Here is a 559,030-nt window from a genome sequence, read left to right as displayed (position 1 = left end):
GTTTGCACTATCGTAATAAGAGGGTGTATGTAATGAGGGTTAAGAGCCGCCATAGTAGAGAGAGGGAGCTAGAGAGTTTAGAGGAGTTCAAAATGGCAGATATAATGATGTGACCTGTATCTGTTGTGCTCAATTACATTATTTATCTTCAGTAATAAAAGCTGCTGTTTTAGAACCCAAATGAACCTCCTGTATATATGCATAAGTGAATCTAAGGCTAAGCAAGCAACTTACAATAATAGCACATACAGTTAAAGCATATTGTTTAACTTTAACACACTCAATTGTAAGATTGAAGTTCTTAAAATAAATTAGTTAGATTGTTTCACAAATGTTGAGGACGTTGATAAAGGCTTACTGTCGAAACATTTTGTTTCAGCACGTCTGTAAAACACAACATGTATAATCAGAGTGTAATTCATCCCTCTGAGAGGATTACCCAGAAACACACCTTTTCCCTGGCTTCAGTTGTTGAAGCAGGTAGTTACAATATTGTAATTGGTGCAGAACAAAGCAGACAGATTCAACATTTTAAGAACTGTAAGAAAAAAAATAGACTGTCAACACTTGTCAAAGAAACGGGCCTTGCATTAAGAGAAACATGCAAGGCGGCAAGAAAGAGAGACCCAAAAATAGTCTTCATCACTTGCACAAACAATGAGCTGTCTTGGGGAGCTTAGCAAGATAACTTAGCATTCTTTTATTGACATTTTTATTCCTCTCTAATTCCGCGGCCTTTCTCTAAGACTTCTCCATCCTTGATAACGGCATGTTTTCAACTGCTCAATATCATGCAAAATAACTGTGTTTCTTTATTCTCTCCCTCGTTTTCCATGGTGCTTCTGAGCGCTACAAAGCAGGTCATAATTGAAGATGTTAGCATTACATTATTCTTCGAAATGTGGCAGAGTCAATATAAGCCCTGACACATTGGTCATGTTTTTAATGTCTGATAAACTGCTTATTTACCAATATCCTTCGAAGCTTAGTTACCAACATGGGTTATTACATGGGGCTTTTTTTAATGTGCTTTCTTTTCAGTCCTCCTCCCTGTTCTCTGTGGATGTAACCATTTGTGGATGTCTGAAGTTAAAAAAAGTGCTAGATTTGTTTGCCTTTACTGTAATACAACAGCAAACTGGAGTGTTGATAACCCTCTTAACACAGTGCTGGGAAATAGAACCACACTGCCACTGTTCTATGCTGGTACCTGTTTATCTGCCTGTCTGCCATTCTTTATATATATAGGTAGTGGACAAAAAAAATGAAACACCTGGGTAAATGAGGAACACCAAGTATATTGAAAGCAAGGACTTCCACACAGGTGTGGCTCATGCGTTAATTAAGCAAATAACATCCCAGCATGCTTAGGGTCACGTATAAAAATGCTGGACAGGCCAGGTTGCCTATAATTATGGCTAGCATGGCTGCAAGAGGAGACCTCAGTGACTTTGAAAGAGGGGTGATTGTTGGGGTGCGTTTGGCAGGAGCTTCAGTGAAGAAGACAGCTCAATGTAATGTTGTTGAAGCTGACACCCTGGGATCCTTTAAGAAGCTGCTTGATGAGATTCTGGGATCAATAAGCTACTAACAACCAAGTGAGCAAGATGGGCTGAATGGCCTCCTCTCATTTGTAAACTTTCTTATGTTCTTATGTTAACTTGCTGATGTTTCACAAGCAGCGGTGTGTAGGGTGATGTCGGCATGGAACTCAGAGGGAAAGACATCATCAGCAAAGAGCAACAGTGGGCGGAAGCGCATACTCCAGGATCGTGATATCCGTGCATTAATTCGAAGTGCAAGGCAAAACAGGCGAGCAACTGCAGATCAATTGACTGCAAATTTCAACCTGGGGCGTGAGCAGCCAGTTTCATCAAAAACGGTCCGCCGAGAACTCCACAGAGCAGGATACCATAATGGCCCAACGCCCTATTAAGTGACTTTACATTGGTGTTTCCATTTTTTTGTCCACTACTTGTATATATATACAGTAATGCCTCGAATATCCAAACTCTGAATATCCAAACCCCTCTGTTATCCGAACAGCCCATTGGTAATCTGTCTAGTTGTGTGCAGTGCTCTTCTACCCTGTTGGTTCAGATAATATCATTTTTATTGAATTCCTAATGAGTATGACTTTCTGTGCTAGAATGTTCCCCAACATTAGTTTAATGATTCATTATAAATAGACTATAATGTGTATAACTTTCTATAAATGTGTTATGAAGGATGTTACAATCAATATTAGACTTTTTTATTATTATAATAACAGGCTAAATCAATACAGCAACTATGGTATTTACTGTATAATACTTATGTTTCCTGTAGAGGAAGCTTTACACAAGCAATGTGTCATTGTTATTGTAGTAAACCGTTCTTTCTTATTAATAATTATCAACACTTTTACCAACACATCTGCAGCAGTTTTAAGGACCTAAGGACACCGGCAAGTATACTTTTCAATACACCTGTGTGCTTTGAATAACTGAAAAACCTCATAAGCTGTGTACAGAGATAAATCTGGCAAATCTCAGTGGGACCTTCAAATAAACTCTTTCTATCAGTAAAATGAATGCCCCCCTGTATTTAGAATTTAGCATGTAAGTCCACCCGTTCTGTCTTTTCTATCTACTAAACCTGGAAGTCCTAATGGAGAACAAAAGCTCTATGTAAAACCTGTTTAAGTCCCATAAATGCTGAGGCTGTTTCATGGAAGGAATGATATGAAAAACCCATTTGATTAAATCTATAATTGAGTGTGTGGAATCTTCAGAGAGTTTTACAACTTTCCTCTCTACAGTACTGTATGCAGAAAACTTTTTCTTCTATAAGAAAAAAATAAAATAAAAAATCCAGAATCTCTAAACTCTTGCAGCTGGTATTAGAGCACAACCACAACCAGACAAGACAGAGGACAGTGGAGATAAGGAAGACTTAACAGACAGCACAATACTCATCACACACCCCACCTTGCTGATTGCTGAGCCTCTCAAAGCTTCCTTTACCCTCCTTTCACTTAGAAAGCTTTACCACGTGGTGTTGGCACAGTGCTTTTGCATTTTCCCATGCATTTCCCAAGCTTATACTACACATTTACTGTATATACTCATCACTGTGGTTGATCATGCATTTCTTACTATGCTCCACTATGCTTTTATCACATTTTGTCATAGTAGGGTTGAATACTTGCATCTCTGGGGTGGTATTCTCAGGCTTGAGCACATGGGTACGGAGTATGCATTTATTGTATGGGGTCTATCTAAATCTAATGCACTGGATGTATAGTCCATGGGGCTTTGCAGTGTTTGGGTCACAAAGTTGACAGCTTACTGGACTTTCACTTATGCTTTGGGTTTTTGGTAAGATATTGCCTTCTTGGGGGAGACTAAGGTTATGTAGCTACATTGCTATAATATTCCGTTCCTCCTTGAGGTACTCTACTTGGGAACTTGCAGGAAACAAGATGATCAAATCCCTCTTGAACCCTTAAATCTACCCTTGGACATGTCCTGTTGAATGGGACTGCAGCCTACAGTATATACTTTATAAGGACGTACTGCGTTTGTGACAGACAACAGATGGTACCCCATTGCATCTAATCCAGAGAGTGCTTACACTGTAGGAGCGCCACTGATATGTGACTTGAGAAAACAATTATTGGTCACACTTTGGTGTTCCAGATGTGCTTGGGGGTTAGACATGATTCTGACAGCTCTTTTAGCTCCATTCACCAGGCTGGGATGACTGAACCAGAAAATGATGCAAAGTGAATTTAAGAGAATTCAAGGTAACTTGAACCAATACCAAGATGCTCTTTAAATACTCTCACAAAAAAACAACATCATACACATGCTTCCAGAACTATATATGAACCCTCATCAGGTGAATACGGAGCAGAAGGATACATACTGTATCTGAAATACACATGTATGACGTCAATACCATCAAGGTACCTAATGTACGCAACAAAATCATATGATCTGGTTACAGTACTTCAGTCTCAGTCATCGCAGATAGAAATTGACAGATTTCCACTCCCTTCCCCAGAAGGTAAGCACACTCCTTTTAGAAATGACACCTGCCTCGGAGGGTTTGCTTGGCCCTAGTTCAAATGTCACAGTGTACTGCCCTACACTCACATAGGATCGGACCATTTTGAAAGCAGACCATGTGTTGGTAGAATTAAGCGAGGAAATGCTTTGTATTATTTCTGTCATGCAACAGTTCTTTCGTGTTTTGTCAATAACAGTGCCTGAGGCCACTGGAGCTCCATAAATCTTATCAATCATACAATGCAAACACAGAGTGCCTGGCTATCTTCCCCATTCGTCATCTTATCTTTCATGTTTAAGCCTGGGGAGAGGAGATCAAACAGAAGTATTTACAGCTATAACAGGGGCGTGCAAAGGGACAGCCTTACAGGGATAATTAATTATTAGGTAATGCAAGGAAGTCGTTTAATTTTGTATTTTTGTTTAATTTGTTTTTTAAAGTAGGCAAATCACAACAACTGCTAATAAATAGATTTGAGATGACATATTTTGGCAGTGATATGACTAGAAACAAACCCAGGGACTGTTGTTATGTGTAATAGCAAATGTATTATCAAATTCCAAGAATGCATCTTATTATAACTGTAGTATATAAGGTTATAAGGTTCTGCGGGCCTTCAAGGGTATTTGAGGGCTGCATATGTGGCCCTTAGTTTCTCTTAGAATACTCACCCACAAGCTAAAAGTATTCCATAAGCTTAAGAAAAAGTGTGTCGATGTGGTTGTACTTAACAGTGCTGGAATTAGCATTCATGACCTTCTGATCTTTTATTATACAGTACCTATCCATTCAGGGTGGCTCAAACACTAATTCCAACCCAGCTACTATTATTGTGGTTTGTTAGTTCAGTACATTATTTGGTCATTTCCTGATTTATTTGGGTTTTTTTCTTTTTCTCCAAATGGGATAGAATTGATGGTAGGGACCAGGTGGTCTAGTGGATTAGCACACAGGAATATTTCTTTACATCCATTATACTTTATACTGATAGTACTTTCCAAGCATAGGGTTAATCTGGCCCATCACTGATTAGCGTCAGAGATCTGACAGCTTCAGAATGCAGACTTCTGCGTCAGTGGACATGCTTCTGTTCTTGTTCTGACACCTTATACAAAGCACTGCCAAAGAAATATTATGTATATATATATATATATATATATATATATATATATATATATATATATATATATATATATATATATATATATATATTGTTACTGGCCTCTGCTTTACATATGGTGTCGGACCCATTAACTCATAAAAAATATTAAGAGCTTTGAAAAAGATCAATAATGTTTGAAAACTATAAACCTGCCAAAATTAAGTACTGGGAATTAGCTGATTCATCAACATTTTTTAAAATAATAAAAAAGGAAAAAAAAAACGGAATTAGTTAAGGGCTTAGATGAAACATTTACAGTTCCTCCTGTAATTGTATTCTTTATATACATTCAATAAGAGTTTTTTCAAGGATAAAATTAAATATAAACTGTACTGTGACTGTCTGTTCAAAGGACGCACCAACAATTTATTAATCTATTCTTTTTTAAAGCTCAAAAGCATTCAGACATAAAAAAATGAGATATACTTCTTACATTCTGTTTGAGTGTCCTGGTAAGTAGAGTGATTTTTAAATCATTAGGTTTAAAATGTTTTACGTATTGCTTCCTGGTACATACTTCCTCAACCAGAAAGGGAGATAACCTTATCAGGCTGGTTCGTGAAACTTTTGCATATATTTAAACTAAAGAACAAAGTGAACGTCAACCACCAGGGGAACAGTGACACTGTTGCCAGGGAAGAGGTAATACATATATTTATTAGTCGTGATCATCACTTCAGTAAGAGAAAGCAGCAAATCCCAAGCTTTTGACCATTCCTACTAGTGAGCTGATCATGCCTTTGTGATTAACCCTTTAATGTATGATGACCTCATATAGGGACAAATAAAAAACTCTCTTCTAGACATTATATAAGAACATATGGAAGACGCAAATACACCTTAACAATGAAAAAAAATGGAAAATGTTTCAATGAAAAATATATTTATTATGAGTCCAAAATTACTTTTTTTTATAAAGTATGCAGAAAAGCAAAGGGTTTACACAAAGGTCGCAATTCCAATATCCAATATCCTGCAACAAAACCCTCAAGTGAGTTCACACCAGCCATCCTTTCCATTCAAATACACCGCAATTTCAAACGAGGACAAGTCTGAACAGATTAAAAACCTGGGAGCACCGTCGCATATTTCTGATTTATTTATTAAAAGTACACAGGGTGATAGAAATGGGATTGCAAGGTTATGACAAAGCTCTTGCTGTCTTCAGTTTAGCATTCAATGGTTACAACAAACGTTCCTCTGCCTCTCTGTCTCCAGACTGCCAATCCCAACGCATGCAGCGCACAGCCGCTCACATTACGATGAGATCTGACTGCCAAGCTCTAATCCCAATGAGGGACCATCAACGCCAAACACCAGTAAAGACTTCTGTTTTACATTCAGTGCAGTTAAGTATGGAAATATGGAGTATGGAGGTACAGTATGGGACCAGCGTGTTCGTTTATTGTGAGGACAAAAAGGTACATTGAAGGTACTGACAAAAAAAGACCTCCAGTTGAAATGTTTGTCATTGGATTTATTTTGTTTCATTTATTATTTTAGTTTCTTAATTTAGCACTATTGAGTGTGAGTTATAGATGAAAAATATAATCAAGGAATTACACCATTAATAAGCAATTTATATTCAATTGATAGAAACACAGTTCATTTACAACAGATGTCACCCACTTAGGGCGCTAATCTGCAAAGTGAATTTTGAGTGAACAAATGTATCAACTTCAGAACTACACACCTGTTTTTTGCTTTTGTATTTTAAATGTAGTGTTCTGTTTGCTCAGTGAAGTTAGGTTGTCTAATAATAAAGCTCTGAAACAACATTGGTATTATTATTAAATGTTTACACAACATGAGTTACCAAGCGAAGGAAATCAGGCCTTAAGTGTGCATTTAGGTCATGTTTTCATGGTTGGTTGGTCCTCAGTTTATGGACATGACATAAAGAGAACACAAAACCCTGAATCATGATAAATTGTTCATTTACCAGCATGGGCTGTTCCTAGACAACCACGATAAGAATGCTTGACATTCCTTTGATGGCCATGGTGAAGGACCATGTTTTGTTCATGAACTAGCCATGCATGACTCACTTGTCTCTGATCCTTTTGGTGTTTAACTGAAAAGGAGATTGGGAGCGGACGAGTGATCATGCACTCCCCAAGCGAACCACTGCTCGATAGAGAATCTCAAAATGCACAACGATGTGCATCACACGACACAGCCCACTGCACTCGCACCATTCACTGTGATGGAGCAGGCAAGGCTGGTTCACAGTCCTTCAGCCACCTCAGCCTTCAAGGCCCATACTGGTGTCCAACTCAAGAAACACTGGCCACTAACTGATGGCTGAATCTACTGTCTTGTTTTGCTGGAAACTTGTAAATTCATGCAATGCTGACAAACTTCTTTTCCCCAGAACTCGTTCCTTAGTATCCCTTTTTAATGCAGAGGAAAAAGTCCCCGCTGTTTTGCTGGCATCACAGGGATCTGCACCTTTGTTTTTTTAAAGCTGCTGTCTGAGTCTTATAAGATGGCAGTTGAGCAGACTGTTCTTTAATCTGCTCACAAGATTGCTGTCTGTGGCGAGGCTTTCCACACATCACCTTTTCAAGAGGGAGAAAAGGCTTAGTAGAATGAAATAGGGGTCACACAGGAGAAATATACTCGGCAGACAGTTGTGAAGAAGAATTGCAAATATGGGGTATGCGTCAAGCAAGGGGGCGAATTCCAATTCTAAAATGTTGTGGAAATATAATTTATCTTGCTGGAGGATCAAGTTGCATGGCTAGTGATGATCCTTGTGGAAGTGTTCTCATTCATAAATGCATGCAAAGACACTTTTACTTGAAACATACAGCTATGGCCAAAAGTTACACATCACCCTATAGAATTAACTCATTTTGCATCATAAAGTTGAATCAAACCTGCTGAATAATGTTATGTTAACATACTGAATTACATACCGCTTTGTAGTTTTCCATATACTTCACAAAAAACTGACCAAAAATTGAAAAATGTGACATTTTGAAATAATTTAATACTATTATGGCTTCCGGTAGACTTTTGCGATATCACTTTCTTTGATTACATGAAATTAAGTAAAGATCTAAATTATGTTCATTTATATTTTTTTATAGCTGTATTATATAGCTGTATTATATCGCAATATTTACAGTGTCATACTAATCTCATATATGAAGCAAACACTGAATGTATGTTCAATTGGGGTTAACAGAGATTCCCAAGACATACAGGTAGAAAAACAGACAGGTCAGGCAAAGTTTCATATTTAACGTTCTGACCCCAAAAAACAGATAGATGGCTCCCTCCTTTCACCTTTCCTGGTCACCAAACCTATCACCAAAATTCAATTAAATATAAACACTGTGGTGGGGTTCAAATAGACAAATGGAGCTTGCAGCTGCTTTTAGATTCTGAGTTTGGAGGGGTTCAGAGGCTGAATGGAATTGGCACCTGCCCTTTAAAGCACTGCTACAGGTTTTAACCAGAGTCTGATAAATAGACTACGTCCCAGGTGCATACTCTGCCCTATTGCTGGCGTTCAGTTATTCCACTTTCTTTGTCCTTGCCGCATGCCTTGACTCAATTGCTTTTATCAAATTTCATCACAAACCTATTTCTCTCAGGTTTTCAAATGTTTTTTTTTTCACACGAGGTGTATCTTCATCCTCCAGGTTCTTGCTGGCACTCTGCAAGCCGTTACTAAAATTAAACAGCTGTATTAACCCTCTTGTTCTCAGACGTCAGTAGAGGACAATAGGACGAGAGGGTTTTAGAATTAAGGCTGTCATACTTTTTGTTTTCAAGCCACAGCGTTACCTGTAGATATGTCGCCGCTGCTGCAGTGTTTGAAATAGCTGATCTATCAATGGTGTGCTGGAGCCTGTCTAAAGATCCACACGCATGGTGCTGTTTGGTGGCAGAACAGATCCATCCTTGAGGACTCTGAACCAGCAAGCCAAGGCAATGTAGATATTCAATGAACAAGCTCATATTTCTCCAGGTTTTTGACACTGCAATAGCTATCAGGTATCTAGTATGCTACACTCCACACTGAAGGTAGCTTAGTTACTTCTCAATACTCTATTAGTACTATAATAACTTGATATAATCTTAAACACAATATCATAGCTAGTAAAGATCATTTACAAGGCTGACTTGCTATTCACTATCTTCCTACCACCAATGCTGCAGTGTCCCATAATCATGCTTAATTCAACTGTAAAGCATAGTTATTTGGTGGTCGTTCACTACCTGCATTGTCCAACACTCTGCTTTTTCAGCTGTGATGACTGATCTGTTTGTCCACAACGCCACTCTTTGTCCACAACGTCACTCTACAATACGTCACAATGATGGCACTGACCCAAGCCTCCAGAAAGAAGACTTGTGTTATGAATTGCATAAGAAAATATGTCACAATTCTGGCAAGTGCTATTTTTGTTCTAATGATAACATGTTAGAACTTTTATCTTTCCTCATAGATGTGAACTGCAACAACCTTCTTGATTTCTGCAGATAAGGGTAAAAAGGACTGTGCTTTTATATGGCACTGTGTCCTTGTGACAGAGAACGAATGAAGCTGTGTAAAGGGAACAGTGTGCCCTAGACTGGATGGTTTGACAGTTAATTCCAGGGTCAGTCAGAAGTCGGCCATCCAAGAAGGGGGCGGAGCCACAGTACGCTAAGTCATCGGCCCAAACGGGAAGCGATGTGGCAATCGCGGATTGGAGGAAAAACGATTGCACTCGCTAACCAAGGGGGCGTGGCCAGAGGTACTAAAGGGGGCGTGGCTGAAGGTACTAAAGGGGGCGTGGCCGAGTGAACTACTCCTTTGTTATGGTTACAGACAAACCGCTGAAGGACAGTGAAAGTATCGTGAGAGTCTTTAGTGTTCGTTTGTTCTGTCGTGCTAATTGTAAACGTTTGTTTTGTTAGACGGCTAACACGTACCAGGAGCTGTCACTAAAGCCAGCACCAACCTGGACGTCACTGCAGCATTGTTCACAAAATAAATGTATTTCACCACTCGCACTTGAAAAGCACTCACTTTGGAATTGTGACCGTGCCTGTGTTCTGTGTGTGTATTTACAAACATTATTATTTCAGGACTGAACCCCAGGGGGGTTGCTAAGCATTACACATCGCTGTATATTGCCAGTTATTATTGCTTACAGTTGTCAATTTGGATTATAAATAAACCACCATTACACCGTGAACGTTGTTGTTTGTCATTACTTGAGCACAGCATCACCTCTACACCTGCGCACAGCAAACCACTTGGCTACTGTCCTTAAATCCAGACAGAAGCCATAGTGAAGAGAATCTATCTATCCAAGATGTTTTAATCAATACAAGTGCATTATATCTTGATGGTTCCCTTATGTCCACCATCATCTAAAAACGCCTTTTCTTTCCAGATAAAAGACATGACAAGTTTACCAGAATTTGTGAAGTTGCTTTCTCTTTGAGCGCTTGTACAGTAACCACGGCTTGAGTGGCTGCGAAGTGGCTTGACCTCAACAATGCTGGGACAGCCCTCTCAAAAATCAATTTCATCTGTCCAATTGGTCTCCAATTCCAATTACGAAATTGCTACCTCTTGCAATGTCTGTATTACTGCACACCAGTTTACTGTAGCAAAACGAAGAAACAACATCTCTTATAGGGACATGGATTACCAATGTACTGTACTGTTGTTCTGTACTAATAGTGTATTATTATATAAGACAATGTAGTAACAGTACCAAAGCAATATATATCGTGCAGAGTTTTTAGGTTTCTATGCTAAAAAAAATGGTAAAAATGGGTAATGAGCAAAGTAAAAAAAAGTAATTACATTTATTGAAATTCATTTTAAAAAAATGGATAACCATCCAATTAATGTCTATTGGATTACCTGCATTCAGAAATGTTCCCAGAAATTATTTTTCATTGGATACAAAAGCACAGTTGAATCATAAACCCTCCTCTCATGACCTCTCACGTACCATATCATTGTTATGAGTAAGCTCCTAGACAACCTCTGTACCTGTGAATCATGGACGATGACAGTTGTGTTATTTGTAGCTTTGTTGAAGAAAAACAGACCACCATCTCCCAAAAGGAAGTTGCCTTTCACTGTTAATGCTTACACATAAACAAAAAAATCTCAGTGACTTGTAATTATTTCTTATTTATAGCGGTAGGCTTGGGGGCAAAGTGTCAGGTTGTAATATTTGATGAGACCTTTCTGAAACCCAACACTCAGCCCCTCCCAGCCACAGGAAAGTCAAGTGCTTTGACTGCAATGGCTCCAAGGAAAAGAAAGCAGCTTCATTTTCATTGACTCATTAGTCTCTTCTTCAGCTAATAATAGCAATTCACTTGCCTCCCCCCTCCCTTAAATTTGTCAACCTGTTAGTGAGTCCCACGTATACTGTACAAGGCAACGGTTCTCTGCCTCCTTTGGTTATTGCAAACTTCTGTATGGATAAAGGAAAATAATAAATGAACAACACCGATGAAGGCCATAGAAAAACACACCGTAACTGAGTCAAATAGCCTTTTGGAAGTATTTCAAAAGCAATGGTAATTATTAGTGTGGGTTGTATATTATCCATAACTTCAAACACTTGTAGGAAACGTCGCTAGCCATTTGTCTACATGACTTACAAAAAGGTTCAGAGGTGCGTCACATTTCTTAGTGTGTGCAGCCTGGTGCAAAAGCTTTGTTAAACTTTCCCAAAAACCTCCCACCGCCTCCAGTCAAAGAGAGTTCCTCCAGCCTCTCCTCCAATCAGGTCCAGCAGTCAACATTTTAAAGAGCTCTAGACGATGATGCATTTATTTTTAAAATCCATCACCTCTCCCCCACCTCACACAATGCCCCCCACTGTCTCCGTATTGCACATGATGAAAAGCTGCAAGTGAAGTAGACTTAGGACAAGCCGCTCTCAAACATAAACTGCAAAGAACAATAGCTGTCAAGGTGCGTCACGACACACTTCTCTTTAAAAGCTCTGGCTTACCCTTACTGTTCAAGTTATTACGGCCCATACATTCATAGTGTTAATGGCACCATTACACCGATACAACTGTGTCTAAATAGCTCTTCCATAACAGGGTTTACTGCTTTTAAAATAATCCATTTTAAACAGAAACCAGTAACCAGCCATTAATTCTAATCTTGTGGAATCCACTTAATTGCATCTTTTTTAAACACAGTATATGATGAGTTCATTCTTCATGCAGTGCTGGATACCAAGCCTCATGTTAGCTGGGAGTATTGTGGTCTTCATTTTGGGAACTGAGATTTGGGTGGGATGTACAGAGAGACGGACTCAATTGTACAGATTAAATCTACACCTTTATGGCAAACCAGATGTCGAGGATTGTCAACAGTTGATGTATCTGCTGGTCCACAGCCTAATGGGCTACTGTCTCTATCTGAAAATTAACTGGGGAAATGCATTCAAAATCCCTCAAGAGATTTCATTTCCTTAACGTATTACATTGTTGCTAGCGTGTACCTGCTATATATTTCCATTTACTGGATGACAACCAACCAAACTAGTTTATTGAAACTAATTTAAAACATGCATTTAAAATAACGAACTTGTGGGTATTCCTCCCCCCCCCCCCCCCCCCCCACACACACACATGTGTCTCTACTTATAACTGCACCCCTTAAAAAAATATTTTGCTTCATGAGTGCGGTACAGTATGTGGAGTTCCACCACCACATTCAGTTACACAGCCATGAAAGATCACTCAAGTGAAACTGTTTTTTTATGTGTGTGTGTGTGTGTGTGTGTATGTGTGTGTATGTGTGTGTGTGTGTGTGTGTGTGTTTTAAACCCCTTTTCAGACTAAACAATTGCGACTTGGCTGAGAAAGTAGCTCAATTCCAGATGCTGCTTCGCTGCTTTCCTCCCTCCCTCCCTCTCTCTCTCCCTCTCGCTCCCTCACTCTCCCTCTTTGCCGATTGCTTTAATTGGAGTGGCAGGCACAGGGGCTCTTTCAACAAGTGAAATTCGCTGGGGAGCTGCCGCTCTTGGCAATGCCGCTCCATTAGTACTCCAAATAAAAGAAAGTTGAGAACTATTTTCAGGTGTTTATTGCTAACTCAGCTGTAGGCAGCTGCTAACTTGTCTTTCATTTTTCTCTTTTCTTCCTCTCTCTGAAAGCAGAGTACACCAGCATAAGCAATTGTATTTTTCTATGATTAAGGGTGCTGAGCGGTATAGTGTAGCATTACCTAACTGTTACTTATTTTGATTTCTTCTTTCAGCATTTTCTTTTGTTGTGTTCATTTTTGTTTATAACGGATACGCTGGTCACCCCAGTCCCTTTGTGTACCAGATTAATGAATCAAAGGCTTAGAAATACCCCTATGCTATTACATTATTGTGAACACAAGACTTCACCTTCAATTAGTTTGTTGCAAATACAGTACCGTCGTACATTTTGAATTAATGAAGCACATTTCTTCACACTAACCAAACGTTGAAAATACTGTATTGTATTGTATAAATTAAGAATGTGCAAAAAAAAAACAACTGTGAATGCTGACACAGAAATGTCTTACACTTTAAGGTGTTATTAGTTACATTTTAATAACAGATATAGTAACTGAACTATTTTAAATAGAATATTATTGTTTCTATTAAAGGGAGAGTCAAACTCAAATAGTCTGCACATCCGTAAAATAAACAACTATTTTTCCAATACACATCTCTAAATACAATTAACTTATTTCAGTCCATCTCTTCAACCACTATGAAAAGTAATTATAATATAATTAAATATATATATATATATATATATATATATATATATATATATATATATATATATATATATATATATATATTTTTTTTTTTACCCTGTGAGTCTGTACAGTACAGAACTGAACCCTCTATATCTAAATAACCCCCAGGCCATTGTAGGAGGATTGCCTTCAGCTTTTAGGATTCTCTATTTGAGCTACAGTATTTGGACCTCAGTTTCCTCCCTTATTTTTAGACTAGAGTTAAAACTGAAACAAAGTCAAACATCCCAGCATTCACAAGCCCGGGCCCTTTCAGCAAACTTCCAAACAGCACCTCTAAAATTCGACTCCAAAATAAAAGAAAACATGGAAAGAAAAACAAAAAAGCAGCACAAAAAGGCGGAAATGTTATTTAAAAGGTACCAGACCGCATCATTTTCCACTGATATTATATACTCCCTGCTTTATCCAAAATATATACGGGCAAAACGCCAAGAATGTAAAAATAAAATACATAGACTCAACATCTGGACAGAGACAGAACAAAACTTCCATTTAATCACAGCTGAATAAAGTATTCTACAGTTTACTTCTGTTTTCTTATTAATTTAGCTTCTTTTCCCAGGGGGGTCTGGTACCTCTGATCTAGAAACAGATTGAGTTTCTCTTAAGTTTCCTGAAGCTTTGACATTTTTATTCTAATTACCCATATTGTCCAGGGCAAAGGGGAAGTACAGTCACTTCGTTATAGAAGTCCACACCATACGTACCGTCTAGCGAGGACACTATCCAGTCTTGGGTTACTGTAATCTAAACAAATGAGTGAGTGTTGGCAATGGCACAATAGGTACTATAGGATTCCTTCCTCTGTGCCAGGGTTCAAATGTTCCTCAGGGCATTCCCCAGTCCTGCCTCAACCAAGTGGAAATTTCTGTAAGTGGGACCAAAAAATACACAAAGTACAGTATATAACATAAGCACTATTTGAGGGACTAGAATGGAGAAGACCACATAAACAGCTATTTGAGCAGTTTCTCCCCACGCCTGAATAAAAACAAGCATTTATTTTTTGGCGCATTTTATAAAATAAATCACCAGAGACGTTAGTTTCCTTTTCTAATGTATCATAATTCATTCAGCCCACCAACTCAAAAATAAGAAAATATATATACACCAATATTTGCCCCTTTTGATCTCTGTTAGGCACAATGGCCTACTATATAATAATAAGCATTTTTTTATTTGAGTAAATGTAAAAATATATAAAAACATTAGTAATTAAAACCTAATGTAAAGTTTATTTTTTATTTTTTATTAATGAAGCATTTTTTTTCTTTTTTAACAAACTGCACTGTATCATTACTTGTCTCCCTTTCACTTTTATTGGTGCCTAATTATTAAATAATAATGTATAGCCTTGGGAAGATGTGGTGTTCTTGTCCCACCTAATAGAAAGCCAATACACACCTTTGGCTGACAATAGGGCTAAGCAAATGAGTCTCACAATAACCGTTTTGCATTCTTTCAGTTGAATAAAAGCTGTTGTTATCTCAGGGAGCATAAAATAATAGCACATAATGTCCCCTTATTCTGTGGAGTTTATTGGGTGGTGCCAGTAAGCCTGTCAAAAATGCCGAGGTTATGGGTGTAAAGGCTTATCAGACTGATCCAAAATGCCAATAAATCCAACTGACAGCTACCTGGCAGTACGAGAGTTTGTTGTTTTGTGCGCTAGACAATATGTGGCAAGTCTCCAACAAGTATCATAAAGTGATCATGCGGGCTGTAAAACAAAACGGTTGCGGTGAAAACAAGTGACATGCTTATTGTGCACAGTATTTTACATCAGATTACAGAAGGATTTTCCAACTCAATTCCGCAGACACTGTACAGATCAAAAGCGCAGTCGACAAACATTTACATGCTTTATGAGTCTGCTATGAGACTTATCAAAATTGTACAATAAACCCTGTAGAATGCAGATAATGATCTGAATATCAATATTTTCAATGACTATGTGGCTATAGCTCAAAAAAAAAAAAACTTTCTAATAAGCATGCAAACCTCAGCTGTAAAAAGGATCATACGACCATCCATTTAAATTGTTAATTTAATAGATTGGAGCCAGTTGGGTTAGGCAGTTAAGTGGGACACTGGAGAAGGCACTTCATGGGAACAAGAACCATTAATACTCGCTGCTGTCTGAGCTATGCCTAGATGTTGAGCAGACTAGCTATTACTTTTAACAAAACTGAAAAACCAAAACTGCCTCTGAGCCAGTTTCACCAAAGAAACTGAAAGAGTGCACTACTTTCTTACATAATATATTACGTTTTATAGGAGTGACTATAAAGAAATGTCTACAGTCATCTGGAAAAGAATAACAATGCCATTAGGCAAACTAGTTTATCATTTTAAGTAAATGCAAAATATTTCAATCTTTTTTAATACCTAGATTGTAAGCGATGCATTCAATTAAATAAATACAGCACTGTGTATATCCAGTGTGGAGCGCTGCGTGGCTCTTGGGAGAGGTACCGATCTTGGTTGAGGATTGTTGTTGGCTGCGGCAGGCTATGGAAGAAAATTGGATGGGTTGTATTTACCCAAAAGCAGCTCAGAGGGAGACCAGTAAGGCTGAAGCTCTGGGGTTTAGAAGCTTGGCAACATCCACTGTTTCGGTTCACCAGGTGAAAAGAGACCATTGATTTGAAGGTGGAAACAGAGGTTATGGGTTACAGTGGTGAGTTGAATTGAATAACCGGGAAATTTGGAGAAAACCAGGGTAAAATACAATTACGAGCAGGCTTAAGGTTGCGTAAAGTTGCAGCAAGGAGGCCGGTAAGGAAATATAGTTTTTTTAGGACATCCAATTTTAATCGGCTATTGCTTTAAAAATATTTTTCCAGAACTCAGACTTGGTTTATTGCCAGTTATGAAATCACCCCAGACCCATTTCTGACACAGATCAATGCATGTGCCTCCCAATTATTTTACTGGCACAATTTCAACTATTTATAGAGTTTAAGTTATTTTCTTCCCAAACAATAATTTCAAGCCTAATCATGCCGCTACGATGTGCTGACGTCAGCGCTTCACTGACAGAATCAACCCCTGAAACATATAAAATGATAATAGATAAGTTGCATTTTTAAGCTTGCAGCATTTTAATCATGCTCCTAAAAAACTGACACGAAACAGGATCGCAGAATGAATTACTTTGTCAGGAGAGCCAGCAAGTGCTGGGTGCTTCACAACTGGCAGAACCTCAAAATGCACTGCAAAGAAAGAAACAACGAAAGCAGCTCTCGGGCAAGGCCTCAGCCGTATCTTCAAGAAGATTGTATTATTATTACTACTACTACATCATATATTAATAATAATGTAGCATTACTAGTAGTAGTATTAACAATTATTCATTCCTTTTAGAAAAAAGTTCTTCAAGTTGCTGTTGAACAATAGTTTAGAGAATCAGCCCCACTGTACTAACCAGGAATGGCCTAGAGAAAACCCTCCAATGAATGGGAACTTCCTGCACTGAGCCTGCATATCAACACTCCCACAGCTATGAAGAACAAGAGCCAAAGAGCAAGCCCTGCACTGCCTTTCATTAGGGGATACACATCAGGGTCTATTTTAATGATCTAAACACCATCGCCTGTTCACTACGTCCTCTTGTGATCCTGGTGCCTATTGAATGCATTGTGTGCAGCATACTGTATTGGGGGTCCTGCAGGGCTATTCGTCTCACCTGCGTTTTTGTGTTATTGACCTCACTATATAAAGGTACTATATGCACTACAAATATGGATATTGATGTTGCTTGCATCATTAAAATGGTCCTTGATAAATACATATTGGATACGCTTGAACATATTGTACAGGTATATTAACTACACTATAGCTACACTGTACTTCCACTGCTGTTACATTATTTAATGCATGTACTCAAAACAAAATTGCATGATTGGGAAAATGGCTTTGTTAAAAGCATGTGGTTGATATATGGAGGTCCATAGATCAACCACATGTACTAAATCTTAGTAATCTATAGTTTGACTACACATAGTTAATGCACCAGCATTAGGAAGTGTTTGGCTTGAGTTTAGCAGTCTGTGTAGTGATAACAGTAATGTATAACAAACTATAGGTCATATTTTTCCAAGTGCAAATGATATAAAACAAGCACAAAAAAGCTATGCACACCAATAAATGCACCTATTCTATTTTTACAGTCTATACAGCAGATCAAACTGTTTTTAGATCAGCATCCCACGCAGTTCTTTGTTTCTTTAATTTAGTTATGCACAGAATTGGTTGACTTCAGGTTGACCCTTGCATTGGGAATATGGCTTGGGTAAAGGCAGAAGGATATGACAGTCAGTCACAATTACAATTCCCTCTGCACTGTGAGTACTTGCGAAGGGCTCTGAGGGTGGGAGAACATGTGGAATGTAAAAATAAAAAGGGAGGCATTGCTGGATTTCACAAGTCATAGCGAAAACCTATAGTCCTGTTAGGAGAGATGAACCCCCCAACATACACACTCACACACACACAGGCACACAGAATCCCATTTATTTTAAAGAAGTGTGATAAAATACACTCTCTCATAAATTGTATTCTGTTGCATATGCTTTTAACAATACACCTTTCAAACACTTAAACTGATATACACTGAAGGCACCAGTTCCACAGTGAATGATACCATAAGCTATACAAACAATGCCTTTTATTTAAAAACAAAAAACATATTCGTCCCTAGTTTATTTGCCAGTGGTTAGAATTGACTGTGACTCTGTACACACTAATGCTACTAGCCCTTCAAATAAACCTCTTATAAAAAAAAAAAGAATGCAAATGAAAGGACTTAAAAGGGGAAGCGGCAGCCTTCTGACAATAACAGGCATCACAAAGCATGCTAATTTATACTCCTAGTAATAACTGGTAAGAGAAGATAATGAGCCACGATCTGACAAGAAAAGGAGTTTACTCTTATCTGACGCTATTCAAGCCACGGCTCCTTCACCTGCTCCTTTGTGCGGCTCCTGTCTCTACGTACTGCCACATGTCCCCTCGGAAAACAAAGGTGCTATTATTGGCCAGCAGTTTTCTGACAAACATGCCAAATTAAATCCCTTACATATGCATCAGCTATTGACAGCTAAACCATTTTCCTTTTTTTAAGGGATTAGTCCGGCTGATGAATTTGACAGGATGATGATCTTTTATCTTTTTCTCTTCCCCCTCTCCCTGCTAACCCCCCCCCCCCCCCCCAATTTTTCATTCTGTTTTTGATAATTGCATTTGTGTAGCAACCGGTTCAACTGGGAAGAATTAAAATAAATATAGTGCATTACACTGGTAACAGAGCGAGACAGTGTCCCTCATTAGGGGCTGATTTGAGTAAGAGCTCAGGCACTGCTGGTTTGCCTCGGCTGTTTGTTATTATTGTCTCAGAGAAGGCAGGCAGGCAGGCAGACAGACAGGCAGACAGGCCGGCCCCCCGTCCCCTTGGAGATCGGGCCTTATCGGCAGACACAACAACTCACTCCAGAGGCTGGAGTGAACGCAGAGCTTCCAACACACGAACACGAGGTGAAACGCAGGGCTTAAAGGGGAATTCCTTCCTTAATTTTGTTTACAATCGCCACACGTTTAAAGTACTTCAGGCAAGTCATGAAGACTCCACAGGCTGCATTCCCCCAGTCCCAGGTACAGGCCTCATTCAGAGATTACACACACCTGTCCACTCCAGGAGTCCCAGATGAGATTATGTGTCATCACATCGCATACGGGTCACAGGCACACTGCAAAATGAAGACATCAGTCACCTCGCCCCTATTAAATCCAGTGTGTCAGCTCTAATCATATGCAGGACAATATCTATGTGTTCATCTCTTTATCTGTAATACAAGAAACATTTTAGGTGTTGGTTATTCAGGTATACATTAATAGAACTTTCAAATGCATTCATACGAAGCAAACATTATAACAAGATACACTTCCTGGCCACTTATGAACCATAACTAAATAGATTTCAGTATAAACATGCCCTTGTTTTAAAGTATCACCACTTGTATGTATGTGTTTAAAGGTAAAACTGTTTGTTTTTCCTTTTAAAAATTAAGGGAACATATACAGTATATCCTGATATGTTTGTGTATGTCCATAGAAACTGCATTTATTCAAAGGATCTGTATGATGTTACACAGCATGATTTTCATTTTAAGCAACAAATAGCATATACACAACATTTCTGTATTGAACGACTTGGCAGGTGAAATTTAAAATTGCGTTATCAATTAGAATAATTAGCTTGGCATTTGACAGTTGTGGTGTCCCTTCTGAAGTGCTGTTGAGGCAGCGTTAACACACAAAAAAGGGTTCCTCCTGCTTACTGAAATATGGGTAGCTTAGAAAATGTGCTTGGATTTGAATAGCCCCCCGAACCTCTTTAATATTCATTAAGCATCAAGCAAATCGTTTTTAACCTCGGGAGACTAGCCCCTCTGCTGTTTAAACTGACAGGGTGCTGAACCCTAATTGAATTGAAACGGAGATTCTTGATTTCAGGTTTTTTTTAATGAACGTGCTCGTTGACAGAGACTTGGGAACTTTGAAGTGGAGACATGGAGGAGTGGAGGTTTCTCCCCAGGTTTTAGCTGATGGCTATATTTGTTTCCAAAACCCAGACTGAGGCATTATCTGGAGATGTATGCAAGCTACGGGAGTACATTACTCAATATTATCTCTGTAGTATAAACTAAAATCAGATTTGATCTTGGATTCAATCATATTATCCCCCCCAAAAAGTCATGTTTTAACAAGTACTCTGTGTCCAGGATATGACTGAACCAGTTGTACTTGAGTGTAATATTTTAGTCATACCAGGTCTTTAAAGAAACCTGTTTTCCGATTCCATCAACAATACAAATTAAAGATTAATTACAAAAGCATCAGGGTTGACCCAGACAGTGTGCTTAAATATCTATGTGAATCTATGAATCACTGGTCTACAATTATAGATGAAGGGATGTTAGCTCATGTTAAAATATCCATTCTGTTGGTATTCGTCAAAAAAGTTATAAAAACAAAACAAAACATCTTTTATATAAAACAGGAGGAAGCACGTTTTTCTTCCTGGGTTTTAACAGAGTTTGAAGTTGGCTGTAATGCTAATAATAATAATAGAAGAAGAAGAAGAAGAAGAAGAAGAAGAAGAAGAAGAAGAAGAAGAAGAAGAAGAAGAAGAATCAGTAATTCAGGTGTAATTATGTTTAAACAATCAAATTACTTCCTAAATTAACATGAAGTACACATTTCTTCTTGGCACATATTCCGCAGCTTTTCATATTAGTTGCCCTAGTTAATATTATTCCATACACTTATCATGTTAAGTGCCGGATAGGGGCACGTTCTCTGCTGTAACCTTGTTTTTAAAGATCTTTCCCTTGCTGGATACACACAGTCAGTGGAGCAGTGCGGCTCACACACCCAAAAGGGTAGAAATCAGTTTATGAATTCTGCTTCAATCCTTTTTTTCATTGTTGGTGACACATAGGCCTTGGTACGGGGAGATGACTGAGTAATGTCATTGTCGGCGTGAAATGGAGAAAATGCCAAACTGATACACTTGACAGGATTATACAGTTTAAATAGAAACTTTACAGGACTGTTGAAAACGGAGATGAAAGAAACACTGCTGAGTTTTTTTAAAGTCATGTACATTATCTCACCTTATTAAACAACTCACGCAACACAAGCCAAAAAGAAAGGCGTTTACACAGGGTCCTTTCAAGTTTTGTTAATATTACAATACCTAGCATTGCTGAAATCAAGCAAATATGACAGAATGCATCAGCATTGTCAAGCATCCTTTCACATCTGAGGCAGGGCGTTTATTTACTTATGTATTTTCTTTTGAAAAATTGTTTACAAAATGTCTCTATTGAGACAAAGTTACCTTGGATTCTGTACCATCCAGAATGACAGACAGTATTTTCTCTATTGAGTTGTGGTGGTAAGACTTCACTAGAGAGTACCGGATTAAATTTGTTCTGATCTATAATTGCAACAAATTCAGAATTACTTTATCTCACACGTTGTTTTTGTGAACCAAAAAGAAAAAAAAAAAAAAAAAGTTGAAGCAACTAAAAAATAAATGATTTGCTAGGGAATACAGTTTGTACTGTAATCAGTTAAGGTATCACTGATCTGTCGTATGTTTGCAAAGGAAACTTCTCCTTTGTTTGTCCTGTAAAGTTTTCAGAAGGTTTCCTTGAATGATTAATGATTAAAAATGCAAAATTGAAAAAAATGTAAATGATATAGACAAGCATCACCACCCCACTCTACTAAATCTCAAAGCTTGGGCCCTGTTACGTGGTGAAAACCACTCACATGTAAATAATGTTGATTTTTGTGTTTTATTTCTGTAAATAACTTATTTACTTTTTACCAGTGTAGTTACCATGGCAGCAATTGGGTCACAAAAAGGTATTCAAAGCCTGTTTTTGGAATATTCATAAACCTGTTAAGAAAAAGGTTACCGTATATAATAATAATAATATATATTATTATAACATGCTATCGTAAAAATATATAATTTAGTGTTATTATGTCTAACAGCATAATTAATAACATCTAACTAAAGTGTTATGGAATCTGCTCTAGACTGTTGTCAAGGAAACAGCTGTGCATAGCTGTGAATATCAAACTTTATCTGGTGCTGACGCTTTTGAAGCAGGCCCCTTGTCTTACAATTCCTGTTTTAAGCCAATTAGCCTACAGAGACTTACACCTTGTGAACTACACAGGAATGAAAAATCAATAAAGGTTAAACCCTTAGTTCAGAAATAAACAGCCGGATAAATGAAGATCAATAGGGTTAGATCCAATAGCAACTGGTCAATATTTCATCAGTTCAACTAAATGAGAAACGTCTGCCAGTGTCCTATATCTGCTGTGTACAAGTAATGCCAACAGGGGATGTTAATGATCACTGACACCAATAAATTGGTACCATTACAGCACTGATTCAATAGATAGGGACTAAATGAAAAACAAAAACTTTGTCCTATTGATTTTCCTCCTGAGAACAGCACTGGTTCACTTGTTGTGGGTTTAACATAGACATCAATGAGTCTGCTGTCAAACATCGCTGGGAATCCAGTTTGTTCTTTGAAACCATGCTGTATTTAGTTCATGAACTCTCCTTTACAGGGTAGACATTGAGACTGAGGTCTCCTGTAACAAGGTGGTCTGGTAAAGGTACAAACAGACAGCAGTGTGCACCATCAAAGCCTAAGACAGCATATCATCACAGACACAGAAGCTTTGTAGGATGGAATACTGGCACACCTACCCACAGGATTTAGAGAGCCCAACTATTTACTATTTGAAATGCCTAATTTTAACGTGACATTGCCACCGTAATCCACGTACCGGCCCAGGAGGACTGAAGACCACGGAGTAGCCGTCCGCTTTGCAGTCTTTTCAGCACACAGGCAGCGACTGTTCAAGCTCTGGAGGACTGAGTTCAGCTTGTGTAGTCTCCATATGGCCATGTCTGACCAGTAGGGGTCGCTGTGGTGCGGTGAGGCAAACTAACCCCAACTGATCCCCACCATAGCTCCATAACGCAATGGTCAATGCAGCCCTCCCTGTGGGCCCCCACCCAAGATCAGCAACTTGGCATGACCTGGATTCAAACCAGAGAGCTCCTGATCTACTAATTAGCGCTGCACAAAGTGAAGATTGGGATTGCAAATAATGAATAAATACAGAAATAAATACATGGATTTAAATTCCTTTCGACTGTGTATTTTTTTTTTTGTTTATCCTATGTCTGTGTTTATCCTATAACATTTAAAACACTTCATTAATACAAGGACAGTTCATTCTCAATGCGCTTTTCTTCTCTGTTCAGAGAGACAGAACTTTTAATTTTTGGCACTAATGTTGAAACAAAACCTTTGTTTGCCCTTCTATTATTTTTTTTTTTAATAAATGTTTTGGAAGTCTATAAGAAATGTTTCCTTGGAGCATCAATTTTCCAGTTTAGCAAATTTTAGTTTTAAGCGCCATGTGTTACATAGATCAAGTGGGCAATTACTTTCTCAAGAGCTGATTGTTTAGAATGTGGGGATTTACAAAGCACAGCTGCCGCTACACTGAGGCACTTCCCAAGGAGACACACAGCCACCAAACCCGGGCATGATGCAGGGAGGACACTTAAAAAGGGCGCTATAAAGTCTGTAGGCTCTGGCAATAGCCTCATCGCTTTAATAGGGAGAAAGGGCACCCAATCATACCTTCATTATACAGCGGGTCTAGAAGCACCTCTAAAGTATCCACTCAGATGGTCTGGCATTCCCAGAGAACTTTGTTTTTCAGACAATAACATGTGGTGTGCATTAGGCACAGTGACTAAAAGACAAGCCCTCCCAGCATTCACCTACTGCACTGCCTCGTCCGGGAGACAGGCCAGAGGGAAGGATGGTTTTCACAGCGAGACAATCTGAGTGGAAAGAAAAAAACTGGAAAGCTTATGAGGCTGAGGAGAGGTTGTGTCGGTGGAAGGGAAATGTGTTCTGACACAGTTTCGGGTAGACGTATCTCTCTCTCTCTCTCTCTCCCCCCCCCCCCCTCCCTCTGCCCAAGCACAATAGAAGTCATTACATATTTTACATATTTAGGTAGGACTTAGGGGCACAAGGTAATCCACAGCTATATATATATATATATATATATATATATATATATATATATATATATATATATATATATAAAGATTTAAAATATTTTTACTCAGGCGCTGAAAGAGACAACAATACAGATCCGGGGCCTCAGGCACGGGGCTTAGAGCTTGGAAAGCCGCTTTCCAAGCTTGTGTAGTGTGGTAACCATGGAGACTACATGCCCGTGAGAGGAGAGAGGAGCAACTGTTCAGCCAATTGTATTGCCGTGTGGGTGCTGGCATTTATAGTTTCAACCAATTGGCACTAAGTAATACTGTGCAAGGGCGGGCGTTCATGTTTTCAACCTATCAGTGATCGTATCAGCACCATGCGCTGCGAGAGACAGTGTTAACAGTACTTGATGTTTTCGCTAATTGTAATATCGGATGGAAAACTTTAAAGTAACTATCTCTTATAGAACGCCACATTTAAAACAATCGCACATGTGCATAAACTCTAGGTCGGACTACGCAGCATAAACTCCGGGTGAGGTTTTGTGCAAACAGCTGATCCCTACAAGAAAATAGTTTGAACACTAATTTGAAGAAAGTATAATAATGCATGTTTTTATTTATTCCACACCTCATTAATGCAGTGGTTTCATTTGATTGGTAGTTTCTATCCTGTCATTTATAAATTCTGTGACATGAATCAAATGCGTATTTGTCCCAGTACTAAACAAAACAATTGTGTTGCAGGTTCAGTTTTGCCAAGATCGTTCCATATTGCTACTGCATCATAAAGAAAATACAGCTGCATAAGGATTGTACCTTTCTACCACAGAATATGTTTTTAAATCGCGTAAGAGAAGTGGCTAATGAACAGAAAGTGCACAAGTTTCTTATTATGTATTATTTAAGTTAAAGCTGCCAGTTGTCCTGGGAAAATATAAATCAAATTCTGTTTGCATGTGCCTGCAAACCGAACCATATTACTGTATTACTGAGGGTTAAATATTAATTAATTTAGCTGATTGAAGTGTTTCATATGCAATATTAAGCAGCGTACAAAATAAACTATTAAGTGCTGCTTGGATTAAAAACTTGGATTATTGGATGTCACCAAGGACCAAAGCTGAGTCCCTGTCTTAAGCAATGACCTAACACACCACCTGGAAAGTCCATTTACTATACAATCTGTAGCCACTTGCTTAACACCTGTACCAGGCTTTCGAATACAGTTAGGCTTTTACTTTAGCCAAAGGGCAACAGGGATATTGACAGATCAGGACATAATGATATGACTTGGGTCTCTCAAACACACAGCTGAAGAGAGAGAAAGAGAGAGAGAGAGAGAGAGAGAGAGAGAGAGAGAGAGAGAGAGAGAGAGCTTTTTTGTGTCATTAGATATTCAACACCATGGAATAATTAATACGCAGTTATCAATTTTGACAATAAGTTTAAAATGTAAAAATAAAAATACGTGCCTCCTTTGAAAGTGTGTATGACATTTACACTGATGAAGATCGGCTGCGAATTTGCAGTACCAATCAAGGAAAAATCAGGATGCCCTTAGACAGTGAGTGAGAATCCGTCTAACAGTCAATTCCAGGAAGCAAGTACGAATGGGACATCGCCTGCAGACATGTGGCGTTTAGTGTAATTAGTGCGGCAAACCTAAAAGCACTGACAAGTGATTATGACACCATTTTATATTAGCACCTTTCTTTCTTTCTTGAGCAAGTGGTGTAGTTCAGTTTAGACAATGACATTGTTATCATAGCTTACGCTTAGAAATCCAAAACTAGAACAGTTTGGTGACATTATACTTTATTCATCAAAAAACACTAGTTAAAGCTTTATGGCTAGGTCCCTAAATCACTCATTTAAGGCTTACCGGGAAATAAAGGTCAAGGGATATTGCCTCTTTGAAACGTGCATTGACTACAGTTTTAACCTATAGACAAGATTAAGCTTCTCATTACATCAAGTAAGCGAAAATAAAAATGAATGGCCATTGGCGGTACCTCGTTTCACCAGCCAGCGTGGCCCGGACCTACTGTTTATCTAATTGTTTCTCACCTCTTCATTATAATAAGGGGGATGATGCCATTCAAATATTCCGCAGTGATAGGGTTTATAATTTAGAGCCGCAGTTAAAATCTGACACCTCTCTTCAGTGATTACGAGCCTGACGCATAAGCCTAATTAAATGATCACATCCATTCTGCAGGAAGCCATTTTTTTAAGGGGGGAAAAAACCCGTTAATTACCACATAAGAGGCTTTAATGACTCGCTTCACCTCCATCTCTTTGAAGAAAGGTCATGCGAATAATATTTGCCATTAATCTTTCCAAATGTGGATCGAGAATGGTACGCTGCCGAATGGTCACTGACGAGGTGCTGAAAATCTAAAGCATTTATTCCTTCTCGAGAGTGATTGTTTTATCTCCACTCACTAACGCAGGGTTATTTTACTGGAGAAGAAAAAAAAGAGCCTAAGATGTGATGGTTCTCGCTTCTCAAAATATTGATATATAATATACTGCAAAATCTACTTTTTTTTTTAATTAGCTTTGTATAGATATAAAGCCCTTGAGTGATGCTTGTTTTAGATGTTAAATCTTCTTTGGTGTTGAGGTAAGTCCTCACATTTGCTACAGGCCTATCTGTCTTTTTTTTTTAGATCGTATGGCCCAGTTTTATCACTTTTCCTATTTTGAATATAGGACAATCAAAAAAGATTCTCCACACTGCTGTAGCCAGGAGGTTTGTGCAAATAGCTAATTGCAGCAATTCTATTACCAGCTTGAAGGTTGCTTTTAGCAGTCTTTATTCCTGAAGCTTATAAATGTCTCTATTTCCTTGTTTATCTAGTTAAACAAGCAAAAGCAGAGTTCATTTGTATGTTGTGAAATAAACGGTTAGGTTCATTGCTATAAAGTGTATATTGGCTATTCTGAAGAGTAGAGTTCAAGGGATAATGTGTGCTATTTGTATTTATTTATTCACATGCAAGGGCTTTACATGTTGCAAGGCTGTTCAGTGAAAGCTCATTATCCTCACCTGTTATTTAGAGTGGCTGACCTGTAAGAGAAAGGTCCAGTTTGCTTGTGCATTATTTGACAGTGTATTAGCAACATGCCTAATAAGCATGTAGTTTTAAAATACATGAAATAAACAGCACCCTATACAGTAAAGGGAGGACAAAGCAATGAGTTTGAGGTGGGTTCAGGCAGGGTTCCTAAATTCAACACATTTTCTGGTAAATGTATGAGCTATGGCAGAGTTTGATCTAAGGAAAGTAATTGTCCAACATCAGCTGTTAAATACAGGATTGAACATACTGACCATTGTAAACAGAATTCTGTGCTGTGTGTCATTCCATCAGGGGGGTTATTGTGTTCTCCTCATTCGTGGAATAACTGCAGTACTCTATGCAAGTTCATGGTGTATCCTCTATATATATACAACTGTGTTTATGTTACAAATTGTAGTGGGATTGCATCAGATATAAATGTATAACACTTGTCAAAACTATTTCTGATGCAAATTAATTTAAAAAGTCCCCTTTCTTTAGCAGGTGAGCTGCGTTTCTCTCCTCCAACTAATTACATCTCAACTAAATAAAACTTGAACTAAGTCATCATTTTGCTTTGCTGCTCTTCTAATATAGACTCCAACAGCTGCTATAATATTCTATTGAGTTTGTGTCTGCATTGTAAGCACAACTAGTAAAATTAGATGCTAAGCCAGTGATTTTCCATTTGAAATAGCGTGGAGTTTTAGTTATTCATTTAAAGAGTTATAAAAAGACCCCAGACAGACGTGTTCTGGTGCAAACACACACACATAAATTGTACCCCTTTTGAAACAAACAAAGAGACAGACCATCATTTCTGCTGCTTCTCATGCATATTTACACAGAGGATTCATCCACTACTGGGTCATGTGGCCTACTTGCAAGATGTGTACTGTATTGTATTTTATTATCTTAAAATCCTCTGGTTGTCTAGATTTCAAAACAAAAAAGAAACAGGGGCCACATCATACATTGGCATCAATTTGGAAGGAGAAATTGTTTGGCGACTGCTGTCAAGGAAAGCAACTGAAATGAATGGAAGTAAATAAATTGATTAGATCACATCCTTTTGAGAAGGGGTCTACAGGCAAAGGAAAATGGAACGTCTATAAGAACTGATTGGCAACTAAAACACCAACCTCCAACCCTAGAGAATGGAATCAGGTGGATGGATAGACAGCAGAGTATTAATTATACCTGCTGGAAGATACAAAAAAAAGAGATCAGTTTACTAAACTAAGCAAGCTGGCTATTATCCCAGAGTGTGGTTAGAGTGTGGTGTAACATATGTTGTAAATACAATGTAACTGCAGTTTGAGAATATTGCATGGGGAATTATTATGAGCGACAGTTTAGCAGATTCTCCAATGAAATTAAAAAAAAACTGGTGAATTGTTAATGTAGCCCAAGCCTAAGCTGTCCATGTAATCATCTCTTTACTGCTGTGTAATAAAATCAATCAAATAGAGTATGACCAGCTTGTTCACAGCACTGCTTTTACCACCCAGCTGAAGAAGGACTTGTAGTCCGAAACGTCCTGATATCATTGATTATTTTATCAATTATTCACACTTTTGTGTACCTACATTACCTTTTCCTTTTTGATTTTAATATTTATATGTGCTCCCTTGTTATTCACGATTCAGTAATTCACAAATGTGGTTAATCTATATTTTACTGTATAAGGCCCTTCATTAATTTGAATATTTCAACAAACAAAATGCATTAGGATTACTTTCAAAATTCTCCTGCTTGCCTACAATGCCCTTCATCACACAGGTCCAGAGTAGTTCTCCAACCTGCTGACCCGCTATGTCCCTGCCCGCAAGTTGAGGTCCTCTGACTCTGGCTTGCTTGTTATACCCAAGCAAAAGTGCACCACACTCGGAAAGCGATCTTTTAGCTTCATGGCCCTGACTCTCTGGAACTCTCTCCCAGCTTTGGTGCGTGATGCTCCCACCGTCGCTCGCTTCAAATCAACTCTCAAGACCCACTTGTTCTCTCTTGCTTTCAATGCTCTTTAAGCCTGATATCAGTTATTAGCTGTTGTCTAACTTGCTATTTCAGATTTTTCACTGTATCTTTATGTCATAATTCTGTATGACACACGCATCCACAATGTTTAGAACTCGCATCCTAGCCTTGACTGATTGATTTCATATGATTAGTTTTATATTATTGCTGGGTGGTTTCCAAGAGGAAATGCCATGATTACAATACAAAACTGAAGTCTGAGATAAATTAGCTAAATAAAAAAGAAGAACCTGACCCGTTAACAACAGAACCCAAGAAATAATTTTATAAAATAAAATTCTAAATCTCATTAGAAACAGGCAGCCGTGATACTGGGTAGTTTATCTGACAAATCCAGCCGACATGGCACTCTATATCAAGCAGGGAGGCCAACAGAGAGATCCCGTCTTACTCAAAGGGAGTGTGTGTAAAATCTCCCTATCAGATCTTTCTGCAAACAAAATACGTCTTTTATTTATTCATTTTCAAATCTTACATTCAAAAACACATCCCCTCCACAGTACAGTACCTGCCTCGTCAGAAAGGAGACGGTGCATCTTCACAGATACTGTGATTTGACTTTGAACAAAGTGACTTTTGAAGTGAAAGAAGCAGTTTCCCCCCTTTCATTTTTTTATTTTAATGATCCCCGCTCTATCATGCAAATCCCCATTCAAATTATTAGAGTATTAGAGCCCTCAGCGCTAATGTCAGAGAGACAAAATGAGATGGGGGACTTAAGCACCTAACGAACAATGAAATTTCAAAGCCCTGGGACAGGACAATTAAGCAACGGGCTTAGCCGTTGATGAAAATTTATTGCTATCTAATACATATTTCTATTTTGTGAACACTAACCAATTTGAATGTGATTAAGGAAGCGGGGGGGGGTGCTGTTCATTAAAGTATAGCTAGTATAGTGATCTATATTGGAGTGCCTTTTGATGTTAAATTACAAATGTTATTTATTGTCTTTCCTCTGCGTGTTATTTCTTTAGTTCCTCTTAAATGGATTTTAACTCTGTTTACTCCGGGTCATTTCTAATGATGTTCAAAGAAGTCCTTGGAACAATACGGATTTAACCCTAAGGAATGCCGATATTTTAAACAGAGATTCCACTACATCTCTCTTCTTCTTCTTCTTCTTCTTCTTCTTCTTCTTCTTCTTCTTCTTCTTCGTTTCTTAGTTACTTTATCATTCCATTTCGTTTTACTGTTTTTTAGGGTTTTTTTGCACCAGTCTAACTCCCCAATCCCCACTGCAATGATCTTTCTGAGACACGTTGACCTCTGTTGGGAATTTAAAAAGCTTCAGGCTTCAGGACCAAGCAGCTAAGATTGTCTCCCTCTCTGCTGTGGTTTGTGTAATACAGGGATGCAAACGCCAGTGGTTTTGGCAGTGAACAGACAGTGTTCATTATTATGTTTTTGTATCAGAACCCGCAGAAAAAACAGGTTTGTGCCTGAAAGGACAAGACAACTTGTGTTACTATTTATGTCTTCCTAAAAGCAAAAGTAATGAGACATTTAACTGCCACAGCATTGTCTAAGATCCTGTTGTGTTCATACTGTACTTTGTTGTAATCAGTGAAATCGGTCAAGTGAGGAGAATAAATAGTTAATTCTTCAATTATAAAACTATTTGAACAGTTAAGGAGTTGTTGAATATTATTTGTGATGAATATTTTTTTTAATCCCCTACTTTTGTTCAGTTTTGTTTTGCTCAGCACAGTAGTTTCCCACAATTGCTGAAGGGCAATGGACTTCCTCAGATCCCACCACCAAGAAACCCATCTCTCTACACCAGGCCAGGAACTTGGCAGTAGATGTTGGAAGGCTGTTGGCCTGAAGGTATCTGCTCGAGGGAGCTGCACGTCATTCTGGGTGGGGTTCCCTGTGGGATCCCCAGATCGACAACTTGGAGCAGCCAGGATAAGAAGTGATGGATGCTTTAGGACTTTTGTATCTTCCATGTCGGTAAGGGCTGGCATAGCTCAGGTACCAATAAGAAAATAAAAGAAAAGTTTGTGAAAAATAAAACAAATCTGTAAAATTGGCAGAATGAAGAATTTGTAAGTCATCTCACAGCAAAGTGCTGCCCATTTACTTTCATTACAGAACACACACACACATCTATCTCCTTCACTATTCGGAAAGGAGGTATTCCGATTTCTTCTCTTTAATAGATGCAGTCTCAGGCACAGTTTAACAGGGATAAAGGACATTTTCATTAACTTTCTTTATATTTAATGTTCAATTAGTCCTGGGTATGACTGGACACTAATAACATGGCAATGTGCTTGGAATTTACTGTTCCAGTGTAAAGGGCTTTGGAATTGTTATGCACGAGGTGTGACGTTCAGTTAGATCTAGAAGAATACCGAATATATAAAATATAACAGATAACAATTTGGAATTAGTTTGTAGCCTCTGTGCATATGTAGCCTTTGTCATTGTCTAATTTTAGTATATATATATATATATATATATATATATATGTATGTATATAAAAAATATATATAATTTATTTTCCTCTTTTTTTTAAAAATATGATACGAAACAATCACAGAATTGTGTGCTAAAAGCATACCCTCCAACTGTACCGATTTGGCCGGTACAATACCAGCTGTATTACTTTGGTAACCTGATCCTCACAGCTTGATAGGGTGAATCGAATTTTGATATCCACTCTGTCCCGAGTAGGCTGACAGACTATGCTTTGTTGTGATATAACTTCATGCTCTTCTATGAAATCTCACTAGAATTTGAAACATACAGCACAGACAAAAAAAAAAAAAAAAAATACTTAATCACAGTCGAGGTAAACACGGCTATTACCTTGATAAACTAAACCCCTCCCTCCATAAAATAAACACTGATTCATTCTGAAAAATATAATACTGCATTCCTGCCTGTAGCTGTACCTTTAATGTGTAGTTTTTATAGTTTAAAAGCCAAAACAACTACCTTAAATGTGATCTAACCTTAATAATAATAATAATAATAATAATAATAATAATAATAATAATAATAATAATAATAATAATATCAGCAATATAGTGTACCTATTTTCATCTGTCAAATGTTGGAGGGTATGTAAAATTGCATGCAGTAAATATTAGTAAAGAGTAATTAAAGTTTGTCTACATGTAGTTAATGGCCTGTAATTTGAAGTGCATCTGAAATTCCTGAGTCTGCTCCACACAGGGTTCTACAGAATGTTTTCAATGCCCAGTGTTCCAGGCAGGTATGTCAAGCTCCCCGAGTGTGGGCAGGGTGCCAGCGGCAGCACTGCTGAGCACAAGTGTGAGATTGTGTGCTGGGGGCCCTGGGAGAGCGACACACTTCACAGAACTGCAGGTGAGGCAACGTTTCAAACCCACATCCTTTCGGATGTAATTTGAAAGCTTTAGGAGATTTGGGAGATTGCATATATGGGGCTGAAACGTATTAACGAAAATCCAGGCTGAGGTAGTACTGCTAACAACTGGCAAAAAATGATGTAAAGAGAGAAAATTGACATTTCAAGCAAATACAGGATTTCATTTTGAATGACAATTGACAATCGGTATTGCTTTAATGCACAGGAGTAGGTAACATCTGAGGGACCTTTTTTTACATATTTGGTCAGTTAAATTAAACTAGTACTGTATTATAACTTATGCATACTTTATGTTTTGTAAGTTATAAGGTAAAGGTCAAATAGATGTTTTTGCTAATAAAACGGTACAACAAACAACTAGATGATGAAAAAAGCTGAACAGCTACAGCAGATGGCCCTGCTCTTTCTTGTCTTTCGTTTCAAACTTTCAAGTCTAAAAGCTAGTACAAACAGTATTTTCATGTTCAAATGACTGTGGAATATTGTAGTTCAGCTCATATCATTTTAGAGAACTGGGTATGGTGTATTCATTTTACTGGGTTATCTATTTTAGAATAGACTCTTGAGGTTAAGCTGTTTCTTCTTACTAAAGGGTCCCAAGTGACACTCCACAAAGGCAGCGAGAGACAATACGTGAAATAAACATGCAATATTATGGGAATACAAAAGCCAGAGCAGAAAAATGGAACAGAAATTTAAAGAAGCGCAAAATTTAAAGTTTCAGACAGCGTTTACTAGCTTATTTTCTTTTTCAAATGCACTCTTTAACTTGAGAGAATTTTTGTACGTACATGTACTCTTTAAAAAAAAAAAAAACAGTCCTTAAAACGGTTTTGTAAACAATTGCTTGTGCAAAAATCTGATGTGTAGTATTTTTATTTTAAAGAAAAAAGCACCCCCTTTCCCCACCATGTATTGTAATTGAGATGACAGGGAGGAAACAGACACTGCATCTTTAAGACACCTTCTCTCCATTCAAGATGAATGATGCTGAATATTTAGCACTTTATTTCTTCCTGTGCGAACGGTGCCGAGTTTGAATGTGATTATTAAGGGAAATGACTTGGTCTGATCAGATATCCCTGCATTTTAATTTATGACCCATTTTACCTCTTAGCACTGTTATTCCTAAGAGGGACAAGAGCAGATAAAACACCTGCACAAACAGAAGATTACCTTCCTCACACTGAAATTATATATATATATTCATAAGATAAGTGCAGTACCCTCATTGATGCCCTTGCCAGCAGGAGGATGAGGTGGTGTCATTCGTTTGTCATATTCTTGATTCAATTAAAATTTTTGTCTGATGTTGTGGGGTCCAATGACCTCGCAGTAAAATGTGGAACCCGGTAACAATTTAAATTAAGAGTCTCTAATTACTGTGTATTATTATTATTTATTTATTAGCAGACGCCCTTATCCAGGGCGACTTACAATTGTTACAAGATATCACATTATTTTTACATACAATTACATTCATTTTTACACATTATTTTATACAGTTGGGTTTTTACTGGAGCAATCTAGGTAAAGTACCTTACTCAAGGGTACAGCAGCAGTGTCCCCCGCCTGGGATTGAACCCACCACCCTCCGGTCAAGAGTCCAGAGCCCTAACCACTACTCCACACTGCTGCCCTATCATAAATACACTGATATAACCCTATTACTAACCGTAACCCTCACTCTAAACCCCACTCTCACCCTCATCGTAACCCCAACTCTAATCCTAACCCACCCTAACCATAACCCTAATCCTAACACACCCTAACCCTAACCCTTTTCTGATAAAATTGTGTACTTACAAAAAGATGTACACATGAAGTTCATTGTAACTATGCATAATAACATTGTAATAATGTGTATTTACCAAGTAACTATTATGTAAATACACAGTAATTAGAGACACTTAATGTAAAGTGTTACAAAAAATATATTTTAAAATAACACAGGAAAAAATATTTCATACACTTCCTTAGGTTTAATCCTTTTTGACAAAACAAAAAAAAAACATTTGTGCCATTCATCTTTCAATTCTAAAAAAACAACAACACTGTGTTAGGCATGAAATCCTTTTTTGAACAATGCTAACACTTTAATCGCTGGATCTTGGACCTTTTCTTAAACATCCCTAAGTTCAGAAGATATTTTTTTCTGAAGAGACAGTTTTGGGGTTTGCTTAGCATAGTCTTAACATCCATGATTAAGGAGGGAATTTGCAGAATACCCTACTTGCATATTATCAGTTTTACAATTAAGCAACGGAGCAGATAACCTCCGAATTTTATACTTTGCCACTGGCATTAATCGCCTTAAAATTGTGCCCACGGTGCTTATAGATGAAATTATACTGGCAGGATTTATTTCTAATTAACATGCATACAGAGCAATTTAGACAAGAACAAGATGTTTTTGTTTGACTGCTTCTGGCTCAATTTTCTCCACTTTTCACCAAACTAAAAAGAGTCTTTGATGGCATGGTTAATTGACTGTTCCCCTCACTCACGCACACGCACAGGCACACGCACATGCAAACACACACACACACACACACACACACAAGCACAGTATACAACTATGAACACTTTATAATTGATATATCGCAATGAATGATTCATCTGTTAATATGATACTATTGTGCATTTGCTTTTTATATTATTATTATTATTATTATTATTATTATTATTATTATTATACTCAGTCCAACCAGAATAACTTATTAGGTTTCCTGTGGGAAGCATGAAAAACTTCAACTGAATCAGTCAAGTTGACAAGTTTTGGCTAGTATTACACTGATTTCATAATTGGTCCCTTCTGGGCTATCTTAAGGCATGCTTGAGTCATTCATCCAATACTATGGATAAATAGTGAAGGCTTTGGTCCCCAGACCTGTCAATACATGAACAAAATTAATTAACCACATATACATATACATAGATACATACAGGAGAAGAAAATTGGTAATCAGACCTGGGCTATTACTACTTTGTATGGTGAATCACTTAAGAAGGTTTCCTCCTATAAATATTTAGGCATATGGATTGATGAGCAGCTTATATTTAATTATCACATTGATAAACTGCTTTCAAAATTAGGACCTAAACTAGGTTTCCTTTTTAGGAATAAGAAGTCTGTTTTTTTGTTTTTTTTCTCAGGCTAGCAGATTAAAATTAGTGACTGTTATTAGTCTACCTGTTTTGGACTATGGTGATTTTATCTATCAGTTTGCTTCCAAGCAGTCTTTGCAAAAATTAGATGCAATATATAATTCATATTGCAGTTTTGTTTTAGAGTGTCCTTTTTTGACACATCATTGCCAGATGTATAAAAAACTAGGATGGTTCTCATTGACAAATCGAAGGCTTTATCACTGGTATTGCTTCGTTTTTAAAGTTATTAAAGGTATGGTTCTTGATTATCTTAATACTTTGGTCAAAAAGGTCAATACTGGCTATAGTTTGCGATCGCATGATTCTGGTAGTTTGGTAGTCCCAAGGATACGGACACAATTAGGAGAATTGGCTTTTTCTTATCGACTCCCAAAAACCTGGAACACTTCTTCACATGGTTTAAGAATGGAATTTGATAGCCTCATGTTTTGGTTATAAAGAGCGTATTGGGGATTTGCTCAAAACTCCTTGCCATTGCTTTACTTTTAGTCCACATTGAAAAGAAAAAAAAAACTGCTGTATTACTGCTCCTTTGTTTATTTGTTGTTACTGTCTAAGGCTGGACCACACAAATATTAATTGTGTTGTTTTATGTATGATTGTGTCTGTGTTTGACAGGACCCCTTGTAAATGAGGCCTCAGCCTCAATGGGTTAATTTCCTATATAAATAAATAAATACATACATACATACATACATACATACATACATGCAAACAAATTGAATTAACCACATATACAGACATACATGCATAAAAAAAGATTTTCTAAAATAGCCTAGAGCTGTTTGGCTCAGCTGGCCCATCCCTTGTGTTGGACAATATTGATGAGATATTTTCACTCTCAGCCTATCAGCAATGAGTGGGAGGAGTACGCGAAACAGAACAGCCTTGTCTTTCTCGTGAGTTTTAACTGCTGTCTCCTAAACAATAGGCTGATTATCTCAAACCAGTGCTGTGGAGCTTGGACTGTGCTGTGTCACTGGAGCAGGTCTGCAGTACGGGCTGGGGCAAGCTGTTACCCTTTAAACCCTTGGAAACCTCAAATACGATATGCAAATACAAAACAAACTCCCCCCTCCACATCCTCCTGCCTCTCACTCAACTTTGGCTTGCTTTTTTCTCTCCTTTCTTTTACCACCCCCCAAGATATAATTAAACAATTAGTCAGTTTCAATTAGCAACAGCTTTTTTTTTTTTCGACATCCCTTTATAGAAAAATTAATTAGTCAATTAGGCAATTAACATCTGAACAGGGCTTTGTGTTAACAAGCTTTTTACAAGCCACTGTAACCCTCCTGTAATAACACTGCTGCCTGATGCTATGCAGGGATGCTGCTGCATTACAAAAATCCCTGCCCTGTTTTTCTATTGAAGCAACCTTTTTATATCATTTATTGTAGAATTTACACTGGTTATTGTTTCAATTGGTTTAGAATTTAGACTTTCAGCTATTATAACATCAGCTCAATATCAAGGCTTGAAGCTGTGGTATTTAAATCCCATGTATCGCAAAAACAAAAGCAGTTACAGGGGTGCTAACCAAGGTTTTCGAATCAGGTTTCTTAACTCTTATTAACACTATTATCCTAGGTTCCCTGTTTCTTCTGTTGAAAATATGTTCCTTCTTTACATGATTTGTGTGCAATTTAAAATCTGCAGGTATTTCAAAGATGGTAAAAGTGCTCCCTGGTGAGAAATCACACGCAGTGCTGCAGCTCAGGTTTCACTCTAGTGGTCCAGCTGCGATCAGCCTGAAAAGGATTTGATGGGTTTCGATCTACTGCATTGTACAGTACTTGTAACAGAAGTTTTGAATTAAAGTGTATATATATAAAAAAAGATCTGTGATAATGCTAGGAAGAAAATAGATTTTAAAACCTTGGTCGGCACAGAGTCTACAGTGAGCCTTTAATGCCACAGTAAATCTTAGATCAGGGCATCCTGCTACAGGTGCACATGGAAGAAGATAGTTATAAATGTCAACTGTCCCCTGTTTTCTTATTTTAACATCCTATATAACATCATTGATGCTCATTTTCCAAATGTATCTATTAAGTGTATAGTGCTCTCTGTCTGTTTTGCAGTGTCAAAAGTTCTCCTAACTAAATTGCCATTTCAACACTTTTTTTTAAGGTTCTCGCCCACTTACAGCAGCTCTGTAGGTGTTTCCTGAAAAATGCACTTTGTGTAGCAAAAACTGTTTGAAAAAAAATCCCCTTTTTTATTTGTTGTTTCGCTTCTTGAGCATGGCTTGAGTCATTCCTCACCTCCTACTGCTAAAGCATGCCTGCTGGACAGTAAGATTGATCGAATGGTTTCTATAAGCTGCTTTTGAGCGGGCTGTGGGGGGGGGGGGCTAAAACTTTGGGGAATGTAAACAAACTGTCAACAACAATGTCTGTTTTCTGATAGCACGGTACACAAAAAGCAATTGAAAAATTAAACACCCTTATAAAGCATAGAGAAAGCACAGTAACACATAGTTAAGCACAAACAGGTAAAGCATATTAAAAAAAAAACATGGCAAACCATGTTAAATGCATAGTATAACCATGGAAAAATGACTGTGTAAATTTACTCTGCTAGATATTGAACAGGACAGAAACAAAATACATATTATTATAAATTGTAGTATTGTCATTATTAAAAGAACCACAATTTAAAAAGGGGGTTTCGATAACTATATAACCGTGCAGCCTTTGGGTTTTGCAGCTTCTGGTGTCTTTGAAACACATCATGCTCTTGCTTATTAGTCTCTGATAATCAGCCCTAACCCATCCACTACCCTTTGCATTTCATGTATTAGCCCCTGTCTGAGAGGCCCTTTGGAATGTGCTCTGTCTACATTTCAAAATGCTTGCATTGTCTTCTTAGGCACGGTGTATCAGAGGGACACATGGTTTTTAAATTGTATATTGGGATAGAGCAACCCAAACAGAAGTCCCGTCACCAGGGATTTCATTTTGTGTTTTCTTTTTACTTTTGTTTGATTTCGGATTCTTAATGCAATCACTATAGCTTGAAGAGGGGTTGGCGGAGTTCAAATCACAAGCCATTCAGCCAGGGGTTGATAGGTCAGAGAATTGAAAATACCTCTGTACTACTCTTTAAGTGTGACCTATTGTAGCTGTTCATAAACTAAATACTAAAATACTGAAGTTGAGGATTCAGTGGTCATCTTGAGGAAGCCACACAGCAGGGTCAACGAGAGTCCAATTAAGAACGACCCCCCATGTCAATCCTGTGCCCAGAAGAGAAAAACAAAATGCTCCTATTCAAATTGCAACTGTTGGCTGAACCCTGCTAGCAAGTAGTAGGTTGCATTGTCGGTCCTCTTAAAAAGTAAAAGAAAAAAAAAAGAAAAAAAGCTCTTGCTCCTTGAGAATGTTTATTTTTTCTTCCTGTCCTTCTAAACAATCCCTAAAAAGGGAGCCCAGCTGTTTATAGAATGTTTTCTGACAAAACTTGTTTTTCCAGAGCAACTTTCTGAGATCTCTGCGCTCTGGATGGCTCAGGCAAGTGCCTCACTAGAGCAAGTGTCCTGTAAACTGTGAAAATATTCCACGCAGAAATAAAGCAAGCTCCTCGATTCAAGTCAGAAGGAAACGTTTTCATTGAAATCCTTTATTTAGAAAATATAAACTGCATGACATATCCAGATTCGCAGGACCATTATTTTTAAAAATAACATAAACCCCCAACAGAAATTCCTGTGTTTGTATGCAAGAGGGATTGTTGTTTGGGTCAGAGGTTAAACTACCACTTTGTTTCTCACAGAAAAAGAATTTGGTGCATAGCTGCCATTGGTTTAAAACTTTTTTTAGTTCGTAAATTTGCAATATAAATAAACATTATGCTTCTAAATCTCACGCACACACACTCACTATATATTACAGTATATGAAAAAATGTCGATGTACACAAAAGATTGAAATGATAAAATGTTGTATTTATTTATTCATTTTTATTTTTAATCATTTAAACCTTTTGTGTAAATGTGTGTACACTGCAGTTATTTCAAACATATATATATATATATATATATATATATATATATATATATATATATATATATATATGCCATTTTTTATATATCTTAACATAAATATGCCATAGATATGTGTAGCATATGATTAAAGAATATATTTGACACATGGTAAAAACATTCTAATTACATTATCTTTAAGCTACGAAACTAAAATCCAAAATAGAATCTTAATAAAAAATAAGTCTAATAAAACATGTGCAGGCTCTGTCTGGTGTTTCTGTTACACACATATCCATGTAAACAATGGAAGGTTTTAGCCCTAAAAGGACAGGCAGTGCTCCAAATGTTATTACTTTTATAAAGGGAAAATGGATGGGTATTTAATTAACTCTGTCATTATCCTTTGTGACAGATATACAGGTACACTATAGCCTGGTTTTACAGCTTTTGTCCTAGCTAACAATTTGCACCAATTAACTTATTAAAGAAATATAAGGTTAGTCTTCCTAGAGATACACAACTGAGAGGGATGTTTTAATAGATTCCAAATGGACATACATAAAAAAAAAAAAATGAAATGAAATCTTTTTTTTTTTTTTTGACAAGCAACTACCGTGATTAAAAAAGGGCATTTGCTCGCAAGCCTGCTAAATAATTTGCAGGGCAGAAACAACATCAGAGAATTACACAAGACACATTATAGAATCGGGATCGAAAAAATAAATATTCTGAAAATGGAAATGGGATAAATTAGCCCTTTAACCACCAGTTCACATCCTCTGATTCATCACCTAATGAAAACATCAGCTCAACCACACAGGACTGCTGGACAATCACCATTTGAACAGTTTATAGCATACGCTGTGACTTGTACCATTCCAGCGTGGGCACACTGGCAAATATCCAAATTTACTGTAAAAGCAGTTGCAATACACTGTGCAAGCAGCAACGTATATGTAGTAAAATGTCCATATGCATCATGTACAACTTTTTCACTTGCAAGCTATCTGGTTGCTTGGGGTCTTTTTATTTCACAAATTAATTCACAAGCCCATCGCTGTTTGACACACCACAGCCGTGTAGACATAGATTACTGGGGATACCCATGAAAAATGATCCATTTTTTTTTTATTCTCAAGCTACTGCAAACTCTTTTTTGCGATGTACTGAAGTTACAGTACTGTGTTTTCCAGTACAGAAGTCACACTGAAGTATCGTACCCTCAAATTATTGCTTTTCATTGTGAAGACAATCCTGCTAAATTTATCAGACAGGTTTGAATCAATCAAATCGTCTGTTTTTGCTATTTAAGAACTTTTCAGTGGAATAATCTTCCTTTCCCTATTCACAGAACATGTTAAATGTATGAATGTACAATGCTTGATTTTTTTATAAGTCTGTGTCACAAAGACGGCCGGAGTGGGTGGTGTCAGACCAGAGCCAGGAAGTAACACACAGAGACTTGGAGTTTGGTGAAGCTGAGCGAATGCTTTCGCTCAGCATTTAATAACAGAACAGAAAATAAAAGGTTTGAAACAACAACACACAGCACATGGCACTTGAGGCCAAAATAAATAGACGAACAAAACGGACTAGACAGTGCACAGACAGACGAACAAAACACGGTGAGCAGATAACACTTATATTTACGCTTTTTCACTTTTAGTTACTCCTTCTCTCTCTCCCGTTCTCCACTCACCGAACACCCAACCCTGAGTGAAAGAAACGTGCATCTATATATACTGTTGTGCTGGGATTCAATTACTAATTAATTATTCACTTGAATCCCAGCACATGAATTAATTCTGTGCAACCCCGTGCTCACATATTACATTTAATCAGCACGTGAAGTGATTTGTGCCCTCCTCGTGCCTAAATACAAATCTACACTTATTAAATCACACGTGAAACACAGACCCGTTTATATCCCGTGTACCAATCTATACACCAACATTAACACACGCACGCAACATACAACACATAATATGCACACAGGGGCGGGGCACATTGCCACAGACTGCTTTTTGTAAGGAGTCTGTATAAAAAAATACATATATTAGCTTAAACAGTGCAACCTTAAATCAATTAATCAAAATAGGCTTTACAAAGTCCTAAACAAAACACTCCTTCAAACTACCCTTACAGTTTTTGTGAATAGTATCCAATATGAGCATTTGAAATTGAAATTATGTTGAAGCAGGTCCATGAAAGAAGTTTTGCCTGGCCGTGGTGTAAAGAACACCCTAGAACACCAGTGAAAAAAACTATAAAAAGTGTAGTGCCACAAGGATACAATAGCATTATCATTGACTGGGAAACATCACCTCCACAGCCTCTTACTATACATCTGGAGGGTGATAGCAAGTTATCAATGAGCTTTCATTTGTCTAGTGAATATGATTTGTTGTAGCATCAGAACAATTATATGTTTGTCATTTACCATTTAGGGATGTAATCGACCAGGTGGTGTTTTTAGTAAACCTTTCTTTAACTCTAAAAAGTTTGGGCGAAAAACCAAGATGGTGATGTTTGTGGAACTACTGTACAAGCATCTGCAGAAAACATTTAGGAATCAGCATTAAAAAAATAACCTGATCAGGGTAACAGATTAATTATTGGTCTTTACCAGTTACACTTAACCCCCAACCCCCACCCTCCTCTGATCTTAAGAACTCCTTATAGAAGGAAGCAGATCTACATGGAGATTATGTTTGTGAGTATACTTTTTACTTATGAGGGATTAGATTTCTCCCTTTTTATACATTCTGAGTGGGATTATGGATGTGTTGTTTAGCACCAAGGATTTTGTTTTCCATTTGAAGTCAGAAGTCTTTATTAGTCTCACTCCACTGCATGTCATGAGGGCCATGTCACTTCACTGCACCACTGAGGTCTGACGACTACCCTGATCTCCTCTGACCACTGCCCAACCTTGAGTCAAATTCAAAACATAGATAAAGCACTGGCAGAAGCAGGGATAGTGCCCTTTGCTTCTTGGTAGGATTACAGTCGTTCAAGCCAAGTGGACTTTTGGGACAGTTTTCCCAGTATTTAAATGAATTTAAGCGTGCTCTTCTCTGTTTGATTTTGTCACACCTCCTTTTAGAAAGGTGAGTAAACAATAACATCTGTTTTTTTTTCTATTACTTAATTAGTATTAAACAATAGAGATTAAATACGAAGCATACAACACCACATACAAATAAGTGTTACTGTATCTGCATAACTTTGCTGACATATAAAAGGTTATTTAGGGACTGTTATCAGGCCTGTAGCAAGGGGCGATAAACTGCACAAAAGTCTTGCTTGACCCCTTGGGATCAGTTCCCTCTGCTGGTGAAAGGTTGGGTGTGTTAAGTATGTCAGCGTTTCTGTTAGCTAAACTGGCAAGACCCATGGAAGGGGATTGTCAATCAATTCAAATTATTACTTTATCTCTCATTTCAACCTGCCTGCAGCTATATATATATATATCGTTTTAGAATCAAAAGCTGGGCTGCACACAGCCTCCCCATTCCCCAGTAAACCTTCTTTTCCTCATTAAAAAGAAGCAGGTTTTTCACATTGTTTGTCACCCTAAGACAGGGCCAAGTTACTGGGGGGTGTCACGAAGTATTGACGGCAGCCTCCACCTTCATTTAAGGGGCTTTAAAATCCTTTCTTTACGCAAGATAACCATCGTCCCCAAGTAATCTGATAATTCACTCTGTAAAACACTAACACATCTTTAATTTTCTACACTGAGAACCTTGTTTTGACTGCTAGGAGTCTTTTTGGCAAGCGCTCAGGATCTGATAATGATATACGAGTGCCAAAATGTTCAGCTTTTTTTTTTTTTCTGTTTGCGTATAATTCCAGTCACATTTATTTAAAGACGCATCGGAGCAAGGGGGGGTCAGGAAGGGATTATTTTTCCTTAAAATAGAAAGAAAGAAAGAAAGAAAGAAAGAAAGAAAGAAAGAAAGAAAAAGAGATGCCTTAACCCTTTAGAACTTGTTCTGATCGCATTGATTGCAACTCTCAATGGAAAGGCTACTTAATCCAAAGAAAGGCTCCCTGCCAGCCCCAGACAATAGGCTGCTGACCATGTAAATCATTGGGCTCAAGTTTAGCTGCGCTGCCAGTGGGATCATAGCCATGCAAGACACTGGGGCTGTCCTTAATGGCGATAAAGAAACAGGCTGCCCCCTGGGACTGAAGTAACTTTAGGTAAGTGGCACTCTTTATTGATTGCTTTAGAGCTTAGAGCGGAGGGGGCAGGTGGTAACAATGGGGGAGTCTGCAGCTGTATCCGTACACCTCTCCATTATGGCAGGTGAACTCCCCCCATAGGGTAGAGTAGCACTTGGTACATTGACATTGCCTTAGTATTCGGCATACTGCAGCATATAAGTATGTGGAATATGTATTAATGTGTCTGGAACATGAATTCCTGTTTACATGCAACTTTGGTAGCGTGCTGATTACTGAGAACCCGTCATTAAACAATCAAAGTTCATTGCACACTGTCTTCTGGGAGAATTCCACCAGTATGCTATATATTATTATTATTATTATTTATTTCTTAGCAGACGCCCTTATCCAGGGCGACTTACAATTGTTACAACATATCACATTATTTCACATTTTTTTATAGATATCACATTATTTTTACATACAATTACCCATTTAAACAGTTGGGTTATTACTGGAGCAATCTAGGTAAAGTACCTTGCTCAGGGGTACAGCAGCAGTGTCCCCCACTGGGGATTGAACCCACAACCCTCCGGTCAAGAGTCCAGAGCCCTAACCACTACTCCACACTGCTGCCCTATATACTGTATTGTATTCACATACTACTGGCATATACTGTATCACCTGGCAATTGTGGCATTTTCTTTAATTTAATTATATATGGTAACACTTTACATTAACTGTCTTTATGTTAACTCTATAGTAGTTTCTGTAATAACAATGTTATTATGCATAGTTACTAAGTACTTAATGTATGAGTCTTTTTGCACATTATAACCTTAACTGTAACCCTATCCCTTACCCTAACCCAAACCTTTTCTGACACAATTGTCTACTTACATATATCATGCAAAAAGTCCATTGTAACTACGCATAATAGCAATGTAATTGTGTGTAAGCACACATGTATTTACAATGTAACTACTATGTAAATACACAGTCATTAGAGACATGTCATGCAAAGTTTTACCTTATATATGTATAATACTTCTAAGTGTTTAATATTCAACATCGCTCAGTATGTGGAAACTGCATATCAATATACTGGTTGCAGAGTTGATTTGATGCAATACCAGTACGGTCCTGTTGCTTGTAGTAAGTTAGTTAGTACGTTCAGGTGGTACAAAACCTTGACTAGAAGTCCCCCTTTCTCTGTTTCTTCAATCATTGAAACACTTATCAAAGCATTGCAGAAGTTTCTTTTGGGGCTTACTAATAATTTTTAATGCACCTTTTGTCTGTTTCAGTGTTTTCCTGGAGTGACTTCATGTTGGCTGATCTACCAAATATCTGCAGTTTGAACTGAAGAGCAGCTCCCGAACTCAGGCAAAAGCACCTCAACACAGATCATATCAAAAAGTTAAAGCAACTCAGTATTTGAGTAGTTCAGAATCATTGCAAGCATCGTAAAAAGACAAGGGGATACTAGAAGATAAGAAGATCTGAAGCTCTTGTATTGAATGGTTTCAGAAACTACATTTCAGTCATTTCCACTGGACCTGTATAATAATATACCCATAATGTAGAAAGGAATACAGTGTTTAAAGTATTACAGTATTATACAATCGGCCTTCAGAATTTATAAGCTGTAGTTTTGGCTTTGTGGTTCATTTATCTTCCAGTAAAAACTATAACACAACAGGAAGGCAAAGAGGATCTTCCTGCCAAAGGAACACTTTGTTCCCATGTAACAGTAAACATTTTAATTTATTTCAACAGCCTCCTCACGCTGCAGCATGCCCATTGCCAGCCCCTCTGCTTGTAAACCAGGGAGATGACATCAATGCACTTGACACCAGCAAACCAATTACCCACAAGCACACGCTTTTAGCACCAGGAACCTGCCATGTCCAAATATTGTGATTAAATATCACTCTGTACAAATGGAGAGGAGGTTTATATAACTGAGTCTAACAGAAAGGTCAGAACTTAGGAGGAGAGGTTCTGATGCGGCTCCAAGAATAACAGATGCAATGCGTTCACAGTTTGAACAGCAGAACGGCTTTGAAAAACAACAGCGACACACTCCCAGGCCTCTGCTTAATAATCATTTTTGTTTGGGTCTCAATAAAAGGCTGCAATGTTGTGTATACATCGCATGCACTCAGTTCTTTCTGAGGGATATCTAGTTAGCACAGACTCTTTGAAACTTTTTTCAGCGTACTTAAAAGATCTATTAATTCTCATTACAATTTCTTTTTTTTTTTTTTGAGGAAAAATCCTATTAAAAAACCCACTATCTAAGGATTATCTGACCTAGGACCTAATCTTGGCTCTATAATAAAAATATTAGAAAATAATAAACCCTATTAGAAAGCTTTTAATATTTACAGGGCTTTATTTTAACTCCATTTCTAAAGCTGATAGATGTATTAATCAAACAAGGGTTACAGTCACCGTGATTGATGGCAGAACTTGTATAATACATGAATTAGGAGTTTAATTCAGTCTGATGCGCTTCTGCAAACCATGTAGTTAAACTTTGTCTTCATTAGGAATGATTTTATATGAACCAGTGGGACAGATTTACTGAGCTTTTGCTCTGTGTAAAGTTTGCACTATGTTTTGCAAAAGGTACAAACTTACAGTAAAATAGATCAATTTCAGAAAACCTTAAAGTGTATCTTGCAGGTTTTTTCTTATCACTGAACTGGATGCAGCAGTGTTTATAAAGAATATTAGCATTATTATTTAAAAAAAAAACATTTTAAAGGCCACTAAAATGTGATTAATGTGGACACGTGACGTATCAAAAGGGAAACAGTTCTCGGCCTGTATGTCTGGCCTACAGGTTTGTGAGATAAAAAAAATCATAATAGTAATAATAATATGGTGAATACGTGCGTGTGCGAGGGTTGCACGAACCCCAACCTGTCAGGGCATCGGGTGCATGCCTTTCCAGGTCAAAAGAGTGCCGTATTTCACTCCAGGGTGCAGTTTGTACAAGTCAAAAGAGAGGACTTCACCACGAAATCCGTTCACCAAAACAATTCTGTCGCTTGTGGCGCAAACTTTCTCGACAGTGATTATCCGGAGGGCGACTTACTTGATTATAGCATGGGATTTAGACGCAAGCAACGATTCAGGCTGAAGTCAGACGCAATACCTTCAGTGCATGTCAAATTATTATTATTTTTTTTTTAATAAATATATCATTATGGTTTTATAGGAAACCACTATGAACACACACACACACACACACATATTAGCCCAAATATAAGGCAAGGTTTTTGGGGGGTTTTTTGTAATGAAAATAAGATTTGAAAAATACAACTCGCCTTCAACTCACCTATGCGAAAGTGCATATTGAGTACAGTATACAGTATAGAGTAATGGGATCCCGCTGCCTCACCGGTGGTTCAAAAATATAGGGTTGTGGCCCCTGTTCCCTAAAATTAATTGGGTCTTCGACTTCATCTTCGATGTTTTCAGCAGCAGTCGCCACGTGTGGTTACTGTTTCGTACGTAACTTCCGTTTTTTTTTTGGCCAGCATGATTTTTGAGTGGGTGTGGCCATACACCACACAAAATCCATCGTATCTTTGTTGTTTATAAATATTTTTTACCCACATAAAAATAATTGTATTTCTATTGATGAAATAAATACAGAAACGTATTATAATAATAATATCTTGATTTTTATATAGCATCTTTCATAGTGGACCACCATCACAAAGTGCTTTACAGAGGTAGGCTGTGAACTGTGCATTATATAGAGTCACTTACAATAGGACATTGATTTAACATCTCATCTGCGGGATGGAGCACAAGGAGGTTAAGTGACTTGCTCAGGGTCACACAGTGAGTGAGTCAGTCAGTCAGTAGCAGAGGAGGGATTTAAACCGGTGACTTTTTGGTTACAAGCCCTGGACTTTAACCACTGGACCACACTGCCTCCTACAAGGCAGTGTTTGGCCTGCAAGATACACTTTAACTTGGGCCTTGTTTAAATGAGAACATTGATAGTAACACAATATTGGGTCAACAGAACACAAAACCACTCAACACAATTGCAAACATCATAAAAAATACTGTTTAAATCATTGAAGGAAAATGACTTTGTGAAAAACTGGCCCCTCTAACAGTGCATGTGAGTCTCCTAAGTGTATTTGTTACTTTGCAAGTAAATAAAATGCCAGAATTATTAATATTTGTATTTCTACAGTGGAGGTATTCATATCTGTTATGATCGCTTGAATAGAACCACAATGGTCTAGATTCTCAAAACTATTTGCTCCAAAATGTCATTTGCATGATATTTCCAGAAAGTAATTACGTGTCCAATAAAGTTAACACACCAAAAAAAAAAAAAAATTTAGATATTTGATAGATATCTAGTCCTTAACTCTTAGCGAACGTTCAAGCGGAGGAAATGCTTAGCAAGACTTTAAAGACTGCAGTACATGCATGGAAAACAACAGGCTGGAAATGAGAACTGGATTTCATAAAAAAAGAAGTGTAAAACCCATTTGACTCCATATGTTCATTGCATTTCCACTCTAATTGGAGCGCGAGGAGTTTATAACTAAAACAGTCTAGTATTTCACAGGAAACAAATCCCAACATGGATTGCTGTGGGATTGTTATTTCAGATGTCGGGGACGTTGCTAATTATATTGCGTTGATGCAGCATTAATAAAACGTCTTGATGTTTGGAAAGTTAGGAGCAAATCCAAATCTGGGGTGTTTACATCTAATTAAAACTCTAAGGTTTTGATTGGCAGGGTTGGTTGTTTTGTTTCAATCCAGAGGGCTAAAGGAAAATGAATTCGCTTTTTATTTGAGAAAAAATGTAGCAAAGCAAAACTGGGGAGGTACTCTTTGTCTGTAAACTTTTGGACAAATACTTATAACAGTAGGTCATTGTAGTAAAGTGAATAGGAGGCAGGTCTAGCGATGTGATATATTATGTGGTTGTGTTCTGATACATTCTGGGACTTGTGTTTCTTTTCCAGTTCATTTTCATGAGATTATTTAGAAATTCCTTTAATATTTTGACGACATTCCTTAAAGTGTGCGTGCATGCGTGTGATTGTGTGTGTGTGCTGCTTACATTACATCGATTTAAAATAAATTAGCAAAATAAAAAACACATTTTGATACAAATGATGAATAATTGTTTTGGCAAGCTGTTTAGTACTATATGAAAGACAATTTTGCAGGAAATCCACACTGTTTTTGCAATCACACACGTCGGTCTGAAATACCCAACTCCATTATTCAAAGGGTTAAAGTGCTAAAGAAAATAAGAGAGCTGCATAACTGGATTTACACCCAATACATGTGACCATAACTTCCGCTTAAGATTGTCAGGATCACTTCATAGCCAGTTTGGTTTTATCACCGCATTGTCATTCTCAGTCTACATCGAAATAATTTAGTCCTCTAATTTGTAATTTGCTTTTGAGAAAAGTTAAAAACACCATTTACATTTTTTTTACAAAATTCTGGTTTTATTCTAGATAAAAGCACTCAAAATGTGTCTTGCTCATTGTGTTCTTTGATACAAGTGAGTCAATTAAATATGTAACAGCATTTTCAAGAAGGCATATTAAATGTGGTGCAGAAAAGGAGAGAGCTTCTCGTGTTTATATTGTACAGACACATTAAAATATTCGTAACCTTAGTAGCAATGTTGTTTTTTTACATTGTCTTGTATGTGTGGCTATCCTGATGTCAGTTTCTATGAAAGCATGACATAACATGTTAATGATTTATTGGATTGATTTTAAAAAAGGGGAATAAGCCTTCAAGTTTAATATTGATTTCAGACACAATGCTATGGCAAGGCTTCATTAAACAATATGCAATTACTGTACATTATCTGGAGCCTGATGTCATATGTTTAAGAGATGCCTCTATACATATTCATGATACAATTGTAGTAATTAGTGAAACACCCCTCATACATATTCATGAGGTGAGCCCAGCAGTTCCAAACAAAGACCCTTAACTGTCCAAGGCAGGGTCTATTAACACAGCAACTGTGTCAGAATTAATATCGCTGAATTGATAGTAATGCACCCAGACAGCAGTGTACATGGGCTGCTATACGTTTCTGCTCAGAACAAAATAATACAATTGCTTCATGATAAGAACACCTTGGACTGGATTTTATTTTTACTCCTACTATTTCAAATGTCATATTTTGTTAAAATAATAAATGGCTGCTTCTGGTTAAGTTTTTGTTATTATGAAGTTTTAATTAATTAGCAGATTCATATTAAACTTCTCAAGAGATACAGAAAGTATCAGTTTCAGATTTGTCTCGGTGTGGTTCACTTCACAGCAGTAGTTCAGATCAGGCCTTTAAACCAGAATCCTAGTCCTCAGGAAAGGCATTAGATTAATTCTGGCGAGTGCCCATTAGAAAGTCAATCTGTTTGAAGTGTTATCAAGCATCACAGCTTGCCCATGGCACACTGATGGCATCATTATCTGGATAGTTGCATCTCCTCTGCTCCGGTTCACCTCAATGGCGACGGTGCTTTTGAAGGAGCAAGGAGAGAGAGCTTTTCACAAGCGGGGAACAGACGAGAGAAATCCACACAGGCTAATACAACAATAGAGAATGAAACGCAAACACTAGAGAGTAGGGAACTTGCAGTTTAATGGGGTTTCTCCTGGAAATACGGCTGGATAAAAACGTTATTCTAATTCTCGATTCTTTCTTTTAAGATACAGGAAGTATGCCTCCTAGTTACAGCTGGGTCTTGCTTTACTCTATTTGCTGATGTGAACGAAGCGTGAAGATGTCAAGCAATTCATCCCTGCATGATATTGTCGTGGCTCCAAGTCCTCAGCTATAACAAGGATCCACGAGGCTGAAATACTCTGTCTTATTACATGTTTGAAAGTGTTTACTCTCTTTGTTTTGACAGCCCCACAGGAGGAACCACTCAATGTAAGGTAGCCATGTAACATAAACACAAAAAACAAACAAAAGGACCAAATGTTGTTATGAAAATGAGTTCATTCAAATAATAGAGTGTCAGAAAAGAGGATTAAACTATGCACACTGTTTGATAATTGTTTGAAAAGTATTCTTAAGGTAAATGTTTTGATTTTGTTGTCTTAATTTTGACCTGTAGCCTAAAACCTACTTAGATTTTTTTTTTTTAATTGCCAATAACATTCCAAGGGTGATAAACTGCAAAATTAGAAGAGTAATTATTTCGAATAGGTTGTAATTTAATTGTTTAAAGTGGACTTCAACTAAGATACCGGTTATTACAAAGAAAGTGGCCATGGTTGAAACCTATAGTACGCAATTGCTGTATATTACCTGAATTAGCATTCCCATTGTCATCACAGCAAAAGCAAGTCACTGCAAATAGGCTGAGGCTGTGTTTTTCTTCAGTGGTAAGATCATTACAAGTGCAGGGTTGAGGTTCAGAGCCAAAACAGATTAATCATCTTATCATATACTGTGTGTCACCTCCTAGACAGGGGCCTCCAGACACATATCATCTAACAGAACGGTCATAACGAAAGTTATACCCCAAAGGTTGCGGAAATTACTCTCCTTTAAAAACGGCAGGAAGGCTGATTGTAAAAACCGCCACTGTATCTCAAGGATGGACGAGGAACGAGACTTTTTAACTTCAAGACGTAATCTCAAGTTACAGGAGCTCAGTTGATTTAAGGTCCATTTACATTATTTTTCGCCCTCTGAAACCATCAGTAAGGTCTCAGCAGCGCTAAACATTTTCTGCTTTAATTTATTGCGAGCAGGATGATCCCTGAAGCCTCATAACTCTCCTTCTGACTGTCACACACCTGTTAGTTTTTGTTTGGAAGTTTCCGAACTTGTAAAGTATATGCAGGTTTATGTAAATAGTTTGGCAAATTTAATAACATGAAAAGAAACATGAAATGTTCCTTCCTGATGAATTTCAGTGATGAAGAAATCCATTCTTTATAAATTATGCACATATTAATATAAACTGCCACTGTAGTGTTATCAAGAATAAGGATGGGAAAGTTGTGAGTAGAAACACATACTATGAAACCCTTTGGTCATCCATATTAAAGTATACAGCAGAGAGTGACCTTAATGTTACTTTTGTAATATTATAAGTAGGGCTTCTGATTTTTCGGTTTTAACCGATAAAACCCGATAAAACACCCCCGATACAAAAAAACTGAAACCGGTGGATAGCCAATAAACACCGGAAAAACTGTGGAAATGGTTAATCAATTCACGTTGACTTTACCCTTTTCCCATTAAAAAATAAAACCTACCACAAAAATAATAATAAATACATTTCCCAGTGCTGCTGGGCAATGTCCCGCCTTCCTGACTTGCATCCATCATTGATTAGTTCGGAATACTTTAAACCCACCCCAACTACTGAGTGACAGCACATTCCTACATTTCTATTGGAGACTCCGCTTGCGAGATTTAAAACAAGATTACAATCAGGAATGGAGGCTTGTTAGCAGGATTTAAAGCTGTATTACAGTTAAGATACGGAGGACTTAAAACAGAATTGTGGTGAAATGTACAAAAATGCCTACACACAAAAACCCCAGAAGCATGTGGGATTTCATTGTGGAAGACAGCAAAGGAAAGAAGGTACAACTTAAGTGCTGTCGAGTTACTACTATACATATTTTGACAGAAAAAAATAACGCTCAAGCATTTTGGAAAGTAACCGAAAACACTAATTTCATACAGTATATCAAAAACAAAAGCCCCGAAAAAAACGATTTACATAAAACTTGAAAATAGCTAAAAATAAGCAACGAAAAATACAATTAATAAAAACTGAAAAACAGAAGCCCTAGCAATGCAGCCAGAACACCACCATGCTAAGGGGTCGATTAGATCAAACTTTACCCAGGGATATGCCGCAGCAGGATTCTTGTAGAGCATTTTACAGCGCTGGGAGATCACCCTGGATTGAATCCCCTATCCATGGTTATGCCCAGTGATTACCATTAAAAAGTATTTGATGCAATCCAGGTACAGTAAGATTCCCTATTCAGGCTTATCCAGCAGAGTTTGGTCAAATCAACCCCCTGGCATTACCACTATCAAATGTATAAGTACTATAAAGTTCCTAATAGTAGCCTACACTAAAAGTATAATAATAGACACTCTGTGAATGTAGTTTAAAGTTATATTAGCTGGGAAGGGGGACTGATACAGTAGCAGGGTCCATTTTTCAGTGTGCATGTAATTATTATGTATCGCAGTCCCTTCTGGGCATTTATTGGGGCTCTGCTATTATTCGGAGTTTTACGGTACTGCACTTATACTGCTTTTATAATTGAATGATAATTAGTTGACTTCACCTGCCCTGGATCCAAGCTACCACACTACTACCAAAACCTGCACAAATTAAAAACGGAATTACAGTAAAGGGAGGGATTGTTTTTGATTGATCATTTAATAGAGTCTGAGACAGAAATCGAGACCCAAAATTAATATCCTGTTAAAAAAAATTATCGGGGTGAATTGGAGCAGGCCAGGACCTTGTCAGATGTGTCGAGTCTCTCCTGCAGCAGCAAACCACAGCCTCGTCCAATTGCCAGACATTTTGACACTATTATGCTGTTGTGTCATGGTGTTAATGCCCCAGCATTGTGACACGTACATTATAATGTCACCGTGAATCTGTAAAGTGACCTTATTATGCCAGACGTACAGTGCCATTCTGTGTAGTTTCTTTCTCTTCTGAGATATTTAAGAGCTGGGTTTAGCGCTTGTGAAATGCTGGCGACTGGCAGCCTCAGAGACTCTGAATATCACCCATGCAGGGTCTTACTGGGAATCAATGCTGTGCATTCCCAGCTACCTCAGTTCAAACCCCACTCAAGTCAATTCACTTTTAGAGATGAAGGGAATATGGCTCATTAAAAGGCAAGGCAATGTATTTATTAATTGTGTTGTTGTAGATCCCATTAAATTATCTCATGATCTCAACATGAAGGCTTGTATTTTTTTGCATGGCCTCAATGAGTCACCGTGTAAATAAATCCAACTTCTGTACAGTGTGCATGTGTTAGGGTTGGATCCTCTATTTAGGTATCTAGTAAACATGTGTTTAAATTGCCAACTCAGTTTCTAGTATTCTGAAATTAATACACAGATATACAGGTTTCGCACCAAAAAGGGGTTCAAACCCAGCCCCGCACAGCTCCCAGTGTTTTTCTCTTACCCACTAGACAGTGCAGCAGCCACAGTATGCATCCCAGTTTAATGTGGGGACTGCTGATTAACTGCTCGCCAGCCCGCTTTAACTAAGCATATTACACGTCTCCATTTAAATGCGTAATTTAACTTTCTTAAAATGGAACATTGTGCTCATTTCAGTGCGGAAGAGATTAAACTTTAAGTCATTATATCTCCATAAAAGGGAATTCTTCTCCGCTTGGAATTAAGTAATATTTTTTTCTTGATGACTTCTGTATTGTAATGTGAAGGCCCAGGATTGGTTTTATTCACCTCAAAAGCAGATGAATGGAGGTCCATTCCACAAAGACAATGAAGCAAGCCGACAGCATGGCACCCCATAGGGAACTAAAACCTAGACATGTGGGTTACTGGGATCCATTTTTATATTAAAAGGTTTCTTTTGTAAAGAAATGCAGACTTCACGAAATCAATTGAACTGCCTGTCGTCTTCTTCTTTATTACCAGATTTTTTTCTAAGCTATTTGTCTCTCAGTCTCAATTTTAATATTTCTCTGTAACGAGGGTTATATAACTGTCTGCAGCAATAAGTACCAATAGCACAACTGCAGAAGCTTGAGTCTCTTCCTGTGTTTTTTTAATACTTTGTTTTTAAATTGACGTCCCTATAGTTACCTACTAGGAACTTTTTGTACATTATATTAAATATATTTATTAGTAGAGGCCAGCATTAATATTTTAAATATAATTTGAAGAAGCCTGTGTTTTCTTTGGAGGGGGACCAAAACTAGTCTTATTTTAGTTTGGTAGCACTCACAAACACATTTTCTTTTATTTAGTATTATTTAATAATAAATAGTTTTATGTATTATTTTTCCACTGCTAGCCAGGACTCCGCACAGATGCAGCCCAGCTTGTTTACAGCCAGGTTGAGTCGTGGGTGTTTATTGAAAATGCTCTGGGAGCAACAGATGAGTTTTATAAAAACAAATTAGGACATATTTTCATATTTGCTACGAGGAGAAATTACCTCAGATGCTTTGGCTCGCAAACGTGGCAACAATTGCACTGCTCTGTAAACTAAGTGTCATTCCAGGGAGGATTAATGTATCTTGACCCTTGACCTTTGAAAAGCTGTAGGAACAAGTCAACGTTCCTCTGCTGCAGCTGGCTTAAATGCACCCTGCTTAACGAGGGCTGTTGAGGTTTGAGCCACTTGCTGTCCGCTGACTCGACCATGTTGCTGATCGCGCTGTTTTATGTCTAACGAACTTGCATTTTAATTATTTATTTTAAAGTTACAATAATATGCTGCATTAGTGCTGTGCCTGGTGCTTGACGTGCCTTATAGACGCAGAAGAGCGAGAAGACATGTTTTCATGATCTTTGGGCACAAAATGCTTGTGCATTTACTGGACTTTACGACAGTATTTCTACTTAACAGAGACACCTTTTCCAGTGCAATGCATGATTCAGATTCCTAAATATAGTAAGTCCTGACTAAATATGTCTCTCTTTATCCTTGGTAGTTCCTTTTTCTTACTTCATGTAGCTCCTTGAGATTCTTGTGACAGGAATGGCATTGTTATATTGTATAATGATCTACACTATTCTATTGTGCAGTATCTCCAGTATCTTCATTGGGACAGATATACTGTATATATTTGGAATGTCCAATCATGTTTTACCCTCACCGCAGCAATTCCCCACATGACTCAGGAGATCTGAAGGTTCAGTGGATGTCCTCCGATCCCACGACCGAGCCAGCTTCTTCTTTTACACCCCAGGCACTCGAGAGCGGATATCAGTGAGCTACCGGCCTCTAGAGCACAAAGTCCAGCCCTGCAGATGTCCGCTTTTGAGCTCACTGGTCACTGTCCAGCAAAGTTCTCTGTAGTGCAATGAGGAAAAACAGACCCTGCCGGATTTTGCATCCCTAACCCACCAGAGTAAGAGCAAATGCACCAGGGCAAATGCGATGATCCCTTTGGAATCCCCATCAAAGACCGATGACTCTGCACAGCCAGGATGCCAACCTGTACTGTATGACTCACCCTGCACACCACGTGGCTGTGCTTTTACCACGTGAGCCACTCAGCACCCCTTGGTACAGTAATTTTACAGGGCTCAGAGGGCGCAACATAAATGACCAGAAAACCACCAACTTAAATGGTCCATAATCACGTCACATGTCTGAGACCTGATCACCACAAACTGGAAGTTAAATCCCTGTATCCTTAAGGAGAACAAAGGAAATAAAATCTATATGGAACAGATTATTCCTCATAGAACCCAAACAAGACAATGCACAGATCAGGTAAATTACAAGTAGCCAGGTGTTGGCCTTGGGGTTTTATTGCAAACAGGTAAACATATGTAAGGTTGGCAGAGATGGGGTTAAATCTAGCCCTGCCAACAATCACAGGTGTGGATACTCCCCAATTAGGTAATTGAGTGCTAATTGGGGAGTGGCCACATGTATAAAAAGGAAGCAAAAGCCTTTGTTTGTTGGTGTGTTGGTGTTGGTGTTGGTGTTGGTGTGTTGGAGTTGGTGTTGGTGTGTTGGTGTTGGTGTGTTGGTGTGTTGATGTTGGAGTGTTGGGGTTGGTGTTGGTGTGTTGGTGTTTGTGTTGGTGTGTTGGTGTTGGTGTTGGTGTTGGTGTTGGTGTTGGTGTGTTGGTGTTGGTGTTGGTGTGTTGGTGTTTGTGTTGGTGTGTTGGTGTTGGTGTTGGTGTGTTGGTGTGTTGGAGTTGGTGTTGGTGTGTTGGTGTTGGTGTGTTGGTGTGCTGGTATTGGTGTTGGTGTGTTGGTGTTGGTGTTGGAGTTGGTGTTGGTGTGTTGGTGTTGGTGTGTTGGTGTGTTGGAGTTGGTGTTGGTGTGTTGGTGTGTTGGTGTGTTGATGTTGGTGTTGGTGTGTTGATGTTGGGGTGTTGGTGTTGGTATTGGTGTTGGTGTGTTGGTGTTGGTGTTGGTGTGTTGGTGTGTTGGTGTTGGTGTTGGTGTTGGTGTTGGTGTGTTGGTCTGTTGGAGTTGGTGTTGGTGTTGGTGTTGGTGTGTTGGTGTTGGTGTTGGTGTTGGTGTTGGTGTTGGTGTGTTGGTGTTGGTGTTGGTGTGTTGGTGTTGGTGTGTTGGTGTTGGTGTGTTGTTGTGTTGGAGTTGGTGTGTTGGTGTGTTGATGATGGGGTTGGTGTTGGTGTTTGTGTTGGGGTGTTGGTGTTGGTGTTGGTGTGTTGATGTTGGTGTTGGTGTGTGGTGTGTTGGTGTTGGAGTGTTGATGTTGGGGTGTTGGTGTTGGTATTGGTGTTGGTGTTTGGTGTTGGTGTGTTGGTGTTGGTGTTGGTGTGTTGGTATTGGTGTTGGTGTTTGGTGTTTGGTGTTGGTGTGTTGGTGTGTTGGTGTTGGTGTTGGTGTTGGTGTGTGGTGTGTTGGTGTTGGAGTGTTGATGTTGGGGTGTTGGTGTTGGTATTGGTGTTGGTGTTTGGTGTTTGGTGTTGGTGTGTTGGTGTTGGTGTTGGTGTTGGTGTGTGGTGTGTTGGTGTTGGAGTGTTGATGTTGGGGTGTTGGTGTTGGTATTGGTGTTGGTGTTTGGTGTTTGGTGTTGGTGTGTTGGTGTTGGTGTTGGTGTGTTGGTACTGATGTTGGTGTTGAAACTGTAGTGAAGGCAAAATAATTCCCACTTGTAGGCCCAGCCTACAAGTGGGAATTATTTTGTTTGAACTGTTTATTTTGGCTCGCATGCCCTGTTTATTTGTTCATGTTTGTTTTTGTTTAATGAAGTTTAAAACTGCAGCTTTCTGTCTCTGGGTCTAATTCCTGCTGGTAATCAGCCTGGGCCGTGACGCTACCCTGTCACAACGTCCATTGCAAATTAAAATTTTTAAACCTTTCAGTTAGAGACTTGTTTACTTTTTTAATGTATTTTTTTTAAAGCTAGGTATTCCCCTTATTAATATAAATATGCAATAAAACATAGTGAGCTCATGGTAAAGCACAGGCAAGTACGGTAAAGCACAGAGAGGTTTGGTGAACACTTTGGTCATTAATTTGACATAACATTTCCGTATATTAGTGCCCACTAATGGAGCTTCCTGGTTGGGTGGATAAAAATCGTGAGACATCCAATCCATTCTAGCAGGAACCTTCTCATGCAGAATGAGGGCAGTTTTCTCACAACATTGATGTTTGCTTACTTCCGTTCAGTTTCTTTCAGTATTACTGTCAAAGGGGATTTCTGTTGTGTCACTATTTTTAGACCGGAGAGTAAAGCATTTGTTGCCTTCACTTTAGTTAGCCCAGATTCCTATTTCATACCAAATGGGCCTGTGCTGCCCATACCTGTTGCTGTTGAAAAGCCTTGAATGTGCTTGTATGACTGACTGGCTCATGCTGTTCATAATGTTTTTCAAGAGGATTTGGGGAACTCATGAACATCTGTGAGTGTAAATTCTTTTAAACTGCACCTGCAAAAAGTTGCCAGAGCCTTTCACATATAATGAGCGGCACACTGCATAAGGTTGATAATAAAATAAAGATACTACGCCTAGTGCCTAAAGCTTGAACATAAAATCCATGAATACAAGGTATTGTTTTTTATATAAAGATATATATATATATATATATATATATATATATATATATATATATATATATATATATATATATATATATATAGATATAGATATATACAGACGTGCTCAAATTTGTTGGTACCCTTACAACTCATTGAAATAATGCTTCATTCCTCCTGAAAAGTGATGAAATTAAAAGCTATTTTATCATGTATACTTGCATGCCTTTGGTATGTCATAGAATAAAGCAAAGAAGCTGTGAAAAGAGATGAATTATTGCTTATTCTGCAAAGATATTCTAAAATGGCCTGGACACATTTGTTGGTACCCCTTAGAAAAGATAATAAATAATTGGATTATAGTGATATTTCAAACTAATTAGTTTCTTTAATTAGTATCACACATGTCTCCAATCTTGTAATCAGTCATTCAGCCTATTTAAATGGAGAAAACTAGTCACTGTGCTGTTTGGTATCATTGTGTGCACCACACTGAACATGGACCAGAGAAAGCAAAGGAGAGAGTTGTCTGAGGAGATCAGAAAGAAAATAATAGACAAGCATGGTAAAGGTAAAGTCTACAAGACCATCTCCAAGCAGCTTGATGTTCCTGTGACAACAGTTGCAAATATTATTAAGAAGTTTAAGGTCCATGGAACTGTAGCCAACCTCCCTGGGCGCGGCCGCAAGAGGAAAATCGACCCCAGATTGAACAGAAGGATAGTGCGAATGGTAGAAAAAGAACCAAGGATAAATGCCATAGAGATACAAGCTGAACTCCAAGGTGAAGGTACGTCAGTTTCTGATCGCACCATCCGTCGCTTTTTGAGCGAAAGTGGGCTCTATGGAAGAAGACCCAGTAGGACTCCACTTTTGAAAGAAAAACATAAAAAAGCCAGACTGGAATTTGCTAAAATGCATATTGAAAAGCCACAATCCTTCTGGGAGAATGTCCTTTGGACAGATGCGTCAAAACTGGAGCTTTTTGGCAAGTCACATCAGCTCTATGTTCACAGATGAAAAAATGAAGCTTTCAAAGAAAAGAACACCATACCTACAGTGAAACATGGAGGAGGCTCGGTTATGTTTTGGGGCTGCTTTGCTGCGCCTGGCACAGGGTGCCTTGAATCTGTGCAGGGCACAATGAAATCTCAAGACTATCAAGGCATTCTGGAGCGAAACGTACTGCCCAGTGTCAGAAAGCTCTGTCTCAGTCGCAGGTCATGGGTCCTCCAACAGGATAATGACCCAAAACACACAGCTAAAAGCACCCAAGAATGGATAAGAACAAAACATTGGACTATTCTAAAGTGGCCTTCTATGAGTCCTGATCTGAATCCTATCGAACATCTATGGAAAGAGCTGAAACTTGCAGTCTGGAGAAGGCACCCATCAAACCTGAGACAGCTGGAGCAGTTTGCTCAGGAAGAGTGGGCCAAACTACCTGTTAACAGGTGCAGAAGTCTCATTGAGAGCTACAGAAAACGTTTGATTGCAGTGATTGCCTCTAAAGGTTGTGCAACAAAATATTAGGTTAGCGGTCCCATCATTTTTGTCCATGCCATTTTCATTTGTTTTATTATTTACAATATTATGTTGAATACAAAATCAAAAGCAAAGTCTGATTTCTATTAAATATGGAATAAACAACGGTGGATGCCAACTACTTTTGTCAGTTTCAAGTTATTTCAGAGAAAATTGTCCATTCTTCGTTTTTTGTGGAGGGGTACCAACAAATTTGAGCACGTCTGTATATATATATATATATATATATATATATATATATATATATATATATATATATACTGTCTTGGTAAATTAATAATGCATAAACATTTAATTAAGCATAAACAACTTAAAGAAACACTACTGAATCCAGTAATTTCGAAACCGGCATGTATTTTCAATAAAGGATTCACTGTTATGTATTCTTCAATTTAATGTGTTTATGCAATTGGCTTCTGCATAGACAAAGCAGATAACCTCAGCCACCTTTCAATTTGAATGCTCATTCAGTCAGCTGCAGCAAAAAGCTTTGAGACTCTCTTATAAACTTTTCATAATGCTGTTTAAGCCTTTTTCTATAGATTATCATTCAAACAGCCTATTCCATTGTATTGAAGCTCTTATCGCGGTTTAATGTGCTTTCAAGCAGCAGTCATATTTGCCAAACCATGGACAAGGTTTGAACAGTATTTCCAATATTGAACCTTGAACTATAGTTACTGTTAGTGCATGGAAGTCTGTTTTTCTTTCGGAGAGCAAACATCTGAGAGATCGATTAATAGCGAATCATGAATGTCTACTGCATGTCCAGCTTATATAAGTGGTTAATTAGTTTGGAGTAATTTGCAAAACCCTTCCATTACAAAGGCTGTAATTGAATAAAATCGATGCACTTCTCAATAAGTGATTCAAAACAGAAAGCTGCATTCAATACAACCGGGCCATCTTGACAACAATATTTCCTCTTGATAAAAGGAGAGCCTTTTTTTACCTTGTTTATGTGCTCTCAGGAGTAGTGGGAAACAGAAAGGCTCTTTATGTAATAACCTGCTGTATCATTTCCAAGGCTTCGGGCCTCCTGGTGTCCTACTGTGTGGCAATTGGTTTGGAAATGCAAGACCACTGCTTCCCAGTTTGGAGCATTAATGGTTTATTGAAGGAAATAGGGGTCCACCTTTTGACCAGTTTCAATCGCTTTCACTATATCTGTTCTGGTTAAGAAAAGCTCCCCTCTGCTGTTTTATTCATACTAATCATGTGTAATGTTTAAGGGAAGAACTAAGAACTCCCCCTGCTGCTACTGCAAGTGGTAGCAGAAACAGGAGCAAGCTTGTTTGTGGTCACTAAGTGAGTAAGTGGCTGGAAGCTGTTAGGCGTGTGTGGAAAAAGTGCTGTTGTCCCAAAGCCACCTTGCAGAGAATGTAAATAACAGACCTGTTTTCTTTTTGATGAAGTAGTACATACAGTACCCAGGCTTAACCTTGGAAGAATGCAATAAACACACACACACACACACACAAGGAAATACCAAGGAAGCATGGTCTAGTGAAAGCATGGGGATGAAACACTGTTGACTGGTCAATACCAAAATCATATTTAATATATATACTGTATATATTTTTTATTACTATTATTATTATTTTTTCTAAGCAGCATCCGTAAGCACATTTTGGTCTTTTAATTCAATACAAAATAAAACGTTCTGACAATGGCAGGTCTCCAGAGAGTTTGGCTAGAGAGCTGATAAGATCAATCCCCTTGCCAAGTTAACTGGAACATGTTGCTCTTAAACCGCATAGTTTACTGTTTAGATAATTCTGTTTATTCAAAGATTTCCTAGACAGATTGTTAAACACTGAAATTGACCAGTAATTGGAAGATATAGGCCCTGTGATCTTCTCCTCACCATAGTTTGAAAGACAAAGTGACCAGATGTCATGACTAATTGTTCATATGGAGAGAGTAGAAAGTTGTTGTATCGTCCTATCCGATATACAGTAACTTTGCTACCTTGTTTGTCCATGTAGGTTTGGAGCACAAAGCAACCTGCAGTGGTTAGCAGCAAAGATTTGAACTTCAATGCCATGCAGTAGCACTACAGTACATTAGAAATAGCAGGACAAGGGTATGAGCCATTGGTAGCATGGTACCACAGTGGCAACACAGTTATATTTTGGCATACAGTGCTGTACTGTAGCGATGGTATTCCAATAGTACTTGCTGTACCATGGTACCATATCGGCATCTGTGTGCTATCCTATCCTATCTGTGCCAGATCCATTGTGTGGAAAGGGATTCCAAATTATCAGCTAGTTTGCAGCTAGTATTCTTTCACCAGAAAACTGTAGCCTTAAAAGGCTGTGTGTATGTGTGTGTGTATGTGTGTATGTCTGTGTTTCAGTGTGTTTGTGTTTGTGTGTGTGTGTGCATGCGTGGGTGTGTTTCAGTGTGTTTGTGTTTGTGTGTGCATGCATGCATGTGTTTCAGTGTGTGTGTGTGTGTGTGTGTGTATCTGTGTGTGTGCGTGCATGTACATGTGTTTCATTGTGTGTGTGTGTTCAGTGATCAGGCATCTGGATGACCCCAGCGTGGAAGGAAGGCCCCTCCCGCAGAGCCAGTCTCCTCCCCCTCCACCCGGGCGTGCTCAGACACTCCTTGCCCAACAACTGTCTGCGAGCGGCGGCCTAATCCCTTGCAGGTGACCTCAGCAGCTACTCAGAAACAAGAGAGGAAAAAAAAAAATCTGGCATTCCAAAGGCAGCTTAACCCTTTCCAAGCCTTCACAAACATCACTGGCCACACACACTCTGTCTCAAGTGTTTAGCAATATATTATTTGACTTATTTAGTTACACTATTTGGTTATTTACTCCTTCATTTTCTGAAAGAATAGAATAGTAAAAAAAAATGTTAAATGACAGAGCAGTTATCTTAGTAAACATTTAAATATGTCACTGTTTATTTTTTTGTTCTCTTCAAAAGGTGGCACAGTAAAAGCATAGGAAAGTGTAGTAAAGCATAGCAACAATAATGAGAAAATATCGCTCAAAAGGTCAGCCGTTAAAAAAAGCTGTTATTAGTTACATTTTCCATGATCAATTTGAAATCACGTGTACAAAGCATAGCTTTGCTCTTCACATGTCTGGTCTATTCAGCAGGTGTTACTTTTTAACATTTTAAAGACGAAATAAGGGTCTTTCCAGCAAACACACAGGAGGCAAGTCTGTGCACAGTGCTGGTGAGTTATTACTCAAATCAGCAACAGCCCCTGGACCAAACTTAATTAAACTGTAAAACATAAGCATAGCAGAGGCATGCTCTCATCACAGCATAACCTAGGTCAAGATCTAAAAAAAAAAAATTCTTATCAGAAAACAAAAGTGCAACACAATCTGCAGGAGTCATCTACGCTGCCAAACGCACTGCAGCCAAACAGATAGCACACTGTGATTAGAAAATTATCTTGCAATTGTGGGGCCACGAAATGCCAGTGGCAAAGGCACCAGGTACAATAGCTAGCAGGTACAATACATGCTTAGGGATGCTTGGGAAAATGTGTCAAAAATCAAGAAACTATACAGTTGTTAGCTTGATGCGGTGGAGAATTACCACTGTCCTAATTCGATCCAATGTACCAGCCTTCGGGCCCGGGAAAAGGCAATAAGTGCTTAAACAGTGAGAGCCCCAGAACCCAGAGTGTTAAATCCAGCTTGACATGCCTAATGCTTAAATCTTTTTTCCCCTTTTTTACAAAAACAGAGGATCTTCAAAGCCTGGCCAAAATCCTTTGAGTCAGTGACACAGAAAATTCCCATCCTAGAGCCTCCGAGGGAACAACAAACAGTGGCAGTAAATACAGCTGCATACATTTAGCCAGATAGCACACTGCCCTGCAGGCTTCGGATCAACACTCTTCATGCTTGAACAAGGCATAGCAACGCACAGGATTTTACAATATAACTGTCTCTCTCCTCCTCTGCTCTCCCATCGCTCTCCCATCATCCCCCCCCCTCTCTCTCTCTCTCTCTCTCTCTCTCTCTCTCTCTCTCTCTCTCTCTCTCTCTCTCTCTCTCTCTCTCTCTAACTCAAACTCAGTGACAACAACTCAGTGAAAATAATATAATAGCAGTGTCTTGGTAAATAAATAGATCTAAAAAAGCAGGACTGCTAATTTGTCCAGCTGCACTCATATTATTTTCATCACTGTCATCAATCTCTCCCCTGTGATTAAACTAGGAGCTATTTGTTTGCTTGGACTAAAGACATCTTTGTATGAATGCTCCCTTATTTGTATCTGCTATAGGTTGCTTCCCTTTGAAATACTGCATTGAAACCAGCACAGTGGGTCCACTTATGCTGCATTCAGAATCATTTTGCAGTTACATGGCAACAAACTGTGACTTTTTGGGTTTCCCTGCGATATCCAGAACAGGAATGTATATTATCAACACAATTCCTATTTCAGGATACTTCAGAGCTGGAGACATGGTGACTCCAACTTACACATTGATAAACAGTTCCTAAATACCTTTTTTTTTGATGATGTAATTGAGACCAAAAGTAAATTCTTTACTGAGCGGTTATTTGAAAGATTCTGGTTCAAAGTAATGTTCGTTGAGTTTTGAAATTTGCTCTTTATTTAGACTGAATAGATACAGAAAGATGTTTTTTCCTCCATTTATAAGCATGGGATCAGACAGAAATACTACAGTTGCGGTCTTGGAAATGTCACGTTTACGTCAAAATGAAAGTGCTATTGTTGGAATAGGGAAACATCAAGGGAGCTTTTATGTAATTGTCACAGAAGAGTGAGAAGCATTTTACTTACTCCCTATAAACTATGAATCGTGACTTTTTTCTGGTATCACATCGTCATGTATGCTTTTATAGTAAAAATGTCTTTCCTAAAAAAAAATAACGAGTGCTAATTTCTTTCCAAAGAGGTCTTGACTACAGCAGCTGGAAAAACTAGATGTGAATCACACTGGGGACGCTAGACTCTTGCGTGAGCCCATAAACACAAAGTTCACAGTCAAAGCCTGGTACTCAGCAGGCAGCTAAACCAGACATGTACCCCGTGCTGCAAAATGCAAAGCCTTGAATCTACAAACACAGAGAACGGCCCTTTCTTTCTTCAGTACAGCCCCAGTCCTGCCTCAACAGCTTGACCGTCTACTGCAGTGGAACAGGGGGAAGGATGAAAAGGTCACACTCTGCAACAGAGCACCTCAACAGCTCACAGGTCGAGCAGCGCAACCTGAACCCTCTCGTGGTTTAGACATCTTGTGAACTGCAGGATCGTTATCTGTGACCATTTATCAGAAGCAGCTGCACTGGGCTGCTCGGAGTGTGTCTGGATTCAAGGAGCGACACATGCAAATCACAGCCCCCCTCTCACCCTGTGCTAACCTGTGGCTTGATCACCCCCTGTTGTTGAAAAAAGCGATACCTTCTCCCTTCCTACGTGGGAGCTAAACAAAGGGCACATGCAGCAGTCATGATTGTCTTAGCCTGTCTAGCGCTAAAAAAAATAAACTGATTTTCTAAGTAAGGTCAAGATGCCCGTCAAGAAAGAAAGAAAGAAATCTGAGTACTGAAAAATGCTCTAGTGTCCCAAAAGTTTTCGGACAGTCTGAATGGGCTTTTGTACATTCCCAGTAGGTAGCACTGCATCATAGGCTGAGTGAGAACTGACCAACACAGAAGAGGTTGCAACCTATGCCCTGCCCCCTGAAATGCTCTACTAATTGGGATTGCAGGAAAGCATGGAGGGGTGGTCCTGCGTCCTTGATTGACATGGGGCTACTGGATGGTCAGGTTAGCTTTAGGTTATATTTGTGGAGTTGGCTTCCAAGGACCAACAGCAAGCACACAACGCCAACAGAAAGAGAAAAGGAGGAATGAACCCAAAACAGGTTTTCATTTTCTGTAACCCTCTGGCGAGAGGGCGCTGTTCAGGTCAGGTTAGCGGGTTCACGAAGTTAAAACATATTAGAAATCTGCAGTTTGGGATATATCATCACGCTGGGACATATGGATCTTGTAACCCAACAGCTTTACAATTCTAATGGTGTCATTGTTATAGCTACCTAAATCCCACTGGCTTGATGATGAACTCTCATGTTCCTGCTTGGAGATTAGAAAAGCATATATCAGTTTTATAAGGCTCAACAGCAAACCGTGTTTGCTCTCAAGACTTTAACATAAAACGTTAATATATTTCAAAACTGACAAGAACACATAAATTATAGATAATATAGTAGTATAGTACTTTTTTCTTGTTGCTTTTACTGACAATCCTATAACATGTGTTTCCCAATTCTTTTATAACTCAAATCAAACCTCCATTGGCATTTCCGGAAAATCAAATTTGCACGATACTGCGTGTAGCCGCACCATGCTTTTAATGGTGTACTTCATTCTATTAGATATTAAAATCTCCAATTGAACTAAAAACATTCGAGCATCTTTATTATAAACAACTGCGCCCAAAAGAATATAAATGATCTTAACAAAACTATTCAACAGATTACATTTAATATTAGACATCTGGTACTGATTGCCGCGCAATACAAAAAAAAAAAAATGCAATTTAGGATTTAGGATTTATTTGGGTTAGATATCTATTCCAGCCGTAATTTAAGAAAATAAATAGTCTGCATTCATGGAGGCACACCTCAGTGGTCTTGTGAGTCTAAGATCATATAGCCCCCCATCTGTGTTTTTATTCCACTGGATTGAAAACACATGTTAACTGGCTAGTTGAGGTAAAGCGCTCAGGATCACCTTTACTTTTGTACTATAGTGAAGGCTTTGGCCTCCCTTGTCCCAACTTTATCTTAATCCTTGAACCCAATTAGATCCTGTTGAAGTATGCTGACGATACCCAAAGACAATAATTCTGTAAAAGAGGTTTCTGGTAGATTCCAACTCGAACGAAGGAACAGGCATGTTTTTTCCCCTTAATTTCAACATCCCATTCTCCCCTGTTTTATTTAAATCTGTTGTCTCTATGAAGGCCATACCTTGCTTTGGTAGGTGGTCAGGTACAGCCAAAATAATTGTTAGGGCAAAGCAGGGTACAGTATATATCAAGATTGAGTGAAAAATGGCTCCTGATTTAACTTAACACTAACTGGATGGTTCTGTCTGGAATCTGCAAAAGGTAAGAGCTGTAAAAATAAAAAAAGCACCTTCTTAGCAGACCAGTGCATTATTTCAGAAATACCATGGTGGTATGCTGATGCAAAAATCTGAAAAATAAAAAATAAAATAAAAAGTATTTGCAAACAACTAAACTAGAAAAAAACAAAAAACATAATAATCCTCCCTGCAGTACATGGTATGGTTACTCTCTGAGACAAAAGCCTCTTTTTCAGTAACATCTGGTTGTCGCCCAGAACAAAGCTCCTGATTCATAAACATGTATTCCAGTTTGCATCAGCTTTTATGAAACAGATAAGCCAAATTGGCAAAGTAATACCAGCTATCAGCACTCAATAAAGGCGTGCTCTGAAGTATGCACATTCATTTCAGTGTTTGGTTGCTATGTTGGTGCTTAAATGTTAATTAATTATTTGTCAATGCATTGCTGCATCACTCTTTCTTCAAGTGGATTAGGTGAAATACTTGTGTCATTTTATAATCATTATAATCAAAGGATGTGCTGTAGATAGCGTGAGACTGTTTGAAAAACATATACTGATGTAAGAATCCATATACAGTGGTGGAGAAGATAAAAAGACTAATCACACACTTTTTTGTTCCAATTTAACCAATTTGGGCCACTACGCAAAAATATGAATATTGTACATTGCTTATTTTATTTTATTTAAGCTACTGTGTTTTTTTTTTTTGGATTGTAATATATCAACTTGTCACTGGAGCAACGGCTAAGTAAATCTGGACGCAAAGGGCACAGTGTACACTCCTAAATGCAAATATGTAGTTCAGAAAGGGTTAAGTGTGGCTGCTTTAACAGCCTCAGTACCTGACAAGTTCATGCAATCTTCAGACACATTTATTAGGCTCTTGTGAGTAAACTCCCAGTGAACTCTGGGGCCAGTTAACCCTTTCATATTAAACATCTGCATCCGAGTGCAAGTGAAATGAAAATGCCAAGTGTGTGATTTGAAATCTGTTTGGGGGTTCCAGTCATAAATAGAAGAAAGTTCTTTTTTAGGCTTAACTGTCCTATCGGACAGGAAGATATCCAAGAAGGGTTTGGAGGTTAATGACGTCGATATCCCTGTTATGTCTATAAAGCAAGCTCATCCCACATTGTGATGTAGAATTGCGACAGGGAGGGCTCTGTCACTGGCTCCTGCACAGATGTGTGCAGCTGGGATGCGGAACAGGAGATGCGTTGCTTGGCAACCAATTGAGCAGTTAGGCTTGCCCGGCTCTGGTTAGTAGTGTAGTCGGTTCCTGGAGCGGGACGTCCCTTTTAGTGGGATAGCGCTCGCCATTTGTGGGCAAGCTTTCATTTTCAGCTTTATTAAATCCGGCACTGGGCTTACCATTGCTGGTACCCTAGCGCTGGGGCCTGTGTTGTTATGAAAACTGCTCTTCAGCACTATTCAGTGATGACCCAGGTATGTAACATCACCCTGTTACAAGAATGAATTAATAGATCCTGTGTAGAAAGTCTCTTATTATAAGAGACATCATTACAGCTTGAGCAGCCAGCATTGTACAGCTTCGAGACCCTACATACAATGTAATCATTTAGAGGTACAGTATGCTGTGACACCTACCAACATGTTTTAATGGGCACCTGCAATACTGCAATATTTATGATCCAGGATATATGAAAAAGATTATTGTTGAAAAATACATTGCAAGGATGTATGCATCACGGAGGCAGTCCCACTAATGTGTTTTGTGGTAAGCACTACAGGCTATTGGGGAACACTTTAAAGATTTGTAAATAGAGCCCATTATAAAAAGCTGCTTCAATACCAGTACAAGTCTTTCAAGGAAATCCACTTATCCAGGCAATCTTGTTTGGCTAAAAATGTTTGACTGAAGCTCAGTAATGAAATCCAACATCACAAGGGTTAAAATGTAACTCTCCCTTTCTCAGTGTGCAATGTTAAATAAATTATACAATTCTATTAATTCAGGTATAAAAAAAGAAAGAAAAATGAAATGAACAATTACATGTGAAGTGATAGCTCCCAATCTAATTGCATATTAAATTCAATGTACAAACACACTCAGCGCAACTGATTGTTTGATTATTGCATGGAGACTCAGGGAAGAATTATGAACAGTTGCACTTTATTTTAGGCAACGGCAATTAATTTCCGGGTATAAAGGCATGTGCATCCACTTAAGGTCTGATTATTGCACAGAGCAGCAGAAGGGAAGTGTGAATGGCTGCACATTATTTTAAATGTCACATTCAAGGTAGTTACAGCCCAGCGATCACTGACTTTGTATAGTGATCAACGATCATGGATCATTAGGAAAATGCATAAGTGATTACCAAGAGGACTCCATCATTGTCGCTCCCTCCAACGCGGCAGACAGGATTTGACGACTGCTGTTCATTTCCACTGTTCTCCCTGCACAAATTCCAAGTTAATATCATGCTTAAATAATTTCACACATGCTCAGATAATGGCTGGGCATCTGGCATTGTTGTATTTATCGTATAAGCATTATGTATGGTGCATATGTGCCAGAAAGGTGGCACAGAGTAAACAGTGTGTAAATACAGTGTGCTCCCATTTTACAACACAGAATTGCACACATATTATTTATGATATAGAAAATGGATATTTCACAGACTGTTCTTGAAACTTCTACACCTGTTTCACTCTACACAATTGCCACGTTTACATGCACTTTAGAACTGATGCATTTGTGACTGATTCTTTTCAATCTGAAAACCAATGTGCAAAGCTAGCACCCCAAACTCAATCAGGGGAATCAATGCTTCAGAACCTACGCACTTGAAACGCCAACCCCATGGTTTTACATACAAGAGGCATATTGATGATTTCGGAACTGAATTCTCAGACAGGGAGTTTGAATCTGGAAACGGCGTAACTGAGATTGGATGTGTACCCTAAATTGTCCCATTCTTACACCAATTCATGTACATTTTACAAGAAAGAAAGAAAGAAAGAAAGAAAGAAAGAAAGAAAGAAAGAAAGAAAGAAAGAAATACTTCAGGCTCTGCTTCTCTGCTTTCCCACCAATTCACTTTGACCATGGAGCTCCTGCAGCTTGGGCATTGTCCCAGCGTTCTGGCACTCAGGCCATTGAATGTTGTGTCAATCAGCCCCAGCTATGCCTCTCAATCTGGGACATGAATATCATTCTCCTGAGATCTCAGCCAGAAGCTCCAGAGCCACTTCCCATCCCAGTCTTCTGGGCTCCACTCAATACCAATGTCCTTCATGTGAGTAAAGCACTGTATTTAAAAATAACATACCTCTGGTCAGCCTTGAGAAGGCATAGCATTTCTACCTATGTATAGTTATATGGAAGTGTACCCATTCAGTAAAGAGCTTTATGTACTTTCCACTGTACTATATATAAGAGCTACAGTTCCATTTACCAACATCTTTGCAATCCTTCTATATGTTGCTTTAATAAAGATTTTTAGTCTGTATTGTTCTAATGTCATCTCATTCCTCTAGTTTTCATTTTTGCTTTTGCTTCCTGGTCTTGAGAAATCATGTGATATTGACACCTTTTCAACTCATGGTAAAGTACAAGATCTCAATATCAGAGCAACTGGGAACCATTCAAAATGATTGCAAAAGTCATAAAAAGTTAAGGAAGGGTTTCATAGTATATAACTTTAATTGGCTACTTTAAATATTTTAACAGAACCAGCAATCCTAACCTATTGTATTTTTTTTTCAAAATGAATTTAGCAAATGTCAACACATTTACGGTTAATGTCCCCAATAATGAAACACTTTGCTTCACAACAGCTGTAAAGCACGGCTCCCCTTGACAGCTTGGTGACATGGAAATCCACTATCATCACGGTTTACCTTTGCCTCTTGTTTTAGGTAGCTATGGTTTCTCAATTTTGTTTCAAAATAAAGGAACACGTTCACCACCCCGTTGGAATCAGCATCAATCCCTATTTGATTTCACTTAATCCGCAGGTAAGGTGTGTGCTTTGGTCTTGATGCAGAATGTATTTGGCACTGCATACTGTAAGTGCTTGGGTGTAGTATCCTTTCCTCTGTAAATACAATGCTTCTGGACCCGTTTCAACTTTCTTTTTTAGCTGAAGGGGAAAGTTGTTGGAAATCATCCATTCATTTAATATCCAAATATGGAACAATATTAACTCTGTTTCATTTAAAAAAAAACAGACGTTTACCAGTTAATAATTAAGATGTTAGTTCAGCACAACGAAAGGTGTCTGTGGCATGCATTTCATTTATTTGGTAGAATTTAGACACATCTGTCATCAGCAATATTTTTTTTTATTCTAAGGTTTGAATACAATGCAGGAATTTACCTTTAGGGAGTGCCAAAATCATTGCTAGACCCATTCAATCGATTGACAAATCAGCTGGAAAACAACTACGGTGAAAGTTACAGGAAAATATAACAGTTTGAAACACTTCAGATTATATGTCTCTTACTACAGTGTAATTACAATGTAATAGTGCATGTGGTTACAGACACAACCACATGTGTAAATACTGTGTAGTTACAACATTTGCACATATATAACAGGACAGCTACACACAGGGCCACAGACTGATCAAATTAGACATTAAATAACGATCGTGTAGGTTTATAACACGTGTTGCATGACACACATCCTTGTAATATTGGTACAAAAGGCATAATAATTAAAATAGTAACGGACCTAAATACTGGCACATCTTCAGAGTCAGGTTAGTGAGTTTGGAGAAGTGATCTTGAAAGCAATTTCTAAATGATAAAGAAAAGTGTTTCAATCCATCTGGCATGAGCGATGACAATATTTGCATACTTTTTCAACACATGTTCCATCAAGATTTCTGTTGCTATCACTGAGATAAAACTGAAAACAATACCGTCTGTGACAGATAGTACTGTGAGGCCAATACCTTTAGCTGTGATGAGTTAAAGCTGCTGTCACTTAGCATGTCATTTGAATACCGCTTTTTGCTGGCTGCGTTATAACTGTCTAGTGTGCTTACCTACTACAATGTCGCCTTCTACCCCTCTGAAACCTTCTTGTCACTCTTTCAGCCAAACTGGTATTACACCAACAAACTCTGCGTGTTGGTTTTTACATTTAGATGAAAATGTTTTTCTCCTCTATTGATCTGCTAACGTACTTCCCTTTGAAGGTGTTGAATAAGCAGAGAGTTGTTAGGTCCCAGAGAGGATAGCTTCATTTGAATTAAAGAGTCGAGTGTTATGAAAAGTTCAACCAGCTGCCCTTAGTGCATAATTTGATGTGACAAAATGGAAGCTGCTTTTATCACACAGCAAAGATTTTTTGTGACACAGTGGGCTTCGAAATTGCAAATAAGGTATTACTCTGCATTGACATGTGCCACCATAGGTATTAACAAAGAGCAACACTTTATAATAGGTGTCAGTTATTTAAATGCAATTTTTGTATGAACTGACATATCGCTTTCTATTTAGTACCTATTGAATTCATACAAAGTAATCAAAGTGTACACAGTAGGACAAGGAGAACAGGCAACGACAGGCAACATGAGTCTCTGTGAAGGGCTTGTACAGTATATAAAATCACTGCTTTGTTTGCAGCCATGGTCTCAAAGAGCCACAGGGCAAGTGGAAACAGGAAGAGCAGAAGCACATCAAAATACCGCAAATTCTCCTGCGCAGATTTATACTGCTGTGATCAAGTTGCCAGTGAGTTATGGCCACAGCCCCCTCCCTATCCTTGGGCACAGTGGTATATCACCCAATGCTTGACAGGCCGAGTGTCTCATTCTCAAATCAGACATCCATTATGAAATAATAGCACTGTGTTGAGGGTTTGAGTTTCCCTATGGGGGATTGCTGCATAATAATTTATAATCCATAACCTGGATGCAAAGTAATTCATACCTCTCGTCCATTATGCCCTTGTCAGTCACTGCGAGAATAATCATCTGACAGAAAACAAAACAAACAATAAAGACAGGAGAGGTTTATTGTGGCCCTTGTCGTGTAGTTTGTCAAGGGTTTCTAGTTATGAAATGCCATCTGTTTCCCAAAATCTCCTAATACAGTCTCCAGTCTCCAATTTGCTAAATTACCTGGAATTCAAATTGTCACCAGACCGCTTTTTAACTTCTAATTGATTTGCTAATCAAATCAGAGCGCTGGTTGCCCTTACAGTGCGTGCTTCACAGTAAATAGGCATGCTAGTTATTTTACATTTTCCACACACTGACTCATTGTAGATCTTGATTTTCAAAACTTTGTGTTTTCCAATCAAGTAGATTGACAAAATAATACTTGATCATATGTCTACTTACCATTTCAATGTTGAAATCAAAGTCTTGTTTATCTCACATAGTTGTTGAAGTATTTTCTTTCCAAAACATTTCATTTACTTAATTCCGTTAGTTATTCATAAAAATCAAAGATGCATAACATATTATTGAGCTGTATCAATTCGTAACAAACACATTTTAATATTGGTGCTCTCCGAATAAGACGTCATCATTTTTTTTACAACGTCACAAGAATAGGCTTTAATTGCACCATATTTCAATGCTGTTGTCAAAGGGTTACAAGCAAGTGTCAACTCACTTTAAATACACAATGATTAAAATGACTGAGATACTGTAAACCGTGTCATACTTGATTAAGCATGCTGCATTGACTCCTGTCATAGTTAATGTAAATAAGAAGCATAGTATAAACAGACAGACAAATAAGATAGATAGATAGATTGATAGATAGATAGAGACTTCTACCACAACAAATGAGTTGATTGAGTATAAAAATAGGATCCTTTTAGATATATTTTTTAAATGTTTTTGTGTAAAATCCCTTTTGAGAAACTTACAGCTAAAGAGCATATTTACCCCACAGCTGTACCATTAATTTATCACACATCATGGTTGACCATGCTTGCCTATGCTTGACCACTGTATACTGCAGTAAACTTCAGCCTCTTTTTGGTAACGCTTCAGTCTACATTTGCAAATCACGATTGATTGACACTGCATAACACATAAACAAACCCCTGGTAAAACCAAAACTTAAGTTTGTTATTTGGTAAAACCCAACAGTGCTTGATTACAGGAAAATACCTCAATCTCAGTGTAATTAACCTCCAATTACAGGCTTTGCAGCTGGCCACGCCCCTCATTCATTTCTCCCCCCATTGTGTATTTCACGAACCTTTCTCCCCATGTGTTCCTGGGGGATGGTTGGATGGTCAGCTTCCTCTGTCTCCTTTCCCACCTTGCCATTGCACTTGGGCTGCTTGGGGGTCATCGTGGTCAGTCTGGGGGCTCTTAGACCAGACCTATTTGTGCTATTTGATTGGTAGTGCCATTCCAATTTGACCCAATTCATTGATTCAGTGTGGAGTAGTGGTTAGGGCTCTGGACTCTTGACCGGAGGGTTGTGGGTTCAATCCCAGGTGGGGGGCACTGTTACTGTACCCTTGAGCAAGGTACTTTACTTAGATTGCTCCAGTAAAAACCCAACTGTATAAATGGGTAATTGTATGTAAAAATAATTAGAAAAAAATAATGTAACATCTTGTAATGTGATATCTTTTAACACTTGTAAGTTGCCCTGGATAAGGGTGTCTAAGAAATAAATAATAATAATACATACAGCTGGCCGACCATCAGTGAGAGGGAGTTGTAGTCTCTGTCTGGTAGTCCAAGGGTGACTGGCCTCTCCACTGGTTGCAAAATATAAAGGCTTCTGGTTTTAATTTGATTATCTAACATTGTCAAATTGCCATTGTAAAATAATCCAAAACAGTATTTTTGTGAAAGCAGACTTTGATAAAACATTTTTAAAATAACAAAAATATGCAAAAAAAGATAGATTTTCTTTATTAAAAAAAACTACAGTTTTCACAGTACTGTACTATCATACATAATTTCAAAAGCTCAATACAAATGCTAAGGTACAACATTAAGGAACGAAGTGAAGAAAACAGATGTTTCAGCCACTGCCAACACATTGGTCTACTTGCCTGTATAGCAAATTCCCCAAATGAGGGTTAATGAATGTATTAAGCCTGTACACTTTAATATGTAGGCTAATGTCATTTAACATGAGACAATGTCTGATGGTACATTATCTTGCCAAAATATCTTAACGTTTTAGCTCTGATTCCAGATCCTATCGTACCTGCAAGGCACACAGATTGAGACAGATTTAATCAGAACGATAACAGAAAAACACTTCTAAGCGTTCACACAGTTCTCCAAGCATCAGCTGTATTTAAGGGGGTACATGTTTCAAAACTTTACAATCTGTGTGAGGCACTGCTGCTACGGAATCTGACCCCTGTCAGTGCGATGCGGTCTAAAGCTCTAAAAACACACCAGCAAACGAACCTGGCTCGTTTGCATAGTGGTTAAGACACTCACTTGCGGTGTGCAGGGACTTCAGTTCAAGTCTAGCCCTGTCACACATGTTTCTTTGCTGTTTCACAAACTATTAGTAGAGCTTTGATAAGCAGGGGGCAATACTGCTAGCTGAAGCTACATCCAGATGAAGCAGAATCTTCCACAGAAGAAATCTGCTCGTCAAATGTGACCTGAGACGAGCATAGAGGAATGCATCATTGATGAGCTTTAAGAAGCTTTTAAAAGAATACTTTTCAGACTTTGTCAAGTGGATCTAAATTTCTGTTTTATCAAGTCTGTGTCATGAGCTAGCATTGCACTTGCTCTTGAAATGTAATACAATATACAGCAGGGGTGAAAGGGGATGCTGCAACGTCCTGCACCTAAATCATTCTATCCCGTAGCTCCTTGTTTGTTCTTATTTATTACACACATAACATTCTAGAATCGAGAGCTTACCTCCATTAAACTGTGAAAAACATATATTATGGACATTAAAGATCTTCACGCAGACACAATCTGGTATATTTAGTTCATGGGTAAAAAATAGATATGCTATTTTTGCTTTAATTTGGTTTTATTTTATAACACTTAAAGAGTAAGTAGCAGGGTTCAGAAAAATAAAGCGTTACATGTCCCCACGTGTTGCTACAACTGTTTAAATAAAGTGCCTGTAATTTTTCTTTTCATTGTTAACATCCTGACAACTTTTTACACTTAGAACTTTAAAATCTGTTCCAAAGCTCTTTTCAAAATGGCCACTTTAGTGCACTGACACTGTAAGGATTATTGTACACATTGTCAAACAGTTAACACAGCAATAACGATCCATGATGTGCTACGGAACAGAAAAGCCAGAGCACCTGTATTTTTTTTGTTTTTGTTTTCAATCGCTCTTCCTGCAGTGATTTAGAGGACAGATCTCAAACCCCAGTGCACTAGAGCGTCCATTTTGAAAAAAGCTTTGAAAGTGTCAAAAGTGGTCAGGATGTTAACAATGAAAAGAAAAATGACAGGTACATTATTTAAACAGTTTTAGCAACACATAGGGACGTATAATGCTATATTTCTCGAAACCCCGCTACTTACTCTTTAACTATCAACTCATATTTTGTGTTAAAAATGATTCTGCATATATATATATATATATATATATATATATATATATATATATATATATATATATACTTGTTTTCTGAAGAAACGGTGCAGATAGAAGTTGACATCATGTCAGCTTTTATGTTGGACGTCTTGTTTTTCTTCCTCTTTTTTTTGAGCGTAATATAATTCCCAGATAAATAAACAAAGCGAGACACTGTATTGTGATGTTGTAGCACATCAGCATCAGTGTTGCCGGATCAGGTTGTCAAAAGTCTCTGTGGTAAAATGGAAATAAAGATCTCCCTCTCCCTCTCTCTCTCTCTCCCCGTCTCTTCCCTTGGCTTGTCAACTGCCAACGGCTGACGTCTCCTTTCATGTTTTGCGCCCAGCCTGGGCTTTGAACATTTCTTTGATTCTTTTAAGATAATAGCTGGTTAGCTGTCAGAGGGAGGATGATCAGTTAAAACCTTAATCACTGCCTGTCGACTCGCATGACACTTATTTTTTTCTCTCTATCCCTCTCTCTCCCTCTCCCTCTCATAACAAAATTAATCCCACAAGTGATGCAACAGAAAACACTTGTGTTAAAAAACAGGGATGGGGGAGGCGGAGGTGACTGTAACTTCTCTTTTTGTTCCCCACTGAATTCATTTACCGTGCTGTACTATTTTTCAGACAGGGAATTAAGGTACCACCACCTCCCCTTTCTCTCTTTCCCTCCCTCTTTCTCTCCTTTCCTCCCTATCCCTCCCTCCCTCCCTCTCTCTACCTGCCTATGCTGCTTGCAAGTCCAGAGTACTGGGTTTGTGGTCTGGTGTTACAGTGTAAAGATACGAGGTGAAGGTTAGTTGTCATGAAAGTGCTGAAGGCACAATGCACAGGAAGATTCTTGCAGGCATTGAAGTCAATGTCAGCTTACTGGGGTGTTGAAAATCAGGATTCAATTTTAATCACTTCCCTGGCACTCACAAAATAACAGAAATGCGGGGTGTCTGGATAGTGTTGAACTGATGTTATACAGGACCCCATTTCCACGCTGGTGCATCTAAACATTGCCACCCTTTAACATTAACCCTGCTGGTGTCCAGCCCCCTCATTAACACCACTATGGGTGCTTTCAATCAAAACGCCATTCGATGGTAGCATTCATTCCAACTATATATATATGCAATTTGAATGACGGGATTATTGCATGTAAACACAGCTTTGTACTCTTCTGCTCATGCAGTAGTGTGTTCAGGGACTGGTCTCTTGTGTCTGGCAGTTTGATTGAGTAGCGCCATAAACTCTGCTTTGAGGTGCTTTTGACCTGACCTCAGCAGCAGGTCTTGAATTGCACATGCCAGGTTGTCTTAGACACATGTAACCCTAGTTTCCTCTTGTATTGCTGTCAATAAGAAGCCTCTGTGCACAATACCGCACCTGTTCACTAGATGGCGCTGGCTACTATGCAGACACAGTGCTGATCTAGACTGTGTTGCATGTTTTTAGTCAAAGACAATATGGCAGCAGGAGCTGAAAAGCTGATGCTGAAATCAGATCAAGCATTCAATTAAACAAAATATTGCAGGAATTAGAATAAAATGTGATTAGAATAAAATTAGACCTATGTAAAAAGCTGATGGATGAGTTGACTTCAGTACTGAATAATTATTTAGGGCTGATATCTTCTTTTTGTAATGTAAATGTATACAGTATGTGAATGTTCAAATAAAAAATAATCTGATAACCAGGTTTGGGTTTGGGTACGATATCTGTTTTCGATAGGTAGCATCTCCAATATAAAAAATAAAAGACAAAACAAAAAAAAACAGCATGAGGTTTTCAGCACAAAAGCCCACTAATCCTTGCATTTGGATATTTGAAACAGAAGCTCCACTGAGAGACCATCAAAGACAGCTCCGAAATTAGCCCGTGAAAAAAAACCCAGCCAAAACCTGCCATTTTCCACCACTGTGAAAAGACAAGGGAACTGCCATCTCCTAGGGGTCCAGATTAGAAACATATACTCATTATACTCTCTCAGCGGGTGTCTAAAACCAAAAAAAAAATGCATTTCCAGGCTGTACTTTGAAACATGTTAACCCTGGTGATACGCTCCCTTTGTAGACGCACATCATTAGACGCCTCAGAGTTGTTACTTAAAGGGAACCCATCTAAAGCTAGCAATTAGAGCTTGAGTAGCCCCTATTATTGCCTGTCACAGAAATAGTCTTGAGTAGCCCCTGTTATTGCCTGTCACAGAAATAGTCTAAACATACATTGTATTAAAGTTTAATGCAGAGGTTTTGCTCTATGTGCTTTTAAAGTTGGAACTTAAAATGTTTTGTTTGTTTTTTTTGTAAAAAAACCCCTTTTTTTCAGCATATTATCAATCATTTGTTTAAAATTTCTTTTGGAGAAAATGATCCTCGTATACTGTAACCAGTGATGCGTTTTGCCTAGTAATGCGTCATCAAATTGTTATTGTAATAAACTGTTATTACATTTAATAGCACATTCATAGACCTTTTATAAACAGATCCTTAAACTAAAAACAGGTCAGCGTTTGTTACGGGAAACATTGAGAGAATGTATAAATGTAAGAGATTAACACAGCAGCAGGGGAGCAATATTTATGTTGATTCAATCAGAAATTTAGTAACTGATTTAAGTAAACATGAACATGCAGTAAGCTGTTACACAGGCTTAAATAATGTATACCATAATTATAATTCATATTTAAATTATAATACATCTGCATATTGCTTTAGAATTACATACCATAATTAAAAAAATATTTAATTCTTGCCAAAAATGAACCATTTTAGTCTTTTTTTTTATTGCAGGTACCTTTTTTTCTATTAAATCTTTATTTTAAAAAGACTGGAATACATCACTGCAATTTGACATCAAAAGGTGAAAGAATGGTTTAAAATCCTTTAGCTATGAATCCACATTCCTAATATTGTTCAGAAAATTAGTCGCATTGTATGGATAGGAATATAACTATTGAAATCTGAGATTTTAATGGGACTGAATTAGTATTTATCTCATTAGATACACATTAAAAATGACATGACAGCCACACAATGCAATGTCTAGAGTTTTTTTAAAATACCCAGTTTAGAAAATCCCTCTTTCTTTGATGTTTGATGACCTGAAACTCTGAAACGATGTTTACTGGTCAAGAAGTGATAGGGTTTTCGCTTGGAAAATAAAAAAAAAAACTTGTAAATTAAAAGACAATGCAGTAAACAATACAACAACAAAAAAAACATTGCTTTCTTCAATCAAAATAGCCAAATAGGGCAAAAGAGAAAGAAAATAAGAAGGATGCATTGTTTTCAAAAGAAAAGCTCCCACCCCCCATCCAGCCCCATTAAAAAATATTTTTCCGGGGTTAAAATTCTGTTCCGACCTTCTCCGAACTGTCATGTGGTCGAAGCCTCTTTCTTTCCTGAGCTACGACGGGAGGCCCCCAGATAGCAATAATCCTTCCTCACTCCAAAAAACAAACTAACAAAAGGGAGAAAAGTTGTTGTGTTTCCTCCCAGACAAACCAGAGAACTAAGGTCAACAAGTGGGCAGGGGAGGTCGAAAAGGTCGCCTCGAGGTCGAAACGTATTGTTTATGGAAAAAAACGGACTTGTGGGATGGTGGGATTGTGAAAGGGACCGCTCCTCTCCACGCTGCTACCCCCACCCCCTTCCCTTCTGCTAGGGGTGGTGGGGGTGTTGGTACGCATGCTGTCATGCCTCAGTAAACGCCTGATCAAACTAGGCCAAGATACCTCATACAGACAGTAGCAATTATCGCAATCAACAGCTAGGCCCAATTATAACTTCCTCTTATTATGCTCAAGGGGCCCTGCCACAGAAGTACAAGAAAATTAACAGGCCGCCTCGCTTTGCATAACTTAATTTAAAATGACAGGGTGTGACATTAGGGGCTTATGACCCTGCCAGCTTCCAGCCCCATGTGTGGCAACAATTTAGACTGCCAAATTACTCCCAGCCTGCCCTGATTAACGCCAGAGACAAGAGAGCAGGCTCTCAAAATGAAGTCCATTTAGATTTCATTTGGATTCCAACTTTTCTTGCCGGTTATGAAATTGCAATGTATTTTTTTTTCTACCAGGCAGTAACAGCCAGGACCCCTTCTTGACTGTTGGAAATGTTAAATGTGAAGAACGTGTGTGAACAAATTGCGGGCATATACTGTGTATTTGATTTACATCCGTTCCTGTAGTTAGAAAGGTTTCTAGCTTTCTCCAAACATTTATTAGGCTGGGTTTCCTTGTTTATCAGATCTTTTGAGACTTTAGCACTACGATTATATCTTACATTAAAGAAAAAGCTTCTAACTTGTACACCAGGAAACTTACTCTTCATTTGTGTTTTACAATTTAGTACACTGTTTACCAACTATTGTTTAGTGTAATAAAAGACTATATATTATTAAAATATACCACTCACAGCTTTGGAAGGAGCACTAAGTCCTCTAAATATGTTTTCCTAAATCAGATGCATGCAAAGCAGGACTGTAATAAAAACAAAAACGTTTCTAACGTTGATATTACTGTCGGTTTTCTATGCAAATGACAATTCCCTTATCTTCGCTTTGCATTATTTAACAATTGCTAGGGACTCTACATTAAAAGGATGGCGCCATCAATGTTCCAAAACGTGATGGGACAAACAAAGATCTGCATATGGTTCTTTTTCCTTATTGTTTGAAACAGATATACAAATGGAAAACGTCATTGTCTTGGGTCTCCATTTCTACCACTGCGCTAATGACGGTTCTGAGCTTTCTGCAACCCCCCGTGCGTACCGACTCTTCGCATCAATAGATGATCTATAAAAAAAAAAAGATGTTGTAACAGCACCTGCTCAGAACAAGAAAGTAACTGTCTGTGCAACTGCGACCCTGCAATACTAACATTACTACAAGGCAGACTTATTTCGTGATTTGATAACAATTCACAATTTTGCTTGCATACTTCGTGGTTAGACCATGCTGACAGCAAATTGTACATGCAATATCCTTTACCGTGTACACTAAATTCACTCCCCTCGACATTTCAGTTTTTTATGTGTACGTCAGATAGCGAAATAATGAGGAATCAGTGCATTCATTAGAGTCACAATTTTAAAACGTGTGGTATTAATGTATGGTGGGATCTGCAGTAATCGTCATAACTGATGATCGTATTTGTCATTCTGATGTCCTGAACTACTCTGAATGTATGTCTTTGTATTTGTTGTCACAGAGATCATCTGTGGTTTGGTTTGGTTTGGTTTTGCTGCATTTTTATCAACATCCTTTCACTTCTCTCTGTCCGTTTCACACGTGTCTGCTTTGCAGATAGGAAGCTGATGTCACACTTCCTTTATAAACCCTGTCCCTTCATTTCTTGTTTGAGATGCATGATAATTAAACACATCATGGATTGCTGTCCCTCATTGTATAATCATTGCCCTTTATATTCCAAGATGGTTATTTCATAGTCATGCACTGATATCCTAATTGTATTTTATTTGATGAGGGCATCAATCATAATAAATAATAAAAAATAAAAAAAAAGACTGATGCAGGCTATCAAGCGCCTAGTCTTATCAGTCTGATTAGGTCCAGTTACAGATATTGGAGTTGTTGCTAAGAGGTTCTCCAAAAGTGGGCAGCTCAAGTATATGTATTTGAACACAAATGACAGGAAAAGAGGTTGTATGATCACAGAACAAAAGATATGCCCCTAATTTACCGACCTTGCTGTGCCCTTATGACTCAAGCCTTTTATTCTACCACAGAACAGCAAATAAAAAATAAAATAAAAACCTGGATCTCCCCTCTACACACACACACACACACAGACACACACACACACACACACACACACACACACGCACACACACACACACACGCACATGCACACACACCCAAGGGAGCAGGTAAAGCCATCTGTCCGAAATATCCAACCCAGATGTCAAAGCATCAGCCGCCAGCCGGGATCAACTTACATAAGTAGTTTACCATGTGAAGAAATAATTTAGCCATATTATTTGACGGTAAACTTTCCCAAGAATTCCGCCTGGCCTCTGCCTCACAGGTGGGTTCTTTCACTCACAGGAACAAAGTTGGTAACCTGACTCTGATCAAAAGAAAGATTGACATAAATAAAGAGCCTGCAGGAATGCATTGTGCAAACAAAATATGAAGAGGCCCCCCTAAACATTTGCTGTTATTGGAGACCAGAGAGAGGGAGGACAATTTGCATAGGGGGAGGGGGCCTTTCCTTCTTCACTATTTCACTGGGCTGTCACAAGAAAAAACAAGACCATATATATCACTGTTTGATCTCCTGTTTGCCCAAGCCATTGTTAATTCACACTGAATCCCACCAGAGTTTTAAAATGCATTCCGCTTTTCACTGGTAGCTAGCTACACAAACCAAAAGCAGACTAAACAAAGTTGCAAGGCAGTCAGGATATATTGCATGGCAGTGTTTTCTGAAAGCCACAGAAACGACTGTGAACTCCTAGGGTAAACAGCAAACAGTACAATGCTTTCTCATAGGAATTTGGGTAACACTTTATAACATTTGTCAGTAATGTAAAGGTCATTAACTTCCTATTAAATCCATACGAAGTAAACAGCTAGTCTTGAAACATTCCGTGCTTTTTTTCCACATCAAAAGCCTTTGGTAACAACACTTTATCATTGACAACTTTTTCTTTGTTAATTTCTTTTTTTTTTTTTTTTGGAGAGGGGGTTTGTAAACTTACTTGACGTGTCTGTTCCCAGTTATTACATGTAAGCAGCAATGCAGAAATTGCTCACATTTCTATCTGTATTTTACTAGTATGCTGTTCCTTTGGGTTTCTAACAGTGAAGAAGTAGTTTCTACAGTGCGCGGGGGGGGGGGGGGGGCTGGGGGAGTAGTCAGGCTTCTAGCATGTAATATAGCACATTGATGGTCTATGTTTGTATCACACACACTCATGCTGTACCCAGGGATCTATTTTTACTTTGTAATTTGCTTTCTGTTAAAATAATCAGAAATATCATCAACTTTAATTCAGGGGCGTTAAGAAGTTATATCACGTTACAGCGGAGAAAAACGTCTCCCTGTTTTAAAGAGGCAGCCCTAGGAACTATAGAAAAATGAGATGCTCAGCGCTGTTTATTTGTATTATTATTGATGAAGCAAAGCCATTTGTTTGGTTTGTTTTAATTAAGACAAAACCTGGGAAAAATCAGATATAGACTCAGGCTTTTCTACACCACCTGCTGGACACTTGCAGTAACACTGTATCGCTCACTTACCATAGAAAATGGTGTATAAGTCGCACCAGTGTATAAGTGCCCCCCCCCCCCTTTTTGAGACAACAATTTCAGGAAAAAGTCTATAAGTCACACCGGTGTATAAGTCACTACCCCCATTTTTAGGACCCCCTAAAATACCTAGAAAATAGACTTATACAAAGGGCGTAAAAAAGGAAAGTGGTTCATCGTGGGTTCAGAGGATGCCTACTGAACTCTCAGTTCTCCTGAGCTGTGTGGGGAATTGCTGCGGCAAGAGAACATAATTGGACTAAACTGGGGAGAAAAGCAGGGGTAATATAATTGAGCACTCAAAAGAAAAAAAGAAAGAAAAAAGAAGCTAAAAAGGCAATAACTTTGTATATATATATATAATATATATATAATTTTATTCTGGTATAAAGTTACATTACGTCTGGAAAACACATCATAGCAAATCAAGGCCAGCAGACACAGACAATAAGTCAAAGTCTGTATTAAAGTGTTTTTTTTGTTTTTTTATCCTTTTCTTTTAAGGGGCCTTTTACACAGCAGCCAGCAGGTCGTTATCATTTTTTCCTGCTGAGTGAAAATATCTCAAAATGTGCTTTTCCATGTGTAAAAAAATTTAAAAATAAATAAAGAAAGCCTAGGTTAGTTAAATTAAATTAGCAGGCCGGTTAAACTAATGGGAGAGAGTCCATTAGAACAACAAACACCAAGTTTTCAAACATCCCCAGATTTTAAAATTATATTGCTAGCCGAGGTAAGATGATATTTTGTTTGTTTGTGCTGAGATTTTTCTCAGAGGCCAACTGACACAGAAAAATTCCTCAGTGAATGAATGTAGGATCTGGGCTCGCTGTGTGTGGCTAATTAAAGCCACATTCTTAAAGTTCATCCTTCTCAAAACTTTATTTTCTATAAGGGGTCCTATAGAAGAAACATCAGCAATATATTAAATAACTTTGGATACTCTTCAAAAGGCAGGTATGTGACCTACTGTACAGGTCATTATTCTACATTATGAAAACGGTTATATTTTATTTTATTTTATTACAACGATAATTCACAGAGTAATGGCCACTCTGTCCCATTCTGGTCACCTGAAAGTCTTGGGCTGCCTGTGATATTGTTGACTTATCCAGTGTAACTAACGTTATATTTTCATGGAACACCCCTGTAGGCTTGTCTGCATGTGTAGTCATTGTGCTTTTAACTTTATCTCATCAACTGGGGTCTGAATCTGTAAAGACATCCCACAACCCTGCTCCCCTTTAACCTCAACGATGGGCTGCAGCTAGTCTTTGAGATACAGGTCACAGCATCAATGTAACAGGACAGAGGCATGGCTTGCACCAGGAACCTCTCAAGGTTGTGAGTGGTTGTACCATTATAGGATGACTATATATAATGTAACAAAGTGCGGTGCGGCGTCATCTTAATTTGGCTTTGTTAATTGGAAGAAAAAAAAATCCAATCAAAATCTTACACCTTACAGCAACAGTTCATTATTTTGTAAGCTCTAGCAACAGGCTTCTAGTAACATCTTCAGCAGACACATGCTCATTAAAGATGAGGTTATACTGATATAATACAGTGCGGTAAACTGGCCAGAAGTATAAGTAAACATTGGGAGTGTAGCTTTTATGTGATTATACTAAAAACAAACTTCAGCTGTTTGGTTTTTTTTAAACAAACTAGAATATGCATCACTTTTAAGATATTTATTTTATGTGAGTAGGTTTGTTTTCAGTGTGTGTAGGGAAGAGGCAGAGGGTTTGCCCTTGCCTCCCCCTGTTGTCACCCCCTGAAGCAGTCACATACTATCACAGGAGTGTAAATTTTACTAGCATGTGGAATGTCTATAAAAGGCGAAAACAGTTCCCTTGAATTCCGCTATTATAAACAAAATACATGAGGCGCTTCTGGTTCCTCTGGTTCTGTAAATGGGAGAATGTAGCAAAAGAACAAATGAAATGTTTAAACATGCTAGTACGTGATGGAAAGACACTGGATGTTTCTTCTCTTTTTTTAAACAAAGTAAGCCACCCCCCTAAAGTCAAAGCGAGTCAAACTCAGGTTCAACTTACAACGCAAGAGTCATTCTAAAGTAAGCTCATCTTTCAGGAACATTTCAAAACTATCGATTTTTCAATTTTGCTGTTTAAGCTTGTCACGCTTCTTGATTGGTATCGTTTTATTAATATACAAAACACAATATTCTGTTCTTTTCATCCATTTTGACCAAGCTCTAGCTATGGTTTAATTCATGTAGTTTAAACCTAAATTCGTTTTTTCACTTGCTGCAACAAAAAAATAGTTTACTGATGTGCAGTAAATCTGCCCAGCCTAATAAAACATTTAATATTCTTTTTCAGGTCTGTCACTTCTGGGTCTTGTCTCTTTATTAATTAATTAGCAAAGCGGTGGTTCAGTCAAGGAAATTAATTAATTAACTTATTAATTAATTAATTAATTTTATTTATTTATTAATAAACAAGCCAACCAACAGTTCAAAGTACCCCATTGCTTTATTCTACTCTTTCAAACAGCTATTCTTCATAACTGAAGTTCGAAATCTAACCACTTTGTAAACACAAAGGCAAAACATGCTAGGAATTGAAGCCCTAATTATCTAAAACCAATGTGTGATCCTTAGTAGCTTTATCTTTAAACCCTAAACCAATCTCATCCATATGTTAAATGACAATGGAAGTTCATTCAGGAAGACACATGCGATAGAGAACAATACTTATTAAAGCTTAGACTACAAATACTACTCTATACATATGTTCATCACATCTTTGGCCTCTGGCCCCACGCTTCGAGGTGTCCCTGCCCATAATTTAGTCTGCAGATAGTGGAGAGGCTGACTGTAGGGAAGCCATGGGCAGGGGGACAGGATAGCTCCCATCCCCCTTAGACAAAGGTGGGGGCTGGGGAGGAGGAGACGAACTCTGGCGTACAGCGGGACGAATGGATTAAGGTAATATATAAAGCCCTTTCTAGCTGATCATTGGGCGTGTTGTTTATCTAATGACAAATGAGATACTAGCCATTTCACTGACAAAAGTTCTGGTAATGAGGGTGCCTAATATGCTTGATGTTTACAATTTTAATCTAGTTTAAAAGTGAGTTCCCTGCCTGAACCAACACTTTGCTAAATCTCTCATAATGGGAGAACTAGGGATTACTGACCAGTCTGGTTTAATAGACTGTAACTCTTGCCTCAGGCCTATCACTTAACAAGCTGGCTCTTAATCTCTGTTAATTCTCTCTGTTTCTTTTTGCCTGACTCAACCAGCCAAAAGGGTTTAATCTGGCTGGTGCTAATAACAGGTTAAAAAATGATGAATTAAGGGTGCACGCTATAGACCCGATTCTCAGAAGCAGGTAAAGGGGTTGCTAAATTATAATAAGGAATAGGTTTGGGATACCTATTAGATGGTACTGAAATCTGACCAGCCTGTAACATCATAATGGCATACCCCGTCGAATTAAGACACATCTGGGTTTTTTAGAGCATTTTACAACACTGTGGGAATTCCCCTTGGATTGTATCAATTACCTACGTGGTTATGGGATTGCACCTATAAATAGGCGATTGATGCAATCCAGGGGGACTCCTTGTTACTGTAAAATGCTCTAGTATAAATCAGGGTATGTGGCACCATAGGCTAAATCAAGCAGTATAGACTATTTTGGGGTGAAAAAAACAACTCAAGTCAACAGTAGAATAGTTTATAAAGCAGACTAATGATCCAACAATAGACTGGAAACGCCCTTCTTACAACACTAACGTCTTGGCAACACAACTAGCAGACTTCTATCAGACTCTTGAACCTGTATAGTAATCAATTTCCAAATGGTAACCAATTCCTACCGTCCCTCCACTCAGGTCTTAACCTATAATGGGGAGGGAGACTGGGGAGGGGGACAGGGGAGGGCAGAACTGTAACGCATTGGGCAAATTGGCAATGAAATCATCATTATTTCACTTTTTTTTTTTTTTTTTTTTTAAATAAACACAGCTTAATATGGGTTTGTCTGGCCGTAGGGTGTTTGTTCAAGTTTCAGGTTACTAACACAACAGGGTCCAGAAACTATGGAGAGCAGCGACGCTGAGCAAACATACTTTTTATTGTTAACTCTGCCAAAGAAGAGGTAAATGCGATCAAATGTTAATTTGTGAAGCATTCCTTCAGGCTGAGTCACTCACCGTAATTCTTTTAAAAATAGTATAGCTTTCACTCCAACACGCTCTATTCATGGTCAGCTACTTCCTCTACCTTAATAACAAAAAGTATTTACAAAAAAGGTTAAAAAAAATAACTGGAAGGTCAACATTCAAACGGTGGGAAAAAAAACTTATTGACTGCATAAAAGTTACTGTATGTAGATTGTTCCTCTGGAGCGTTGTACGTTTGTAATGAACTGATTATCTCTGAACAATTAAATTGCTCCCTGTTGTGGATGCACAGTTATGACATTTAACAAATAAATGAAAATGCCTACAAAAATGATTTTGCTGTGAACAATAGCATCTTATAGAGGTATAACAGGGCGGAGGCTAGGCTCGAACCGGGGACCCCGCATGCTGCTAGCAAGCACCTTAACCACAATGCAAAAGAGCCGCATTCGTGCCACATCTGCATTCGTGGTTTTAGAGCTTTTAACCTCATCTCATCTCACCGACGGGACAGAATCCGTAACGGCACTGCATCACGCAACACTGCCCATTACACAGGTGAATGAAATATGACTTGAATACAGTACACAAAATGTTCCATTCAACAAAAATATAAAAATGATACATTGCAAAGTACAGTCATTTCAAACTCTTTCGTTCAGTTTAAATATTATTGAGCATCACATCCAGTGAGGACACGTTGAGACTGTATCTACTGAGAAGCACGCGTAAATAATGCCTTTACGATCCTCTGACTTTTATGATGTCCCCAGGTTGTGTGTTTGATTCTCACACTGGCCCCATTAGACACTCAAGATGTCTTTTACAGACTTAGCAGACAAACAAAACAAGGGACACCTGCCTGAGATACAGAATCGCTGCTGGCATCTGGGTGTACTGTGCAGTTCTGGCATCACCAGTACCTGTACTAAACAGTGTGTGAGCAGGCACTGGAGACCCACAGGAAACCCAGTGGACCAGCCATTCACCTCTGGAGGTCCAGGTTCACAATGAGCTTAGTCAAACTTTGCCACAGTAGTCCATGTGACTCATGATTTGAGGGGGTTATTGGGGTTGGATTAGTGCAGTGCATTGGTGGAGGTTTGTAAGAAAGCTCATATGGCACCTGCTTCCATAAAATGCTCTAATCCTGGATTCTCCACTTTCCCTTATTAAATTGTTTTTGAAAAGGCTCCCTTCATTTAAGGTAAATATGCCAGTTTAAGAGGATTATTTAAGAATAAAACAAGCTATATGCCAAACAGGTGTAGTTACTGTAAGGAAAGCGTGATTACAGCATCATTTGACCTTACTAAATGTAATGATTAAGTGGAAAATAGGGGCTGTTGTCCCTTGCCTTTGATAAAAAAATAAAATGCTACAAAACAAACTTGAGGAAATAACAGTAAGTATCAGTTTGTTTATTTTTAATTTATTTTTTAAATTGCAAGGCTTCACACAACCCGGTTAATATTCTGGTAGCTACACTCCAGACCGATAAGAACCTTTACCCTTGATATATAATATTACCCCAGCCAGCAAACATGAGTGAAATTTATTACAGCCACACCGGCCGTCTGTTTTTATGGGTCTTTAGAATGAATGAATTAGACAGGACTTAAGACAGCACTACATCTCATTTGAAGGTCTGTACATTCAATACTTAATGTCACCGATTTATCACAGGGGGCAATCTCTTTGTTGTACTCCTGTTTTCCTGACCGGCTTTGTCATCTGTTAGGAATGACTTTCCCACTGACTGGCTGACTGAGTCACAAAACAGTTCATTCCAGATCGCTGGAACACTAGACAGACAGGGATGAACGGTGCAACGAAACATCAACTCGCCAGACACAAAACTGTCAGAGTTAAAGACTTGCAGAGCACCCCTGTGAATGTTTTAAAGTATTCACACTACTTGCTGTTCCTGCCTCCTGTTACAATATGAAACACATGCTGCGTGCTTGTTTTAGGTATATATCACTGCAACATGTTTTAGTATACGATGGGCAGATTTTTTTAAAAATAAGTACCGGACTAAAAAACGCTTTGCATGAAGTGTCTCTAATTACTGTGCAGTTAGATAGTAGTTACTTAGTAAACACATGTGTGCTCACACATAATTACATCTTTTTGGACGATATATGTAAGTACACAATTGTATCAGAAAAGGATTAGGGTGGGTTAGGTTTAGGGTTAGGGATAGGGCTAGGATTAGGGTTAGGGTTAGGATTAGGGTTAGGATTATAACATGCAAACCAATGTACACGTTAAGCACATTGCAGCTATGCATAATAACATTGTAATTATGTGTAAGTACTAATGCATCCTAAATTAGTGCAGATTGGGGTCCGTGAAACCAGACATGTTGTACTGTGTGTCTGAAACACTTTTTATGCTGAATAAAAAAGCATACAATCATTCATGCTGTTTTTTTTTTTTACATTGAATGATTTTATTCTTGTTAATAATCTCATCTCATCTAAATATAATGGAGCCCGTTTCTTCTACTGAGGCAGGCAGGTTAAAAGACGTAATTATGAGTTTCTAAAGTGCCCCCAGAGCGATGTCAGTGAATTGACAGTTTTGATGCTGGGCGATGGGCTCCCCAAGGCAAGGCAGTATCCCCGATCTAATCAACCCACACTCCAATTTACTGTCTTTAACAAGAGACAGAGCCCGGTTTGAAACAGGAGAACACTGTGCCCCCGTTTCTTTTCTGAAAGGAATAAAAAGCACATTAATATGAAACTAGAAAAAGACCAGTGTTGTTCTGAACTATTCCTTGCCAGTGTTATAATGTAAAAAAACATATGTTTTTAATTGCATTTTTATTTTACAAATTTAAGCACTGTTTAAAGTATTTAAATTACAAGTCTGAGTTTCTTACCACCAGTTTAAATGATAAACCGAACAGTTTAATTATATATATATATATATATATATATATATATATATATATATATATATATATATATATATATATAGATATATATATATATATATATATATATATATATATATATGTATTAGTGTTGACATTCCATTTAGACACTTAATAAATAGTAAAATAGTAACGTGAAATGATCTACATTATCCAGACACAGTCAACCACTTCCACAAAAAGTTTAATTCAATAATGTTTTTAGTTGCATTCATTTTTTTTTCTTCATAGTTCTAAAGCTAGTGCGATTCGAGTATAGCATCGACTCTTATTAAACAGCATGAGTTTAAACATCTGTAAAAACATATTAGATATGCAGAAGAAAAAAAAAAACTCTGGTGATATATAATGATTTATTTAATTTCTACTGTTATTTATTGGTAAAAGATGTTCCCTCTTTGCCTAGTGTTTGTTAATTCAACTCAAAAGATATTAGATTTCCACTAAGCTTACTGCTTTTGTATTGACTGTGAAGCCTAAACAGTCTCAGGTTTTTATCGTAAGAGTGAGTAAAAGGGGAATGTTTGGACAAAGCCAGAAATGCATTACTATAAATTCATTACAGAGCTCCAGCAGTGTTTATAAACACGGGACATTTTGTTTAAAATATCCAGTGTTAGGGATTGCAGATCTGAAGTGCAGAAACTACAAAGCAATGTTTAATGTTTACATGTGGGGCTACAGTCCTGGTCTGCTTATGTGATGAGCAGCACTTTTTTAAAATAAAATGAAATAAACACAAGGTATTTGTATATACGGTAAGATGACAAACAGTTTACATTGTTATCAATCCGGAATTCATTATCAGGTGTATGTCAGTCCCTGGTGAAATGGAACGGACACTCTTCATAAACACACCGGGTATCGGAGTCCATTTTTTTGGCTGATCTGATAGGAGAATAAAAAAACTATAAGTCAGATCTTAGATGCACTTCGAGAGTGCTTAAAATAACTATCTGAGCTGTATTTCCAGTAGGTGCTTTTCCCGTTCTGAAAGACACTATGTTGAACAGGACAATTTAAAAATGGTTTTGTGGAATTAAGAAAGAGAGCAGCCTTTCTATTAGACTCTAAATCTTTTTTGAGTACGGTGCAGAGAGGGGTTCGTTTTAATTTGTGAAGGCTATAGTGGATGAAAAAAAAGATCATGTGATGAATATACTTTATGTATAGGGCAATTTGCCTGCAATTTTACCCACAGGGGAAATATAGACCAACATCATTAGTAGCACACAATTAGATCAAGTTAGTACAGAAACTGTTCCGATTCTCTTGTAGGAATTTGGAATTTGGAGCTTTCCAACTACAGGCAAGAATTACTACAGCAGGAAACTCATTTTCATGCAGTCCAAAGTGGATGTCTTTTTTAAGTTAACTAAAAAAAATGGGGACCACTTTGGTTAAAAAAATTAGAAAACAGGAAAACTCCTCCCTGTCCTGATTTCAAGCCCAGCTTTTTAATGGGTTGGTCCAGCTGGTTGGCAGCACGGCTGAGATGGTTTGAATATCTCACTCCACCCAACACCTCATCCAAGCCAAATGACTGGCCAGCAAAGCTGAACCATTATCCAGCTAATTGAAATATTAAGACTGAGTTGGTACTTCTGGCATTTCATAGGATAAGTAACTAAATATAAACTTGCTCCATAACTTTTAATCCAGTTTAAACAATAGCTACTCTTACAACAACATGCAAAATGATATTGTAAGAACAATACTGATTTGATGATGTATTTGATGTTGCTGTTTAGTTTGGTGATACAAGCATGTCTGTAGGCGTGTGTGTTTTCTGCCTGTCCCATTATCATCAGATACACTGTATATGGAACATTAAGTACTATTAAGGACTATTATAGTCTGGGGATTATTACTGTCTGAATAGACATAGTCACCGGTTGTAGATAAAATCTGTGCATCCACAGGAACTGTGCGAATGGAGACTTAAGTGTGATTTATGCCGTAAAAAACAACCGCATTTAAATAGCAATACTTCATCTGCCTCTCCCCGCCCTAGTATGGAGCCTTCCTCTTTCCTGCAAGAGCAACAGTGCTTTTGAATTTAAAGCTGCAGAAGTAAACAAACACCTTATCTGGAGAAGTACAAAAACCATAGGTTCATTATTGAGACCAAGCAGTGCTTATAACCTCTTGTAATAAATAAGGATCTACATTACAGATTTCTTTACAACACCCTTTCCTGTATGGCAACCACACATGGGGACTGATATAAAACCCTCTCTTCTAATCTTAATATGGGGACATATGGAAGATGCAAATGCATGATAGCCTCATATGAGGCTAGGAGATCATGTGTTACCTTTCTTGCATGAAGACCTCATAGGAGGATGACATTTTTTCCCCATATAAATTATTATTATTTATTTCTTGGCAGACACCCTTATCCAGGGCGACTTACAATTGTTACAAGATATCTCATACAAGAGTCCAGAGCCCTATCCACTACTTCACAAAAAATCAGCTATTTTTAATAATTGATGCATGAAATGGTTAAGATGCAAGAATCTGTGAAACATTTTAAATAATGGAGAAAGACTAAGGGGAGGGGGGGGGGCAGTTTTCAAAGCTAAGCAGAGCCCCACTATCCCTGTGTAATGTCTCCAAGTGACATTTTCTCCAGCTAGCAGCCCCTCGTATTTTCCTGAGTGCTATGGAGACCGACTGTTAAAAACGGAAAGTGGTGAATAAAAAGAGACGTGTGCTGTCTGTATTTCGCAGAAGGTTATGTGACCCAGACAAGTTCAAGGGTGAAGGTTCACTAAAAGGGCACGGAATTTGGCAGCAGCAACCAAAGCTGTGTTGAGTTTCATTGCAGAACTTTTTTTTTAACATTGTGGCGGGATGTTTTCAGACTGTTTTCAGATTTTTCAGCCCATATTAAATAAACTCAGTTGAAAGTACAACACATGCCTGTTTGCCTTGAGTTGATAATGACTGCAGTATATGCTTATGTTTTCAAGTTTCTTTTAAACATAACAAATAAAGCTCAGGGTAACATCCAATAGGAGGTTTCCTTCTGAAGCAGTTTTATGTAGAGAAGCATTTGACTGTTTTATGCAAGAACTGTTTAAAATTGTTCCATAAAAAAAAAAAAAAAAAAAAAAAAAAAAGGCATATTATTTGTATAGTGAACAGTGCCATGAAATGTGCTGCTTGATAGCTTCGGGTCGTTTATCGCTGCATCACAGAAAACAGGGTGTTTCTCATTAAATTCACTCTCAAACTTGGATAACACAATATGCCAGAGAATGTGCATATGTAACAGTTGTTACATAGGTATTGTTTCCATTGAACAGGTTTGCAAGTGTGGCTCTAATTCAATTATCAAGGTCAATCTAAAGTAAAATATTCCCCTTGCATGCATAACATCAGAAGAGTTGCTGTCCTTCATGTGCCTTTCTTGCCACTTTATCCGAAATACTGCAGTTTTATTGCAGTAATTCTGCAGTACAGCCTAGCTGCCAACACAAACGCATAATTTACATTCATAATGAATGCAAGATGAACACCATAGGAAAGACAGCCATTGCATTAGAATTCATTTGTTGCCATCATTTATTAGTCAAATCGCTGTCTCATTTTATATTGTACATGCTTTTACCTTTTCCCTACATTATATACATGCAACCTGTTTCTATCTGCCAGTCAGAATCAATTGATTTTGTTTTAGACATTTCTTCTGACAATTCAATCACCAGTAAAATAAATAATTTTGGTAACACTTCACATGAAGTGTCTCTAATTACTGTGTATTTACATAGTAGTTACTTAGTAAATACATGTGCACTTAAACATAATTACAATGTTATTATGCATAGTTACAATGTGCTTATTTTTATTATTTTGCACGATAGAACCCTAACCCTAACCCTAACCCTAACCCTAACCCTAACCCTAACCCTATCCCTAACCCTAACCCTAACCCTAACCCTATCCCTAACCCTAACCCTAACCCTATCCCTAACCCTAACCCTAACCCTAACCCTAACCCTATCCCTAACCCTAACTCCAAAGGGCTATACACACTATAGATTATTCGTTGTGTTTTTACGCCCGACGTTTTTGTATTCAGACTTGCGCGTCACAGGCAAGATGGGGGAACGTCTGATATCAGCACAAGAAATATCTCGATAAAGAATACAAAGAGACATTTTGGGAAAATATGAGGAAATCAGAAAGTAAGCAGTATTGTTATGTTAAAATAAACACACTGTTTTGACTACAGGTTTCCATCTACGTTACATCTGCATTGGCAGTACCATCTACCTGCGTTTACTTAAAAACATCAGGATGCATCGAAATGATTGCGTTTGGTATTCCTGTGTCTACTTCTAATTGTGTTGTCAATAAAATTTTTTAGATTATTTGTTACCAATGACACAATTTGAGATGATATAGATATATATACAGTATATTTCAGTGCGTGCACAAGACGCTGGTTTCCCATTACTCGTTATTATAGGGTGAATCCACATTCTTCTCTTTCTTTCGCTTTTTCTTTGGAGCAATACCATGCAACAGCTTGCACCCGATCCATATTGCCTTCAGATTATATCCAAGTTGAGCAGGACAGGGTGGTGATCGCGGAGTTTTTCATCCAAAAATCAAATCTGTTTCGATTTTTTTTTCCCTGCAGCGAATTTTGCATTTTTTTTCGCAGTGATTATGCTCAAGTATGAAAGGTAGTATTTAATTCCATAGGTTCGATTTTTTACCAAAAAAAAAACCCCAGCAAATAAATGCTATAGTGTGAATAGCCCCAAATCCTAACCCTTTTCTGATACAATTTAAACTTTAAGTACATTGTAACTATGCACAATAACATTGTAATTATGTGTAAATCCACATGTATTTACTAAGTAACTACTATGTAAAGACACAGTAATTAGAGACACAATGTAATAACTAACTTGGATGCCTTTGTTATATTACAATTATAGAATAACAGGTTTAGCTAACCACCCAAATCTACCTTATAGCATGGAAGGCATTAGCAAGCACATATGGTTAAAGCCTTAAAACATATTTTTAAATAGTTAAATTGTACAAGTGCGGATTGCTAACATCTCTGTTAGTTTACCCCATTGCTGGGCAATGTCACTCAATGATGCACTGCTTCAGTAATTGCACAGTGTACTCTGCAAGCAAAAAAAAAAAACACTTGGCAGTGAATAAAATAAATAGCTAAATAACACATTTACAATAAAATATGACAGTCTGTGACATTAACGTTGCATAGAGTGCCTCTCCACGTGAACGGAGGTCTCGATTCAGATTTCAAATGAATTAGAGCTGAACTCTCCCTGTGCAATTATCAGAAATAAACCACACGGAGCTCCCAGCAGTACAAGTGTGCACGTGTTAGGTGTATTATGCAAATGTCCATTTCATTTCAAACTAAATCAGGGCCACTGTACTTAACCTGTTCTTCTGTAGTACCAGAAATCAGCATATCCTTTTAAATGGAGTAGCCAACTACTTTGCATAGTAATTCTGCAATTCACTCCCTAACATGCCTAGCCCTCACTGTACTATATCTCTCAATGCCCTATCATGCCTTTTCCATGCATGGCTCTGCTGTTAAGTATGTCTGTATGACATCTATCACACATCAGGTTTGGCACAGTAAACTTACAGAAGATAATATCCTCAAAATTAGGAAGTACAGTAACCCCCTTTTTATTTGATACAATGTCTGTTTAATTGCTATCCTAAATGACTGGTAACTGTACAGCATTCTGCAGGCTATATTCACAAAGCATTAACCAGCATGCTTAGTGACAAACTGCTAAAGTTACAGCAAGAGGCAACTACTGCAAGGTCCACGCAGGACCTGGTACATTAAACTGATGAGCTAATGATTTAAAACTAATAATGTTAAAGCTTTTTAACATCCATTACAGAGAGAACAAATACTGGTGTTACCTTATCACAGGGGTAAATGCTTGAATATGTCCCTCTGTTTATTTAAGTGATGTGATTGAGAGTGCGAGGAAGTAGCCGCCCCAAGAGGATACACACCCGAGACCTCGTCAAGGTTTTTCAGAGTTACACTCAACCCAACCTAAAGTTCTAGCGATCCTGTGAATCGTGTCTGCAGCGTCACTTTGAAAAGTCTGTTTCTGTGGTTGAAGATGCGATTGTGTCTGTGTCAGAGGATCTCTCACAGTTTCATTCAGTGGCAGCTGCAGTCTGAGCCATGCTTTAAAATAAAAAAGTAGCATTTGGATGCACTAACTTTGCAGTTGCAGTTCTGCACATATACCACAGAGGAAAGCATACTGTTCTGTGCATAAATAACCCTTACAAAAGTTTACCACAGTAAACCTGCTGCCTTTTTACAATATTCACATGCTTAGCCATTTACCATAGCTGTTTTGGCTTTACAATGCTTATCTGTGCTTTATTAAATGTGTGAAAAAGCACAGTGAAAGCATGCTTGTTTCACTTAACTATGCTTTTACTTTGGAAACCTGAACTGTAATATTACTTATGGATAAGATATGAGAAGGCTGTTCTAATCTCTAGATCACACAAGGGGAGATATTTAGCATATTTTATTTTCTAATTTGCACTAGTTGTTAATAGGGATAACGACAGACATTTCATTCAAGGGATTTTTCCTATTTGTTTTTACAAAATAAAGTACACTTTGGGAAAAAAAAAAAACAGCTGTCGTGGGCTGGCACTGTAATTGCATTGGTTGATAAATCCGGAGTTCTCTACTGAGCGATGCAGATGCCTGCGGTGAGAACAATTCATGTCAGAGATGCTCCCTGGGATTGAACATCTCCAGCACACCAAACAGATCCTGTAGTGGCTTCATATCTATTAAAGGGTACCGTTGATTATCCAGTCAAAGAAGACAGAGGGAATGGCAGCATGTTGGGGGAAATCCCTACTGCTTGGCGTGCTGAAGTTTAACTGGAATAAACACGGGCTCGTCTAGACTCTCATTTCTATTGAGCATTCAATATTAAATCACGGGTGGCCCCAGTAAAACCTAGCACCAGCCAGATGCTAATTTGATTTGATTTCCATGTTTCTCAGCGAGAACTGTACTGTACTGTACTGTATTCCAGCAAAAATAATACACATTTCCTTTTTTTTTCCTAATAGCATTTTTTATTGACTTTTGCAAAGGTCTGCTGTTAAGTTTCTTTATTTAGTTCTCGTCTCTCCGATCCTGCTGTTTAAAACACAGAGCCACAAATCACTTTCCACATATAGTAACATATTAATGGTGTTTGCAATAACTCTGAGTGTTTCTTAATGCCCTTGCTTAACATTTATAACTAATACAATACCTGTAGAACTCAGATCCACAGTGCCACATTCTCATTTTAAGAGATAGCAACCAGCCTTATTAAGCTGGAGGTGGGTGCTGTTCCTTGTTTTTCTTTTACTTGTTCTGTTTCCTACAGTGGTTTTATTCTTCCACTGAAGAGTGCAGCACATGGCAGATTGGAGTTATTGTTTGAAAGACGCGTCGGAGTTAGACTGCCCTCCTCTGCTGCAGCATGCTGCACAGGCAGCAGCCACCTGCAAATTACATCTTAGTACTTGAAGAGTTAAGAATGTGTTTCTTTCAGTCTATTGTTGGAGTGTGTTGGTCAGGAAGGAGGGGTTACCAGAATCTGGTAAAAAGCCTTTAATCCCGAGTCTGTGAGAGCCGGACTCAGCTTGACGTCCCATTGATGTGTAACAGAACAAAACACAGGGCCTCTTGGTAAGCTCCTGCCTGGCCCCTTTCACAAGCAGATGAGTAGAAATACTTCTACCAGGGAGAGAGCTTTCTCCCAAAGGGAGCCGAGCCGCAGTCCACACTATTTTGACCAATATAGCGTACGTGTTATTCTTCAAAATGGGATGACAAATTTAGTTAGAAGTTTCTTTAGTTTTATTTTTTAATTTATTCTCTACACAAATTTTGCATTCTGTTCAACTGATCTTAACGGAGGCAAATCTAAAGACTGTTACTCTTTAGGTCATGGGACTCTTTGAGATGGATTTACACCACTTCGCATCGCTTGGAAGGGTAGCGATGCGGTCAGGGCAAGCGATGGTAACAGCTGAGGCAGGAGACAGGAGATTGTAGTTTTAAAGTGCTTTTCGCGCACTTTTATTTTATAACAAAGCAAACAGAAGATTGAAACAAGCAAACCAAAAATACTAAATAAAGTGTCAACCAAGCTGCGCTATCATGATGCAGCACAGAGCACATCCAGCTGCTCTCAGCCCTTTCTTAAAACAAACCACTGAACCACAGAACAAAGGCTGGCTTCTCTTTTATACCATGTGGTCAGGTCTAATTGACTGTCAATGAATCAATTAGAACCTGGCAACATTCTGCACATGCATTGTGCAGGGAAGGGATTTTAACCCCATAGCCTCATTCTCAGAATGTTAATTTAAGGATTTGCGCCTGGCCATAGTTAGTTCTGCATTATTAACTATGTTCTTTTTTTGTGTGTGAATTACATTTTGGTAAAAAAAAAATACCTAGAGTATTCTGGCTCTTTGTGGTTTATTAAAACAGGTATGGAAGTTGCAAACAGTAATTAGAGATTCATTTTTAACACTTTAAGTGAAGAGGATAATCTATACCTTTTACTGGATGCAGGATGGTGATTTCTAAGAGGATGATGCATGTTCTGACGTGGCTGTAACACTGTTAAAGTGGCATCACTTGTTTTTTAACACTAGGAAAGCTTGACTTCCGCTCTTTGACACACAGTAAAAGACATGTGTGTGATGACACTGTAATACTGTGATGGAGACGCTGTCAGATCACATCCCACATACATTAAAATGAACTACCGATGTATCTCTGCATCTGCTAAGAAGTCTACAGGAACGTGTCCCTTTGCTTGTCTTACTCCATTAAGAGTAATAACATTCTGGTTGAAATAATGACATGCGGTGCTCCCAGTTTTTAAGTTATTGAAAGGAGTCCTGCAACTGTTTTTAACTATGTTTCTGTGCACAGTTGTAGTTTGTCTTTAACTTCTGATTATGGTATGAATGACTGAATGTGAATTGAAACCTGTACGTAGTCCCCTGGGATCAACTTGATAACATCCTGGACTGGGAACCAAAAAAATCTAAATAAATCAGCTTGGTGCACATATGTGGCCTCTGAGGTCCTCTGAAGGAAGTTGTATGTTTCTAGTTAAATATTCAGCAAATGTACAAGAAACAGATTCAGATTAGATTTAGATGAATCGTTAAAAAATGAATGTCACTTTATATACATAGTATATAGATGCATATATTATATTGATATATACATGATTATTTACACATCATTCATATTTTCTTGTATATTTCCACATCTAGCTTAAATTATATAACTGCAGAGTTTTCACATTTGAGTGTTTCACCTTTTATATTAATTTATTTTAGAGAACAAAAATAAAAAGTTGTGCACCATTATGAAGTAAAAGGAATCTTAGTAAATCCAACCTAAATGCGTTTTACACTATTCAATACAGTCTAGCAGGAACTTTGGTATTTTTAAGAAAGATTGCAAGCGAAGGGAAACACTGGAATTAATACAGGCAGCTTCTTGGCTTATGTCTCAGTACCCAATCAAGGCATCGAATTGCTTGTTACCAGGTTTCCTATTAAATATTCAGAATTAATATGCACAGGCACGCCGCTGTCAGCCAATCCACAATCCCCTCCCTGCATTATAATGAGCTACTGTATCAACAGCTGGATTAGTGTGGACCCCAGGGAAGCAACGGTATACAGGTACACACACATTCACCAGGAGACACAGTCTGTAATTTAATTAAAGCAAACAAAAAGAATATGATTTTCAAACAATCAAATATTAACATCCACCTAGTATGATGTTAGGATCTCGTTCAGTATCCAAGACGCCGGGGTTATGATTTTACTAAGCCCGAATGGAGTACATGCTTTAGGATGTGACTGTCCATCTTCCCACACAGATATACACCATAGCATGCATGCTTAGAAAACAAGGTTCCAGCAGGCACAGAACCTTTAGAACTCAATTAGGGGTTCCATCTAGAACCCTCTGTGGATTCGTGCATAAGAACAGATGCTTATAGAACCCAACCGAAATAAGGGGTTCCAGAAAAAGGTTCTAATAGAATCTTTTTTAAGAACCCTCTTTTCTAAGTGCATAAGAGGGCTTTAAAATGTATTTCATTGTTAATGCCGGATACACTTTTATAAATAAGTTGTTACATATTTACCAAGGTTAAAATATCAGTTTATTAAATCCCTTTATTTAAAGTCTGTTTTTTTTTCTTTCAAAGCTTGAATAGGATGTTGTTTTATAACCTACTACACTCCCGCTGCAATCCGTGGCAGATGTAAACCAAATGGACTGCCATCAAGGTCTGCTCTGAACTGCAGCTTTAGCATTGTCACGGGTTATTATTAGTACATTGGTAATTCTGAACTGGCTAAAAAAAGAGTTTTTTTAAACTTGTGTTTGAAAAGCGTTCCTGCAAAGGGGTGATATCACTACTGCACGGATGACTGACAGTAGACAGAGATGGAGCTGTGCAATAGATGCTCTTCATATGTTTCACACATCCAGTCTTCATACTGTTAAGCTCTCTGTCTCAAGTATTGCAACTCCTAGGTTAGTTCATACTTAAACACATTATCAACACCTGTTATGAAGGTAGCGCCTTTCAAAAGGGTGGTGGTGAGAACAGACAGAATAAGGGGAGTAAGGTGTGCAATTTAACAGAAACTGAAAAAGATGATTTCAGTGCAACTAAATAGGAAATTGTCTTTGAGTTTATATGTAATTGCGTTTGAATTCCTGCCACTTTCTGGCATAGTAAAGTGTGTTACCCATTATTTTAATAACACTGAATGGCGGGTTCAATTAGTTTCATTTTGACCAGCTCCCCGGAGAAATGGAAGGTCTTTTCATCAATGACATCACTGTGCTTTTAAATGCGACCCATGTGTGAGCTTCTCGCAACTGGACACTGCTTCCCAGCCTGTCTCACTGCACTTGTAAAAATACACCTAATGATATGATGGAGAGGACAGCATTATTAAATGCGTGAATTTCAGTATTTTTTATGTTATTTTCAATCAAATAATTGTGTGTAAAGTACATTAAATGAATGATTTAATGTTAATACAGTGTGGTTATTTAAGATAAGGTATTTTGTCAATTTTGAGTTTGATATTTAAATACGGTCATACAATACAAACTCGGGATACAATTTTCCAGGTTCGCACCGTTTGTGTAAGAAAAAAAAAATGGCAATGTTACAAATTATTAAGAAAAAAAAACCGTGTTGAACTAAATATTCCATAACATTGTGAGTGAAGTTTATCTTGCAGCATTAGCAGGTGGTGTTGCTTTTTAGCTTATTAGGTTCGGCTTGCCGTCTCAAGTAAACTGTAACATTCCTGAGTCATCCCCAGTACCGCGCACCTCATTTAAAACTCTTCCTAAAATGGTACACTGTAAAAACGACCTTTTATTGAAACACAAAGAGGGTTGGTACATTACAAGCTTCAAGAAGACCCTTCCACAGCTTCAAACTCTCAGACAATAAGACTGAAGCGTTATTTATGACGGTAGAAATGAATTAAACGCAATTCTATTTCTGAAGGGGACAGTATAATTTCAACAGTCAAGCCCAGCCATAAAACGTGCTGCTGGCAATGCTGTTGAGTCCAGACACTATTAAAATATATATCATTAAAATGTTTTATTTATTTCAGAAAATGTTTACTTCAAAACACGGGCCACCTTGTCAAAATGTGTGTCTTCTTTTCACGATTTTTAAATGGCAAGAAGAATGCTTTCCTGTTTGTTTTTGCCAATTAGACTCTTGTTCTGTAGTTTCATAATTGATATTGACATGGTATTGGCTAAAGTTTTTACCAAATAAATTATTAGTAGTAGTAGTATTTATTTTTTAATTAAAACTCGTAGTAATTATACAAAACTCGCATACTTCGTTAAAACAAATTATCTTATTTTCGTTTCAATTTTGGGAAAAAGTTTCAGAAAAAAAAATATTCCGAAATATTGATACAAACACAGTTACAAAAAAAAAAAGAAAAAGAAAAAAGTTGCATAGAGGTTTTAAAAATAGAATATCCATCAGGTCTGCGTTGTTTAGCTGCAATTTTCACGCTTTAACTTTGTAAGCAAACCCATAGAAAATATGTAATGAATTACATTTACAAATCTGGGAAACATTATAGATACTTCTCTTGAATCAATGACAGGGTATGAGTTACACTACGTAAACCAGAGCACTCAATAAACAAAGATTTTAGTTAAATGTTATTCATGATTCCAAGTACACATGGTTCTGGAAAAAGCAACGATCGAAGGATGCTAAATTAACATCAAACGAGCGCAGAAGATTTTAAACAGTGTGTGTATTAATAGGCTTTTTTTTTCATTTCAGTTGTTGGGTCTGCTGAGCTGTTAATGTATCCATTTTTCATACTTTCATTCCTGATGAATTAATTCATTAATCATTGATTTTATATAGGTTTATATATAGATCACCATGACTGTACTGCCTTCTAGTGGTAGAGGTTGGAATCTGCAGCAATGCGTTCACGCGATATCTACAACGTTAAACTTCACAATCTCTATATAAAGAAGAAAGGTAACTGATAAACTTTTTGAATAATTAGCTGCAGTATCTCGTCTAGGTAGAGTGATGTTGTTTAAGTGTGTACGTTTCAATGTACACTGAATATACATTTAAACTTCATCATCCAATAATATAAAGAGCCAGCTTGCATCATCAAACCGACACTCAAAAGGTCTAGCTATTCTCCCTGGTCTTCTCAAATAGGTTTTGCGCGTTGTTTTTGCTTGATCTCTGGGAAGCATGGCTTGTTTAAATGCGTGCTTCGAGCGCCATCTAGTGGTTTTGCAACAACAATCTGGTGACATTACTCAGCCCATATTTAAAAATAAGCCAGATACTGATATAGGAGTAAGGATACTTATGGATAAGTTTTTATTTAGGACGGACTCTTTGTGACATGCATTCGCTTGCACTGAGCCGCGAAACCGCAAAGCTGCGTGTGTGTGTGTGTATGACAAAGCTCGCCTGATTTACTGCAGTGATTATCGCCGTGTTCTGACTTTGAACTTCCACTTCGCTGCTCTGGCTTGTATCGAGCGTTGACGTGTCTAACGAAGCCCAGGATATGTATTGTGCATGTTATGCTTGTATATCACAAGCAAAACGAAACAAAGGATCCCGTCTGTAGCGACTGCATTAATAATACCTGAAGGTTTGGGTGTTTTCCGAATTCCGGTATTTTCAAAGTTTTTCCGCCCGTCTTTAATTAACTCCTATTTCTTTTAAAGAGATAAAACGTCTGTTAATTTGACAAACTACAACCAAACAACTAAGCAACGTAATCCAAGTGCTCTTAAGCAATGAGGAGTGTGTTTTTCATTTTGTAACATTTATATGTTTTGTTTTCTCCTTCCCCAAAATAACGCACAGGAGAGTTAATTAAAGATTGAGGAAATTCTTTGAAAACATAGGCCCTTTGTATGTCAGAATCATTTATTTGAATTTAACGTATTAAATAATAATAATAATAATAATAATAATAATAATAATAATAATAATAATAATAATACATCATTTATCCCAGTCGTTATACAGAAAACCTGAGCAATACCGAACTGTGATTACAAAGTTATAACATGTTTAAAGATAGCGAAAGTACTACCCCTGGTGGTGATTGAACGACACTGCAATGTAAAGAATGAATGAATGACACCGTGTAACAATTATTATTATTTTTATTTATTTTTTTTGGTTCCTGGGTAGTAAGTGTTATTTCCTAATTGCTTATGCCTCTAGAGTATAAAAAATGGCTATTAATCCCCACAAATTTTGCTTTTGTGACCAGGACAGTGATATTTTGACATTTACCTATTTCCAATGAGAAGATGGGCGAATTTGTGTCTTTACGTTCACATAAAGTCAGAAAAAAACAATATGAATCCAAATGAACATGTATTTATACTAAAGTAATACAAAAATGACTACAAAAGATTTAGAGGTGAGTAGTTTTTCGAGATTTACGATTATACTGTAAATCACTTTCACGAATCAGCCCCCAAATGTAGTCTCCCATCATGTTCTCGTTATACTGTCCTTCATTGACAGCTCATCCAGGAGCCTCAAAGCCGTGCTGCTCCATAATGGTAACAAGTACCCGTCTCTTCCCCTGGCTCACTCGGTGCACCTCAAAGAGGATTACAACAGCATCAAGACCTTGCTGGACGCCTTGAAGTATGATGAGTACGACTGGGACCCCCGGAAGGTGCTGATGCCACCACTGCACATCAAATTGGGCATTATGAAACAATTTGTCAGAGCTCTAGATAAGGAGTCGGCAACCTTCAAGTACCTTCAAGACTTCTTCCCTAAGCTGTCTGAGGCAAAGGTCAAAGCCGGTGTCTTCGTCGGACCACAGATAAAGAAGATCCTGGAGTGCAATGAATTCCCCAAGAAGCTCACTAGTAAGGAGAAAGCGGCTTGGAACAGCTTTGTCGCAGTGGTTCGGGGCTTCCTGGGCAATCACAAGGCCGAAAACTATGTGGAGCTGGTTGAGACTCTGGTGAAGAACTACGGCACAATGGGCTGTAGGATGTCCCTCAAAGTCCATATCCTTGATGCTCATCTTGATAAATTCAAGGAGAACATGGGAGCATACTCGGAGGAGCAAGGCGAGTGCTTCCACCAGGATATACTGGACTTTGAACGCCGCTACCAAGGACAGTATAACGAGAACATGATAGGAGACTACATTTGGGGGCTGATTCGTGAAAGTGATTTACAGTATAATCGTAAATCTCGAAAAACTACTCACTTCTAAATCTTTTGTAGTCATTTTTGTATTACTTTAGTATAAATACATGTTAATTTGGATTCATATGTTGTTTTTTTCTGACTTTATGTGAACGAAAAGACACAAATTAGCCTGTTTTCTCACTGGAAATAGGTAAATTTCAAAATATCACTGTCGTGGTCACAAAAGCAAAGTTTGTGGGGAAGAATAGCCATTTTCTATACTTTTGAGGCATAAGCAATTAGGAAATAACACTTTCTACCCAGGAACAAAAATTGTGTTACATAGTGTGATCACAATGTGATTAAGGACGTATTGGAATAATGGAAATCAATTTTAAAATGACCAGAAATAAAACTGAAATCATGTTCAGAATGAAACATGTAAACAATGGCAATAAAATCCTTGCACACTGTAATCAATACACTATTTGATTTAAAGATAAGTTGTCCCATACTTGATATAACACTACCCTTGTTGTGTATGATGTGCTGCCATCTACTGGTACAAAATCTCAATGCATGTAAACTTTCATGGTTTTGTGACAAACCAATAGATGGAGGCCCTGAGCACACCCCTATCAAGGCAATGGGGAGTGAAGGAGAATGCTGATTGGGTGACAGGTGGATCTTATGGAAATTATGGGAGCTGTAAATGTTGAATTGGGGGGGTTCTTTTGGGGAGGGTGGGTTATTGGGTGTTTTGGGGGAAATAGTGCAGAACAATGTCAGTGTTCCATCCTGGAATTTTCAATTAAAATTAAGTTCAACTCTGATGCTGTGACAGACAGTGGTGGACTGACAGACTGGTCGGTATACATTTTGCATGTAGAAAACAAAGTATGTAATACTGAGTAACACTTCACATTAAGGGTCTGTTTACTGTGCTCTACTTACAGAGACTAGGGTGTGTGAACTATGCATCAGCTGCAAAGTCACTTACAACAACGTCTCATCCGAAAGACGGAGCACAAGGAGGTTCAGTGACTTGCTCAGGGTCACACAGTGAGTCAGTGAGTGAGCCGGGATTTGAACCGGGAACCTCCTGGTTACAAACCCTTTTTTAACCACTGGACCACACAGCCTCCTATATAGTTAGTGTACTTAATGTGTACGTCTCTGCACCATATATGTAAGTACACAATTGTATCAGAAAATAGGTAGGGTTAGGGTTAGGGTTATTGTGTGCAAAAAGATTTATACATTAAATACACTTTGTTATGCATAATAACTGAATCAAAAGTACTGTTTGGGCGTATTCGTTTAGAATGGTTCACATGGAAACTGATACCATGGAAACCTTTCTAAACTCATAATGAAGACCCCATTCGTTTAGAACTGTTTCCATGGAAACTGGTACCCACAAACCCCTGGAGTGTAGTACCTAATGGTTTCCAAGGAAACTGGTACCCACAAGCCCCCGGTTTGTAGTCCTGTATATGTTTATAAACTCTTAGCAATGTAGTGTCAGAAAACCTGGATATACCTTGTTTGTTCCACAAGGGGGCAGGCTTTTACAACTAAACACTGCCTTTGAAGCGCTGTGAATGGAGTCCTCTACACTTCAACTGAGACATCGGCTCCAAGTTTCATCAACTGGAGTGCTGGTCCAGACTGCGTGTGCTGCGGGGTGTCGCGGGGCTTCGTTTGACAATGATTAATCTGACCGAAATTATTCAAAATTACATTTTGTATCAATAAAAGAACAAGAAAACAACAGTTCCTAATTTAAAATCATATAATATCTAATTATATCCTTGATCAATTAATGGAGTGTACATACCATCTCAACTCTACGAACCGGCTGATAACTGCGCAGATTCGAAGGACTCCAGTCTTGGTTTAGAATCGATGCAATAAGGCACCTGAAATGTGATAATTTATTGAAGGAATCAGTGGCTGAAAATGTTACACAGTTTTATTAGAAATAAACAATGACAGTACAAAACGAAAGAGGAACATTGCACAACTCAAAACTCCAGTAAAACCAGTAACAACATACACTAATATACAACGCTAATTGAATTAAATAGTCTTTTTCTGTAACTTTTACAACAATGAACCGCACCTCGAATGCACAGAATTGGTTTCTGTGTTGTTTTTACTCCAGTTTTGATCTGGGTCCAGGTGCTTCGCTAACATGTGCAACACATTCAAATTAACATGCCACATACACTTTCACAAAACAGTTTGAAAAAGACAGTTCTGGACATTATTATATTACCAGCGTATTTTACCCAGATTCGTCAGCAGAACCATCTGCAGACACAATGGACATGAAACCAACATGGGACAGTGACCCTGGTGCTGCAAACCGCTGATGCTGGTATATTAGCCATGCAGTATTGCAGTGAATAACCAGAGTGTTTTGGTTCATAGAACTGCAGGGATGGAAATAATATGACACCCATTGCGTAGCACTTTGATCCATTCCTGGTTTTACGATGAGTTTAATCAGACACACCTGAGCTTGTTAGCTGTACACTGGGGCTGATCAAGCTTGTATCAAAACCTGGAATGGGGGAAACTGCTCAGCAATAGGAGTTTTTCCACTGTGAGACAGAAGCAAAGCAAACTTGGACAAGCTGAGTTTCTTATCAGCCATATTCACAAAGCAACGTTAACCCCGTTTATTTTTCCCCCAAAATAAATACAATTAAAAAAAATAACCTTGGAGGTTAATTTGAGATCTCAGGCACGCCCCTTCTTGCTAGTTCTGTAACATTAGCAGTTTGGTTTTCGTTTTGCACGTGGTCCTGTGATTGCAAAAGAGCAACTTTCATTACCCTGTGAGGCAACTCTATTACCCTGAGTGGGGTCCTGAGCTATATTGTGGAGGGTTACTGCATGCAGGCATACCCAAGCCCTACTGCATTTTCCACACATAGTAGATTCTGAATACGGTTGATATTTGTGACAGAACTGTCAATGTTAATATGTTGGCCCTGTTGAATAGCTAATCAAAGCTGTCACCAAGCACCTGACCTGAATATTAGTTTCACTGTTTTAGACTTGCATTGATTGCTTCCTCTATTCAAAGCTCTATTCTTTTAGTATATCTTGAATCCATTGTCATTTGTTGGGCCTCCCTCAAATTACTGGTAATCATTCCATATTTAATTAAATGTATTAGACTCAATGATTTCTTAAAACAGCTTCATGTTAGACACCATTTTAAGCTTGCCCCATGCTTTGCCTGTATGATTTCCTGTTTACTGGTATCATAAGAGAATTATATGAATAGTGCATTCAGCGGTCCAGATAAGCTGCATACAGGCAGCAGTGTGGAGTAGTGGTTAGGGCTCTGGACTCTTGACCAGAGGGTCGTGGGTTCAATCCCCAGTGAGGGACACTGCTGTTGTACCCTTGAGCAAGGTACTTTACCTAGATTGCTCCAGTAAAAACCCAACTGTATAAATGAGTAATTGTATGTAAAAAATAATGTGATATCTGTACAATGTGAAATAATGAATAATGTGATATCTTGTAACAATTGTAAGTCGCCCTGGATAAGGGCGTCTGCTAAGAAATAAAAAATAAATACCTCCGCCTTAAAAAATCCCAAATACACACTCAAGTTGAATTTAATGCGTAAAAACTTCCCCTAAAACTTCCACTAACAAACACATCTCCCAGAATACAATGTAGGAAACTGTACACAAGAAAAACCAACCCAACCAACATTGTCCAATCTCTGGCTAGCCCTGTTGTCTTTGCAGCCAATCACAGTAAGAATAAGAAAAATTTGAAGCGACACAGGTTGAAGCGCAAATACCCCAGTCCCGCTACAAATTCAACTGGAACCATCGTCAGCGGCAACCGCTAAAAAAAGGTGTATATAAAATTAAATGTTTTATAACTCATTAATACATTTCCTTATTTTATTTATCTGCATGGCTTTATTCATAGAATTTAATGTTAAATATAAGTAACGTAATTAACGTAAAATCATGGATACAAACCATGGGAAACCACTAGAAACTGAAATTTTAACGGGCAGATTTAGTCATGTGGTCATGATTTGTGTCCATGTTAACTCTAGACACGGAAAGCCTGTTGTTCATGCATCTGGTGTAATGACCACACACAGGAGAAAATGACCACCTTCATGCATTGATCAATTGCCATCAGAGGTGGACTTGGCGCCGGTCACAGTGGAGTGAAATGAGATTAAACTTTACACACTGCTCAAAAATAATATACAAAAAACAGCAGTGGCATTTCCCCACAAAGACTGATCTGTTCCCAGCTGTCTTCACATGCCCAAGGTATATTCTCTTGGCTTTGCTTCACATATCGTGGCCAGTCGCTCAAGATCTCTCGTGCCACACTGTTTTAAAGCACCCCGGATTCGGTGACTGTGTCGTCATAGGGGGGGTAGAACTCTTTGAAGTTCTGCAGAAAGTTCCCCCTCTTTGCTCCGGTTCTGCCGTCGCTGTTCATGCTGCGGTGGCTGGCTTTGGTCACGGTTGTGTTTCTTCGGCTGCCAAGGCTTCCAGTGGAGCCCTGTCTTTTCAGGCTGGGTTTGAGCCGCCTGCAGCAGAGGTACTTAGTGAGGTCCTGCAGCAGGGGTCCGCTGAAGAACATGTAGATCCAGGGGTTGCAACAGCTGCTCAGGCTGGCCAGGAGCATGGTGATGGTGAAGGCGAAGTCCGAAGAATCTGCAACATGGGAATGTTAGCATCATTTTTCATTAACTGTGCACAATGCAATTGCAAACAGGTTTGTAAACGCAGTGCAGTGATTTTATTCAGGTATTCTGAACCTTGAGGACTCTCTGTAGGTCATGCACTGGTTAATATTTCACTTGCATGAAAAGATATACAATGTAAATAGATGGACAATATACACCCAAATTATTATCACACTTTGTATTTATTAAGAGAGAGTACACATTTTAAAAAGGTATAGTGTGTCATTGAGAATGGCACATCCTTGACATATGAAAATTCTGATTCAATGATATTGCAGTAATAGTATTGGACAATCTGTTTAATGAATTTTAAAGTGTTTTAAAATATGGCAGAGGCTCTTGTTTTTTTTTGTCTATAAGGTTTCCCCCCCGAGGTTTCGAGTTTCTAACAATAAAGCGTTATTGATTTGAAACCACCACTACTCACAAATTGCTCCAATTTTCTTCTATAAAAATGCACTTCAGTCTCACTGCAGATTATTAAAAGCTCAATAACTCAGCCAAGCACACAAAACTGGCATTTTAGTTTGAAAGCGTGAAAAAAAGACAGCAATTTTAGATTCATGCACATCTTTTCTGTTACAGTACAGTCCACGATTATTTATTTTAAACCTATAATATTAATCAGGAACAAGAAATTATTTTGAATTTTAAAATTCTAGATAGAATTGTGCAGTGTATTTCACATGCATACTAAATAGCTTTTTATTTAAAGAAATGAAACCAAAAGATTACACAATGGAATAAAAAGCATGCTTATTTACTGTATTATTGACCTGCGCTATAACAGAGCTTCGCCAGACATTTCGAATCTATTGCTGTATTTAGCAGTGCTTGTTTAGAAGCTTGTGTACCTGCTGATTAAGCTACATTTGGACAATGCAGGCAGGCCCAAGAATGCAGTAAACCAGCACCAAGAAATTCTGTTTTGGTATGTGTCTTTTAACCCAGACTGCTAGCCAGGCACATGTATGTTTATGCCTCTGTGCCTGAAATAGCAAAGTTGCTGCTGTTTTTAATTTTTTGTGTGTGTGTATTTCTTTTAGTTTCCTTGTAAACAGTCACATTACTGAAATATATGGGAAACAGAACTTGCCTTCTTTGGGTGCGTTTTCATCCCAAACGGACCACATCTGGACGCTAAAGAAGGGGGCCCAGCAGGCTATGTAGGCAAGGACAATGACGAAGGTCATCTTGACTGTCCGGATCTTGGCTCGGGAGATGGTCCTCACGCTGCTCACCCTGGAGGTCATCACCAGCCCGTTCTGGCAGCCATCGCCCTTGGCCGAAGACATCTGGGTCTGGGTCTTGCACCTGAGGTTCTTGCAGATCTCATAGCAGATCAGGCTGTAGCACAGGATGAGGATGGCCACGGGGATGATAAAGATGGACAGCGTGGTCCAAGTGATGTAAGCACGGACCCCCCAGCTGAACTTGAAGTCCGCCCAGCAGTCATAGACCCCTGATCCCTGGTCCACTTCCTTGAGGGAGAAGATAAAGACCTGAGGGATGCTCAACATGGAGCTGATGACCCAGGTGGTGCTGATCATCAGGTATGCCTGCTTGTTAGGCTGCTGGATGGTCTTGAGAGGGTGGCACACTGCAATGTAACGATCCAGAGTCATCATGATAAGCATGTAAGTGGAGGCGAACATGCTCAAGACTTGGAAATACTTGACCGTCCTGCACATGAAATCGGTGCCGTGAAACCTGTAGGTCACCTCCCATATCATCTGGGGCAACACCTGAAAGAGGGCCACCACCAGGTCTGTGAGCCCAAGGTGCAGGATGAACAGGTGCATCCTTGTCATTTTCTGTCTCATCCTGTACATGGCTATGACCACCCCCAAGTTGCCCGTAGTAGCCACAGCTAAGATAGCGGCCAGTACTGCTATCTCCACTTTAGCCAGGTCTTCATCTCTGGTCAGCAGGGAGGTGATGTTCTCGGGAGTGGAGCAGTGCGAGTGTGTGACGGAGCTACAGTTGAAAACCCTGCCGCTCATCGTTGAGCTCCACAGCAACGACTCTTCAGTTGCATTCCAGACGCTGACGTTTCCCTCATTCTGTGGTAGTTCCATCATCCCCAGGTAAACGAGTAACCCAAATTCTAACTTCAAATATCAGTCCATTATATAAAAAAAAAATGTTGCAGTCTAAAGTATTAAGGAAAAAAAAGATGATCCCAATTGTATAATAAGCCAAAAAAATATTATTACAAAAATATATATATATATTTCTGAAAATAAAATATGGAATCCTTAGTACTGAATCAACCTAGCCCTTTTTTTTTAGTCCTCTCTATATGATCCCAAACTTTATGTACAGGATTTATTACAAGATGAATTAAAATCGGCCCCTACTGTAAATATAAAACTGTGCACTGTTCCTTTCAGTTCAGTTTTATCCATCTGTTTTGTGCCTCAAAGTCCCTTGACTTCACAGTCTCTGGCAGCCTTAGCTACTGAGGTTATTCTCTGAAGTGCAGAGCTTGCTGTGCGTGTGTGTGTGTGTGTGTGTGTGTGTGTGTGTGTGCTTGCTCTCGGCTTATATACCCTGTGTGAAGGTGGGCTCCCTGCAGTTATTGCTTCCTTGATTGGTTCCCTGTGTGAAGAGATGCCACTAGCACTTTGTGTGTTATTCACTTGATCATCTTCATCATCCGCCAATGTAACTGACCCCCCCCCCCCCCACACACACACACACACCCATAATGTGCATATGCTGTACATTATTTTTCTTCCATGTTCCACTATTCAATAAACACCTGTCTGTGTTGCAGTTGGCTTATCCACCAGCAAGCAGGTACAGTACTGTTTATCTACTTTTGTTTCTGTTTCTGTCACAGTTTCTCTAAAACCCACAAATATAACGAACATTTAAACTACGCTGAAGCTTGTTTTCTGAGCCAGCTGTAGCATGTCATCAGTGTGGGTTTGTGGGGTCTACATACCCCATGTAAACTGCTGAACCCCACACTTAATCAAAGCGTAATGGTTTGTATGTACTTATTTACAGCGAACCATTAAAAGTAAAACCTAAAATAAAAGCTCATGGATAGTCAGCCAAGGGATATTTTGCATTTATTAACAATGTGCATCTAATACACTATTAATATACAGCGTACTATATTTACAGTGCGCTGCAAGTACCCAGCCTGCACTTTGTTTCATTTGGACAACAGTTTGACACGCTCACTAATTAATTAAATACAGGTAGAGTCATGTTTTATGTAGGTTGAGAAATCCTAAAACTCCTTTCCTATCTGTCTGCTTTTCATAAGATTAGCCTCCTGAATCATTTTTTTAATTCTATAGCTGCTTTATAGATAGATAGATAGATAGATAGATAGATAGATAGATAGATAGATAGACAGATAGATAGATAGATACGTCTTTGCTCAAAAGAGACACATTTCAGTGTGTTTCCCATTCCTTTGTCAAGGGAAAATGTGTTCATAAACAGACTGGAGGTACTTATAGGCTTTTGATGCCATGGTGACTACACTCACAGGTATCAAATGGATACTTTGTTTCCATTTGGTTTTCTATTCCTCAAAACACCATTTGTTTCTTAAATAAGTTTTGTGTCAGCAGTTATAGTATTTGTCTTCAGGGCTGCTGGTAAATGAAATGCCCACAACATTAGCCTGGCTCTTGAGGGGCAAAATGATTCACTCCAGGAGAATACCGTGATTTATTCTCACTTCTCATAGCCTTGAGATATTGTATGCTCCTGCTCAGTTTGCATGCTCAAACTATTCTTTAAAATGTAATACAGTGACTGCTTAAGAAAACGACTTAATCGATCTTATTCCACTGCGTTTTGAGAGTTTCTTGGGTTTTAACTGTTGTAGATATAAGGTTGCAATGAAGTGTACCTAAGTTGCAGTAAAACTCAGCTGTAGCTGAGCATTAGTTAGCTACATTTTAACTAGATTTTAACATTACAGCAGTAAAACCCTAATCCTAACCCTAACCCAACCATAACCTTCATCCTAAACTCTCACCCTCACCACAGCTCTACCCTTAAACCCAACGGGTAGAAATAATTGGGCTCTCTAACTTTAAAATATATAGGTATATTTTAAATTAACTAGATACAAAAAATATCACTGCAGTCCCAGCCCAATAATCAGACACCCAGGAATTGTTTTGGTAGACAATATAATACGATTGTGGGATACAGCGGCTTTCAGTCTTTATCAGTAACAGGGCTGTCAAAAAATGTTTTTTAAAATATTTACATCCAATCAAGCTTGGGAATGGAGGAGTGACCTGAGTTAGATGGCGAAGGCAATTAATTCTAGCAAGGGTCATGTCTGTAATTCCGATTCTGGGGAGATTGGATAATTAAAGCAGTAGCAGCAGCTATAAGGAATATTTGGTACGTCATTAATCACTTCGAGGCGACATGGACTTTACATTCTTGTGTTGGACTATAAATACAAATAAATGAAATTTCATTACAAGGATGGGATGTTTGTGAGGAGAATAGCAAAGAGCCCGGTACGTTTGAGTCATCTCATTACTCGCTGTTGTAGGTCGGGAACCTCAGCCATGGGAATCTAAAAGTATGTGAATGAAAAAAAAAAGAATGCGGCTATTCATTATCACACACACTCACACACACACACACACACACGCACTCACACACTCACACACGCACTCACACACTCACACACGCACTCACACACTCACACACACACACGCACACACACACTCACACACATACACACACACACACACACTCACGCACACACACACTCACACACTCACACACACACACACACACGCACTCACACACTCACACACGCACTCACACACTCACACACGCACTCACACATTCACACACACACACGCACACACACACTCACACACATACACACACACACACACACTCACGCACACACACACTCACACACACACACACACGCACTCACGCACACACACACACGCACTCACGCACGCACACACTCACACACACACACAAACACACACACACAAACACACACAAACACACACACACACACAAACACACACACACACACACACACACACACACACACACACACACACACAGGGGTATGATTAAACAATACATCACCTGGTTGGAGCATGGCTCTGGCCAGCTCAATTCAATGATTAAGGGTGCGGCTGGAATGAGGTCCCAGACAGCATTGATAAAGTCACAAGTGAAAACCACTGCAGACCAAACATTATCCCTTAAGGTAGATTGTTTCTTACCGATTGCATTGTTAAAATTTGGAAGCCAACAGCTAATGCCAAAAGTTTCATCACCCTATAGAACAAACTAATTCTGCTTTATAAAGTTGAATGAAACCTGCTGAATAATGTTACGTTAACATTGAATTACATATCGCTTTGTCCATATACTTAATGAACTGGAAAAAAAAGAAAAATAACTATTCATTGCTTCATTTTGTAGTTTCTTTGATTACATGATGTTAAATAAAAGATCTAAATTATGTTCATATAGTTTTATTATTATTATTATTATTATTATTATTATTATTATTATTATTATTATTATTATTATTATTATTATTATTAATTGTGTCTCAATCCTAAAATTCTAGGTGAAGCAACACCTAGAATTGGCCATAGCCTACATGTCTTGCCACAGCTGCAGTTTTAATGTTTCATTCACTTGTATTCCCTTTACTGACTTGCAAGCAATTTGAGATTTTGTGATAAGCAACTGGTCTGATTTAGAGCAGCTCCTCTGTAAAGCGTTCTCTTTTCAATTTAAACTGAAGCGTTTGTGTGATGGGTTGACACCAGGGATCAAGGGGAATATTATCTACAGAAACTGTTGTGAAAACATTTGAAAACAAGTAATTGGTCACTAGAGTATGTGCAGAAACCATTGCTTGAGGGCAACCACCTGCTTTCTTGTGTGTCGATGCTTATAAAGTTGAGGATAGCGTCCTAAACGTCTGCAATGTGGAAAAAAAAAATCCATTGCACTTTGAAAATTGTGTTGCAGTAAATAAATGCAAAAATAATCTATTTTGATTCTAAAATGAATCCAGAAATGAAAACAACACCAGCAAAATCTTCAAAATAAATGCATTATGAATGCAAAGTTTTTTTGTGAAGACCTTTAAACAGTTCAAAATGTGTAAAAGGAATTGCTTAATTATTGTTACAGGTTTATTGCTTTCTGTATCTGTATTATGTACTGTACATTACAGGGAATTATACTGATCCTCTATAATGCCTTATATGTACAATAGATAATTTAATGCACATCTATAATAAAAAGCATATGGGGTGACCATGATATGATTATCAGCGCTACCATTTAAAATGGACATTAAACCTCCTCACGTACCTTGTCTCGCTCAAGATAAATGGCAAGCATTTGTATTCCATTTCTTTTTCCTTTATACGTTTTCCAATAAAACAAACTGTGGAATGAGTTATTGCCAGGTCCGTGGTCACCTGCTATGATCACTAGCACAGGGCTCCTCCATATCCAGAACCTAACCACCACCCACTCTGCAGGTAAAGTCATTGGAAGAGATGCAATGCAGAGATCTATGTCCTAACATCTTAGCAAACACATTAGTCTACAAGGGGCAGCATTTCTGGGGTTTTCATCAGGTGGAAGACTTATCCATTTACTTCTCATAAATTATAAATGCGTTTTGAAATTGAATAATGACATCAACTTTATTTGCCCTCATGCATGTGTCTTAATACACATTTTATTAAGTGTTTTTATGTTTAGCAATTACATCCAATCTGAAATGTGTGTATATTTCACAATGTATTTTGTAATGCGCAAAGTGGAATCTTTCAGTATTTTGTAATGCATGTATCAATGATATTAAAAAAAAACACTATTAAGCAATTTATCTTGCATGTGAAAATGTCACTTTTATTCACAAATGACAGCTTCAATTTTCAGAGATTGAAACAAATGACATTTCATGTCTTGTCTGTTTAAATTTCTAAGCACTTAAATGATTCAGTCTTTCTGTGTACATTTGGAACCCTGTGTATAGCATGCCAGCTCCTTGGTGTTCTCCAGCAGACGGGCAAAGTTTAAAAGTGGAGACAACTTGGGATTTGGAAGCAAGACCTGAACTTTCTATTACTTTTCATCGATCGTCTTGTCTGATGGATTTTTCACTGCAGGAGTTCAGTCAGCTGAAACTGTTCAATAAGCCAGTGCCTTGCCCTGGTTTCTTGTTGTTATTCTTGGGACAGTGGGATCAGAGCTCCATGGGGTCTATGATGATAATTGCCAGGGAAGGTGGGAGGACTTGTTGAAATTCTAGACAGAACGGATTAGAGCTATCAGCTACACGGTGACTTCCGAATAACTGCCATGTAATGTAATAGGTATCTTTCCATTATTTCCGGTACTGTTTTATGTATTTCATACTGGTTTTAAACTTGTTCTTTAAAGTTTTAATCCGTAATTTAAAATGTGAGAAATGTGAATATCCCAGAATGAAAGAAAAAACAAACAAGCAGAAAAAACAAATCTAATAACAGTGGCTCAGTGATAGGGGATTTGTATTCCACTGGAAATCAAGCTCTTCTTGTTTTGCCGCTAATGAAATATTGGAAGCGAACACCATAGCGACCAGTGAGCTTCAATACCATGTTGTGAAGTGTAATTGCTCAATATTTTCTCAGAAATTGAACTGTTATATCTGTTTTCTGTTTGCCGTTTCACAATGAGGTGCTAACACACAGTAGCAACTGCGTTTTGAACTAATTTCTGAAAGGTTATGGGCTTTTTATTCATTACTTTTTAGTGTAAACAACAGAATTATCATTGCTTTAAGCGTGGAAAGATGGATTAACTCATAATGAATCATGTCACCGTTCACTATATAGTACACAGTAGGTCTCGTTCTCCTATATGAAATATATTGACAGTCATGTATTATTGTGTCGCAATTAAAGCTACAAGGACATGCTTAACAGCTTCCAGTTCAATCATGACTGTGTTTGCAGATCAATATATCTTGTGACAAATGATTATTTTCTCATTCACATCATCACAGTACAGGGGTGGGACACAGTTATATGTTTCTGATTCAGGTTTAATTGAGTTGATTTCCTGCCAGGATACATTTTTTCCCTCATAGATTTCAGAGCTGATCTTTATCACCAAACAATCAGGCTGACCTTCAATGACCAGGTCTGTTAACAGCTAGAAGTTACAATTTGCCATGTAATAGGGTCTTCAGCCATTAACACTGAGACTCAGAGATAACCAGCGTTTTTTAAAAGGATCAATGCTGTGAGCTAAAGCTCCATCCCCCATCAGGAATATCATAAACCAAAAGGCAGGGTCGATTACATTAGCTCCACCCTCACATATCTTTGTATTGACTTCCAATATGTCAGAATTCTTAACTGGGTTTGGATTCTCTTTAGAAGCCATTCCATATCAAACTGTATAAAACAGATAAATTAATATGAAAAAAATGCTTTGTAAAAAATGTCCCATGGTGAATGTGTTTGACCACTTTATCACATTGTCACCACGCTGCTTTGTTTCCTGTTGCTCCACGCCTCACCTTCCTCGCAAGAGCCTGTCATTTGTTTTAAATTACATTTTAATCGCCTCACACACACATAACGGGATGGAGCTAAAGCAGATTTCTTAGGAAAGAGCTTTGCAGTCACCTGCAAAGACGGCACAAATAACACCTGCATAATTGATGTTCAATCATCCACGCTAACGTGAATGCAGCACCAATCTCCTACAAGCACAGCGTGGAGAAAACGTTTGTTTAATAGATCCTTCTGTTTTTTGGGGTTTAGAGGCTGGATTGAACTGGACTGATCCAGCAGAAGCAGTCTTATTCGCTTTATTACAAAAACAACTCCAGACTAAGGCATGAGCCAACATGTTTGTCTCCTTGACTCTTATACCAGTAGAGAAACTGGTGCTCCTGCAATGTGGAAGTAAGAGATGAATATTGAAATATTAGAAACAAAAAAAATCACTCCAAACAATCAAAGCCAACAGCATAAAATGTGTGTGTCCGTCACTGATATTGTTCTGTGAAAACAAGACTTTTATTAATGGTTGAAGTGATCAAGCATGTGCCAGAATGTATGGGGAAGGAGAAAATAAAATGATTAACCACAGTAACCTTGCACAATAGAGTAGTTAGTGGTTAGTTGCACCTGAGTGGAGAAACAGCTGAATAACTCATTTCTATTATAATTAGTAAGATAGCAGAAACCAGCTGTAGTCTGAGCCTACTAGAGTATAAATACCAGGCATAGAGGCGGCACAGACAGAGAAGCCCCCAGACCTCCAGATCATCGGGATCATCAGTGTATCAGTCTGGGGCTGTCTCTCCAGGGGTTGAGATAATCTGATCAATTGCTCAGCTCTGTTAATAATAGTGGCACATATTGTATCTAAACAATATTGTTCATTGTAGAATGTAATGTTTGGTATTTGGAACTAATAAATGGTAAACATTTGAAATATGGTCTGGTCTCATCCTTATAGAGCAACCAAGTATTTAATTTCGTGTTTACCTTCGTTTTTTTTAAAACCTTACATACAGTGCCTTGCGAAAGTATTCGGCCCCCTTGAACTTTGCGACCTTTTGCCACATTTCAGGCTTCAAACATAAAGATATGAAACTGTAATTTTTTGTGAAGAATCAACAACAAGTGGGACACAATCATGAAGTGGAACGAAATTTATTGGATATTTCAAACTTTTTTAACAAATAAAAAACTGAAAAATTGGGCGTGCAAAATTATTCAGCCCCTTTACTTTCAGTGCAGCAAACTCTCTCCAGAAGTTCAGTGGGGATCTCTGAATGATCCAATGTTGACCTAAATGACTAATGATGATAAATAGAATCCACCTGTGTGTAATCAAGTCTCCGTATAAATGCACCTGCACTGTGATAGTCTCAGAGGTCCGTTTAAAGCGCAGAGAGCATCATGAAGAACAAGGAACACACCAGGCAGGTCCGAGATACTGTTGTGGAGAAGTTTAAAGCCGGATTTGGATACAAAAAGATTTCCCAAGCTTTAAACATCCCAAGGAGCACTGTGCAAGCGATAATATTGAAATGGAAGGAGTATCAGACCACTGCAAATCTACCAAGACCTGGCCGTCCCTCTAAACTTTCAGCTCATACAAGGAGAAGACTGATCAGAGATGCAGCCAAGAGGCCCATGATCACTCTGGATGAACTGCAGAGATCTACAGCTGAGGTGGGAGACAACAATCAGTCGTATACTGCACAAATCTGGCCTTTATGGAAGAGTGGCAAGAAGAAAGCCATTTCTTAAAGATATCCATAAAAAGTGTCGTTTACAGTTTGCCACAAGCCACCTGGGAGACACACCAAACATGTGGAAGAAGGTGCTCTGGTCAGATGAAACCAAAATCGAACTTTTTGGCAACAATGCAAAACGTTATGTTTGGCGTAAAAGCAACACAGCTCATCACCCTGAACACACCATCCCCACTGTCAAACATGGTGGTGGCAGCATCATGGTTTGGGCCTGCTTTTCTTCAGCAGGGACAGGGAAGATGGTTAAAATTGATGGGAAGATGGATGGAGCCAAATACAGGACCATTCTGGAAGAAACCCTGATGGAGTCTGCAAAAGACCTGAGACTGGGACGGAGATTTGTCTTCCAACAAGACAATGATCCAAAACATAAAGCAAAATCTACAATGGAATGGTTCACAAATAAACATACCCAGGTGTTAGAATGGCCAAGTCAAAGTCCAGACCTGAATCCAATCGAGAATCTGTGGAAAGAACTGAAAACTGCTGTTCACAAATGCTCTCCATCCAACCTCACTGAGCTCGAGCTGTTTTGCAAGGAGGAATGGGCAAAAATTTCAGTCTCTCGATGTGCAAAACTGATAGAGACATACCCCAAGCGACTTACAGCTATAATCGCAGCAAAAGGTGGCGCTACAAAGTATTAACTTAAGGGGGCTGAATAATTTTGCACGCCCAATTTTTCAGTTTTTTATTTGTTAAAAAAGTTTGAAATATCCAATAAATTTCGTTCCACTTCATGATTGTGTCCCACTTGTTGTTGATTCTTCACAAAAAATTACAGTTTCATATCTTTATGTTTGAAGCCTGAAATGTGGCAAAAGGTCGCAAAGTTCAAGGGGGCCGAATACTTTCGCAAGGCACTGTAAATACAGCTAGTACACTAGGGTCTGCACATTAGCCTGTCGTCTGCATGCCCCCTAGTGGATGCAAGAAGTAACACAACTGCTTTGAAATATATGCCGTCCATCCACGACAGACGTAGCATTTGTGAAACTCATGGAAAGGGTTACAGCCAAACAGAAGGCGTTTCTCCATATTGATGGAAACCTTTTATTATGACAAGCCTGAATCACTTTGCTGTCTACCGCTGAGAACAAAATAATGTTTTTTCAGATAGCAAGTAACGAAAGCAGATCCTTCCATTGTGTGTGTTTTCTGGTTCAGAAGTTCAAAATCACTCTGGTTATTAACACGCCCCCCCCGGTTTCCTGCTCTCTCACAGTGTATTACACCGTGTAACAATTTTTTATTTTTTATTTTTTTGGTTCCTGGGTAGTAAGTGTTATTTCCTAATTGCTTATGCCTCAAAAGTATAGAAAATGGCTAGGACAGTGATATTTTGAAATTTACCTATTTCCAATGAGAAAACGGGCGAATTTGTGTATTTCGTTCACATAAAGTCAGAAAAAAACAACATATGAATCCAAATTAACATGTATTTATACTAAAGTAATACAAAAATGACTACAAAAGATTTAGAGGTGAGTAGTGTTTCAAGATTTACGATTATACTGTAAATCACTTTCACGAATCAGCCCCCAAATGTAGTCTCCCATCATGTTCTCGTTATACTGTCCTTCATTGACAGCTCATCCAGGAGCCTCAAAGCCGTGCTGCTCCATAATGGTAACAAGTACCCGTCTCTTCCCCTGGCTCACTCAGTGCACCTCAAAGAAGATTACAACAGCATCAAGACCTTGCTGGACACCTTGAAGTATGATGAGTACGGCTGGGACCCCCGGAAGGTGCTGATGCCACCACTGCACATCAAATTGGGCCTTATGAAACAATTTGTCAGAGCTCTAGATAAGGAGTCGGCAGCCTTCAAGTACCTTCAAGACTTCTTCCCTAAGCTGTCTGAGGCAAAGGTCAAAGCCGGTGTCTTCGTCGGACCACAGATGAAGAAGATCCTGGAGTGCAATGAATTCCCCAAGAAGCTCACTAGTAAGGAGAAAGCGGCTTGGAACAGCTTTGTCGCAGTGGTTCGGGGCTTCCTGGGCAATCACAAGGCCGAAAACTATGTGGAGCTGGTTGAGACTCTGGTGAAGAACTACGGCACAATGGGCTGTAGGATGTCCCTCAAAGTCCATATCCTTGATGCTCATATTGATAAATTCAAGGAGAACATGGGAGCGTACTCGGAGGAGCAAGGCGAGCGCTTCCACCAGGATATACTGGACTTTGAACGCCGCTACCAAGGACAGTATAACGAGAATATGATGGGAGACTACATTTGGGGGCTGATTCGTGAAAGTGATTTACAGTATAATCGTAAATCTCGAAACACTACTCACGTCTAAATCTTTTGTAGTCATTTTTGTATTACTTTAGTATAAATACATGTTAATTTGGATTCATATGTTGTTTTTTCTGACTTTATGTGAACGAAAAGACACAAATTAGCCTGTTTTCTCATTGGAAATAGGTACATTTCAAAATATCACTGTCGTGGTCACAAAAGCAAAGTTTGTGGGGAATAATAGCCATTTTCTATACTTTTGAGGCATAAGCAATTAGGAAATAACACTTACTATCCAGGAACAAAAATTGTGTTACATAGTGTTATGTGTCACATTACAGGCCTATTATCTGTAATGGCAACCTGAAATCACTGTGATCAGTGTGGAATATGATTCTTATTCAAGGCAATAGATACATGCTGAGTCGGAAGATTCACTTGTACAATTATCATTCAATACGATTCAGTTCCATTGTGGATGTACAGTCCCAGGGGAGTCAAAAGGGCGTCTCTTTCAGCCCAGCTGATAGCGGTGCATTATATCTGCCTGCTTGTTACACACACTCATTGAGCAGCTGCCATTCTCAAATGGATGTCTCTTTTATGAAGCGTGGCTGTATTCTTAGCTAAACTGTGCTAAGCTGCATCATGGATCACAGTTCATCCAGTGTAGTTACGGCAATGCGCTCTGTGGTGTGACTGCCCTCTGGTGGACAGATCTAAAATAAAATATTTATTTTCCACCAGTAATGCTTTTTTTTTTTTCAAGCGGATCCAATACCAAGTTTGTGCATTAGATGGAGACAAGTTGTGAATGTTTGCATGTTAAACATAATGGAATCTTTAAGGCTATCTTACATACTGCGGCATGCTATATTACAATTCGATTTCAGTTTATATACCACGATATGTTGTCAGTCAGTCAAGCAACGCAACTCTTTCTTTTAACGTAATCTTACTAGTTCACTGGAGTAAACAAATCACCCATAACTATTAAACACTCAGCCGTGCTAAATTTTGAAATACTAAAAGAAATGGAATGACAAACGTTTCGACTTGGAGTTTTTCTCAGTTTGCTGGAGAGTATGGTTTATTTATTAGTTTTAAAGGCTGCAGTCACGGTTGCTTTTTTAAAACTGCAGACTGTTCCAGATTATGAGGACCATCTGTACTGTTCACGGAGTTGAAAATCAAATATATATATTCTGCTGTGGGATTCGGGTTAGCGTCAGCATTAACAACGAGAAACAAAACACACGTTTTGTTTAATATGCACAGATGAATGTTTCCAGGATCTCATTTATCAAGATTGTACCCTACAGTGTACGCTTTATCCTTGGTGAAATTCTGTCCTGCAGGGAGTTTTTTTATGTATAAAAATATCACTATTGCTGAGATTAATTCCATTAGGCATTCTGCCAGAGCGACAGTGAGACATTAAAACACTGGTCAGGCAAGCTGCAGCTACAGCTTGTATTTCTCAGGCTGATTTGTGGTGTGTCAGGCTTGAGCCATTAGGCTTAGGAAGGGACAGCCAGAACTGTGAAATGAATGAGAAACAGGTCAGAGGGAGGTTACCAGACAAGTATAATTTAAATACACAGCAGGGCGCTGTTAAGAACTATCTAGCTGTAATGTGTTTATGGTCCAGCAGGTGGCTAAGAGATTTTTGTTTTTTTCACAGGTACTGTGGCATCCATATGTGTTTATTTGTTAATTTAACAGTTACAGTTTCTCATGTAAAATAAAACTTGATCTGATCTCCCACAGCAGTGTCAATTTATCATCCCTACTAAAAATATATATATAATTTAATTAAGTGGATCGGAACAATTCTAAGTTTGCGTTTATACATACACAGTACTGTCATTTTAATAAAGAAACAAGCTCAAATTGAACTGCAGTTTCAATATACAATAGTGTATTATATTATTGCCAAATCTGTTATGAAAAAATCTTATCAAGATTTTTTTTTTTTTTCAGCAGTACTAGAGAATACCATTTTGTTTGTCGTGTAGCGGCATGCCCTTTCTCATTCTGATTTTATTTCCATTTCAAAATAAACATGTTATTGCTTTATGGACCCTTTTCGGGTATGGAGTTATGAGAAATATGATCCGAGGGACAGGAAAACAACCCAAGCAGTGCTTTTCCCTCAAACAACGGAGTCACCTCACTGCGCAACTATGTGCTGCTCTTTCTGCATGTCTGTGTAATATTACAGCACCCAATACTGTTCTGAAAAGTGCTCAATAACTCCTATGGGGCGAATGAATCAACAATGAGCAGCACTCAACTCATAACAATGGTCATTTTCACCAGGCTGATATCAGTCTTTCCAGCACTCCGGCACAGAATTGCCTTTTCAGGGCAGGACTTCTTTGTGAGGCCCTGTATCAAAATGTTTCACATCATCCCTTCCGCACTTCAGTGAGCTACAAATCAAGGCACGGTCAGACACAATAAATAAATGAGAGACTCCTTCAAAAACATCCAGAGTTTTGCCAATATATTCTATTAACCTAGTCAATAAAATCACATCAAAGCATCATGTTAAATTATATTGAAAATGTTTTTTAGATTATTAGCTGTTATGCGTTCCAATTAGCAACACAATAAAGAGTACCTATTGGAAACACTACAGCGCTTTATAAATCTTATGGACTACAGTTTCTCATTTTGTATTTTCCCAGACTTTATGATTAGTAACTATTAATGTTTCTAATGGGTCGTTCAGAGACCTGTTAAGTGCTGGCTGTCAGTGTGAAATGTGGCACTACATGAATAGGATTCCACACTCAACCACCGCGTGGAAGCAAGCCCTCTCAAAGCAGTCACGCTATGAGGCCAACAATTTACTGCATGTCATCACATTGGTATTTAAGCACGTTTAGGATGGTGTGGTAACTGCTTTCTGTAATATATTCTTGCCTAATCCAATCTGAGCCCTGGTGTTTAGTATTGAGCTACTGTTTCCTACAATTTTCCATGTTGGTCGCCATTGCTACAGCAGTACAGTTGAAAAATGCTATTCACTTTGATGATACTAATGTATTCTGCAGATTTGCTAAGAGGGGGGACTAAATAATAATCACGTAATCTTTTAAATCCCAATGAATCCTGATGTAACAGCAGTTTTTAAGACCTGTTTTTACAGGCAGCTCATTTCCTTAACAGCGCACTAAATGAAAAGCCAGTAATAAAAGAGACATTTTTTAAATCCAGACTGACGAGAGATTGCCCTGCCAAGAAAAGATTGAAAAAACATATATGCATACATTGTAAAGTATAGCATAGGTAGGAAACTTAACATTATAGTACACTATACATAACACAAGGGGATATGTGGCAGAGAAAGACTAAGACAGGGGTGTCCAAAGTTGGCTCTTCCACTGTGAATTACCCTGCTCTTAATTGTTTATTTGAACCAATCAAGCCTCCAATCCCGAAATAGTTATCATTTTCCCTGTTAAACCTGGAGTGGAATGCCCCTCCAGGACAGTGAATGGACGCCCCTGGACTTTGAGATTATAACTAGTGCATAACTTGGCTGGATGGAGTGTTGCTAGTGTCTGCACTGGTAAAATGAGGCCCTGGTAATGGGCTTGTCTTCCAGACAGCTGCAAGGCATCACATTGAGTGACCAGATGTTTCCTAAGCCTTGTACCGCGCTGGTTGTTAAAAAACAAACGTGTCGCAATGCGGTCTGGACAGAATGCGCAAGGTCTCCAACAGCTGCTCCTGACGGACTCGGCTTCACCTGATCCGTCTTTGTTCCCGGCTTCTGGAATAACAGATATTGACCTAATCTGTTTGTTTAGAGAGAGCCTGGCTTTTTCCAGCTTCGGGTCTATTGTCTGAAGTGCTGGAAATTGAGACAAAGCCTGTTGTTACTGCCATTGTATTGACAGGAGGATCTTACCTTCCTCTGTCAGGCGATATGCAGAAAGCTATAAGAATGTTTTTTATATATCCTAATAAAATCTGCTCTTAATTGTCTCATTGCAGCGTACGCTCTCTAGCGTGAGTCATATACTTTATAGTGTATGCATTGGCATCAAAAGGTATTCATATACCACCTGGGACATGCCTTAATTGACCAGTCTGAATAATGCCCTTTGAGGTGTATGTGTTTACCTTTGAAATGCAAATAACCATACCATTATAAGAAGTCAAGCAGACAATGCTTTTATCTGTGCTGTCCTTTGGTTCAATACTTAACTGTCAAAAATGTATGTATGTAGATTCTACCAGACCACGGTCCTGGCTGTGTATGTTATGTTTCATCATTTATTTTACCAGTCCCCTTGTACCACTCCCCTTATAGACTCAACTGTTCCTGGGGTTGAGTCAGTGCCACTAGGAGGTCAAAGAATCCCAGCAATCTCTGGATGGAAAGACGCCCTCTCTCCAAAGACACTGCCATGCACATTTGGTGATGACGGCTGTGGATTTATCCAGGAGGGCCCTCAGCTGCAGAATGCTTTATCTTTAATTAGAACAGGGAGGGTGCTAAGCTAGGATGAGACAGACTGCTCTTCCACCATTACAGAGTAGAGTTGTAGCGACAGCAGCACTCTTCCCCGAGCCAGGAAAGTGGTGAGGGATGAATCAGTGTTTCCTTTTTATCTTCTAAAATGCTGGCAATCCTTTAACTGTGAACTCTCTTTCAGAAGTTCCAAAACGCTGAAGACACGCAGGCTCATATCATGAATAATATCTTTCAGTCTGGAAGGTAAAGACTTTTACAAAGATTCTGTTATAAAATCCATCTCTTCTGAGCTATTGTTAGTGCTTTAGGAGACACTGCCCCAGTTCTCCAATATTTGTAATACCTTTTAAAACCTTTTAATGCAACAGAACTAAATCAGTGAAGGAGCACATAGTTGATCTTACAAGCAAAGGCAATTTTAATAGATTTTATAAAAGGATTTTCATTGCGGACAGAGCAGGACCTTAATAATGCGGATAAAAATAGTTCAGATAGCATCTGCTTATCTGACTGAAGCAATTACTCAATTTATTACAACACAGCTCGAGTTTAATCCCCAATCCCCATGTCCAGAAAGGGATTTGGTTTGCTGGTTTCAGACTGTGTTGTGACTGGAATCAAAGACAACTAAACCAGATAACCACCAGAGGTGAAAAGGGCATTCACTCTGAGGCTGCCGTGTCGCACAGGCATTTTCATTTATTCTTTCTAACTAAAATACAATTATTTAGTGCCTGTTCACTAGGTCCTTATAGGTCTTGTTTTACATGCCAGTTTGTTTACATTCATTTAACATTATCTTCAACACGTCTTTGAATCATTTTGAAGAATACACACAACATTTGGTATATTCCACAGTAAGATATGTTGTATTAATATGAGTGCATGTGGACAGATAGTAGTTTGCAATTAGCCCCCATTGACAGATGATAGTTAATATACAATGGAACAGGTTCTGACAGTATGAGGATGTTTTCAGATTCATGGTTTTGCCCTTGAAAGTCTCAAACCTCTTGCTTTATGTGATTCTGTTTCGATCTGACCAGTCACCTCTATCAGTGATGGGGGGGGGGGGGGGGGGGGGCGATGACAGTCATATAGAAATTGATATTGGAGAAGTTGAAAGTCACCATCTGGAAAGTTTTTAGTCTCTGATTTTCTGTGTAGTATGGCAGATCAGCATAAATTATTCTGATGAGACAGCAAAAAAAAAAAAATAGAAACTGCTGAGGAACAAATGTGTCTGCTTGTACAGTATAAGGTTGAGAATGGCTGTGAAGAAATAATCTGGCAAGCAGAATTGGATGCACTATAACAGTTTCTTTAAAGGGAACTGCTGAATGGCAAGGCATGGTAATACATAGTATTGTCTATGGGGAGACTATGGTATAGAAACAGTACTAACCCTAACCCTAACAATTACCATGTGTGCATTACTAATAGTAATATAGTACCGTTAACTAGCATACACAGTGTTTCAAAACATCATTTAATTAGTGTGCAGAAATCATTTGTTTGGAACATTTATGAACAATAAAAGAATGAATCGTCAGACAACGGACAACTCTAGTGATTGCATTACTCCTTTAAAACAGCAAGGCTGTCAACAGAGTGCATTACCTGCAATCACAAAACCCACAAGCTGTATTCAGGGCCCAGTTAAACCACCTGAATCAAGACCGTCTCTTTAGGAGCAATTACAGGCTTTGCTTGAAAGCAGTTCAATCGCACAATTTATTACTTGATTTCGCATGCCACTCATCTTGTCAAGTAAAGAAATGTGAAATGCAGATGCCTTTTAAACTCCAGTTGCAATGGTCTATTCCACTGATATTTGATGAATACAAATATAAAATCAGCATTGCTTTAATGCTCCAAGCCAGAGCCTGGTATTCCACTCTTTGGATTTGCACCCGGCTTATTTAGCGAGCTCTTTCCTGAACAAGAGCAATATGCAGGCTTTTCATTTTTATTATTTTTTTTATTTTCATTGCAGTTTGGGGAGCAATTCCGGCTGCTTGCCCTCCAAGCGGAATCTTTTATCGTTAACAAAGAGCACAGCCTGTGCATTTTACATAGCAGCACAATCTGCTACACAAATACAGGGTCCTTTAATGATCGAACTGGAGCGGATCTAAGTCAGAGCGCCCTAAAACCTGCTCCGTCGCTGGCCTCTGCCTTGTTTTTTTATTACTGCATTTAGTGAAGTTAATAAGAGGGTCAATAAATTACCCCTGGGGAAAACACTGGCGGGATTCAAATACAGTTAACAAGCTGGGTGCTCTAAACCAGGGCAGTCTAGAGACAGCCAATGGTGTCCAATCCCAGTCCTGGAGGGCCATTCCACTGCAGGTTTAACAGGTAAAACGAGGAGATTAACTGCTTCATGCTCTGGACGGCAGTTTAATTGGTGGTAGTAAACAAGTTGGAACAGGGTTGGAACAAAGACCAGGAGTGGAAGAGCCAACTTTGGACACCCCTGAAGCAGTTTATTAGACTCATTGTGGCTCTTTCAGTTCATTCCAGTCCAGGATCTTGTCCCAACCTGGACCTTAATTACTTAATTACACACAATGTCCAAATAAACAATTATGAAGAACCGGTTGGAACAAGAATCAAGGACATGGTCAGAACAAGGTCTTTTACTGGAATAGATTGTAAGTGCCACTAGTGAGTACTGGTTGAGATTGTTAAAACAGACCCCAGAATCTCTCTATTTGGACCACCACAGGCGGTGTTAATAGAGAACAGGTCACAATGGAGATCTCGGACTTAATGGTGGTCTTTCTACTAAGCCATCCAAGGGAGGTCGTTTACTGTACTTTACTATCTGAGACTCTTTCAGTTATGTTAGCTATTATTAAGAAGTAAACAGAAGGCCTTATGGACTGTTTAAAGTTATTTCGGGGGTCTGTTCAAGTCTGGGTGCGAGAGGGAGGGGCATCGGAGCATAAAACAAACAATAACAGCACAAGACAAAATGAGATGTGAATTTATTTGCTGCAGCATCAGTGGGTAAATGCAGCCCTTGTTTCTGAACCTGGCTACCAGAGAATTAAACTGCATACACATGCACTATACTGGCATAAACACTTCTATTGTATTCGGCTGTACAACAAAGTTCATTCATTTACTGACTGATTTTTTTTTTTCTTTTCATTCCAGGCTTGAGTGTCTCAGATTTTGACATCAAAATACAGCAGGGGGCCCCTGGCTCAGTGTATGTGGGATTAACTCATGTAATTGTGCATCAGTTAGCAGCTAGCACTGACTGCATTTACAATCTACTAATTTAAAGTGACTATACTTTAAAATCAATACACAGACACGCACACACAAACATACTTTATTTGTAGTGAACTGATTATCCCAGAGTAGTCTACTAAAAGCTTACTAATTTGTCATGAATTAATAATAGCAGATCTGTATGCTGCTAATGTACTGTACTAGAATTTCTAGCTTTGCTAAAAGAAGATACAGACATGTTTATAGCTGTGAAACCACGTAGGAAGTCTGAAACAGAACGAGGAACTTCATAAACAAACAATACCATTTTTTTATTTTTTTTTATTTAAATATTAGCATAAATACAAAACAATGCAGCTCCAAACATATACACATATGTACAAGGTGAAAGTCAGTGCAATTGCAGCCTATTATTTTTTTATGCAGACAACGCTTTATCAAAGTACATATAAATATATCTTTGCTTCAATGCAAAAGAAAAAAAAAAAGTGCTTAGCACCTTAAAATAGAAAAATCCTCAATTTCCAAAGCAGACATGTGTCAGTTTAAGAAGTTTGTGTCAGTTATAACTTTCAAGATCAAGTATACACTAATACAGACGTGCTCAAATTTGTTGGTACCCTTACAGCTCATTGAAATAATGCTTCATTCCTCCTGAAAAGTGATGAAATTAAAAGCTATTTTATCATGTATACTTGCATGCCTTTGGTATGTCATAGAATAAAGCAAAGAAGCTGTGAAAAGAGATGAATTATTGCTTATTCTACAAAGATATTCTAAAATGGCCTGGACACATTTGTTGGTACCCCTTAGAAAAGATAATAAATAATTGGATTATAGTGATATTTCAAACTAATTAGTTTCTTTAATTAGTATCACACATGTCTCCAATCTTGTAATCAGTCATTCAGCCTATTTAAATGGAGAAAAGTAGTCACTGTGCTGTTTGGTACCATTGTGTGCACCACACTGAACCAAGGATAACTGCCAAAGAGATACAAGCTGAACTCCAAGGTGAAGGTACGTCAGTTTCTGATCGCACCATCCGTCGCTTTTTGAGCGAAAGTGGGCTCCATGGAAGAAGACCCAGGAGGACTGGGTCCACTTTTGACAGAAAAACATAAAAAAGCCAGACTGGAATTTGCTAAAATGCATATTGACAAGCCACAATCCTTCTGGGAGAATGTCCTTTGGACAGATGAGTCAAAACTGGAGCTTTTTGGCTAGTCACATCAGCTCTATGTTCACAGACGAAAAAATGAAGCTTTCAAAGAAAAGAACACCATACCTACAGTGAAACATGGAGGAGGCTCGGTTATGTTTTGGGGCTGCTTTGCTGCGCCTGGCACAGGGTGCCTTGAATCTGTGCAGGACACAATGAAATCACAAGACTATCAAGGCATTCTGGAGCGAAACGTACTGCCCAGTGTCAGAAAGCTCCGTCTCAGTCGCAGGTCATGGGTCCTCCAACAGGATAATGACCCAAAACACACAGCTAAAAGCACCCAAGAATGGATAAGAACAAAACATTGGACTATTCTGAAGTGGCCTTCTATGAGTCCTGATCTGAATCCTATCGAACATCTATGGAAAGAGCTGAAACTTGCAGTCTGGAGAAGGCACCCATCAAACCTGAGACAGCTGGAGCAGTTTGCTCAGGAAGAGTGGGCCAAACTACCTGTTAACAGGTGCAGAAGTCTCATTGAGAGCTACAGAAAACGTTTGATTGCAGTGATTGCCTCTAAAGGTTGTGCAACAAAATATTAGGTTAGCGGTCCCATCATTTTTGTCCATGCCATTTTCATTTGTTTTCTTATTTACAATATTATGTTGAATAAAAAATCAAAAGCAAAGTCTGATTTCTATTAAATATGGAATAAACAATGGTGGATGCCAATTACTTTTGTCAGTTTCAAGTTATTTCAGAGAAAATTGTGCATTCTTCGTTTTTTGTGGAGGGGTACCAACAAATTTGAGCACGTCTGTATATCCTTCTTTTTATTATCATTTTTGCTGCCTCGCCCTTTACACTCAAGCATTTTCTAAATCTTGATTGAGAGTTGCGTCGATGCATGTCAATATAAAATAAATAGAAAAAATGATAAGGTTTCAGAAATCAACTGCTCAGCAAGAAAAAAAACACAACCAACAAATGAATGCTGCTGATGCTCCTAATAATAGTGCAATCTTTCAAATCTGATCATACTATTTATTTATTTTTTAAAACAACCATAATTATAAATATTGTTGAAAAAAAAGTATAAAAAATAAATCTAACAAAAATATAAGTCATTTGATTGTGCAATAAGTAATTTATATTACACGTCTTGTCTTAAAGCAAAGTTAAATTACTCTTCAACATAGTAAGAAAGAGCCACAAGAACTGCCAGACAAAGCCCTTGAAGGTTCTAAAACTCGTCTCCTTTTTAATTGTGGGACCTTGAACTTCCAGTGCAATTCTAACACAGTATCCATTTGTCTGTTTGGCTTCCATTCCCTTTCAGGGATAAAGTAACCACTTTAGATATCTACCTTCAGGCTGCTGAGAGTGTTCTGGACAGCAGCTGAATGTTAATCTGAACCACAAGGTAAAGAGATGACGGGTAGAATCCCAATAATAAAAATATCTGTCCTTCCTGTACATTATATTAAATCCAGTGACTGTGTAACGTATTTAAAAAATGCAAGAACGTTTCAAGTCGATTGCCTTGCAGATATCCACCATGTCTCTACAGAAATATTGTATAATCCCTCTCTTGAAACAGGAATACTGCCTATCAAGAACAGATCAGAGTAAGCTCAATATTGTACTGTAATGCCGGCTAGGGCAGACTAATAAAGAGTTTCATATCAGCAGGACTCTCCTGCCGTTTTACGATTGAAGATGTTACTTATTTCGGGAAGGCCCTGACTGCACCTTATCATTTTCTTTTATGGATGGATGCTCGGACATTTGATTGATTTGGAAATAATGACGGTGAAGCACAAAGCAATATCAATGTTTCGTTAGCTACCAGAGCAGGTCATTTTATCAAGAGCACAGTAACAGCTTAAAAATGGCAACCTGACAAGAAATATTTAAATAAAGCCCAATTTTGAACACACCCCCCCTACCCCCCAACTATTCATATGTGTCTCACAGTGTAATCGATAGATGTGCTAATATCAGAGGCCTCCAAACTGAATTATCATCTTTCTATCTGATATATTCCTCTTCAGACAGACTGTCTATCCCTTCGTCGTCACTCTCCTCTGTGTCAGGCAGGTCTCCCCAAAGCAGAAGTTTGGATCCTGAATCGCAACACAAGATACATTTTAACAGTGTTCCCAATATGCTCAAACAGGATGGGGGGGGGGGCAATCTGGACTCACCCACCCCAGCAATACATAATGTTACAGTAATTATCGGATCGACTATTATGTATGCATGAAAATACAATAAGCATACCATAAATGTTATCCAAAGGTTTAATGTTTAGAAATTTGTCTAAACGTTTCAAAGTTATAAGAAGTGAGCATCTGAAATCTGCTGGCTTTAGTGTTTATTAAGTACTATACAGTGTACTATTAAGTATTTAATATTCTGTGTTTATTCATAGTCTACACACCTTATACAGATGCAGGTTTTACACATTAATATTGTAGTCATTTATTTTACACTATTTTGCAATGCTTCTTGTTATTGGCTTTCTGAGTGGTTACTATCTCCGAATGTGTTAAGGGTTCAAATAGAACATTCAAATTTCAACTTTTAGGAAATTAAAAGAAACATCTAATACAGCTAACTCCAGTAAATTGCATTCTAGAAAAGGAAAGTACTGTAGTGCAAACCTGGCCCAATGACTTTTACTCCTGCTTGAGTTGATTTTACTTTGCTTTTAAATGCTGCACTTTTTAAATTCTCCAGTGGCAAAATGGTACAACATGAGCAATGCTTTCCATGGCAATGCTGTCCATCAAATGCTTACCTGATGAGTCCAGCCTACTAGCAGCGGATACAGCTTCACTGTGAAACATCCAGAAATGGCCATTATTACAGGATAGCAGGCAGGGATTACAAGGGGCCACCACATGGTACCCGACAATGTTACCACTGGAACACAGAAAACAGAAATGCAAGCAGATTCTATTGTAAAAACTACAGAGGAGAGGACTATGAAGATACATATGCCAAGCTACTAACTTTCCAGCATGAGTGTTCTGTTTTAGGATGTGAATTATTAAGTAATATTTGTCAATTGTATTACTGTTTTTAATTTGAATATAGATACTATACTAGACTGTAGCATTTTACAGTAGCAAAATATTCACCTGGATTGGAGTAATGCTTTTAGTTGAGCTTTTAGGTTATCATCTGAAATACAATTTAATATGATAATATTAAAACTTTCAATATTCCTAATCCTTCAGGCTGCGTTCAATCTGTTGACCCTCCCTGTCACATTGTGATAACCGTTTATATATAGAAAGCTTTTAAACCGGCAATCAAAACATCCCAAGAGATGTGACTCATCCGAGTTACTAATTGTTAAAAAGTGCCCTCTGCACCACTTTGAAAAGCAGCAAAGCCGAACTGAAAACAACTCTTTCTGTATTAACCAAAAATACCCACCATTTCAAGCATGCGATGTCTTTTAGTCTACATTTGCAGCTTTCTGTGGAATAGCAGTTTGCAACAAAGTCAACCGAGCTGAAGAAGATAAGAGATGTTAATTAGCATTAGTGTGTGCCTTATTTTATTGACACCCCAAAAGATCTGACACTAAAAGGTGCATGTCAATCGAGATGTATGCATTCCTGCAGGCTGTGCATCACCTGCACTGAATTGAATTAAACTAATAATTTTCAAAAATCTATTTTGGAAACTTGCAGCTAAGTACTGTAGCTGATCACAAAACCAGTAGTCGGCTCACTGCACAGAGCACCTGTACACGTCAGTCTGAGTGTGTCTGCCGTCTACCGTTTATTATATAAACATTGAATACATTTAATAAGTGCACCCTACCTGTTTGGCGGTATGTCGGTCGAATAGAGCTCAACTTCAGTGTCGGCCAAAAGGACAGCTTTCATTCCTCGAGTGCACAGGACGTTTTCACAGAACGTGCAGTAAATGAGTGAAACGCACTTGTTTTTAAAGTTCGAGGTTGACATTGTAATAATATACACACGATATTAGTCGTTGTAGTCACCGATCTAAAAAGCAACAATCACAGTACCGCACCGATATATCACACAGATTACGAATTGATTTGCATTTTGTAAAGAAACTGTTCAATCAACAATAGGTGACCCTAAATCTACACTCATAATGTACCTTTTGCTTCCTGGTTTACGTTTGCTTTTTTTTTTGTTTTGCTTTGCTTTAATCGCTACAGCAACGACGTTTTTTATCTTCACTGTAAAACACTTTCTTTGTAAACCTCGTCGTGCTCCTGTTTAACTCCACAAATGTTTTCCAGTGCAGTTTGTTGTCAAGCTTTCAGACGGAAACTTCCTGAAACAATTTCAAATTGGGCCAATTGGCATTCTCATTGGCTTTTGCGAGAACCAGACAGCGAGCCATTGGCTAACGCCGGGACGCCTTTTCAGTTGTGATTGGTGAAAATCGGGTGTATTTAACTTCTAGTGCTCTGCCATTGGTTTACTTGTCCTACAAAAACTCGCCCAGCCAAACAAAATAAAAACCGTTATTTACAACAGGGCTGCTCTCTGATTGGTTATTTTTACTAAATCGATTCTATGGTTTACAAGAAACTGCCCTAAAAAAACTGATCACACATTTTTATTTGTAAAATACCGAAGCTATCCATAATATAAGTCTTGTCTCCGGCGCCGCAGTTTTCTCAACATTAGTAGTAATAGTTAAGTCCCGCCTCGTATTAGCCATAGGTGAGATGTGATTGGACAGATGCGTGTGCTGAAATTGGAGCGCCGCCTTTCCCTCAGCTATTAGTATCTCCCTTTCGATTTGATACAAGAGGTGTCAATCTATTTCTAATCAGCCAATAGGAACGTGGGGTGGTTTTCCTAACCCAGCGGAAAGGGGCGGGGCTAGTTTTTTTCCAAGGTGCTTGGAGAAATGTTCTCATGTTTGGAATCTATGCTGTGTAAGGGAAGATGTCCAGAATCGTGAGCGGATTATAAAAAGCAAATGGAAAACTGGGTTCGAGGTAAATATGTATTTTCATCTTAACAAGCCACTCAGACAGTTTTGCAGAAGGAAACAAACATCCGTGGTGCATGTGGAATTGGGCGCTTGTTGCATTGAAGTTTGAGTAAGGACTTCTGTAAGGGGCGCGCGTTGTGAAGTCTGACTGACTCATGTAACTAGGCTATGCTGCTACTATTTCTGTATTAAAAGTAATGCAATGGGAACAATTGACCTGCCCTGTGGCACTATTTCTGCATAAGATACAAATCATAAGGCACAAGCACAAGAGTATAGTGTACGTTTTTGCCTTTGCAGTCTATTATCAACGTGTTATTATGCTGTGTGTTCTGATAGAATTAAATAATCTTATTCTCTTAGTAGCCTTTTGTCAAAACGATTGGCATTACGTTGACAGGCTAAGAATGAACACAGGAGAGATTGCAGCATTGTACAAGCAGACTGTAGCTACTTTATCATGGCTACTTAATTTCAAACGAGAGGTGCAATGCATCAACATACAGCGGTACATTTAACTTTGCAACTATTTCATTATAATGAAAGTGAGCCTGATAATACAATCATGTATATCGGCTATGAAGTGTTGTGTAGGTTACATGGCTTTTGCAATACAGTAAAAGCTATCTTTTGTTTGCGCAACTGTTTTTTTTTTTTTTTTTTTGCTTTGGCAGGGGGTGTAGGTTTGATCCAGCTTCCTGCGGTTTAATACTCCGGATAATTTCTATCGGATAATAGTCCAGTGATTTTTCATTACTGCAGCCCTTTTGTTATCCAGCACTGCTGTTGCAGTTCCTGTTCAGTAGCGCTCTCGGTTGCCTTTGATGTTTTTACGGATTTGCCGTTGCTGGGATCCAGTTTCACAGCTCGTTGTTTGACCCCCTCGCGGTAGCTGGTGCTTGCATCATTCCATTCCCACATGCTTCCCAGTGGCGCTGGAACCATTGCACAGTCTCACCACGCGAGTCCAACTTCCATTATAGGAATATTTAAGGACCCGGTATTGACTTTACTAAATACAATGTGTGTGTCTGTTTTTATTACAGTATATATATTTTTTTGTATATGAACATGTACAAAATCGAATGTGTATATTTAATGATAAAGATTTAAGAAAGTTTGAGTGCGTGGTGAATTCAAAAGGAAATCACAATACATACATCATTACATTTGGACCTATCTATGTGTGTGTGTTGAAATAATTCGTTCTCCACTTGTGTCGATTTTGAGGTAGGCTACACAATGCTATAACTCAACGTACTGCACTTCAGCTGTTTAAGTTGTCCATATATTTTGTAACCACCACCTTCTCCATCCCTGTGTGCTGTGACCGTTGTTTTGCACATTTCCTTGCATCCAGACCGTAATAATAAGCAACACCTTTCCTTGTTTCAGAAGGAAGACACCCCTTCCGTGACACACTGCCTGCCGTGATATCGATGCCTGCAACCAGGATAAACCTTTGGGAAATACCGGACCTGTAAATGCCAACGTTTTTTTTTTCTTTTTTGTCCTGTGTGTGTGTGTGTGTGTGCAGGTCTTCAAAACAACAGCTTATTCCATTGACCTGCGGATTTCATACCCGAAGCAAGTTATAAACACAGGCGAGGAAGAATTGAGTTTCTGCTGTATAAATTCTCCGGATGGAACGGTCTCCGAGATGCAGAGATAACAGTACTGTTGGCTTGGGAGCATTACCTGTGTGGATCTGATATTAGCCTACCCACGCCACCCCTCCCCACCAATCGCTATTATTATTATTATTATTATTATTATTATTATTATTATTATTATTATTATTATTATTATTATTTGCTAAAGAAGAAAAAAACAAAGCAAAATAATCATGACATCACCGGCTAAATTCCGAAAAGAGAAGGAGATCATTGCTGAATATGAAACTCAAGTCAAAGGTAGGTCTACTAGTATTATTATACCTAAATGCGAAATACATGGTGTATTTTCTCCATTTGTTTAAACGACTGCATTATCGGTCTTCTGGTTTTAATAGAAGAGCAAAAAGGCGCGGTTTAACCCTATCCTAGTATGGCAGTGTAAACACTCGGTATATTTGGGTGTTGCTACTACAGTATACAGTGTTGCTCCATTTGTATTGTCATATGTTTTGTTCTGTCTGTAAATATACGATGCATCGCTGGGCTTTCTCTGCCGGCAGATTGTGTAGAACATTTGAAATCCACTTTTCTCAGCGCACAGTGTTTGAATAGACCTGTGTTTTTTTTAAAGAGTACATCACCAGATTGTCAACGTCATAATAATTCTGGTGTTATTATGATATAGTAGTCTATATTGTTAACAACCCTAAGTAAGTACATTAAAAGACTGGCTAAGAGGGACAACAGCTTTAGATTTAGAATCTCCCACCCCCCTGCCAAGTGCATTTCATGTTGTTGATTTTCAAGTTAATGATTTCTCTTGCTGGCACCTTACCCGTCATTCAAATACTTCTGCATATGAGTAAATAAGGCAACATGTTGGACTGAATAGATGCAGTCTGGTGAAATGTGGGGTTGAAGCTCCACTCGGGGCTCCTGTAATGATTTATACTTGATATTATTTGCAAACTGATCCATATTTTTGATGTACAAATCTGAATGCTTGTTTAAGTCACTACGTTAGACCAAAATGTCTGTTGTGAGCTTGGAATTGTGGTCTTTTTGTTGCTGTGTATCTACCATGGCAAGGCAGCCTGCAGAATTGGGTTGGTAGGTGGGATATAGAGTAGTATAGAATAGGTTCAGAATGCAGTTATTAATTATGCAGGTCATGAAGGAAATGGTTGACAGGACCAAGGGCATGAAAGGGCCTGCTGTGGGTGACTGGGAGCTCCAGCTCCAATTCCCCGGATTCTCCAGGCCCACACATACAGCACTGCTGTTATCAGAAAGAGAATCTAGACAGAGCCTCGTCCATGGGGCTCTTCTAATGTGTATGTCAGTGAGAGGCTAGCGCAGTTCATTGCAGTGCGTTTTGCAGGCTGGTGTTTATTAGTACACTGTTATTTTGTATTATTGATCTCCAGCCCAGCTTCTAAATGACTGCATACAGATGGTAAAGGTTATAGTCCTTCTGTCTTGTGTTAAATGAAGTGTGGGCTACATTGCAGTATAGAAATAGTTTATTAACCTGTTACTCTGCTGAGGGCCCAAGCACTCACCACAGGGCAATGCCGTGACATCATCAAAATCAAACCTCTGTGTATGACGATAGCCCTACAGTACAGTAGATGACTTAATGTACCGTTTTCATGGAAGGACCCCACCTTGACGTTGCACCACAATGTCCCATGCAAAGTTAAACTAACCGGTCTTCAACGAAATATCCCAGGCATGCTGTGTGACCAGTTTTCAAATGAATTTGAAGCGTTCCACGGTTAAATATTTTAGCTTCACCTTGCGCTAATATGAAAGTAAAGATTTACTTTCATATTAGCGCTGACTCTGAGACACTGACCTTTTCGTCACCTTCTGGTTATCTTAGACACAGCCAGGAAGCCAGCAAGAAAAGTAAAAAACAGAATAAAGTTAGTACTGTAGCAACTGCACAGTTGGAAGCAGACCCTTCCATTTTCTTCTTTGTTCGTCCGCGATGAGAGGCAGACCGTATTAGCTGCCTGTGAATAACAATTTGAATAGCATTATTTTCTTTGAAGGAATGCTGTATTAGAAAGCTGTTCTGCTGATCCTAAGCGAGCCAATCTGATGTGCTGGGTCCCGAATCATTACCCTCCTATATAGAAACAAGATTATTACAGCTGACCGCTGTGTCTAATGAAGTGCTGGGGCACAGGAGGGTTGCATCAAATTGGCTTCTTTTAATTGATTGTAATGTAATTGATTGCTTAATCAGGTAGCCAGGCATGTCCTAAGATACCCAGCCCAAACCCCAAAAGGACATGCAAGCTGCTTATTCTTTGTGTGCCTGGTTTGTTGCTCAAGCAGGGGGAACAAAGAGAATCTGAAATCGTTGCCCTAAGCGAGGATGTGAGAATTGTAGGCTTGCAGAGGTTTTAAACAGGGTCTAGTACATTGCACAGCACTGTTAGCCTTCACAAATATAAATAACAAACCAATAAAGCAAGGTTTTTTCCGTTTATAGGATACAGAGAAGAATGTGACGGTAGCTGAGGAATCTTCAGGGTTTTTTTTGCATATCAAAGCCAGTTTATCACAGTGTACAGTATGTAAATTAAAGTTGAGGATTCATGCGTACGTACTTCTTGGTGCCACTGTAAAATAAAAAATACAAAACAACAAAAACAAGTTGAATTAAATAGAAGTGGTGTGCAGATCTGAAGGGGTCCCTGCAGAGCGTTGATGAGGCATGCATTTGCATTGCAGTCGGTGTGTGGCAGCGAGCTGGCGGTTTGAGTGTGTGCATCAGCACAGATACTGGGGCTCCCTTAAAGGGATAGGTGTGTCATTAGCGATGCACATAAACAAGATGCAGTAGGATTTATCAAGTGTAGTCTTCATTCCCGTGTTTACAGTACTGTAGCACGTAGAAATCAATGCCATTGTGTTTGGGTACACTAGAAAACAGGAGCAGAAAGGTTTTGATCTTAGAATTTAGAATGAGCTTTTATGCATTTACATCATTTGTCTTTTAAAAAAAAAAAAATTAGGATAATTAAAGCTAGGTATTTTAATTCAACGATCCATATTGGTACTAAGCACGGGGGTGTGCTAATTAGCTCAAGCAGGAAAAACATCTTTGTTTTACTAAGTCTGTGTTGTGTGTGAGATTATATAAAAATGGAAAAAAAAACTGATGCTCAAAGCACCACAAATCGCTTTCTCTTTCTGTTAACTGGTTTTCAATAACTGGAATTCGTTTGGAAGAGGTCCTCATTGATTTGCACTGTGCATCCCCTTTCCAGACAACCGTGCATTCACTGCATTCTGTACTTTCGGCAGACATGCATGCCGCCTTGTAGCCATAATGTAAAAGAATGACAACCAAAGGTCTATTTAACCCTTTAAGGTCCTCTGCATATATTTAGGGGTGGGTTTGATTAACCTGAACCCCGATGAGCCATGTCTGGGTTTTAGAGCATTTTACAGCACCAGGATTACTCCTAAAAAGGTGTAGTTGGTGCAGTGCAAGGCTGATTCCCCAGTGCTGTAAAATGTGGCTCAGTTGATTAGATCAAACCCCAAGTCGCAACGTTCGGTTCTAATCTGGTTGATCAAGGTGTGTGCAGTATAAACAGTTAATGTTGGATCCCGTGTAGATGGATGGAAGGGAGCCTGCTGTCTCGTCAGATGGCTGTTCCGCTGGAGATGAGAGATGGCTTTTTGGTTGCTCTGCTCCAAGACCCAATCCATCATAAGCCTTCCTCTGCATTGGCATCATTTTACTGAGGAAATGGAAATGGCATTATTGATTTAGTGTCTAATGAATCTGATCTTCTTCCACTCGATAATGTAATTTATTAAAACACCTTGGGGACAGACCAAGCACTCCTCTAAATGAACGCACGGTGTACCTACTTCATGCTGTGTCAGAGAGGAGCTGCTGCTTGCTCTACCGCAACAAAACCTGTCATCGCCGATAAGGAACCAAAATCTATTTTTATTTTAACCAGCTTAAAATACTGCATCTTGAATGAGTCTAGCCTGCCCTGATTGCACAATGACCTTTGTCATTTCACAAATAAGCCAGCACAAAACGAACCCTTTTGAAGGGTGTCCATACCCTCTGATGACAACAATAATCTCCCTGTTAATATGTGCTTACATGCCCTGGAGTTTTGTTTCTCTAGGGTTTTCTTTGCATACAGAATAGAAATTGGGGCTGAAGAGGTTATACTTTAAATTTAGTAAGTCCCACAACAGATTTACAATAAAACTGTTTGAAGAATCGGTTTTGTATTTTTTTTTTGGTACATGTTTTGAATGGGGATTGGTAGATAAACTCCAGTTGTCTTTCAGTTCTTATTTGGTATTGGATGAAGTGCTGGTTGGCCGAAGAGGGGTGTGTAAAGGGGGCGTCGCCTGCTCGGGGAGGATCCTGAATCTGATGTCAAAAGGTCGCAAGATGTTTGCTGAACATTCCTCCCTCGTTTCTTCTGCAGCATGACTTAACAAATCTGCTAACTAAGCCCTTTCCTGGCTGCTCACCAAGAAGCTAGTGGGAAAACAAAATTTATCCAGATTGACTTAAACTGACTTATTGGTGCATATATTCTGACATTGCTGGCATTGCATTGAAGGCTGATGCTCTGGAAATCAAATAACTCCGTGAAATTTTACAGCAGGTGTTGCTTAACCACCTTGTCAGTATTAAAATGTGGCAGTAAATTGGCAGTGGCACCTTGCTATTTTGCCATATGCCACCTTATTTGCAAGTAGGGAGCGTTTTCTTTCTCCCAGATCACAGGAGGAGTAACGGATGTGCTCTTTGAGATTTGCATGGCTTTTACAGCTTTGATTGTAGCTTGGGGACAGTTCTGAACCGTTTAAATGTATTTTTGTGCCTCAGAGAGAGAATCACACTGTGTGCTGAACATTCAAAACAGGTTTTCCAAAATACAATAAATGCATGTTGAAAGACTACTGCAACTTTCCCTTCCTGATATAACAGAGCAGTTCATAATGCTGAAGATAGTGGGAACATGCTTATTTGGATAAGTGGCGTAGGCACAACTGAATTTAAGCAGTCCCTTGTGCTCTGACCACACTGGGAGTGGATGGTGCAGCATGTGTAGGAAGGTTGTAACAGCGCTTTGAAGTCCAAGAGAGAAATGCTTTTACAAAGCGCCACTGTCTGTCTAGGTTTTGTTTTTCCAAACCGGTTTTGTTAATATATCCTCCTCAGTTTTGAAATTCTGTCCTTTATTTTTCAATGAAGGACAAAGGGGAAATTGTCTGCATTGAAAAGGTATGAGTAATGCAGCAATAAGCAGTTTGTTGTTTTTTAACATTTGGTATTCCCTTTGGAATCTACTACTGAATTTGTATAGACGGTTCTTTTGATAAAAAAGATAACCAACAGTGGGAAGAGGTTTTGTGAAAAAGCAACAGACGTGCCACACAGACACATACAGCGGAGCGTTCCGAGGCAAAGAGACAGCAGCTATTTGAATTAACATTTGCATGCCACTAACTGAACACAACCCAAACAAAGCTTGCCGTGTTTATCTTAAGGTAGAAATGTAGAATGAAACACTTTAGTAGTCCTGACACTTTGTGAAGAATGTACATTGAAATCTGAAACAAATCTAAAACAATGCTCGCTGACTTTAATACAGGAACAATTTCAAGCCTCTTAAATAACAATTGGGTGTTTTACCACCCAAAAAAGTTTCATTTCTCCAATTGCACTGTAGCTGCCTCGTGTGACAATTTATTTTAGTTTTACTGCAATCAAAGTGCCACCCCTAATGAAGTTGCTGCAGTTCAGCAGTTCTGTTACTGCAGTTGGGCTGCTCTCTATGCTGTACTGTTACTACAGAATCTATATTTCCCTGTCTGACTTCCTTGCTGTATGACCAGCTCTTTCCTCGAATGGATTTTGCATGTAATAACCAAGAAGGTTCTAGTGATTCATGTCAATATTAGATGCAGTTTGTCTCCTAAGGCCCTGTCCACACTGCATAACCGATCTCAAGAACCGTACTCGAAACCCTTCTAATTAATCCAGCTCATAGCGTCCACACTGAAGTACCGTTTCATGTTTTGTTGGGCTTCATGCATCCACACACTATTAAAATAGATGAGTTACAGATCCTAGCAGCGCAACGAACAGTGGAAATGAATACGATAATATCCCACCATGCACTGTTTTTTATTTTAAAATAATGGATTGTGCCCCATATTAACAGAGGTTCATATTGCTAAAAAGAAATAAAACAAGTATTTTGAGAAAAGTAAATGCGAACACACACACACAAGTAGGGCTGGAAGTTTTCGGGTTTTATTTTTAATCAGGTGACATCCCTTTTAAACAAATTGAGCTGATTTCTGTTTCATAATTAAACTCAGAAAAAGCAGTTAATTACAAAACAATCTTTGTTTTTACCTTCATATCTTGCCTGAGCCTAATTCTGGTCACCTTAATTTTATTTCAAATACAGCTGACAAATTACGTGAACTGTTCATCCCCGATCCAACTTTTAACTTGCATTTCATTTTTGCAGTCTCCTAATTTAACGTTGTGTTTTTGTTATTTTCCCCACTAGTTTAACAGAGATGTCCTGACAGTTTTTTTTAAAACATAAAAATGAATACCTGCGACATGTACACTGATAGCAAGTCCTTCAGGCGCCTGCTGTGAGTATTTCGCCAAGCATATCACAAAGCATTTTGGGATATTGGAGGATACACAAAAAATGTAGTTTGGTATTACAGTGTCCACACTTCTGACAAACCGCACTACCTGATGTGATGTAGTTTTCAACCGGACTCGAGTACGGTATTAAACGCTGCGTAGTGTGGACGCTGACCGTATTTAACACTTTTAAGCCAGTTTAAAGGCAACTAATACGGTTAAAAGGCATAGTGTGGACAGGGCCTTAGTCTTCCTTCCAGGCATCTCTGTATTTTGTAGTTGCTGTACAGTACAAGCTGCAGTATAATGAGGAGCGCAGTATTGCTGCTCATGTGGGGCTGTGTGAGGAGCTGCAGCAATGAAAGAGAAGGTCCTTTTCTGTGTCAGTTTTCACTTCTGAGTGCATACGTGCATGTCACAGATGGGCGGCGTGTGCAGAAATAGGCCAAAGTCCTTCGTTCCCGTTTAGGGAAATCCCTCATTTCCTTCATTTCCAAGCCAAGAGACAGCACTCCCTTCATTAACAATGTCCCGAATGTCCTAACTGCATAGCTGGAATCAGTATTATTATTATTATTTATTTCTTAGCAGACACCCTTACCCAGTAACCATGCCTACATTCTGTAGTCAGCCTCACCACTCCATTCTCTTTGTTCTTGTTTTCCAAGCACTAGCGATGGCAAACTCCAGCCTGACCTGGTAGTAAACTTGAAGTTCAGTCTGACACAAAAGATTCTTTTGTTTTTGGCTGGACCTGCTTAAGAGTCACATTCCATAAAGAACCACTCCTTTGTCTAGATCCAGACCTTGTGAATGGAAATGCCAAATGAAGGATTGCTGTATTAAGCCATAACGGTTTAATATAACACGGTGAATGACATGATGGAGGCTCTGGAGTGGTCCTATCGCTTGTGGTTTACAAATGGTCATTTGTAAAGTAAGGATGGAGACTTGGGTCACAACTTGGGAAACCCCCTTCTCAGCTGTTTTTTGCACAGCTAATCGAATCTCTTATCAGATTCAAAGTGAAATAGAAATATTAAGCCTAGCCTGTGCAGTAACTTTTGTCTTTTGTTGATGATGTATAATTTGGTTCTGGAAGGTTTGGAGTCTGTGTCCCAAAGATTTTGGATAATCTGCTACCCTGGATGGAGCACATCGGAGAACCTCTGCCAGGGCTAGTACAACACGTGGCTGTAGCTCATTCTGGAGCGCTGAAATTCACAGGCAAAAATATTACCTTTTAAATGAGAAACTTGGCAAAAATCTAAACAAAACCTACAAACCTGTTCTCCACAACTGTCTCTGAAGTCAGCTACCTAGGGTGGGAAAAGAAAGTCTTTTTTCTTTTTTTATATATATGACTGCTTCTGGCTTCCAACAGTTTTTACAACATGTTGGATATCTTCAAACAAATTACAGCTACACTAAATCTGAAAGAAGGAGAATTTCTAAATGAGATGGCGCGTTCCCCGAGGATGTCACGGTAACTCAGCATTTCTCCTGTCTCCTCTTATTGGGAGAGCTGCACATCCCATGATCTGATTGGAATCTAATGTCATCATATGACAGAGTGTCCTGATGGAATGTGACTGTTCTGCTTGTCCCGGGGCTGCCTCTTGCACCGCAAGCCTTCAAGTTGTCTGTCAGAAAATAGCAGTTGCCAGGGACAACCTGTTTTCATGTGGCCTGACTGAGTGAATTATTTCCGTTTCCATTTCTGTGTTACAAAATTATTCTCTTCCCCCCTGGCAAAGACGGCTCCTAATCTCGTTTTGCAGTCGGGATGGGGGGGGGGGGGTCTAGCTTTTATCTTATTATTCTGTACTGATGGGTGTGCCTGGAGCATTTGAAAGGAAAGCAAATTGGCTCTTGTTTGGGTTTTCGGTGAAGTCTCCTGTTGTCCACCTGCCGTTTCTGTTTTCCGTTTTGTGTTCGTGGTTTGAGTTCAGATTGTCAGAGGGTGGTTCACTTTTGAATGTGATGCACAGTCCATGGTGGACTTGGTGGAAGGCTGGGTGTCACAGCAGATTTATACATCAGCTTTGGAGGGCTGATCTTGTATCTAGTTTATATCAGAGCGCAGGTTCAAGCAACAGGCGGTGGCTCTTTTTAATGTGCCTTTCTGTTTAGCAGCTCTCTAGACAGTACTGCTTCTAAAACACACTGATGTTTCCCTGTGTCTGTTAGTCTTGACCTGAGGCATTTACTTCCCTTTTTATTATCTGCTCAGGCGTGGTGAATGTCGTGTTTATTCAATTATTTGACTTGCTGTTTTCACAATGGTTTGAGGGACAACCTTTAATGCGCTGGATTATAATGAACCCCCAAACACATACACTCCACCCCTGCCCATCCCACAGGCTGTGCAAATATTATAGGAGAATCTGAGACCTGGTAAGGTTCGTGGCACTTGTAATTTCACACTCGATGAACATGCATTACAATAACAGTAACATAGCAAAATACCTTGTCAAAATCACACTTGTTTAAACCCCAGGCTAACATGACATGAAAAGCCTTATATTTAATTCGCTGGCATCTACTGGCATTTCTTAAGCAGAATAAAAACTATAGCGAGCATTCTTTCAACATCCGTACATTTGGTGTTGCGTCTAGTCTAGCAATTACAGCATTTACAGTGTACATTCTTAACACCTTTAGGCAAGTTATAAATAAAGCACAGTATTATATGCAAGATATCATTCATCCTTCGAAACAGCCTGATTGTTGAGTCCCTCGGGGGCTTTGTCTGTATGCAATACCAACATTTAACTTCTGGTTATGATTTCAATCTGACAAACAGCAGTTTTCTTGTTTTACCATGACAGACAGGCAGCAGAATAAGACATCATTGAGATTCAAGCGTTTTAAAAAAAAAAAAAAAAAAAAAGAAAGGAAGAAACCACAATGGTATACCATAAAACTGTAGGTTGTCTATCATAATTGAATACTTAAAATGATGGATCCCTTGAACAATGCAACAGCCACACCAGTAGTTGATTTTGTAAAGCAGTTGGCCTACACGTTCAAGCCCTTGAACATTTCAAACATAAATGCGCTGTTTTTTAAAGTTTATTTTTTAACCAATTAAGTACAGGTTTGCCACACCCTGTAAGGCTATTAAACCTCTAGCTGTATTTTAATCAGGTGGTAGATTGCCTCCCTGCAAAAGCAAGGGCATTAACAACTTCTGCCCCCAAGCCGCGTATTGAATCGTTTCTCCGCGCTTGTAGGCCCAGACTGTGCTTTAATAACACATTCTGCTGTTCCTTTGAGCCTCTTCAAAGGGCCCTTCTTGTAAGATGAGGTGTTTGTTATCAGGGTCAAGTAGGCCTTTATTCTGTTGTCCACTTCGACAGCACATTGCACACACTGATCTCTATAGACACGCTTAGCACAATGTATATTGAAGCCTATCCTATCTATTGATATGTGTGTGGTGTCAGTCCGTCTGCCACACTGTGCATTTAGTCTTTTAGGAGGCAGGCTGCAGGTTTATAATTATTAGACGGGTACAGCAGCAGTTTACTTGTTGCTTCTCTAAAAATAGAGACTGTGTTTGATGTTAAATCCCTATGTTCCATTCAATGACTCCAAGACAGGTACATCTGTAGACCTTTGATGAATGGTTATTGAACCCCAGCCTCATTACAGTGCTTTGTTCTCCGTGAAAGAATGCAAGCTTTTATTTTTAGTTTCATTTTGATTATTGCTTTTATAGACAAGGTATGAGAAGGAGAAATGCTGATGCAAAATAAAATGTAGTTGGCACTGTCTGACTCCAATTGTAAAAAATCGAGTTTGTGTCAAATGTCAGACTTTTCCATCGGCTATAATACTGGTATAAATTTCATTTTTTTTGTACATGTATACAGGGTATATGACTCGTGTAAATCTGCAGCTTAGTGGTACAGTTAACAGGCAATACTGTAACCAGGCTCTACAGTTTATCTTAACGTTGATCAATCTGAATACCACCACTCTTTCTAGTTCATTTATGCCTGTAAAATCAGCCCCAGGTACCGGCTGTGTTCTGCAAGCCATTCTTCCTGCCTTGCTGGGATGGTTGCTCAGAGAACAAGCTCTTCCGTCAGTGTGTAATGGTTTGGTTTTTGATTTGCTGTCCCTTTCAGGCGACGGGGCGCTGTTGGAAAGAAGAGCTATCCATCCCGCTGTAGCAGGGCAGCAGTCTGACACTTTGTAATTGCCACTGTCTTAGTTTAGTCTGACAATTCTCTTGAGAGGATTTGTGTGTCCATTCAGAAGCTAGTGATGAAAGGGCTGCTCTTTCCTCCTTCCCTCCTGACCCAGTTTAACTCAGTCCTTTCCATGAAGTATTCACACACACAGGAACTCACATTTCCTAATTCCAACCCCCTTTTTTATAGAAGCAAAGCATATTGGGAAATTTGAGGACGTCTTCTACGTGCAACAGTCTGAGACCCCCCCAAAAAGTTCTCTATTTGTGTGTGTGCTGACACTCTCATGTACTGCTGTATCTGTAAGCTCAAACACATGCATGCGTATTTACTCGCACGCCCTTTGTGTCCTGAATTTAAGCCCACACACACACACACACATACTGTGCAACCCCTTTCCTTTCCTAAAAGTGCTCACGCACACAATGTTGTCCTCTCTCAGTCCCGAGAGGGACCCTCACACAAAGGCTGTGCTTGTGGAGAAGGTAATTTGCTGAGATTGAGTCAGCTGACCTCCCCTGAAGTCATTCAGTGGAATGTGAGCCTGATGGAAGTTTCAAGGTTTAGTTTAGAGGATCACACAGCACTTGCTTTGGGATTTAATCATTTAATAACTCGAAGCCCCTTTTAATGACACTATAAAAAAGTCAGAGGGGCTGCTAAAATTCTTAGCAAGTACAGGAATCGTATCACAAAAAATGTTTTTGTAGAGTGATCTCTACAGTAAGGCAATTTAAAATACTAAATAATAAAAATAAATGCTAAAATATTGCATTGTATTTTGTTCAGGTGAAAAAAGTCAGTTTTTCTTTATATGCAAAAAATAAACTAATAAATGTGATTAGTGCTTGGTTATTTAGAATAAATAGAGGAAACATCTTAATGTGTGTATTTGATTATTACTGTTTTAGTTTAGCTATAATTGTAATTACTGGAGCATAATTGAAACTGTAATTGAACAGAATAGCATGGTAATTGTAATTGCAATTCCAGCTGTCATTGTAACTATAATAGACCCCAGGTCTGATGCTTACAGTGACTGTCTTATAACAGGTATATTGTATTCGTGCAGCTAGCCTCCTTTTGGCTTGGGGGGTGAAAAAAACCCTGTGCTTTGTTTAAAACTGAAATGTTCCAGTAAAATTGCCTGCACTCGCTTTGAAATCGACCTTTCTCCAGGACAAACACGCCGCTTATAGGAGCGCCTATGTGGTTGCATTGCACTCATGGTTGAGTCATTGCCGGTCAGTTCGTAACTTAAATTACTCTGCTAGTTGAGAGTTTTTTTACACTCGCACACTACACCTGTGTGGGGAGAAGACTCCAACATCTTCCAGAGAGAGTGAAACCATCAAACATAGCAGCTTGGCTCTCCGCTGCAGTACGTCATCGCTTGTATGCTTGTGTTTTTACTTTATTCTCTGTTTTATTTTCCCTCCGAGCACAATATGGCTTTTATATATATATTTTGTTCTTCCTTTCACTATAAAATGGGTCTGCTAGGTGTTGATTATATTCTGTATTGTTGAGCTGCGAGGAACAGGGTCTGCTTTGTGACAGCAGGTACCACCGAACACTGACAGCTATTCAATTTGATAGAAATCTAGGAAAGGCATTTTTTTTTGTATTTTGAGGATAAAGGCTTTTTGTCCTTTGTTTAGGTAACCCTGTATGAAGACACTGGATTTGTGAACGGCTATCCGATATGTTTCCAGCTTATTGGATTGTCATTTCTCTTGTGTCTTGTTGCACATGGTTTTTTCTTTTTCTTTTTTTAGTCCAATGCTTCTCTACAGCGTCTTTTGGGTCTGCAATGAGAAGAATCTAGATAATAGTATACGCTTGTGTTTCCTAAAATCTGATAATGCCTAAATGTAAAAAACAATTTAGTTGTTGCTCCAAATCGCCTGTGCATCCCCCCCCCTTTCATCCCGGTAGCTAATTATGTCTTGCCAGACAGATTAAAAACTGTCCTAGGGGTCAGCAGGATATTAAAATATACTGTATGCATTAGGAAATGAGTGCATTCATTAAAAAAAGCATCACTGACATCTGAAATGTAGCTCCTTAATCTCGCATGTTGGGTAGAAGTTTTGCACATCCATTTAATGGGCTCAACAAACAAACTGAACTTGAAATAAAACACAGTTAAATAGAAATATGATTTGGAAACCCGGTGGGTTTTGTCTCCCGGAGCTTTTTCTATTCTTGTTTTTGCTGGCTTGCTTTCCCCCTAAATCCTATTTATTCAACGCTTATCTAAAGTAAGAGCAACAGGCCGACTCTGTGGCCTTGTCCGTTTCTCCCCCTGAGGGCTGTAGGAGGTGCCCAGCTGAAGGTCTTGTCCTGCACCGATTTCCTGTCTGACCTGGTAGCCTGTTCCCTTGGCAACCTGGAGGTCAGAGGGTGTCTGCAAAAATCTGTAACGACCACAAAAACACAGAGCAGTTATTGAAAGCTGACAGGATCTGCTGCAAATGCTCTCCGAATGTCAGGGCTTAATCTTAGATAACGACTTTGACCACTTGCACGACTGGTAAGAAAAGCCCTTTTTATCGGCCTCCAAACACAATCATAGATATTGAGGCAAACTTGTGCCGAACAAATACGCAAACATTCTGACGAATCCCTGCTTCAAAGAGATGCAACAACGAATCCCTTCGTTGAGTATTGATCAGCATGGCTTTTATTATGAGCCTTGCTTGATTGAATCGCCCTGGTGCCCTGTTTAAAACCTCACACCTCCGGTATATATTATATTACTGTCACGTTGCATGTTCTCTCAGTTGAATTTTGAAGGTTTTCGTAGAGTCTACGATTGTTTGGTTCTTGAGTGTTAATAGTAAAGTGGGAGGCTCTTTTTCTCTGCATCGTTTACTGGTGGTTATTACCCATCTGATATTCGAATAGGAAGTTGGTTGCTGACTGCATCTCCGTTCCTTCATCAGAGTGGTGATTATGAGTACAGTACTGATAACCGGTAGTGGTGTGCTGTGTCCTTGTTCATGTGGAATAGGTCAGGCTTCATCTGTACTGGAATAAAAAAAAACAACAGTTTAAGGGTAACCTAGAAATGTGAAGGAGCATGGTTTGCTATACTAATGGCTTGCTAATACATGCTATGTACTCGATTTCTTTGTTGCTTGGTGTCTGTCATTAGTATGCGCCTTCATGTCACCCAGGCTTTAATCTCACAATTGATGGTAAAAGCAGCACTCGGTTGATTTACATCGTCTCTCTCTCTCTCTCTCTCTCTCTCTCTCTCTCTCTCTCTCTCTCTCTCTCTCTCTCTCTCTCTCTCTCTCTCTCTCTCTCTCTCTCTCTCTCTCTCTCTCTCTCTCTCTCTCTCTCTTCCCCCCCCCCTCCCATTGATCTGCTTCTAATTAGCCAGGGTTTAGCTCGTCCTTTTTCCAGCGGTCATCTTGAAGCAGTGGGAATTGATTTGGCAGGATGACAGGGAGACGTAATTTGGAGGGAAAAAAAAAACATTCAGAGATGTATGTTTAACTGCATAACATGAATTTGTGTTGATGTGTCCCTATAATTCATTTAAAGTAGACCCCAAGGTTTTCAATCACCCTGTACTTGTAAATGACAGCTACTGTACCCAATACTCTTAAAAACCTTTTTCACCATCATCACTGTATTTAGCTTTTTTTCTAATTCTAAGCAAATTACAAGCTTGCCAGCTTTTTTTTTTTTTACTTCAAATATTACAAATAGTTCCCTGTTGTAAAAAAAAAAAAAAATGTTAGTTCAACTCCAAGTTAGTCTTCGTCATCCGGAAAATAGATCTGCAGCTGACTTTGGAATGGCACCGCCTCCCTAATGTGCTTACGGAAAAAATCTGCCGGTTGATCCACTTTGTACAGAGTAATGTCGGCTTTTAAAACCCATTTTGACAAAATCTGAAACAGTTTAATGCAGTTCTTTGGCAGCTGTAAGACGCTGAAATGATCCAAACACAGTGGTCTGTTTCAGTGTTTTCGATGGCCCGGTTGTTTTGGCCTTATCTTGTTTACCTTTCCTTGCATTCAATTGATGTTTAGCGCTTCCCATGTGTTCTGATGGTCTACATACGAGTGTAAGAGCACATTGCTATTGACATGAAATTCGTCCTTGCCAAGCTCGTTGTGCCGATCTTTAGGGTGATTTTTATTGTTTTCGGCATCTACTGAAGTAAACTGAACTTGAATACCGGAAGCAGTTTTATTAGACAGGTCTGTTTCCATAAATTTAAAGCCAAGTTGCCTGTGTTAAGCCGTCCCCCTTTAGCATGGTTAAACAAGACCATAGTTTTAAATTGTACAATGCGAGACTTCGCCTATCACTGTGACTTGCTCATGTATCCCTATTTGTTTTTCTTTAGGATCTACAGTAATTGTGTTTTATTGCACACTGGATAGTGTGCAATAAAACACGCTGTGTCCACATCTGAGCAGTTACTTGTGCAACAAGGCTCCCCCGTCCTACAATTTCTTTATGATAACTGAGGTGACAGGGTTGGGGTTTTTTTTTTGTTTTTTTTGTCCCGTGTCTACAAGTTTAGAGTTGTATTTTATTTTTTGACAAATGAGGTGACACTTTTTTTTTTTTTTGGTCAGGTCGTAATGTGTCCAGTAATAAACGAGGAAGAGTTGGCTGTTATTATTTGTTCAACTGTTGTTATTTTAAATGCCATATTCCCTAAAGAAAAAACAAAGCCATGTAAAAGCTGGACGAAACCGTAGTTGAGGCATTGGCAGTTACTCTGCCAAAGGCTTTACAATTAGCGCTTCTTTATGACCGGATATGCAAGACGTGCAGTCGGCATTATAAGAACCAATCAGAGTTTGTGAATTGCCATGTGATCACCTATGTCTACAGAAGTCGCTCAGGAGGTTGCTTGGAAAGTAGAGCCCGGCTCTACTTCAAGCAACTGGTTACAGGGATGTCTACATATAAGCGACTCGGTTGCATGCAACTGTTGCACAACTGATCACTCAGGTGTGGACCCAGCTTTCCAGGCGGTGCAGTACAGTAGATAAACAGCAGTTCAGGACCCTCCTGAACACTTTAAATCCTCTACAGCTTATTTACAGTAGACACAACATAATTGCAGTTCACTAATCCAGCCTGAGATGTGCTGTAAATCTTCTGCAGTGCATCTTAGGAGCTCAGCTGTGAATCAGAACACTGACATATTTACTAATGAGAGCGTCTGCTCTGAAGCATTACATACGACAGCACTGGCTTGATGCATGCTGGAGAGCTTGGGGGCTGGGGGTCGCCCGTCTTCATAGTGCTGGTTTACAGAATGATGGCACTGAAAACCAGCATAAGGTACAGCACAGTGTCCGTGCTTCCTGGCGCTCTGTTGTTAGGTTGGCTACTTATGACAAGTGTATTTTTTTGGGGGTCCAGAAAGCTGTGTGCCAAGATCTCCATTCAAGTTTTGCAAGATTTTAAGCACTCCCTGTCCCCTTTTTAGACTCCATCTAAAGAATGCAAAGAAAATAAATCTGTGTTTCTAACTGAGCCTTTGATGGCAAATGCTATTTATGAAGAAGACATACAGTAAATGAAGTTTGTCATTTAAGCTTTGAAAGACAATTCCAATCTGTAGTTTTTGCAATATGAAAGCCCCCCTTTTGAAGTCAGCACTAACAGGCTTAGCATTTTAAGTTCCAGTAGTTTAAGCATTCTCTTTGTCAAAGCACAGAGGGAATAATCTCTTTGTGCAGCAGTCTATTGCACATATATATATATATATATATATATATATATATATATATATATATATATAATATATATATAGGTTTTGATTGAATATGCATTGCCATGGAATTAGACTTCAGTTTGCACAGTAATCCAATGAGAAGCTTGAATCTAATGCTGTGCACGGTCTAGTGGTTAGGGTAGAGGACTAGGATGAAGCCCTACTGTAGTAGACCATATTACTGTATGGTCTTGGGAATATAATTGACTGCCTAGATCTGTCCAGGGATTTCTCTGCAATTGAAAAAGCCAAATTCCACTAATGTTTTGAGCTGGCTACCGTTCAGTCTTGGCTACTCGCAGGTGCAAGTCGTTTTGTGTCCTCTAGACTTTAAGCTCAGATAAGAGTTTGACTTTTGGATTTAAATACAAGCTGGAGAGTAGTATACCTTTTTTCCATGCAACACTGCCCCTGTTACTGCGTTTCCATGGTAATTTAGCCAACCTACACTGGCTGCCAATCTGTGCTGCCCCAGATTTTTTGTTTTTGTTTTTTGGTGCGTTTGTTTTTTCTGACCCTTTCCCAAAGCATGCCAAAGCAGTATGGGTGGAAGTCACAACACTGACAAATCAAGTGACGAGTGGGCATAAACATTCAGTCCACATCCTGGGGTGAGCAGGTTTCTCTGAGCTTTAATATTCTCGTATCGTTCTCTTGTAAGATCCAAAGAATTGTTAGGATTATCTGAAGCAAAGCAATGATGTCCATCCTTTTGGTTCTATAAACAAATTAATGCAACCTTAGCTGCAAGGCTTGCTGGGAAAGAACCACCAACAATCGTCAAACTCGCATGGCATGGAAACGTGCATAGAAGTCTTTTCACTCGGGTAGACTATCAATGGGGTTCAGGGAGAACGAACCCGGGTCAGCGTGGATTGGCGGTCAATCCGTGCTCATGGAAACGAGGTAGTGTTGTTGTTTATAATCTTTTATAATCTCTCTTTCTGTGTGGATAATTATCCAACAAAGCCAACAGTCGATCTCCAATATTAAAATGCCTTTCCTCCTGTACAATACATTAAAATAAGTACATTAAAGGTAGTATCAACAATGATTTGGTTCAGTTTGAATTCAATCACAATTACCCCAAGGGATGGAACTTTTCAGATCCATTTAATGACAAAGCAATGATGCACTCCCAGTTTTTTTTGACAATGCATTTCAGAGAAACATGATACACAGAGGTATTAACAGGGAGTATACAGGAGAGGACCATTCAGACTGAAATACTATAAAAGTGAGCAGAGAGAGACAAAGAACACAATGCTGGTGAATCAATGCACTTTCCTCACAAGTAACTATATAAAGCAAGATTTGTAGTCCTATCTTTGCCCTATTTGTATAGAATACCTTTTTGTTTTTTAGTCGATTGTTAGAAAACGCATTGGGTACAGAAGTGGAAATGCACAGCTCAATTCCATTGCTGTGATGTCATCCTGTGTGGGATAATGAATCTGTACAAACTGCTGTGCTGAAGGCATTGAACGCGTTCTAATCACTTGCCATCATGCAGCGCTACCATTCCAATGTCTACGTCGAGGAATCCGGACTGCCGTGGTTAGTACAGATTGAGAAGCAGCGTTCATACATTGGAAGGTAGTGGGTGACCTAGCTTGGAAGTGATTTATCAAACCTGTTTGCTTGTATGGTCTGTGGCTGACAGGACCACAAATAAATGATCTTGCCTAGTCTGGCAACCACGATCATCAATTACTAGCCTCACGCAAGGGAGAAATGATTAATATTGACAGGGCTATTTTTTTTTTTTTCCACACCAGAAAAAACGATATACAGCACGGGGTACTGTAGGCTTGTTCTTGTGAACAGTGCCATGCAGTGTGGTGGAAAAAGGTCCAAAGAATAATTCAATTGTTTTCCATGGCCGGCATGAATGCCAATGGAAATTGCAGCTGTTCTGTTGGAATTTGTATGGACACTTAGCCATTCGTTGAAAGGTTATCCCAGAGTCTTGCTGGCAATAAAATGGTGAACTTTAGGCAGGAGGAAGACAAAACAAAGATCCTATTTTTTGGCACGGTCAGCATTAAAAACAGTACGAGATAAGGCATGAACAAATGGAATCTGTTCAGTGCTTTTTGAATGTAGTAATACTACAAAAAATGGAATTAACAAATACTTTGATCTCCAGTTGAAGACAGTGGGAAAGGCGAGTTGAAATATTTGTCTCATGAAGTACAGCACAAGCCCAGTTCAGTGGTTGTTTGCGGGCGGGGGAGGCAGTAGCAGTCTTTCCGTGAAGGGAGTTCTGTTTCACCCTGACATGCTGAGCCCGTGCTGTTAGCATCATTCCGATCTGGAGAGGGAGGCCTCTGGTTTGGTCATTACTGGCTGGGGTTTCCTCTCTTGACTTTCAATCATTTTCGCACACACTAGCCCTGGTAATAGTTAGTGAATGACAGTGTTTGAAGCTGGGGGAAGGAGGAAGGGTGGAGTGGTGTCACTAAACGCTCAGAATTCTGTCTGCTGATTCAGCTCTTTTTGCATGCATCCATTCTATTTCACATCTGTGTTTGGGTGGCTGCTGTATAGGGCAGTCCGACTCAAGTCTAGAATAGATAAATGCATCAGCAGGAAGTCTCCTTCAGTGAATTAGAATAAACAATGAAAAGGTGTGTGTGGAGGTCTGTCTTGTGGGATGCACCTCGCTGCATGTAGAGATGGCTACTCTGCAGTCCGACATGGCCAGCACACACAAAGCTGTCTTGTTTGGTGCCTCCACTCCTACCTTGAAGATGTTCTAATGACTGCTGTGTCTGTGAGGCCCAGAGGAAACAGCTTCCTCTTACAAGATGAGTTATAGCAGTCTGGGACAAGTCCCTAAGATGCCATCCCAGTCTGGTACTGGTTATAATAAACTGAGCGTAGCCTTGTCACGCCGGGATGTTATATTGTTAGGAGAATGTGGTTTGGGGTTTCAGTTTCCAGTTAATGCTGACATGAATTTAGTTTTAGTGTCTTTCTCAATGTCAAAACAAGAGTTTTTGACTGCTTAAGTGTCACAGAAGATCTATAGGATTTTAAATATGTGTTTGCTGTTGAGTGACAGTTTTCTAGAAATGCAATGATCAGTCAATGAATCAATTATTGGTCACCATGGCTTTTATTTTGCTTCAGTGAAACATTCATAGATCAATTGATTGCTCCGGTGCAGTATTTGTAGACCCCACTCTCACGTAGTTGACTACCCAGCAAGACATGCTTTCCTTGCGCCTTGCTGGACTAAAGCACCTGCAGTTTCCTCCACATACAATTCAAATAACTTCTTGATTTACTGTGCTGCTTATGCAGACATAAAAGCAGCTTTGGAGTGTCTGTGATCAAGATCGCTATGCAGCCTCAAAACAAATCAATTGCTACTTCAAATATATTACTGCAGTTTGACAGAATGTGCTGTATGCAATCAAAGATACAACACGAGGGGGAACAGTGTGTGTGTATATGTATGTGTGTAAATGTTTGAAGCATGGGTTGCTGCTGCCATGAAATTAACCTGAAACATGTTGGTGCCTTATGGCTCCGGGGGCCCCACTGGTTTAAAGAATGTGTGAGAGTGAATAGCACACTAAAATAATACCGAGCTTTAAACTGATGTGAAGTACAATTGGACATCTGGTACCAGTTTTGCTCCAATCTAATATACTACTATTTCTTTTTGTAATTTATTAATCGGTGGAAGACACTGACATTTATTTAATTAGTAATCCTATGGTGGTCTTTCTCTTAATGTGGGTGAAAAGTGGAAACACAAATGGAATGCTGTGCTGTACATTACAGCCACTCTGACACACAAATATAACTCAATCTACTCAGAGCTAATTCCTAATTGTCAAAGCTTCATATTGTAAGCTTTTGATACTTGTGTTCATGGTGGTTCACTGAAGACTTGGCCAGATCCTCTGAGACAGTGTAGAGAGCTGGCTGCATTATAAAGGTACATGATTCTCTGGAAGAAAAAGGCCTGAGCACAGTATTGAGTCATAGGCAAAGCAGCTTCCATTTCCAGATGTGAAAGCAGAGTTTACCCAAGCAGCACAGATTCCATTGCTGTATCAATCCCACATGTTCTGCCGAGCCCCAGTTTTTCTATTGAGCTAATTTCCAAATTCCCAGCGTGTAATATCTGTGGTATTCCTGGAACAACTCCTTGGAAATTGGAGGTTTTTTTGGAGACACAACTGCAGCAAATCACCAGGGTTAGCCTAGCATCGACAGCATAGAGCTCAAACACTGATCTGAACAGACAATTACAGCATTGTTTTAGTTCTTAAACAGCTGGGATTTTGAAACGAGATTGCTTAACTATAAATCTGTGTGCGTCCTGCCTAAAATTGCAATTTCCAGAATAGAAATAAGTCGGTAGCACGGTGCCTTACCACAGTATTTATTTTTGCTTGGCAGTGTGACAGGATATTTGACACTACATGGCTACATGTTACTGTACAGATAGCTGTATGAGCTAATACTGTTCACAGTATAAACGATACAAAACTTTTTACAAATCAGGCACATCATTTTATGCAAAGGACAGAACCACGCAGAATATAAGACCAGGAGCAGTAAGCTGTAGATTGCTAAAGTGGGTTAAAAAAGTTTCCTGCCTGCACGGATAGTCAGTGCATCTGTATCTCCGACGTCGCTGAAGAGAGCTACTGTTTGGTCTGCTTGCTGTTGAGGATTGGGACTCTGGAAGATCATTTAAAACAGCAGTGTGTGTTGTCTGTTTGGTCTCCTCATCAGGCCCTAGTGCAGTAGCTGTAGCTCTGTTCAGGTTGTGCTGGTTTCAGCTCTGGGATTACTGTCCACGGCCGTCCCCAAACTGCTAAACTCAGTGCCCGATTTTAGAGAATCTGGCTCCGATTCCAACACTGATTCATTGAGAGTCAGCAGAAAAAAAAGCCAAAGCACGTCTGCAGAGCTGGAGACAGTAGGCAGAGAAATGACCTGGATTTCCATAATGAAATGCAGCACACAGTGCTGACTAGGCTGAGCACTCTCTGCTAATCGCTGGGATGCTTTCTCAGCTAATGGTATTAGCGCAGGGTGAAATGTCTTTCGCTATTGTGTTGTGTCATGTAGCTTTTATTCCAGTTTAACAGTGTCACAAAAGAGAAGTGTGTAAGAAAAAAAAAATCTCAATAAAAACAACAATAGAAAAGTATTTTATTGTACTAAATTGTAAAGCATGCTCTTACCGATACCATATTCTGTTTTATTTGGCTTTTTACATTGTTTTTATATATCTTTTAAAAGACTTCTGTTTCTACAGCATATGTTTCTGCACTGAACCTTTGCTCAAGACAACTCTGTTTGTATCTTCTAGTGACATGAAAGCCGTTTGTTTGAAGTGTTTGGCGGTGCTATTTGTGTCAAGCGACAGGGAAATGATGATTCGGGTCGCTGTATAGACTAAAATATATACCGACTGCATGCGAGTATGTAGTGAACTGACAAAAATGTTTTGTGGTGTCTCAATTGTAACGGTCCTACGTTTTTGAGTGTGCATCACAGCTTTCTGTACAGGTGCCTAAATTACAAAGGAAATAAAACACTTGTTATAAAAAAAACAAACACAATGAAACCATTTGGCTGCAGGTATTGCTTTTTGATAGTTTTAAAATGGGTTGAACACGGTCCCCTAGGAATGGGAGTGAGGGCTCCCATTGGTATTTCAGAGAGTTTCGAAAAGACTACCCCCTTTCGTCTTCTATTTTCAGAAGCTGTGCGGCAGTAAAACGCTGCTTTGAACAGTGTGAAACTAAACCTACTTTGTTTATTCGTTTTGTTTTATTTATTTGTGTGAGTGTGTTTGATGCCACCTGTCTGTCTGGACCATGGTGTCTGTTAGAGCTCCAATGTGGTTCCTCCACACAGCTGCATCAGTGTCCAGCCAAGGCTGCTTGCAGACTGGCTGAATAAACACACAGGTTTGGTCCCGTTGCTGTTAGAGGTCCCACACCTCCCTTTGCAAGGCGTTATCTTTGCGTTAACCCTTTCTCTGTATGAACACAAAGCATGTGCCTGATGGTTGAGTAGTGTGTGCCAAAGGCTATCATAAAAGTCAACCGTGATGCTCTGTGTAAGGTTCTGAATCACTGCAGTCCAAAGGAACAGGATAGGGATAGAGATGGCAATGTACACAGCCTCACACTGCCCTGCCATGCCTTGCAGTGGTACCCTGTTCTGTGTATGGGGTACTATCCTGTTCTGTGTATGGGGTTCACCAAACAGTTCATAGTTTTGTTTTAGACAACTGGTCTCGATCTACTGTAGCATTCTTTCAGCAGAAATATACACGGTATCTGTTAATTAGAATCCTTGCATGTTGACTGCTATCGAGCTTGGGTTTTTCTTCTAGCTCAGCTCGTCAAAGACAGTTGCTGCTAAGCCGTCAAAGAGGAGTTCATGTTGTTTAATATCTGATCGGTAGGCAGAGAGACGCGCAGCTCGGATCAATAAGAAAAAAAATCCGTCCCTGTTTAGAGACTCAGGGCTGCGTGGTGAGGCTTGAAGGAAGTCGATCCTTGTTCGACTTTGTAAGGGATTTGATTAAAACTTTTATGCATTTAGCACCAAACCGAATCCATACTGTACGGGTCTTGCCCATAGCTTTAAGCAGCCCGCGGTACACCAGGCATTCTTTTGCTCTCAAGAGCATCACGAGGAACAATCACACAGTTTAATGTTACAAAACCTTTAACTTTTCAGTCTTTTTAAATGGTTAGGTAACATAGTAGTTTTGTAATGTGATTCACTGTAACTCCCTATCGCTTGTTTTAAAGTGAACACTATCAAACTTGGTAGAAATACTGCAACTGAACATATTTAAACTTTGAGCACAATGCAGGACAGCTACGATGTGGCACCACTTTGTCATGCAGATCTCGGTGAAGCTTCACAGTGACAGCAGAGAGTGGAAAGGCTGAGAGAATCTGTTATGAACAGGATCGCAGCCTTGTCTATGCTGCAGCTCAGATTTACTGTATCTGTATTATTGCAGGGAATGTTACCGCGAGATAAGAGAATGATTTCACAGCACCAAGGCGGGCGCTCCGGGTTTATTTACTCAGGGCCCCAAGTTTGGATCTTTATCAGAGTTCCGCATTTGGATATCGCCATGACGACATCCAATTGCTTTCACATATTTTGATCTAAATTTAAAATCAGACAGAATTAACCATGGTACAGTACTTTATGATAAATAAATGAAGCATTTTTTTGGTTTTTATATTGCTGATTTTATTAAAAAGATTAAAATAGTACAGCAGAGCTTTAAAGCTGTGGTGGTGGGTTAACATGTCCTATTGATAACACTGCAGACTCTGGTGTGATTTATTCATGCTGTGTGAAGTGTAAATCGTTCAGGAGGAGGCTGTGTGGTCCAGTGGTTAAAGAAAAGGGCTTGTGACCAGGAGGTCCCCGGTTCAAATCCCAGCTCAGCCACTGACTCACTGTGTGACCCTGAGCAAGTCACTTAACCTCCTTGTGCTCCGTCTTTCAGGTGAGACGTTGTTGTAAGTGACTCTGCAGCTGATGCGTAGTTCACACACCCTAGTCTCTGTAAGTCGCCTTGGATAAAGGCGTCTGCTAAATAAACAAATAATAATAATAGTACAAAGTTAAAAAGTTCTGCAGGGCTAGTGTGAGTGTGAATCAGTTCTGTCATCAGTGTAATGTAAACATTAATCCAGAGATATTTTCTATCGTGGCACTGTACAATCTATGCAAACACAACAGAGGTTATATCTGTTAATCTGTTACAAAACGTATACCTCCAGTAGCCTATCTGTATAGATAACATTATCTTTACACAGTAGATATTAGCAATAGAAGTGTATGCATAACATTACACTGTCTGGAAGGACTTGAATATATCTATCGCTTGCTATTTTCTGTTGCTGGAGGTCAAAGCTGACTTGTGAAATTTAGATTTATTTGTATTCGTTACACTTTTGGCTCCAGGATAATTCCCAATTGGAATGAGCTGTCTCGTTTACAAGGGCATCCCAGGGGACGAAGCTGGAATGTTGTGCACAGGCAAGCAGTCATAAATTCTGCTTGGAAAACTAAATAAATACATAAATAAAATGCCAGTAGCATTTTGGCCAATGTCTGAATGCTTCCAGTATTTTTTAATAACAAGGACGGCTACATGAGGATAAGAATATGTGTTTTTTTTTTTTTGCTGTATAAATCTGGTTTGCACGTCTATCGCCAGCTGCCCTCGCTCTTTCTGGGTTTTTTTTAAAACACGAAACAGTTTTTAATGAAATTCAGCTGTTCCTCTCTGCAGGGCTGCAACGCCTTTCATGCTGAATCTTGACCAAGGAAACCTGAGATTTGCATGTGCTCACAAGACGGAAAGACTCTCCATTGTGAAATACATATTTGTACAGGCTAATGCATGTGAAAGTTACTGCATACATGTACGTACAGTTTGTTTTCCAGGCATGTTTGCTTTTATATAACAAATGCCAATACACCTTCCAGCCCAAAGATTAAGTTGGTGTTTGTTTGCATGGAGACAGGGTCATACCAGACCATAGGTCCTCATTTGGATTGGCCAAACAGTAGGTCTGCAAAGTCCCCACTGTGCTCTGGTTAACAATATTGCCCATACAGAGGGCTATACTGGAACTCCAAGAAATACAATGCAGTGGCAAAGGTGGGCAGTGCCACTTCCTGAATGTGGAAGATGCCATGCTGTTGAAGAGATTCCTCCAGATCCTTGAGTTTGTCTGCTAGGTGCTTCCTCCTTGTAGTCCCCTAGCAGCTATATAATCACCATCAGGAAGAGGATAAGAAAGCCCCCTCCCAACCCTCAGTGTGACGGATTGGATCTGTATTGTTGTAAGATGTACTGCTTTTTCACAAGCAGGGCTGAGACCTACACAGTTCACCTCTTTCTACTGCCAGTTTCCTCTCAGAAGCATTCTAATTTCCACAGTCATTTTGGAAAAAGCAGTCTTTAGAGGTAAAAAAATGTTTTAGTTTGTATAGTTCATTGGAAACACAGACTTCTTTTTTTGCCACTTAGCTTGATCACAGGACTAATGCGCACACGTGACTTCTTGGGTAAATGGAGCCACTTCCTGTATTCCTCTCGCTTGTAAAGGAAAGATTAGCAGCATCTGAACAAGCAGTGTTTTGACAGTGACTGTTCAGTAAATCATTGAACACACACTCGCTCTCCTGTGGGGAAAAAGTCTTGAAGATGAAGCAACACATTCAGCTTTGTGGTTCGGAGGTTGGTGACTTATACAATTTTGTAACATTAACAAGTGAAATGTTGCCCTTTGTTTAAGAAATATGGATTTAAGGGCTCCCGAGTGGCGCATCCAGTAAAGGCGCTCCTCGCAGGATGTGCTCTATAGCCTGGAGATCGCTGGTTCGAATCCAGGCTATGTCACAGCTGACCGTGACCGAGAGTTCCTAGGGGGCGGCACACAATTGGCTGAGCGCTGCCCGGGTAGGGAGGGCTTAGGTCGGCAGGGGAATCCACGGCTCACCGCGCATCAGCGACCCCTGTGGCCGATAGGGCGCCTGTGGCTCTGCAGCGGAGCGGCCAGATCTGTGTTGTCCTCCGGCACTATAGGTCTGGTAGCATTGCTGTGGATCTGCAGTGCGAAAAATGACGGCTTGGAAGGAGCACGTTTCGGAGGACGCGTGTTCCAGCCTCCGTTTCCTGAGTCGGCGGGGGGGTTGCGAGCGGTGAGCCGGGGATATAGATAATAATTGGGCATGCTAAATTGGGGTGAAAACCAGGGTAAAAATAATTGGCGACGACTAAATTAAAAAAAAAAAAAAAAAAAAGAAATATGGATTTATTATGACGCTAAAATAAAAAGAGTGTTTGCAATCACAGGGTTGCTTATGCAAGCAGGCTTGTGAAATATATTGCTCACAAAAGATTGGGGACAAAGACAATTCCTCTTTGACGCTCAGCTGTTTTTTTTTTGAAAGAGACAAGAATGTGGAACTTCTTCATGTATCTCTCTCATACCTCTGTAGCTATCGACTCTGGAACATCAATTACTGTCCCTGTGGCAGCTGCTGTTGAAATGAAATTTTGAATAGTATTTTCTTCCCTGTTATTACTTGCAGTGCTCTGCCTTTTTTAAAGCTGGTTTTAAAGCCTGTTTATCATGCAGCAACACCGTAGTAGAGATCCACTTCCTGTGCCACAGGTAATAGGATCCTACCTGGTGGGGTTTGAATCCCTGTTGCACAGGAAGTGAAAATACAGTGTGGTGGATTCCAACTCGTAACACCCCCGGCCTCTCACTCGACACGTGCGAATAGCAATTTTTCTTTATACTCGCATTTCTGAAATAACAGATGGCATTCCTCTTGGTGTGAGTGCATTCCTAGTGAGTTTTCATTTCAATTCTGGAAGCTGAAGTAAGAGAGGCAGAATGTTTCACAGATGGCACCTATTAATGTGGTGCTTTAGTATACAAGCGTTGACTGCGGTGGCATTCAGAAATTGGGTTTGAGGTTCCCTAAATGGTGCTTTTGTATTGTTTGTATATTATTACAGTTCAGTACAGGTATGTCCCTCAAATTCTGCTCCCGTGTGTCAACCTCTAGGCCCTGCTCATGAAACCTGTTCCAGTACTGTTTTATTTATTTGTGTATGTTTGAAACGCTCTCTAAGGCTAGTTTTGAAACAGGAGAAAATATTCCAACCACCTTTTAAAAAGAGAAAACTTTCATTGACTTGATGAAAGTGTACAACCAGCCCCTCTGTAAGAGGCTCAGGGTTTGATAGCTGTGGAGAGTAGGGACTACCTTCCCATCCTTTGAGAAATGTGGATTGGGGGCCATGTAGGCCAGCTCAGTGCATCACAAAACCTAGATGAGCTTCCATGTAGCACAGACAGTATGCTACTTTAATAGGGCTGAGTAGACCTTCTACAAGCCCCAAGGCAGAGCATTAATCTGTTAGCAGAGTCATTTGCTTCTAAAACTAGGCAGGCTGTAAATCACTCCAAAGCAATGGGTCAATTTGTTTATTTAATATGCTCACCCTCGTTTCACTTTGTCTCATCAATGCCAAAATTGTAATTCCCTTTCACAGCACTAAATGTATTACATTTACATTTTGTAAATCAATACAATTTGGCTCATTAGTCCATGCCTTTTATTGCTGACACAGGGTTGTTGGCTGTGATGGCATGCATAGATCATGTCATGTCTACTGCCTCCACGGTTCTGGATCACCAAATTGAGCAGGTGTCTGCATCTGTGTACCATGTCCGTATTGAGCTGACGAGATGAAGGCTATAATGATGAAAAGCTATAGTAAAGTATACTGACTGGCCAAAAAAATCAAGTTAAAATTGAAAAATCAGCAACAGACACAAAAAATCAGAAGGTTCTCAAGTGTTCCTACAGTTTGCCAACACCCCTGGAAAGCAGAGCTCCTGTGTATAAGAGCAATCAGAACACAATCATTTACTGCTGGACCCCGGGGGGGGTGGTCTCTTAAAGGGACAGGGCACGCTCTACTAATTGATTTAATTCTGAAGGAGTGAAAGCCTCATGCTGGTTTAGGAATGCCATAGCTCGGGGAGGTTACTAAACCCATTAGAGGGTCTCTCTGGGGGGCAATGTGAAGAGACAGAGGCTTGTGTTGACTTCCAGCGACAGGACCAGCTAACGCTACAGGCCGTCTTCAACTCGCTAGACTCGTGTCAGAATTTGAATGGGACGGGTTAGTTTAAATTCCTGAACAGTGAACCGGTTTATAACGTAAACTTATTGACCCCCAAAGCGCATCCGATTCAAGTGCATGGAGTACTGCAAGTTTACTGCATTACAGTGATGCCAGTGGTTTAAGAAACCGTTGTCTGGATTGCACGTGATGTGCCGGCTATGTTGTCAGAAATGTTGTAATTCATAGTGTCTATAGTCCCAAATATCTATTAAGCAGAAGTTGCATATCAAATTTAAAAGCACACTCTCTACACTGTATACAGTACACATGTACATAAACAGCATAATACCAGACGTGGTAGTGGTGTATTCCAATGAACCCTGGCTGTCAAAGGCTTTTATCAACCAGGACATTATTGCACGTCTGTGTGTGTGTGTTACATAATTAAAACATCCATTTGTTTTTTAAATAAAAGTGAGGTTTATCAGTCAGGTTGTTTTTTAATTTTCCTGCAGAAAATCTGCAGGATTAGAAACAAAACAAAATGGAGGGCTGTGCTTTTGAATGCAGTGCCAATCCTCTTAGCCAGGAAAGAAAAGACAGGCGCGACGGATCCTGTTTCTTAGAGGACCGTGACAATAGAGCCTCTCTGCTTTTGTTGGGACACCCCTCGTGAGAGCCCAGGCACAGGAAATGATTTGGGGTCGCCAGAGTCATGCCATTTAACCCTCGCACTGCCGACCCTTACAGACATATTGTAATGGTAACCACTGAATCAGGGTAAGTGGCTTACCCATGAAAAAATTCCATTCATTCATTACCAATGACAATACCATTACCAATGGCATACATTATGCGACTCCATTGGGAGTATTTGTCATGGGGAGGCAGGGAAGTTAGTTTCCCTTTTGAAACTTGTGATGTAGAGCACAGACAATTAAAAAGTAAGGGCACTGCTGTTATATTGCACTACTACAGTATAGTGTGTAGTGACCTCGCACGCCTCGCCCTTTGGTGTTGCACAATTCTTTTATTGCAGTAAGATAGCCAAATATAGAGTGTGATCTTTTAAAATCTACAAACAGGTCCTGGTTCAATGACTCCTTTGAAAAACATTTACAACCATTAAAGTTCTATACTCTGCAGCTGTGGCCAAAAGTGTTGCATCACCCTATAGAATGAACTCATTTTGCTTCATAAAGTTGAATGAAACCTGCTGAATAATGTTACGTTAACATACTGAATTACTGTTGTTTTCCATATACTTAACGAAAAACTGACAAATTTAAATGTGACATTTCGAAATCTAACATGAAATACTGTACTACTGTTATGGCTTCCATGATTTTGTAGTTTCTCTGATTTACATGATGATAAATAAAAGATCTAAGTTATGTTCATATATATATATATATATATATATATATATATATATATATATATATATATATATATAAAATATATATTGTCTCAATTTAAAGAGTCTAGGTAATGCACATCCTTTGTCCATAGCTGTATACTGGACCCAGTAGCCCTGCCTAGCTTCTGAGATAAGGCTGGATCACAATCTATCACAAGGTGCTGCACTGGCCCCAGTATAGTTCACGGATTCTCAGACTACCCAAGGGTCTCAGAAAAGTTTCAGGTGGGCCGTGAAACAATTACAAGCAGATCGACTCTGTGCTTTTGTATTTTTCCTGCTCAGAGAGACACCAGTATGTACTGGCCACTGTGCATTACAGTGGATATTTCCTAGAGAGTTGTGTCACTTCCCAGATAGAAAAGGGTTTGAGAATCGCTGGTCTAGTGAATAGGCTTTGATCTCCATCTCTAGCACTGGCATTAAACTATCCACACGCACACAGAGACATACAGACGCTCCACTAGCCATAATTAACACTTATTCTCTTGACCAAACAAAGCAAACAAATTGAATTGCCGTAATAAATTGCCCCCAATACCTTTGTTAGCATTTCCATTATTCATGGCTTCCCGTGCTGCAAATTGCTAATCGACGCAAAGCCCCCAATCCGTCTGCGGTAATGTGGCGCAAATGTCAGAGCTTCAGCTGTCTGTATGAGAGACTGCTGATGCAACCACCCAAGACGAGACTCGGATCAAATGAGATCGGACAGACATTTCTGCACAGTACTCATTTTCAATCAGTACCTCATTGTGACATTTTATGTAGATGCCTTTTTATTCTTTATTTAATGTCAGTTTATAATTTAAGATGCAACATTTTAAATCATGTGCAGATGATTGACATTGGATATTAGAGAGAGAGACTAAAATTAGCTTAAACAATAGTGCGGTTATAATTCCATCCCACTAGTGGCATAAGGTAAGCAAGTAGTGCCAACCAGTTTCAGAACATCTTCTTCAGCTTCAAGTGATCATACCGGCTTCTCCCTTACTCCGACCTTAACCCGATACATGACCCTTAGGCTGGACTGGGCTGGAAATGAAATGCAGCTGATTGGGGGAGCATTTCCTGAGCTTCACAGAGCTGTACTGTAATGAAACCGCGGGGCTCTTGAAGGAATTGAGCCCTGCGGTGTCCCTTTGCCACAGTGGAGCTGTTTGATTAACGGGTTAAGGGAAGTCATGCTGGGAAAGCAACACAACGACAACCCATCCTGCCGTGAACTGGGGCCATCGTGGAGCTCCAGCACGGTCACTAATAGCTTGCAGATGTTGTTGGGAGCTTCACTGTCGGAACTGTGCCCCGTGATCTTGGTTTACAACTGACTTCACCCCTATCTCAGGGTCTTCAAGGGCAGCCCAGCTTCCTAAACCGCTAGTCATTTCGTTTGAACTGCGCTTGAATCGCATCAGCCTTCAGTAAAGTTTAGTTTTATGCACAGCTTCTTCCCCCTGAATTTTATTTCTGCCAGCTTTACAGATAGGCTTTAGTTCACGTGGAAGCTGCCTAGCGATTGGTGTTTAGTCTATGGAACTACAAGCTCAGCAAAGTCTTCTTGCATTAAACAATGGGGAAGTGTTGTACTGTATCCACCCCTTTGTTTTACTGTAGCGAGCCGAAGAATACATATATTATAAATATGTATTATATGTGCACACATCACTGTCCAGCCGCAGAATTGACATACTGTAGCTGGTCAGTGTGAGCAGGCATAGATATTCTGTATTTCGGATTTTTAGTTTCTTGTGCTTGTTTTCAAATGAACAGGAGCCAAATACTATACAGTTCTAGAACCAAATCTAATGTGTTTAAAATCCTCTGCTTTCAGGTTGTGGAAATGCAACTTTCTGTTTTGACCGTGGAAACCGAGAAATAAGGTATCTCTTCAGTGCTGGGGGAAAACACAGAGAGAGCAAGAGCGAGCAAGCTTTCAATTGTGTGCTGTGCTGTCTTTCCCTGGGGCAAATCTGGATTCTTTCCATTGTTGGCACTGTAAATGATATCGCATCCTATCAGTAATTGGAGTTATTAGTTGGGAAGGGGGAGGGCAGAATCACTTCTGTGGCTTTCACACGCAGTTTCCATGGAAACTATTTTCACATGAAGGAGGAGAAGGCTTCAGTGATACTGATCAGTTCTCTTTTATTTCGAGTGTCACTTGTTTTGTCTCATTTGTCTCTAGATATTTTGGTTTTATATATATATGCTGACAGTAACTCCCAATTGGGACAGCGCCTACCCCATGTATTTTAAAAGGAAGCTTTCTGCTGTATGAACAAATATTGTGGCTAAAATGAACCTTCCCTTTAAGAGGGGGGTATAGCTTCCCTTTGATTCCAATGTGTGGGAGTTGTACAGTTTGTTTTTTTTAGAAGGAGAATTCCTTATTTTACTAAATTCTTAAACAGAACCAAGCAATATGAAAATGTCAACTGCACAACATTTTGTACACAGTGTGCATTTGTTTCAGTCAAATCTTGGTGAAGAGGCACACTTAAGGAATGGAGAAATCTGACTCAGATTTTATTTTTTTAATTAATTCCTCCCTGTCCAGGAATCTAAAGCCCAAGGCCAACCACAGTAATGTACAGTCTTACAGCAAACCCTCAATCTCAAGAGCCTTGTTTCTTGAGGTTTCAAAGTGCCTGGGTCAGACAGCGTGCAAGGGAGGAGCCCGCCCGCACTCCACAGCCCTCTTCTGGAAGGGAGCAGATCCTTTGCCTTTCCTGTGTCCGTCTCCCATCAGCCCCAGAGAAAGGGGCCTAGTTTCCTTTTGACCAAGATGAATGGGGATATTCTTACAAATGACGCAAGAAAGAACAGTAGCCTTCCCCCAGGAAAATCCTGACAATTGTCTTTTATTTTTGTTTGAATTGAAAAAATAAAATGTTATTGTCTTTAAAAGTCTTCTGAAAGGTGGTGGAAAGTTACTCTGGCTACCAGCCATGCAGTGCGAGCTTCCCCCACTATGCCAATGCACCTGAATAAGACTTCAATAAGAATGACTTCCTTCACTAGTCATCTAACTGATTCAGAACCCAGAGGTCAACATTTTCAACTCTTTTTCGAATCTGCCTAAGCCGCTGTACAAGTAAAATATTGTGTTGTTGTTGTTGTAGGTTACAACCCCCCCTGGTGCAGAACAATAATTGAATGTGCGCTGTGCTGCTCTGCATGCTGAGCTAATTGCTGCTCGTTTTGTGGTCTTTGTAATCCAACACCTTTGTACTGAGCCACTCCCCAGTTTTGCAGATCCCGGATTTCTTTTTCGGGGGGGGGGAGGGGAGCGAGCGACGGCATGTTGGAGAAACAGTTGAACAATTCCCTTTGTAACACGTTCTGCTTTGGATGTATTAAAATGCTGAACCCCAGTTGGGTGCTGCCCCTGTGAGCATTAATGAAACATGACAGATCTGGTTATGTGAGTAAAATTCTGTATGATGAGGATGAAATTTACCATGTAGCAGCTGCCGAGATTCAGAAGGGCTGTGGGATCTGTGTAATCCTGCGTGTGTTTGTAGGCTTACGTGTTAACATAAATGTGTATGTGTATGTATGTATGTGTGTGTGTGTGTGTGTGTGTGTGCGCACGCGCGTTGATTTATTATTAAACACTAGCACACAGGTTTAAGTTTTAGAATTTTGCATTTGAATAAAAAATAAATAACTGTAAGCATCTTGCAACACTTTGTGGAAACTACATGCCACATGTCCACTGAGTGCCAGAACCTCTCCTCCTGAATGAGATTTTGAACTGAATAGTCTTGCGACACTCTCCGAGAAAGACGACACTGTCTCTGTGACCCGTAGCGACAGCGCAGTGCGTGGGTTAAAATAAGGTGTCGCTGTATTCCTTACCAAACCCGTCAGCTGTGAAAGTGTGTTTTTAAAGAAAATATCCCCTCCCCCTCCTCCTCTGTTAGTGTCTACAGGTTTCCTCTTCTGGATTTAGAAGCATTTTTTGTGTTCGTTTCCCTGGAAACACACGCTAGCCTCTCCACTGTTCTGTGTTCTGCTTCCTGTCAGCACAAACATATTTAAAGGGGGTGACCAAAGACGCACATTGTACTGTCATTTCCAGAGTGTCCAAAGAGATTGAGTGTTTGTATACTGGAAGGCAATAGAGATCTTTAAATAAATGCAGCACAAAACCTGGATGATGCTGAAGCGATGAGCTAAGCTCATAAGTGCAAAAGAAGCCAAATTTTCTGTGGTTGATTAATTTATAATACACAACATACTGCTGCAGTCAGCTCTGTTGTACTGTGCAAAATAATATAAATACATCAGGAATTCACAGGACTGCAATCTGTTTAATCCAATAAAATATGAACAATGGTGCAATGCAGTACAGTATATTTAAAATGTCCTGTCTATTAAAGTGACTGCATTATACAGTAGCAGATGAACAGGCGTCTTTGCCAGTCACTGCCTGTGTGACAAACACAATATATGGATTCTTGATAATCCTAATATTGTTGCATTTGTATCCTGTGAACAGTGTATACAGAAGTTGTGGAAGTTAATTTTACCAGCCAAGGATTTATTGGTTACATGTGCTAATGAAAGCTAAGAAAAAATGTTCCCACGTACAGTATAATCATACTGGTGTTGTTTTCACGCCAGTTTTAGTTTTATTGCCCGTAGTGTGGTTTGTAAGGCAAGCGTGGGGATTACTGGAGCAGTTCTGGTTTTCAGGATTTTCAGGAAAGCTGTATTTCAAGAATCGTTCTGAGGAGCACAGAACTCCGTTTCAGCACGAAGCTTTATAAGACAGATCACCTGAATGACTAGTATGAGACTTAAGTGCCACTGACCCTCAATGGTTTGTGTCGACTGTTTTATAGTGATGGGAATCGCCCTTCTAAACGGTGATTTTGCACTGTAATCTCACAGTTTTCCAATGCTTTTCCCATGGTTATTATACTATGCATTTACCATGGTTTGCCATGTTTTTAATGTGCTTTTCCATACCTCTCTGTGCTTTACAATGCTTAACTGTGCCTTATGCTATATGTATGCTATGATCAATTTTTATAAGGGTGGTGGGTGAAATCAATAACTGAACAGTTAAATTGAATAGTTAAGTACAGTATGGTCTGTATTGCCAGACAGCATGCATGGACTCTCCATTTCATACTATGTTTTTATCAATAATGCCCCTGCTGCTGTCACATATTCTCTATCAATCGTATTTTTTACTTTGTCTGGGTGTATTTCAGCATTATTTCAGCATTAGTCACCAGGTTGAGAGTTCTGAAATATAGATCTGCTGACTCATTTCCAAGTTCCTATAATTAAGCAGGTGTTAGACACGTTTGTGCTCTTTTTATAACAAACTTAAGCCGAGCAAAGGCTGTGTGGATGTGTCATCACCAGTTGAGGTTACCAAAATTTACTAATTTTAGTCTCTTGGTTTTCAGAAGGTAAGGAGAGTATGTCACCTGCATGTGTTACCAAATCTGAATGTTGCTGCAAAAGGTATTTTGCATTGCTGGAAATACATATAAAGTATTTTTTATAGACTGCTGGTTTAATTCATTGCTGAAACCAACCAATGTGTTTTCACATATTGTATTGTGCTAGTCGGAGTTGAATCCATAGCCATACTGTTCCGTCTTTTAAATCATAAAAGGAGTTGGCATAGTTAACCCTAAGCAGTACTTCACAGAGAGTGGTGAGGGGATGGAATGGGCTACCTAGTCATGTTGTTGAAACAGAATCACAAGCATCCTTTAAGACCCGACTTGACAAAGTTCTAAGATCAATCGGCTACTAAGACCCGGATGAACTTGGACTAGGGTGTGTGAACTATGCATCAGCTGCGGAGTCACTTACAACGTCTCACCCGAAAGACGTTGAGTGACACAAGGAGGTTAAGTGACTTGCTCAGGGTCATACAGAGTGGCTGAGCCGGATTTGAACCGGGGACCTCCTGGTTACAAGCCTTTTTCTTTAACTCTGAGCCACACAGCCTCCTATATAGCTGCTATTGGCAAACTGTCTGGACCACCACTTGGTCAGTAAGTCTTAGAGGAACGGCAGAAAATGAATGAGGACAAAATTAAATGGCTTTTAAAGTATTTGTTGTTGTTATTATTATTATTATTATTATTATTATTATTATTATTATTATTAACCAAAGTGGGGCAGTGCTATAGAAACCAGTGAACAGGAAGCATAAGGAAAGTTCATATAGTTCAACCAGATCAAGCAACTGTAAACATGAGTGTGATCCACACTACAGTATATCATTTTATAACGCTTTATATCCAGGTGATTTTAAGTAAAGCACGAAACAGTGACAACTAAATAAACAAATGTCCACTTTTAATGTAATGCTGAGCTCTACAGAGCTGAAATGCAGCTACTTTAGCTGGAAAGCAGCATCTTTGGTTTTACTGGCCTGGCTTGTGTTCTGACATAGCAGAAGGCTGACTTAGACTAACATGGGCCTTGGTGTTCCTAGAACCCGCTTGCTGTACAGTAAGGAGGTAGTAGGGGAATTTCTAGCACAAAAAAAAAACACATTTTGATGCGAAGACACAGCTGTGAAACTGTTGAAGGAGAGTTCGGGAAGTTTCTGTGTCATACAGAGCAGCAGAATCTGCCTTGAGGAAGTAAGGTTTGTAATGATGTCAGCTTGAAACTTGGAGCTGAAAACGAATGCAAACTACAGTGTCAGATGGCAGACTTCTGTATTTAGTACAGTCCTGTATACACACAGCTTTGTCTTGTAGACTGTTGATTTAGAAGCACTCTGTTTTAGCTTGCGTAACTAGCAGAAAGAACGGCAGGACCCCCATGGACTGTGAGAAATCATGAAGGCTGCGGACATCAGATTTCTATATAAATGGCAATGCAAAGGTATTTACAGCTTTTTGGTGTCAAATCTTTACGATCAGTACTGTAGATCAAAGGGCTGAAAAAGAATACTGTCGGAAATGTACCGCACTGAAAGTGTGTTAAATCTGTAGACTTCATTAAACTAGCTAGGATTTGGACAGGGTCTGAAAATGGGCATATTTGTGGCAAATGGACTGCATAGCGGGAATAACAAAGCAGGATAGAAAAACACAGTGAATGAAATAGAGCTGAACCTTCATCACAGGGAAAGGCAGACACTTTGTAGAATAATGCATGGGATAGTTTACCAGGCGAAACATAAAAAAAAAACATTATGGGTGGGGGGGGAGTTGAGGTTTATCTATAGAAATGGACCAATCCTAGATAAACAAACTAAGAGATTCATAGAGGATACAACCGGATCCTTTTATTTGATAAACCAGTCTTCCATAATACCGTCACCAGCCATTATGCCCATTACAGATAGTGAACATTCAGGACCTCCTATACATGACTTGCAGTACATGTTACACAGGGGTGCCCTGCTTTTACTCTTTTATAAACAGAGTTTAGTATTAATGGAAAAGAACATCTGTTTGTGAGTTTTAAGTAGTACGCACTCTAAAGAAAGTCTTCACTTATTTAGCAGTAGTCAATGGATTATTATAATTGTTTTATAGTCCCCCCCACCACACACACACACACACACACAGCTTTGTAGACCTTGCGCTGTGTTGACTGGGAGTGCTTGACACGATTGAAATCCATCCAGTCTGCTTTGTCAGTGAAGAGATAAAAATAGCAAGGCATTTACTACTCACCCTGCTCTGGCAGCAGCATCTACCTGTATTTGTATTGCCAGCCAAAAGCCCAGAAGAAGGCTGTGTGTAGAAATACCATTGAAGGATTTCTGTTCGAATGCACATATAACATTGTAATTACCGAGGAACTGTTTGGAGACTGCAGTGTAATTAATATGTGGGTTGGTTAGTAACAACCTGCTGTAGCTTCTGTATTAGACGTACTTGTTGGCTATTTCACTTGAATATGACTGTGTAGTAATACAGGTAAGACTCTGATGTGATCTTCCTTGTCTGCAAATTCCAAAGCATTTGTTTGTGGACGTGGGCTTGTTAGGTTTGAGGATGGAGTCTGGTCTAAAAAACACCCAGCCGCCTTCATTGTGCAGCCCTTGTGTATGAGGCAACTGCAGCTGCTCACTGCCTCTTGTTAACCTACAGTAGGGCTAGAGTTGTGAGCTCAGCATTAAACTGTGTTTTATCTCTTTCACTGCAGCACTGCAGACTAGTCTTTATCAGATAAATCAATTGAGCAGTTTATATCAGGGGCAACAGCAGTGTGAGCTTCCCTATACCCCTCCCCAGCTAATGTGCCTCAAATACCCTTCTGCGCCTCCCATTGCATAGAAGTGTGACCCATTCCTGGTTTTACTATGAGTTTAGTAAGTCGCACCTGAGCTTCTTACCTATATGCTGTGGCTAATCAAGCTTGTAGTAAAACCTGAAATGGGTGAACATGTTATGCAATATGAGTTTCCATCCCTGTGCAATGCAGCTATAGAGCTGATTGGAGAGGGCTGGAATTAAACTACTTTTGAGCAGTCTTGTATTGGATCATCCAGATTCCATATACAGTGTTTTTATGTAATTTCTCTCTTTCTCTCTCCCTCCCTGCCAGAGATCCGTGCCCAGCTGCTGGAGCAGTTAAAGTGCCTGGACCAGCAGTGCGAGCTCCGGGTGCAGCTGCTACAGGATCTGCAGGACTTCTTCCGCAAGAAGGCCGAGATCGAGATGGACTACTCTCGCAACCTGGAGAAGCTGGCCGAGCGCTTCCTCACCAAGACCCGCAGCACCAAGGACCACCAGTTCAAGTAAGGAACTCTCCTCCCCTCTGGGATTTATTCAATTGATTTCCTCCGGCCTGTCAGACTTTTGCCTCCCAGTCATGATCATCTTGAAGATGGACAGCATTAAAAATATCGACCAAGGTGTGATCCAGACCCTTGATTTCATGACTAGGCTTCCTCAGGCACCAAAGCACAGGGACTATAGGAAGTCTGATATCGGGTACTTTTAGTCCTCAGCAGGTTAGCTGTAGAAGCCACAATATACAGTAAAGGGACTCAAAATTTCATACTGCTGAGGAGTATGACATACCTGCCCCCCCACTCCATCCTCTGAGGGTTCATTAGAGGCAATCCATAAGGACTGCCATGCGGTTAATGTCAGTAGCCCATCATTTCTCTGCCTCTCTGGTGGACTGAGTCACGTATTAGCGTGACACACAGACGTGTTAGATGTGTGACTGCCCACTAAGTACATATTAAACACCTTGCCTTAGTACAGATCTGCCTTTAGTGTCTAATACACTTGAATGCTTATACTCCTGTCCAAAAGGATTTACCCACACTAGATCAAGACTTCTTTCAAAGGATCTGCTGCTGGCCCAGTGGCTTAACTCAGCATAATTACGGGATGAGAATGAAGCTTCTAAGCGATTTCCGGTTGTTTACTTGAGAAGGATTTCTTGCCTGCCCAGGAAGTACAGTCGCTGAGAGAGATAGAGAGCAACAGAGATGTTTTCCTATCAGGGGGAGGCTTTGCTGCTCTTTCAACAAGATGATAAAGAAAGCAAAAAAGCTGTGCGGGAGTGTATGTGTTTGAAGACCTCTCTAGATGAGGCTGGATGTGCACACGACCTGGGAGAGAATATAAACACACCAGACCGGGTATGCTCTTTCTGGTGACAGGAGAGTTCTCAGACTGTTGAACTGGCGAATTATATTAAAGCATAGCCTTCTTCCACTTAGATTGTTTATCTGAATGACCTTGCTTGTTTCAGCAGTACAGCTTTATTGTAATGAATAGCTGTACTCTGAACTGATACAGGAATTCTGGAGTCTTTTATTTGCTGCAAAGATTTCCCAAATTGGGACCAGGGGGAAAGTTACACCTACACGTTTAAACGGCTAAAGTTTAGAATGCTTAATAAAGCAGTGTTTTACTATTTCAGCTGATGGATGCATTTGAGGTTTCAGTTTCGTGTTCCTGTTTTTCAGGTCATGTGAGTTAGTGAAAATACCCGACAGATTAATACGTATACCGAATCTGTGTTTGGGTGAGGTGCATGGTTTTGAATGGCGTCCATGTGAGAAATGTTAGGGTGACCTGGTTCTGAGGCTATAACAAGACACATAGACATTAAAATAGTAAACGACAGCCGCACAATGATGAGTCAAAATGGTACGGCTGACGAAACTTTAAATACACACCGTATCAGAAATGCCTTAAAAAAACACTGTGGTTGTACCTTTTAAATAATTGACATTGCTTTAAATAATTTAGCTCTTGCATCAGGTTTTGTCTCCTTGTCCCGCAGCTTCCCGCTGCTTCTTCATCTCAGTCGGGACGCTAAACCCGAGACTAGACGGCGTTCCCTGCAGACAGCTGTCAGCTACAATTAGAGGAGGGGTGTCTGAGCAGCGGCCTACAGGCTGTACCACTGCCTGGAGCTCGTCTACCCGTGGAGGGGAGCAGGCCTGCTCTCTCATAGGCAGGAACTAGTAAACACAGCCTCCATGCTGTGCCTGGCTCGCCCACTGCCCGGGCCCATGTAAACAACAGATGTTCAAGCACCGATTTCTGTTAATTACAGAGAGTTTGACTAACTCAGTAGTCTTTTAAGTATGAGATGGCAAAACAATGTTTTTAGGGATAGGCCTTCTGACCCCTTAATCCAGCAGCTTATTTGCAGGGCTGTACTGTATTTGGGTTTTATGGTTGATGGTTGTGCTTCTGAAAATGAATCTGGATTGATGAATCTTGCACATGCACATACTGTAGTTTTAAAATATTTAATTCTGTGCATTCATGGTTGTTTACTCTCAATGGCATGTGACCAGCTGCTATAAAAAACATCTGTCAGGCCTTACCCAGTAAGATCCTGTTTTATTTAATTGAAGATATTCAGAACATTTGCATGGATGTCGGATCCTTCAAAAAAAGACTGGATGCTGTCATGAACAATATTGTGTAACCCGCTCTGTGACCACAATAAGACGTTTAGCTAGCCACCTGGAGGAAGGGCGGTCCTTCTAACCACGGATTCCCTGAGGTTTCATTTCGCCTACTAACCTCATTAGGGTGTTTTTGTTTTTCTTCTCCTGAGTGCTAACGGACCACGCTGGCACCAAAGCGAGCTTCCATAAGTGCGCTGAATGGACTTTTCTCGTTCTTGAATTTCTTATGTTTTTATGTCCTGCCTCTGTTAACAGGGGTTAAAGAACCTGATATTCATTTTTTTTATTCAGCCTGGACACTGGAGTTAACAGTCCTGGTATTCTTTAAAAGGTGACCTTGGATCTTAGTTGTTCAAAGGCAGGACCTCCAGCACCTTCTAACACCATGTTGTGACACTGAGTTCTGGCCCAGAGGGAACAGTGGCTTCAAGCTTGCATTCACTGAACAATACCATTAGCATTTGCTTGCATGACTGTGGCATACATACAGTATACTACAGGCACTCCTCAGGCTGTTTGGCTACCCCTACTAGGCTGAAGGACATCAATGACAACCCTCTCGGTGCCGATGACACTGCCCCCCCAACAGGAGAGCCTGTCTGAGGGGACAGGACTCACTCAGTCAGCAAGGATGCCCGCTGAGACTACAAGGCTCAGGGGCGCTTGAAGGAGAGTGTTGGCAGGACGACACAGTGCCAGCACACAATCCACAGAACCTGCAATGCAGCAGTCTGTTATCATGGCATCTTCATGTACACACCCTGCCAGAATCAGAGAGCATTTTGCGTATCACACCTAGTTGCTGTATACAGGAGAAGGAAAGGACAATGTCCCATTTCTAACACTGGGAGATTTGCAGTGTCTGTGAATCTCCTTTTTGTAGTACATATTTCATCCCTAGAAATACAGTGTCTGACTTGGGGTATTTAAGTCTGTATTTAAAGACCGCTTTTAGACTGTCGCTCGAGCGTGACGAGTGGGTTTGACACCTAGGTAAATGCAATTCCCTTCTCCGCTGGTTTTGATACAGTGCTGTATCTTTCTTCAGGTCTGCATCTGCCAGCCTGCTGGTGCCCAGATAAAACCCCAAGTATGTCTCTGCTCTGCTGTGTCTGCATTCCCATCAAGCTGGCTTGCTTCCCTGCGCCGTCTTCAACAAGAGTATTTTGTTGCGGCTGTGTCGCATCTTTGATAGCTCTGTCTTCTTGACCTTGGTATGCTTGCTATGCACTGGCTGTGACATAGCAGCAGGCTCTGCTGGCAGCTGGGAGCATCCGGACTTAACCCTTTCCAGTGTGGGTCAGCAGTGCAAGAAATGCTGGAAATGTCTCCTCATTCCTCCTACGCTTTCTCACTTGCAGCCAGGCTGTCAAAGCTGAGTGACACTCGCATTCCGGTTTGACATTTAAGTCACCGACTGCAGTCTAGTCCGCAACAGGTTTTAGTTTCAGCCAGCTGCAATGATACAGTTTTTGCAAATAGAAATACATTGAGTAAGCTACTGCTGTTAAAGTTGTAGTGTCCTGTTAAGTGTTAAACTGTAATTCCTTGAAGCATGTTATCTACATTCTTCCTTAGTTTAGCCATCTGTGCATGGTTCACTTTATGAGAAAGCCAGCCTTTTTACCTGCCAGTATGTTTACATAATCCAGTGGTCATCCATAAGTATTAAACACTCATTAGTGCTGAAATTAGAAATACTAAAAAACTCAAATTTTTGTACTAAATTTCAAATTGAAGTCTTTTTCACTGTCTTAAAAAAACTTCTAGTCGAATTTTTTTTTTTCAGTATTTCTAAGTATGCAGTGGGCGTTACTTGATTGCATTTTACTGTATGAGGTTTTTCAACATGGGATGCTGTATGTGCAGGGTGCTGTAGTGCAGTATATACTGTAAATGTATCTGATCTAGTATTGCTATACAAAGTCTTGCCAGTCCAAGTTGCTTGGGGTGCAGATTGGTTTCAGTTCCTGCTTTCAAGCAACACACTCGGTGCAAGATGCACTGTACATCCGATTTGGTTCTCTGGTTTTGAATTCAGTCTTATGCTACAGTAGGAATAGAGAAGTTCAGCTCTGTTCTATTTGCATATTTACTGTATATAAAATCGCTCCACAAATCTATACATTGTAATCTTTTTAATGTAGTAGAACCCAAGGACAAAGCTTATATAAGGCTACTCGTTTTGACCTTAGTTAATAGTGGCAGTGAAGCTGGAGAATGTTGTGGGATGCATTAAGATTGAGGGGCTTCTGTTTTACAATAATTTACAATAGATCTGTACAAAAAAAAAGAAACAAGTACTGGAATTGAGATCTTTTTCTCTGTAATCCTACTGTAATGCACAAAGACCCAGTATGGTCTGTGCAGAAACCATCCACCCGGCTTTCCCATCGGCTGTGATGCTCCACTTCACTCATGACTCCGTGCCCTTGCAGTGAACCCTGTTGTCCAGCTAGCAGTATTGACGTTGAGCAGCGTTGTGCTCTAGATACGTGGTTCCATCTTCCACGTATGTGAGTCACGTTACACGTTTTTAATTGAGATTTCCCTCACCGGAGTCGTAAACGTCAAGAGGTGTTGTAATTTATTCTAGGCACGCGCTCTTTTTTCTTTTTTTTTTTTTTAAAAGCCCCTAGGAAGAGGCCGTTGGGGTAGCTGTTAATTGAGATAGTTTGTGACCCGCAAGACACAGACAGCGCCCTCACACACACGCACGCACACACAGCGCCTGCAGTCACTACACAGAGATCTGCGATTCAAATCAAGAGCACGTTATACAGACTGTATCTAATTACTTTGGTATTTATAATCCTCACCTGGCTTTAACCATGCCTGGGTTATAACTAAAAGGGTGTTTTGGGGAGTTGCTTGACTTGATAAATGAGCCAGCATCTGAGGCACACACACAGTTGTTTTTACTTTTTTATTTTTGTTTCTCCCAACTCTCTCTCTCTCGTTCTCTCCACACTAACAACCACCCTGTGTGCATGAAACACTCACTCTTTTATGCAGCTGTGCCAAGACTCGATTGCTAATCAAGCATTCAGTTGAATCTCAGCACAGTCTGCACGTGAACTAATTGTGCAATCCCCGTGCTCCCATACAAATACCTACTTTAATCTGCACATGAAGTGATTGTGCAATCCTCGTGCCTGAATACAAATATACATTTTAAATCACCTGTGCTACATAACCCACACTTCGTGCACCACTACACACATACATATAAACATCCCACATACAACATAAAACACAAAATACACACAGGGGCGGGGCACCCCGCCACAGGCTCCGATGCTGGGTGCTGCTAAGTGATCATAGGTCTCCGATCACCGGAAGCCATCCCAGTCGTACCCCAAGCACAGTTCAGTTTCCAGCAATCAGAAATCGTTTCCAGTCTGTGGGGATCACACTAAGCCTTTGGACATTTTTTTTCATAGATTTAAAAAATATTTTTTAATTTGGAATGGAGTACTTGGCTCTGGCCTGAAATGTGGGCTGTAAATGCTTTTTGTAAACAGATCTTCAGGAAGGAGTGTCCTCTGCTTTCCGGTGGTATCGATCCTGTTCGTTTTGCACTGTCTGCGTGTGTTTTGTGCTCGATTTTTTTTTATTTTTATAGTGCTTACAGGGTCAAAACAAATCAACAGTTATGAAAGCGTGACAAAACCTACTTTGTGAGGACTTGGACCATGACCCTGTAATGTTTAAACATGTATTTCAAATGTCAGTTTAAAAGAAACCTGTCAATGCGGGAGTATTCGGCTTAGCCCCAGTAACTTTCATTATTGTATGATCCCTATGCCCATTTGGAGTTCAGAGTAGTAAATCAACACTAAATGAAAGTCAATGCAAAATCTTTATAGACAAACGTGTGTGATTGTATGTGTGCCTGCCCAATGCCCTCTGCACAACCTGACCTATACCAAAGAGACTTTTATTCCTATTCTTGAAATGATTCATCAACTTGCATTGACAAATTGTCATATTTATTTATCAAGTTACTGTGAGGCCTGAATTTACCAGGGGTCACCAAAGGAACACAATGTTTGTGACAGCTTGTTTATCTCTTTCAACACTGCAGAGATGGATACAGGTCTATGAAATATACTGCTGAATTGCAGCAATACTTTTTACTTTCTGAGCAGTGTGGAATTGCTAAGGCAAGCACTAAAGCATCTCTGTCATCTTTTAATTAAGACATGTGTCGTTGACTCTCAGCCCCACCCTTGGAAGAGAATGCCACAAAATGCTTTGCAGTCTCTTGGCCTCGGTGGTTGACAGTGTTCACAGTGTCTTGGTTGTTGTTTGCAGGAAGGATCAGAACGTGCTGTCTCCGTTGAACTGCTGGAACCTGCTGCTGAGCCAGGTGAAGAGAGAGAGCAGAGATCACGCCACGCTCAGCGACCTCTACCTCAACAACATCATCCCCCGCTTCGTCCAGGTCAGCGAGGACTCCGGACGCCTCTTCAAGAAGGTAACAAGCAGCCCCCAGCCAGCCAGCCCGCCATCCCTTCACAGAGAACTCCTTGTATGTCTTCTCGTTGTGCTTCTGTTATAACCCCTTTCAAAGTTCAAGCAGCATTCACTGGGAATGTGTTGTGAGAAATGTGGTGTTATTGGGGCGACTTTGTCACTATTTCTGAATCTTTTCTCAGTTTTATAAAGAAGTGGTCCATACAACAAAGTGAAGGAGAGCTAAATAAACTTCTTCACCTCTATTTGTCGGACGGCTAAGCCGTTTTCCGATTGCCAAAATGTTTTTTTTCTTCAGTGAGTACAACACACAATACCTTAAACGGGTTGTCACTTCTTCTGATCACTCTTTTAGGTCTCAGCCTTAACACGGACAACCCGTACACAATGCTCATGCTCATTATATACTAGCCAGGTGATTGTCCCTACTGCTCCAATACCTAGCCCAGTGCCTGTGGGGAAATGTAGTCCTGACTTCACTATCTATCGGTTAGGACTACCTTTTCCCATATGATCACCGCCACAATGGATAGACACTGTGCTGTATTCTTGGGCCTATGTACTTCCCTTCTACAACCTTCCCCCATATTTTACCACAGTACACGTTCACGTAGTCATAGTGAACCATATTTACAAAGCATTTACCCCCAGCGCTGGAGTAAATTAGCACGATTTTTCCCCCAAATATTCTGCTTTCCATAAAACCTTTGTGAATTTGGCCGATTTTTGAGGTCACGTTTTTACCGGAATAAAGATCATCCTCTTAAAGTGTGTGCTGGAAACGGTACTTATTTAGCAATGTGTGACTGCAGTTGTGTATTGACGGGAGGACGTGTGACACACAAGGCTCTCAGGAAGTTGAACAGATTGGTCTGAGCAGTGATTGCTCTGAGATGAACTGCTATGCAGTCTGGTAGTTTGTTCCAGTCATCTGCAGGCAGCCAAGAGGCTTTGGTGCGTGACGAAGTAGCAACAGGAATGTGCACTAAAGCATTTGGATGGACTCTGAATGGGTGGGCTCCACTTTAATAAAACCCTTAATGAAAGGTTTCCCGTTCATCTAAGTATCTGCCACCAGGAAACACGATGCATCCCTCAAGGAAAGCAGAGGCAACTTTTTAAAATCCAGTTTAACTGAAACCAAGCATCTACAGATGAAAGTCATTCTGTACAAAACCACAGCTCGACGGCCCCTTCTCATTTTTAAAGTGTTTAACGTAATTGAATTGAATTTGATTAAAAGTTATCGGAGATTACGCTTGGGTCAAGCCTCTTACTGTAGAATAATCCTTTTCAATAAGACAAGTAACCTGCTGTGCTGCTCCCAGTCTATTAGCAGTGCAGTGTCACGCTTGCTGCCTCCCACATGTCAAGCTTTGCCTTCTGTAAAGATCAACCAATGCTACTGGACGCAGTATACAGCGTCGGTCCCAATGACTGAACCTGACTCCAACGATGTGGGGGTTTTAGAAGGATACACTGTTTTATTACATCACCGACCTATGTTATAGAATAGAGAGACTTCCCCATTTCTAGTGTTAGTGCTGTATTCCTGGGAGAAACACTATTTCTGATTTAACTTCTTATAACTTTCCTTCTCTCACATTATATATATATATATGTATATATATATATATATATATATATATATATATATATATATATATATATATATATATATATATATATATATAATGAGAGAGAGATTATATACCTATATACCTTATATTTAGTGATCTCATTAAATGCACATAGCATACCCAAGTCACATAGGCTGGTTCTTTCCCAGCATTCCCAGCGGTGAGTGGTTGTCCTGGTTCTCACAGGTGTGTACAGCTCAAGGAGTCTCGTGTGTGTGTGTGTGTGTGTGTGTGTCTTGCTTGCTCGCTCTCTCTGCAGTCCAGCTGGTTGCAGACTGTCAGGCCATGCCTCTCTCGTTCCCTCTCTGTCATTCCCACTGTCCTTTCATCTTCCTCATGAATTTCACCATCTGGAAATAGGCTGAATTAGTAGATTTACTTTAAGACTTGAGGCATTTCTCTTGGCCGTTTCCAAGGAGAGTCGTAAAAGAAAGAGGCAATAGGAGAACAAGGTGAATAGTAAACCTGAAAAACACAGAGGCTTAGGACAAGAACTTCTGCAGATCAGAACCAAATTCAGTGAAGTGTCTGTACGCATCCTGTAGATTTGAATCACTGCCGTTTCTTTTAATATAAAAAGGAAAGGTGCTATAAATCAAAAGGTACTTAAATGTGCAAGATGCTTTTCTAGATGTTAAGCACCAACGCATGCGTAAGCAATACCGGGTGACCCCTGAAATGAGATATATTAAATGTGTCTGACTTTACTGTTAATGATACTCCTCATGGTATAATATTCATTAAGATAACTCTGAGCAAGTTCCCGATCATCCCTTGCTAAAAATGCAATGAACAGTCACCTAGGATGATGGAGGTTTTGTGTGCAGCTGGCTGGGAACCGAACCTGAAGATTTTGACTCTTCATGGAGCATGGCTGATTTTAAGTAAATAGATGCAGATGTGTATTGTTTTTTTTTTGTGTGTGTGTTGTAGCTTTGTTTTCAGTTTCCTTTGTCTTGCGTCTCTAACTATTTTGGCTCTAAGCTGAAACGGTACAATTTAATCAGACGAGGAATGTACAGATCACCGCCTCCAGCCCTGTCCACTTAGCGAAACAGGGTGGGATACACCGCTTGGAAAGTTAACGTTCCTCTTCGGTATCTAAAGAGGCTTTACCACTGTTAACTATACTGGTTCACATACAGACCCTCCCCCCTCGCCACAGGGCAGACCCTACCAAACAACAAACACGCCGTTTCATTTGGGAGCAGATATGTCGCTGCTCTTTTTTTAAAAGCTTCCAGAAACATTTTTTTTTCTGTCTCTTGACAGATGAAGTGAAACCTGAACAGCTGTGCATTTGTCATCTTACACAGGAAAAAGCAGAGTGTTGAATTATAATTTGGAAATGTGATTATTATTTCCACGTTGTGTCACATTAAAAAAAACAAAAAAAACAAAAAAAAAAAACAACGCAAAGTAAAGGTTCAGTTGCCGGTTTTGGAAGTAGGAGTTTTATCCTAAAAAGACTCCCTGCAGTCAAACCCTCATTTCACTGACACATAACAATTATAAAAAGGATAAATAAAACCCAGAGCTTGTCGTATTCAAATTGAGGATCTCACATTCTCAATTTCTAGCGCGGTAGGAGGTAATCCACCCTGAGTTCACACTTGCCTTAATCTGTCAATCATTGAGTTTTATTTATCTATTAGTTTATTTATTGTTGAATTTTGCTGCTCGTGAATGACAGGTGCTGTAGAGACAAAAGGGATGACGCAAACTGTGGCAATGTGTGAGTAGTGCTGAGGTCCTCGGTGGACTGAGGGAGCCTCTGCTTCATAGAGGGAGCAGTTTAGCCACTATGCCTGGATTGTGAGTTGGATTACATTACTTTTAACTTGTGACCTTTCGCTTGGAACCCAGGCCTTCTGCGGTGAAAGGTCAGTGATTAAACTCGCAGCGCCAGTTAGTGCTGGGTTGCAGTTATGCAGGTCCAAAAGCAGGAATGAAATGAATCCCCCCATTGTCGAGCTGTCTGACCAGGTGGAGATGAATTCACATCAACAGATGTGCACAGGATGCATTAGTTCCTGTGACCCATCTGCTTCTCAAGGATGTCCTGTGCACATTTATTAGGCAGGGGAAGTAAAGGCTTGGACAAGGTCAGTATAGCCAGGGCAGATGTGTTGGCTTAAGCAATGGCACCACGGCTGCCTTTATCTGAAATCATGCCTACGGACAATCTGATGCACAGAAGCACCTCCTAATGTGTCTGTCCTGGGAGTCCTGGGCAGGATCCACAGTCACACGAAGCAGGACCCTCGATGGGACTGTGCCCCCCTCTCCTCCGAACACCAAGCTGGCTCTAGAACCAACAGTAAGAGAAATGGAGATGGAATAAAACAACAAAGTAATACATTTTAATAACTTATAAAATGTCATCTTATTACATGTAAACCATAGACTGGAGTAAACACTTTGTAAATACACACCAGTGTTTGTGCTGAATTTCTTTGCTTCAGACTAGGATATGTGAAGAAAGAATTAATACTGTGACCAAACGGAATACTTGGGGAAGAGTTTTAGGTTAATGTTTTCTCATAGCCAGCCTAGCAGCTGCACCCCTGGGTGAGTCTCATATCATTTACACTGTTATTGAAGTGCGCCTTTTAATTAAATTGAAACATATTTCCCTGAGCCATGCTATCATCTAACTGGATGCAAACTGTTGTCAAATAGTTTAAATATTTTCCACACATTTTTTTTGTTTCGCTGGGCTTGGCTTCAGGGCGATGGATACAGTTGCGAAATCAACACAATCGGTCACGTTGTTACTTGTAATTCATTACCAGACACAAAGAACTGTGCTATAGATCCTTAAAGCAGTGTGGAGCATATTTTCAGTGTAGGGTTCCTAAGCCTTGGGTGCACATGTCTTGTGACTCACTGGACCGAGAGTTTTTCCTCATTGGAATTGACAGCACTCTTGTCCTCTCCGCGGAGATTAAATTAAACCACTAGACCTTTTTAGGTTTTGCTCGGTTTTTGATTCCATTTGTCAAATAAACGTTCAGGAGAGAGGGGATTCATCACATGATGGTCATCATGCCTGTCCAGTGGTGTTGGGTTGCGTGATCAATCACCATGCTCCAGCATGGTCATACATGATGCACAGTAATAGCCACCCAACTCCCTGTTGTATCTGATAGCCTTCTGTAATTAAAAAAATAATAATAATTAACTCCCACCTCGGTCACACATACTGAAGAAAATCCCCAAAATCCAAGAATAAAAAGTTTGCTTTCACGTCTGGCCAAAAGGTTGCCATATAGCTTAATTGAAACCTATACATGCTGTGATGGAAGTGGTTCTATCAGAAACTCAGATTCATTAAAAGGTAAAAAGGTGTCTCCCTGAAAGCTCACTACTTCAAGCAGGAGGTCAGATTCACAGGAACTCCTAAGCCATGCTAACAGAGCTAACGTCCCTCCACTTGAATGACACTGGATCCTCTTCACAACCCCCCCCCCCCCACACACACACCATCCTCTCCTTAGGGATCTCATTTGTTATACCATGACAGGCCCAGTCTGTTGTTCTCCGGCTCTCTGTTCAAATACATTAGATTTATCATTAAAGCATCTATCATGCATCACTCCGCGACCCTCGGAGGTCAGCCGACAGAACCTCAACGCTGGATTGGTTAAAGCCATCACTGTAGTAAAGCACAAGCTCCATTGGATGCCATCTGATGAGTGGTATCAGTCATTTAGTAAATGATTCTGTGTGGATTTATGATGTGCTGTACCTGCAAGGGAATGTTATTTTATAATGTCAGAGGCAGTGCCAGCATTGTGTTTCTGTATGCGAGTCCTGCTTTTCTAGCAGCCAGGAACATTCATGCATTCTCCAGTGATTTCTTGCACAGCTGAGTACGAGGCATTGAGGCCAGTGGTGCTGTTACTGTTGTCTGACATTATTATATTTTTATAAGGCATGTTGGATGTGCAGTGACCAATTTTTAATAGATTGCAAGCCAAAAAAAAAAAAAACAGTTCATGCTGGGAAGCAGACCTGGGCTCGATTTTTAAAATGGTTATTGTTGAATTCGTAATTAGTTCATTGCAATTACAATGTAATTGTGCTTCTAGTATTTTGTCCAACCTCTGTAGGCCTATGCAATGTCTCAACATTTGCACTTGTTTATTTTATTGAGTCTATTGAGGATAGTAACCCAATTCTTTGATGCAGCAAACCTTAAACTGCTAACTGCCTTCCTCTTTAGTGGAATAAAGCGTATGCTTTTTGTATTATTTGGGTATAATTTTTGTACTGTGAATGACGGATGGAGCTCATATTATGTTTGCCCGTAAGCATTGATTTAAAATAAAAATAAAAGACAGAATGATATTTATACAAAGCAGATTACCTGCAAAATTCCCTTGGCTGTTTGACAAAATTTCCGTTCTTATATAATCTAATCCTGAATTATTACTGTACCTAAACTCAAACCAACCCTATCAAACCCACTACAAAGCAAGACGGCTCATCGTTTATTTGCTTTCCAACAGCCTCTGTAACGTGACCCTAATTGATCCGCAGTGGTGGGTCCATTCAATCTGTCGGCTAAATAATGGGGGGTAATTGAATCGGGGGATTAAAAGACGGTTTCAGCCTCATTTAACCTGCCTTTTTCTTCTTTTTTGTCTCCCTTTCCCCCAGAGTAAAGAGGTGGGGCTGCAGCTGCAAGAGGACTTGATGAAGGTTCTCAATGAGCTTTACACGGTAATTCAGACTGATTTCACGGCTCATTCAAAGAACGGAAAATCACAGTGAAGAGCTTCCAAAGGGCACTTGTACATTTCCATAATGATCCTATTTTAGGTAACCTGTTTTATAGAGCATTCAAGTGATCGGCTGGCTAACCTGGTGAATCATCTGTGCATTCGATGCAAAAAGGGTTTTCAGATTTGGATTTGGCTGTCGAGCAGACCTCTTGTTTTTGTGCGTATGTTTTTATAAGAATCAACAGCATGAAACGGAGCTCCTGCTTGTGTGCAGTTTCCGGGTGTGTGGGCTTGTTTTCGTGTCGTAGTAGTTCAGTTTTTTCAGTAATGTGAAAGAATGCCTCTGAATAATGGGGGGGGGGGGTCTGAGTGTTCTGCAGTGACAGAGCAGGCTGGCGTGGGCTGGTTTCTGAAATTGTGGCTGTCCGTAGAAACACGACGTGTAATCATCAGGATTGCTTTGTTAACCACTGCTTCCAGACTGGGCGTTGGCTCAGACACAGGGTTATTTTCATGCTCTGAAGACTGATGGCAAAGTGGCATTTAAGTTAACAAAGCTGTGACGTGCCCTTCAGCATGGAGTTATAAAAAAAAAAAAAGTCATTTTTAAAACATATAAAAAATTCTATTAAAATATATTCAACAAGAAGGAGAAGGGCTAGTGTTAAACATCTAATAACTTAAGACATTGGGCCTTATTTTCAAAGCGATTTATTCCTCTTTAATGAAATTCCTGTTTTTTGAAAGAGGTAAAACCCCTGTTAATTTTATAAAACCGGAACCAAGCAGCTCAATTTATATCATTCAAGTTGTATTAAGCCATCTCAAGGCGTTTTGCATCTCATTTTGTAACATTAAAATGATTTCTTTTGCCTTTAAAAAAAAAAAAAAAAGTTCAAGACTGGGGGAAACGCTTTTAAAACAATGGCTCTTTGCATTGTGTCGGATAAAGGTTCAGTTCTTTTCATGTCGCTGTAAACGACTGGTGGTGTACATGAAGAATTAAACAATGACAGACCTGGGACTGATAAAGGGAAGAGAAACAGGTTTTAAAAACCTGAGCTGCTGCAGCTGTGGTTGGTTCAGGGGAAGCTGTTCCCCTTTTCTTCAGATCTCATTACTTTAGTCTTGCACTGGTAAACACTTTGTGAAGGAATTGCCTGCTTCTTTTACAGGGCTGTGTACTGCATGCTGCACACACAGACGTGGCAGATTTGATCGGTTTGCTTTATTCAGCAGTTTCAAAAAGTGAGCCCTACCGTATCATTATCTTGTCTTATCAGAGCACTCTGCAAAACCAAAACGCAAGTCGAACAGCACCGAAGTCTGCAGCATGTACCTAATTAAGGAGACGTCTGCAGAATAGACTTTTTAATCAGCGTCTTCAAGTTTATTTTTAAAGAACAATTACAGAGCCCCTCTGCTGTGTTTTTTTCATGTTGTTTTTTTATATAATAAGTACTTGTAGGAAAGCCCTTTGGATAGAGGGAGTCGAGGCTATTGCGCAGTAACTGCCCCATAATTTCAGGACTGGTTTCTTGCATCTCTCATTTAAAAAAATAATATCCCAATTAAAGGGTTAGGAAATTTATGTGCAATTTTTTAAACTGAGAAAAAAATGTTTTATTCTGTGAATAATGCCAACAGAAGGTTCAAAAATTCATGGATATGAACACGCTGTTCGTCAAAATGGACTGGGTTGGAATAAGCCACTACTGTGTCTATTAAGATGATCTTATTACATGTACTTGTACTGATCTAGAAAACCATGCGTTCAATGTTTTAAAAAATGTGTTTTAAATTTGCTGTGCAGTTGTCAGCACTGTAATTCTTTTGGGTCTATTGGCTTGCAGTAGAGATCTTTTATACAGTGTCAGTGTTGTGCTTGTGCGATTTGCACACCTGGGCTCCTGTTCTGTCTGCTTTACCTGGAAAGAGCAGAGCAGTGAAGCTAGACATTGAGCGGGTCACTCTAAACTACGTGGGGAAAGTGACCTACTGTAACTAGCACCATGCACTGCAAGGTCAATGTCCAATACATGCAAAATCAGCACGTGCACGCTTAATCAAGAGATCCACCCCTGATATGATTAAAAACTCTTCCTCATTGAAGACATTGAAAAAGACCTGCTGTTGAAGTTTCTATGTTATGCTATATTATGTATTTCTAAGTTTAAGACAAGACGGTCCTAATGAAAGGTGCAATGCAATTGGAACTGCGTCTCGTTGTGTTCTTAGGTGATGAAGACGTACCACATGTACAACACAGACAGCGTGAACGCGGAGAGCAAGCTGAAGGAGGCTGAGAAGCAGGAGGAGAAGCAGATCAGCCGCTCGGTGCGCCAGGAGGACAAGCAGACCCCGCGCTCACCCGACGCCCTCACCAACATTAAGATCGATGAGAAGCATGTGCGCCGCAGCTCCGTCAAGAAGATCGAGAAGATGAAGGAGAAGGTGAGGGCCTGGGAGGGGGACCAGTGGCACCAACAACTGCTCAAACAGTTGCCATGAGTTTCATTGGGTTTACTGGGTGGGTTCTGCCTCTAGTCGTGGTTACAGTAATCACCTCCACCACTTTTTTTCTCTCCTCTCTTCAGCGCCAAGCCAAATACACTGAAAACAAGCTGAAGGCAATCAAAGCCAGGAATGAGTACCTGCTAGCTCTGGAGGCAACAAACTGCTGTGTCTTCAAATACTACATCCACGATATCTCCGATCTTATTGATGTGAGGCACAAATCACTTTTTTGTCTTGTGTTTTTAACCAGTTACAACCCAGTTGCCAGAGCTTGAGATGATATCTTTTTATTGTGTGTTTAGTTGTGACCAAAGAGAGATTCAAGTATTCAAACACATGCAGAAAGGTATTGCATGCACTCACTCGCTCACACACACACACACACACCCCACCCCAGCTACATGTACAGTGAAACTGCACTCTGATCACCACAACTGACTCCATTGAATCCGCTCAAAACAAACCAAAAAACATCTTCTGAAAGGAATTAGTTAGAAAAGTAGTTTCACTTCTTATTTCTTTTTTTAAAAAGGCCAGTATTCTCAGTGTTGCACAAAATCATGGATTGCGGTTCTCCACAATTGCGCACCACCCAAGTTCTGGCTTAGTGAATCACAATGGGCTGGTTTTACATGAGTGGTTTGTCTCGTGTGAATTGGCAATGCGTGTGAATGTTGGCAGGAAAATCCCTTAAAAATGCCCCAAAAAAACAGTCGCACTGTTATAACAGGAAAGTCTCATTTACCCATGAGAATCAAGGAAATGCTCATGAAATCAATGCCCACTTACACATGGAAACACGAGTTTCTCATGAAAATGTTAATTAGCTCACCCAAGTGCCTTACCTAAAGCCACATGGGAGTACGTAAGTTACCATGGTCCAAAGATGGCAGCAGGAAAGTACATTTTTTTGTTTGCAGTATTTTTCTTATCAGATTGATGTTGCAGTTAACCCCACTTTTTTCTCCGTCGCCCCTAAAAGTTTGCATAATGCTAGTCATGCATGGATCTAAATGTGTTTGTATAGTATCATACAGATTGTATTTACTAAGTTACTGTTTAAAACTATAACTACAAATGTTTGATAAACTGCATCGTGGGCTTGTGAATTCAGGTGGTTACAGCTGCTCTACGGTATTTCAGAATATACTTGCAAATAGCTTTCCAAACAAGTGTCAAAAGGACTTTATTGTAAAGTACTATGTTTAAATGTGTATAACTATACTCCCATGCAATTTCTCTGCGTTATGTCTGAGCAAAACCTCTGTCCATCCTCCACTTACGTCCGTTGGAGCAATGAAGAGACTCTGTGGAAGTATCCATAAGGGAAGAGGATACGATGAGGCAACAATTGTTTAACCCACTCTCAAAATGAAATGTGGTGTGGAATTTTCACAACTTATTTCTTGGGAATCAACAATACTACTCAATATTCCAATTATTTTATTAAGCAGAATCAGTCATACAAGTACAGCGCAAATGAGGGTGCTATATTTGGTATAAAATAAGCTAATGAAATAAAAACGTGATTCAAAATAAAGCTAGCAATGTGGGCTTTTTAAAATAAAATGCAAACCCACAATCTCACGTGTTCTGCAGCTGCTTCAGTTCCGCTCTCTACAGTCCCGCTGCATTCTCGGTACTAGCATGGTCTTGTTTAACGAGCCATGTCATCTCTTCATTTAAATTGTTCTTTTTGAATCACCTTAATGTCAGTCTCTAGAGAGAAATTGGGCCGTTGCATTATTAACATCTTACCAGGAATTCTCCAGCAGTGCCTTTCTATGAAATATGAATGATTCCTTTCATGGGCTGGAAATGCACATGCTTACAAATAAGATGTTATTATTATTTATTTCTTAGCAGACGCCCTTATCCAGGGCGACTTACAATCGTAAGCAAAAACATTTCAAGCGTTACAATACAAGTAATACAATAAGAGCAAGAAATACAATAACTTTTGTTATTGTATTGGAACTTTTGTTCCAAGCAAATCAATCACACTGAAAAAGATCAAAGCACAAAGAGTAGCTTCATTAAAGAAAATGCAGTCTTTCAACTTCTGTTTTAGTATTGCCCTAATCAAGAGTATTACCATACATTCATACATACATGAAAACTTGTATACATTTATACCCTGCAATATTTTTGAAAGCTCTTGTCGAATTACAATGAAACCAATCCTTCCAGATATTCTGCTGGCCTATAGAAAGGGTATCAGCTGTAGGATTAAGAATGAAATGGGCTGAATGAAGGCAGCATTACATTACATTACATAAGTTGTTGGAATGTTGTTTCAGGGTGCTGGGGGGGTTGCTGTGGCTGCACACGATGGCTGTGTTCTAAGCTGTGTGTGTGTGTGTGTCTGCGTGAGCTTGTGCGTGATCCTGACGCGCTGTTGTGCTCGTTGCAGTGCTGTGACCTGGGCTATCACGCCAGTCTGAACCGCGCTCTGCGGACCTACCTCTCTGCGGAGTTCAACCTGGCGCAGTCGAAGCACGAGGGCCTGGAGACCATCGACAACGCTGCTGAGAACCTGGAGGCCAACAGCGACAAGCAGCGGCTCATGGAGATGTACAACAGCGTCTTCTGCCCCCCCATGAGGTTCGACTTCCAGTCCCACATGGGCGACACGGTGAGTTTGTCAGTGTATGGAAAACTACAAAGCGGTATTTAATTAAATGTGTGAACGTAACATTATTCAGCAGGTTTCATTTGACTTAATTCTATAGGGTGATGCAAAACTTTTGGCCATAACTGTACATGCGCGCACACACACGCAGACATACATACATACACTCACTCACTCACACATATATACATGCATGCATGCATGCATGCATACATTCATTCATCCATCCATCCATCCATATACTGTATATAACATATATATAGACACACACACACACACACCCATATAGTACATGCAAACTTTAATTGATTTATAATCTGCTACATTTTGTTGAATTATAATGAAACCAACCCTTACCGATTTGGTTGCACAATAAGAACCATGGCAATTATTTTCTTTTTTTTTTTTTTGTAATGCATTTGTTATATTGGTTTTGGCTTTTGAAATGGCTTAAGTATTTTTATAGCTTCAAATCATAACCACTTCTGCCTTAAAGGTATGTAATAATTACAGGAAAGTTTACTGTATATCGTTTCACAAGTTCAAACGTAGTAATTGCTCAAACAGTGAGGTTGCTAAATGCTAACAACTTTAAAAGACACTTACAAGTTGGATAATTATAATATGTACCTCCCTGATTTCAAGTTCTTCTGCTTTTAACAGTAAAGTGTATCACGATTGTCACTTAGCAGGGATTCTGAATCATACTGGTTCCAGACGCACTGCAGTTGAGGAATTTAAAATGTAATGCTTCTTTACAAGCAGGACTAATAGCTGCATATCAGAATCGTCCCACTTTATCTCCAGGGAAGATTTCACACAGTACGGGTTGAAGCGTTCTTTAGAGAATACGCAGCAAAGAACACAGAGGTTGACTTCCCCGGAGCGTTCTCTGAATGGAACAACAAATCAAATGGTCCAAAATGCACGGGGTGTTATTAATATTACAGTATTCCCCCGTCTCTGCTCTTCTGCCTCCGGACAAAGAAATCCAGATGTGCTTTTCAAGAATGCCATTTGTTTTGTATGCTCAGAAAAATCTGTAAATGACGATTGCACCCAGGGCAACACATACTGCTGCAAATTAGTTTTACTGTTTTGGGATACACGTATTCTGATAACTGTACACTTTTTTGATCTAGCCTGAATCAGAATGGTACTACGGTAGTTTATTGTGGTGAGTTAAAATGCAAGTGGGTTCAGCATTAGATGTGCAACGGGTTAGTCGTACTCATGCAAACACCCCGGGGTTAATACTAATGAGTCAAAACTCAGGACTACGATAAGAATGTGGACCTTATGAACAGCGGATTTGGTTGGAACTCACAAGAAGTCCTGTCTGGGTAGAAGGTAGAAGGTTGTGAATGATGTGTTGGGGTGCAGGTTCACTGAAAGTCGATCTGTTTTCACAGGTGGGGTACATGTGCGCTCAGCAGCCCGTGCAGGGCGAGCTGCTCCAGAGGTGTCAACAGCTGCAGTCCCGGCTCTCCACACTCAACATTGAAAACGAGGAGGTCTGTTCATCACAAAGACATGTCCTTATTTTTTTTTAATTTTTTAGCAAAGTCTTTTTAATTGCTAGCTTAAAATGCATGCTGTATACTAAGCAATGCAACAGCTCCTCTTTGTTGGGCATCATCACTAGTGGCACCTGGTTTTGATACGTTGCACAATAAAAAGGTATAGATATAAATACGTTTCCAGTAAATAAATGAATGGATGCATCATGCTGGAGTCAATCAACACTACCAACAATACCCTTATAAACGTTTAGTGGTATAGCATTGAAAGAGTAAGCCACATTTAACCATGCTAAAGCTCAGTCAGCCAAATTACAAGTAGGTTTGCATAAACCATGGTAGTAAATATAATGCTTTAGAAAAGGACAATAATCTGCAGGTTTATTGTGCAAATGTACCACTTTTCAAAGGATATTTATAATTCTAACCAATAGTAGACTGGCATTGTTAACTTCAGTAGGATCATTATGAATCATTAGCTTCAGTAACCTTTTGAGGAGTGAGTGGAGGGGGGAGGTAAAAAGTTTTTTTTTTTTTTTCTCTCTGATCCTCGAAGGTGAAGAAGACCATGGAGGCGACCCTGCAGACCATCCAGGACATTGTGACGATCGAGGACTTCGACGTGTCTGACTGCTTCCAGTACAGCAACTCCATGGAGTCGGTCAAATCCACCGTGTCGGAGACCTTCATGAGCAAACCCAGCATCGCCAAGAGGAGAGCGAACCAGCAGGAGACTGAGCAGTTCTACTTCACGGTGAGTGAGCGAGCGTGAACGCACACACATCCACATCCACACATCCACCCCCACACACACACACACACACACACACACACACACACTGCACCGCCAAAAGAACCAAGCCCTTTGAAATAAGCCCCCTGACCTCCAGCCGTCATTGGACCGTGACACAGTTGTCTGTTCAGAACAAAGCCAGACTTCCGGACTGATGGTGTGTTTCAGTGGTTTAATGTTAGGTTCCTGGCGCAGGGAGGCCCAGACCTTACTGGTATTAGCAACCACTTGTTGCCACTACAAGTCTGCCTGTAGCATGCATTTCATTGCCTAGGCTGCAGTGCTTTACAACAGGGATACAAATGAAGACGAGGCTGAAAGATTGGCAATGGGGAAACATTAGAGTACTGTAAATAACTGCAAATGGCATTTGAATTGCTTGTTATATTTCCAGTACTGTTTAATGATGTTTGCTCCCATTCGGTGTGGTTCTGGGCTCTATTGTTTCTCTGAATCTGCCTCTACCTGGCTATGTCATGATTTGAATGGAATGAGGACGGATGTTCAGTCCCCGGCACTTAAAGAAAGCTGAAATCCATGTAATATAACTCTGTGTTGGAGCAGAAGAACCCTGAAACACTTGGAATGATTACAAACCTCATAGAACAGTAAAGGGGTTGTAGAAAGGCAGTTGCAGTGCCATTTGTATCTCATTTCTTCGTTGGTATTTGGCAGGACGGTTGTGGTTTCGAGTGTGTTAGTCTTTTGCCTGCTGACTGTAAGGGTTAAATTAAGGTACGAGCCCTGTGCGAAAGATCAATTCATCACGTCCTGTTATCAGACTGTAATTTATTCTAATTGTGGGAAAATATGACAGCTGGGAGTGTGCTCCACTGAACTGGTAACAGAGGGCAGGGGGCAGGAGGGGGGTGGCGGTGGGGGTGGTGGTGGGGGTGGGGGTGGGGCAGGTTTGTTTCCAGCTGAACTGTCAGGACACAGAAAGCGAACAGACTTGGGCCGCAGAGACACACAGACACACGCAGAGACGCACAGACACACAAACACAGGAGAGAAAGCACTGACATGTCTCACAGGAGAACAACTACAGCTGGAAATTCCTCAGCACTGAGAGATAAACGGCTCTATAACTGAGCCCTGTGGATTCTTCTTTCTGGAATCTGAAAGAAATTAATCTTAAATGTATTTTTAATAGCGGTGTCAGTTGCCTGAATTATTTGTGAAAAAATACAAGAAAAATTGAGGGGAAACTAGATTGGTGACCTTTCCTTTTTTAATAAATAGTTTCCCTTTATTAATAATAATAATAATAATAATAATAATAATAATAATAATAATAATAATAATAATAATAATAATAATACAGCTGTCCATGATGAATCAGTTTAGGGGAGGGGGTGCTTTTTAGCTAACTTTATTTAAGTACACATTTCAATATCTGTTGGCTGCAGTAAAACAACAAAAACAGAAGCTCTACAACCTTAAATATGTTGACCTGCCAGGAGTTATGAACAACTTTAGGTTCGCTGCTACCTCCTGTTTTATTTATTTATTCATTTTTATTTCAGAAACTGAAGGAGTACCTAGAAGGCAGGAACCTGATCACCAAACTCCAAGCCAAACACGACCTGATTGAGAAGACACTGGGGGAGAGTGAGTGCTTTCAGGGGAGGCGGGGCGTGGGACTGTGCTTTTGGGATCCCATTAGTCTATACAAATCATTTTTATTTGGTTTGCGGCTGGGTCAGACCGTATGTTAATTCCTTCACTCTACCATGTGTAATGAAAGCATTCAATAAAATTAACGTAGTAATGGGGTTTCGCACTGTGGTTCCCTAGTGCTGAATGGAAGTAATTGATTGATTGTACAGTGGTACCCTTTTAGCAGGGAGGCAGGTGTCTTATTAAACTGCACTGGACTTGTTTATAACCAGGTCTGATTGAAGAATTTAGTGGCAGGGATTGGTTTGAGTCCCCAGCCTCATACTGGATATGTGATTCTAAAACTCGATCTTTTGAAAACAGTCATTTTGAAGAACCACATTTTGCTATCAGTGTCACACCCAGCGGTATCCTGAGACCCTACTACGATGCAAAACACTCCAAGTTCACATTGATAATGTTACCATTTAGGAAATGTGGGTATCTATGTACTATTTATGAACAATCTTCTCAACACTTTACAGTAAGAACTATGCCATGTAAAACATTGAACTTATGACACGAAATATGAATGTGGGAAAAGTAAAGAAATGACTCCTTCATTTTTGTATTAAGGTTAATGCTTCTAAATAATACAATCCGATCTTGTTTGACATATCGTGGGCGGTTGGTTTGTTTTGGGACTCTACTTTGAAAAGGTGCAAGGTGATCTCTGGAGAACCACAGGTTTCTATTCTTGGCCCTGTTCTGTTACCTCTGGGGGCTATTATTCAACGGCATAACGTGCTTTCATTTGTATGCTGATGACACACAGCTTTACTTCGCTGTAAAACCTTCTACGCCTGACTCCCTGGACTCCTTGAAAAGGTGTGTCTGAAATTCAGCTATGGATGAGTAAAAGTTTCCTACAATTAAATGTAAATGAGACTGAGCCAATGCTGTTGGGGCCCAGACAACTCCTTCTAACCATGACTTTAACATCCGTCACTATTGGAAACCGCACTGCCCTTTTGAGTTTGGCAGTGAGAAATCCTGGGGTCCTCTTTTGATCTCTCATTAAACTTTGTAGCACATGTTCAGGATATAAGGTGTTGTTTTTTTCATCTGAGGATCTGCATGAATCCGCCCTTTTTTAAACGTAACGTAAGCTGAGTGTCTGATTCATGCTTTTGTGACTTCAAGACTGGACTACTTGCAATGCATTACTGGCTGGTCTTCCACATGAGACTCTAAATCATCTGCAACTCGTAGAAACTTCAGCTGCACGTCTTAGCTCTGGTTAAGGCTCATCACCACATCACTCCTGTGCTGTCTCCGCTCCATTGCCTGCTGGTAGCTCAGTGAACAGAATTCAGAATACTTCTAACTTTTAAATCTCTGCATGGTCTTGCTCCTCCCTATCTTGCAGAGTTGGTTCTAAGATACACGCCCAGCCAAAGCCTTTGTTCTGCTGAGGCTGATCTCCTTGTGGTCCCTCCTAGTCATATTAGATTTGATGCTGGGGTGTTTAGTCATATAGCCCCTTTATTTTGGAATTCTCTCCTGAGGGATATCTGAGGCCTCTCCTCCATATCCATGTTCAGATCGGAGATTAAAACGTAAGAAATGTAAGAAACTAGTACCTAGCAATTTGTTTTCAGACTTTGTATTAGATCCAGCGCGCGCTGGAGAAGGCTATTCTGCAGCATTGACAGAATGCCAGTGATTGAAGTCACATGGCGTTGCCTCATGCGTGGAATATTTTGAGTTGCCCACTTAAACCGTTGTGTGTTCTGCTTCTCCAACTCATAATTTACACCTCAGTATTTAGAACGGCTTTTATGCTGCAGCTGGAGTCCAGTCTGCACCCCCCCCCCCCCCCCCCTTTTTTTTTTTAAATTGCATAATTACAGTATTAAGAAAAAATCCCATTTAGCTGCACACGCTATTGGCATTGCCTGGAAAATAGGAATGTTGAGTCTTGGTAGACTGGGTGAGGCTCTAGTGTCCCGTTTGGAGAGACTGGGACTTTATGACTGTAATGGTCAAAACTCAGGCAAATCTAAATAATGCAGCTGTTTAAATATTTTATAACGGATCCAAGGTTATGAAAATCAAACATCCAACCGTGTACCTTCGTCTCTTTACTTTTATTTCAGTTCGTAAAAATAAATCATATTTTAATCACTCAAAGTTCCTATTTTATAAATGATTATGTTTAAGATCCACAGCTGTCTGCATCCATTGGACTGACCCCTGTGTCTTTACAGGGTCTCTAGCATATTGTGCAGATATAAATCAAAGCGTAAATGTGGTGTTCAGATGGGAATGTGAGTTCCTCGCTGGGATGCAGCTGCTCGTGGGCGGGCGGATCTCTGGACGTTCGGTCGGTCGGTCGTCAGGCCGGCAGGAAGGGTGTCAGGGGATGGGACACTTGGTTAGAAACAGGCATTTCCTCCACTCTGCCGATCAGATGGACTAACCGTTGTATTTCTCTCTCTCCCTCTCTCGCTGTCTCCCTGTAGGCCAAAGGACTGATTGCTCCCTTGCCAGGTAGGTGTGTCGGAGGAAGGAAACTTGCACACATTTCCAAAGGGGAAGCCCTGGGTTAATTGTCTATTTTGTTTGTAAATTAGTCTTTTACTTCCCAATGCTGCTTAAATAGCAATGTTTTCCATTCTAACCCTCATCAAGTTCAATTTCTATTATTGTTATTATTTTTTTTTTTTTTTGGCGAATGCCTGTGACTTGTGGAACCTTTTGAAGTGCTCAGGTAGAACGTTCAATGTTTGAGATGGAATGTTTTCCAGTGGAATGCTGGACTGGGGATTAGGAAGGGGTTTTCACTAACAGATAAAATTTGTGTGTTGCCTTTGGCACTAACTTCTCACTCATTTTCGTGATCATTGTATAGCTGAAGTTGTTAAATGTGATCGTCCTAGTTCTGTCATGGAGGGGGGGGGGGGGGGAGGGTCTAACACTTTGTATAAATACGATGCACTCGTTCGTTTGACCTTGTGTAATCCGAATCTATTTCTTTTTTCTTTTTATTAGTGGAAGGAGGAACTCATCTGTGCGGAAGCAGGTAATTTGCACTTTACTAAAAGGAGGCAGGGGTGCAACAGCAAGAAATAGACACTGGTTATCAGCCTGTGTACATCGGCGTACAATGCCGTTTCAAACAGTTCTCTGCAGATCAAAAGCCTGAATTGACGATGCTTTTTAGCCAGATCTGATGCATGAGAATATTACCAAGTCCGAATCGTTTGGATTCAAAAAGCATTCATTCATTCCTATTCAAACTGCATTGGAAATAGATGCTAAAAGGATCATTTTGACATTCAGAACACACAAAAAAAAAACCCACAATACCTTCAAAACATGTTATGGTAAATAAATGCTTTTTACGAAATAATCCATTTTGAATCTAAAACTAATCTTGAACTGTCAGACTGTATAACTGATGTTTTTAAGCATGGAGAAAATGTATATAGGGGTTCATGTAAGGCACAGAATCTATAAAAGACGTGCGCACACACCCAAACAAACCGCTGAAATAGACGTTAAAGTGACATTTTGTTTTATTTATTTATTTATAAGAAACGTTATTGTACAGTAATTCTGACCCCAAAGGGATTGTGCCTTGTCTTGGCTTTGATGCCCTGTAATTATCATCTGTTATAAATGTATTTTTAGAATGCCTACCCTTTTACTGAAAAAAGAACATGACTGTGGTTTAAATGTTGCCCGGTAATCCATTTTACTACACATACACACACACACACACACACACACACACACACACACACACACACACACACACACCAATATGCACCCTGCCTGCAAACACAAGTGGCAGCAGTGCTAGCACTGCCCCCTGCTGTTCTGGAATACTAGTTCACGTCTACAGTTGTACATATAAGTTTAAGGGCAGCATGCCTAACTCATAAACCCGTGAGGTTGGGAAGCTGTTTTAAAGGGTATACCCCCCTCCATCCAGAAGCCAGATGTTAACTGAATCCCATTTATTTGTGAACGCTTCCGTTCCTAACAGGGGGTCCCGTTCCCCCAAGGTGGGAAAACAAGGAATACAGAAAACAAAACAAAAATATCTCCTCTATATCTTGTTACAATGATAGCCTTTGTTTTCTTTTCTCCTCTGCGTCCTTCAGCGTGCTGTCAGTCATTGTCTGCAGTGTTCTCAGCCACTTGCACTATTCCAAGCTGTGACCCACGAAGTTCCTTTCTCGTTGTGTGGCTTCATCTCATGAATTTCTTTGCGAGGAGAGAAACAGAAAGCATTCTGTGTACCCTACTATCCTAAGAGTGTGGTTTTTAATATAATTGCATGCACTCTAGGTACAAGTCAGTTGGTTGTAGTTACAATTTTCCCTTTGGAACCTTAACTCGGTCAACAACAAGGCAAACTGGTCTAATGGTCTAGGTCCATTTTTGTATGACCTATTTCCATATAAGATGCTGATTTCATTAGTTAAAACAGTGGTTTTTACTTGATTTGTATAATAATATTAAATAAGTTAAAGATGCCAGTCTTTGTTCAGTTCGTTGTCAGTCTCTAATGGACAGTTTATTGTGTTGTCCCTAATGATTTGGCCACAGCTGTAGGGTGCAGGAAGGCAGGGGATTGAACCCATCTGCTCAGTAGCAGTCTTTTTGCTCAGTGGACAGGATGTTGTTCAAGCTGTGCTTCATGTCACAAACTTGGAAACTTAACAGTGCCCTGCGGAGTTGGCACGGTGAAAATTAAAAATGTCCAACCGTTTCTCATTTGTTAACTTTCCTCTGTTAACCAGTGTCTATGCATATTCATCTTTTACGATACCAGGACAGAACTCTAATATGTGATACATCACTTAGAGAAGGAAAGCTTGTTCATTTGCTTGTTGCTTTAGTAAAAAAAAATAACGATTTTATACTGGGCACCAGGACGTTTTGGAGCCGTTCAGGCTTTAAAAATCACACTGCAGTGCATTCTGGTACTTGTAGTCCAGTGTAAAGAAAAGAGACAAGTAATGGGTACCTGAATGCATTGAATGATATTGCAAGGCAGTGGAAAGGCAGCGGAGTGCATGCAATGCTACTACCCAGTCGGCCAGGGTGTCCTCGGCTCACCACGCACCAGCGACCCCTGTAGTCTGGCCGGGCGCCTGCGGGCTTGCCTGTAAGCTGCCCAGGGCTACGCTGTCCTCCGCCGCTGTAGCTCTGGGTTGCTGCATGGTGAGTCTGCAGTGTGTAAAAAAGCGGGCGGCTGACAGCACACGCTTCGGAAGACAGCGTGCGTTCATCTTCGCCCCTCCCGAGTCAGCGCAGGGGTGGTAGCGGTGGGCTGAGCCTAAAAATAATTGGACACTACTAAATTGGGGAGAAAACAATAAAAATAATTGGCGACCACTAAATTTAAATAAATAAATTAAAATAAAAAAAAATTCTGCCCTGGATATGTTCCCATACCTATTTAATTTTCTCATTGTCAAAGCAAATATATGGGACACTGGACAGCAAAGGGTTAACATGCATTGATTCTGTATAAATGATTATATTGTAAGTATCCTTTAGTATTTGCTATCATTCTTTTAAACGCTGAAAGATACAAAATGAAATGTCACCGACCAAATCTGTTTTGAGGGTTTAATAATTAAAAAAAAAAAATTACAAAATCATTGAGATTTGAAGGATTCTGGCTGCCTTTTAAAATCTGACCTCAGGCTTCAGTTCCACCGCTGTGCCTAGTCAAGAAACAACATAACGAAACGGTATCCTAGCAACCGTAGGCTGTTGGCTTATACCCCAGTGCACATTACCATGGTACAGTAAGCGTGAAGGGATTTTGAAGTGCAGTGACCGACGTGTGTGTGTGTGGATATATATATATATATATATATATATATATATATATATATGTGTGTATAACCCCTGGCGCTTGTGTGTTATAAAGAGGCTGAATAGCTGTTGATCATATATACAGTAGAATGAGAGCCAAATACCAGGAGAATTCCAGTTTTTGACTTATTTTTCTGTTCATGTAGGATGCAAGCCAAGTTATTCCCCTGATGGTTGAAAGCTGTATAAGATTCATCAGCCGACATGGTAGGTTAATTTTCATGGCTTTTTTTTTCTAAATTCATACCTCTATTTTACAATCTCTCCTTCGCTCTCTCTCTCTCTCTCTCTTTCTCTCTCTCTCTCTCTTTCTCTCTCTCTCTCTCTCTCTCTCTCTCTCTCTCTCTCTCTTCTGCTGTATAGGTTCTGTGTCAGCGTTACTTGCTTTTTTAAACATGTTCTTTATGTTTGCTCAGAGTAATAATGTGCAAACTGAGAATAACGAATGTAATGAACTTTTCTTTTGCTCAAGGCCTGCAGCATGAAGGCATTTTCAGAGTGTCTGGATCACAAGTGGAGGTCAATGACATTAAGAACTCGTTTGAGAGAGGTGAGGGTTATTTTCTCCTCTTTTGCTTAATCAATTCAACGCGGTACCTATCCCTTTCCCTGGATGTTGCTGTTGGTATAAATGAAGGACATTGCACTGCTAGTTTCTCCCTCTAGGCATGAGAGAGAGAAAGAGATAGAGAGAGATTTATATTCATATTCAGCTGAATGTAGAGAAGCTGCCTGTGCAACACATTTCCATCATGCTTTACATTGACCGGCTGGTAACGAACTGGAATCGCAGCTAATTCCAACAGTTACGGAAACAAATGAGAAAGCATGTAATGGACTTGCTTTCCTGGACCAGCTATGTATTAGAAACTCTCATCAGTCACCAAGAATTAAAAGATGGCTAGATAGACACCCACAGCTAATGACCTTGTGTTGCTGTCTCACTGCTACTCCCCTTATAAAAATGTCCATAGTAAAAGAATAGCACAGTGTAATAAAGCATAGTGAGGGCATAGATAAGCAAAGAATAGCAAGGTATGGTAAAGCATATTAATAAACATGGTAAGCTATGGGAAATGCATAGTGTAACCATAGGGAAAAGTAGGGTAAGTACTGTATAGAAATACCATGGTAAACCTTTTATAAGGGTTGGTACCTGGATGGATGGATGGATGGACTGACAGATAGGTGTGGGTACTGTAGGTAGGTCTCCCTGTTTGCAAACGTCGTCACTCTCCTCTCTGCCTGTCCCAGGCGAGGATCCGCTTGCAGGAGACCAGAATGACCACGACATGGACTCCATCGCAGGAGTGCTCAAGCTCTACTTCCGAGGCCTGGAGAACACGCTCTTTCCCAAGGAAGTCTTTCAGGACCTCATTGCCGGAGTGTGTGAGTATCCCTTTCCCTGTGGAATACCCGCAGTGTGTTCCTGTGCACATCCCCCACAGAAAGGTGTGCTTTGTATCCCATGTGGCTGACCTGCCTTGCTTGTTTTTTTGGTTCACAGCGATGGAGAACCTCCAGGAGAGAGCTCTGCACATCCGGAAGGTCCTGCTGCTGCTGCCCAAACACACCCTGATCATCATGAGATACCTGTTTGCGTTCCTCAGCCAGTACGTTCATTATCCTGTTAATGCAGATGTCCTGTGCCTTGTTTTGCATAGTGAGTCAGAAACGCTGACCACTAAAAGCTGCAGTGAAGTAGTATAGCATCTGATTTCAGTGTTCAAGGACACAGGAGAGATAGAGTGGGAAGATGTTAGACAGTAATATCATTGCTCTTATTTGCCAAGCATTTATGAATAGCCCGATGTTTAATAGTTGCCATGGCTTGGTAACCAATCTTTAAATAATTCTGATTTGTTATGAAGTGTTTCCATGTCTGGTGTCTGGGATTTGGGGGAATTCAGTCAGTGTACGGGGAGAAGATTAAGAGCTTGGGTGATTTCACAATGGTTGGCTGCCCATCGGCTCCCCTGTTCCAGACAAGATACTGAGAAGGATTCCTCGCCTCCCCCTCTCAAATCTCAAGTTTCCTCTCCGAAGCTCAGATCATAGAGTGGGGTGGATCGGGGGGCCCTGAGTCGCATTAGTCTGTAGTGTGGCCAATGTGAGGTTACTTTACAAGGTTTGTTATTTTGAATCTCAATTACAAAACTCATTGAGTAGTGTGAACCCTTAAAATCCCCCCCTCTCTCTCTCGCTCTCTCTCTCTCTCTCTCTTTCTAGCCTGTCTCAGTACAGCGATGACAACATGATGGACCCTTACAACCTGGCTATTTGCTTCGGCCCCACGCTGATGTCGGTCCCCGAGTGCCACGACCAGGTCACCTCCCAGGCGCACGTAAACGAGCTGATCAAAACCATCATCATCCACCACGAGACCATCTTCCCTGGGCCCAGGGAGCTGGAGGGCCCTGTGTACGAGTGCGGAGTCACCGCTGAGGAGTACTGGTAAGTCGGACGCAGCTAGCACAGCAAACCCCAGGCTTTACCGGCCTGGCACCAGCATTCTGTCTCAATCCATCAGCTCTTCAAACAAATGATTATGTGTGCATGCTTTTAATTAATTATTTTTCCGTGTAAGACAGTGTTTAATGGTTTAATTATTCTATACAATATGTTGTTTTCTGTAAAGTTGCTTGGTGTGGAAAGCTGATGGTAGACTGTACATTGTAAACTTTAGGCAGTTTGGAGATACCAAAATACACACATGCACGCCTTACTCTGCCTCAGCCTTTAAAGGGTTAACCATGATGCTATTCATAGGATTACATTTTAATTATTATCCTTATAGGAGCTTTAAGGTAACTGATGTTTTATGCAGTGTTAGCATTAAACACTGCGCCCAGTTTTTTGCTATTTGGTACTTTTTGAAAAGCCGCCAATAAGGACAGCAGCACCACAATGCAAATGTAATCCTGGGGTATGTTATTGCTGTGGGTCCCAGGAGCAGCAAAGCTTTCAGATGGTAAAGGGACTTCTTATAAAGTGTTAAAATATGTAATTTGAAGCTATTAGCAAAGGGGGTTCTTTGAAAAAAACGCTGAGGTAGGTTCCGAGTCCATTATAACGATCAGGGGAGGAGTAAAACTGAAGCACAAGCTCCAGAATGGGAGGAAAGGGGCTTTTAAAACCCAGCAGGGGAACGCCTTTTAACTTTTCCTCTTTTTTTAAAAAGCCGCTTTCGGACACGGGTATTGCGCTGCTAACATCATTCCCCGACTTCATGAGCTCTTTCATCTGCAAGCTGTTGAAGTGATCTGAAGCTTGATCCAAGCGGCCCTGGAGGACGGGAGAAGGGGCGGGCGGGGGGATTAGATGAGTCTCGGAGCCGAGAGGCCCCACTTGAGAGGAGCGTGTTACTGAAGGCAGCAGTCGCAGATCAAAACACCTTGGCTATGAATCAGTTTCACCAAAAGGAAATCCTGAAACAATGATACCGTAGCTGCCCTTTACTGAAACATCCCTTCTTTACTGAAACGTCCCTCGTCTCTTTAAGTGTTGGGGGCCTGGAATCTACATTCAAATGCATTGCTATGCACGATTAAACTATCCTGGAGTCTTTCCTACTACTAGATTGATAGGACTTTACACAAGCAATAGTACAGTAACCCCTGTTACTGGGCAGTCTGTAACAATCCTTTCTGTTTTTAATTTAAAAAATGTAGGACTTTTCATTTGCTTGTTCTAATTTCCTCAGTCCTGAAGTGGAAAGGTGTGCTGTACAGCACACAGGAGCTTTGGCAATTCCTGACAATGCCTTGGCAATAAAGAACAGGCAGATTTAAAAGCTTATAACTTGATCCAAACCGGCAGTAAAAATCCCACAGGAACTCGTAAATCTTTATCCAAGGAGATTTAAAAGATCTAGGAAAAGCTCATATATATTTTTTATAGTTTTTTTTTTTTTATCATTTTTGCAAAAGGAGAATCCTAGACGTGTTACCACAGCAGGCAGACGCTTCGAAAACCAGTGCTGTTGTTATTCTTGTTGGCTCAGCTCTGTACACTGGAGTTTAAAAAATAGATTGTCCTGCTGTGTGTGTGTGTGTGTGTGTGTGTGTGGGAGAGAGGGACTCTTAAGTGCATGAGATCCCTCCTCCGAGCATTGCTTTTGGAGCCTGCGAGGGAAACATTAGCCTTCAATGCGATAGCACCCCTGGGGTGATCTCAAGGTCTCGGGTTTCTACATTAACGTGCTGCAGAGGTTTATGGTACCTAGTAATGAATTAGCCAGGCCAGGGCCGGGGGTCTGGGAAGGAATGCATTGAGGATGGCGTTGGAGAGAGCTGTGAAGTGGTGCAGTGTTTGTGTGGGAGGGGTTTAGGGGAGGCAGCTTCTCATCTTCCATCTGCATGCTTCACAGCTGCAATCTGAATTTCTGTTCAGTACAGATGTCACGCTACCGGACAGCGAGGGTTACGAATATTGCATACTGCAGTTTTATTTTATTTTATTATTGCTTTTTTTTAACAGTGCTCAGTGTATTTTCAAAAAAAATATTTACCATACATTCCATCTAATTTCCCAACTGTTTAAAATGTAAACATGTTTAACATATAACAAAAATTTATTTTGAAATATCACGACATTTAAATCACATCTAGCCAGGGGCCTGGAGAACACTACAGTACACTACTTACCATTTACCATTACATTCTTCTGAAATTAAAAGTAATATCCAAGTGAAAAGGCAATTAAATGTTGTCTAATCCCCTCCCAAAAAGTCCTGTTTAAATGATTAAAGGTCGTATTTGGAAATGCCTTTGTGAATGTTTCTGACCTGCACTTGTTTTGCAGTGACAGCCCCCACAGCGACCCTCCATTGGCAGAAGACTCCGTGCAAGATATCGTCAGCGAACATCACAACAGCGAGGACGGTAGGTGTTTTGGAAAATGGCTGAATTTAACAGGCATGCAGCTGAACTACAGTCTCTAGTACCACCAGCAAAACATCAAGTAATTTCCAGTAAGTGCTTCATAGCTTACACAGTGCCTGACGATATGGGTCTTGCACGTGAGTATGTACCAAAACCCACTACAACAGGGGTGTCCTATCACAGTCCTGGAGGGACTGGGTGGAAGTTTAATTGGTTAAATTAAACAATTTAGAACAGGGCTGGAACAAAGACCAGGCGTGGAAGGGCCAACTTTAAACACCCCTGGACTAAAATTTCTCTCATTGAACTACTTCAGTTTATTTTAGTATTTGAAAATGCAGCACTCTTGAGTGTTTTAATAGTTATGACTGTGCTTTTTATCTGACCAATAAAAGTTCTACCTCTTTCTCTGGCTAATCCAGGGTCCTTGCTCCTTTCAGAGTCTGAGTCCATCGAAGCCATTGCCAGGTTCGACTACGGGGGCCGCACAGCTCGGGAGCTGTCCTTCAAGAAGGGGGCCTCGCTGCTGCTCTACCATCGCGCCTCTGACGACTGGTGGGAGGGGCGTCACAATGGCGTGGACGGGCTGGTGCCACACCAGTACATCGTGGTGCAGGACACGTAAGGCAGATCCGTTCATAATGGCATGCGCTGTTAATGAGGGATGATTCTCTGCTGCTTGGATCATCATTGGAATTGCGGACTAACTATCCCAGCAAAAATCGTTAACATTTACCACCACAATCTGCCTTGAGGAGTCTTTCCAGAAGCATGGTCTGTTCGTAGTTAATAAGAAAACAGCAGAAACACAGTATGCTGGTGAACACACATAGGACATGAAACAGGCTGTAAATACATATAGGAAGTAACCCTTTAATGTAAAGGCATAGCGGTTCCAGTGTTGGGCAGTGTGTTTGGAGAGTGTCCCATATATATGACTGCCTCCCAGGGTACAAATCTGAGCAGCGGGACACAGACTGCCGCCTTCCCCCTCCTCAGAGAGCACGTCCGCAGACACTGATTGTAGGGGACAGTAACGAATCACAGGCTGTCACAGGGCTGAGCCGGTGAGCAGAGCACATCAAGAGAAATGTCTGAAACGAATAGGCTCAGTTCAGTTAAACAATATCATAAATCTTCAAGATTCTTCTCTTTACAGCTGTAGGGGGAAATGGCAACACTTCAGTTTAATGATCCTGTAAACAGTCACTAATGCATTTACTGTTGTAAAGGATGTTCAAAACTAGGCTACTAACAACAAAAGGCTAAAACAACACAGTGTTATAACATGTTACTAATATAGTAGACAGATTGAAACAACAGAAAAAGCTTTTTGGTGTCTGGTTAAAGGAAGCAGAGGCTAGAAACTCTTTTCCTGGTTGCTTTCCTCAGGGAGGACGGTTTGTCCGAGAGGGCCAGTCCCAAATCGGAACTGGAAGCTGCGCCGGACGGAGCACACTCGGAGGAGAAGGTGTCCACTAGGGTCAGTGTCAGCTCTCCCACTGGGGGCCACGTGGCGGATATCTACCTAGCGAACCTCAACAAGTAAGAGACCCTGCTTCCTTCGGAGGGGATGTGCTGCTCTGAGCCTGTACACTGTGCAAGCTTGTGTTCTGTCAGGTGCAATAACATCATCGCACAAGCACTGCCTTTCTGCAGAGTTGTATTGCCTGCAGTGTAACCTTAACATCAAGAGCCTAATAAAACTACAGCAACTGAACTGAAAAGGTTTTAGAAAATCTCTTTTGTTTTCCCCTGATTTTCTGAAATGTCCCATCTTTAAAAGCCTGCATTCTTTCTTTCAAATCCACTTTAACTTGGCCATGTATATGTTCAAGCATCTGGTCCAGTAAAAGGTATTGGCTGCACCAGCCCCCTCTGAAGGCCTCGATTTCGAATGACATTTTTTTAAACAGCCTTTTAAACTGTTTCAGGAAAGACTAGCTCCTGGTTTGTTCCTCACATTTTTCATACTTACTGTGTTTTTAAAAGGGCCGCTGCTCAATTTGGAACTCATTAAATCCTGAGGACGGATGTTGCTTTAGTGACAGCCTCAAGACACCTACTCAAAGAGCGTGGACCAGAAAAAGCTCTTAATTCTCGTGCCAGTGTGTTTTGCCAAGCACCATGCCATTGGGGACTAAAGCTTGGCTGAAAGGCATAATTATTATTCTATATATATAGCAAGCCGCTCTTGGTTCATTCAAGGACAGCGTCCCAGCTTCTTGCTATTTCCACACATTTATACCGCAGCAGTGCTTTTAATAGATCTCTTGCTACTGCTAAACCATACAGAGTACAGAGGTATTTATAGCATATTGTTCTCAATGCTTGTTTGTATGAGCTTGACCTTCACTCAGTATTGTGCTCTTTGTGATTGCAGACTAAGGAAGCGCCCCGAGTCTGCAAGCATCAGGAGGACCTTCCGGCCCAGCGAGGGCCACGGTCCAGGGGATGGGCCGCCAGGGGCCATGGCTAGTCCTAGAGCCACCTCCATGCCAGTGGGCAGCCTGCCGAAAGAGGGTCCGGAGAAACGGCCAGTCAGCGCCCATGGGGGCCTCAACTCCATCACCCGGCACTCCTCCCTCAAGACCAAGGTGGAGAGCCCGCAGTTACGCAAAGCAGCCACCGCGGGGCGCTCCAAGAGCTTCAGCAACCACCGGCCGCTGGACCCTGAAGTCATTGCCCAGGTAGAGCACAGCTCACAGGTGTGTACTACAAATATATACATCTATACGTGTAAGCCATGGCTTGCTACTGCTGTGTGTACCGTACAGTGTGTGGTGCTGTGAGATGTGACATTGAACCAGGGGTGGGCAACTCCACTCTTCAACAGCTATTCCAGTCCATGTTTTTATAGATCGCATTGACCCTAGGAATTTTAATCCATTTGAAATCAATTATGTAAAACTAGGACCAGGGTGATCCACTGAAATATTCATACACTGGAGTTCCTGAGCCCTGGTAATAGTTGTGCTATGCATGCAAGTTCAAGTTCAGGGCGATGCCCTTGTGGTTTATTTTTTTGTCTTTTTCTGTGCTGATTTGTTATACCTTGGATCTTGGTTTTGGATGCAAGTTCAGCTCAGTTCTTCACAGTCTACCGTACCCTCCAGTGAGAACAAGGCCTGTTTGTCTTGTGCTATTGATTCTGGACCCTGTGCGCTTTCGTCTCAGATGGCGTCTTCCTAAACGACCCCTTACAGGTCCTCTTTGGTTACAGGAGTACAATTTAGGTATTGTGTTGTGCCCCCCCTTCTGAGCTTTCTAATCGCTTATAATCCAGATCCATTCGTTATGCACACTGACACTGTGGCTCCTATCGTATGACAACAGCATCAACGTTGTTGAGTCTGTTCTCTGCAGTGCTGCTTGCGGTGGTAATGTGATTACAGGTATAATGTTACTTTGTCTAATACTAACAGCGACTTTCAGTGAGGGAATTAGAAAGTGAGACTTGGGAGCTATGAACTCTTAAGCCGAGGTTCCCCACTCAGGCCAGCTTAATGTACTGTGCAGACCGTCTCGGTGGATTCAAATGCCATTTTATTTGTGTCGAGTGCCAGAAGAATGAAGTGAATAAAGTCATTTATTATAATAGGTTCCACTGTGCAGAGGCAGAACGAGCTGGATTCATTGTTACAAAGTAGGATAAGAACTGGGTCAAAACTATTTCAAGTAAGACTGCAGTCCATGATTAGGTTATGCTTGTTTGTCTCATTTCTTACAGCTGTAGGAATTATCTACGCTCTATAGCGGAATAGTGGACACTAACTATAGCAAAATATATTTAAAAAACTACTTCCTAAAAATAGTGGATAATACTGACTGGGTCTTTATCAGCAAATAGTCTTTTATACCGCATGTTTGCTAAGCTATTGCTTAAGTACTGTTAGCACAAGGAGGGGGGAAAGGTGTTCCTTTAAATAAGCAGGAAATGTTGATATGTAAATCTCAGTTAGAATTTAAATCCAATTAAAATGACAGTAAATTACACCATAAAGGGAGGGGTAATTTTAACCACAGTATTAATTATTTTGGCACAAAACTTTTGCAACATAAACCGTTTTCTCCTTGAGTCCCATCTTGCTGCTTTAAATCTGTCGCTCTTTGTACAAAACCCTGGTTGCTGTCTGGACTTGAGCTAAAACACTAACCCTCCTTGTTTGTCTTCCTCCTCCAGGACATCGAGGCGACGATGAACACAGCCCTGAACGAGCTGCGTGAGCTGGAGAGGCAGAGCAGCGTGAAGCACGCTCCCGACGTGGTGCTGGACACACTGGAGCCCTTGAAGACCTCTCCCTCCCTGCTGGGACCCACCTCTGAGCCCTCCAGCCCCCTCCACTCCCGCCTGCTCAAGGACTCGGACTTGCACCCCCTGCAGCGCAGTGCCAGCTCAGCCAGCGACGTGCCCAGCTCTTTCCGCCCTTCCAAGACTTCTGCCAAGGCCGCCGCACCCCCGCGAGAGGCCAGACCCCCGGTCACCCGGCCCAAACCCATGGTGTACCACAAGACGAACTCCGCCGGCCCTGGCATGGGCTCTCCCACCTCCACCACCCCCCCGACACCCCCGCCACCCCCTCCCCCCACGGATAAATCATGCATAGTGTGAGGCATGAACCAGCCTGGAGGCAGTGTTGGAAAAGGGGGAGAGGATTTGAACCCTGGGACCGCGGGGGCTTGAGAGAGAGAGAGAAGCCCATATGGCGCTACCTAATTTCTTAAATCTAATAATAATAACAAATAATAATTCTGTGTAAATTAGTTGAGCGCCTCTTTTGCTGCAGTTGTCTAGCTCAGATGAAGTGGGAACTGCCTCCATTTCAGGATTATTTGTCCTTTTTTTTTGTTTTTTTGCTTTTTTTTCTCTGCCTTTCCACTTTCATCAGAATTATCTGCCATGGTCAGGATAAAGAAACTCAAAAAAGGAGTTTGGACAACTCTCAGATTAACCCAGCAGCAGCAAAGTCTACAAAAACAATCCACGGGTTCTGATTGCTGTTGTGAAAATGGACCACCAAAAGGGATTTGTTACTGCAGTTTGAGTGGGGAGAGAGTGGAGTCTTAAAAAAATAATTAAAAAAATAAGAGAAACAGCTCCATCTAATACAAAGGTAAAAAAATGCTCTTTCTTGATTTTGGAGGACTCTTGGACATTAAAAAATAAAAGAAAAGTGTGTGCTTTTTAAAGTTTTTTTTTTATTATAAATAAACCTGTACCTATTTAAACATTAATGGGGTCAGGTGTACGTAGTGAAGTGTTGCATTGGAACTTAACACAGCGGGGGAAAGAAACACACACGCTTGTGCCAAACGATATACCCCTCCCCTTCCAAAGCATATTGACCTGCAAAAGGAGTGCAGGAGTCAAGCAACTTTGAGGATCCACGCACTGTTGACAGGCATTGGTGACTTAGCTTATTTTAATTTAGCATATTCAGTGGTGGGTCTACCTGTGTAATGATCTTCAATCAGTGGACTCCAGGCTGGGGTCCCTCTTGTGTAAAGTATAGGCTCTGGGTCTGCAGGACTGAACATGTTTGTTATTAATACTCTACATCCTGTATGAATTGTGATTTTCGCTTGAGCTGTCATGCTGTGAACTTAGCGCTCCTGCAGTGCAGCACAAATTGGTTTTGCCAGACGTGTCCGTCCTCTAATGTTTGTAAAGGGAGTTCGAAAGGCAGTTTGAGAGAGCATGCGTGAAAATGGAAAAATAAATAAATCCATTAGATCTTCCAGAAAAAAAAGAAGAAAAAACGGTTGCCTCTCATAACAACAAATTGCTTTTGTATCTTTGTGAACGTATATCTTTAAAGTACTTTTTTTTTTTTTTTTGGTAGAGACAGGCAGTAATCGTGCTGATAACTGGAATAATGTGATGTACTTCAATGTCACAAAGTGTAACATTCATCCTACAATAACTGCATTGAATAGGGCCAAAGTATATAAACCCATGCTTTATCATATTTATTGTAAGGGTTCATGCAAGTTATGATTTATGATTCTCTCATAAATGTGTGTGTGTGTATATATATGTATATATATATATATATATATATATCTATATATATATATATATATATATCTCTATAAAAGCATTCGGAAGACTGTTTTCATAGAAAATGTGTATTTTGCAATTTTCAACTGATTCTGCTGGGAAGAATGTGAAGGTGTTGATCTTTCACCTTTTGACCTTTAGCACAGTAGCCTATCAGGAGGCAATGAAAACAGAGCGCTGATGACATCATTTTTTTTGCCTCCCCAGGGTGATCATTAGACCTTGAAAAGGACTACAAGAACTTAAAAAATAATAATAAAATAAAAAAAAAACATCCAAACTGTCACGCAACAATATAACCACGTATAGAGCAGTGTTCATTTTGGTGGGGAAATAACATTGCAATAAAATCACTTTCCTTAAGGCTAACATTGGCAGTAATACAGTAATACATTTTTTTAATACCGCTTACAATAAACCATAGTTAAATATTCAGACCCCAGAAGGGGGTTTCAAGCCACAGCTAATGAACCAGTTTATCTTCTCACTGTACGCAGATCTGCAGCTGTGTATGCTGTAAGTGTGTTACTGAGGTGATAAACAACCACTATGTACAGTCTGAGTTTCTGAAATCTGAGATCTGTTGTGTTTTTTTCCCTCTGCTATTTACAGGAAACTAATGGAGAAGTAAATCAGTTTACAATGTAATCTCATTGTCAAACATTTGTTCCAAGCAATATAATATAGTTACTGTGTTAGTTACTGCTCAGGACTGGAAACCAGGGAATGGGAATTTGAAGTTTTGTCTTTTATATGGTCTAATTATTTTTCTGATCCTAAAATGGTCTAATTAAAGAGTAAAGTATATGGATCATAAAGGTATAGAATGGTTCAGTTAACAGGAATCATTAAAATATATCTCGTGGTGGCTGAGCTCCTGTCTAGAAAGCAACAGCAATAAAATGGTCTCAATCTGTGAAGCCTCCCTCACCAACCTTCAACCCAAAGTTTACTTTAAGTTAATTATGTTCTTAGTGATTTTCAAGGGACCACTAGAGGGCAGTACAAAAAAAAGACGGTATTTCTGATAAGGTTCACTGCTGGAGGGATCAGCAATTCACGATTGATTCCGGTGCTAAAGGGATTAAAACTTAGACCATTAATGATGTCATCGTTGCCACCGCTTCCCTCTCCTCTCAACACCACCCTTGTGGAATTAGCTTTCCCCTACTACCTGGTCCCTCATGGCCTGAGACTGCAACAATAGGCTGTGTAGCTCAAACACAGACCTATCCTGAGGATTTGCAATGAGGAAAACCATACAGGGTAGTAATAACACAGCTGCTTTAGATTGCATCCAGGGACAGTTGAATGAGATTCCTCTCTAAGCTGTAGCAGGTTTCCAATCCCAAAGCCTAAGTCAGGATTCAATGAGAAAATACAGCACTGCTCTATGACCAGTGTTGTGTCTGTTCTTTGGCGCTGTGCAGTCAATCTTCCAGACAGAAGGGGAGACGCTCTGAAAGCCTCACCTGCCCCACTGATTTGTCTCCGGCAGTGTACTTCTGTACTATTTACATCCAAAAGCGTACCTGATGCACTAGGGTCCTAAGAGATTTTGTTTTGTTATACAGACATCGCAGACAGGCATATCTCCTCCCTACATGAGCAGCATTTGCTAAGTCATTAAATACCTAGAGAACCTGGAAATAACACTGCTTGTTTGTGTGGTTGTTCTTTTGAATGGAATTCACACTAAGTACCCAATCGGCCTGTTTGTGTGCATCATTGCAGAAATCATACATTAGGAGAAATGTAGCGGGTTCAAATGCGTTCCATGTGTGACGTTCACCCCAACCTTAATGAAACTGGATTACTGGTATTCTCTGTTCATTTAAGATGTAAGAAGTAAGCATTAACTATTAATACATGTGGCGCAAAAGCAAAGCCTTTTTTTTTTTTTTTTTTTTTTTTGTTTTGTTGCTCGAAGCTGTACCTAGTACTGTTGTCATGCCAACACTTCCAGCTTTCCAATCTGCATTCAGTTCCCATAATGCACTTGAAATGTCCATTGTGCGCTTGTGTACCGGTTGAGTGGGACCTTTTTTTTCTTATTGGTAGTTCTTGTCTTAAAAAAAATAAATATATACAAAAATAGACTGTAATGTCAATATATTTATAGTTGTCCATTCAAATGTCTATATATTACATGAATAAACCTGTGTTCAAATGTACTTGTATATACAATGTTGTACATTACAGAGGTACATTATTCTTTTGGGTACAAAGCAATAGAAGTTTAGTCTTAAGATAAACCTTATATGAGTATATGTGTAGTTCTTGTAGTAAACCTTTTTTTTTTTTTAAATAAACATTGCTTGCTATAGATATCCCTGACTCTCTTCTTTTGTCTCAATGTGTAGTAGTATGTGATACATTTCACGGTATGTCAAATTCATTGACTGAATTCTGTGTTGCTACCTCTGAAGTTGCAACTCCTAAATGTAAAAATAAAATTGCATAAAATCCACATGATACCAAAATGCACTCTGAAAGACTGATAAGTTGTGAAAATTAAAGGCAGATCACAATTTAGATTGTTAGAGAATCTGTGCATAAGTGTCCACTCTGAACAATGTGACGCTCTTCCGACTGCATGTAGACCAATCAGCAGCTGGCTTTTGAGGCGTTTCCCATTCCATAGAGACATGTGACATAGTGGCCTTTCATTTCCCTGTTGCAGCCTGGGATTCTGGTGTGACTGTCATGATACTTTTAAGCTTCTTAAGAACATAAGAACATAAGAAAGTTTACAAACGAGAGGAGGCCATTCGGCCCGTCTTGCTCGTTTGGTTGTTAGTACCTTAGTGATCCCAGAATCTCATCAAGCAGCTTCTTGAAGGATCCCAGGGTGTCAGCTTCAACAACATTAATTGAACAGTCATGGTGAACTGGATCACTGTGCACTGTGTTTCAGAGTGCCATGCAAACTATGTGCCTGGAGCTCCAACATGTTCTGTAATAATGGGTTTTCATTCATATGGTATATTTATGAATTGGCCTGTATTCAGCCCTGTTGCCTCGCCATGTGGTTCAGCTTTTTTGATACGCTTTATTGTCTTCAGCAGTTCTGCGTGGAGTTTTGCAGCTGTGCTTGCAAGGTGCTGCTGGTGTCTCCTGCTGGCAGCAGATTTGCAGTTCAGCAGCTGACCGACTACAAGAGACTTACAAGATCACGGCTTCCTTTGAAATAACACGTGTACTGTATCTGGCTCATAGATATCCTTGTGGGGAGAAACTAGCTCTAGTTTCAGTGGCCTCTTTCATTCTCAATATGGGGAACTCCACCACATTACTTAATACTTTCCCATTGTTCAGATTATTTTAAAAGCTGTTGGATCAGTCTAATAGACTGTCCATTGTTCCTTTTAGTAAGTAAAATAGTATAAGTGATTGTCGTTTAGTTTTACAGCTGCCTTTTTTTGAGGTTTTCCACTCCAGTGGTGCTACTGAGGCAGGTTATCTTGGCTTGTATTGGAAATGTGTCCAGCAGCTGGGGTTTGTGAGACAGCGCTGAAGGCAAACCAAACGCTTGGCCTGCCGCTGCTCGTCAGCGCTTGACAACACTTTCTTTGATCTAAAACTAGACTACTGAAAAGTGATTTGAATGCCAGTCTATATTTTAACAGGACAAACTTCAATGATAAATACATGACAATACATTTTAAATAACTTTTTTTTTTAAATGCATAAATAAAGGCAAAGTCAAGTGAACGCAACAATGCTTACGCTTGCTGAAAGTTTCAATGTTTAATATGAGTCAGCTATCACAGACAATATTGTTGGAAAATCACATCTCTCATTGGGCACAAGGAAGCCAAGCGCCTGATACTCAGCCCTGTATCCCAGTTCAGTCATTCTCTCAGCTCGGTTCAACTGCTTTACTTTGCTGGGCAGGAAATTCAGATTCCACAATCCCTTTGAAACTTAACTTTTGCAGCACCACAGATGTGGTCTGAGCTCTGGGAAACATTAGACCCTAGCGCAGCACAGCAGAGCATTCACAGAAATGCCTACCCAGTTTTAACATATGTTCATTGCAGGACAGTGTAACTACAGTCTCATTTGATTTTGTGTTCGCTTTCATTTCCTAAATGTTTAAACAGATTGGTGAAGTTGGTAGATAACCGATAACAGTAAGAACTTTAGTTTAGAATAAATACCTACAATATTAATGTGTGTAAGATACTGATCTCTACATGAAATGAACTATGAATAAATACTGAATATGAAATCTTACACTGTATAGATACTAGTGTATAAGCATCAAGACCAACATCTATACTCCCCATTGATATTTCTGATAACGTTTGCAAGTTTAGACAGCATTGTAAACCGTTATCGTTGGGATAATGTGTAAACTCTATACTAAGAACATTCCTATCTTGTGAACACAATGACTGACGGACTAGTACATGTAGAAATGTTAACACAATGTTAACACAAAGAATATGGTTTGCAGATGACATGTAAAGATCTGCCATCTAGATACACTGTAACTGAAATCTGTAGACTGGCATTCCTATACTGTTCAGAATTGCAGTGCAATACAATACTCTTCAGTGTCTCACCTGGTTCAGTTTGGTTCAAGAGCTGACACATCGCAGGACTAGTTAGTACCAGTTTTTAAAGTAGGGCCCCTGCACAGCTGGTGTTACAGATTGGAAATAGACAGGGGATTTAAAACCTAATTAGAAACCTCAATTAAAATTCAATTCAATCTCATTTCAAAAATACTTCCCAGAAATACATATGCCAGGTCAAGTATACATTTCCAGAGGATCCTTTAAAGAGGCCATCAGAAAGTAGAGTAGGTTGAGTTGCAGAGTTGTAGCACCACAGCTAGAGATAAAAAATAAAAACTTTGGAAAACTACTTACTGGAAGGCAGTAAAGAACAAAGGTTGGGGAAAAACAAGTGACGACCAGAAAAGCAATATTTACAGTGGAAGATGTTCCACCTTTTTCTACTGCCACCCTCTTGGTTCTGTGTAGGTTCACGTGTGCATTTTGCTCATTTTAATATTCATTCTTTTTTTTAATTTCCTAAAGATGAAACATCTTTCATAGTGAATATTTCATTATTAGCTGCCACTTGCAGTCAAATGTTCCATCTTGCAGGTGGTTTTCTGGAGTATAGTGCCACCTGGTGGGGGTATTTCTTAATTGTGATTTATTTCAAGAAGCTTCACTGAGGAAGTGACATCTGAATGGTCCTGCGAACTCCTGCGCTGTGGGGTGTCTGGTGGTAGTCGGACAGAAAAATAAACCAAAACCACACCACACATAGGGTCTGGATAGTGCTGCTAATTACAGGAATCGCACCGGACTGGCTATCGTTTCCAAAAAAGGGGCTATCGAAATACACTCTCAGCTTGAATACTTATAAACATATAATGAATGATTGAGTTATTATAATAATAATAATAATAATAATAATAATAATAATAATAATAATAATATTTGAATGAGTTAACGACGTCAAGTAATTCAAGAAAGAAAAAAAATGCCAGTTTTTCACTCTGCAAATCTCTATCCGGAACACCTTTGGTTGCTAAGGCTGGGAATTGCAAATGAGTTTCCGCGAGTCGAAAGTACAGCAGCTCATTATCGCTGGAGGGAAAAAGTCACACCTGGTGTCCATTTACAGTCTCACGCTTACAAAGCTGTGCTTCACAGCCAAGACTGGGAGCAGTAGCATCTATAAACTCCAAGAGAAAACACACGGCTGGCTTTGTAGTGCGCAGAGGCACCGTCTTTATTGTTTTCTGGACTTTGGGCAGTAATGCATCCCTCCAGTGAAGAGGGCCCAGGTACAGAACGCCTGTGTTGTAAAGTGATAATGGTAGCTGGGATTTCCTGGAATGTAATCTAAGAGAATTTTTCAGTTGCAGTCTTTGAAGACCATGCTCTGGGATAAACTGATAGGGGACTTCTCTAAAACATGGGTATGAGATCCAAATGCTGTACAGGCTGAGATTGTTCCTATATCAGGATAAAGAAATTAATACTGGTTTAGTAGCATGTGGGGCTGTCTCCTGCTGCAAAATCTAGAGGTGGAGGCTACAAGATGCTGGAAGGCCACTGTCACACATTACTGTTCAGGAAAGGAAATACATAGTTAGTTCCTATTTATTTATTTATTTTACAGCACCTCAGACAAAATATTTTTTAAAATGCAAGCCCATACGCTTTTTAGAGACAGGGTATGCTGCATTGCCTAAATTGTGAGGTTGTTGATGATAATTTGAAAACGATTAATTTCACTAGAATCTATTTTGTAAATTTGTAGAAATCTATTTATTACAAAATAAACCAATGTAAAAAAAACAACACTGCCCCCATCTGACCCCCTTGATTATAACACATAAACCAAAAAGGTCTTCTGCAGACCTTATTGTAGCAGGTGTGAAGTGGCCATTACACAGGAATGGTGTGATATATACAGTACTTTTAACTTTGTAGATTTATACAGGTAAACTAAATGAATATATTCAATTTATTTAACTTTGAAGCAAATGGTCGTTAGCAAAAATCTAGGATAAACATTTTTTTTAAATAACGTTTTTGTAAGACTACGCTACACAAATGTAAGTTCCATAGTGTCAATTCTAAATCAACTTTAAATAAAACGAGATTTAAAATTCGTCTGTTTCCACCTTCAAACTTTGAACGTAAGTCTTTAGAGTCCTGTCTCTTTAAGAAGATAAGTTTCAAAACATGTAATGAACAAGGGAAGTAACGAAGCGAAAATGACGTTAGTTCCTGTCTTTTGTTAATGCAGTTAGAAGCCTTGATAAAGTTCAGGTACTTCGTAACTTTATCAGAGCGAGTCATTTGTTTGGGTATTCCACGATTGCACAACGCTTTTTATAGTTTGGGGACTAGAAGTGTTCAAAACAGAAGCACGTTAAAAAAAGGTACGTTTATTTTCTTGTGCCATCTGTTACAGAGCAAAATCTATCGATCTGCAAATGTAAAATGAGTTGTCTCATTTATTTAAAAAATAATAATAATACACTATGTAGCGATTGATTTATATGCAACATCAATGCTTGTATTATTGAACCAATAGCTACTGTAGATTATTTCAGTAGCCTTTTCCTTTTTGAAATCGGCTTCAATGTATCAAGTTAAAAATGAAACCAGTGAACGATATACAACTGTACGAATAAATCGACATATTTAATGTATTAAAACGAAGTAAATTGTGTTATGCTCTTAAATGCACTATTATGCAACTATTAGGAAGTCAGTATGCGCATGTCCCTAAACAGCCCCAAGCTGTTAGGAAGGTAGTGTGCATTGTTAGGTACAGTATGCGGTGTGTGAATGTAGCCAAAACATATGGATGCAGATGTATATAATGTGTATGCACACAAATGCATTGTATGTGGAGTAGTGGTTAGGGCTCTGGACTCTTGACCGGAGGGTTGTGGGTTCAATCCCCAGTGGGGGACACTGCTGTTGTACCCTTGAGCAAGGTACTTTACCTAGATTGCTCCAGTAAAAACCCAACTGTATAAATGGGTAATTGTATGTAAAAATAATGTGATATCTGTATAATGTGAAATAATGTATAATGTGATATGTTGTAACAATTGTAAGTCGCCCTGGGTAAGGGCGTCTGCTAAGAAATAAATAATAATAATAATAATAATAATGTGTATGCTTTAAATATATGGTTCAAGGGATGTTGATAAAGAAATCCATTTGAAAACGGCAGGGTGTCTCAAAGGTTAAAAATAACCCCTGATATGTGACATTGTGTTCTCTTGACACGTTGTATTATGGTACACAGTGTTATTGAGGTATTGTTCTGACATCACTGTGGTATGTGCTAACCACAAGCATCTAACAGCAGTGTTAATGTAAAACGTACATTGCTTTGCCGGTTATTTGGGGAGAATATTGTCCCTCTAAACCATTTTGCCGCGCGCAGGTGTTCCGGTTTGGGAACCCCTGCTCTAACCCGTAACCTCGAAACTGCCCGTGTAAAGTTAACTGCATCTTATAAACTGGGTCAATGGAACTTTGGTATTGTTTTGTTTTTCTTTCTATCGTATTTTGTAGGCAGGAAGTAGCCCGCTTCCTTTGTGAAGTTTTAAAGAACACTGCAGCACCTGTTTGTTCCTCAAGCGACTGACGCAGTGTGGACGTGTTCACCTGCATGGGTAAGAACCGCTCAGCCTAGCTGCTATCTTCAACCAGCAGCACAGACAGGTAAGTGTTCAACCAGCACACATTCCTTAAGCCTTACTTTAAACAATATCAAGTGGTAGTCGGCTTTAATAGTAACAGAAGTATTTGAACAGATCAGTGTGCAAATGTGTCAAGAATGGGTTTATCTGTTCAAGCTTCTACCAGAGACTCATAGAAATATAATATACATGGATTTGTTTAACATTTGCAGGTATAAGCTCTTTCTGACATTTTTTCTTTTTAAGGTACAGAAGGAAAACAGAGTAAATGATGCTAAACTTATTTGGTTTACCATCTCATCTTCCTTGGCTTTGATTTATTTTATTTTTGACATACAGCTCTGGCCAAAAGTTTTGCATCACTTTAGAATTTTAGGATTGAGAAATATATATATTTATTTTAAAACTGTATTATGACTTAATTTAGATCTTTTATGCAACATCATGTAATCAAACTACAAAATGATATTGCAAAAGTCTACTGGAAGCCATAATAGTAGTACAGTATTTCATGTTAGATTTTGAAATGTCATTTTTTAATTGTCAGTTTTTCATTAGGTACGTGAAATACTACAAAGTGGTATGTAATCCAATATGTTAATGTAAGATTATTCAGCTGGTTTCATTTGACTTCATGAAGCAAAATTAGATCATCCCATAGGGTGATGCAAAACTTTTGGCCATAGCTATGTATTCTGTACCCTACCTGCTATTGTTGGAACAGGAGCAGTTATAGGTATTGCCAGTGGTGTACAGCTTCCTTCTCCCTTACTCTGTGTAGAATTGAAGCCAGCTGACTGTTTGGAGTCTGAAAAGATGATGCTGAGCACGGTCAACTACCTGTGGTCACTGGATGATGTGCTGGGTCAGGGGGCGACAGCCAGCGTGTACAAAGCACGGAACAAGGTGGGAGTGACCAATCAAATCAGATTTATATAGCGTCTTTCAAAGCACTGTAAAAGACAAAACAAATAAAATACATTTGTATAGAGAAATAGAGTAGAAATAGTTTGGTATAATATATTGTTAAAAATATATTTTTTTTAAAGTAAAAAGAAAAATGTACACATTGTAAAACACAGTTTTAAAGGTAAACTATAAAAGTAGGTTTTTAATTTTGACTTCAGTCCACGATGATGTAGCACGTCTGATATGAGATGGCATTCCACAGTCTGGGAGCACAGTGACTGAAGCTCCCTCTCTCCCTTGCTTTTTGTGTGTCCTTGTGGGAGGCACAGCAGTCCTGCATGCGCTGATCTTAAATCACGTGGAGGAATATATTTGTGACTATAAGCAAGGGTTCCGCTCACTGCCTTTAACTTCATGCTAATCTCTCTGTTTCTCACATAGAATAATACAAATGTGTACTTGTCTTTTTGATACGTTGTAAAAGCTTACCACAGTGAAACAGCAAAGTGATAACAGTGAATGTATGGTAAAGCAAAGGTAAGCATGCTTCATTGTGTTGAAGCATATATTAAAACACATGGCAAATCATTTTAAACTATGGTGAACGCATTGTATAATCAGGGCAGAAGCATGGGGGAAAACTGCAAAATGCAGATTTACCATTGTCAAAGAAGATGACAAGCGAATGTTAGATATGGTAGACACCCAGCTTGTCAGCTTACCATCTTAGATGTGTCTGCCACTGCTACTGTACACTCAAGGCAGGCTGTGTTTTAGCAATATTATCACACCTTTACCAACATGATGTTTTCAAGGTACAGAATGTGTGACAGCAGTGCATCAAACAGTGAATCATGCTAAGTGTTTACCGTGGTTTCTCAGAAAACCGGAGAGCTGGTTGCAGTGAAGGTGTTCAACAACGTGAGTTACCAGCGGCCCCTGGAGGTCCAGATGAGGGAGTTTGAGATGCTGAGGAAGCTGAACCACGTCAACATTGTCAAGCTGTTCGCTGTGGAGGAGGTGGTAAGCAGAGAGCCGTGGTAGTGAACCAGGGGATGTAGGGAATTACTTTGTGGGTTGGATAACTGACCCAAGGACTGTGAAACCCAGGAAATGTGCAGAAACATGTCTGTGCTGGAATTCACTGAAGTTACCGAAGTTCCACATTCTAGGAAGTATGTGTCGTGGAGTAAAGGAAACAAGGGAATAATGAAAAAAGGGAAGTGGTTGAAAATTATAGGGGGGCTATCAATGTGACCGTGGTGTTTGCTTTCTGATTCATATTGTTCTCTCTTTAATACTGTAGTCTGCAATCTAAGAAAAGCTTCCATTCCTCTTTCTCAGACCCACGTCAACAACAAGCAGAAGGTTCTGGTGATGGAGTTCTGCTCCGGAGGGAGTCTGCTCAACCAGCTGGAGGACCCAGAGCATGCGTTCGGACTCCCGGAGTCTGAGTTCCTCATAGTGCTGCAGTGTGTAGGTGAGTGCAGGTCTACAGTGTAACCTGGCAATCTACATACACTGTAGAGATCTGCATGCTCTCTGTCTGGAGAACTGCTTGAACAATCTTTCCATGGTCATCTTTTAGCTTGTGTTGTTGAGTGTATCAGAAGCCAGGGGGTGTCAAACTTACATTTTACAGAGGATCTAGATGACATTCTTTTGCACGAGTTATTGAGAAAACTACTGCCTACCCAAGACAAATTATGCTTTTGTAGGAGGGTGCTTTTTGAGGACCTGGGTTTTACAGAATAAGTTACACGCAACGCTCCTCGAACAAGCAGTGGTAGAAATGTTTTTGAAATGCCTTGGCGAGAGGGCACTTTGTGTTGTGAATGCCCTGACTGTCTGTGTGCTCTGCCCTGGCAGTGGCTGGGATGAACCACCTGCGTGAGAACGGGGTGGTGCACAGGGATATCAAGCCTGGTAACATCATGCGGCGCGTGGGGGAGGACCGGTGCTCCATCTACAAGCTCACAGACTTCGGGGCGGCCCGGGAACTGGAGGACGATGAGAAGTTTCTCTCCCTCTACGGGACAGAGGAGTACTTAGTGAGTAACAAAGTGACCGGAGGGGAGGGGATGCAGATCTCCAATGCAATGTATGTGGAAGTGTGTCAACCTGTTTTTACCTGGGATTTTTGTAGTGTGCATACCTGTAAGTCCAGATTGCATGTGTATCTCGTGACATGCCCCTGTGTGTCCCCATAGCACCCGGACCTGTATGAGCGAGCCGTGCTCAGGAAACCGCAGCAGAAGTCCTACGGGGTGGCAGTGGATCTCTGGAGCATCGGAGTGACGTTCTACCACACCGCCGCTGGCAGCCTGCCGTTCATACCCTTCGGAGGACCACGCAAGAACAAGCAGATCATGTACGCACATCACAGCACACGCAGAGATATACACGGGCACTGGCAGGGTACACATTTACAACTAGCTATCAAGATATACCCAAGTGACAAAACAAACACACTGTGATTTAGATGTTTTTAGTTGCGGCAATTTGAATTGCTACTGAAATAGTAATTTATCCTTATGGTGGTATTTGTTAAACCCCGGCCCAAGATTCAGAAACACTGCAGCTGTGTAGCAGGTAAAGAGAAAGCTTGATTAACAGATAGATAGATAGATACAAAGAGCTGTGTGAAATGTGATATCCACTGACCCCGCTGTGTATATTTCTTTTGTAATTGGTTGTGAATGTTGTACCTTTGTGAAATAACTGTGGATTCTGTTTGTTTTGTAATTTTAAAGAGTATCTTTCAGTGATTCAGCTGTTCTTCTCTCCAGGTATAAAATCACCACGGAGAAGCCGAGGGGGGCGATATCGGGAGTTCAGCGTCTGGAAGACGGTCAGATAGAGTGGAGCTACGATCTGCCGGTCGCGTGTCAGCTCTCCGCGTGAGTGTCCTCGCACCGCTTTTTATATTACACAATTGAAAGACTTGCAGGTGCAGCCAGCAAGCAAGCCAGCCTTCCCTTTGTGTTGCAGAGGCCTGAAGTCCCAGTTGGTTCCAGTCCTGGCCAATATCCTGGAAGCGAACCAGGAGACGTGCTGGGGCTTCGACCAGTTCTTCGCTGGGACCACGGATATCATTCACAGAGTGGTGATCCACGTGTTCTCACTGCAGCAGGCCACGCTACACCAAATCTACATCCACTCTTATAATACGTGAGTGCTGGGCCCAGGCGTGTTGGCGCTAGTTTGTTCTGTTCATCCACAGAGTAAAAATGTGTCTTAAAACATGTTTCTTGGAGTATCTTAGGTTGTGAAGTTGTCCTTGTTAAAGGTGTTTATAAAATCCATACAAGACACTGAAACTATTTATTTAGTTCTGGTAGGATTGTCTCTTTGCAGTGCTGAAAGGGCTAAGTAAGTAGTAAATGAGTTTGTGAATTAGAAAGCACACCTCGAAAGTATACATGCCTGATTAACTTGGGTGAAGGACAAATGCAGTCGTCTCTCTCGTTTGCCGTGACAGGGCCTCTATTTTAATGGAGGAGGTTTTCAAACTGGCGAGGATCCATCCCAAGTGCCAGCAGTACCTCTTTGAGGGGCACTACTACCCCCTCGAGGCCAGCATGAAGGTGGGGAGCCTCCCCCCCACCTCCCAGGATAAGCCCCTGTTCGTGGTGAGCCTGGAGCCCGAGAAGCCAGACAAACCAGAGAAGCTCATCGGAGTGCAGTTTCGCGAACGTAAGCCAGGGGGCAACGGTGATATCAGTGGAGGAGAGGAGACTGCACCACTCCCATTGTCATTTCAGTAGCTTTTTCAACAGATTCTCTTTGATATTTTGTCCAGGATATTGTGTAATAGGTTATCTATTTACCAGCTGAATGGTACATTCCTGGACATAACAAACCGTTTCTGAAGGAAAGAATTTAGCAACTTCGGGTGTGGAATACAAATACCAATGTCCTTCATTTAACAGCAATGCTTAGTTAGTCTGTAGTTTATTCCATGTTTCATTTAAAGAAATTGTTTATAAAATTGCCAACATTGTGATGTTCTGGTTTTAATTATTTTTCTTTGCTTTCATTAAAGCTGAAATCCCGTTTTTTCCACCAAGGTTTGATGTTCTTGCCGATTACAGTTTGTCAAAGGTATGTGTGTTCTGTACAAATAAACAGCTGACTATTGTCTAAAGAGTCTAAACCTATTGTCATTTACTGCTAGTCATTTCGGTGCTCAATGTGAGAGTTCTGTTTCTTTTCTTGTTCCTTTTTCTCAGTGCATAGTGAGCACAGTGCACCAGTATTTAAGAATAAGCCACTCCTTACTGAAATGGCAGGCATTGGTATTGCAAGGGTTTTACTGGCTGATGTAAGTATGGACAAAAACCTGTATGAAACACCATCTCTATCCATATAAACGAGTAACATACTTGTACTATGATTTACTGTAGTTTACCATGATTTAACATGGGTTCCATGTATTGATTTGATAAAACATATTGATTTGATAAAACTTTTTAACTTTGCATCCTAATTTTGTACACAAACTCCTAACTGGGTATGCTTTGTGTTAACAGGGAAAATATGAGGCTGGATGCGGTACAGAAAATCAACATGCTGAACCTGATGCTGTCTTTCTGCAAGAGTGCTGAGGAGAGGGTGTACAGGCTGTAAGTCACAACACATTGTGCAACTCTGACTGACTCGTCTTCCCCACAACAAGCAAAAAAAATAAAAAAAACAGCTCTCTTCCCTGTTCTACTGTAATAGTGGTGTAGTTGCATTGCAGTGACATACTCGGTTATGTATTTAGAGACCCTTAATATAAAGTGGAACGTGACTGCTATTTTCTAAAAAGCTAGCATAAAAAACAATGTATACATTTTACTGTAGCTACAAGTATCTTGGCAGTGTAGCTAATAGACTCCAGTACATTTATCCAGAACACACAGCATTTGTTTAGTACTTTTCTGTGTTTTATCATTCTGTAATTTATTTTTCTGTTGGCCCTCCTGCTACTGTCCTGCCTAATGCTATTCCGTTGAACTCGTTTTCAATCAAGCTGCGGGTTTGCAGTGGACACCAATGTGCCGGAGCTCAAAGACTACCCAGAGCAGAGGAAGAAGCTGCAGCTGGTATGTACTGTGAGGAATACCGAGAGCACCGACGTTTCCTCTTCCATTTGGAGTTTCGCATCTGCATCTCCTCTCTCTTATTCAGAGATTGACTTTTAGAGGAGAAGCTCTTTGTTAAGCATTGCTGGGGTTTCTTTTCCATTTCAGTTACAGGAAACCCTCTTGGGTTACATAAACAGCATCCATGACATTCAAAACAAACTGGACCGAATGAAAGCAGAGTGGTCCAAGCACTCGGAAACACTAGCAGAGGATAAAACGTGAGTATAAACACACATACACACTCGCATACACACACAGTGCGCAGGAATAACACACACCAGACAGTGAAAGTTCAATAAAAGAGCTCCTTTATTTGACTGGGTTGCATGTCAACAACACTTAGATAATAAGCATGGGCTCTACACAGCAATGTGTATCGCTCCGTGCAAAACAGGGGTTTCAGTCCCGAAGTAATACGACACTTTATAATCACACCCAACACAGACACGGTCACTTCTCCAGACAGTGAGTGCTCATGTGCAGGTGGGGTGAAAGACAACAGTTTGTGAGACAGTGGTGCAGTGTAGTCTGGGTTTTGGTGCTGGCTTGTAGCGACAGCTCCCAGTTAGTGTTAGCTGTCTAACAGTGACAAACGATAAAACAGCACAATCAAACAAACAAAACACGCACAATAATAAATTACTTCCGTTTCCTAAACGGGTCCTTTCCGTAACCAATCGAAGGACCAGATTGCTCGGCCACATCCCCTGAAATACCCTGAGTTACGCCTCCTTCGGTGGCGAGTCCAATTCGTGACTGACACATCGCCTACCGCATTAAGGCGATGACTTCTAGTATTGTGGCTCCGCCCCTTCCTGGATGACCGACTTCCAACTGACCCTGGATTGAACTGTCAAACCATCCAGTCCGGGGCACACTGTGCCCATTACACAGCGCCCTCACAGGTCAGGAGGGAGATTGTTGACTAGGATTCATTCGCTGTCTGTCACAGACACTCCCTGACATACACTCACAGAGACACACATACTCACACGGTACCAGTTGAATTGATTCATTTTCTATTTATTTTAGTATGGCAGTGTCTACACCAATGTTAGATGAGTGACTGAGGGAAAAGGCACAGTACATCCTAGGCTGTCTTCAGACCGCAATATTATGTTGCTCTAGATTTATCTGCAGCTCGACCACGGTGCTTTCGTGTTTCATTGTTCTGTCACTTCTGTTTTTATTCCTGAACCTTGATCAATGCCCTGAAGCTTCTCGGAGCTGGAACTGTTGAATTATTGCCAGATTTCTGAGTTTGTACTGGGAGCCTTTCAGTAAAAGAAATTACTTCTAAAGAAATCTCAAGGTCCAGAAGGGCATTTAGTCTTTTATTGATGGGAGATCAACAAGTTTGCAGTGTCATTTTGTAGTCTATCTTGCTTTTATGGTTGTAATATGCATTTACTGTGGTTTTAGCATGTTATACCACGGTAAACCTTTATAAGGGTATGCTTGTTTAACATTGGGTCGGATCTGATTGGGTCTTACCTAGGCTGGGCATGGTCTGAGTTGGGCTTGGTCCTGGTCTGGCTTGGTTCAATGTATTGCCCTTCACTGCAATTTACCGGTAAAGCCCTGCTAATGCCGACTGAATGGGAATTGTTGTTCTGCACCTCAAATACTGCAGCTATTCCCACTGCTTTCTTTCAGCACACAGAAGATGGACTACTTGCTGGAAATGATATTGGCAATATACCATCAGTACCGGAAAGACAAAATGACAGTCAGTAAGTACGCTGCCTATGTATATACACACCCACACTGTACACTTTTGCTTTATAGATATCAAAGTGTGCTAAGACCTGTCACGAGTGCAACATCACGTATCTATCTCTGTCTCTATACGCTGTTCAGACTAAACATTGTATGGTCCTGAAGGGGTTAATGATACCTCAACAAATACATCGCAGAATGATTTCTACTGAGTGTGGTCTGTGTCCTTGATCACAGAGGTACCTGATGACAGAGCGCACTCATAATCTGTCTGCTTCTCACCTTTTCAAATGTCAAATCAGACGTCATGCCGATTGCTCTGCAGACAGCATTTCAGTCTGTGCCTTTTAGAGGTGAAAGGTCAAGTAGATACCCAGAAGAAAAGCCAGTAAATCTGAAAATATAACCATGTTTACTTTTTACAGACCTGTTGTATAACGATGAACAGATACACAAGTTTGAAAAGTAAGTATAAATAATACACTACGCTTCAATACCTTAATGCGAATATTCTGACATTAGGAAGACGCACTCCAAGCAAATTCTCTTCAAATTGTGCATTGATGGCTGTTGCTACAGTGCTTTGTATGAGGTTTATGTTGGTAACGTTTCGTTTGGCGCTTCACTAGGATTAACTTGACAACGCATGTGAAGAAAGTGAAGTCCTTATTCCGAGATGAATGTGTACAGAAGTACCAGGCTGTGCTCTCTGTGTCTGGCTGTTGGACCAGGTAAGCAGTGCAGTGAAGGTAATCCTGTCGGTGTTAACAGATTTTAACTAAAGGATGGCAAATGATCTACATTAATCTACAACTTGTGCATAAGGGTCCACCATTTGAATGGAGAACCTAAAAATGTTTGTGTCAGACAGACAGACGGACATGATCAGGCAGACAGACACGATCAGCGCAATAGGATCTACATTTTTAATGAGGATCCTAAAAATGTGTTCTTAAAGACATATTCATGTCAGAACTATTGAGGGTTGTTCCTATAGTTCTGTTCTGTCAGGTGTTTTCCAAGCTGAGCAGATGTGTTAGAAAACAAAGAAGTGATGAGGGGAGCAGTGAAAATGAAGCTACTAAAGGACACTGCACTGTCCTTCTTATTCCCACCCCATGTTTCTCCAGCGCGCTGTTCGAGATGAAGACTCAGCTCAGAGAGTTCAACAGTGTTTTCAAGAGTCTCTTTGGTGAGCTGGAGGGATGCCAGGATCACCAGAGCAAGGTGAGTCACGTTGTCTTAGAAACGTCTAGGGCCTCGGGTTCCCTGTGGAGATGCTGGGGCTTGGCTTCCCTGTGGAGATGCTGGGGCTCGGCTTCCCTGTGGAGATGCTGGGGCTCGAGTTCCCTGTGGAGATGCTGGGGCTCGAGTTCCCTGTGGAGATGCTGGGGCTCGGCTTCCCTGTGGAGATGCTGGGGCTCGAGTTCCCTGTGGAGATGCTGGGGCTCGGGTTCCCTGTGGAGATGCTGGGGCTCGGGTTCCCTGTGGAGATGCTGGGGCTCGGGTTCCCTGTGGAGATGCTGGGGCTCGGGTTCCCTGTGGAGATGCTGGGGCTCGGGTTCCCTGTGGAGATGCTGGGGCTCGGCTTCCCTGTGGAGATGCTGGGGCTCGGCTTCCCTGTGGAGATGCTGGGGCTCGGCTTCCCTGTGGAGATGCTGGGGCTCGGCTTCCCTGTGGAGATGCTGGGGCTCGGCTTCCCTGTGGAGATGCTGGGGCTCGGCTTCCCTGTGGAGATGCTGGGGCTCGGCTTCCCTGTGGAGATGCTGGGGCTCGGGTTCCCTGTGGAGATGCTGGGGCTCGGCTTCCCTGTGGAGATGCTGGGGCTTGGTCCAGTAGAGTACAGGGGAATAGCCTGTCTGTTATAACGAGAAGGGAGGCTGGTACCACCTCCACACTGGAGCAGTGCCTGTACACATGACCTCCAAGGAAGACCAGGAATTGCACTACATGGTGTGGGGCAGTAGGGGGTACTAATCCAATGCCCCAGCATGGTATTGATGCCCCTATTAAAAGGTGACAGACCATGGTTAAAGCCCATAAAAGTGAAGTAAAGAACAGTAAAAACTCAGTAGGTACATGTTAAAGCACAGACTCCTGTTTTGTTTGTTTCTCTCCCACAGACCCTGAAAAACGCTCTGCTGAGGATCCAGCAGGAGGCGCCCTGGTCCGACCCGTCAACCGCATATCTGGAGGACAGCCACGCACAGATGGCTCTGAGGTGGGCAGGGTAGAGGTTTGGGTCTTTTAGGAATATGCCTGTGGAGCGTTGGGTTCTTAAGAGAGAATCAAAAGGCAATTATCTGTATTCACTGATGCATCAGTGCAAAAAGTCCAGCAGCGTCTCTAGCATCTAGCAAAACCTTCTCCAAAAAATTGTCATTTTGATTTTCCTATCAGTATGTTAGTTAGAATAAGAGCATTTTCAGTTTTCAGAACAATTGTTTATATTAGAATAGCAGCAGTTACATATTTTTCTTCCGGCAGCATACCTACCTTTACCTTTACTAAACTCTCGCACTTTCTAACTTCCAAATATATCTGGCTAAGGCCTGGCCATTCACAAATAAATACATTACAGTGTTGTGTAGCAGGGCGGAGGCTATGCACAAGCCAGCGACCCCGCGCACCGCTAGCGAGCGTCTTAACCACAATGCAAAAGAGCCGGGCTCGGCTGCAATCCTGGTTTTAGTGCTTTTAATCTCAAGATTAAAAATATATATTTGTTTTTCAGGGAATGCAGTGTTAAATGCTGTGTTTCACGTTTTTTTTCCAGGATTCGGCTTCTGAGAGACGAGATGCAGGCAGTGGCACAGGAGCTGCAGCACAATAACTGTATCATTGAGAGGTGAGCTTCAGGAGATTCAGTTAGACCCCAGGTCTTGTCCAGAAGGACGTTTTGAATTTGTATTCAGGGCAGCAGATAGGTAGAGAAAGGAATACAAGTAACATAGGAAATACTGGAAGTAGCTACATTGGTAATACTTTTAAGTCCAGTTGATTACACATGTGTTATGTATTTTGTTCCATGGTAATATCGCTTTGTAATTGTATGAGATGATCAGTGCCTGTTAATTGTGTAATTACAGTGCTACTAAGGTTACTGTTCATTTTATTTATTTATTTATTTATTCATAAACCCATTGAGACCGAGGCCTCATTTACAAGGGTGTCCTGGCAAGATGACCAGCAACAGACCAAACTAACTTACTAATTAAAATAAACGTAATCTTAGTCTATTCCATGCTATAGGGGGGGCTGTAATTAAATGCTGATCATCCAACACAGAACCTTCTCCAAGGCACTTGAGAAATAAGTTAATGTTAAAGAGTAAGTAGCGGGGTTCCGAAAAAGTAGCGTTCCACGTCCCCACATGCTGCTACAACTGTTTAAATAACGGACCTGGAATTATTTTTTTATTGTTAACATCCTGACAACTTTTTACACTTATAACGTTAAAGTCTGTTTTAAAGCTCTTTTCAAAATGTCTGCTCTAGTGCACTGATAGTGTAAGGATTATTGGCCACGTTGTCAAACAGGTAACACAGCGATAACGATCCATGATGTGGTACGGAACAGAAAAGCCAGAGCACTTGTTATGTTGTGTGTGTTTTTTTTTTTTTTTTTAAATCGCTCTTCCTGCAGTGATTTAGAGGACAGATCTCAAACCCCAGTGCACTAGAGCGGACATTTTGAAAAGAGCTTTGAAACAGGCTTTAAATGTATATGTGTAAAAAGTTGTCCGGATGTTAACAATGAATAGAAAAATTCCAGGTATGTTTTTTTAAACAGTCGTTGCAACACGTGAGACTATGGTGCTGATCGCTCTGGTTTTGTTTTGCCGTGGTGGGGGGTGGATGTTACTCTCACACTCTTTTCTTTGCAGTTTCAGCGCTCTGACCACCAGCCCTGGTGTCTGATTCCCAGCGGCGGATGGAACTGGCTGGTAACCGGTTCGGTCTCTACAGGGTCTCCTACTTCAGCATTAACTTCTTCACATGCACAGCACTTTCGATATCCGCCAGGGAGTCTACCACTCGCCTAAGGAAGTGCTCGTCATGTTTTGTAAATTAATTTATATTTTTGTGTAAACAACAGTACAGAGTTTATTTCTGTATTTGTGTTTTTTTTATAATTTTTATTTAAACAAGTTTACTCTGGCTCCCTCTCTATATCACCATGGTAAAAAGCATCACAAAGGGTAGTAAATTGGATGCAGTTATAATGAAGCACAGAAAACTATGGTCATGCTTGGTAAAGCACTTGAAATGCAAGGGCAAACCATAGTCATTGTGTATCTACCATAACAACAGAAAGGGCCCAGCTTTCCCTATCCATCTGTCTACATGCATATATGTAAGTCTGTCAAATACAATATATTATTGTGCCATACCATGACTGTTTAATTGCTTGTGTTATATTAGAATCGGTTTCTGAGTAGTACCAGATCCTGCCACTGGGTGGCACATTTGCCTTATTGAGAAGAGCAGGATACAGGTTCAATACACTTTGCCTGTGTGTTGATCTGAAACCCCTGAGCTAGTATAGAATTAATAAAACAGATTAGTAATTCAATGCAGGGAATGAAATTTAATTGTCTCTTGAAACAACACAAGCAGCTGAAAATCAGCAAAGACCCAGCTCTGACCATCATACACAGTACAGTGCAGATGATTGCTGGGATTCCCCAGCTCTGTATTATACCTCGTTTCTATGGACAACTAACTCAAGTTGGTGAAAAGGTGGTGTTTCCAAGCTTTTCCAAGTTGGGCAGGATATATGAGTTGGGCAGGATATACTATCGATTTTTCCCCAGAAATACTTGCGAGTTAAAGGTCAAGACATGAATTCGGCTTTATAAAGTTTTCACACGTGGCAATACTGTCCTACAATTACTACATGATACTGTGATCATTGCACTGTGTTATGTTGTGAACCATTACTAAGTTTTAAAACTGAAAGTTAGCAAATGCTTATCGTAAAAGTTTATCGGTTATATTAAAATGAAGGGCCGTATAAGTACAGTAACTGATTAGAAGGCATTCTTTGTTGCTCTCCAAGTTGCTACTGTTGTAGTCATTCTAGATGCTATAATAAGATACAGATTTCATGAAGTAAACATTTTCAGTAAATGCATAGAGAAGTGGTTCTTAATTGAGGTTCATGTCAAAGAGCAGACTGTAACATTAACTTATGTTGGCTGAGGGTTTTTTTGTGCATTCTCATGATAAATTTAAACTGGGGTTTTGTAGTTGAAAAAAGTCTTGACACCACAAGGGAAATTTCAATTTCAATTTCAATGTCAGCAACTCAGCTCTTAGTTAGTGTTAAACAACCAGCATACATTACAATGCCTATTCTGCAAACATGAAAACAAGACTTATTACATAGCAGTTTCACCTATCCAGGTTTTACTATGAGCTTGATTAACCACAGTGTGCAGATAACAAGGTCAGGTGTGTGTTGTTAAACTTGATAAACTAAATGTGTACACTTTCTCTTTATAGTATATTACTGAGTGGACTGCAGTTTCATTATTATCTTACAGGCCTTTCTCGTTATATGTATCACTGATTCGTAGAGTGTGACTCATGTCCTCATGCTCTGTATGTTTTTCTGAGTGAATTAGCTACAAATACATACTGCAGCCAGAGCCCAGCCATGACCTTGCCTTTACACCTACAGTGTGAGTGATGTAATAACCAACTCCACATCTCCTTCCTTGTATAAACAATAAGTTTAAACTTGGTTTTAGAACAGGTTTGCTTCTATTTAGTGTGGACAGTTTTCTGAGGGCGAGCAGAGCAGGCTTTTTAAGGAAGATTCTATTGGCATTCATCCTATGGCATGTGACACTATAGACCATTACAGTGACTGACAATTTATCAGAAAAGTGGAGGGTGCGGAATTCAACTGTAGCCACTCTTGTAATGTTTGAAGTAAGCATACCGGGACATTATAGGGGTGTATCTATACATAAATAAACAGGAAAAAGTCAACAGTGTGTGTAAATAAATTCTGAAGTGCTCAGAACTCACCAAATATATTACAATTTGGGGAACACAAATGAGAAAATACTGCTGTGCAGCCAAGAATACATGAGTTCAATTTTCATACACAACATATGGAAAAAAGCACATAGAAATGTTGGCATAGACTGCGATACTGGTATGTGTTATCTATTTACCATCTTTGGTCGAGACTGATTAACTGTGTTTAATACTGTAGTGTCCTACAGCTGGTAGTGGTTATACAGGCTGTACTGAATGCAGCAATAATTCTGATTTTTAATACAGGCAACAATATTACAATCACTTTAGACCTATATACAGTATTACATTTTTTAAAGTGATTATTGTCAGAACGCATCAATTAATACAACAGTGTAGGTTGCCTTGTAGCCTTGCTGATAAGAAGATTCTTCCAATAGAAAAAGGGTTGGAAGTTAGATAAAAGGGAAAACATCTGGATTCACAGATTTAAGACTTTATTTTTCCATGCACTGAACTTGGAAGACCTTTTAGGATTGGAACTCCACTTCACAACTCTGTCTCAGTGTTCTTAGAACATTCATCTGTAAGTCGCTGTGCAGCTTTCAGACTGGAGCATCAGTCTGCCTAGATATTTCTACCATGCTATCTGAAGGAGCCAGAATTCAGGTGAATTCTAGATTCAAAATGCGTTCTTTTTGTTAATGTTCTGATGCCACCTTTGAATGTAAACATCAATCTCTTTACCTGAAGAAGAGACCTCTGAGGTCTTGAAAGCTTGTGATTAATTATCGTTTAGTTAGTCCAGTAAAATGTATCACATCTCCTCTTTATTAGGCATTTCTCATTGGATATAGAACTGTTTGCTGTTTTGTGATTCTGTGTACTTAATAAACATGCGTAGAATCTAAACGTGCACAAGTTTAAAACTTTGACACACAACTATATTATAATTTCACACAATATGGGTAAGTCACCAAGTTTTATGTGGTTTTCTCCCAATAATACTCTTTGGTGTATCAATGGTGTATTAATTATACATTATTATTATTATTATTATTATTATTATTATTATTATTATTATTATTATTATTAACAATAATAAAAATAATATATTTGTAAATAGTCCGGGAGAAGACTGAGCGACCTCAAGAAGGGTAATATTCGAAAGAAAATCCCCTTTCGGGATTTTCCGATTTTTTCTTTCAGAAACGTGGAATTAACACTTTCTCTTTAAGAAGCGCGTACCCGCTCGCACTAAACTAGAAAGCCCAGAGCCTTTGTCACGCATCCACACTCGCTGCCGCTCCAATTTAATTTACATTTGTAACACAGCGGGGTGAACTGCAATGGCGTCGGGTACGGTGGGTCAGCACCGCTTTCAACATATCATAGACAAAGACCAGGAGCTGTTTCTTAATCGGCTGTCTGCTAGCGAGAAGAAAAGGATCCTGAGGAAATCTAACGAGAAGAAGCGGACAGTGACCACAGCAGCATCCCTGGATCATTTGCATCCTCCTGCAAACATTGTGGCGCAAGGGAACCGGGAAGGCAATGTCGTGCTACAATCATGCAAAAGGATCAATGTTGCGGTTAATGACCATACAAACTGTTTTGAATATGCAGATTTGACAGGGACACGTTCATCCCCGGCCGCTGCGGAAGTGCTATTGAAACAGAATAGCACGAACGGAATAGTTTGTAAAAGTGTTGCTAGTGCAAAATGTTTGACACCTTGCACGCTAAACGGACGTAACCCGCATGTTCTGCCAAACGGTGCTAAAGAACCAGAGTCAAGTTCTGTTATGAATGGTCAGAACTTTCAGAGGTGTGTCAGGCGGTCATCGCAAGTGACGTTACATCAAGACGTGGATTTCAGCTCTCTGAGTGAGGAAAACGGGTTTGGTGCACACAGCATCAACAGTAGTAACACTAGCAGTCGTAACAAGATGCCGATCTTAACCCAAGGGAGATCGGGAGTGGTGAAGATGATGAGACAGGAGCCGCCGCGGAGGGAGGCATGGTCCATCTTTGGACAGGAGGACCCGAGAGTGAAGAGGGAGAAGGGAGAGGGGCACTGCTTCAGCCTGACCTCGGTCACTCACGACTGGTGCGATGCGTGTAATCGCCAGGTGAGCTCTCAAGGGCTCAGGTGTAAAAGTAAGTACCGTACCTGCTCTGACCCTTCATGCTTAAATACACTGCTTGACTGTTTGCAAACCAGTTTACAGGGAGTCGGGCGTTATGGCCCATCGGTATTGATACAGTGCTGCACTGGGATCACACTGTAGCTTTTAGTTGTTATCAGCGTTGTTTATCTTACTGGTTTGCAAAACAAACAAAAAACAGTATCCAACATAATGAAACTGTGTACATATAAACTTTGGATGAATAAACGAGTACTCGCCAGCTGGAAAAGTTTTGTTCTGGAAAATGACAGCATAATTCTGTTACTGCGAGACTATGTCGAAGTATTGCTTTCTTGGTAATGTGTGTGCATCTGGGAACATTTTAAGAAAAAAAAGACCCCAGTCCCCATCCACGTCTTTACTATTAGCATTACAATGTGGTCAACAGTTACAGCGCCGCTTTGTACCAGGGCGGAGGCTAGGCGCAAGCCAGCCTCTAATTAAACCATAATGCAAGAGCAGACTCGTTTGCTTTGTATCCGTGGTTTAGAGCTTTTAAGCTCGTGTCACGTCACCGACAGTGGACTGGACAGAAAATGTAACTGCAGTGTGTCACACAACTCTGCCCATTACACTAGTTTTTATGCCCATACACTGGTAAGCATACTGACAAGAAGAAAAAAACGTATTGGTGGGTTGTAATGTGGAACGATTCTTCATTCATCAGCAGTGTGGAGTAGTGGTTAGGGCTCTGGACTCTTGACCGGAGGGTCGTGGGTTCAATCCCCGATGGGGGACACTGCTGCTGTACCCTTGAGCAAGGTACTTTACCTAAATTGCTCCAGTAAAAACCCAACTGTATAAATGGGTAATTGTATGTAAAAAAGAATGTGATATCTTGTAACAATTGTAAGTAAGGGCGTCTGCTAAGAAATAAATAATAATAATAAGTGTGTTGCTGCTTGATAAGCTGAGACCTCCAGAAATCAATGCACACGTTCCTCTAAGCTGGGTTCAGGCCCGCTCCCAGAAAGGGCAGTCAGGAAGATCATCCATAACTTTAAATACTTCAATCATACATTCTATAAAACTATGAGAAGCTAATTCCTTCCTCAGTGATAACACCCAGAGGCACATGAAGGCATAGCAATGATGAAAGCATTAGCTGATTACCATTTGCCTCCCTGATTAAACTTCTTCAAGTTTCACTTCAACCAGTGTCCCTAGGCAATGACATTTTCACAGAATTAACGTCATTCATCTCTGTTGGCTGTGCTAGCACAGTAGTGGCAGACCGCTTCTAAACTAGAGTATATAAACTAGATTCTAAAATCGATTATATTGAGGATGCTGCTGTTTGAACTTTTTAATGAAATAACTCTCTTAGTAGTCTGCGCTTTGTTCATTGTGCAGCAATTCATCTTTATCAAGTCAGAGAGAGAGAGAGAGAGAGAGAGAAAGAGAGAGAGAGAGAGAGAGAGGGGTGAGAGAGGGAGAGAGAGAGAGACACTGCTGCAGCAGACCTGCAGAGGGAGGATAATTTATGATCTCATTTGGAGCAGCTCGCTAGACCAAGGCAATTCACGATCGCAGTTTAACTTGGAAGGCATTTCAAAGACATTGAAGTAACCCTTTGCAGCAGGGACAATAAGCTGAATTATTTAACCCTGAATTTTTAAAGCAAAATGCTGTGCTGCACATGGTAGCGATAGTGTAATAGTTCAGTGCCTGCTTTGTTCAATATCTCTGCTTCAGCAATAGAACTACAGTTTATAAAGTAATGCTTTATTTAAAAGGTTCATAAGTAAGTGTTTAATCAGTATGCAATTAACCATTTACTAAGGTTTAGTTACATGTTAATAAACCGTCAATAGATATGCCCTGCACGTGTGTATCTATCATTAGAATGCCATTTGAGCTCATATTTCACGTGTGTGTTGAGTATGTTTTATGAAACTCCAGTACTGTTCGTGTTTTTTCGGAATCATCATTTTAGAACAGCAGCTGAGTTCTGGCTGATCGTTATGTTGTGATTGATCAATGCTGTGCTGTACTGTAGGTTGTGATTGATCAATGCTGTGCTGTACTGTAGGTTGTGATTGATCAAAGCTGTGCTGTACTGTAGGTTGTGATTGATCAAAGCTGTGCTGTACAGTACTGTAGGCTGTGATTGATCAAGTCTGTACTGTAGGTTGTGATTGATCAAGACTGTACTGTACAGTACTGTAGGTTGTGATGGATCAATGCTGTGCTGTAGGTTGTGATGGATCAATGCTGTACTGTAGGTTGTGATTGATCAGGGCTGTGCTGTAGGTTGTGATGGATCAATGCTGTACAGTACTGTAGGTTGTGATTGATCAAGGCTGTACTGTAGGTTGTGATTGATCAAGGCTGTGCTGTACTGTAGGTTGTGATGGATCAAGGCTGTGCTGTAGGTTGTGATTGATCAAGGCTGTGCTGTACTGTAGGTTGTGATTGATCAAGGCTGTGCTGTAGGTTGTGATTGATCAATGCTGTGCTGTACTGTAGGTTGTGATGGATCAAGGCTGTGCTGTAGGTTGTGATGGATCAAGGCTGTGCTGTAGGTTGTGATTGATCAAGGCTGTGCTGTACTGTAGGTTGTGATTGATGAATGCTGTACTGTAGATTGTGATTGATCAATACTGTGCTGTACTGTAGGTTGTGATTCATCAAGGCTGTACAGTACTGTAGGTTGTGATTGATTAAGGCTGTACAGTACTGTAGGTTGTGATGGATCAAGGCTGTGCTGTAGGTTGTGATTGATCAAGGCTGTGCTGTACTGTATGTTGTGATGGATCAATGCTGTACTGTACTGTAGGTTGTGATGGATCAAGGCTGTACTGTAGATTGTGATTGATCAATGCTGTGCTGTACTGTAGGTTGTGATTGATCAATGCTGTGCTGTGCTGTAGGTTGTGATTGATCAAGGCTGTGCTGTGCTGTAGGTTGTGATTGATCAAGGCTGTGCTGTACAGTACTGTAGGTTGTGATTGATCAAGGCTGTGCTGTAGGTTGTGATAGATCAATGCTGTGCTGTACTGTAGGTTGTGATGGATCAAGGCTGTACTGTAGATTGTGATTGATCAATGCTGTGCTGTACTGTAGGTTGTGATTGATCAATGCTGTGCTGTGCTGTAGGTTGTGATTGATCAAGGCTGTGCTGTACAGTACTGTAGGTTGTGATTGATCTAGGCTGTGCTGTAGGTTGTGATAGATCAATGCTGTGCTGTACTGTAGGTTGTGATGGATCAAGGCTGTGCTGTACTGTAGGTTGTGATGGATCAATGCTGTGCTGTGCTGTACTGTAGGTTGTGATTGATCAATGCTGTGCTGTAGGTTGTGATTGATCAATGCTGTACTGTAGATTGTGATTGATCAATACTGTGCTGTACTGTAGGTTGTGATTGATCAAGGCTGTACAGTACTGTAGGTTGTGATTGATTAAGGCTGTACAGTACTGTAGGTTGTGATGGATCAAGGCTGTGCTGTAGGTTGTGATTGATCAAGGCTGTGCTGTACTGTAGGTTGTGATGGATCAATGCTGTACTGTACTGTAGGTTGTGATTGATCAAGTCTGTACTGTAGGTTGTGATGGATCAATGCTGTGCTGTACTGTAGGTTGTGATGGATCAAGGCTGTACTGTAGATTGTGATTGATCAATGCTGTGCTGTACTGTAGGTTGTGATTGATCAATGCTGTGCTGTGCTGTAGGTTGTGATTGATCAAGGCTGTGCTGTACAGTACTGTAGGTTGTGATTGATCAAGGCTGTGCTGTAGGTTGTGATAGATCAATGCTGTGCTGTACTGTAGGTTGTGATGGATCAATGCTGTGCTGTACTGTAGGTTGTGATGGATCAATGCTGTACTGTAGGTTGTGATGGATCAATGCTGTGCTGTACTGTAGGTTGTGATGGATCAATGCTGTGCTGTACTGTAGGTTGTTATGGATCAATGCTGTGCTGTACCGTAGGTTGTGATTGATCAAGGCTGTACTGTACTGTAGGGCACATCCTGGTCGCTGCAGTGGAAAGCCCTTGTATGATCTGTTGGCCTCCACCCCTGGTATCCGTCTGAAAAAGAGGTTTGTCTAAGCGCCATTTATATTATTGATGATTGTGAGGTCTATTTTAATGAACGAATGCCACCTCCTTTAAAGAGAGGCTTTGCATCATCTTCACTTTCAGGGTATTTCATATTTTATTTATTAATATCCTGTTATGTGTGAAGAATTCTCGCTCTTCATCCTTTACCTTTCACTTGTACTACTTAATGTCAACCATGGGGGGCAGGTCTGGAAAGACTGGTTTTGTATTATTTTGCTCATGTTTTCTTTATGGTTTATTGCACTTTCAATGGAGTCTGTTGCATTGCACTTCACAAATACTGTGGGGTTTGAAGTCTCGCTGTTTTATTTCTATCTTATTTTTGCTCAAAGATCACAGTCTTGAAGCCTGGAGTGGCTGGCATCTTTTATTGCACTGACTTTGGAATTCGGATTGCGTGGAAAGCCAAGGTCACAGAGTAAACGTACTCTGTGCATGCATATTCTACTGCAAACTAAATGGTAACTTCATATCCAAAAAGAAAATGCAAACCGGACTCCCAAGACTCTTTCACAGTCCGAATTTCTTTCCAGAAAGTACAGACAGTGTTCCCTTGAGTTGTGTCTTGTTTCTTTTGAAACGGAAGTTGGGAGTCTCTCCTTGTTGTAACATTCCCGCAGTGGAACAATAAAGCAAAGAAAACGTTTCCAAGGCTTTGGGACTCTTTCATTCGTCTCTCTTTTTATACATGTCCAGTGTCTGCAAACATAATATTCACTTTTTAATGTTCTTGAGTAAACTAGCTGGGGAAATAAAGGAATTTACCGAAGAATTCCTTGATTACAGGTCCGGGTTGACTCTCTGGTATTCATTGTGTCAGTGAAGCCTGCACGCTGACAGTGCTGAGGAGTAGCTGTTGGAACATTATCAGAGACACTTGCCAACAGCTAATGACTGGGAATCGTCTATTCACTCATACCCCAGTGGAAGACAGCTGGCCAGCGATAGGTGAAGCTGGGAGCTTTCTGTCTGCGAGTGTAAAATAAAGTGAAATGCATTTGTCCTCCATGTCGTCCTCACTCTGGCTGTATAAGGGCCAGGTGGATGTTCAGTTGCTGGCATGTATGGTATGTCAAGCACTGATTTTAAGTATGTCTCAATCCTAAAATCCTAGATGATGCAAAACCTTTGGCCATCACTGTACTCTGCTCAGTGTAGTGAGCCTTACAGGGCGTCCTAGAAATCCCTTCAGGAGTGCTCCTTGATATCCTGAGATTATTCCCCCTTTACACACACCAAAGGAATGCTGCAGACACTCCTCAAAGCAATGACCTGGTGGTGAATAACCATGCAGCAGAACTGGAATAGCATTTACATGTCTGGTCCCATTCGCTAGACACTCCTCGGATTCATTCCATTTTGATTATACTTCTTAACGTTTGTTTGTGTTGCCTCGCCTTGATTCGTAATGCCGTTTATGGTTGAATGCACCCTCTAGACCTTGAATAAGGTAACCACTTACTCATCAGGGTTGCAAGCGAGTGAATGTAAAGAGATTTTGCATTGGAACATGTCAATTCAAGCAGCATTAATCCAAGTGATTTTAAGTGGCTTTCTGAAGCTCGTACTATGACTTTGCAAAAAATCATATTGAAGTTATACTGTCTAAGTAAAATAACATTTTGAAAGTGGGACTGGAGGTTTTTAGCTTAGTGAACGTCATTCAATGAGGCAAAACAGTTCCCTAATGTGGAAGCAGGAAGCGGCTAGGGAATGCGGGTGGGTGCAGTCATTGATGGGGAGTACCTGGCATGGAATGTGGCAAGCTGTCTCTAAATGGGCTTTCCCAAGGGCTTTTACAGGCTCAAGCACTTCCGGATTGTCCTAGCTGTTTCAGTGGTGTTAAGATACAGGTTGAGTCAGAATTAGCTCAATGTATATTGAGTCTCTAAATCAGGAGCTAGCATCTACTAACTTCTGCTTTTGTCAATTACCGAAACAAATTAAAGGAACTCCCTTCAGGACTAGGATCACTAAGAATATGAAAACCTCCAGACACACATGCACAGTTTGAATGATGTTCATTTACAGTATTAACATCTGTTCAGAATACTGCAGTCCTCCTTTAACTATAGAATCCCATTGGTGATTTTCACTCAGTCTGGGTGATTTATTAACATCACCAAATGCAGTACAAGCACAGAAACAGGTATGTAAATGAGCGCATGTTTTTTTAGTTTAAAGGCAGTCTGATAATTAAAGGGGTACCCAGAAGAAAGAATGACATTGTTTTACTTTCTAAAATCATGAGAAAATGATTGAGAGTCACAATGATCTCCTGTGCACTGACGTTCTGAAAGATGAATACAGGGGAGAGCAGATATTAGTGCGCAGCGGTGTACATGGCAATGCAAAACATGTACTCCAGTGGTTAAAAACAGTCGGATCAGAGAGAGCATGCAGTACTTAGCCGGCGATGGAGGACGCAGCTTTTTCTGCTGGCATACCACACTGTAGTGCTAGTGACTGTGGCGAGGTGTAGTCTAGTGTTGTGCAGTCTAGTGCTGTGCAGGCAGGGTATTCGCAGGATGCAGATAGCTGAGACGAGGCTATTGATCCTCTCGTGCTGCAAGCATGACTCCGGAGAGGCAGGCAGAGTTTCGCACCACTGCCTGCTTCGGGAACGTCTCCAAGAGGTTCAGCAAGTTATTCCGACGCTTTCCCAAATCCAAATCCTGGTCTGAAGGCCTGAAGCTCATCCGGAGATCGAGCAGCAGCGGATCTCTGTCTCTCTCAGGTAGGAGCTGGAATAGAGGGGAATGTGTGTGTGTGTGTGTGTGTGTGTGTGTGTGATGAGATTGTCTTTTGCACGTGCATAAGGCAGAGGAAGGGGTGGGTGGATTTCAAATTAGCTCTGTCACTGGCGTATTGCAGTTACATTTGACAGCGATCTTGCTATAAAATCCTGTGCTGTTCTTCTTCAGGTATTCAGAGGGGCTGAGAGGGACACTGCTCAGGCAACGCTGTTGTTTATGCTGTTCAGGCATAAAAAGGCATTCATTGATTTGTAATCTCTTTTGAAAAGGCTCTCTGAATTGAATGGGTATTTAAACAGTGCCACAGTATGCCTGGCTGTGTTCTGTTCATCTCCCGTATTGTTGCTCCATATTCCTCAACGCGGTATGCATCATTTCTGATTCAGTGTGTTGAAGCTGTTGCAATTCCCTGTTGGGTATCGTGTGTGGAAGACAAAAGGAGATGCATTTCAATATAGATCTAGTTCGTAGTCACCTTGATGAAAATGCTGCACATTAATATGTCAGATATTATGGCTTGCAAACCTAATGTAGAAAATGCTGTATGTAATGTACATAAAACCACTTCTTGAAGACCTTCGCTAAGTGTTATTTTAGGGGATTTTATGCTGTACTGTAAATTCTACCGTTTTATGCATGGAAAGACAAGCCGCTATCGCATATTAAACTGCCATAATAACTAGGTTTCAAAATAGTTTTGAAAATGTGATAGGTCACTAAATAACTTTACATCTGTTTTGAGAAGGGTAAAAAATGATCCTTCTTGGCTGTATTTTTGAGTGCAGTCATTCAGACTAAATCATTTTAAACAACATCATGACCTAGTTCTTGTTTTCCCGTTTGAAGATTATGCTGTATCTGTCTCTACCCTTGATGATTTCTAGCAAATGGAACCGCTCCATAAATCTTACTTCAGAAAGTAAGGCATGAAGCAAAGTTTTCTTTGGAGGTCTCATTTTTTAAAATAAAAATACAAGTTTGCTTCAACATGTGATTCTTTCCAGAACTGCACATCTGGGGCAGACATAGTAAACCAGTTAGATTTATGGATATTATACCTGGCTTGCAGTTCAAGTGATTATGCTAGTTTTATTAACAAGGGATGGGGGTGCGAGACATTTGAAAAACGAAATATTCAATATTATCAATTGGTTGTATATTGTTATTGTAATTCAACGAATGATGAAATGCTTTTTTTTGTTGTAAGTGATGTCATAATATTTTATATATAATTTATGAATAGGTGGTTGGAAATTCTGGCCTGTGATTGGTTGAAACCTCATCATAGGAGCAAACATATATTGAACGATTGCCCTGACATCCTTACACCACCGGGCAATAGTCGCCATCTGTCATGTGATTGGTTCACATCACTGTCAGTCCCGCCCCCTTTCAAAGGAACTTCTTTCATCTCCACTTCTCACAACCAGAGGAACTTGCTGAACAGCGATTCTCCAATTATAGCCCCCTGTTGGTAACAATAGTCTTCCCTCGGGTCAGTAATTTTCCACTGTAGCCCTCCTCTCCAGTCCATGTTTTTATATATATATATATATTACTACCAATAATAAGTACCATTGGTATACCTCTTCATGCATGCTAATTTGTTGCATGTAAGGGAGAAATCTAACTAATTAAACAATCTATTCACCTGACCACACTTTCCAGTAAGAGACAGAACATTAATTAAATGTGGCAGCATTGAATTCCGGGGTGTAGTGCTAACAGTAGCATAGCTCACGATTAGAAGCCTTAATTTCAGTAAGAGGCTAGTGTCCAGATCAGCCAATAAAATACTCCCCTGTTTGTGAAACTATTATCAGGATAGTACTGCAACACAGGAGTGAGTGCACACACTGATGCCTTTTAGATAATTACCTTTTATTAGCTTTGCATGTAAATGCAAGGGGTGAACGTCGAACCACGTCCCTCAGTTTATTCAGTCAAATTAGGTGGGAGCTCTTCTGTGTTCCCATGAAACTGAAGGGCTCTTCTGCAGTATAATGTAGCACCGTTTACTGTCCACATGGACTAACCAGGAATTATGGAACTGTGAAATCTGTACCTATTTATTTCTTTATATGTAATACCTTTTAAAGGCGGTTGCACACCATTTCGGATCCTTTACAAAATCAATGCATCGCTCCGCTATGTTAATTACAGACTTGTGTGCGAGATACAATAAGGAACGCTGTTTGTTCAATTACCCAGGCCTTTAGACTGAAAGTCAGGTCTGTTAGTGTTACATTTACAATCACTGTAGGATTTGTGGGACTAGGGAGGGGTGATGCAGTGCGTACGAGTCTCTGAAGATGAAAGTTAAAATGTAAAGTGGTGGTGGATTCCAGTAAATAACAGAAGAGGCCGGGAATGACTCTATCTCCCTTCCCCCCCCCAGCCTCAATGTCTTGATCGCATGAAATCAGTGGTATATGAAGCTGCTGAGCATGTATCTGCTGCAGGTTGTTAAAGACCAAGGACAATGTGATTTCTCAGATATTGATATTGAGGACAAGAATGAAAGATAGTGTAAGGATTCAAAATACACCATAATGTATCCTTGAGGAAAGCAGACTGATGCTCTACGCTGTATCATGACACAATTACCTGGAAGCAGTTTAGTGATGAACAGAGTTTCCCGGGGGTTACTACGATCGGCTTAGCAAGCAGGAAAGCTCTTTACACACCGTACATGAAGTCAAACACTTCTTTACACTGATCGGAGCGCAGCAGGATCAAACCAGCTCATCGAGAGAGAGAGAGAGAGAGAGAGAGAGAGAGGGAGAGAGAGAGAGAGAGAGAGAGAGAGAGAGAGAGAGAGAGAGAGAGAGAGAGAGTTAAATTATTAATAACATGGTTATTATTTATATTTGTTTACCATTATTATTATCATTATTTTATTCTCATCAGTGTTATTGTCTATTTAATGTTCAGATGATGTACTGTGTATGCATTGCTTTGGCAATACTGTGAATAATGGTCATGCCAATAAAGCACCTTTGAATTTAAATTTGAGAGAGAGAGAGACAGAGACAGAGACAGAGAGAGAGAAAGAATGACAGAAGGACCTTGAGCAATCAAAGCTTACTTACACAGCCAACTGTATGTATGTATGTGTTTAATTCATTTTTTATACATTAAAACCAGATCAGCTTTTGATAACGTATGTAAATTAAAAAAAGGCTCAATTAAAGACTGAACGACCTGGTTAGAACTAGGCTGTTCGCTGCTCAGATCAATAATTAAGGCCCTGCAGTGGTATGAGTTGCAAGTCACAGGAGAGCACCATTTTACTAGCTTTTTCCCCAGTACTGCACTCTCGCTCTCATATTTCTATAGATCTAAAAGAAAAGCAGTTTTATACTTGAATATATAATTGAAGAGTAAGCGATTTGCTTCCAACTGCTGCAGCCTCCAGGCGTACAGTCTCAAAGTGTCAGAACAGTGTGCTTCACTCGGGACAATGAGCCTCTGTCAGGCTGTACTGAGCATGGCTGTGATAACGACCCTTTAAGAGCTCTCTTTGAACTTCGCTGGCGGGATGTAGTGACCATATGGTTCTGTTCACCGGCACAGTTTAGGATTGTTCAATAAGCAACACTACTGTAGTGCGTCCCACTCGCACTACAGTAGTGTTGTCTGCAGTAGTGTGATTATATTTGGGTCAGCCCCCATGTGGGCAGCAGCGTGGAGTAGTGGTTAGGGCTCTGGACTCTTGACCGGAGGGTCGTGGGTTCAATCCCTGGTAGGGGACACTGATGCTGTACCCTTGAGCAAGGTACTTTACCTAGATTGCTCCAGTAAAAACCCAACTGTATAAATGGGTAATTGTATGTAAAAAATAATGTGATATCTTGTAACAATTGTAAGTCGCCCTGGATAAGGGCGTCTGCTAAGAAATAAATAATAATAATAATAATAATGTGAGTGTGTGGAAAGCACAGTATCCACCCTGTTTAGCTGTATAAGTCATATTGAAAGGTCTGCACTTCTGACCACACTGTGAGGTCACAGAACATGCTGGGGAGTTCCGCTAGCTCAGGAGAAAAACTTTGTACGTGCGGTCACCATACACTAGCCACCTTCCTGCAAACAATAGGACAGTATTGAAACATTTACTGGGAGACTTGTGCATCTCTTGGAGAGACAGGGATCATGGTTCAGACAATGCAAGTGTAAGATAGAGTTTTGTATTGCTTTTAAACTCAAAGCTTGCCAGTGGCCAGTTCAGCCACCCAAGGTCTACTGTGTATATATATATATATATACTGTGCACACAAAGAAACCGTTTTCAGCTGTCAGGGTGCCTTTCACAGCAGAGGGTAAAGTACCTTGGCAGTCGTGTTGGCAGACGCTTTTTCGGGAGCTCTGGAGAAGCTTTCATTGCTCTTGAACAAATAGCCGTACTTGAATGTTTCACAGGAAGTAAGAAAACCTGAGGTCTCTGTGGTAGAGAACGACTTCTCACATTTCTGTTTCCATTTGATTAACCCTGTCTCTCCCTGCCCTCCCTAGTCCACACAGCCTGCACTCTCGCTGCCAGGGATGCTCTGCGTGTGTAGGACCCTGGCCAGCCTCGTGTGTAAGAGCCTGTTGATTTGGGCATTTGCCACCTCTACCGTTCTGCCTTGCTGTACCGTTCTGCCAAAGAAAACACTAAAGGTTCCAGCCAGGATCAAGCAGAGCAGATGAAGGGTATGCAGTAACCCCCACACACCTTCTAGAAGTCTGGTGACAGCCTGGTTTGTGACTGTAGGGAGGGCTTTGTTTGTTTTTCCTTTTTAAAAACTGCTGTGACAGACTGTCAACTTTGGGGTTGGGGGCTGTGGGCTCCTATTTAACGTTTTTTTTTTTAAATCAATAAAAACAGACTGTTGTAAAAATCTATAATAAAGGAGTTGCTTTATAGTCTGGTTACAGTTCTGAAGCCTGGGGTTAAAATCCAGCACTGTTCACAAGTGAAGCGAGTTTCTCAATTTGTCCCTCTTTTTGGGCAGTATTCCATATACCAAATGCACCTCACAGTATGGCAACTGTTGGCATGTGGACCTGTTTTTTTTTAGTTTACAGCCTCAAGTGAAAAGGTTGGGGTTGGTAGGGAGTGGGGGGGTTGCCCGTGCCTTTTAATCATCAGTGAAGTGCCCTCAGATAGGTTACATGCGTAGTCTTTAATGTCTCTCTGTATGTCATTTAACAGAATGGCCAGCATGTGTGAGAGCGTGTGTGTTTTTAAAACAAGAAAAATAAAAACACAACAGGGGCCTCTGTGCTAATTCAAGCAGAGGAGAGGGTTGAATTCCTTTGACGCGACAGGGGTTCTTGATGTGATTCGTTGTAGATTACGAATTTGAAATCGATGGAGGAAGAATTACCAATACAGCAAGCTTTGAAACAGAATCTGTCACCCAGCTGTAACAGTAGTATTTGAAGTAATTCATTGCTAAACATTTAGGGTTAAGATTTCTTTCTCAAGCTTTTTTCTGTGATCGTTGAGGAAAGTCCCCCGTATTCCAAGCGGCACGTGAACTGAATTTTTTTTCTAAGAACCAAGCAATTGTTTTTGTTCTATTAGTTTCTTCAACTCCCTGGAGATTCCCTAGACTCATACTTGATTTCTGTAACTTGACAAACCTATATTTACTGTAACTTTCCAGAGTGTCATTCCACTCCTTTATGAAGAGGAAATCCCTGACTTTTAGGAAGCTGCTCCCAACTTCCCAGTCCTTAAGGATTTTTCTACTCCAGAGGGAGAGATCTGGAAAAAAATAATTCTATGTAAGTCGCAGTTCTGCATACACTAGCCATCCCTAATGTAGGTTATCTGGAATGTGCAATTAAGCACATTCTTTATAGTACAGTACAGTAGTAGAAATATGCACTTTTAAACAGGCTTAAATGTATGTAATTGTATGTCGCTTGGGAGTGAAGCTTTGACACATTTAAATCCATTAGATGGGTTTTGTGGTGGTCTTTGTTTTGTAATGCTAATGAATGTGTTTTGCTATGTAATGCATTGAGATTGCTTTAGCTGCACTTGCAGGACGTGTTGGCACAGTGTACTTGCACGCTGTGCTCTTTGGAAATGTGCTTTTAAAGGGTCAGTTTTTACTTGGTGATTACTCATGATTGTGAGTTTGCAAGTCGTGCTCCACATGAAGAAATGGATGTAATGGTTAAGGATGTATGGTTATGGGGAGAATCCTCCAGGCCAGATCTGAACAGCCTGCCTCCTGCTAAATCAGACACGCTACCAGTATTAGTTCAGTAACAGGCGGGGGGGATATCCAGGCAACCAGGGAGCGAACACATATTACATGAATGGGTTTGATTGCTGACAGGGTTTTTGTTATCTGTTGATTATTTCCTGTAATACCCATTAGAAGCAATTGCTTTGTGTGTGTGATATCACTGTTGAGACAACAGAGGGGAGTAAAGGTTATGTCGAGGGCAGCATAAAGATTTCCTGCTTTCTTCAGTATGAATAATGTCCTGTTTGATCTTGTTCTAACCCCTGTCTTAATCACAGAACACAGGGATACAGAGAGTTTCCATCTGGTAGCTGTCATGGTCATCACTGGAAAGAAAATAGTTTATTCAGTGTCGGTCTGAACCACTGTGCCAGGATGATGGAGCAGTACTACTACTAATAATAATAATAATGATGATGATGATGTTTATTGTATTTCACCCAGTCCTGTGTTTTTTTTTGTTTCTTTCTTTCTTATTTAAAAGTATAACAAGCTCATTCTCAATGTCAGCAGCGTAAAGTGAATTATAATAGTGGGGTTTGTAGACAACCTCTCTCTGAGATGTATTGGGTATCAAATCAACAATGTTGCTCAATCTCTTCAGAAAACATCTGGATCTGTCCACTTCTTTCAATCCCGGAGGTTTCTTGTACAACCCAGACATTATAAATATATACTGTACAGACTTTCTTTTGTGTCATTGGTGGTCTAGGAGAAGCTGCTAAAAACTTCCCTTAATCTAACTATCTTCAACCAAGCTGTAAAATGACCACGGAATCTCAGCACTGGTGCAACAGCGACACACAGTGGTGGAGAGTTTTGAACTTGATCTTTACTCTGATTCAGTGCACTGTACTCTGTGCGTATTATTATTCTGCCCTATATAGAATAATTTATAAAATTGGCCACAAGATGGCGCCAGAGTCCCATCACAGTCCAGATTTTGTTTTGGACAAGCTCGCATTTCCTGAGAGAATAAAGCAATGGTACACTGATTTTCCTTTTTGCTTGGCAGTCTGAAAAGTTTTGTTCACGTCTGCTGCTTATGTCTTGTAAATAACTAAAATGATCAAATAAATTCATGATTATCCCACGTCACGAATTCTACTGAATTCTGGATGGTTTGTGAATAAATAACCTCTGCGGAGTGAGTTTCTGTATCTGTTTGTTCATATTGTAACCCTTGTCTCCATGTTTCTTCTGTCCTGTGTTGCTAGACTGCAGCTACACTTGTCATCAGGAATGCCAGAGTCTCATTCAACTGGACTGTAACCAACAGGAGAAACAATTGGAGGATAAGCCCTCTCCAGGGAGCCCTGTGCTGCAGAGGAGAGCCAAGGTAAGGAGGCTCGGATTCATTGTGAAGCAGGCTTGCGGTTCCTGTCTCTGTGACCTGTGTCTGTACCGAAACAGCCATTTAAAGACTTGCTATCTGCCGAAAGGTTTTGAGTTACAAAGCAGGACTGTAAAGATGTGAAATAAAAGCGTCCGGGTTAAACCAACCACAGATCGGACTTGCATGTAGAATATTATAGTGTTGTACCGGTGGTGTGTTAATATTCAGGCTGATTTTCAAACATGAAGATTGTGAAATACACACAGTAGAGCGGGATGAGCCTCGGGGCATTTGGCAGGAGGCCACCTGGCTTACCAAAGCGTGCTATTAAATACCTGTTTTATTATCCATCTCTCAGGTTATTTCTCATCCCATTAAGGTTATCTCTCAGGTTATTTCTCATCCTATTACTGCTGTCTAAGGGGGTATCCTTAGACAGCAGTAATAGAACACTGGGCAGTCGTTCTGGGATACAAGAGAACCCGACAACGGAATGCAGTGAGGTCATGTGTCTAGTGTTTCTTAAAGAACCTAAATTGCATTTTTCCAGCTCTGCATGAAAAAAAATAATTATAGAATCTTCTTGAGTGACCGAATATCTCTCATCAATATTTCTTTTATCCAATTAGCCTGTCTCAGTACAGCCAGTGTGGGAATCAAAGCTCCTCACCCTGTGTTTAATCCACAGCGTTTAAATGTGAGATACAGTAAATTGGTTTGTGCTGTACCAGGGGAACGAAGCCTCGCTATGAGGCTGGATAAAAGAGAAGCTGTTTCTCTCAAAGAGAAGAATAATGAAACAGTAAACTCCACTTTCATTAGCATTGAGAGCTATGGTAATGGCATGATAACCTAATGCAAATTGTGAGGAATTACCATGAAATGTTACCACAGTAAACCGTTTGTGCTGCAACCATTATTCAGATTATTAAATGCAATCTGAACGCACCAGACATTCACCCAGAAAAGAGATAATATACCCAGCACCTTGAACAAAGGCACAGCCACATAGAATCCTTTCCATAGTGAACATATTTCAATAAACTCGAAGATGCACCCAATGTAAAAATGAGGCAGCTCAAGTACAAGTTTTATCATGGTTACAAGCACCAGAGCTGAAGTGCAGTTTCCCTTCACTAAGCTGAATCAACCCACTTTTTGGCTCGGAGCTCCAGGCCTTAAATGGACTTTTGTGAGGTTGTGTTTATTAACACTCATGATTTTATTTCTTGCCCCTGTCTGGATCATAAAGCACTCCCTGATTTGAGGCTTCCAGTTTTAAAGGCGGCTGTCCCACGTGTGTGTGTGTGTGTGTGTGTGTAATGTATCGCATATGGGTCACAAGCTTGTTTACAGCACTGCTTTTTCCATCCAGACTTGTAGTCTGAAACGTCCTGATATAATAGATTTTCTATGAATTATTCACATTTTTGTGTACCTACATTACCTTTCTCTTTTTGATTTTGCACCTTTTTGGTACACAGCAGTTTTCCTTTTTCCAGTTCATGAAGCTGCTGGAATTAAATTAACAGACAATTTCATAAATCATAAATCTGACCGCACACGGAAAAAGGTTTCCAGGAGATATAATCCAGTTCGCACACCGTGCCAGTATTTCAAATCCAGATTAGCCAGAAAATCCTGCTCTCCACTAGCTGTCAGGCAGTTCATTTAATCTTCTTTCTTGCTGTGTCTCGTACGTTTTTCAGTGTTGTCGGTTTCCACAGTGAATCATTTAAAAGAGGTTTTATGGTGTTCCTGCACACAAGTCCTGCTGTTTTATTCAAATGATTTTGTATTCACTGTTTTTTTAAAAGACAAAATAAAATACTTCTACACTAAAGATTAAACTGGAATGGCTGCACCAGCCCTGATGTCTACTTGATATGAAATTCTTCTCCGCCTTGGTGAGCCGTTGTGTAAAACATCTGAATCTTAAATTATGAAGCGAAACACGAGAGTGAAACGTAAAGCAGCTTACTCCTTCCTTTCAGTTAGCAGCCTTCTTGTATTGTTGTGTGTGTGTGTGTGTGTGTGTGTGTGTGCAGTCACGGTTTATCCCTTCTCCTGGAATCCTGTACTTAAATATTTTTAACAGAAGCAGCATTCTCACAAACCTTTTTATTGACTTTGAAGGATCAGCATCTTTCGAGACATTTAGAAGTCCCATTTCTGCTGTTCTGGTGCAAGCCTAAGGTTGTGTGTGTGTGTGTGTTTATGTGTGTGTGTGAGTGTGTGTGTGTGTGTGTGTTATTGTGTCTGTGTGGCTCGTTCTTCACTCAGAAACTTCCCTTTAGGACCCTTTAAACTTTTCTCAAAAGTCTGTAAAGATCAAGTGCACTGCACTTACACTTTCACAGCCCACATACTGCATGTGAGCAGCAAGATCAGCCGGGCTACAAACTGCATATGGGTCACCATGTAATTCCCTCTGCAGTGAGACACCCGGTCTATTTTCATATGTGTAGGTGGGTCTTTCATACTGTCATCTTTAACTCTAATAATCACACTGGTGTTTCCCTCAGGGAAGATTTCAGCAGAGCTGCAGTATCACATGGTTTCTAAAGAAGCAAAAAAAACCCAGAACAAATAAAAAACACACAGGCCTGCAAGCATGACGACAGCCAGCTATATTGAACATTATAATGAATCTTAATATTAGAGCTGCTACACTACTTGGGCATTAAAAATGTTTTAGATTAAAATGCACTACATACTTATACAGAATATCCTGTAAAGATATGCATTAGATATTTAAACATGTAATATATTTAAAATGTAACAACAAAACACAGAAGGGCCCAGGCAAAACCAGGTTCTAACCTACTGTAGATAATGTGAAGTGATACACCTGATGGCTTTAACAGGTTACATTTACAGCAGCTTGCTTACACAATCACACACACACACATTTACAGAGAATGCATATTCAATGTGCTAATGCATGCTTATTACTGAGCGAGCGACACTGACTGATAGACTGTAACCCGGAGCTGCAATGGCAGTTATCTGCAGCTGCCACACACAGGCACAGATAGTCGAGTGCTTTTATCTCCCTGTTGAAGGCAGGCTGAAATAATCAACAATCAGGAACTAACAGAGGTACTGAAACCACTTCAGTCACAGCAAACCTGCTTCTCTTTCCCTCTGCAGCAGGAGGGTGTTCAAACTGGTCTGGAGAGATTGAACACTGAGTGCAGATGAGCTCCGTGGAACTCCCAACACTGCTCCATATCTCTCGCTGCTATTGCAGTTTGGATGGCGGTGCCCATAATACAATTCTACAAAACTCAGATTTGGTTTTGGGTGTTTTTGTGCGCTGGCTCTTGTTATGCCACTGATGTCAGTGATGTTGCACAGTGGTGTGTTACCAGTGTGCTAATTAACAATGAAAGCAGGCTGCTACACCTGAGCCTGCAACGTGATGATGAAAGGCCGCATACCCAGGCACAGGGCACGCCAATGTGCAAGCTCTTGGCTGATTTCATGAAATACATGGCTTTTCAACAGCAGAAATTAGGAATGAAAATGTCTCAAAACATCACTTTCTCATGAAGAACATCAACCGGAAGGGCATGCAAGCGCGATGCTACAGTTCAACGAACACTCCCCCACAGAAAGAAAATAAAACCAAATAGATAATGAAATTAAATGAAACAGAAAGACCTAGATTCAAGTTGCACTTGGAAAGAACGCTCGTGTTTTGAACAGGATTTACGTGGGTGGGTAGTTTTAAAATGCATTTTTAAAAATGTGTTTTACAGTTACCGAAGAACACTACAGTGAAGATTTTCTCAGGAGAGCTGACAGAGTCATGTTATAGCTTTTATACTGCATCAGGTCTAGCTGAAAAAGGCTTGAAAAAGGATATTGCTTGCCTCTGAAAACAAAAGGTCACTTAATTATTGAGCAGGTGGCTGTTGGTTATCCAGTGTTCTGAACGATGCCCACGCATCAAAGCCTAGAAAATGTTCAGTGAAGGGCTCTGGTGTCTCTAATTCTTTCTGGTACGGATACTGTGACCCAGCACAGCAGGGTGTAATGTAGAGCAGTTAAGTGCAGTACATCTCTACAGTATCAGGAAAGCTTTGCACTGGTGCAGGGGGCACTAATCTGAAGCTTGGATATTTCGGTGCTGGAACCTAGTGATACTACCCTACAGAGAAACAGCCCCATTTTTAATGTTCCCTGACAGCACAGTCAATACATGATTGATTATTGTAATAATAAACACAAACCCAGTGTCTCCAGGTAATTTATCAAGCGCTGACAGTCCAGTCCTCCCCCAGTCCTGACGTGCTGAGTTCAGAGCCAGGGTTTGTGTAACTATGTAACTGATTATAGCTTAAATCATCTTAATGATTCAAAATTTTTATTCATGTCAAAAATGCTTTGTTTTTTTTTGTTTTTTTTCTGCAGCATTGCACATGCTTACCCTTCCTTCACCTACATTCAAAATGTTTTGACACAAACCAAACTGATTCACGCACCGTTGATGAAAGGTCAACTTTCCGTGGCTTGATAGTTTTTCGGAGGGCGGGGAAAGGGACACATTTTGTTTTGAGTCATTTTAAAAGGGTGAACATGTCTCCCTGCCTTCAGCAGAAAAATAAAAAGAACTCAGATGTGACCTATTGTGAAACTCCCAGAAAGAAATACTGTTACCGTATGAACCGTGCCCCCATTAGAACCTACAACAAGTGCCAACTACACTTGGAATTCTGCGGAGAGTGTTGCTTTTGATATCTGAACTCTTCACTGGGGGGGAAAAAACACAGTTAGCTACCAATGAAAGCAAAGCACGGTTCTGAAAATAGACTGCTTGTAAAAAGTATGTTTCTACATGCTTTCTGCCTACTTCTAATCATGCTGAGGGTGGTTTATCTGTCACAGACCTGCTCTCCTACATGATTACTGGTAGGTGGTTAAAGCCCACATTTTAAAATACATCAGTTCACTTCGGCATAGAGCTGTCTGAGAATGAAAGGACTCCTGCAGCTGTAATAGTTCCCGGTATATAATGTGTTCCATTTTACAGCTAATTACAAGCAAGGCAAAACTGCACAAAGCACAGGTGCTAGGTGTATAGATACAGTATATATATAATATTGAAAATGGCTTGATCTGTATTGACTTTTTTACCCTGCAGCGTGCACCCGTTGTTCCTGCTGTGCAACCTCAAAATACTTAAGTGGTGTCAGTTCACTAAATCTAGGCAGCATGTTTGTGTGTGTGTGTGTGTGTGTGTGTATGTGCGTGTGCGTGTGCTTAGCACCGTCATTGCAATTTTTTGTTGCAATACAGGAAATGTGAGTAGGTTTATACTTCGCTTGATAAAAGAGCACATGAATTAATCTGCATCGCCCAAATAGATTATTAATATTAAATCTGAAATTCAGTTCGTGGCTGGGTTTCCTGAGTTCTGTGTTTAATCGATGCTGTTAATGGAGCAGGGGAACAAAGCCAGGACTAAATTGCAAAAAGAATGAACGTGGTGAAGTGTGTACAGATCTGATCAGAAACCTCCTGTAAGAGGAAGTGGCTTTAACTGCTGAAAGCAGCTACAGACAGGAAAAGGGAGGGGGGGGGGAGTGTAAGCTTATAGGCAGATAACAGATGAAACCACAGATGGTTGAGCGAGGGAGAGAGCAGAGAGAGAGAGAGGGAGAGAGCAGAGAGAGAGAGAGAGAGAGAGAGAGAGGAGGACCAAGCCGGTCTTTACTGTAACTGCACAGCTCCTGTATGAGCTGCTAACAGAAGATGAGGATGACAAACACCACTGAGCTCAACCGGTCTGGCTACTAAATACTCTCCGTGGCTGAAGTCAGACAAGCAGAAGAGGTGGTCTGTTAGCCTGCCTGCTGCACGCCAAGTTGCAGCCTTGATTGTGCTGGAGATTCATGAGCTGACAGCTGGTGGTACTGTTGTGTGTGTGCAAGGTGCTAATTGATAGAAACCCAGAAACAAATGCTGGAGGGCAGCAGGTGTTGGTAATTTGACTTTTGTATTTGAGGACTCCCATGTCAATGGGTTTTATTTGTCCTTCTTGTGGATTATAAATAAAGGAAGGCGCAAGGAAGCTGTCGCTGCCGGTGTGCCCTGCTACCCCCCAACCCCCCTCACTCACCCCCCAACCCTGGCATGGTGGCTCGGGGCAGCCGCTTGGATGGTGTAAACTTGTCTGCTTCAGGATTCTTTTTAAATGACGGGGAGTAACAGTATGAGTAGTGGATACTGTAGCCTGGAGGAAGATCTTGAAGACTGCTTCTTCACAGCCAAGACCTCTTTCTTTCGAAAAGCGCAGAATAAACTTGGGGCCAAGGTAAAGAAGAAAATGTGTGTGTGTGTGTGTGTGTGTGTGTGTGTGTATAGAGAGAGAGAGAGAGAGAGAGAGAGAGAGAGAGAGAGAGAGAGAGAGAGAGAGAGAGAGAGAGAGAGATGTATATGTGTATGCGAGTACAGAGGATTCAAAAACAGCTATTTCTACCGTGCTATCTGCAGACGTCTGCAGCCGAAATGTTGTAGCTAATTATTTAAATAGTGAGTTTTCAGCTTATCGATTTATTTATTTTCTTTCTTCATTGTATGTATATACTAGTTGTGGCTTCAGTGTTACAGAGCAGTTGTTCAGGATGAAGTGTCCGTCCCCCCCATTTGTTCATTAGATTATTGCTAGCAGGTCCATTTTTTCGAATTGAATCTCGAAAGATAAAGGGGAAATCCACTGATTAAGGCTGGGAGTCTTGTAATTAGTTGAATGCTTATTTTTGCTGATCTAGTACAGCTCAGCTTAGCACTGCATATTAATATTACTGGCAGGTTTTGCGCTTAATTGCTGTATTGCGTAGACAGTCTTTCATATTTGGAAATACTAATAAAGACTTTTTTACTGTTTGTATAGTTACTGTTGGTCAGTATTGAAGAAATTCACTGTATACTAGAGTTCTGAGGGTTTAAAAGCAGAATCTTGAGCCATTTTGAATGAAGATGCGGCTTGACAGGACCTCTTCCCTTTTTGAATATGCGTCAGTGTCTGGGTCTCGCAAACAATATTATTCAGTCTTCTGCGGTGTCCTTGTCTCCGAACACAATGGATCCGTGTCTGTCAGTCACAATCAGGGCTGGTTTTGTGGCTTGTCAAATCCCTTTCGCATTGACAAGTTTTGCACTACAGGAAATTCCAGAAAACGTTTTCATGTTCTGTGCAGGAGGAGGTGGGCGAAGGAGTTTTTGTGTGCATTTTTTTGTTCTAGATTTTTCTTTTTAATCATCTGAATAAAGGTCGTTGTGCCTTCTCAGATGAAAACCTGAACAGGAAACCCCCCCCCCCCCCCCCTCTTTTGACTGGTATCACATCACTCCAATTCTGTGTGTCTTTAACAATAGTGAATTCTTTAACTCTCCTGTCATGCAGCTGACAGCCTGATTGGGTACAGCCAGGTGATTCAGATGAAGCAGAGGACGAGCATGTTTTTGTATCTGGCACGCATGGGCTCTCTTCTGGTACTTTCAAAATCTGTACTGGCTTGAAACAACAACCAAACAGCATATCATGAAATAGACAACACAGAACATGAACAATCTGAACATTTAAAAATATACATCGAAATGCATATGTAGCAGAGATCAGTTTAGGAAAGGCATGGTACTATTAAATAAATTCAGATAAGCATGCACATTTTTCAGCACAGCACTGTTCTAACAGAAGAACCATCTCAACACTTGACCTCTTGCAGCAATATAGGAAGGAAACGCTTGCCGTTTAAAACAGAAAGTGGAGCCCCTCCCTGGAATGAACACACACATTCTTTATAGTTTCACAAGCAGGTTCTGTGTACACACAATCGGTTTAGTCCAGTCTCTCGCTGGATACAGTGTTTGAAACCCTGTTTTGCTTTTGTGGGAATGATCCAGATTCCAATGGCTGAATGTCCCAAGTTCAGACAGCCTTGTAAAGCGTTTCTTTAACAGTCTAATGCCCCATGTACAGTGCTGGGGTGAATGGACTCCAAAAAGGCTTTTTTATTATTAATATCCCATGCTTTTGAGTCCAAGAGTCATGCGACACAGAAAGGAGACATTTTGTTAGCTTGTCTTTCAGTAGCATTTCCTGCTAACGTCAGAGCAAACCAATTTAAAACCTGGTGTGAAGTTTGTGATGCACTGTATTGCCTGTTCTGAATGTGAGCTCACCATACGTCTATTGATAATAATCTCCACTGAGAGTGCTCTCTGAGACCCTCAGCAGGGGGCAATATGCTGTGAAGCATTGCTTATATTGTCCAGGCGTCTTAGTGGGTGAGAGAGCCATTCAATCTCCTCATCACTCCAACTCATTTCACATGAGCCACTTCCACCAGATGGAAATGACCTTTGATCACTGCAGCCTTGCCTGGTTTTGAACCAGAGACCTAGAGAAGGTGAGGCCCATTGCCAATCCACCCAATACATTCCTAGTCTGACTCGACGCTGGCAATGGCCTTGTCTCAGACCCTGGTAACCATGAACTGGCACATGGACCAACTCTGGGGGGACATCCTCCTATGAGGCTAGCATGCATTTGCATCTTCCATAGAGCCCCATGTAGAGATTAGAAGAGAGGTCACCATGCATGAAAGAATGGAGCTTAAAAGAAATGCAAAAAGATGGTCTGCTGTTTAATTTAGACATATACTGTACATGTACTTGTGTGGTTAATACAACCAAGGCTATTTCCGCCCAAGTTAACTTCAGCTGTAACACTCTGCTTGCCTGCAACAGTCCACAGGGCACCCCTGAATAAACCACTGAGGGCTTCTCTTGTGTTATGTACACACATATTCAGATGTTTTTTTAGTGACGTTTACGTGCTGAATCAGGTTTGTGTTCGGGGCTGGATAAATAACAGTGCCCTGAAATTCCCTGGGAAGGTGAAAAATGATTTATCAGCTACTGCACTGTTTTCAGATGCAAGGAGGAAAACAAGAGGCTGATGTAGCTTGGAAACTGCGAGGAAACTGCGTGTGTGACATACACATTGCCAGTGTACAGGAGGTGACTTGGATATGTTTTCCTTTATGTGTGGGTGTGTAAACTGTTCATGGCAGTACTGGGCTTCTCTGTTGTAGTTGTTTTATGCAGCACACAGATGGAGTTAAGAGGGGATTTGAACCTCTTAGCGGTTTGCTTTGCATCTTGAGTCTCATTTTCAACGTGCAGGGCATTCATTTTCTCTTCTGTTCAAAGGAATCACGCAGAGCAATCAGATCGACTCTTGTGCTGTGCTACTGTAGCAAGCCTATGAGCTGTATTTCATTGGCTATTTACCCTTGCACAGAATTTCTATACATGCTAGAGAAGCTCCGGTTTTGCTTTTAAGATATACTCTACTGGCACCTCAGATTTTAACTTTAACAAATAAGTCTTTCTATATCTCTTTAGAAAGCAAACTGTAACTAAATGACCAAATCGAAGCATTTTATCTGCCATGGGGCTAGTGTACTAAAACCAGAAAATATGAATGGTGAATGTTTTGAAATGATTGTTATATAAAAAAAGAAAATGCTTTATAGAAGGAACTTTACTGATTGCAACCCCCAAACGTTTAGCCCTGTAGGGACCCCATGCCAGATGTTCCCTATAGTGTAGACACAAGACATCATTCCTCCTTTCATTTTTATTCATTAGGTGTTTTTTTTTATTCCAAAGCACATCAAATTGCTTCCAATACTGCATATGATGCTTCAGTCACAGAGTGCTCATCTTCATGATAAATTCTTTCTCTCATGGTAGTCATAGTGCAGCTGTATTATTACATCACGTAGAGAAGGAAGTGAGTGGACAAAGTGAGAGGCCGGTTGCTAAGGCAACTAGTTTCACCGCGTTTGGTGGAGGCCGTTGTGGTTTGTCTTGCTCACAGGTGGAAAAACATTGGCATATCATATATTCCTGTTCTGACTTAAAACCACGCGAGACACATCTGTCCTTTTTAAAATCTTGTTTATTGAGACCACTCCCCCTGGGGAAAATGGCACCAGTTGGCCCAGGACTCAAGTACACACCTGTCTGCCTGTCTCTGAAGGTTTAGATTGAAGGAGGGTTAAGCTTTCTTTATTAGATTTTACATATCAACTTCATTCACATAACCAATCAAAGCAACTACCAATGAAAATGCTAGAAATGTAAAAAGCGCACCACTTTTACATCTGGAATGGTATATTCCTAATGGCACACACACACACGTTTCACAGCTACCCTCAATTAAGTGTGTTTCACTAATATGTTCTTAACAAAGTCTGTTAATATCTGCAAGTCTAGTGTAAGAGGAAATGAGGCATTGGTTAAGAGCTTCCGTTCTCGGATTTTAGTACCAGAAAGTTCTTGAGACACGCTGCTTCCTTGTTTAACAAGATCCTCCCCCTCCAGTGCTGTACTAACCTTGCGATTTTGAATAAATACACCTGGCACCGAGCCCTGGTCCAGAAGGATGGTTGTTTCCTAAAAAAAAATCTCAATCAGAAATGTTTAACACTTAGCAGGCAAACGGCAGGAGATTCTAAAAACGGAATCGAACCTTTTTAAATGAAATCATGGGCCACTAGCTGGGCAAGCTGTCCCATTTCGTTCTGTGCACCAGATGGTGTTTTGCACCCTTGTGAATTACATTTCCTGAGTGTAATAGAAAAAAAGAGTCTGCAGCCAGTGCACAGCGTTTTAAAAATGTTCAGCAAATAAAAGACAAATATAAACCAGTATATCCTACTAATAAAGGTCATCCAAAGACACCTGTAGTTTGCAAAGAGGAGTATTGGTTCGGATTAAAGCAAGTCTGCAGTTTGTCAGGTAAACCTACACACCATGACATAAACAGCAGTGTTTAGTATATCAGTTTGATGGGCTGTTTCCATTCCATGGCCTCTCTATATACAGAGCACTTCAAGCTGCAGAGACCAGCTTGCAAAGCAAAGCATCGCCTTGATTAGGATATAGTGTCCGCCAGCTGAAATACCCCTCCAGCTTCTCACCGAGAGCATTAGCATGCCATTAATACCATGCATGCTAATTACTGACATTCAAATGCTGTATGTGTGGTCATATCATGGTAGCCGTTAATTTAACTTGAGAGTAAAAATCCAAATACTAAATCTCATTCTACGATGTATTTTGATGTATGTTTCAAATGTATTTTTGTGGTATCTGAAAGATCGCCAGTTAGTTCCCATGTGCAGAAAAGGAGGAAAAATATAAAAATGTCATGTTGGCACTGAAACTAACTGTGCCTTTTAATTTGTAGGGCTGTCATAACTGGTATTTTGTATTTGACTGACAAACTGAAAATAAGGAAATATTTAAATAATAAAGGCATGCAATATGTGTGCATATTAATGTGTGTGTGTGTATAATATAAAAACTCTTATTCAGTACAGTCCCTCTAAACCTGACAGTGTTTGAAATGGAACTAAGAAAAGTTCCAGCTGGTTCATTTTAAAGTTTTTTTTTTTTTTTTTTTCCACAGTGAGCATGCTAACTGTTGCTAGCCCCGTGCTGTGCAGTGCTTAAGTGCTTATACTGGAAACACTGAATATGTTATAGATGATTTTAGCTGTGCCGCATTGGGTCTCTAACTGAGTAAGAATTTCCTTACAGTGCGATGACTAATTAAAACAAAGATGCCTGTCGGTTTTACTGTAACGCCAAGACATTGAAGTGTGTACGGCCTTGTCAGGTGTATCTGATGCTGCAAAAAGGGTCTGATTTGAACACAATCTTTACCTTGAAATGCAGTTTGCACCATTTTTTGTGAAAAATCTAACCGTATTTTACAAAACTGCTAACAAAGACCTTTGCCATGTTTCCTAATTTAATCATCTTAGTTGCTTGTTATTAGTTACTTTACCAGTTTGATTTTCAGGCTGTGTCTCAGGCTGGTTGCCGCACAGCAATGCAGATACAGTGATGACCTGTGGCTTGGGGGTGATCTCATAGACGTTTGGCAACAGGTGGCACTTCTATTTAAAACACTGCTCTCCAGCAGGTATTGGGACCTGCTGTACTAGGGTGCTAGTGTGTGTAAATACATTGTAATTAACTCTGATTAGTACTTTAGTAACTGCTTTTTTCAACAGAGCCTCCTTGATTCTTAAAATATAAATAACACATGCAGGACACTGAACAGACCGTATGTAACCTCTTGCTGATGATTCAGAAAGATTTGTATAAACTGCGTTTCTGTTCTGCACCAGCAAACCCTTCCCATTGGCTAATGTTTCTCCCTGGTTTGCATTCACGATTTGTGCTTTTCCTGCAACTGTCAGGAGTGCCCAAATATAAACTTCAACGACATACATTTTCAGTTTGAATTTCAAAAGCAGAACTTGCATACCTGTTCCTTCTTTTTTTAAATGGACCCTTAAATACATCCCCCAACTTGCAGTCTTGTTCAGCTTTCTTTGCGATACTTCTCTATATATATACAATAAGCGCATTAATAATTTCCCTTCGTGTTTTCAGCGAGGCAAATAGTGTTGCATGAATGAATGCTTCGTATTGATTTGATTTGTACACTGGGAGAACTGTGTCTTCACACGTCTAGAGTTCAATGGAACTTATTTGATCTCGATGGTAAAGCTTCTACTGTATCCCTAGCAGTATGTAGTCATTTCTTGGAAGCCTGTAAATCATTTGTTAATCTGTTTGTAGCACTCTGCCAGCTAATGCCATATGCTTATCCAGCAGTGTTTTTTGGGGGGAGGGGTCAAAGCATTGCAGTGCTTTTAGCCACAATGATTGGGCTATGGCAGCAACACACCTGTGGCTAGGACTTCACCCAGGAAAAGACAAAGAAAGCTGATTTGCACCTGGGTAGTGTGTTGTCTTTTCGTAGGTGCAATCCTGCCAGGGGAGAAGCGGTGTCCCTCTACCCAGGGTTGAGCAAGATCAAGGGCATGATTACCTCTGTTCTTATTGATCCCTGATCTCATTGAGGTCACAATTCAATCCAGGAGGATCTTCTCCTGAGCCCCGTCCGCTTGAGGAGAATCAATGGAACAGCCTGCTCATTGATGGAGGTTTCCAGAACAGGAATTTTACAAGCGGAAACGCAGCTAAAGTGAACCGAGAAGTGGTTTCAGCTCAGATTCACAAGTTGATTAAAAGCTACTTGTTTTTGTTTCTTTTTAGCACTACTAAATATCCTATCCTTATCATTCATATTGCTATCCAAATTAAAGATCAGTGTTTAAAATTTTTTTTTTTAAAAAATCATTGAAACATTTGATAAAAAGACATCTGGATTTACTGAATACTTGAGTGTGTCTGCTTGCCGCTGAAGAGCATTATCGCTTTGGTGAATGCCAAAGAGCTTCGTCAAGCTCAAATTGACTGAAATAAAATGCTTGCCGGCTTAGACAGCTGTCCTCCAGGTCCCATACATCACTGGGTCTGGCTAGCTGTCCTTGGGCGTACTGCGATGACATAGCTGCATGTGCATTTCACTGCTGTCAGTTGATATAGCAGCAAACAAGGAGATGATTTAAATCCAAACTTGACTGACAGTTGCTGAAAGGTTTTTATTTTGTCCTGAAACATGACCGTTCGACATGTGAAACATGAACCAAAACCTGTTCATAGTCAATAACATTCTGTCCGTTTCCAAGGGTCAAAGTCCATCCTTTGTTTTGAGGCCACGCGTCTCTTTTATTGTAACGAAAAACAAAACATTTACTGTGCTGATTTGGAAAAGCAAAACTGTATCTCGAGCAGGAAGAGGATAATGTATTAGATGCAGCATAAATGTGTTTTATTTCAAATTTTCAATTCACAAAAAACCTGTTCCAGGTTACCGCACTAATTTCTCATTTCATAAACGTCTTGCCAAAATACAGTGTTAAGATTTCACCATGTTACCTGCAGTACACAATATAAACTGAATGTGCATGTTACATTACAAAGCTGAGATCCCATTTAAACATTCACTTTTGTCAAGCCTTGGCCCTGTTTCGTAACCTTGACACCAGAAACAATGACTGCACTCTAAGGGAAACAGATGAATTCCTACTAGGAAATGCTGGGGTGCTTAAATATGCCATTCATCTTATATCCATGTTTATACTTCCCAATCAGCCCCATTCTTCTTCAACTTACAGTATCCGCTTTCCTGGGATCAATGTTGTTGGAAAACATGGATCGAGAATTGCATAGCAGTTTGCTACGCATGTGGACTGGCAGAGCTATACTGGTGTTCTTTTCTGAAAAGAGACTAATATTGCAGATAGCAGACTGTTTGGTTCAAATTGCATGTACTGCTAACAATTGATAAGAGACCTTGCGTCTACAAGCTTCTTGTCCAACATTGACTGCAAGCTAACAAGATAACAATGCTGTGGACCAGAAGGGGCCAGGCTCTAAGACTTTTGGAATACAAAGCATAAAGGAGGGACTGCTGTTGGACCCAAAGGTTCACAGGGAGAATAAGAGATAATGCCACTGGACTCAAAGGGTCTCAGGCAAAACGGAGAGATATGAACAAGGAGGATAACAAAAACTAGATGTATGGACCTTTTGGGGCACCACCAGAGGTCACCTGAGTTCAGAGGTCATCACACTAGATTACACACACACACACACACACACACACACACACACACACACACACACACACACAAAATTAAATATATGGTAACAGAATAATGTATTGTACCTTTTCTATTGGTTAAGTGTTAGAGAAAGAGGAGGTGGACCATCTATACAGAAGGGTATTTAATGTCATGCAACAATTGTAAGAACGAGTATTCTGTTTGTCCTGTACCTGGGACCAGACTCCCTGCATATTTCAATAAACCTAATGAAGAAAAGGACTCTGTGCATTTTCTTGAATCTACTTACTCATCATCTTTTTTTTTAAGTTACATCAAATGTTACTTACACATTTTTTAGGATTGCCCCCCTATTTAATACCCATCTTTTCTGGTAGGTCCAAACTAGAAAGACAGACACTAAGAGCTCCCGGAACTTCACGAAACCCTTTTCTTGGTATCTAGTCGTGTTATAAATCCACACAGTCGTGGTCATGCACCCAGACTGCCTCGCCGGGCTAGAAGGTACGTGTGCTTATTGGAACAACCCCCTCCGTTAGTTCAAGGCCCCTGTGGGGTAATAATAGTAAGAAAGCCAAGTCAAACATTTGGGAGATGTCTTCCAGCCATCTATTCCGCCACTCTGCCCCTGTGAAACTGGACCTCCGAGCTGTTTTTGGCCCTGGTGCTGTATCCCCCTCGCCTCCCCGAAGCCGCTGCGATGCAGGGTTTATTAATGAACCACAAGAGTTAGCAGGTGATATCAGCTCTGATACCTGCTAAAGAGATCCAGCCGTCAGCTGTTGAGAGGTGATGTGATCCGCACTCTGAAAACCAGATACGGATCTGTTTCATGTGACCTGTCCTCATTATACCAGAGTTTTTAAAAGCTGTTGCTTGTGCTCTAACATAGTTACGAGTGTATATTTACAGTCACATGCACAGCTCTTTAATTGAAGTGGGGTTTTTTTGTGTTGTTTTTTTTCCAAAGTTTGTACAGTGCGGTGGCGTCTTTTGAAGTGGATGTCAATTTGTTGTTAAAAGATGATTAAAATATAGTTTTTAAAACAACCCTTGTACTGTATTCAGGGGTTTTAACACAATACATAGATCACTCGCACTCACTATAGGGTCGTATACAGATGATCTTTATCAGATGTTTGACCTCATGGAAACAGAATCTATAGCGTTCCCTAGAGAAAAGAAAAAAGAAGTAAACCTGTAGATTTCAGGATTTAATCATGCAGGTTTGAAAAAATATTTGGAATCCATTGTTTTACTGTAGAATCATAGTAGAATCCACAGTAGTTTTCGAGGGCCATGCAAGATTAAGGGCTGTGTGTAAATAAACTTGCATTTTAGAAACCCATGTCAAGCCAAAGCACTTCAGCTTTGTATAAGTTTACTCCCCCCATCGTGTTGCAATGCTCTAAGTGTGATGACGTGAAGAAACTTCCTCAAACTTTGCCCCAGTTCTGTTGAGAGTGTGTGCTTGGGCTCTGTGTAGTGTGACCCGACTGCTGTGAGATCTCCTCTGATCAGCACTTTGGCCGCCAGTGACCTGAGCGACTCTGGTTTTGAAGTTTCAACCCAAGAGACTTCCTCAGAAATGGTTCCAAAGAACAATGCTCTCTCCCTTCATCAACATCTTTTAATAGAGCTATTTTTTTAATGTAATCTTTCAGGGCTGGTTTCTTTTAAAAACAAATCCAGCATCTGACAACGACCTGCCAATTTCACGGTCTTGTTCCTGTTGTAACCCTGTGTAACAAGCACTATTTTAAGATCACTTTGATTACAACTTTTACAAGCCATTAATCTTAACCTTTCCCCTTTTTGCTAATGACAAAAGGGTGTAGCTCCTAGGGCGTTAAAATTCATATATTTGCTGCTTCAATACCATTTTTATTTCTTCCATGTTGGTCCAGTCCATCTCCTTTCTTCACTGGAAACGTGTAACAGGAAAGGGGCCCCCTGCCTCGTACACACATTGCATTGGGGGGCCTCTGATACCTGCAGACCAGCTTGAGGAGAGTGCTGCTCTCCATTGCTCTCCCTTATCGGCAGGTATTCAATAAATCCATTCATTTTAAGGTGTTGATTTCAAAACAAGAAAAGCTGTCCTTCCCTCACCTTTACAATCCCCAATCGATGGGAATTAACTTCTGCATTAAGTGTTTCAAAAACCGATTGGAAGTGAATTTTCCTCGCTTCCAGGACGCTGACAATTTTACTGCTGTACTGAGGCCATAACTTAGGATTTATTTAATACCTGCCTATAAATACTTCTTAAAGGCAAGTACGAGCATCAGCACACCCCTGGTAGTTACTTCACCTTTAATATGAATAAAGAAAGACCCAAGAAAACATCAACACAAGGCTATCTGGAAATAAGCAAGACCCATTTGGGGATAGTTTTAATTGAGCCGTACCATAAGAATGGTATTGTACAATACAAAGTACACATTTTATATAGAGCTGCAGAACTGTTGCAGATCCTAGCATCTGTATCACAAATGTCCCCGTATAGGACCACCACATGAGCCCAAATCTAATTATCTCAACCGTTTATTACATTCTATAGCTGAGGTTATTTAGAAGTTGTGTAGTTTTTGATCATTGTATCAGGTCTAGAAACGTTGTTTTTAATTTTATACTGATGTGCTATTTTCCTTTTTAGGATTGCCTGCAGTGTTTGTCATGTGTTATTATGAGGCTGTATTGTAGGTATTGCACTGGGTGTGTGCACAGTTTAGAAAAAGAAGATTGAAAACATTGAGTTTGACTGGGTTAGTCATTATTTGAAGACACGAGTGATTTTAAAAAACAAATTGAGTTACGCCTTTTGCTTATTTTTTCATTAATTTTTTGTAATTATCCCCCATGAGGCTTTTGTTGTTTTGCAATGGGAGCTGGCTGTTACACAACCGTTCTCAATGTATTTCAAGAAAACAGAGTCTAAACTGCTGGCCTCCTTTTGGATTATATTTGAATGTAATCCAACATGTCGCTGCCAACATTTACACAATTGCATGAACGTACATGTACTGGATTAAGACTGTTCTAATCAAGACCCCCTGGTTTTGAGATTTGGAAGTCTTTTGCTCTTTTCTGTAGAATATTAATGTAAAAAAATGTGGGAACCTTATGCCGCGTGAGGTTAAATCAATAATGTATTAATTAATATGAAAAATATACAGTTATCTAATTATTAATCGCTTTTCATTAGCATACAATAAATAACTAAATAAAAAGGCTTTCCATTATTTTGACAGTAGTTCGCCCCTTTGAAGATGCTTGGAAGCATGTAGAAACACACCACAGTCTCTTATCCAATAGTCTTAATCAAAGCCTTTGTTCCTGGCTGATCAATATGCTGCTGTACAGCAGCGCAACATGAAAACACTGGATCTTTTGAACAGCTTGACAGTTAACAAAACCTAAAAAGCTACTTGAAACCCATTTTGTTTCCTTTTTGTTAGTGTTTTTTTCCTCTTCCCTTTGAAAATCTATTTGACTCAAAAAATCAATTGAAGCGTTGGCACAAGGAGGCAGGCACCCTTTCTCTCTCTCTGTCTCTCTCTCACTGCACGTTTGTTCCAAAAATATCCCATGCCAGCCTAGCCCTGGCGAGCAGCACTGTGCACAGCCAGTGTCAGAGAGCTGGCTGAGATGAGAGCTATTCATGGCTACTTCTTAATGTCAGGCGTTGGGTGACACGGCAGTGTGTCGGGTGTATTTTCTATACAGCTACTTGTCACGCTATAAATGAACAAGGCAGTCTGAATGGGACTTGAAAAGGTCAACACACTTGTTTGCTGTGCTTGGCATCAGGATGCTCTCATTGACTCACTCTCCTCTAGTGTCTGGAGATGGCTGGGAAGAGGACCTTCTGGATCACCCCTTGCTCCAGGAGAACATCACTCTATTCCCCCACTGCAGAATCCCAAGACCTGCTCTAAAACTTGACCCCACCAACGCTATGCAGTGGGAGTCTTGTTATTTTCCACACTGCTGACTGTAAACGTTTAACATTGGTTTAACAACGTTTACATTTATTGATGGTAAAAAAGGACAGCTGGCACAGGCTGCCTTGTGCTGGCAGCGTTTTGAAGGCACTATCTCATTTTCTTTGCAGTTCATTAGTCTTTACAAGTGATTTCTGCGCCTCTGGTGCAGCACTGTAGCTCTACCGTAGACTCCCTGAGCTGAATCTAAAGTATGGGATTATATACTGTATATCTTCCAAGAAACAGCTCTGCTGTAAACGGTTTCATTTTTGGAATCGATAGCCCCTTTTTTTGGAAGTTAGCCCTGTTTTTCGGGATTGATAGCCCTGTTTTTGGAATCGATAGTAAATTTAAGAAAATAAAAAATGTTGAATGAATTCAAATTGTTTTAGTAGTAGAATCTCTTCATTCAGAAGCTGGAAATGAAAATAATAATTCATATCCGACTCTGCAAGATCTTATTGTGTGTTACTCCTTATAAAAGGAATGTATTTTACATGTTTTTTGGGGATAAGCTTATGTGCTCCTATCTATCAAATATATAACAGAAAAACATGGCTAAGTAAAAAAGTTACTGCACGTGTTGTGGTTTAATGATCTAGTAGAAACGTTTTTAGAACGTCCAATTATCGTTGAAAAAACACAAGGGTGATGAGTGACTAAGCGCCACTAATGGCTCGATAGCATTAGCAGGCTTTAAAGTGTACTTCACACGAGACTGTGCAAAGTGCTGTGGCGTCTTAAAAGTGTGGGTGTTTGTTCATTTGTCCGGATGTCTGCACCTTCTATTATCGCATGAAGTTGTTGTTTTCATCAGTGCTGTTTTGTAATGCCTCTGTCCTGTATTGCACTTGCATCTTGTGCACAGTGCTGCTGCTGTGAAGCAATGTCCTCGTTCACTTCTTGAAGGGGGTGTGGGCACAGCTTCCAGGAAACCAGTGTTCATATTGACGCACCATTCCTCTTTAAGAGAAACAGATGAATTAAAGGTAAAGAATACCATGTTAAAGGGGATGCGATTTTGACCACATTTTCCAGGTTTTTTGCATATTAATCCTCTCAACGGCACTTTAGAAGAAAATTACAAACCAAGAGAAGGCCATTCAATGCTCATTCAGTTAAATGAATCGCAGTTTGCATTACACTGTGTATATGGTCGATTTTATATAGTATTTGATCACAGTTTGACGCAGCAGATCTAAAAGCAGATTGGACCAGAGGAAATTACTTTGACATGCACTGTAAGCATTCTGCAGTGTTGAGTGATCCCGTTAGGGCTCCCTCAAGTTAATAGACCAGCAGACCCCATTAGTCATTAGCGATCCTATTTTCCTTACCACCTCAAAACGAGATCAATAGAAAAAGATTCATCATCGGCTGTGAGGAAAGCAATTTATCATCCTTGCCATGTACAGGGGAATGGAAAAAAAAAAACACTCTGATTTTTATTTCGACTTCCATAACAAAAGGTGGTGCACTGGAGAAAATTGTATTCAGTAATAATTGTGTTCAATAATAAAGAAAGCACTCTATGAGGTTATCAACTACTTCTCCCACATCAAGTAAGCACATTGCACTGCTAAGAAGACACAGGAACAAATGCAAGACAGATGATACTTTCGCTCCACTTTCAACTGCTTTTGCAAAAAAAAATCCTGTGCCTAATCAGCTTGGGTTTAGCAGCAGAGTTTGCCCTGTTTAGCAGTTTTATGAAGTTTGAGTTGTCTCGGAGAGCGGATGGCTTAGCCTTGGGTTTTGTTCCCGTGTTCTTTTGAATTAGTGGCGAGGGGAACATGAAGATGCTGGAAGTTTGGGTAGACAGTTTACTGTACGAGAGCCATCCTCCTGCATGTCGTATTTAACAGCAGTGGCGTTTTCACATGCTGAAGGTACCAGAGTTCAGAAATAAATCTGTCCGATAAACTAGGCCAGCCAAGCACTCGTAGCAAGTCTTGTTATAACATGTATCGCACTTTGAGGATGTGGTGACTTTGTGTTTCAGTGCTGAGGAACCCAGGAAATACAAAGGTTCTGCTGCAGTAATGTAGTGTTGCATTAAAGAGACCCTTAATATGTGTGTTATATTACAGCATGCATGTACTCTAATGTTCTCTGGAGTTTCTGTTAAGGACATCCTATTGCATGCTTTCTAACTGTCACAGTTCAAATGTCCTTTTTCTGCTTCTAAAAGCTGCATTTCTCAAGAGCGGTTGCACACCCCCTAGTGGTCCTTATTGTAAGTGCAATCCAGGTGGTGGTCTGTTCTACCAGAAGGAAAGAGCATACTCTGGTATGGGCTTGATTTCTGGTGTTTTAATAAAGTACCTTCCTGTGTCCTGTGTTTCAGAATGTCACTCAACCCCAACCCCAACAACCACAACAACATGAAGAAAAACCAAAGGTCCTTTCAGAGGAGGAGATCAAGAGGAAGATAGAGGAGTACAACTCCAAAGTGTCGGACTGCTTTGGAATGAAACTGGTAATAAAAACAGCATTCACCGCATTAGCAAGCCCACTTCAGTGCACGCTTGTGTATAATGTATAGGGATGATTACACTTGTGTATAATGTATAGGGATGATCACACTTGTTTGTAATGTATAAGGATGTTCACACTTGTTTGTAATGAATAGGGATGATCACACTTGTTTGTAATGTATAGGGATGATCACACTTGTGTCTAATGTATAGGGATGATCGCACTTGTTTGTAATGAATAGGGATGATCACACTTGTGTCTAATGTGTAGGGAATGGGGAAGGCTGCCAGGTTCTTCAAATCTGAACCGGATTTTGCTTAGCCTGTATGGAAGCTGTCAACAGAATTAAGTTTATGCAGATGAAACCCACAAAGAGTACTGATCTTAATATATGTGTTTAGGCTGTGTTTAGATACCACTTCATTCGAACTAATGCAACACAATGTATTTCTACAAGCACTAAAGGAATTATAGATCTTTTTATTTAAATTGATTTAAAGAGCTTTGAATCACAGAAACAAAGTAAAACACATCCTAACACACATACACTGATACAGCATCACCACCAAAGCTTCATAGTGCTAAAAATAACTAAAATATTCTAAAGGGTAATCGTAACGCATGTCTCCTAACTGACTAAATGCCATGTCTGTGTCTCAGAGCGTCTCTGACAGCCCCCGTATTAAAATGTATTTTCCATTACTAACTTTGCATTAGCCTCTGTGCGTTTTGGTTTGAGGTTCCAGTAAAGCAGTGATTTATTTTGACAAGGTGGTTTAAAGCAGGGTCAGAATGCACACATGGGTCAGAATGACTTTGACTGATCCCAGGAGGCAAGCGTTGCATGTGGCTACCTTTTTATAATATGGAGTGTCTGGTGGAGTGTGCCGGGGAGTTTAGAGAACCGAACAGATCCCTGGAGTCACGGAAACAAAAAAAGAACAAAAAAAATGCTTCTTGCTTCAATTTTTATGTTGATTTTGGCCACAGAATATTATTAGTACGTCATAACAACGCTCTGCAATGTACTTGTTGTAGCAGTTTATCCCAAACAGTTGGTTATAACCAGAGCGGCTATATGATTTCGATACAAATGCATATTGAATGGATACGAGTATGTTGTGTATAAATATTTGTTCTCTTTTTTTTTTTTACATCTACACCTGTTACAGGTATGAAACAGATGAACATAAAACAACAAAGGAAGTCCCTGAGAAACTCATCTATCATGCCCTTGTATATTTGTGTGCATTGATTATTATTGTTACTGTGTATCGCTGGCCTGGTTGAGCTGCAGATCAGTAAAGGGACTGAGCGAGGGTCTCAGAGTCTGTGTTGTGTTTGGCAGGGTGAGGACGGCATCTACACAGGGTTCATCAAGGTGAACCTGAAGCTACGGCGGCCGGTGACTGTCCCGGCAGAGGTGCATCCCGCAGCGGCCAAGCAGACCCCAGGCGTGGACAAGAAGACCTCCTTCTACCTGCCCCTGGACGCAGTCAAGCAGCTGCACATCAGCAGCACAACGACAGTGAGCGAGGTCATCCAGGGCCTGCTCAACAAGTTCATGGTCATCGACCACCCCAAGAAATTTGCACTTTACCGGCAGACGCACCGCGATGGCCAAGGTCAGAGTATGATCATTATAATTATGATTATGATGAGGCTGTGGATCAGGTCTTTTGTTCCAACCAGGTTTTAAATGCATTAGCTGAACCTAAACAGTCAACTCATTTAGGACCTTATTGGAACAAAGGGACCTTGCTGGACTGGAACCTGAAAGCCAGAGTTGTGCACCATTGAGTAGATCATTATTTGATCATAAAAATGTGTTAAGCTACAGTTTACAAGATGTACTGCATTTTCATTGCAGTTGAGCTCACATTGAAAGCCCTTTAAATAAATGAATAACAGTAGGCTCTTGCTCACTATTCTAATGCATGATGGCTACAGGTTTGTAATGCATGTCTGGCCATGTCTTTCCTCCAGATCTCTTTCAGAAGCTGCCGGTCTCAGATCACCCGCTGTTGCTGAGGCTGCTTAGTGGCCCTGACGCAGACCTGCTGACTTTTGTACTGAAAGAAAACGAGACAGGGGATGTGGAGGTCAGTCCTAAAACAACACTGTAAACTCACACTGAACTAGCATTAAATATGTGCAATTTTAATTGTTTGCTGTAGTTAATTTGCTGGAATGCTCATCTCTTTTCTCTTTCCTATTTCCCCCTGCGCAGTGGCATGCCTTCTCAGTCCCAGAGCTGCAGAACTTCCTAACGATACTCGAGAAAGAGGAACGGGACAGGATCAAGCAGGTGCAAAAGAAATACATTTTGTATCGAAAAAAACTGGAACAGGCTTTAAAAGAGGCAGGAGAGAAGCCTGGATAAGCAAAACTTGAGACCAAAAAGAAACCGGAATAGACGTTCATTTGAAAACGTTCCACTCAGGACACTTTCTGCTGGTCTCTTTACGAGGGGAAACTGAAGGTAAAAGCCAGAAGAGGTTGGAAGCGTACTTTTAAACATGCTGGCGGGACTGTGCCAGTTACCACCACCCTAGGATTATATGCTGATGGTCTCTGGATAGACCGTGTACAATGCTGCTGTTGCTGCTACTGCTACAAGTGCTACTTAGCATGAGTTTTATGATTACGCTGGGTTACATTTGCATGACTTTCTGCCAGTGTTGTGCGATGGGGAAACAGAAGTCTTTGATTTAAACTAAGAATCATTTTTAAAGGATTTTAATGCTTCAGAAATCGATATAGAAGGCTTTCTTAAATGGAGCATGGTATATCTAGACTATAGCCAGTAAAATCCCACTATTTCCACTGGCTTCCCCAAATTCCTGATGCTGAGAATGGAAAAGGCCAGGATGCCACAAACTATTAATAATTATACGGTACTCTACTTTAGGTTTGTGAGTCCGTTTCTCCTTTGATGCGCTGAGAAACTCAAGTTTAATTAAGAAGTAGAAGATTAGGTGTGCTGCCTAAAAAGGTACCTTACAGTTGCATGATTTCATGGTTATACATAGTATTGAGAGGCTGTTGTGGAATCACAGTAATTCACAGATTGGACAAATCCACGTCAGTTTTGCCTTGCTTAGCTGACTAGATCCTTTTGATCTGTGCTCAAACCTGCTGTGTGTTTGTTGTGTGAGATTTGGAGCTTTGAACCAGATTACAAGGCACAGTACCCAAATGAGGTTTAGATTCCTTAAATGGTACTCTCTGTCTAACAGAATAGTCAGCGCACGACACAAGGCTGGGGGCAGTGCTTCTTTGAGCACTTTTTCAGTTCATGGCCTTTTCCAGTTTTGGCCATGAGTAAGAAGTACTGTGAATCACAGGAAGAAAAAAAGACAACACCAGAAGCATTGCAGTATTTTACCACTGCCACATTAAGCCATTTGTGACCCAAACTGCATGGGCATTATTAGGTTCTGTAATACCTTCTCTCCCCACCAGAGGGCAGTCTGCGATACAGTATTCAAGGATAACAATGGGCTTGTCCAAGCTGAAGTGACTGAATCAACGAGTTAACTGCCACACTAAGCCAACATACAAACACTAGTCATCCAAAGTCAGTGTCTGTATGTATTTCATGCATACCCTGGTGCCTAATTAAAAATGATCACGTTTAAACACATTCCATAATATATAAAACAGTATGAGGCTTGTATAGTATCTGTCGTTGTCAGCTCTGTTTAGCAAGTAGCTAAACAGATTCTAATCTACAGCCTTGAGTGGAAACCAGTGTGCTGAGACAAATTACACAGTAAAGGGATCCCTCAGGATAAAATAAATCCACTGCCCCATCCACTTACCTTAAATAAATGAGAGAAGCCCATATTGTATAAATATTATGTTCTGAACATGAAGAGTTATGTGATGACTAACAAGCAATGTTTGTCCCAGCACTAGTTTATATTGAATTTAATTGAAGCCCTGTGCTCGTACAACTAGACCAGGAATTGCCTTTCTATACACTGTACTGCCTCCCAGTATCACACAGGAAAGGGATTTTTTTTTTTTTTTTTTTTTTTTTTTTGACGCTTCTGTGTATGTTTCAAGTTTGCAAGCTCGGCACTCTGCAGTGTTACGAAGGCTTACGAAACTGCAGTGTTACGAAGGCTGTGAATCTACTTTTAATGGAGTAAACAGTCCTTTCTGTAAACGGCTCTTTATCTCATTAATACTAGCACGTGTTTAGTATTGTATTTTATCTTTGTACCTGTTTCAAATGTTCTATTCATTTTCAAATGCAGTATTAAAAGCACATGGATGTACAAAAGATCAGAATACTGTAAATCACGACCTGTTTAAAAAAAAAAAGTTATTTTCTTAATAGTACTGTACATACAGTACATTAGATGTTTAGTACCCCCTCCTTTTATACCTTTTAAGCTGGGCTGTATCTCTTTCATGGTAAAAAAAAAATTGCTTATTTCACATTTCATGGTCTTAAAACATTAGTAGATATTTCACAATATATCACGATTTAAGCATATTTATTAAAGCAGAAAAAATAGCGTGGTCACATATGAATTTGATCATTTTTCTCTCGAGTTATCAACAAATGTTCCTAAATATTTGCATTCTCAAAAAACTATAAATACTAAATTGTCGAATATATTCATTTTTTATGTCCACCTTTTAAGATATTTTATTTTTCAGCAGCAGTGAATTATCAGACACAATAAAAACAGAAATGCATGTGAAAATAACAGCAGACATGTGAAACGTCCCCTTGTCCTGGACAGAGCGATCTTTCTTTAGCAGAAATATTTCCCATCTTTGATGCAGCTGGTGTCTTTTTCGTTGAAGACATTTTAAAGAAATCGTGCAGCTCTATGCCGTGTGTGTTCAATCATTTACCGGAACCAGCTACCAGGTCAATAAGGTAAACGTTTGCTGTATTTATTTTTAAGTGCTAAAACAAAAATTAATTTTCACAGGAACTACACATTACACGGCAATGGGTACATTTCACAAAAACTGTGAAATCTGTGATAACTGGGAAAAAAATACAGCCTTACTTTTAAGGGTTTACAGCCTTAGTTCTTACTGCAGGCAGTGCCTTTCGGTTTTGTGTTGCTTGGTGTGACTGTACAAATAAAACTTATTACAAGCTGTAAAAAAAAAAAAAAAAAAAAGAAAAGAAAACATCTAATGAATGTCCAAATGCAAACCAAATGATGTTCTGGAACCTTGACAAACGTGTGTGTAATTTATTTTATGAGTTTAAAATGTTAATATTCTTTTTTCTTTGGTTTTACAGGAAATACTGTAAAAAAAAAACTATGTAAAAACAAATGTAAAGCTGTACAAACCAAGGAAAAGAATAATAAAAGAAAGTCCCATATTTTCATTCTCTTTTCTTTTGTAAAAGACATTTATGGTGGGTGGGCGTTTCAAGAAGAGACTGAGAAGAATATGGATTTTATTTTAGTTTGGGAGTTTCAGCACACAGTCATTTCCTAACCGTTTTATTTACAAGGTCTCAGTGCTGTGTGGCCTGTGAGGATGGAGCACGATGCCCTCACTTCTTTTTCCCAGGCTTCGGTGCTTTATCGAGTCCCAGGATGTGTTTTTGAGGAATTTTGTACTCGTCTGCAAAAGACAAAACGATTCAGTTCAGTAAATAAAACATACAAACTGATACCTCCTTACATCCCCACATTCTGAATCTCTCAATAACTTGTGGTTAATAAAACATCATAAACAAGTAATACCTTTATATAAACCAAGTTATATTGCAATCGGAAAAACAGTGGTCTATGTGTTAGTAAGTAAAACGCAAGTAGGATGTACAAAATGGGAAAGCAGCATAGATAAACACTGAAAATATTTAAACAATGTGCAATACAGGACTGAGCCAGGAAACCCCCAGCGCACACACAGAGGCTCCTCACCAGTAAACCCCCAATGCTTGCGCACACACAGAGGCTCCTCATCATCGCGTAATAAGCACACAGTATGTGAAAGGTTTAACATATTTACTGGATTACAGCCAAATGCAACTTGAAACATCTCCAGGAGGCTAGGTGTATGCTGGTGAAAACTGCTTCAAAATCAAGGCAGTTGTTGAACTTACACCCACCTCCCAAGGAAGGTAAAGACCCGCACTCACCTACAAGCAGCCTGCCCACATGAACGACCTGGTTCCCTTGGATCTGCACCAGGACCTTGTCCTTTGACCCGGGCAGTGGATTGACAGCAGAGCTGGCTTGCACTCTCTGCTGTAGGATGCTGGCTATGGAGTGAGGCTCCAAGCCGTACAGCTCCAGGTTTTTAATTAAAGTCACCTGAAACATTAGAACTGTGATTATCGACCCCAAACCCACACTGTGGCTGTTATACTACTTTTAATAGGCAAAATGTTTCACCCTTTTTGTACAGTAAATGGTTGTTTTACGCTCCAAACAATCATACAGAACACAGAAGTAAAAGTTTTTTTTCAGATTTTACATTTAAGTATAACTAAACATAACATATAATAACAATAGTACGTAATATTTAATATTACACTTTGCAAAAAAAAAAAAAAAAAGATTCTAAATTTGGCTCACAAGGCGTGGCCCTGTTCCCATTTTTATAGCAGTGGCGTGCAAGATCCTTTTCAATTTATTAAGGCAAGGTCGACGCCAAACCTTTATGAATTCATAAAACCTATGAACTGCATGGGGCATCACCAAACACCCTATAAACCTACTATACGCCCCGCATTAAACACAAATAAGCCTATTACTTTTATATTTAATAGGGATGTGACTCAGAATAGAGTAAGCCAGTCTGGTTAAACAGGCAGAGATGTAAAGCTGTAGGGGGACTAGTTCACAAGATCACATTAAACCCTGGACCGACTCAAACTGCTATTCAGTGGGGTATAGTGTACAACCTCCAGGTCAGGGCTTCCCAACCCTGGTCCTTGGTACCCGTGTCTTCTGTTTTTCATTCCCACTGACCTCTCAATTACTTAACTAAACCCTTAATTGAACTAATAATTTGCTTAATTAGACCTTGGGGTCCCCAGGCCCAGGGTTGGGAAGCCCTGCTCTAGGTCTTTAAGAGTGAAGGGAGTAATGTGCCTGGGTAGGAGGCAAAGTGTTTAGAATACAGGGTGCCCCATTAGTCAGGCATCACAGGCAATATCATGTATTTTGCCGATTAGGACGTTCACAGCCTGTGGACTATCTGCACCGCACATCAAACTAATCTGAATTCATTCCTCTTTGCTTGGAGACATAGAGACAACTAATATTAACAGTGACGTCTGACTTATGGGATGCCCTGCAGTACCTTTTTGTTGGAGCCTCTGGATACGATGGTGATGTCTATGGGTTCAATGTGCCCCTTCCTGATAATGGGCTCCTGGCCTGGGAAGAGAAGCTGATGGCAATGCTGCATTCTATCCAGACACCTGCAGCACACACAAAGGACATTCAACCTTTCAAACAGGGCAGAGTCCTCTTGACAGCAATGCATTGAGGCTTATTTGACATTTTAAAAAATGCTACATGCAACAACAAAATAATGTGCACAAAAACAAATGATCTTTTTTTTGTATTTATAACTTTCAGATAGTTTATATTTGTGTAAAAAAAGGGGGGGGGGGGGCTTTTCAAATTACAGCTTCAATTCCTATAAAAAGTCGAGATGTTTTACCTGTTGAAAAGATCATCCCATTTGAGTTTTTCAATTTCCTGATATTCTTGTTTGTCCAGAAGAGAATCACAGAGGATGGGGTTTATTGTCACATAGCTGTGAAGAATGGAAAAAGTGAGATCCGTCTTCATTTTACCACCTTACATACAGACACAGCACTTCAAGACAATCACACTTAGTGAAATGCCTTCACTGTGGTTCACTGCAGCTCATTGCTGGAGTCACATTTCTGTATGATTGCTAAATTACTTCTCCAAGCTTTCATGACCCTGAACCCAGCTAATGTTCAATTTTAAAAAAATCATGGACGTAACTTACTTTTTGTTTATTTCATCAACAAGCTCGTTGCTTTTCACGTAATTTGTGATGATGGTTCTTACTTCGGCTGCAGTGAGAACGGCCCCTTTTCTGTATCAAAAGGCAAAGCACTTATTTAATAATGCATATCACACTTTACAAGCAAATGAAAAGTACAGAAGAAACAGCAACAAAACTAGGGGATAATTACCAACTTAAAGTAAGCTAGCAGGGTCTATGCACTCCTAATATTCATTTACTAGGGTTGAGTCTTCCAACAGGATAACAGCATAGAAAAGCCACAGAATGGAAATCAAACTACCATTGCATAGCAGTTTGACCCCATACCAGCATTCCCCATGCAATGGGTGTCTTTCCATCCCTGCAGCATGTATTGTGGAGCATTGATCATTAGAAGTTGAACACATACTTCAGCTGTGCATCTTGGAAGAGGGGCAGCAGTCTGGTGGAGACGCTGTAGAGAGTGCTGATTTCAGGGGGGTGGTATGGCTTCTCTGCATCCCTACAGCTCTCCTCAGGAGCCTCCTCCAGCACGGACCCTTCAGAGACGCTGAACGAGCGGATCCTTCGCAAGACAAGAAAACATTTCCCAAGTTAACTACGGGACCCTCCCAGGGCTTTCGGTGTCGAGAGTTTAAAACTCGACCCACACGAATCCAATGACCTCATTCCTTTATTCAAATCCAGAACTTCAAGACAGATTCATCATTGATATGTAGGTAGGACCGGTCGACCCGATTGGATTTGGCATGGGGCATGTTCTCCTGGCATACCCAGGAAGGCTGAACGAATGCTGTAGTTTACTTGGACATCGCTGTGCAGCGAGTCCTCCCAGTAATGCTGCATTTGTACCCTGGTGGCAACGGCTACTTTCAAGCCTATAATACACCCAAGGGTGGGGTCAGTTCGTGCTTTTTAAAACCCATTTCCAATTCCAATTCTGATTCTTTTGAAGGAATTGGAATTTGAATTGATATTTTAGAGACAGAGTTTGTTGTGACTGTTCAACTGCTTTCATTTGAAGCCAATCGAGTTCAATTAAAGTAATTTGTTGCCACTGTGAGAAGCTCATTTTAACAGCTTAATTGCAATGTTGACCAATGATGTGTTGGAATTGGAATTGGGAATTGATTTTAAAAAGGAAATGGAATTGAAAAACAGGAACCCTGAACATACCCATCCACAGCATTGAGTGGAATGGGTTGAGGATCAGTTATATATATATATACAGACGTGCTCAAATTTGTTGGTACCCTTACAGCTCATTGAAATAATGCTTCATTCCTCCTGAAAAGTGATGAAATTAAAAGCTATTTTATCATGTATACTTGAAGAGAGATTAATTATTGCTTATTCTACAAAGATATTCTAAAATGGCCTGGACACATTTGTTGGTACCCCTTAGAAAAGATAATAAATAACTGGATTATAGTGATATTTCAAACTAATTAGTTTCTTTAATTAGTATCACACATGTCTCCAATCTTGTAATCAGTCATTCAGCCCATTTAAATGGAGAAAAGTAGTCACTGTGCTGTTTGGTATCATTATGTGCACCACACTGAACATGGACCAGAGAAAGCAAAGGAAAGAGTTATCTGAGGAGATCAGGAAGAAAATAATAGACAAGCATGGTAAAGGTAAAGGCTACAAGACCATCTCCAAGCAGCTTGATGTTCCTGTGACAGTTGCAAATATTAAGAAGTTTAAGGTCCATGGAACTGTAGCCAACCTCCCTGGGCGCTGCCGCAAGAGGAAAATCGACCCCAGAGTGAACAGAAGGATAGTGCGAATGGTAGAAAAAGAACCAAGGATAACTGCCAAAGAGATACAAGCTGAACTCCAAGGTGAAGGTACGTCAGTTTCTGATCGCACCATCCGTTGCTTTTTGAGCGAAAGTGGGCTCCATGGAAGAAGACCCAGGAGGACTCCACTTTTGACAGAAAAACATAAAAAAAGCCAGACTGGAATTTGCTAAAATGCATATTGACAAGCCACAATCCTTCTGGGAGAATGTCCTTTGGACAGATGAGTCAAAACTGGAGCTTTTTGGCAAGTCACATCAGCTCTATGTTCACAGACGAAAAAATGAACCTTTCAAAGAAAAGAACACCATACCTACAGTGAAACATGGAGGAGGCTCGGTTATGTTTTGGGGCTGCTTTGCTGCGCCTGGCACAGGGTGCCTTGAATCTGTGCAGGGCACAATGAAATCTCAAGACTATCAAGGCATTCTGGAGCGAAACGTACTGCCCAGTGTCAGAAAGCTCTGTCTCAGTCTCAGGGTCCTCCAACAGAATAATGACCCAAAACACACAGCTAAAAGCACCCAAGAATGGATAAGAACAAAACATTGGACTATTCTGAAGCGGCCTTCTATGAGTCCTGATCAGAATCCTATCGAACATCTATGGAAAGAGCTGAAACTTGCAGTCTGGGGAAGGCACCCATCAAACCTGAGACAGCTGGAGCAGTTTGCTCAGGAAGAGTGGGTCAAACTACCTGTTAGCAGATGCAGAAGTCTCATTGAGAGCTACAGAAAATGTTTGATTGCAGTGATTGCCTCTAAAGGTTGTGCAACAAAATATTAGGTTAGCGGTCCCATTATTTTTGTCCATGCCATTTTCATTTGTTTTCTTATTTACAATATTATGTTGAATAAAAAATCAAAAGCAAAGTCTGATTTCTATTAAATATGGAATAAACAATGGTGGATGCCAATTACTTTTGTCAGTTTCAAGTTATTTCAGAGAAAATTGTGCATTCTTCGTTTTTTGTGGAGGGGTACCAACAAATTTGAGCACGTCTGTATATATATATCTGGTATATACAGACTCACTCTCTGTGTTTCCAGTCCACCTCTACGATGCTCTCCACCCCCTTGCTCAGCTCCTTCACCTGGATCAGCTTCCTCTGCTGCTGCATACACTGAAGAAACTTGGACAGCTGTGGGATGGGGAGACAATGCAAACTCGGGGTTACTGAAATTAACTCACAGGCAGGGTGACTGACGTTAACTCGGCCCGTTCGAAAAACTGCCAACATACCTTTTTGTAGCTGGACTTCTTGATGTCGAGCTGCTTTCCACTTGGGCTGTAAAAGAGGATGTCTGACGACTGTTAAAATGACATGGAAATGAAGTTCTTTCTTAATAATCCTATTGATATATTCGGAATACTTTTGGACGCTAATTCATATAAAATTCTGGAATAATTCTATAGGATTTCATAAGAGTAACATCTGAATAATTCTTGCTTTGTAGTTCAATAGCATGTTAGTAGTGCAAAAAAAGCAGATTTTGTTTCAGACTAATCATAGTGTGAACAAAAGGGTTTGTATGGAGAATTACAGACGGTAACTGCAATCAGTGACCACCAGGTGTCACTGTGAAGCTCCCCCTGTGTAATACACACAAAGCCCAAGGAGGGGTACATGGAGTTTTACCAGCAAGCGAACATGTGGTTGCGAAGGAAGGTACTGGTCAGCAGGGGGAGGTCTGACTTCTTCACCTTGATTTTCAGAGCGTGGAGGAAACACTGAAGCAGCAGCTCATCCATCTGCTCTGTAGAGAAAGAGGAACGAAGGTTTGAATTAATCATCTACACTTTCACAACTCTTCTTACCTGATTATTATCCTATTATGTTTGTTCTCAGTTGTCGGTTTGCTTTAGATCATTGTTTACAATGATTTAAAAAAAAAAAAAAATTACTATTCCAGCATAAATGCCCTTTTTCAACAATTTGTAAAAAGTTCATTTCTGGCTTCTGAAATGGCTGCTAAGGGCTGTGCAACTGTAATTTCTGCCCCCTCTGCAACTGTGAGTTAGCAAAAGGAAAATCTCTTCACTGAGGGGACAGAAATTAGAACTGCACCCCTCCCCATTGCCACACACATAAACCCATCATTAATCTACACTAAGAAACACACACATGAACAAATACACCTTACAACTGCCTGTTTTATTAAATTACTGTTAAAAACTTAACTGCACATGCAATAACAATGCAATTGTGCAGAGTTTGTAGCAGTCAGGTATCACGCAGGCTGTGTTCACCTTGTGGAGTCCTTCCGTCCTCCTCTGCCTCCTCACTGCCCTCTCCTGCTTTCTCCTCGGGCTCTGGACAGTGTGGTGTTGTCTGCAGGTCCTGCAGGGTCCCGGCTGCAGTGTTTGTAGAGGGACTGGGCTCCTCCTCCTCCTCCGCCCCCTCGCTCCCCTCTGAGTGCTCTTCACTGTCTGCAGGCTCTGGGTCTGACGGGGCGATGGTGGGAGGGCTGGACTTGTCTCCGAATGCCCTGTAAAATAAATCCGGGATGGAAATAACAACACAACAGTATGATCCATTCCTGGTTTTACTATGAGTTTCATCAGACACACCTGAGCTTGTTACCTATACACTGTGTCTAATCAAGCGTGTGGTAAATCCTGGAATGGGTCACACTGCTATGTAACAGGAGTCTTATTTTCATCCCAGAAATACACAGTAGGGTACAAAATGGTGAACCCCACCTGCCAAAGAAAAAGCCAAACCTTTGATCAGATCACCTCCAAAACCCAATTCGTACAGTGAAAGGTCATCGTTTACTAAAAACACCCGAGAGGCATTGAGAAAAACCTCCAAGATTAGTTAGGCAGTCAAAGTTAAGGGCTCTCAACACATTCACCATTAGTGGTTTCACCTAGGTTCAGGTCAACAGATAGTTCCAGAGATGAGACAATCTACACATCAAGCATTAATCAGACTAGACTGCTCCTCTGGATGTGGTCCCTGTTTTGGCTGATGTTTTCCTGTTCCTGCCTTTGCTACATTCTCTCCTGAGCTGGTGAGTGTCCTTTCATCAACTGGCTAAAATGAGTGGGCTCATAATTCTGTACCTCAGTGTAAATACAGCTGGCATGAAGAGAAACAGAACACTAGCAAGATGCTGATGCAGAGAGAGATGAACGGTGAACTGCAGCACAGCTTACCATAGCTGGTCCATGTAGGTGTGGAAAACCGAGAGCCCTTTGCCCTTCATCCCTGCCCCCAGCATCTCTGCAGTGGACATGGTGGCTGTGCCAATGCCCACTGGTGCTCTGCAACAACACAATTTCAGCACAGTGTAAATTCAAGTCTTGCATTGCTGAGCACGTGGCAAAGGGGGAAAATGCATGCAGTGGTCCCCAGGATGATGGTGATGATAATGATGATAAAAAGGGTTATTTACCTGTTTCTGACTACAGTGATGGCACAAAGATCACCCTGTTTCACCCCAGGGAGGCCAGAGGGGGGCACTACAACGCCAGGTAACATGAGATCTGACACAAAAAAAAAAAAAGAGAAAAGTTTAGAAACAGCAAACGAGACCACGTCTCCTATCAAATACAGTAAATAAAGTTCCCTTCAGTGAGCAAGCCATTAAACAGCTCAGAGCAAACAAATTCCAGAGAACCTGAAATATCTTGAAGGAGCAATCTATAAATGTAGTCCACTAGTAGCTTTTAAAAACATAATAAAAAAAAACACATTTACAATAATGTGTTTGTCTTTTATATAAGAAAATGTCCGACAAAATGACAGCAGTACATATAAGATGAGGCTGGAGTTATTTATTTAAATGTATTTTTTGTAGGATATTTTCCACTGAAATGCAATTGGAAAGCAAGTGTTTGAGTCTGTGTCACTGCTGTAAAGGGCATGTCTATAGAGCTGAAGCTGGTTTCATTTCATTAAGGCTGGGAACTTGCTTCCCTCTCAGCATGCTTCCCAGCACGTCAACATGATGCCAGTGAGATCCTGCAGGATCCCAAGCTGGCCAGACACTGCCTAAGATATTTACTGCGTCAAATAAACCCTGTTTATAGGTCAGCTTTACTGGAACTGGGCAGCCTCCTCGTCCACCTGGGAAACAGCAGGTCAACTGCGGGACAGGCTGAGGCGTCTATCAAACAGCCGGTGACAAACACAGACAACATTTGCTGTGAACATGCTGGAACATGGCAGGGTGTGGGGAGCTGGCTCCGAAGACATACACAGGCTTGCAGCGGCTAAGGGTCAAATCACCACTGGTTTCAATTACTTATTTATAAAGTAAAATGAGAAAAGCCTCCTGTTTTTTTTTTTTTGAGAAAGCAGGCTAAGATTAGAAACTGGAACTAGTCTTTCCCAGTATGGGTTACAACAATAGGGCATCAAATTTCCCTCTGAACATTCAATACACAAACTAGTGAACCAAACCCTGTTACACCACATCTTCACGCATTAAAAAAACACTCTGCTTCTGATAATGACATTACCAAGAACTGAATGGATATGATTATGCTCTGCCAGCTTTCCCATTGGAACTGTGCCACCTGCTATAAGTTAATGCTGTTAAACAGCACCACCTGGTGCCCACTAAAAATGTGTCAAGGCATACATACCGTATTCACAGTTTTTGTAATTGCTTATTTGACTTTACTCGTATAAGCAAATATTTTCACTATAAGTTAACTGCTCTCAGTCGAACCCACTCTTGCATGTAATTATTTACTGTAGTCTTTATTTTGCTCTTATTTGAATTTGATCTTATTTGCTACTGATTTTACTGTACTTTATAACTACTCTTATCTGTAATATGATATTCTGTAACGGGATACTCTGTAATGTGATATTTTATAATGTGATAATTTGTAATGTGATACTTTGTACTCCGATATTTTGTAACAATTGTAAGTCGTCTGGATAAGGGTGTCTGCTAAGAAATAAATAACAATAATAATAATAATAATAATAATAATAATAATAATAATACCATTTCCATTTAATTAGGTTCCGGTACAGGCTTTTTCTGCAGCTGATATTCTCTCCACTCATCAACCTGTAAACTTTTTTTCTTAGTCACTATATGAACCACAGTACAGCGATGGACATAAAACACATTGCACTGCTGTTTGATCCAGCATTTATAATGCATAAATCAAAAGCATGGTTCTTTTAACAAAGCTCATTATAAAGTGTGGAACTTTATTTACCTGCCCCCCCAGCAAGCTTCTGTAACACGGCAGGCCATGTTGTGAAAACTGGCAAGAGGTCCGGGAAGAGCCACAGGGTATACACTGTCAAACAAAGGAACAGATTTACACATGCTGCTCACACGCGCATTCAGGACCTTTTTATCAACTAAAAGGTAAGTTGGAACTAAGGAATATGTCACAGTGTGTCTCCTACATGCAACCACAGATGTCGTCTTACAAATTCTGATTGGAGGATAGGCAGGGGCAGTCAACTGCTCTTTGATGAAATTTAAAAATATATGCAAGTTGTATTCTTCCAAACTTAAATTGGTCTTACCACTAGAGCACTTCATATCTGCATAATTTGAGTAAGGCAGATATACTCTTGATGGAATCCCATACATCCGAATATGATACTCTGAGTTAAATCAGGGCACCCCACACTGTTGACCACACTTCAAAATGATCAGAATGTGTTCAGTTTGCTTAATAATATGTTATATGTTATACCTAAAATAAATAAACAACCAAAATGACTATCAATTATGCCTGTGACGTCTGACTTAATAGTATGATTCATCTTGATAGTGGATAGACAGTTTACAGCTGATGATTATTTATGATCCAATTATTACATAAATAAGCTATTTCAACTGAATGAAACCACTGAGATAAAAAACAAACGAAAAAAGCATCTCATTTCCTTTCAGCAGACATCTGGGTGTCAGACATACAAACAGTTATTAAGAAAAAAAAAACAAGAAGGACATAATGCAAACTCCAAAGCATTATGCAAAAGCTTGTTAATAAAAAAACATTTGTATGGACATCAAATGTAGCCCGTTATTTATGATTTAATCTCACTGTGATCAGAAACAGCTTTAATCATTTCATGGAAAGCACTCTGTTCTCTGAGTGAAGAAAGGAATATTGGAGAATATTGGAGCCTGCAAAATGTTGCATATTAATAGAAGTAAAGGCAGGAAATCTCTGGGTTTTACAACACAAGATCACAAACCGTGCAGGATAGCTAAAACAAAGAGGATCTGCTATGCCGTTTGGTGAGGAAGAGTCTAGTATATTCTTCATGTGTTCGAGAAACTGAAGTTCCAATCACTGTTCAGCAAAGTGGAAGGAATGACTAGACTAGCCAGATGACAATACCATCTGACATCTGACAGCTGTGAAAAAGCATTTTGAGGAAAATATGAATTCCTGCCACATATGGGGTGAATGAGCAGCAATATTTATATCACAAAAATCAATAATTAATCCAAATAAAAGCAGATCAAATTTTGCTGTGATTGTACGAATCTGTAGTTTCTTAAAACCCTTTTTCCTGGGAAACAGTTTGAGGCATTCAGGTTTTTAGAGTACTTCTTATTAAGCTCACTAAAAACCTGGAATGGCTTAAACTGCTATGCAATGGGAATTGGTATGTTCTTACATCGCCCCCACCACACCCGAGTTAAGTCTACTTATATATATATACACACACACACTCACAATTCAAACTGTGCTTTTTAAACTACACACCACTGCTGCTGCCACTGTGGAGAGCAGGAAGGTGCCAGTGTGGTGGTTTTTGATCTGTCCAAGGCATCTGATCTTGCTACAGACGTCACAGTGTTGTGCGAATCTTGACCACACAAGATACAAACTGAGTATGTATGCATACATGTATGGTACAGTACCTGTTGGGTAAAGCTTTCTTTCCACTTCAAAGAATATTGGATTTTTGTGCAGGACATACAGTGTAACAGAGTCCCCTTTGTGTGTGTAGATTTTCACCACATTAAGCTCCTCCTTGTTAGGAATCAGCTCCGAGATTTGCTCAGCAGACAGTATAGGGAAGGCAGTGGAGATGTCTGCCTTTAGTTTCCTCCTAAAAGATATTGAAATAAAGCTGGATTTAAACATAACTCATTAGTTACCCCGGAGTTTGGCACATTCTGTGGAGGGCAGTCTTGTCTAATCTTTCTTAAAATAAATCCAAACCATTTACAATTCATTCGTTTTTGAAATCCCAAACTCAATGTTTCAAGAATGAATCCTCGTTAATTTGTTGATCACTCAATAAATAAGAGACCAGCAACATTACGTTAAAGACAGCTTTGTTATAGCTTTGAAGCAGATGCATTCTAATAATAGCCCGGCTGACAACATAGTGTAAGCATTATCTAGTCTGACCCTGTTCCTAACCTAACTAAAAACACGTCAACTATCAGGTAACTAAATCTGGGTTGAAGAGAAGTTGCAAGCTATATAAAGCTTGTTATTTCCATCTCCACCACCAACACTACTTATTTTAAGTAACATGCATACGAAGAGAGCTAAACTGACACAATGCCATTTTTAAACTTCATATATTAACACAGCTGGAACGTCACCTGTCAGAACCTTTGATGGCAATGTTGCATTTTACTCGAAACGGTTTTGCAAACATATTTAAAAACAAAAATAAAAGAATATCCTCTTCGTAAATTAATTAAGATCCTTTGAAGCCGATTTCTTTGACCATTAACACATAATACTGTATATAAATAAATATTGCCGCAACCGGTTAATTGCGACTGCAGTATTTCACATATGAGCAGTGGAAGCGACCATCTTTTGTAACACTAAAAGATGTCCGAGTATAGAACAAGGCTGCGAGTGATATAGTCGTCCGTGTAACAGCCTGAATATTCATACGTAATGATGTTTTATAATTTCATATATCGTATTTTTTTCTTGAAAGACAAAAGAAAACCTAAAATAAAATATAGGTTTGAAAGGTTGCACAAATAAAATAGTTTTACAAAAGGTTTTAAAATGATTTGAAAAATAAATATTTCAAGACGTTTCGGACAAAAGCCCTTCAGCTGTATAGAAAGAAAAGCAAATAGTCCAGTAAACGTGTTATTTTTCAAAAAAGATATATTGTGAAATGTTTTAGTTGTTACCAGTGGGGGGGGGGGCATCCTTTAGCAATTATGTTTTTTCATGATGTTATTTTCGCGTATTTTGCTGTTAAAATAATTAACGTAATACACCCTCCACCGCTGTAGGTGTCCTGTCGAAGCGTTAAGAAAACGGTGGAGGAGCATGTTTTTTTTGTTTTGGAACCTGTTGGGGATTTCTTGCTGCTCCACACCCTTCTACCTTTTGTTACTCTTGTGGTCGCCATAGTGGCTCTTCTTTCTCTGTAGTTTCGAATGGGGCACGAACTCTATGTTGAGCCAGAATGGCGTCAGTTTCACAGCCTCGGGGCTCATGTCCTTGGCTCGTGTGGTTGGGAAGTGACGCTGTGCTGACTAGCTGAGACTCATAGCAACCAGCAACCGAAGCGGGTTAGATCAACTGTATTTATGAGACGGCAGCGGAGAAGGATTAAAGCACATTTGCTTAAAACGGACTCCAACGAGAAAGGATAATACACATGTGTGCATTATTTTTAAAAAACATGTCGTGAGGCAACATCGCTGTATGAGCTGGTCTCGGTTAAGCCTTTTTTGTCTCCGGAAGGAAGGAGAACTGGGGTTGGGACGAGTCGAGGGAGCAGGAAAAAAAATCCACAAAACATTCACTTGAGAGCGGTTTCCATCACTCGGGAGCTAACGTGTGGAACCGATTACAAACTGCAAAACAACACGGTTTTCATTTTGGAACAGAGAAGAAGAAAAAAAACTCTTAGTTGTGTTTGTTTTCTTTTCATTTTGGGAGTGTTCACGTTTTTCGAGCGTGGTTTAATTTTATTTATTTATTTTGTTACACCAAAAAAAAATCAAACAAACTTTTCAAGCAACTGAAAAAAAAAAAAAAAATTAAAACAAATTAAAAAATGCTTAGTCGGTGACAGCTAAGAGGAAGCAGACCTAGAGAAAGAAAAAGCGTTTTTCAGTTGAACGCCTCTCGTTTGTTATTTGAAGAAAAATACTGGAGTTCGGTCATGCAGTTAAAACTGTTGTTGTTTTTACTGACAAAGAGGAATGTAGGCTGTGCACATTGCTATTTAGGATCGATTACATGGGGAATGGGATCTTGTGTACTCTAGCAGTGTTAATATTATGAAGAAAGTCCTATCCATTGAAACAGATTCGGTATGTGCATACCCTGATTTGACAACGCGGAATTGTTTTTAATACCTTGCTTAACGTCACTTTGTTTTTTTATATATAGTCTTCCCATGAAGTGACAGATCATAATCGAATGAGACGGGACTGATCAGATTTATTCAGTGCGGGCGTGCGACTTAATCATGTCAAATGGTGAAATCTGCTAGCTGCTTTCTCAATTACCAACATTTTTATAATGCTTTAAATGATGGATTTTATTTTTTTTTACCGAGTGAACGATATTTTCTAAAGTCGCAATATAAGCTAAATAACAGGATTTTTTTTAAAAAAATAATAATTTGTGTGCTGCAGAGCAATTTTTGTTTGTTTGTTTTGTTTTTTTTTTACTTCCACTGAATAAGTGTTCAATCTTCAAAAAATAAATTAGCTCAAATCCTTCGCTAACCTCCATAGATTCTCATCGACTTCAAACTTGGAAAGTCAATTTTTGTTTGGTTCGGCATACCTTTCTTTGGATGGTGGCGCCAGTCTCTATTTGCAACCATGATGATACTAAGCAGAAAGCCAGAGGGGCCGATTACAGCGGGTAATTTAAGTTTAAATAATTCAAAGTGTTATTCCCCGTACATCATTGCATGTATTTTGTATTGCTGTTTAGTAATTCGATGTCAGAATTGTTTTCTACTGTATAATTGAATTCATTTCAATTATCTGGCCCCCAACCATTTTAGGTGTCCGTGTTTAGTTAAACATCTGCGCTTGACACCATAAATCCTCCATACAAGAGACCCCCCCTGTCTGACACGTTTAAGCCGCTTTGGTGATTTATAGCACGAGTCTGTCTAGAACAGAAGAGACAATAATGTGTGTATAACGAGACTGATCTACAGTAGCCTGTTTACATGACAGGAAAGGGGTGGCAAGTGCAGTTAATGCACGGTGATACAGATACAGGAACGCAAGTACTACATCCCAGTACAATATGTAATGGCATCAGTGTTACATGGTACATTGCTGTGCTGTCTTGTTAAGTCGCAGCCAGCTGTCCCATCTTTTAAATTAGATGTACTCCCCAAGGCTAGTTCTGTCCTTGCCAACAGCTGGTTACTTTATACTTTAATGTAACCAGCTGGTAATTAGCACCAATCTACTGTGGCACCTGCGCTTCTTTCTACCACACTGTCGTCTCCTGGAGCCGGTTCTGGGTAATAGAAACGATTAGAACATTTAGTCATTTCATCGTCTTTGAATGTGTTCCTAAATGTCCATTCTAGCGTCATACAGACAGTACATATCTGGTGTAATTCTAGAAATTCATTCGGTTTGCTTTTTGCTATATGTTTAATATGACAATGGACTGGTGTCGCTTTTTTAATTTATTTATTTTTGATTAGGCTCCGTGTAAAAGGGTTGGGGGGTTTGTAATGATGTCGAAAATGCCAGACAAGACTATGTTTGCGTACCAGATACTCTCTTGAATTAGTATAGTGGTCTAACACTAACTTGGCAAATGGTTGTTTTGGGTCATGGTCGAATGTATGGGCTTCATTTTTTTTTATCACTAATGTGATAGATTTGTTTTCCCCTGACCTTAATTAACACACTGGTGGGGCAGCACTACATCCCTGTAAAGATGAAGACCATGGCACAACATATGTGGCTGTGCTCTGTGTCACAGACCTGTCATTGTGTCCTCAGTCCTATACCTCACAGTGTAACAATCGGAATCATAACAGCAAAAAGATACCTCACATGGTTTTATATGGGTAATAAAGCACACCGTTTAACAATAATCTGATGTACAATATAATCACAATATATATATATATATATATATATATATATATATATATATATATATATATATATATATATATATATATATATATATATATAATATATATATATATATATATATTTGAAAACATATTAATAAGGTAATTTAGAAATTGGTTTCAAGGTGCTTTAAGTGATCTAAGGTGCAGATTATGAAGAAACCTTTAGATTATTTTGGTTGATTTTTCTGCCAGCTAACTATTTTTCACCCAATCAGAAATAGACACCATGTGGCTTTTTGTAGAACTGTTTATTGCTTTTTCCATTTATTTCTATTCGTATTGTTGCATGCCATTACTAAAAGCTCAGAAAGTCTTTGTCACAGAGTTATAGATTGATCATTTATTCTCTCTCTCTCTCTCTCTCTCTCTCTTCACAGCCAGACATGGGGATGGTTTGTACGACTCATACATGCGATCAGACCAGGCTGGTAAGCACGGCACTGACTCCGATGGCCATACCCCTGCTGCTCTGCCACCCCTTCCCAAACACACAGTAAGTACCCTGCTGCACCAAGCTGTTTTTTTGTCACTTTATTCACAGTTCCAGTCTGCAAATGTGTCTTTTTAAAGAAAACGGATTGTTTTATAATTGAAGAAGTCTTTAGTATTTCATTTTGGAATTCAGTCACAGCCCAGCGAGCTAGACTGACACACATGGAAGTTTTTAAAGTGACCTGGCACCTCTGGGTCACGCGCAGAGTAACTGAGCCATTGCTGTGTCACTTCTGACCGCCTCTGTAGAATATTGTGGCTACAGTCCAGCCTCAAAAAAGCCAACATTTTCATACACAACAATGCGTCGCTGGCAAGATCATTAATTTTGCGTTTGGTATAAGCAAGTGTCAAATAGTTACATAAATGTAAGACCCTTTCACTGTACAAAAATACAGGCATCGCAGGGTAAAAAGCTGTCTTTCCCAACCACCATTCTGATTCTGCTTTGTTTAACATTCACCACAGCAATATCTTTAACAGGGTACTTGCTAAACTAGTATGGTCAGGTCTCCGTGTCACATTATCCTGGTTAGCCTCACTGCTGGCTCTTGGTGCAGTCTTTATAAAGTGACATTGTCTTGAGGCAATCAGCATTTTCATCTACAGCACAACAAAACAGAAAAAGGGAACCCGTATGAGAGACTAGTTTCTCTGTTTCTCTTCAGTCTCTTCCCCTTGTCTATGCAAATCCTAGACTTCTGAAATGTTTCCCGTCCCTCCGGCTGCTGATTTCATTGTACCTTTGTTTTTTTTTTTTTGTATTTTGTCTTGGCATGCTGATGCTGCGTTCTCTTTGTACTGGGGAGTTATTAACCAAGCGGGACGTGCACGTCACACTAAAGGAAGCTTTCCAATTGAAATGGCCTAATTTCCTTTTGTCATTCGACACATGACTTCTGAACAATAATGCAGTATCTCTGAACGTGTGCATGCTTTTTGAAATGTAATTAGTTGTTAAACAGGGCTGCCCCGTGTGCATGATGTTTAATGGAATGTTATACAATGTGCTTGTATGTAATAAGTTTGCTTCATGACAAACAGCCGCCCAATGACCGCCGACCCATGATACTAGATGATCCTGTACTGTGTTCCAAATTCCACTAGACCATAGAACACGAAAGGCTTGCAGTGTGATGAAATTGATTACAGACCCCTCCAATCCTATTAACTGTGCTTGCCTAGTCATGTGACTTTCTGATGGGTTATTGATTTAGCAGTAGTCACTGTATCAGATATTACCTGTGTAGATCGTACCCCTTTCCCGAGTTTTGTTTGCATGACAGACATGTTTCATTTCCATGTTAATACTGTACCTCATGTATATTTAATCTTTCCGCTGTACTTGGTGCTCTGACCACTCAACAGGCTGTTGATGTCTGAAAGCAGACAGCTGGTTTATCTGGCTAATCTCAGAGGTATTCCAGTACTTATCATCATCTATTACTCTGCATATTCAATTCTATTTACAGTTCGCTGCGCTGCCCAGCTGCTATTTCAGTTACTACGGGAGTTGGGCTCGACACATACTTTGTGCGGGTTTTCTTTGTTTGTTTTTTTGGACCTTGATGTGTTAAAATGGATACGAATGTGGTTCTGGGGAAACTTTTAGATAATGTTGCAAAGGATTTATTTCTGAATCCCAGAGCTGCTGTAAAGAGGTCTGTTAAAACCGAGCAGATCAAAGTTTTTTTGCTGATGGTGGTGATCCTGCTCAGGGAAACTATTGGTTGCTGCGAAGGAACTAAACATTCAAAGTGATCCACAGTGCAGTGAATATGAGAGCAGTTAAGGTCAAGTTATAGGCTGTAAAATTGGCAGAAGATAATGTTTATTGGAGTTTAAACAGGCGTGACTGTCTTATCTCGGACTGCAAATGGGAAAATAGTCCATTCTATGACGTGGTCTTTAGGTATCTAGTTTGAGATAATGCTGCACCTTGGTCAATTATATAAATGGGTAGTGGGGTATCAGTAAAAGCAAACTCTTAAGAATGAGTGAAGAGATCTCAACAGTGTGCTAAAATTAATTATGTGTTTTGTTCGCTGGCTTGGTTGGCTTTTTTTTTGCATAACATCTTAAGTGTTCTTTGCATGTCGCAGATCTTAGTTGACATTAACCCTTGACCCATTTGGCAGTGATATTTTGAAACAAGCTGTATTTGTTCTGTGAGGTGATGGTATTCCCCAGAGCAAGAACCACCCTGTACGTGTAATCTGTCATTGTGACAGTCTGGCTGCGGGGTGTTGCATGCAGTTTTTGGAAATAAGACACAAGGAAGGTGTTTACCTGGGAATGTTTACACACGTCAGCAAACCCCAAGTGTGAAACTGCAGTCGTGAGTCAAATGTCAGCAGAACCCTGAGGACTGAATTAGTCCTTTGTCTGACACCCGAGGCATGCATTGTTTTTTATATAGTACCTGGATCATGTTGCCCTTTCTGTACAAACAGTGTATCCCCAACAGCAGACAGGGAACTTCTATGTAAGATCTTATGCATTGATCACATTCATGGATTAAGTTTAGGATTCCAAATTTAGGTTGGGCTTTGCCAAACGACAATTTCGTACCACAATATCTTTTGAAACCAAGCCTAAACAAATTGTAATTTGTAGCACAGCAGTGATTCTCAAAGCTAAGCTGAAAACCATCTGCGGTTGACACAATTTAGACATGATCAACGGCATAATGCTTTGTGTTTGTTTTATAAAAGAGTATTGGAAACAAGAAGAGGATTGAACCAGTATAATTGCTTTTAAGTGACGTCCTAAGGGAGTGACTTTGCAATGCTATTTAATGTGTAATATTTTCTGCCGCAAGCATGAATGACTGATTCTTATTTTTTAACTATATGCAGGGCGGGAGTGTCCACAAGACCTCACCAAAGGATCATCAAGTTGGGGGTCGAGACCATGTGAAAATGAGACACTTGCACGAGGACGCTTCCAATAGAAAGCTGAACGGTGCCCTGCAGCACAATGGCATCCACAGCACTGCAAAAGCACAACCTGTGACGGCCAAAGAACGAAGTGTGGACAGCAGCGGCTCTGCCAAGTCCGGGGATAGCTTGGGTAAAACTACCAGGCCTGGAGTAATGACTCCCGAACATGCCTTGAAGCAGCACAAGCAGCAACTCACTGCCTTGGAGCAGCAGGAGATCCTCACCTATCCTGAGATCTACTTTGTGGGACCAAATGCCAAAAAGAGGCAAGCCGTAGTGGGTGGCGCCAACAACAATGGTTACGACGACGACCAGGGGGGCTACATCCACGTGCCTCACGATCACTTGGCATACCGCTACGAGGTCCTCAAAGTCATCGGCAAGGGGAGCTTCGGGCAGGTGGCGAAGGTTTACGACCACAAGCTCCACCAGCACCTGGCCCTGAAGATGGTGAGGAACGAGAAGCGCTTTCACCGGCAGGCGGCCGAGGAGATCCGGATCTTGGAGCACCTGAAGAAGCAGGACAAGACGGGCAGCATGAACGCCATTCACATGTTCGAGAACTTCACCTTCCGCAACCACATCTGTATGACGTTCGAGCTCCTCAGCATGAACCTCTACGAGCTGATCAAGAGGAACAAGTTCCAGGGCTTCAGCCTGCAGCTGGTGCGCAAGTTCGCCCACTCCATCCTGCAGTGCCTGGAGGCCCTCCACCGGAACAAGATCATCCACTGCGACCTGAAGCCTGAGAACATCCTCCTCAAGCAGCAGGGCCGCAGCGGCATCAAGGTCATCGATTTCGGCTCCAGCTGCTTCGAGCACCAGCGCGTCTACACGTACATCCAGTCCCGCTTCTACCGGGCGCCGGAGGTCATCCTAGGCTCCCGATATGGGATGCCCATAGACATGTGGAGCTTTGGCTGCATTCTGGCCGAACTGTTGACTGGCTATCCTCTGTTCCCCGGTGAGGACGAAGGGGATCAGTTGGCTTGCATGATGGAAGTTCTCTCCATGCCCCCACAGAAGCTGATGGAGCAGTCCAAGAGGGCTAAGAACTTTATCAACTCCAAGGGGCACCCGCGCTACTGCACTGCCAGCACCCTGGCCAACGGAACTGTGGTGCTCAACGGTAGCCGGTCGCGGAGAGGTAAAATGCGCGGAGCGCCGGGCAGCAAGGACTGGGTAACGGCCTTAAAGGGCTGCGATGACCCCACCTTCATCGATTTCTTAAAAAAGTGTTTGGACTGGGACCCTGCCACACGCATGACCCCGTACCAAGCGCTGAGGCACCCCTGGCTTTACAAGCGTTTACCCAAACCTATCGCTGCGGACAAAACGTCTGTCTCTAAACGGATTACAGACCATAGCACCTGCTTCCCAGGGATTATTTCCAAGATGCCTTCTACAATCGGAGCAGGCAGTAAACTGAGGACCAATCTGATGGGGGATTCGAATGGAAGCATACCCTTACGCACTGTGCTACCTAAACTCGTAACCTAGGACTTTACAATCCCAATTATGTGTGGACTGGTACATAACTATTGGTAGTTTTTATTGTGGTGTTTGTTTTTTTTTACACTTTTTATGAATTTGAGCCAATTCATTTTACATAATACATTAACAATGAAAATATATATATAATATATATATATATATATATATATATATATATATATATATATATATAATTTCATCTATACCACCTCTGGTCAGCTGTTTTTTTTTTTTTCCTCTTAATCGGCACTTTGGTCAGTGTAGTTTACAAGTCCCATTCTTTTTTCAACACTAACCTTCAGAAGGTTTTGCTAGGATACACAAACACACACACACACATCCATGTCACTGTAGCAATAACAAAAGGGCTATAATAATATCCAATACATTAAGGGCTGCAATGGAACTTACTACTTCAGTGTAAAATAGCACAAAATTAAGCATCCTGAGAGATTAAACTCTTTTTTTTAAGTAATTGCAGTTTTAATATGTATAAAATGCCGCTGTGTTACAATGTGAAGTTTTATTTTTAGATACCAAGGACCACAACCTCATATCCCTGTCTGTCTTCTGAGAGAATTCAACCAGTATGCTACTTGCTGCGAAGAAGACTTCTGGTGTTCTGCATACTACTACAATGTACAAGGATGGAAATATGACTCCTATTGCGTAGCACTTTGAACCATTCCTGGTTTTACAATGAGTTTAATAATAACAGACATGAGCTTGTTACCTATAAACTGTGACTAATCAAGCTTGTGTTAAAGCCTGGAATGGGTGAAACTGCTGTGCAGTAGGAACCTTAGATTTTGTGTGTTATCCATGTTGCAGATTCAGGTTTCACTGTATGATTCACTGTGTTGTTTGCCTAATTATTTTAGTCTTGGAAAGCTGCTTCTTTCCACACAGTGTGATTAGTTAAATACACCTTTCCCCATCACATTGATACAAAACTTGCATGGCAGGTTAATATTGGGCACAGTACTAATCATTACAAAAATAAATGTCACAAAACTATTCGTGGCATTTTGTAGCGATTAACAAACAAAAGTGCAGGAAAGCTGATGTGAAGGAGACAGTCTTTCGGTGCTGGTATTGCAATGCTGTTATGATGAAAGATCTAGAAGCTGGCACGCCTAACACATCTCAGAATAAATCTGGAAGGGTTGGGTAGATGTTGTCTTCAGTCCTTGTAGTATCTCCTGACACTGGGTCACACATTTCCAATAGTGACTGTGGGGGTTGCTGCTCCTAGTGAGGGCTACGGTAAACCTGCTAGTTGTCTGTTTTTATTTTAAAGCATTGGTTCTTTATTCTCATGCTGGAAATGCTGGCTCGTTCATTTCACCAGCCTGATCCTCTTTGAAGAAGGTTTAGGATTAGAGACAGAGTTTAGTTGGTCGTTTCTTTGCCAGATGTCCAAGGTAGGAATCTGTATGGTGTTCAGATTTAGTCTTAGATTGAACGATAAAGAATGCGATCTGTTTTAAAAATAGTTTTTAAAAAATGTGGTTCGGTAAGGCTTTATTTGAATAAATACACATGCAAAGAAAGAGTCAATCGGGTTCTGTTTTATTAAACGTTGCATTGCAAGTGAAACAACTTCACTTTTTTGCCATTAAAGAATCCTAATTAAGAAACTATTGTAATTTTTTTAAAGAGAAATTAGAGGTGTATTGAGTATAACCCTAAATAATAATAATGTGAATGATTTCCATACTTTTCTATTTCCTTTGTCACTGGCTGATAGCAGAAGGTTTTTTCAATTAGTTTTGTTAATACTTTTGCACAGTATTTCATTATTGTTCTTTTCAAGTAGTTGTGATCCTTGGTTCACTCTGGTTCAAATAAGATTAGTGTTGGATTATTAAAAAAAAAAAAAAAAAAAACTTGTGTACTTAATGGAACTATTCAGTATTTTCTGAAAACTCTCAATCTTGATCACATGTATACCCTTTTAAAATATATTCGTTTAGTGTTTGTAACTGATGCATAGCAACTCTTCTGTTATTTCTATTCATGGAAGAGTAAGCCAGGTTGACTTGCCAAATTTCAGCAAAATATTATTTTCTATGAAGGGGATATTGCCTATTATCACTTTGAATAACATAAAAACTTTTCAGAAATGTCCTTCATTAAGCTAACATGAGCCAATAAAAAACTTAGTGGCACTCATCCACTCCAGGTTAACAGATAGTCAGGCAGTGACTAACACATTTCATATGGTTTACAGATCATCGAGCAGTGAAAAACACATTTCCATTTCTGCTGGCATAGTGAATAGGTACTGCTATAATCTCTTAATAGGGGGTTATAACACTAGTGTGGCGAATTGCTGTAAAAATCTTAATTGTCGCTCATCTGCTAAGAAGTCTAATCTTGTATTTTCGAGTCTCTTCCTAGCTAAGGTTATGGGAGGTTCAGATCATGAAGGTCAGTCTTTCATACCATTAAATAGATTTCAGCAGGATTTCAATGTCTGTTTCCCAGGTTCAGCGTGTCTCTTTAGCAGGCTGAATACATGTTTCAGAAAGCCATTTCAGTTTCAGCATGGAATCGTAGCTGTGCACTCCACAGAATACTGGATGCACGTGCGCTGTGAGTTCTAGTCCTGTGCCTTCAATAATTCAACTTGTGTTGTGTTGCAGCGTTGACTGCATTTCTTTCAACTTTCAGGGTTTATGATGTTTGTATTTTATTTTGTAGACCTTTAGAATTTTGTTACGGAAATAGTTTTAAGAAATGATGTACAGACTAATTTTGAATTTGCAATGTTTTAGAAGTGTGACTAATTCTAATAGCATGTGTATTGTGTGTGTGTGTTTTTAAGGAGTATGAGCAGGTATTGTAACTCTTGAAGTTGGAATACTTGTCAAGATTGTATTTGTTTATTCATTTTATTAGTCAAATAAATAACTATAATACATGTATAAAGGTGTGGTATATTTACTCTGAGATTTTTATTTTGTTCTTGTTATGATATTGCTTTTCCAGCAGGATTTAGACTAAAATATAACAAATGAAACCGCTCGATTATATGGCTTTTACTACAAACTGCATTTCTGTTTTTTGCAAATTATCCCTTGCTTCAGCAGTTTTAATGCATTTGTTAACATTTACAATGGAAGAACTCCTTATCCATTACGCTTGTGACAAGCTCACGTTTTAGTGCCTTTCATATGCTCTTCAGTGTTCAAGTAGTCCATTTTAGGTAGAAATACATTTTTAAACTGCCCTCTTTACCGTTTCAACAAAGCCTGCTCATTCAGACAGGATGGTGCATTTGGTTTGTCCACACCGGCTGTTGAAGGGACACTTAAGTCTTCTATTATTTACCACGACCATCCCAAAAGGGTTTCTATTCATAGATACAGCAGCGGATACCAGTGAGAGTCTCCCTTGCACTTATATGGAATAAAGAGGGCTGACTCTGGCACCTTACGCTTTAAACGCTGGCCAGCACAAGGGCTGTGCAAACAAGGAAAGTGAAAAAACTGAAGCACCATTTCCACAGGCACCCATCACAATCAAACAGGTGCTTTGCACTGATTTGCTGAAGGGAATTGGAATTCAAGTTTAGGGTGCACTTGAGGTTAACGTTACTCATGAGAGTACAAGAACATTGACGTACTGTAACAATCTCACTCTATCAGGTACATCAGTTATAACCGTCTGTAACCATGCATTGGCTATTATTAATAGGAGTCAGTGAAACCTGATGTCCGCTTTCCAAACAGAAACAGCTGGCAAAGGAGATATACAGGTATGAGTGTTTATAACTAGTTTATCAACAAGCTGTTAGTGGTCTGGAGCCTTTTATGGAGCTGTGCTTTATTACCTTAATACAATGTGGAGGGGGTTGAGTCATTGGGGGAACTCCAGGGTGCTGTTTAATACAGCAACAGAGCATGAGACCCTTTTCCAGCTGCATACACTGCTCAATCTTAAACTTTATTCATTCTCACAGCAGCACCACTATACAGTCGTAGTCCCTCGGGCGATCCCAGCAGGTAAAATGCCTGTGTCCTTGTCTTGGACTCTGGCTTGTGTCACCTATTGTTATTATTGTAATTATGATTATTAATATTATTAGGTTATTTGGCAGATGCCTTTTGAGTTGTATTGTGACTCACACATCTCTATTCAAGTGGTTTCTTCCCAGGAGTTGCAACACGAGTTACTACGTAAGTGGACCACAGACTCTGGTTGAAACTAGTTTTGTTCAATAGCAATTTTATTTCCTTTCAAAGAAATGGTTCATTACTACCCATTAGCGCAACAGCTAACCATGGTAAGGTTTCTTGTGTAATCCTAAAAAGGAACATGTAAAAAAGGGCTCAAGAAATTATTTGAATCTTATTAGCAAAGGCTGTTATGCATTTAATATGGGGTGTATGATGGCATATTCGGGGTAAAGACTTTGCTGCTGTTTGCCTGCAGAATGGAAACTGTGGGCAGTTTGTATTTAAATTCCTGGGAATATGGAGGAGTGTAGGATTCCCTGCCCTCTGTGACTGTGTGTAATGTCTCCATTAGTGCGCGTTGTGAGGCTGCCCAGTTTGCTCAGGGAGTGATTCAAGTCAAGATCCATAGGAGTACATTGAACTGCTTGGTGCAAGAAAAAAAACTGAACAATAACAACAATAAAAAATAAGAAAGTTGCATTATGCCCCAGGTGGAGTGTGGACATGCAACATCAACTTGCGGTTCCCATGCAATCATCGTTCTAAACCGTTGTTCTATCGGATCAGTGTTTTTGTTTTTTCATCATAGCCTGTCTCACACATAGGGCTGTATCTCTCACCACTGCCTGTTTCACAAAGCTAAGCTAGGTGAGGTCTTTATTAATGTGTGTAATACACCGCCATTGCACTTGTGGGAAGTATCTTTTACAGTAAAGATGGTTCATGATTGTCTGGTTAATTACTTCTGTTGTGTAGGCATTGAGGTGTGCAGCAGTAACACTGTCGTGACTGACTTATCACATGCTTGCATTGCTCTTCCTGGACGTTTATTTCCATTTCATTTCAAACAGGGACAACCCTGAATTTAAATATAGAGTTTGTTTACTGATCAGAAAATTCCTCGGGCTCTAGGTCAAATGCATCAATTACAAACCATCTTTTCTGCTAGACTCGTCGAAATGTCCTGTATTTATACTCCAGAGTTCCCCCGTATTAGCAAACTCAATCTGTGATGATTGGAAACACAGAATCATTAAATCCAGACAAACCTTTCAGTAAGGTTTCCTTCTAAAAAAAAAAACCACCTTACCCTATCATACCACAAAACACCTGACCCTGATAGCAAACCACAAAACACCTGTCCCTGATATCAACCACAAAACACCTAACCCTGATATCAAACCACAAAACACCTGACCCTGATATCATATCACAAAACACCTGACCCTGATATCAACCACAAAACACCTGACCCTGATATCAAACCACAAAAACACCTGACCCTGATACCAACCACAAAACACCTGACTCTGATATCAAACCACAAAACACCTGACCCTGATATCATACCACAAAACACCTGACCCTGATATCAAACCACAAAACAAACCAAGAACATAAAGACAAGGTTGATAGAACAATAGAGTATTTGTGGCAGGTCCCCAGGCAAAATCTCCAAAAAAACTGTTTCTTAAAATAAAGGCATTTTAGTAACTCCAATAACTTACATAACTAACAGAGTACAGGTGTCAGTACCAGGAGAACATAGTTCACTGTGACCTGAACAACCAAACGAGCAAGATAGGCTGAATGGCCTCCTCTCGTTTGTAAACTTTCTTATGTTCTTATGTTCTTATGTTCTTGTAACAAACAGAAATTAGTTTCATAAGAACCAGACAAGAGGATTCCAATATATAGCCTCCAATAGCACAGCCATTGCAGTGAAACAGTTAAATACTTTACCAAGTGACATTGCCGTACTATGTGACAAATACTCAATGTTTGTAATGAATGATTTCAGAAATATAAAAAGATTAAGCAGGGCTAGAACTAATACTGGTTTTGTTAATGAAGTAATTTCTTGCTGGAATATTTCTTTTTAGTTAGTTTTTGTGTTTTGTTTTTTGGCTTATTCCTGCAGAACTCAGCTGTTCTTTTTTTAGACTGGGGTAAATCGCATTCTGTTATCTCTCTGTGAAGCTTCAGAGCGCACTTGAAACCCTGCCTACTGTATGAAGTGAGAAGAAAGATATTTTGGTGATCTCATTCAAGAAGGTGTGGCAGGGCAGCAGCGTGTGTGTGCGAGTTTGGGAATGTAAGGTTGGCAGGGATGGGAGTTAAATCCGTCCCTGCCAGCAATCACAGGTGTGGCCATTCCCCAGTTAGATAATTGGTGCTAATTGGGGAGTGGCCACATATATAAAATCAGGATGAAATGCTTTGCTGGGAGTTGGTGTTTGAGAGAAGGGAGTTTTTGGTGAGTTTGGACCTGTGGTATTGTACTATGTTTAGGAGTCTGTTCAATACCCAGCCTGGCAGCAGTTTTTGTAAGCATTTCTGGGTTTTGTTTAAACTTTTTTGCTTTTGCCCTTGTGCCTGTTTATTTGTCCCTGTGATTTGTTTGTTTTTTGTTTAATAAATGTGTGCAACAGCGCTTCACTGCAGCTTCTGTCTCTGAGTCTGAGCCATCCTGTCACAGAAGGTTACCAAGGTGGCTATTTATTACACAAACCCAGAGCACACTGCTTCTGACAAAAGAAGTATAGTAACTAGCCTGGGATCACACAGAGTTTGGGGGAATACAGAGCCAAACTGTGCTATTTATACTGTCTTGGGAGTAGCTCTAAATATTCCCTTTTAAGTAGACTTTTTATTGACCCTACACTATCAATTAAAGATATAATGAGGCTTTAGTCTGCTAACTAGGCCCATATGAAGCTTGGTTTCTATGGAAACCACTGAAAGGCTCCAGCTCTGCATGACGAGTTAGCTGAAGCACTTTATGGAGTGCTTGTGCTGATTCAGTGAGGATTAAACTCTGACGCTTGTGTCCAGCTAAGCTTTTGAATCCCATGCAATTCTTCGCTGAACTCATGGCCACCCTCTTAAGCAGTTTACTGACACTATTATCTGAAAATTAAATTAAGGGCCGGGGCAGCCATATGCAAAGCAATACAGCTCAAATATAGCTTGTGTAAAAACTTGGTAACCTATAAAATTTCTGAAATGGTACTAAATCTCGAAGGCTTATTATAAAGCAACTAAGCTGAGGTCTTGAAAAAGGGAAGCCAAGTCTTTGCGACATCCTGTGGGAGCCTGGTTGCTATGTGCTGCTGTTTCTAGGTAAACAGTTTATTCCTGGATAGCTTCATGTTTCAAAGGAATAGTGCTACAAGACCTGAGAACCCCAATTCTACAGAGTATCTATAGCTACAAACCAGGGAGAGAACTCAGAGGAACAATACAGAGCTGTCAGAGAGCTAGGCAATGCTTTGAAGGACTGTTGTGTGCTTGGAAACCAAAAAACACACGCACACACACATCGCAAATTAAACATGCTCCGAAACGTGTGTAATGACTCATACAATGAATTCAAGACAGATTTATTTGTCTTTCCACCCACTCCCAATATTTCTGGATCAGCGGCATGCCATGACATTGATGATATTCATTTACTGAAGGAAAGCAAGGCTGATGGAAAGTTTTCCCTCTGATTCCTCGTGCAAAACAGGTTTCTGTCACCATAGTTTGGTTCAGCATCCTATGACCAAATTAAATGCAAGAATTAAGTAGATGGTTGAAGCAATATCTTGAGCTGGGGCCAACAATAAGCATGATATTGGCTGACTGTGGCTTGCATTTGCTTGAAACAGTCTGTTTAATTGGTTCTGATGTGAAAAGATGGAGATTGCTTGGTCATTGAGTACTCCAGTGCTGCCCCCTCTTCTTCAGCTGTGGCATGCTGAGGGAGTGTGAAAAAGCTTATCCTGCAGCTGCCCGTGCCACACCTGCCATGAGGATCAATAGAGCCATTCAGAGTCTCCAGAAGATCTGTCCTTATATGAGCTTGTATTGCATGCATACTGTACATTGAAAAACATGTGCTTGCTGGCCTCGTACAATATGCTGCTGGTTCGTACATGTCATTAGTATGTTACTGAAATAGTCAAGATGCATGGTGCTATTACAAGCATCATGTAGTGTTGGTTTACTATCTAGACTACCCAGGGCAAATACGTTGGTAAGAAGCAGTTTGAATGATCCCAGCAGATGATAACTGTAACAGATGCCCTCGTGTTCAGATATGTAAGTGGCTTCATCATGCACTGGTATTTGGAACTCCAGTGCTCTTGAAAAGCACAACAAATGGACTGTCTGTCAACATAAGAGGTCAGAATGTCAGTTTCTTTCTAGCGGCTGGGTGTGTGAACCCCGTTGAACTTCCACCCTGGAGTGGAGACCCCTCAACACCCCTGTGTGACAATGATGTACAGTGGGATGCAAGGGCAATGCATCTTTCTTTACCTGTGTAGAGCATAAATGATGCAAAATATCATGCAAAATTCATACCGAATGTGCCATCATGTTTTGCCTGACGTTAACTCATTAATGTAATATTAACTCATAGGAGGCTGTGTGGTCCGGTGGTTAAAGACAAGGGCTTGTAACCAGGAGGTCCCCGGTTCAAATCCTGGCTCTCTCACTGTGTGACCCTGAGTAAGTCACTTAACCTCCTTGTGCTCCGTCTTTCAGGTGAGATGTTGTAAGTGATTCTGCAGCTGATGCATAGTTCACACACCCTAGTCTCTGTAAGTCGCCTTGGATAAAGGCGTCTGCTAAATAAACAAATAATAATGAAAGTGTCGCTGTCACAAAGACGGCCAGAGTGGGTGGCGTCAGACCAGAAAAGGAATACACAGAGACGGTGGTTGTGATGATGAGCCGAGTGCAATGGCTGCACTCAGCGTTTATTAACAAATAAAAGGGTTGAAAACAGCACAAAACACGGGACACGGCACTATACGCCAAAGTAAAAAGACAAACAAAACGCACTAAACACAAACGGTGCTCGGAGACAAACAAACACGGTGAGTACATACACTTATCTTCACTTTTACGATCTTTAACTTAACTCTCCTCTCTCTCTCTCTCCCGTTCTCCTCTTCCGAACACCTAACCACGACTGAGTGAAACTGTGCATCTATATATACTGTTGTGCTGGGATTCAATTACTAATTAATTACTCACTTGAATCCCAGCACGTGAATTCATTACGTGCAACCCCGTGCCACACATTATACACATTTTATCTGCACGTGAAGTGATGTGCCATCCTCGTGCCTAAATATAATTATACACTTTAAACACACGTGAAACACAGACCCGTTTATATCCCGTGTACCAATCTATACACCAACATTAACACACACACAACATACAACACAGATCACACAAATGCACACAGGGGCGGGGCACTTTGCCACAGTCGCATATGGTTTGAACTTTTTATGTCATTTATATTGAAAATATTCTAGATTTTGAATCCTAAAATGAATCCAAAACTCACAATATACCCTTATAAAAGTGACATTTCCACAGTATGTTTCCCTTGGTTTCCCAATGGGTTACACAATGCATTTAGCATAGTTTACCATGGTTTGCCATGGTTTTAATATGCTTTACCCATGCCTCTATGGGCTTTGCAATGCTTACCTATGACTCCCCATGCTTTGATTAAGCTGTATCACCCCATGCCATGCTTGTAATGTGCTAAGCTTGTATAAGGGTATAGTCACAACCAGAGGATTCATATTTGGTCTATAAATATTCTGTGTAGGTACTGTATGAGGCACATACGTTTCTGATATATGGAGATGTGAACTAAGCCTTTTCAACAGACTGAGGTGCAATGTCATTTATAGACTAAACTCAGGAATGTGTCAGCAGTGTAGCTCTGAAGCCTTGAGGGTTGCTTCTTCACTTATCGGCTTCTTTATTTCTTGTTTTGTTACTAAAGAACCGTCGAGGTCACATCAAATCAATGCGACCTCGTCCAGTTGCAGATACACACTGTACTTTCACAGCAACGCAAAAGACTACAGGCAAACATGGCAGGAATGGCAAACATTCCTTTAATACCTAGCTGGAGTGTGTACACATACCTGCCGAGATTATTAACTATCAAAGAATGTATGCGTCTGTATTCATTTTTACTGGGCATAATCGTTTGGTTATTTTCGTTGTTGCTACTTATTGTTCCTTTCCTTCTGTCCTTACTGTTACCAGTTGTATCACTGCTGTTATTTCTCTAGGCTCTGTGTTAATGGCTAATCCAAAGTTCAGAAGCGTTTAGCTTTTGAACTTTGGATTGCAAGATGGAGTGAGATTTTTCCATGTATTAACTAAACGTGACTGTATCTCTCCCTCACTCTCCATACATACACTGCCAGTATAAACAGATCAGTTTATGAGTAAAGGACACAGTGTGCACTGGCCTTTAGCGCCTGAGACTCATGGAATCAATGAAAGCCCCATATCGCACCTTGGTCTTGGTTGTGCAAGGTGTCCAGGGAAGGGGATTAGAAAGACAGCTGCCTCCTGGTGGAGAGAGGGGATAGGACCAGCTGTCATTCCCCCTTTAACCCACACTGGAGAGCAGAATGTTTACGAACACAGGCAAGCCTTTAAATAAAGTGCATTGCTTTGCGAACAAGGGCCACTTTCTTAGCCCTGTTCCATAGGGGCAGGGCGTCTTTTCACAGAAAGCGGTGAGGGTATGGAATGGGTTACCTAGCCATATTGTTAATGCTGAATTATTTGAAATGAACCGGACGGGTACTGATGGTCTGAATGGAAATGAATCTTAAAGAAGGGCAGTACAGTATCTGCGGGCACATGCATGTGAGAGGGATGCAGTGCAGTATCTGCGGGCACGTGCATGTGAGAGGGATGTAGTGCAGTGTCTGCGGGCACATAAATGTGAGAGGGATGCAGTGCAGTATCTGCGGGCACGTGCATGTGAGAGGGATGCAGTGAAATGAAAGCCAAGCCCTGTCAGCCTTGCTTCGGAGCAGCTGTTTGCATTCTCAGAGGCAGCAGGCCCTTTGTTCAAGACCCTCTCTAAAGCCACTGAGTGTTTTTCCATGTCAGCCCAAGACAGCTATGAAAACCCAAGGGCTCTATATTTGTAGGCACTTGATAGCAAAAGGCAATGGTGAATCTGTGCTAGCAGAGACAGCTAAAGAAATATAGGCTACTGAGGTCTGCCAAGCTTGGAAAACTTACCAGGGGGTGTAGAATAACATAGGGAAATATGTATTTTTGTATATACTGTGCCTATATTTTCAGTGTGATGATACTATCCATTTTTCATGCAAATGGAACAGGGTGTTGAAAGACACTTGGAACTTTAAGGTCTGTTTCAAAGCTCTTTTCAAAATGGTCACTCTAGTGCACTGGGGTTTGAGATCTGTCCTCTAAAATCACTCCAGGAAGAGCGATAGAAAAAACCATAACAACAAGTGCTCTGGCTTTCTGTTCCGTAGCACATCATGGATTGTTATTGCTGTGTTACCTGTTTGACAATGTGGGAAATAATCCTGACACTATCAGTGCACTAGAGTGGCCATTTTGAAAGGATCTTTGAAACAGACTTTAAAGTTATAAGTGTAAAAAGTTGTCAAGGTGTTAACAATGAAAAGAAAAATGACAAACATTATTTAAACAGTTGTAGCAACACGTGGGGATGTTTAACGCTATATTTTTCAGATCCCCGGTACTCTGTATTTGACTAATGAAGGGGAATATAAATAAAACTGCTGAGTGCTGCTGTTTTCAATGGTGTGCTTCAGCACATGTGAATGTCAGCACGGAAATGGTGTAAGAAATCCTGGAGCAGGATTCACATTCTTGGATCGCTGTTTCATGTGTTCCATCTTCAGCAATTTCCCCCTATTGCTCCTGAAGAGTTGACATTAACTAGGTCAAAGAGAAGGGGCCTCTGCATCCCTCCCCCTGGCTAAAGAAGCATACACTACACTGGCTGTCAAGCGTGTGCATGACACTCTTGTGTTAGCCCTTTGTGGTTATCTTCCTTATCCCACCATACAGTGAAACTGACATGGGTAACGTGAGCATATCTGCACCAATCTTAGAACAGGATGTTCTGGAGTCTCCAATCAACACAGGAATCCAGGGGCATAGAGGGAGGGGCATTCTGTCAGCAGGAAGGTGGAGATAGCTCTGATTTCCACCCTCCGCCTCCAGTGGTCTCACTAAATGGGCAGCCACAAGAATAGAGCCCTTGGGCTATAAATCTAGGCAAGCGGCTACTGGCTTTGGCACCATGTACTGTAAAATCCACAATATATCATTTTGAGTTCTAGTGAATCACTGAACCATTTCTGCCAAGAATGTCGACTTGGAAAGGTTACCAGGTAGTATAGGAATTCTGAAATGAATATTCTGTGTGGGTTATGGTTTGGAAACAGTGGACCCTATTCAAAAAGATTCACTCATGAGTTTAAATAAAACTGTTCTTTAAATAAAACTGTCATTAAAGACCCTAACAAAGGCCAAAGACAGTTTCATGAGTATCAACCTTTAATTTAAAAAGTTATGTTCGCAGGTTGAGAACTTGGCGCGCTAGTTAACAGTGCTTACATTAAAACCCTCAGGGACTGTGATTTCCAGTCATTTAATAATGTGATTTTGCTAGAGCTTTGAGAACAAGAGGAGTTCTTATATGGGGCAGTGAAGCTGCCGGGCCATGAAGAAACTGCTGAAACGTGAGCGGAGGCTGACCGGGATTACTGTGCCAGACTGCAGCTGAAGCCTCTGGCTGGGTGGGTGCAATTAATGTGAATAATGAAAATCATGCGCACACAGCAGCTCCCCTCCCTGCATGGGCTTCAGCTGTAGGAGGGGAGGGTGCCCTGCTTTCATTATTTAATTAGTAATGTCACGTGTTTGCTTCTTCTTTCTTTGCTGTTGATTAATCTAAATGAGATTAGATGGATTTGGAGACAGAAGGGGCTGGGTGTCCAGTGGGGACACAGAAGAGGCACTGCCAGTGATTTATTTTTTTTGCCCACCTGATTAGGCAGATGGGCAGCCAGCTAAGCATTGTGTAGGATGGCTATGAACTCATCTTTCAGCTCGGTGTGATGTCAGAGCTGTGAAATACACTCTGTTGTTTTCCGTGATGTCTGTTTCTCTACTGGAAGCATTTCATTGGCCACAGTCAAAGATTTAACTTAATGGGCTGGATTCTCAAAGCTATTTACTCCAAAGCATCAAAAAAACACCATTTATAATTCTAAAACAAATTCTGAGACATAAAACGAATAAGAAACAACTTTAGACTTTTAAACATGTTGGGAAATGTTCCTAAAATGTTAAGGAAAGTAAACAAAGAGGATGTTTATAAATTCTCTTTAAAAAAACAGCCCCCCCCCCCCCCCCCAAACTGGTCCCACAAATCATCTCTAAGTAATACTTCCACGTTCAGGTACACCTATAAACCCACACTGAAGGCTTCTGTATGGTTGCTATGAATGTATCACGTTCCAAGATACAACGCTACTGGAAAAGCAATACATGAGCACAAACACATGCTCACCACATAGGTCTGGACAGGAATTACAGGCATTGCCCAATAAATAATGCATCACAACTGTGAATGTTGCATATCTGGATAAAGATCAACAGGGACATTTAAACAATATGACGGGGATAAGAGGGGGAGTCTTTCCAGCTGACAGAATGCTACGAATGTTGGCACCAATGCTATGCCAAATAACTAGCGCAGGCCCTGCTGTGTGGGTTGACAGGCACACATCATGCCTACAGCATATAGATTCAATCCTAACAACTGGGTGATATTTTTAGCTAATTCTCTGGTCTATTTTATAGATGTAAATTCAGAAACCAGCTCTTTGTGAAATGTAGCTTGGTTTACTTGCACCTTGCTAAACCAATGCAGTGTTTTTTTTTGGTTTGTTTTTTATTGCAGATTATTTAATTCGAACTCCAGTAGATTTATTTAGAATTCAATGTAGTAATCTAGTCCCTATGTAATCAGCCCTGTTTTCTCTGAGTTTGCAAACACTGAACATAGGGCTGCATAGCAATTCATTCCCAGCACTGACACACTGTTATTTGAGCGTCACAAACTGGCTGAAACAGCCCTCGTGAAAGCCCAGTGATTGCACGTCTGTAATTATGCAATTTATCACAGAAAAAAAAGAACTGTTCAGCCAGGAAATCACGTGACGACGACAACGCCTCTATGGGGAAAGAATCTTCACGGAAATCCTAATGTGCAATTACATGCTGTGTTGTTTTTGTCTTGCAAACACTGGAAAAAAACATGTTCCAACACGCACTACATGCCCTGCGATTGATTGGGTGTAATGTTGCGCTCGTGAGATTCATTATGCAAAGCTAGTTCTTGGAATGTGAATCATTTGGTCATATAGCTCTGTATACCACATACTGAGTGCAGAGGGCGAGAGAGAGAGAGAGAGAGAGAGAGAGAGAGAGAGAGAGAGAGAGAGAGAGAGAGAGAGAGAGAGAGAGAGAGAGAGAGAGAGAGAGAGATTTTGCCTTGGGCTGGATATGTTTTCTCTCAGAAATGATATTTGACAGCTTGGGAATCTCCAGCCTCCGCTGTTTTGTAGGCCTGTAGCCCTGTGACAGCCAGGCAAGCCTCTTGATTGGGATAAAGGCTTATTAGGAGCTAGGAAAGCAGTGCTGAGTATGGAGAATTTATCTGCTTGGCTCGGCTCCCACTGATGTTCAGCATTGCATGTCATTTGATCTGCACCCAGTAGTACAAGGAAGTTGCTTTAAGGACTCACGTGACTGAGCTCATGTAAAACACTGACTTATAGCTTATGGGAGGGAGAAGCACTTCTCTTTTCTGTTCTCTCAGAGGTTATCATAGGTTACTTGCTAAAGTAAACTCCAGAGCTTCACAGGCTTTTAGGCGAGGCATCCTTCAGACATGCACCAATATAGCACAGATTTGTTATGTTTTAAAACCTCCCTTTTGAAGACATAAATAAAATATATTACTGTTCGGTACAGAGAGTCCTTTCAAATGCTTTGAGATCACAGAGTTTTAAAAGTGTGGCACCTTTTTAAAACCTATTTTCACTGCTCTACTTAGTTCAACTTGTCTAGTTTCTTCTAACGCAGGGTGACCATATGGCTCCAGGTTCACCGAGGCAGTTTGGAACAGTTTTTTGTTTTGTTCACAGTGCATTGTGGGACTTGTAGTCCTGCATTCCAGGGGCCCAAACATTGGCAGAGTAGAAATATGGGTTCAACGGGTTCATTTCTGCTAAAGGTTCACTGTGAAATCCCATCAGTGCCTGGAATAGCAATCTCCAGGGGATAGCGTGTTTACAGAATGTGTGAAGACAGCTGATCAGAGTAAATCTCCTGCTATTAATAACCTCTGAGAATTTACCACTCTCTTCACTGGATTATAAAAAAACCCCAAAAATAACACAATTGCAATTTGCTCTGTGGCTTACTAAAAACTGCTTACTAAGACTGCTGATCAGCTTTTTTAAAGCAGGGTTCAATTACTGTACATAACCAATTTAAATTAAACAGTGACCAACTGCAAATTACATTCTCTTAGTCTTTTTTTATTGCAACTGCAGTAAGAGCCACTTTTTTTTTATTCTACACCTGGGCAGGTTTACAGACCGAAGCACCACGTGGAGTTCCAATATTCCTTTCCGAGCTGCTGTTTTTATTTAATCCAAAAACCAATCCATTCATGCTCTTGGTTCTTGCAGATGAAATGCGTCAGTCCGTAGGCTCATTAGAGCTTAAACGGAAGTAACTCTAATTACTCCTTAGCTGGGTGCTTACGTGTGTTTATCATGACATTTTTTCACAGGGCACTGATGAAACAGATCAGCTTTCCTCCGTTCTGTTGAAGGGAGGGTGTCGTTTTTTACCGGAGTAACAGAAGACTTGATACTAACATGGCCGATACACTGTCTCCGGTACCTGTGACAGAACAGCATCACCTCTTACCCTGATACACAGAAAGACTGAGTTCAACTGTATAAATTATTTCATGCTTGTTATGGAAAATAGTAGCTATCCTCTCAGATTTAAATAGCAATACCCTCACCCCCACCAGCAATACCCTCACCCCCACCAGCAATAACCCCACCCCCACCAGCAATACCCTCCCCACTCCGTGCTACCGATTTCCAGATACTGTGACAACACACCCAGGGTTGACTTTTAAAACCACTTGACTTGGGCTTGTTTGTTTGCCGTGCCTTTTTATCCTTAATTGAGCGGAACGGCACAGCGCTAAATGACCCATTGCGGGTATGTTATCGTAACGTGGCGGAGGCAGCATTAGCTGAACCCATTAATGCTAGGTTTACTCAGAGAACAACATTGAATGTTTTGGACTGACCTGATGCTGGGACCCATCCTTGCACCAACAATTCTAAAAAAGAAACGTCACGAATATTCATTCACAGAAAGTCCGATTCGCAAGCCGGCTTTTGCTGCAGGTTTCCAATGCACATTATTGCACGGGCAGGTGTGTGGTGCAGGTGCGCCCCCTTTTGGGGAAAAGGGGGGAATTCATTTAAAACTGCCTGTCTCCCACTCATGATGCATTTTACACCAATCAGGATGATTTCAAGGGCAGTTGGTTACTTTGCAGAGCTGCAATATAATTAAACGGGCCATCAGTGATAATATCACTAGTGCTGATAAGACAGCAAGATTGATTTTCTACATTGGCCAAGGTTTTTTGCATTGCAGTTTACAACATTCTGCAATAGCTTAACTTCCCATACTCTCCCGTTTCTAATGATGTAACATCAGTAGTTATTATTGTAGTTTATAATATAGAACGATTATATTGAAAAACGACTAATAATAATAATAATAATAATAATAATAATAATAATAATAATAATAATAATAATAATAATAATGCTACCAGCCCTATAAAATTTCAAACACATGGTTGTTTATGTATATTGAGATATAATAGTTTTTTCCTTTTTTTATTTTTTATTGCACACTTGTGATCTCTCATGACTGATTTCTGGTTTTGAGAGAGGAAAGAAATGAATTGCAGGATTCGGCTCAAGCGCCACACACTCCTTTGGCGCCATCTAGTGGAGCTAGAAAGCACACGTCACACTTCATTAAAAGTTTTTTTTTTTTTTTTCTTTTACAACCACCTGTTGACGCGAGTCAGAAGCAGCCAATAGCAAGGCAGAATGAATTAAAGGTATAACGTATTCACTAACCGGCTTGAACGATGTGTTATTTTACTCTGTAGCCAAAAAAAAAAAAAAAAATCTTGTTAACATTGAAAAAATAAAGTATTATGCATGGATACCAACAATTTTGTATGTATGTACGTGTGTTTGAGTGGCATTTCATTTTATTGGTGATAAGAGACTACAAACCTATCTTAAGAAAACATGTTAGACGTGACATTGTGTTCCACCCCATTATTAAAAAAAATGATGAGTTACAGTTTATTTTCTCATTGCATACAGTTTTAACTGTTGGTATATCTGTACACATACATAATACGTCAATAAATGAATACATGGTTTACTTACATACATGCACACATACACACGTACATATAAAATTAGACTGAGGAATGTAAACAGAATTAAGGAATTGTAAATGAGTGTGTGTGTGTATATATATATACATGTGCATTTGTGTGTTTGCAAGAACATTAGCATTCATACCGTTCACAGATGAAGCGGAACCCGAGTTGTTTTGTGAAATCACACTATCTCATCAGACTGCACCTTTAAGGGAGAGAGAGAATCACCCCAAGCGAGGCTGTGACGTCACACGGATCAGCACAGAGAGTGAGCGATCGAGAGAGAGAGAGAGACCGAGAAAAGACAGGAGAAGTGGTTGGAAGTGATCTTTAATGCCGGGTGTGACTGGATGAGTGCGTATCCTTTTTAAAAGCTCGGGATAACACACAGGAGCGAGGGGGGGATTAATCGCGTTTCCGATCTCCCGAAAAAAAAAAAAAAAAAAAAAAGTCACCATTGGAGGGGAACCAGGATCGACAAAAACGATTCACGGATCCTATCTTTTCCTGAGTTTGAATCACGGTTTTCGTTGGCTACAGTGGTTTGAATTGCGTAGTGCCACTAGTGGCAGCGCAAGGGATTACATTTATCAGAAAGAAAGAAAGAAAGAAAGAAAGAAAGAGGGCTGTTTGAAAGCTTTCTTCCTGAATCTACAATGCTGTCGAATGCCCACAATCTGAATCCAACAGACAATCCAACAGTACCGGCGTTCCCTCCGCACCACGTTAAGCCCTTTCTTTTCATTAGGAAGAACGCAATAACTGACGACTACAAGGTCACCAGCCAAGTATTGGGTCTGGGCATTAATGGAAAAGTTTTGGAGATCTTCGCAAAGAAAACGGGAGACAAGTTTGCTCTCAAGGTAAGAGTCCGTCCGTGGTTTAAATGTCTGTTTCCCCTCCTTTCCGTGCACCTGATTGGTATATATTCTCACGTTGTTTTGTAGCGACCCTAAGTGTTGTGTTTGATACTTTCTCAACCCCTCCCCTACACTCGCCTGACTGTACGGACAATATGAACAGGGCATAGGGTGGTAGCCAATGTTTGAGAACTCACAAGAGCACACTGTATAATCTTATAGACAGACCCCTTTTTAAAACACCATTTTTTTGTGTGTGTGTGTGTGCTTGTGTTTTTTTAAATCTTTGTACTGTGTCAGTCGTTACACTGTAGTACAAAAACACTGCCATGCAAAATAAGTAATATATTTTAGTTGTATTATTGTATATAGCTGTTTATAATATAACTTGTGTATACAGTGCTATTTAGAAATGATGAATAGTAACCACTTGCTTCCCCGGAGAGTGTGTTTATTCGACAAGACTGTAGATACAGTATGTGGGGGGTCGGGTTATACGTTACTTTGAGTCTAGTTTTCTATCACCGGCCTGCTCTGCCTTTATGCTTTTTTCCCTGTTTTTGTTATAAAATGACACCACAATCAGGAAGAAATGTATTGTATTGATCATTGATACTTTGGAATAAGAGAAGAAGAAAAAAACAGCGTGGCTTGAAGGCCTGTGAAAGCTGTAGACTTCTCGTTCTGAGTGTAAACCTTTCCGATTTAAACTCACCCATTCTTCAAATGCGCACACACACACAAACAGGGCGCACTGTTACAATGGGATTCACCATGGTCCTGTCCTATATAGTTACTATATAACTATTGTTTGGGCCACTCTGCTTGTTTGTTTGTGCGTGTGGTGGGGTGGAGGGGCGTGTGTAAGGCATGTACTTTTGACTGATGTAGCACTTTAACAGTATGAAAACATAGGATCCTTTACGTAATCGTTACTGATTTAATGTGGTGTTTTGAAGAAACAAAGCAAATACCCCCTTGCTTATCCGTACATGGGTTTTCTTTAGAAACTGGTTTGTACTTAAAAACCGGAAACCAACGCGCTCTGACGTGGTACAGTATTACACGAACAGACTCCATGGGTCCTACCAGTTCATAGAAACGTACCTGTTTTTCTTAAGAACTCTGAAATAATAATTCTCCCCACATTAACTTAAATGTCGCCGACTAATTATTAATCACACTGTTTCCAGGATAAGAACGTGTAGTACAGTAGGCGCCACATTATTAGTAGGTTTAAGGAGTGGGGAATGTGGTTTTGTTTTTTCTTGGAATTACTAACTGTGTTTCCCAGTACAGTACCTGAATTTCCATACGCTGCTGTGTAATCAGAAAGAAAACACACGGATCCTGCTACAAGTTTGATAGAAGCGCTAATTCAAATCTGTCACAGATGACCACATAAACTGTGTTTCTCCTTTGGCAGCCCTCCCCACTCCCTTTTATACCACAGAAGCGGTTATAAGGCGCCAGGGTTGGTATCAGTTCCTTTTTTTTCAATTCCAATTCATTTAAAAAAAAAAAAAACAATTTCCTGTTCCGTTGTAATCGATTCGAACACATCGTTGATCAGAATAGCAAAGCATTATTGTGTTAAAATGAGCTTCTCACATTCACTGTTAGTGAATGAAATTGGCTTCAAATGAAAGCAGTTCGCAACTATTATTATTGATCAAAAATATTAATTCCTGTTCCTTTTGAAGGAACTGGATTTGGGAATTGATTTTGAAAAAGGAATCGGTAGTGGCTCCCATTTGCCCCTCCAACCCCGCTGTTTTATTTGGGATCGATGTTGTATTTTTTTAAATTAACTGAGATTCCCCCTTTTAAAAACACCATGTTTGAAGAGTTTGTTCTGCTTGTCATGGGTGTTCTTTCCACATTTTATGGGAGTGGTGGAATTGAAACCAGTTTAACCAGTACTGGGCCAGCTCCAACAGATCTCCTCATACTCTGGGCCTGGTGACTTAATTAGATCCCCCAAAGCACATGCTTCCTTTTATGACTGTATATAAAAAATTCTTTATTGTGGTTGGTGCTGTGGTGTTTCCTTTCTTTGGTAAAGTAGGTAACATGTTTTTTTTTTTTTTCATTTTTTGTCAATGAGCAGCTGGTGCTTGGTTCCCCAAATAGCCTGTTCCTCCATTCTATCTTTGTCACTCGATGAAGAGGTGTAGTTTCTGTTTGATACAAACCCAGTGCTCAATAAAGCCTTTTGAAAGAGACGAGTCACGCTGGGAAAAAAAAAACAAAAAAAACAAACTCATTACTTTGTGGGGACTTTAAAAACACACAGGATAACACATTTAATTGTTATGTATATACAGGGGGATAATGTGGGCTTCCATTGTGTAGAAGTTTAAGACAGTCACGGTGTTTCTTTGAGCCTGCATTATGTTACCTGTAAAAAAATAAGTGGTGTGTCTAATTAAGCTTTGATTAAAAGCTTGAATGGCTCAAACTACTATGCAATGGGAGTCTTAAATTATACCCTAATGGATATGTGTGTGTGTAAAATATTTAACACAGTAATGTATGCGTTGGTCACATGCTTGGAAAAAGCCTAAAGCTAATGTCGGCTTATTTACTTGATTTGGTTTCATCTGATTGGTTCTCTTGCTTTGTTGCTTTAGTCTCCAAGACAACAGTAAAAAAACAAAAAAAAAACCAAAAGGAAGCAATCTCAGTAACCCCTTTTTTTTGCGTCCCCATCTTGGATTTACTGTACACGTCCGATTGAAGTGACTCAGAAAAGCAAACCAGACTAGAGAGACGGGAAGAGCTATGCAAATAAATGACCACATACTGTATCTCAATGGCATTTAAAATTATTCACCAGTAAATGACAGTAAGCAAATACTGCAGTGGACCGCTATGGAAACCAGAGACGCGTTTTGAACTTCAGAGTCGGAGATTAAGAAGCACGGTGCTGCGTGCAGGGCCTGGCCTTGCTTTGAAGAAGCAGACTGGTAAGATGAAAAGCTTGCCTGATCGTCTCTTACTGTGAACCTCTTCTCCGAGAATCCCTAGCTGTCTGCATGATATATCAACACAGAAATCAAGCAAAATCCCAACCAAACGCACATGACATAAAACAGCAATGAGACCATCGTCATAGGCAATGCTGGGGGTTATAGACCAGTTTGACAATGGCACAATTTAAATATATCTCTTTTTAACACTTCGTTTCACCTGAGAACAAATCCAAATGTAGTTTACAGAATATTGAAGTAGACGTTCTAAATAGCTATTATTATTATTATTATTATTATTATTATTATTGCACCAGGAATCAGGGCTGCAGAATAGTTCCACACCCGCACACGATGTGCATTGAAGGATTTGGTCTGGACCTGAAGATCTTCTAGCTATCATTAGTCGACAGGAACATTCTCATGCCTGCATTAGCTGTTGCTGGAAACCCCCTTCTTAGGTATTTTTTGCACAGCTAATCGGATCTCTTATCCGATTCGAAGTGAAATAGAAATATGAAGTCAGTAAAGATATCTAAACAAGGCACTGGCCTCCTTTTCCCCCCTGCAGGTTGGCTGCACTGCAGGGCTGTTTCAGTGTGGAGTGTGCTCCCTTGTGTTCTCCTTTGTAGCAAGAGGTTTGTTTTTCATTCTCCTGATCCATTCGTGCCAAGCTTTGGGGAACCGTAGGGGATTTATGTTGCATTAACTGTAATAGTGGTGACATCATCCCTTTCCCAACTTCCAATAACCATTACTCACGTACAGTGTCATGCCCCCTTGCACAGTGCGGGTATTAATAACTGCAGCGCTGCTGTTTTTAGTATCCGAGCGGGCCATGTGCCGATGCCTCCAAACAGGTGGGGAATCCTGAGCCGGACTGCCAAGCACCTCTCCAGTGTGCTCTCTGTGCAGAAGCGATGACTGCATTGCAGGGTTTTTTATGCAAGGTGTGCTGTAATCCGTGGCTGTCTGTGTGGTTTATTGCTTTTGCTTCTGTGTAAACTGATGTGTTGGACACTGTTAACTCAGAAGCCCTTTTAAAGACTGTATGATGTAGGGGTTACGTTTAAATGCTGTTTTAGACTGCTGGTAAAGAGGTCAACAGCAGTCTGGAATCATTTAATGAATAACAGACTTTTTTTTAAATTCAGCATTTTTTAAATAACTCAAGTTAAAGCTTTGTAATACAAACCGAGCATTAATCTTTCAGGAATTACCCAATCTTTACCCCTGTAACAATAAAAGGAATTTACTGAACCATAGCACCAGACAAAGGTCATGTGTTTTTCTGAAAAGCAATTACCTGAAATGTCCTAAAACCCTGTTGATCAAACCCAGACCAATGTCATGATCGTCCGTTGATATAAAGCATCAAAACAGGGGTTTATGAAGTGACACCCCGCTGTGTGTTTTTGTCATCCACCCCTGTTTTGAAGGGAGGTCATCTCGACTTCATGCTGCACCAATCTATTGAACAGTCCATGCAGCAAATCTGTTCCTGCATTGTCTTGATCCCTACAAACCATCCTTTCACGCTGTGATATCCAGTAATGAGGTTCCTGTGGACATGCCTCCCATCCAAATCGGTCAAAGAGGTGCAGTTAGGAACATAAATCGCGGTCAAAGTGCAGACATGTGCTAAAACCACGTCATGTACCATCTTATTAATCAACTTGTTTATGTTAAAATCAATGTCATATTGGACAGGAAGATGGCTTTTCCTTGATTCAGTTTGTCCGCCTGTAGAGGTGTGGGCTTGGTTTACTGATGAGGGATCCTTTAGGTAGTGAAGCGCTATCAGGGTGCTTAAAAGGACAGTACGTCTTCCCCTCTCCAAAAAAACCTCATAAACAGGCTGGATTTAAAAAAAACAATGCTCTTGTGAGTGTGTTTGATCCTGAGAGCTGGGGTGTAGATGGGTGTGGGAGATTAACAAAGGTGGAACATTGCGTCCCTGTAGAGCATGATAAATCTTTAAAAGCTTTCAATAAAGAAACTGTGCAATGCCCAGGATTGAAAAAAAAAAAAACCAGCATATTGAAGTCAATTGTACAGCAGAGACCTTGAATTTTCCTTTTGAAGCATGGTACATTGAAATGAGAGGGTCAGGTTAAACAGTAGAAAAGGTGACAGATCTTAGTACCTTGTGCTTTAACTGCTATCTTAATCCCACTGACCTGCTTATCAACATCACTAAATAAAAGCAGTGTGGAGTAGTGGTCAGAGCTCTGGACTCTTGACCAGAGGGTCGTGGGTTCAATCCCAGGTAGGGGACACTGTTGCTGTACCCTTGAGCAAGGTACTTTACCTAGATTGCTCCAGTAAAAACTGTATAAATGGGTAATTGTATGTAAAAAAATAATGTGATATCTTGTAACAATTGTAAGTCGCCCTGGATAAGGGCGTCTGCTAAGAAATAAATAAGAATAATAATAATAATAAAATGCAGTAACAGTGGAAAGATGTCCTGGATAGAGCATTTTCATTTGCAAGTGAACTGTGACGTTAGGGCCTTATCGAACACTATATTCTGCAGCTGTATTCGGACAAGGGTTGGAACGGGCCAAAATGAAATAATCAGATGTGTCACACTCTTTTAACCGTCAATGAAGTCAACATTTTATAGGGTCGGATATGTGAGTGCTGACTAAGTGTTTGAAGTGGAACAAGAGAGGGGTTAATGAAAACTAAGATTTAATTGTTGGAGGAATTCCAAGTTGGCACGCCCAGCAGGAAGACAGTTTACTGTAACTGTGCAGATTATTATTGTTCTTTAACTATCCTGAATTACAATTGCTGAGCTTGCTGTAAAAATGAGTCAGCTGAGCAGCTTCTTTTCAGAACCACACCGTACACTGCCATCTCTACATTTGTTTTGTGCATACAGCAAAAAGTAACTACATGCAAGATCCACATGCATTAGAGTCCATAAGCGTTATAATCCAATCACATGTTTCAGGTAGTTGATCTTGCATTATATATTTATCTTTTCAGTTTTAAATCGGGTTTCAGTGGCAGCTGTGGTCAGACGCTAGAAAGTCCCCTCAATCCGAACCTTGGCATTTCTGCGCAGATTTTAAAAATGAATGAACTGCATTGTTAATGTGCATATCTCTGAGCGTTTTCCATGGAAAATGTCTTTAAATGAAACAAAATAGGCCTCTAATAAAGATTGGAAGTGCCTGACGTCAACGTCGACCTAGGCACGCTGCCAATGGAATGGCCTGATCCAACTTAGAAATTCCAGCCGAGATTAGGGGATCGGTTTCTCCTGCTCCCTGGGTGCAGCAGTTAAACTTTCCATTTCATTTTGGCCTTGTTGGATGGTTTTGGATTGTGTCGAGACAAAAGCTTATGCAGTCTGTACAGTTCCTCTTTGGTTGAACCAACAAAAGCTCCTTTGATGCAGGGAGTATTGCTTCAAGAAGGGATGGGGGTTGTCTTGACAAGTACATTCCCTGGCCTCTTGCGTCCATTGGGTTGATTACAGGTACCATGACCTGTAGGCAGGTAAACCATGCAGAGCCGTCCGCAGCCTTAAACCCTGCTATAGACGCAGTCTATTTTCTGTACCGCACCTTACTCTTGTAGCTAAAATAAGCATTGGGTCAAAAAGAGAACGACGCCTTCAAATTGGAAAAGAACACAGCAAGTACATTTAATTCAGGGCAACTTTTTTTTACCGGTTAAAGCATTGGTAGACTTTTTGTTTCTGAAATGTAACACAACATTTAAAGCGCGGAACCGTTGAAGCCCTTCGGTTAACGTGTTCACTGTTTCTCTGCCACATGTGTTCTTTCAAGGTTAAGAAGATGGTGTGTGTTGACAGAATAAACAGACAGGAATATAGAATTGATCCCCCAACACCTCAGTAATAGCACTCTGTCCTTGAAGAGACCCTGGTGCTTCTTTCCATACCAGCGAGGGTTTTTAGCTTTACTTTATAAGAGGCTGGAATCCTTACAGCCCAGTATCGCGTTGATTTCTAAATGTAGTTCTGATGAAAGGCCGGAGAGGTTTACTGTAAAGCATTTGGGGATTATGCAATTCTAAACTATTGTTATGATTGCCTGGGTGGTGGGATGTCTTATTTCGGTTATGTGGGAGGTACAGACATTGTGTGTTCTGGATCTGTAGGATAGTGACGGAATGATACTTTATCAGTATGTTTAAATTGCCTGTGTCCGTTTCCATTTTAAACAAAGAATGTATAGTTTGTATTAGCACGGATGTCTGCTCTGGTTAGCAATGCTCAACTCTTCTACTCCAGGACTTCAAGCAGAATATAGCTGCGCTATGTAGGCATTTCATCTTAAGCTCCAGACTGCTTTGCTCCTTGGCTGTTTTTTTTTTAATACTATTTGGGTCACTACATGCGCATTGAAGCTAACTTAGTGTCTCACTCAGTACAGCTTAACCCCCTTTTCAAAGACCCTGCGCACAAATGCAGCTGTGACTTTACCAGAGTTCTGACCACATGTTTCGAGTTTTTTGTAAACTGCCTGTTGTAATGCTGTCAGCTCCTGGATTACTCAACCAGGACCTGCGGTGGGTTGGCACATCTGGTTTGATGACTTACAGCTCTTGGAATGGCGGGATGTTGTGATGACTTCATACTGGAAGGCTATGATTTAGATTGTTGCAGTATCCAGGACGCTGGATATGGTTTTGGACACAGAGCAAAGCTTGCTTATATGCTGCTGTCTTCCAATGACATTTAGTCTGCGTGCCTGTGGTACATCATACTGTTATGCCGAAGCATTGCCAACTACTGTATTGCGAAGTATTTGCATGCAAGGATGGTGAGGTAGCTCTTACCCTGAATACCAGACTGGGTTGATTCAGTAGCTTTGAAAATGCTGATAATGAGAAGAGGTTCCTTTTTTGCATGCAGTCATGGCAGTGTTTTAACTGCTCCAACTTCACAATGTAAACTCACCCGTTTGTTTTACATTTCCCAGATTTGTTAGATTCTATTCTCAATTTTTCAGGGACGCTGGCTACAGCTAGCTCTGCCGTGAGTTATTAAAGTAGGGTGAAAAAGTCAATTTTCCTCAACCTCCAAGCCTCTACCAGATAAGTTTGCTACAGGGGAGGTCTGTGTTTTAAAAGGGCTTTGATAACTCAAACTCCTGCCTCTTTGATCACTAAAATAGCATGCTTCATAGAGTTTTGAAACCCAAGACTTGGTGCTGGACTGGTGTGCGGTTCTATTTGTGTTTTATTGTGTAAATGTGAAGGTGGTTTATTTAAACAGCTGATGGTTTTGTACGGTGTAATTGAACGTTCCTGTGATCTTCTATCATTTCTTTCTCCTGTTGCACAACCTACCCAGCTCCAGTGCGTCTCTCCACAGTGACACAGTGCGTTATTGGCATGTTTGCTGTAAAAAGTATCTTCGATCTTGTGTACGGTGCGCACTGGACATCTTAATGAGGCATGAAATATGGAGGCCATGTGGCCGGCACTCAGTTATCTTACGTAATGGGACTTGTGATGAAATGCTTTGAATTATTAATCTGTTGTCATTGGTCCGAGGGAGGACAGTATCAAATATTTATCTGCGTTGGGTATCGTTACACACCAAATATTAGTGAAAGATATCAAGATTTAAATACTAATTCTCAACAAAAGATTCTGTGCAGTTGACTAAGGTATAGAAAACAAATCATTCCAAATTTCCCAAATCCCCTCGGAGTGCTGTACATATTGAACAAGAAACTACTGTGATAAAACACAGGCCCAAACAGTTAAAAATAAGCTAAAATGCTATTCTATACACAGGCCCGAATAGTTGCAAAGACCAGCGATCTACAAAAAAACAAAATAGAAGAAGAATCGTGCTTGTGATGTCTGTTCCCACCACCTTTCTCTGACTCGCAGTTTAAAAAGCATAATAAATCCTGCCATGTACAATGCATTTCCCTTGACTCTTACCTGACGGCAATGACGATCGTCATGACAACCACCATCGGGAAGAATCTAAACCCTAAACATGCTGGGCCTCTGAAATGTCTTTGTGTGAGCAGTAAGGGGGGGTGTACCTTTGGTTTCACAGCGATATGATACAGACCTCGATACTTGGATTGTGATTCGATACGTATCCCGGTACAATTAATAAAATCTGAACTTCTACAAATACATTCTTGAATTGTATTTCCTTTTTTTTTTTTTTTTAATAAATTCAAATAAAATGTGATATCAACTGCTGAAATATTTCAGCTAGCTTAATATATCTTAAAGATCTGCCACTCTGAAACATTCCCATTGTATAACGTGCTAGAAACTCACCTCCACCATTAAAGTGTTGACAGAATGACACGACAAACTCACAAATAGTTATCAGCTTCTGTACACAAAGCTTTTAATTTGATGCCGCTTTTGTTATCTCGGGTGTTTGTGCTCTTTTATTGCTTTTTCTATATTTTTTATCGGAGGTAATGGACTGTATGAGCTATCTCCTACTAGCTGCCCTGGCGTCGCTCTTGAAATTACTGCTTGAGAGAAGTTCCTTTTTACACCCAGTGGCGAGAGGAAAGAAGCAGCTCCTGGTTGCAGCTGCATGCTGTCTGACCCCAGCTCTCCCTGTCGGCTTAGCTGTGTCGTTTATTTATTACATTTCACTTGTGTGGATGCAGCAGGCAAAGTGGAATGTGGACTTTTTCTGCATAGCAATAAATCCAGGGTTTATATAATTACGCTCGCAGTGAAATATTTAGGACTTGGTTAGATTCAAAACCTGGACTGGTAATGGCATGAAAACTGTATTTCAAGGCAAAGAACCAAAGAATAAACCAATTACTTCCTGGCTGCTGAAGCTAGGGTTGTTTTGGTTGGGGCACTGTGAAATCATCTACGGTCTGTAAAATCACCCACAGCCTCATTTCTGAATTCCATTCCGAGTTATGTGTTATATTGTATAGTTTATGTTGAACTTGGGCTGAAGAGGTTAATTTTGGTTTCTTTCTGTGCCCTAATATACAATGTGTTGATAAGCACAAGGCAGGTGTGAACGAGCAGTAATCAATCCTCTTAGCTCAGTCCCTTTTACAATAACACTGAGGTGAGTGGCAGGTGGTCCAATTCAAATACAGCCAACATGTATTTATAGTTCAGATCTGCTTCCTTTCATGAGCATGCATCTTTTTACCAGCTTGCTCAATCAGTCAAGAGAGGGGGGGGGGGGGGAGTATTGTGTAGTGTTAGCAACATAAAGAATACAATATTTAGAGATGGAGTGGCACGCCTTAACCATAACACTAACTACGTAACACAATTTTTGTTCCTGGGTAGTAAGTGTTATTTCCTAATTGCTTATGCCTCAAAAGTATAGAAAATGGCTATTATTCCCCACAAACTTTGCTTTTGTGACCAGGACAGTGATATTTTGAAATTTACCTATTTCCAATGAGAAAACGGGCGAATTTGTGTCTCTTCGTTCACATAAAGTCAGAAAAAAACAACATATGAATCCAAATTAACATGTATTTATACTAAAGTAATACAAAAATGACTACAAAAGATTTAGAAGTGAGTAGTTTTTCAAGATTTACGATTATACTGTAAATCACTTTCACGAATCAGCCCCCAAATGTAGTCTCCCATCATGTTCTCGTTATACTGTCCTTGGTAGCGGCGTTCAAAGTCCAGTATATCCTGGTGGAAGCGCTCGCCTTGCTCCTCCGAGTACGCTCCCATGTTCTCCTTGAATTTATCAAGATGAGTATCAAGGATATGGACTTTGAGGGACATCCTACAGCCCATTGTGCCGTAGTTCTTCACCAGAGTCTCAACCAGCTCCACATAGTTTTCGGCCTTGTGATTGCCCAGGAAGCCCCGAACCACTGCGACAAAGCTGTTCCAAGCCGCTTTCTCCTTACTAGTGAGCTTCTTGGGGAATTCATTGCACTCCAGGATCTTCTTTATCTGTGGTCCGACGAAGACACCGGCTTTGACCTTTGCCTCAGACATGCTTAGGGAAGAAGTCTTGAAGGTACTTGAAGGCTGCCGACTCCTTATCTAGAGCTCTGACAAATTGTTTCAAAAGGCCCAATTTGATGTGCAGTGGTGGCATCAGCACCTTCCGGGGGTCCACCAGTGGCTCCCACTTGACGTTGTTCCTCCCCACAGAGAACTCGGTTCGATTCAAGGCACCCTGTGCCAGGCGCAGCAAAGCAGCCCCAAAACATAACCGAGCCTCCTCCATGTTTCACTGTAGGTATGGTGTTCTTTTCTTTGAAAGCTTCATTTTTTCGTCTGTGAACATAGAGCTGATGTGACTTGCCAAAAAGCTCCAGTTTTGACTCATCTGTCCAAAGGACATTCTCCCAGAAGGACTGTGGCTTGTCAGTATGCATTTTAGCAAATTCCAGTCTGGCTTTTTTATGTTTTTCTGTCAAAAGTGGAGTCCTCCTGGGTCTTCTTCCATGGAGCCCACTTTTGCTCAAAAAGCGACGGATGGTGCGATCAGAAACTGACGTACCTTCACCTTGGAGTTCAGCTTGTATCTCTTTGGCAGTTATCCTTGGTTGTTTTTCTACCATTCGCACTATCCTTCTGTTCAATCTGGGGTCGATTTTCCTCTTGCGGCCGCGCCCAGGGAGGTTGGCTACAGTTCCATGGACCTTAAACTTCTTAATAATATTTGCAACTGTTGTCACAGGAACATCAAGCTGCTTGGAGATGGTCTTGTAGCCTTGACCTTTACCATGCTTGTCTATTATTTTCTTTCTGATCTCCTCAGACAACTCTTTCCTTTGCTTTCTCTGGTCCATGTTCAGTGTGGTGCACACAATGATACCAAACAGCACAGTGACTACTTTTCTCCATTTAAATAGGCTGAATGACTGATTACAAGATTGGAGACATGTGTGTTACTAATTAAAGAAACTAATTAGTTTGAAATATCACTATAATCCAATTATTTATTATCTTTTCTAAGGGGTACCAACAAATGTGTCCAGGCCGTTTTAGAATATCTTTGTAGAATAAACAATAATTCATCTCTTTTCACAGCTTATTTGCTTTATTCTATGACATACCAAAGGCATGCAAGTATACATGATAAAATAGCTTTTAATTTCATCACTTTTCAGGAGGAATGAAGCATTATTTCAATGAACTGTAAGGGTACCAACAAATTTGAGCACGTCTGTATGTATTAGGGTTACCATGTGGCTCCAGATTAACCGGACGCTGTGAGACAAAACGGGATTTCAAACTTGCCCCTAAATTGAAATAAATGAAGGTGTAAATGAACCATCCTTAGCTACAATTAAGAATGGTGCTTAAATACCCGCATGCGCGTCAAATAATTATTAAACTAAGAATGAATTGCAGCCAGGCGCTATTTTTTTTCTGTTTGTTAAAATTCAATCGGCCATATTATTCTGCAAATACAATTGCATCATCATCTCGTTGCTCTATCGATAAATTAGCTATTCGTTCATTAAGATCTGATCAGAAGCAGCTGATCAGTGTGAATTGTTTGCTGCGCCCAAGCAATTCCACCACAGCAGGATTAATTTCAGCAAAGGTGGAGCTCATTTATATGTGAATTACTTTCAATTTAGGGGGAATTTTGAAATCCCGGTCTGTCTCAAAGCGTCCGGTTAATCTGGAGTCATATGGTAATCCTAGTATGTATCCACTTAGGCAGCTGGAATTAAACTGAAGTGGTGGGCTTAAAGCCCCTGTATTTATACTACTATTTATACTACTGGAAAGTTCTAGAAAGTTCTAGAAGTTACTCCAAGTTTACTCAGCACTGAATCTATCTGGAATGTTCTGGAAAATGGGTAAATTTCAAAATATCACTGTCCTGGTCACAAAAGCAAAGTTTGTGGGGAATAATAGCCATTTTCTATACTTTTGAGGCATAAGCAATTAGGAAATAACACTTACTACCCAGGAACCAAAAAAAAAAAAACATTTGTGCCACAGTGTTATTTATTAATGTATAATTACTCAGTTTCGTCTAGCATTATTTTAGCTGCTCCGAAACTGCTGTAGGGTGGCACTGTAACAGCTTGTCAAGTCCGATAACGTGCAGTGCTCTGCTAAAGCAAATGTTTCTTCTGTGCTGTAAAGTATAGGGTGAATCGAATAGCAGTAAAGCCAGCATGTGTCTGTATATTGATCTGCTAAATGAGGATATCAAAGCGCGCTCGTTATCCACAGGTCTGCTATAGTGTATACCTGTGGTGGTTATTGCTCTGCTAGTGTTGAACAAACACAAAGATACCCCTCCCCCCTTTTGGAGGCTTAGTAACTGGAAGCAAACTTTGAACAGGTTCTAGTGTTTATGCTGCTGTACAGACACCTGTTGAAGAAAGCCAGCTCAAAGGGCAACCCCGAGCAGTGTTTGGATATTGTTAAAGAGTAGCGAAGGAAGTTTGTGAAATCCAAAATGAAGACAAAAGGTTTGGAGTCCTGAAGCTACAGAGTTACAATACCCCTGGCACAAGAAAATCCGCACTTCGTCATTAAACTCATTCCAAACATACCTGAGAGGCTGGGGACAGCAAGGTGGATTTTATATATGAATATTGCAGCACTTGAGCAACCTCGCATGGTATCTATCTGTGATCCTTCCCTACGTAATCTGAATTCTAATTCCAGCATTCTTGGTTCTGAAGTTTGTGTTCCATGTTGCATGGTGCCCTGGGGATCAACAGTAGGATCAGAGCATCACATTGTGAGGTAGCCTGATCCTGTCTTGTTTCTGCATTCGTGTCAATTGTATTTACATAGGACATGTGTTCTGTAGCACAGTGCTATAGAGGTGTCTGCTGTCGTCAGTTTAAACAGGCATTATGAAATACATATTTGCATGACCTTTATTCAAAGCGAGCCATGTCATAGAAGCTGAGTCATGTAATGTTAAGTACTGCCGACCAGGGGGTGTACCTAATTGATCTAAATGAGTTTTGAAAGTCAGACGCTGAAGAGTGCATTGTGAACCTTTTTAGTGTATTTCTGTCTATAAAAATACACCAGGGAGAGTCATACTTTGAGTTGTTTTTTTTTAGAAGGGACATATATCTCACTGGGCTCCATGCTTTGTTTAATATTTATAGAGATGCCCGCATTCAAGGCTGGGCTTTACAAATGCAGAAAAATAATGAGCAAAAAATAGTATAGCAACTGTGACCTAGTGCAGTGTAGTCTGGTTAAATGTCATGTTCTTTTGCTTTCCTTTTTTAAAATGTTACTATTTACTCATTTTTTCCCCCCCCTTTCTTGGTAATTTTTTTTAACCAAAAACAGTTTGACAGCAAGTTTGAAGGATGGCGCTATGAATTCAATACAACCTAAATGTGTTCTAAAGGTCATGTGTCTTTGGACAATTGCTTTCAGGACTCGCTGATTGCACACCAGTGACCGACTGAATTCCAGTGTTCAGTTGATGAACTGGATAAAACCCGAGAGGGTTGTGAGTGATCACAACTGCTTTACGCTTAATCAGCTGTAAGTGATCGGAGCAAATCATGCTTGCAATGGAACATTAAAGAAAGTCCCCAGCGCAGCATCTGCTGATGCAATGGAGCTGTTGAGATCACTAATATTGACTTTTAGGTAAGACCTAGTCCTGGTGGAAGCTTCATTAAGACTCATTTTTTAATTCAGGTTATTCAATGTTTTTTTTTAGTCTGCAAAAGTGTATGATAAATGCCGTCAATAATTCCTGTCCAGGTCTTTCCTCCCACCGTGTTCATTATTATAATGAACCTATTAAACCCCACTAGCCATTGGTGACGCGGAGTAGGTGTGTAAGCATGTTTGCCTGAATTGGTCCTCATGGTTGACATCTGCCAACATGAACAGAAACATAGAAGCAATCTTCTGCACGGCGCTATCTAGAAACACCTCGGACACACACATGAGCGATACCGTCGGTACCATTAATCACTAAAGAAGCCCCCAAGCTGTCACACTCACAGTCTGCAAACGCACGGCCTTTGTGTCACAAACTGAACCCCCCTCTGGGTCCCTGATGAGCCCCTGGGGGTGGATACAGTAAAGCCTCTGTAGCACATTACCTTTCTCTCATCTGCCGATACCAAGGGATGTCTCTGTTAACTTTAAGCCTTTAACGGATTTCTACCAGCCTCCTGGGGCCTGCAAGTTTGTAAGCTCCATCAGCAGCCTTCACAATCAATTAGCATGCAGAGCTGTGATCTCTGGAAGCAGCCTGGAAACTTCAGGTGTTCTTCAGTGCATTTATTATTATTATTATAAAAGGAGCAACATTAGTATGGGATTATTCATAATAGTTCAGATAATTTATTCTGGCATTGTTTGTGTTTCTGGTCAGTATTATTTGAATGTGCTTTTCAGAACTGTGCTTCTGGCTGCACTTAATTTAGATCTGGCCAAAAAAAACATATAAAATAAATAAAACTAAAACAATATAAAGCAAATCAAAAATAAAATGGTGGATTGAGTCCAGATGGAAATCTAATAAATAAATCTGATTGTCTGCTGCTGGCACAAGGGAGTGGTAATGGAGCAGTAACTGACTGTGTGGCGCTTTCTACAGAGCTGGGCTTTTGAAACCAGGTTCTCTGTATGCACTAACCGCTTGTGGGTTTTTTTTTTGTCTCGAAGCCACACCAACTTCCTGTAGGGGAAAGGCAAAGCTGGGGAATTCCTTCAGAGTTGACTGTTTTAGATTACATTCTCAGGAGAGGAATTGTGAATGGTTGCTGACTCTCTGTTGGCTTTATAAAAATACATCTTTCAGTTTTAACTTCCCGTCTTTTTCTCATGGTACAGTGCAGGAAGTCTGTGGTAAGTTAGTGGACAGTTCAAATACCCATGCGCTCTGCAAAAATGGCACACTAAGTTGCACACCGGATTCTGCCACACTGGTTTAACTGTAATCCATTCCTGTGGAAAGACCTTGCCCAATTTAGAGTTTCACCCCTCAGTGGCCATCTTCTGTCACTTGTTGCTTTTTGTTAGCCACTTCAAACTATCATGTACCCTCTATATACAATTAAAACACCACTACATTATTTAAGGAAAGATCCCAAGTCCACTACTCTCCAGTAAATTGTTGCTATTTTACGCCTTTTCTTTAGAGAGTTACCCTAATTACATTTTCACTTGTAACTTCGCTCTTTTTCATGATCGCCAGTTAAAACTATAGTGTGTAGCAAAATAATCGGTTAGAAAGGTTGTGATGGTGACATAATTAAAGGAGTTGAGTGGTATCTGTTGTACGGATGCGTCCGCTTACGTGTCTGGTCAAGGATGTTTTGTAGGATGCCTGCAGTCATTTCACACATGTGAAGCTTTGAGATTTGCCTGTGTGTGCTGCCATGTTGCCCCACAGGACCCATGTGGAAATTTGCCAGTAATACAGTAAATCTTTAGGGCTGTGTTCGAAGGTTCGTTCGCTAGCCAGGGATTCGAAGATTGTTTTAAACCTTCGAAGGTTCACGCACAGAATTACACTATGTAACACCATTTTTGTTCCTGGGTAGTAAGTGTTATTTCCTAATTGCTTATGCCTCAAAAGTATAGAAAATGGCTATTATTCCCCACAAACTTTGCTTTTGTGACCAGACAGTGATATTTTGAAATTTACCTATTTCCAATGAGAAAACGGGCGAATTTGTGTCTTTTTGTTCACATAGTCAGAAAAAAACAACATATGAATCCAAATTAACATGTATTTATACTAAAGTAATACAAAAATGACTACAAAAGATTTAGAAGTGAGTAGTTTTTCGAGATTTACGATTATACTGTAAATCACTTTCACGAATCAGCCCCCAAATGTAGTCTCCCATCATGTTCTCGTTATACTGTCCTTGGTAGCGGCATTCAAAGTCCAGTATATCCTGGTGGTAGCGCTCGCCTTGCTCCTCCGAGTACGCTCCCATGTTCTCCTTGAATTTATCAAGATGAGCATCAAGGATATGGACTTTGAGGGACATCCTACAGCCCATTGTGCCGTAGTTCTTCACCAGAGTCTCAACCAGCTCCACATAGTTTTCGGCCTTGTGATTGCCCAGGAAGCCCCGAACCACTGCGACAAAGCTGTTCCAAGCCGCTTTCTCCTTACTAGTGAGCTTCTTGGGGAATTCATTGCACTCCAGGATCTTCTTTATCTGTGGTCCGACGAAGACACTGGCTTTGACCTTTGCCTCAGACAGCTTAGGGAAGAAGTCTTGAAGGTACTTGAAGGCTGCCGACTCCTTATCTAGAGCTCTGACAAATTGTTTCATAAGGCCCAATTTGATGTGCAGTGGTGGCATCAGCACCTTCCGGGGGTCCACCAGTAGGCTCCCACTTGACGTTGTTTCTCCCCAAAGAGAACTCTGTCTGCTGTGGCCAGTCCCGCCTGTGGTAGTGCGCCTTGGTGTCCCTGCTGTCCCAAAGGTAAAGATAGCAGGGAAACTTGGTAAAACCGCCTTGGAGACCCATCAGGAATGCCACCATTTTGAAGTCTCCTATGACCTTGATGCCATCTCAGAAAAATGCAGATATGTATCCACTTAGGCAGCTGGAACTAAACTGAACTGGTGGGCTTAAGGCCCCTGTATTTATACTACTATTTATATTACTGGAAAGTTCTAGAAAGTTCTAGAAGTTACTCCAAGTTTACTCAGCACTGAATCTATCTGGACTGTTCTGGAAAATAGGTAAATTTCAAAATATCACTGTCCTAGTCACAAAAGCAAAGTTTGTGGGGAATAATAGACATTTTCTATACTTTTGAGGCATAAGCAATTAGGAAATAACACTTACTACCCAGGAACAAAAAAAAATTGTTACACGGTGTTATTATTATTTTTTTATCTTCTTTTTTTTTTCTTCCTGTTAACAGAAACTGTTTGACAATGTGTTAATACTATAAATCACATGTTAAATGTCACTCGCATTGCAAAATTCGATCTTTTGATTTGTATAATGCATATTACATAAACAAAGGTTGTTAATAAAATCCGCTACCACGTTGTTATACATTATGTACAACTGGAGCACGGTATAGTATCCAAAGCAGTGGGCTCGCACCTGGTTGTAGTGCTTCAGTAAAATATGTACTGAATACCTCGCATACAAGACGGTGTAAGAGAAGTGCTATGGTAGAATATGTTTGAAACCTATAAAATACACGATAACACACATTTTAATTTTGAAAACTGAGCACCGTCCACCCCTCCCCGCTCCAGCTCGTGTTATCCAGAGCCAAACCTTTAATTTCTTCATTCGCCATCTCGACAGCAAAGCTGTATTTCAAGAAATGTCTGGCAACCCCTCTGCTGTTTGGGATTTTTTTGTTAAATGCCCAGACAACCAAAAAAAAAGTTGAATGCAAACTGTGCAAGCGATTCGTATCATGGAGGCATAACCAATCTCTGGGGTCACTTGACAAGCGTAAGTTCATATTATTATTCATATTAAGATTTTAAATCAAACATAAACAAGTAGCTATGGTGACGTCACCAATAAATTATGTAAATGAGTACCATCGACGATTCGAACCTTCCTTTGCTAATGTGTTCCCAACCTTCGAAGGTCGAAATGTACCCTTCGTTGCAGTCCTATGAATCTTACAATTCAACCGTTCTCAAGGCATAAGAGACCAGCAGTGTTTACCTACCATGATCTCAGTCTTGAAGAAAATCTTTCACACCGTTCGCTTTCTAGATGAAGCAATTTCTAGAAACGGCCGGTTTTTCAATGGGCTGATTGTTCTGCTGTTATAAGAAAAAAGGTTAGATGTTGGCTTTCTTCCCAGCTAATACAATTCCAGTAAAAGAAAATAATCAGATTTTGGAGAAACTGACTCTCAGGGAACAGTCTCAGTGAATGATGATTTTGCAGGTTTTTGGTTTTGTAGAAATGTTACACATTTTAACATGTTTTATTTTCCTGAAAACAAGACTGTAGAAAATAATCTGGCCACCACAATATATATTCTGGATCTGTTTTGAAAATGTTTTCAGGATATGGCTCTGGAGATAAAGTGGTAAAATGAGGAGAAAAAAAACTAGTGTGGAAAATAAACTTGGTTAAGTCTATTGTGTTTACTGCACCCTCCCTGTAATTATCAAGTGACATTAAAATACAGGTTCTACAAACTAGGGATGGAATAGGTTAACCGATGAATAAATGCATACCGTTTTTACATAACCGTGTAATACAAAATTGATCAAATGTGTCTGGCATTTTGTGTTTTAAAAGTAAATATCCAACAAAACACGTGCTCTTTACACACACCTCTGAACCCTGCAACTCCACTGCCTGGAACTTTTTATTTGGCAACTCATGACCGTCGGGTTAGGCATGATTAGTCGACTGGAAAACTCATCTCTCAAACTGGTCTCAAGCTGTCGATTTCCGGTGTTTGTACACGGAGCACAGCAGCTGGCATCAAAATAGAAAAGGGAGGAGTGGAAAGAAGGAGCGGTCAAAACAAAGTTATGTGTCGAATACCTGCGAAATAAAAACATTTCAGTTTAAGAAGCAGGTACGTTAATGTATTATTATTATTATTATTATTATTATTATTATTATTATTATTATTATTATTATTATTATTATTATTATTATTAGTATTATTTCCACCTGGTACTCCCAATGAGTCCCTCGCCCTACCTGCCTTTGTCTGAAAGTTCTGAACTGGTTACCAAGCAACCAGCTTGTCCTGTCAGTGGGATGCACTTCTGTAGTCCTTGTGGTACGATCGCGTAAACCGTGGCAGACTAGAAGCATTTGTAATTTTATTATTTATTTATTTGTATTTTTTTTTACTGTCGGCTGTAAAAAAATATTGCGTAGTCATTTTTATTGGTAGAACTAGGGGGTCTCACAGTGCAGGAGAGTCTATGATAACAGATGACATTTTCGTTCATCTTTGAGTACAGTGGTTTAAATTTTTTATATATATATATATTATTTTTTTTAAACTAAGATGTTTTAGTTCAGTAGTTGTGGGCACAGTTTGTTTACGTTGCAGTTTATCTGTGGTCATTTTCAAGCAACGAAAAAAAAAAAAATCTTGTCTTTTACGTACTTACTGTTAAAATGGATTCATAGCATTAATTCAGAAGAATCTTGAAAAATGTGTTGTTGGAATCCAGACATCAATGCATGGTCTAAATACAAATTGTACTTTGGAAATGGACAGTCCAGCTGTAAAAAAAAAAGCAAAGGAAACTTTTGAGGTTTTTAATTCAGAAACTCAGTGTCTTGTAAACGTTACCATGATCCGAGCGCCTGAGAGTCTTTCCAGGAGCTCCTTTCCCAGCCTGCATCCCTCCCCCATTCCCACGCTGTATTGTTGGATATTCACTCTGCTGTGCACTGACTGAGGGAAAAGGTCACAGCCTTAAGGTTTTAGTGGGTGGATGAGATGTTCCTGTAGATTATAAGGCAGGAAATGTTTATCATGGGTTTTTCTGACATGTTTACACAGCAGTAATAAATCTGAGTATAGCCTCCCCACCTCCCTTTTATGTGTGTTTTTAGAAACGAGAAGGATTGCACAGTCATGTGCTTCAGGGGGCAAATAACCATGGCATTTCTGAAATGACTCCCACTGCAAAGTAGAATGTTTACATTTGATTGTAATGTGATGTTCTCTGTGTTTTTTTAAATGGTGGTTGGTGCCACCTGGTGGCAAAATATTGTAATTTTACATTTTAACAAAGTTTGAATCCTATTGCTATTAATTTCACAGAAAATCTCCCCATTTTTTTGTGCTACTTTTACATGCCCGTTATAATAGACTGATTTTATTTTTTTATAATCGTATTGCATGTTTCTCTTTCTGTATATTAATATCCAGTATATTTGCCAAGGTTTACAAAGCTGAACCATCCCTCTATCTCCCCTGCCTCTTGTAGCTGGCCAAAGGCAGGTGGATCCCCCTTGCTCTTGCCCTCCACTCTCTTTGTTTTGGTGGCGAGTGCCTCTTTTGTGTGTGTGATTGTTAGAAGGTGAATGGCCCACACATCTGCCATGATCCCGCAGAGCGGCAGCAGTTGGAAGGCTGAATGGATTGCTGGCAGATGGGTTGCCACTGAAGGACAGCTCTATTGGTATTCAGAGGTTTGGCGGCGGCTGCTGCTGCTGCTTTGTCACGGACCATTTGGTGTCTTTCTGATTTAATATTGGGGCAGCAAGTGTCTTAAGTTGAAGCTGTCTTTTATTTAATGAAATATTATTTGTTTAAAATGCATTTTGACCATCGTCCTTTGCCTGTGGGATTTTCATATGAGGGTTTACTGTTGTCTTCTAAAGAATATTTCTAGGAAAGGGAGACTGACCTAACTTTAGACAAGCCTATGATCAAACTGAATGGACCGGTTCTGTGTGGGGCTGGTGCATCACCGCGCATTTGTCAAACCACCAAAATACATTCAGCAGTTAATTTATACTCCATTCATTGCTGTACTGCATGAGCAACGCTTAGAAATAACCATTTCTCAGTACAATGGTTTCAAATCAAGGAAAGTGACATTAAGCAAACGCCTGTTCAATATGCTGCTGGTTTTGAGTCAGTGCCTGGCTCCACAGCTCTGGCTTGGCACAGATGCAGTGTAGACTTGGATATTCTCAATGCCCAGTCCAGGAAGCTGATACCCAGGCCAAGTCTTGTAACAGTGAAATTATATTTCATAGGTGCTGAAACTTCTATTACTGGCATTTGTAAAGTATATGTAATCATGGCTGCTACAGAAGCATGGGGTGATTAACCTTCTGTGTGAACAATAGGACAGGGTGACTGCATTGGGGTTGCATAATGAAACGCACCAAGCCTCTGATCAGCGTACTGCAGAGCCCTTGTCAGTAGCCTGACCTTGGGAACCCTAACTGTGTTGTAATGGTATTTATCTGAGGCTTGCTGTAGGGAGTGTTAATAGGATACTGCATGGATTGCTTACCGGTGCTGTGGTGGGAGGATGATGGTGCCTGAATCAACTCTGAGCCACAGGGATTCTCTTTGGTAATTTCTGTCATTGCAGTGTCTTCATCTGAATTCTAATATGGATATAAAGTGCACAAGCAAGCACAGGGGAGCGATGCAAAAGCAACACTAATCCTAACTAGGGAATCACTGCACAGCCATGAGGCACAGTTTCATCACGCAAGCCGGAAATATGTGGGTTATACGTCGTGCTGTTAAATTCTCAAATGCTTTTATACCGACAGCCGTCATCATGTTAATGCCACCCTTTTTATTCATCTAAGAGTCACAAAGGGATTCTTCAAGTGCAGGAATGACATTACAAAAGGGAGGTGTGGGGCTGAAATAACACTATTGTGATCTTTGATGCTAGCTGGTAAAGACATACAGGGACTGCAGACTGATTACACTGCAGTGTGAGCCATTCAGGATTTTACTAAGAGTTTAATTGGGCAGCTATAGAGTACCAGCGTGGATGGGCTTAATTAAACTACTGCATGAACCTGTATATCCATACACCATGTGCCAGTCCTTGGAAGTTAATTGCTTGTTTTTAAATGCAACAACGTGGTCTAATGGACCAGTATTGCCACAGCCATTTCTGTTGCACTGTACCCTGAGGTTATTTATTTACTGGGACTGTCCTGCAGAAGAACAGATATGAAAGCGGTTTTAAAGCAACACGTCTGAGGTATTCAATTCAAACAGTACTGTAACGGTTTAAAAGGAATTGTCATCGAATAAATAAATAAATAAAGAAACCTTTATTCTTGGAACTTCATGTAGCTGCCTTTTTTTCTTTTTGGTTTTGTTTTCTTACATACTGTAATGGAGAGGAAGTTTGTGTAACCTGCTTTTTTTAATTTATTGTAAATTCTCACTTCCCTAAAATGTTAACTGTTCACATTCATTCAGGATCCACATCAGCAGGCTCTTGAAATAAAAAACTTTGCTTTTCTATTCCTTTGGGGAAGTGAGTGTTTTTTGGAGTTTTTTGGAGTTTTGTTTGCTAATGGGGATACATCATCAAGACTTGGTTTTGGCCACATTTCAACCCCCCCTTTCATTACCAACCCCCCATCACAAGCTTGGCGCAGGATCAATCTTACCAATCCAACTGCCCCCTCCCTCCCCCCCCAATGCCTTGTACAGTTTCAGTTCCTCCCTCATGAACTCCTCAGGACTGCTTCAGCAGTTCAAGTGAATAAACACACAGGGATCCACTGAGCTGTGTAAACATAAATCTTCCAAACTTGTAAAAGAAAACAAAAGCCTCTCGAGTGTCTGTAGGCAGGACTTCATGTGTCTCTGTGTGTGTTTATTGCTGCAGTCTGTTTCAGTGAGGGCTTTGGCAGTGTTTCGTGTGGCTCCTGTGCTAAATGAGAACAGAGAGGTTTGATCCAGCCCAGGGTTTACAAACAGTCTTTTCCAATCCGTGTACAATATTGCAAAGCAGTGTTAACGGATGCTTTTTTCTCATATTGAAAACCTTGACTAACGTACGCTTTGAATGGAGTAAAAACCTTGTGAAAAAAAAATAACCCGCATTGACTTTTACAACTTACTGATATGGTTTCTTATAAAGCAGCTGTACCTCAATTCACTGTTTCACTTCCTGCATGGAATTAGTTTTAACTTGGTTAAGAAAGTCTAATATACAGTACAGTTTATGTATAGTATTGAGTTCAACATTTAACCATTAATGCACTGTTTCATGTGTATCTTGCATTGGTTTCAAAACGTTTCATTTATAGCATCTTGATCTTGACCATTGCATACTGTAGGCGAAAACCAATGTAAAAATTGAAACAAATACAAAAGTAAAATGTGGGTACCAAATTGAAATTGTTTAATCCTTGTGTGCAACCTTCCCCACGGCAGCCTGCTCCAAATCGGGGTCTCTGGAGTAATGGGTAAGGGTTATCTAAGCCAGTGGTGTCCAATCACGGTCCTGGAGGGCTTCTGCGCTCCAGGTTTAACTAATGAGATAATGAACTGCTTCAGGGTCTCAACCTGAGGTTGGTTCAATTAAACAATTAACAGGGTTGGAAAAGACCAGGTCTAGAAGGACCCACTTTGGCAGCCCTGTTGTAAGCCCTGCCCCCCTCTCGGTGGAGCAGCAGAGTGAACACTCTTCCCTCAGGGTCACGGCGGAGGGGGATGCTTCTTGGCAGACGAACCGAGCAGTGGAAACTATTTTTGGAATCTGGCGTAGGGAAATCTGCACTGATACAATTGTGTTAGAAATGCTAGATTTCCTTAACTGCTTATCTGCTAATTGGCATGATCATGATAATGATGATGATGATGATTATGAACCAAGGAAGGTGAAGATGATACCCAGGAACTGTATTCCAATTCCATTTTAAAATCGGTTCCCAATTCCCATTGCCTTTTTTAATCCATTACAATTCCCATTCCTAATGGGGAATTTGAATTTTAACAATGAGTTGGAGTTGACTCCAACCCCTGTAGAGAGTTAAGGTGCCGGTTTGCTGTATGAGCCTGGCCACCTTTCCAACCTGCTGGCTCCACCTGCTTCTGACTGGAACACAAAGCCGAATTGAAAACCATATCACATGATCTCTCAAGAACCTTGAAGCAAACAGACAGACCTGTAAAACACCAACAGCGAGCAAGATGGCAGCCAGTTAGACTGAGCAATAGTAAAGAAAAGCAGAATACAATTACTGCAAACATCAAAACATGAAAGGAAGGGGAAAACATTTTTTTATTTATAAATATTTTGTTTTCAGTTAAATGAAGACACGGCCGTTTATCTGTTATATTTATAGAAACATAGTGACAGTAAGGTCCTTTCTGTAGTGCTGTATCTCTTGTTGACTGTTCAGGAGCTGCTTTTGTGTATTGTTCCCTGAAGTATTCAGCCCTGCACATCGCTCTCATAAGCCCTGCAGCTTATTTTATCATCCGAACTAATGAAATATTATCTCTGTCCTGGCCGTGCTTCCTGTGTGTGTGTTTGGTCTAGGCCTGGGTAAAGGATCATGCTTTTTTTTATTTACTGCACTGCCATTGCTAAAGGAGCAGAACAGTGGCATTCTTTATGCTCTCATGTGACTGAAGGCAATTTATTAACTGGGTTGTGTTTAGCAAGAAAGCCTTCAGATTACCTCCAGGCCTAATTTAAAGCGATGCTTTATCTGAACTCTGTTTTCCAAATTATTTGCTTCCCTCATTTTAATGTAGTTACATGTGTTCTGTATGATTGTTTCAGCTAAGATCATTTATTAGTTATTCTTGCTTTTAAGCGGCTTCTGAAAAGACTCCTCAAGACTAGTTATTATCCAATGCGTCTTGCACAAGTGTCTGCGTACAAAGCTTTACCTATTCTGGCAACAACAAAAAAAAAAAAACGAAAAAGTTAGCAAGCATGATAAATAAAGCAGAAATGACAGAGAATCGTACTGAACACACAGGCTAGTAAACAGGCAAAATTACATTAAATATGGGAAGTCAGCTTTCCTTCTCGGAAACCATACCAATAAAAAGGCTTGGCTGCTGAGAAGAGGAAACCGTATAGTTTCGTTTTAATGTGTGATTTTGAATCTAAATAGCTATCAATCGAATTTCTCCAGTGTCTCATTACATGATGTGAAAAACAATCGCCTACATCTGCATGTAGTGTTTCTTTGGGAAATATCTAGACACAATCCTCAGCCGAAATATACTTTGTCGTCCATTTTTGGTATTTTACCTCCAATGGTGAAAACTAGATTTTAGCAACCTAAATCAAAATGCAGCATTGATTTTGTACCACCACCTACAGTCTGTACAGTACAGGTCACAGAAAAGCCAGTACAGACACACTGATAGTCTGATTTAAAACACCGTTGTCATTTGAACAGTAAACAAGAAAGTTGAGTATTTTTGGAAAATGTTATTTGTCCAAGGACTTCTCTTTTTTTTTGTTGCCTAAATGCAATCCACACAGGACAGCGAAGGAATAAAAAAGCCTATCTACAGAAGGAAGATAAGTAGTTTGCGTCGCTTGCATTGTGCAGTAGTGCATTTAAACAAGGTTTATTTTTTGTACACTCTGTACTAGTCTGGTATGCATTAGCCCCTAAAAGAAGTGGATTTCACAGTGATCCCTCAATTTCCTGATTTTCCGCGAAATGCGATTTGGTAGACCCTTCCAATCATCCCACATCTTGCTGCTGGTACCGTGCCAGGCCGTCTCTCCTATGGGACACTGTCTGTCTGGATGGTTGCCTCAATATAAAGCCATTTGTAAGGCTGCATTCTGAATGTAAAGTCATAACTATCTAAGATCTAAACAAGCCAAGCAGCCTGAGGCTATCCCAAGCAACACTAACAGTAGAACTGCAGATAAGGCTTCCAGCACACAGCCATTCAAGCCATGCAGTGTTTTTTTTATTATCTTAATTGGTCTCGCTGCACCCTGTGGTTTCCAAGATCTGCTTAATTACAGTAGGCTGGGATGAGACTGCATACAATACTACTGTAGCTTGACATGACCTTATCTGTTATTCTCTGGGAGAATACTGATTTGTGATGTTCCTAACCTAACTAAACTACAACCATAAAACAGACTGCAGACATGGAGCCAATCAGGTATTTTAATGAATTGGACCTCTAACTGGCTGCTGAAGTAGTTTAATTATACCTCTTAACTGTGGAGTGGAACATGCTGATGTCTTAATCATACGGTCTGCATTCATGCTGTTCAGATTTATGTCTGTGTCCCACTTCATGAACTGGGTGTGCTACACACTTGTAAAAAAACAAGAGTGAAGTGACCTAGATTCTGTGTGGTTTTTTTGTGTTGCTTTTTGCCCTGAATCTCTATCCTGTCTTCCTGTGTATCCGTCTGGCTTGCTGACACTGGACAGGGTGTCACATGCTTCCTGTGACCTGGCTTGTGGGTGCAACAGTGCAGTCATTCAGCACAGAAACACCTTACAGAGGGGTCTGCTGGCTGACGCTGTTTAATTCTGATTGTGCTACCATCTGCAGCTGCTCATTTATACAAAACTGAAACGCCTGCCAGTTGGGTGAGCCTCTCCACTGATGAGCCTGTGAGGTCTGGAGCGATACTTGACCATTCTTTAGTGATTCCCACCTGTAGCTCCTTCATGATTCACAGAATAGCCAGCAGTCTGCACTCCACATACTCGTGACACAAGATTGCTCAGTCCTGTATAGGGAAGCACCTGCCAACCAAGTGTCTGCTACCTACCATCTGTCGACGGGGGGGAAATTTAGCTTTTGTATACAATAAAATACATGCAGGGGGAAGTATTTCTGTAAGAAGTCTGGATGGGTGATTAGGTTGTGATACAAAGAAGGTTGCTGGGGGTGGATTTTAAAGTGCCAATATCCATCAGGAAAAGCTGTGATGAGAGGATGATCAGTGTGTATAAATAGAAGGGATGGGTGGGGTGGGACCAACAGTACAATGCTTGGTTGTTACTGCCAGCTGTACAGTTAGTTCAGTGTCACGGGATGTGCATTCATCCATTGGTGCCAGCCTCTGGTCAGTATTTATACCGGACTATTGAACACTGGCACAAAAAAGCAAGCTTGCAGTGGGTCATTTTCCTTATCTGCCATCAGTCCGATGATTTCCATATCAAAGCTGAGCAGCTTAGTTTGAATCGTGTGTCATTTTGTATGCAAAGTTATGACTGTCTGTATACATATATCATACTTCACATATTGAGTATAAATAATTTTGTAGTTCTCTCCAGTGCGGGTAATGTTATATAGTCGGTTACTGATGAAGGCACGAGCCCTAACGTTTGTCTGCTAGACTTTTAAGTTTTAGTTCATATTCATAGTTAAATAGAAATTGTAGTAAAGTGTCAGGCCACCTTCTGTGAAAGCATTCCTATTAATAGAGCAACGGCTTTCTCCTTTCTTCCCGGAAATTCTTGGCATAGCTGCAGGCTCTCTGTGGAATGCTGGCAGCCTGGTCCCCGGTAACTGCGCGAGGATTCCGTAGCCCTCGACCACCATCGGTATGCCTTGCAGGGGCTGGTGGCTGCTGCATTCTTTCCAGGTGCTGTCATGCACAGCTCTGTAGCTCTGTGCTGTTTGTCTGTGCATGTTCTGGAGTGTGTCACCCCTCTTCCCCTCTTAAGGTGCTGAAGATCCAAGCTTAAACCCAACCGGATTTCCTGTTTTCTCATTCCATGGTGGCTAACAGAAAAAAATGCACTGTAGCTATACTGTAACCTACAAGACTGAACAGTACTATGAGGATGGTGCTGCATCACATTAGTGTTGTATGTGAGGGAAGAAATGCAGCACTCCTCTGATCTCAATTGTGTGTGTGTGTATGCAACTATGTTACTGTAAATTCAGAGGCAGGCTTAGGTGCTGGGGTCCATATCGGGTGAATTTGCAGAGTACTGTCAGCCAGATTCTCAAGGCTGTTTACTCCAAGTCTGGGAAAAAAAAAAAAAAAAAAAAAAAAAATCCTTTACAATTCTAAAACAAATTAAGTGTTAAAGTTATTTCTGATTTGGCATTGGGTTCATTTTTTTATTTTTTTTTATTATAAATGGCTCGATCTGGAGAATTTAATCTTTATTGCCTTCTTGGCCCGGGGAGACCCATTCAGGAGAATTGAGAAACCTAATAATTTACTAAAGGTTTTTTAAATGATTGCCTTTTTTTTTTTTTTTTTTAAACTTACTATTGATTTATAATCTGTTTGCCTGATTGGAAGGAATGATTTCTACTAAACTGGTTGGTCAGCTACTCTAGCATTAATTGATTACAGTTAGAAAGTGTTTCTTTCACTGGGGGTTAGTGGTCACCCTGATTGACAGGACAGCAGTGTTCCGGGACACGCCTCCAGCATGCGGCCTGTGTTCTATAAATAGATTCTCTCTCTCTCTCTGTCTTCCCCCGCCCTCCCCCTGGGCAGGGACTATTAGGGGCATGGAAATACAAAGGAGGGATGCCATTGGTCCGCACTTAAAGGGGCAGTATTCCTTTTCTGCACTGAATGGGGGCGGGAGGTGCTTCAGTCAAAAAAAAAAAATATATATATATATATGTATATATGTACTGGAAGCAAAATAACAGCATTTAAATATCCTAAAAGCCTATTCTGTTATCAGAACTTCCAAATGAAGACAGCACTGGCTAATCTTTGGGTGTGCCATACCTAAATATCACCACAAGGTGTCAGTGCTCCACCAGCAAAGCTATGTGTGAGATAATGTTTGTTTTTAATGTGATTTGCAGGGGTATTCTGCATTTATAGCACTGGCCACAAGGGGTTGCTCAATATCCATGGCTAACTTTTCACAGTATGTTGCAGATGCATGGCATTTATAACTTGAACTAGATTTTTTTTTTTTTTTTTTGTACGAGCCATTTTGATTTATTACAGGCCCAGTGCCAAATCAACCACACTAACCTTCTGCGCTGCAGCATAGCTCAAATAAAAAAGGCCGTTGTGCAGAGATCTGTGCTGCCTGTTACAGTAAGCTACAGGGCCAATTCCACAAGGCAAAGCTTTCTTACAAGCATATCCCCTCCTTTTTTTAAGTCTATTGTAAATCACAAGAAATGCCCACTCCGTTCTATTTTTAAAAGCTTTTCATGGTTTGCAGCAGCACCAGAAATATAGTACCCAAAATTGATATATATATATATATTTTTTTTATGATTCTAAAATATTTTTTCAGAAATAATATCCACCATCAAAAGGAATTTTGTTTGTTAGCCTAATATTTTTCGGTTTGTTAGCCTAATATTTTTCTTCGACCAGGTTGCAAGAGCTGAAATACTAAAAGTACTGACAGGCGTTTTGACTAGCTGTCTTTCTCAGCATCTTCTTTGTAATGTTTGCCACTGAACTACTTGAGTATCTTCTTGTATTTCTACAGTCGGCGGTATTGAGAGCATTACATGTTGATGCTGGATCGGTCTCCTGTGTTTCACTGTCTCTAGTTTCCTGCCTGCCTGCCTGCTGACCTTGACGTTGTCCTCTCCCTCTCTCCCTCAGATGCTGCAGGACTGTGCAAAGGCACGCAGGGAGGTGGAGCTGCATGCCCGTGCGTCTCAGTGCACCCACATCGTGCGCATCGTCGAGGTCTACGAGAACCTGTACCAGGGGAGGAAGTGCCTGCTCATCGTCATGGAGTGGTGGGTACAGACGTCTTCCAAGTTCTATTATAACCCCCTTCGCTGCAGGACGTCCATCTTCCTAACCCTAACCCTTTAGTAATGGTCATGTGGTTGCTAGACAGCCAAGCCCTTAGCAACTGCCGTATCTGGAGAATCCCATAATCGTGTATGCTGTTGATTTACACTGGGGTGTTTCATTTAAGGTTTGTTGTGTCTTCTCAAAATAAAGAACTTGTCTTAAGGATATTTGCTGTCACTATAATCTGCTAGGCTCGTGATTTTGACGAGGTTTGTCATCAATAATGACAATTCTTTCATGATTTCTTAATCATGCTTCATACAAAGCATGCTTCCCCTTTTCAAACATGGGTCACTTCACTCACTAATAGTAGTAATAATAATACAAACATAAACAATAATAACTAGAAATGCAGTCACACCTGGAGTTGCAGTCACTACCAGTCAAGTGGTAAATTTACCCAGAAGAAATTACATTATAATAGATGTCTGATTTAGCGTAGAGATTGTGTTTACCCTGTGAGATGTGCAGATAGGAGTACCCGTAAATCCAAGCCTGTTTCCCCTTCCGTTACTGTGAAAAGTGATTTTACTACTCGACAAGGGAAGCGGGTCTGGTTGCAGACAGCAGTCTGGTTTCTAGTTTGACTTGTAGTAGCCACAGTGCTTCCGAACATTGAAGCTTTTCTTGGTAAAGAGATTTCCTGCAGTCGCTTCTTTCTTTCTTTCTTTCTTTCTTTTTCTTTCTTTCTTTCTTTCTTTCTTGTCTGTATAAAGGGACAGCAGGATCATTGCAGTTGTCTGCTGTGCAGGTTTTCAAGGAAAGTTCCACTCCTAAAGGACATACAGTGGTAGCTTGTAATGAGAAACCTGTGGCTGGTGTTCGGTAATCCTGTGAAAGAAGCGTGCACTATTTTTAAATTCAATGAGACCCTCCCATTGTATGGAAAGTCTAAATTCAGATTTGTAATGAGTACCATTGCAGTGCCCGGTTTTTTGTTCTTTTTATTTACTATGCCCTAGAAATGTGTTGTCCTAAACTAAAGAAGCTGTTTATGGCTCATCTGCGCAGGCAGGGTCTGGAACAGTGGTGGAGGAAGAGGAAGATGGGCCGCAGTGCAGGACCTTATTGTGGGGCCCCCCTCCCCAAACGTTAATTTAACCCTTATTTACAAACATCAAACATACCAAATGTTCAATATTGAACTATATTTCATTGTCACAATGTTAGCATATATGAAACGGTACATAATAAGAACGTTTTCTACTCTCTTACTTTTTATTTTGCGTACATCTTTACATCCAACACTATTTTTTAATCATAAACGAACAGGTTTAATCACCAATCCTTCCCCAACTCTGCGATCACAGAAATGATTGCAGAAGACAGCTTCCGTCTAAACTACAGGATGAATCGTGCACACAGAATATAACTGCAAATGTTTGTGCTGAATAGTACCCCAAAACCTTCCATGAAGAAGTCCCATGTATCAGCCTTCGGGGGGGGGAAGGCAGGATAATTAAGACAATAACGACACCTGTTGAAACGAGGGAGGATACAACCTGAATTACTGGCACCGCACAGCCGCAGCTACAGTGATACACATGTGTAACATCTGTAAATATAAAGGGGAAGGATAGTATCATTGTTATAAAAAAAAAAAACTTTGGAACCCCTCCGGGTCCCTCTGAGTGCATGGGCCCGAGCACAGCTGCACCTGCTATTGCTCCGCCACTGGTCTGGACAGAATTGAACGGGTCCATTCGGATACGAAATCACTTCCTGCTGGGATCAGTTCCATCCAACACAAGCCCCCCTCATTTTATTATTATTATTATCATCATTATCATTATTATCATCATCATCTGTTTCTTTATTTATTTTAAGTTGTCCGGGGGGGACGGATGCTATCAATAAAGTAGAAATCCTCTAGGATTTCCAGGAATCCAAAGCTGATGCAATGCTTTCCTGTTTGCAGTGAAGTGTGATTGGGGGCCCCTCTTTAGGTTCTCAACTCGTTCTCTGACTTCCTAGTTGTGGTACAGTCATTTCCCCAGCCAACCTCAGCAGATCTGGGCAGGATCTCTGTGCTCTCGCATTTTTTACAAGATGTTACAAGAAATGAAGAAATCAGCCCTTCAGTTTCTATTTTCATTCAAAAGGTTTTTTTTAGCCTGTTTCCTTCCTTTTTGATGTGCTTTTTATTTTTTTATCAATAGTGTTGAATTAAGAAATACTAAGACATACATTCAGTGACAAATGAGACTAGAAGTCATTTTAAAAACATTGAAAAACACACTTTTTTTAATTTTATTTTTTATTTGAGTGACCAATTATTATATTTTATTTTTTTCCCCCAATTTGCAATGTCCTTTATGTTTTTTCTCCTCACCACAGCGAGTCCCTACACCGCACGGACGTTCTTCGGGCGTGTGAGAGTCCTCTGCTCTCCCAAGCCTAAAGCCTGAATCACTTTTACGCTGAGCAATCCAGAGCAGAAGTGGACGGGCTACCGATCCCAGAGAACAGAGATCAGCCCTGCTTTTTTATCCGCTCTGAATATGCTTGGTGTCTGGCCAGTAGGGTTCGCTGTTGCGCGATGAGGAGAAGCAATCCCTGTCGGTTTCCCATCCCCCACCCTGGGAGCGTCAGGGCCAATGTGACACCCCAGAGCAAAGCTCGGCCTCTTTGCACAGCCTGGAGGCGAACCGGCGCTGTGTGACTATATGACAAGTGCTTTTAACTGGATCCGCCACTCGGGGACCCCTTGAAAAACACTTCTAGTTGAAACGTTTGATACTGAATTTGTTTCTTTTATCGTTTTCTGATTTAATATGATGACAGCAACCAGGAAAATGATTTATTTTTTGCAGGACAGTAAAACAAACCGTGATGTGCATGTAGAGAAATCCGGGTTCCAAGAGCGAGGAAGGTCAATCATGATAAGATTATAGGCAGCACACAAGAAATAGCAGTTTAACCCATTCCAGGTTTTAATACAAGCTGATTTAGCCACAGTGTGTCTGTAACAAGCGCAGGTGTATCATATTGACGGTTTTCACTTTTGAAATTTAAATTACTGTGCGTGTGTTAAAGATATGCGGTTGTCCATTCTTGACTTTTCCTAAATCCATGTATTAAATACCCTGGTGGTGTTTGAAAGGCAGGATTGCCAAAATAAAAAAAGTTATAATCCCCTCTACCTAGAACCACCAAAGCCATAACTTTGACTGCCTTTTACAATACAAGTTTTATTTAGCATACAACGGTATTCTATTTTATTTTTATATACAAGCCTCTTATTTCTACTGGACCTGGCAGCCATCGATTCCTTCGTTTTGTACAAGGAATGCACCTGGGAAAATATCAGTAGGAGAGTTTCATCTTGAATCTAGCCACAGCGCTTCGGCAGAAACATTTCGATCAGAAAACTGCAAAGCGACAGGCTGCAGCAGCTCAACCTGGATTCTGTGCTGCACCGAGCGACACACACGCAAGAGAAAACATATATTACTTTCGTTTTAAATTAAAAGCGACTTTACTTTTTACAGTTTTGTATGTACATATTCCTGTTTACACACTAGTTTCTTTTGAAATATTTATTGTATTGTTTTTTTTCATTTTTTGAAGTAGGCCTAGTGCTTTATATGTGGTAAGTTAGAAAATAAACCCTTTTATGTTTAATTGTTCATTTAAACATGGTGTTTCGGCTACGCAGATGTTTGTGACGTGCTTGAGTAAAACCTTTGAGTTGTATCCCATAGTTTTTCATTTTAATATCGATGTTTAAAAGGTAACCATCATGAATGCTGACGGCAGTCATAGGTATGAGTTCTAGGTATGAGTATAACCGCCGCGCTTCTAGTGTTAAACTCATAGTAAAACCAGGAATGGATCAAAGTGCTATGCAATGGGAGTTTAATTTCCATCCCTGAATCCCATACTATACATCAATCAAAGTGTCCCAAAAGCATAATCCGTGTTTGTTTCAAGCATTGAATGCGATTTGATATTCACACATTTCACTTGCGAGAAAAGATGTGTTTAACACACAGCTTCCGTTTGAGAGTTTAGTGCTTTCTAACCCGAGAAGTATGTCTGCTGATCCCTCTGTCGCTGTGAACCATGTTATTCTCGGTTTTGTGCGTCGGAAAAGATACATCTTGTGCAGTAAACGAGAGGTGCTAATTTAGTTCACCTTGGGCCTCAGGACCTGTGAAAATCAGTTGGTGCCAATGAAGCGGGCTCATCAAACATGTTGGTGTTGGACCGGCAGTGTGGCAGGAAAGCTGCAGCAGTGTGGTGATGCTGGCCTTTTGCCAGTCACCGCCAACACCACCCTTTCATTTTGAATTGACTTCGTTTCCGCACGAATAAAGGAAAGAGGTTTTTACTTGACTGTTGGGTAACAGTTCATGTTTACCTTCTGTTTGTTTGTTTTCTTTTGCTATCAAAAGTAACACCAGTAAGACCCTTTATCTGTGTGAAACTGCAAGTTTTTTTTTTTGGTTTGGCTTTCATTCGCCTTTTTAATTGATCCTTGAATTTCCATTTTTTCATGTTGCAGCAGTAACGTCTATTAGAGAACCAGTAAGAGACACTACATGCGCTCAACCTGTACAGATGCTGTGCTAACCATTCTAGAACCAGTAAGATACTGGTTTCTAAACGGGTATGGTATACACTGCAATTGGCATTTCTTAATTGCAATTACAATGTAACTGTAATTGAACCTTGGTACACCTGCATAATTGTAATAATACCGTATACTTGATCAAATACAGTTCAATTACACACCTTTCCAAGCTTAATCAGTCACCTGTCTGTTGTGTTTAACTGTCTCTGGTTTCCTGCCTTCTCATTATTGTTCATCTACTTTTAGGTGACCTCATTTGTTACAAAAAATAAGTTTTTATACCAGCGGTGGCCAAACTTCCTGACCCTACGAGCCGCATACCAAAGTTTCTGTATGGTCAAGAGCCTCAAGACACATACTGTGAAACGCAAAATACACAAGAACAAGGAGGTAGGACATTGGAGAGCCTACACAGTTTCTGTGGAATTTGTATTGTACTGTAGATCTACAATTTTGTAAAAAGATTCATTCATCTGAATAAAGACGTTTTGGTCGGCGATATTATAACAAAACTCGCTTGAGTCGTTACATCAGCTTCTTTACTGAACACAGAAAGAAGCATCAGCTGACTGCTGAGTCGTGCTTTTAAAGAGGCCAGCTTGTTTCTCCTTAAGTCTGATCCAGGAGGATATCGAGATGAAAATTTGTTGTGATTTGTTTCATAATGACGTTTCAAGGTTGCTTGCCTTGTACAGGCTTACAGTGTGTAAGCGACTTGTTGCAGATGCGACACAGGTGTACCGCTGTTTTCAGTGAAGGCAAACTGTCTCCCAGTCTGGTTTAAAGCCTCATGTGTTCATTTGTTACTCCTGGAGGGTTGGCTCAATGCCATTGCCAATGAATGAACATAAAAATTATGAAATTTACTTTCAACTGCACATCCTCCTTTCGCTCCATGATCGAAATACGCACACGCCAGCCAGCAGTGTCGAAAGTCAGCAAGTGACAAAATATCCTTGCAGTGAACATGCAGGCTTAAAGAAACAGAAGAGAGAGAACGGGAGAGAAGAAAGAATAATTAGGACGAATGAATACAGAGAACAAAAATAATAAACGTGTTGTGTTTATTTGTATTTTCTCTCTTTTGTTTTCGTTTATTATTCTTTCTTCAGTTCATTCGAGCGGCAAAGTGTGTGTCACCCAGCAATTCAACGGGAGCCGCCCTTGAACTGCCCAAGAGCCGCATGCTGGATTTGGCCACCTCTGTTCTATACTGTAGTATATTTCTGTATTTAATTATTGCTTGGTATAATTGGTACTTACTGCAGCATAATTGTGATTTGAACAAAATATCATGAATTTTAATTTCAGCAAACAATGCTGCTGGAATTACTATATAATATTATATAATTGATGGCAGGTCTGATACAGTGTAATGAAATGGAAATACCGACCGACAGGAGGGATGGAAACAACGAATCCCATTACACAGCACATGTGATCCATTCCTGGTTTTACTATGAGATTGATAAGACACACCTGAGCTTGTTAACTATACACTGTGGCTAATCAAAACCATAGTAAAACTGGCATGGGTGAAACTGCTATGCTGGGAGTTTTATTTCCGTCCCTGGACAGTGAAGGACATGTCTGTTCTGTGTCACCATGGGGACTTGCAGAAACAGAACTTAAACAATTCTGTTTTCCGCCTTCACAGGTGTGGTAGAGAGAAGCCCGCCTACACGTTGGTGTACTGGACTCGTTTTCTCTTTTACTCACATTTGAGTGTTTCCACTATCAGAGCAGACCTCCCCTGAATGCTGTGGTGGCCGTCTCTCTCGCCTGGGAGAGGAGAGCTTGTGTACTATGAATCAGTTATGTAATTGGAATGACTATCTAACATGGCCCTGCAACCTAACACGCAGTTTCAGATCTGCTGTTGAATCAATTGAAATTGGGGTAATGCAAAGCGAACCGCTGGTCTTTCCCCGTGTGGTTAATCTCAGTAACGATAATTTCTCTCTGCCTTTTTCATTTCTCCACCACCCCCCTCCCCCCCCCCCCCCCCACACACACTTTCATTTGACACAGAAATGAAGACTATTTGTATTTTATTAAAAGAGTGAACGAGGCACATTGAGGTAGGGAGTTGCAATAAAGACCCGTAGATCGAGATACAAAACCTCTTGATTCAGTGCAGCTTGACCACTTTAATTGTAATACCATCCTCTCTGCCTGTTTGACTTGGTCTGACCTATTTTAGTGGGCGGCAGAGTTCAAGTTTTTATTAGGCTGAGGAAGACATCGAAAAGGGGATGTAGCATGCATCTCGGTTTTAGGTGTAAAGCGAAAATGTTTTCAATTACAAGCAGCGTGAGTAATAAAACACAGAAGGGGGATCTATTTCCAGCCCCTTTTGGTTGGAGACCTCAGACATGTAAAGTAGAAAAAATTTTCAGAGAATATGCATCTTGCCCCAGAGAAAACAGAAAGTTCTTGATTTGAGTTTAAATTTCATGTTCTGTTTCTACAGCTATGGCCAAAAGTTTTGTATTGCGTACGATTTTAGGATTGAGACATTATAAAAAAAAAATGGATAGATAGATATAAATTCTATACATACGTACGTACATACAGTACTGTGCAAAAGTTTTAGGCAGGTGTGAAAAAATGCTGTAAAGTAAGAATGCTTTCAAAAATAGACATGTTAATAGATTATATTTATCAATTAACTAAATGCAAAGTGAGTGAACAGAAGAAAAATCTAAATCAAATCCATATTTGGTGTGACCACCCTTTGCCTTCAAAACAGCATCAATTCTTCTAGGTACACTTGCACAAAGTCAGGGATTTTGTAGGCATATAGTCAGGTGTATGATTAAACAATTATACCAAACAGGTGCTAATGATCATCAATTCAATATGTAGGTTGAAACACAATCATTAACTGAAACAGAAACAGCTGTGTAGGAGGAATAAAACTGGGTGAGGAACAGCCAAACTCAGCTAACAAGGTGAGGTTGCTGAAGACAGTTTACTGTCAAAAGTCCTACACCATGGCAAGACTGAGCACAGCAACAAGACACAAGGTAGTTATACTGCATCAGCAAGGTCTCTCCCAGGCAGAAATTTCAAGGCAGACAGGGGTTTCCAGATGAGCTGTCCAAGCTCTTTTGAAGAAGCACAAAGAAACGGGCAACGTTGAGGACCGTAGACGCAGTGGTCGGCCAAGGAAACTTACTGCAGCAGATGAAAGACACATCATGCTTACTTCCCTTTGCAATCGGAAGATGTCCAGCAGTGCCATCAGCTCAGAATTGGCAGAAAACAGTGCGACCCTGGTACACCCATCTACTGTCCGGAAAAGTCTGGTCAGAAGTGTCCTTCATGGAAGACTTGCGGCCAAAAAGCCATACCTCCGACGTGGAAACAAGGCCAAGCGACTCAACTATGCACGAAAACTCAGGAACTGGGGTGCAGAAAAATGGCAGCAGGTGCTCTGGACTGATGAGTCAAGATTTGAAATATTTGGCTGTAGCAGAAGGCAGTTTGTTCGCCGAAGGGCTGGAGAGCAGTACACGAATGAGTGTCTGCAGGCAACAGTGAAGCATGGTGGAGGTTCCTTGCAAGTTTGGGGCTGCATTTCTGCAAATGGAGTTGGGGATTTGGTCAGAATTAATGGTCTCCTCAATGCTGAGAAGTACAGGCAGATACTTATCCATCATGCAATACCATCAGGGAGGCATCTGATTGGCCCCAAATTTATTCTGCAGCATGACAACGACCCCAAACATACAGCGTAAGTCATTAAGAACTATCTTCAGCGTAAAGAACAAGGAGTCCTGGAAGTGATGGTATGGCCCCCACAGAGCTCTGATCTCAACATCATCAAGTCTGTCTGGGATTACATGAAGAGAGAGAAGCAACTGAGGGTGCCTAAATCCACAGAAGAACTGTGGTTAGTTCTCCAAGATGTTTGGGCCAACCTACCTGCTGAGTTCCTTCAAAAACTGTGTGCAAGTGTACCTAGAAGAATTGATGCTGTTTTGAAGGCAAAGGGTGGTCACACCAAATATTGATTTGATGTAGATTTTTCTTCTGTTCACTCACTTTGCATTTTGTTAATTGATAAATATAAACTATTAACATGTCTATTTTTTGAAAGCATTCTTACTTTACAGCATTTTTTCACACCTGCCTAAAACTTTTGCACAGTACTGTGTGTGTGTGTGTGTGTGTGTGTGTGTATATATATGTGTATATATATATATATATATATATATATATATATATATATATATATATATATATATATATATATATATATAATGTGTGTATATATATATATATATATATATATATATATATATATATATATATATATATATATATATATAGATGTCTACAATTATTTGCAAAACTCAAAAAATGCTAATTCAAATGTATTCATACCCTTCGATGCCGTGATAGTATTGTCTACAATGTGCTAGAAATTTCAATATGATAATGCAGAACCTAATTTATACATACATATACATACACACTCACAGTTGTAGTCAAAAGTTGACATACCCCTATGGAAATGTGCAAGTTCTAGAAATTTCTCGAAAAATAAATATAGGAAAAATCTGGTGTGTGTGCGTATAATATATATATATATATATATATATATATATATATATAAAATCTTTTATTTAGCATCATGTAATCAAAATGACATTGCAAGTGTCTACCAGAAGCCATAATAGTAGTACAGTATTTTATGTTAGATTTCGAAATGTCACATTTTTCAATTTGTCCGTTTTTCATTAAGTATTTGGAACACTACAAAGTGGTATGTAATGCAATATGTTAACGTGACATTATTCAGCAGGTATAATTATAATAATTATCATAACTAACTGAAGAAGATATTTCATTTAAATAGTGTTTTTTTAATTCAGTGTTTCATTTATTCCTTTGACATCATTAGATTTGTTAAGTAAACCTCTCTGGAACAGTGGTTAACTTTGCCAATCTTTCAGATGTAATAGTGGTGTAATGTCATGTACTGTACAAGTCCCCACAATATGAATATTCAAGAATTTACCAGAATTGACTGAAATCGGGTACAAATTTTGAATACATTAACACAGGAAATTGCAAAAAGCATTATTCAGAGTGAAGATCTTTTGATAACTGCAAGACTGAATTTATTAAAACCCTCCACCTTGCATTTTGAAAAAGAACAGGGAAAACATTTCCTACATACCCCTAGAAGACCCAAACACCCAATCCATGCTTTCCCTGTGCGTAGCCTGCTGATGCCCAGCCATCAGTGGCCATGTGCCCTCCAGTGATCCTCACAGTCAGGAGGCACAGGGAATAAAGACACAGCAGATAGAAGATGAAGACAAAATGATTAGTAGGTATAGTTACTGTATAGAAATGATTCATGTATGAGACCAATCTTGTGAACTGTTGCACGTTGGAGGTCATATTTACTGAATTATTGCAATACCTTTGTGACTTAGTAATCAGTAAAGCTAATGGTAGTCTTCTCCATTTGTTTTCAATCTGGTCTTTGTTAGTTCCACCAATAAGAAGGTTCAGTTGATTGTGTGTGGACATGCAGCGGGTTTGATAATCCCAAACGCACAGAGCAGCCGGACCTGGCCATGTTGCACATTGGAGCCGGCTAAACAAGACACTTGCGCTTGACTGCCAGCTTTCCTTTCTAGTTTAGTATGTATAGGACGCGGAGTTTTGTACGTATAAGTTACAAAAAGAAGAACCGGATCACAAGAGGTGTCAAAAATTGCAGTGTTTATTTTTTTTAAATGACTTTCTTCTCTCAGACAGCTCTATGTTTGCAGAGTTGGTGATTAATACTGAAAGTCCTGAAAACGTGCAGTGGCGCGGCGGAGATGAGCGCGCTGCTGGCCCAGTTGTTTTAATGTGGTTGTCTCGCTGAACCAGCTTTGAACATGAAACAGAAAGGGGGCCTGATGCCAGGTCGCTGGCACAGTTGCTACAGAAAGTTCCACTAAAGCATCTACTTTTTTTTTTTTTTTACTAAAACATTAAGGCAATTGGGTCATTCACATCCCCAATACCGTTCTTCCCCAATACCGCCATGCTAGCTTAAGAAAGCAGAACAGAAGCCAAAACGTTTATAGTGAATTATTAGAATAGTGAGTCATCTGTTTGAGTTGCTTTTCTTCATTTCATACAGATAAATCGAAAGTCCTGTTTCTGTGCACATTCTAGTTAAAACCCTTGGAAAGGTGAACATATCTTTAGTGGTCTAATTGGAAACTGCGACAGCGTATTTGGATCTGGTGCAGTAGAGCTGTGGTGAACTCATGCCTGCGTTAGGAATGTGCTGTTAACTCGTGACTCACTGGCAGTGTCTGAAGTGTGAGTGGAAATCTCACTACAGACAGCAGTGAGTCACGAGCGACAGGTAGAGTCAAGCTGTGTGGTGGATGTTGCTCAGCACGTCATGGACCAGAACCTAGCTGTCAGTATTCCTAACCTGAGATCATGCAGCAGTGAGGAAATAGAAAACTAAAAAAACTAACAAGCATATAGTCCATACCAATTTGGTATGTGGATGTTTAAATTATATATATATATATATATATATATATATATATATATATATATATATATGCAGACGTGCTCAAATTTGTTGGTACCCTTACAGCTCATTGAAATAATGCTTCATTCCTCCTGAAAAGTGATGAAATTAAAAGCTATTTTATCATGTATACTTGCATGCCTTTGCTATGTCATAGAATAAAGCAAAGAAGCTGTGAAAAGAGATGAATTATTGCTTATTCTGCAAAGATATTCTAAAATGGCCTGGACACATTTGTTGGTACCCCTTAGAAAAGATAATAAATAATTGGATTATAGTGATATTTCAAACTAATTAGTTTCTTTAATTAGTATCACACATGTCTCCAATCTTGTAATCAGTCATTCAGCCTATTTAAATGGAGAAAAGTAGTCACTGTGCTGTTTGGTATCATTGTATGCACCATACTCAACATGGACCAGAGAAAGCAAAGGAGAGAGTTGTCTGAGGAGATCAGAAAGAAAATAATAGACAAGCATGGTAAAGATAAAGGCTACAAGACCATCTCCAAGCAGCTTGATGTTCCTGTGACAACAGTTGCAAATATTATTAAGAAGTTTAAGGTCCATGGAACTGTAGTCAACCTCCCTGGGCGCGGCCGCAAGAGGAAAATCGACCCCAGATTGAACAGAAGGATAGTGCGAATGGTAGAAAAAGAACCAAGGATAACTGCCAAAGAGATACAAGCTGAACTGAACTCCAAGGTGAAGGTATGTCAGTTTCTGATCGCACCATCCGTCGCTTTTTGAGCGAAAGTGGGCTCCATGGAAGAAGACCCAGGTGGACTCCACTTTTGACAGAAAAACATAAAAAAGCCAGACTGGAATTTGCTAAAATGCATATTGACAAGCCAACAATCCTTCTGGGAGAATGTCCTTTGGACAGATGAGTCAAAACTGGAGCTTTTTGGCAAGTCACATCAGCTCTATGTTCACAGACGAAAAAATGAAGCTTTCAAAGAAAAGAACACCATACCTACAGTGAAACATGGAGGAGGCTCGGTTATGTTTTGGGGCTGCTTTGCTGCGCCTGGCACAGGGTGCCTTGAATCTGTGCAGGACACAATGAAATCTCAAGACTATCAAGGCATTCTGGAGCGAAACGTACTGCCCAGTGTCAGAAAGCTCTGTCTCAGTCGCAGGTCATGGGTCCTCCAACAGGATAATGACCCAAAACACACAGCTAAAAGCACCCAAGAATGGGTAAGAACAAAACATTGGACTATTCTGAAGTGGCCTTCTATGAGTCCTGATCTGACTCCTATCGAACATCTATGGAAAGAGCTGAAACTTGCAGTCTGCAGAAGGCACCCATCAAACCTGAGACAGCTGGAGCAGTTTGCTCAGGAAGAGTGGGCCAAACTACCTGTTAACAGGTGCAGAAGTCTCATTGAGAGCTACAGAAAACGTTTGATTGCAGTGATTGCCTCTAAAGGTTGTGCAACAAAATATTAGGTTAGCGGTCCCATCATTTTTGTCCATGCCATTTTCATTTGTTTTATTATTTACAATATTATGTTGAATAAAAAATGAAAAGCAAAGTCTGATTTCTATTAAATATGGAATAAACAATGGTGGATGCCAATTACTTTTGTCAGTTTCAAGTTATTTCAGAGAAAATTGTGCATTCTTCGTTTTTTGTGGAGGGGTACCAACAAATTTGAGCACGTCCTGTGTGTGTGTGTGTGTGTATACATACATACATACATACATACATACATACATACATACATACATACATACATACATACATAAATACTGTATATATTTTTTTTATTCCACTCCAACTGCATGGGGGGTGGGGGGTGGGTGATATATATACATTTTTTTTTTCGTGTATTTTCACAGTGTACAGTGGCATCAAAAGTTACCCACACATTCCCAGAATATATTTTTAAACGCATGCTGGTCACTAGAGCCGCGTTGGTCACTCTCCCACGCTGCTAAAACACTGCCCACTTTGTTATCGGAAACTCTGGAAATGAAACAGAAGGGTAAATGTGAAGTTTATACGTAGAGTGGTAGATTTTTTATTTTTTTTTGTTCACAGAAATGTCTAGTTTTCCATCTCCAATTGCACCCTACTTTTTTTTATGACAATAGTTTTCAAGCCAGTCTGCTTCATAAAGTGTTCGTCACCAGCTCTGAAGCATTGGAAAGTGCCAGCTTGCATTTCTTTATCTTTGCAAATGTAGTCCGTTGGTGATTCATCATGAAAAGAAATAGACTTCTTTTAATTTCTTGACATTTTTTGTTGCCTTTTAAAATGCATGATTCTCTCTTCATCTTTTAGTATGGATGGTGGTGAATTGTTCAGCAGAATTCAAGACAGAGGGGACCAGGCATTCACTGAGAGAGGTAAGAATGTTAGTATGTAAATGATAATGTCTTGGTTTAAAACCCTGTTGCTGGTCTTTTTACATGTGCATTTAATTCAGTCTACACAGTGTTTTTTTCCTGTGAAAGCTGAACTAGCTGAAAAATTTTCTCCTTGCTCTTTTTCCAGAGGCGTCAGAGATCATGCACAGTATAGGAGAAGCAATCCAGTACCTGCATTCGATCAACATTGCACACAGAGACGTCAAGGTAACCCTCGCGCCCTCCCCGGTCTCCTCATTAAATTAATTATCTTTATTAAGCAAATCTCCTGATCTTCACCTTGTATCTCTCTTGCAGCCAGAAAACTTGTTGTATACCACAAAAAGGCCAAGCGCACTTTTAAAACTCACCGATTTCGGGTTCGCCAAAGAAACCACGACCCACAATTCCCTGGCTACTCCGTGCTACACACCTTATTACGTGGGTAAGTCAACTCTGAGTGCAGACCGGATGTATTAATAGAAGCCCCCATGTGTTATTGAATTGTAGTCCGCTGTTCTTGTTGATGCAAATTGAATGAACTTATTTAAAGGTGTTATAATTTAAGTATTTGCAAACATGTGCAACTTTATATACCCCACATTATTGTAATGCTGGTTTTTGTTTGTTTGTTTGTTTTTTAGCCCCAGAAGTTCTTGGGCCAGAGAAGTATGACAAGTCCTGTGACATGTGGTCCCTGGGAGTCATCATGTATATTCTGTAAGTGCAACAGCATGGAGGGAGTGGGAGGGTGTGAGGCTCTTCAGCAGCCTTGGCGTGAATTACCTTCTACTGTTGCCAAAGGGATCAGTGAACATGACCTGCGCATACTTTTATAACAGTGTGTCTTTGATCACTCATTCAAAGCGAGTTTTGATATATGTGGCACATTTTATATAATGTCCTCTTACACACTTCAGAAGAGCAAAATCCTGATAGAGGGTTGTTAAAGTGCTTGAAGGTAATTTACAACCTCCTTCATGTTTCTTAATGTTTTGATATTTGCGTCTCCAAAAACCTACGCCCTCCAGTGAATAAGCCCAGGGTGTAGGAATGTTGAACCAGCCTCAGCTGGAGGGTTCTGCTGCTGTGCTGTGGCTCAGAGACTGCAGCACCTCGACATGCACGGCTGTGTGTCAGAGCTGAGATTCTCAGCTGCGCTGTGTTCTTATCTCTTCATCGCTGTCGTCGGCTGCCTTTTAGGTGTTAACTCTTTTTCACCACAAAGTGTTCCAAACACGCAGCTATTCTTGTTGCTTACATCCTGGCCAGTGGTTGTTGTTAGTTTTAGATTCACTTGAAAATGTTAATAAAACTAGTATTTTTTTTCTTTTTTTTTCTCTCTCTTTTTCAGGCTCTGTGGGTACCCCCCGTTCTACTCCAACCACGGCCTGGCAATCTCCCCCGGGATGAAGAAGCGAATCCGCATGGGGCAGTATGAGTTCCCCAATCCAGAGTGGTGTGAGGTGTCAGAGGAAGGTAATGAATCCTGTTAGCTGCACTGCAAGGGCCCAAAACAGGGTGGGATCAGTCACCTGATTTTTTTCAAGTTAAAAACCATCTTATCCCTTGTTTTTTCAATTCAAATTTATTTCTGAAAAATGAATTCCCAACTCCTTCTGAAGGAATTGTTATTTTAGAGACATTCATAATAAATAATAATATATGCATTTCCCAGTGCTGCTGGGCAATGTCCCGCCTTCCTGACTTGTGTCTATCATTGATTAGTTCTGAATACTTTAAACCCGCCCCAACTACTGAGTGACAGCACATTCCTGTATTTCTATTGGAGACTCCGCTTGCAAGATTTAAAACGAGATTACAATCAGGAATGAAGGCTTGTTAGCGGGATTTAAAGCTGTATTACAGTTAAGATACGGCGGATTTAAAACAGAATTGTGGGGAAATGTACAAAAATGCCTACACACAAAAACCCCAGAAGAATGTGCCTGTGACCATAGGGATTTCGTTGTGGAAGACAGCAAAGGAAAGAAGGTACAACTTAAGTGTGCAAGTACTGTTGAGTTACTGTACATATTTTGACACACAAAAAAAAAAAAAGCTCAAGCATTTTGGAAAGTAACCGAAAACACAAATTTCATACAGTATATCAAAAACGAAAGCTTGAGCTAAAAATAGCCAAAAAACAAAAGCCCTAATTATAATGTAATTGCTGACATGATTTTAACTTATTTAAAGGTTACTTTTGCAAGTTTAGTCATGTGTCATAGGGCGGTTCTTTGAATCATTGAAATCCATCAACAATATACTGGAAATGTTCTGTAAAACTCTTGTTAGCTGATAAATCATTTTCTAACGTGAGAAACCTAATAGGGAGTAAACTTCAATTCTTTGAAGTGAATTCTAGAAATGGATTCCGTCAGTCTCATGGTTTCCTGTGAGTGAAGGTCCCCCAGCACTTCAGCTCATCAGCTTGCGATGGAGACCAATAATTTGGTCACCGTTGTGTACCCGAGATGCAGGGGGAATGGTTTGTACGTGTAGTTGACTTCGGCTCGCACAATACAGATTGCATCATCTCCTAGACCACTAACTAACACGGTCAGACATTCAAGTTCACGCAGTCGCTACATGAAAAAAAAATCACATGCTAACTTCAGAACCTTTTTGTTTCTTTCCAGCTAAACAGCTGATCAGACATCTGCTGAAGACGGAACCGACACAGAGGATGACCATAACAGAGTTCATGAACCACCCCTGGATCAATGTAAGGCCCTGCACACCGTAGATGCCCCTTAAAGTGGTCCTCAGCACTATCTGGCAGCCACACACTCCTAAGGGAAGCACCCTTATACAAGTTTACCATGGTATTTTTCCATGGTATTTCTGCAGATTTGGTGTCTAAAAGTTCTACCCTACATTTTAATGAAACTTTGCATTAATATTTATTGCATTGATGTTATTTCTGATGCTGTAAATGCTGCTTCTGATGCCTGATGAGCTGAACTATTTTAAACAATTTTGTCCAGTTCAGTTTTGCTGAATCTATGCACAGGCATTTGTTATAATATGCAAATACCAATAAGAGGTAAACCAACAAAAAAAGTGTTTTATAAGCTTGGCTGATGTTCTGTGTGTTTTCAGCAATCGATGGAGGTACCACAGACCCCGCTGCACACCAGCCGAGTGCTGAAGGAGGAGAAAGATCTGTGGGAGGATGTGAAGGTGAGTGGAGGAGCCTGGTTACTGGGCATGGTCCTGATGGGGTGGTTTAGACTTCTGAGTCCACATCACAGCAAACTGCATGAGCTCAGACCTACACAGCCAGCTTATGAGTCCACATCACAGCAAACTGCATGAGCTCAGGCCTACACAGCCAGCTCTATTGAGATCCACCCATTGTTTGAACAGCTTGCCCTCAGTTTTGAAAGAAAGTTGCATGGACATTTGCATTATAAATCTGCATGCTGTGAATATGAGCCATCCAAATGCCAACCTTCTAAGAGAAATCTATAGGAAACTTGAGTAAACAAACACATCTAATGTCTTCATAAGTATTACGTAGACTACACTATTATTATTTATTTATTTATTAGCAGACGCCCTTATCCAGGGTGACATACAATTGTTACAAGATATCACATTATTTTTACATACAATTACCCATTTATACAGTTGTGTTTTTACTGGAGCAATCTAGGTAAAGTACTTTGCTCAAGGGTACAGCAGCAGTGTCCCCCACCTGGGATTGAACCCACAACCCTCTGGTCAAGTCCAGAACCCTAACCACTACTCCACACTGCTGCCCGGTATTGTCACCTATAATGTGTTCGTATGCTTGGTGGTTGGTTTTATTTAGCAATGCAAGAAAGGGGGTTTGGTTTGGGCGGGTAGAACTCATCCATTGAAACTGTTGAATATAGTTTGAATGGGATGTATTTTTTTTTTTTTTTTTTTTTTTTTAATATTTCCTCCGATCATGATTTTATTTTAATTTTAGAAATGGAGAAGTTTTCCTACCAAAACTTATAAAATAGATCTAGACAGGAAACTTAACATGGTGCAATTACACACGCAGGGATATGATGGTTTTTAAAGTCTGTCTTTGTTGGATTGTGTTTTAGGAGGAAATGACAAGTGCCTTGGCTACCATGAGAGTTGATTACGAGCAGATTAAAATCAAGACAATTGAAGACTCCTCCAATCCACTGCTGATGAAGAGACGCAAGAAGGCGAGCAACCCCCAGACGCAATCCCCCAGCCATTGAGGAGCCCCCACTCCCACTACCATGAGAGAGACACACCAAGGAAGCAATAATAATAATGATCGGGAACACTGCGCCCTGACAGGGAAGAGGAAACGCGTGCATGATGGATTTCACTCAAGAAATTTTATTTAAAAAAAAAAAAAAAAAAAAAAAAAAAGTTTTTTATTTTATTTTTTTATTTTAGCTTTTTTTTTTGGTTTCCTCCTTCAAAGAAAAAGAAACAAAGAAAGCACTCTTACAACTAAAATTTAAATACATTTTAGAAAATAGAGGAGGATGGAGGATTGAAGAAGAAAATCGACTAAAACAAAATGCCTAGTTTTAAAAAAAAAAAAACAAACAAAACAACCTTATTTTTAAAATTCTATTTTAATAATGTGCTTGTTTTGCAAACTCCTTCAGAGAAATATAATGGTTTCCTGCTCTCCAAAAGGTAACAAAATCATCTTCGAGGAAATCTAAAGAGCACTGTTGTAAAGCAGTCCTAAAAATTCACTGCTTATATTTAATATTACAACGTATTTTCTTTTTTAAAAACCTTAATCCCCACCCAAAAAAGACCTTCCAGAGCGAAGTAGATCCAGATATTAATGTGTTTTTTTAATGGTCAATGAATGTAGAAACGCTCTTTAATTTAATGGTGGTAAATCTCTTAAGGCTTTGACTACCACCACACCCAAAGCCAAGCTCACAACGACTCCCTGCTGAAACTTATTGTCCCAGCAAGGAACCCCCCCCCCCCCCTAACCTCCACCCCCCCAAAGTCTGGACCAGCCCCCTCCCACACAGCTGAGCCTGTCAAGCCTAGTGGCTTATGCCAGAGTTATTGACCAAGGTGGAAGGACTGCAGATCTATACTAGCACCCCTGTGATGTTAAGGGAAACAATAACCCCTTCAAAGGGGCGGGGGTTGTTTTTTGTTTTTTTATTTTTTTTTGGTTTTTAATTTCTATTTGTTTGTATCTATAGAACTGGAGGGGATTCCCGAACATATACCGCATATTCCAGTTGCTCTCGGATCAAAACAAACCTACAAAGCATCACGTTTTTAATTGTAGTTTTTTTTTTTTTTTTAATGAGCCCCCCCTCCCAACTGAAAATAAGTATTTAAGCATTAATTGCAGTTATTATAAACATTCTTCACACAGTAGTATTTAAAAATATAAATCGAGATATCTGAAGGACATTGGACCTTGGTGGGGCGTTCATGTTAAGTCTGTGTATTGTCCATATTGGTTTCAAAATCCTACTAAAGGTCCTGTGTAAAATCTGCTGGCGACAGGGTATGTTCAGTGTCCTCTTTTCGCCTTCTTTTTCTATTTTTAAGTCCTGTAGTGGAATGTGAGCCAGAGGGCATTTCGGTACTTCTTGTAGAGGGTTATTTCCACTACAGTTTGTCGTCTGCATTCTCGTGCCGTAGATTAAAACCGTTTTGAGTACCTGCTGGTACTTTTTTAATTTTTTTTTTTGTTGTTGTTTGTTTTTCAAATGTATAAAGCACATATTCAGTTTTGTTTTATGTCAAACTGCTGTACTAATGTTAAGGTCTGCTTCTACTTTGGATTAAAACACTTTTAAAAAAACCAACAAAAAAAACCCAACCCTAATGTAAATGACACGTGTGTCTTATTTTTCTAGCTGACTTTTGCTACACTTGTATGCACACATTGGAAATGACTGCTATTGGTAATCTTATGAGTAACCAGAGGAGGGCGTAGGTTGTAAAGCCCAGCATTATTTATTTGTGCGTCTTAGGCAAGTAAATAAGCATTAGTGCAAATATATCGTGTACCTGTATACATCAGAGTATTTAATAAATCGCACATGTTTTACATAATAAAATTGACATGCGGTCAACTGCCTCCATCCACAAAACATGCACTTTATTCAGTAGATTTATAATTCTTTTCTCTCATTGGGTCTCATTGAGGGGGGCTAAGAACCTATCTGCACTTGTTTCACTTCAAGCCTTGCCAGAATTCCAAGTCTTTCCAGTTCTGTCTTGATCTAGTTACAGCCTGCTGTGCCTCGTGCACGACGCGATATAGAAATAGAGATTCACAGACGGGCTCTTTCAACAGTCCTGGCCCAAGACAAACGAGAACCACTGTGTGCCCCAACTTTTGAAACTCCCAATGAAATCACCGGGTGAACCGTCCTGTGGTGTGTACTGCACCAGAGACTTTGTGGATGCCACGTACTGTACCTACGCTGGGATGTGTTGCACCGATGTTAATATGGACCCTGAAGAAGGAAAGTGCAGCTGTGTTCTTATGGAACATGCTGCAATAAACTGCATTTCTGACACACAATTTCAACTTCATTCAGAATTATTTTTTTATGTCATAAGGTGGCACCCCAAACCTGATTGAGTTTAGGAAATGAATAGCAGCCCCCAGCTCGTGGAATTACCAGGGATTAGACCCATTTCCCATCATGAACGAAGCTTACCGAACCTGACGGTATAATGTCTTTCGTTTTGGGTCGTAGTGCCGAGTTACGGCACCTGTTTTGATTGAAACCTTGAACAAAACCTAAAAGGGAGATTTTGTATTGATAATGAAAGTATCACAATCCCCCCCACACCCATTTCCTCAGCGTCAGCCTTGGCATCACTTTTATTCAACTGGGCAATTCTGTGAACACTGATCCAAATCAAAAATAACCCCTCTGTGCCTCTCTGCTGGTTTCTGATCAAAGTAAATGATTGCATGGCGCTAATTGGACCTTGACACACCTGAGTAATTGTAATTGTAATGAAACCATGTAATTGATCAATTGCACTCTTTTCTATGGTGTAAATCCCAATCTGTTTGTTACTTTTTACTATAATTTGTAATTACTGCAGCAGAATTGTCATTTCAGCAAACAGTGCTGCTGCAATTTGTAATTATAATTGATCCCAGGTCTGTAAAAAACAAAAATAAACAATAGCGCTAAACCCACAGGGATGACTCTAGCACTCCCTGTCTGTTAATCTGTATATCAGCGCTAAACCCACAGGGATGACTCCAGCACTCCCTGTCTGTTAATCTGTATATCAGCGCTAAACCCACAGCGATGACTCCAGCACTCCCTGTCTGTTAATCTGTATATCAGCGCTAAACCCACAGGGATGACTCCAGCACTCCCTGTCTGTTAATCTGTATATCAGCACTAAACCCACAGCGATGACTCCAGCACTCCCTGTCTGTTAATCTGTATATCAGCACTAAACCCACAGCGATGACTCCAGCACTCCCTGTCTGTTAATCTGTATATCAGCGCTAAACCCACAGGGATGACTCCAGCACTCCCTGTCTGTTAATCTGTATATCAGCGCTAAACCCACAGGGATGACTCCAGCACTCCCTGTCTGTTAATCTGTATATCAGCACTAAACCCACAGGGATGACTCCAGCACTCCCTGTCTGTTAATCTGTATATCAGCACTAAACCCACAGGGATGACTCCAGCACTCCCTGTCTGTTAATCTGTATATCTCTCCAAGATGTTTTTCTACATGGTGTAATCTGGGGGTTTTCTGCATTGAAATTGCTGATGCAGGATGCCTGTAGACAGTTGCATCGTGACCAGTTGTGGTTCATGTGATTTGAGGTTTGGACACTTTACCGTGGTACTTCAAAGACTAATATTAGGAACAGGTGCCTCAGAGTGATTCACGTTCTCCAATATAGAATAAAATGTGTCTCATAAATCAGTATTGGTAAACAAGTGTTTGGGCACTTCCCAGCCAGTATTACTCACTGTTATGTTTGTGTAATAGGAAAGAAAGCGACAGTATGGACTGCCCTGCCATTTTGGGGTAAATTTACTCTCCTCTTTGTCACACATTATGCAATTGCTGGTCCTGAGAGTTTTTGATATGAGGGAGTTCTAGGACTGTGAGCATGTATTATTAATCATGGCTCGTTCTCTTTGGCAACACCCCAGACAAAAGTTGCTACCCAGGAAAATGTCTGTAGAGTAACAGGCAATGTGCTTTACACTTGAAACCACGCAGTGACTGAACAGACTTTCCATAAACGTCTTGCTTAGAACAGCACCCCTGGATCGTTTCAAAAAGTCACTGGATATGCTTTGAGAGATGTGAGAACGAATTGAAACGGCTGCATAAAACACTCTGACCTTAGTTGCGGTGCTGCACATTTAAGAAAGATTACATGATTAATATGTGCATGGAGATTTATCAGCTGTGTAGCTTTGAATTCTTTGAGTCATTCATCATCAAGTGGTGCATACAGTACTGTAGGTGTGTTGATAAAAGCGTGCATGCTGAAGGCATTAAGTGTGCAGGGAATGGGTGTTGTTTTGCCCTATGGAGGAAGCTGTCCAAAACGAAACCTACAAAAACAAGGTTTTAGTGTTTACAATCAGTGACGTGAGCAAGTCGAAGGAAGTCACCTCTCAGCGTACAGTCCTGTTTCCACGAGGCGCATACTTTTCCACAGCAAAAAAAAAAAACGTTCCTAAACGCTTTTTAATTGAAATAAACAAAACCAGAAAACCGAAACCGAAACCCAGTAGAGCAGGTAGCAATGCCAGTAAATACCTTGACAGACTTTCAGAACAAACCCTATTTGTTTTGACTGTGGTTATATAGATGTTGCCTGCAGTCATTAATGGTTTTATTTTTTCTGCAATTACTCTGTTGTCAAACAGTTAAAGGTGTGAATTTCCTTAATGGAATATTTCAGAAAGTTGTTGACTTATAAACCCATGTTGACAATATCAGCTCTATATGGACTTCCTTTGACATCTTCTTTGATGTCTCCCATTGAAGGCCTGGTCTTGATTAGCTTCTGGGATCTGGTGTTTTTTGTTACAGAAGAATTGTTTGCTGAAATCGCAATTGCAATGCTATTGTGTTAAATTGCAGCTGGTTACAATTATGCTGCAGTCATTGCAATTATAATTTCAAGGACACTAAAAAGTTACATAAACAGCTACAGACATGAACAGGTTTACTCTGTTTATTCTACCAAGCAGTAATCACAGTTACAAATACAGAAACATTATATGCAACGTTTTTTCAACAAATGGGGTAACTAAAAGTTTTTGAAAATACCAGAAAGTTCGCTCAATGTAAAACACAGCATGGAACTGTGAATGATTAAGCTTGGAAAGGTGAGCAATTCAACTGTAATTGTCAAGGTTCGATTTACAATCACATTGTAATTGCAATGAATTACAAATGACACCATTACAATTGTGATTCAGCCCAGGTCTTGGTGTTCCACGGGCTGTGCAGTTTCTCTAGGATGAATTAATCTGATCGCATTATGAATGCCTTCCTAGCCTGTGACTACATACAAGCTTTCCCATGCGCTTTGTGAAAAGCGTGTTTACAAATTACTGTGCCACTTTCGAACACCCACTCTGTCAACAACCAGTATATACATTAGTGTATACATTTACGTTTCAAAATGAGTTGCGCGGCACACTGCTGTGTTACAAGTAATTACTGTACTAAGAAGATGAGATTTGTTTGTATTCCTGGCAGGCCTGTGACTTCGTTTTATGAATAAATGTGTGTTGTTTCTTTTCAGCGGAGTTCAAAGGTTGTCTGACAACGTCCCTTTTTTATTGTTTATATGTTATGTTTTAAGAAAATAATCCTCATGTTTTGCTGATTGCCTTCAACTCAAAATCAAGAGTGGTGAGATCAACTACATTTCAGTTAATTCAATTGACCGGCTGTAAGGTTGTAAGTGAATAAAATATATAAGTACTAAAATGGACTTTCTGACAAATGTATGATAAGCAGTTTAACCAGAAGTCTTCATTACAATCTTAATGATGTACAGTCTTTATTACGGGCCAGTCAAGGGACCAGTAACTTGTGACATCAATACAGAGGTGGTCTTAACATAGAAGTAGTTGGACCAAATTAAAACCCAAAGTTTTGAAATGTGAAAATGAACTTCAAGAAGCAATACTGTGTTATTTCTAGAGCTCAAGACTGTGTGTGGTTTTTTTTATTTATTTTTATTTTTTGGAGAGAGAAGACAAGCTTGGATCTTTATCAGGACCTGCTGGTCTTGGTAGCATTTCAACACTGGTTTGGGAGCGATTTTGAAATCTACAGTTTGCAATGGTGCTCTCAGCAGTGGGCATTTAGCAAACCATGGGCCTTGTGACAAGATGGAGCCAGTGGTGGATGGTAAACAAGAAAGTCAGAGACAGTAGGTTGCAGTTTTATGCACCATACAAAATATTCCTCATAGAGAGCAATCAAGGGTTAAACAAAACAATCACGCAACACAAATGACCAAAGAAAATCCTCACCCACGTAAAAACTATCACAGTGCACTGGAAACCAGCACAGGAGCATGTCTCCCTCCCTCACTGCTTTTAGCTCCCTTTTATATCATGTGGCTGTTCCCATCTAGCACACATTCTTACATGGAGATTAGATAAAGGGGCATTCAGAACAGAAAATAGGAGGCGCTTTTTTACACAGAATTGTGAGAGTCTGGAACCAACTCCCCAGTAATGTTGTTGAAGCGGACACCCTGGGACCCTTCAAGAAGCTGCTTGATGATATTCTGGGATCCATAAGGTACTAACAACGAAACGAGCAAGATGGGCTGAATGGCCTCCTCTCGTTTGTAAACTTTCTTATGTTCTTATGTATTTGGCAGGGATAGGAATTAACCCTATCCCTGCCGACAACAAACACACAAACCAAAAACTATTTCCAAGCAGGGCTCTGCCCTGCCACAGTCCTATTTATCTAAAAGGTGATCAATAAAGTCATTTTTTAATGATTTAAAGAGCGGAGTTATTAAGCTCATACATCTATGGACAACATTTTTGCAGCACCCTATAGAATTAAAACATTTTGCTTCATAAAGTCGAATGAAACCTTCTGAATAATGTTATGTTATGTTATTATTCCACATACTTACAAAATTGAAAAATGTGACATTTCAATGTAGACGTTTGCGATATCATTTTGTAGCTTCTTTGATTACATGATGATAAATAAAATATCTAAATTATGTTACTATAGTTTATTTTTATTATGTCTCAATCCTGAAATTCTAAGGTGATGCAAAACTGTTTTCCATATCTGTAGACTACATAATCTGAGTCTGGCTCTGGAGAAGGCAGGTTGCAGCTGGTTAGTTCCTGTTAAAACTGCACAGTAATAATCATTATTACAGAGAAAACAGAACCACATCAAACTGCATGGAGAGAGCCATCAGATTTGATGTGTTATTTGTGTTTACACTATTAGTCATATTCCTCTGAATCACAAAGCACTCCTCAGATTAACGTGTTAACAGCAATGTCCTAAATTCTATGACTCTGTCCTACGTTCTGTGCTGTATGAGTAAAAGAAGACGCAGCCTGCTTCTAATAAGCTGCCAGTATTTAAGAGGAAGATCTTGACTGTCACATGATCAGCTACTATTGACAATTAGTCAGGATCTCTGTTACTCAATATTGCTGTTGATATTTAGCCATCGCTATTGTGTTTGTTTCCGAATAAGACACTGAAACTATGTCATTACTTACCGTAGAAGTTGTCTTGAAGTTATTTAGTGTTGACAGAGTTCAAATGTTCAAATACTAATCATACAAACAAGTAAGATCCCTTACGTTAATTATTATTATTTGTTTATTTAGCAGACGCCTTTATCCAAGGTGACTTACAGAGACTAGGGTGTGTGAACTATGCATCAGCTGCAGAGTCACTTACAATTACGTCTCACCCGAAAGATGGAGCACAAGGAGGTTAAGTGACTTGCTCAGGGTCACACAATGAGTATTCTGAAATATTTATTTGTACCAGGGGCATCTATAGTGTATTACACTCTATACACACACACACACACACACACACACACACACACACGACACACTGCTTTGGAAGAGACTTCATTCTCACTGGAGTTTCTATCCCAGGCATGCTGTACCAAGTTTTGTTTTCAATTCCCACATAAACTACGAAGTGCTGCAGCCAAACAGCAAAAGTGTAGGCTTTGATCCACCTTGGTAAGCGGAAAAAGACTAAACCACGTCAAAACCGCAGCACAGATGAATGAAGCAACGCTGAGTTCACCAAACTGTACAGTTTGGCACCATTTCAGCAAGCTGCATGGGCTGCTTCTGACAGAATGCAGTGCTGCAGCCAGTATGTTGAGGTCTAAGCTGTGGCTCTTAACAGCACAGTTGATGGAACACTCTAATGAGTATCAGATTGTATTCAATTGATTCCTATTATCCTGGCGTAACATGACACAAAGCTAAACAACCGATTTCTGACTTTCTTTTTAAAACAAGGAAAAAGATCCAAGGACCTTGTATGTAATAGCTATACCCAGAGGAGGCATTGCATATGCCTGGAGAGAACAGCCTCCCTTGCAGGTATAAATCAGTGTCTTACATATATTGAATGCCTGTAAGCTCTGTGTTCGCTAAATGTACCCTTTGATATATCAGAAAGATTTATCTCCCTGTTGCAAACCATTTCCTCAAAGCAAAAGGGATGTTGTGGCAAATGTCTAAACCCTGTATGGGCAGAATGCAGTACACACCTACAAGTGTATATGAACACAGGATGCACACAATCTTACAGTACATCTTTAAACAGGGCAGATTAATGAGTATAAGATTTGCTGTATCTGTAAAAGGGGAATCAAGCTGTATTGCAGAATTTCTTTGAAGGGGTTTGGTCATCTCTCCTGCTGGTTACAACACAAACGAATGTAAATGAACTGCTCGTTTCACCCAGCTCTATTTAAATACTTTATTTTTAAGTGCAAAGATGTAACAGGAAATAATTGCATCAAAAAAAGGGTATTAAAAGTATCGCTTATGTATATGTACAAATATGATACACATAATGAAAAACGAAGCGAACTGAGACAAGTACCTGTGTAAGGTTTAAACGAAGGTAAACATGGAATTAACCACTTTGTTATGCAATAAGGGTGAGATCAAGCCATGTGTCAAATTGTATTATTTCCAGATACCCACATTACATTCTGCATTGAACGTCATTGTTGGATACAATAACGAGGCACTAGCATTAACAGAGATCAGGCAATTGATCAAGTTATCTTTCCACTGGGAGAGAGCCTGGGACACTACACAGATGGTCCCGATGATCTCGAGGTATTTGAAGCTTCAGTCTGTGTTGCCTCTATGCCTAGTATTTATACTCCAGTTGGCTGAGAGGTGGCGTGACTACAGTTTGTTTCTGTTATCTTAGTAGTTATAATTGTCAGCATGATGAGTTATTCAGCTGCTACACCACTCGGGTGCAACCAACCACTAACTACTCTATTTTCCAAGGCTGATTGTTGACCATAGTTCTCCTTCCCCATACATTTCTGCACACACCTTATTACTCAACATTCAACTCTACTTCTGATAAAGCCACCTCAGCAAACTGTTTTGTTGCCATTCACTCATATCATTTCTCTACACCTGCAGTTAAACTGCAGCTTTAACTACACCTTTTTCTGCATCTCATTTTTGTAATTTTCAGAAGCCCTGAACCGCAGAGATAATCCCCTTCATTTTTCACTGTGCCGTATAAGGCTACAGATTTTAAAAGAAACGACAACAATCTCAAAACTTGGGCATGTTTTTTTTTTTGTTTTTTTTATTAACGTCACAGTTTTCTGAAGCCCAATAGAAGCGCTACACTGATGTCGTGGCAAATGCAATAGATTCCGACAACATTACTGTACAAGTATTCCACGTCATAACAGTTCTCAACCTGCTGTTTATTCCTGCTGGGCCATGTATTTTTCTTAGAGCTTTACTAATATCAGAGGGTGAATGCACACGGTTTTCGGGTTTCATTTGACCACAAGGTCTGTCTGGTTTGGGTAGCGCAGCTTCAGATTTTACTGTTATGATTGAATTCCTGTCAGGTATGTATATGCATTGTTAGGTGGGTTGAAAATTATTTACCGTATATGAGCGTCAGGAAGATATGACAAGACACCTGAAAATTACTATATGATGTAGTCGCCTGCAGGAACAGTTTAGTCATCTAATAACATGTAGTTAATAATATTGGAAGTGGTTGTTACACCTCATATGATTATTTTTCTGCTTGTTATTGTTCTGTTCATTTTAAGCAACATTCTGTATATGCTTTTTTGACTCTACTGCAGCCTGCACTGTTTATTATAATATGCTGTATGTTTATGATGATTGATTTTTATCTCTATATGTATTGTATTTCATTTATTTATGTATTGATAGAATTTTTTAATGGATTCATTATTATTCATTTCTTTTCTGTAATGTTGATCTGTGTTTGATTGTTTTGTTTAGTACAGCGCCTTGAGACACCTAAGTGTGACAGGCGCTATAATACATTTATTATTATTGTTCATTTTCCCAGTAACAAACTTTTTTATAACATTATTTGACAGGGCATATTTATCCTTATCTAACTGAAATGTGTGCATGAAATACTTAAGTCATACGAAACTAGTCGGCTGGATAAATAAGATGATATCAGTTTGGTCATCCTCAAAGCAGAAGATTCTGTAAGTGCCAGCAGGAGCAGAGAGTGAGGGACTGAGAAAGGTTTGTTAGGGGTTTGATTCCCCGGTGAACGCTGAACAGACATACAGTGAACTCCTGAAACTAGACTGCTTTGATGTGTCAGTTGCTAGACAGGCAATGTGCCCTCCTCTGTCTGGCTCACAGAGAAACGGGTTGTTGCAACCAGTCTCATTGCACATTGTTTTCCAGATTTGCATAGATATCTTTCAGTTTAGCGTGATGTTAAGATGTGTTACAAAGCGCTGGCTTTAGTCTGCTGTACCGGTAACACTTGTTACTGTACTTTCATCACGATGCTGCTGCTTCTACTTCTACTTCTCCTCACTCGGTGTGCATCAAGTGCTAATTAAAGATAAGGGGGTGGGGGGCAGCTACAGTCTGGCATGGTGGAAGCTAGGTAGGCAGAAATCCACTACAGAGCCTCACAGACTCTAAGAATTCAGATCCTCTGCTGTTTTAACCAATTGAATACACACCTTTAACATGATTTATCTATGCTTCACAGCACAGCCAAGGAGTGGGGACAATCCAGATAGCAGTGAATTAGGATAAACTAGCACATTCTGCACTGCAGCAACACCCTAGAAACCACACCCAACCCTCCCATTGCAACACTTGACCCCTTGCAGTAATATAGGAAGGAAACAGTTGAGAATGAAAGTGGTGCCCCTTCCTGTTACACACCCCACACACAATAGTGTTTCGCAAACTGCCACCAATCTGTAATACACTACAACAAGTGCAAGCAATGGGCTGGATTTACTAAGCTCATTTTGCTCCCATGCAAATGGATTAAAAAAAAAATAAAAGAGAATGTGATGCCTGTTTTTTTTATTTGTAAGCTTCTTAACCCATAGCTGAGCTTAACACCAAGGAATGCGATTGTAAAACTGTACTTGTGAGACGCCCCAGCTTTAGGCTTACCAGAACATGCATTGCATCAAGAGTTTGACCTACATTGCATGTTCTGCAATATATATATATATATATATATATATATATATATATATATATATATATATATATATATATATATATATGTGCATGTCTTCATTTAAATAAAGGAAAAGAAAATCCACTGTACCTGTCAAAGATTCAGAACCACAGTCAGCAATTAAGAATTAATGGCCTAAATAGCATTTACCAGAAATGAGTGTGAACTCCACATGCCTCAATTCTTTTAAACATGTTCACTTTTTAATCTTGATGTTGCACAAACACTGTATAAGTTTAAAAAAAAAAACTTTTGGTGAACAAATTCTGAATGCGGATACTCTTTGTTGCAGGTATAAAATAAAAATGGGGGCAATTCATGTTATAAACCCGCACAACATTGGGGTTCAAGAATCAGAAACATCTGAAAAACCACAAACTACATTATAGACTACAGGACTCGCCCTTTTCATGCATCTTAATGACCCCTTATTTATGCTGCTTTGGCAGAAATCTAGAAGTGTTTTGATGGAGGGCCAGAACACTCAGAGGAGACTCTGTGATGTTTCACAAACTACTGTAGTTATTCCATGAATCAGGACGGTTCAGAGAGCCTGAACTACATCATCTCCTTCCAACAATTTAAAAGTTTCAATGTAAAAGCACAATGGCAATTACTGAGTCCAATCTTTTATATTATTACTGAAGCAAAATTCTTATCAATCATTTTACCCTTTGTCTAACATTTGTTATAAAACACGTGTCAGAAGGCATAATGATTCTTTATTTTACAATAATAAAATACCCAGTTGAAATACTGCAGTTAAACAGCAGATAACTTCTCACACAATATCTCCTAAAATAAGCCAACTGACTAGGGTACATTTTTCAGGTAAATTACTAATGAGAATATTCAAAGAATATACAGTAATATCAGAAAAAAACAGTGTTATCTGGGATGATAATATATATATATATATATATATATATATATATATATATATATATATATATATATATATATATATATATATTAAGTAACATCAGATACACTTCAAAGCCTAGCTTTTACTAGGTAGAAGCATTCGTTTTCAATCTATAGCATAAAAAGCACGCCTAAGTGGGTTCGTACTACAAGGGCACAGTGAAAACAAGAATCCTTTAGTAGGTTTCTAAGAAGTGGTATTAAAGAACATTTTTAATCTCTGCTTTATTGTGGTACACCATCACGTCTCTTATCAAGCTATGGTTTGACTCACTTCTTTAGAACAGATGGATTGCTTTTTTTCCCACACATCCATTCACAGCAGGGCTCAAGCAGCATTCTGCTTACTACAGTGCATAATTCTATGTTCTTTGACTGCGTTCTTTTGTTCAGTCGAATAGGACATGTCTGGCAGCGCCTAAAACAGGTCTTGATCGTTTGAGAAGGTCAGAAGTCAGTTCGGTGACCCTGCTCGACCCTGTAAAATTCAAAACACACTGGTTCCAGAAATGGTCTTGTTTATCATTCAACATCTCAACACAGAGGTCATTTTCAAGAAACGCTCAGTGAAAGCAGAGCTGTTTTTGGCACGGCAGGTGTACAGGTAACAGATAAGCAAAGCCTTCCAGTTTTTTTGGTGCAGTATTTGCAACAGTTTCTTTCTGAAAGAAACTTGTTATGATTACAAAAGCAGTAAATAAGAACATTGCTGTACATAGCAGTGTTTCCATGAGTGCATTTACAGCAATATGTTTTGATTTTCTCAAACTGCCATTAAATGCTCTGTATATCCAAAAGATTGCCAATGGCAATACAATGGAGCTGTACTGAGAGCGAATTCTAGCACACAGGCAGCCACAGAACTTGCAGTTGAGGTCTTTAACATTAACAATCAAAATGAAAGAAGGGAAGCATTTCATGTTCTATTCCACAGCAGTCAGATTTTTTCTAATTTCAGTCTTAATCCTGTTTGCAGATGCAGAGTTATTTTTTAACTTTACAGTAAAATTGCAAAAGAAGGAATACGATTATCGAATTACGGAAAAGATGGCCATGCAAATATATTGACTTTGTTCCAGCAGCTTGCGTGCATTTATTTATTGGAAATAGCAGGCAATATAAATTCCCCTGTTCTATCAAGATGACAGGGAGTCAAGGAGAGATGAGAAACTACATCACAAAGCTGACCCTTCTAAAGGTGTACTGCAGAGTAACATTGCAAAAGCCTTGCTTAGTGTGAGGAATCGATTCATCTATTCGGGTGATTAATCGATCAGTAGAAAATGTCAAGATTAAAACCCTTTTTCTCACAGGTGTGTTAGGTATTAGGAATGGGTATTAGGATTTCTTTGTAACATTGATAGCTGTAATACCGGGTAATCTTCTCTTTCTTGTACTCTTATGTAATTGCAAAAATGAACCCAGATTGAGATGCTTACACACTTACTGGCTTGAATGAAATAGCTGACCGTCGATTTCATGTTTACTGGCAGGAGATAACGTTTAGTTTTTACCTTCTCTGGCTTTTTTCTGAAGTAACAAGTCACAAAACCACAAGCAAGCCTAGATGCTGCTTACCCGCTTCCTTGAAATGGGGTTACTTTTGTGGTGCTCAATTTCTGTTCTTTTTTTTTTTTTTTTTGTCAACTCTCAATCTATATCCACAGCAAGCATGAAACCCCAGGACTGATGATTATGCTGCAGACAGCGAACCTTTACTGCAGTCCCATCAGAATATAATTTATTTTTTTTTGGTCAGTATTGAAAATAGATATGTAAAAGTGGATTCAAATATGTATTCGATAAACATTCACTGCTAAGACCAGTAATTCTACTATAGATATAATCCATTCTTAAAACTATTGGGGGCTCCAGAGTGGTGCATCCAGTAAAGGCGCTCCCCATGGAGTGCAGGGTGCGCTCTATAGTCTGGATGTCGCCGGTTCAAGTCCAGGCTATCTCAATGAGAGTCAAGGGAAGTACGTTCTGATTGCTTTAGCAATCATAATCACAAACCGTGTACACATGTATGCAATGAGCATTGCAGGCTTAAAACCGAGCTGGCCTAGACCAGATGAAAGCACTGAAGGCAGCTGTAAGCTAGCACACGGTGTGTGTGTATGTGTCTCTGACTGACTTTGTACTTGCAGGTAATCTCCGGCATGGCAGAGGTCCTGTCAATCGCTCCCTGTACACAATCTGACACTTGGGGTTCCCTCTCTGCACGTCTAAGCACAAGGAAGGAAGTACTTATTTCAAGATTTGCATTGATGATGCTGGTGATTACAGTAACCTAGTTAAATCGAACGTCCACATCCTGCAGCTCAGGGCTATTGAGAATATCTGGTAAATCACATGACACAGAGCAGCATTGCAGAAATTCTTCTTCTGAGTGGCTCCTAACGCAGCGTCTTGTTAAGACTATTAAAGATCTGTATTTGTGAGATCTGCAACATTTGTTTTTGTTCAGCGGTATAATGTAGTTGCACAAAGCATGTAACAGGCAGATACAATACTGGAGATACTATATGTAGTATTTGGACCAGAACACCTTCCTTTTGTATAGTGGGTAAGACGTTCACTTGGGAATCAGGAGGTCGACAGTTCACTCTGATACGGTGGATATGGAAGTTGTTGGTCAGCAAACCAGTGCGTGCTCAAAGAGGGTCCGCGTGTTCGTAGAATAATCATACAGCTCCTCAATGGGTAGAAATATTTAAGGATTACAGGGAACGTATGATAAAAGTTTAGTTCAGATTGGTGCAAAATTGAGCAGAATCAAGGTGGTTATTGTGTCCAGCATGAGTGTGTCTGACAGGCATACAGATGGGCAGGCCCAATCAGGCCATAATGAGGACCCTAAAAACTGATCTGGAGGTATCGGAAAATGGCAAACAAAAAAGCACTGACGTCCTACCGTGGCATCAGCACATGTTCTGTACTTTAACCACGAAACTGACCAACATGGGGCTCTTACCAGCAATGCTGTTCTGAAAGGTTTAACACGTCAGGGCTCTCGTCAGCCTTGCTCTGGGCTGTTTGGGGTTAAAGAACTGCGAGAAAGTCTTACCATGGAGGTGACAGAGAAGAATTCAACCACTGAGCTAAATTAGAACCTCCACTATCTCAGGGTTTCCTATAACTCTCACACAGTTTACAAGACAGATTGAGGTTCTACAGTTGACGTCATCTGCACAGATACTTTTTAAGTTTCAGGCTAGGAATTTAATAGGAGTTAACAAGTTCTTGTTCTGACCAGGTACCATCAACACTGCAACTTGAATGTGGTTCATTCTGTTGATATGTTTAAGCTACTTCAAGACTTTGTAGCTTGAGGAGATGCTGGTGTTGTTTGTCTGATGTTACTAATGCATTATGTGAAACCCTACATGTTCTATAACGTGATACAGAAACAACGGAAGACCTACAAGGTTTTAAACACAATTTTGGGGGACTGTAGTCCAACATTGCAACAACTTCTATATATTCCATATGGTGTTAACTGCAAAAGACTACAGCTCCCAGAATGCTGCTGGAGAAACCACAAGCATACTGCATTGTGGGTTCTGAAGTCCAATTCAAATTCTTTCTGCTTTGGCTTCAATAGCCATTATTCCTTGGAAAGACTACAAACCCAGTGCACTGAGCTAAAGCTGTGTCCCTACAAAAGGAGTAGGTTATCAAAGCTTCTGTAATGTAGAAATAATGGAAATTTCAAATCATTGAGTAGGAGGTAGTATATGTTTCTTTTTGTATGACTACACCACCGACAATACAGTTTTTAATTCTAAGCCTTGTTTCAGATATTCAGTGACTGTGCAGAAATTATTTCACCTTTTTCTTTTTTTTTTTTTTTACAACTTTAAGTTGCAAAAAAAAGGAGCTTGAATCTTTGAGGATACACACACACACACACACACACAGTTTGATATAAATCTGTAATAAATAAATATGATTGACGAGAAATAGTTCACAACAGAAGTTATGGGTTTAAAATGTTTTTATTGGAAAATGTGCATGATGTAGAGATATACAATGTACATAATACTGTCTCAATATTGACTAACGATAAAAACAAAAATAAATCTCAGTCACAATAGAACTGTTGTGACTTCATATAAAGCAGTGAGGAGCAAGTCCACTTTTCAACCTGAGCATTTAACCATCTGTAGAACAGTGTGAGTCCAGCACACCGCAAACAGACAAACAACAAACATACATGAAAGCCTGATTACCTTTTAAAATAATCTAACACTAAATAAATACCTGGACACTGAAGTAAAAAAAAAATTCTAAGAATTTACTTTATTTTATAAATTAAAATACTGCATCTTCACATTAGAAAACAACTGACCGATAGCTAAATAAATACATCAATTGCAGCCTACACACGCCATATTTCTTATCTTAATTATTATATAAATAATAACACAACAACTGTATTTAAATATCTATTACTCTATTAAACATCTATAACTGTGTTATTACAGGTGCTGAATGCTAATAACAAGAAGTCTATTGCAATTACATCTTAGTGATGCATTACTAAGGTAAAGCTTCATACCTGCAATTAATAACTGTCTAGTATTGTTTAGCACATATTTAATACAACATTTATAGACAAATATTCCATTGTTTATAACGCATCAATGACTAAAAAAAGTCACTTTAGAAAAGAGATCATTATAAAATCCTAAAAATGATTACCATTGTATCCCATACGAAATACTGAGTAAAAGTTTGTAAAACAGAACCAGAAACAAACACTCCAGTTTACAGCACACAAAAACCCTGACGAAAATGCAAAGCCGAGTATATTGAACACTTTCTAGTTCTATTAGAACCATACATACTGCATTAAAAAATAACTACACCTGATGCTTTGCATAAGCAACATTTCAATGAAAGAAATGTTTTAGTTTCAAGTAGTGTTGAATGAATAAGTAGGACATTGTTTTTTTTTTTTTTTTAATATTGCCTGGAGCAAAAACCAAACATTATCTAACCATGTAGTATATGGAGAAGCCATTGTTTTACAGCAGCTTCTGTTATTCTCTACATTTTTAACTAAAGGCCGGTTTTTGCTTTAGCCATTCAATAGAGGCTCCTGAAGATGCTACATCAATTCATATCCCTGGTACGGTCAAGAGAGAGCTGAGGTAGATCCTTAGTGATGTCTCTTTGCCATCAAATACTCTTCAATATAGTTAAAGAAAAGGCCAAGTTCCCCCATCGCTTTATACACCCCTTTCTCCTGCATCTGTAAAGAAAAAAAAACATTAATTATCTGCATATTTACACCACAGTTCATACAGTACGGCTTTCCAGTTCTTAACTTGGTATCAAAATCTAGTTTAAAAAAGTATTGTATTTTTCAGGGAATTGGTCTAATTGGGAATTAAAGGGTACTGGGTACTAAAAACATCAAACATCAAACAGTCAGCGACTTACATTTCCAAACTGGTTCTTTAAATCCTCTAAACTGAAGCTTTTCTTGTTGCACGAAAAGAATCTTCTCTGAAAAAAGAAGAAAAACACAGGTTTAGATTCAAGTAAGAAGCGTGCAGAGCATGGCCTGGGATATCACAGCTTCCTCTGGGCTGTCCAGCAAGCCAGGCAGTGACAGAGATGACAGCGAAGAAAAAAAATTCTTCCAAAATCCCACTAAATTTACAATGGTCTGGGTTATAAATAACTGCAAACAATATATTTCTGTTGGTTGAGCAATCCTGTCTGGAGCACTGCTCTGCGTAGATAGACTACAGTACAAGGGCGCAATTGGAAATTCAAAAACCTGCCACAGGAACCGCTGTAAGGGAGAACCACCAGCACCAGTGACTCACGTTTGTGGTAATAGCTCAAGGAGTTGACCAACATTATTACAAAACACCAGCCACACACAAATGGATAGCATATGAGCAGAATGTGTCAGGGCAAAAATTAGCATAACCATTTTGCCGACACAATATTACTGCAAACCTGGGCTTAGTATAACAAATATTAATATCCAAAATGAGGCGTACATTAAATAATCGACAGCCTGATACCTCTCTGCGTACTAATGCTGGCTGTGTGTAAATATTGCTGCTTGATTTCATATTTAATATCTGTTTAATATGATCTAAATTGGCATAACTGACTCGTAATTAATATGCATTTGAACGTGCATATTTCACAGCCATTAATACTTAATTATGGATAATATCACAAATCATTAATTATTACTAACGTGCAATCATTAAACAAAATCATGCATCCTTTATATACCACTCACCAGTACCTGAACTAAATCTGCTACACTGTAGTAAACATTATTGTCACATTATTGCATGCACTAATTAAAACATGCTATGACAGGGGGAATGGCATTATTGACACTTACAGCAATACGTGTATTACAATTACTTGGTTATCCTGCCAATCAAACACCGGTGTGCGTATTAGAAAGGAACTACATTGTTGCTACTGTACATGCTAGGTGTCTTTCCTGACAAACAAAACCACACAGTTTAAAAAGAACACGCACAGAAACGTATCAGGAACCCCAACGCATTTACATTATATCCCAAAACATTTGAAACTTCATCGTACAGTATATACAAAAAACAAATTTGAAAATATTAAGTCATTTAGTAGAGCTAATCCTTAACCAGAGGACTACGTCGACGTGAAATGCGTCAGTTGCAACCCGTGAGGGGAACTTTTTCAACTGCTTGACGGACGAGGAACAGCACTGTCTGCAGCATGCGTTTCGCTGAATCACGAAATGAATCATATTGTTTTGGAACATGAGCGAGGGATAGCTAACCAAATACTCTCTAGCGCGTGTGCACATTACACAACGATATTGTTTACTGCAGTACGTCGTGTTATGAATTCTGTTCCACCACTTCCATTATATGTACGGGATATTTAGCTAACGAACCAGGTAAGGACCAGACTCCATTAAATACAGCTGTTTCTAAGTAATTGATGTTGTTTGTGTTTTAAATAACTTTTCAGTTAACTTGTACTGCTACCATTGCATAGTCTACAGAAAAAAACGTTTCCTAAATTGTAGTGCCCAGTTTCAAAATGAATTCTTTTGAAAACCGTTCATAGTCGAATTGAATTTTAAATTAAACAAAAACAGATGCTTACACAGCGTTTTAGGGTGTGCTTGAAATCATGTAGTATTCCTCCAATCATGTCGACTGCAGGGTTGATGTCCACGGAGTCATTATGACCCAGATTGACAGCTGGAGGGATTACATCCTTCAAGTAAAAATGCAGCACCTGATTCATCAAATGACAACCGAAGGGACTCTGTAATGTAGGAGACAGACACTGCTGTTAAAAAATGCACCAAGCTAGGCAACGCTAATGCTAATAATGCTAATAATAATAATAATAATAATAATAATAATAATAATAATAATAATAATAATAATAACACAACACAATCAAACAAAAAAGTTAAAAACTACCATTTAATACTAAAAAAATAAAAAGGCTGATATCATTTCTAGTGTTTTGTGAAATAATGTAGTTTGCTGGACCAAATTAAAAAAAAAAAATGTTTGTTTTTGTTTTTTTGTCTGCTAGACTAGCCTGTTTCTTCTGGCTGCGCTGTACTGCTTTAGAATCAATCGCCGATACCGTAAGTTTCACTAGCAAGTACCATTAGTAGAGTTAGTGGAACTCTTGAGAAGTTCAGCGTATTCATCTCAGGTGAGTGAAAAAGAACGCACAGTACAGCCCCCTGCAGTCTGCACGTGGAAATGATTTTATAGGGACAGGATAAAAGCATCATATATATATATATATATATATATATATATATATATATATATATATATATATATATATATATATATATATATTTGTATACACACACACACATATATAATTTGAAGTTACACTTACTTGTAAACCGTCGAGCAAATTCTCATCTAGTAGAGCAGTTTCAATGAGATCATCTTTGGCTTCCTAAATACATAGATACACAACATTTATATAAAGTCAGTTTCATTTGGTGGTCAAAATCCTCCACAATGTATTCATTTGCAAAATGTCATCATTATTATTATTATTATTATTATTATTATTATTATTATTATTATTATTATTATTATTATTATTATTAATAATAATAATAAACACATGCTGCAATAGTATTCTAGCAAGCACATTTTAAACTGGCATAGTCTACAATAAGATATATATTTATGAATTGAATGGATTGTATGAATACACTAGTATTCCCTCCTCAATCTGAATAATTTAATCCAATAACACACTGCAGTGTGCTTGGCAAAATCACATTTAAAACCCTGGCAAATGTTGCATGAAAACAAATGCATGTGTTCAACTTACATAATAATCTCTAATGTTCTTGAAAGCCCTCCTCAGCTCGCTCAGCTTTAGAGGAAATCTCTCAATATATTGACAGCATTCATCCTGGCAAGGCTTCTTTCTGCAATGAACAAAGTCACTCAGTAGCAGCAGCACGACTGAGACAGACCACAAGCAGATTCTGTAACAAACCATCTTCAGTCCTTTGCTAAGTAGCTTTCTTAACTCTGCAAACGGATTGCTTTGGAGAGCAGGTTCATACAAACATCCCATACCTTCAGCTTCCTTTTATATTGTCAAACCCAACTTCCAAAATATCTAAATTTCCGATCCTGTTTCCTGTGTTGGTTAATATTGAGAAAAAGTGCTTAGTAATTTCTTTTTCTAAATGTCAAGTCCTTCCTGGCACTCGGTTTCCCCTGTCCCCCAATGTCGATGTCATCGTCAGCTGTGAAGCACACAGTTTATCTTACCAGCGTGGCGGTTCTGTGGTTTGAAATGCAAAGAGTGTTTAAGGGGAAAGTTCTTGTAAAACTATTTGAATATATGCATAGGTTTTTAGTATTGACACACCTGCCCCTCCCTATTGCAATGTATAGCTACAGTTTGTACATGCTGTATTTTCCAAGATGTGCTATATTTATATTTATTGTAACTTGCATAATTCTTCACATAAAGGTGTATGTCTATATATATATATATATATACATGCATACACACACACATTATGCACACATATGTGAAGAATTCTGCATAAGAAATTTACTACACTGTTTAAATTCCTTTCTACACTGCTGAAGAAGGGCTTTTGTCTGAAAGATCCTGAAATAGATGATTATATATATATATAAGAAAAGTCATTGATTAATTGATTACTACGGAGTGAGTTGAATTCAGATCTGCCACTATTTAAATAACTGAAATAAACCCTTCAAAGAGTAATACTCCTCAAGCATCACATTATTTTGAACTTGTACCCCTCTAACTCTAAAATACATTTGTGAGCATGTGTGAAAATAAATACAAAACAAAAAAAATCAGTCGGACTTACTGGCACAGATGGGTTAAATTCAGAGGAAGAAAAACACAGTGTGAATGGATGCGCATACAAAATCTTGATGCTACTTTCTTGGCGAATGCCTTAACAGCTGTGCAACTAAATAATAATCACATATTAGTTATTAATTGATATGCAGTCATGTAAAAAAAAAGATTCATATGCGGTTTAGGAGAGATTACTTTACTTTTGTCTAAATTGGGGACCTGTTTTAGTATAGTTTATTCCAGTGCGATTGGCTTTATTCAAATTTTTCTTCGCTGGAGGGGGAGGGGGGCTCCAAAATAATTTGCACTAATAGGATATTCAAGTTTAATGAATTTGTATTATAAGTAATTTACAATAAACGACTGCTAAATTTACGACTGCTAATATCAGGAACTATAATTGACTGTAGTTCATTCCAGTAATGTATGTATTGAACACACTGAGAAATGCACAGTGTCTCTGCCCTACGTTCTTGGTCAGTGGCCAGATTGTTTGCACATTCTGTCCCAGTAGAGTACTGTAATTCCTTCCAGGGTTTTCCAGTGTATCTTAAGTTCAATTGTGTATGAATCAATCAATCTAGCTGCCAGACTTGTCAAATCTATGCCAGCCATTTAATGATTATCTGTATAACTACATTTTATCAGTACAGTGTTCTGGGGTAACGTTGCTTCAGTATGTAGGGAGAACTGAAATGATATTTATGATATGCAAGGGCAATCTGGATAGGAGTAAAAACAAAAGAGTTTCGATATGAGTTACAAGGAAGAAAAACAGAGAGAAGGAGAGAGAGCAAAGTGAGATAGGACAAGATTTTCAGAGATATAGTTTGCATAGACAAGATGAATAGTGTGATGTGTTCAATGTAAACCTTGCTGTCCTGTCATTTTTACACTAGATTCATCCTTCGAGTCCTTTGATTGGGCGTTGCGCGTGCACGTATTGTTCAAACACATGTGCAATGAGACGTCAAAGTCGAGAGGTTACTGGACGTCCTCTGCTTTTGACCAACTCTGAGGACACATCTCTGAGGACACTGTTTTTAGTCCCCATGCTTTAAACGGCTGCTGTAAAATCGAGACCTGTAAGTACTCGACACGTTTGCAATGAAAAACAGGAGGATGGACTTGGATCTAAACATCAGGTAAGGTAGATTGTTCTTTATGTTGTTTCATTTGTATGTTTAATAACTGCATAGTAGTGTTTCAAAATGTGATTGTGAGGTGAATCATCATGGTTCTTAACAGGGCGATTTCAAGTTCATTGCAAGTTTACTAACAGAAACATTTTTATAAATTATTACCCATCTGCAAAAATCTCCTTCTCTCCCCAGAAACAATATCCTGTTCACACTACTGCTGTATCCTGTATATTTTGCAATACTTCCTGTGCCGGTCCCCTCCTATCTGAGTTAGGAACACTTCATGTACAATACTTAGCATGCAAGCTGATTCTAGCAAGCCGGAATTTCCAAGAAAACTGATTCTTTGTTCCTCCCACTGGACTGGATGAAGCATCTTCTCAGCCCTGTACTGGAAGCCCACACTATAGAACCTGCAACTGTAGGACAAAATCTGCAGCATGTTGCATTCCCTTCTTGAAAAGCATTCCCTGAACTTTCTGTGAGTCAGCCACAAGAGATTTCAGCTCATGCAGCTTTTCAGGAACCCTTCTCTGTTTTTGGCTGTATTGAAATGCTCCTGTATTGAACCATGTGCAAACTTGTTTTGCACATGTGGGAGAAAAAGGTATTTTAGTTTAGATCACTGTTGATTTTTTGCAGCTTAAAACAAATACTTGAATTCTTGGAGCAATCAGTACCCTCCTAACCTGAGAGAGATGGGCGGCTGTACTTTTTAAATGAAAAGATTAAACGAATGCATTACAAATCGAAATCAAGCATTTTTATTTCAAATGAAAGAGTGGCAGGGATCCCATCAGTTGCAATGGTAAAATGCCTTTTCACAGTGTGGGATACCACCGCAGCAACCACAAGACACCGAAGGAGTCTGAGCCAAAAAAAAAAAGCTAAAACACACATGAAAACAGTGCTGTGAATTGACTGTGGTTCAGGATTGCCATATGAAATGGCACATCACCAAGGTACACAATGACTGGACTTCTCTAACACAGAGCCTGCTGCTTGCAGACTCACTGCAGTGTCACAATAAAAAACAGACTGTAAAATGCAGTAAATGCAGGAGCTGAATGAAGCTAGTCTTAAAGAAAACTTTTCAGTGTTGGAATCGTGACCCACAGTTTAGTAAATGGAAGCCATTAAGCACTGCCAGATATATATATATATATATATATATATATATCCAATTTCTCTGCTCAGAGGTGGCCCAGTGTTTGCTCTCTTTTACCACTGGCTGTGTAACCCCCTTTCCTATCCACTGCAATGCAATAGTGTAATATTGCACCGTGCAGTTAGAAAGCTATTGTATAAATGGGGTGAAATGAGCTGTGATGCATTGCATCTCTTTGAATTTGAATTTGAAAACTGTCTTCCATAGTTCTTGTTTCTTCCTATTATTAATATAAATATATAACGGATGGGTGCATAAAGGAAATGAAAGTAGCTGCTACATCACATCACCTAAATACATAAATTATTATAATCATACATGAGTGTATTGGGAGGTGCTGGAAGCAACCACTGCAATGTAATGAATGGCTTGTTAAATAGCTTTTCATTAGAAAATGAGCTATTGGGGTTCCTATGAGCAGCATTCTTAGCTACAGTATTTTAGAGGGTTCACAAGGTCCTCAGCCACACCCTGTGCCACTTATCTTCATCTGTGCGGATCTGTGTGGAAACTGCGTGGTTAATTAGGCGCAAGCAGTAATCCGTGTTTTTGATGACAAAGCATAGATACCCGTGATGCTAGCAGAGTGTTTTTGCATGCTGTCTTGCAGAAAGGTGCTGTGGCAAATTTTACAATAATGAAGTGATGCGCAAGTGATTGCTTACTGGAAATCATTAGCGTTGTAAAAATACTACATAGTAAAATGCTTGGAGCTGATGTGATAGAACATGTCAGTCAAGCATTGCTTACGTGTGGCTAGTGAACTGTGAGCACAGAAACTGTCACGGCAGCATTTTGTGGGTTAAAATCGGAAGGCTGTGAAAAGCATTGTGGTTTTGAATTGGAAAACCAAAGGGCTGCCCTAATAGGTTTTGACATGACCAGACATACACATTGTAGATCTGCAATACCCTCATGACACCAGCAGAGGGTGGTTAAAATTTGATAAATTGCACTTGATCAGTAGAAACAAACTGTATTGGCTTCCTTATTTTTCACAAACCAATGTAATACCGACACACTCCAAATACTACTAGTAATAATACTAGTAATGTGAATGAATTGCCCCCCCATGTCCTCCACATAAACAAAATCACTAATACAAATAATGCAAACCCACTAACCACTGAATTTTACAGTTCTTTGAATGTTTCATTGCATTTTGGGGGATACAAGGATGTATGAATCATGTGTCTGCCTGTATTTCTGTAACTGGTAAATACTTCAGAAATGTAGGCATATGACCAACTGTTATGACTACTTGTTTACTATTGGGACAACCAAAACCATTTCACTCATGACTTTCTTCTCAATGACTTATTACTGTTCTCGAGTGAGTTATACCAGTAAAAAGCAGTCTGATTGTGCGATATTCTTCCTGGCAAGTGTTCTTTCGCTTCTTGCGCAGTGAGTTATTCAGAGTTCTTAGAGAACGAGAGAATGACCCATAAGGCTGAAGTTTCACTGCAAACCAAACTTTCAGCTGACTGCATTCTCAGTGATATCGATTGATCACTCCTTTGGCAATGAAATCTCTCTGTTCCTTTGTGGTCAGTCAAGGAGGATATGAAATAGGCCAGACTGACTGCCCAGGAGACTGAAGCCCTTCTTATTTTATCTACCGGAGCAGGGATTGCGTTTTCCCCTTGTCAGATCTCTGGGAACGAGGGAGCAATCCAGTCTTCATACCCATCCAGTTCAGACATTTTTTATTACTTTTTTTGTATATAATACATGCAATATTTTACATCCAACTGATATAATTTATATGAGAGTATTTTGGATACAGTATATTTACTGACAGTTAACGAGAGCCTATTAGGTGGGAGTTGGGAGGTCAGGGGAGTACTGTACCAGCAAATCAGGAGTGTGTATTGGTTGCTATGGGGCGGGACAAGAAGAGGAGAGAGAACGGTAGTTGAGTGTGATGCACTTGTTTTTCTTAACGAAAAATATGACCTCTGAGTATCGGTTTGGTTTCTGTTAAAACTAAAATATATCCTACTCGTTATTATTTTTTTTTCTCACTGTAATTTCTCTGTAAGAGAAACCAAAATGAAATCTTCTCATAGATAGTAAGCATTTTTTAAAAAAAATATTTGTACAGGACTGAGTAAAATTCCAATTGAATAAAAAACAAAACAACTAAACCGCCTACAAGAAGATATCTTCAGCCAGCTTTCGGATAGTGCTTAGAGTGCCCGGCAAAGCTCCAAGTTCCTCTGAGTTTAAGTTTTCACCATCCAAGCTGAGGACGATGTAAACAGACAGCCCTTGTTTTATCCCCTGCTATGTTGGCACTGAACTCTGCTGGGGGAAAAAAATCATTAAGGACTGCTGTGCTGTAAGTAGTTCATCTTGGCTTGTCTTTCAGGACTGTAGTATAAAATAAAATTTGCTTACTAAGGTGTGTGTACATTAGTTTGTATTACATACTGGAGGCTCCCCTTTATTTATATTTTAAAAAAGAAATCTATGCAAATAATTCATTTCTCGCTCTTCAGAGTGACGGCATTGATGTTGGGAGACAGATGGAAAAACACCACCACTATTCACTGTGAATGCTAACGACAGTTTTAAAAACTCTTGTTTATACATCATTACTACAGTTTACAGCTGGCTGTTTCATGCTATTAAGCATTACTTGAGAGTTGATAAAATTAACAAAGCATTACTTAAATTAAATGAACTCTCAAGAGATGCTTGTGGAGTATGAACAATATCCTGGTATTACCCCTGATGTTCTTACCGCAACAGATTAGGAGGGTACCTATAAATCATGCTGTTGAGAAAATGTTGAAATACAAGTTTCTGTTTCAACATTACATGGTCCACGCCTGTACTATCATTGCTAACTCACTGAAACTGCAAGCGCGTTGATATGACATTGCTACACTTTCAAGGAATTGGAATGGGACTGAATGGCATTATTGCTACACTTTCAAGAAATTGGAATGGGACTAAATTAGAGTAAGCAGTTCATTATTTGACCTACTTCATTGATCTGTGTTCAATCACCGTCAGCAGGAATGAACTAGTGGAAATCAATACTTATAAAAAAGTGCCTTTCTGGCAGGAAATCATAATATATATATATATATATATATATATATATATATATATATATATATATATATATATATATATATATATATATATATGTATAAGCACTCTCCAGCATCTCTCTTGAACCAAGCAAGCACACTAAAAAAAGGTGTTATTTCAGAGACGAAAAACGTGTTTGAAAACTGTAACCAGTCATTGACACATGAAGCCAAGGTACTGTATTGTTGTTTTCCCCTAGAATCACACTATGTAACACAATTTTTGTTCCTGGGTAGTAAGTGTTATTTCCTAATTGCTTATGCCTCAAAAGTATAGAAAATGGCTATTATTCCCCACAAACTTTGCTTTTGTGACCAGGACAGTGATATTTTGAAATTTACCTATTTCCAATGAGAAAACTGGCATATTTGTGTCTTTTCGTTCACATAAAGTCAGAAAAAAACAACATATGAATCCAAATTAACATGTATTTATACTAAAGTAATACAAAAATGACTACAAAAGATTTAGAAGTGAGTAGTTTTTCGAGATTTACGATTATACTGTAAATCACTTTCATGAATCAGCCCCCAAATGTAGTCTCCCATCATGTTCTCGTTATACTGTCCTTGGTAGCGGCATTCAAAGTCCAGTATATCCTGGTGGAAGCGCTCGCCTTGCTCCTCCAAGTACGCTCCCATGTTCTCCTTGAATTTATCAAGATGAGCATCAAGGATATGGACTTTGAGGGACATCCTACAGCCCATTGTGCCGTAGTTCTTCACCAGAGTCTCAACCAGCTCCACATAGTTTTCGGCCTTGTGATTGCCCAGGAAGCCCCGAACCACTGAGACAAAGCTGTTCCAAGCCGCTTTCTCCTTACTAGTGAGCTTCTTGGGGAATTCATTGCACTCCAGGATCTTCTTTATCTGTGGTCCGACGAAGACACTGGCTTTGACCTTTGCCTCAGACAGCTTAGGGAAGAAGTCTTGAAGGTACTTGAAGGCTGCCTACTCCTTATCTAGAGCTCTGACAAATTGTTTCATAAGGCCCAATTTGATGTGCAGTGGTGGCATCAGCACCTTCCGGGGGTCCACCAGTGGCTTCCACTTGACGTTGTTCCTCCCCACAGAGAACTCGGTCCGCTGTGGCCAGTCCCGCCTGTGGTAGTGTGCCTTGGTGTCCCTGCTGTCCCAAAGGCAAAGATAGCAGGGAAACTTGGTAAAACCGCCTTGGAGACCCATCAGGAATGCCACCATTTTGAAGTCTCCTATGACCTTGATGCCATCTCAGAAAAATGCAGATATGTATTCACTTAGGCAGCTGGAACTGAACTGGTGGGCTTAAGGCCCCTGTATTTATACTACTATTTATATTACTGGAAAGTTCTAGAAGTTACTCCAAGTTTACTCAGCACTGAATGTATCTGGAATGTTCTGGAAAATAAGTAAATTTCTAAATATCACTGTCCTGGTCACAAAAGCAAAGTTTGTGGGGAATAATAGCCATTTTCTATACTTTTGAGGCATAAGCAATTAGGAAATAACACTTACTACCCAGGAACCAAAAAAAAAAATATATATATATGTTACACGGTGTCAGCATGAGAGGAGGATGTTACATTTCCTTTGCAGGAGAAATGTGAATCGCAGAATACCTCAACTCTGCACGGCTGTTTTCCAGAAGCTGGATTACATTGTTAGAAGCTTGCTGAAATGCAGCCAGAACAGGGCAACAGATACTGTACTTATATCTACGGTAGAGGCCTCAATCCTTCCTGTTCACTAATGTCACATGTTTCTACCTGTGTTGTCAATTACTACAGGGTGTCCCATAAGTCAGGCTTTTGACAATGTCAAAGATTATGCCAGTTAGGCAATGAACATTTCCCCCTTCTCTGTTTGTTGGTGTTGCTTCTTTGTGAACTGTTACATTAGCTGATAAAGTACCCTATTGGTTTGGAAATTGGGTTGTCAGTTTAAGTCAATTGCATGAGTGGGATAGAGAATCCTGCCATGTCACAAAAGCAGTAGAAGTCAAGTACCGGTCAGAGCTGTCCTGAATGGCAAGGTGGTGAACAGACAAAACTGCTTGAATCAATTTAGCAACAGAATAGGATCTCTGATCTTTAAGGGAAGGTAGTTTACAGGAGATGGTCTTCTACCTGTAGTTATTAGAACAGGGACAAAAACACGAGACAGGTTCAACAAAAAATTGGGTAACTTTGGAAATTCAGCTATCAGCATGCATGTTCTTATGATGGTGATTCAGTACCAGAAATTGATTATTCAGAGTCTAATGACCTTTTCTAGGGATGCAGCATTAGCAGTTTTGCAATGTGTGTCAAAGCCGCTACATTCAAAAAATGACTATTTACTCATCTGGTGCTAAAAAAACGTGAAGCTTGGCTTTAGAAACCTCACTCATTCAACCAGGCCGTGCATTTTCACTGCAGGGCTCCAAACAGCTCAGAGTATTAGTTTTGCTTTCTGCTTGAAGTGCAGCGTTTTAGAAGAAGTCACCTGCATGGACTGTAACATTCACCACATTATACTTTACCGCAGTCTCATTTTCACACCTTTTTTTTTTTTTGACTTTTCACATGAGAGGCCAGCAAACATCAATGCCTGAGAAACACGCTATTCTGCTCTTCAGCCCAAATGGAGACTATCCTCACATGGCCCATTTGCCCATGCTCTTCTGGAACGTTTGTGCTGTGTTACAATGCACACACCCATTCTCGCTATTGGAAATTGGGGGGGGGGGGGGGTGGGGGGGTGGGAGGGGTATATACATTGTTTAAAATGAACATTTTATCAGATAATACCAAAATAGAGGGATGCGATCAAAGTATAAGGGTACACTTTTTGTATCCAAATAAATCTTCCATTTCAAAATGTGCACTAAATACAGAAAACATATATTCGCCATGCATATAAAAAAAACAGATTATCATGTAGCCCACACACTCTTCATCCCCTGCACCTCTGTAGATTACAAACACACGTGCTTTGATACATGGATAAATTAGGATGTTGTCTGTGAGGCACTGCGCTCGTATATTGAGATGTGCAGCAGGTGTAAGGTTGTGTGTGTGGAAATTGGTAGATTTTCGCAGGGAGCATATATTTTATTTATTTATTTTATTTCTTAACAGACGCCCTTATCCAGGGCGACTTACAATTGTTACAAGAGATCACATTATTTTTAAATACAATGACCCATTTATACAGTTGGGTTTTTATTGGAGCAATCTAGGTAAAGTACCTTGCTCAAGGGTACAGCAGCAGTGTCCACCACCTGGGATTGAACCCACGACCCTCCAGTCAAGAGTCCAGAGCCCTAACCACTATGCCACACTGCTACAGTAAGAGTAAGACAATCAATTGCACACCATCACATACAGAAGTGCTCCTTCACCTAAAGAAATGCAAACATGTCCTTGGGTTAAAAGCTTACAACAGCAGCTTCTAATCTCTTGCCCTGAGTTACGTACAGTATTAGCAGTAGCGGAAACCTTAAAAGTCAGATTTTGTACATTGTTGCATTATTTTCATGATACACAAGATAACCAAACCTAGAGTTGACATCGCAGGTGTTAAGCAAAGTGCCAAATGAAAAGTTCCTGTAAACACACCTCATCAAAAGAAAGGCTTTGCTGTGGTTGTTTGGTATAGTTTATGGTATCAGATTCTTATAAGAATGTCCCGCTGATATCCTGTAGTGGGCAGTAACTTCTAGGTTCAAAGGCTTCCTGTTTCGCTGTTGTTTATCTTTTGTTTACAGTATGGTAATTTAGAAGAAACAGTTGAAAGAATATTGACATGTTCGTAATTTGAAAAAAAAAAATGACAAAGGCCTTGAATTTACGGTACTATATGTTACGGTAAAAGTTCGAATCTGATACATCTTTTTACCGGTAACTGTCAACATTTACCAAGTAAGATGTTAAATGCCCAGAATATGAAGATATATCGTGTGTTCCGAACATTTACCAGTGAATCTTATGATTTACCAAAGCTTATTGGTAAATGCAGGTATATCATCCAATGGATTATTTATTCCTGCGTATAAATGATCAATTAACAAAATAATCATTCATGTCGAAGAATATATGGTAACTACATAAATGTGTGAAGGCGATTAGAAAGACACTTGGTCATTAGCCAAATTCACTTGGTTATTCTTAAGATTTACCGGGAAATGTCCGAAGTGAAGCGTTATCATACATTTACTATGTCATACTTTCTTTCTATACTTCTTAAATAAACCCAAAACGGCATGACCCTTTATAAAGTGATGTGTTTATTTCTCTCACAAGCCATCCACATTCGTGATCATGGCGTATCCTTTACATAGAAAATATACAAACACACCTCGGATTTCTCTCCTTTGATTAAAAGCTCACGACTTTATTACATAGCTACCATACGTATAAAGATATATAAAAAAGGGGCAATACAAGATTTTGACAAGCTTGAAAGATTAATATTTTATGATTGAATAGCCTCGCTGAGGTGGACCTTTATGAGGGAACATCCATACACTTTGTGGAGCTGCAGACGAGATGAGACTCATGACAACGCAGTGCTTGCCTGAGACTTCTCATTCGTGGAAGTTCCTTGGGCTGCTTTTTAGGAAATGAAAACACCCCCCTCCAAGACCACGCCTTGCCATGACGCAGCTCTGTAATGGACAGTAGAAGTCTTTTTAAAAGCTCGCTTCAGGACAGTTCTACCACGTATGTTTCGCCAATTTGTAAGATGGAAGTTAGTTTTGCAAAATCTGTATGCAGTCTTTCTCTTTGAAACATGGGCTGATACTTTAAAAACACCGGATTAGCCAAAACGGGACAAAGTTATAAATAAGAGACATTAAACACCAGACCCTTTTTTGCCCCCTCCCCTCCAAAAAAAAAAAGGATTGTTTCTTTTTTTTGGTTAACTTTTTATTGTTTTTCAAATATTTAAATAACATCTTAAAATGCAATCACATTTTATTATTGTTTAAAAAGATTGACACATTAAGAACTTTGTAACTGCGTATTAACATTGTATATGTAAGTATACATGTATTTACTAAGTAACTACAATGTAAATACACAGTTATTAGAGACACGTCATGCAAAATATGTTAACACTAAGAGCATTTTATATTTGTATTAGTCATTTTAGGTACAATCACTTTGTTTTCAGTAACATTCTTGTAAATTGTATAAAGTCCCTTTTTCAGGAGGAAGAAAACACATTGAAGATATCAGTACCTATAGATATCAGTAATGGGATATATATATATATATATATATATATATATATATATATATATATATATAATTCAACGTCATACCTTTATTCTAGAGATTCTTGTTTAATTATCAGACCGCACTCTGAATCAACCTTCTAGCAGTGAACATTTAATAAGGAGGGGTACACTGCCCTCTGCTGTTGACATGTTACAACAAGCCGATTAAAGGAGTGCTCACCAAAGTTTTAAAACAAAAAATCTCACCACTTATTTATTTATTTATTTATTTATTTATTGCAATTATATAGTGCTTTTTTATACAAAAGTATTGCAAAGCACTGTACATTACATTGCAGAAAAAAAGAACATACAACAATACATTTGTATAGCATGTCACACATACGACTGCTACAGTCAGACCATTTAAATAACAGATACACATAATAATACAAAAGCAGCAATTTTAAAATTACATTAAAACCCACTAAGATAAGTAAGCCATTTTATAAAAGTGCGTTTTTAGTCTTGACTTGAAAACTGTAACGGTCCCAGCTTCCCTGACATAATTCCATAATTTAGGAGCTGTACAAGAAAGAAGCCCTTCCTCCAGTGTTGCTTTTGTTGACCCTAGGAATAACCAGCAGCCCCTAATCCTGTGATCTCAGAGTGCGGTTTGGAAGATACAGAGTCAGTAACTCCTGCAAATAACTAGGTGCTAATCCATTCAGGGCCTTGTAAGTTAACAGCAAAATCAATTCTGTACTGCACAGGGAGTCAGTGTAAAGAGGCCAAAACAGGGGCAATATGTTCACTTTTCCTGGTTTTAGTCAGAATTCTAGCGGCGGTATCCATATTTTGGGACACCATAAAAAAGTGCTTTACAATAATCAATTCTAGGTAAAACAAAGGCATGCATTAGTCTCGGCATCAGATACGGAAATAATTGGTCTAAGTTATATTTCTCAAATGGTAAAAAGATACTTTAGTAACTTCCCTAATATGAGTCTCAAATGATAGATCAGGATCAAAGATGACCCCCAAACACTTAATTTCTAGTTTGTTTTGATAAGAGGCTGCAAGGGTCGAGCTCATGTAATCCCACATTTCCTTTTAGTTGGTTCTGTGATCCCACTAGCATGACCTCTGTTTTATCTGAATTCAACATTAGAAAATTCTGTCACATCCAATGCTTGATGTCTGTAAGGCAAATAGCTAATAACACCGGCAAAAGAAATTCCTGGCTTTAGGGACAAATATAGCTGGGTATCATCAGCATAGCAATGGAAGTTCACTCTGTGTCTGCGGATAATGTCACCCAATGGTAAAATATGTAATGAAAACAGCAAGGGACCTGGAATAGAGCCCTGTGGAACACCACAGACAACTTCTGATAATGCAGATTTTACCTCCCCAATAGAGACACACTGAAACCTATCAGAAAGATAATATTTGAACCAGGACAGGACAAGGCCAGACAGCCCCACTGTGCTTTCAATACGATTCAGTAGGATGGAATGGTCTGCAGTATCAAAGGCAGCACTCCAATCAAGAAGAATTAATACTGATGGAAAGCCAGAGTCAGAGCTTATCAGCAGATCATTCACAACTCTGACAAGGGCCATCTCTGTGCTATGAGCAGCACGAAAACCAGACTGAAACTTCTCAAATATACCATTTAGAGTTAGAATTGTTTGTAATTGAATTGCAAGAACTCTCTCTAGAATCTTATCTAAGAATGGTAGGTTGGAGATTGGCCTATAGTTATTGAGGACTTTAGGGTCCAAATTGTGTTTCTTAAGCATAGGCTTTACCACAGCTACCTTAAGTGCTGAGGGAACTATACTGGAGGAAAGTGAACCATTTATAATTTTTAAAATGTGGGTATTAATAACACCAAGAACATATTTTAATAGTTTTGTAGGAATAGGATCAAGAGAGCATGTAGTAGCTCTCATATGTTGAACTAGCTCTGTCAGTTCCTGCAAGGTAATCAAATATATATATATATATATATATATATATATATATATATATATATATATATATATATATATATATATATATAATTCCTCTAGAGGAAAATATACTTGAACTTTAACTCATTCGACTCCTGGAGACCATCACTTTCAATTCAAACACAAAATGTCTCGTTTTCAATCACTCAGCAACACCCACAGTATCTCGTATCTCAGAGTGGAACTCCAAATTAAAACAAGGTAAAGGCAATCATCCAAATAAAGCTGAAGTACTAACAGATAACGACATAGAACGTCTGTACAGAACTGACTATGCTTAAAAAAACTGTACTGCTGAACCTCATCTTCTTTAATACTAGCATCACAAGGGTATCCATGTATTATAAAAAAATAATAGATGGGCCTCTTCAGTGAGTTCTATATATATATATATTTATACACACACACACACTTCAGTTTTTAATATGAACAATGCTATGTATGAAAAGATGCAGGTGTACTACATCTGAATTGATATTTATTTCAGGCCAGTATTAAGATAACCTGATCTTCTTTCACAACGTGTAGTGACTCAGCCCCTGCCTGAATCTCTGCACTGAGGAAGATACAGTGGTGATGTCATCAAGAGGACTTTTCTGCAGGTACACCCAGCTAAGGATACAAGAAATTAAGAAATACAAAAAGCAGAGGGGAATTCACCTGCACCTGGTTTGCAATGTTAGGAAATAATGAATTAGAATTAGAATAATGATAAAAAAATAAAAAATAAAAATAATAACATATATATATATATATATATATATATATATATATATATATATATATATATATATATATATATATATAAATAAACATATGAGCTCTGTGATTTATAAAAAAAATGAATACAATGTTTTTATGCATAGTTACAGTGTCCTTGCTGTATGCATAGTTACAATGTACTTAATGTATAAATGTTTTTGTACAATATAACCCTCACACTATCCCGAACCCTGACCCTAACCACTCTAATCCTAACCTTAACCCACATAACCCTAATCCAAATGCTAACCCTTTTCTTATACAATTGTGTACTTACATATATCGTGCAAAAAGATGTACACATTAAGTACATTGTAACTGTGCATAATAACATTGTAATTATGTGTAAGTGCACATGTATTTACTAAGTAACTACTATGTAAATACACAGTAATTAGAGACACTGAATGTAAAGTGTTGCCAAAAAATGTTAACACTAAAAACATTTTATATTTTTATTAGTGACTTTAGGCTCAATCACTTTGTTTCCAGTAACATGTTTGTAAATTGTATAAATGTCCCTTTTTCTCAAAATAAATGCTTGGAAATGTGCCCCAAAATCTCTTCTTAGGGTTCCCATATGACTCCATGTACACTAGGACAGTTTGGGACAGTTCAGGCTTTTCAACTCACACCCCAGTGCATTCTGGTACATTTGACCTGTCCCAGGTACCTTTCACAGCAGGACTACACTTACCAGAATTGGGTGTGAGCTGAAAAGCCTGAACTGTTACTAACTGTCCCAGTGCACATGGAGTCATATGAGAACCCTAATGGTTGTCTGCTTTATATTCTCTAAATTGAAAAATAAAATGTCTTTGTAAATACATGGAACTGTATGACTAGTAAAGGCTTAGTGAAAGTGGCTTAGCAATTGGTATTCTGTAATGCAATCTATGTAATGTAGTGAAATGCAATACAATGTTATACTATGACTGATGTATTCCTTGTTTGGCGTCCTTCTTTCTTTCCTTCCTTTGTTCTTCCTTCCTGAATGTTTTTTTTTTAAATTAATTTTAGAATGCCATCTTCCTGATTCTGAGAATGCATCCTCATCTTGAAACCGAAGGTATTGCTTTTTAAGTGTCATTTTCATTTCCTCAATTGAGATCACGCCTATGTATGCAAAGCAGGGAGAAAACACATTGAAAGTGTAGGTACCTTCGTAATGGGAAACATAAAAAAAAAACATCATACAGTGTGATTGAATGCACTAACAATGGGAATTTCAACAGACACGTACAGAGAGACAGTGGTGCATTGTTAAAGAGAGCGCTGTCTGCTCGCCTCTGGTACCTAGGGGGTTAATTCAACTTCATACCTTTATTCTAGATATTCTTGTTTAATTTTCAGACCGCACTCTGAATCAACCTTCTAGCAGTGAACATTTAATAAGGAGGGGTACACTGCCCTCTGCTGTTGACATGTTACAATAAACAGTGTGTGACTGAATATACACACACACACACACACACACACACACACACACACACACACACACACACACACACACACACACACACACTTTAGTTTGGAATAAAAACAATGCTATATATGAAAAGTGAAGGTGGCCTCCTGGTGTGCTGGTGTACTGTACTTAGTTCTGAATCTGTATGCATCTCAGGCTAGTATTAAGATAACTTGATCTTCTTTCACAACGTGTAGTGACTCAGCCCCTACCTGAATCTCTGCACTGAGGAAGATACAGTGGTGATGTCATCAAGAGGACTTTTCTACAGGTACACCCTTTACCAGTCAGCTAAGGATACAAGAAATTAAGAAATACAAAAAGCAGAGGGGAATTCACCTGCACCTGTTTTGCAATGTTAAGAAATAATGAATTAGAATTAGAATAATGATAACAATGTATTATGTATTAATATAGTAGTTACTCAGTAAATACATGTGTACTTACATATAATTACATAAGGATAAATGACGAGACCGACTGTAGTGCATTTATATCACTCAACGGACATGTCTGTCTTCATCAGTAATATTTTGAAATCTGGTCGTCCTTTTTATTAAACTGCCAGTTTGTGTGCTGTGGTGAAGTCAGTTAAGATGTCCACTCGACCTGTACATAATAAACCTTATAATCTTACAGTGGTACATAATAAGACTCTATAATCTATAGGGCTGTAAACTGCTATTACTGATTTTTATGCTGTTATGCATAGTGACAATTTACTTAATGTGTAAATCTTTTTGCACAACATAACCCTAACCCTAGCCCTAACCCACCTAACCCTAACCTTAATCCTTACTCATATCATTGACACTGTTGCCCCGCTTACAACCAGAACCGTCAAGAAAGATCGTAACTGCCCATGGTACACCCTCGAACTTCGAGTGCTTAAATCTGCCTGCCGCAAGCTTGAGCGCAGGTGGAGGTCGTCTGGACTAACGGTTCAGAGAGATATCTGGACCAACCATCTCGCGAGCTACAGGCATGCGCTCGCTGCGGCCAGGGTGAAATACTTCTCTGAAATCATGGTAAATACGATGTTCTCTTTAAGACCATTGACCAAATCCTACATCCAGCCACCCACAGCTCCAACTCCCATCCATCCTCCTCTCTTACCTGTCATGATTTCTCCTCTTTCTTTCGGAACAAAATCAACAACATCTATTCTACACTTGCCCACCACAAACCCAGTTTACTACTTGACCACCTTGACTCTCCTCCGATTGCCCCTCCTGCCCTCTCTTCTCTCCTCTCTCCATTGCTGATGTTTCCGGCTTACTGTTGAAATCAACTACTGCCACATGCCCCCTGGACCCCTGGCCGACTAACCTTGTCCGTCTCTGTGCTTCTGATCTTGATCCCTCCATTATGCACACTCTCAACCTGTCCCTGGATTCAGGCTCGGTTCCTGCTGCCCTCAAGCTTGCCCGAGTTATGCCGGTACTCAAAAAACCCTCCCTTGACCCGGCTGACTTATCTAATTTCCGTCCCATCTCCAAGCTCCCTTTTCTCCCAAAAACTCTCGAAAGGGCTGTAGCCAGTCAGCTGATGAAACATCTCACGGACAACAATCTGCTGAATCTCTAAGTCTGGTTTCCTAAGTCATAGTACTTACTGAAACTGCTGTGCTCTGGATTGTGAAAGATCTCCTGCTCAATGCTGATGCTGGTGCTCCCTCTCTGCTTGTCCTCCTTGACCTAATAGCTGCTTTTGACACCATAGATCATGGCATTATTCTTGACTGCCTTCAGAAGTTGCTGGGATCTCTGGAACCTGTCTCTCCTGGATGTCCTCTTACCTATCCGGATGCATGCAGTCTGTCTTCTATGATGGAAGCCGTGGTGTTGCAAACCCAGTCACCTGTGGTGTCTCCCAAGGATCTGTTCTTGGGGCCCCTTCTCTTCAATATCTACATGCTTCCCTTGGGTCACCTCATCCACCAACACAGCCTTATGTTTCACTCCTATGCTGACAACAGCCAGCTCTACTTAAAACTCGACCCTGGTAGCCCCTCTGCCACGGTCCGGCTCTCGGCTTGCATTCAAGACATCAAGGCCTGGATGTCTGCCAATTTTCTTCAGCTGAACACTAGCAAATCTGAACTCCTTCTGGTATGATCTAAAACTCAACTTAAGAATCTAAATATAGCTGCCCTGAACCACAGAAACTGTCTTCTGCTGCCTTCCCCCACAGTACGAAGCCTTGGTGTACTTCTTGACAGCAACCTCTCCTTTGATGCCCAAATCTCCTCCGTGGTCAAATCTTCCTTCTACCATCTTCGAAACATCTCCAAAGTCCGTCCCTACCTTTCCCTCCCAGATGCAGAGATATTTTGTCATGTCTCCTCTCGACTCGACTACTGCAGCTCTCTATATACGTGATCACATCACCCCCCGTCTTGCCCAGCTGCACTGGCTACCTGTAAAGTTCAGGATTATTTTCAAAACTTTCCTGCTCACCTACAATGCCCTTCATCACACAGGTCCCGAGTACCTCCTCAACCTGCTGACCCGCTATGTCCCTGCCCGCAAGCTGAGGTCCTCCGACTCTGGACTGCTTGTTATCCCCAAGCAAAAGTGCACCACACTCAGAGAACGCTCATTTAGCTTCATGGCTCCGACTCTCTGGAACTCTCTCCCAGCTTTGGTGTGTGATGCTCCCACCGTCGCTCGCTTTAAATCAACTCTCAAGACCCACCTGTTCTCTTTTGCTTTCCATGCTCTTTAAGCATGATATCTGCTATTAGCTGCTGTGTTGCGGCTACTATTTCATGTATTATGTTACTATCATGTATTATGCACTTTCCACTGTATTTAATGTATTATGCTTTTTTTCTTACTGTATATCATGCATTATGCATTTCTCTGTATTTAAAGTATTATGGATTTCTTGTTGTTACTGCATCTTATAAAGTGCTTTGTGATGGTGGTCCACTATCCCTAACCTAACCCTAAGCCTAACCCTTTTCTGATACAATTGTGTACTTACATACATCATGCAATATTACAATGTATTACAATGATGTTAGAAGCATAGACAGTTTCAGGCAGTGTTCCATGAATATCATCATTGTAATTTACACCTGTAACATCTTGCCTAATACAAGAATTTTCTCTTGCAGCGGTGATGAGCTAAGGTTTTTAGTTCCTAATTTACAAATCAGATGTGTGAAAGAAAAACTACTCTGGCCCTCTGATGAAATTATGCAAATTCTGTAAGGTACCAGGTGAGTACAGGGTGACTTCATTTTACCAGATAAAGTCCCCCCAAAACTGGGGATCCTATATAAGGCAGATATCGGCTAGTGTTGTGATCAAGAACAGAGACGAAGGCTCCCCTCTCATCAAGCACCGGTAAGGTGGATTGCTAGCGTACAAGTTCATGAGTTATTGGTATATTGCAAACAATGTTACATGGTTATTATGATACCTATTACTTCAGTTTGTTATTGGCAGTTAAATAAATAAATAAATAAATAACTACAAAGTTTGACTTATGAAGAATCTAAATATCCTTGTTTTAAAGCCTAAGCTGGATATTATACCATGTCAGTAAGTAATAATGATAATAACAGTGTTGTAACAGACTAATTTCTACCCTTTCTCCTATTAGAACAGAATATCATTGCTTTGGAACACAGATTGTACCAAATATTGCCCTTTCTATTAGATTCTGCTTTAGTCAATATTTTTAAGTCAAAATTAAAGACTTACTTTTCTAGTTCAGTCTTTTTAACCTGACTTACAAATCGAATTGTTTTTATTTCTTTTATTTGTTTGTAATTTTGTGTTGAAGCTATCATTCTTATTCAGGTCCTGTTTTCCTAACTTGTTTTATTTTGATTTTGTTTATTGTTATTATTCATTGATATTATTTATTAGTATTATTATAATAAGTTATTGATGTTTTATAATTGTTACTACTTCTAGATGCTGCATCCTTTTTTTCTGTTTTAATCGACATTTCAGATGCTGTGATATGAAAGGCTCTATATAAATAACATTGAAATTGAAAAATAGAATTGATTGATCCAAGGACTGAGCCCTGAGATAGATCATACCCAAGGTTCATAATGAAAAGCTGAATATATGCATTGCTTTGACAGACTCACCTGTCTGGAAAACAATGAGGACCGTCAGTGCCCTTTGCTGTCTGCTTGCTGCAACCCTTTTCATGTGTGGGGGGTCTGTCACAGGCAAGCAGGTGCACTTTGGGAAATGTGCCTTGAACCTTCACCTGCACAATTTAAGGGAACATTTCAACGAAATGGACAGTTTCATTGTAAGTATGTGATTTAAATATGGATATCAGAACCTAATTGGATAACACACAGTATAACTACACTGTAATTGCACATGTGGTTACATGGTATTTGCATTGTAAATGCACAACAACATAGTAATATGTGTGTTATTACAATCCCAAACACCTAAACTGTTAATACATGTGTTATTAAACCCCAAACACCTAAACTGCTAATATGCGTGTTATTACACCCCAAACACCTAAACTGCTAATATGTGTGTTTTTACACCCCAAACACCTAAACTGTTAATATATGTGTTATTATTCTTCCCAGAAAATGTGCCCAATTGCTTCTCTTGTTTGCTTTTATGTAAATGAATACTATAATAAATCAATATTTGCTATAATATTCATTTTCTACTATTTCCCCTGTATAACAGCCCCAAGGTGATTCGAGCATCGCACTTCTGGATGGAGATGCTTTGAATGATATAAAGGTACTGCATTCTTTGGATCTGAAAAGTGGATCATTTCAGTAACATTGCTGTTATTAGGTTGAGCCAATGATATCCAACATAACCCAACACATTTCATGTGTTTCCCCCACAGCCCGTGGAGAGCTGCTGCTTCCTGCGCCAGGTGATGGTGTTCTACCTGAGAAGCGTCTTCGGTCACTACACGTCCAAACACCCCATTGTCAGGAGACGATGCAGCAGTCTGGCCAACAGCTTCTCCAGCATTGAGAAACCACTGACTGAGTGTGTAAGTGCAGCTTGCAGTCAACACCTCCACAGCATGGGGCTATTCCAATTATCTAACAACTATTCCATTGATCTGACAGCTATTCCATTGATCTGTCAGCTATGCCATTGATCTAACAGCTATTCCATCAATCTAACAGCTATTCCATTGATCTGACAGCTATGCCATTGATCTACAGCTAATCTATTGATCTGACAGTTTTGCCATTAATCTAACAGCTATTCCATCAATCTGACAGCTATGCCATTGATCTAACAGCTAATCTATTGATCTGACAGTTTTGCCATTAATCTAACAGCTAATCTATCAATCAAACAGCTATGCCATTAATCTAAAAGCTAATCAATTGGTCTAGTAGCTATGCCACATAGAGACGCAAGTAAAACTTCTCTTTCTTATTTGTATTTCCTTTTCCCGGGGATCAGCACCGACGCATGATGTGTCAATGTGGAGAAGAAACCCGGCTGAAAATGAAAGAGCTTCAGAGCACTTATGACAAGGTGCGTCACGTTGAAGATTGTGGATTGTGTGAACACTTGCTAATAAACATGCAACATTCTCTTTTCATGACTTGTTATAAATGTTTTTTTTTTGGTTTTCAGTTGGATGCTCGTGCAGCTGCAGAGAAGGCAATCGGTGAAATCCAGATTTTATTATCCTGGATGGAAAAACCCCACAACTACTAACAATGCATCTCTTTGCACAGTGACACTCTAGAGCTTTTCAGAACGATAATATATTAAAAAATATATATATTTATATTCCTATGATGTTTAACTGGTTAACTATATTTATACTAAATTAAGTAAAACATTAATTTATTGTTAACTTATATTTATATATGTATGTATTTATTTATTTATTTAATATTTTAAAATAGCAAAATAAACATGCTGTTGTATCACGTATTTGTATGCTGTAAAGTAAGTACACATTGTACACACGTCTTTAAAGCCATATATGCATTTTATATTTGGTATTATATATTTTACTGCTGTTTTAAGCAAACTTGGATTACACCATGTGCGTTCAAAAATGAATAAAGATATTCAGCATCTAAAGGTTTCGATTTTGTTTACATTCAGTTTTATCTACTCTCTTATACATTGAATTAAAAGACCCCTGATGGGTGCTGTATTAGTGATTTTAAAGAAACTCAAAAGCAATGAGGGACAAATGATAGAAATGTCGTATTGCATAGTCAGAGCATCCCACATTGAGCAGCAATATACATTTGACCATAGCAATGAAATATCACTTCAGTACATTAAATATATGAGCTGCTTAGCAAATACATGTGGATTTACACATAATTGCAATGTACTTTTTTCATGTTTTCTGTAAGTACACAATTGTATCAGAAAGGGTTAGGGTTGGGTTCAGGGTTAGGGATCGGGTATGGGGTATATCGAGGAAAAAGATTTATACCTTATACTATGCAACTGTTACCATACAAGAAAGAAAAACAATTATACAAAGTTTCAAATGATGGAAGAGATTTTTATTGCACTTTAAACGCTGTTAAAGCTGGATGAGCCACACACAAGAGGCAACCCCTGAGGCATGCAAAGGTGTGTCCCAGCCATTCAGCGTTGTCAGTTACAATGTAGGCAATTTCACTGAAAAAACAGACAGCTTCCTCATTGAAAACTTCTGAGTTTAAAATAAGTTGTCAGCATCACAGAGATTGTCAAACTACACTGCCTCCCCCACACACGTTTCCCTGAAGAAATCAGCCAGAGGATAATGATGTCCCACACATCTATTCCCATCAGTCAGGTATTACATTTGCAAACATATCCTTCAATTGAGCTCATCATTCTTAGTTATCACAACTTGAAAACGATAGACCCCTTTTCCCATTTAAAGGTGAGGAAAGACTGCTGGAATGGATGGTAACACTTTACATGAAGTATCTCTAATTACTGTGTATTTACATAGTAGTTACTTAGTAAATACATGTGTGCTTACACATAATTACAGAGCACGATATAACCCTAACCCTATCCCTAAACATTTTGTGATACAATTGTGTACTTACATAAATCAGGCAAAAAGATTTATACATTAAATACATTGTAACTATGCATAATAACATTGTAATTAGGTTTAAACACACATATATTTATCCATCCATTCCAGCAGTCTTTCCTCACCTTTAAATGGGAAAAGGGGTCTGTCGTTTTCAAGTCGTGATAACTAAAATTGATGAGCTCAATTGAAGGATATGTTTGCAAATGTAATACCTGACTGATGGGAATAGATGTGTGGGACATCATTATGCTCTGGCTGATACTTTAGGGAAACACATGTGGGGGAGGCAGTGTAGTTTGACAATCTCTGTGATGCTGACAACTCATTATAAACTTTTTAAGTTTTCCAATGAGGAAGCTGTCTGTTTTTTCAGTGAAATTTCCTATATTGTAACTGACAACGTCAAACAACTGGGACACACCTGTATAAGCCTGAGGGGTTTCCTGTTGCATGTGGTTCATTCAGCTTTAACAGAGAACACTTTCAGAGTTTAAAATAATTGTTAACTTTCTATAATTGGTTTTCTTACTGGTATGATAACAGCTGGGCTCCTGACATACATTTTGCATTTTAGAGGGATGGGTCAGGAAGGGTGTAAACAGGGATTTTTGGGGCTGTTTTACTTTTTCTTTTCATTTTTAAAGACCAGGAAAACCCAAACAAAATTTCAGAATTTCACATCAGCCCATTGAGCATTTGACTGATGTTATAATTAGGCTGGCCACTTTTCGATATTAATCGCTAAAGCTCGTTAAACGTCTTTTTGTTTAAATTTTTGTACCAAAAATATCAATTTAGAAATCATCTACGGTTTGTTTACTTTTTATACTTACTGTCTGTCCTGTCTCAGTTCCACTTTGAATGGCTAGGGGTCGCTGTCAATCATGGTCTGTTAGTATAGTTTTGTTGCATGTTGAATATGATAAAGGGGCTTTGCTAAATTAGATGCTTCTCAATGGCATAATAAAAAGTCTGTTTTTTTGTTAAAGCATAAAGGTCGATTTCTGCTTGAATTGAAAAATATTAATCGTCGATTTGGCAAAAAAATAAAAATCGAATAGTAACAAGCCTAGTTATACGTGTCATTATTACTGTTGATGTAGTTCTACAACCCAAACACTAGACACATAAGGTTTATTATTATCTATTATATGTATATATGGCAACTAGTACTAGAATATAATTATTTTTACAATAGCTCTCATCCAAATCTACCAGTATGGGATTGCAGACCCATTAGCGTAATAAAGGTTGACTTTAAAATAGTCACCCCTATTTGATTTCAGATACCCAGTTTAACCCACACTGCTGCAATATGAAGATCCTTCTTATACCCAATATGGGACTCATCTGGAGAATTGATTCAAGTTCATTAATAAAGACAGCGGTCTCCATGGCTCAGTAGGCCGATTCACCAGCCCTCCATACCTGTGACCTCTGGAGGCTTGGGTTCGAATCAGGTTCAGATCACAGGTAAACTGGTGGGGCTCGTTATGAGGGGAGGATTGCAAGGCACCAGCTGTCATTGTTCTTCCCTGTGTTCACCAGCACCAGTGTTTTCATGAATAAACGGCTACTTCTAGGTTTATTGTGTTCCTAAATCTTGAATTATTTAGAACCACCATTAAGCAGCAATATAAGTTTGAGGTTTGGGGTGAATTCAAATGGGGCTCGTTCTGAATTCAGAGCAAAGTTTTTTTGACAAACAGACTGTACAAAGACTCCCTCTAGACCAGAAGTTCTGAAACTTCTTCATGTGTTTGGATCCCTTTAATAAAACGTGTTTTGAATTGGGATCTCCCGCTGAAAACTGCAGAAGGCTAATTACAAAACATTTAAAAGAAAAGTCCATGTTTAATGTACATCCATTGTAAGTACCATAACAATGAAATATCACTTCAGTACATTAAATATATGTGTTGCTTTACAAAATAAATGTTTCAAGTATTTTCATGACCACGTTGACAGATTTTTAGGCAACATATGTGGAAACTGTTTCTGTATTTGCATATTTTTAATTTGGGGAAACTAGTGTACTGATGTCATTGCTTCATCCCTTCATGTTAGCTATGCTTAACCTGAGAATCAAGGAAGAAATACAGTCAAATTCCAGGATTGCTTATTTAATGGATTAATACACTTACAGTATTGCTTTGGGTTTTTGCCATTGCTTCAGGCTTGTATCACAAAGAGCCCAGTGAAATGTTTTAAAGTTGCAGTATCCCACAGTCAGGGTAAATATTATATTAAAATATAATCTACACTGCTGCTACATTATCCCACAGCCTATCAGAAGACACACCCTGTTGATGGTCCAGTTTATTTACATCATCTCAAATGTATTTTTTACTATCAGGAGACAAGCTCCTGAAGATCTTGAAACTTGCTTGCCACTTGCTTGTCATGAGCCAAATATACATTTCCCTACTACTACTTGCAGCAGTGTGATGTTATAAACTGCATCCTTAAACCACGACAGAGTTCAGGGCTCTGTTTTCTCCCTGATGGTTAAAACTAACTAACCAACTTAATGTACTGTGTGTCTATATATATATATATATATATATATATATATATATATATATATATATATATATATAGATAGATAGATAGATAGATAGATTGTTTGAACACAAACAAACACACACACACACACATATGTATATTAAATAAACTATGTATTACTATATATATATACACATATATATGCTAAATAAACTATGTATTACTATATATATATATATATATATATATATATATATATATACACACACACACACATATGTAATTATTGTAATGAAACCCTATTCCTAACCCTAAAATGTGACAGGTGTAGTTCAGGTGGTTTTTGATTTTTATAGGATTTACTACTTATTTATAGATGCTTCGCCAGGATACAGTTAAGATGTATAAAGCCATGCTTGGTCCTTCAAATTTCATTTTGCTAACTCTGGGGTTTTCTCTAACAAAGCCAGCATCAGTCATCGTGACAGTTACCTGCAGTCACACTTCCTGAATGAGCCCTGCTAGTGATGCTGGTGATGCAATCCTATTGTCTTGTGTTGACAGCAGGAACCTGTGGATTCCAAAATTCCAGCAGGCAGGCAGCCTTTAAAAGGATGAGGAGGACCATGAGGAGCAAGAAGAAAGCACAACACAGCTGAACCAGGCAAGCTCAAGCAACATCCAGTCTGCTTTCAACACAGGAGGTAAGGACTTCAAATACATACTGTCACAGCTACGTGTATCACTCACTGTGTGCTTAATTGTTAAGTTTCCTATTGATGTATCTAATTTCGAAAAATCGTGACCGAAGGGGATATATAGATAGATAGATAGATAGATAGATAGATAGATAGATAGATAGATAGATAGATAGATAGATAGAAGAAAGCTGTGGTTGGAATTGGAATTCAACAGGTATTCAGACAGGTAGAGCACAACATGTTAATTTATACGCAATACACTTTTTGGCATAGTAAATATGTGTATGTTTCTTTTAAATGTATCTGATACCATATATTAAGATTATTTTAAACGGTATACTATATTAGCAATATCTAATAGCATATAAAAACCCTGCACATCACACCCACAGAGCCAGACTGCCCTGTTTCACAGAATAGTCACGTTGAATATCTAGGCACAGAAATAACTTGAGCTAACCAGAATAGCGCACAGAATATCCACATACAATATTATCTATTAGAAGGAACTTCAACTGTGTTGCTGTAAAATGACTTGTGTGTGAGATATGGCCACTGAGATTGTGAAATAGTTTTAGAAATAAAAAGCATGATTACATTCGGTGCTATTTGTCTGTGTCCCTCCAGGTTCTAACACTGATAACAGCAATGAAGTTTTCTGGCTCTTTCTTGTACCTGGTTGCCTTGGCACTGCTGGTGCATGGCGTGCCAGCTGCAATGGGACGGAGGCTGCATTTCGGGAAGTGTGTAGTCAGCGTCCAGATTCACGAGCTGAGGGAATATTTCAGTGAGATACGAAAAACAATTGTAAGTCATGATTCAAATTTACAGTGCACCTTACCAAACTAAATCTATTTTTTTTTAAACTCAGATTCTCATGAAAACTGGAAAGAAATCATATAGATAAAGTTTAACAAATAGACTACTGCTGTAAATATCTGCTTTTGAACAGAAAAAAAAGTGAATGGCTCTGTATTTACATTTCAGCACTCTGCCCACTCAGTGTAATTGCCACTCCTATACAGAACCAGCATAAACACTTTTAACTTCCAGTTATAAGCTCAATTGTCTTGTACTTCCTTGATGCACCTGCTCAGCAGTGTGACGTGCTGCTCAGCTTCCAGAAGGATTTGCCTGGGGGTGTACAACATAGACAAGCTTGGTGGATTTCCCCACTGCAGGGTTTCTAACACAAATCAGCAGTCTGTTTGTAATCACCAGCTGGCACCTCATCCATACAGTGCCATACAGAGCACTGCAGCTACTGGAATTAAAATCCACCAGCGCCTTACTGCATATTCAGCTGGTATATAAACCCTCAGCACAGGTTTACAGCAATGAGATTGATTAAGGACTGTTTGCTATGGCTTGTTTCAAATGGTTTCTTTAATGAATGTATGTGTTGCATTAGGTTGGTGAAGATGGGAACTCAGGTGTGCGACTGCTGAAGGAACATGCAATGATGAATATTAAGGTATGTGGCCCTGCTTATTGATTGAAAGAAAAGTGTGTGTGTGTGTATTAAACACTAACGCCCCCCACCCACCATCTTAACAGTTCTGTGGCATCCCACAGTCAAAGAACCGTGACGTTTATTATCTGTAATTATATAGCTGTACGTTTCTGGAGAAAAGGGGTAATGTTTTTACTGTCCAGCAGGTGGGGGTAATGTGCTAAATAATCCAAGTCTAAACACTGCACACAGCCATTGCATGGTGCCATTACTGTCAATTTTACTGTAAGAGCCACAGAAGGTTCCACATGATAGTAATATACTTTGGGGGTATTTATTAATAATGCTGTCAGTGCACGTTGACTGAGCTTGTACAGAAATCAAGTGCGGTGTAATTCAACGAGACGTGTTTTCCACACAGCCCTTGGAGAGTTGCTGCTTCCTTCGTCAACTCTTGCGGTTCTACGTGGAGAGCGTGTTCAACCGCTACACCCCCAAGGACTCTCAGATCAGGAGACGCACCAGCAGCCTAGCCAACTCATTCCTCAGCATCAATCGAGACCTACGCCAATGTGTATGTACCCAGATACAACTGTACAGCTTCCAGTAGAATGCACAGTGCCAAACAGTGAAGGCACGCTGATGGCATTACCTGTTAAAACAATAGTAAAAGACAAACCATGAATTTGGAATTCAATTCTTGCACTGTGGGCTGTATTCATAAAGCATTGCCTGTGATGGCACAGAACTACAACGCAATGGTTTCAAAATCTAAATAATGTAAATCTAGCATCACAATAAAATGGATTTTAACAAGCAAAATATACATGTTGTCCTATGTATGTAACATACTGTTTGTAAACACTATTTCTTTTTCTATTTTTGGATTAGCATGCACATCTGCACTGCCAATGTGACGAAGAAACCCAGAAGAGAATTGAAGCTATCCAGAGCACTTTTGAAAAGGTACATTGTGACTGCATATTTCTATACATCACTTTGTCTGTATGCATGTACCGTATGCATGTAAAACGCAAAACACTCACCACCCTACTTCACTTTATATTGTATGTGTCAGTGCATGCATTCCTCAATACATTATTAGGTACTGGTTCTCTATATAAGTCCATAATATCTATGCCATACTTGCTTAATAGCTAATCTAGAATCAGCTTTAAGCTTTTTAAGGCTGATTGTGGGGAAGTGAGGTTGGGAAGCAGATTACTGCTGCGCTGTGCATTGAAATCTGTGCGACACTGATAGGCTTCCCCACCTGACTCCTCCTCGTTCGATATTAGGAAACTGATGACAAGATAAATAATCCTTTTAAGCTGTTTTAGAAACCTGTTTGACGCAATCATTTTATTATTATAATTCTAGTTGGATGTCAATGCTGCCACTGTGAAGGCCATTGGTGAGCTGGATTATCTGTTGGACTGGATAGAAACACATCATCACCACTGAAGACACACATGAACAGCCCTTATCTGGACAGTAATGGTTTTATTCCATGAAAACGAGAGAGAGAGAGAGAGAGAGAGAGAGAGAGAGAGAGAGAGAGAGAGAGAGAGAGAGAGAGAGAGAGGTAGATAGATTCTTTTTTTTAATTTAATGTTATTTAAAGTCTTTTTTGTTGGTGTTTTGCCATGGCATGTTAACTTAAACTATTTATTAACTTTTTTTTACATACTTATTTAAGGTATTTATAAGAAAATGTAAGCTGTTATATAGTTGGGAATTTAAAAATGCACATGTGGATTGAAAGGATAGAATTTGGATTTGCTATTTATTATCAAATAAAAATACTTTGAAATATAACTTTGCAGTATTGACTGAATCTGTATATGGAAGCTTTGGCCTCAAGTCTGCTTGGGGCTCAGGCAATGTTAACGACTGTTTTAAGGAATGTTTTGTTTGGGGCAGTTTTTTTTAGTTTTTTAAATCTCATTTTTGTTATCTCATGAGATTTTCAGTTCAACTTTGATCAACTGTTTCAGAGATAGTTAGAAGTTGATTTACATTTTCCAAAGAACTATTTAACATAAGAGAATGTTTAGCAAAAAAAAAAAAATAAAAAAAAAAAAAACAGACCTAAAAAAAACATTATTAAAACTGTCCTTAAAGCATTGCCAATAGGGACCATCAAGGTCATTTAAATGGAGTTTGAGCAGTTGTACAGTTCAGTATTGTTTCACCAGAGGGCGCCAGTGATCTGTGTCTTGCTGAAACATGTTTGTGTAATTATGCAACTTTAAACACATCCAACATACAAAACTTTTCAGAAGTCTCTTTAAATACGGTACACGGTCTTTTCGGCATATCGAAGCTGTGCTGTGACTGTCTGTAACCTGATACTAAAATGAATACTAAGTAAACGGTCTTATATCTGGTTCCTCGCGTGGTGGGTTTCAGCAACACGTCTGTTTGTTTCTCCTTAATGCAATACATAACACAGCCACATTCCAGGAGCGTTGCTAGTGTTTGTTTTCGTTTCGTGTTTTATTTTAACATTTAGCCCAAACGTTCTTGAAATGCAGGTTTTGGGTGTAACTTGCAACACCCACTGCCACCGCCGCAAGAATAATAGTGTGCTGTACAGACCTGGAATTAAAGAGACCGCGAATTCTTGGAGCGGTTAGCATTTCTCAAACGCACACGCTGTAGCATATTCTGAATGAAGGACTGGTTCAGGTCAGAAAAGCCTTCACGCATCCAGAAACCAATCCTTCGGCACACGTGCTGCTGGAGAGAGGCTCAGGGTTGAATGTCATGAGGGAGGAGTGATCTGGCCAGGATTTCTGAGGTGACTTTGGCAGAACGAATCCCATAAAAATGCCTGTTACGTCACCAAGGCAATAATTAGAATTCCTCTCCTCCCTTCACGTGCATCGATCAACTTCAGTTGCTATGAACGTGATGTCATATTCAAAACAGTATGAAGATAGACTTACTCAAAACTGTGTCCGTGGCACTACAAAACAATCAGATTTGAAACTTGGAGATAAGGTAGCCTTCTTCCATTATGACAGAATACACACACACACACACACACACACACACACACACACACACACACACACACACACACACACACACACACACACACACACACATATATATATATTTAACTGCCTGACCGGTTTTATGGCGATTTCATTTTTTATTTTAGCACCCCACAACAGCTGTTTGGTTTTGCCTAGCTAAGGTCTATTATTGATCCTACTCTTAGCCCACAGAAGAAGATTAAGGAAGCTCCCTTGGTCATTCATCACCCAGGGAGGAACAGCAAATATCTGGGCTTCAACTGACACTGTTTTTAATTAAAACTCACCCGTGTGGAATCAGAAGTGATGTCAGACTAGTGACCTGTTAATTGCATCGCTGTGTCACTCCTACCTGTCTCAAACAGTGCTTGCTCTTCGTACGGTAGAGGGAGGAAATGCAGTTTGTTTAATTCATTAATGCTGTGTTATGATAGGCTGTTTTCTTCTAATACAAACATGAAGCAGACTTTGGGAATGTGGCATTCCAGCCCTTAGGCAAACACGACGTTTGTTATCAGCGCTGTACTGTAATGCAGCGTGGCGTGCACGCGGGTAGGGGTCAGAGCTGGTTGGTGACGCAATCAAATGATCAAAGTCCGATATTTGTACAGCGGGTTCGCGTCCCATCTCCGCCTGTGATAAGCCCCTGCCTGTGGGAACCGCGGTTCATTACATTATCATAATGCACCCACCCTGTTGTTTATTGTGCTTGGAATTCCAAAAGGTTCTAAGTAAACATTCCACTGCTGCAGACTGCTCATATTAAAATGCATACAGTAGCAGTTCCTTGTGGAAAGGTCAGGAGATAACGTTGATTTATATCAGTGGTAGTGCTTTATAGGTCTGGAAGGCAATCGTGTGGGCTCTTTGATAGTGTCACACTTTGAGTGATTGGAGCTAGCATCACAGTTATAGCATGGCAGGTCTCGATACTGAAGCGATACAGCCATCTGATATTTCTTTGTATCAGGCAGTTTATATCAGATGGCTTGTATCCATTAGCTGGCATCGGATTGAAATGACATCACAGAGGCTACGCTGTTTGTCACCTGAGTCCTGCACAATGCACCCTTTTCATTTGGGAATTTGATTCCTGTTAAAAGCTTGCTGCAATATAAACACATTGGAGTGACGCATTGCTTGACATTGTCTGCTGTGCCAGTCTCTGCAACTATTAGCGAAAACGGTATAGTTCTATCACGAGCGATTGTTATATGACTAGTGGAATCTCTGCCATTCGTGGTTAGCTGCTGTGATAACAAGCCACAGCATTGTTCGGATGCCTATCAGATTTGTATTTAAATCCAGGACTAGAGGATATGGAGTGTAGTATCGCTAGCATCCATTTCTCTTCTCAGTAAATCAGGAGACTGTAAAAGCTTGACGCTCACAGCGTTAAAGGAAATGAAACAGCATTTCTAATGACGGATCCCTTTAACTTGGGAATGCAGTGTCCCACATTTAAAAACAAAAGACAGAGTGGTATGTATTTATTTAGAATAGTTTTAAAGGTCTGTTTTAACAATATAGACATTGGATGAATACAGTCTCTGTTTCAAACTGCCTTTCTGCAACATGTTTCACGTTAAAAAGAAAGTCGTGCTTATCAGAAAAGGCAGGGCAATACTTACCAAACATACTGTAACCCCATTCAGTACTCAGGAGGGGTGTCCGTAAAAGACCTGACAGCAAACAAAACATCTACCAGAGTAACACGCGGAGAATGCGGTTAGCAGTGAACAGGTCAGTTAGAAACCCAAACCGGTTCCCCTGGTATTAGCAGCCCAGATCATCAACAGAATAAAAAGAAAGAGATGCTGTCTCAGATACGCATCTTTCCTTCCGTATATGTGTGACGTCGAGGTCCTCATAGCTCATATTCATTATCCAAACAGGACTTCAGCAGAACACAGGACTGCTTGTTGATACCTGAGCCCTGCGCTGATATGAATCCTTCAACTTCCCTTTGCTGTAACCTAAAGCCAATTTAAAGGGGAAAGCTGAATAACTGAGAATAATCAAAGAGAACAGCTTGGATGTCTGAACAGTGCACTGAAAGCAACCGTTTATAGATTCTAGCTTCCATGTCATTTGGGTTTATTTAGGTAACACTTTACTTTAAGTGTCTCTAATTACTGTGTATTTACATAGTAGTTACTTAGCAAATACACGTGTGCTTCCACATAATTACAAAGTTATTATGTATAGTTACAAATGTACTTCGTGTAAATGTTTTTGCATGATACAACCCTAACCCTAACCCTTTTCTGATACAGTTATTTACTTCATGTGTAAATATTTTTGCACAATTTATTCAAGTAGACAAATTGTATCAGAAAGGGGTTAGGATTATGGTTAGGGTTAGGGTTATAACATGCAAAAAGATATACACATTAAGTCCATTGTAACTATGCATAATAACACTGTAATTATGTGTAGGTGCTCATATGACACTTAATGTAAAGTGTTCACTTTATTTATTTTTTGATGATCCTTAACCCAGAAGCAGTGTCTCCCGAGAATGATTGTTCTGTTTTCTGTGCATCACAAGTGCATCATCATGTGATTGCAATTAGAGTTCATGATGTAGTTAATAACAACACGCCACTATAACATGACAGTGTACATCTTAGGGTTTAGTCATCGGAACAGTTCATTGTCAATCTTCTGCGCCCTGATGTTATCCAAGAAGAATGTTTGGTATGATTATAAAACACTCACTGATGCATTTCTATAGAGGATAAAATGCACTTATTATAAACTATCAAAATGTTTGTAGTTGAATTTTACAAGTTTAAGTGCTTACTTTTATTATGTTGCAAATGTAAAAGGCCCAAATACAGTCACAATTCCCCTCTTTGAACTCTAACTCCTTGCCCTCATTCTCAGAGATGGGCTGGAGCGGGTTGCAGCAGGGATCAGCCTGTTGCTGCAGTCACAGAGTCGAGAGTCCCTTGCTGTTGCAGGTTTCGGATGCCTGAAAAGGCGTTGCCACCCGACAGGTTGGGCAGCTTTGCCAACCCAGAGGGAAGGGTGCCGGCCCCATGCTCTTGCTTAGGGGATCATGCAGCCTACTTTGTTATTCCATTGAGCGAGCTGCTGGTATGACAGGCTCCTTTGACTGATTGATGTTGTCTATTTGTGGCTTTTACGGGTTGGGCTTCGATGGAATGCCACTTGGTTCTCAGCCCAACCCCCCCCCCCCCCAAAAAAAATGGAATATTCAAGGCAACATTTGTACAGCTCCTGGATGCTGCATTACAACTCAATGATTCATCAAATACTTTAAGAGTCCCACCTTAAAGTAGCATCTTACTAGATTTACAACCTTGTTGAGTAATATGAAGTTTGACAAGATTTTTCTACCATTTTGTGTAAAAGCAACATTATAAATTAAAGTTAAAAACCCAGGGCCAGGGCAGCAGTGTGGAGTAGTGGTTAGGGCTCTGGACTCCTGACCGGAGGGTTATGGGTTCAGTCCCCAGTGGGGGACACTGCTGTTGTACCCTTGAGCAAGGTACTTTACATAGATTGCTCCAGTAAAAACCCAACTGTATAAATGGGTAATTGTATGTAAAAATAATGTGATATCTGTATAATGTGAAATAATGTATAATGTGATATCTTGTAACAATTGTAAGTCACCCTGGATAAGGGTGTCTGCTAAAAAATAAATAATAATAGTATAAAACACTAATGCACACATTATAATAACACCAGCCTTCAATATATTCAGGGAAATATTTAAATTATGTTAGACGCATATTATACACATTTATAAACAGTTTTGTAGTTTTAAAATCCCATTGCAAGGTCAAGTTTAAAACACTGATAGAAGGAACAGACAAAGTGACAAAAACACAGACAACTTCATGTGAAACTTCAAATGGCAGCTTCTTCAGAATCGCATGAAAAAAAATAAAAAAATAATATTGGTTGATGAATTGGCATTTTACCTATTATTATTATAATTATTATTATTATTATTATTACTGTGTGTCGAAAAACACTCTGCACACTGTCCAGATTTGATGGTTCTATGGCATTGCCGATCTCTTAAAACAATTCCGACATGCATATTGTAACACACAGATGGACATGTATTTTACACATGCTGATATCCCCAGACTTGCACTTGCTTCTTCTGTTCACAGGAAAGCGCCACTCCCTTGCAGACTGGACTTCACAGTTAGTGTAAATATTATTAAAGATAAAATAATCTAAATGAGTGCAGATACATGCAGGGTCATATCTCCATCATTTCAAAACACTTCAATAATGTACACATTAGTACTAAAAATAAACTCATACACACACACAAACAACTTCAAATACTAAAGTAAGTGTGCATGCATGTGCGATAGAGAGAGCTTCTTTGGCAATTACCATACTAATCTTTATCTAGTGTTTTCAGTTTTATAATGAGAAGATTGCATGGAATACCTAACAATGCCCATACTGCTGAGAGGATTCCAAGATAGAGCCTTTGGAATTATAGAATATAGGAGTTCTGTTGCAATCTGGGAGTCATAATCTTAACTATGGTGATTTCCATTATCCTGAAATGGAAAAGCCACTTGACCGAATAGGTCATTAGGTCAGAGGTCAAGTTAACAGACAATTGTACCCAACTTTGCAAATATGAAGTCTGTATTTCAAATAGTTCCACTGAGTTTTCATAACACAGTGTTCTCTTGTGAGTTCCTGGTTCGGTCGTGTGAATGGTACTATTAATCCCAGTAGGAAAAAGTACTTATCCTTCCTCATCCCGTCTCATCCAAAAGAATGCATAGGAATATATACACATGGCATTCATTATGAAATAGAAAACATTAAGCAGCAACTTTTCAGTTTATTTTTGACTTGATAGAAAGTATATATACACACACACAAACATATATACAGCATATGAATCCCCTTGCATCATCAGGAGAGCTTTCAAGTTGAAGTCTTTTTTGTTTTAGAATCCGTTTTCAGTAAAGGTTGTTTGCCAGAGAAACAAAATAATTCTAACAAATTTAGTTATTTGTCCAGTTTTGCCTTACAAGTTTTTTATTCAAAATGTTTGCAGCGATGCAAAAGGAATTGCTTTGCCTCAAAAACATCCAGTTAATTGTATTATTATTATTATTATTATTATTATTATTATTAGTAGTAGTAGTAGTAGTAGTAGTAGTAGTAGTAGTAGTAGTAGTAGTAGTAGTAGTAGTAGTAGTAGTAGTAGTAATAATAATAATAAACAGACTTCTACCCTCAACCCTTTGTCGTTTTCAAAAGACCTAAGATTGTGGCATCTATTCCTTGTCAGCCCATTACAGTTTAAGATACAGCATTCCCATTTCCACAACTGTCCGGAATGCATCACTGACGGCATTGCTAATCCTTCAAGAGCCCCAGCTTTTTCAAGGCCTCCCTCCGGTCCTCCCCAGTCTTGGGTGTGATCTGCACACTGATGCCCTGGGAGCGTGGCAGCTTGTTGGGGCCGTGAGGGGCAGGGAAAGACCTCCTGATGTCTTTGGGCTGCTCAGTCTTCTCTTCCTGTTGGATGTCTGCAAAGTCCTTCCCAGTCCCCAGAGAGACGGGGCGTGGCCTGAAGTTCCTGATTAAGCTAGACGATGCCAGGAGGGTGTTGGGCTTCAAGTTGGACTTAACAGACGTGTCGACCACGTAGCTACTCAGCCCCATGCCAGAGCGCTCCAGGGTTGCTGCTTTGACACTTGCAGATCTGGCTGTGGAGCGCTTGTCAATCATGTAGAGCAGGTCACTGTCTGCCCGTGGTCGCATGTTGCTGCCCCTGGGCTTGTCCTCGACTTTGGCCGGTAAGGGTTTGGCTTGAGCGTCATCTCCTGGAAGCTCCATGGACCTGGGGTGGTCTGGCAAGTGGAAAGGACTGCTGTGCCAGTCCTGTTCAGGCTCACCTTTAAGTAAGCCAAGTTTCATAAGGGCCTCCCTTCTGGATCTCTGGGGGTCACTGATGTGCGAATGATTGTGAACAATCTTCTCTGTAGAGAAAGCTGTGAGGTTTGGGCTGCCGTGCTCCACGGTTCCATGGGAATCCTGACTGGGAAAAGGAGTTCCTCCTCCTTTTAAGGACTTCATTACGATGTTGGAAGGCAGTTTCATGGGTTTAGGAGCAGTCGGCGGGCCATGCTTTGCGTCAGATGGTACTGTTGTTGACAGAGAAGAGTCTGAGCGAAGAGATCTAGATGTTGCAGGATGTGGCCGACTGGCAGGCCGTGCCCCTGGTCCAGTCAGTGAGCGCTCTGGTCTGGTAGAAGATTCTGAAGTTATCTTGTTCCTCTCATGCTGGCCTCCCAAAGGAGATGACCTCTCAGATCCTCGGTGCTCAGCTCTGGCTTTCTCCAGACCATCTCGAAAACCTTCTGGTGGTGGAATCATACCCAAGTTGGTCTTGGAGGGGTTCCTGACGTGACCACGGGAAGGCTTGGGATCCGAAGGCGTGCTCTTTGGCTTCTCCGCTTGCAGGCTCGTCTGCTCTCCCAGCTTCTCCGGATGAATTCCTGAAGCAATCCCACTGGGGTCGGACATGCAGCTCTGGGAGAGGGGAGACAGCTTAATGCTCTCTGGCGCTTGTTTCAGCCCAGCCTTGGGTAAAGTGTTGGAGCCGCTGTTTGCAGGCAGCAGAGGAGTAGGCACCAGGAAGTGTGACACGGGGTGGCTGCCCTTGCTTCTCTGGGATGCTGGTCTGTCGATGGCTGACTTATATTCATCTAGAAGAAAAAAAAAAAAGAATTTTAAAACATTCTGGCTAATACATATGGATATTTTCCACCTACAACAATTTCGGTTTGGTTAGAGAGCTTGAGTGGTAACAGCCGTTCTTTAAAAAAAAACTGGTTGTTAAACTCAATATTTGCACTGTGTAATGTTTAACCACACTCTACGTTTGCAGAGAAACATTTAAATAGTACAGTTCAGTAAAATGTTAATGTTTCACAGATCACTAAGGACATTTGCTCTTCTTTGCCATTTCAATACAGAAATTCAATAAGTTACCCATGACTAGTCTTTTTATTAATGCTAGCTTGTTGACTCAATACACACCCTCCAGTCTACAGCTCCCTATAGAGGAGGACAGGTACTCTTGCTTGGACGCCAGGTTGCTGGTGGACAGTTTGTCAGCTCTGGTCGTCTCATAGTAGGACAGCCCACTGTCATTTGCCTCCGTGTCCAACGAGTCTATAGTTTCTTCCAGGAACATGAGACAGGCTCGCTCCTCGGCAGAGAGGTACTCCAGACTGTCATCACTCTGGTGGGGTGGAAGAATGGAGTTATATTAAAAGCAGGTTCCCCGACGGTTTATTTGGCTGAGTTTAATATTAGCAACAGCTGCTAATGGCAAAAAGTTAAAATTCCAATGCTGAGCCAATGCATTGTAGATCACTAGATTTCAGAAATCATATTTGAATGCATATATTATTTATCTCATCTGGGCAAACTTCTCGTACCCTATAGACTGAAAACGGCTTCTGATCGAAACATTTAATTTGCCCCCCCTCTCACCAAGGTGGAGTGGCTGGAGTTGAGGCTGACCACGCTGTCACGGCTCCCTGCGCTGCCCACGCTCGTGATGGACTCCATGGCATCCACGCCGGGCCACGTGTCACTCTTCGGCATCTCACAGAGAGGAAATGAAGGAGGGAAGGGGGCGGCTCCGAACCAGCGGCCTGTGCGGATTGGAGGAGAGCTTCACTGACACACTCTGGAGAGATACAGAAGCAAACATTTCGATTGTACTTCACAGAGCAAAACACAAGAACTTAAAAACATTTTTTTAAAATGGTAAACCAAGGAAATATATAGATCAGGGTTTCTAAACCACTTGTGTTTACCATAATCACACCCAAATTACAAAGTACAGATGTATTTATCGTTATGAATACAAATACACACACTCATTTATATATATATATATATATATATATATATATATATATATATATATATATATATATATATATATATTACACACACAGACGTGCTCAAAATTTGTTGGTACCCTTACAGCTCATTGAAATAATGCTTCATTCCACCTGAAAAGTGATGAAATTAGAAGCTATTTTATCATGTATACTTGCGTGCCTTTGGTATGTCATAGAATAAAGCAAAGAAGCTGTGAAAAGAGATGAATTATTGCTTATTCTACAAAGATATTCTAAAATGGCCTGGACACATTTGTTGGTACCCCTTAGAAAAGATAATAAATAATTGGATTATAGTGATATTTCAAACTAATTAGTTTCTTTAATTAGTATCACACATGCCTCCAATCTTGTAATCATTCAGTCTATTTAAATGGAGAAAAGTAGTCACTGTGCTATTTGGTATCATTGTGTGCACCACACTGAACATGGACCAGAGGAAGCAAAGGAGAGAGTTATCTGAGGAGATCAGAAAGAAAATAATAGACAAGCATGGTAAAGGTAAAGGCTACAAGACCATCTCCAAGCAGCTTGATGTTCCTGTGACAACAGTTGCAAATATTATTAAGAAGTTTAAGGTCCATGGAACTGTAGCCAACCTCCCAGGGCACGGCCGCAAGAGGAAAATCAACCCCAGAGTGAACAGAAGGATAGTGCGAATGGTAGAAAAAGAACCAAGGATAACTGCCAAAGAGATACAACTGAACTGAACTCCAAGGTGAAGGTACGTCAGTTTCTGATCGCACCATCCGTCACTTTTTGAGCGAAAGTGGGCTCCATGGAAGAAGACCCAGGAGGACTCCACTTTTGAAAGAAAAACATAAAAAAGCCAGACTGGAATTTGCTAAAATGCATATTGACAAGCCACAATCCTTCTGGGAGGATGTCCTTTAGACAAATGAGTCAAAACTGGAGCTTTTTGGCAAGTCACATCAGCTCTATGTTCACAGATGAAAAAATGAAGCTTTCAAAGAAAAGAACACCATACCTACAGTGAAACATGGAGGAGGCTCAGTTATGTTTTGGGGCTGCTTTGCTGCGCCTGGCACAGGGTGCCTTGAATCTGTGCAGGGCACAATGAAATCTCAAGACTATCAAGGCATTCTGGATCGAAACGTACTGCCCAGTGTCAGAAAGCTCTGTCTCAGTCGCAGGTCATGGGTCCTCCAACAGGATAATGACCCAAAACACACAGCTAAAAGCACCCAAGAATGGATGAGAACAAAACATTAGACTATTCTGAAGTGGCCTTCTATGAGTCCTGATCTATCGAACATCTATGGAAAGAGCTGAAACTTGCAGTCTGGAGAAGGCACCCATCAAACCTGAGACAGCTAGAGCACTTTGCTCAGGAAGAGTGGGCCAAACTACCTGTTAACAGGTGCAGAAGTCTCATTGAGAGCTACAGAAAACGTTTGATTGCAGTGATTGCCTCTAAAGGTTGTGCAACAAAATATTAGGTTAGCGGTCCCATCATTTTTGTCCATGCCATTTTCATTTGTTTTCTTATTTACAATATTATGTTGAATAAAAAATGAAAAGCAAAGTCTGATTTCTATTAAATATGGAATAAACAATGGTGGATGCCAATTACTTTTGACACTTTCAAGTTATTTCAGAGAAAATTGTGCATTCTTCGTTTTTTGTGGAGGGGTACCAACAAATTTGAGCATGTCTGTGTATATATATATATATATATATATATATATATATATATATATATATATATATATATGTGTATATATATATATATATATATATATATATATATATATATATATATATATATATATATATATTTCTTTTTGGATGTACACAAATAAAAAAGTTAAAATAAAAAATATTTAATGGGGATTTCGGACAAAGGACCTTCTTCAACTGTGTAGAAAGAAAACACAGTGCAGTAAACGTGTTATTCATATTATACATGTATTTGATTAACCGTCACACCCCGTGTTTTATTTTTGTTTTTTTTCTTCTCGCATGCACATTGTGCAGTTACACAGCGCTTCCTCCAGCACGAACACAGCAAACGAGACCAGCTACATGTAAAACAGTTTATCATTAAACAGTTTTAGATACTGCAATGTATTTTTTTTTAAAATCTGTGATCTTTAGTTGCTGTTGTGCATTTTCATTTGCAAGTGAACTGTGACATTAAGGCCTTATCAAGCTCTATATTCTGCAATTTTGAATACCGACTTTGGATACTGTTTTAATTCTGGAAACATTTTATATATATATTGCTAAACTGCATTGCCTTTTATGCAGTTCTGTGCATGGGTAATAGCTTGATTTAATTTTACTGTTGTTTCGTTAATGTGGAATTTTACATATTGGTCTTTTGGCAAGTGATATTTTCAGAATCTTTCTGAATTAAAATACTTCTGATGAAAATATAGTACTGTACCAACAAAAACCAACTACAGTACATCTAAATGGAAGCCTACTTATTTATACATACTTACCTATATATATATATATATATATATATATATATATAATTTATTAGGGCTGTCAATAAATCACAGTTAACCTCTGCGATTAACACGTTAATTTCTTTGGAGATTCATTTTTTTTTTAACCCACGTTAATCACACTTCTCTGTCTTGTCCCTCTTACCACACCGTAACTCATTCCCTGCGGCACCATTTTAATACACTCGAGTGCATGTCCGCGTTTGCATAGGAAGTTAGTCATATAACTGTATTATGGAGCAAAGTACTAAAATTGAAGGACTTGTAAATGGGAAGTTTATTTACAATCAAATTGAAATTGTCAGTATTACAAACATAGGCTACATCTAATCTGAAGCACCACCTGCATGCTAAACACGCTTTCACTTCTCAAAATACACTTTCTAGCAACAACACAAGAACAAATGAAACCTGTCAGTTTCGACAGAGTACGCTTTTAGAAATTCAGGATCGCTGCAATCCCATGAATCAAGCCAAGTATGATAATATAACATATACATACATATCTATCTATCTATCTATCTATCTATCTATATTAGTATTCACAATTAAGGCAATGCTTTGTTTTATTTAGACAATTTTAAGAGTTATTAATAAAAGGGAATACTTTTTAATTTTTTAAACGGCAATGAAAAACATTAGTAAAGGACACCCTTTAAAGAAAACTGATTAAGAAAATACAGTATAATTTGAAATGAATTAAGAGAAGTAATAAACTGACTCCATTGTAATTTAGCAGTTGGTTCAAACAATTTAACAGCAAATGCTGGAATCTTTCTTTCTGTATAATTCTGTGTAAATAAGTATAAAACTATAAAGAAGGGACAATTGTTTTTTTTTATGCTGGGTTGTTTTTTGGATAATAATAATAATAATAATAATAATAATAATAATAATAATAATAAACAAATTGCACTGATATAGCGCTCTTCATGCAAGCATTCCAGGGCACTTTACAAAAGAAATAAAAAGACTGTGTCTAATATATAATCTAATAAACTGACCCAAACAAATAAGTATTCAAACAGGTTTAAAAAGATTCAATTGTGCTAGCATTCCTGATATGAATCTGGAACAAGTTCCAAAAACTTGTGAGTAGATGGCCGGTCATGACTTCATAGTTAAATAAATGGGTAGCCTCATTATTCAGGGGCCACCAGTGGACCTCTCTCCAAGGCCGTCCTTTTTCTTTTCACTTTATTTCAAAGTGCTGTGTGAGGCAGTGTACAATTATCACTTTGCATCAGAGCCGTTGCGAAGGTGCAGTGTTGTCCTGTTCAGACTTATGACACTGTCAGGGAGCTCAATTACATCGTGGGTATGAGTTTCCAATCCACAAGCGAAGAACTGCTTCAAAAGAAAGCTGATCTCTGGATTGCATGTGTGTGTGTTTTTTCACTCCCTGGCTACCTCCTGCACAAGCATGGCAATACAATGCTTGCACTTGAACAAAAGCCCTAGACCAGATTACCTCAAACCTATAAACAGCTGCCAGGTATTGCATGTGTCCAGTCATAGCATGCCTACGCTAATTACACTTTAGCTCATTATGACATCAGCATGCTGTTATGTGTATTACAACAGCAGAGCTCTCAATTTTACAGACTAGCCCATCTGTATCAGATCATAAAAACCTTATAAACTTACACGTATTAAGCAACAACTTGACTTTTTGTGAACACAGTACCCAACACCCTCTAAAGATGGACGCCTCCTTTTTAAAAGCAAAAGTGTCAAATGCACCCAGAATATTAGCAAGTTGAGGCTACATATAAAATCCTGCAGTTCCACTTCTGTACATTTCTGAAACACAGGTTCATATTCATGACTTTATGAATTCAGCCCTTAGTTGTTTAACTGCCTATGACAAACCAAGCCCACCCCGAAACAAACACTACACAAGGGTCCTTGGCAGCTTCCCCTGATAAAATTCACACCAGAAACTGTATAATGAAAGTCTTAGAAATCTTTTCAAGTTTACTGTACTGCACTTTACCATCATACTTCAGGATCTAATACGTTTAAACAAACGACCTAGTTAGTCAGCAAACACAATCTAATCTTAGTGTTGCAACACCAGAGTTTTGGAGTAAGCGGGTAATCAAATGATAATAAATGATGTACAATACACAGAACAAACAAAGAATATTCAGCAGTGTATGACTGAAGGAATAAATATATTAAGTTTTATGTGAACTATAACTTCATGCAGTTGGCTAAGTTTTGAGTGCCTCAGATAATAATTGGGGTGAAGTGGTGTAAGGATGGGTAGGGAATGTAGGATAGCGGGACCAGTTTTAACTGCTTCAGTAGACACCATTTGGTGGTATGACCATATATGGTTGTTTTTCTCGATATAGGGTTGAAAAGAGAAGATAAGAGTTAGACGTGGCTGTGTGTTAGAATATTATTGGTGCAATGTTTAGAATAGAGAATCCTTTATACTGATGTAAAAGGGAATTCAGGCAGATCGCATTCTTCCGAGTACTGATAAAGTGCCGGTTGAGTGGGTCTCCGGAGCGCTCTGTGTTAACCTTCAAATAAATTGACTTGATCTAACTCAACGCGCCTACGGATTGAATTGTTTGGGGTTAGGTTAACATCCAGAAATCATCCCTACAACGACATCATAGTTCTTCTGTATACTTTACATGCATCATTCACTGATAGCAAACACATTGTATTAGAATTGCCGTGTCGTTAAAGATTGTCTTCAAATTACATTTTCAGGTTTCGAGTTTTTTTTTTGTTCCTCTTATCTTTCGATGGCGTTTTCAATAGCTCATGTCTTGCTTGTTTTCTGTAGTGAATGATGCTTTCACCCGAGTTGCTTGTCTTTAGTTCTGGCTTCCTGTCAGACATGTGTAACCCAGGCTAGATCAGCCAGAGCCAGCTGCATTGAGGGAGCAGTTTAAGGATCAAGTTTATTTTTGTATTGTTGGCGATGCTCAGCTGTGCACTAGATGGCACTAATTCTTAATGCTTTAACCCTTTCTAGTCTCGAATTATTTTTGTTGCACTGAAGAATGCGAAATTAAATTAAAGAAGGAACTACATGTGAACAGGACTAAAAGCGTCTTTTTTATATTTATATGCTAACTCAGACTGGGACTACAGGAGTTCCATGAGGTTCCCATGGTATATGTTAACATACAGTATTAAGATAAGGCAGGACCTTCAGGACTGAATGGATTAAACACACTGATCTAGCTTGGGTTACAGATCAACTGAACTGAAAAGTAATTACGAAACTGGGATCAAAAGAATCTCAACACACAAATCATAGCATTTGAATAACTGCAATAACCTATTGCCTGTAAAGAACCACGCAGAATGCAAACACCATGAAAGTGCAAAAGGACAATAGCAAGTCAAAGCTTTAAAAGTGTAACTGGAAGCCACATCATCTGATGTAGGGAAAATAGACAAAGACACAGCAGCATGGCTGTGTGTATGTACACAGGACTGTGTGTTTACACTTGCAATAAATCACGACAACTGTTTCGTGAAACCAGTTGAATGGAAAATGACTGGGTGTGCCTCAAATTAAGAAGGAGGTATTGTGTCCCATCTTTCAGTACTTCTGACATTAAAAAAAAAAGCCTCAAGGTTTGTACCCAATATTTTCCAGTTATTGTCACTTTACATGATAGCAAACTAGGCTGTCAAACAGCGGAAACCTATTATTAGGATATCGGTCTTGCTTTAAAATGACAGAATAGTCTGCCCAAGCCTTGAGGAGCACTGAGGAAGCATACCTAGAATTCCAGGTCTATAGCATAGTAGAGCACTGTTTAGACAAAAGAACAGCACCATACTAATTCTGGAATGTTACCACCAGAAGTGAATGGATCAGGTTAGTTAGTCAGAGACAACTCAGCATTAAGATTTAAACATCATGGAAAGTTTCAAATATAAAACAAGCCGTTTACATGACACCAAGACTACATGAACACTCTAAATTATTAAAAGAGGCAAGACTACAGCTTCCCCTGATGGTCACCATGCCTAACAAATCACGTACTTGAATAACAAAATCTTTTGTTAAGTGGTTTCAACTTAGAATATAACAAGAACAGTGGAGGGGGGAAGGTTTAACAGAAATCTAACTAAAATTAGAGAAAAACAACTGCACGTTTTTAAATATAGTCTGAAAAGGCACATTACATTCCCGAGGAGGCGGATTCTAATTTAGTGACTTGATGAAATTCCAGAAAGCGAGATCCAATATTTCTGATGGTGGTTTGCATGTACAGAACAGTGGTTTCACAGTGAGTAACAGAAATGCATAAAAGCTTAAGAGAGCGTATAATAAATGAACAGAAAAGTTGTTTGTGTTTGCTTTTTTGTATCGAGAGATGAGGTTGTTTAAGAACCACCCTGGGAATCAAGAGCATAATGTTTTTCAGGGGGGAAAAACACTAACAATAAAAGGCTTTGGGAAATAATTGCTATTGTGTTTTCTCACTAAGGGTTAAAACTCTACAACAGCAAGCAGGAGGATTTCTATTTACAACAGCATTAGGGGGAAAGGTTAATCATTCATAAAAAAACAGACTCTAAAGAAACAGGCACAATGAACCTTTGCACCACCCTGTCATGTAAATACCTCAGACGCTCACTTTCATTAATCTTTACCTACAGTGTGCAGGGATAAATCCCTTCCTACCTCCTTTCAAAGAGTTCCCATTACCAAGAATATTGGTTCCACTCTTGAGAGCAAACAAAGGGAAATAGGAGTCTTATTTCCATTCTTGTTCTGCTGGAGGGTAAAATGAACAATAAATGCTAGAACCCCACAGGAGCACAAACTAGCGGTTCCTAACAGGTAAAGGAAGACCTACAGAGAGTGAAGGTACAGCACATCTTTTGCAGCGGACTGCGCTTTAAACATAGCGATCTTTGCATCCAGGGACGGAATTAAGGCATAACCGTTTCATCCATTCCAGGTTTTACTGCAAGCATGATTAGACAGTGCTTACCTAGCAAGCTCAGGAGAGTGTGATTAAACTCATAGTAAAACCAGGAGTGGATCAAACTGCCGTGCAATGGGAGTCTTATTGCCATCCCTTAATATGTAATGCTAGCAAAATGTATTGGTAGACCAGCTACAGAAACAAAGTAACATCACAGATACCAAGGGTTTATATCTTCAACGTGGACATGGCAGTTTATATTTCTAAATTAGCAAAGTATTGCAAACATTTTGAAAACAAAAGGGTTTTTGATGTGGTGCAATAAATTGATCACTGGGAATCATCTGGAATATTTCCATTCCCAATTAATTTCCCTTAAACCGGAAAATGTCAAGTGTGAGATTTTGAAAAAATAAAATACATCGCGTACCGTTTATTTTTTCACCACGGATTTTTTGTAAATAATCCCCCTAATTAAAAAAGTAAAAAATAGTAAATTAAATAAATTAATTAAATAAAAAATAAATATGAGTATAGATCACAATTAAACGCATATATGCTCATTCTCAATGATTTCTGAAATATAATAATAATGACGCCATCTGCGCTCTTTAATTCTGAAATTCGTATAGTGCATAGCATTAATGAAATATTTTTAAAACTGTATTTTACTTTACTTTCATAATAATAATAATAATAATAATAATAAGCATTTCACAACCATTTCATATCATTATATTAGGCAATAGCGTAGCCTATATTCTTGGTTCAAAAAGGTAGTTTTTTTTTTTCTTTAGGTGTGAATTGTATATATTTTATTTGTTTTAAGTAACTTTCGCTTGGGTTTAGTTTCCCAAGGCGCCCAGTTAATTTAACTGGTTTTAAATTACGGTAATACGCGTGGATACAATGTACCGGTTACTCAATATATATATAATCTCGCTTGTTTAAAACTGGCTCCATTTTTTCATGCTCATGTTGAAAGTCTGCTGATAAAAGTTTGTTGTTTACCTACCTGGACGCAGTTCCAGATAACCCCAAAGACTCTACTGATTGTATACTGTATTCCACAAAACGTCCAAAACACGACGTCCTTTAAAAGCAACCCTCGCCTTTGCGTGGAGCACCTTTCTCGGTTTCTCAGTTTCTGATGTGACTCTGATTCACCTGAGCAGGTAATACTGCATACCACTAACTCAAGCCTGTCTGTTTCTGCACGTCCTCCCGTGACACTGTTGTGACCACGCCCACTCGAACAGGTGCAGCCTATCACAAGAATGCCTGACTCAACACTTCGGGGCCTCGCAGGTAGACAGGTATATATCAACTTCATGGGTTTTTTCAACCTATTAGAGGCATTCACATTAACAATGCACGTATTTTCTGTCTCACATGAATAGTGGCATACATTGACTCACTAAGTAAAATAAAACTTAAAAGCAAATTAGGTCGCACCGAGTCTAACAGAATAGATTATATTGCAGCGTGCTATTTAGTGTCAATGGGGATTAGTACAGGGAGACCCCTAAACCAGACAGATACATTAAGCAGAGTCATACCCTTCCACCGTTACTGAAAATAAATAGCAATGACATCAACACCAATACTACGACTACTACGACTACTAATAATAACTATCATCATATACGACAGAAGGGCTTGTTTTAAACTATGATTAATATAGTAAAGACGTCAATCTTTTATTACAGGTGCATTCTTTATATAAGCGTTATCTCTTCTTACATAAGTAATTCTCTATATATAGGATTCATGGTTTTAAGGAATATCATACCCCTATATACAGTAGCCTAACACACATTAAAAAACAAATTATATATATATATATATATATATATATATATATATATATATATATATATATATATATATAGACACACACACACACACACACACACCTTGATGATCTTTACGATCGAGCTTTTCAGCTGCTTTTAGATTTTGCCCTACAGTGTATCAGCTATATTTCTGTTTTTATTTTTATTGTGTGAAAGAGGAAGCACAACGCATTTTTAACATAACCGTCAGCGGTTCCATATCAAGCCACACGGTTTGCAACTGATACTCTTGCGTCAATTGAAATCAAGCACTTTACATAGATGTTAACTTGAGATTGCCCAGAGCATGGAATTATACGGTTCCTTTTATTAGATTTTTTTTATTTAACCCTTTATTTATCCAGGAAAGTCCCGTTTAGATTTAAATCTGGTCCAGATCTGGTCTATAACAAAGAAGCACACACACGTACATTTACATGAGCACAGCCGATAGACTGATAATAGTACACCACATATTTCTTTATCAAAAGTCGGGTGTTCAATAAACAAATGAACAGTTTAAAGGAAATAATACTACGAACCCCGCAGTACAGTAAAAGAACAATGTAAGAAGTAAAGGGTGTTATTGTGAATCAATATGCTGCAATCTGTTAAATAATGTTTATTATTATTATTCCCTTCATACTATTTTCACGCTCATTGTAAACCCTTTGCTTTTCTCAGCGCCCCCTTGTGGTAATTTTGAAAATGACCATTTAAGCTTTTTTTTTAAAAAACATTTTTTGTTTGTTTGTTTTAACTTTCTCTTATGATAGACACAGGAATAATCCCACATTCTTCATACCCTCATTTCATTAACCAAAATGTATAGATAATGTGGTAAAATAAAACTGTAAGTACTTCAATTACCAATTGTATATATGCCGGTAATGATAGCACTAATCTTGAGCTACATTAATTCAGCGACAGTTCGTGGTGTTAGATTAGTGTTAATCGGAGACTGTGAAACCAGGTGTTTGTGAAATTCAAATCATCTTACAATTAAAATGCAGCAGCCTTACATGTGTCTTTATGCTGTGACTGGTTCTCATTAGTAACAGGCTCACCAAACCTTCACTCTTATATAAAGCCTGTTTCGTTAATTAAATAAGCTTTGGTATCCATGAAATCCTCTTTAGCTGTTCCAGCACAACCCCCTCTGATCTGAGACAACAAACCCTGAATGAAGCAGGGTTCCTGTTAAGATTTGTGAAGAAGGGTGTGATCCAGCAAGGATGACCTGTTTTTTTTTTTTCAGCTGCCCCACTTTTACCTGTTGTTAGAGTAATAAATGCACACATCATCAGTTCACACCTGCTATGTATTTAAAGCAGTAAGCAAGCAAACTACCCAGCACGGTTCAGTCTTATTTTATTAATATCATAAATATCATCAGGCATGGGTTCAGTGAGTCTTAAAGGCATGGGTGGCTATTGTGAGTTTAATTACAAGATACAAAATCCACACAACATACGTGCACACAAATGTTGTACTCTGCAAACAGCACAGCGGCCGACCTACTCATGAAATGCTGTCGCTTGATTGTCCTTGACAACATGGCAACGACGGCAGTGTGGTTCTAGAGGTACAATATTTTCTCCAGGGTAAATGCCGATGAGATTGATTTTTGCACCAGCCCAGTCACTAACTGACACCTGGTGGCTGTGGACTAAATCAACCCCTATGTTGCAGCCCCTTGGTTCTAAATTCCCATGATTGGTTTGGTGTTTTTCTCCCAGTATTTCCCAGATACTGGTTCATGCAAATATGGCATGTTGTCAATCTTCTGCACATCGACATGTCCGTGTTCATGCAGGATGTATTTATAGGCCCAAACGGTTTATCGTAGCAAATTCCATCTGCTGTTACTGTAACTCTAAAACCACAAGTTTTCTAAAATATTTGCTACACCAGGATACATTGCCAATTATACACACATTACATGTGCAATAAATCATTTTTCATACAGTACAATAAACCCAGCAGTCAAAATCCTATACCTAAAACCAACTATTCAGTGGCAGAACATCATCAGCACCTTGCAATCCTATTTAAAAACGCAGCAGCTTAGTTATAATAACTTAAAGGCTAATCCACGTCGATCACCAGTCGCTTTAGCCTATTTATAGCAACCCAGACTGAAAAACGAAGGCTACCATTGGAACTAAGACAGTAAATAAAGAAAAGCTGCTGGATAAAAATAGTTTTGGAGAGTCAGTATGATACAGCTTAAATTGTAGCATGTGAGGTTACAGCACTTAGTAATTATAGTAGTAATATTGAAAGCAGGTGGCACTACCTTTTTACAAGCTATTTTTAACACGCGGTGGAATGCTTCACTGATAAGTGCTTGAGCCAGTTTTTAAAGTACACAGAAACTATTGTGTGTCAACAACAAAACCACTTACCATTGCAAATCAGTGGTGCCCCAATATAGTGTACCTCATACAAAATAAAGGAACACCAAAAAGGTCTTCCAGTTCGGCTTCAGTTAGTCCTGTGTCAAGGCACTGTACTCCGGATTTTTTGCAGAGTGTGTGTTTGCAGCGGTGTATGTGTTTTATTCAAAGGGCAATTACTGATTTTATTTTTTTTTTTTACTGATGTAATACAAGTAGAAAATAAATAAAACAAAGACTAGGCCAGGCGTTATCAGAATCAGTACTGGTCAGTTACAAGAGTACCAAAATCTGCGTAAGAACCTGAGAAACAAACTCAAGATGCCTTTAAAACCACACACTGCTCAATCACATGCATGCTGTCTCTCTGTCATGGTGCAGTGAGTTGAAATGCAGGGCTTCTGGATTTACATCCTAAGGTGATCCCTGATCTAAATCCAGATTAGCACCAGACACCTTGCACGCCTGGAAGCTGACCTATTTGCATATCATTCCAGTTCATAATGTAGCCCCCCCTGGAACAAAGGCATTACCCTTGAGGATCCAGAGTAGAGTACCCCTGGATTAGGGGCTGGGGGGACACTCACTCTGAATTTCAAAAAGCTGGTACAATATAGGTCACTACATCAATGTGTGTGTTATAAAAGCTATCAAGTCAGTATTTAAAAAAATAAATAAAATGAAAACTCCAGCAACCTTGCTCTTATTTTGCCCTCAAATATTATGGCTATGTAATACAACACAGTTCACAATATGCAGTGTTATGTACAGTACACATTCATATATGAAGATTCACGTGCCAGTTTCAGGAAAGGAGGGGAAATATGATCTTCACAATGAATAACTTCAACATTTTATTTAATTCTATGCAAAATTCATCCATTCCTTATGCTACCATTGCTAAAACAAAATCAGCCAAGATAGACCCCTCTAAATACTATTATATTCAAAAAGTTCAGAATCAAAAAAAGGCTTCTCCAGACACTGAATTAGAAATGCTTTCTTTCAAGTACAGGTTCACTGTGCCGTAACAGAGTCCTTCCATAGTCTCAAAGTGCAGATAAACCTGAGGAAAAGAGAACTGTTTTCTAAACAGTCATTGTGTTTTTGTTTTGCATTCTCTAACCCTGTTCCAGATTGTAGCACACACAATCAGCAAGGGTTTCAAAACACTAGCGTTCTACCAGGAACTGATCTGTCAGAACTTCTGTGAAGTATTCCAATTTACTTACTTTGCAATACTTGAACCAAACCAGACACTCACAAAAATAGGCCACAGCAATCAGAGTGTATATATATAGATTTAGAAAAAAAAATTAAATAAATTAAAAAGCACCTGTGTTTGTACTAGTTCATGTTACTGTAAACGAATGGCTTCTCAAACTGCAGGTGCAAAGCAATGACAAAACGGTTTCTTATGCAGCAAGCAAGGGAGAACCTGGATTCATTTCTGTAAAAACGACTCTTGATTTAATGCTGAACTGATTAGCATTCGGGCAACCCACACAAGCTGCTGAAATCATTACAGTGAACAAGACCAGATTCTTCATGAACTTGCTGCAGTTACTCGCAGTTGGGTTTGTTTTAGTTTTAGAGATCTATTGGAAAGATGCTGACTGACCTCTTGCAAACCTCTTGTTCTACATGTAGATGACCTGTACCCGTGTTATCACGGTGGTAAAGTATGTTTAAGCACATTTCTGTACCTTTGATGATTGATGTTTCTACGGCACTACATTGCCCAGTTGCAGAAAGGTGTGGTTCAGGTTTGCAACTTTTTTTTTTAAAATAATCATCTAACCCCATTGTCCATAATGTACTGTTTCAAAGACCAAACCAAAAAAAAAAAAAATGTAAACTGAAAAATCAAGTAAATCCAGTACTAGTTAAAATAATGCTATGAAAACTCCAGCAGCCTTGCTCTTATTTTGCCCTCAAATATTATGGCTATGTAATACAACACAGTTCACAATATGCCAAACTAGCAGCTGTCTTGAAAAAAAACTAACAATAAAATACAACATTTTGCAATGACTGAAGTCTAGTGATCGGAACATGTGTTAAAATAAGCTTGGTAATAAAGTGTATGCTTCAGCGCCCAGTTTAGAATTGTCGTGCCCCCTGAAAAGAGAATGTAAAGTATGGCAGCGAAACTGTTACAGTAAGTTTGGTTTCAATATGGTAACCTCCCATTATTTTGCAAGAGTTGCAAATATAACTATCTTGTAAAAACTTTTCTGAATAAATTACAGCAGACATGCATTTAAGTGTCCAACACCAATCCAACTCAGAGGACAAACTTCCCAGAGAGAGCTTGTTAACCTCAGAAGGTTATCAAAGTGTCAGTGACTAAGCAGAGGTACATTGTTTTTGTGATAAAATCCTAACATGGTTTAAAACACAACATGGCTGGTTTCACAGACCCTGACTAGCATAATTATTATTATTATTATTATTATTTGTTTATTTAGCAGACGCCTTTATCCAAGGCGACTTACAGAGACTAGGGTGTGTGAACTATGCATCAGCTGCAGAGTCACAACTACGTCTCACCCGAAAGACGGAGCACAAGGAGGTTAAGTCACTTGCTCAGGGTCACACAATGAGTCAGTGAGTGAGCTGGGATTTGAACCGGGGACCTCCTGTTACAAGCCCTTTTCTTTAACCACTGGACCACACAGCCTCCTAATAATGTACAACCTTATGTTATCTTGGGTTAGATAACCCAAAATTCATGCTAATTGTGGTCTTTGAAACCAGCCAATACTGTAATAATAATCAGAATAACAATGGTAATAATAAGAAGAATAAAAACAGCAATAATATCTTTTAAAGAGGCTCTCCTGGCTTTGTAACCATGGTGGATTTAGTTTCCTTAACACTGACTAATATCTTTGTTTAGCTTAATTATAAGCCCAGAGTGCTGCTGGGACTGTGAGGTAGAGGAAGGGGCCTCCAGGGCAGGGATCGTCACACTTCTCCGAAGTTAGTGTGTCCGGTCTCCTTGGCATGATCGCGGGCCTCTGCCTGTCCCACCAAGCCTTTCTGGCACACCATGCAGTGCAGGGAGAAGCGGTTGACGTCTGTGAACTGACGCTTCCTCCGCGCCTCGTCGGCCAGTTCCAAAGCCTGTGCCAGGATGATATCGTCGCTGGTGGAGAAGATGGTCTGGGCCGGTGCGTCCGAACCGGGCACCGCCCTTTGAAGGGGGTCGTAATGGATCCCATTGTAAATCAACAAGACCCTCTTGGAGAAGCCTGCATCCTCCCCAAAGCGGTCCACCCTGACCGTCTGGGTGTCCACCACGCAGATCTCACACTGGTAGAACTTGGACAGGATGGACACCTCTATGGCACCCCCCCAGGTGTCATCCCTCCTGATCCAGTCGCAGTACTCCTGGTTGGATTTCCCCAGCACTGCCTCCGAGTAGGAGCTGGGATCGCTGGCCACGATCTGCGCAATCAGACCCCGCATCTCCGGGGCACAGGAGGGGTCATAGACGCCCCCTTCCACCACGAAGAACACGCTGGTGAAGAGACAGGAGTTGTCCGCGGGGACCACGCGCCTCGCCAGCACAGGAGAGGAATCCTTTGGCAGGCTGGGGGAGGCGTTGGACTTCGAAACTCCCAGAGGAGGCTGGGGCTTCGGTTTATTCTTTTCTTCTTCGACGATCAAAGTGTCTCCTGCAACACAGTTCACAATTCCAACAAAAGCGTATACATTTACATCATTTGCAGATGGTTTTCTAATTCTGTACGCAGTAGTACTGAAACGAAATGACATTTTTATGTGGAAATGTTTCTCCAAGTTTCTTTTCAGTATTATTAAACATCTTTTTAATGAAGGTTGTGGATGATTAAATTATTTTAAAAAAATAATAATTTAGAGTGATCAATTATTATTTTTAGATATTTTTCCCCCCATTTGGAATGTCTGGATGATCTTCATACAGAATAGAGGCTGGCTACAGTGTACTAGGCATTGTCGTGAACTTAATCATTACTATTGGAAATGAAAACCAGAGAGGGCTTAGGAAACCTTTCAGTGTCTCTATAATCCGCTATGTAACAAATTAAACAGGGGGCAGCACTTCGCTGAAATGCAGACTCCATATGTTTACTAGGGCAGCAGCAGCAGCTGGTTACCTGACTTGATGGGGAAGTCCTGCAGATGTACATCTCCGTTGCTGAGGTCCAGGCTTGATGGAGGGTAGCCGGCCATGATCTTCTGCACCTCGCAGGGGATTCCCGTCAGCTCAGCCACCTTGTCCTTCAGCTCCTGGACACAGGACAGGCTGGTCAGCCCCTGCATGAGGTGAGTCCCGTTCTTGGCCTTGCAACGCAGACGCAGCATCCTGGACACACGCAATTCTACCAGGCAAAAATAAACAAGTAATCAGGATACCGCCAATAGATGCAATTGTTTTATTTAAAATATATATATATATATTTTTTTTACTACCAATGCAATTGTTTTTTCAAGACTTTTGTGTTAACATTGTCTGCGTAACTGTGGCTTGAGTTTTTTTTGCCTCTGCTATACGAATGGTCTGCTTTCACTGGTCCTCCAGTGGGTTTTGTAACAGTCAAGTAAGTCTTTGAAGGCAGAACGGGTATTTAAATGTTTACGCTGCACCATGGCAACTAAACAACATACACAGACAAGTTAAAGCTATAACCACAGCAGCGATTTCGTAAGAAAAGAACTTCAGAGATGAGCAATACAAACTGAGCCACACAACAGGCAAACCCTGTGACAAACGTGCACCACCCAATTGCCTCTTCTACGTTCATTGACAAACTACCCAAAAAACAGACTCAAGGGTTTTGCATTGTCATCACCACCAATTACACAAACTGCGACACTTTTTTTTTTTAATTGTTTTTTTACAAAAACAAATACCATAAGCTACACTGCATTCTGCTTTATAGGGCTTACAAACAGTACTTTCATAAAATGAAGAAGTGAAAATGCCTTGGTAATTAAATCCTGCTAATATGATATTGACCATTGTTAGGTGTGAATATTCTGATAACAAGCAGGTAAAGTTTGGGTCTATTAGGCAATTCGAGTGGTTTTTAACATTTCCTGTACCTACACCAGTCAATTGAACTGGACTACATTTAAAAGTTAACACTAACCCCAATCCCCCAAAAATAAGAATTCACAGTGAGTATCTCTATTTTGTGAACTAGTACCAAGGCTGTTTATCTGAAAAACAATAACTCTCTACCAACTGAATTTAACTACACAATGTTTTATTTTATTTATTTTTTTTACCATGGAAACATCTAAACGTGATTACTCTTTACAACAGCAAGCATGGTTTTACTATTTCAGCACACCTCCTCCGCTCCACCCAGTAACTGAAAAGTGCTGTACATACACAATGTGGGTTACATTCTACTGATATTAGTCTAGCTGTCCTAGCAAGTGCTTAGCCTGTACCGGGAAACTGAACAGACAGAGGCATCTGCTGATTAGAACCCGAGAACAAAGAACTCGGGGTTTTGCTGCTGATGCAGAAAATCGAACTGGTGTACGTTTCAGAAGCGCCACAAGTCGCTCTACACGAAACTATCACAATACAATTACACAGGGTGGGATACACCCTGCTTCAAAAAACAATCTTACCATTACTAGTTACTAATACTATCTATTGCGCATGGTCTAGGATACTTTATTATTATCAACATTATCAAAGTGACTAGAGACCTTTTGGGGGTTTCTCAGTTATTACCAGTAGAAATTATACTGCCATGACGAACCACGACATAAAGAGAAGTATTCATGGTTTATTGACCTTAAGTTACATAAGAGTTACATAATTATGTGCTTCTCGCACTCGGAAAAATCAACTACTTTGCTGCCTCCAAAAAATCCTATAAATTACTGGTTGTGACATCTGCCTAGTAATTATTATTATTATTATTATTATTATTACTACAGTACATTAATTTGTTTCACACGTTTTTAAACACGGTATTTAATCTTGAAAACATCATGGCAGTTAATTCACAAATTATGAATTGTGCAAAACATATACTAATATATAGGGGAGTAGTACTGCGTGGTACATTCATTAGCAATGACACGTAGACTACATTTATAAAACAATATTCAAAAACAGGCTAACTTACATTCAAGTTATGTTATGTCACACAGGCAGGTGCAATTTTTGTGCACGATATAATTCATCCTTAAATAACCAGTACTTAAATAAATAAATATTGATAAGCAAAGCGATATTCACTAAATTGACAGCGTACACAAAGCCCCGTTTCGCTGCTGTTGTTTGTAAACCCGGCGTTGTCACTTGTTGTATAAACATACAAGTGCAAAATTTCACAGACACTGGCAATGTGAACCCGTATCTCCGCCACCGGTTATTTAATACACGTTATATTTAGGATTAAAATATAATTGAAGTTTGTTTTCACCTGCAACCTCTCAAATCCGTCTACCCGAGACAATGGGTGCGTCTGCAACGCGTAGACTTTGCGTCAGATTACGTGAGTCTGCACGCAAGCCCTGTCCGAGTAAGGCAAACTGCTTGACCGCAGCCGGAACTGACAACAGAGGTCACGCATACTCTGACGCAAAGTCTGCGCATCCCCTGCAGATTTAAAAACGTGCTGCGCTGGAGCAGAACCCGTCTGCAAAACAATGGAAGAGCGCCACCAGTGCAAGAGGGGCGTACAGAACCACATGCAGGGTTAATGATCGTGGTAGCGCCACCTACAATGGGGGTGTGAATAACACAGAGAAAGAGCTTGCATAAATTACAACTATTGTATTGTGAATTATTATTTATTTCTTAGCAGACGCCCTTATCCAGGGCGACTTACATTTCTTACAAGATATCACATGAATGACAAATATCGGTACGCATATTATGCATTTAATTTTCAAACGAAACTAGTAAAACTATGGAGGATATTCCATGTCAAAATTAAAAATAAATAAATACTGGAATAAATAAATGAATGAATAAATAAATAAATACATAAATAACTCTCCATGTATTTATTTATTCCTGTATGCATGTATTTATTTATAATTTTGGCATGGAATATCCTCCATATAAAACTGATGTACATAAATGTAATTGCTTAAACAGATTCCTAATAAAAGATGGTCTTGGGGGTGACTGAAATAAGTCTTTGCATAATTTATTTACCAGTCTAGTTATGATGGAGCTGTATGGGAACAGTGAAGAAAAAAAAAAACTATAGTCTTCTGCAATCAGAAAATCAATCAAGCCGGTCTCCATGTTTGCTCAAAACTGTCCCAGCTCCGTCTACGCAGACCATGATGTGTGCCTCGTCACCGGCACAGTGAGTGCGCCGGCATGTGACGTCTACGCATAGTTCTTATTGGCTGAAAAAAATACACAATACACTACATATTAAATAATACTGTAGCCAGTATTTGGGTTGTTGTATACAAACTGGACAGCCAGCGAGGTATGCTTATTACCAAGTGTATTTTAGTGTAGAGATTAGCACGTGTTGCTGTAGCTTTAATTTCTGTACGGTACAGTATACAGTATGCTGCTTCTTTATATGAAAATGGTATGTTGAAACATAATGCTTGACACAAAGTCATAATGCATAATTACAGCTGCAGTTCTATCCAGACTGTGTTATTTGTCAATCGCGACTGTGTTTTTATAGCCCCAGTTATTGCGGTTATATAAACGTCGAGATTATGAGTATCCTTCATAATCAAATGACGTTGAACTCAAGAAGTGTTTGAATCAACGTCACTTGTGACGTCTTGAAAATGGGCGGTTGTAAACCTGTGGCTGTCTGTTGAAGATGTCAGTCCCTGCAAGGAAAAAAGGTGAGCTTCGGTTTTAATTACGAATATTCTCGGTTAACAATGAACAACACACACATAACCTACTAATTGGTGTTGTTAAACCAACTACGCAGTCGAGGAGCAGCTGAAAAAACACCCTATTCATTGGAGCGGCATCGATTCTCATACCGCTTGCAAAACCAAACACAATTTGTATTAGTGCTTTTGTAAAATGTATAAAAAGTCTTAGACATGTTGCGCTTTTCTACTCTGATGAATTATGAACATCAACAATTTACTCAAAGCCTCCAATAGTGTTTTCTACTATTAATATAACAACCTTGACTTGCATAAAGAAGGAAAACATTGAGTGAAATAGCTCGCATCACTCGATTTTCAAGATGTGGTATCCGAAGCATAGTCAACAAGCACAGAGAAACGTAATATGTAATTGACAAACCCACGACTGGAAGACCCAAAAAGCTGTCTAACAAGGATGAGCAATACTTGAGATAATATCCTTAAGGAATAGAAAGAAGACAAGCGTTGAATTGACAACAGTACTGGCAGAAGGCACAGGTGTCGTTGTCCATCAAATCAACAGTACGAAGGTCACTCTTGAAATCAGGACTTACACTTACAGACATTGGACTATGGAACAATGGTCAAAGGTGCTTTGGACTGTTGATGGATGGACAACGACACCTGTGCCTTCTGCCAGTTCTGTTGTCAATTCAACACTTGTCTTTCTATTCCTTAAGGATATTATCTCAAGTATTGCTCATCCTTGTTAGACAGCGTTTTGGGGTCTTCCAGTCCTGGGTTTGTCAATTACAGATGATGTTTGTTGACTATGCTTCGGATACCACACCTTGAAAATCAAGTGATGCGAGCTATTTCATTCACTGTTTTTCCTTCTTTATGCAAGTCAAGGTTGTTATAATAGTAGAAAACACTAGTGGAGGCTTTGAGTAAACTGTTGATGCTCATAATGCATCAGAGTAGAACAATGCAGCATGTCTGAGACTTTTGCACAGCAGTGTGTGTGTGTGTGTGTGTGTGTGTGTGTATATATATATATATATATACAGTATATGCTGTCTGACTATATAAGGAATCGTATATATGCGCTCTGTGTTAGCCGATTAATTTGACACTAGTGGTTATTGGTATACCCTAGCATCGAGCTCGGTGACCTTAGCTTTGTGCTTGTCTCTTACATATGAGCTTTTCTTAATGCATTTAAAATGTCGGTTCGGTTACAGATAGCTATCATACAATATTTTGCATGCTCACCTTTTCAAGGTTATGCCCTCCACTGACTTCAGGTATTTCGACTCATCCCAGCATCCTAGTGATGCTGTCTTAGTGATGTCAGCTGGTACTCTGACATAAGAATGAACCTGTTGTAATGCTCCATACAGTAAACTGTCATTGCACAGTACATTGCACAGTGTATTTCGCTGTGCATTCTGTGTTTCCTGTAACAGATACACATTTATGAATAATTTTAAATTAATAGGAAGTATAAAGATAAAGATTATACTAAAGATTTTATAGTGCAACTAACAGTGTACATGTTGTGTACAAATGACAATCTTGACGATTCTATAATTTCACGCACTGAGTTGCCCAATGAATCTGGAATTCAGATCTGATTATGGTCGCACACTACACTGACAGGTGCTTGAGCTTACAGTCAGTTTGTTTTAACAATGCTTCAATTGTTTCAGTGCTGGTTGAGAACTGAATGAGATGTTAGCATCTGACACGACAGCACTCTTGTGAATCAAATTTAACGGCACATAAACATTTAAAGCTGATTCAAGTAAAAGCATGTTCTGTGTTCTTGGATGCTGTGAGAGGTGCAGATGAGTTTCCTGTGATGTGGGCCATTCTTTTAAATAACTGTGCAAAGCTGGAATTCAGGGCAGGTTACTGCTTGCAGTAAGTAGAGTATGTTCCTCATACCACTTTATTGCTGGTGGAGCTGTTATTACTCCTTGTTTGTACCCCAGTGGTCTCTTATTTTAATGTGTTGAAATTCTGTGTTCAGATGATGTGATCTGTGTTTTTGTGTCAGGACCCCCTTGTAAACGAGCCTTCTGCCTCAGTGCGTACTTCCTGGTTAAGTCAATAGCAATAAATAAAACAGAGTAGGAGAGGAGAAGGGAGGGGGCTTTAAAATACATTTGCAGCACCCAGACAACCATTGTGTCTGTCACTTTAAGTGTAGGGATTCATGCTGCTAATTAACAGCTAACTATATACTTACCCAGCAATCTGAAAATGCTGACTAGCAACACTCCTTGAGCTTGCACCATATGGCCACAATATGCACACAGGGTGCTGATGCTTATAATACGTGAGGCTGGTCCAGATGCTGAATCAGCCCTCTGTGTGGTGCTGTGATAGTGTGAGTCACTGTGTTTGCATGGAGTAGTGTGTACACACCAGGTCACATTTTGCTTTTGCACACGTAGGCAGCATGACTCGGCCATCATTTCGCTCCATTTGCTGCAGGAATTGTTTCAGAAACAGCGAGCGGGGCGTCTTGTTTTGTGTTGGTGCTGTGCTTTTTTTTTTTTTTATATATAGTTGACAGAATAAATGCAAAATGCTAATTAGAATAAATGTGGAGGCTTTCTGCTGGACAGGAAAATGAAATGATCATTTAGGACGGGCAATACAGTAAGACTCTCCAGCTCATGCAATAGACTGATATGTAATTCAGCTCTTGAGACAGCAGAGTGCACCCAAACACAGATACTGTACTAAATTAGCACATGTTTAGCCATTTTGAAGTGCATTAAGCAGTCTGTACAAACTGGTTTTTATGTGTGCATCATTTCTTATTGGTGTAACATTGCCATTTTTACAGGAAACCCATTCCTTAACTTTAAAGGGTTACCGCAGACATAGTTGCATGTCAAAATGTGTTGAGGCACGTTCTGCTGCACTTCTCAATGTGTGCTCCAGGGAGCCCTTTCAGAAGAGATGGCCCATTCAGATGTGTCTCTTAGTGCAAATTTCAAACAAACAAACAAATACACACTGGTATTTATATAACATGGCTGGCTGAGCAGGAGCATAACCAGCTGGAGCCAGTATTAGCAGGTTTACGGTAAAAGGCAGTGACGTTGGGACGGCACCTTCACTGTACCTCCTTGTGCAACGTGAACAGGGAAGGTCATGTTGCAGCACAGAAACAGCTTCCTTACTCTAGACCCTGTTACCGGCACATTGGACTATCTGTTGCAGTGCGAGTGACTGACTGAGGTCTACAGGGGGGCTTGAGGAAGGCTTGAGAGGAGAGAAGAGAGTACAAAGGGAGCTGAAGACTGCTGCAGTAACCACACACAAACAGGGAGAGAGCAATTCAATTTACCTGCGAGGTATCTTTTCATCTCAGAGTACCGCACTGGAGCATAGTGACCGAATGAATGTCACAGCGTATGTCGTTCTTGATTTCATTGATCTTCAGATAGACAGAGTTTGGTGGAGACCCTGCTTGAATAGAGACACCCACATCATCCACGGTTTCTATCTGCATAAGCTGAAATTTAAAAAGAATTTTTGTGTGTCTATGACCATGAATGCTCCCGATACTGGTCATTTTAACAGCCAGGATGATGTGGGCTACTTTATTTAAGCCAGGACCCCCTGCAATATATTTAAAAAAAAGCTACTGTACTAATTCTGCCAAACATCCTCCTCAAATGCAAGTAGTAAAGAATTATAGGAAAAACTATGTTACAATGAATGATTTCTTTATTAGGATACCTATTTTAGCTGTGCTAATAATAACTGATTTAAACACCTTCAATAATAACTTGCTGGTTGCTGTTGAAAAGCCTTCGGTTAATACTGTGCCAAACTAAGTCTAGCTGTCGATTCTTGTTAGAGTTATGAAGACTCCTTGCTTCTAGAGCTCGGTCCCCAAGTGTTCCGTGGGGTTGTCTGTCTGTCCGTCCAGCTAGCTGTCAGCGTGGACAGTGCCATTAGAGTAGAGACATGGCCACGGATTCATGGCAAGAGGCTGGAAAGACCAGGAAAAGTCACTTGAGATCCTGTGAGAAAAAATCCTGTAAGTATGATTTTTGTACACTTGGAAAGCAGACCTTATTAATAGTCCGTTTTGCTTACATCATCCAAAGGTTGCTTTCACTGTAAGCTCTTACTTGAAACCTGCTAAACACATCACTTGGATTGTTCTTAACACAAGATAATGATGATTACCACCTTGTTATGTTAAAAACTGTATGTGACCTTGTGCCTTTAGCTATTCATTTAATTAATTTAAGTGAAAATACCTATTGCAACCTGAACAGTAGTTTTATAAATGGTAAGCTCGTCAGTGAGACGTACTGTATAATAAAAGGGATGATGCACACTGTCAGTAGAGTTCTGAGGACAGCTCTATGTACCACCAGTGTTTCAATGTCAATATTTGTTTAGCTTTAACTGGGTGTTCATTCACTTTCCAGGGCAGGGCTGAAGAAAGAGTAGCAATTCAAAGTCATCAGATAATGGTCAGGCTGCAGATTGGTGCAAGGCTGTTTAACAAGTGTGTGCAAGTGCAGTGGGAGAGCTGCTTTGATGCAGCGTTTAACCCTCTGTACAGTGGAGGTTGGGGATTGTTCTCAAGGAGGCCATCCCTCGATAGTGCAGCACAGAAGAGCTATCTGCAGTCCGTCCAGGGAAGATGATCCTGCACAGGACACTGTCTGAGAGTTTGTACTCCGCAGTGATTCAGAAAAGTTGTTGAGGGGGCTAGAAACAGAAACAGGGCTGGAAAATGAATATGAACGAAAGGGGAGCATGCAAAGTTCATCCCATATTACTCAGTCTTGGACATTTCATTGAAGGACCGTGTTAAAGCAGTTTTCAAGGAGTCGTTTCAAGTGGATCCCATTCTGGGAGGTTATTTTGAGGTCTTGTGAGTCGAACTTCTCTACAGGACCAGGTGAGCCAAAACAGCAGCTCCATTAGCCCAGCCGGTTCCATGTCAGCCAGGTTCAGTCAGCAGCCACACGCCTTCACAGTCTCAGGTGTGTCTAATTAAGCACACATAATAAATATGTAAAGGCAGTCCCATTCCCGCCTCATGTAAAGATGGCAGGATGTGTAGTGTGCGTCTCTGCAGCACAGCAGGTCATGCTGTGGTCACGGTGCTGTGTGAATGTCATGTGGAGCTCACATGATGGAAACTGGCATCACACTCAGTTAGGAGGCCAGGACTGGCAGCCTGTAGAGAGCGAGAGAGAACGAGTGAATGAGTGAGTGAGAGCGAGAGGATCACTGCTGAATTCTGTTCATTCCTGACAGGAGTTTGGAACAATAAGCAGTTATCATCAATTTATTTGTGTCTCGCTAAACCTTTCATGCACGCTGACCCCGATTTAAAAAAAAAAATAAAAAAAATAAAAATAAAAATCTCTTCTAGTTTTTATATGTAAGATGCAAATAGCCTCATATGAGGATGCCATTTTCCCTGTATATAAAGCAATGGAAAAAAATTCAAGGGTTGATTTTATTGGAAAATGATCATTGATAACAGTGTTATCAGCGGTAAACATGTTTTCTGTCTAGATCTAAAAATGATAAGTGCCACTGCTACCGAGATGTTTGTAATTCTGTCTTTTCCTGTTTAATTTGTCATTTCATTATCATTCAGCTCTTTGCACTGCTTTCCAAGGCTTATCTAACAAACCAACTAAATAAAGAAAAAATGGCTCAATGAGGAAACACCATGTCCTTTATATTCTTACTGGTTTCTCTTGGGGGTGATTTACTGGAATACAAGTAGCTCAAAATAACAAGTTTATTTAGCATATAATATATATTATTACATGAGAGCAGCAGTTATTTACTTCAATCTAATATTATACTCTGCTCTCGCCAAGATAAAATAACAGTGGTGAGGACCACCCAAGACTTAGCTTTGTTGTAATATATAAGCCTTCAGTGCTTTTCCTCCAGGTAATGGATTTATATTGGGACTGTAGGGGTATGATTTGAACAGCAGCAGCAGCAGCAGCAGCTTTGATCTACTGAACAGACCCCATTCTGTCAGGACCCTGCTGTCACAGCGTGGCCTAGTTTTACTCAAGACAGATGCTCAGGTTTGTGTTTCACACCCAGCTGCGCAGAATAATCCCTCTGGCATCACCACTGCATTGACACAGTGCACACACAAGCCTGGCTATCTGGATTGATTGATTGAGGATTTTCATGAAGTTTGCAGGGGCAGGAATGAACTGCCGTAGACCATATAAACAGCGGTGCCTCTGTGGGTTTTCAGAAGATTGTTCTGGGGGGTGTTATTAACGGCTAGGTGTGTCTGTCTGTCCAGCATGGGCCTCCTACATGACCAACTCCCCCACTGTGATTGTGATGACCGGCCTCCCGGCGCGAGGGAAGACCTACATGTCCAAGAAGCTCACGCGCTACCTCAACTGGATCGGAGTGCCCACCAAGGGTGAGTGCTTTCAGACTGCACGGGACTGGGGGGGCCCATGCTGCTAGAATAATAATCCTCATGGTACTGTAACTAAAAACTTACTTATATTTACTACCGTGTCATGTGTGATCCATTTGCACAGCAGTTTGATCCATACCATACTTTATTATTAGACATGCCTGATCTTGCTATCTACACACAGCGTCTAATTAAACCCACAGTGAAACCTGGAATAGACCCAACAGCTATGCAGTGGCATTCTTAGTTCCATTCCAGAATATTAAGTATCTCTTCCTGAATAGGAACTGAATGCAAGGAATGAAGTGAAGGTAATGCTTTGTGAATATAAACTGATGACTGCAATAGGACACTTCTATAGCAGAGCTAGCACCCATTTCATATAGCTCCAATTCTGTCTAATGTACTTGAAATAATCAACTCTGCCTTCTAGTTTGTTCTAGGCTTTGATTCCCCCAAAGTCCTGGTAAATGTTTACTGTGATTTAGGATAGGTATCTGTATTTATTATTTTATTTGATAGTGATTTTTTTTTTTTTTAATGGAGTGCACAAATTGTAAAATGATCAGAAAGCTGATGATTGATTGTAATAATTCTTCCTAATCTTTTTTTTTTAGTTTTCAACCTGGGTGTGTATCGTCGAGAGGCTGTCAAAATGTACAAGTCCTACGACTTCTTTCGACACGACAATAAAGAAGCCATGGAAATCAGAAAGTAAGAGGTTGCATCCTGCTCTCACGCACACGCAGACACTAACAGACATGCAAACACATGCACGCTAACACATCTGTTGCAACATGCAAGGGTATAAGCATAGCCTGCTGCACTGGTAGAGCTGATAGTCCCCGTAGCAATAGCAAGCTGGGATTAACCCTTTTAACACTAAGATATCCATGAAAGAGACTCTTACATGCTGTGCTGGAATAGTTTCAGTATCTTAATGATGAATACGGTTGAGTCATCTGCCTGCAGTAGCGATCTGCAGTGTGGAAATAAAATACTTGCATGCCATATTTAAAATCTTTATCAGACCTGCACAGCACAGAATTATTGCAGTGATTAATTCACTGTTAAAAAAAAAATGTGCTGGTCGATGCTGTGCTTATTATGCATGCTGTGGGATCTTACCAATTGGTTAATCTCTACTGCAGGAAGCACTACTGCAGGTGAAAGTCATAAAGATATATATAGTGTGTCAGTCTTTACCAGCGTATGAAGGTAATATCCTTAAGAAAGATTAGAGAAGTACCTGGTACTTCCTCCCAATCCAGATAAAAACACAAATGCAGCACTATACTGTACTTACAACCTACTGTATTATAAATCTTCAAATGACCAAATACCCTTCAAACACCACTACTAGACCTGTCCTGCTACTTATTCATTTTGATTGTGTGATTTTCTTAAAAGGGTTTTTAGTACTCGGTTTAGAAACATTAGGCGTTTTCTCCTTGGGAGTTAATTAAAGACGAGAGTGAATACTGAGTTTCAGCTCAACAGCAGTCCCTAGAGGACACAGTAGGGATGGCATTATGAAGGGTGCAGTGTGCTGCTGAGGCGTTGTCACGGGAACAAGTTGTCAGAGTGCTATTAAAAACACACTGTTTTGAAGGGGAAAGGGTGTTACTGTACTCTGTACTAGAGATAAGCAGAACTGGAAGCCATCCCGCATGCCCAAACTGTGTAAAACACAAACCAGCTTCTGTGTGTACATAACACTTGGGTCACTTACTACAGGGATGGCAATAAGACTCTCACATTGCATAGCATTGTGATCTATTCCTGAGTTTAATCAGACGCCCCTGAGCTTGTTGCCTATACACACTGGGGCTAATCAAGCTCGTAGCAAAACATGGAATGGGTGAAACCGCTATGCAATAAGAGTCTTATTTCCATCCCTGGACTATTACTGTGTATCTCACACATAAATACCAATAGTTGTCTGAGCAGAAAGCAGAAGTTTCTTTTATCAGTGAAACATCTTACCAGGATGCCATTCGCACTGCCATTGCATTGCAGTCAATGCATTGCAGTGCAGTCTGTATAAAGTTCACTGAAGTGATGATTTATAAACTGTAGCTGCTAAACTCCAAGCACAACCTGGCATGGGTGAAACTGCTAAAGCCCCGAATGTGTTTTCCATGTAGAATGAATGGTAAGGTTCAGACTCCTTTTTAAGGTTCCTCTTGTCATCCACAGACAGTGTGCCTTGGTAGCTTTAGAAGATGTGCAAGCCTATTTGACGGAGGAAGGGGGGCAAATCGCTGTAAGCTGATCATGTTGCTTTTTCCCCTCCCATTTGCAATACACTCTTATTATTTTTCATGAAATCTCATCTCATGGTGCTGTGACTGCATTTCCACTGCAGGTATTTGATGCCACAAACACAACCAGGGAAAGAAGAGATCTGATCCTTAGTTTCGCAAAGGAAAACTCGTACAAGGTAAATGCCTTGCCATTATAAAGGACTGTACTGTGCACACACATACCACATTATGAATCATTTTCCCCATGTGTCTCTTTCAAGGTCTTCTTCGTGGAGTCTGTGTGTGACGATCCTGATGTCATTGCTGCTAATATATTGGTATGTACTGTATGCTGTTAAACCCAGTGGAAAAGCATTGCATTATCCTCCATTCTAATGATATACAACACTAATGTTATTCTTCAACAGGAAGTGAAGGTGTCCAGCCCGGACTATCCTGAAAGGCACAGGGAACGGGTCATGGACGACTTCCTGAAGAGAATCGCGTGCTACGAGGTTACATACCAGCCCCTGGATCCAGATCACGATGACAAGTAAGAAGGACTCCCTTGTATGAGACAAGGAAGCCTTAATACAGTGTATCAGGTAGTTCTGCAAGGAGATTGCTGCAGAAGAATTTCACTTGTAGAGAAGGCAGTTGGGACACCCAGTGGCCAGAAGAGGAGTTGTCCTTATTTTAACCCTATAATGCCTATCACATGTGATACAATGCATAGCTTGGGCATTACAGGGTTGTAATTTGAATTAATCTATAAGAATAGAGAAGGATTTTTCCCAGATAAACTGACAGGTACATGTGAAAGCTGTACAGTTTGTAGTTGGGTTTATGTCTGGCCTGGTTGTGCTTGTCTAACAGAGGTGTCCATTGCACTTGGTCTGTGTTTCCGACAGAGACTTGTCCTTCATTAAAGTGATCAACGTGGGCCGGCGCTTCCTCGTGAACAGAGTCCAGGATTACATCCAAAGCAGGATCGTCTACTATCTCATGAACATCCACGTTCACCCACGCACCATCTACCTCTGCCGCCACGGAGAGAGCCAGCACAACGTCCTGGGCAAGATCGGGGGCGACTCAGAGCTGTCAGCACGCGGCAAGCAGGTCAGAGAGAGAGAGAGCGAGAGAGGAGAGAGAGAGAGAGTGAGAGAGAGTGAGAGTGAGAGTGAGTAACCCGTGATTTAGGGGTCCAAGCCATCTAGCAGATCTAAACACTGCTGTATACGTTTAAAAAGAACTTTGAGTCAGCATCCCTTGTGGCTATTTCCCAACTAGCATCCCTTGTGGCTATTTCATACACGAAATGCTTGTGTAACACCACTAGCTGCACGGTGAAATCTTCAACTGTGGAGACCAGTCACCCTTGGATCACCAGACAGTCTTCCTCAGCGACGGCCACACGATTCAATTATGCTTAGTGTATTTTTGTCTGGTAAAGGATATGTAAAATAGTGATTTAAATAGTGGTGGTGCTGCTTTCCCTTGTAAAAATTGATCATGCTACTTTTGCACAGCGATTGTGCAGTTTTCCCGTGCTTTCCCCAGCTTTTACTATGTATTTACCATAGTCTGCCGTGGTTTACCATGTTTTTTTAGTATCCTTCCCCATACTTCTCTGGGTTTTACAGTGCTTATATATGCTGTATTACACTTTGCTGTGCTTCTACTATGGGAAACTTTTTTTTAGGATTAGCTTTGATTTGATTGCATTGTATTTTAGTTATTTTTGGTCCTTGAATGGTTTTAGTTAAAGACGTTAGCAGATTCATTATCGGTCTGTGATGTGGCGGGTCTTGAGCCTTTTTACTTCTTCACTCTTTTATTGGATTACAAGGACACAAATTAACAGTGATGTCAACAGAGATGACAAAATAAATACAAACTGCCCATTACTGCAGCCATGAAAAATAGATACAGTACATTCTAATGCAGTCACTGGCGCCAAGCACTAATCTAACTGACAGCAATATCAAAGACAGCTGTCCACTCACAGGGACCCGCCAAGCTAAGCCAGACACAGCAAGACAAGGATCTTCATCAGCCAAATGCACACCCTGTTTCTAAATGGCTCCATGCTGACAAATGTTTTGACTGCTGCCTGCGTTGGTCTTCCGATACATTAAATACAGCACCTTTCGCGTTTTCCTATTCATTACTTAATGATGCATTCAATATTATATTTAATGATACATTCAACGGCTGTATCCACATCTCTCAAATGTATCAGGAGGCATGAATTGGGGTACATTATAGATCACTGGCCCTTCCTTCTGTAAGAGTTCTTTAAGTAATGACTGCATTTTTATTTGAAAATATATCCTTGCAGAGTAACATATATTAATGCAGAGTAACCCCTTCAGTCACAGCGTGTATAATTGCACTACTATACGTTTCCTACCAATCTATGTGTCTGTTTTATAATGCATGATGTCGTTTTTTTTTCACAGTTTTGGCAGGGCAACTTCTCTAAAGAGTGTTTTTCGAACTTTTATTAATAAATAAAAACTGTGAGTTAAGGGTTACAAGTAAAGGACCACACCGATTGAAATCAGGGCATCAGAAGAATCCTGGAGCAGGCGAGGCTATGGGAACGTCTTTGCTTTATCCCGCTGCTCAGTCTCGCTCTCTCCCCCGCAGTTCGCCCATGCCCTGCGGGAGTTCATCAAGCAGCAGAAGCTGGCTGATCTGAAGGTGTGGACGAGCCAGCTGCGGAGGACGATCCAGACCGCCGAGGAGCTAGGCTCCCCGTACGAGCAGTGGAAGATCCTGAATGAGATTGACGCGGTGAGGGGTGCCTAGAGCGTTTACTGTAAACGTGAGCTAACCATTTCAGATGACACCATTTTCAGTAAGCACAGTGTGCCAGCTCCTACAAATGCCAGTTAACTAGGCGCTGTCAGCATGTGAACTTCATTGCAGACAGGACTGTAAGGGAACAGAAAGATGGCCGGGATGTAAGAGTTCTTATCACAAAGGTCTGCCTTCTCCAGTTCTTCAGGATTAATATTGAAATATGTTGTGATTATTTGCCGGGCACAGGGGGTGTGTGAAGAGATGACCTACGAGATGATCCAGGATTCTTACCCAGAGGAATTTGCCCTGCGAGACCAGGACAAATATCACTACCGCTACCCAGGAGGAGAGGTACGGTATTGCACTGAGAGAGAGAGCGAGAGAGAGGAGGAGGTTACAGAGTGTGCAGTGTGTTGTTCAGGGCTTGTCCTTTGGGTGGCAGCATTGTCTAACATCCAAGGAAGGTTCAGACACTAATCTTTCTTTTGTTCGGATTCACTTTGTCATTTCCTGTTGCTGTCACCACTTCCTGAGCTTGTCAAAAAACAGATTGGTGACAAACCGAAGGGATGTGATACAGTATTGCGTACGTGCACTGGGGCGTTGCAAGGGGACAGGGTCATAGTTTTTAAGAAGTCACCAAGAATTAGTGACTGCGACAGAAAATGATACAAATGATACATTAAAGTAATAGCCGTCACCAAGGTGCGGCAACGCTAATCAAAAATGCAAATTTACACGTGCTGTGTACACACAAAGGTATGCTTTTAGAGACTCTTGACTGCATACAGATATGTGCTCATACATGCATGAGTGACTAATATAACACATGCCACCCACACCTGCAGGCAAATAGGAATTTCTGCATATACTTCTGAATCAGTGCTTGTTTATTGACATTATATAACCTTTCAAATTGTTTCCAAAACATATACAATATAGCACATACAGTAAAGTGTTTTTAAATAATTTGGTTAGACATCCCTCAACATTATTTTTTGTCTTTTCAATGACTGTATAATTCCTGTGTTCTCTACACCACTGATGTGTGAAACTAAACCCCAGGTTACAGGACACAACGTGTTAGGACTAGAGCAGTGGGCTGTGAGCAATGGGATTCAGCCTGAACAAAGGGCTGTGCTTAGAGAGATTACCCTGTTAGCCCCCTGTGGGATTGAGGCCAGGATGATTAGGAAGGGGACAGCCCTGCCCTGCTCTAACTTGGATCCTGGTTTCTGTGTGCAGTCCTACCAGGACATGGTGCAGCGTCTGGAGCCCGTGATCATGGAGCTGGAGAGGCAGGGGAACGTGCTGGTCATCTCACACCAGGCCGTCATGCGCTGTCTGCTCGCCTACTTCCTGGACAAGAGCGCAGGTACAGAACGAGCAGCAGCGGGGCAAAGCCAGGGCTCACTCCCAGCCCGGATACTTCTTTAATGCTGCTGTAACAGAGGCTGGGCTTGAACCGGCATCGTAACCACAATGCAAAAGAGCCAGGCTCATCTGCTTTCGTGGTTCTAGAGCCTGTTACCTCATCTCACCGACAGGGGATTCAGAATGGTAGTGTGTCACACAACATGGATTTTTTCATGTTCAAACCGTCTTTGAAAACATAATATTCAAATATTTTTTCATTTGGAATTAGCTGGAAAATAAAAGTCTGATTCGTACCATATTAATGAAAAAAAAAAAGTTAAGCTAAGTTTTAATTCAGTTTTGTATCTTTTTAAAAAATTTTCAGATGAACTTCCTTACCTGAAGTGCCCACTGCATACTGTTCTCAAACTGACCCCTGTTGCTTATGGTAAGGCATCATGTCCCTGATAGAAAGTATATACACTGGTCTGTATATTATGGAATAAAGTTCTCTATTATGCATTGGGAAGAATTTATCATGGAGTAGACCTGGCTTCTACTGTTTGAAACAAACCTTTAGCAAAACGGGAGCATGTGACTCACTGATCGCTCAGGTGACTATGCAAGATGACGTGGTTTGAACAATTGCTAAGATGGATAATCATATTAATACGTATGCAGACAGACCTTGTTTATGCACCTGTACCCAGCCAGTCTATGCCAGTGTGCATTCCTAAAGTCACAAAGCCTTGGCTGCAGAATCTCACAGCAGGCTTTCTGAAACACTATTCCCTTCCTTTTAGGCTGCAAAGTGGAAACGTTTTACTTGAACATTGAAGCAGTGAACACTCACAGAGACAGACCTCCAGTAAGCAACTTTTCATATGCTTTTATTTTTTATATATACCATGCATGTTTTTGTTACTATCCTGAATGTTGTATTTGAATGGCAGGTATAAAGGCATCCACCTCCAGATTTAGACCTCTTCTGACCTGTAATATAGCACTTAAAACTGTAGTAGGAGAGGGACATCAATACCTAGAGCCAAGTCGTGTGTTCCATTTTGAGACTTACAGTTAAAAGTGTCAGGATTGTGACATCTGTGGTGTTTTTGTGGTGTTAGTTCATTCCACACACTTCCTCTTTCACAAATGCTTCACACACATTTATATTGTATGAATGTTATAAATGTGTGTGAAGCATTTTCAACAGTGTTGTTGAGTTGTTTTTTTAAACTGTTTGATTCCGAGATCGAAATCATCTGAGAGAAGGAAGTTTGTATGTAGTTGTGCACTGCGTTTATTTTAATGTATTCTTTTAAATGCTGTTCAGCAGTGCTTTGAATCGAAGGATTATTTTGAAGCTGATTATATGTTGTTCACGTGGAGTTTGTGGGTTTGCTGTGGTAGAGATGGCAGGGTTTGCATCTCTCTCTGAAGAATTACCTGGAGTTCATTCACCCCATGGCAGTTTTTAACTCTTCAGCACTGCAGACTTGCATGCTGTGAGAGTGAATGATGGGATGTGTATGGTCATTTCTGATTGGTGTTGTTTTGTTTAATCGTGTGTTAATTCAGTCTTACACCTTTTTATATCAACAATGCGCTGTCTGTGCTACTTCACAGAAAAGGGAACATTTGCATTTTGTAATTTCTATTGCAGTTTTATCAAAAAATGCAACTGACTCCTTCCAAACAGGCTTTTGTCAAGGGGTGTACCTGGATCACTGGCAGGGTCGGGGGCAGTTCCTGTTTTTCAGTTCCGATTCCTTTTTACAATCAATTCCCAATTCATTGTCTTTGAAGGAATTGTTATTTTAGAGACATAATAATTGTTGCGATTGTTCAACTGCTTTCATTTGAAGCCAATGTAATTCACTAACGACGACTTCCATTTAAGTAACTTGATAACACTGTGAGAAGCTCATTTTAACTGAATACTGCTTATTGCAATTTTGAGCAACGATGTGTTGGAATTGATTAAAAGGGAACAGGAATTGGGGGTTTATTTTAAAAAAGGAATTGGAGCTGAATTGACGTCAACCCTGATCACTGTAGCTCCTCTTCAAGCACGGGAAAGCAGTGGATGCTGAATGAAGCTATAGGAGGTGCTGTTTAACCCTCCCGGTTTCTCCCGTCTCCAATCAGGATAAAAGCGGGACGGATCCAGCCCCGACCCTACAGCGGCGGAATAGTTTCACCCCTCTGGCTAGTCATGACCAGGTCAAGCGGCCACGGCTCTACAGCGCTGGCAACCGGCCACGCCTGCCCCTGACCACGTCACCGGGGGCGCTGCACTTCCCTGAGCCGCAGCAGGGGGCGCTGCATCAGCAAACCCAAGTTAGTGTCACTCACTACATCGCATCCCCCCCCCCCATCCTCAATCACAACATGCATTTCATTAATCAACACCATGCTTCTGCACCAGTTAAGGTATTCATCGATTTGTGCTGCAACCGCTAGGCAAATCACCGAACTGACACTGACTATTGATCACCTTCTTTTGTAGTTTGAACCGCGCAGTTTGTGTTTTTCTTTCCTCGGGTTTAGCGGATCATGTGACTCAGTCATGTACGCTGAGATAAAACTGGAAGAAACCAAGACTGGATAAGTCAATTAGCGCCATGTCTTTACTCGTGGTTAGAACGCAAGGCAATGCCCTGGATAATATCTGATTAACCTGCTGCCCAGCTGTTTTGTTGACTAATTCCTCTGTAGCTCCTCTCCTGTTCCTTAACCCAGCATGCATGTAAAAATTCCTTCATATGCCTCGTGTCTACAGTTTATTGTTTGCAATTGTTCTGCGTGGTTCTGGGTTCTGTTGCTCCAACATTACTGGATTCATTTATAACAGGCTTCCCCTGTGCTTTTGAAATACTCTGCTATACTATGGGATACACTGAATTCCCCTGTGCTTTTGAAATACCAGTCTGCTATACAATAGAACGTGGTGATCTGGAATGAGAAAACCAGCTTGTTAGAAAACCTAAAAACTCACCCATAATTTCAAAACAGCTCAATCAAAACTCTCAGCATTAACTGATAAAAAACCTCTTCAGTGTACTCAGGGTTAGAGCTTGAAACCCATTCAAAGAGTTCAACCCTTGTAAGCAAGGGAAAGGCAACCCCACCACTTGAAGGGCTATCAATTGAATAACGATGCACTTAGTTCATGATACAGTACGTTTCTCTACCTGATATATGAAATGCATCACAGTCTGTAGGTACATGTTCTGGTCCTGATGGGCTACTTTGTGTGATGTATAACAAGATAAAATGATCATTTTAGTTAGACCATTTTTGGACTACATATAGCTAGGTAGTACTTCTGGTCAGGTATCACAATTCAAATGATACACACCTGTATTACACTGTCACACCTGTATTACATTATCACACCTGTAGTACACTTTCACACCTCTATTACACTGTGGTGTATCATCTGAAAGTATCAGCAGTCATCAGAGCACAATGAATCAGTACACCCCAGGTCCTCCTCCCAGCTTAAAGAGTCCCTGTGCACGGCTGTGCTTGCTCTTCATCTGTGCCTCAGTCTTCTCTCTTTCTCTTCCCCCTTCTTTCTTTATTTTCACAGCATCGTTTGGGGAATGCCTGCATGTGAGTACTTTCAGAAGGCTGGTAAATTGTCTTCACTGATTAAAAACTAATTGCATCAAAATTTTAGTTGGACCATTTTAAACATTCATACCATATATATATAAAATATACTGGCCAATAATCAATGAAATTGTGCATTAAAAAGTAAGTTGTGTAAGAAACAGCTTAACAATTTCATGACCAATAATAACAATAATTAATTAAAAGAATATTTGTGTTAATCTCCCAATAATGCAATTCACTCATTCATTGTATTAATCGTGAACCTACTGTATGCATTTGAATGTAAAACCTTATGCATAACTTGCAAACACTTAATCAGAATTCTAACCAAGCCGAGTAGAGAAACATTTCATCTAGTGGCTTCTGCAGTGTAGTTTCCTATAATGTAAACCCTTACCTGGGAGCAGGTGTGGATGAAAGCTTTCCCTGTGTTCTTCTTTTCAAGGAGTCGTTCCAGCCTGGCTGCCTGTGAGTCTCTAGTCGCTGTCTCTGCTTCTGAGTAGAGCCTCAAGGATACCCTTGCATTGCTCCCACCTGCTTCTAACGGCTGTTCAAACTCCTGCTCTTGATGGCTTCAGCGGCAAACATGTCTATTTTTTGTAATAAATACAGTAAGCAATGTGGAAGGAGGCTATCGGTGCAAGCACATGCTGTTTTTGTAAATAAGTAGCTTCAATACTGTAGCAGGCTTGCAACTGAAGTTGCATGTGTCAAGTTGTAAACACAGCCAAGCTTTTTTATTTGTTAATCGGCCTGCTTCTAGTACAATAACGGACCACCAGTACATTTGAATGTGTTTTTCTCGGTTTCAAAAAAGTTAAAAAACGTATGAAGTACTTGCACTGATGGCTTCAAATGTTATGATCAGACTGCCTAGAAATATATATTCCCTGATATTATCCTTTTACTTTTAATTATAGCTATATGTTTAGTAAGTAATCCATTGCACAAATCTGGGGAAAGATGCTGGGACATTATTATTTTTTTTTAATTATTATTTTTTTTAATTCCTGTGATTGTGTTTATTCACTTTTGCCCGAGACTGCTGATTAGTTCTGTATTAGTCTTACTGTTATAATAACAGTGACAGGCTGATCATGCCTTCCTGATGAGATATACACCAACATGGACTTTGTAATGCATATCTATTTGTATTTCTGTAGTAAGCGCTCCCTTTATTTTGTTTTGTGATCGTTGAGAGACAATGGCCATTGATAGCCCATTACAGAATGTCATTGTGTGAGTGGAATCTACATTTTTGTAGATCTTGGTTTAAGGAATGTACATTTCGCAATAGTAATTGTGCAAAAATGTCCTGTTTTGTATGTTATGGTTAAGCATCAATTGATAACTGTAATTGTACTGTTCTTAAAGATTCTCGTTTCTTTTAAGGGAATGTCGATTTGTCTGTAAAGGGAGGGATGTGTGACTGAGAAATGGATAAAGAAAATCCCTGACACTTTACACTAGTTTGGCTGCTGGGTGTCACTCCATAGTAGTATACGCTGAAGAGACTTTCTTCTGTTAAAAAAAAGGGTTCCTTAAACAGAAATGAAGATTTGGGATTTGTTTTAACACGTGCAGTACAGTGTTCTCCTTATTCAAGTTGACTGTGACAACCACAGCTGTTTACCTATAACTTTAAACACTGGCATTCAGTATAAAACTGCACATCATGGGGTTTTCAGATACAAAACATAGTGGCAAACTTGATGTGAACTATATTGTAACCAGGTTAAATAACATGTCCTTAACGTTCTGAATTTGACTCATTCACCTGCCTTACAAAGTAAACAATATATACAGTATGTATGTATGTATATATCAGATACGTATTTGTAAGTTTGTGAGTAGGTATAACGCATACTGCACACATAATATACCTGTACTGTAACAATCAATAACAAACTAACTCAAAACCTACTGATTAACTCATATTAGCCTTACGGTCCATATATGCAATGTATTCTGGATGAATGTATGTACAGCACAGTGCTGTATATCATTGACCTGGCAAGCTAGTATATTAAATGCATTACGGTGGCATATTTGTTGTGGGTGCATTCAAATACCATTAGCTGGTATTTGGTTAAAACTACAGAATGTTTTTTTTTTTCTATCTGCAGATTTTCTTGTTTATTGTCAAAACATTATCATGCAAAAACCCTGAGCCTGAGCAATGCTGTCATGACTTCAGCTTTCTGTAGTTGAATTGTGTGCAAGGGCATGCTGGCCTTGCCCACCAAGGAACAGCTAATCTCTGTGTTTCATTGATCTCAACACTAGATTCACTTGGATGGATTGCACTGAAACGCACAGGATTTTTTTTTTTTTTTGGCACTCCCAAATGGAAAATATTTTAGCGTACTAAATTCTTTGGACAACTCAGTGAGAGTTTGCCTAACACAGCAACTCACCCCCTGTGTGCTCAGACATGATAATGCCCATTGATCTGTTAATGGTTTTGGGGGAATGATTGGTTCTAACAGTCTGCAGTCACGCATGTCTCCTTCTGCTCCGTTGTGAAGGTGTATGCAGGTTTTCAAATCGGTGAGTCATTCATAAGGTTTGAGCATCACAGAAAGATATATCCTAACATCCATACAAGGAATGAGTCTGTGCACTGCAAGCTGTTAGTATTCTGCGGAATGCTTTACCAGTATTTGTATATTGGTTGAAAGCTTTTAATAAAATCCTTATTACCAGTAAAAGTTAAAAAAAGTACACTTTTTTTTGTTATTTGCCAAACACTATACTACAGTCTTACAATTTATTTTTCTCTTTAAAAGATAAGTGGAACCAGGGTATAAGAAATGAAATTCATGCTAGGGAAGATTTATTTGTTTTAGGTTTCTGTGAACGCAATCATTATCTAGTCAAAGTGGCTGATTAGTTTAATATTTTAAAATAATATTTGTAATCCTTGCTTTTAACTGAACTAACAATGAAAAATTTTGTAATACCACTAGATAGTTTTGCATAGGTATTTAAAGAGATGTATTTTAAAGGCGTGCATTAAATTACAAATCTGCTTCCGCCCTAGCTTTTAAAAAGTATAACTATAGCGGAACCAAACATTTGGCTTTAATATAGACAAGTTCTTAATATTTAATAGTTAGATTATGTATTTCTGTGTCCGATATATTCAATGTTATTTATTGGCAGCGTGTGATCAGGACTGAATTACATTTTCATTTTAAACAGCTGTGGAAACGCACAATATTTCTGATTGTATAAAAACCTGATGTGTTTAGTTTGTTAACGTTCTTCTGTATGTTGCAAATCATGATGATGTTGAAATAATGCAGCAGTAAGATTACGCATTCAATAAAAAAACTTTTTTTTGGGACTCGTGCTGGTGTGTTATTAAGGAGTTGCAAAATCAGACTAATTAGTATTGTCGTAGTCACTTCCTTGGAAATGGTAAATCATGTTGTCTCAAAATCTGTTTCTATTAATAAAATACAGTTCTATATTCTCTATTCTGATCCAGACTGTCGCTGGCTTCTTTAGCAGCTAAGGGTATTTAGACAGCAGGAATTTAAAGGTATTGTATTCATGAAAAGACTTCAGAAATAAATAAATACAACTTTAAGTAAGTTATCAGTTAAAGTTTTGTGAATAGAGCCTTTGGGTCTTGCTCACAAGGCTTAACAAAACAGTCCCTAACTGGAATGGTCTTCCAAAGGGATTTCAATGTTTCTCTTTAAGGGGAATGTGAACTACAGACTGGAACTCCAGATCTAAAATACACCATGTCGAGAGTTGGCACTTTGATTAAAAAAATAGTACTAAATGTTCGCAGTAGTGTATACTGCTGGAAGTACATGCTTGATTTGTTTTTCATCAGCTAAATTCTGAGGTGGAATTTCAGAAGTACTGACAATGATCTTTTTGTGAACTTTTACTGGCTTTAGGGTTGTTTATGTCTGACGATGTGGGAGTTGTTTTTCTAGCTTATGTTCAGTAAAGCACTGTTCTGTGACCAGAAATACATAATCACTCACAGTTCAAACAGCACATTCATTAAAAGGTACAGAGTGAAAGCAGACTTTTTTTCACTGCTATAGATGGGACCAAACTTTTTAGAAAATCGAAGCTGTGCCCATTGCTAGAATCCTGTTATTTTGAGATGTCTGAACAGACCTACACCAGGGGTGAGCAATTCCGGTCCTGGAGGGTCGGTGTCCCTCCTGGCTTTTGTTTCAACTTTGCCCTAAATTACTTAATTGGACCAATTATTGGTCTAATGAAGTAATTTAGAGCACAGCTGGAACAAAAGCCAGGAGGGACACCAGCCCTCCAGGACTGGAATTGCTCACCCCTGATCTAGACACTAAGTGCCAGATTCTCAAAGCTATTTACTCGAAAGCGTTATATTACCAGTGTTTATTTCTGGGTTGGTAACTTTATTTGGTGCTAATGACGATTTGATATATATATATATATATATATATATATATATATATATATATATATATATATATATATATATATATATATATATTGTAGCTTTGATCATTTAGCCCTGAAACTCCTATGTAAAAACAGAATTCATGGTGTCAATTTATTCAGTTGATCTAAATCAGAGGTGGCCAAAGTTGGCTTTTCCATTCCTGGTCTTTGTTCCAGCCCTGTTCTAAATTGTTTACTTGAACCAATTAAACCCCCACCCAGACCATGAAGTAGTTAATTATATGTTACGTGTTAAACCTGGAGTGGAATGACCCTCCAGGACTGGGATTGCACATCCTTGATCTAATCTATCTAATACAGCAGTGGTTTTCAACCCGGTCCTCGGGGGGGGGGGGGGGGGGGGCGGCAGCCCCCTGCGTCTTCTGGTTTTCATTCCAACTGTGCTCTCAATTACTTAACTAAACCCTTAATTGAAACACAAATTAGCTTAATTAGACCTTTTTAGTTCTCAGCTCCTAGAAAGTTGCTGATTTCAGTTATGTATAACATTTTAGAGTTAGGTTGAAATCCCCAACTGTTTAAGAGCTGAAAACAATTAAAAAGTCCTAATTAAGCTAATGAGTAGTTCAATTAAGGGTTTAGTTAAGTAATTAAGAGCTCAGTTGGAATGAAAACCAGAAGACACAGGTTCCTGAGGACTGGGGTTGAAAACCACTATAATACAGAATCCTTCAAGGGAATATAGGTTCTTCTGTTCATAAAGACATGTCTCTTTAGTGTAACACGCCAGGGAGCTCCCTATTTTAATAATTTAGACGGTGGTGATATTTAGATCAGCCACCATTTACACCAATTGAATAGACTGCAATAGCTGTCATAGACCAAGAGAAACGGGCAGTGAGAAAATCTGTGAAGAAGTCTTGTACTTGTTGAAGAAGTAAATGAAGGTGCATACTTTATAGCACCTATGTACATTATTTCTAATATTTTCTTCCCATGACTTTAATGATTAACTGGCCTCCTTGGACACATGTATTTTCTTGAAGAATTTCAGCCCTCTGCCATGTGTGATGCTTTCTCGTGGCCTCCGCACTGTATATACCCTGTACTGACTTGTCCTAGCTTCATTCCTGTGTGTCTTTCATTTCCAGAACACGTCGGTCAGCCGCAGCCGGAAAGAAGCCCTGGAAACTGCCCCCCTGCTCCTGTGAGTAACCGAGGAGAGGAAGAACACTTGCCCAAAGAACAAACACTCAGGGGGATGTGTGCTGGATGAATTTTGTGTGTGCTTGTGTGTAGCAGTAGAGACGTCATCGCTTTGTGTTTTGTTTGTGGTGCAAGGACAAGGAAATCTGTGGAAAAAAAACAAAACCTGTACATGCAGACATAGCAATTTTATCATTTTTAAACAGCTACTGTTTTTAATTACACACTGTCCCACTGTTAGCGGTATGTTTGTGCGTCTTATTCCGATCAAGGTTGTGCTGACAAAACAGCATTTGAACTAAAACCATCGTAATTTAAAGCTCCACTGTATAGCTAATAAAAGTGTTGTGGAAGACTGGCGACACTGTCTCTGTGATCTACATATCGTTCCAATCTCTTTTAAAACATCTTCAGGGTTGTTTGTTTTATTTATTCACACATTCTATGCCAGTAATCAACTGGGCAACTCGTGTGCTGTAGGTCAACTTCTCTGCCACAACCTGACCAGAACATTTAAGAATTAGCACACTGTTCAGCAGACTAATTGCACTGTAACTGCATGCTAATTACACTGTAAAAACACACAGCTTTCTGTGCAAATACAAAAAGTTTTATAGCATTGTAACTACACAAACTGAATGTGTTTCTACAGTGTATGAGTCTACTAATACTTTATATTTTACTAGAAAGTTGTGAACATTTGAATGATTTATTTTGTTTTATCATTTTATAAAATTATAAAACACTCCATTGTGGTATATTCAGTTGATCTAAACCATGGCAGATGCAAGCAGGGTTGGGGTCTGATTCTGTTTCCAATTCCTTTTTAAAATCAATTCCCAATTTTGAACAACAGGAATTGACCCCCAACCCTGGATCCGAGTGCCACCACTGTTTAAATAATGAATACATGGCCTGAGGTTCAAAAATGAAACATCCCACAGGCAGGCTAGTCTATAGTAAACTCAGGATGGGTCCTATTTTAATGATCTAAATCGTGGTGGTATTTAGATTCTCCGCTGACTAGAGCTCATGTCTTTACAGAATTGAAGAACTGAAGCTGTTCATAAAGACGTTTGTACTGTTCTTTCTTTTAAAACAAAAAACATTCAGTATGTGCCTGTTTTTTAAATGGACTTTAATAGACTTGTTTTGCACAGTGTCGCTGGCTAGGTCGTGGTTATTTGTCACAAAAAAAATAAAAAAACAAGCTGTGAATTGCTACTTTAATTCACTGGTAATAATGTTTTTCTTGTTGACATTTAGACTGACATAACCACGATCAATCCTGTACCTGCTGTCTGCATTATATGAGTATCATTTATTTTAACAGCATGTATACACATTTCATTTTTTATGACTGCTAATAAAAAAAAAAAAATAATCTTCAGACGTGTATTGCTCCTTAAATCAACAAATGTCTTCCAAGTTTAGTTTATGGGGTTATGTTAAGCGGTGCCTTTCCAGTAATAAAAAAATAAAAATTACAATTCAAGGTGAATGTCGTGAAGTGTTTTTTTTATTTTGAACTGCCTTTCCATTTTCTGATACGTGTATAGTATACATAACCACAGTACCTATCATCCCTGGCAAGGCTAATTGCCAGCTCCTTCTCAAACCTGGAACACAGACCAGTCGTACACAGGGACCAGCTTTCCTCTACTGGATGCTCTTCATAAGCATGTTTGACTGAATGTCAGAAAGCTGTTTCAAACCGTCTGGAAGCTTCACATCTGCCTCTCACTGAAATCAATGTAAAAATATACTATGTAAGCAAGCAAAGAGTCTCCCTCATTTGGAGGACTGATCAGATTTAACAGCTGTGGTATTTTCAGGAAGATGGGCGTTGGTGGAACGGGAATACTGGGAGCCATTAGCTTCTTTAAATAGGCATTTAATCTAACAATGGTATTATTTATAAGTATCCATCATGAGCATTGCTAAATGTTTCCTGCCATGAGTCAAGTACATTATTCTGCCTTGTGTTAAGGGGCAGGACAGCCATTACTTCATGTACATGCAAACACACCTTCGCTGTAACAAAGTCATTATCACATGCTGTGAATTAGGTGGTCGGATTTGAAAGCGGATGAGATAGAAGAGACAGGTCTTTTGAACTGGAGTGACTGAAACGCTGCTGTGCTCAACACAGCACTACCATTCACCAGCTCACTGGGCATGTCAGGACCCCAACCTCAGTGCTTGGTTACACCAGGAACTAACCATAAGTATACCCACCGTCACCTACTACTGGACAAAAGGTGCATAGCAGTATTTAATCTGCATTAAAGTGGCGGGTCTGGGTGTCCACACGTTTCTAGCTAAGATCCTCAAAGTATTCTGTTAAAGAGGAGGGGTATGTTTCCCCCGGTGCCAGCCACTGACTCCATAAAAAAGAATTCAAATCTCCAATCCAACCTACATCTCCATTTAAAGGCACAGTTCCTGTGAATTCTGGAATTTGGCACTGCAACCCTGAAAGCGTCATGCTGTTCTAGTGTACGTCACACCAAGCTATTTGGAGAATGAATGGTATTGCATGCTTCACCTAAAGTTCCCTTTGCCTGAGTCAACATGCACACAGCACAGAATCTGGACAGGTAACTCATTGCAGGTAACCACTCCCTGTCAACCGGCAGCTATTGTAGAACTTCTAGCAAAGTATGGATCCATTTATTATCCTATTCAGACCCCCGACAGATAGACAACACTGACTAAAGAGAGCTTTTTCTTTTTTAGTCTTGAGTGTGATTCAACTATTCTTACATGGATCTTCAAACTTGGTCTACATGAAGAGATACACAGAAACACGCTGAGGGACTGAGGCAGATAGGCAAGTTCCTGCTTCAAGTAATTTTTAATTAACTACATTTGGTAACTTTGTAAGGTGGTGTTTGAATTAGCTGAGTTGGTGTGTGATTAGTACCAGCCTATTTCTGCGCCAGCAAGAAGCGCCAGCAAACCGAAGAGCCTCAACAAAAGAGCCGGGAGTCTAGCTGTGGGAGTCCAGCGAGGGGAGGCCTGCGCTGAGACGCTGTTCCAATAGATCCAAACCTAACGGGGCTCTAGAAGAAGCTATCTACTAGTCAGGTCTGTACCCTCCACCCTACTGCTCCTACTGTGCCTTTTGTCCTGCTTGTCCTGCTATGACTGTCTCTCACATCCCTGTTCTGTCCTCCCGTCCTCGTCCTCTGCCCTCCCTCCGCTGCTGCTCCTCCAACCCCTCTAACCTCATTTCTCTGCCTCTCCCCCCCTCCCGCACACTCTCTGGTGCACTCTGGAACTGTCACTCTTCTGCTAACAAAGCTGATTTCATCTCTGCCTTTGCCTCCCACCTCTCGCTCGATTTCCTTGCTCTCACTGAAACCTGGCTGTCCCCTGATAACACTGTTACTCCTGCTGCCCTGTCCTCTCTCTACGTCCTGTCCCATACCCCGCGTCTCACTGGACGGGGAGGTGGGACGGGTCTTCTCCTCTCTCCCTCCTTACTCTTTTCTGTCCCCTCCGATCTCATCTCACTCTCTGTCAATACCTTTGAATTTCATGCAGTCCAACTAACCTTTCCCTGTCAACTCCTGCTCATTGTTCTGTACCGCCCCCCTGGGCCTCTCACTCACTTTCTGGATGAACTCGACTATCTACTCTCCTCCCTCCCCTCTCTGTCTACCCCGACTGTCCTGTTGGGTGAATTCAACATCCATCTCTCCAACCCCAGCCACTCTGCTGGATTCCTCCCTCTCCTGCACTCCTTCGACTTCTGTCTCTCTCCGTCCCCTCCTACCCACAAAGCTGGCCGTCAACTGGACCTCACCTTCTCCAGGGCCTGCTGCCCCTCCACCCTCTCTGTCACCCCCCTGGACCTCTCTGATCACTATCCTCCTACCCCCACTGTCACCTCTCGTCGTAACCTCCGCTCTCTCTCCCCCTCTGTCCTTGCCTCCACTGCTCTCTCTCACCTCCCTCCTATCGACTCCTTTTCACAACTCTCCGTAGACTCTGCTACCTCCACCCTCTTCTCCTCACTCACCTCCTCCCTCGACTCCCTCTGTCCCCTCACCTCCCGTCCTGCTCGCCCCTCCCCTCCCCATCCCTGGCTCTCCTCTGCGCTCCGCTCGGCAAGAATCACACTGCGATCTGCTGAAAAGAAATGGAAGAGAACCAAACTCCCTGCTGCCCTAGACCTTTACCGCACTCTCCTCTCCTCCTTCTCCTCTACTCTCTCCTCTGCTAAATGTGCTTATTTCCAATCTGTAATCCAAGCCTCCACTAACAACCCACGTAAACTATTCTCTACCTTCTCCTCCCTCCTAAACCCTCCCCCCCTCCTCCTCCTCCCTCCTCTATCTCCCCTGATGACTTTGCCTCCTTCTCAGATATCCGCAAACTCTTTAACACCTCTCCCTCCCCCGAACCCCTTCCACTCCAACTCCTACACCCACTGCAACCCCTACTAACTCACCCTCCTTCTCCACCTTCTTGCCCCTCTCAGACTCTGACCTCTCCTCCCTGCTCCAGGGTCACAAACCCACCACGTGTGCCTTGGACCCCCTCCCCACTCACCTCTTTCAAGCTGCTGCTCCTGCTCTACTCCCCTTCATCTCCTCCCTCCTCAACACCTCTCTACTTTCTGGTATCTTTCCCTCTGCCTTCAAAAAAGCCTCTATCACTCCCCTCCTCAAAAAACCTACCCTCGACCCCACCTCCCTCCAGAGCTACCGTCCTGTCTCCCTCCTACCCTTCCTCTCCAAAACCCTCGAGCGGACTGTACACCGCCAGCTCTCTGCTTTCCTGTCCAACCACTCTCTGCTTGACCCTCTCCAATCTGGCTTCCGCTCTGCTCACTCCACTGAAACCACCCTCCTGTCTGTCACCAACTCACTTAAGTGTGCCCGAGCTGCCTCTCTCTCCTCTGTCCTAATTCTCCTCGACCTCTCTGCTGCCTTTGACACTGTTGATCACTCTATTCTACTATCATCTCTTGCTGACCTGGGGATCTCTGGCACTGCTCTGGCCTGGTTCTCCTCCTACCTCTCCATCCATACTTACCAGGTAACCTGGCGTAGAGCAACATCCACACCTCACCCTCTCTTAACTGGAGTCCCCCAAGGGTCAGTCTTGGGTCCTCTCCTGTTCTCTCTCTACACCCGCTCCCTGGGCCCCCTCATCGCATCCTATGGTTTCTATGCTGATGATGCTCAGATTTTCCTCTCCTTCCCCACCTCTGACTCCACCATCTCCTCCCGTATCTCTACCTGTCTGTCTGCTATTTCCTCCTGGATGCACTCGCATCACCTCAAACTAAACCTCTCTAAATCTGACCTCCTTTTCTTTCCCTCCTCCTCCCCCTCCTCTGATCTCTCTATCTCTGTTCCTCTGGAATCTACCACACTCTCTCCCTCTTCCTCAGCTAAGAACCTTGGAGTCACCCTGGACCCCTGCCTCTCTTATTCCCAGCACATCTCCACTCTGGCACGCACTTGCCGATTCTTCCTGAGCAACATCCGAAGAATCCGACCCTTCCTCACCAACTATGCTACCCAGCTCCTGGTCCAGGCCCTGGTACTCTCCCGCCTAGACTACTGCAACTCCCTCCTGGCTGGCCTCCCTGCGTCCGCCACCCGTCCGCTCCAGCTCATCCAGAACTCTGCTGCCCGCCTGGTGTTCTCTCTGCCTCGCTTCGCCCACGCTACTCCACTACTCTGCTCGCTCCACTGGCTCCCGATCACCGCTCGCATCCAGTTCAAGACTCTTGTACTAGCCTACAGATGCCTTGACCAGACTGCACCCAGCTACCTCCAGACCCTCATCTCTCCTTACACCCCCACTCGACCTCTCCGCTCTGCCTGCACTAGAAGACTAGCTCCCCTACCTCCAGAGCCCGCTCCTTCTCCACCCTTGCTCCGCAGTGGTGGAATGACCTTCCTACAGATGTCAGGACTGCCCAGTCCCTGACCACATTCCGGCGCCTCCTTAAGACTCACCTCTTCAAAGAGCACCTGTAGAACTCCTCTGTTTGTATCCTGGGACACTATCACCCTTCATGTAAATGTGCTTTATTTTGCTCTTATCTGCCCCCTATTTTACTGCATTTAATCCTGTACTTCAGAATACTGTAATCTGCCAAGTGTTTAACCTGTAGTACTTTGTATTTAATCACATCCTGATGTAACTATCACTATTTTATCATATCATGATGTAACTATCACTATTATCTGCTGTATTATTGAATTGTGGTTTGTCACACTTGTACTTTGCTTGAACAAAAGTTATTGTATTTCTTGCTCTTATTGTATTACTTGTATTGTAACACTTGAAATGTATTTGCTTACGATTGTAAGTCGCCCTGGATAAGGGCGTCTGCTAAGAAATAAATAATAATAATAATAATAATAATAATGGCATGTTAAATCGTAGTTTACACTCATCATGTTAAATTGTGGTTTACACTCGTCATGTGGTTAAAGCAAATTACAGTAGCTTACTGGAATTCAGCTTCTGTTCCCTCTAATTGCCCCTCTGAGATACCCGAGTGTGCAATTGCTTAAATATCCAGCGGGCTGTTGCATGTTCTTACAAGACTTGCTATCGCTTTGTGGTCAGAAGCACAAGGTTGTGGTGAAAAAAATCACTCGGTTAATTATTCATATGTTGTTCTGGAAGCTGACACAACTTAGTAATTCTATTACTGTTATATTCTAGAACAATGCTAACAATGTGTATATTACCCTTTTGTTCTGAATGTGATCTCAACGATAGAACCCTTCGCCAGGGCTGAAGTGGAACCATAATAAATGTTTAATGCAATTAAACGTACAGGCATAGCTACACGTGCAACAACGAACTGATTGATTGATTCCCATGTGTGTAACGGCTTTTGCTTGCTTTTGAAGAATAGAGTGTTCTCAATGCAAGGACTGTTGTTGATTATGACCTTTAAATTGTTCCATTGTTTTCTGATTATTTGTGATTGCCCTTCACCCCCTGGCCTTGGTTCACCCTGGTCAGAGATGTAGTGCGTTTCACAGAAACAAAAAACAATGTCTGTGGCTGTTCTATAAACAGAACCATGTGCTAAGTATCCAGTAAGTAACACTATGTAACACAATTTTTGTTCCTGGGTAGTAAGTGTTATTTCCTAATTGCTTATGCCTCAAAAGTATAGAAAATGGCTATTATTCCCTACAAACTTTGCTTTTGTGACCAGGACAGTGCTATTTTGAAATTTACCTATTTCCAATGAGAAAACGGGCGAATTTGTGTCTTTTCGTTCACATAAAGTCAGAAAAAAACAACATGTGAATCCAAATTAACATGTATTTATACTAAAGTAATACAAAAATGACTACAAAAGATTTAGAAGTGAGTAGTTTTTCGAGATTTACGATTATACTGTAAATCACTTTCACGAATCAGCCCCCAAATGTAGTCTCCCATCATGTTCTCGTTATACTGTCCTTGGTAGCGGCGTTCAAAGTCCAGTGTATCCTGGTGGAAGCGCTCGCCTTGCTCCTCCGAATACGCTCCCATGTTCTCCTTGAATTTATCAAGATGAGCATCAAGGATATGGCCTTTGAGGGACATCCTACAGCCCATTGTGCCGTAGTTCTTCACCAGAGTCTCAACCAGCTCTACATAGTTTTCGGCCTTGTGATTGCCCAGGAAGCCCCGAACCACTGCGACAAAGCTGTTCCAAGCCGCTTTCTCCTTACTAGTGAGCTTCTTGGGGAATTCATTGCACTCCAGGATCTTCTTTATCTGTGGTCAGATGAAGACACCGGCTTTGACCTTTGCCTCAGACAGCTTAGGGAAGAAGTCTTGAAGGTACTTGAAGGCTGGCCGACTCCTTATCTAGAGCTCTGACAAATTGTTTCATAAGGCCCAATGTGATGTGCAGTGGTGGCATCAGCACCTTCCGGGGGTCCACCAGTGGCTCCCACTTGACGTTGTTCCTCCCCACACAGAACTCGGTCCGCTGTGGCCAGTCCCGCCTGTGGTAGTGCGCCTTGGTGTCCCTGCTGTCCCAAAGGCAAAGATAGCAGGGAAACTTGGTAAAACCGCCTTGGAGACCCATCAGGAATGCCACCATTTTGAAGTCTCCTATGACCTCCCAGCCGTACTCATCAAACTTCAAGGCGTCCAGCAAGGTCTTGATGCTGTTGTAATCCTCTTTGAGGTGCACCGAGTGAGCCAGGGGAAGAGACGGGTACTTGTTACCATTATGGAGCAGCACGGCTTTGAGGCTCCTGGATGAGCTGTCAATGAAGAGGCGCCACTCATTCTGGTTACAGGTGATTCCGATTGCCTCGAACAGACTGGTCACATTGTGGCAGAAGCAGAGCCCATCTTGACGGGTGAAGAAGCTGGAAAAAGGTTGGTGACGCTTCCTCTGATCTGCGACTTGCACACTTTCATCCAACAAGTTCCACTGCTTGAGCCTAGACGTCAAAAGCTCGGCATTGGACTTGGTGAGACCAAGCTCTCTAATCAAGTCGTTGAGGTCTTTTTGGTTGGGGTAGTATGGGTTTCTCTCCTCAGCTCCACCTCTGAAATTGTCATCTGGATCTACAACGTCTTCCTCGCTCCCTGACTTGCTGCTCTCATCTAAAGACGGATGCTCTCTCTCTGAAGGAGTGGGTACGGGGAGCTCATGGCAGTGTGGCACTGGGGCGATGGATGAAGGAAGGTCCGGATACGTGATAGCAGGTGCATTCTTGCCAGTCCGACGTTTGGAAGGGTCCACCATGCAGAAGTAGCAGTTGCTTGAGTGGTCAGTGGGTTCCCGCCAAATTCTTGGGATAGCGAACTTCATGGCTCTCTTTTCCCCTCTGTACCATCCTACAAAAATACATTTATTTCACCCATGACTAATGTGTAAGAGATTCTCTCAACATTTTTCATATATGATATATTTTTTCAATAACATTGAAAATTGTAAACATTTTAAAATTAAAAACTTTTACAATTTAAAAAATATTAACAAATTTTATAACATAAAATTCCGAGCAACAATTGTCCATCTTACCTTCCAGAGTTTTTTTGCAGTGCTCGCAGGTGAAATGAGGTGCCCAGGGTTTGTCTTGATCCCTGACAGGCATGCTGAAATATGCCTTGTAGGCCTCACACATCTTAGCAGATGTGTGAGGCCACGGAGTACTTTTTCGCTCTTGTCTTGATAAATTGGCCGCAGACATAGCAAAATGCGTCTGCCGGATGCTTGCAGCCTCTTGATGCCATCTCAGAAAAATGCAGATATGTATCCACTTAGGCAGCTGGAACTAAACTGAACTGGTGGGCTTAAGGCCCCTGTATTTATACTACTATTTATATTACTGGAAAGTTCTAGAAAGTTCTAGAAGTTACTCCAAGTTTACTCAGCACTGAATCTATCTGGAATGTTCTGGAAAATAGGTAAATTTCAAAATATCACTGTCCTCGTCACAAAAGCAAAGTTTGTGGGGAATAATAGCCACTTTCTATACTTTTGAGGCATAAGCAATTAGGAAATAACACTTACTACCCAGGAACCAAAAAAAAAAAAAAAATGTTACACGGTGTAATTCAACAGAGTGCTCCTGTAAAAATTACAAATCCTCCAAATAACCCTTTTCACAGCTCCTGTGTACTGGAGTTCTGTCTAGTCCTGCAGAATGATATAAATCATGACCATCACCACACAGGAAAGTGGGCGCAGACTAGACAGTCACTACAATTACCAAACAAAAAACCAAACAAAACAAAACAAAACAAAACAACACAGTCGCCAAACCCTCCCATAGAGTGAGGCATTCAACGCTGTATAAAAACAGCAAGACAAGCTAATGCGGAGACTGACTTAGTAATATTTCAATATTTCGATTAGCGTATACTTTAGCAACCCATCGTACAGTACTCTAAATTCTAGGATATAACCAGTCGCTTGTGGGCCAGACCACTAGTGGAAAAAAATGTCAGTATGCAAAATTATCAACAAAGCTGTATTTTTGGTGTATTACTTGTTCATCGCAAGCGTCTGGGGTAAGAAAAGGACTTTGATTATCTACTGTCAATACTGAGACAAGCTTTACCTTGCTTTTTAAAGAGGGGTTAGTTAGTATTTTAAAAACGAGTTATGTTTTCTTATGGGAATGATAACAAATATACTACTTTAAATTGTTACCGACATGTTCGGGTTTGCATGTTTATGTAATGATGATCTGTGTAATGATATTGCTTTGCATTTGTTTTACATAGATTTTAATTTGGGCTAAAGACGTTTGATAAAGAACAAAGGCAGCACACACAGAATAACACGTAGTACTGTTTGGATAAAGAGACTGGCAGCAACCAACGTCTCCCACAAAGTCATATTTACCTGTGCTTGTTTGAAGATTCCACTCTGTTCTGTGTGTTTTTCTGTACAAAGAAAACACTTCTCTGGTGATTATAGCGCGTCAGAGATCCACGCCAAGTAGATAAAGTAACGGAATCCTCTTCACAATCCACTGTTTGTATCCTGGGTCACCCTTCATGTAAATGTGCTTTATTTTGCTCTTATCTGCCCCCTATGTTACTGCATTTAATCCTGTACTTCAGAATACTGTAATCTGCCAAGTGTTTAACCTGTAGTACTTTGTATTTAATCACATCCTGATGTAACTATCACTATTTAATCATATCCTGATGTAACTATCACTATTATCTGCTGTATTATTGAATTGTGGTTTGTCACACTTGTACTTTGCTTGAACAAAAGTTATTGTATTTCTTGCTCTTATTGTATTACTTGTATTGTAACACTTGAAATGTATTTGCTTACGATTGTAAATCGCCCTGGATAAGGGTGTCTGCTAAGAAATAAATAATAATAATAATAATAATAATAATAATAATAATAATAATAATAATAATAATAATAATAATAATAATAATAATAATAATAACAAACAATGGCGTTTTTGTTGGGTGGGTATGAAATACGTTTCGGATTTGGACCCGGTTTTTCTCATTACAACCCGGACCCCAACCCTTAAAAAAAGATATAGCAAATCTTACAGTTTCCTCCTTCCCCTTTAACTAGTCTTAAGGCCAGTGAGATATGCTTTTTCTTCAGGCACATTTTTAATTATTAAAAACAAACAAACAAATAAATAGCTTTTAAGTATATAACCTTAACATTAACGTTGAAAGAAAGAAAAACGTCATAGGTTCCAGGGAACTCGGGTGAGATCTGTTTTTGATGCATTCAAAACTTTGCTACTGTGATTTGTGTACGTGGCCTCTAGACAGCGTATCCTAAAGCATAACATACAGTACACAGCCAAGTTTTTGACATTTATTAATACCAGTACAAATTCTACATCCGCCAAAAAAAAAAAAAAAAAAAAAAAGTGACTTCTGTCAGTAGTTTAACAGGAGGGAAAGATTCATGTATTTTTTAAATTTTATTTTATTGGCCTTAAGTTTAAATAAAAATAAATGTGTTCAAACACAGTAGCGAAATCAGCTACTTAGTAGTGGCACTAGTAAATATGTTACACACTGCGGTAGCATCATCTGCCTATATAGCTCAACTGCAATACACTTGTTCAAAGGGATAATGTCTAACGGCATAACCATTTCAGAGATTTGTTTTTCTTTAGACATTATTTTTTTCTGGAGAAGCCCATTCGTCCTCTCACTAAACGCTGTACTGTAGATACACTGTGTGCATCAGATCGTGTGCAACCACCCAGTCTTTACACTGCCGCGTTAATCAAAGCAAGCGAAGAGGGGTTTATTACGAAGCGTTTCCTCTCTTCTTTAATTAACTCATTAACTCCATTAAATCATGTTAATGCTGCAGAGAACTGGCAGTATAGTACTTGGCCGTTTAGTTCTAGTTTTATGCATAATAATAATAATAATAATAATAATAATAATAATAATAATAATAATAATAATAATAATAATAATAATAATAGAGTTCATTAAAGAGTGGATTAAACACTTTGAAAATATGGCCTTATGAATTTTCGAAGCCAGAAGTGTAATCTGGTCCATTTGCTCATGTTTCAGGACAATGTTATTCACCTCCTTCAAAGCCCAATGTCGTCCTGAAAAACGCATATGAAAAACTAAATGAATTCCCCAGCAGAGCTAAAGTAGTGTAGTGCGCATGGCTATCGAAGAACAGCTGGACTGCCTTCGATTACGTGTCGCAAGAATGTGTGGTCAGAACTGACGCTGGAGTGTGAACCTAAGTACAACATATAACCTTTCTTCTGAATGTATTCAGATGCAGATGCCAGTGCTTAATGCAATCACTGCTCCACCACATGCTGCAATCAAAAATTGCATATCCCTTGTTTGACAGACACAGTACAAAACCTTTATTGAATCTTTGGCTTTGGGGGATCGGAATCATACAAGCATAGGGCATCACAAGGCTTTGTCAGGATATTAAGTGTCCTCTGCATTTTGTTAATAAAGGAAATATGAGGATCCTTGGCCACCAGTATATATAAAGAGTGGACAGTTAGCTGCTGCTTAGCTGGTCGCATATAATATGGATCAGTCAAAACTCTAAGGTGAAACTATAAGTTTAAGTTCATAACTGGACTTGGTTTCTCATAGTGTGACCACACCATATGTAGAAGAAGAGATTCTTCTTTGCAGTGAGTTAGCCCACCTGTTAAATCTGAAGTGGAATGGCCCTGTCCTTTTCTGTTCCAAACCTATGGAGGGCTGCCCAATATTTTCCATCAGTATGAACCCGCAAAGCCCCCCTATTACAAAGCCCATAATCCCAGAGAGCTTGGGTGAGGCTGCTGTATTGTCACTGTCACGTGATTGTTCTGAAGCTTTGTTTTCGCACTCTGTTTTAGCTAAATCCTGTGGTAGTCCGGGGGAGGTACTGAATGGGCACTTTGTGTTTGAGGGCGTCTACTTTGGAGATAAGGCCAGCGTTGTTTGCGATGAGGGGTGAGTATCCCAGCTAAGCCAGAAAAGGATAAGCCAATTCTCAAAGTATTTTTTTTTTTTTGTAAAATGAATTAAGCAATGTCGATATTTACATACCTTTAAGGTAAATTGAATAGACCCCAGTAAATGCATAGTACAAGTGTGGGGAATGTTTTGTTTGTAGTGATTGCATGTTCTGTGTGGTTTTAGGTACCTGGTGGCAGGCAGGGACTACAGAGTGTGTCTAGACAAGGGCTGGGATGGACAAATTCCTGTATGTGAAGGTAAGAAGGTCGCGTATGTGAAGGTAAGAAGGTTGCAGATGTCCAACCCTGTGGCCAGGGATACATACACCTAAAGAGTCTCTTATCCGATTGTGATGAAACTTCGTTAGGTTATTCCTAAACACAGGCTGTATGAGTGTGCAGAAATGTCACGAGTAAATGGTAAATGCTAATTTCATTTGAGACATGTCTAATCATACCACTCATGTTGCTTGCATGTTGGAGGGTATGTTTGATGACCTCACTTATTAGATAAGTACCAAACAGCTGAATCTGTCCCTTTTTTCTGATAGTTGTTAAGTGTCCAGACCCTCCAGAGATTGCAGATGGTGAAATCAGGAACCAGCGTTCAGGAGATGTGGAGTATAACACAGTTGTAGTCTACCAGTGTACAAAGGGTTTCTTGATTGGAAGCAGGGAGCTTGTTTGCACCTTGCATGGGAACTACAGCAGCTCGCCACCCCAGTGTAAAGGTATAGTATGGGCGCTATCAACCAATCCCATTGTTAGACAGTTGCCCTATATTTTGCAGTTTTAACACAACTGCAGCTTTAATACAGATTTGTCCTAGTGTTTCCAGCTAAAGACATTTTACTGAATGCACGATGAGAAAAACAGTCGTAACGCTGAGTTGTTCCAAATGCATCATAAAGAAAGCTGAAATGCTGCTGTCCCCTCTGTTAGACACATGCAATGTATCTCTTATCTTTGCAGAGATCAGCTGCCAGAACCCAACACTGCCAAATGGCAGGAAGACGGCAGGATTTGGCCCAGATTATAAATACAAAGATGATGTTAGTTTTGCTTGCAGTGAGGGATTTGAACTCCTTGGAGAAAACGCTGTTACCTGTGAAGAAAATAGTGAATGGCACCCAAAAATCCCAACATGCATTCCCCTTAAAAGTAAGTAACCTCCCCAACACCAATAATGTGCTTTATGTTCTAGACCGTGCCATTTAAAGTAACCCATCAGGGCCATTTTGTGACCTGATTATTATTGCTGTGATGCACACAGATGTGATTTTTGTCTTGACATACAGGGATGTGTGGAGCACCTCCCCACTATTTGTCACCTGTGGATAAAGCAAGTGTGTTTCTTACAATATATAATTGTGGAAAACCTTTACTGTTATTATAGAGGTCTAATCTTTGACACTTTTAACCTGCCAGGTGCTTTTGTCTAAAATGTCAGCATACCTTATGAAATCCCACATGCTTAATTCATTTGAATGGAGTATTCAAACGTCTCGCTGCCAAGTATTATTTGTTAACTCAACTGTTTCTTTTAAGGGACGTGTGATGCACCTCCTCCTACCAAAAAGATTGCTACATTACAGCCGGGGTACATTGCAAAGTCGGAATATCAACCAGGTGATCGTGTGTACTACAATTGCAAACACGGATTCAGAAAAGATTTATCCAAGCGGGACTATATCGTGTGTAAAAAAGATCTGACTTGGACCTCACTCAAATTGCGCTGCACACGTAAGGAGTTTTCTTCTTTATTGATTGAATTGTGATTTCAAACGCTTGCTCTCGCTTGTGCATTCTGTATTAGTGCTGTAGTTTATAGCAACTGCAGAGCGATATGTATTTATTTATTTATAATATGTGTCCAGTCCAGGGTATTACAGCAAGTGGATTGATTTGTTTTGATCATTTATATTATGGCATTGTCCACCAGAAATAATCAATGATCAATTCATGTAATCAAGTTTTTATTGTTTAAAATATAACAATAAGTGTAAGTAAAAAAAAATATGTACTGCAACATTTTGGACTGTGTAGGTATGGAAAGTGTCTTAGAACATGTTGTATAAATGAATCTCATTTTTAATGATCTGCAGTGAGATGAAGACTATCTGATACTGTAACATCCTCATATTTAACTCAATGTAGGAATCATTTATGATGATTTTTCTCCAGGTGTGTCATGTAAGATTCCTGCACAGATTAGGAACAGTATAATAGGGAAGATCAGAGAAAATGTGGGAGACCTTACAGTGCCTTGCGAAAGTATTCGGCCCCCTTGAACTTTGCGACCTTTTGCCACATTTCAGGCTTCAAACATAAAGATATGAAACTGTAATTTTTTGTGAAGAATCAACAACAAGTGGGACACAATCATGAAGTGGAACGAAATTTATTGGATATTTCAAACTTTTTTAACAAATAAAAAACTGAAAAATTGGGCGTGCAAAATTATTCAGCCCCTTTACTTTCAGTGCAGCAAACTCTCTCCAGAAGTTCAGTGAGGATCTCTGAATGATCCAATGTTGACCTAAATGACTAATGATGATAAATAGAATCCACCTGTGTGTAATCAAGTCTCCGTATAAATGCACCTGCACTGTGATAGTCTCAGAGGTCCGTTTAAAGCGCAGAGAGCATCATGAAGAACAAGGAACACACCAGGCAGGTCCGAGATACTGTTGTGGAGAAGTTTAAAGCCGGATTTGGATACAAAAAGATTTCCCAAGCTTTAAACATCCCAAGGAGCACTGTGCAAGCGATAATATTGAAATGGAAGGAGTATCAGACCACTGCAAATCTACCAAGACCTGGCCGTCCCTCTAAACTTTCAGCTCATACAAGGAGAAGACTGATCAGAGATGCAGCCAAGAGGCCCATGATCACTCTGGATGAACTGCAGAGATCTACAGCTGAGGTGGGAGACTCTGTCCATAGGACAACAATCAGTCGTATACTCCACAAATCTGGCCTTTATGGAAGAGTGGCAAGAAGAAAGCCATTTCTTAAAGATATCAATAAAAAGTGTCGTTTACAGTTTGCCACAAGCCACCTGGGAGACACACCAAACATGTGGAAGAAGGTGCTCTGGTCAGATGAAACCAAAATCGAACTTTTTGGCAACAATGCAAAACGTTATGTTTGGCGTAAAAGCAACACAGCTCATCAACCTGAACACACCATCCCCACTGTCAAACATGGTGGTGGCAGCATCATGGTTTGGGCCTGCTTTTCTTCAGCAGGGACAGGGAAGATGGTTAAAATTGATGGGAAGATGGATGGAGCCAAATACAGGACCATTCTGGAAGAAAACCTGATGGAGTCTGCAAAAGACCTGAGACTGGGACGGAGATTTGTCTTCCAACAAGACAATGATCCAAAACATAAAGCAAAATCTACAATGGAATGGTTCACAAATAAACATATCCAGGTGTTAGAATGGCCAAGTCAAAGTCCAGACCTGAATCCAATTGAGAATCTGTGGAAAGAACTGAAAACTGCTGTTCACAAATGCTCTCCATCCAACCTCACTGAGCTCGAGCTGTTTTGCAAGGAGGAATGGGCAAAAATTTCAGTCTCTCGATGTGCAAAACTGATAGAGACATACCCCAAGCGACTTACAGCTGTAATCGCAGCAAAAGGTGGCGCTACAAAGTATTAACTTAAGGGGGCTGAATAATTTTGCACGCCCAATTTTTCAGTTTTTTATTTGTTAAAAAAGTTTGAAATATCCAATAAATTTCGTTCCACTTCATGATTGTGTCCCACTTGTTGTTGATTCTTCACAAAAAATTACAGTTTCATATCTTTCTGTTTGAAGCCTGAAATGTGGCAAAAGGTCGCAAAGTTCAAGGGGGCCGAATACTTTCGCAAGGCACTGTACATACATATACATACACACACACAGTTGTAGTCAAAAGTTTACATATCCCAATGGTATAATTTCCAGAAATTTCTCAAAAACATATAGGAAAAATCTTTTGTAGCAAAAGTTTTGCTTTTGTGGATGAGGAAGAGAAGTTACAAGAAATAGATTTCTACAATTATTTATTTCAGCAATTTAAAGAAGAATAAAATGAAGGTTCTGGAATGGCCTAGTCAAAGTCCCGGTCTAAATCTGATTGAGAATCTTTGGTATTGTGCACAAGAGAAGTCCTTGGAATTTGAATGAACTGGAACAGTTTTTCTTTGAAGATGATCAAAAACACAAAAAAATCATGCCAAAAACTCATTGACAAATATCCTAATTGTTTAAAATAGGTTATTATTGCTAAAGGTGCCTCAACTAGCTATTAATTAAAATGTCCTTGTCGGTATGAATACTTTTGAATTAGCATTTTTTGAGTTTTGCAAAAAAAAATAAATGCTGAAATAAATAACTGTAGACTGTATCTATTTCTTGTAACTTTTTTCCTCATCCACAAAAGCAAAACTTTTGCTCCAAAAGAGTTTTTCAATAATTATTTGTTTTCGAGAAATTTCAAATTTCAAATTTCGAATTCCTGTAAACTTTTGATTACAACTGTATGAATATTATATACAGTACATACATACATACATACATACACAGTAGACCCACATTAATCCGTCTTGAGCCTGAATTAGTTAAAAACATGGATTAGCCGAAATTGAGTTTACTGTTTAGGAAATCTACATCTATTAATTGAAAACTTGCAATAATGCAATAATACAAATAAAATATACTATAATGTCCCAACAAAAGATACACTGTGCATAATCAGCGTTGCTCAGAGACAGAGAGAGCTGCTTTAAATCTGGTCCATTTGCTCATGTTTCAGGACAATGTTATTCACCTCCTTCAAAGCCCAATGTCGTCCTGAAAAACGCATATGAAAAACTAAATGAATTCCCCAGCAGAGCTAAAGTAGTGTACGCATGTGCGCATGGCTATCGAAGAACAGCTGGACTGCCTTCGATTACCTGTCGCAAGAATGTGTGGTCAGAACTGACGCTGGAGTGTGAACCTAAGTACAACATATAACCTTTCTTCTGAATGTATTCAGATGCAGATGCCAGTGCTTAATGCAATCACTGCTCCACCACATGCTGCAATCAAAAATTGCATATCCCTTGTTTGACAGACACAGTACAAAACCTTTATTGAATCTTTGGCTTTGGGGGATCGGAATCATACAAGCATAGGGCATCACAAGGCTTTGTCAGGATATTAAGTGTCCTCTGCATTTTGTTAATAAAGGAAATATGAGGATCCTTGGCCACCAGTATATATAAAGAGTGGACAGTTAGCTGCTGCTTAGCTGGTCGCATATAATATGGATCAGTCAAAACTCTAAGGTGAAACTATAAGTTTAAGTTCATAACTGGACTTGGTTTCTCATAGTGTGACCACACCATATGTAGAAGAAGAGATTCTTCTTTGCAGAGAGTTAGCCCGTCTGTTAAATCTGAAGTGGAATGGCCCTGTCCTTTTCTGTTCCAAACCTATGGAGGGCTGCACAATATTTTCCATCAGTATGAACCCGCAAAGCCCCCCTATTACAAAGCCCATAATCCCAGAGAGCTTGGGTGAGGCTGCTGTATTGTCACTGTCACGTGATTGTTCTGAAGCTTTGTTTTCACACTCTGTTTTAGCTAAGTCCTGTGGTAGTCCGGGGGAGGTACTGAATGGGCACTTTGTGTTTGAGGGCGTCCACTTTGGAGATAAGGCCAGCGTTGTTTGCGATGAGGGGTGAGTATCCCAGCTAAGCCAGAAAAGGATAAGCCATTACCCCCTCTGTTTTTAAATTCTCAATGTATTTTTTTTTTTTTTGTAAAATGAATTAAGCAATGTCGATATTTACACACCTTTAAGGTAAATTGAATAGACCCCAGTAAATGCATAGTACAAGTGTGGGGAATGTTTTGTTTGTAGTGATTGCATGTTCTGTGTGGTTTTAGGTACCTGGTGGCAGGCAGGGACTACAGAGTGTGTCTAGACAAGGGCTGGGATGGACAAATTCCTGTATGTGAAGGTAAGAAGGTCGCGTATGTGAAGGTAAGAAGGTTGCAGATGTCCAACCCTGTGGCCAGGGATACATACACCTAAAGAGTCTCTTATCCGATTGTGATGAAACTTCGTTAGGTTATTCCTAAACACAGGCTGTATGAGTGTGCAGAAATGTCACGAGTAAATGGTAAATGCCAATTTCATTTGAGACATGTCTAATCATACCACTCATGTTGCTTGCATGTTGGAGGGTATGTTTGATGACCTCACTTATTAGATAAGTACCAAACAGCTGAATCTGTCCCTTTTTTCTGATAGTTGTTAAGTGTCCAGACCCTCCAGAGATTGCAGATGGTGAAATCAGGAACCAGCGTTCAGGAGATGTGGAGTATAACACAGTTGTAGTCTACCAGTGTACAAAGGGTTTCTTGATTGGAAGCAGGGAGCTTGTTTGCACCTTGCATGGGAACTACAGCAGCTCGCCACCCCAGTGTAAAGGTATAGTATGGGCGCTATCAACCAATCCCATTGTTAGACAGTTGCCCTATATTTTGCAGTTTTAACACAACTGCAGCTTTAATACAGATTTGTCCTAGTGTTTCCAGCTAAAGACATTTTACTGAATGCACGATGAGAAAAACAGTCGTAACGCTGAGTTGTTCCAAATGCATCATAAAGAAAGCTGAAATGCTGCTGTCCCCTCTGTTAGACACATGCAATGTATCTCTTATCTTTGCAGAGATCAGCTGCCAGAACCCAACACTGCCAAATGGCAGGAAGACGGCAGGATTTGGCCCAGATTATAAATACAAAGATGATGTTAGTTTTGCTTGCAGTGAGGGATTTGAACTCCTTGGAGAAAACGCTGTTACCTGTGAAGAAAATAGTGAATGGCACCCAAAAATCCCAACATGCATTCCCCTTAAAAGTAAGTAACCTCCCCAACACCAATAATGTGCTTTATGTTCTAGACCGTGCCATTTAAAGTAACCCATCAGGGCCATTTTGTGACCTGATTATTATTGCTGTGGTGCACACAGATGTGATTTTTGTCTTGACATACAGGGATGTGTGGAGCACCTCCCCACTATTTGTCACCTGTGGATAAAGCAAGTGTGTTTCTTACAATATATAATTGTGGAAAACCTTTACTGTTATTATAGAGGTCTAATCTTTGACACTTTTAACCTGCCAGGTGCTTTTGTCTAAAATGTCAGCATACCTTATGAAATCCCACATGCTTAATTCATTTGAATGGAGTATTCAAACGTCTCGCTGCCAAGTATTATTTGTTAACTCAACTGTTTCTTTTAAGGGACATGTGATGCACCTCCTCCTCCTACCAAAAAGATTGCTACATTACAGCCGGGGTACATTGCAAAGTCAGAATATCAACCAGGTGATCGTGTGTACTACAATTGCAAACACGGATTCAGAAAAGATTTATCGAAGCGGGACTATATCGTGTGTAAAAAAGATCTGACTTGGACCTCACTCAAATTGCGCTGCACACGTAAGGAGTTTTCTTCTTTATTGATTGAATTGTGATTTCAAACGCTTGCTCTCGCTTGTGCATTCTGTATTAGTGCTGTAGTTTATAGCAACTGCAGAGCGATATGTATTTATTTATTTATAATATGTGTCCGGTCCAGGGTATTACAGCAAGTGGATTGATTTGTTTTGATTATTTATATTATGGCATTGTCCACCAGAAATAATAAATGATCAATTCATGTAATCAAGTTTTTATTGTTTAAAATATAACAATAAGTGTAAGTAAAAAAAATATGTACTGCAACATTTTGGACTGTGTAGGTATGGAAAGTGTCTTAGAACATGTTGTATAAATGAATCTCATTTTTAATGATCTGCAGTGAGATGAAGACTATCTGATGCTGTAACATCCTCATATTTAACTCAATGTAGGAATCATTTATGATGATTTTTCTCCAGGTGTGTCATGTAAGATTCCTGCACAGATTAGGAACAGTATAATAGGGAAGATCAGAGAAAATGTGGGAGACCTTACAGTGCCTTGCGAAAGTATTCAGCCCCCTTGAACTTTGCGACCTTTTGCCACATTTCATGCTTCAAACATAAAGATATGAAACTGTAATTTTTTGTGAAGAATCAACAACAAGTGGGACACAATCATGAAGTGGAACGAAATTTATTGGATATTTCAAACTTTTTTAACAAATAAAAAACTGAAAAATTGGGCGTGCAAAATTATTCAGCCCCTTTACTTTCAGTGCAGCAAACTCTCTCCAGAAGTTCAGTGAGGATCTCTGAATGATCCAATGTTGACCTAAATGACTAATGATGATAAATAGAATCCACCTGTGTGTAATCAAGTCTCCGTATAAATGCACCTGCACTGTGATAGTCTCAGAGGTCCGTTTAAAGCGCAGAGAGCATCATGAAGAACAAGGAACACACCAGGCAGGTCCGAGATACTGTTGTGGAGAAGTTTAAAGCCGGATTTGGATACAAAAAGATTTCCCAAGCTTTAAACATCCCAAGGAGCACTGTGCAAGCGATAATATTGAAATGGAAGGAGTATCAGACCACTGCAAATCTACCAAGACCTGGCCGTCCCTCTAAACTTTCAGCTCATACAAGGAGAAGACTGATCAGAGATGCAGCCAAGAGGCCCATGATCACTCTGGATGAACTGCAGAGATCTACAGCTGAGGTGGGAGACTCTGTCCATAGGACAACAATCAGTCGTATACTCCACAAATCTGGCCTTTATGGAAGAGTGGCAAGAAGAAAGCCATTTCTTAAAGATATCCATAAAAAGTGTCGTTTACAGTTTGCCACAAGCCACCTGGGAGACACACCAAACATGTGGAAGAAGGTGCTCTGGTCAGATGAAACCAAAATCGAACTTTTTGGCAACAATGCAAAACGTTATGTTTGGCGTAAAAGCAACACAGCTCATCACCCTGAACACACCATCCCCACTGTCAAACATGGTGGTGGCAGCATCATGGTTTGGGCCTGCTTTTCTTCAGCAGGGACAGGGAAGATGGTTAAAATTGATGGGAAGATGGATGGAGCCAAATACAGGACCATTCTGGAAGAAAACCTGATGGAGTCTGCAAAAGACCTGAGACTGGGACAGAGATTTGTCTTCCAACAAGACAATGATCCAAAACATAAAGCAAAATCTACAATGGAATGGTTCACAAATAAACATATCCAGGTGTTAGAATGGCCAAGTCAAAGTCCAGACCTGAATCCAATCGAGAATCTGTGGAAAGAACTGAAAACTGCTGTTCACAAATGCTCTCCATCCAACCTCACTGAGCTCGAGCTGTTTTGCAAGGAGGAATGGGCAAAAATTTGCCTCTCGATGTGCAAAACTGATAGAGACATACCCCAAGCGACTTACAGCTGTAATCGCAGCAAAAGGTGGCGCTACAAAGTATTAACTTAAGGGGGCTGAATAATTTTGCACGCCCAATTTTTCAGTTTATTTGTTAAAAAAGTTTGAAATATCCAATAAATTTCGTTCCACTTCATGATTGTGTCCCACTTGTTGTTGATTCTTCACAAAAAATTACAGTTTCATATCTTTATGTTTGAAGCCTGAAATGTGGCAAAAGGTCGCAAAGTTCAAGGGGGCCGAATACTTTCGCAAGGCACTGTATGTTCTACAGCTGTGATGACAAGAAAAAGTCTAAATACATACAATGCGAAGACTCTGGGAAGTGGAGCAAACCTTCCCAGTGCCAAGGTATTCGTCACTTTTAAAAACTGTATTAATCATTTTCCTCTGCTGCTATATTTTTTTTACCAGCTGTCACTCCCATCCAAGCAGTGCATCACTATTAATGGGTGAAGGGGCGGTTTTCTACATATTCTATCACTGAGTGATTATGGATTCACTTTTTAAGCCAGACAGAATGCTGTATTTTTTTTCTTTCAGAGTGGTGCAGAAAGCCTCCACCTGCCGTCCTGAATGCAAAGCCACAGATGTCAAAAAAGGTCTTTCAGGAGGGGGACAGACTGCACTACGAGTGTGAACCAGGGTACACAAGAGACATCTCCACCCTGGCCTATGTGACTTGTAACAATTCCAAATGGACTGGACCCACGCTGGTTTGCCGCCATACAGGTAAGTCTGCTTCTCGTTTGCTTTTAATCTCGGTGCCTGCGAATGTTGATGCTCTAGAAAGGGGAAGTGACGCAGAGCACAAGTGTGCCGGTGCGTCCTCATTCACCACTGCACGGATCCCTCCAGGACACTTTTCAAAGCCTTACCTATGTTGAATAAGGGTTGTCTATAGTTGTGCCCCTCACACTTAACTCCCACAGTGTTATGGCATGTGATTCTAATTGTTGGTCTAGTACTGTATTTTCATTTTTTTTTTTTAACATGGATTTACATAAATTGCTTGTCTTAATGCTGTAATAACCTCTGTTTCTTTTTTTTTAATGACAAGGATAAAGGCAGTCATTTACACAGAACTGAAAATTGCCAATGTTGGTCTGTAGAACGCTAAAGAACCGATTTCCTCCGAATGGATGACTCAAGCTTCAAGATTACACAGAAATAAAAAGCATGTCCACTGTTTTTCTGCATGGAAATATCATGTAGAAATATAATCACATGTTATTTTACAAAGTACAGAGCATTCTATTTTTTTAAGGCTTAAATGCATTTATGGCAAAGAAGATGTAGAGAAAGACGATACAAGTTTGACAATTAACATTTACATAACTAAAACTGTATGCCTGTTTATATTTCCTTCTCCATTAAACATTTTCATACTTGCTACATTTTGTCCTTCTATCAATGAATGAATTAATATTCTCTCTCTTTCTCTAAACATTCATCCCTTTGTTCCATTTATATAATGTGGCCAGGGGTAATTGAATGAATGATTGTCAATTACCCCTATATATAATTCGTTATATGTATATATTGTAATGAAGCCCAGCCCTTCGTAGATGTTGTGCTTTTTCAAATAATACTCAAGACACCAGAATGCCGAAAAACAGTGTAGTGTATATTTGTTTACAACACTAAACTAAACAGACAGAATGCTGTCTAAACAGGGACAGGCTGAACCCATTTACACCTGTAAACACATATGTTACTTTTTCTTTCAATAGTTTTCTTCCATACTGGCTCATTTTCACCTCTCTCCCCAACACTCAAGCACAACGCCTCCTTCAAAGCCTCCACAATTATCAATTTCAATTTTACAATTAAATAATAAGCCTTTTTTGAGGTGGAGTGCATGTCTCTAAACCCAGGGTCCTAAAGCCTGCAATTTAAGGTTAGAAACATATACTCCATCACTGTATATATATATATATATATATATATATATATATATATATATATATATTATATATATATATATATATATATATATACATATACATACATATACATACACACACAGAGTTGTAGTCAAAAATTTACATATCCCAATGGTATAATTTCCAGAAATTTCTCAAAAACATATAGGAAAAATCTTTTGTAGCAAAAGTTTTGCTTTTGTGGATGAGGAAGAAAAGTTACAAGAAATAGATTTCTACAATTATTTCAGCAATTTAAAGAAGAATAAAATGAAGGTTCTGGAATGGCCTAGTCAAAGTCCCGGTCTAAATCTGATTGAGAATCTTTGGTATTGTGCACAAGAGAAGTCCTTGGAATTTGAATGAACTGGAACAATTTTGCTTTGAAGATGGTCAAAAACACAAAAAAATCATGCCAAAAACTCATTGACAAATATCCTAATTGTTTAAAAGAGGTTATTATTGCTAAAGGTGCCTCAACTAGCTATTAATTTCATTTTCCTTGTCAGGATATGAATACTTTTGAATTAGCATTTTTTGAGTTTTGCAAAAAAAAAAAAAAAAGAAAAATGCTGAAATAAATAACTGTAGTCATCTATTTCTTGTAACTTTTTTCCTCATCCACAAAAGCAAAACTTTTGCTCCAAAAGAGTTTTTCAATAATTATTTGTTTTCGAGAAATTTCAAATTTCTAATTTCTAATTTCTAATTCCTAATTTCCATGAGGGTATGTAAACTTTTGATTACAACTGTATGAATATTATATACAGTACATACATACATACATACATACACACACAGAAGACCCACATTAATCCGTCTTGAGCCTGAATTAGTTAAAAACATGGATTAGCCGAAATTGAGTTTACTGTTTAGGAAATCTACAGCTATTAATTGAAAACTTGCAATAATGCAATAATACAAATAAAATATACTATAATGTCCCAACAAAAGATACACTGTGCATAATCAGCGTTGCTCAGAGATGGAGAGAGCTGGTTTAAAAAGTCACTGATCTTGCTCCGAGTCTTTAAGTGTCGTAACTGCTCTTCATATTCAGACTACCAGGCTAAGAGAGTCTTAAATCTGCTTTCTGCTCGCTTGTCACTGTTCAATAACTACAATACAGTGCTGTCCATTGCCATGCACTATACTGTACTCAACTGAATTGAATTAAATTAAATGATGACTTGGCTTCTGCACAGATACGCTGATTTCTGCACTAATGCATTTTGATAATTTACTGTATTAAACCGCACGGATGATCAAAAACACAAGTTACTGAAACACAAATTAACGGGAGTCCACTGTATATATACAACAGTATGAAGGCAAGTACCTTCATCAGTGAAATAGTAATCCGTTCTAAAGCGTTATTAGGCGTGTCAATTCCACCAGTGGATGACCTCGGAAACGGTTTCTTTAACAGCATTTTTAAATCTGTTCCAGAAGGTGCGTTTCACATCTAGAAAATAAAAAAAGAGTGAAAGAGGGATTTAAAACATGTTTTCCCCCTGAACTCCCTTATCGATTTCTTGTTTCAGGATTTATTATCAAAATAAAGTTATGCACCAGCACTGTGTCCCTGGAAAGCAGTGTTGCTGTTCTGTTGATAGTGGGACAGCAGGGTTGATAGGGTGAAATAATATTTGCGATCCTGGGGGTGTGAATGTCTAATAAAGATGGACGTTGGGAGGTTCCCTTATAACCACCTACTGTTGCAAGTTGTTGCAAGAGCGTGCCCGTTTATTTCAGACTGCATCAACAAGGGCCTGTGTCGTAGTAAATAAGTTGACCAGGAAAAAAGTTGATCGCGCAAGCGCAGTAAGGCAAGAGTAGACAAAAGTAAGACGGGGCTACAGTTTGATTAAAGGGGAGGTTCACTGCATGGCTTTATTTTTATCTGGCCGTTTTATTTACTAGACTGTATGCTGTTGCGTGTTCGTGCCACTGTATTTTCGTATGAACTTTAAAATGTGTGATCGACGGCTCTTTATACGGTAAAATGTTTTATCCCTGTCTTGTTATGTTTCTATAACGTCGTTGTCAATCTGATGTAGTTTATGTGTGATCGCGGCGATTTATTTATATATTAAATTATTTTACACGTCAAAATGTTGTCAATCTTTAATCAAAATTAAAATGTTTCAGTAATATAATCTGAAGACATGCTGCATCCATCATATTAGTATGACAAGGTCGTATTTTTACATTTTAATATGAGTATAGCTGTAACTTTACTACAGTTTAGACGTGGCAAAACCGCCAGATAAAGAAATTGAATAGTACATAGAGGACCTTGATTTGTCTGCATGTCCTATGTTTGTTTATTTAAAAAAGGTTCTAGGTTTAGGGTTGTGGTTTTTAAATTGGGATAGGGTGAATTAAATTAACCACAAATAGCCAGACGAAAGTTTTTTTTTTTTTTTTAGAAAGGAATTGTGTCGTGTACTCAGGTTGGGAATTGGGAAAAAAAATATCTCATGTTGTTTGCACACAATACATGAACATAAATGCCATATTCTTCGTAAACGTGACAATTGAATTCCTTGCAGTAATATATAGTATTACTAAGGGATAAGATTTGTACTATGTAAAAAAAAAAAAAAAAAAAAAAAAAGGACCCTGTCAAATTCTCTTGTAGGACAAATACAGAAATGAAAAACGTATGCCATGGTAGATATGATTGCTCGTTATGTCTTACATGGTTGTTGCACTACAGGAATTTATAACAAGATAGAGATATATAAAAAAGACATATATAATGAGGAAGAGAGATACCATATCTATGTGTATATCTACATGATTTTAAATCGTGATAATTCACTTTAATTCAATATACTGTATCTTTCTCGTTATATGTCTTACTGGTTGTTGCACTACAGGGATTTACCATTTTAAAATGATGCTGATATACAGTATCCTGCATATACTGTATGATCTCTCTCACAACACAAAATCTTGGTTGGTGTTGAACTACAGGTATTTACCACGGTTTAGCAAAGACGTTAACTCTTTAGTTTTTAATTAATGAATGTATTGTTTCTTCCCACACTTGTAATTGAAATATATGCACTATGATAACCAGTCTCCTGTTCGTTTTCTGTCCTAATTATACAAAGTACTGTATGTAAAAATAAATTAAAGAACAAATATAAAATAATAATACTGTATAAGCAACGTTTTTCAAGTACATCGTGTAATTGATGTGCACCGTGGCCTAGTTAGTAACCGCAGCATGGAGCTTTGAATTTTTTCCATGATTGAAACTAAGTTTAACTTTTGGACAATCGCTCGCATACCTGCTGTCCATACTGTAGTGCTTCCCAAAACAAAAACACCTCCAGAAATGCAAAATAACGTCAATACGTAACACATTTTGCTAGTTAACAGCCTAGGCTCGTTTACATTAGAAACAATGGAACCTCGCCTTTAAATTCTAGAGCTTGATCAACTTATTTCCTGGGACACCGGTGTTAAAGGCACTGGAGGTATGACACAGGCCCGGTTTTTGGGATGGAACCGCATAACAGTCTCGCGTTTTGATTGGTCCATGTCTGTCACATGAATACGTCGTCACACGAGTGAAAAAGCGTGCAGGCATTTTAACATTGTGATCAGATAGAGAGAGTGATCTGCTTTCCACAACCTTACCATTAAAATATAATGTGGTATTACACTATACTGATATAACAAACTATGAGGAATTACTTTATATAAATTATCATGTTATGCACGAATGTAAGAATTGGCTTTCTGTGGTGGTGTACTTTTTTCTTTCAAGTAGCATATATCTATAATCGTTTTTGCGATATATTTTAATATAAAACATATACGCTATTGCAGTTTTGTTACAGGATACATTAGTTTATCTCTAATGTAATCACAGTTTTACATATAGACTGCCCCTGTTTTCATTTACGTCCCAAATTGTGGGCCGCTTTGCTTTTCAGATAATGTCCCAAATTCTGGGCCGCCTTGGTTTTTAGATAACGTCCCAAATTCTGGGCCGCTTTGGTTTTTAGATAACGTCCCAAATTCTGGGCCGCTTTGGTTTTTAGATAACGTCCCAAATTCTGGGCCGCTTTGGTTTTTAGATAACGTCCCAAATTCTGGGCAGCCTTGGTTTTTAGATAACATCCCAAATTCTGGGCCGCTTTGCATTTCCGAATTCAGCCCAGTTTTGGGGAATCAGCTGACAGCCGAGTTTCTAAGTCATGCATGCACAGTTTACCATAAACTGGATCGTGAATTAATTTGAGAGTAACCCTTAGTACATTAATCAAAGTTCATGTATTTTTTACTCTCCCCAGAAATCTTTTTTTTTTTTTTTTTTTAATGAAAAAAACAAAAATGTAAATGTTAAAAAACGTATTTCTTATTACATGAAGAAACTACATTGCACTGAAATAGATACATGAAAATTAATTTAAGCAGTCGTTTTCCTTTATTAAAGGCTAATATTAAAACACATTTTTGGGAAGGAACATGGTATATATTGTTGTGTTTCAGGTTCTTTTTGGACAGAAATGAGACTGCAACTGTGAGTAGATGAAGGCCGTTTACTTTGACAATAATTAAATAATCACAAAATAAAATCATAAAGTGAGGGAAAGGAGACTGGGAGTCGAAAGTGAAAATAAATGATTGTAGTAATTTTTCTTTTACCCTACCCTTCCCAGTCTTTTCCCCGCCCCTCTTGTGCACAAAACCTGAACTCCAATTCCCCTCCACACACGTGTACCACCATGCAACCCTGGCACGCACACACCACCATGCAACCCCTGCACGCATACACCCACCGTAGCAATTCTTTGCAAAATATATTTTCGGGTATTCAGCCCCATTCATGTCTATGGCAGTGTTATAAAACACATTTTCAGGCATATCTCTCGAACCCGAGCACGTAGAACCACCATTCAAAGTGATATAAACTCAGGGGAGCACCCCAAACCACCCCCTAAAAAGGTGTGGTGGTTCACCCAAAAACTCATGTCATGACGAAAAAATTCACTTTGCCAAGCCGTCCTGGCATTTGAACCATGAAAATGGTGACTGCTTGTGCGGGGCCCCATGGGGCCCCAACGCAAAAAAAAATCAAGTTCCTAACCCTAACAGAACCCGAGATACGCCCTGTCAAAAATGTCCAAAAGCTACCCGTTTCGGGGTCATATCTCCATGACCCCGGGGCCTAGAAACCGGGTTGAACTTCCTAGGGTCATGTCTGGGGGCCCTCTTTCACAGGGAGCCACCTGTTTTCAAATGCTACATTTTCAACAAATTTTCACATTTTCAGCATGATGGCATGTCAAGGTTGCATTTCCAATAGCTTTTGAGCTCCAGGTTGGCAAAAAAGTCTAAACTGGTGTCCTTTCTAGCTGGGGACACGTCACTTGGAGGGATCGACAGGGGCCCCGAGGTGGACCTCCATACCGATTTTCAAGTCTTGGGGACCCCCGGAACCCGAGATACAGCACCCTGAAAAATGTCTATGGGAAATCCCATTATAAAACCCCTTTGGGGCAACGCCCACCATCTGGCGGTGGTGTGGCGTTTGAACCCGTGGCTGATGTCTTTCTTTAGCTAAGACTCTTGTGCACGCAAAGAATGTCCTTCTGAGTTTGTTGGCCCAGGGGTCGTGGAGATACGGGTACGAAAAGAGACCACCCCCTTCCCTATGGCAAATCCCATTATAAAAACACCATCGGGGTAAGGCTCAGCTAATGGCGGTCGTGGGTCTTACGAACTCAAAGGAACCCATTTTCTTTAACTAAGATTGTTGTGCATCTAAAAAGAGTACAGAAGCACCAATTTAAGTCCATTCCAAGTGTTTTGTGATCACAGTATCAGCCTGAGTGTATCGGAGCATAGTTTTGCACCAAAAGCGAGCAGAGGCGAAAAAAAGCACTATATACCCTATTCTTTAAAATATCACTTTGCAGTGCAAATTTGAGGAATGCAACCACTTAGCAACTTGCAAATTGGTACTGCAATTTAAAGGCCTGTAGTGTCAGACTGGTAGTGCCTAACTGATTCAAGTGTTTTTGGAATGATTCTTGCAAAGACTGATTTATAAGAAAAAAGAGAGATTGACAAACAGCATTTTGCTTTATATGCAGAAACGGGCAACTACAAGAGGGTGTCAAACAAGCTGTGAATGTCCCAGGAGGCTACAGAGTACCTCTGAGTATGAATCCAGATGCTCGCAGTACCTGTTCTTAGATGTCCGAAACCACTGTATCGCTGTATAACTGTATACCTTATAAATATCACTTTTTATTGTGTATTTGAGGAACACAACCAATTACAAACTTCATTTGAATTGCTGTGCTATCAGAATATCAGTGTATAACTTTGCTGGGTATTGCAGTGTATGCTGGGCATCAGATTATTCTCCATTTTATTGTAACTGAGGTACCGTTCAGTTGAGCGAAAATTGTAAAGGGGTACTCGAGCTGAAACCTCCAGATAGAAGGGGTACAGTTTCAAAAAAAGGTTGAAAACCCCTGACCTACAGTATAAATGATCAGGAATAGACAAGGGAAATGCTGACTAATACAATACAATAGGATTTATTTGAAGTTGTTGAAGGGCACTGGTCTCTTAAACCCAGAAGTTCTGATAAACCCCTATGCCTCATTATATATTGATGGACATTACATAAGCAAATGAGATGACCTTTTTTTTTTTTTTTGGTATACCATGTTCCTAAATGTTTTCTGAGGAGAGTAAAAAATACATTAACTTTGATTCATGTACTCTTAAATGAATTAACGGTCCAGTTTATGGTAAACTGTGCATGCATGACTTAGAAACTCGGCTGTCAGCTAAGCAGAATATCTCAAAAACTGTCCTGAATTCGAAAATGCAGAATTCGGAACGTTATCTGAAAACCAGAGCAGCCCAGAAATTGGGACGTTATCTAAAAACCAAAGCGGCCCAGAATTTGGGATGTTATCTGCAAACCAAATCGGCCCAGAATTTGGGACATTATCTGAAAAGTAAAGCGGCCCAGAATTTGCGACGTAAATGAAAACGGGCAGTCTATATGTAAAACTGTGATTACATTAGAGATAAACTAATGTATCTTTTGTAACAAAACTGCAATAGCGTATATGTTTTATATTAAAATATATCGCAAAAACGATTATAGATATATGCTACTTGAAAGAAAAAAGTACACCACCACAGAAAGCCAATTCTTACATTCGTGCATAACATGATAATTTATATAAAGTAATTCCTCATAGTTTGTTATATCAGTACAGTGTAATACCACATTATATTTTAATGGTAAGGTTGTGGAAAGCAGATCACTCTCTCTATCTGATCACAATGTTAAAAATGCCTGCACGCTTTTCCACTCGTGTGACGACGTATTCATGTGACAGACATGGACCAATCAAAACGTGAGACTGTTAGCGGTTCCATCCCAAAAACCGGGCCTGTGTCAAAGCTCAGGCACTGGGGAAGTTGTTGTTGTGGTTCACTATTACAGATCTACAGGAAGATATTGTAAAAATTACATGGCAAGCACCACATGTACAGTATAGACCGAGTTAATGCAGGTTTATACAAGGCTAATAATGATTTAACAAATAATGTAACATAGATGTTATCAATAAATACATAATTCCTATATTACCTTTAATAGTTTACAACAGACAATAAGAACTCTCTTGAAGGTTTGCTGGTTAGCATGATGTTTACTGTATTTCAAGTTAGTGTTTTATCTCAAAGCGTGAATGGTACTTTCCTTTTTGGCAAGTCGGAAGTTCAGGTTCCCAAATTCCATTTATTCCACATGTAACAGTGTCAGTGCCATTGAGAATATACCCAGGATTACAAGCAAAGGCAATGAAATCCCCATAGTTATAAACTTGTAACGCTTGGCGATCTGGGGTGCCAGGTAAACCTACAATTTTACCATTTATTAATTCTCACCAACCCGCTACTAGGACATACTAGAAAATTCCACTACACCCTATATATCCAGGGGAAAATAGATTGAATTTATTATGTTAACTAAAGAAAGGAAAATACCAGAAACAAGGGTTTAAAAGGCAATGAATAACATTCCACAAATTAACAAGAGTCAATTCGATAGTTACAAAATATTAGTATTTAAATAGTCATTTCATACAATTAAGAGCGCCAACTATTGCACACCCTTAAGTAAATATTGCACATCCAAATAACAGAAGCACTTATTCAGAGGTAGTAGTTATAAATACATATTGCACATGACCAATAGCAACACCTTCAATTAATAAGCAGAGTTGTTAATCAATTTGCACACATTTAAATACATATTGCACATGACCAATAGCAACACCTTCAATTAATAAGCAGAGTTGTTAATCAATTTGCACACATTTAAATACATATTGCACATGACCAATAGCAACACCTTCAATTAATAAGCAGAGTTGTTAATCAATTTGCACACATTTAAATACATATTGCACATGACCAATAGCAACACCTTCAATTAATAAGCAGAGTTGTTAATCAATTTGCACACATTTAAATACATATTGCACATGACCAATAGCAACACCTTCAATTAATAAGCAGAGTTGTTAATCAATTTGCACACATTTAAATACATATTGCACATGACCAATAGCAACACCTTCAATTAATAAGCAGAGTTGTTAATCAATTTGCACACATTTAAATACATATTGCACATGACCAATAGCAACACCTTCAATTAATAAGCAGAGTTGTTAATCAATTTGCACACATTTAAATACATATTGCACATGACCAATAGCAACACCTTCAATTAATAAGCAGAGTTGTTAATCAATTTGCACACATTTAAATACATATTGCACATGACCAATAGCAACACCTTCAATTAATAAGCAGAGTTGTTAATCAATTTGCACACATTTAAATACATATTGCACATGACCAATAGCAACACCTTCAATTAATAAGCAGAGTTGTTAATCAATTTGCACACATTTAAATACATATTGCACATGACCAATAGCAACACCTTCAATTAATAAGCAGAGTTGTTAATCAATTTGCACACATTTAAATACATATTGACAAACCCAAAAAAGAAAAACACATCCATTATGCTCTATGGTTTACAATTCATTTAAAATGTACCTAACTACAGCTACCCCAATGATTCTACATTAGCGCAATTAATGGGTCAAGAACCCGGTAACTAAGTATGTACATATATATATATATAAACAAAACCATAAAGCACCTAGGACGTTGCAGTGCACTGCAAAATAAAAGTACTGACAACAAGACAAATGCATAAATGTTTCAAAACGTATTAATGTTCCTTAAACTATCTCCCCCAACCTCACAACAGGAAAAACAAACAAAGTAATATCTTTGCCAAACGGGAAGGAGTACGTATAATATTTCTTCTGCCGAGTAAAAAAGGAAAAAGAAACCGTCCCGAACTATATACCAGAATCTGTCCTTATTTCGGCCAAAACAATAACAAACTCCTACATCCCGGGAAACCGCAATAACCAACCAGATAAGTCCCCACGCCGTCCAAAATAGCAACAGTCCCAAGATAACAGCACACAGTACAGAATTAATCGCACACGGTTAGTTGCCCAAACACAACAAAATCCAGCAATACTGATAATAGCTTTTCAGAGTCAAACCCGCTTGAAGCTTGCAGCTCCGATTCGCCTGGACGCCATCAACCACGATACCAACACAGCAACAATAGCAGTCTCGTAACTCGAACCATCAGTGCACCTTTCCTCTTGGGTTAAACGAAAAAACAACAGAACTTAAAACCACTGGTTGATCATCCACTTGCAGTTCCCAAATCAGCACGTCTCCATGTTTCTCTTTTTTTCCTCTAAACCCCATTCCCCCTTTTTAACCTCTGCACCGCAAAGAAATCCTCCAACCACATCCCTCCTTGTTTTCCAATTAATATTTAAAGTGACAGTAAGGATTTACACAACACGGAATTATAGGGCACAGCGCTACAAACTGGTACAAATCCAGCTGTTTTATGGCCATTTTCCACTTGAACAGAACAGCAGCCTTTATGATCTGTAATAACAAACAAGCAATGGTCAAACAGATTACCATTAAATAGCTGAAGTATAGATCTAGAAAATATTTAAAGCTGAGTCCGCTACAGTTTGAAATTAAAGCAACATTTTCAATGAAGAAATTGATTAATAACCCATTATCTGCATAAGTATGTATGCGCCTTTGTGAACACTGTACTGTGAACACTACTACAATATTATTTTATTTGTAAACATTTCAGCAAACTTACAAATACGTCTGCAAGAGGTACAGTGACATCATCGTTTCAGACTGAGGTTGTTTTTTTTTGTGTTTGTTTTTTTAAACAGTTCATTATATCTCAGTGGGGAGTGATGTGTTACGTTTGTGTGATGAGGTGGCAGCCGGGGGTCCATCAGAGATCAATCTACCCCTTCTAGAATGACACATCCCTCAAAATCACACAGTTACATCATTAAACAAAGCAATACATACCTTTACATGCTGGAGGAGCACTACTGTAGTTTCCATATTTGGTGCAAACAAGCTCCCTATTACCCACCAGAACCCCTTTATTACACTTGTAGATAATAATTGTGCCAAACGTGACAGTTCCCTGAGGTGGGTTTGTGATTTCACCGTTTACAATCTCTGGAGGGTTTGGACACGTAACAACTATTTTTTAAAATACTTTATTAAATATTTATTTAAAAAAGTCAAAAACATAAAAAAAACATTTCATTGATAAAATATTAATATTAGAAAAGCCAGTTATATGAAAATTCAAGCAGAAAAAAAACAAACCACAATATCAAAAATTCATATTTCCCAGCACACTGAACATTGGTTTGAATCTTTTACAAAAAAGAAAACAATGAAAAACAGTCTGTCTTTGATAGCAGAAAGGGAAGCTATCTTTAACTTCCGGATTACTAATACACACAAAAGAATTAACAGCAAGAATAGCATGTAAAATTCTCCACTGCAGATCACCTGATCTTTCTGGTAATGGTGGCTTGTATAAGGAAGCCCAGGCTGGCTATACATGCTCTTCCACCCCCAACCTCTCTCTCCAAGGAGTATCAGGTAATGACTCAAGCTGTTTCTGATGCTGTGTTTTCAGACTAATTCTATACAGCTTCTTCCCATCTACTGTAGCCAGGGAAATATCTTTAAGAGCTTTAACAGTCAATAGCTTCCCAGGCACATCAGAGTCCAGACTGAGCTCAGGGGAAATATCTAAATCAGGGTCAGGCTGAGGCAGTGTCTTACCAGATAATTTGGAGGCTGCCAGAATGTCTCGAATCAAAAAAAATATTATTAAAAATGGTCAGGTACACAATAAGTTTGATCTGAATGCACCACCTTTCCTATCACAGTCCGTAAACGATTTGCCAGGGCTTTAGAAAATATTTTAGAATCCACACCAATAACTGATACAGGTCTCCAGTTTTTTATATCACACAGATCAGCTTTCTTAGGAAGAAGAGTAAGGACAGCCCTCCTACAACTTTGAGGTAACACTCCTTCTTGTGCACTCTCTCCAAACAACTCCCACAAATCCTCTCCCAACAAAGGCCAAAAAGCTTTATAAAACTCCACTGGGAGACCATTGAGTCCAGGTACTTTGCCATTATTCACCCCTTGGAGGGCATCAGTCAATTCTCCCAAAGTCAAAGGGCTGCCTAACCTTTAGCCTCCTCTTCAGACAATTGAGGAAGATTCTGCAGGAGGCACTGTGGCTCCCCAGTTTTCTTCACAATATCTGCTGAAAACAATTATTTATAAAAGTCCATAGCCACTCTCCTAATCTCCACAGGTTCCCTCAACTCTTGCCTATCTGCTGTCTCCAGGCAATGAATCATTTTACCCTGGGCACTTCTCTTTTCTAGCCCCCCCCCAAAATGTGGTTGGTGCATCCATTTCCACCATATTCTTAAAGTGGGATCTGACTACTGCCCCCTGCACTTTTGTTCCCAACAGATCCACCAACCCCTGCTCACACTAAGACAGACACAACCAGTCGACAGATAGATAGATAGACAGATAGATAGATAGATAGATAGATAGATAGATAGATAGATAGATAGATAGATAGAGGTAACAGGTTGTTTTATTTTGTTAGGATAATTCTAATTCAACATCCTTATGTCTGCACGTTGTGCAAATACATCTTAACTCTCAACATTTCTGAGCTGTATACAGGTATAGGCATTATAATTATTTCAGTATACGGGCAGCAGTGTGGAGTAGTGGTTAGGGCTCTGGACTCTTGACCGGAGGGTCGTGGGTTCAATCCCAGGTGGGGGACACTGCTGCCGTACCCTTGAGCAAGGTACTTTACCAAGATTGCTCCAGTAAAAACCCAACTGTATAAATGAGTATTTGTATGTAAAAAATAATGTGATATCTGTATAATGTGAAATAATGTATAATGTGTATAATGTGATATATTGTAAGTCGCCCTGGATAATGGCGTCTGCTAAGAAATTAATAATAATAATAATAATAATAATAATAATAAATGGCACTGAACCTATTCATATTCGAATATCCATGTAAAAAGAATAAAAGTTAATTTCAATACAGGAAAACAATGACATTGATAAACATATATACACAGGCCTACCGTTAAACTATTCTTATTTAACTCTACATTAAAAACAATATAGAATTGGGTGTTGTGTTAAATACAAGCTGAATTTCACCCCTTCAAGGTGAGAGCGGCCAGTAGCCACTCTGACCTCTCGTGGAGTGCCTATCAGCTTGCATTGTACAACATCCTATACATAAAACAAAATTATGTTTAAAAACTTTTTTTTTTTTTTTTTTAATAAAAACACACAAGCCTACTTACTTTCGCATATAGGAATGGCACCGTCCCAGCCAGCAGCGCGACAGCTTCTGACACCATTGCCTGCCATCTGGAATCTAAAACACAGAAACCCTCAGAATCTCCAATGTTATAATTATTTCTTTATCTAGCTGCAACCAAGTTGTTCATCGCCAGCTTTTAAACCATTGTTGCTTTCAGAAATGTAACTAAAAATAGAGCCCATGGTAATTCATAAAGCTGAAAAACCACAAGGTTCCACGAGTGCTGTCCATATAATCTGTCCAATGTGTGTTGTCCTTTTCTGGTTTGCACAATCACTTTCCTTCATCCCACCTCTGCCACTGACTGACTCACTGTGTGACCCTGAGCAAGTCACTGAACCTCCTTGTGCTCCATACTGCGGATGAGATGTTAAATCAATGTCCTATTATAAGTGACTCTGCATATAATGCACAGTTCACAGCCTACACCTGTAAAGTGCTTTGTGTTGGTGGTCCACTGTGAAAGGCCCTATATTAAAATAAAGATTATTACTATCAAAAACATAAGATTTTCACATGAAAGCCCAGAGGTTAGGCAGTGCTGCATGCACATTTGTCTCTCCAGTCAATTAGAAATCAGAAAAATGACTGCAGCCTGGTTTAAGAATCGACAAGAAATATGGTTAACATATAACTAGGGCTTCTGATTTGCGGTTTTAACCGATAAAACACCTGATACAAAAAAAATGAAAATCGGTGGACAGCCAATAAACATCGGAAAACACCGGAAAAAACTGTGTAAATGGTTAATCAATTCACATTGACTTTACCCTATTCCCATTAAAAAATAAAACCTACTACAAAAATAATAATAAATACATTTCCCAGTGCTGCTGGGCAATGTCCCGCCTTCCTGACTTGCATCTGTCATTGATTCATTCTCAATACTTTAAAACCCGCCCCTGAATGACAGCACATTCCTACATTTCTATTGGAAACTCCGCTTGCGAGATTTAAAACAAGATTACAATCAGGATGGAGGCTTGTTAGCAGGATTTCAAACTGTATTACAGTTCAGATAGCAAGTACTGTCGAGTTACGACTATACATATTTTGACAGAAAAAAAACGCTCAAGCATTTTGGAAAGTAACTTAAAACACTAATTTCATACAGTATATCAAAAACAAAAGCCCCGAAAACAACGATTTACATAAAACTCGAAAATAGCTAAAAATAAGCAATGAAAAATACAATTAATAAAACCCGAAAAACAGAAACATATAACCCATCGAGGATGTAAATACAAGATTAGAACCATGAGTATCACTAAAATGTAGACCAGCACACTGATCCATTTTGATCACAACTGGAGAAGATGCAAATCTTAATGTGTAATTTATATATGAGCACCTGCACTATATCACTGATGACAGGGACATGCTTCCCCAGGACAAGAACAGTAATATTATTATAGTAATAATACATCTCATTACTGGATTATATGCACATACTACCCCAACCTTAATAATCTTGAGCATCAACCACAATATACTCACCCTTCATCACAAACTGCATAAGCCTTGTCTCCAAAAAGAACACCGTCATCAGTATTAAAGTGTCCATTAAGTATCTCTCCTGGACTTCCACATGATCGGCCTAAAAGAAAAAATACAATCAAAATCTGAAATGATTATTTTACACGACAGCATGGCGATGCACTTTCCATTGGAAGTTTCCATCCCTGATGAAACATAAATAATAACATTCTCTAAAAGCTGAAAAACAGTAGTTTAATTGTTCCCTACATTGCACACAAATGTGTATTTCAGTAAATGTTAGTATTCAGCAACACCTGCACTTTAGTACCGTATCTCCATACTTATAAATACTTAGACTGAACTGAATTCCTGATTTATTTTATTAAATGTCCACTTACATAATATCATTAAGACAAATGGAATTGTTTAAGAGAACAAACACCCCTTGCAGACAGTACAAATTCTTAGTAAAAATAACCTTTAGATGGTTAATAAACAGTCAGAGGCATAATCAAATGGTTAATAGCTATTTTCTGTGATTAAGTAGTCTAGCAATATAATAAGACATCATTAAAACAAATATCAAAATCATACTTACGATCACACACCAAGGTCAGATGTGACCACTGTGAACTGGTACAGGTGATTCTTGGAGATCCAGACTTCCGTACATACCCACTCTGACACGTATAACTGATTGTAAATCCGTCAACAAAAGGTCCTTTTGGTTCACCTTCCAGTACGGCATTGGGATAAATTGGAGGATTGCCACATGGTGCTAAAAACATCAAGCAATCCAGTTTAGTGATTTCACCACTACAACTTGTCTTTATTTTTTAAGTTGCTGTGATAAACAAGCCAAGGGATCTTACAACTCTCCTGCTTTTAGACTGCCTTGCCCTTCCGGTGTCATTCACCTTGAGGGTACGCACTGTATGTGTAAAAATACAAGTATGACAAACGCATGTATAAAAAGAAATGGTCAGCCTATATCCCCCCGATTTAGTTGTAGCCCTTCGTTTTCAAACAGCAGAGGATCAGACTTTGAAACCCCAGAAACCCACCTGACATACTGTTGTTAACTGGCAATTACAGGGCAATTTAAAACTACGAGCGGCAGCTAAACTTATATGGAAATCTGGCATGTATCAAGAAGTTAGAAGCCAGAAGAGTCAGAAGAGTTAGAAGAGGTGGCACTAATGATCCTCCTGCCAGACAGCAACGTATAGGCCTGTCAGTGATAGCTGCATACCCCCCATACCATCTGTGATCATTATATGAACTGTACATGGGTAGACCATACAACGATTAATAAAGCTTAAGTTTGGCATTTTACTGAGTCATTGCCCAAGTGGGGGTAGCCATTCTTGTGCTTTGCAAGAAAAAAAAACTCTCATCCCCATTATTATTATTATTATTGTCTTTATTTTCTGTGCACAGTGTACTGTTTCGTTGCACAGTGCTTGGAGGCGACTTTACCACTGCATATTGCTTCATAAAATTAAGTTCTGTTGTTTCCACTGATAAAAAGGAAAGCCTTGTACTTGAACAATCCCACTGGAACCCCCAGAAATTGTATATTGTAGTTACCAGAGCAACGTTTAAAAATGACATCGTCTATGTAACTAAATATCAAAACAAAACACGATTCTAGCGGTCTCACAAATCTGAACTCAACATTAGTTATTATTGTTTTTTTTAAGTATAGCAGTAATCTACCCTGCCTTCAGGAACAATTAGATTGATGTTTGAATGTTTAAATTGAATATATTAATACAGCGGTTCTCAATCTGTGGTCCGCGGAACCACTGGTGGTCCGCCGGCTCCCTTCAGGTGGTCCGTGGAAAGGTTACATAATTACAGAAAGGATGCGGCAGCAGTTTACAGATCCCATTGCAAACCCAAAATTTGAGACCTTAAAAACTCAGCTACAGTACAGGAAGGAAATGCATACATGGAGAATATCTCAAAGCTAAAAAAAAAGGTCTAAACTCTCCGTCGTTGCATTGCATGAACATACGGCTGTATTTGGAGGTATGACACAGGCCCGGTTTTTGAGATGGAACAGCATAACAGTCGTTTGATTGGTCCTTGTTTGTTGGAGGAATATTACATCAAACACGAGTGGGAAAGCTTGGAGGCATTTTAACATTGTCATCGGAGACACAGATAGACCTGCTTTCCAGAACCTTTCAATTAAAATATAATATGGTATTTTGCTGTACAAATATAACAAACTATTGGTGGCTATTACTTGATATAAATTATCATGTTATGCACGAACGTAAGAATTGGCTTTTGTGGTGATGTACTTTTTTCTTTCAGAGAGCATATATCTAATCATTTGCACGATTTATTTTAATTGCAAATACAGTACACCCTCGCTATAATGACCTTCACTATAATGAACCTGGCCCCTGGACCCCAAGTAAATAATAAAAAAATGATAATACAAACACATACTGTCAACATCCCGGTCTGTGTGCACGGGATGCCACCTCCACAGTGAAGTCAACTCTTTTGTCTTACGAAGCGCGCGCTGTGTAACTAAACATCCAAAACGAAAATCATTTTATGTTGCAACAAAGCTGAAAACTATATTGATCGTTTGAAATAAGTAGTAACGCAGGCATATCTCTGTCGTGAATATAGGTTGTCAAAAAGCACTTTTTTGGCTTGTTCAGTAACAATGCGGCAAAGCAAAATTGATTAAAAAAAAAACAACAACAAAACAAAACAAAACAAAACAAAAAAACAACTTGGAGGATCTTATGAACTTTTCATGTCGGGATGATTCGGAATAAAAGCTCAGTTTGGGACTGCCCTGTTCTCAGAGGCTACATCCCAAATTCTAGGCTGCTTTACTTTTCAGATGACGTCCCAAATTCTGGACTGCTATGCGTTTCTGAATTCAGACTAGTTTTTGGGATGTTCTGCTGTGACAGATAACAGCCAGACTGGATCATGAATTCATTTAAGAGTAACCCTGAATCAAAGTTAATGTATTTTTTTACTCTCCCCAGAAAACATATTTTTTGCGAAGAAACAGAAATCAAATTTAAATGTTTTTTTTTTTTTCATTAAAGCAGTCGTTTACCTTTATTAAAGGCTAACATTAAAACACATTTTTGAGAATACTCGTCTATTCCTGATAGTTTAAACTGTAGGCTGTAGGTAATGTTTAAACAGCTGGACTATGCAAATATATATTTTAAAAAAAAAAGTTTTCCTGGGGAGAGTAAAAAAATACATTAGCTTTGATTCAGGGTTAGTCTTAAATGAATTCACAATCCAGTTCTGGTGTACATTTCTTTCGTAAATTGAGTACTCTTGACCAGCCCAATTATGCACTGAAAAATATAATTCCCAAGCATTTGTGTTTTATTCGATTTCATTACGTTTTTTCCCCCCAATGTAGGTTTTCCTTCTACTTCTAGTGATGAAATGAATGTCACTCATTTTTTAAAAACTTTAAAAAGACCTCTCACAGCAATGCGTACATTTATTGCGAGTTTAATATATGTTGTGTAATGATAATTTATTAATCGAACTGTGCTTCTACGTACTATTTAACTCCACTGTAAAAAAATAAATAAATCCCCAACATGCAATCAGCATGCAGTATTTAAACATTTTATAAATAAAGATTACAGCTGGAGAAGAATCCTGCATCGCGTCTGGTGCCTGCGGGTGACCCGCAAATGCAGGTTGTGTTCTGGTTGGAATGTGAACTTTCGCGGTTTGTGATTCGGATAAAACAAACAAAAAAAGAGGGTAAGACTCGGGTCTGGATTTGAATCACCAAAAACGTTTTATATCCTTTCAGCGTACTTGTCTATAACCCTTTCCCAAATAACGTATTATAAGGTAAATGTATTTCCTGCACCAAGCAGGAGGTGATCAGGGAGGAGTCAGCTGACTAAGCAGTGTTTCTTGGTTTGTCAATGTGTGAGTCTGTCGGCGCAGGCAGTAGGTAAAGGACAAACACTTGCGGGTTTGGGTCAGGTTGCAGGTCTTATTAAGCGGGTCGGGTCGGGGGTAAGAAGACGGTGATGCAGCGGGTTGCGGGTTCGGGTCGGGTCCTGTAGCGGGTCCGGGGTGGAAGCAGGTCCTCTCGGTAAATTTGTGTTAATGAAAAAGTACTCCAATTTTAAAATAACTTTGCTCACAGAAACAGGCCCATCCATCACATTAAAACAAAGACATGTAAGTATGGTTATTCTTATTATAGCTTATTTTATAGCTTACTTTTCAGTAAGCTATACTGTATTGAGTGGTCCACCGAGATCCAAAAAAAAACAAAAAAAAAAACTAAATTCAGGCAGTCTGCAAACAAAAAAGTTTGAGAACCACTGCATTTATATATTGAATCTCACACTGAATGTGCTACTGAACAGTGTTCCTCAAACCAAGACCCAAGCATTTCACATGAGCATGTGTTTGAAAACAAACAGTGGAACTGCTTATAGGTTAAATGTTGTGTCTGAAACAAGGATTGGGTTTTAACTCATCTCTTTGGTGCAGTCTCATTCAGATCATAATTATCTTACCTGTAATGAATATTTAAAACTTATCAAAAAGGACAATTTTAGCAATGTCAAAAATAGTATTACAGATCTATAGGAAGGTATTGTTAAAACTACACAGCAAGCACCACGTGTACAGTACTAACCAACTTAATTCAGGTTTATACAAGGCTAATATGGGCAGCAGTGTGGAGTAGTGGTTAGGGCTCTGGACTCTTGACTGGAGGGTCGTGGGTTCAATCCCAGGTGGGGGGGGGACACTGCTGCTGTACCCTTGAGCAAGGTACTTTACCTAGATTGCTCCAGTAAAAACCCAACTGTATAAATGGGTAATTGTATGTAAAAATAATGTGATAACTTGTAACAATTGTAAGTCGCCCTGGATAAGGGTATCAAAGAAATAAAAAATAATAATAATAATAATAATAATAATAATAATAATACTGATTTAACAAATAATGTAACGTAGATGTTATCAATAAATACATAATTCCTATATTACCTTTAATAGTTCACAACAGACAATAAGAACTCTCTTGAAGGTTTGCTGGTCAGCATGATGTTTACTGTATTTCAAGTTAGTGTTTTATCTCAAAGCGTGAATGGTACTTACCTTTTTGGCAAGTCGGAAGTTCAGGTTCCCAAATTTCATTTATTCCACATGTAACAGTGTCAGTGCCATGGAGAATATACCCAGGATTACAAGCAAAGGTAATGAAATCCCCATAGTTATAAACTGGTCCAAATCCAGCTGTCTTATAGCCATTTTCCACTTGAACAGAACGGCAGCCTTTAATAACAAACAAGCAATGGTCAAACAGATTACCATTAAATAGCTGAAGTATAGATCTAGAAAATATTTAAAGCTGAGTCCGCTACAGTTTGAAATTAAAGCAACATTTTCAATGAAGAAATTGATTAATAACCCATTATCTGCATAAGTATGTATGCGCCTTTGTGAACACTGTACTGTGAACACTACTACAATATTATTTTATTTGTAAACATTTCAGCAAACTTACAAATATGTCTGCAAGAGGTACAGTGGCATCATTGTTTTAAACTGAGGTTGTTTTTTTTTGTGTGTTTGTTTTATTAAACAGTTCATTATATTTTAATGGGGAGTGTGTGATGAGGTGACAGCCGGGGGTCCATCAGAGATCAATCTACCCCTTCTAGAATGTCACATCCCTCAAAATCACACAGTTACATCATTAAACAAAGCAATACATACCTTTACATGCTGGAGGGTCACTACTGTAGTTTCCATATTTGGTGCAAACAAGCTCCCTATTACCCACCAGAACCCCTTCATTACACTTGTAGGTAATAGATGTGCCAAACGTGACAGTTCCCTGAGGTGGGTTTGTGATTTCACCGTTTACAATCTCTGGAGGGTTTGGACACTTAACAACTAGGAGAAAGAAAAAAAAACCTTATTCCAAATATCAGCCTAATCAAAATATGTGCTAAAACAATGGTTTATATCAAATGCGTCTTTAATACATTAATTCACATAATCAATAAACAAACCGATAGATAGACAGATAGATGGATAGATAGAGCTAGATAGATATTTGTATTTTTTAAAATACTTTATTAAATATTTATTTAAAAAAGTCAAAAACATAAAAAAAACATTTCATTGATAAAATATTAATATTAGAAAAGCCAGTTATATGAAAATTCAAGCAGAAAAAAAACAAAACACAATATCAAAAATTCATATTTCCCAGCACACTGAACATTGGTTTGAATCTTTTACAAAAAAGAAAACAATGAAAAACAGTCTGTCTTTGATAGCAGAAAGGGAAGCTATCTTTAACTTCCGGATTACTAATACACACAAAAGAATTAACAGCAAGAATAGCGTGTAAAATTATCCACTGCAGATCACCTGATCTTTCTGGTAATGGTGGCTTGTATAAGGAAGCCCAGGCTGGCTGTACATGCTCTTCCACCCCCAACCTCTCTCTCCAAGGAGTATCAGGTAATGACTCAAGCTGTTTCTGATGCTGTGTTTTCAGACTAATTCTATACAGCTTCTTCCCATCTACTGTAGCCAGGGAAATATCTTTAATAGCTTTAACAGTCAGTAGCTTCCCAGGCACATCAGAGTCCAGACTGAGCTCAGGGGAAATATCTAAATCAGGGTCAGGCTGAGGCAGTGTCTTACCAAATAATTTGGAGGCTGCCACAATGTCTCGAATCAAAAAAATATTATTAAAAATGGATCTGTCAGGTACACAATAAGTTTGATCTGAATGCACCACCTTTCCTATCACAGTCCGTAAACGATTTGCCAGGGTGTCACAAAGACGGCCGGAGTGGGTGGCGTCAGACCAGATGCAGGAAATAAACAGACAGAGATGTGTGGTTTGGTGAAGCTGAGCGAATGCTTTCGCTCAGCATTTAATGAACAGAACAGAAAATAAAAGGTTTGAAACAACAAAACACAGCACACGGCACTTGAGGCCAAAATAAATAGACGAACAAAACGGACTAGACAGTGCACAGACAGACGAACAAAACACGGTGAGTGAAAACACTATTTTTACTATTATTATTCTAACAATTACTACCTCCGTCTCCAATCCCGTTCTCCACTCACCGAACACCCAACCCCGACTGCAAGAAATGTGCGTCTATATATACTATTGTGCTGGGATTCAATTACTAATTAATTATTCACTTGAATCCCAGCATGTGAATTAATTCTGTGCAACCCCGTGCTCACATATTACATTTAACCAACACGTGAAGTGATTTGTGCCCTCCTCGTGCCTAAATACAAATCTACCTTTTTAAATCACACGTGAAACACAGACCCGTTTATATCCCGTGTACCAATCTATACACCAACATTAACACACGCAACATACAACACATAATAAGCACACAGGGGCGGGGCACATTGCCACATATACCCCCCCCTGTGCAAAGCACACATGGCCTCAACGGCCACCTCCCCCCTTAAAAATCCAGCAGTCCAGGACAAAGTCTCGGGCTGGGAAGGGAGGCTTCAGTGGGCCCATGGCTGGCAGTGCTGTCAGCACCCCTGCCGGTAGTGGCACGGCTGACAGCCTGCTGGTCCATGCTTGCAGCGAAATTGCTGCGGGGGATGCTGGTCTCCTGACCTCTCCCCCTTCCTTCGTAGCCGGTAGCTCCCCTTGGTGGGGCTCCGACCACAGTACTGCCGGCAGTGAAGAAGCTGCAGTGGGAGCAGATCTCCGGACCTCCCCCACGATCTCCGGCAGCGAAACTGCTGCTGGGGTTGGTGGTCTCCAGACCTCCTCCCCCTTCTTCGTGGCCGACAGCTCCCCTTTCTGGGGCTCCGGCCACCGTACTCCCTGTGGTGGAGGTACGGAAAGCAGAGACAGCTCCTGCTGTTCTGCTTCTGGCAGTGGCGGAGGCAGAGGCAGCTCCTGCTCCTCTGCTCCTGGAAGTGGCAGAGGCAGCTCCTGCTCCTCTGCTCCTGGCGGTGGTGGTGGCGAAGGCAGAGGCAGCTCCTGCTGCTCTGCTCCTTCCGGTGGAGGTGGCGGAGGCAGAGGCAGCTCCTGCTGCTCTGTTCCTGCCGGTGGAGGTGGCGGAGGCAGAGGCAGCTCCGGCTGCTCTGCTCCTGCCGGTGAAGGTGGGAGCAGCGTGTAGTCTCCTGCCGATGGAGGTGGGAGCAGCGTGTAGTCTCCCCCTTTTCCAGGGGACTGGTGCTGCTCTGCCTCTCTTGCAGGGAACTGGTGCGTCTCCGCCTTTGACGGGGAAACCAGCAGGCATTCTCCCTCTGCTGGTGGAGGTGGAACCAGCAGGCATTCTCCCTCTGCTGGTTGTGCTTGGGTCCTGGGGCTGTGGAAGCCCCGACTTCCCTCTCTTCGGGCTGTGGACGCACCGACTCCTCCCTTTTGGGCTGTGGACGCACCGACTCCTCCCTTTTGGGCTGTGGACGCACCGACTCCCCCCTCTTGGGCTGTGGACGTTCGGGCTCCCCCCACTCAGGCGTAGGACGTTCGGGCTTCAGGCGTAGGACGTTCGGGCTCCTCCCACTCAGGCGTAGGACGTTCAGGCTCCTCCCGCTTGGGCTGTGGACGCTCTGGCTCCTCCCACTCGGGCTGTGGACGCTCTGGCTCCTCCCACTCGGGCTGTGGACGCTCTGGCTCCTCCCACTCGGGCTGTGGAGGCAAAACCAGCAGGCATTCTTCCTCTGCTGGTGGAGACGGGGACAGCAGGCATTCTTCCTCTGCTGGTGGACCTGCTACCTGGGCTGCTGTTCCACTTATAATTGCCTCCAGGTAGCTGAGGACCAACCCCACACCTTCCTCCCAGGTGCTTAGGGTCTGTTCCCTCGCATATGCCTCCCATCGCTCCCTATCCATAAACCGCAGGAACCGGACGGCTACTGGGATAGACTGGGCCTCCAGCCCAGCATTTTCCAGCATCCAGTCCCGCACTTTGATGGCGTCTTCTGCCATTTTTTTTTTTTCCTCTTTTTTTTTTTTTTTTAATCCAAAAATGCGGTTCCTGCTCTGGCCTGAGTCCTGGAGGCGCTGTAGATCCCACGCAGGACACCACGTGTCACAAAGACGGCCGGAGTGGGTGGCGTCAGACCAGATGCAGGAAATAAACAGACAGAGATGTGTGGTTTGGTGAAGCTGAGCGAATGCTTTCGCTCAGCATTTAATGAACAGAACAGAAAATAAAAGGTTTGAAACAACAAAACACAGCACACGGCACTTGAGGCCAAAATAAATAGACGAACAAAACGGACTAGACAGTGCACAGACAGACAAACAAAACACGGTGAGTGAAAACACTATTTTTACTATTATTATTCTAACAATTACTACCTCCGTCTCCAATCCCGTTCTCCACTCACCGAACACCCAACCCCGACTGCAAGAAATGTGCGTCTATATATACTATTGTGCTGGGATTCAATTACTAATTAATTATTCACTTGAATCCCAGCACGTGAATTAATTCTGTGCAACCCCGTGCTCACATATTACATTTAACCAGCACGTGAAGTGATTTGTGCCCTCCTCGTGCCTAAATACAAATCTACCTTTTTAAATCACACGTGAAACACAGACCCGTTTATATCCCGTGTACCAATCTATACACCAACATTAACACACGCAACATACAACACATAATAAGCACACAGGGGCGGGGCACATTGCCACACAGGGCTTTAGAAAATATTTTAGAATCCACACCAATAACTGATACAGGTCTCCAGTTTTTTATATCACACAGATCAGCTTTCTTAGGAAGAAGAGTAAGGACAGCCCTCCTGCAACTTTGAGGTAACACTCCTTCTTGTGCACTCTCTCCAAACAACTCCCACAAATCCTCTCCCAACAAAGGCCAAAAAGCTTTATAAAACTCCACTGGGAGACCATTGAGTCCAGGTACTTTGCCATTATTCACCCCTTGGAGGGCATCAGTCAATTCTCCCAAAGTCAAAGGGCTGCCTAACCTTTAGCCTCCTCTTCAGACAGTTGAGGAAGATTCTGCAGAAGGCACTGTGGCTCCCCAGTTTTCTTCACAATATCCGCTGAAAACAATTATTTATAAAAGTCCATAGCCACTCTCCTAATCTCCACAGGTTCCCTCAACTCTTGCCTATCTGCTGTCTCCAGGCAATGAATCATTTTACCCTGGGCACTTCTCTTTTCTAGCCCCCCCAAAAAATGTGGTTGGTGCATCCATTTCCACCATATTCTTAAAGTGGGACCTGACTACTGCCCCCTGCACTTTTGTTCCCAACAGATCCACCAACCCCTGCTCACACTAAGACAGACACAACCAGTCGACAGATAGATAGATAGACAGACAGATAGACAGATAGATAGATAGATAGAGAGGTAATAGGTTGTTTTATTTTGTTAGGATAATTCTAATTCAACATCCTTATGTCTGCACGTTGTGCAAATACATCTTAACTCTCAACATTTCTGAGCTGTATACAGGTATAGGCATTATAATTATTTCAGTAGGTTAGGGCTCTGGACTCTTGACCGGAGGGTCGTGGGTTCAATCCCAGGTGGGGGACACTGCTGCCGTACCCTTGAGCAAGGTACTTTACCAAGATTGCTCCAGTAAAAACCCAACTATATAAATGAGATAAATGAGTATTTGTATGTAAAAAATAATGTGATATCTGTATAATGTGAAATAATGTATAATGTGTATAATGTGATATATTGTAAGTCGCCCTGGATAATGGCGTCTGCTAAGAAATTAATAATAATAATAATAATAATAATAATAATAATAATAATAATAATAATAATAATAATAAATGGCACTGAACCTATTCATATTCGAATATCCATGTAAAAATAATAAAAGTTAATTTCAATACAGGAAAACAATGACATTGATAAACATATATACACAGGCCTACCGTTAAACTATTCTTATTTAACTCTACATTAAAAACAATATAGAATTGGGTGTTGTGTTAAATACAAGCTGAATTTCACCCCTTCAAGGTGAGAGCAGCCAGTAGCCACTCTGACCTCTCGTGGAGTGCCTATCAGCTTGCATTGTACAGCACCCTATACATAAAACAAAATTATGTTTAAAAACTTTTTTTTTTTTTTTAAATAAAAACACACAAGCCTACTTACTATCACATATAGGAATGGCACCGTCCCAGCCAGCAGCGCGACAGCTTCTGACACCATTGCCTGCCATCTGGAATCTAAAACACAGAAACCCTCAGAATCTCCAATGTTATAATTATTTCTTTATCTAGCTGCAACCAAGTTGTTCATCGCCAGCTTTTAAACCATTGTTGCTTTCAGAAATGTAACTAAAAATAGAGCCCATGGTAATTCATAAAGCTGAAAAACCACAAGGTTCCACGAGTGCTGTCCATATAATCTGTCCAATGTGTGTTGTCCTTTTCTGGTTTGCACAATCACTTTCCTTCATCCCACCTCTGCCACTGACTGACTCACTGTGTGACCCTGAGCAAGTCACTGAACCTCCTTGTGCTCCATCCTGCAGATGAGATGTTAAATCAATGTCCTATTGTAAGTGACTCTGCATATAATGCACAATTCACAGCCTACACCTGTAAAGTGCTTTGTGTTGGTGGTCCACTGTGAAAGGCCCTATATAAAAATAAAGATTATTACTATCAAAAACATAAGATTTTCACATGAAAGCCCTGAGGTTAGGCAGTGCAGCATGCACATTTGTCTCTCCAGTCAATTAGAATCAGAAAAATGACTGCAGCCTGGTTTAAGAATCGACAAAAAATATGGTTAACATATAACTAGGGCTTCTGATTTGCGGTTTTAACCGATAAAACACCTGATACAAAAAAAATGAAAATCGGTGGACAGCCAATAAACATCGGAAAACACCGGAAAAAACTGTGTAAATGGTTAATCAATTCACATTGACTTTACCCTATTCCCATTAAAAAATAAAACCTACTACAAAAATAATAATAAATACATTTCCCAGTGCTGCTGGGCAATGTCCCGCCTTCCTGACTTGCATCTATCATTGATTCATTCTCAATACTTTAAAATCTGCCCCTGAATGACAGCACATTCCTACATTTCTATTGGAAACTCTGCTTGCGAGATTTAAAACAAGATTACAATCAGGATGGAGGCTTGTTAGCAGGATTTCAAACTGTATTACAGTTCAGATAGCAAGTACTGTCGAGTTACTACTATACATATTTTGACAGAAAAAAAAAAACGCTCAAGCATTTTGGAAAGTAACTTAAAACACTAATTTCATACAGTATATCAAAAATGAAAGCCCGAAAAAAACGATTTACATAAAACTTGAAAATAGCTAAAAATAAGCAATGAAAAATACAATTAATAAAACCCGAAAAACAGAAACATATAACCCATCGAGGATGTAAATACAAGATTAGAACCATGAGTATCACTAAAATGTAGACCAGCACACTGATCCATTTTGATCACAACTGGAGAAGATGCAAATCTTAATGTGTAATTTATATATGAGCACCTGCACTATATCACTGATGACAGGGACATGCTTCCCCAGGACAAGAACAGTAATATTATTATAGTAATAATACATCTCATTACTGGATTATATGCACATACTACCCCAACCTTAATAATCTTGAGCATCAACCACAATATACTCACCCTTCATCACAAACTGCATAAGCCTTGTCTCCAAAAAGAACACCGTCATCAGTATTAAAGTGTCCATTAAGTATCTCTCCTGGACTTCCACATGATCGGCCTGAAAGAAAGAATACAATCAAAATCTGAAATGATTATTTTACACGACAGCATGGCGGTGCACTTTCCATTGGAAGTTTCCATCCCTGAAAACTAAATAACATTCTCTAAAAGCTGAAAAACAGTAGTTTAATTGTTCCCTACATTGCACACAAATGTGTATTTCAGTAAATGTTAGTATTCAGCAACACCTGCACTTTAGTACCGTATCTCCATACTTATAAATACTTAGACTGAACTGAATTCCTGATTTATTTTATTAAATGTCCACTTACATAATATCATTAAGACAAATAGAATTGTTTAAGAGAACAAACACCCCTTGCAGACAGTACAAATTCTTAGTAAAAATAACCTTTAGATGGTTAATAAACAGTCAGAGGCATAATCAAATGGTTAATACCTATTTTTGTGATTAAGTAGTCTAGCAATACAATAAGACATCATTAAAACAAATATCAAAATCATACTTACGTTCACACACCAAGGTCAGATGTGACCACTGTGAACTGGTACAGGTGATTCTTGGAGATCCAGACTTCTGTACATACCCACTCTGACATTTATAATCGATTGTAAATCCCTCGACAAAGTCAGGTGGCCCTTGAGTTAGATGTTCATCTTTCATTAGGGCAGTCTGATATTCTGGAGGATAGTCACATTCTCCTAAAAAGAGCAAGCAATCCAGTTGAGTGATTTCACCACTACAACTTGTCTTTATTTTGCTGTTTTAAACAACCCAAGGGATCTTAAAGTTATCTGACTTGCAATTCCGATGTCATTTCACCTTGAGGGTATGTACTGTATGTGTAAAACTACAAGCATTTGATCACAAAACTGTAAAACTACAACTATGACAAACGCATGTGTGAATAAGAATGGACAGGCACCTCCTTTAGCCTATATCTCCTAAACCCCTTTCACACTGGCATGCTCTACCCAGGTCAGAACCTGGTGTCATGCAGGTCGGGTACGTGATTTCACACTGCGTTTGATAAAGCAGGGTTGATCTGGGTGACAGATTCAAGTACACAATGCGCGTATCAATGCCCCGGAAGCAGCTTGTTACAGACGCTTCTATCCAAGCTTCTCTGGATTGAACCGTCGGCCCAAATGTTGATTAGAGAAAATGTTTCTACATCCCTGCTGCAATCTGGCTCATGGTGTGTCTCAAGCAACAAAAATATGGCTAAACAGAATAAACAGAAACGTTTCCTGTGGAAGTGAAATCTTTAAACAGGTGTGGCCGTTTGTTATTTCGTCGGCTCACGAACGGCCGTCATGCATTTTGTCTCGCTCAACTCGGGTCTTCACACAGGGGGAGATCTGTTAGGTTCTTAATATTAAACAAATGCCCTTTGTCTCCTGTGTCTCGGCTGATAGCTGGGGAGGTCTGTATGAGGGGGAAAGGTGTTTCACAGGGAGAAGAGATACAGTTAGTAAAGCCCTTTCTTGAATCTGGGAAAGCAGCAACCCAGCTACCCTCACAGACCGCAACCCCAAGTTTAAAGACAAGCTCTGTGGACTTTTCTAATTAAAACTCTCCAGATCTAAAACATGGCGTAACTTGATGACCCCAGCCTTTATCATTACATTTGTAAAAGCCTGTGATTTTAACATTTCCACTATAAAAAGAGGATTAAAAACCAGAGGTCTCTCCAAAAGACAGTAAAAATCTAAAGCCTCTTCATCCAAACCCACCCTCAGACTCTGTCATGCTTTCAACACACTCTGATAGTAGGCTGGTAGTTTGGAACAAACAAATAGTAGTGTCTAAAAAGAAAATATGCTTCCCAAGACCCAGCCCTCCAACAACGCACGAAGAGTAAAGCCACATCAACCCAGGGAGGCTTTTCACTGCTATAGAGTATTTTTTGGACAGCCTGCAGTCTAAAAGCAGCAATCCTGCTGGACAGGTCCATCAGTCCCTGACCCCCTTCATCCAGAGGTAGGTACAGTATGCTTTGCCTTAGCCAGTGCAGTCCATCCCAAAAAAATAATTAAAAATTCACTCTGGATTTTTTTTTAAAAATGCCTGGTCAGGTTCTACACATATGCACTTGTGCCAGAGCATGGAAGCAGCCAAGTTGTTTATTATTAAAACTCTGCCCCTATACGAGAGCTGTGGCAAAACCCAGCGCCACCTCTGCAAACGCCCCCGTATTGCCTCCAACACTCCCTCCCAATTCCTCTTAGCTGCTCTCGCACCTCCCAAAAATACCCCTAGGTGTTTAAACTCTTCCCGGCTCCACAGCAATCCACTGGGCAACACTGGAGGCCCAGGCTTCGTCCATTTCCCAAGTAAGAAAGCCCCACTCTTCAACCAATTAATTCTTATTTTTCCACCTGAGATTGCCACCACTAACCTTCGACCAGATATTGTATTGTGGTCTGGATCAGCACGCCTTGTTCACCTGGTAGAGTTAACAGTGCCATGGGAGGATGCTGTAGATGAGGCGTATGAGAGGATGAAACTGTGGTATGCTCAACTTGTCACTGAAGCGGAACAGCGAGGATGGAGAGTCCGGGTTTACTCAGTGGAGGTGGGTTGCCGAGGATTTGTGGCACACTCTACAACCCGGTTTCTCAGAGACGTCGGATTCAGTGGCCAAGAGTTGCGTCACACAGTGAAGAACTTATCTGAAGCAGCAGAGTGGAGCAGCAACTGGCTGTGGTTGAGACGGAAAGATTCTGGCTGGGGATCTCAAGCACAATAGAAAGAAAGAAATGCTGATGTACGGGTAAGTAAGCTGGGCTGAGTTGAGTGGGGGGATGGAGGGGGGTGATGCTGAGACGCCAGAATCACCGTCGAGCCCTCTTGAGGTGTCGTGGGCTAGTCGACGAAACACAGAGCATGGAAAGCGCCCACTTGAACACCCTAGAGATGTACCCTACTTAGCTCAATCCAGACGGTTGTCATGCTGATGCGCTGGGGAGACCGCACTGTGGTTGATCCCCGGAGCCAGCATCGCAGCCGTTGTGTGTGCTGATGCGCTAGGGAGGCAATAAGCTGATCCCTGGAGCCAGCATTACACTTCAGCCATCAACACCAGACAGAAGGATATCTACATCATCATATGGAAGGAAGCACAAATGGATGGAGACACAGATGGATCACATTAGTTTACTGTAAAGCTACATCTTAGTTGGTGCTTATCTTGGCGAGAGCCGAGTTCAAATCAGCATGAAGTTTTAACATCTACTCTCGTGTAATGGAAATCATTAGCAGATTAGACTCTTTCAAAAAGCTGTTGACTGTCACAGAGTTTATCAACATCTGCTTGGCTGGTTATAAAAATTGTGATGTCATCTGCATAGGCAGGTACTTTTATGGGCTGAGCTGGACTACCTGGGATAGAGAGCCCTGTTAGAACATGCCTGAACCTGCAAATAAGGGGTTTGATAGACAGGGAATAGAGCATTCCCAAAAGAGGGCAGCCTTGTCTGATACCCCTGTGAACTGGGAAAGGTGCACTCAGCTCCCTGTTGATCTTCAGCAGACTGAAAATGTCACAGTACAGGAACTGTATGTGGGATAGAAATCCCAGGCCAAATCCAAAGGCTTCAAATACCTTCCGTAAGTACTTGTGATCGACTCTGTCAAAGGCTTTCTCCTGATCAAGAGAGATAATCCCGGCAGGGAAACCTAAGAGCTCAGAGGCAGCCAAATGTGTCTCGAATTAAAAATACTGTCAAAAATGCATCTACTGGGCACGCAATATTTCCCATTACAGTGCTCAACCGATTAGAGGGCTTTTGATATTATTTTGTAATCAGAGGCCAACAACGACACAGGCCTCCAGTTTTTGATATGGCACAAGTCCCCTTTTTTTGGCAGCAAAGTTATCATTGCCCTTCTACAACTCAATGGCAGCTACCCTTTCTCCAGACTTGCATAGACATGCATAGACTGCATGTAGATCTTTCCCAAGCTTTGTGTAGAAGTCCACAGCACATCGCCGGATATCTCTGGGCTCCCTCAACTCGTCCCCTGACAGTGTCTTCAGGCAGTGAATTACTTTGTGCTGCGCACTCTTTTTCTCCATGCCAAAGAAAAACTGTGTTGGTGCATCCACCTCTGCAAGGTATTGCACTCTAGACCTCACCAGCACCCCCTGCACTTTGACATTCAGCAGCTCAGCCAGCTGCTTTTTTTTATTTTTGAGGTCTTGAATCGTCCTACTATTGGGATTAGACTGTAGCGCTCCCTGAAGCTCTAACATGTCTCTCTCCAGCTCTTCCAGAGTCTCAGTCATCCTCTTTGTGGCATTAGCAGTGTACTGCTGACAGAACAACCTGACCTGCACCTCCCCCACATCCCTCCACTGAGCCAGAGAAGTAAAATGAGATTTCTGCTCTCTCCACCTGTTCCATAAAAAGTTAGGCATTCCTTAAAATGTGTATCTTTCAGTAGCTGAATGTTAAAATGCCAGTAAGAACGTTTTGTCATTTGGGAAGGCAAGAAAACATGAACTGTTAAAAGACTGTGATCAGAAAGACCGGTGGGAGAAATAAAACAATTGGTAAACAGGCTAAAATGCTCCTTAAAAGTATAAAAACAGTCTAATCTCGTTAAAGAGACTGTTTTTTCACACACTTTGACCCATGTGCACCATCTATTTGTGCCTGTGATGGGGTGCTAGCTCGCCCCTATAAATTTGTGTTTTGTTATTGTTGTTATTTTTACTGTTTTCATTATGTTTTTGTGATTCTTTTTTTATTTTGGATTGGCAGGGAGGGGGTTAAATTCCTCCCTGCAAAATACATGTGAGAATGTGGCTGGAGCCTTAAGTGTTTAATTGTTAATTATTAGTTAATTGGGCTCCAGCCACAGACTATAAAAGGGCAGGTGAAACCCTTTGTGGGAGAGGAGTTTTTGGGTGAGGTTGTGTAGCAGGGCGAGTGCCCTGCACGTGTGTATTTAGTGTTGGTTATATAATTTGTATGGGGAATGGGTTTATTTTGTCATTTTGGGAGCTGATTTGTTTAATTGAATTATTGTTTACAGACGGACGCTCGATTGAGACTTGCTGCCTGCTAGGCTTGGTTGAGGGGAAGGGCAGCAGGTGATTGGCTGGGCTGGACCTCAATCAGCAGGTGGGCGGGTCTTGATCGAGTGTCCGTCAGGTTAAAAACATCCGCGGGAGATGGTTCAGGGCTGCTGCAAGGCCTGCCGTTTTCACGGCACCTTTGATTTATAGTTTGTGGGATTGTGTTTTATTTTGCACTTTTTGTACAGCTTGATGTACTAGTCCTCTGTGCGTTACCATCGCTGGTAGCGTCACATGACCATCTTTATTTTACTTTCGTTTTGTGTTTGTTTGTTTGTGAATAAAACCTGCGCGCCTGTGCCGGCGTTTTCAACACCACCACCACTGTCTCTCTGTATGCTTGAACAGCGGCTACCCACACGCGTGACACGAGGAAGACCCTGTCACATATGGTGTCGGAAGGGGATTTCGCTGCATCCTGCCGAAGCAAGGCTAGATGGCTACGGAGAGACAGGAGGAGCAAACCCCTGAAATTTTTTGGGGGGGACAAGGGCAGACCGCAGGTAACCCTGAGGGGCTGCTGAAGGAGATGGATGGAGCCGAGAGATCCCGAACGCCAGAGAGGCCAAGGAGGGTCCGTCCCCGAGAGCTGCAGAAGGAGGAGTTCCGGTCCTGGAAGCTGGCGAGGGAGGAGCCGGAGAGACTGCCTGCCCGGGAAGCCAGCGGGAGGAACTGCCTGCCGAGCGTCAGCGAAGGAGGACCTGTCGTTCGTGGGAGATCGTCTCAGAAGGAGGCGGGGCAATCCTTCGAAGTGGAGCCCCGTGAAGGGACACTGGGTTTAGGGGGTAAGCGGGGTTGAATGGGCGCCCCCGCATAGAAGCCCAGGGGTGAGAATAAGTGTTGGTGATAAGTTGTAAATTAATTGTTGGTAAATGTTAGTTGATTATTGGTAAATGATTTATGATATGAATGATAGTTATTAGCAACGTGAAATGATTAGTGTAGTGATAATTAGTAATTATAGGAATGATAAATTAAGGTTAAATAATAATAGTTAAATAGTGATAATAATGATGATAAATTATACTAAGAAGTGAACTGGTGATGTGTATGGTGAAGGTGATAGTGATAAGGATTATGGTTAAATTTATAGTGATACTTATGGTGATGGGAATACTGATAAATAATAATGATGGTAAATAATAGTGAATGATAAAGTATAGTTATAATTGTGATTTAACATTGGAGCCAGTTAGCTGTCTGGTGGTTGGTTAAGCTGGGCTCTAATGTTCCCTCCCACCCGCCCATATGTGTTAGAATAGTATATTAAAAAATAAATAAATAAATAAATTGGGGGGATGGGGAGTAGATATAAAAAGTAATTTTTTTTTTGGTTTTGTTTAGACTGTGTGGGTTTTGTAAGATGTCTGCTAATGTATATGTAATGATAGTGATATTAAATGGTGTTGTCGGATGAACCCTTAGGGTTCATCCTAAGGAGGGAGGTATGTAGCAGGGCGAGTGCCCTGCACGTGTGTATTTAGTGTTGGTTATATAATTTGTATGGGGAATGGGTTTATTTTGTCATTTTGGGAGCTGATTTGTTTAATTGAATTATTGTTTACAGACGGACGCTCGATTGAGACTTGCTGCCTGCTAGGCTTGGTTGAGGGGAAGGGCAGCAGGTGATTGGCTGGGCTGGACCTCAATCAGCAGGTGGGCGGGTCTTGATCGAGTGTCCGTCAGGTTAAAAACATCCGCGGGAGATGGTTCAGGGCTGCTGCAAGGCCTGCCGTTTTCACGGCACCTTTGATTTATAGTTTGTGGGATTGTGTTTTATTTTGCACTTTTTGTACAGCTTGATGTACTAGTCCTCTGTGCGTTACCATCGCTGGTAGCGTCACATGACCATCTTTATTTTACTTTCGTTTTGTGTTTGTTTGTTTGTGAATAAAACCTGCGCGCCTGTGCCGGCGTTTTCAACACCACCACCACTGTCTCTCTGTATGCTTGAACAGCGGCTACCCACACGCGTGACACGAGGAAGACCCTGTCACAGGTTGTTTGTTGGTGTGGTGTGGTGTGGTGTGGTGTGGTGTGGTGTGGTGTGGTGTGCTGTGCTGTGCTGTGCTGTGCTGTGCTGTTTAGTTTTGAGAAAAGAAACTGTAGTGAAGGCTAATGCCCAGCCTACATTTCTGTATTTTGTTTAAACCTTTTGTTTGGGCCCTTGTGCCTATTTATTTGATTATTTTTGTTTAATAAAGATCATTATTTTGCCCCTTCCACTGTCTCTGAGCCTCAAACCTCTGTCATCCTGCCACACGTGGTGTCAGAAGCGGGATAGCGCCACCTTGAGGCTCAGAGCAGTATTTTTTTTGAATTTAGAATTTTTTTGAATTTTTGGATTTTGGAGGTTTGGCGGTGCGCAGAATGGGGAAAAACCAAAGGCAGCGAAGAAAGCAGCAGCAGCAGCGGCCGCCACCACCCACCCAAACCCTGTGGGAGGACCCAGCGAGCTTGTTCCCGTGGTGCTCCTGGTGCGGGAAGGAGGACCACCGGTGGAGGTCCTGTCCGGATGGGCCACCAGCTGACTGGTGTGGGCGCTGTGAGCTGGATGGCCACAGCTGGGCAGGATGCCCCTACAATATGGACCAGGAGCAGCTACCAACCCCGTCCTCGGCAGCCACCCCACCAACACCGCCTTCACCACCATCACGGGAGATCTGGGAGTGGTTGGTGCACCCCGAAGCAGACCTCTTCCACGACCTCCCCACAGCCCTCAGCATGCTGTGGCATCGAGATGGGGAGAGGTGGGAGGAGTGGGAGAGAGAGCACCACCCGGGGTCCCTCCAGGAGATAGCCATCATGGTCCTGGCATACCTGGCGATAGACATGGGGGAGATCCCCCTCCTTGAAGAAAAGGGGGTGGAGCCGCTGCCGTCGCCCAGAGTGGGGGAGCCGCTGCCGTCGCCCGAGAGGGAGAAGCCCGAATGTCCGCAGCCCGAGAGGGAGGAGCCCGAACGTCCACAGCCCGAGAGGGGGGAGCCCGAACGTCCACAGCCCGAGAGGGAGGAGCCCGAACGTCCACAGCCCGAGAGGGAGGAGCCCGAACGTCCACAGCCCGAGAGGGAGGAGCCCGAGCGGGAGGAGTCGGTGCGTCCACGGCCCGAGCGGGAGGAGTCGGTGCGTCCATGGCCCGAGCGGGAGGAGTCGGTGCGTCCACGGCCCGAGCAGGAGGAGCCGGAGCTGTCTCTCCCTCCACCGCCAGCAGAGGGGGAACAGCCGGAGCTGTCTCTCCCTCCACCGCCAGCAGAGCAGGAGGAGCCGGAGCTGTCTCTCCCTCCACCGCCAGCAGAGGGGGAACAGCCGGAGCTGTCTCTCCCTCCACCGCCAGCAGAGGGGGAACAGCCGGAGCTGTCTCTCCCTCCACCGCCAGCAGAAGATGCTGGAGGTCCCTCCCAGCCTCTGTACCAGCTGCTGAAGGGAGTGCGGGGACAAACTGCCCGGCGGCTAAGAGGCACAGCACCACCCAAGGATGCCTGCCTGTCCGCATCGCCTGGGGTTGCCTGCCTGTCCGCATCGCCTGGGGTTGCCTGCCTGTCCGCATCGCCTGGGGTTGCCTGCCTGCCCGCATCGTCTAGAGAAACTCTCAGTGTGCTTTCTCCTAGGGATGCTGGTCCGCCGTCGCCTGGGGTGGAGCTACTGTCCCGAGCGCCAGGGGGTCCAGAGGGTCCCGCGTCGCCAGAGGGGCCAGGGGGTCCCGTGTCGCCAGAGGGGCCAGGGGGTCCCGCGTCGCCAGAGGGGCCAGGGGGTCCCGCGTTGCCAGAGGGTCCAGCGTCGCCGGAAGGACCAGCCTCGCCGTTCCCGCCTCCGCCACCAGAGGGAGACGAGCTGCTGTTCCCGCCTCCGCCACCAGAGGGAGACGAGCTGCTGTTCTCGCCTCCGCCATCAGAGGGAGACGAGCTGCTGTTCCCGCGTCCGCCACCAGAGGAGCTGGAGCGGGCTCTACCTCCTGCTGCCTACAGGGAAGAGGAACTTTGGCTACTGCCACCCTGGCCGGAGGTTCCTGCAATGTTGGCCACGCCCAAGGATGCCTGCCTCGCATCGCCTGGGGTTGCCTGCTGCTCTGCTTTTGTTCCTCCTAGGGTCGCCGAAGGTCCTGCTTCGCCTGGGGACGCCGAGGGTCCTGCTTCGCCTGGAGTCGCTGCCAGTCCTGTATGGCAGCAGGAAGTACTGTGGCCGGAGCCTCACAAAGGGGAACTGCCGGCCACGAAGAAGGGGGGGAGGTGAGGAGACCACCTCCACCACAGCCCCGACCACCACCCCTGTGCCACTGCCCGGCGCCTGGGGGTTGGATCCCTCGGCCTGGGCTCCCGGACACCCAGGCTCCATGTCTGGACCTTTGGTCGCTGGGCCTGACTCCCAGGTCGCAGCACCACCAGGCACAGGAGGTCGCCTGGTCTCCTGCTCCGCTCCCCCTGGTTGCCCAGACGTCGCTGCACTGTCGCCTGGGCTCGCACCTCTGCCTGGGGCTGCAGCCGACTGGTCGCCTGCCTGTGCTCCCGACGCCCCATCCAATGCACCTGGGTCCCCTTTCGCCAGGTCTCGGTCCCGCCAAGAGGGCGCCGGGCTATGGACTAACCCATCCTCAGCAATGGGAGAAGGAAGACCTCCCACCATGGCCGCCCCCATGGGCCACTTGCTTCCCCTCGTCCGGGACTTTGGGACAAAGGGGGGAGGTGGCCGTTGGGGCCAAGTGTGCTGCGCACAAGGGGGGGGGAAATGTGATGGGGTGCTAGCTCGCCCCTATAAATTTGTGTTTTGTTATTGTTGTTATTTTTACTGTTTTCATTATGTTTTTGTGATTCTTGTTTTATTTTGGATTGGCAGGGAGGGGGTTAAATTCCTCCCTGCAAAATACATGTGAGAATGTGGCTGGAGCCTTAAGTGTTTAATTGTTAATTATTAGTTAATTGGGCTCCAGCCACAGACTATAAAAGGGCAGGTGAAAGCCTTTGTGGGAGAGGAGTTTTTGGGTGAGGTTGTTTGTTGGTGTGGTGTGGTGTGGTGTGGTGTGGTGTGGTGTGGTGTGGTGTGGTGTGGTGTGGTGTGGTGTGGTGTGCTGTTTAGTTTTGAGAAAAGAAACTGTAGTGAAGGCTAATGCCCAGCCTACATTTCTGTATTTTGTTTAAACCTTTTGTTTGGGCCCTTGTGCTTATTTATTTGATTATTTTTGTTTAATAAAGATCATTATTTTGCCCCTTCCACTGTCTCTGAGCCTCAAAACTCTGTCATCCTGCCACAGTGCCATTGAATGCTTTCCACACGTCGGACAAGTCGTGCTTATTTGAAATCATTAAAAGCTCTTTGGCAGACTGTTGTTGCGGCTCAGGGTGATTTCAATCATCTAAGCAATGTACAGTGCAGTTAAAATCACCGGCTAAAAACAGGACTTCCTCACTTCCACAACCGTTCAGAACTGTATCTAAAATCTGAAAGAAAGCAATCCGTTCTCTGCCCTCATTTGGTGCGTAAATATTAATAAAGACAAGCGAGATTTCACCGACTATCGCTTGCACTTTAAGTAACCTCCCCTTCACTACCTCAGTGACATCATAAGAAACTGGTTTAAAATCTTTTGAAAAAAGGACAGTCCTTTACTGCAGAAAGGGCACTTGTCATTCCGGATTTATTATTGTTACAAAAGCATTAACAGCCAAAATAGTATGCAAGAGTCTCCATTGTAAGTCACCAGATCTTTTACAAAGGGGGGGTTGATATAAAGCTCTCCAGGCTGGCTTGTCCTCCTCTCCAGCTCCCAGCAGCTCCTTCCAATGTGTGTCCGGTAGAACTTTAAGCACATCTTGAAACTTTACTTTCACACACATTTGATATGCTTTTTTTCCCTCCAATAGGGAAAATTGGCGTTTACACAAGTCCTTCACTTTTCAAATCTTGCCACTCTCTTCTTCAAAATTACTAATTGCAGGAGAGATTAGCAAAGAAGGAAACAGAGTCTGCTGAGGGATTCGATGCTCACTAAAAACACTCTCCAGTACCTCTCGCCACTCTGGGAACAGAGCTTCAGTCAGCTGTGACAGGTAAACACCTGCCACACGCACAGACCACATGTCTAGAGTATTAGCTAAACATTCTGGGTCCTTCCAAGCGCATTTTTCTGTGTCTATTAGATCGTAGATCTTCACAACTTTAGCCCTAATAAGGGAATCATTAACCGATTTGAACTTATAAATAAAACTAAATTGTGGATTTAACACCAAAGGCTGTTGTAGAACCCAAAAGGGGTCTAAAGAAAACTCACACTCTGCCTTTAGTACACTCCAAGCCCTCAGCACACTCTTGTAAAACAGAGGAAGACACATCAAATTAATTTGACCAACATCCATAAATAAACTGAAATCAAAACCAAGCCCTCCAACCTGACGAAAGAAAGACAACGCCAGTCCTCTCCAAGGCAACTCTACCGGTGAATAAAACAATTTTTGCAACAGTCTGAAAGCAGCTGTCCTGCACTCAATATTAATTAATCCTTGCCCACCTTCATCCAATGGCAAATGCAGCACACCCTGCCTCAACCAGTAATATCCATTCCAAAAAAACTCCAAAAGCAGGGATTGGATCGGTTTAAACAACATTTTTGGAGGCTCTACACAAATTAACTCATGCCAAAGACTGGAGGCAACTAAATTATTTACCACTAAAACTCTGCCTCTAAAAGACCTTTGAGGAAGCAGCCACCTCCACCTCTGCAAACGTCCTTTTATATTTTCCAAAACCCCCTCCCAATTTCGCTGTTCCATTTTCTCATTGCCCATAAAAATTCCCAAATATTTAAAACCTTCCTGAGTCCACTACAGTCCATCAGGCAATACCAGTGACTTGCATCTTTTTTCTTTCCCAATATGCACAGCATTGCTCTTACTCCAATTTACTTGTGCAGATGAAACCTTTTCAAAGATTTTCTGGGTCTCAACTAACACCTTTATGTCTTCTTGACTATTTATGAACACTATTATATCGTCAACATAAGCTGACAGCTTTATTGACTGATTACAGTTTGGAATATATAAACCAGTCAAAACACTCCTTAACCTACTCAAGAACAGTTCAATTGATAGTGCGTATAGCATACCAGATAGAGGGCATCCTTGTCTATTCCTCTCTGAATGTTAAAAGGTGCAGTAAGTCAGTTTATTTTAATCAGACTGAAAACGTTACAATAGAGCGATCTTATTTTACTAATGAAATCAGAATTAAGACCAAAAGCAGCAAGGACCTTCCATAAATACTGGTGGTCTACTCTGTCAAAGGCCTTTTCCTGATCTAATGAAAAAAGACCAGTACTAAAGCCAAACAATTTTGAGGCTGCCAATATGTCTCTGACTAAAAATATATTATCAAAAATTGATCTATTTGGGATGCAATAAGTTTGATCAGGGTGCACCACAGACTCGATCACTGTACTCAGTCTGTTGACTAGAGCTCTAGAAAGAATTTTATATTCGGAGTACAACAGTGACACAGGTCTCCAATTTTTTATGTCGGAAGGAGCGTGAAAACTGCTCTCCTGCAGCTTAGCGGCAGCTCTCCTTGCTCAAAGCTCTCTTCAAAAACTTCAGCAAGATCATATTTCAACAGTTGCCAACAAACTTTTTAAAAACTCTATGGGCAAGTGTGACGGAAATATAATGAGTTCTGGTTGTAAATCTCCCTCTCGACCTGTGAGGATACAAAGTAGCGAAAGGGAAAGGCTTTAGACAGGTTGTCCTGACAGTTCATTCCCTGGGTCGGGAAGTCAATCAGCCTGGAAAAAGACGAGACTCCAGTGCGAGAATGTATTGACCTGGAAGGTAAACGAGGTAGCAGCTGCAGGCAATAGAATCAGCTGCAGTCGTTTACCAAGGGGTCATGCATAATCGCATAAAAGGGGCTGGAGTATTGTAAATCTTTTTCCTTCGCTTGGTTTCAGAGACGTACGGAACTGGAAGGACCGGGAGAGTTCCCAAAACTAAATAATAAATATTCGTGAGTGTTTTGTTTGTTTGTAGCACTGTTAGTAATTGTCTTTTGTTTTGTGAATTCACTAGACAGCTAACACGTCTCCGGAGCTGTCGCCTTGGGCCAGCACTACCCGGAACAACAACACCACAGTCACTGTCATTTGTTATCACCCACCTTGAGCACTACTGCATGCACCCGGACTGGTGATTTGTGTTAGTAGTATTGTATACGTGTTATTATTTGTTTGTGTTTACAAATCGTTATTATTTTCCTGCCGAGCTTTACACCAGGGATGTATTGCCGGAGGATTATTGTTTGGTCGTCAGACCAGGATTTGTGTAAAAATAAAAAGAACATTTTCCAAATTGGATTACAGTTTTCACGTGTGATTGTTTCTGCACTGCATCACCTCTGCATCTGGTCTTAATCAGCAGCCACTTTGCCACAGCAAGCCATCAATACCAGGAGCTTTGCCCTGATTCAGCCCTTGTAGAGCAACAGTAAGTTATTCTATAGACAGGGCACTCCCCAGCCCTTCATTAGCCTCCTCAGGCAAACACGTCATGTCCTGCAGGAAACCCTGCACCTCCTCAGGCTCAGCCCCAGCCTCCGCTGCAAATGGACAGCGTACCTCCTGATCTCCTCCGGCTCTCTCAGCTCCACTCCGTCCGGCCTCCTTAGACAATGAATTGCCTTCCTTTGGCTACTTTTTTTCTCCAAACTGAAAAAAAACTGAGTAGGTGCGTCCATCTTCGTCAGCCCCTGCACCCTAGATCTCACCAGTGCTCCTTTTACTTTTACATCCAAAAGATTCGCAATTCATTTCTTTTTATATTTTAAATTTTTAATTAGATTATCATTTTGCTTGGAGTCTAGAGCTCTCTGGAGTTTTAAGACCTCCCCCTCCAGCTCTTGCAGAGACTCATTTACCCTCTTTGTAACGTTTTCATTGTACTGTTGATAGAATGTTTTTATTTGAACTTTACCTACGTCCCACCATTGTCTAAGATTCGAAAAGGAACCTTTATCATCCCTCCATTTTTTCCAAAATAAATTAAAACATTTGATAAAATGCAAATCATTTAACAGATTAGTATTGAATTTCCAATAGGAACGACTGTGTTTAACAGTAGGCAATAAAACAGAAAGGAATACAAGGTTGTGATCAGAAAAGGTAGTAGGAGAAATGCTACATTGTTTTATCAAATTGAAATGCTCTTTGAAAACATACATTTGATCTAATCTAGCCATTGAGATGTTACTCTTACTGTACTTAACCCAAGTATATTGTCTTTTATTAGGATGCACACTTTTCCACACACCAATTAAATCAATCTTTTTTTAATATAACTGATAATTCTCTTGCAGACTTAAGGTGTGGCTCAGGATGATTTCTGTCCATTTTACAATTAGCAGTACAATTAAAATTCCCTGCTAAAAACAAAACCTCATCAGAAGTACATTTTACTAAAACCTGGTCCAGAATTTTGAAAAATTCCATCCTCTCTTTTCTATCATTGGGGGCATAAATATTAATAAATACAAAGGATTGTCCTTCTACTACAGCTTTTATTTTAAGCATCCAACCTTTTACCAGTTCAGTAAAGTCCATTGACTCAGGTTTAAAATGTTCCTTAAAACAAAACTGCCACCCCAGCACTCACACTGACTAAAAACTATTTCCCCTCTCCATTCCTTTTCCCCACTCTGATTGGGTTTTGAAATCACACTGAGTTTCTTCTAAGAAAATGACATCCATTTTTTTCTGGTTCAAATATTCAAAATCAGAAGCCCTCTTAAGACTGTCTCTACAACCGTTTATATTAATAGTCCCTAACAGAAAAGTCGTCATTGGGATAGAAAGAAAGCTCAGAGTACAAAAAACAAACAATATTTGAAAAAAAAACACTGAGTTTAACATTTTTATTTTTGATTAAGCTTACTACGAACTCTAAATCAAACAATTCTTTAAACACTAGCGCTCTTGGTCTGTAAAGTTTGACCCAGAGGACTTCTTTACCAGATAAGCCGCTGAGTTCACAAACACATTTAAAATCAGGAAAAAAATCCTCCACATCAATTTTTCTCTTTCCCTTTGTCAACAGTAAAAACTCTCTTATATCTTGCTCACCATACCCGCTCTTTAACAAAGTAGATTCAGAGCATTGAGACGAGTCGGTTAACACAGTCCTTTTTCCTGGAGTCTTAAATCCACCATTATCATTCACATTCTCACTCATCCCATTGCCAAATTGCTCATTTCAGAAACTTTCTCCGATACATTCTCCCCAGACACTCAGTTTTATTTTCACCTGCACCCTGCTTGTCCTCTCTTACTTTTCCACTCTCTGCTTCTCTCGTACTATTCGTATCATTAACAGTATTACTTTCAATCTGTTGCTTTTCGTTACCATCACTACTGGTATTTTTAATTTCCTGCTCTCCAGTTTTACCCTCTGTTCTGTTCACCTCCACACCAACACTCGTCCCAGCCACCTCTCCATCATTTTCAGCGTTCACATTCTCTTTCTCCATACCCCCACTCTCTGTTTCAACATCAACTTTACTCGGCTCTGTGGATTTCAAGTTCACCTCTACTTTCTCGCTCACATCTCCCCCTTCTCTCTCCTCTTTCTTTTGCTTTCGGACAATTTTTAACTAAATGTCCATCAGCCCCACAATTGAAACATTTCATTGTTTCTGAAGTAGCAAAAATCACGTAATCACAGCCATCCGCTTTAAACTTTAAAACAATGTCAAGTTCCTTGCTCACTTTATTCAAAACCATAAACAACTGTCTCCTGAAGGAGACTACATGTTGTAACAGTGGAGCTTTACAGCCCATCGGGGTTCTTTTTGGGGCTGAGACAATTTGCCCATGTCGAGACAATTCATTTACAATAAAAGCATTTTTAAGGAAAGGTGGAACATTTGATAGAATTATTTTTCTCGCTGGTGTCACTAATGGCGTAACTGCAACAAGAGAATCGTTCAAAATAATTCAATTGTCTACTATTTTATTTACTAGATCAGTTTGACTTAAAAACGCCACGACTGATCCATTCATTCTAGACGCAGACTTTATATTTTCATGACCGACTGCTTTCCCACTCGCTAACATGCACTTCTCTATAGGAACAAAACCTTCCGTAGCTATTTTGATTCCGTGCTTACGAGTTAAACTCTCAAGGGGGACCCCCTCCCCTCCCCTTATTCTTGTCATAATATTCCATTGGTACAGTCAGATATGCTAATGTACTGTAGTACACAAAACTTAATGTGTCCAAAACATTTTTTAAATGATCTTCGATCACATCATATATTAGCAAGTTAAAGGTCTTTATTTCAACTTTTAATTAAAGAACGCCTTATCCGCCCCAGATTTTCCCATTGTGCAAATGCCCATCTAATTGACTACTGGGGTGATGGTAACACTATGATTGTCCTTCTCTACACTGCAAATACATCTGTACAGTAAGTAACCGATGGTTTCATTGGTGCAACTACAGTATATTTAATAAATACCTGTTCTCTTTATTCTGCTTGATCACAACTTGGTATTGACTTGCAATAATTACAAATGAATGTATAAGAAAATCTAGGGGCTACTGTATCTGATATTTTGGGGACCAGTGTACCCCATTGATGTATAGGGTTTGCTAACAGAGAACATGTGCAGTTTTGCCTTCCTACCCACCTGTACTCCATTCATCCTGCTTTCCCACGGAGGCTAGTGGCAGGTAGGGTTCAGAAATGGCTGTATACGTCATGATTTAAAACTTGGGTCAATTGAACAACTTTCATCACTATCATCATCACCAATAAGAGATTCTTTCCTGTTCTTTTACAGATACTACATACTTCAGACGTTATGTAGTTTCTTTAAACATGTCTAAATCCTTCTGCACTCAGTACTAGATAGGTGTCTGGGAGTGGAGCGGCTATGTTTACCGACACCCTCCTCATTGTTTTTATGCACTTTCTGGCAGCTGGAAGAGATTTACTTTCCTCTGCGTCTGCGTGCCAGCACACCACTCCTATTTCATTGCTAACACAGCAGACAGCATCACTGTAGATTTCAGGAGGATGAAAATGGGCCGGTGTTGTAGGAAACAAGTTGACCAGGAAAAAGTTGATCGCGCAAGCGCAGTAAGGCAAAAGTAGACAAAAGTAAGGCGGGGCTACAGTTTGATTAAAGGGGAGGTTCACTGCATGACTTTTTATTTTTATCTGGCCGTTTTATTTACTAGACTGTGTATGCTGGTGCGTGTTCGTGTCACTGTCTTTTCGTATGAACTTTAAAATGTGTGATCGACGGCTCTTTATACGGTAAAATGTTTTAAATCCCTGTCTTTTTATGTTTCTATAACGTCGTTGTCAATCTGATGTAGTTTATGTGTGATCGCGGCGATTTATTTATATATTAAATTATTTTACACGTCAAAATGTTGTCAATCTTTAATCAAAATTAAAATGTTTCAGTAATATAATCTGATGACATGCTGCATCCATCATAATAGTAGGACAAGGTCGTATTTTTACATTTTAATATTATTATAGCTGTAACTTTACTACAGTTTAGACGTGGCAAAGCTTTAAACGAAAATTTGCTCTCCATTTTCTGAAAGCAATTGTAAAAAAAAGTTTTCAAATGCAAATCAACCAAGAAAGTAATATCATTATATAGAGGACTCACCGTTGACATTCACAGTTAATGCCACCAGCACCAGAAGTACCGCAGATTTGCTCATGTTCCCTTCCTGCTCCTCTCGACCCGAGTAGCGCAAGCTCACGGGCGGCTGCTTTTATGTTGGTATTAAGGGGGGAGGGGGTGGCGGGGGTGTATTTTCGGGAACTGGGATTTCCAAATCATTATTTAAACTTTTCTGGACCTTGCACTTCTGTCAATACTGGATGTATGATTAATTAAAAAAAAACAAAAAAACATTTACATGAAAGTGCTCGGCCTACTTGTTTTCAAAGGACAACCCGTTCTGTATCAGGCTCTACTTCAGTGGGACCCCCTGCGTCTGCTGGTTTTCATTCCAACTGAGCTCTCAATTACTTAACTAGACCCTTAATTGAACTAATAATTTGCTTAATTAGACCTTTTTAATTGTTCTCAGCTCCTAAAAAGTTGCAGATTACAAGTTACTTATTAAATGTTGCAGTTAACTTGAAATCTGCAACTTCTGCTGTTTTGTCTCTAGAGGTCCGGACACACTAAAGGTTGAAAAGATCTGGCCTAACCTATGTGATCAGAAAAATGGGCTGCATGAAAATGTGCACTAAAGTAGTGCAGCAACAACATTCTGCATTTTAGAAAACTCTTCACAGACTGACACCACTGCAAACCCACTTCTCACATGATTTAGGGAATTGTGGGTTAACCAAACGGAGCCAGAGAGTTTTAGACTGTTGGAAAACACTTTTCATATTGTACTTTGAGATGTGATTTCACAGGGTCAGCCGATCGATTTCAGTCAGCTCGCAAAGTTTAAACATGTTTAATTTTTTGTGATGCGATTCCCTCGCATTGGCAGTGTGTACTGGTGTGTAGTGCATATTTATGAAGATATAATATTTAACATTAATACCTCAATATCCTAGGACACCATCCCCCCACCCCCACTCAATAAATTGGTAACATACAAACATTAGTTAATATTAATTTCTTAATTTATTATTTATTATCATTTATTTCTTAGCAGACGCCCTTATCCAGGGCGACTTACAATTGTTACAAGATATCACATTATTTTTACATACAATTACCCATTTATACAGTTGGGTTTTTACTGGAGCAATCTAGGTAAAGTCAAATCAACAATAACCCCATGCACTCAGGGGGTATTAATGATGCTAAATTGACTCAGATCAATTTTGACTTTTTGGATAAGCTTTTACAAGAAATGTCTAGAGAAAATCATGTTAATACAGAGAGTGTAGATGATATGGAAAACCAAATAGGGGAAGGCTTAAACGGGGGGCCTTGTCAGGATAACTCTTTTAACATAAAAGTCCAGAGGGATGGTGTAGTACATGATGACCAAGTGGCTGGTCCCTCTGGTTTACAGAACCCCAATAGGGTTAGTGATGGGGCTAGAATTGGTGGGGAAGGTGTACAGCTTAGACATAGACCTAGGTTTAACAATGTCGAATTGAAGCAACCTCTTAACTTTATACACCTGTATGATTTGGATTCCTACGCTGAAGTTTTTACCGTACTGCATGAAACGTTAGAGAATATGTTGAGTGAGGTTTCTAGAACATTAAGACCCGCAGATATTGTGCAACTTGAATTACGAGAAGGATCCTTAGATATACCAGCATGTGTGAAAATGACTGGAGACAATTTAAGTCTAGACGATTTTCTCAGTCAGATTGAAGCTCTCCTTCAAAGTCATAGTGAAATTTTGGCTGATGACTCTTTGATGTTGATTGTACAAGTTATTAGGCGTCCTGAAGGAGGGGGTCTAGTGAGCTTATTAGAAAAAATGCCAAGCATCTGATTATATGTTACAACAGAGACAATCAATTATGTTTTGCTTACAGCGTTCTGAGCTTGTTATTTCCAGAATTCAGGGGTGCCTATGATGTGTGTATGGCTGAGGCTTTAAAACTTCAACAGAGTGTGGGGTTAAGTGAACATCAGAGGGTTTCGTTTGCTGACATAGATAAATTTGAACAGGCTCTAGATGTTAAAATTGTGGTGTGGTACAGATGTCCTCAAAAGGACGTGTTCCTGAAACACCAGACAGATACTCGACCAAAAAGCAAAACTGTATTTCTGTTTCTTCATGAGAATCATTTCTACGGTATTGTTAACTTGAAAGGTTTTCTGGGTGTAATTACTGTTACACAGCCTACAGTAACCGATCTGGACATCGCTGTGAGGGACACTGTAATGTGTGTTTTTCACCAGCCTGCAAAAGCGATGCCTCTGTAAAGGTAAAATGTAACGATTGCAATCGTTATTGTCGATCACAGCTCTGTTATGATGAGCATAAGATTCTCCGAGATAAAGCCAACAGTGAAAAACATGTCTCTATGTGTGACATCTTAAAACTGTGTACAATTTGCTATTCTCTCTATAAATGCGACCCTACTAAACCTCCGGCTCATAAATGTCCTAGTCCCTACTGTAAGATATGTAAGGCTGTGTTGTTACCTCACACTGATCACAAATGCTTCATTCAAGTGCCAAAACCCTATGAGCCCACAGATAAATATGTGTTTTATGATTTTGAATGCCGGCAGGAAGATGGCTTGCACATTCCAAATTATTTGTTCTGCATGCACATGGATGGGGAATCATGGTTTTGGGAGGGCGAGGATTGTGTGAAAAAGTTTTTTGAAAGGTATCGCAGACCCTGTTACGCAGGCTATACTTTCTTGGCACACAACACGAAATCGTATGACAGCTATTTACTGATGAATTATTTAGTTACCACGGTGTTAACCCTCATATCATAGCTCAGGGTAGCAAGTTAATGTGTTTTACAGACAAGGCTTTTAAGATGCGCTACATTGATTCCTTTAACTTTATGCCCATGAAGTTAAGTGCAATGCCTTCAGCTATGGGATTTGAAGCCAGAAAAGGATATTTTCCTCATTTTTTCAATACTGTTAAAAACCAGAATTACGTTGGGCCCTATCCTGAACCACGTTACTACGGTGTTCAGCAAATGATGTCTAAAGAACGTGATGACTTTTACAAATGGTACGATTCAATTAAGAATGGCATTTTTAATTTCAGAGAAGAAATGGTGTTCTACTGCAAAAATGATGTTGAAATTTTGAAAGAGGCCTGTATCAGATTCCGTACAGAGGTTTATGCTATAGGGCAAATAGACCCCTTCCAATGTACTACCATTGCTTCACTGTGCATGGCTGTGTATAGAAGTAAATTCATGCCTAAAGACACAATAACTATCATTCCTCCCGACAATTACAGTGACCAGCAAAAAAGCTTTTCAAATGCCTCGATACAATGGTTAATGTATGTATCTGAAACTGAAAATGTTTTAATTCAACATGCTTTAAACTATGGAGAGTTAAAAATAGGGCCCTTTTTCTTGGACGGGTATGCTGTGATTAATGGTAAGCGTACAGCTTTTGAATTTGCCGGGTGCTTTTTTCATGGTTGCCCCCAATGCTATGATTCCGCCGATGTAAACCCCTTGAGCAAAGTATCCTGCGGTACGATGTATCATCACTTTGATTAAAAGATTGAAACATTGCAAAAGGTTTACGGGTTGGAAGTCCGAGTTATTTGGGAGCATGAATGGAACACCCTGAAAAAACAGCCTCAAGTTCACGATTTTTTGGTTTGCTCTGATTTTCCAGAACGTATCAATCCTCGTGAGGCTCTGTTTGGGGGTCGTACAAATGCCATTACATTACATTATGTGGCCCAGGAAAATGAAAGGTTGGAATACTTTGATTTCACTAGCTTGTACCCCTTTGTCAACACAACAAAGGCATACCCTGTAGACCATCCTACCATAATTTACCATAATCAAGACTTGAGACAGTACTTTGGCTTGTTCAAATTGACTGTTCTGCCTCCTAGGGGTCTTTTTTTCCCCGTACTGCCTGCCAGAATCTGTGGTAAATTAATGTTTACCCTCTGCCATTCTTGCACAGAAACACTAAACTAGACCTCTGGAGAAAGAGCCTTGACAGGAACATGGTGCAGTGTAGAGGTAGTCAAAGCTCTTGAGAAAGGTTACAAAGTGTCTAAAATACACGAAGTTTGGCATTTTCCTCAGAAATCTGACACTGTCTTTACAGGTTACATTAATAGTCATCTCAAGGGGAAACAGGAAAGTTCAGGTTACCCCTCTCATTGCACCGACGAGGTGTGTAAAGAGCGTTATATTGTTGAATATTTTCAGAAAGAGGGGGTTCAAAACATTAATGTTAACCCTGCTAAAAGACAAATCTCCAAATTATCTTTGAATTCGCTCTGGGGGAAATTTGGACAAAAAACTAACCAACTCTCTACAAGCTTGGTTAAAGATCCTGACCAGTTTTTCCATTATCTCTTTTCAAAAAGATATCAGGTTTCTCATTTTTGTTTTGTAAGTGATACGGTGGCACAGGTTCAGTGGCGTTATGCTTCTGAAACCTATACACCCCCAGGTAATGTAAACATATTCATAGCAGCGTTTACAACCGCTTACGCCAGGCTAGACCTTTATAACCTCATGGATTGTCTGCAGGGTCGCTGTCTGTATCATGATATGGACTCTGTGATCTTTGTCAGTAGGCCCCATGCTTGGCGTCCAGAACTTGGCGATTATCTTGGAGATTTAACTAGCGAGTTGAAGCCGGGGGAATACATTACAGAGTTTGTGTCAGGGGGGCCTAAAACGTATGGGTACATCACAAACAGTGGAAAAACATGTCTCAAAGTAAAGGGTATTACCCTATACTATGAGAATTCCAAATTAATTAACCTTGCTTCATTAAAAGACCTAGTTCAAAACTTTGTGAATCCTGATAGAAACACCCCCGCAGAGCATATCATGATTCGAGGCTCCCAGATTCACCATAATAAAAAATAATTTCAATTGGAAAACAAACCACTCCAGAAAACTTTTCAAATAGTCTACAATAAGAGAGTCTTGCTGTCTGATTACACATCTCTTCCTTATGGCTACTGAAGATGGTTTTGATATTAGACTAACCGTACCTTTTGCTGCTATAATATCGGGGCCCTCCAATTCAGGCAAAAGTTATTTTGTGAAGCAGCTTTTAGAAAACTCTCAACAGATCTTTTCCCAAACCCCTGAGAATATCATATGGTGCTATAGCTGTTGGCAGCCATTATACAACGAATTGGCCCTTAAATTTAAAAATGTAAAATTTATTGAAGGCATACCGGCTTCATTAACCGATGATAATTTTGAAATTTACCTATTTCCAATGAGAAAACGGGCGAATTTGTGTCTTTTCGTTCACATAAAGTCAGAAAAAAACAACATATGAATCCAAATTAACATGTATTTATACTAAAGTAATACAAAAATGACTACAAAAGATTTAGAAGTGAGTAGTTTTTCGAGATTTACGATTATACTGTAAATCACTTTCATGAATCAGCCCCCAAATGTAGTCTCCCATCATGTTCTCGTTATACTGTCCTTCATTGACAGCTCATCCAGGAGCCTCAAAGCCGTGCTGCTCCATAATGGTAACAAGTACCCGTCTCTTCCCCTGGCTCACTCGGTGCACCTCAAAGAGGATTACAACAGCATCAAGACCTTGCTGGACGCCTTGAAGTATGATGAGTACGGCTAGGTCAAAGCCGGTGTCTTCGTCGGACCACAGATAAAGAAGATCCTGGAGTGCAATGAATTCCCCAAGAAGCTCACTAGTAAGGAGAAAGCGGCTTGGAACAGCTTTGTCGCAGTGGTTCAGGGCTTCCTGGGCAATCACAAGGCCGAAAACTATGTGGAGCTGGTTGAGACTCTGGTGAAGAACTACGGCACAATGGGCTGTAGGATGTCCCTTAAAGTCCATATCCTTGATGCTCATCTTGATAAATTCAAGGAGAACATGGGAGCGTACTCGGAGGAGCAAGGCGAGCGCTTCCACCAGGATATACTGGACTTTGAACGCCGCTACCAAGGACAGTATAACGAGAACATGATGGGAGACTACATTTGGGGGCTGATTCGTGAAAGTGATTTACAGTATAATCGTAAATCTCGAAAAACTACTCACTTCTAAATCTTTTGTAGTCATTTTTGTATTACTTTAGTATAAATACATGTTAATTTGGATTCATATGTTGTTTTTTTCTGACTTTATGTGAACGAAAAGACACAAATTCGCCCGTTTTCTCATTGGAAATAGGTAAATTTCAAAATATCACTGTCCTTGTCACAAAAGCAAAGTTTGTGGGGAATAATAGCCATTTTCTATACTTTTGAGGCATAAGCAATTAGGAAATAACACTTACTACCCAGGAACAAAAATTGTGTTACATAGTGTTATCTTTTAATAGACTTAAAAGCCCAAACCCCCGAAGCATACCGTCTAAGAACTGGTTTATTTACTCCTGATTGGCCAGTTGCTTATATCATGAGAAATACCAAGACAAAACACTTATAATCGGCCTGTTACAGCGCTAAAACTTTTATTTATCTAGACTCATCAACAGTGCAGCATGTCGGCTAGAATAAAACGTAACCTCCATCTCTTAAAGAGCATAGTTCGCAGCTCTGCTCATCAGAGAAGAGCAGTTTTACGAGACGCCTCAAATCTATTGTGGAAATTGCCTTAAACGCCTTAAAGGGTAACATCCCCTTGACCTCGAGTCAGTTAAACACCCTCAAAAAGCAGCGGCGTGTTATAAAGAGCCTATGTAATAAGAACCATTCAATTAAAAAGAAGAAAAAAACTGAATCAGAGTGGTGGTTTTATTGGCGCTTTAATAAGGATTGCTCTGCCTTTTTTATCAGGATTCTTAACACGTCAAAGTTAATTTGTAAAAAAAAAAAAAATGACTCACTCCCAGAAAATGTTTCTGGTACCACAACATCAACTCGATAGACTTCGACAGCCTGAGCCACAGCACCCCGAACCTATTAAAAAAGCAGTTGAAAGCAGACTTGACTCTGAAATGAAAAGCATTCTACTTAGAACTGACATCAGTGACCATGAGAAAGTTAAGCTATACACCAGCTCCTTACAGAGATATCTAGCCCTGATTAAACAGAGTGAAAAAGAGCTTAATACCCTGACTTTGATTACACCCCCCTCTGAGGAAATGGCACAAACTGATGCAGAATCTGAATCTAAGGTAGTGACTGATGTTATGAGTAGCGTCCCCTCCAGATCTAAGAAAAATGCTGATTTTATTTTAAACGCAATGTCTCAGAATGCTTTGGTTACCTCATGGAATGATCAAGGGGAATTCATTCTTAGGGGTAAGAACATTAGAGGGTCGCATGTGGTTGATTTAATCAGGGCTGCTACTGGGAATACCAATATCCCTGAACATAGGCTACCTGTAGGATGGGTTGAATTCATCAAAGGTTTGGCTGTGATAAATGTCCCTTATTCTACAGTACCTAATTCTCAAACACGACAACTCATAGAAGCCTATAAAAAACGACCCTTAGAGACCCCTATGAATAAGAAGCAGAAAAAAGACAACAGTTATGGGAAACTTATTAAGATGTTACTGTTTTTTATTGAGTTTCACACACATCTTTACATTTTGTTGTATATTCATGCAAATGTTGTATAAGCATTGTCTGATACTGTGGCAAAGTGGTTAGTAAGGGGAACAGGTGTAGCGGTGATGCGGTGCAGGAGTGACAGGCAGACAACGGTAATCCAGTGACAAATGTTTTTATTTATTTTGTTTTCTGGTCTAGCGACCGTAAATAATAAACCCCGGCAATACACAACGATGTGTAGAGCGCGGGGATGAAAAAGACAGGTTACAGTCCTGAAATAAAGAAAACAAAAACACGTTCACCCGTCTCGGGTGCGTGCAGTCGTGCTGGTGGTGAGCGAATACACTTTTTATTCGGTGACAGTTCGTGAAGTGGTGATCCGGCTTGTGCTGGCCCAAGGCGACAGCTCCGGATGTGCTTTAGCTGTCTGGTGGTTGCAAAAACACAGACAGTTATTTTTTTACAGTGATTTAAACAAAACACAAACACACACACACGCAACTCTTTACAGAGTATCACAGTACGTTACTGTTTCGTCCTTCTCGGTCCTTGGCTTAACCCAAACGAAGGAAAAGAACAGCGTTACCCTGGCCCCTATATGTAATCCCGCATGATATCTAGGTAAACGGTTGCAGCTGCCTTATTACTTGCAGCTGCCCCTCGTTTACCTGTCAAATCAATACGGTCTTACAACAGAGTCTCGCTTCCTTCCAGGCTGACCCACTTCCCGGTCCCGGAAACGAACTGTCAGGCCAGCCCTTCCAGATACTTCTCCTCCCGTTCTTTAGCGCCCTCACAGGTCGGGAGGAAGATTTATCACCAGAATTCATTGTATTTCTGTCACAGATACCTTTGTTGTATATTCATGCAAATGGTGTATAATCAATGTCTGATATATATGTCTGTATAAGTCTTTACAAACAATAAAAATATTTATTCAACATCTATATTGTCATAAGTTTTTTGAAGACTAACATTCATAACATTTTTTTAAATCATGGTGAGTCTTGACACACTGCACGCATGAAAATATATTTATACAGTTCTGTTTTTTAGGGTTAGACATACAATGTATAAATCGGGACACCATCAGATCATTTTTGTTTAAATCAGAGCTGTAGAGAGCCATAACCTCGGGGTAAGTAAGTCCTTTGGCTCAATGATGTAAGAAGAAAACACAGTGATGGCCACAGGTAGTGGTCATAAGACCTTGTAGAGGTTGATTATTGTACACTGTTTGTTTAGAGTTGGTGTCTAAAAAGTTTGAGATAGTCTTAGGAAAATAAGTAAAACCTTGAGGGTTACCGTAAGAATCAAAAAACTCTCCCTGACCCTCTTCTTTTAGATAAATCCCCAGCCAGTGTTCTCCAGGATAATTTTGGGGGTCGGTGTTGACAATAAGCATCGCCGGAAGTTTTTTTTATTTTTCCTTTAGGTAGTTGATCACTAGCTAGGACCCCATAAAAATACTTTTTAGTCAAGGGGTTGCTGGATAGCAGCGCTGTAAGCTGGGTGGTATTCATTTTAAAGGATCAAAGTTGTATCAAACTTTTCAGTAATCAAAGAGAACTGTTCTTTGGTGGGAAACCTCAATCACGTTCTCAAAAACAGCATAAATAATCATATTCACAGTCTCTGGCAGAGCATTGGCAAAACGCATTTCAAGACACATATCACCATTTTTTACTAAGGAAAAATGATCTCCACATTCTTGGTCAGGGGTCAAATCAAAGGCATAGAGCACATAGCCTCTAATAAAGTCTGACCGATCAATTATCAGCGGTTTGTCTTTGAGATGTCTACCCGTGGCTTGTATTAGACTGTAATATTCCCGGACGGGGTTGTGTCTTGCTGTATAGTCGGGTTGTAAAGGTTTTGAGGGGACTTGTTCACCATCGACGTACATAGCTATAAAGTTCCCGGCAAAGTGTTTAAAGTTAAAAGGGTTTTTAGCGTAGGACCCACTAAAAGTGTCGTTATCTGTTAAACCAATAACCACAAACTTTGGTAACTGCCCCAGAAACAAATTCTCCTGATTACATACCCTGCGCCCTCTAGGAACACTAAAAATTTTCATAGCCACTCTATCAATAGGATATTTGGCATTAGAGGTCATCAAGGCTTGAGTGTGACCTATTCGTACCTCTGGGGCTATTTTTACTTTTTTAATATAGAGAGAGGCTTCTAAAATTTTAAGTTTGAACGCCTCTGCGGCATCAGACATTAAACAAAAAGTGTCACTGGCCCTCACCATTTTAATTTTCAGGTCAATTCCATTTAGCATGAGTTTTTCTTGAAGCATCAGTCTCATCCATGTGTCCTGGGGTATTTTTGAAAAACAAGCCGGCTGTGAATTGAGATTCTAGGGTGTCCTTACGAAAGTTTAGCATTGCTTCTACAATGCTACGCTAAGGATAGGTATTACTGCTTTGACTAATTAGGCGGTCTCCTAAAGTTACATCCACTTGTGAAAACATGGTAGCTACAGGGTAATTGATAATACCAACTATACTGCCCCCAACTAAATCGGTGCCATCAGCCTTAGTAATTTTGCATGAAAGTCTTAAAAGAGTATTATTCAAATCAAGATAATCTTCCCCATTCCCCGCTATGTAAAATTCGAACGGAGCCGTGTCAGACAAGGCAGACGGGGGGGGGGGGGGGGGATTTCAACATAAAGGTTTTTTTCAATACTTGTTTAGGTATAGGGGATAGTAAACAGATCCAATTCTGATTTCACACATTCTTGAGACATATGATGTACCAGAGTCATGATTTAAAAGATGTTTCTGTTTTTCTTTGTTCAGTGAGTCTTTGGTTTCTTGCTCCTTCTCCGGTTACCGCTACTAAATGACCTGAATGTAGAGGGTTTAGCCTTTTTGTGATGATGATAGCGAGATCCCGGGGGTTTGCTACGCTTTCTCTTGTATCCTCCGGACATCACCATCAATCCCTTCCCTGACTGGCTCTTGTTGTGGCTATGAGGGTTATGACTTGTTAGGACATTTGACACTACGTCACTAACAATATTTTTAGCGGCTGATTTAAAATGAGGTTTAACTATTTCAAAACCCCTTCTAAGTAACGGTAAAGCTTTTCTGAAAAGACTTCGAAAAATAACCCCTCCGTACATTACAGGAGCTCCAGAAAATCCAGGCAAACCATTACCAGCTTGATTTTTGTAATAATTAATATAAGGATTGACATGTCCATGAGGCCTCATTTTTCTTTTCAATTAGGTGTAAAAAAGAAGCTTTACAGGTCGGAAATGCAACTTCACTACAACCTTCCCAAAACGGAAAGGCACTAACTTGTTTTGATCCGTCTTAATTTGTATAGTTATCGTATCTAAGCTGGTCTTGCTGAGGGGTACGTAATGAGGTCTGTCATAAGTTACCGTGATTATATCGTTGTTTTTGCCTTTAATAGGGACACACCTTAGAAGAGGCACGTAACTATCTCCAACAGCTTGATGTGTACTGATATCTGTATAGACATACATGGTATAAAAACCCGCTCGGATATCGGCGGGGTAGATGGTCCTCAAATGAAAACTATACAGTTTAGCCTCAATAGGTCCCAATAGTCCAATTGTTTCACCCTTTATAGTCTCATGAAATCCCAACATTTGTTCGAGTTGTTCTTTGGCAAAAATCACAAATGGAGTAGTACTTTTTATATAAATTCTTCTTTCTATAGGTTTATAGACTAATTTCAAATCATTTTTATATTGTTCATCGGGAGCCTTGTCACCTTTCTGATCTAGTCCTTTTCCGAGCAGGACATCGTTCATGGTCGTTATTACATCCTGAAGGGTCTCATAATATCCTTTTGGTATAGTATAATCACGTTTTATCGCCTTTTCTATATCAAAAGTAATAGAAGTGCTGTCATTAAGGTTTATATTATTCCAGGTATGGGGATATTGAATCTCTGCTAAGCAAACTTCCCATTTTCCCGGTAGATTCATTATTTTAACCAACTTGGTAGTAAAATTGGATATAGCGTTTATAGGGAAAACATTCTGTGAAGCGTTACTAGGCAGAGTCACATAAAAAGAGTCTTGAGACATCTTGAATAATGTTTTAAGTGTAATTAAATACACCCCGGACTTGTTAACTCTTTAGATCCCCCACCTGATGCCCAGCGACCCAACTGTTTTATTTTTCAGGCCAACCGGCCCATTTTATGAGATAAGACTTTTTACCGTTTTCCTTTTTCTCAGCAACTATCTTCTCTATCCTAAACAACCTATCAGTCTTGACATTTATTTTCTGCAATTCTGGTTCATAAAAGGTGCCCCTTATAGCCTCTCCATCATAATCACATAGTTTATACACCGGTGGAAATCTTGGTATACATTCTGTTATAGTAAAAATCTCTGCTGTAAACGTCTGTTCATAGCCTTTTATAAAGGGAGCACTTAACTTTGAAATTCTAACGTTGTCACCGACTGTAAACTTAAACTTTACATGTTTAGGGCTTTTCTTCTTGGAGTATAAAGTTTTAAACACTTTAAATGAATTGTCTTCATTAACTTCTGAAGGTTTCATTTGAATACTACAGTGAAAGGAGTTATTATAAGCCTGAACCATTTCTTGTAGTTTATCAATATACTTGTGAGTGTTAAAAGCGGTGAAATATTTCCTCATTTTTGTTTTCAGAGTCCTGTTGTATCTCTCAACAATAGATGCTTTTAGTTCATTCCCCGTGGTAAAGTGTAGAATATTATGTTTTTTTAGCATGTGCTGAAATGCTTTGTTTAGAAATTCTGTCCCTTTATCAGTTTGTAGTTTTTTAGGTTTCCTGCCCGTGCTGAGGATCCTCTTGAACGCCTCTGTCACCGTCTTAGATGACTTATTTTTCAATGGTATTACCCAGGCATATTTTGATAAGATATCTATACAGGTTAGCATGTACTTGAAACCTCCATTTTCTTTTGACAAGCTAGACATGTCCACTAAATCAGCTTGCCACTGTGTATCGATATTAGATACAAATACGGTGTTTCGTTTAAAGTTTATTTTAGAGGGCTTATGCAACGTATATGAGTCTTGCTCTGATAAAAAGTCTGTTAAGGCCCTCTCAGAGACTTTAGGCCCATCTGACCCCAAAGCCCTTTGAAGAGTTTGTAACCCCCTAAAACCCCAGGATTTGAGGGATCGTAGTATATTTTTTTCATACCCTGATGTGCCATCTTTAACCAATATAACACAATTGCGACATGTAGTTCAAAATGTTTTTATTCAAAGTTTATCAAGAAGATTAGGACATTTTAGAAGACATATAAAGTTTTTACACAAACATTCATGATTAGTCACTAAGTAATCCACGACATTTTGTACAACTTCTGATATATCTTCATCTCTTAAAAACCTAGCCAGGTTATAAAAACAGACATCAGTCACATAAGCATACAAAACAATGATATGTATACATTTGCAGTCTTCTATTTCATCAAACATTTTAGGTAATATATTCATTAAAAATGCATTTAAGGGGTTACAGTGTTTTACATGCGTATCTACCAACTCTAACCATTCTTGAGCATCAACATCTCTATGGATTAAATCAGTTACACTTGTTGAACATTTTTACATTTACGGGGATCAGGTTTTGAAAGAGTCTCTTACAAGCCACTTTCTCAGCTATTAACTCAAACAGCCCCTCCATGGTTTTCCTCAGTTTTGCTGGAGTCTGGACGTTCTCCATTTTCAAAGTCACAGGCTCAGTAATAAGCTAAAGGAGCTTGGGGGTTAGTAAAACTGCGATGGTAAAAAGCTTTGGTTATTTTGTTAACAATGTCTCAGGGTTTGTCATCCAGGGTTTCTTGTAGATGGCTCAGTTTATGTCTAATGCTGTGTTCAGGTGTTAGCTCTGTTAAAATATCTTCCACCAGTTTCTGAAGTTTTGTCAAAGATGGATGGAAATTGAAACAAGCTAGAGCTTTAGCCACCAGAAGCTTCAGCCACGGGACGTGTATTTTTTCTAGTATTTCTTCAAAATGTTGATCAAAATAATCGGGGTCCGCTTCATAAAGGCAACTGTGTCTCAGCTGGCTTGGGTGATCAATTTTTCACCATATCACGGTCAATGATCACTTCCAATAGAGAAGCCAGGAGACCCATAGAGATCTTTAATACTTTTTCAAAAGAGATGCCTAAAGGACCGTCAACGTCGTCAGACTCTGCAGGGTTGAGGAGGGGGGCATTTTCAAAGTCTTTTATAAACCGGGTGTCACAAAGACAGCCAGAGTGGGTGGCGTCAGACCAGAAAAGGAATACACAGACAGAGACGGTGGTGATGATGAGCTGAGTGCAATGGCTGCACTCAGCGTTTATTAACAAATAAAAGGGTTGAAAACAGCACAAAAACAGGACACGGCACTATAGCCAAAATAAACAGACATACAAAACGACTAAACACTAAACAGACGGTGCAGGACAGACAGACGAACACGGTGAGTACAAACAAAACACTTACTATATTTATGATTACGATTTTAACTCTCCTTCTCTCTCACCCGTTCTCCACTCCCGAACACCCACCCTGAGTGCAAGAAATGTGCGTCTATATATACTATTGTGCTGGGATTCAATTACTAATTAATTATTCACTTGAATCCCAGCACGTGAATTAATTCTGTGCAACCCCGTGCTCACATATTACATTTAAACAGCACGTGAAGTGATTTGTGCTCTCCTCGTGCCTAAATACAAATCTACACTTTTTAAATACACGTGAAACACAGACCCGTTTATATCCCGTGTACCAATCTATACACCAACATTTACACACGCACGCATACACACAAATGCACACAGGGACGGGGCACATTGCCACATATACCCCCCCTTGTGCGCAGCACACATGGCCTCAACGGCCACCTCCCCCCTTAAAAATCCAGCAGTCCAGGACAAAGTCTCGGGCTGGGAAGGGAGGCTTCAGTGGGCCCATGGCTGGCCATGCTGTCAGCACCCCTGCCGGTAGTGGCACGGCTGACAGCCTGTTGGTCCCGTCCTGCAGCGAAAAAGCTGCGGGGGCAGGTGGTCCCCCGACCTCCCCCTTCTTCGTAGCCGGCAGCTCCCTCCTGTGGGGCTCCGGCCACAAGAACTCCTGCAGCGAAACTGCTGCTGGGGAAAGTGGTCTCCAGACCTCCTCCCCCTTCTTCGTGGCCGGCAGCTCCCCTTTCTGGGGCTCCGGCCACCGTACTCCCTGCGGAGGTACGGGCAGCAGAGGCAGCTCCTGCTCCTCTGCTCCGGGCGGTGGCGGAGGCAGAGGCAGCTCCAGCTCCTCTGCTCCTGGCGGTGGTGGAGGCAGAGGCAGCTCCAGCTCCTCTGCTCCTGGCGGTGGTGGAACCAGCAGGCATTCACCCTCTGCTGGTGGAGGTGGGACCAGCAGGTATTCACCCTCTGCTGGTGGAGGTGGGAGGGGCAAGCAGTCCTCCCACTGCGGTGGAGGTGGCGGAGGTAGAGGCGATGGGGCTGATGCTGGCCACTCAGAGGGAGGCTGTGGCGGTGCTGGCTCCCTCTGCTGTGGCGGCTGGGCATGTGCGCGCCGTGCTGCCTTCAGCAGCATAGCTAGAGGCTGCTGGGGGACACCAGCATCCTGCCCTTCTCCCCCCAAAAAATTTTCAGGGGGTTGAGCCTGTAACTCCTCCCCTTCTGGCTCTTGGGACGGCACCAGCAGGTATTCACCCTCTGCTGGTGGAGGTGGGACCAGCAGGCATTCTCCCTCTGCTGGCAGCTTGGGTCCTACGGCTGTGGAAGCCCCGACTTCCCTCTTTTTGGGCTGTGGATGCACCGACTCCTCCCTTTTGGGCTGTGGACGCACCGACTCCTCCCTTTTGGGCTGTGGACGCACCGACTCCTCCCTTTTGGGCTGTGGACGCACCGACTCCTCCCTTTTGGGCTGTGGACGTTCGGGCTCCCCCCACTCAGGCGTAGGACGTTCAGGCTCCTCCCACTCAGGCGTAGGACGTTCGGGCTCCTCCCACTCAGGCGTAGGACGTTCGGGCTCCTCCCACTCAGGCGTAGGACGTTCGGGCTCCTCCCGCTTGGGCTGTGGACACTCAGGCTCCTCCCATTTGGGCTGTGGACGCTCAGGCTCCTCCCGCTCGGGCTGTGGACGCTCAGGCTCCTCCCATTTGGGCTGTGGATGCTCAGGCTCCTCCCATTTGGGCTGTGGACGCTCAGGCTCCTCCCATTTGGGCTGTGGACGCTCAGGCTCCTCCCGCTTGGGCTGTGGACGCTCAGGCTCCTCCCGCTTGGGCTGTGGACGCTCAGGCTCCTCCCGCTTGGGCTGTGGACGCTCAGGCTCCTCCCCATAACTGCGGAAGGGACAGTGGGCGAACAGGTGATCCTGGTCGCAGAGGAGGCACCCCGACGATGGCTTGTTACATCGCCGTGGATGCCTGGCCCTTAGGCGGCACTCCTCCTCCCTGTCCTTCACCTCTTTATCTGTCTCCCGCTTGGGCTGTGGAGGCAAAACCAGCAGGCATTCACCCTCTGCTGGTGGAGATGGGGACAGCAGGTACTCCTCTGCTGGTGGTCCTGCTACCTGGGCTGCTGTTCCGTTTATCGTTGCCTCCAGGTAGCTGAGGAGAAACTCCACACCTTCCTCCAAGGTGTTTGGGGTGTGTTCCTGCTGATAGGCCTCCCATCTCTCACTGTCCATCATCCACAGGGCCCGAACGACTATGGGCAGAGCCTGGGCCTCCAGCCCAGCATTCTCCAGGAACCAGTCCCGCCATTTTGTGGCGTCTTCTGCCATTATATATATATATATATATATATATATATATATATATATATATATATATATTTTTTTTTTTTTTTAACAAAACCCCTCCTGGTCTGACGCTTGGAGGCGCGGCTATCCCACGATGACACCACGTGTCACAAAGACGGCCAGAGTGGGTGGCGTCAGACCAGAAAAGGAATACACAGACAGAGACGGTGGTGATGATGAGCTGAGTGCAATGGCTGCACTCAGCGTTTATTAACAAATAAAAGGGTTGAAAACAGCACAAAAACAGGACACGGCACTATAGCCAAAATAAACAGACATACAAAACGACTAAACACTAAACAGACGGTGCAGGACAGACAGACGAACACGGTGAGTACAAACAAAACACTTACTATATTTATGATTACGATTTTAACTCTCCTTCTCTCTCACCCGTTCTCCACTCCCGAACACCCACCCTGAGTGCAAGAAATGTGCGTCTATATATACTATTGTGCTGGGATTCAATTACTAATTAATTATTCACTTGAATCCCAGCACGTGAATTAATTCTGTGCAACCCCGTGCTCACATATTACATTTAACCAGCACGTGAAGTGATTTGTGCTCTCCTCGTGCCTAAATACAAATCTACACTTTTTAAATACACGTGAAACACAGACCCGTTTATATCCTGTGTACCAATCTATACACCAACATTTACACACGCACGCATACACACAAATGCACACAGGGACGGGGCACATTGCCACACCGGGTCATTTCTTCAGTGGTCCAATCCATCTCAAGATCGCTAGGTTCCAGAACGGCAATTACAGAGAAATATCTAAAGTTTGCAGAAGACATGGTGTCAGACTCCTTCAATCAAAAGGGACATGTGGGGGGCCCTTTAGTATGCTCCCTAAGATCATGTGTCATCCTATGAGGGGTGATGACACCTCTGGCCCCATGGGGGATCCTTTGAGACGGCCTATCAGAGATCCAAGAGGCACCACCCTTAGGGGGCATTTTCTGAGTTACCCTAAAACATCCGCCCCCTCTCTCTCATTGGGGTCTATTTTCAGTTCAGTCCACAGAGGAGTATGTACAGTACACAGAGGATCCTTGGGACGGATGCTTAAAGGACCCTTGCTTGGACTCTCTTGAACCTTTTTTTTGCAGTCTGTGGTTTCTTTAGCCTCTGAGGAAGGGCTAATGTGCATTTTTTTAAAGGCTTTTATAAGTTCAGACATTTGCCTATCCTCAAGGTCCACTTTCTCAGAGCATGAACTAACACCGGTATGAGACATCTTGTGTAACACTCTAATAAACTGCACAAATATTTTCCTCCTTTTATGAGGTCTGAAAACATGCCCAGACTTGCCCCTTTTTAAAACAAAAACAAAAAACAAAAACCCCTCGTAGTCTCGATCATTTCAACCTTTTGCTCAAACACCTAACCACCTTGATTCTCTGAAACCCCCCCGGTAAGCTTAATTCTTATTTTTTTTATTTATTAATGTTTTAAGAAAAACTGTTGTGACCGAGTGGATATATATATATATATATATATATATATATATATATATATATATATATATATATTCCATACTCCTATATAAAATCCACACCCCCTCATTATATATTCATAAATTCATAAATCCACACCCCCTCATTATATATTCATATTTTCATACATATAAGGTCAAAAGGATCATAAATCAGACTTTTGACATAAGCTATAGTAATACTTGAGAGGTATTTAAAACAGGTCAAACAGAATTTACTGTAAAAAGCAAGCTTTCTGAGAATAGTAAAACGATTGTATAAAACAAGTGCACGGCAAATTGCATTGTTTTATTCCTCTGTGCATTCACTGGGCTAGATTCTCAAAGCTAAGTCATCATTAGCACAATTTTTACCGGAAAGAAGAAATCCAAATTCTAATACAAATCAGAAACGACTTAAGACTAATTCAAACTTCCTCAGTTAAAAGTCTTAGTTATGTATAGCTGGTTTGGTAACTCTGTTGTGTGTGTTTCTCCTTTCTGATGCTCTCAAGTAAATAGCTTTGAGAATGTAGCCCATTGTCTGTAATAATTAACAGGCAATACCTTCACATTGAGGAGGCTTGCTGCTGTAGTTTCCTTGGGCGGTGCAGACAAGTTCCTTGTTTCCAATCAAGACACCCTTTTTACACCTGTACAGTATAGCTGTGGAGTAGACGACATTTCCTGAAGGCAGGTTCATGATTTCTCCATCTTCAATCTCGGGAGGGTCTGGACACTTAACAACTAAAGGGAACAAAATAAGACGCACACAGGGTGATTTGCAAAGCTTTAAAGCAATATTTGCTCTCCATTTTCTGAAAACAATTGTAAAAAAATTTTCTCAAATGCAAATCGACCAAGGGACAATGTAGATATGGGAAAAATCAGAAATGAAATGGTCTTTTTTTTTTTTTTTTTTTGGAAGTTATAGAAAGGGGAGCACATTTTGCACCGGAGCAAAAAGCTTTCATCCTGTAAAAATCACGAGAGGAATTCCATGACAAAAATCCATTGCCCTTCTTACTTTCACATAGAGGGACTTGTCCATCCCAGCCATCTGCATAGCACCGTCTGGTGCCCCTCTCAACGAGCTGGTACCTGAAACAGGACAGAACATTATTCAGAAAAATTCTCCAAGGGTAGGAAACTCCAAAACCCTGCTTAGAAAGGGCTGCGAAAGGGTTGTGTGATGAATACCGAGTCTGTTTAATGCTGTTGCTGATCCCAGTCATGCTACCCACCAACAGATTATGTGCTGTTATTATGTGCTGCAGTTTGAAATATGCAGATTTTTCAAAGACGCCTGCTTGATGCTGTTTCCTGGTACTTCTGGTGATACATCATGTGACATACCGCCCAGGAAGTGATAAGTGACCAGGAAGAAACTGTTTCAATCCAACGATCAAGAATTAAAGAGTACACAACCAGCAAAGAACTGAAATATCATCAACACAAGAAAAACGGGCACCAGCAATAATGTTGCCAGTGCCAAGCTGGGAAAAACACTGGGAACCTTGGTTAGTGCTTTTTGAAGGCAGGGGTGACAGAGCACTCATTCCTGTACAACTGCTTGGTATCAGAACAATACTGTCGGTCTTAAAGGGCTGTCTTGTATATGGCACAGTGCTGCAGGAAGAGTGAGGTTGAGAACACACTGCTGCAAGGAGAGTGAGATTGAGAACACAATGCTGCAAGGAGAGTGAGATTGAGAAAACAGCGCTGCAAGGAGAGTGAAGTTGAGAACACAGTGCTGCAAGGAGAGTGAGATTGAGAACACAGTGTTGCAAGGAGAGTGAGTTTGAGAACACAGTGTTGCAGGGAGAGTGAGATTGAGAACACAGTGCTGCAAGGAGAGTGAGATTGAGAACACAGCGCTGCAAGGAGTGAGATTGAGAACGCACAGCACTGCTTCAGAGCCTTTTGTAAATATATTCCTCAAACTCACCCCTCATTGCATTCAGCGTAAACCTCATCTCCAAAGAGGTGTCCTCCACCAGAATGGAAGTTTCCATTCAGCAACCTGTTGAAGCATGTGTAGTTTTCACACACGCACACGCACACACGATTGGACTTGAACTTGGTTTTAGCTTCCTGCCTTCAAATTCTTCAAAAACAAACATAAAGCACAAAACTGGTGCAAACCTTTAACATATGTCGTCCTGTTCCCTTTTGTAGCTCCCATTTAGAAATGTCATTGATAATGCATAAGACAGTAATATCATTATATAGAAGACTCACCGTTGACATTCACAGTTAATGCCACCAGCACCAGAAGTACCGCAGATTTGCTCATGTTCCCTTCCTGCTCCTCTCGACCCGAGTAGCGCAAGCTCACAGGCGGCTGCTTTTATGTTGGTATTAAGGGGGGAGGGGGTGGCGGGGGTGTATTTTCGGGAACTGGGATTTCCAAATCATTATTTAAACTTTTCTGGACCTTGCACTTCTGTCAATACTGGATGTATGATTAATTAAAAAAAAACAAAAAAATATTTACATGAAAGTGCTCGGCCTACTTGTTTTCAACGGACAACCCGTTCTGTATCAGGCTCTACTTCAGTGGGACCCCCTTTGTCTGCTGGTTTTCATTCCAAATGAGCTCTCAATTACATAACTAGACCCTTAATTGAACCAATAATTTGCTTAATTAGACCTTTTTAATTGTTCTCAGCTCCTAAAAAGCTGCAGATTACAAGTTACTTATTAAATATTGCAGTTAATTTGAAATCTGCAACTTCTGCTGTTTTGTCTCTAGGGGTCCGGACACACTAAAGGTTGAAAAGATCTGGCCTA

At 40.1% G+C, this 559,030-nt stretch overlaps 17 protein-coding genes and 3 long non-coding RNA genes across 44 annotated transcripts; 11 read left to right on the top strand and 9 right to left on the bottom strand.

Annotated features, from left to right (window-relative positions):
• Positions 1-110,023: 110,023 nt before the first annotated feature.
• On the bottom strand, positions 110,024-113,495 carry LOC117426213 (vasopressin V1b receptor-like). Its single transcript, XM_059004027.1, has 2 exons — positions 112,420-113,495; positions 110,024-111,300 (listed from the first exon to the last, which is right to left on the bottom strand). The coding sequence occupies exons 1-2, from the start codon at positions 113,411-113,413 to the stop codon at positions 110,975-110,977; spliced, it is 1,320 nt and encodes a 439-aa protein (XP_058860010.1). The 5' UTR covers positions 113,414-113,495; the 3' UTR covers positions 110,024-110,974.
• Positions 113,496-133,825: 20,330 nt separating this feature from the next.
• On the bottom strand, positions 133,826-137,443 carry LOC117434054 (protein FAM72A-like). The gene is made up of 4 exons (XM_034056596.3): positions 136,636-137,443; positions 136,243-136,320; positions 135,599-135,723; positions 133,826-134,921 (listed from the first exon to the last, which is right to left on the bottom strand). Exons 1-4 carry the CDS (start codon positions 136,779-136,781, stop codon positions 134,827-134,829), a joined length of 444 nt encoding a protein of 147 aa, XP_033912487.1. The 5' UTR covers positions 136,782-137,443; the 3' UTR covers positions 133,826-134,826.
• An 86-nt stretch (positions 137,444-137,529) lies between these two features.
• Positions 137,530-219,121, top strand: LOC117430576 (SLIT-ROBO Rho GTPase-activating protein 2-like). Of its 5 annotated transcripts, none has more exons than XM_059003929.1 (23): positions 137,530-137,800; positions 139,192-139,709; positions 177,696-177,888; positions 184,354-184,516; positions 190,821-190,883; positions 193,124-193,339; positions 193,483-193,611; positions 195,816-196,037; positions 197,447-197,548; positions 198,111-198,308; positions 199,874-199,958; positions 202,472-202,499; positions 203,001-203,031; positions 205,994-206,054; positions 206,320-206,397; positions 207,102-207,236; positions 207,355-207,460; positions 208,077-208,301; positions 210,651-210,730; positions 211,171-211,351; positions 212,123-212,275; positions 213,114-213,420; positions 214,914-219,121. In XM_059003929.1, exons 2-23 carry the CDS (start codon positions 139,643-139,645, stop codon positions 215,340-215,342), a joined length of 3,252 nt encoding a protein of 1,083 aa, XP_058859912.1. In that variant the 5' UTR covers positions 137,530-137,800; positions 139,192-139,642; the 3' UTR covers positions 215,343-219,121. The 5 variants fall into 5 exon arrangements, with proteins under 5 accessions (XP_058859912.1, XP_058859910.1, XP_058859911.1 ...); XM_059003927.1 differs by having other exon boundaries at positions 213,114-213,438; XM_059003928.1 differs by having other exon boundaries at positions 211,153-211,351.
• A 4,413-nt stretch (positions 219,122-223,534) lies between these two features.
• On the top strand, positions 223,535-237,143 carry LOC117431931 (inhibitor of nuclear factor kappa-B kinase subunit epsilon-like). Its single transcript, XM_034053221.3, has 22 exons — positions 223,535-223,710; positions 224,864-225,013; positions 225,773-225,897; positions 226,783-226,923; positions 227,245-227,380; positions 227,770-227,951; positions 228,111-228,271; positions 228,690-228,800; positions 228,892-229,071; positions 229,382-229,596; positions 229,946-230,004; positions 230,133-230,224; positions 230,433-230,525; positions 230,918-230,990; positions 231,138-231,250; positions 232,689-232,765; positions 233,177-233,216; positions 233,381-233,482; positions 233,882-233,978; positions 234,875-234,972; positions 235,528-235,599; positions 236,638-237,143. The coding sequence occupies exons 3-22, from the start codon at positions 225,808-225,810 to the stop codon at positions 236,669-236,671; spliced, it is 2,166 nt and encodes a 721-aa protein (XP_033909112.2). The 5' UTR covers positions 223,535-223,710; positions 224,864-225,013; positions 225,773-225,807; the 3' UTR covers positions 236,672-237,143.
• Positions 237,144-240,019: 2,876 nt separating this feature from the next.
• On the top strand, positions 240,020-281,538 carry LOC117431701 (ras association domain-containing protein 5-like). 3 transcript variants are annotated; one of them, XM_034052954.3, is made up of 6 exons: positions 240,020-240,901; positions 255,217-255,338; positions 276,245-276,376; positions 277,724-278,000; positions 278,362-278,477; positions 278,606-281,538. In XM_034052954.3, exons 1-6 carry the CDS (start codon positions 240,091-240,093, stop codon positions 278,756-278,758), a joined length of 1,611 nt encoding a protein of 536 aa, XP_033908845.3. In that variant the 5' UTR covers positions 240,020-240,090; the 3' UTR covers positions 278,759-281,538. The 3 variants fall into 3 exon arrangements, with proteins under 3 accessions (XP_033908845.3, XP_033908864.3, XP_033908873.3); XM_034052973.3 differs by lacking the exon at positions 240,020-240,901 and adding an exon at positions 247,458-247,732; XM_034052982.3 differs by lacking the exons at positions 240,020-240,901; positions 255,217-255,338 and adding an exon at positions 260,988-261,657.
• Positions 281,539-281,798: 260 nt separating this feature from the next.
• LOC117397145 (eukaryotic translation initiation factor 2D-like) lies at positions 281,799-293,962 on the bottom strand. Its single transcript, XM_059004369.1, has 15 exons — positions 293,723-293,962; positions 293,027-293,217; positions 291,351-291,434; positions 289,565-289,655; positions 289,326-289,433; positions 288,414-288,652; positions 287,803-287,920; positions 287,406-287,451; positions 287,198-287,304; positions 284,768-284,923; positions 284,359-284,448; positions 284,041-284,136; positions 283,675-283,795; positions 282,506-282,680; positions 281,799-281,985 (listed from the first exon to the last, which is right to left on the bottom strand). The coding sequence occupies exons 1-15, from the start codon at positions 293,776-293,778 to the stop codon at positions 281,915-281,917; spliced, it is 1,749 nt and encodes a 582-aa protein (XP_058860352.1). The 5' UTR covers positions 293,779-293,962; the 3' UTR covers positions 281,799-281,914.
• A 465-nt stretch (positions 293,963-294,427) lies between these two features.
• On the top strand, positions 294,428-302,327 carry LOC117398246 (dual specificity tyrosine-phosphorylation-regulated kinase 2-like). Its single transcript, XM_059004370.1, has 3 exons — positions 294,428-295,976; positions 297,606-297,721; positions 300,579-302,327. The coding sequence occupies exons 1-3, from the start codon at positions 295,934-295,936 to the stop codon at positions 302,160-302,162; spliced, it is 1,743 nt and encodes a 580-aa protein (XP_058860353.1). The 5' UTR covers positions 294,428-295,933; the 3' UTR covers positions 302,163-302,327.
• A 17,625-nt stretch (positions 302,328-319,952) lies between these two features.
• On the top strand, positions 319,953-370,039 carry LOC117428195 (MAP kinase-activated protein kinase 2). Its single transcript, XM_059003724.1, has 10 exons — positions 319,953-320,605; positions 350,514-350,653; positions 364,145-364,209; positions 364,358-364,437; positions 364,528-364,654; positions 364,854-364,929; positions 365,564-365,688; positions 366,852-366,937; positions 367,315-367,395; positions 368,295-370,039. Exons 1-10 carry the CDS (start codon positions 320,399-320,401, stop codon positions 368,436-368,438), a joined length of 1,131 nt encoding a protein of 376 aa, XP_058859707.1. The 5' UTR covers positions 319,953-320,398; the 3' UTR covers positions 368,439-370,039.
• Positions 370,040-384,905: 14,866 nt separating this feature from the next.
• Positions 384,906-389,470, bottom strand: LOC131702158 (interleukin-10-like). The gene is made up of 5 exons (XM_059004337.1): positions 389,251-389,470; positions 388,801-388,863; positions 388,036-388,200; positions 386,347-386,412; positions 384,906-386,155 (listed from the first exon to the last, which is right to left on the bottom strand). Exons 1-5 carry the CDS (start codon positions 389,422-389,424, stop codon positions 386,063-386,065), a joined length of 561 nt encoding a protein of 186 aa, XP_058860320.1. The 5' UTR covers positions 389,425-389,470; the 3' UTR covers positions 384,906-386,062.
• Positions 387,425-392,578, top strand: LOC131702159 (uncharacterized). Of its 2 annotated transcripts, XR_009309317.1 has the most exons (4): positions 387,428-387,823; positions 388,480-388,605; positions 391,173-391,418; positions 391,608-392,576. It is a non-coding gene; the product is annotated as an uncharacterized LOC131702159 (long non-coding RNA). The 2 variants fall into 2 exon arrangements; XR_009309318.1 differs by having other exon boundaries at positions 387,425-387,823; positions 391,173-392,578.
• Positions 392,579-403,257: 10,679 nt separating this feature from the next.
• On the top strand, positions 403,258-409,859 carry LOC131702179 (uncharacterized). Its single transcript, XR_009309332.1, has 7 exons — positions 403,258-403,489; positions 404,670-404,718; positions 405,315-405,388; positions 405,953-406,145; positions 408,239-408,343; positions 409,223-409,398; positions 409,803-409,859. It is a non-coding gene; the product is annotated as an uncharacterized LOC131702179 (long non-coding RNA).
• Positions 409,860-409,975: 116 nt separating this feature from the next.
• LOC117426273 (interleukin-20-like) lies at positions 409,976-411,138 on the top strand. The gene is made up of 3 exons (XM_059003387.1): positions 409,976-410,124; positions 410,550-410,624; positions 410,727-411,138. Exons 1-3 carry the CDS (start codon positions 410,005-410,007, stop codon positions 410,808-410,810), a joined length of 279 nt encoding a protein of 92 aa, XP_058859370.1. The 5' UTR covers positions 409,976-410,004; the 3' UTR covers positions 410,811-411,138.
• Positions 411,139-414,082: 2,944 nt separating this feature from the next.
• On the bottom strand, positions 414,083-416,158 carry LOC131702174 (uncharacterized). The gene is made up of 3 exons (XR_009309330.1): positions 416,040-416,158; positions 415,156-415,267; positions 414,083-414,236 (listed from the first exon to the last, which is right to left on the bottom strand). It is a non-coding gene; the product is annotated as an uncharacterized LOC131702174 (long non-coding RNA).
• Positions 415,282-418,852, top strand: LOC117426261 (interleukin-20-like). Its single transcript, XM_034043669.3, has 6 exons — positions 415,282-415,367; positions 415,992-416,171; positions 416,776-416,838; positions 417,239-417,391; positions 417,709-417,783; positions 418,198-418,852. The coding sequence occupies exons 2-6, from the start codon at positions 416,013-416,015 to the stop codon at positions 418,279-418,281; spliced, it is 534 nt and encodes a 177-aa protein (XP_033899560.3). The 5' UTR covers positions 415,282-415,367; positions 415,992-416,012; the 3' UTR covers positions 418,282-418,852.
• A 4,711-nt stretch (positions 418,853-423,563) lies between these two features.
• Positions 423,564-436,477, bottom strand: LOC117395575 (specifically androgen-regulated gene protein-like). Of its 3 annotated transcripts, none has more exons than XM_059004012.1 (5): positions 436,213-436,477; positions 434,951-435,043; positions 427,386-427,584; positions 426,927-427,131; positions 423,564-426,592 (listed from the first exon to the last, which is right to left on the bottom strand). In XM_059004012.1, exons 3-5 carry the CDS (start codon positions 427,497-427,499, stop codon positions 425,238-425,240), a joined length of 1,674 nt encoding a protein of 557 aa, XP_058859995.1. In that variant the 5' UTR covers positions 427,500-427,584; positions 434,951-435,043; positions 436,213-436,477; the 3' UTR covers positions 423,564-425,237. The 3 variants fall into 3 exon arrangements, with proteins under 3 accessions (XP_058859995.1, XP_058859996.1, XP_058859994.1); XM_059004013.1 differs by having other exon boundaries at positions 434,951-435,040; XM_059004011.1 differs by lacking the exon at positions 434,951-435,043 and having other exon boundaries at positions 423,565-426,592.
• A 1,909-nt stretch (positions 436,478-438,386) lies between these two features.
• On the bottom strand, positions 438,387-446,019 carry LOC117433685 (ubiquitin thioesterase OTU1-like). Of its 3 annotated transcripts, XR_009309268.1 has the most exons (4): positions 445,872-446,019; positions 443,577-443,801; positions 440,870-443,114; positions 438,387-440,767 (listed from the first exon to the last, which is right to left on the bottom strand). XR_009309268.1 is itself a non-coding variant. In XM_034056119.3 (3 exons), the coding sequence occupies exons 2-3, from the start codon at positions 443,782-443,784 to the stop codon at positions 442,402-442,404; spliced, it is 921 nt and encodes a 306-aa protein (XP_033912010.1). In that variant the 5' UTR covers positions 443,785-443,801; positions 445,872-446,019; the 3' UTR covers positions 438,387-442,401. The 3 variants fall into 3 exon arrangements, 2 of the variants coding, with proteins under 2 accessions (XP_033912010.1, XP_033912018.1); XM_034056119.3 differs by having other exon boundaries at positions 438,387-443,114; XM_034056127.3 differs by lacking the exon at positions 445,872-446,019 and adding an exon at positions 445,572-445,824 and having other exon boundaries at positions 438,387-443,114.
• Positions 446,020-446,905: 886 nt separating this feature from the next.
• On the top strand, positions 446,906-470,758 carry LOC131702144 (6-phosphofructo-2-kinase/fructose-2,6-bisphosphatase 2-like). Of its 11 annotated transcripts, XR_009309307.1 has the most exons (19): positions 446,909-447,276; positions 450,496-450,629; positions 451,139-451,321; positions 453,590-453,715; positions 454,333-454,429; positions 455,915-455,981; positions 456,084-456,158; positions 456,243-456,299; positions 456,390-456,514; positions 456,873-457,080; positions 458,614-458,760; positions 459,016-459,120; positions 460,015-460,144; positions 460,511-460,573; positions 460,929-460,993; positions 462,274-462,465; positions 463,721-463,743; positions 464,192-466,296; positions 469,314-470,758. XR_009309307.1 is itself a non-coding variant. In XM_059004242.1 (18 exons), exons 3-18 carry the CDS (start codon positions 451,249-451,251, stop codon positions 464,247-464,249), a joined length of 1,611 nt encoding a protein of 536 aa, XP_058860225.1. In that variant the 5' UTR covers positions 446,909-447,276; positions 450,496-450,629; positions 451,164-451,248; the 3' UTR covers positions 464,250-467,095. The 11 variants fall into 11 exon arrangements, 10 of the variants coding, with proteins under 10 accessions (XP_058860228.1, XP_058860225.1, XP_058860223.1 ...); XM_059004242.1 differs by lacking the exon at positions 469,314-470,758 and having other exon boundaries at positions 451,164-451,321; positions 464,192-467,095; XM_059004240.1 differs by lacking the exon at positions 469,314-470,758 and having other exon boundaries at positions 464,192-467,095.
• A 99-nt stretch (positions 470,759-470,857) lies between these two features.
• Positions 470,858-538,561, bottom strand: LOC131702145 (complement receptor type 1-like). Its single transcript, XM_059004250.1, has 10 exons — positions 538,460-538,561; positions 521,225-521,416; positions 520,652-520,751; positions 519,134-519,207; positions 513,739-513,918; positions 513,118-513,294; positions 508,577-508,756; positions 507,997-508,096; positions 506,480-506,553; positions 470,858-471,111 (listed from the first exon to the last, which is right to left on the bottom strand). Exons 1-10 carry the CDS (start codon positions 538,512-538,514, stop codon positions 471,065-471,067), a joined length of 1,179 nt encoding a protein of 392 aa, XP_058860233.1. The 5' UTR covers positions 538,515-538,561; the 3' UTR covers positions 470,858-471,064.
• On the top strand, positions 479,119-493,075 carry LOC117964448 (complement receptor type 2-like). Of its 4 annotated transcripts, XM_059004236.1 has the most exons (13): positions 479,134-479,382; positions 482,211-482,307; positions 482,497-482,570; positions 482,864-483,043; positions 483,285-483,473; positions 483,861-484,055; positions 487,935-488,031; positions 488,241-488,314; positions 488,608-488,787; positions 489,029-489,217; positions 489,605-489,802; positions 492,224-492,412; positions 492,741-493,075. In XM_059004236.1, the coding sequence occupies exons 1-13, from the start codon at positions 479,313-479,315 to the stop codon at positions 492,743-492,745; spliced, it is 1,737 nt and encodes a 578-aa protein (XP_058860219.1). In that variant the 5' UTR covers positions 479,134-479,312; the 3' UTR covers positions 492,746-493,075. The 4 variants fall into 4 exon arrangements, with proteins under 4 accessions (XP_058860222.1, XP_058860221.1, XP_058860219.1 ...); XM_059004239.1 differs by lacking the exon at positions 488,608-488,787 and having other exon boundaries at positions 479,119-479,382; XM_059004238.1 differs by lacking the exon at positions 482,864-483,043 and having other exon boundaries at positions 479,120-479,382.
• A 16,360-nt stretch (positions 538,562-554,921) lies between the features above and the next one.
• Positions 554,922-558,856, bottom strand: LOC131702143 (complement decay-accelerating factor transmembrane isoform-like). The gene is made up of 3 exons (XM_059004235.1): positions 558,479-558,856; positions 556,805-556,984; positions 554,922-555,537 (listed from the first exon to the last, which is right to left on the bottom strand). Exons 1-3 carry the CDS (start codon positions 558,531-558,533, stop codon positions 555,524-555,526), a joined length of 249 nt encoding a protein of 82 aa, XP_058860218.1. The 5' UTR covers positions 558,534-558,856; the 3' UTR covers positions 554,922-555,523.
• Positions 558,857-559,030: the final 174 nt, after the last annotated feature.

The sequence above is a fragment of the Acipenser ruthenus genome, chromosome 29, assembly GCF_902713425.1.
Source record: "Acipenser ruthenus chromosome 29, fAciRut3.2 maternal haplotype, whole genome shotgun sequence".
Taxonomy (NCBI): Eukaryota; Metazoa; Chordata; class Actinopteri; order Acipenseriformes; family Acipenseridae; genus Acipenser; species Acipenser ruthenus.
The sequence above is the reverse complement of the archived record's forward strand: the minus strand, read 5'-3'. Positions and strand labels throughout refer to the sequence as shown.

Coding starts and splice junctions, on each gene's coding strand:
- LOC131702143 (XM_059004235.1), bottom strand. CDS start 558,533: ATGAGCAAATCTGCGGTACTTCTGGTGCTGGTGGCATTAACTGTGAAT. Junction 556,985..558,478: donor ATTAACTGTGAATGTCAACG/GTGAGTCTTCTA, acceptor TGTTCCCTTTAG/TTGTTAAGTGTCCAGACCCT.
- LOC117428195 (XM_059003724.1), top strand. CDS start 320,399: ATGCTGTCGAATGCCCACAATCTGAATCCAACAGACAATCCAACAGTA. Junction 364,438..364,527: donor TTGCACACAGAGACGTCAAG/GTAACCCTCGCG, acceptor TCTCTCTTGCAG/CCAGAAAACTTGTTGTATAC. Junction 366,938..367,314: donor TGAACCACCCCTGGATCAAT/GTAAGGCCCTGC, acceptor GTGTGTTTTCAG/CAATCGATGGAGGTACCACA.
- LOC117433685 (XM_034056119.3), bottom strand. CDS start 443,784: ATGCTGCGTCTGCGTTGCAAGGCCAAGAACGGGACTCACCTCATGCAG. Junction 443,115..443,576: donor GGACTTCCCCATCAAGTCAG/GTAACCAGCTGC, acceptor ACTGTGTTGCAG/GAGACACTTTGATCGTCGAA.
- LOC131702158 (XM_059004337.1), bottom strand. CDS start 389,424: ATGGTTTGTTACAGAATCTGCTTGTGGTCTGTCTCAGTCGTGCTGCTG. Junction 388,864..389,250: donor AGAACATTAGAGATTATTAT/GTAAGTTGAACA, acceptor CTATGTATTTAG/GAAGCCAAAGATGATCTCAT. Junction 386,413..388,035: donor AGCACACCCTAAAACGCTGT/GTAAGCATCTGT, acceptor TTCTTTTTTCAG/AGAAGATTCTTTTCGTGCAA.
- LOC117431931 (XM_034053221.3), top strand. CDS start 225,808: ATGATGCTGAGCACGGTCAACTACCTGTGGTCACTGGATGATGTGCTG. Junction 228,801..228,891: donor GTCGCGTGTCAGCTCTCCGC/GTGAGTGTCCTC, acceptor TTTGTGTTGCAG/AGGCCTGAAGTCCCAGTTGG. Junction 232,766..233,176: donor GAAAGACAAAATGACAGTCA/GTAAGTACGCTG, acceptor TACTTTTTACAG/ACCTGTTGTATAACGATGAA.
- LOC117426261 (XM_034043669.3), top strand. CDS start 416,013: ATGAAGTTTTCTGGCTCTTTCTTGTACCTGGTTGCCTTGGCACTGCTG. Junction 416,172..416,775: donor GTGAGATACGAAAAACAATT/GTAAGTCATGAT, acceptor GTGTTGCATTAG/GTTGGTGAAGATGGGAACTC. Junction 417,784..418,197: donor TCCAGAGCACTTTTGAAAAG/GTACATTGTGAC, acceptor TTATAATTCTAG/TTGGATGTCAATGCTGCCAC.
- LOC131702144 (XM_059004242.1), top strand. CDS start 451,249: ATGGCCACGGATTCATGGCAAGAGGCTGGAAAGACCAGGAAAAGTCAC. Junction 458,761..459,015: donor TCCTGAATGAGATTGACGCG/GTGAGGGGTGCC, acceptor TGCCGGGCACAG/GGGGTGTGTGAAGAGATGAC. Junction 463,744..464,191: donor CGTTTGGGGAATGCCTGCAT/GTGAGTACTTTC, acceptor CTTCTTTTCAAG/GAGTCGTTCCAGCCTGGCTG.
- LOC117434054 (XM_034056596.3), bottom strand. CDS start 136,781: ATGTCAACCTCGAACTTTAAAAACAAGTGCGTTTCACTCATTTACTGC. Junction 136,321..136,635: donor ACCGACATACCGCCAAACAG/GTAGGGTGCACT, acceptor TATCTTCTTCAG/CTCGGTTGACTTTGTTGCAA. Junction 134,922..135,598: donor TAGTAGGCTGGACTCATCAG/GTAAGCATTTGA, acceptor GTTGCGATTCAG/GATCCAAACTTCTGCTTTGG.
- LOC117964448 (XM_059004236.1), top strand. CDS start 479,313: ATGTCAGTATGCAAAATTATCAACAAAGCTGTATTTTTGGTGTATTAC. Junction 484,056..487,934: donor ACTCAAATTGCGCTGCACAC/GTAAGGAGTTTT, acceptor ACTCTGTTTTAG/CTAAGTCCTGTGGTAGTCCG. Junction 489,803..492,223: donor ACTCAAATTGCGCTGCACAC/GTAAGGAGTTTT, acceptor TTTTTCTTTCAG/AGTGGTGCAGAAAGCCTCCA.
- LOC117430576 (XM_059003924.1), top strand. CDS start 139,643: ATGACATCACCGGCTAAATTCCGAAAAGAGAAGGAGATCATTGCTGAA. Junction 184,517..190,820: donor CCGGACGCCTCTTCAAGAAG/GTAACAAGCAGC, acceptor CCTTTCCCCCAG/AGTAAAGAGGTGGGGCTGCA. Junction 190,884..193,123: donor TTCTCAATGAGCTTTACACG/GTAATTCAGACT, acceptor TTGTGTTCTTAG/GTGATGAAGACGTACCACAT.
- LOC117426273 (XM_059003387.1), top strand. CDS start 410,005: ATGGTGTTCTACCTGAGAAGCGTCTTCGGTCACTACACGTCCAAACAC. Junction 410,125..410,549: donor AGAAACCACTGACTGAGTGT/GTAAGTGCAGCT, acceptor CCCGGGGATCAG/CACCGACGCATGATGTGTCA. Junction 410,625..410,726: donor TTCAGAGCACTTATGACAAG/GTGCGTCACGTT, acceptor TTTGGTTTTCAG/TTGGATGCTCGTGCAGCTGC.
- LOC131702145 (XM_059004250.1), bottom strand. CDS start 538,514: ATGAGCAAATCTGCGGTACTTCTGGTGCTGGTGGCATTAACTGTGAAT. Junction 513,919..519,133: donor TGCCATTCCTATATGTGATA/GTAAGTAGGCTT, acceptor TCTTTCTCCTAG/TTGTTAAGTGTCCAAACCCT. Junction 508,097..508,576: donor TCTGACCTTGGTGTGTGATC/GTAAGTATGATT, acceptor TTTTTCTTTTAG/GCCGATCATGTGGAAGTCCA.
- LOC117431701 (XM_034052954.3), top strand. CDS start 240,091: ATGGCGTCGGGTACGGTGGGTCAGCACCGCTTTCAACATATCATAGAC. Junction 255,339..276,244: donor TGCTGCAGAGGAGAGCCAAG/GTAAGGAGGCTC, acceptor CCTGTGTTTCAG/AATGTCACTCAACCCCAACC. Junction 278,478..278,605: donor ACGAGACAGGGGATGTGGAG/GTCAGTCCTAAA, acceptor CCCCCTGCGCAG/TGGCATGCCTTCTCAGTCCC.
- LOC117426213 (XM_059004027.1), bottom strand. CDS start 113,413: ATGATGGAACTACCACAGAATGAGGGAAACGTCAGCGTCTGGAATGCA. Junction 111,301..112,419: donor ACCCAAAGAAGGCAAGTTCT/GTTTCCCATATA, acceptor CCCATGTTGCAG/ATTCTTCGGACTTCGCCTTC.
- LOC117395575 (XM_059004012.1), bottom strand. CDS start 427,499: ATGCCGAAGAGTGACACGTGGCCCGGCGTGGATGCCATGGAGTCCATC. Junction 427,132..427,385: donor ACTCCAGCCACTCCACCTTG/GTGAGAGGGGGG, acceptor CCACCCCACCAG/AGTGATGACAGTCTGGAGTA. Junction 426,593..426,926: donor AGGGAGCTGTAGACTGGAGG/GTGTGTATTGAG, acceptor TTTTTCTTCTAG/ATGAATATAAGTCAGCCATC.
- LOC117398246 (XM_059004370.1), top strand. CDS start 295,934: ATGATGATACTAAGCAGAAAGCCAGAGGGGCCGATTACAGCGG. Junction 295,977..297,605: donor AGAGGGGCCGATTACAGCGG/GTAATTTAAGTT, acceptor CTCTCTTCACAG/CCAGACATGGGGATGGTTTG. Junction 297,722..300,578: donor CACCCCTTCCCAAACACACA/GTAAGTACCCTG, acceptor AACTATATGCAG/GGCGGGAGTGTCCACAAGAC.
- LOC117397145 (XM_059004369.1), bottom strand. CDS start 293,778: ATGTTTGCAAAACCGTTTCGAGTAAAATGCAACATTGCCATCAAAGGT. Junction 284,449..284,767: donor TTCCAAGATGCACAGCTGAA/GTATGTGTTCAA, acceptor CTTTTGATACAG/AAAAGGGGCCGTTCTCACTG. Junction 281,986..282,505: donor TGTGGGCAGGCTGCTTGTAG/GTGAGTGCGGGT, acceptor TGTCTTTTGCAG/ACGAGTACAAAATTCCTCAA.